General features: G+C 35.3%; 3 protein-coding genes across 9 annotated transcripts; all 3 read left to right on the top strand.

Moving 5' to 3' along the window:
* The first annotated feature begins 74868 nt into the window (after window positions 1-74868).
* Window positions 74869-324101, top strand: DEG7 (DegP protease 7). 7 transcript variants are annotated; one of them, XR_016361753.1, is made up of 26 exons: window positions 74869-75598; window positions 78190-78260; window positions 101879-102013; window positions 166339-166397; window positions 197015-197051; window positions 215565-215690; window positions 227924-228013; window positions 235378-235443; window positions 235692-235748; window positions 235870-235935; window positions 236687-236794; window positions 236919-236999; window positions 241636-241685; window positions 268534-268699; window positions 275184-275435; window positions 275532-275708; window positions 276871-277053; window positions 277224-277329; window positions 320540-320710; window positions 320897-320976; window positions 321741-321968; window positions 322139-322354; window positions 322491-322648; window positions 322738-322849; window positions 323086-323423; window positions 323652-324101. XR_016361753.1 is itself a non-coding variant. In XM_089817752.1 (25 exons), the coding sequence occupies exons 1-25, from the start codon at window positions 75328-75330 to the stop codon at window positions 323263-323265; spliced, it is 3246 nt and encodes a 1081-aa protein (XP_089673878.1). In that variant the 5' UTR covers window positions 74869-75327; the 3' UTR covers window positions 323266-324101. The 7 variants fall into 7 exon arrangements, 2 of the variants coding, with proteins under 2 accessions (XP_089673878.1, XP_089673864.1); XR_016361754.1 differs by having other exon boundaries at window positions 323086-323462; XR_016361747.1 differs by having other exon boundaries at window positions 275184-275708.
* Window positions 137854-139353, top strand: LOC149576532 (uncharacterized). The gene is made up of 3 exons (XM_089816326.1): window positions 137854-138174; window positions 138285-138472; window positions 138568-139353. The coding sequence occupies exons 1-3, from the start codon at window positions 138122-138124 to the stop codon at window positions 139179-139181; spliced, it is 855 nt and encodes a 284-aa protein (XP_089672452.1). The 5' UTR covers window positions 137854-138121; the 3' UTR covers window positions 139182-139353.
* On the top strand, window positions 200977-203462 carry LOC149576531 (uncharacterized). Its single transcript, XM_089816281.1, has 3 exons — window positions 200977-202223; window positions 202314-202722; window positions 202825-203462. Exons 1-3 carry the CDS (start codon window positions 201024-201026, stop codon window positions 203376-203378), a joined length of 2163 nt encoding a protein of 720 aa, XP_089672407.1. The 5' UTR covers window positions 200977-201023; the 3' UTR covers window positions 203379-203462.
* Window positions 324102-561800: the final 237699 nt, after the last annotated feature.

Genomic DNA, 561800 nt, shown 5'->3' with positions numbered 1-561800 from the left:
ACAATTCTTTAAATTAAAATTTAACTAATTGAGAAGGATAATTTATACAAGCCCTGCCGATCTTGAGTTGCCTAGTGAAGAGTCTGTGTTTTTAAAGGCAAAAATGGGTTTGACATGTTTTTCATAGTTAGGCACGTGAACTATTAGTGTTGGACTTACAGGTTCAATGACAACACTTGGACTTTTATTCTAATACCATGTTCTTTTTTTGTAGTTTTCATGAGGAGATTTGGAGGTGGATGTGCATTGTAGGAGTACACTTAAAATCAAGCCATGAATTGTGGCATAGGAAAGGGTTTTACCTGAGTCTGCATTTTGAAGAGGCTTAGAAACTTCAAATAGATATAGTCAATAGGAATAGAGACCTTGTCAACATCTATCATACCCTAACTGCTAGCAGTGTAAATGCATTGAAAGTGTATTGTTAGATGGCAAAGCTCTTATAGGCATGTAGAATCATAGCCAATGGAGTTGGATTATCTAGCAAAATGGTTGAAAGGAACACCACTTTAGAATGTGAATTGTTTTAGTAGTTTTCTTAAATAATGAAAAATTGTACATGCATAGATCCTTGATGAGTTATGTTTGTACCTGATAAACCTAAAATGGCTTTGTTGAAAATAGCTAATACCATGTGGAGGATGAAGTCAAAAAACATTGGCAAAAGCCTCCCAATGGTCATCAAAATCTCTAAGCAACAAATGGGAATGTAAAAATATAGTTGGAATTACTCATGTACACATATATAAGAAGTGTGAAATCAATTGCTAAATGCCTATGAACCCTTCATATTTACTATTTGAGAAAATTCCTCAATGAAATGTGCTGATTAAAAATGCAAGAAGAAAAAATAGCAATTGAATTGATGTAAAAGAACAGAAGATTATGATAGATAAAAGAAAATCATTGCTTAATTCAATAATGGAAAATTATAGAATCGTAATAAAACCAAAATTAGGACATTCAAAGAACTACAGATGCTCCAGATTACTCTTGAGAATCAGAGACAATTACCAAGATAGATCTTTTCTAAGTTTTGGGTCAAGATAACATCAAACTCTACTTAACCATCTTGTCTTCTAATGAAATCCTTTAACAGTAAGATTAGATAAAAATACTTTTCAATCTGAAATGGGATTAATATGTAGAACAAAAAGCTGAAGGTACTATCCAAGTTTCATTGACAACATGAATACATTCATTTGCAAAATTTAAAACCCTAACTAACTTAACCAAAATTTTAGACAATCAACTATAATAAATAATGAATATGAGAGTAAAATTGGAAGAATCTAAAAATCAAATGTATTGTCATATTAAAAATTCTTTGTTTTGAAATCCAATAGAAAACTAAAAATCACTACATACCAATTACAATGTAATGTCGAATATAAATATATACTCTTCTTAAAATTATATTATTTAATTTATACTACATCCCTACATGTTCCCTATGAATAGTTATTTCTTTATAATTCCACTTAGTATTATTAATAAACCCATGTACAAACTAAGCAATGAAGTCATCCATGTTAATCTCTACTAAGATCATTCATAACCTATTTTCTTTCCATAATCTATTGATTGCTCATTTCATTGTCCATTCATCTTCTTATGAGATGCAAGGGTAAGACAAAAACCTTCCCAATCAAATATCATGTAAGTTTAATTCAAGTGGCATAATCAATATCTACTAACCTTGTCTTTACAAGACCCTAGGTTCAAATCCCCTAAAAACTAGGCTAGAATTTTGATTAAAAATTTTATTTTACTTTTAATTGTTTATTTTAACTAACTCATTTTTATTTGTATTTAATATCTTATTTAATGTTCAGTTTCAATTAACTTGAGTATAGACATACATTTACACAAGGAGATGAGAGAACTAGGGCCCAAAGGTACACCTACTAGTTAACCAACCTTGCAGAGTTAACACAGTGGAAGAAAAATAAGCACCTTAAAAAAGATCTCTCTCTATACATACATACATACATAAAAAGGCACACACGTGTTTGTGTGTACATATACACATACATATACATAAAGAGAAGCTTCTCTATATATAAATACATACATAGACACACACATATGTGTTTGTATGTATGTATATATACGCATACATATACATAAAGAGAAGCTTCTTTATTCACTTGCTGAGGGAAATATAAAGATATACATGTTTAGAAGGAAGAAAAAAAGAACATTTACATAGATACCTTTTCTCCCCTTGAAGAAAAATGTAGAGCAAGGGCACAGAGATCACAAGGGCACAACATGATAACAAAATCACAGAGCAAGGGAATGGAGATCACAAGGGCACAACATGGCAATGAAATCACAGAGAAAGGGTACAAAGATCACAAGGGCATGACAATGAAATGCAGCGATCACAAGGGAATGACAACGAAATCCTAGATATCCATTGATCTCCACCAATGTTCAAAGCTCTCAACCCTCATTTGGAGCTCTCCACCATCTTTTTCCCACAACTCTCCACAATCGATCAAAACAAATGGGGAATGATTAATGTCATAATTTTTTTATTTTTTTTTTATTAATTCATAACCCACAATCCACAAGATCTCTCTCTCTACATATATATATATATATATATATATATACATACATAGACACATAGATATGTGTGTTTATTTATGTATATATACATATATATACATACATACATATATATACACATATACATACATACATACATATACATACATATGTACATACATATATACATATATACATAACACCAATGCACTTTCTAAGAGTTTACAATTGTTCAACAAAATTAATGTTTTACAAGAAAATGCACCTAAAGAATTGTTAGCTCAAAAGCAAGAACATGGTGTTGAAATAGTATAGAAAGTGCCTGACATGAGAGGTTTGCAAGTGAGGGTGTTGACCAATCTTGAAAACTTGAATGTTGAAATAAAAGCTATCGATGATCAAACACATATGCTAGAGTTACAACACAATGTGAAGTTAATTTTAGATATGATAGAGGAAGATATTTAGAAGTTTGATAATCAAAATTTAAGGCATGAGAGAGAGTTTGTGGCAATATACCAGAAGGAGAGGGAGCGGCTTTAGAAAGAGACTGCACGACAGAAACAACAACTAGACAACATAGAGGATATTATGGGAGCCACTAGATAGAGTCTAGGAAAGGGTTGTGGTAGGTACTATGGCATTGGAATCACTTCCAAGTGTTTTTGAGAATTTACAGTCCAAATATCATGAGGACCACAAGTTGTGCAATTTGTCATGTATTCCATCTGCATTTGCTTATAAGAGTTTTTCAATTATTGGCATAGTCTCTCTGTGATGATCCTAAGTATCCATTGTTTATAAAAGTGTTTCAAGGTTGGGAATGACTTCAACATCCTTTGCATGGTTTAGAGGTAATGTCAATGTGGCAAAGGCTTCTACAAGGGAATGAACCTCGTGATTATGGTATTTACACAGAATCAAAACTTGCATCTTCAATTCCTTACACTCAACTCTTCACTGAAGTTATTCTTCTAGCAGTGAGAATAGTTGCTACAAATTCCTGGGAGCCAAGGGACCCTGAACCTATGCTACATTTTCTGGAGACATGGGATAAGTTACTATCGGCTTTAGTACTTCATAACATTTTGGATCATATAGTGATGCCCAAATTAACAACAGTAGATACTTGGGATCCTCACAAAGAGAGTGTGCCAATATATGCATGGTTACATCTTCAGCTATCATTGTTGGGCCAGTGTATGGAGCCTATATATCCTTGGCTACCATTGTTAGGCCAGCATATGGAGTTTTATTGTTTTATTATTTGGATTTTGGAATATGTATGTAGCTAGATTAATTTTTCTGTTGTGCTAAGATGTAATAAGTACCTTAAAAAAAATCTCTATGTATATATAAAGATATATGGGTAAAAGTACAAAGTTGTGTCACCTTTCAGGTTGACTTATTAGAATGATTGAATTTTAGTATTTTTTTACAAAAATCAATTTTGTTCAAACATGTGATCTAAATACATTCATTCTAGCTAAGTTATATATGGTCTCACGCTTTTGCAATTAGAAAGATCTATTATATGCATGTTTTATACTAGTTTGTATCCAATTACTAGAGAAATAAAATTATTTCAAAAAACTCACGTTTCAATAACTCTTACTATTTTTTATGATTTTTTTTAGTAACATATGAACACCATTTTATAGATCTCAAAGTCGAGAATATTTTCATATACAGTTTATAGATTTTTAATTAGATCATATCAAAAAAAATTTAAAAACTTATGACGTTCTAGAGGAGAGAGTCCTCTTTCAGAATGTATAATTTTTCTTTTGGTTAGAATAGATTTGTTTTGAAAAATGTGGTGGGAGATGAAAACTATCAATTTCAAGTGAGTTGAAATTTGAATCATTATAAAAGAGAAAATATAAGTCTAAAGTCAATTTTTATGTTTGATTGTTCTAACTATATATGTTATTTATAACATAGTCTCAGTTCAAATGGAAATACATTTATTTCCATATAGTTTTGTGGTGGGAACAAAACTCCTATTTTTTAGTGTTTTTCAGAAACTAAAAAATTATCTATAAAAATTAGTAAAATTTATCAATTCTAATTCCAAAAAGTTATTAAAAATTATAATCTTAAACTTCATCCATTTCTACACATTTCATTAGTTTAGTTCAATTTCAAATTATAAATAATAATACCCTTTTTTATGTCATTAAAGATGAACAATTATACTTTTGTTAGCCTTTTCCTTTGCAAAAGGGTGAGACAGATTTGTTCTTTTACCCATACATGTTTATAAGGAAATATAACGAGATACATGTTTAGAAGGAAAAGAAAAGAACATTTACATAGCCCCTTAAAAAAAATCATAGAGCAAGGGCACAGAGATCATAAGGGTACGACACAACAATGAAAGCACAGAGCAAGGGCACAACAATAAAATGTCGAGATCACAAAGGAACATCAATGAAATGCACTAATTACAAGCGCACGACAACATTCAGAGCTCTCCACCCTCATTTGGAGTTCTCCACCCTCTTTCACGTGCAACCCTCATAATCAAAACAAATGGGGAATGGTTTATGTCATGTTTTCTTATTTTTTTGTTTATACTTACGCGAGCATCGCAATTATGATGCCAACATTATTATTGTGATAGCATCGAGGATAATTTCAAAAAAAATATGAAAATCAGAAGGTCCTTTGATATGTTTATAGCACTTGTGTTATCACAAGGTTCTTTGATATGTTTATAGCACTTGTGTTATCACAGTATATCACAATAGATTTAGTGATTTCTTCCTTCATTCCTTTCAACAATTGCTTGACCCATATAATGTTTGAACAATTCACTATTTTAGCAACATATTTAGGCTTAGTTGTAGAATTTGAAATATAGTTCTGCTTCTTGCTTGTCCAAGAAATCAATCTTCTTCCTAAGAAGAAAGTGTTGGAATAAGTATATGGGAAACAAAATACTGAGGAGGGGGGGGAGGGGGTTGAATCGAGATTTCAAACTTTTAGCTTCAAAACCAATAACATAAATCCACACCTAATTCATCTCACAGATCTACCATAAAAATTGAAATATTATAACATAAATGAAATACATCACATCAAAAATAGTTCAACACATAACACAATGATTTGGTAACCCAGAAACACTTCAAGATGAAGGTAAAATTGGGGCGGGGATGAAACCCACAAATCTTCATTGTTGCAACAATAAAGTTAACCTATTAGGGTTAAAATGTTTGATCATAAAATATGATCTACCCTATGAGGGGTCTACCCCATTAAAGTCATAAGAGACTATTAGGTCTCACCTTGTTAAAGGATTTTACACTCACAATGAAGTAAGGACTCTGTTAGGAGGTTTACATAGATTTTTTAAGAGATTTACCCTATCTCAATTAATAATAATTGATTCAGTACTTGACCCTTGATTTTCTCTGCAAGCTAATCTTGGGTCTCCTCCTTGTTATATCTCTAATTTGATCTTTTGATCTGATAACTTTGTTCAATCCTTCACTACTCTAATTACTCTCTGTCTACTCTACTTTCAGACTTCATCTTCACTACTTTTCATGCACATGAGGATACTTGTCCTTATCTCTTCCTTCTTCTTCACACATGCATTTTACCATACTAGTTCTAGGGCTATAATTCTCCTTAAATAGATGTCATGTGAAGGTTCTAGATCAGGATTGACGTCTTACACTTCATCATCTTTTGTTTTTTCAATCCTATTTTTTGATTAGTTGAGTTACATGCCTTGGGATCATTACCTTCTACAATGATGTGTAATCAACTCCTTATATGGCTCTTCAAATATTGAATATCATAAAAAAGTTGACTAAAATGGTTTACATATGTGTTTGTGCCATTACAAACTTATATGTCAAAATTGAACTACTCAACACTTAAGTGTTCTAATGGTCGATCATGTAAACATCTTCATGTTGTTACTCAGATTTTATATAACTATTCTGCTCGGTATAAGTGTTGTATGCTCAGCCTTTTGTAGTGTCTCTTCCATTTGATTTTTGTAAGTCATCCTGATGGATGCAACCTTGTTGATCTTTACTTGAGAAGTGATTGTGATTGAGACCATGGGTGGTCTACACCCTTGTGGTGATTAGATTTATGTTACTATATCAGTTGCTTTGATTATGCTTATGGCTAATTTATGATAGTATGATATTATGATATGTTAGATGGTTTCACTGATGTTTGTGCCAATGGTTACCATGATTGATATGGTATCACAATGTTGTTCTATGATTACCCTAAGATGTGTGCAAAGATTGCATTGTGTATTATTATCCTATTATATTTGACTAGGTTCTTGCAATAGTGGTTAGTCATGTATTTGACCATGTTCACTTATGTGTTTTAAGTTCCTTTTTATGTTGTTTAAACAACCATTATTAAATGCTTAAATAATTAGAAATGAATTGTCCATGTTGTATTCATTGGTTATGTGCTATGGATATTTACCTTGTTTATTTTGATAATTCATGCAAAATAGTTATTTAATGTAATTTAATGCATTTATCACTTCATCTATATTATTATATGCAATTGCACTTGATCATGTTGTTCAGTGTGTATGATTTATGTCCTTGGTAGTGGCACATGCAGTTAGTGATTTAGTTGTTCACATCTAGCCAATATCATCCATGTATGGTGGACATATCATATTTAATTGTTTAAATTAAACCCTTCGGTGATTTAATAAATCTGGACTCATTTGCATTATATGATTAGACCTATGAGTGTGTTTGTGCATTTTAGAGATTTGCAATTGTCACGAAAGTTATTAAGGAATACTATAATTTTTGGTTTAAGGGAATTTTGGACTTTATCTTATTTTATTTCATTTCATTAGCTTTGTCATAGTTGAATTCCAATTACTTGGAATAGCCTATTTTTGTTTGGGCTAATTTAGGGTTTAACTAGGTGATAAGGTTAATTATCCTAATCCTTTTATTCACTTCAAAATTGAATATATATCCAAAAAGGAATTTTATTCCTCACTTCTCACTTTTTGAAATAGAAATTTGAGAGCAAATTCCAAATCCTCTTCAAGAGGAAATATTGTTCTGTTTGTTGTGGGAGCTACGGGCATGAGATCATCGCGAGGTTGGCCTCATTCGATCCAGCTCGGGGAGACCTTGGATTGCTGCAATTTTTGGCATCTTCCGCAAGATTTTTATTTTATTGTTCATATCCTTGTTTTGCCCTTTTGGCTGTCAAGTAGGGCTCTCTTATTTTCTTGTTTCAACTCCATTTCTGCTTCTTTTTTTTGTAGTTGTATATTAGGAAGTTGAGAACTAGTGTTTTCCTCCATTTCTGATTGCCAGCTCTACTCGGTTGGGCGGGTATGAGCATTTCCCTATTTTTCAGGATGGGGGTTTGGGGTTTTACACTATTATGCTCGCCATTTTTGCATACGGGGTTCAAACTCAATTTTTATTGGATTTTTGTGGCTCATCTACCTAAGGGTAGATGGGGTTTTATTTTCATTGATTTTTTTCAATGTTGGGTTTTTGAGGTTTTCACCTCGATTTGTGTCCACCTAGTTTTCTTGGGTTTTCTTGGCATGGTGTTGGTCATGGATTTAGATTATTTGTAGGATTTCTATCCAACCACTATTGCATCTTTATGTTTGCATTGGAATGTGTGTTGCATCCATACCCCCAGATTTAGGTTGGTTGAGTGTGTTCGTGATATTTGGTGTTGTTGCCTCATTGGAATTCATGTAGAATCCGTACTCCTAAATATAGGTCAGTTGAGTGAGATTTTTGTACTTATTTGATTGTTGTGTTTCTCATATTCAACCTTGCATTTCTATTATGTGATTAATTCATGAAGTTGGTTGTGCCCACACACGAGCACGTGTGCGTGTATTTGACAGAATCTTGTGAGACCTTAACTCTCAGATATAGGCTGGTTGAGGGATTGTTCATTTGGGGTTGAGTTGGGAACTTGTATTGCCTTTGGGCACTCATTGTGAGATGAGCATGGGTATGTAGGGTAGACATGTGGAGTGGCTTCTCTCATATACCCAGTTGTATTCTAAAAAGGTAACATGAAGAAGTTCTAATAAGTGATAAATAAATTAATAAATGGGTACTAAAACTTAATGAAAGATAAGATTATAGAACACTTGGCCTCCTAAGGGAGTTTATCGAAGATACATTCTGAGTCTGGCCTCCCAAGGGAGTTGATCGAAGGCTCGAAGTACTTGCGCTACCCGATGACAAGTAAGAACACTCCACTAGAGCCCCTACATAATTGTCCATAGAGGGTCTGACCAATGACCTAATGTATTGCATTTTCTTCATGAGCATATAGATGTTGTATCATGTTCTTGATTGGCATGTGTGTTATCCATGGGTGATTTTCTTCTGCGATTGTGGTTGGATCATTATCTCTATTAGCACGACAGGGGTGAGCCTATGGGTTCCATGTGGTTGGGAGGTGTAGCTACCTATACCACTGCTGGGGAGAGGTGTACAAAGATGGTCTATTTCCAATTGCGACCGATGCTTGATGTTTCACTTGGTATATTTGGGTTTTTAGAGTATGTTTCCTTATGATTTATGCTTTAATTGGAATGCTTGGATATCATGTTTAGATGATGTTAGTTTCATTGATGCATTCCTTTATTATGAGGTTTTAGCATATGGTTAAATGATGTGATTCACTATTAGTTGGTGTATCTATGTTTTGTTGGATTAGCATGTTAGATCTTCTTGTTTTATGATGTTATTACATTGTAGTAGTAACACCCTCATAAGAAAACTCTATCTAGTTGGCAGTTTGGGATGTTGCGCGTGGGAACTGGCTAAGACCTTTGAGGTTTAATGATGCTATTGCAGTTGGTAGGAACTACGCATGAGTTTTAGTTGTGTTGGTGCCAAGTGTTTATGTTTTCCTTCATATGATGTTTGGTTTATGAACCATGTAGGTACATTGTGATGTTGCTTTTTACATTTTCTTTCATATGTTGTTATGGATTAAATGCATAGATTTTTTTCCTTCTTGTTGCATGGTGTCTTGTCTCTTATGCTCTAATCGAGTGATCATTCCTTGATTTACATGGATGTAGTACTCCCCGGTGTGGAGGTCTTATGTTTTTATGCTTTTTTTGTCTTGCCTCATTATTGCATTGTTGGCATTTCTTGTATGGGAAGGGCAGTTCCTCATGCAAGAATGTATTGTCTCACGAAGATATACATTCTCCCTCGTGCAAGCATGTACTTCCTTGTGTGAGAAAGTACTTCCTTACGTGGAGTGTGTACTTCTGAGTTAAGATAAAGATTCTAGGAAATTTTAGGGCTTCAAGTTTTTTGACTTAGCCAAATTTTAGGAGTCAACATTTATCTTTCAGCATGGTGTTTAGTAGATGAGTGGTTGTAACTTTGAGCTCTCGTCTTATGCATGACCATTGTTGGTGTCTGCTTGAGATTCTTGATTATGATATGTTTAGTGGTTATGGACTTGTATGTTTAACCATGCTAGGAGCTTTTACTTTGGGTTTGAAAGAGAACATCCCCTCGGTATATTCTCATAATTTATGTGGTCTTGGTTTGTAAGTTGCGGTTTAGAGCTTGGAGAACTTTGGAAGTAGTTGTAAGACTTTCGCTAGTGTAGGTGAACTTGTGAGTCTTGCCATGTTCCCTATTCTTATCATATTGTTTTGATGTTTCACTCTTGCACTTGGTTACTAATGTTGTTGTTAAGTAACTTATCTTAAGAAAAAAATTATTTAGTGCATGTTTTATCCTTGTGTTCCAAGGATCTCTAGGTGAGCCATTACACCTTTACTAGATAACTTGATCGTAGTGATGACCTTGTAATCTTGCCCAGTAAATGACTAAGTGTTTGGACACTAATCAGCAACATAGGCTTAGAGATCAACAGAAAGCTCATCCACTTGTGTTCTTTTTCTCATTAATATTTCCTACCCAATCAACATTTGTATAAACCTTCAGTCAAAATTTGTCACTTCTCTTGTACCATAGTCTATAGTATTATGTTCCTTTCAAGTATCTCAATATCCTTTTTATTGTCATCATATGGTTTTCTCTGGGATTAGCAGAGAATCTAGCAACAATATCAACATCTTTTGCAATGTCAGGTCTTCTATGTACAACATATTGTAGTTTTCCAATCATTGACCTATATAATGTTTGATTCACCTTAGTAGAATCATCATTATTTGACAATTTGTGTCCAATCGCCATAGGTGGTCTAACTAGTCTTGAGTCTTCCATCTCAAAAGTCTTCAAAATTTCTTTGATATACTTAGATTGAGTCATGAAAAAACCTGTATTCATCTAATACACTTGTAATCCAACAAAGAATTCCATCTCTCCAAACATTGACATTTCAAACTCCTTTTTCATTTGATCAACAAATGACTTTCTTGATGAATCTTTCCCTCCAAATATGATATCATCAACAAAAATTCCACCTTGCAATATCTTATTTTTAGAGTCACTTTTTAAATATAGATTGGTATTGTCATTAGTTCTTGCAAAACCAGTTTTTGCCAAATAATTGTGTAACCTTTCATACCATGCTCTAGGGGCTTGTTTTAAACCATATAAATATTTGTGTAACTTACATACCATATTCTTTTTTTTGGGATCAACAAATCCTTTAGGTTGTTCAATGTAGACATATTCCTCTAGCATTCCATTTAGAAATGCAAATTTTACATCCATTTGGTGCACTTTGAATCATTTGTAAGTAGCATATGCAAGAAAAGTTCTCACTCCTTCCAACCTTGCAACTAGGGTGAAATTTTCATCATTGTCAACTCCTTCCTCTTGTGCATATCCCTTACAAACTAGTCATGTCTTTTTCCTTGTGACTTTACCTTTCTCATTCAGGTTGTTTCTAAAAACCACTTAGTTCAAATCAAATTCTTGTCCTTTGGTTTGGGAACCAATGTCCATGTCTTGTTTTTCTCAATTCACTCAATTTTTGCATGCATTGCCTTGATCCAATCTTCATTCTCTAAACCATCTTTGACACATTTAGGCTTATATTCACATAATAAACATGTATAATTCTTCATTCTTTTTCTTGTCATGACTCTTGAATCATTATCTCCAATGATTTGATCTGGTGCATGATGTTTTCTCACATACTTTGCCAATACAGGTTCAAGTCTTGGTTCTTCTTGTTGTTGTTCACTGGATTCAACATGTTCAACTTTTTCAATTATTTTTTGCTGCAACTCGACTTCCTTTGTCTGATGGTTGGCAGTATCTATTTGTGACTCAACTTTTTTGGCGTAATGCTCAATGGATTGTTGATGCTCGAAGAAACTATGCTGCAAAACCTCGGTAGTGTCTAGCTATTGATGCTTTGCAACAACCTTTTCTAGTTCAAGTAAGGTGCTAGTTTCACCTTCATAGATATAGACAAACTTTCTATAGTATTTAGGTATTTTCTTGCATTATTCTTCATTTTTCTCTACAAATTCATCAACTTTAACATTTGCACTTTCCACAATTGTGTTAGTGTTAGAATGCAAACACTTATAAGCTTTTCTCTTAGTGGGATAACCTAGAAATATGCCTTCATCACTTTTTGCATCAAGTTTACCTTTTCTTGCATCTTTCAATATGTAGCACTTGCTTCCAAAAATATTAAAATGTTCACATTTAGTGCATATCCATACTAGATTTCAAAATCTATTTTGTTTGTTCCTTTCTTCACTTCAACTCAGTTCAAAGTATAGACTGCAATGCTTACAACCTCTCTCCAGTACTTTTTCTGAAACATCCTTCTCCATCATTAGTGTTCTTGCACAATCCATAATTGATCTATTCCTTCTCCCAGTTATACCATTTTGTGGTGGAGTCCTTGGTGCACTCATTTGTCTCTTGATACCTTTATCATTGAAAAATATGTTGAAATCATCTAAGATGAATTCGCCACCTTTGTCTCATCTCAAGCATTTCAGACTCTTTCCTATCTCTTTTTCAACTCTAGCCAAGTACAACTTAAACATTTGAAATATATCATATTTTTCTTTAAGAAAGATTACACTCGTCTTTCTAGAAAAGTCATCAACAAAAAAAAAGAAATATTTGTCACCATAATAGATTTTGACTCTAATAGGACCACACAAGTTAGTATGAACCAACTCCAAAATATCATCAGAAGAATAGGTCTGTCTCTTGAAACTAGACTTCTTTATTTTCCATTTGACATTGTTTGCACATCACTTTATCGAGTTTGCTTAGTTTTGATAACCCTCTAACTCTTTTCATCTTACTAATGTTTATCAAAGTTCACATAACATAACCTCTTATTCCATAACCAAACATCTTCACATTGTGCAAACATACAAGTGTCTTCAGATAGGTCTAGATAGAACAAGTTACCTCTTATTTTCTCTCCACTTCCAACTAGTTCACCACTAACATCATAGATCTTTCCCTTCTTGTTCTAGAAATCAACTCTATGGCTTGAACTTATCAATTGTGCCACACATAACAAGTTATATTTCAAACCATCAACCCAATATGCATTATCACATTTGATCTTATCATTCAGTTTAATTGATCCTTTACCTTTCACATAACATGGTGCATCATTACCAAACTTAACACTACTTCCATTATAATGATCTAGCTTCTCAAACTTACTTGTATCGCCAGTCATATGATTTAAGCAACCACTATCAATTATCCGTCTATAATTCTTACTCACATGTGAAATCAATGCAATTTTCTCATCTTCGTATGAATCATATTTCATTGCAACATAAACAACTTCTTCATCATGACCATCAAAATTACTGTTAGAACCATCCTCTTCAGCAATATAACAAGATTTCTTACCTTTGACCTTGTAGTCTCTTTTATCTTTGTTGCCTTTATTGTCTCTATCATCTCTCCTTCCTTTGTACTTGAAGTCTTTCCTTTCCTCTTTCTCATCTCTATCAAGACATCCAGCAAAAATATGACCAACTTTATTACATGTAAAATACATAATAAGAAGTTTACCTTTGTATTTGTCTTTTCCTCTAGGAAGTCTTCTAGCCAACAATGTTTCAAGATCATCAAGGTCGTCATTAGATCCACCATCACTTTCTACATACTTGCTCTTTTTATTTTTCTTAGATCCATCAAGGGTTAGTTGTGCTTTGAATGCAGATTCAACATTAGTAGGGGAATAATTATCAAAATTTGATAATTCAAATGCAGTAAGCCTACCAATCAAACTAGTTAAGGTCAGATCATTACCAAGCATATATCTCAGTTCTTGAATTATAGATACTCTAATTGCATAGATAGGAAGTAAAGTCCTCAATACCATACTTATCATAATCTCATCAGATATGTCTCCTCCAAATCCTTTGATAGCATTCACCACTTCTCTGATTCAGCCACAATACTATGCAACAGTTTCACCTTCTTTCATTCTCATGTCATCAAATTTTCCTCTCAAGCTTTTTACCTTAGCTCTCAACTCATTTTTGTCTCCTCGATGGATTTTTTCCAACTTGTCCTACATTTTCTTAGTAGTATTGCATTCCTTCACATCATCAAATTCTACATGACTCGAGGCTTTCGCAAGTTCAATCATCATTTAGTTGTGCTCCCATTTCTCTTTCATTCGTTCAATTGTCATAGGTATAGGCACCTCAATGTATTCATTGTCCAAATAGTAAGATGCGGAATCCTCAATACAAGATAAGTGCAATCTCATCAGCCTTTTCCATGATGTTAAGTTCTCCTTGTTCAGCTTAGGTATCTCTCTCTTGTACATCTTGACCTTTGGCTTGTGTCCCTTCAAACTTTCCTTTCAAGAACAAAGATCCAATACCAATTATTATAATGATTTAGAATAACTAAGAGGGGGATGAATCACTTATCCTTAGGTCTAGATGTATTAATTAAACTTTTAATAACTTCAAACAGATTAATCAATCTGATATACCCACTCAGTGTATATAGCATATCATCAGCAATTTAACATTTCATGTAACTACTCAACTCACTATCTCTATCTGCCAACAAATAAACTACTGTAAAATATAGCATGCATAACAATAATTCCACACATGAAAATAACACTTTGACACCTGAATTTAACGTAGAAACCCAATTTGGGAAAAACCACTAAGTAACATGCTACCGATTTTCACTCTTTTGAAGTGATCTCAGTTAAGAGCCAGCCCTATTAAATGTTATACAATACATTATTAAAGGATTTAATCACTCTATTAGGAGTAGTCTTGTTAGAGGACTTTATATCATTCCATTAGAATGTCACCTTGAGTAAAGAATTTACAAAATGATTGTTAGGTCAACCTTGATTAAAAGATTTTGACTAATACAATGGTTAGAATGTAACAGTCGATTTGATCTATAAAGTACAACTCACTTAAAAAATTAAGATCTCCATTCGCTCATTTGTTGGTTCATTGACTAGCCTCCATTAACATCTCCATCACTAATCTACTTGGCATCTCCTCAAGCAATCACTCTTCACCAAAATCTTCACACTTCACATCTATTGTTATGCTCTTCACAACTTCTCCTTAAGATCATGTTGCCACATTTATGGTCTATCCCTTCTAAACTTCTAGATTGGAATGAAAAATTTGATCCAAGTCCATGTCTAGGTAGCCTTGGGTGGCTCTCTTCTCGTCAAGCCTTGAAGCTTGCCTTGTGCAGGATCTTGGGAAGTTTACTGATCTGTTACCTTTCACAATCCTCTATACAAAACACTAGCAAATCAAATGTGCCATGGTCCTTTAGTGACTTAGGATTGGGTTGGATTTTTGTTGTGTCTTCCCGATGAGAAGAAAGTCATGAAATTCATTCTGCAATAGTAATTGGCTCTCAAGTTTGGTTCAGTCAGAAATTCTCTTGTATTGATACTCTTTAGTCACAAACGAAGTTCATCAAAGCAGTTTCCAACACAAGTAAAAGAGGCATCTCCAAGGACAATTTCAAATGAAATTGAGATGGAAAGAACAGAAGAGCACAAGCTTAAGTCAATGAAACTCTTAGATTGTTGGAAAATCTAAGTTTTTGTGTTCAGCAGAGTTTCATCCGACTGACTGCTCTCCTCGAAGGAAGCAAAGGTGTTTGAGGCTCATAAGAATGAAGAGGTTAAAGTCAAATTAGATTTAATGGCCCCATCTTTCCTATAAAGATTAAATGATCGATACGTAATGATCACGTTGAATTGAAAGTCGTCGATCTTCGAGCCTAGTTGATCGAGTTAATCTTGGTTGTCAATGCAAAGACAGATCGATTGTCGTCATTTAATCCTTGAAATAACATGGCAAAGCAAATAAAATTCAGACTCCAGTTAGAAGACACCATCTTATAGACCCACAATGTACTAAGCAAAAGGTTAAGACTCGGTCTAATCTAATGGTCCCCACTTTCCCACTAATAAAAGATGTGCACTAGATAATGATCACAAGTTCACAGGAACCGTAGATCTTGTACGGCTAAAGTTACTGGTCCCATTAAATATTGATCATCGATCTGGGGCTAATTGACGGTGGTGATGAAGCAAACTGGGTGCAGGCAGAAGTATTTTGATCAAATGAGATAGTTTCGAGCGGGCCAAGGGTCACAAGCGAAGGCTAAACTACACCCGATAACGTCTCCCAGGATCCCACAGATAAAATTTGGTGTTCAGTTAAAGGCCATGAGACAACAGGAGTCGTTGATCTCATTTAGTGCAGAGATCCACTTAAGGTACTTGGTCCCACTTATCATGACCATCCAATTGGAGGGAATCAACGGTAATATTTTAATCCATATAAAGTGTAGTGCAAGATTAGTATGAAGATTAATCGTGGTCATTGATCCGGCGATGAAGAAAGTTAAATCGATGGTCAATATCACCAGTTGAAGAAGTGAATCAGTGTGGAGTCTAAAAATGTGTAACATAAAGGCATGTAAGTAAAGTTTAAAAGAATTTTGCCAAAGTGTTTCCCAGTTATAGAAGTTCATTACTTTTGTGGTCTCCTTGACTTAGAGACAACCCACGAAGATTATTATCCGGAAAAAGAAGAAAGTAAAGTGTCACTTCACAGAATATTTAGCGGAGATGTCGCTGCTCGATATGAAGGAAAAGTATTACCAGATTGAATCACAATTGTTGAATAAGTAATGAAGGAAGAGAAAATCAGTCGTAAGCATTAAATTTCAAAGCATCACCTCTGCAACTAAGAAATCCACCCATGGAGTAGCCCAGAAGGCATTTTCCCACAGGATTCAATCTAATCATTTTTTGAGCTATGCAAATGAGTTTGTTCATTCTAGAAATATCAGAGAGGAGCTCCAATTAGAGTAAAGAGATTTTTGAGCTTCTTGGGGTCAACATTCAAAGGACGGCCCAAATAGAGTTATTCAATGGCAAAGGAGTAGTCTTTGCACTGTAATTCCAAATATTGATTAAGCATGGCTCTCTTCGGTTGGAGCATTATGCATGAATTTTAGAGAAAGATAAGCATGCAAAAGAAGTGTTATACCAGAGCATGTGTGCATGAAAGAGTTGGTAGGAGAATCTAAGCTGATAGGACATTACTTCAGAAATTAGGTGCCATGAAGACCAGTCAGAGAGTCACAAAAGAAAGGATCTTAAATGTCTCTGCCTCATTTCAATCAAATGATTATGTAACGGGCACTTGCTCTCTATTTAGACTCTATTCTTCTATTATTCTTAGTTATGTCTCTGAGATGTAATAATGATATGTAACTGGCCAAATCTCAAAGAACAAAAGGCCTATATATGTAACCATTTGAGATTCAATAAAGATCGACAATTTACTATGCAATTTCCCCCTCCTTGACTAACCTCTGCACCTCTGCTGCCAAAGTCTGACAGTCTGAAATCATGGTATTATGCTCCCCTGATAAGGTTTGGAATTCAGTTGACAATGCCGCATGATCATCTCGCAAGTTCAGTATTCAAGATGGGTTATTGGTCTTTACCCAGGATCGAGTCTACCTTCCTAAGTGGAAGAATGTAAGGAGGGAAGTCCTACATGAATGTCATGATAGTCCTTGGGCAGGTCATCCAGGGCAGAAGAGGACCCTTGCATTGCTTGAAAGAGGGTTCTATTGGCAGAATATGAGAAAGGATGTAGACGAGTATGTCAGGAGTTGTCTCATTTGTCAGCAGGACAAGGCGGTGACCAGACCTCCAGGAGGTTTGTTGCAGCTGCTTCCCGTTCCAGTAAGACCATGGGCAAGTGTAAGCATGGATTTCATCACAGGGTTGCCTGATGTGAACGGGTATACAAGTATTATGATTGTAGTTGACAGATTCTCCAAGTATGCCACATTTGTAGCGTGCAAGGCACCATGTAAGGCGGAGGATGCTGCGGATTACTTTTTCAGGAATGTGGTGAAGTATTGGGGTGTTCCATTGAGTATCATTAGTGATCGGGATGCCAGGTTCACCAGCACATTTTGGAAAGAGTTGTTCAAACTGATTGGGACAAAGTTACTCATGTCGACGAGTCATCACCCGGAGACAGATGGTCAGACTAAAAGGATCAATGAGATTCTGGAAGATTATCTGAGGCACTTTGTTTGGTCGGACCAATCCAATTGGCCAAGGCTATTGGACTCAGCTCAGTTCAGCTACAACATGCAGAAGAGTGCATCAAGTCAGTTCTCACCATTTGAGTTGGCAACAGGCCAGCAACCACTGACTCCTCATACCGTTTTGAGTGGATACATAGGAGAAAGTCCATATGCAAGGAAAAGGTTGCAAGAGTGGCATGACCAGGTAGATCTTGCTAAGCATAATTTGGCCAAGGCTGTTGAACGAATGAAGCACTATGCAGACTCAGGGAGGATGTAAGGGGTGGATGATTCGCATAAGGGGAAGGGTCGTCCCCTGGTTGAGACAAAGGTCTTTAAGGGACTTGTCAACTGTACGGACAATTTCTAATGCGAAGTGGGTTGGGCACTTATAACTATTATAGGGGGAAGAAGAGTACCCCGACCGTTCTAAAACGAACGTCTACATGTGATTGCTTTTATTCTCCAAAACGAAGTGTCATGGTGTAGAAATGCAAGGAGGCACACAACAGCTATCAGCGAGCAGAGTGTTCTAAAATTGCGGTGTGGTGATGTGAAGCAGAGTAGAGATAGTGAAGTGCTAAGAGCCAGTGTGACTTGGGCTCCCCATCTGGGGGAGGCCTGGGTCTTATCCGTGTAAGCCAGCCAGGGGTCAAGAGAGATCCAGGGTTGCTTCGACAAGTTCCAACGACACAGGGTGTTGGGGGTGTGGAATCTACATGAGGAGCAACAGCCAAGGTTGGGTGAGGTGCATATGGTTGTGCCGGTGTTCTAAGAGTGGATGCACAACTAGGGGTGGGAACTTGTATTGGGTGCTAGGGAAAGCACTCGGGTAGTGATCAACAATACTGTTGAGCTTGATGTAACATGGGCCAAGGGCCATTGTGATAATCAATAAAGCTACTTGTTACCCCAAAATACTGTGTTCATTGTGTGTTGAGCTTTATTCCGCTGTGCAAGATATTTTGTATTGTGCTGACCAAGGTGTATGCAGGAGCTGAGCTAAGGGAGTAAGGAGACAGGCGTAGTCTGGGATCGTCCCATCTGGCGAAGATCGCTAGTGCCGCACGAGGTAAAAACCTAGCCCCGTGACAGATACTGAGTGAGAATCAAAGTTTTATGGAGGGATCGATTGATGTAAGGAATTGGGATTTTTTTAGTCTTAATGGCCCATTAGGATAGGCAGGTCTCATGATCGATGGTCACTATAGATCCCTTGCATTGTCTCTTGTTTGTTGAGCCAGTCCTGCACTAGTGCGTTTGAAAATTAGGATGCAACCTAACCAGGAAGTCATCGATGCTGGTTTTGACATGGACCTTGAGCCATTTAGGTTGGGAAGCATTCCAATTCTCAGTGTATCTGCATTTAGTTAGTGTTAGATGCATGTAGGAGTAGAAGTCAAGTTAGGAGTAGCTTTCAACCCTAACTGAGTATCCTGTAGTTATAGGTTACTTGGTTATTTTCCTCTATTGCTCTCAGGTCAAGAGAATACCCCACATTTTGATCTATTAAAAATATCACTCTTTGAATATCTTACGCATAGGGGAGTTGTACCCTCAAAATTTAGGGGTCTTTGATAGCATACCTATATTGACCCGTTATGTTGGTAATAGTTTGGTTCTCATAACACTAGGCAAGGAGTCAAGGTGAAAGCCAATTTCATGAGAGCGAAAAACTATTCACCAACAGTTTTTGGCAACTCTGTTGGGGAAAACCTGAATGAGTCTCTGGTGTTAATGGATTTTGTTGAAGAATGATCTTATTAGATTCTCTTGTGCTTAAAGATCATTGTTCCCAGTAAGTAAAAATTATCTTGTACGTTCAGGATTTGCGACTCTGTACAATGGTCATGCCAAATACGAAGACCGGGAGAAGGTTGAGGCCTAATCCCACTGTCATGAAACTTAATGAGATGAAAGACAAAGCACTCTAGGAGATCTTAGCTCTTTATAAAGAAAGAATGTCTCATGTCATCCAGATAAATATCAGCATACAAGATGACCACATTTCCACGTCACTGTGGAGTGTATATGTGTCAGATTCCATAAGCTGAAAGATCCGCAAGAGTTTGGAAGAGAAGAGCCAAAGATAAAGCAAGCAGAGTCGAGGCTCAGTCCCACTCTCGAAGAACTTCATGCAACGGAAGGCAAGGTGCTTTGTGAGCTCTTGGGTCACTATAATGAGAGCATCTCTTACGCAGTCTGCATGAATCTCAACATTGGAGATTATCACACTTAGATGTTGCTATGGAAGCACATATGTTCTCGATTTCATTAGCTAAAGGATCTGTAAGAATGTGAAACGAAGATGATGAAGCTGAAGCAAGCATAGATAGTTGAATATTAAGAACTTTAGTAAAGTCACCTAACTCTATCTCCCATATCTTCTCAACTTTGCGGGAGCAGGTGAGTATTCATGATGATGCATTTAGAGAAAATAATTCTTCGTCGGATTCTTTTGATGAAGCAAATCTCAATTCAAAGGTGGATAATTATCATCTTGTTCTAGAGGATCCATTCCATCATGTGCAGCCAGCAGGTAAGACTCTAATGACAACTGATGAGATGAACAAAGAAGATCAGCCCATGAGGAAGTCTTGCTAGAACAAAGAACAATATCAAGATGATAAAGTGACGTTACTCACTAGTAAGGGTCTACTTCTTGATGAAGTTTCGGTGGAAGAAAAGAGTCATGTAATGAACTGTCAGCCTGTGGACAACTGTGCATTAACAACGAACACAAACCTCCTTGGAAAGGAGGAAGAGGTCGTTTGTGGGTCCTTATCATCTCTTAGAAAAAATGATTCATCTCAGAACGACCTAGTTATCAATTCAAATCAAATTAAAGAGGGGTTGTTCGTGGGTGATCCTTCTTTCCGTTCTCCTGTGTTTAAACCTGCTAGTTGAATTTCTGAGAATAATGATGATACATTGGTAGATAGAAAGAATTAGAATAATTGCATATCTAAGGATGGTTTGATCCTTAATGGAAATGAGGCAAATATTTGTCAAATGGGGGAACCTATGTAGAAGGTGTCTTTCTTTTCCCCGGTTGATGAAGCCCAAGTATGTGAGAGTAACACTGAAAGCCCTGGTGTTAATCAACCCACTTTTGTTAAGGAGGTGTCTAACCATCATCCTCTCTTCAATACAATAGAAGAACATCTGGAGAATACTATCATAATTCCTGAGGAAGATTAAGTGATCTATGATGAGGTATTGCTATTCAGACCTGAGTGGGTATCTAGCCAATTCTTGCATACTATCCGGAAGATTCGAGTCATATTGTTTCTCATAGGAGCCCTGCTAGGAAGTAAAAATTAGTTGTGGAGAAAATCATCCTACTTCTCCCAACAAGTAATATACCTGCATTAGCATAAGCTTCCATGGTTGACTTAACAAAGTAGATGGAAGTTGGAGAAAACTATTGTCTCAATGTAAACAACAAGATTAGTCAGAAACAATAGTTATCATTGACTAAGATGTTGTTGGAACATAAGCAAGATATTGCCATAGTATATGCAAGGACTTGATCCAAAATTATGCACCCATAATGTTTATATTAAATAAGTAATTTTACCTAGAAGACAACCCGGAAGAAGGATTAGTCCTTCCCTTAGAGAAACAATAAAAGGTAAATTGTAAAAATTATTAAATGCTAGTTTTGTATACCTTGTATCGGCTAGTCAATGGGTTTTACCTTTAGTAATCATTCTTAAGAAAGGTGGAACATGGAGATTCTATGTAGACTATAGTGAACTGAATAATGCAACTAAGAAGGACCATTTTTCCTTGATGTTTATTGATCAAGTTTTGGAATCCCTGGTCAGTAATCATACATTTTCTTTTTGGATGGATACTAGTGGGTATAATCAAATTATAATTACTCTTGAAGATCAAGAGAAAACATCCTTTGCATGCCCATGGGGAACCTATGCCTATTCAATCTTACCATTTGGGATCTACAATGCCCCTTCAACATTCCAAAGAGCAATTATTAGTACCTTCTAAAATATTCCCATGATTACATGGATGATTTTATAACCTATGGTGCTACTTATGAAGAAGCTCTAGAGAATTTAGGTAGAGTGTTAAAAAGGTGTAAAGAATATAACTTGTCTTTGAATAGTGACAAATACTTCATGATGATGTAAAGCGTGTAGTCCAATATCAATACATATCTCAAGCAAGGATACAAATTGATCCTACTAAGATATAAGTCATACTAAATTTATACATGCCTACAAAAGAAAAGGATGTCAAAATTTTCTTAGGATATGTTGGTTACTATAGAAGGTTTATAAAGGATTTTGGTAAAATGGTAGAATGACTATACATCTTGTTAAAAATGATTTAGAGTTTCAATGGACCACTGCCTCTAATGAAGCATTCATGTACTTGAAGTTTATTCTTACCCAAGCACCTATATTTAGAGGATCTAATTGGTTAGTTCCTTTTCACATTCATATAGATGCATTAGACTATGTCATGGAGTAATATTGAGAGAAATAGATGGTACTATTCAAAAAAATTATTTATCTCATCAGTAAAAAATATTTAAGGATTAGAGTTGAATAATACTATCATTGAGAAGGAAATTTTAGTTGTAATTTATGCACTAAAAAACCTAGACACTATATAACTGAGTACAAAAAAATAGTTCATATTGACCATGCAACCAATAAATACCTAATGAATAAACCTACAATCATTGGACAATTAGTGAGATGGATTTTCTTGATGTAAAAATTTGACCTCACTATCGTTGGCAAGCCAAGGAAAGCTAACATAGTAGCTTAATTTTTTCCAGACTACAAAGTGATAATGATTATAATATAATTGATGATATTTTTCTAGATGAGAATTTGTTTTCCATTTCTATCAATACTCCATGGTATGAAAATTTAGCAAATTATTTAGCTACTAACAAACTACCTCACTTTTCACCAAAGGAGAAGAGGTGATTAGTTGAGAAAAGTTTTTATTTTTCATGGATAGCAGATTTTCTATTCTACATGGGTCTTGATCAAGTCATGAGGATATATGTAAGAGAGGATAAAACTTATGATATACTGCATGCATGCATACCATGATGATCCTTGTGGAGATCCTTTTGTAACAAAGTGAACAAAAATAAAGTATTAGCAATAGGGTATTACTGACCTAGATTACATAAAGATGCAACTAAGTACATAATGAAATGTGATAGATGCCAAAGGAAGGGTAGATGTACTAAATATGATGAAACGCCTTTCTATTTACAAGTGGAAGCTATCCCTTTTGATAAGTGGGGTTTTGATTTTGTTAGACAATTAGATCCTCTATGTAATGGTAAGTCCTCTATTCTGGTATGTATTGATTATGTTAAAAAATAGGTTAAAGCCAAGGAAATGAAGCATGCAAGAGATAATAAAGTTCCAAAATTCTTGTATGAGGAAATATTTACTAGGTATGCTGTTTTGAGAGAATTAATAATGGACCAAGGAGATCAATTTATTTTCAATTTGATCACGACCTTAATAGAAGAATGTAAGATTTAGAATTGGAAGTCAAGTCCATGTCATTCTTAGGAAAACTGAATGGTTGAGATAACTTATAAGGAGATTAAACCAATCCTCACCAATACAATTTAGATGCATAAGAAGGATTGAAATAGCAGACTTCTTGAGGTTGTTTGGACCTATAGGATCACTTGGAAAACAACTAGATTTACTCCATATGCACTACTCTAGGGAAAAGAAAATGAATATTTTTTGGTTGTTCTAAATGTGTGTATTAATAGGTCAACATGTAGATGGAAGAATGCATATATTCTTCACCGAGCCTGAGATTTGATGGATTCATTTACTTCAGTGTCCTGTTACACATTTTGTGAAGGTAATGCTCTAGTGGACACTCTTGCAAATATTGTGTGTGACAAAATTCCACTAGATTCAATGACTTTAAGTGTGGTTAGTGACAACGATCCTCAAATCCAAGCAACTATCAACTTGGATAGAGAAGGTCTTGATTGGTTGGTACCGATCTTGTGCAGGCCTTCCATGTTTTGGTGTCAGTCTACTCCCACATTGATCCTATATCTGGTTTTCTTCATTCCTATGAGGGATTAAATGGCTCTCTTGACTTCTGACAATTATACCTTGAACAACTCACTGTTGTTCAATTGTTCTCACTTAATTTCCTTTGTCCTTCTCACAATTAGTAACATCCCCAACACATAGGTAGTGGTTGTCTCCTAAGTTTCAACCAATTTCAAATCTTTATTTGGCAGAGGGTGATTGATTGAATCTATAGTCGTACCTTAGAACATTGAATGAGTTTAATTACTCTCCTGAACATGTTGCATCATCAAAATATTTGGTTGTACATACATAGGAATTTGTGGAGTAAATCACTTCAACCCACTTTGCTCGCTTGTCATCCTTTATTGCAATTTGTTCAAAGATGGAAAGTGTAGTTATTGGGATAAGTTTCCCATAGCACTTTACAAATTTTTGATGGTTGACATGAGGGAGATGTCACTTTTCTCTCAAATGGTAACTTTCTTGAGGAAGTATACTCTCGACATGTCATGCAGCATTTCCCAATGTCATTTTATGGGTTCTATTTATACCCATTCCTGTTGGGTATTATTCACTCCCATTTGTCATCAACCCATGCATAGAAGAACACATTTGAAGTTGTGTTGTCTGACAAAACAAATAGTACACTGGAATTTGGAGACAAAATCTACAAAAAGTGTAAGAAGTTGGTCGTAGTAGGAAAGACTATAGGACGTTGAACTGGTGATGCAAAATAAAGACTACAACAATGTGAAAAAATAATTGTGGCAAGAAATTAAAAGGCACCCATTAGGCATACGAAATAGGGCTTGTAGTGGGACCACAAAGTAAAATATGTGAAATGGACATGAAGAACCAACTATGTTGAACAAAATTCTGCAATATCGGTGCCCCCCCTCCTTTTGCTCACCCGTGGCTAAATAGCAGAGGATTTGCACCGGAAGTGACAGTTTTTAGAATTAATTAATTAATTTATAAATCATATAACAGTTGTTATGTCATTTATAAATTAATTAATTAATTCGAAAATCTGTCACGTCAGGTGCAAATCCTCTGCTGTATAGACATCGCCCTTTCGCTCTTGATTTGGTAATTTGTCACATTCCTTTATGAGCATTACCATTCGACCAATCAATCTTTGTGATTACCATATGTGGGTTTTGTACTGGGTTCATGACTTGTACTTCTTCGCAAATTCAACAGCATGTCAATCATGACTCAATGCAAATGTCTACTAGTTTTGATAAAGTTTTGACCTGCTAATGTATAATCTCATTGAGTCTATTATAGCAAAGGAATTGTTTGACTACTAGCTAGACTCATTCATAGAAGCCTACATACAATGATTTTATCACATCTGATATGGGCATTCTAGATTTGATTATGGCTTCTTTATTTTGCATCCACTATATCAAGTTCATCTAGGAGCTGTAAACTTTGTAATCTTTATATTTGGTAGGGATTGGGAATTTTCTTGCTAATTCTTTCCCTCGTGAACCTTGAACTAATGTTATATATCAATATATCTGTGGCTTGCCACTATTGCCCAAAAATAATTTTAAAAAATGATGCCAATAAAATTTGAACACAAGGCTCTTATAATATCACTAAATTTCGATATAAATCTTCCTCAAACACAATAAGAGCATATCTTATAGCTAAATTAACTAAATGTAAAGAGGAAATTATCTTTGTATCACATCAAGGTTATTCAAAATCAAAGGAATCAATGGCATGATAGTCATATCAAGAACAAAAAGTTTTCTCTGGATGATTGGACTCTATTATATGACTTTTACTACTAGGATGGTCAAGTAAATTTGAACACAAGATGGTTGGGACTATATAAAAATCAAAACAATGTTTGATTTAATGGAGCTTTGTAACTCACTATAATCTATCTTGTATGATTCAAATTGTTAGCCAATAGGCATATTATAAGGTTGTATCACAAGACAAACCTATGATACAATTCATAATAACACTTTCCTTTTCTCCATGGAAACTTTCCTTTTCATAATAAATACATTCCATTAGGTGTCATTCCACATGCCTTATGTCCACTCCACCTATCTAGATCACTTATTCTTTATAGAATACCTCGATGACAATGCCACTATGAATGTGTGCTTGTAATTCCATGACATTCTTCAAGTACACAACATCATGTATTTTATTAGTTGATTTATTTATCATGACATTGAATAGATATTACATGCAACATATTGTGTTAATTTATTCATTCACTATAAATTTATTCACATGTGTGGATGCATGATACATTTTCAATAGTCGACAGGGGTGTGTTTGATTAATTCAAATTCATGTCACCTTTTCTCATACGTTAGTGTCCAATTAAGTGTCCTAACCTTGATAAGCAAAATATTGCATGTCCTTTTATTATACCTTATCGTCAAGGTACACATTGATGTAACTGGTGGAATGTACAAGCTTTCAAATTTTTATGCCTTATATATTTATTGATATTATTAACATTTATGATGCTTTAAGTTGCACTCATTTTATGATTAATCTTCTAAGGCCTAATTCTAAATTAATATTATGGGTTTCTGACTAAAAAAATAGTATCTTATAAATTTGTATCCAAGTAGGACTATGTTATGTTAGTGTGCATGAATTTGTAAAAACATTAAGGATAATGGGTGCTCCTCTAATTCTTTATGAACCAACATCACACTTTGTGTTTCTTCAAGACCAAGAGTGCCTATGAAAATTTAGTTATCATGGGTAGTTAAACTACTTCCTTAAGATATATGGGTACAACAACAAAATTGTATTTGAATTCTTAAATACATTAATTAATGAGGAATCCATTGTAAAAGGGCTCAGAGTGGAAGCTTCTGAGCTAAATATTGCTGAAGTAACAAGTTTTCCTTTCATAGTTGAACCATATACCCATGGACATGATGCTAAAATTATACAGGTAGAGTTCACAAGAAGAGGAGATTGACCTTTGGAAGTAGATAATCAGGCTGAAAGAAGGTTATCATTACATCCTCCATACCCTCAGCTAGCTACCTACGTTATCAAGTATTTGATCTATGAGGGGTATTTTTCTTGTTCCCGTGTAAGTTGTTGAATCATCTCATGTATTCTCACTTGACAACTAGAAAACTAGTAGCTATGAAATTGGGATTGGCAACTTAAGAATGAATCTCTAAATAAAGCATTTCTCAATGTTAGAGGACCAACACTAATTATAGTAGGGGGAAATAATGAGGCAAAGATATTGCCTATATTTTTAAGTAGAAAGTTGTTGATTCTAGTCCAGTTTGTTTGCGATGTCATGTTTTTTGGTCTTTGCTTGGTCTTTTGTGTATCAAATAGACTTGTTTTATTGTACTTTGGATTAGTGGCATGCAACCACTTGATCTCTAGTTTTATGATCTTTTTGTTTATTGGTTTAGATATGAAATAGACTTAAGGTTGAGATAAACCTCTTTTATATTAGACAATACAGATATACATGATACTTTATGAAAATATTTTGATGGATGTTTTAATCATATGGTAAATAAATATGTGTTGCATACTCTATTAGGAGATATTGTTTCTTTTCTTTGTTCAACAGTAATGATGTAGGTCAATAATTGAAGCTGATGATCCAACAAGGTGTTGAAATCAGTTGAATAAACTTGGTCCTATAGAAGTAAGGATAACCTTAGAATTAGTCCAAAAATAGCAGATGATGACAATCAGGATAAGGCAAAGTTTAAAGGAGCACTCTTAAATTTGAGAAAATCTAGGAACTAGGAGGAGTTAGATTCATGATTATATTTTGTTGGTCCATACTTTAGGATGATTATGTCATATTTCCTAGGATGCAATAATTGTACCCAATTAGGGTGTGGTCCTATGAGGGGGGATTTATGATCTATTTTTATGTAGTGGAAGGTTCCATGAAATGAAAATAAAAATTCTAGAGGATTAATTGCAATATTCTTCTTTAAAAAAACCCCTACTTTTAGGGCACAAATTTGAGCACCTAGAAAAGGAGGGGGGCTAGAAATTACCCCACCAACTTCATTTTTTGTTTGCCACTTGTCGATCATATATATTTGTAATTCTTATCAATTACATTTTTTAATTACTTAGTCATGTAAATTGACAATGTTGAATAAAACCATTCATGAGAACACCAACCTCCATAAATTGTAGAGGTTAAACTTTTAAGCATAAACTCCACTTCAAAATTCATGGAACCTCCCACTTTAAAATAATCCTAAAAATTCTCAATAGCACCTGTTGATTTTTTAAGGAAGCCCCCCTCCATGGAACCACACCCTTATTCCTTTTGTGACATTAGTTAGGAAGTTAATTTCCTTAATAAATAAGATTTATTTTCCTATGTGAGATAATAGATAGAAGTAGCAATGGTTTGGTGAATAAATTGAACATTGTGCAATCAAGAGTTGTATATTCATGGTTGTAGCATCACTTGTTTTTATATGAATAAATTGATGTTTTGAAAATCCATTTTGCGCAGTTCAATTCTAGATACTCTACCAAGGGGACCCACTTGGTGAGTCATCCTTAGTAGCATAGCTTATTTTTTGTAGTACAAACAATTTCTATTCGAGTAGTTGTAAGTTCCTACAACCAAAGAAGATTGAATAGTTCTATTGAAGTTGATGAAATATCAACCCCGCAGCTCCCAAGAATCACCTACATGCAAACACCTATCACAAAAAGAGAGAAGCAAAAGCTATGGAGGTTGGAATTCCCAAATCCATAGTTGAGACATTCTTCATGACCAAAAAGAGAAATTGCTATTATCAAAAGTGAATGAATTTTTAATTACAAAGAGAGATTGTCCTTATAAAGGTGATCAAAACCCTAATAGGTAACTAACCTAGGTTTCGTGATAATAATTGATAAAAGAATTATGTATTATATGCCCAAAGTTTAGCTTAAGTAAACTAGAGATAATAAATGTCTTAATAATTAAATCAATATGATTTAATTAATAAGAAAAAATGTTACTATTCTAACACCCCCCCTTAAGATAAACTTAGGAAGTAGCTAAAAACTTACAAACTAATACTGAAAGTAAATTAGGGTCCCGACAAAAAGGCCTGATGAGGTACCTAAGCACAACCAAATCTCTGAAAAGAGGAGAAATAGAGAAAACCACATGGTAAAAATCCTACTCCAAAAAGAGATGGAAAACATGTTGAAACAAACCAGTGAAAGATTGAAGAAGCCTCCAAACTAGGGAGTATCCCACAAGATAGGAACAAAAGATGATCATGAAGAACACCACTAAAGTATCTATCAAAAGTAACTATTGATCTAAAGAACCTCCACTGAAATAGAACCTAACCAGGTAGAGAAGACTATAATCTGCATCGAATCAAGAGGCACACAAATGAAAATAGTTGAAATTGAAGATACAAATGACATGAAACACCAAAGCCTAAATAGTTTATCAATTGAACATGTAAGGTTGCATCCAAAGTAGGAATGAAAAGAAGAGTGTCTATATGGTAAATGGTCTATCTCACCAAAATGCATAGGTACCCAGCCACTGCATCCACCTAGTATATAGGAACAAATACTAAAGAAATAGTTCACTCAATTGAATTAAGGAAGCATAAGAAACAACATAAGAACCCCCTAATGTAGGCAAGGGCGAGGTGATAGGCAACTGGAAAAGTGGTCCAAAAGAACTGCATGTCAAGGAAGCAAGATCAAGATTCACAAAAGAATACATATGTGTGCATTGAGGTGATCAATCTTAGACATGTCATGAGGCTAATGTCATAGAAGGAAAACTCACTAGACATAGGAAGATGGCAAACAAAGGCAAAACATCAACCCCCCATGACACTCTAATTAAAGTAGTGTGTGTACAATAAGGCACAAGATATAATAAATCTCAAAAATACAATAATCTACACGAGTGTCCTCATATGACACTACTCAAATTGGAAGGCAAAACAAGGCAAAACAACTAAAATGAAAATACAGATGCAATATGGCACTTTATCCCAGTGCATTTGCAAGAATGCATACAAATGATGTCTAAATAGACAAAAAGAGACATAAGTCTAATACAAAAGATAGTACAACCTATCACAAATCATTTGAAGCAACGGAATCGATTCCCAGACCTTAAAAAACCAAAATATTTATAAGAATACAAAAATACAAAAAAAAAATGAATAGAATGTTCCTAGAGTAGAATTCAAAAAAAAAAAAAAAGCATCATTGGAAAGATCTTAGAAAGACCTTTCCAATGATAAAAAGAATTCCCAAATCGAAGATTGGGTGCTCAAGATATGTCTCCTAGAGTGAAAATAGAACCCGTGACTTTAATAGTAGAAAAAGCCATTAAAAAAGCATCAAAACTGAAAAAAACTACTTGTACCACTATGATGGGCTTGGAAGCAGCTTCTCGTTGATATCTTTTTTGTGGAAAGCGAAGTCTTTATACCCAAGATATGAGCAAAAATGTGAAGGTAGGTCCTAACAAAGCCAAAAGAGAAAAAAAGAACGCTAATGCAATATTGACGTCAGTAAGTGACGAGCATAAATTTGACAATCAAATGATCGTTAAGGGGGGAAAATTCCAGAAAAATGACCCCTACTAGAAAAAAAATATGGTGGTTGGTAACAAGACAAAGATGTCCAAAATTCACTCGTAAAAGAATCAGTGCCAGAGAAACAAATCTAGTCGCCAAAAAAAATTTGCCATGTGATTGAAAGTCAGATTTCCAAATACTACTAGCATAAGATCCCAAAAAAGGTTACCTAAATCCACCCTAAAAAATGCATAAAGTACACCTAATTGCCTATCAAATTAAGAGGTATGTGCAAATGAGTCAAGATCTCAAGAAGTGGAGGACATGGCAAACAAGGCCAACAATTGCTTTTGAAAAGCATGGATCCAATAAAAAACATTAACTGTTTTATACCTTAAGACTTGGAGACCACATTTATTGCATGAAATAGGGCCATGCAAAAGTTACAATCTCTAATTTGGGAATAAACCACCCAATTTTTTTGTTTTATATTTTTTTAAAAAAATTTATAAAATCCACATTCCCGTTGGTCAAGATTCACATGCATAGTCCAAGGTTCATGATGCAATCAAAGTGCAAGGTGTAAGGAACAAGGAAGGATCCAATGTGTGCACACGAAGATCAAGGAAGGATGGAGTGGCTCCCAATGCTCTCTAATAGTGATGACCAGATGGCCCGTGGCTATACAGCCACGAAAATGCACTTCCTTTACATTGCTTTTTGTAACTTTTGAAAAAAAATTCTAAGTCCTCTCCTTCGTAAGAAAGTGCATTTTCGTGGCTGTATAGACGTTGTCGACCAGATGTACCAAGTGGGCAAAAACAAAACTCCTATGCAAGACTTAAAAAAATGTGCCTCTCCAAGAATTTGCTCCTTCCAAAAAAGGTGAGCAGGCTAGAGTCACTCAACCAATGGCAGAGCCACAAAAAGAGAGGACCCAAGTCCAAGTAAAATGCAACTTGCGTGGTAAGTAGTCGCACTCAGCACCAAAAACTAAGGGTGCACAAAGGGAGGGAACTCCCCATAAGAAATATTGTTCCCAAATAAAATTGCATCTCCTCATAAACCTCCAATGGGGGAAAAGTAATGAAACCTACCTATGCAAAGAGAAAAAAATTGCTAAGAGCATGTAAATCTGCTCATGCAGGGTCATAAAAACCGCCCAGATTTGCCAAACTACATTTGAGGGAAGCACGTAAAAAATTAGTGCATAAAAGGGCCCAAGAAAGCTAACAGGGCATCAAGGAGCATGTATAGGAGAACCTAGCGGGCCCAACTCAGTGATGTGCAAACTCCACCAACCAAAAACACTTCACAAATAGCCATGATAATCATGGTACCACTATAAAGGACCTCACAAAAAAATTGTGTGAGGAAGAATTGAAGGTGAATCCAAAGGAGGTGGGTTGCCCAAGGTGTAGTTACAACTCTGACCTCCAACCAAATCATATGTCCAGTGCCAAAGCTAAAGACCACTGCACTACCAAAAAAAACCACCCAGAATAAAAGTTGCCCCAAAACAAATGTCTTCAATCTCCAAGTGCATGAGGTGTTCTTGAAAAATAGAACTCGGCCAAAAAATGTGTGGAGAAGAAGATAGGCCAACCATTAAAAAATGGCATGAGTGCTAACACATGAGGCATTCCAAAATTTAAACATTACCTCCAAAAATGCATGTACCCATCCGATGAATGCGCAAGGTAGGTCAATCACTAGTCATAACGCACCCTCTGTCTAACTTGACGAGTCCCAGTTAGAATAGCCCAAGCAACCCATGCCCAACTCACACAAGTAGACATTCATATGTCCATTACTGATCTAACTTGGAGCTAACTCAAGCCCTAATCTACACATGGAAAGGGCCTAAAAAAGTATACAAAAATTAGAGACAGGGAACCACCAAGACAGAATGTAGTATAGTCCCAAAAATGGGCTTGGAGAGCTGATGTGGCACAAAAGAGGGCATGGATTTCACATTAGATAGACAATGAGACCTCTGTTTGCGTGCTAAAAATCAAAAAATCACACAGGCCAAGAGGGCAGAGGCCAAAAAAGAAATCCCAATGTTGTGGAGACACCACCAACTAAGGTGGTAGTGTATATCACCAAAACTAGATGCAAACTGGGGTAATATGTTGGCACGACAAACCACTATTCATTGGCTGAAGCCGCAAACAAATACCAAAAAATAACATCTCAAATGTCCAACCAATTTCAATATGCATGAATAAACTTCTAATAAAAAGGTAAAAATTAGCCTTTGGCCCACGGTAAACACCGCTCTTCCTAAAGTCACCCATAAAACATCAGATCGCATCTCATAAGACATCACCAAATAGGCTCCCATGATAATGTCAAGTATGAAAAGCATAAAGAACATCATACATTTTGTTTTAAAAGATAGATACAGAGACCAATGCCAATTCATCTAGTCATAGGGTATATGGCCCGAGGTCAGAGGCAATAAAGCCTACTTAGAAATTGAAGTTAGAGGCAATAAAGGCCCAAATCGAGCCTATGACTCCAAATTCCATGTCACAAACAAGTGTGGCAAACAAGAGTCCCATAGAAATTGTAAGTCTGGCAGTATTCTCCAAAAAATGAAATCGCAGCCTCATTTTGCATGTCTAGGTCAATATGACCTAGGAGTAAAAAAATTGCTTTAAATTTCAATAGCGTCTAAACTAGACGAATTTTATATGAAAATGGAGGTTTTTGAGCACTCTAAGCTCAACGGTGATGTCTATTTGGGCTCAAAGTGCTCCAAAAAATAGGAACTCCTAGATTCAATACAAAATCCTCTAAAAGCCACAAAGCTGAAAACTGATGCCAAATCTCTCACAAATAGAATAGAGGCATGAAAATCTAGAGCTTTGATATCATATTGAAGTTAATGAAAGATCAACCCCACAGCTCTCAAGAATCACCTGCATGCAAACACCTATCACAAAAAGAGAGAAGAAAAAACTATGGAGGCTGGAATTCCTAGATCCATAGTTAAGACATTCTTCATGAGGAAAAAGAGAAATTGCTATTATCAAAAGTGAATGAATATTTAATTACAAAGAGAGATCGTCCTTATAAAGGAGATCAAAACCCTAACAGGTAACTAACCTAGGTTGCATGATAATTATTAATAAAAGAATTAATTATTATATGCCCAAAGTTTAACTTAAGTAAACTAGAGATAATAAGTGCCTTAATAATTCAATCAATATGATTTAACTAATAAGTGAATACTTTATTATTCTAACAAATCCCAATCCACTTTTATTAGAATGATGATTCTATTTAATCTTGTTATTTTAGTTCAACTCTTTCATTGTGGCTAAATTATTTTCTTAAGCATTTATTTCCTATAGTCATGGAATTGATTTCCTTTCTAAGTGTTTATTTTTTGTAGCTATAGAAAGTAGCATGCTTTAAGTTGGTTCTTAGTGAATATATATTGTAGTCTCATTCTAAGTAAACATCCCTAAGTATGATGATTAAATGAGTCTTCAAAAAAGAAATATAGTTGCTCTGTTAGGATATTCTATCCCTATGTTAGGTAATATGCCTAGTTATTAATATTATTATGAATCCAATCACTTGCCCTATAGATTGGTCATTTCAAAGGAATTGGGTCGTAAATATCCCCATTCACATTGATAAATTTGGAAAACTATATGAAGAATATAGCAATCTAGTTATAGAAAGATGGTGGATATACAAAGGCTTTGATCATGCCACATACAAAAGATCATTCAATTGTTGTATGCATTTTCAAAGTCCAACATTATTATTTCCAAATATGTCCATCTTCCATAGCCCAATGTAGAGATTCCCAACTTGTGATCAATTTTCCAATTATATATCTCCCCTTAATTAACCTTGTCTAAGAAAACCAAATAATTTAATTTATTAATCTAAAAATTCTTTTAGAAAATATTATAAATATTTACATGAAAATTGGAAGAGGTTAACCAAGGTGTGTAATATAAGACTTCCAGTTCCCACTAACATTCAATACCAGAGAAACAAGGGCTTCCAAACATAAATCTCAATATAACCCAAGAAATATAGCAAAATCCAAGTAAGAAGAATTGATGCCAACACTAAACCCAAATTATATCAAGGAAGTACACAATTAAGTCATCTTTTATGCAATGTTAATTGATTTTAGATGCACAATGTGAATGTAAAATTGATCTAATGAATTAACAACAAGAGTAATATAGATCTAGGTGTTAAATGTATGCAATCATCCCAATTAAAATATGGAAATAGGTTTATGCTAGGAGATAAAATAAAGGATGAAAAACTTACCTTGAAATATGCAAGAGAATATGCCCTTTTTCTCTTAAAATCGCAGATCTGAAACTATGAATATAATTCTGACTACGAATCTATGATCATGATAGAAAACCCAAATAAAATTGTTCTTCCCAAATCTCACTGAATACATTGACCTCAAGAAAAAGTGTTTGGATGCTTTACATAATGATAGACATGTTCTTTGGTCAATATAGAAATTTGACCCACGTTCTTCAAAAATATCTCGACAAATAATTCTTGGATTTTTAATCACAAATATGATATCCTACTCCTACACGTAAGAAATTATGGTTTTTATTTTGTTGGATAAGGGATTGTCTTGGTCAAGCCCTAGATTGAGGAATAAAACTTGAAATTGAGATGTAAAATACTAATAAAGGAAATTCTATCATGTAGTAGGACTAAATATATCAATAAGAAATATAATTACCTTTATAGGTGCAATTGATTTTGATATGTGATCAAGTATGCAATGAAATAGCCTTGACTAAAAGGAACCAAAAGGAAATAATAGGAGTCAAAAACTCATGATTTAAAATGTTTGTTACATGCCTTCATGAAGAATGGAAGAATTTGAATGTCTTGGATGATAGATCTTCTCCTTAGAATCCAAACTCCACTACCATATTAAAGGAAGAAGCTTGATGCAAGAAGGAAATGTTTAATCTTGATGAATGCTTGAAGATAATTGAATGAAGTCTCATGTACACATGTATGATTGATATTGATTTCTTGTGTAATGATGATGTATATCTTATGTATTAATTCATGAAAATGAAATGCCCAAGCCTCCTTATATACTACTTGTCTGGATATAAATAAATAAATTAGGCTAACCAGGGAGAACATGAAAAAAATTAAAAGACCCAAGACAATTCCCTTAGGGAATAGGTTGACCTGTCTCAAGGAGGCCCAAGAAACAAGGTCTTTGGGATCTTAAAGAAGGTTCAAATAGATCTAAGAAGTTATGAAACTGTCAAAAGTTATGACCAAAAATGTGATTAAATAAGACCTAAAGGAGCATGTTGGAAAATGAGAGATGACCCAAAAGAGAGAAAGACCAAGACCATACTAAGGAGGGATAAAAGGTCTCAGAATTAAGTTCTTCCATTTCAAGATGGTATATTTAGCCCCCACTTTAACAAAATTATGTGACAAGTCATACTCTTGGTAAAAGAATAAGATGAAGATATAAAGAGACAATATCATAATGAGATAGAACATCACCAAGCTCAAGGACATGAGTCCCCAGACATAGGATCCTAACTCTATTCTCATTCATAAGAGCATGAAAACATAGAAGAGTAAACAAAATAAAAATCATAAGACACAACACTTGTTAATGGTTTTGAAAATGGGGTTACAAGTAGGGTGGGTTCAACCATGGAGGGAACTTCATAGTTAACTGTGCTCAAGATAGAGCAGTACTAGGATGGGTGATCTCTTGAGAATACCTAGTGCTTCGCCTCTATGAGCATCACCTAGATCCAGTGAGTGCTAAGTGTCTTATTCACTCTAATGAGAGATGGGTTCATGTGAACCATTACTCATGAAACATGGGTCAATGAGTTTGACTAAAAAAACTACATAGTTGAATCTTAATAGCAACATCACAGTTTCGCTTGTTGTAGAAATGTATCCCCTACTTATCATTAAATGAGCGTAAGGGGATGTATAATGAATGGTCCATAAAGCATAATACTTGGTAGAGGTTTTCCAAATGGGGTTACAAGCAGAGTCAGTTCAACCATGGATGGAACTTTGTAGTTAAGTGCACTCAAGCTAGAGTAGTATTGGGATGGGTGAACTTTTGGAAAATCTTGGTGCTTTACCTTTGAAAGAATCACCCAAGTCCAATGAGTTCTAAGTGTTTCATTTATTCTCATGAGAAATGGGTTATGAGAACCACTACTCATGAAACATGGATAATTGGGTTTGACACTAAACCTACACAATTGAATCCTGGTAGCAATATCACAAAATCAAAAAATACCAAGATAGTTAGTACCAAAGTACCAAATTCCAAATCAACTAGTGAAAGAGACCTTAGATGAAGAAATGTTACACATACCAATATCATATTTGGAAAGCTATTACAAAGCATATAAGATCACATAGGAAAGGAAAGATCACCACAAAGGATTACATCCCTTATAAGTCTATCCTACTATCACAAAAGCATGAGAGGGGGAGAGAGATTATCTTGCCTATTAAGTTTTGTGTGCCTTACTATGAATCACATAAACAAAACAAAAAAGGCAAGATCAAATAGTCTAGCAAGTTTGTGTGCCTAATAGTCAATCTAGTGCACCCATTGACAACTTTTCATGCATGTGTATGTATGTGTGTACAACCGTGGATCAATTCCTTGGTATGACCACATAGTCTAAATATTTTGTGTTCTCTTTAGATGGAAAATGGTCCATTATCTATAGAGATAAATGTGTATGTATTTGTAAATGTATTTCCCTAGGATGGAGAAGTATTACTGATACTCATTAGAGAGTGGCATGTTGTAACATAAAAGTAAAAATGTGTAAAAAGTAAAATATAGTACAAGGAGGACGCATTTATGCCCTCATCCTTATGATGAGTATGTAGCTATAAGTATCATAAGGAAGATAACCAATGATAACTACTTATAGAAACAAAAAGATATCCTCTAACAACAATATACATCACAAACTCGGCAAAGAGTGTTGACTCTTGTAAGTTAAGAAAATAGATAATTCTGGAAGGATAAGTCACTTATGAGAAGAGGCCCTTGAAAGGAAAATATCTTGTTAGCAAGAAATCTACCTTCAAGAGGAGTATCTGGAAAAAAAAAAAAAAAAAAAAACCTTCAAGACAAAAAAGAGGAAGAAGAACAAGAATGCACATATCCATCCCTCTATGTCCAGGTGGAATAGGGATCCTCAGATGAAGATGACAAGATTTGAACACATATTAAGGGAAATTGTTTATAATGAACATAATTTTGCTAATAAAGAAGAGGTTATGATAAAAACATGCACCTTTTGTATATAAGACATAGTCATAATCAAGATGCAATTCCTTATAGGAAAAGAATATCACATAATTAAAGAATGTCAAAGTATTAAGGAAAGTTAATCCTTAGAGAAAAAGAGAAAGAATATACAAACAACCAAGTATAGAGACAAGAATGAGTGAAGATAAGTCTATGGAAGACTATAAAGTGACTATAAGAGCATGCAAGACATAGAGAAAAATTATAAGAAACAACCATAATCTAGCCTTGCATAAAATAAAACACAGTATATCAAGAACAATGAATCATAGAATAATGCAACATCGTAGAGAAAAAGAAAACATCATAGAATATTCTAGAAAGATATCACATATGAAGTAAACTATAGATGATTAAATATGATAAAAATGAAAATCAAAGGCATGGAAAGACATTATTAGGCAATGAAAATCATGTATTGTATGAAATAAAACATTGCATACCCACATATAAGAATGTATCATGAACATTGAAAATATATATTAAAATGGATAAATAATATGAAATGATACCATGTTATGCCTAATTTATTGAACATAAGAAGAACACCAAAGAGATAATTGATCTTTAAGAAAAAAGGGAAAATCCATTGAGGATAGATCTTTATAACAAGTATAATACCTTATTTGATGGTTCCTGCAATAGCAATGGGGAATCAATCATTTTTGGGCTAGATGTGTCTAGGGGTGACATTGTTGGGTGTGGTATGGGGCACCAAGTGACTGTTAGTTTGTTAAACAATTTTGGGTATAGTGTTGGCTACAAATCTTCTATTTTGGAGTTCCCAAATGAATGGAGGTCCTTCTTTATTCTTTCTCCCTTTTGGTCTCCTAGGTCAGGCCAAAGGTTGGTTGGGGTCACTCTTGCAGAGTTGGAGATTTGCAGTGCTTCATTCCTAGGGAGTTTTGGTCACCTTGGCTAGGGGAATACTATGTTTACAAAGCAAATGTTTCTTCTGTGCTATGGGGGATCTCCCTAATTTGGCCCCTTTTATTTTTGGGTATGTTTCAACTAGATTGTGCCTCATCTATTGTTGGTCATGCATTATCTTGGAGTTTAAGGGTGTTATCTCATATGATGGTTTTGGGTTCTTCCTTTCTGCTATCTCTTCAAGCTTTGGCTCTTGTTCAACCAAGTCCTACCCAAATCTCCCTCTACTCCTTTGGTGGGTTCAAATTAGATTTGTTGATTTCGGGATTCCCTAGCTTCGGGGATTTTCTCCATTAGCACAGTTGGGATATCTCTCTTCAGGCTATGATGTCCCTTATTTTTCATGGTTTTTTCATTATTTAGAGGTTACGGTTGCATTCTTCTTAGTTTCACAAATGGATTTTTTTGTTTTCTAGTCTTCTTTGCCAAGTGGATGTTGGAAGTTTTCAAGGGCCCTCCATGGCTCTTTGGTATTTTTGTTAAGTAAATGTCTCTTTTGTGGGGGTTTCCCCCTATTAGAGTCTGGTGTCTCCTTATTTTGATCATATGGTGGTTTATGAGCTCCCTTATGTTATATGTCCAAAAGTTCTCTTTGGTGATGGAGTTCCTCATTTGGCCCCCCCTAGATCCCTTCGAAGGTCTTTGGTTTGAGGGTTGTTTTTTTTTTTTACTTTCTTTTATTCTCAGCTCATATTGAGGTTGTGTCATCACCTATTGTGGTGGTGACATGTTGGATGGGTGAAGTTTATCGTGGGAAGAACTTTCCCTCTCCTTATGCCTTTGGTTGGAGAGTGGGATGACCTCAACAAATGGCTTGTTTTGGGATTTTCTTCCTTCCAATCCTCCCTATTGAGGCGAGATCTCTTTATATTGAGGTAGAAGGGAGTTATGATGGTAAGGATGGCATAGAGAGGATTGTTCTCTCATATGGTTTTAGCTACCCTGAGGATATATATTTTCAAGTGGCTAATCATGGTGTGCCCAAAGATACTTTTCATGATTCGGTGATACCAGTAGCCCTCCTTTTTCCCCATGATTGGGTGGATTTAATAGGATCTCTCTAGCCTTCTTGGGCCTCTATTTGTAGCTGAAGTTTTTTTTTCCCCATCTTCCTTCTATTGTCCTTCTAATCAGCCTTGGTTGGCTTCTTCTACAACTCTTTTGTTGAATATCTCTATGTAGTGTTTCATCTATGTTGGGTTTCAGATTCGGTCCAAAATTTGGTTCTAATGGGTTTCATGCCCCCATCAAAACCTTTTTTAATTAATAAAAAACAAGTATAATCCAAGATAAAATTGCAAATAAAAATGTAACACAACCAATCAATGGAAACATATTCTAAAGAATACACATTCAGATGGAAGAGAGAAAGGGAAAAGAGGGATAACATATTAAGTGCCTAAAAAATGTCTCTCAAATACCAATATACAATTTCTAGAAAGGACATTAAAGTATAGAGAGACATGTAAGTAAGAGCAAAATATATCCCAATAAAAGATGAACTTTTCCCCTTAGTTAAGAGGAACAAAGAGGAAGACCTATTGTGCCACTCTTAAACATATTATGTAAAATAATAGAGAGTGGCCCCAATAGAGAGAAATACTAAGTAATTTTATGAAGAAGGAATAAAATTTATTTTGTATAAGAAACCTTACCATTTTCAACTTTATCATGAGCATATAAAGTGTTGGCCCACTTTTCACCTTCCACCCGATTAGTGAAAATGGACGCTTGGGTTATAGTGAGTTCCTAGTTGTGTTTGAGTCTAGTTCTAAGACCACTTAGGTGGATTGAGTGTCCATCGGATTTCTCATTTTCCCTTTCCCTGCATTTTATAGCCGGGTGGTTTTCCTTTGTGTCAAAATGATCTTGCGGGCAGGTTAGCTCCTAGTCTGATGGAGATTCATGTTGCTCTTACAAGTCATATCTTCTTTTAGTCTAGCACTTTCTCAATGGAAACATAAGCTTGTGGAAATCTGGAATTCCTTTTCTCCTCAGTGATTTTTCAACCCATGAAGATGATTTCCCACGAAGGGTAACAAATGATGCATATGGATCAAAAAACAAGAAAATAGTAAGGTACCTTACGAAATCCACGTTCCCTTTAAAATTATTTGCCTTAGAAAGGGTTAAAGATTTGTTATAGCTTTCATAATCAAATCTGGAGGAAAAATCAGAATGAACTTCTCCTCGGTGGGTTTTTAACCCATGAAGTCATTTTTTCGCAAAAGGCAATTCTGAAGGAAAAGAAACAAAAGGTGGGTCCCTATAGAATTTTTGCACCTTACTTGGACATTTCCAAACCCAAAAAGGAAATTGGTCTAAAGGTTAATTAAATAGAAAACGTTGGTGAAAAATACAAATTGTCTTCTCCTCGACGGGTTTTTAACCCATGAAAATAATTTCCCGAATTTTAAAGAAAAATAAGTAAACAAGTTGGACCCACAATTTGTACATAAAATGGCTCAAGATGATAATGGAAAGAATCTAACCATTACAGGAAAGAGTTAATGAGCAGAATTCAACTCAACAAATATTTTCCCATAAAGTACTCTATCGTTAACTTCCCAAAACTTGAAGGAAAACAACAAAGTAAATATGGGGAGATAGAAAGTTACCGTTGGGCCAACGGAAAAGTGAAAAGACCCCGAGATATCCATTAAAACAATGCATTTACTATTTCAATGGATCTCTCCTTCAATTCATTTGTGTGGCACAAATTCTGAAGATCAATGGATAAATTGAGGCTCCCATATATATGGAAACATGAACAATTTAACAAACTACTGCTCTTTTTCTTGAACTGTTATTCTGTTAATGTGCATAACTTTTTCAAAAAGACAATATCTATTGCATTAGCTATTCCTCTTAGTTTCTTAATTCAAAATCCATTTTCAAAAGAATGGCAACTAGATTTGCGAGTTTCAATGGGTTGAGCGGGATCAAGTCCCAATTGCAGAACTTCACAGATACATCCCTTCATTTTTATGACATGAAGGATTTCCAAAGGAGAGTGAAGTTGGAATTGATCCATCCCATTACTGAGAAGCTCCAAGGATGTAGGTTGGTTGAGGCAGTTGGTTTTTCAGTTGCAGTCCAGGCCCTAGAGTTAATCTATGAATGTATAAATCATTACAACTTGGACATGAGGCAAATTGTGCTACTAGATGACACAGTGTTGATTTCCATTGATAGGCAAATTGCGGTGAATTGCCTTTGAGTTTTGGAATGAGAGGAATTCTCAAATTTGACACTAGGGGGAGCTATTTCCAAGTTCTCTGCCAAGAAGATGATTTGGAGGAAGGAAATCATGCAAACATAGTTCCAAAAACCACGGAGTGCCAAGAGTAAGGTTCCTAAGACTTTTTTTGGTACTAATATCAAACTTGAGATTATCGATATCTTGGTCCTCTTACACAGATTGAAAGGTGAGGTAGAAGCTTTGAATTGTGTTGAGCAATACTTCTTTTTGGTGCAAGTCATCTACTTTGACACCCAATATATTGATGGGGCTCATGAGGTAAGCGAGACTTTTTCCAATGCTCTTTGCACCACAAAGTTTCACAACACATTCTATATGTCCTCTTTCCTCATTTACATGTTAGCTTCTTTACAATTATGGCCAAGCCTCCCACGGGTGCAAAATTTTCCTGATGATGTGAAATCTTAAGAGTTTTACCCATGCTTACAATTGGAAAATAGCTATGTAAAGTATGTGAAAGTTAATGATACATTCACTATGATAATTTGTAGGGAGCTACAGGGATGTCTAGAGAGGAGATTCAGTCTTGAAGCCATGGTAGCCATTAGCCAATTTGGAAGTTATTTCATCCAACTCTCATCCTTTTCTTATTTGCGCCTTGCAGCTTTTGATGGTTTCCCCTTGAAGTTGTCGAGGTATCCCAGTGATATGATCGTGTTGATCAAGATCATGTGGCAAGCTATTCAAGTGAATGTGTTGAGTGGGAGTTTGAAGAAGAAAGGGTATGAATTCCCTATGAAGGCGGGAGCTTTCAGTTGTGAAACTCGTTCTGATGCCAAGAATATGCTAAAGGTGTTTGAAATGAAGTATAAGTTGGAGATGTATGAAGCCTTGAGGCCCATGTTCGATCCAAATGGGTATGCAAGAGATGTTCTACAAATTGGAAGTGTCATCAAGCACATCACCACCATTGAAGACTACTAGGCCAATCGTAAAGATGAGTTCGAGAGCTATGATCGTGCTTTTTCCAGACTAATAGTTGATCAAGTGAGAATGTATAAAATCAATATCAATGTAGAGGGAGTAGAAGATGATGGTCAGAATATGTATAGTAACACCTATCTGACAAAGCTAAGAGGCACTCCGATAAGCTCAGAACCTTATGAAGATGCAGGAGAGGAGCTAGATATAATGATGGCTTAGATTATCAAAAGGACCAGAAAATGGGTTGAATGGACCATAGCAAGAAAGAGTTGAAGCAAAAGTACAACTATTCAAGCTTCCCCAATAGTTGCAGCAGCTTCCTCCTCCCAAGGTGGCACATTGAGTGCAACTCCCAATGGCCAATTCAACCATCAGGTGGAGGTAATCAACCTCCCAACAACAATATTCCCTTATCTCAGACTTGCTAGGATGGCTCCCTCCTAGTAATCAGAACTCCATCAGAAGCAAAGAAGAAGAAGAAGGAGGAATCAAAAGATGGTGCAGTCACTCCTCCCCCCTCACCTCATAGTAGCCTAGTCCCATTTGTAAGCGTTGCACTTCTCCTGCCAAGTAGTCCCCAAGTGCAAGTAGTGGATCTGGGAGATGGTGGAAGCAATGAGAGTGAATTGATTGAATCTGATGAAGCAATGAAGAAAACTTCAAAGGTAGATAAGGGCCCAGATTCTTCAAATCTCATTTCATAAGCCCCAAAGAACCCTTTTTCTTCAGCTCTAAAGACACTCACTCTGCCCAAGAGAAAGATGTTCAACGTAGATGTCCTAGGGGCTGCCTCCAAGGTGATAGGCATAGATTCATGGCTAGAGGACACCCTATATAGAAAAAGAAAGAGGAGGGATGAAGGAGCTCCCAACAAGGATACTCTATCTCTTGTTATTTGCTTTGGATCAGCATTGAGCAAGGTTAAAAAGAAGAATACCTTGTCCATCCTTGGACAAGACCCTGAAATAGGGCATTTGACAATGGAGATTGCAAAACCTACCAAAGAGGGAAGAATTGAAGATATGTTTATAGACGATTTTTCCTTGCACTCTGTGGATTTTGGGGAGGCCAGACATGACACCAAGAATGGCTTATGGAAGTCAACAAATGAGTTGATTGAGGGACAACTAGAAAGTCTTAAATTATCAAAGGTCAAAATGAAGGCAAAAATCCATGAGCTGAATGGCTTCATCAGATAATTGGTCACCCCATTAGAAAGTATTTATGGAATGCCCATCACTAGTAATCCCACTACTGCCGATGTCCAAGCACTCATCTCTTAGCTCCAAAAAGATAAACACTTCAGGAAAATCGGTAGAAAGTGGAGTAGGAAACTCAAGTTGGAGGGACTCACCATTATAGAACAGATGGCAATGCTATACTAAGGCTAGAAATAGTGAAGGATAACATTTCAGCTAATAGAGATACCCTGGTAGCAGAAAAGGTTAAAAGTGAAGATTGTGTCTCATTATTGAAGATGGTTATCCATATGAAGACTAAGGAAGCTATCAAAGCAAAGGTCTTGCCTGAAGGAGATGAACCTTTGTTTGAGTGGTTGTAGAGCATGCAATTCAAGTCTGAGATGGTCATAGCAGCAGAGGAAGGGCTTAAGGAAACAAAAACTAAAGTGAAGAAAGATCAAGATAAAGACTATGAACTCCTAAGAGGTCTACATATGGATTCCTAGACTAGTGGACAAGGGAAGGGAATCATTGGGATAACTGCCATGCAAATAAACCTTCTTCAATTACATAGATAGTTTGATGGGGATATCTTTCGGTCACCAAAATAGAGTTTCCAAACTCTAGAAGCTTGAGGGGTGTATACATGTGGCCATAGAAGAAATACAAGAACGGTTGAGTGTTGTCAAAGATTTGACTAGAGAGAATTATAAATGTCTCTTGAGATACACTAATGTGCATGTACATAGGCATGAGGAATTGATTCCAATCATTGTAGTTTCTAAGGCTTGTAGGGAAAAATCAGAAAAGGGAAAGAAGGCAAACTGATTCAGATTCTGCCCCTTTCACATTTTGATGTAATGATTGTAGTGGGAAAATGGGCTCCTTGCCATTTATCATTTTTGGAAGAGATGAACCAATTTAAATTCCTCTGTAATGGTCATCTCAGAATCATATATGTAATGGAATGAAAGATTAATAGAGGGTCGACTAATTTTTGGTGTGAAATGCTTGATATTGCAAGGACAATTGAATGGTATTTTGTGTCAGTTATTTTCTATTCCATTCTATTTTATGTTAATTGTATGTTTTCTCTTTCATCTGAATTAAAACAAGGAACAAACAGAGCTTCATTCCCCTGTTTTGAGGCAGTGAATTGAATGCAATAGTTTTGTCATTATAGGTTCAAGAGAAATCCAACCTTTTGTGTTTTCCCTTCAATTTAGTCTTTATTTCTCTGTAGTTAGTATTCCGCTAAATTAGTATAGTATTAGTTAGTATGCATTATTGAATCATTCAGCCTTGTGGGTTCATAAGATGTGTGAATTCATAAGCTTAATCAATCTTAAAATACCATTTATTGCCTGAGTTAGTTCCTATTTAGGCTCAGCTCAGTTTACCTCTCCTATTCTTGAGTTAAGAACACACCCCTTTTTAGATTTAGAGACAAACATAATTCGTTGCAAATTATACTACAATAGGGAGCTGTACCTAAGAATTCAGAGGAAAGTTAGTATTTTTAGAAGCAACTTTCCAACTATTGTAACCATATATTGTTCACAAATTTGGGCATTTAAAGAGTTAAATCAAAAGAATAATTTGTTTACCAACATAAAGAAAAATCAAAATAATTGCAAAGTAAATGTTCATCATTGTAGCAAAGGGGGCATAAAAATATAACAATGGAGTTTTTTCATAAGGTTGACATCTTCAATTAGGTGCAGTCAAATGGTAACAGTTGACTCTTAATGTTAATGCTTCTCAAGTGTCATTAGGAGAGAATGATGAAATTGGAAAAACAAGGTCAAGAGAAGGTTGTGGAGGAGGAATATTGGAAGGGAAAAGTGAAGCTAAATACCATGTTCATCAATACCATGAAATAAACCCTTATCTAGTGATAATATTACAATCTATGGTATAAATAGTGCTAAAAACGTGTAGAAAATGGTTTGTATTGAGGGTGTCGAGTATATGTAGTGTAAGGAGGAATGGGATGAGGAATTGTATGCATAAAATAGTGAGGGGTATTTTTGGGATATGAAGGAGGAGATGACTTATCTAAGAATGCTTTAACACTAAGGTCATGGTTCAAGGGAGGTATGACAATTAAGGCCAAAGGCACACCTAATGATCAAGCCACCTTGCAGAGTCAACACAATGGAAGAAAACAATATAGAGAACAACACCAAGGAGAGAAGGAACAACATATTCTTTATCGATTCATCCAATTATTAGCATAGATGCCTAGTTGTGAGGCCTTCCGAGTTACAACCAATACTAACAGAACTTACAACTTCAAATTCAACCCTAAGGTCTTTAATCTCCTTGATCTTTCTTCCTAGTAGACTCCTCCAAAAAACTTTCCACTACCTAACCTAAGCCTAAAAACTCTATTTATACTTGTCAAAATGGCTTACAAAAGATTCTATATCATTACATAACAGAATGTTGACCTCATAACAGTTTGCACATATCCCAAGACAAGATTCTATCATTAAATTTGCAACCTAAGTCAAATACACAAGTTGGCTCAAACTAGAAATTGCTCATAGAAAAACTCAATCAAAGAAGGAACTGAGTATCAAAAAACATCTAGTTCACTCAGCACATGAAGGAACTCGATAGAGACAAAACTCGATCGATACTGAGAAACTCGATCGATACTGAGGAACTTGGTCACCATAGGAACTTGATTGATACAAGGCCACTCGACAATAACTACATTTGGTCATAATTGGAGCTCACCAATAATTGTAACTCAAAATTCATATACATAATGAACAAAGATGAGAAGGGTAGCAAGGCAATTCAGGATGCTCCTGCATTAGATAACCGAAGTTGAAAGAAATGATTCTCTTGAATCATTGAGATGTCACAACCCGAGTTGAATCCAACAAAAACTAAGAAATCCATGTAGCATCTTCCATTAGTCTGTTCTTCCACTTCACCAAATAGTCATAGTAATATTTTGCCCTTGTGCTCTTACTAACTCTCTAATCCAATATTTATTCACCTCTTCAATCTACCTCTTAGGATAAGCATTAGGTACAATAACTTCATCATCTAACTCATGATACTCATATAAATCACCAACATAGAGTATAAAAAGATATATCCATGTCATCAGGTAGCTCAAATTCATATGCATTACCACTAACAAACTTTCTCAATATCTTACAAGGTCCAAACTTCCTCATCTTCAGCTTATTGTATGTTCTAGTAGGAAATCTACCTATCTTCAAATGAACCATCACCTCATCACCAACTTCAAAAACATGATGTCTCCTAGACTTATCAACATTCTCCTTATACTTATGATTACTTTGTTCCAACTTTAGTTTCACTTCCTCGTGCAAAGAATTCATAAAATCAACAAATACTTCACCTTCAACACTTCATTTCTCTCTGCTAGCAATATCCTTCAAATTTGATACTCCTCCAGGCTTCATCGCATTAACAATATCAAAAGGTATTTTCCCAGTACTCCTATTTACATAATTATTATATGAAAACTCATCTTATGCCAATACCATATATCCCAATTACTCGAGTTACCTCCAATCAAACATCTCAATAAATTACCCAAGCTTTTATTCACAACCTCTATTTGTCCATCTGTTTGTGAATGGAATGTAGAACTAAACTTTAATTTAGTATCCATCTTCTTCCATAAAGTCCTCCAAAAATAACCAACAAACTTATTGTCTTTGTCAGAAATAATACTTCTTGGCAACTCATACAAGCTAACAATCTCTTTGAAGAAAATCTCAGCAACTTGCACAACATATGATATCTTCTTACAAGGTATAAAATGTTTTATCTTAGAAAATCTATCCACAACAACAAATATGGAATCATTCCCTCTTGCTATCTTAGGTAACCCAAGTACAATCCAGTATTCTAAATCGCTTCCTTTGCAACTTGACAAATTCCACAACTCCTTACAAACTTATGAACATCCTTATACACATGTGGCCAATAATACTTATCTTTAAGAAAACTCAATATCTTATCAATACCAAAATGTCCAACCAATCCACTATAATATTTTTCCTTGATTAAATTCATCCTCATAGAACTTCTCAGTGTATACAACCGAATTCCCTTAAACAACATACCTTCTTAAATGAAATACTCATCAAAATTATTTTATTGTTCTATCAGATTTGGTGATTTGCACTCTCTCCATGCCTCAAAAAGTTAGGATCAGTATCATACAACTCCTTCATCTCATCAAAACCAAGAACTTCAACCTTCATCTAAGTCAACAAAGAACATCTTCCGCTCAATGCATCTACAACTTAGTTCATGACTCCATTTTTATGTTTTATCACAAATGTGAAATTGTGAAAATATTCAACCCATTTCATATGTCTCTGATTCAACTTATGTTAACTCTCCAAATACTATAAAGCTTTATGATTAGTATACAACACAAACTCCTTACGAATTAAGTAATGTCTCCACTTCTTTAAGGCTTGAATAATAGCATAGAACTCTTGATCATACACATAATACTTTCTCTTAGAATTATTCAACTTCTCACTAAAGAAAGAAATAGGTTTACCTTCTTGACTCAACACAACTCCTATTTACACTTCCACTTGCATCACACTCCACTTGAAATGCCTTATTGAAATTAGGTAAAGCCAACATAGGTAACTCAACAACCTTTTGTTTCAAAGCTTAAAAACTCCTATCAGCTCTATTTGTCCACTTGAAATCATTTTTATCTCCTCTCATAGTCTCAGTCATAACATTAAAAACAAAAATGAAATTCTTTATAAACTTTTTGTAGAAACTAGCCAAACCATGAAATGATCTTACCTCACCCACATTCTTAGATGTAGGTCATTCCAAAATAGCTTTAACCTTCTCAAGATCCATTTTCAAACCATCGGCTAAAATCGTAGATCCCAAATACACAATCTCTTGTTGCATGAATGAACACTTCTTCAAATTGATCAACAACTTCTCCTCTTTTGAACTCTGCAATACTTGTCTAACATTCTCTATATGTTCTTCCCTAGTCTTACTAAATATCAAAATGTCATCCAAATAAACAATCACAAATTTACCCAAGAATCTTTAAGAACCTCATTCATCAACCTCATGAAAGTACTAGGTGCATTAGTCAAACCAAAAGGCATAACCAACCACTCATACAAACCATCTTTTGTCTTGAAAGAAGTATTCCATTCATCACCTTCTCTAATTCTAATTTGATGATATCCACTCTTCAAATCAATTTTGGTAAAAACAATCCATTATGTGATCCATCCTTGGCATAGGAAACCTATATTTTACTATTATCTTGTTGATAGTTTTGGAATCAGTACACATTCTCCATTCTCTATTCTTCTTAGGTGCCAATACAACAGGTACAACACATGGACTCAAACTTTCTCTGATCAAACCTTTCTGCAACTATTTTTGCACTTGTCAGTTAAGTTCTTTATTCTCGGTCAGTGTCAGTCTATATGGTGCTTTTTTTGGAAAACTAGCTCCAAGAATCATATCCATACAATGACTTATACTTCTTACTGGTGGTAAACCATCAGGTACATCCTCTACAACAATCTCTATTAGAGTAAATAATTAATTTACTAATTATTTATTCTATTTACTTAAGCTTACTTAGGTAAATGCATTTCATTTATTAGTTGTAGTATAGAAGTTTGTTATAAGTTGTTGACAATGCGGGAGTTTGTTCTCTCCTAAGTCATACTTATCCTCTCACGTTGTTCGAGGACTTTCCACCTCATGTGGATGTATGCTTAGTGGTCACACTTATCTCCTAACGTCTTCTAGCTTCTTCTAGGAGATTCCTTGAGCTCTTTATATTCAAGCTCCCTCATTGTATTTCAAATCATCACTTTTCATCATATTATAAATACATATTTTCATGTGTTTGCACATATTCTCTGTCATGTCCATTTAGGGTTTTTTCCTTGCTCCACGCTCTTCCTTCCTTGGTTTCCCTTTGATAGGTTATTTGCATGCAAGTGATCCCTTTGATAGGTTATTGGATTCATAAGGCATTTTTCAGTTAGGATCCATATAAAACTTATTGATTTTGCAGACAGGGCTTTAGGAGGCAAATTTTTTAGCTTGGAGAGCTTTTCATACATATTGTACGGATGTGCAGAGCCAAAAAAAAGAAAAAGAAAAAAAGAGGGCCGCCACCGTCATACCACCGTGGGGCCACCATTGTGCCACCCACACACAACCCGTAGCAGTTGCAGCTGGCAGCATCACCCCAAGGCCGTCGCACCCTGGCCACCACCCGTCCTTAGCTCTCTGTAGGTAGCACCCCCAGTTCTTCCACCTCCACTGACAATCATCTCCTCTGCGCCACCCAAAAATAGCTCATCTCCGCTCTCGTGCATGTGGATAGCTTCATCAACGCTTGTTCATTTGTACACCCTACATAGTCATCTGTATGCCTTGCTTAGTCAGCAACTACAGGTGTGCCACGTGCCCTGCCATGTCACACCTCCCTCGTCAGTTGTACCTACCATGTGGCATCCATGTGGCATTGCCACATGGCTTTATTTTTTGCGATGATAGCCTTCAAGCTATCAATTTTTTTCTCGTGAAATGCTAACGTTAGCATGATGTCAACACTGCATCATCCACCTCTTACACATCGCGAGGGTCATTTTTGGACCTACTTGCAATTTTTTGTCCATAACTTGAGCATAGAGAGGTATTTTTTCGATCTAAAAGAAGCACCAGAGAGCTGGTTCTAAGATAGAGACATTGGTGTAGATATTTTTAGGTTTTGATGTAGTTTTGTTCCCCATTTTTTCATTTTAACTCCAGAGTTCTATTTTTGACTTTGGCATGCATATATTTTGCATCCCATGTCAGTTTTTTGAAAACGTTATATTTTTGGAAAGTTGGTTTTGTCACCTTTTCAGAAATATAGTCCTTTTCCTTAGATTCTGGTCCATGTTTTTTCTATCATGTTTTTGGCATTTTTGCTCTATGGTGGATATCTTGGGTGTTTTAGGTCCAAGGATCATTTTCCTAGAATGGTTTCTTTTGTTTTCGGCTATCCTATCTTTGGTGTCAACTTTTTTCCTGTTTTGATCATTATAGACATCATTTGTAAGCTCTTTTGTATACGCACTGAGATAAAGTGTCACTTTTGCTTTCAGGTTCATGAATGTTGTTTTTGAGTCAATTGTACTTGCACTATTTTTATAAAGCACCATGGGGGGATAGTTGTTTGTTGTTTTAGGCCTTCTCCCTTTGTCAAGTGAGTATCCCTTCCACAACATTAGCCCCATCATTGTGACCGTGTCTTTATAGGTGTTTGTACCTCTTCCTCTCTCGTCATTCTTAGTTCGTCTACAGGAGATTTTTGGCCCACCTTCTTAGTTGCCTGTCATCTCACCCTATTTGCATTAAGGGAGGGTTATGTTGTTGTTCTAATGCATCCTTGGTTCAATGTTCCTATATATGAGGCGATTGCAGTGGCTGGCTACCTATGCATTTCGGTGAGATGGATCATCTACCATATAGACACGCTCGGTTCATGCCTTCTTCTTCCATGGAGGTTCTTTAGATCAACAGTTTCTTTCTTGATGGCATACTTTGTGGCTTCTTCATGCTTCAGTGATGCTTTTCATGATCACTCCTTGTTCCTATTTTAGGGGACATTCCCCTAGTTGGAGCCTTCTTCAGTTCTTCATTAGGTTCTTACCTCTTTTGGGGGGAGGGTTTTTCCCACATGGTTTTCTCTTTCCCCATTTTCAGAGGTTGTATTTCTCTTGCATTGTTCATGGGTACCTAACATGGCCTCGTTACCGGGACCCATTTTGCATTTTCATCTTAGTTTTGTGAGCTTAAGGCATTTCCCTAAGTTGCACTTAAGGGAGGGTGTTAGAGTAAATAATTAATTTACTAATTATTTATTCTATTTACTTAAGCTTACTTAGGTAAATGCATTTCATTTATTAGTTGTAGTCTAGGAGTTTGTTATAAGTTGTTGGTAATATGGGAGTTTGTTCTCTCCTAAGTCATACTTATCCTCTCATGTTGTTCGAGTACTTTCCACCTCATGTGGATGTATGCTTAGTTGTCACACTTATCTCCTAGCGTCTTCTAGCTTCTTCTAGGAGATTCCTTGAGCTCTTTATATTCGAGCTCCCTCATTGTATTTCAAATTATCACTTTTCATCATATTGTAAATACATATTTTCTTGTGTTTGCATATATTCTCTCTCATGTCCGTTTAGGGTTTTTCCCTTGCTCCACGCTCTTCCTTCCTTGGCTTTCCTTTGACAGGTTATTTGCGTGCAGGTGATCCTGGCCATCTTCGAAGTTGGATTTCATCAACTCCTACAATCTCTTTGTATTCATCAAGCAAACTTTTAATTTCTATTGGCACTTAGTTAACATTGTGAGCTTCTACTATCACTCGATTACTACTATCCTTTGACACTCGGTCATTATTGCTTGCCACTCAATCATCACTATTTTATGTCACTTGGCTACTACTAGCACAACTCAATCTTCTAGCGATTATGGAAAAATAGACTTGATTCTTCTTCATTTCCTTTTCAAATTGCTTTCTCCTAACCATGCAAATTCTCACAATAGTACAATTCATCTCATCAGGAGACTCAATCAAGGCATCAATGTAACCTTATCACCATTTGTCCAAGTATTATATTGATTCAATCTTCCATCATACATAGCATGTATATCATATTGCCAAGGTTTACCCAACAGAATATGATAACAATCCATAGGCATGATATCACACAAAACTTCATCAAAGTAATAACCAATCTTTAATTTCACAACACATTGTTCACTTACCAATATCTTATGCCAATCCTTTATCCAGGAAACATGATAGGGCTTAGGGTGCTTCATCCTCTGCAACTATAACTCTATAACCAGCTCCTCTAATACCAAATTTGTTGAACTTTTACTGTCGATAATCACTTTGCAACATTTTCCTACAATCTTACATTTGGTCTTGAAAAGATTCCTCCTTAGAATAGGTTCCTCATCCACTTCCTTACTGCACAATGTTCTTCTTGCCATCAAATTTTCACTAGCGTCAAGATCACATGTAGGGTGTCCTAATTCACCTTGTATCAAAAAATTCATATTAGCTCCTTTAGATCTGCCAGAGTACTTACATTCAAAGGATCTATGACCTTCTTCCCCACATATGAAACAATTACCATGAAAACCACCTCCAAGGTAAGAATTACCTATTCCTCAGTATGAACCAGTACCTCCTCGGTAGGAATTACCACTTTTCCACTCAGTCTTGCCTTTATCTTCATTCTTCCATTTAAATTTGTCCTTGTCTTGCATAGAATTGTCAGATCTGCCACTTTCTTCATAAGATCTACCTCTACCTCTCTAGAATCTACCACCTCTACCTCTTTGTCTTTGCTCATGCTTCTTTATGAAGATCTCTTCAACTTTTGGGGCATATTAGTATGCCTCCTCCACATTATCCAATTTCACGAAACTTATCTCATCTTGAATTCCAGATCTCAATCCATTTAGGTACCTTGCAACTTTCTCAACCTCACCATCGACATGTCCAAAACTGATGTCCAATCCATAGAATCATTTGGTGTACTCCTTCATAGTCATATCCTTTTGTCTCTGATTTTGCATCTTTCTCAAAAAACTTACTTGGTAATTAGTAGGAAGAAATTTCTTCTTTACCTTGTTCATTATTTTCAACCAGGTTCTTATCTTTTTTTTCTGTCTTTTTTGTTTATCGGTCTGCAAATTCTCCCACCACATTGAGGCATGACCTTTCATCCTAGTGACTGCAATCTTCACCTTTCTATTGTCAGGAGTGCCTTCAAACTCAAAGAACTTCTCCATATCAAAGATCCAATCCAACATAGCATTGTTATCCAATTCCCCATCATAAGGAACAACTTCTATAGTGGGCTTTGAATGTGCCCTAGTTAACACTCTCAAGAATCTTTCCTCATCTTGATCCTCTTCAGGTTTTGGATCAGGGTTTGGTACCACAACTTCATCATCACTAACATCAACAAGATGTGCTCCTCTCCTCTAATTTGTCTCCACAATATCTAATCTGGTTGCAATCTATCTCAATGTGTTTATAATGGAATTATCAACATTTCCTTTGCCTCAAACCATCTTGACTAACATGTTCTTCGAGCTTTAATAATCTTCACCCAACTCAAAGTTCTGGTGTAAACTACCTCGACCTCGATGATCTGTCTACACACTCAGTAACAACCATACTCTAACACCACCTGGTGCAAGGTGGCTTGATCATTAGGTGTTCCTTTGGCCCTAATTGTCATACCTCCCTTGCACGAGGTCATGAACCATACTTTGAATGTGTTGGAAGGTAGGAGAGGTATGATGAGATCGATTATGAGTAGGATTAGACATGGAATTAGGAGCATCAATGAAAATAATCTAATGTCATGTAAAATATTAATAATAAGTCCACATGCAAGCCTAATAATGGTATTGAAATATTTTAAATTAGGAAACATTACATTAGTTAACCTCATAATAAAGTATGCAAGAAAGGTGTGTAATTACATGAACATCATGAAATGAAAGAAACTTGCATAAATATCATAAAAATGATAAAGAGGTGCATGAACAAAAATAACCATAGATTATTATACACCATAGTACCTTAGATAATTCCATCAAACAAAGGAGAGAATGAACAAAGAAGCAATCTAAGTCCACAAAGAAAAGGGGTAGAAGTTGGGTTCACCAAGATGAACAACTACTGCCAAGAAGGAAATAAGAGAGATATAAAAAGAGTAAGGTATAACTCCAAGATGAAATAAAGAGGTATAGGACATCAGGTTCACCAAAAATTTTAGGTGAAAAATGGAAGAGGTTAACTAGGGTGTGTAAATATAAGATTTCCACTCCTTACTAACATTCAACACAAGAGAAAGAAGGGCTTCCAAACATAACTCTTAATATAACCCAAGTGGGATTAGAAAAACCCAAGTAAGAAGAATAGATGTCAATGTTAAACCCAAATTATATCAAGAAAGTACACAATCAAGTCCTCTTTCAGGTAATACTAATTGATTTTAGATGTATAATGTGAATGTAAATTTGAACTAATTGAATTGATGACAAGAGTAAGATAGATCTAGATGCTAAATGTATGCAATCATCTCAATTAAAATATGGAAATAGGTCTATGCCAGGTGAAAAAAAGAAATGATGAAAAACTTACCATGAAATATGCAATAGAAGATGTCTTTTTGCTCTAAAAGTTGTAGATTTGAAACTATAATTGTAATTTTGACCGTGGATTTGCGATCAAGATAAAAACCCATAAACCTTTGTACTTCCAAAATCTCCAAAAGCATGTCAACCTCAAGGAAAAATATTTGGACACTTTATGAGATGATGGACATGTTCCTAGGGCAGTATAGCAAAATCAATCTGCGTCCTTTGAAAAGCTCTTTGTGGATAGTTTTCAAAATTGTTATCACAATTATGGCATCTTCTTCCTATACATAAGAAAATTTGGGTTTTATCTTGTTGGGTGAGAGATTGACTTGGTCAAGCCCTATATTGAGGAATCAACCTTGAAACGAAAGTTAAAATACCAATAAAGGAAATTTTAGCATGTAGCAGGACAAAATATGTCAATGAGAAATACAATTACCTTTTTAGATACAATTGTGTTTGATATGTGATCAAGTATGCAAATGAAATAGCCTTGACTCAAAGAAACTAAAATAAAACCATAACATTAAAAACTTCACGAGTGGAAATGTTCGTGGCATACCTTGATGAAGAATTGAATAACTTGAATGGTTTGGATGATAGATTTCCTTCTTAGAAGCCAAACTCCACTACCATCTTGAAGGAAGGAGCTTGATGGAAGAAAAAATGCTTTCTTAAAGTTTCATATACATGTGCATTATTTCTATTGATTACTTATGTGATTATTATGGATAGCTTATTGATTAATTCGTGAAAATGAAGAGGTCAAGGCTCCTTGTATACTAGTTTTTGAGATAAAAAACAAAGCAAGTCATCTGAGGAGCAAAAATAATAATTAAAAGATCCAAGACACATTAGGCTTTGAGATTCAAATCCCTTGGGGAAGAGGTTGATTTGGGTTGACCTATTCTATAATAGGTTGATTGAAGTCAACCTATTCCAGAGGATGCCCCCCAAAAGTAGTCCTTAAGGTCTCGAAGAAGGTGTAGATAGATTTGTGAAATAATGAAACCATTGGAAGATATGGCCAAAGTGGTGATAATGTTAGATAAACGAGAGGGGGGGGGGGGGGTGTGGGGAGGGGGGATCAATCAGTTATATTCAGCTAACCTATGGGCCTTCCAGACACTTTAGTACCCATTCAAACTTCAATAACAATAACTCAGTGATTTCATTCAACTTCAAAATTCAATCTTGTAATCAATTTACTTCAAACTGTTATCTCAATGTTTCTATTATTATGGAGTATCAAAAATATAAATTAGCTTTTTACCTATCTTTCTTTTTCTTCTGAGTTGCAATATTAAGTATATACCATGAAAATCAACTTGAAACATAAAAGCAATCACACGTTTAACACCATGATTTAACATGGAAACTCTATAAAGGGAAATACCACTTGGGACCGACAACCCAAATAATTTCACTCTTTTGAAGTGAGCTCTGCTAGGATCCAACCTTGTTAAACGTTACATGCACATTTTTAGTGTGGCCTGGTTAGAGGGTTTTAACATAAAGACCATCTAGATCTTATCACTCCTTAATCTCGTCTAAAGAGTAGCTTGCTAAAAAGGACTTAAAAACATCACTAATTGATGTTACCATATAGGATTTCACAAACTTGTTAGATCCACTCAATTACGAGATTTTTTTGCTATGGAGGTCAAATGATTTGTTTGTTGGAATTCTTTAGAATAAATGAGAGGGGGGGTGAATTAGTTATTCAAGGTCAAGATGTATAAATAAAAAATTTCTCAGCTTAGTGAACCCATAAAACATTTATCATCATGCATGCATCCATAAGATTATGCAATCACTTAAAACTTTGTAGGTTACTGTCAAATCAATTTGCAGAAGTGTAAACATGAAACATAACATATTCAACAACACATTTGACACAACGATTTATGTGGAAACCCAATTTGGGAAAAACCATTAGTAACATGCTACTCTTTTTCACTCTTACGAAGTGATGCCCTATGAAAGGTCAACCCTGTTAAAGGTTACAATACACACTGTTAAATGTGACCCTAGTAAAGGATTTCAATCACCCTGTTAGGAGTGAGCCTTGTTAGAGGACTTTAGACCATTCACTTGGAATATCACATGATTAAAGGATTTACAAATGACTATTAGGTCAACCTTAATACAAAGGATTTACCCTAGAGAGTAAAAGCATAAACCTATGTCACCCTTTTGTAAAGAAAAAAGCTAACAAAAGTATAACTGTTCACCTTTAATGACATAAAACTAGTATTATTATTTAGAATTAAAAAAATGAAGTAAACTAATGAAATGTGTAAAAATGGATGAAGTTTAGGATTATAATTTTTAATAATTATTTGAAATTTGAATTTATATATTTTCCTAATTTTTATAGATAATTTTTTAGTTGTTGAAAAATGTTGAAAATCAGGGGTTTAGTTCCCACCACATATCTATATGGAAATAAACTTATTTCCATTTAAACTTCGACTATGTTATAGATAATATATATAGCTAGAATAATCAAAAATAAAAATTGACTTTAGACCTATATTTTCTCTTTTCTAATGATTCAAATTTGAACTCACTTGAAATCAATAGTTTTCATCTCCCACCACATTTTTCAAAACAAATCTATTCTAATTAGAAGAAAAAATATACATTCTAGAAGAGGACTCTCTCCTCTAGAATGTCATATAATTTTTAATTTTTTTTATATGATTTAATATTTTTTTTCTTTCTCAAAATTGACATCTTTTTGAGTGTTAAAATACGTGCTTATAAATTTTTTTAATTACAATATACTGTATCTAATTAACTGTAAACTCCAGATGAGAATATTCTTGATTTTGAGCTCTATAAAATGGTGTTTATATGTTACTTATAAAATATCATAAAAAATAGTAAGAGTAATTGAAATGTCAGTTGTCTGAAATAATTTTATTTCTTTAGTAATTAGGTAGAAACTAGTGTAAAACATGCATTTAATAGACATTTCCAATTGGAAAAGTGTGAGACAATATATAACTTAGCTAGAATGAATCTATCTAGATCAAATATTTGAATAAAATTATTTTTGGGATAGAAATACTCAAATTCAGTCATTCTGATAAGTCAACTTGAAAGGTGACACAACTTTATACTTTTACCTTGGACTGATACAATTATTAAAGAGTAATAGTAAGGCTTAATCTGATAACAACTTACAACTCCATTTGCAGATTACAAATTGTTGTTTTAGTCCTCCATTCTGCTTGGCTTTCACACATTTTAGTTCTGATAGCTTGTTCACCTTCAAGCATTCATACCCTTAAGCCTTCTTACTCAACATGCCAATGCAGACTCTTCACTTAGGTCACTTGATGAAGCAATACCCCTTGACTCCTTTTCTTCCTTAGGTTCTTGCCCATGACAACCCTTTCTTCTGACCAGCCATCCCTATAAATAGAGAATTAAGATCTTTTGTCGTCCATTCTCCATCGTCCAATTTAGGATTTGGACAGATTAGGTAGGATTCAATGAATCTACCCCTAATTCCATATTACTTCTAGAAACTTCTCCTTCAATCCTCTTTGAATTCGCCTCAAAATGGTTTACCATGAATTATGTGCCACCAACTCATTAGTCTTATATTCCACTAGTTCACACAATCCAAAAAAACAAACTTGTCAGCTCAGATCCATTGAATTCACGATCTTTCTAATAATGTTGGCACTTGGCATTAACTTGCTTATGCTGCTTGGAAAATACTGCATTGCTCGACATCCACTGAAAAATCACTTGGCACAAACTAAAGTTTATTGGCCCTTGACATCAACTAAACTTTACTTCGCATCCACTATTTTTCTTGGCATACACTAAAATGAACTTTTACTTGGCTCCAACTGATTTTTTGCTCGACTTGCACTGACTTTGCTTGGCACCTACTATACATTCAATCAAGCTTGGTAGACAAACTTAGTTTAACTTGTTCTTCTGAACTTGCCTAGTGTAGCCAACCTTTGCAAACTTAAGTAGATTATCAATGCACTATGATATCACTATCTTAGTTTATTCTTGTACTCCTTTGTATATCATAACTCAACCTTTCCTCTAGGTGCTTTTCTTACATCTTTTTGATCAAATCCTCTTCATTAATCAAACAAGTGATGGTACTTAAATCATATAAGTAGTTATCTTACTAGTAAAAAATAGGTTTGACATTAGTAACAAAGCAATGATCGAAGCACATTTATCATGCTTGTATCAATATATTTTCAACATTGTTAGGTTTAGCACTACCTAGCTTGTTCAGATCTCTATTTTGTTATGTTTTCTTCTTTCTAATATCCTTCTAATCTTTGTTTGGATGATTCATTTCTTCACACTTTCATTTCCTCTAACTCTTCTTGATCTTCCTTATACTCTACTCAATTCACCTTGCTTCTTTCCTTCTCTTTGCTTCACACAAATTGCCAACTTAACAATAACAATCAACAACTAATCAACAACCAAAAACATGCTTGAACATATCTTTAAATAGTAAAACTCTTTGCTTCTAGATTCTTCTAGATTTTTCTTCTTAAACACATCCGTAAATCTCAGATTCAATGTATTTAGTCACTTAGAAAATATAACTTTTATTAAAATTTATGCTCATCCTTATCTTGCTTAAATCTCCATCATCATATGTTCGTTGTATTTTCCAGCCATAGATCTTGTAACTAACTTTGACTTTTACCTTCAAAATTTTGAAACATTTTTTATTTACATCATAAGTTAGCATCAGATCTCATCCTTCTTAACTTTTTCTTCTAGCTCATAATCGGTGAACATTACATTTCACTTGATTAATACATGAATAACTCGATTAATACATGAATAACTCGATTAACCGTAAACTTTAACTTCCCTTTTGCCAAACACTCGATGACAACTATAGTCACTCGATGAACACTGTATTCCTTCTCTTACCTTGTTACTCAGTGTAGCTTGTATATGTCAGTGAACACATAGACTTCATCATTACATTACATGATTATAAAATAGTCAAACCAACATTACATTATTATAGTCCAACTTATTCAACTATCCATTGAACCCCATACTTATCAACTCTATCACCATCATACTTTCTTCAAATTCTCTTCATCAATAAAATGATATGGCATTCTATTGAATAACATAATGTCTAGCCAACTAAGAATTTGAATGCAATGAAAACATAACAACTACTATGACTCTTTCACATACATTATCAACATTCTCAGTTACATCATCAGTTGGGTCTAACATATAAAATAACACCTAAAGGGGCATGCCAACAAATGAGAGATGACCTAGAAATGTGGCCAATATTGGAGAGGGAGGGAGGGAGAGAGAGAGAGAGAGAGAGAGAGAGAGAGAGAGAGAGAGAGAGAGAGAGTCCACACTAAGGAGGGTTAAAAGGTTTCAAAATGAAGTGCTTCTATTTTAAGATGATACAATAGAAATTATCTTGTAAGACGTTTTTTTTTTTTAAGAGGGGTAAACACTTTGACCTGGAGCTATGAACCAGTGAGGCCACAAACGGGGGACCTCATCCCCATTAGATTTGAACCTTGATGGCAAGGATAACAACACAACAACTTAACCATCACAACATGCCACTATTGGCATCTTGTAAGACATGTTAAGAAGAGTATTGACCTCCATTTTTTTTGGCTTGTGCCTTATATCCACTCTTTTGAAGTAGTTTTTATCACACCTTTGTTAATTTTTTCTCCAAAAGTTCCCTGCTTAAATATATTTCCTAATATAAATAAATTAGTTCCAAACTAATCCATTCAATATTTATTGTAAAACTTTGTAGGAAGCCCTGTTGAGACTTGAAGATTTTCCATCAGCCAATGATCTTATGGAATCTACAGTTTCCTCAATGGTTACAACTTGATCAAGATCTTTTTCCTCCTATATGGAAACTTTTTTTGGGATCAACTTTAAGACTTTATCCTAAACCTCTTGGTTCTTTCTTCCATGTTCCAAGGAAAACAAGTTTTAGTAGAAGTTGTAAAATACATTCTTGATTTCATCCATGTTTTTAGCGAGAGCATTATCAACCTAAATCTCATCAATCGATTCACTTTTTTATGTAACTCTAAAAACATTAAAGAAATACTTTGTGCCCTTTTGTCCCTCCTTGAGACAATTCATCCTAGCCCTAAATTTTTTTTTTGAAATTTATAATTATGTAGTTTTCTAAGCTATGATCTAATGATGCATAGATTCTTAAAAAGTTATCTATCATTTCCATTAACTTATAACATCCTTTCAATTGAATTAATCTTTGAATGAAGTCGAGCCTAAAATTCTTTAGCCTTCTCTTCGTTTATCAACTAAAACACATTGTTCTACACTTCAATAAGAAATTCTCATCGATTCCTTGGTCCAAGACCTTTATTGCAAAATTTAGAAAGATAGGTGGCCATTCTTATCATACTAAGGGAGTCCTTATCCCGAAGAAGAGAACAAATTATATTTAATGGATTTTTGTAACTGGATGTGATAGCGGGAGTGGAATTCATGTCCATGAAGATAAAAGTTGAAACAAGAGAGTGATCATAAATAGTGGCAGGAGAGACCTTCACAGGTGACCTTAATATTTGAATGCAGTTGAGCCTCAAAACTAGATCTTTCTTTAGCCTTCTCTTCAAAATCAACTAAAATACATTCTTCCACACTTCAATAAGAGAGTCCCATTGGTTCCTTGGTCCAAGACCTTTATTGTAACATTTTAGAAAGATAGGTGGTCATTCTTATCGCACTAAGGGAGTCCTTATCCCAAAGAAGAGAAAACATTATCTTGAATGGATTTTTTTATTGGGTATGATAGTGGGAGTGACATTCATATGTATCAATATAAAATTTGAAATAAGAGAGTAATCATAAATAGTGGTAGGAGAGACCTTCACAGGTGACTATAATGTTCCATACCTTAGACACTGAAATAGACTATACAGTAGGCAAGATGGAAGTTGGTTGTACAGTGGAGGTAGAAGGGGGATGATGCAATGGCGTATAGACCATGAACTAACTTAGCTGATGTTCTCTGTCTTCTTAGGCCATATTGTGTGAGTTGAGAGGAAGTCGTACGGTAGCTTGAAGTTCATAAAATATGAATTGGGGAGACCTTACGGTATCTTGGGGAGTCTGTACAGTAACTTCAATTGATTGTACATTGGCCAAAATTTGTGTTCAAGGGGGGAGGAGAATAGTGAGTTGCAAATGGGGTTGTATAGCCTGAGTGTGGTATTGGGAGTTATACATAAGGGAGTTAAGTGTCGTTGGGTGGATGATAGAGGGTTGTTTGCCACAGATTGAGTCATTCTTTGAGCTACCAGTACAAGTTGATTAGATTTACCAAAAACATCAAATAATGTTAGTACAAGTATTGAAAACCAATCAAAGATAAACACAAATATATTTATTTGCAAACAAAGATGGTGCATAGATTTTCTAGATCCGAGCAAGTAATACAAAGATGAAATAGGGCAAGGGATGAATCCCATCGAAACTAGGAGAACCAAATAGGGAAGATCTTTCACTTTCAAAATGACAAACAATATTGAACTCCAACAGGTATCTGTAGTACAAAGAAATATAATCCAAATCACATACCAACTACTACCTACATGTCATGCTTAAATACCCGTCAGAGAAACTTCCTGAGGGTTTACAAAGATAGCTGGCGACCACACCTACCTATAGAAACAATTAAATAAAAATGGGTTCGAGATATACTAAATCAATCAGCCCATAAATAATGGTTTGATTAAATATTTATTTTATAACAGGAACATTACAGTCCCTTTGTCCCAAAATTTGCTTGTCATCGAGCAAATGCAAATCCAATTCTAGGAAACCTTTTGTAATCAACTTCTCTATTTCGAGTAAAGTACCAAGTAGATCTTATCACTGTAGTAAATGATATCATCAATAACTAGGTATCTTTCATCATGTATATAGCCATTGATCAAATGACATGCAAAAGTGTTCTTTGAGTACTTGGCCAATAGATGGGCCCACCAATTATCCAAGGAATGGGGTAAAGTGTTGACTGTCATGTTTTTACTTGTGGCATATGGGATCATGTCATGTTTAAGAATGGCCTCCATCTTTTTGATTGTTACTTCCCTTGATCCTTTATTTAACATTCCTCTTAGCAGTACCTTCTTCCCATCCATCTTGAATGAAAAGTCCATCCTCTTGAAACTTTGGGTGTATTGGTTAAGGGTCTCCATCCACTAGATGCCCAATATGATATCTATATCAACCAAATCTATGACAAAGAAGTGATCTATCAAGGTATAGTTTCCTATGGAATTTTTTAGCCGTGGGATCACATAAGTATAGGGTAACAAGGTTCCTTCACCAACCTTAACCTCAAATCCTCCATACTCTACTACATGCAAGCCCTTACTAGTGACCAAAGATGTATTAATGAAATTGAGTGTGGCTCCACTATCAATCATGACTGTGATTTGTTTCCCATGAAGTGTGCCACAAACCCTAAAGATACTACTTCCAGCCATTGTAGTGAGGGTAGCAATGGAATCCCCTTTTTGAATCAGGGCATTTATTCTCTCCTACTAGTTACTTTCTTCGCTAGGCACTATAGGTACTTGTCCTTCATCATCATTAGGAAACACCTCAATGTAATGCATCTTTCCCTTCCCAAGGTAGTGATGACCTGGTCCCCATGGTTCCTTGCATGTGAAACAAAACTTTTTCCTCGAGAGCTCTTGCCAAGAGTCTTAATCCAATAGAGGTTTTTTCTAAATTGGCTCCTTGTCTTTATTTTCTTGTGGGGATAGTGTTGGCATAGCTATGTGAGTTTTGGAGGAAAATGCAACCATGTCACACACCTTCTCAATAGCCTTGTTGAGTGTGCATGGGTTGAAAGAACTATCCAACCTCTTAAAGGTTCTTTCAACCCATCCATGAATAACTATTAGGGTAAATAATTAATTATTATTACACTTTACTTAAGTTTACTTAGGTTAATGTATTAGCATATTAGTTGTCATGTAGACACCCAGGAGTTTGCATATTCATCTGAGTTGTAATGTAGATAACACAGTTGTTTGCACTCCAATTGAGCACATTTTGTCTACTACATCTCTTTATGAGATACACCTTGGTATTATTATCCTCTCATTATTGCATGTACATTCATGCACAATGGAGGATAATCCACTCTTGGTGGACATGTGCTTAGTTGTGATTTTTATCTCTTTGCTGACTCCTATTCATTCTAGATGCCTTTATATATAGGCACTTCTAGTGTGTATTCAATCATCGAATTATCCAATTATCCAATTATCTGATATCCATTATCATTTTGATCATTACTGAGATTCTCATTTGATCATATTAGTCTCTCTTGTTCTTTTTATTGCCTTAGGCAAATTCTTACATGGTATCAAAGCTATACCAAATTCTTACAATAACATGATTCGACATCTTTTAGAGATGTATGTGACTAATATTGACAACCTTTGGAACTCAGCGATGTAATTTTCTACCATACATGTTTGCTTTAGCTAAGCTAGATCTTTGAAGTTTAGTTCAGGGTCCTTCCCATCAAAATAATCAATGAGTCTCTCAGTGAACTTAACATAAGAGGTTATTTGGTCATGGACGAGAGTAACCAATCCATGGTGCCACCATTCTTGTGGCATTCCTTCTAGATGGAGTGATGCAAACATGATTGCTTCATTTTCAGACATTAAGTTGAGTTGGAAATAGGTGTCTTCCTTTAGAACCCATGCCTGTGCAGTGATGGCTCTAGATCCATGAAATGGTGATAAGTTTACTTTTTCGATCTTTCTCTTAAGATCATCATTAAAATAACCATGATTTCCCCCACCTAAAATATCTTATTCTTAGATCAACATAGTCTCTGTAAGATATATCACCTTTTGTATTTGTGTTCCTCCAATCTTCCCAAAGTTTTTATTTTATTTCTTGAAAAGTGGGCTCTCTTTCTTTGGTGGTGCTTCCGTCCTTGGAAGGAAGATGGGTATCAATGGTCGAAAGCGAGAGCATTGAGAGTTTGTCCTTCCTGAAATAGAGTTGTCACTATGCCCATTTTGTTCTCTTGTTGTCTTTCCCTTAGTCAATTTTTGTAGTGTTTCCTGCATAAGCCTTTGGGTTTCATTGATTTGCATTTGGTTTATGCTTAGTTCTCTTAAAATGTTCATGAGTTATGTGATAGGATCTTGAGGATCTTCCATTCTACCAACAAGGTTATTTTTCCTTCTCCTTTGGATATAAAATTGCAGTCACTTCCATAGGCTGACAGAATCACTGGCTCTAATACCACTGTAATGTTCCATACCTTAAACACCAAAATAGACCATATAATAGGCAAGATGGAAGTTAGTCATATGGTGGAAATGTCTGTACAGTGGAGGTATAAGGGCAACAATACTATGGCATATAGACCATGAACTAACTTAGTCGATGCTCTTTGTCTTCTAAGGTTTATGGTGTGAGTTGAGAGGAAGTCATATGATAGCTTGACGAGTATCTTGGGGAGTCCACACAGTAACTTCATTTCTCTGTATGGCGGCCATAATTTGTGTTCTAGGGGGGGGGGGGGGGGGGGGTTAATGAGTTGCAAATGGGGTTGTATAGCCTGAGTATTTGTAGTCCGTACAATGCTATTGGGAGTTATTCAAAAGGGAGTTGAGTGTCGTCGAGTGGATGATGGAGGGTTGTTCACCATGGATTGAGTCGTACTATGAGCTACCAGTACAAGTTGATTAGATTTACCAAAAACATCAAATAATGGTAGTACACGTATTGAAAACCAATTAAAGATAGACACATATATGTTTTTGCAAACAAAGATGGTGCATGAATTTTCTAGATCTGAGCAAGTAATATAGAGACAAAATAGGGTGAGGGATGAATCTCATTGAAACCAGGAGAACCAAATAGGGAAGATATTTCACTTCTGAAATGACGAACAATATTGAAATCCAATAGGAATCTGCAGTACAAAAAAGTATAATCCAAATCCTATACCAACTACTACCTACATGCTGTGCTTAATGTAACGCCCCGCTCGGGAACCCAAGAGAAATAAAGCTAATATGTTACAATGTTTACTGAACTATATTTTTTTTTTAAAGTTTAAACAATACCAAGATAACATTAATGCGGAAGCAATATGAACATACACATTAGCAATTACAGATATAGTTTCAATTCCTCAAAGGTTCCTTTACGTTGAGTCACATTTAGTAATTTTAAATTAATTAGTTTAAGTTTCCAAATACAATGTCTCAAGATCGTAAAGGAATAACAGATACATAGTCGCATAAGCAAATGCATAAGTATAAACAATACAATGAAAGTACATCCAATCAATAACATCCACTGCACATGTCGCAGGGTATGTGAGAAAAGATTCAATACATCAAAATACATGATAACATATATACTTCATCTGAAAAGAAGTCTCTGAGATAAGAAATAAGAATGATAAAGCTACATCTCCTGCAATGAACATCCAACAGCTGGCAATGTGAAGGGGGACCCAAATGGTAAGAAGGCACTACCTCCCGACCGCGTGGTTACCTAGTCAGGCTTCCACTCCCACCGTGCAGGGAAGATAATGAACAATCCACATACGACTATCAAACATAAAACATTCCTAGGCAAGGTACCCCTAATAGCCAAAACTACCTCAAAGGTAACACATGCTACTCAAGAAGATAAAATAAACCAAAAGCAAGAACACTCAATCCAATACTGACACCACATAACCAAACATCATACACGAACCAAGTATAAACCAAATACCAAGATCATAAGATAAAGTCAACGAAAGATAATCCTCCTCAAGTCAATAACCACATGTCAAAAGTACAACATCACGAATCACCAATCATCATCAATGAAAGTAAGTAACCACAATAAACACAATCAATAAGTACACCACCAGAGATACACAAAATCTACAGAGGAGACTCAGGCTACATTCTAGGGAGTGTCATCACATGGCTGCTTGAGTTACCCTGGACTGATCTCTTAAGAGACCCCAGACCCTCAAGAGTTGAGTTACCCTGGACTAGTTACTATGAACCCCGGACCCTCAACATCACACATATGGAAACTAGAAAGCCCTCTCAAGAAGACGAGGCACTCATCTCATCCCCATCCTTAGTCTATACAAGCACTAAAGGCATGGGTAGATCAAATATCTCTAACTTATCTTTTTAGTGTGTTTACCCCCCCCCCCCCCCCAAAAATTTTAATTACTAGATTATCACTTATTACATAACTTGCATTAGGTTACCCTGGTACTGACCACTTTGGGTCCCGGACCCCTATGCAAGCCACTCCCAAGTCACATACCTAGACAACCTTTCCTAAGCACATAAAAACACAGTTGTGTCCCATACCACAACACCCATAAAGATCAAACTCGGTTCCTTAACAGGCAACCTGATAACAAGATGGTTTTCCCATTCTAGTACACAAAAAAGCTCCACAAATAAAAATCATAAATATAATCTCCAATATGAATCACAAAACACATCATAACATCCAGCCACATAAATGGTATAACAGAAATCTTACAAAACCTCTGGTGTACGTCCTAGATTGGTCAACACCTAATCAACACCAAAAACCCAAAGCATAGACAATATAAGCAAAACAGTATAGTTTCATAGATTGGATTTGATTTAAAAGGACACAATAGGGTTACAGGTAAAGTTTTAGTTTACGTTTTAATATACGTTTCAAGTTATAAGATTCTTAGTTCATTCCATCCAATAACCCATCTGTTTATTCAATATCAATTAATTATTAAAATAATAATGATTGTTCTTCCAATAAAATTAATTATCTCAATTTCATTAAAGCCAATATTAAAATAATTCTGAATTCTACTAAGTTCTCTCTTATATTAATTAATCTTAATTAAATTTCATTTAATTAAACTAATTAATAATATAAAATTAAAATAATCTTACTCATTTATAAAAATAATAAATGTTAATAAATTCATAATAAAATTCATTAGACCAAATACTAAATAATCATATAATTTACATTATAAAAACTTGTTAATAAAATATTATTAAATATTAATAAAATTATCATATTAGAAATACATTAATAAATAATAACAAAGTTTAAGTAAAATTTATTTTTAAATATTAATAAATATTAATAAACTTTAATAATAAATAAATAAAAACAAAATAAAATAATGAGAATGGACGTGTTTTAAGGCCCGTCGGCCTGCACTGCTCTGCGGTCGTAGGTACGACTGCTGCCGCAAGCAGCAGTCTTGCTTGCCGCGCGCAGCAGTCATGTCTGCCGCGCTCAGCCCTAGAGGCTATGGATAGGGTGTGGGAGGTAGGGATGTGGTGGCCTTGCCTCCCCCCCTAAATTATATATATATATATATATATATATATATATATATATATATATATATATATATATATATATATATATTTTTTTTTTTTTAATTAAATTTTTTTTTATATGAAATATAAATAAAACCATTCCCATAAATTTTAAATTATATATATATATATATATATATATATATATATATATATATATATATATATATATATATATATATATATATATATATATATATATATATATATATATATATATATATATTTTAAGCCTATCTTGCAATTATGGTCTAATAGAAGAGTTTCTATTAACCATATATATAAATATATAATGTACAAAGTCCTATTTCAATTTTCAAATTTTTTTTTCAACCATCCGATAAAAAGGTTTGTCTAACATTCGAATTTCTCAATTAAATTTACTTTTAAACCTCAAACCCTCTTTCAATTATCTAATAGATTCTCGTATTTGTCTGATTTCTCATAAAATCTTATTCATTTTAGAATACAACCCTCTAAAGTAAACTCAGCTACGTATCCATCTAAATCCATGTACAAATATTTCTCAATCAAGAACAAATATTTGCATACCAAAAAAGAAAACATCACATCCAAAAGACACGGAGCAGACAGAAGTTTGAAAAGTGAAAACTACTATACAATTAAACCACGAGATCCTACCTGGATCTGATGCTAACCTCTGAAAATTAGATACAAATTCCTATCGCAAGCAAAATCTTTCAAGCCACGTAAAGTTCTTTTCTTTCCAAACCCTTCAAGTTGCCCACCATAAACCTGTGTGTGCCCTGAAATCTGTGTGTAGCCTGAGACTTGTGTCTGAAAAACTTCCCCCAAATAATGACCCCAAAACCCTCTAATATAGAATCTAATTACCCTTTAGGGTTTCTATCTCCACAACTCTAAAATAATAATTACTTTATTTAATTAATTCATTCATGCACAATTAATTTTCTTTTAATTAAAATATTCTTTTATTATTCCTTCATGGACTTTAAGTGAATTATTAAATTACTTTATTTAACTTTCACTCAACTTCTATTTTAAATCAATTTATAACTTTTTAAATCTCATGTGCACATTATTAAAATATCTTTATTCGAGTTCACATGTTTTTATCTTTTAAATTAATTTCTTTTATTTTCAACTCATGCATAAATCATGCGAACTATAATCCTTATGATAATTAAATATCTTTTCACTTTTAATTTCATTTTTTTAGAAACTTAATTGATAAAATATTTATTAACTTAAATAACAATAATATTTAGCATTTATTTAAAAATGCACTCTAAATATATTATTATTAAATTAAATAAATATAATCACGTTCTAAATTTAAACTTTATTTAACTTTTTAATATATTTAGAACGTTTAATTTGATAAATATTTATTAACTTAAATAACAATAATATTTAGCATTTATTTAAAAATGAACTCTAAATATATTATTATTAAATTAAATAAATATTATCATGTTCTAAATTTAATCTTAAAACTTTTATCTTTAATTTAATTCTTTATATTTAATTAATTTCTCAATTAATTAAATATAATTAAATATTCATAATATCATAATAATTTTCCATCATTAATTTGATCTTTTAATTAGACTTAATTTAATAGAAAATACATCAAACACTCACAAAACAACATACACACAAAATACTAACGGGTTTAAAAAGGGTAGACAGTCCATTACGAGTCCTCCTTGCAGGACAAGTATTATAGGCTATGGCTAGGATTGGACCTGATCATTATCTTCCCATTCTCACCATTTGAGTATTTGTAATAGGGCACGCTCATCCTGGCAATTCAGGGAAGTCGATGCCCGGTACCTGCATCCTGCATAAAAGACGAGCATGTACATGTATATAATATATCTAAACTAAACAGACAATGGCGGGGAGTGGTTCATCGTGTAGATCCCGACTAGCAGGTGACTACGACTCCCTCCCTTAACCACATCAAACACGTCAGACAGAAAGATAAAATAAACACGTACACCATACACATGCAAGTATGGGGTAAGTATCGTAAAAATCACAAATCTAAGATCAAATGCATACATATAATAATGCATCTCTATCAATACAACATAATCATCATTAAAGACATCACGTTAACATTGTTACAAAAGAAACCACATTTACTAATTAGGAATCATTAAGACATCATTAATAACACATGAATGGAATCGAATAAGCAATAATAACTAATACATTTGTAATCAAACTCATGAAATAATATCATAATATTACAAATCTAGTATCTCTAACTAATCAATGCATAAAATCAACCTAAAAGAATTTGACAATGATAACAGAAATGCGATCTAGGGGCAGGCACTACACTTAAATACCCGTCAGAGAAAAATCCTAAGGATTTACAAAGATAGCCGACGTCCACACCTACTTATGGAAGCAATTAAATAAAAATGGGTCTGAGATATACTAAATCAATCGACCCATTAACAATGGTTTGATTAAATATTTATTTTGATAGGAACATTACAAAACCCATTAGATATCTAGAATGAGAAAAGGAGAATAGTCAACTTAAAATTTGTCAAGTTTGCAATATACCCTTTGGCTCCCCACTTGATTTTTGCACCAAGTATACCAAATTATATCTAAAGATTCTTTTTTTCTTTCAAGGGGATCAACCAAATGAAGCATTATTTAAAATTTCCCCAGAATTATGCTCATTTTCCTTCCATGAATGTCTAATACCACCACATTTATCTTCACTGTTCTCCACAATGTTAAAGTCTTCTATAAATATCTAATGAGTCTTGGGAAGGAATGTGACCATCTAATCCCAAAAAGAAACCATGTCTCTATAATAATTAGCAGTATATATGTTGCAGACACCAACATTTATTTTCTTAGATTTGAATGTAACCCAAAAGGCTCTATGATAGGGCATAACCACAAATGAATCAACCTTATTAGCCCACTTAGGACCAATAAGAGTAACAACTTCTCCTTTACCTTTCCCATGTTCTCAAACAAAGTAGGTAGCTTGGTCACATAATTTTTTTATAATGGTAGCAACATGTAACCTAACCATCTTAGCATAACCTAAAGACATAAAATGTCTTTGTTCTATAATTTTTTGCACTATTCTTCGACAACATACTTTCTATCAAGCACTTCCAACCCTCAAAAACTCCAGATAGCTATGTTAATCATCATAGAAATTATTTTTGGGAGGGTTTATGATTCTTATATAACCTAGTAAAACTATTAGGTAGGTATGTTCTTATGTTTATTACCATTGCTTGCCAAATTGGATAGAGATTGTCTATTCATTATTTTCCTCTCTTTCTTATAACTCTTATTGGTGACTTCACTAAACTAATTATCAAATCTATCTATCATAGAAGACTCTGGTACATAAGGCAAAATTTGTCAGTTAGGAGCCTCCTCAATCATAAACTCCATATGACTAGGTGAAGGACCATTTTGTCCCAAAGTTTTTTTTGCGGAGTTCCTAAGTTTTTCATCTCTTTCATTAATAGTCTCCAAGAGGCTATTCGTTGAGTATTTTTTCTAATGGGGGTATCATTATCAACAAGAGGAGAATATTTTGATTGTCAACTAACTATGGAGGAAGGAGGAATAATCTAATTGCCATTTGTAGGGATAATATCAAGATCCTCCTCAAACAAAGGATTGGATAGAGAAATAAATTTAGAGCCAACATTGCTATGAACAAGAATATCAATTCCATAACTCCATGTTATTAACATTTTCCATATTTACATTTTTATCAACAACTACAATTTCCTTTAACATTTCTTTGATTGTTCTTCTTACTATTCACATTAGGCTTTGCCCCAAAATTAGGGTTAGAGCTGGCCACATTAAAATTTCCCTTTACGCATTTTTAAGAGATGAGTGAGTGATATTGTCTAATGTGTCCATTTAATTTACAATGAAAATATGCACTAAGATCACCAAGCACAACAAGTTCCCAAGTATAAATGTCCTCTTCATTTTTTTAAGAAATCATTTCTAGTGTAGAGATTTTAGGAGACAAAGCAATCAAAATAATGGCATTTAGGTGGGGAGGAGTGACTCTTGAGTCTTCCACCTATAAAACCAACCCTAAAGGCTTAAAAAACTAGGGGATAAAAGGCCAAAATTTTGGTTGAAACCCCTCTCAATTCCACCCAATTTGGCAAGGAAAAACATGAAATAGAGATTGCCCTACGCTCCAAAAACCCCTTTTAAGGACTATCTTGAATATTACATGTTTACAGAAAAGACATCAATCAATCCTTTTGAATAATACCAAGAAAAACTAACATAAATCCCCATCTTTTTTCCTTAGTGTTAGCTTGTGGTGACTGATCAGGAAAGTACTATACACTCACCATGTATCCTCGTCAGGATTTGGGGCTAGGTTGAGCCCTGAGCAAGGGTTTGGGGGCAGCAGCCCCCAATATAGGTGGGGGAGATCAAAATTTTTTGGGGCTATTTTATTAGCTATTTTTCCTAGGGCTGACATGCTGTAATTATTCTAGCCCTCAAAAATCTTGTATAAAATAACCCGGGGTTAGGGATTTCATTAGGTGTGATGAGATAATAGCTTCTTGCACTAGTATTGAGCCGTAAGGGATTACAAATTGTAATCACTGGATAATAAGAAGAAATTGGACTCGCTATTTGGTGGATGTAGCCCAAGGATTGGGTGAACCACGTTAAATATTTGTGTGTTGTGTTCTCTTCTATGTGCTTTATTATTTTCTGATATTGGTTATATTTGCATGTAATTTTTATTTCTATCTCACTAATCCTAACACTTACACATTGGCCAACCAATCATAAAAATACTTTCGAAAAGGCAAAGAATTGCTATCTATAGAAACAAAGAAAAATGTTAAATTTCACAAACTAGAATGTTATGTTCCAATAGTCTTGACCATATCTTCATTGGGAGAAAGTGATAGAGTTTTCAAGCTAGAGATAAAGGACTCATCACTTCCTCCCCCATAGGTCTCGAGTTTCGACGATACTTCCATCTCTATTTCTATCATTGTTGGCTACTAATAATCCCCTTACACCATTTCATGCTGCTTGAGTAGGATTCCATTAAAAATAACAGATGATAAACACACAATAATTGAATTCCTACACACAACCAATTTATAAGATGGCTTTTCCTTCTTTGCAATTTTTGGAGTTTCTCTCTCCAACATTAAAATTCTTTACATTAATAAACCTCTTCATCGTTGTTACTAGGGAGCACATCATCTATTGCTATCATAAATCTCAAGCGGATTAAAAATAGGGTTGGAAACCAATAGCTGAACCCTAAAGGCAACATGCTTGCACAAGACACCCCACACATGTGATCCACATAAAAAAAAAATGAACCATAGAAAATAAAAGCAAAACAAATAGAAGAAAACAATGAAGCCAAACATGTAAGCACCAAGACAAAAGAGAACATGTAGACAACAACAAAGGATGATACATGTTATGATGAAGATGAAGTGACTCTTCACTTGCCACAAAGTGTACAAACTTGTAGAGCCTCCTAGATTGAGACAACAATTTTTGGGTTAGAACATGAAATCTTACAATGTAGCATAGGGAAATCAATTATTTGACAAAATTAATGGATAAGAAAAAATGGAGAAGAAAATATTCATGTAGCAAATACACGAGTGGAAAATAAATAACAAATAAAAGCAGACAAACTTTGTAAGATATTTTCTTCCTTAATAAAAGGAAATAATGACATCATGCATGATGTGCACACCAGGAACGCGATAATATTTGCGGCGGCGTGCATAAAATTTTAACCCCTTATTTTTACGGGTTGTGATTTTACCAGTTACCGTCGCTAACGAAGTATTGTCACGTTTACATAATACATAGCATTCTATACGAGCGCTTCAATAGAAACTATCCATTTGTACCGCTGCTCTCACATTCTCATAAAAATCAACGTTCTGCTCAAACACCATGACGACACATTTTAGTCGTCCTAACAGCGCGGTTAATTATCTTTGGCAATAAACTATAAAAAAAAAACAGCGAAAAAGCCTGTCGGAGCACTTCGCCTGTGCTCTATTTTTAATCTTTCCCTTTCTTTTCTTAGCAGAAGTTCTCTGGAGGAAGGGAACCATTGAAAGACTGCGGGGTTCTAAGCATTTCCGGGAGGCATTTTCTCTATTTTTTGTCACTTTAAATCCTCCGGGGATTTGAACTTAGTTTATCTGAGATTCTTTTGGCCACGACGGACTTTCTTGAGAAGACTGAATTGTTTTAGGGTTTGATCAGAAGAAAAGTGGAAAAGGAATGTCTGAATTTGCGAGTCCTTTAGAGGACCAGCAAAGTTTGAAGAAGAATTTCAGCATGGAAATCGACGGGCCGGTTGCTACGCAGGGGCTGGCAACTGCGGAGGATTGGCGGAAGGCACTGAGCGCAGTTGTGCCTGCTGTGGTGGTTCTCAGAACAACAGCCACCAGGGCTTTCGATACAGAGTCTGCCGGCGTGAGCTTCGCCACCGGCTTTATTGTGGATAAAATCCGCGGAATTATTCTTACTAATCGTCACGTCGTCAAGCCCGGTAAGTCCACAGCAATCTCTTATTCATTATCTCTAAAAATGGTCGGTTATGGACTTCAACTTTTGCTTTCCATAGTATCCGTGGGATTAATTATTCGTAATCTTTAGTTTTTGTGATAAACAATCTTCAGTTGTAAAAATTGTAAACTAAGGAATTGTATTAAGTTTCCGTGACATTCTTTGTGGCGCATCTCTTAGAGTACCGCACAAAGAGATGTGGTACTCTAAGAGTGGCGCATCTCTTACAGTTCTTTTCTTTCTGCAATTCGAAAATATCTATAAAGAATTCTCTTGCTTTCTCAATTGACGTGTTATAATTCACTTCGAAAGTTCAGTGCAATTTCTTTTGCCAGTGCCATCCAAAATTTCAATAGAATAAATCGGATCGCGTATTTTTTATTATTGCAACTTTATCGCTAATGTAGTTTGGGGCTTCAATTATAAATTTTGGCGTGTACTATTTCTTAATACATTTCTTTTGCTTATGCAATGTGAAACCAGGATACATTTTTTTCATTTTCACAATATGCAATTGAAAACCTTAATTCTATTCCTTTTGCTAAATCAATTTGAAAGCTAAATACGATTATAAACTTATATGTATGTACTTGATTTTTCCATCCTGATGATATATCATTAAGAGCAACCTGAAATCTCTATACAATTATCAAAGAATTGCCAAAGCCTCGATAGGATGATTCTCCTGCTTATTTAGCCTGAAACCTCAATTAAACTTAAGATAATTTTTTGTTGACTTGAGAATATGGACCATTAAGCATGCAGATAAGCTCATTACTTTTTTTTATTGTTTGCTTGATTTTTTTTGAAGCTCAAGGAAAAATTAAATGAACAAAAGAGTCATATAAAGAGCGGCCTATCATCAAAGAGTGACTTGAATTCTTGATATGATTGTTTTGAGTACTCAATTTTTATTGACACAATTCTTTTGCTTATGCAATACAAAGCCTAGAGGGATTTCTTTTGTCTATGCATTTTCTGACTTCTTGATTTATCACAAAGAGCGGCCTGCAACCTTCAATTCAGTTCCTCTGTTCCGTGCATTTTTCATTGAAGCATCTTCTAATTGTGTTCAATTTCACATCAACCCGTTTCACTTCTGGTGCAGAGATTTCCAGTTCACGTCAACCATTCTTTCATTTTTTGTAAAAATATTCAACTCTGCATCCTCATTTTCTCATTTTGTGTAAAAATATTCAATTTCATATCAGTCATCTTCCATCTTGTACAAAGATGTTCATATATAAACTTTAACTTATTTTTTCAGTTTTGTGTAAAAATGTTCAAAGGTTTAGCTAAAATTTTAACTAGGCTACAACCTAAAACACAGTTTAATAGTGAATTGTCTTCTGCCTTTGATTGTACTCCTTGAAATAAATTATCTCATTATTCATTTGTTTCTGGAGATTTTCAAAACACCTTTTACTATAATTATTAATACTAAGCTCATAGGTAACCTTGATACACTTGAAGATCTATGTTTCCACTTGCTGTATACTCTCCTTTGGATCTTTCATGAATCAGGACTTCTAGCCAACAGCAAAATTAATATTTGCTTTGCTATGAGCCAAGTGATGAAACTTCCCATGTGTTACCTTTGTGATGTGGAATCAACCTCAGGAATGCATTGAGTTGTTGGGAGTCTCATCTACTTGATCTATTACCATGATCATGTCAGAATTGAGTCTTAGGTTCCATGATCTATTGTGAACCTCCTCTAAAGACTTAAAAGAAAAAGTTTGGAACAAGGTTTTTGGTGACTATGAATCACTACCCAAATGATAGATATATCATATAGAAATGAATATAAACCTTTAATGTTTTTACACCAATAGCCAATATGTGAAGGATTAAGTACCCTAAAGTAGTTTGGTTTGACCTACACACATTTCTCAATGATATGAGAAGTTGACAACTTATTGGGTCTCAATAATTTTTTTTTTGAAGATATCAAAAGTTGGTAATACATTTGGCTTTTTAAATTGGGCGAAGGGCTTTCAGTCTTTATAAGTAGTTATTGCATGCATAGTGATACTGATAGAACAAGTCAGAAGGGCTTTCAGTCTTTATAAGTAGTTATTGCATGCATAGTGATACTGATAGAGCAAGTCAGTAAGTAATCGGTCCCAATTGGTTTTACATGATGTACCGACATCAATATGTTTAAAGCCTAGCAACTTTGGGAGTAACCAAATTATAACACCGGAAATAATATACTAGAATAAAACTGTTAAAGCAAATTAGACAGTGTAATTGTGAGACATTTTTTATGGTTGATGAATCATATTTGCTTCGTAAAAAGCTCTCAGGTTTAGCAATTTTCAGATCATTATTTTTATAAAAAATTGTGAATGAATATGCCATTTGATTCAAAATTCTACATAATGGGATGTTAGCTGAAAGGTCCATATTATTATCTATAATCTTTTAATGATTCAAATTTTGCTTCCATCAAAATACTTTTAATGATTGAACTAATCTCTTCTGATTATGCTGGTAAACTCCAATTTGGTCTATTTTAATGTTTATGAACTTGAAGTTTCAACAAGCAAATTTATTGTTTTGTAAACTCAGGACCTGTTGTAGCTGAGGCAATGTTCCTTAATCGTGAGGAGATTCCAGTATATGCTCTTTACCGTGATCCTGTAAGTAATCTTTGTTTCAATTTTGATGTATTATTTATTCCATTGTTTTATTATCACAACATTTCTTTTGAGTGCGTCTGTTAGATACAGTCGGTAACAACCAAATACAGTGAGTTTGTGGTCTAGTCGTAACTAGTGATATTTGGCATTGACTGTTTGCACTTTCTTGCATACCTAGAGAGTTTAACTTGAAACAAACAAGGTTAGGTCTATGTTATTGTGTTGTTATAAGAGCACACCTCTACTCAAGAGTTTAGTATCAGTATTTATGATAAGTGTTTGTCCATGTAACAGTGATTGGTCATAAATTGAATTTCTGCGTTGACACATTTTTTGAGACTTATTTGTGGTTAGATTGTAGCATCTGAGTTTTTTAGTTGTAACAACTAAAAACTGCATGTGTAACCATCGTTAGAATTAATTTGTTACACTTGTCTTAATTTGGGGTCATTGGTGAAAATGTCCACAACACCTTAGTGGATTTTCTCATTACATCCATCTTACTGCCTTTTTTATGTGCAGGAGTGTGAAAAGTTTAACTGAGGCCTGTTCGTTTAGGAAAATGTTTGACCTGAACTGTTATAATGAGTAGCCTTGTCACACTTAATTGTTGTCATTTAATTTTGGCACTATTCTCAAAGCCTTGTCAAGCTATCTAACTTTTTTACATTTTATTTACTTTTTATTTTTAGATTCCCTCGTATTTCAGGAATTGAGACTTAAATGTGCTACCGTAAGTATTTGTTAGCTTCTGGCTAGGGCTCTGCTTCATGTAAGAAAAACTAAACCATTGCAAGATTTCCATCCAGAAAATTTGAGTCCTCGTTGACGAGCTCCTTTCCTGTGTTCAAACTTAAGGGAATCAAATGACAAGATATTTACTTAGGTTAAAAGTGATCATCAATTATATGGTCTCTTCATGATTGTATAAGTTGTGTTCCATTCAAATAGTTCTTCATATGCTGAAGAGCACACAGTTATACAGAAAGTGGCGGGGGCGGGGGGGGGGGGGGGTGGTGGGGTTGGTGAATCAGCATAACAAGTGAATTTTGCCAATTTAAACTTCATTTATCATAATAGCATGAATTAGTAAATTTAACAATTATGTACATGAGAACACAATAACACTGTTTTACGTGGAAACTTAAATGAGAGGAAAACCATGGCAAATTGATGCTTTTTTATAATTCTTCCTGTACAACTTGTTTGTAGGCACCAACCTACATGAGCACAAACCCCCACAATTTGTAGACACCAACCTACAATACCAACCCCTAAAAGAAAATCTCCAACTTCACTTAAATTGGAAATTCCGCCTTGACAATGTTGTCTCAGCTGATGATGGAGTCACTATATTGGCACAAATTTTGATAATAAACTTACTTTTTAAATTTGGTGCAAGTCTGATCAAGGCCTGAATGAAATTCCAATAATACTCTATATCTGTAATGAATCTTCAAAACTATCCTTGTCTGATTTATATTTCAGCATTAAACTCCCATATAAGCTTAACACATATTTTCTGGGTTTGGTGTGTATATCAAATTGCCTTGATATAAATTCACACCACATCCTACACACACTTCTCTCTCTCTCTCTCTCTCTATATATATATATATATATATATATTTACGTAGGGAGACAAGTCATTTCTATTAACCACTGATACCATCTCTTTATTAACAAATTGCTTAATTACTTCTTGAATACAACTCTTTGCATCACTTTATTCATTAGCTTTAGAAGGTTGCAAGTTGGTTCACTAAATACTAATAGCTTAATTTTCTTCTAACAAATTGCATCTATATGATTTCATTATCATTGAATCCAAATAATAGATTAAGTTGGCAGTTTCTTCTGGCAAACATGACTCATACAATGGCTGTGTGCATTAGAACATAAACATAATTCCTTAGACCAAGTCATTAGTTTTTTAATCCATTATGACTTAATCACATCATTAGAAGATGCCATCACTGCTGTAGGATACACCGCAGTTCTTTCTAGGATCGTTGTGATTACTGTTCTAGAACATTAGAAGATACCATTACTGCTATAGGATTGCTGTTTTTGTTAGATTGATCACTGTGTTATAGATGAACTCATTGACACTGCATATATACTTGTTCTGTCACTGTTTATGCTTGTGAAGTCAACTAATCATTCAAAATTTATTGTTTACTCATGTGTCTAAAGTTGAACAAGACATCTGTAGATTGTACTGTAATGGGACTGTTTTCTGACATCCTTAGAAGATGCTGTTACTGCTATAGAATCACTATTTTCTTTGGGCATATATACTTGTTGCATCACTGTTTATGCTTGATATCGCATATATGATGTCAACCATTCTTATAAAATTGATTGTTTACTCTGTCTAAAGTTGAACAAGGCATCTGTAGATTGTACTGTCACGGGACTGTGTTCTGGCATAAGGAAGGAACTATTGTAACCATAGCTGTTGTTATGGCCCTTTTATAATAATTAATATTATTTCTAATGAAATAAATCACTGTATTCTTTGATGGCTTTCTGAAACAATCACATATAAGTGCTTCTGCTCATTCCATTAATTGTTGTTCCTCTATCAATAAGCGCTGCTCTTAATAAGATGTGGATGATGAGAACTTTGACTGATTATTGCTGTTTTTATGAATCACTGACTTTACATAATCCTTTGCATCCATCAACTTTGCTGGCTTAAGAAAAATGTTGCTGTGCTGATCACTGAATTTTTCATTGACCTTTTTGACTTTGCTATATTAATAATATTATCGTTGCATTCTATTGTATCACATTTTTTTACCTTTATGATTTCCAGCATTTTAATGATATCACATTTGATATCATGAGTATTGACCTCCAGAATATCAACACATGATTTTCACCAAATACTTTGAGTAATGGCCTACATAATATCAACACCTGATATTCACCAAGTACTCAATAAGGTAATGGCCTGTAGAATATCATCACATAATATTCACCAAATACCTATCATATATCTAGATTCTATACAAACAACTCATAGATCGTCAAGTGAATGACATCTAACACACTTAGTCATTGATTTACAAGATATAGTCTATCATGATTTGTTTCATCATTTACATAAAATGTATATCATGATTTAAGTTATTGTAAGATCGTCACCTTCCAATAACTTATGCAAATACAAGTAATGTGATACTTAAAGAGCCTTTGACTATTTCTTCTCCTTTGTATTTAACTCATCCTCATGATTCACATATTAATTGCTATTGCCGCGAGTCCCTTTTGTAATTATTTTTAGCACAAAAGAATAACTGCTGCAAGATGAAAGTGAAACCTTAAATATTATTTGAAAGCTAATCCAAGCCATATATAGTTTGATGCTAAATCGCCGATATGCAAACGAAAAACTGAAGTGTAAACAAAACTCAGAATCTATCTAGTATCTAGTATGATAATACCATGTTTTAAATTTATTTTTAAGGCGGAGATGCGTGGAAGACTCCATTTTTTTGGTTTGGAGATGTAGAGACTTTCGGAGACTCTGTTATGAAGTCTCACACTCTTCTCAAAGTCTTTGGAAACTTCAAAGGTGTCGGAGACATGTTTCCGTTTGCGAGACGTGTCTCGGAAGGGGGGAGACGTGTCTCCCGGTAACACTGATGTTTTCACCTTCACTTGAAGATTCCTTTCATGGTTCTTGATATCAATGTGATTATTTCCTTTTGCTAACTTTCGTATTTTCATCCTTGTTTTAAGACATCATTGCATTAATAGGGATTCTTGAATCATAAAGACAACCATTCATCTTTACATGATCAATTTTAGTTAATAAATGCTTGCCCAACAAACATACTTTTCTCTTGAATTGTCATCCTCTTCATCGTTCTTTTGAAAAGATCTAGTCACTGCCTTAAGTATTCTAGGCCTTCACTATTCCGAAATATTTTTAGGTACTCAAATGATAGCTCTTCTTTTTCTTTTATTATTGTTAAGGGAATATTTTTGCTCTCTATTGCATTTGCCAACAGTGGATCTGAATTGGAAATATGATACCTTCGCCTTTTTGAACCATGAACTAGTTTTCTTGTTTTATGCTTGGGTTTCTTTCGTGGTTCCTTATCTTGATATAATATGATAGCCTTGTGTTAAATTGGATCAAATATATTAGAGATAAATTTTAATTTTATAATTAATAATTTCTGATATTATGTCTCAAAAATAATTCTTGTAACTATATCTCTGATGAATTAATATGTACGGACTGTACTTATTTGTAATAGAAACTTGCTATTACTGTTATTATCGCCAGAGATGATGATAATTCTCGGAGACAGTTATATGTTTACGTGTTGCTGTATATCAATCATCTCGGTCTTTTTATATATATCTCTGTTTGAGGATGTGGGGACATGTCTGCAGAGGGACATGCCTCCACATTACATGGAGACATGTCTCTTCGTTGACATGGCTCCACATGCCCTCTCATGAATTGACTCCACATGCCCTCTCATGAATTGACTCCGTCGATATGTACAATCAACTCACCATGATGCTCAAGAGAAGTGAATAACAACTCACCATGATGCTCAAGAGAAGTGAATAATAGTTCGGTCAACATTAATATTTGGTCAACTTTAATATTATTTGTAATATATGTGATCAACAATAATATGATTCATTATATATATAAAATTTCCTCTATCATAAACTTCATAATAATTTAAGCATAAATATTTATATTTAAATTTCTCAAATATATTTATATATAATAAAGATCCATTCTCTATTATATCTAAATGTATACACATCTCTATGAATGATATAAATAGTAATCAGTCACATATATTTTATCTGACTGAAGCTAGAAAATCATCAACACTCCTCTTAGCTAGGAGTATAATATATATATCAAGAACTCAAGTAAAATTTCCTCTATCATAAACTTCATAATAATTTAAGCATAAATATTTATATTTAAATTTCTCAATTAAATATATTTATATATAATAAAGATCCATTCTCTATTATATCTAAATGTATACACATCTCTATGAATGATATAAATAGTAATCAGTCACATATATTTTATCTGACTGAAGCTAGAAAATCATCAACACTCCTCTTAGCTAGGAGTATAATATATATATCAAGAACTCAAGATGTCCATAAGGTATGTGCACTAGTATCACCCATGTGATACTTACCATAAGGACATTATAATGGGGTTTGCTCACAAATATTAATCCCCCATGATATATCTATACAATACAACTTGTAGATATATGTGACGATATCTATCTCTCAGTTGATATTGATTTACAAGATATAATCTATCATGATCTACTTAGATATCAACCATATGATATCCATCATGATAGAAGATCAAGTTATTGTGTAAGATTGTCACCTTGCAATAATTTTAGAAGTTTAAGTTATAATCATTTAGAAGTTGTCATTTCTTCATGATGTACATAGGCCCCAAAAGAATCATGAAATTAAATCTCATGATGAAAATACAAATATTTTATTAGTACAATAATCAAAGATGTCAATGCTTATTCTCAGTAATTACAACCATACCAAGCTTACCTTTGAAGTATTCTACCTTTGCTTTTGCAAGAGGTTTGGTGGGGATGTCTGCAGTTTGGTTGTCTGCACTGACATACTTCAATTCAACTACAATTTTCTCCACCATGTCTCTAATGTCGTGATATGGTATCTCAATGTATTTAAACCTGTTATGAAATACTAGGTTCAGGGAGAGTTTTATGTAACTCTGGTTGTCACAATGGATGGTGGTGGGATTTAGTGGTTTCCCAAATAATCCAAGTAGAAGTTTTCTCAACTATATTGCTAAGGTTTTCCCATAGATGTTGCAATCTACTCTGCTTCTGTGGAGCTCTATGCCATAGATGATGGCTTTCTACTGAACTAGGATATCATAGTTGATCCTAAACCCAAACAACATCCCAAGGTGTTTTTCCGACCCACAAAATTCCCATCCCTGTTTGAATTAGTGTATCCATGCAAGTTAAGATCTACATCTTTGTATCGTAAACTATATTTGGTTATTCCACATAGATAGCTTAAGATGTGTTTAAACAAGGATATCATAGCTGATCCTAATCCGAAGCAACATCCCAAGGTGTTTTTTTGATCCACAAATTCCCGTCCCCGTTTGAATTAGTGATTCAGTGTATCCATGCAAGTTAAGATCTACATCTTTGTATCGTAAACTATATCTGTTTGTTCCATAGAGATAGCTTAAGATGTGTTTAGCTGCTTCTAAGTGTAACTGTTTTGGTTGACACATGAATTGGCTAAGTGCATTTATTGCATAACAAATATCTCTTTTGGTGTTTAACAGTTGCCTCTTTTAGTTTGTGCAACTTTGTTTTCATTGGAGTAGACATAGGCTTCAATCCATCATCCTAAATCTTTTCAGGATGTCAATAGTATACTTCCCTGGATTTAGAATAATCTCATTTGTTTGTTGCTATACAAATAAATCTAGGAAGTATTGAATAATTGCTATGCAAGATCTTGTTTGCACTAAGTTATGAGATGATCTTCTCATATGATTAACAAATTGTCAACATAAAGAACCAGAATCAACATATCTCCATTTTGTACCGTGAAATATAAGTTTGGGTTTGCATCATTTTAGGAGAATCCAAGTTTTGATAAATAATGATCCATTCTTTCATACCAAGCTCAAGGAGCTTGTTTGAGACCATAAAGAGCTTTCTTCAATCTGCAAACATGAGACTGGTTATCATGTACTACAAATCCTACAGATCCTACAGGTTGCTCTAGGTATACTTCTTCAATCATTCCATTTAGGAAGGCAGTCTTTACATCCATTTGATGAATTTCCATCCCTTAGATGCAACAATAGCAATTATAGTTTTGATTGAGGTATATCTGACAAATGGAGCAAATGTTTCTTCATAGTCAATACCTTCTTTCTAGGAGAAACCTGTTGGAACAATCCTAGCCTTGTGTATTTCAATGCTTTCATCTGCTGCATGTTTGATATTAAATAACCAATTGGAGGAGACCACTGATTTGTCTTTGGGTTTGCTTACAATATCCCATACATCATTCTTGAGAATGGATTTATACTCCTTTGTCATGGCATCCTTCTGAGTTTGATGTTGAAGGGCTTCCTCTACATTTGAAGGCTCTGAATGTATAAGTTCACTCATGAGTGTAATATAACCAGAGGTGTATTTGGTCTTTTTCTTTCTCTGAAAGTTTTTGGAGGGGCTGAAAATTTTCCTGCTTCTTTAATCATTTTCCTAGCCCATAAAGGTCTTTTCTTATTTTCTCTAGATCCATCTTAGGTATCCATGGTTTAAATGAAATTATTATCTTCTATGATATCTTGAATCTCCCTCTGAATCTCCAAAGGGATCTTTTTGAGGATCTTCAAGAATTATTTCATTTTCCTCCTAAGATCTTAGAAATGCAATAGCTTCACCAAATATTGCATCTCTACTTAGTTCAATGTGTCTTTGTCCAAGAATGTAAACTTTGTAGGCTTTAGAAGTTTCACCATACCCAACAAGAATTACTCTTTTTCTAGAAGGCTCTAATATAGATCTTTTCTTTTTAGGAATATCAATGTAAACTGGACAACCAAAAATTCTTAGATGACTTATATTATGTTTAACTCCAGTGTATGCTTCTTCAAGGGATTTCTTTTCTGGACGAGAGTAAGGGCATCTATTATGAATGTATACGACATTACTAGAAGCTTCAGCCCAAAGGTAAATTTTTAAGTTTTGATCATGGATCATGGCTTTTGCAACTTCAACAATAGTTCTGTTCTTTCTTTCTGCAACTCTATTTTGTTGTGGGTTGTTGGGAACAAAGAACTCCTTAATCCAACATTGTTACAGTTTTCTTGAAAGATTTTTGAAGTGTATTCCCTTCCATGCCTGTTTCTTAGCGTTTTGGTCTTCTTTCCTAATATGTTTTCTACTAGAGCCTTAAATTCTTTGAACCTTATAAGATTTCTTCAGATTCTTTACTTTTTAGAAAGTATATCGATGTCTTCCTAGATTAGTCATCTGCAAAGATAATATAATACAAAAATCCTCTTATGGTCCACATAACTCAGAATGAACAAGTTTGAGTACAATATTAGATTCACTTTCACTATTGTGAAAAGTGCTTTGGTGATCTTCCCTGATGCTCAATCTTTCAATATCCCTTCATGTTCAGGTTTGAGTTTAGGTAGTCTTGTTACCATTTTTTCTAAAGAGGGTAAGCCACGAAAATGAAAATGTCCTAGTCTCTTGTGCCAGATTTCACTTGCATTGGTTGACTCATGGATTAAGGGTTGAGAAGGAGAAGTAGATAGCTTGTAGAGGCATTCATGCCTTATTCCGATAGTATGAGCATTCTTGATATTTGAGTTCTTAGGCCAACCTAATACTTTCCCATCCATGAAAGTAACTTTGTACCCCTTGTTTTCGAGTACTGAAATAGAAACTAGATTTCTTTTGATTTCAGGTACAAATAGTACAGCTGTGAGTTGGAGTAAGATGCTTGATTTGAGATTGATAGTGTAGGTCCCAATTCCCTTGACTGGATAACTCGCATTGTCTCCCATAGTTACTTCATTATTATAATTTTCTTCTATGGATTCTAGACATTCTTTGAAGCCAATTATGTGCTAGGACGCCCCATTATGTATTACCCAAGAGTTTAGTTTGTCTGAAACCTGACTAGATAAGGCGAAATAAAATACAAGGTTCTCTAAATCCACAACCATGCTTGTTGTACTGACTTCAGCAAAAGAGGCTTGGGGTTGGGTCTATCATGACACTTCATTGCAAGACGACCATATTTATCACATCTATAACATTGTACTTTAGATAGATCCCTCCTTTTCTTGAATGGTTGTTTCCCATTTATATCCTTGCCCTTTTTCCTTTTGAAGTTAGTCTTCTTCCCTCTTTTTTGTGATTGAGTGGTGAGAATCTGAATGTCTTTTTTTGTGGAATTCGTACCGATCCGTCTAGCATTAATCTAGACTCTTCTTGAATGAAGTCAACTTTTAGTTGATCAAATTTAGTAATTTTGGAGCGAGCACTTGTCCCTTGAATAAAGGATTACCAGGAGACTAGAAATCCATTTAGGTTTATCATTGTTAATTCTTTACTATCAAAGGTATTACTGATTGTAGAGAGTTTATTTCTTAAGTCTGTTATCCTCATAAAGTATGACGTGCTAGTCTCTCCCTGATTCATCTTTATATAGTGAAGTTGATTTTTGAAAGTAAGAATCTTACTAGTGTTATTTATCTCGAACATGTCCTCTAGGGCTTTGAACATAGCATGCACTGAGTCTAATTTGATGATAATAGGCAATATGTGATCTTTCAGTCTGCCTACCAATAATTTCATTGCTCTGGAGTTGTTCTTTTCCCATTGAGTCTTTCCATCTTTCTCACTAGGTTCAGCAACTGCATTTTCCACCATTGTTTTAATAATGCTCTTTTAATGTGAGCATCATTCGTAATTTCCAAGCTTCAAATTTTGAAGCACCCTTCAAGTCTAATTCCAGTTACCATCTTGACGAATGCAGTATTTTTCCAAAAGAAATATTTATGGTAATTAGCTCTATGTAGAAAAATCTGATCTAATCTTTTTCTGACACCTGCTCTGATACTTTGTTAAATTGGATCAGATAAATTAGAGATCAATTTTAATTTTATTATTAATAATTTTCTGATAATATATCTCAGAAATAATTCTGTCTGAATTATTTTTCTTGTAACTATATCTTTGATGATTCAAGTATGCACTGACTGTACTTTGTAATAAAACTTGCTATTATTGTTATTACTGCTGAAGATGATGATAATCCTTGGAGACTTATATGTTTATGTGTCGCTGTATATGAATCATCTCGGTCAGCAAATATATATATATATATATATATATATATGTGAGTGTGTGTGTGTGTGTGTGTATGTTTGAGGATGTGGGGACATGTCCGTGGAGGGACATGCCTCCACATTGTGTGGGGACATGTTCGTGGAGGGACATGCCTCCACATTACGTGGAGACATGTCTCTCCGTGTGTTAAGTTTGTAGTTACAGTTAGATTGATTCGATCATGAGATTCATTGTTGTTAGTAAATCATCATTTAGTTATATATTATATATATACTTATTTTATATATATATATATATTATGTATTTTGTTAATATGTTATTTATATCTAATGATGATTAACCACAAGAAACATGTCTCTTCCTCTCATATTTATAAGTCATTCAATATGCATTTGGAAAGCAATCAATTACAATGGCAATCATTAGTACATTTGCAGAGATTTAAGAAGTTAACATGATATCAGAGCAAGGCTGCAAATGTAGGAAAGGTTGATATTAAGAAGAGACAATAAGTTGAGGAATGGCGTGAATGGCTGATCAAAGGAAGATGGCAGAGAAGGAAATCCAAATATCACCGACGACAGTAATCAATGAACCCTGCTCACATTGAGTATAAGAATCATCACTGCATTTATTTGTACACAAGAGTGTGATAGCTATTGTCAACACCGACGTCCAAGTAGGGAGATATGAACAGAATAGGGAAGGACATACATTTGGATGAATGGCAACTTTTTAAGCGTATGGAATAGTGTTGTCAAAATTAAATCTCTTCCATAAGACTCCATAGGTCAAAGTTTGATAGGGCATATAAATATAAGGGGAGCAAAGTAGAAGAAACACCAAAAGACTGTCAGTCAATGAAATACATTTAATCGTTTTGATAATCATTAATAAATTATTATCATCAAAATAGCGATGCTTCAAAGCAATTAAGATGTGAACGAAGGTAAATAGAATTTATGTTGTATACTATATTTAATAAACACTTGTATCGATAGCATAACTCTTGCAAACAAGCGATTAAGTCATAAAGTCTATCCTCCCATCGAAGAAAGGATGCGACTACCATCAACAGTACCAAGATTAGATGCGCACAAAGACAAGAGAGTCTTAGTCTATAACCCCACACTTGGACTTACAAATAGATGGTGGCACCATTGGCGGCACTTCAAATGCTGTGGGTTGCAAGGCGAGACAAAATCATTCCATCAAGAGATTAAGAATGAACTATCTCCTAATGGAGAAAACAATGACCTTTCATCAACCAATGATCGTGTCTGCAACAATATTTAGCATGTGTATATACTTTATATACTCAGCAGAGGAGACAAAATGACATTGATGCTGAGTTGGAATCAATATACATTGGAAGTGTTTAATCTTGCAAGAATAAGATACAATCGAACCCCATTACAAGTCAAGGAAAGATATCAATCAATTAAAATAAGTCTTAATTCCTTTTGCACTAGTTGACAGCTCTTCCAATTTGTCCAACTCAACATAGTCAAATCTGACATAATTCTATGTACTGTAGAGTCTCTCACAGTTGTTGTGGAGCATCATGAGACCTGAACTTGTATTGCATATAACGATCATGACAAAACTGAGCATTCAGATCAATAAAGTGCATCGACTCTAGAGATTATGTTGTGAACAATTCACGCACATATATCTGAAGATATTGTGATCGCAACAGATAAATTACATCCAGTTTTGGAGGCAATAGCTCATAGATCACAATAGAGGTCATAGTGTTATAAACAACATGCATAATTCTATTGTGATATGGAAACATATACATCATATATACCTGCAAGAGAATGTACATCAGAACATATATATTGAAACTAATCACAGAACTGCATAGTGGGATCAACTAAAAGTTTAATACCCCTTCGACAGATTCATTGTCATAGACAATCGAATGCCTATTGAATGGGAGGGAGATAAGAACCTCCAGATTTGTATGGACAACAATTAAGATTAGACCTCAGTTCCCTTTTATCCATCAAATCTGTATATTTGAACAACTGGCATAAGAAAAAAAGACAATTAGAAGAGTCTCAGATAGAATATAAGGAATGAATGACAGTGAAGTTCATATTATAATATAAAACAAATACAATTATACAATTATACAAGAGATATCCCATAACTAATTAGTGAGAGAAATCTTAGGCAAAGTATGAGGATTTGAATTATGAAGATGTCTTAATAGCAATCCATATTAGCCCCGCGACATAAAGCAAATAGAAAGACAAGACATAGTAAGGAAATATACTACTGTACTTGGGAAAGACATGATAACCAGAAAATAGAGATAAAGAGAAGTATTTGTAATGTCCCTATTTTTAGTAGGTTCCTACAGTTGGCCAAGTCAGTTCATCATAACGACCCTCGTGAGTTGACAAGGTGTTTTGGGGGTCTCAGTCGATAACTTACTATTTTTAGTAAGTCTATTTTTAGTAGTCGCTATTTTTGGCAATGTTGTGGGTGGCTTGGCAGTTGGTTGTCACTTGTGGTTAATTAGGTTAATAATTGCATGAGCTCATATTTATTGATTATTCATTGAGTTGCATTATTATAATAATGTTTATATTATTATAATAATGATTTTAAAAGATATTTCTAAAAAGCAAGTTGAAAAGTTTCTAGCGTTGAGTTCTTTTGGGAAACTTCCACGATTTCTGAAGTGGAGTTTTATGGAAACTTTTGCCAACAAAAACTTATAAATGTGAGCTCATTTCATTGGGAAAGACATGCTTGAAAATTCATTTGCTTTTGTTGCCTTTGTGGCTTTTTTCCCGAGTTCTGAATTGTGAGCCCTTGCTGAAGTATAATGGTCTGAGTTTCTGAGGACTGTTTGAAGTCACTGCTGATATATAGTGATTTCACTGGTTAGTCTCCTAACTATCATTATTTGTGTCTGGGAGATTGGAATTATAATACTGTGGATTCTGAGTTGGTGTATGCAAATTATGCTAAGGTAAATAATTTTCCCTTTCTTCTTTTGCTGTGATACCAGTGTCTAAGAAGAGCTGCAATCTGAAGTTAGCATTTTCTACTGGGAGGACCAATTGATTGTGACCCCTTTCATTAATTCTGGTCTATTACAGGGGCTGTATTTCATAATGAGGAGTTATTGAGATTGGTGGAAGGTTATTTGCATAGTTTTCGGAACCATTGAATTTGCCTAAGGGTGTGCATTGTGACTTCATTAGCTGCCGACTCCTTTCCATCAACAAATACCCCAGAACTGGAAACACAACTGCAATCTGGGAGGTCACGTATGTTGCAAGGGGGCAGACATATCCTTAAAACCTGCAAATATCATTCTGGAAAATTACTAAGGGCTGCACCTGATTTGTGGTAACTGTGGCATGGATCGGAGGCATTCTAATAGCAGATCGTCCAGCCTGGATAGATGGCTTGCATTAGTAATTGGGGAGCCTGCAGATACCATCAGTGGCTAGTCTTCATGGCAATTTTGGCATTGGTAGTCAGCCATAGTAAGCGTGGACGGGCCTGGCTGTGATAATCAGTCTGCAAATTAAAACAAGTCTCCAAAATTCATCAATTGTTGGGACATGTCTATGTTGGGATAGACATTTATCAGACGGGTGGTACATTCATGTTTGCTGGGCGGCCACTACAGAGTTGGAAGGGCAGCAAATCTCTTCAAGTTGTGTCTCATGATTCTTGGAGTCCTATGTTTTCAGGTTAATTATATCAGCAGCATCCAAAATCACAATCAGGTTCATTGTTGTTGGAAAATTGAGTTAATTTCTGAAGTTATTATTATTTGTTGTCTTCCCTTAGTGAGTAAATTCTACAAATTTCTGGAAGTGTGTCATTTTGCAGTATTGTTTCTTGTCTACGTGTTATTTCTGAAAAGGAATTCCAAAGTATATATTTAATTAAGAAATCAGAAAAATCATCATACATACAAAATACCAGTTCGTGCATCAATATAACAGTTTGGGCTAGGTTGGGGTCTTTAGATTTTAAATATACTCCAGCCAAACTTATCTCCTTTTCAGCTTCCATCATCTGCTTGAGAATTAGAGTTATAACAGATATGTCACCTCAGTACAAGCAGAGTTATAGGACCATTCGATACCCATATTTATATAAATCTACAACCATCTAAAATAAGGTTGTCCACTCATTAAACATAGTGGAAATAATATTCGATGAATCTACAAGTCCATATGGAATACCATCGAATAGAAGTAAAAGGGAAGATGAGTGAGTAACTGGAAATTCTAAACAATGGAATAAGTGGGAATTTACATTGTGGGGGTGAATGATTACCTTAACCAGTGTTTCATTCCCTATTGGAGGCATTTTCTTGTTTGATGCATATGGACCTTCATTGGAACAACTTGTATAAAGAACATCAATGTGTAGATAAGTATTTATTATCCTTGAGTATTATATTTACTTATTGTAGTTCCTCTCTTATTTGTAATTCTATGCATACTATAAGGGTTAGTTGCCTTGATCTTTTCCTTTATGTTTGAGGATGTTCTTATAGGAAAAGAAGGTTGGTACTTTACACATGCTACTAGATATTGTGTAGACTCAATCTAATGATAGCAGCTCCAAAGACCTGAAGATGGATGAAGTGAGGCTCTTGAAGCAAACATCTTTGATGATTGAAATTATGAGATCCGTTTACATTAAGAGGAAGTATGACACTTCTTCTAAGGAAACACGGGAGCTTAGAAGACTGATACTCAAAGAGAGTCTAGAAATACATGTGGGTGACTACATTGATATTGATGGGCCTACTCGTACGTATATCATGAGGAAGTGATGACTTATCACTAGAAAATCAGAAAATTGATATAAAATTCAGAGTGAGTTTGACAGACATCCTTGGGTGAAGAGAGTTTCTAAAGAAGTAACTAGAGGACCTAACCTCCCAGGATCGATGTTCAGAGGGAGAAATTTTGAGATGCAATCCTTTGTGGATAATATCTTTTCTATAAGGAGAAGTTCTAAGATAAATTCTTTATAATACGCTCTCCTCTATGAGAGAGAAGTAAGAGGTGAAAACCCTTTGTTCCACTCTCTAGTAGCATCTACGGGTGGTCCACTCTTCGACTTGATTCATGGTGGATATTATGTGAGTTACTACATGATGCTATTGTGATTATGTCATGAATGGTGACGATCTTTCATTGATGTATATATTTAGCGGGGAGCTATTGAAAGATGACGATCTTATCAATAGCTGGACCTGTTATCATAACTGACTACATTAAGTTGTTGTCCCGGAGTGCTAGAAGTTATGATAACGAACAAAAGGTAACTATTGAAAGGTAACGATCTTATCAATAGTAGACCTGTCTCCTAACACCAAAATGTGTTGGAGCAAGTGTTATCATGGTTATTACGCCAGATCTTGCCGGACACCATGAAAATTATTGGTGTCATTGTTATTAGGCTGGATTTTGCCAGACACCATGAAAATCATTTGTTATGGCTCTTTAGGCCGGATCTTGCTGGACACCATAACTTAAATCTATCATAGACCATACTTAAGGTGGTGTTTAATCTTGTATTATATTTTCTTCAATTCCCTCTTTGCTAAAGAGGGAGTGTTGAGGAATTTAGCTTATAGTGAATTGAAGTAAATTCCATATGTTAAATATGTTTATTTATGTGTGTTGATGGATTCATGTTGTTATCCTTAATCTGTCATTCTAGGAATATCTCTTCATATACTCGAGAGCATAATGTGTTATATATGAATCCTCCCTAACTAAGAGGGAGTGTTAAGTTTGTATTTATAGTCAAATTGATTCGATCATGAGATCCATTGTTGTTGGTAAATCATCATATATATATATATATAATATTATTGTTAATATGTTATTTATATCTAATGACGATTAACCACAAGAAACATGTCTCTTCCTCTTATATTTATAAATCATTCAATATGCATTTGGAAAACAATCAATTATAATGGCAATCATTAGTTCATTTGCAAAGATCTAAGAAGTTAACACTGTGGACATGGCTCCACATACCCACTCATGAATCGACTCCGTCAATAAGTATAATCGACTCACTATGATGCTCGAGAGAAGTGAATAATAATTTGGTCAACATTAATATTCGATCAATAATATTATTTGGTGAACTTTAATATGATTTATTAGATATATATATAAAATTTCCTCTATCATAAATTTCATATTAATTTCTTTAGCATAAATATCTATATTTAAATTTCTCAATAAATTATATTTATATATTATAAATAACCATTCTCTATTATATCTAAATGTATCCACATATACCTACGAATGATATTAATATTTTTGGTCTTTTTTTTTTTTTAGACTGCAGGAATTGGGTGCAACACACCCCCCCCTATAAACTACAGTGCACCGGGTAAACTTTTTAACGTGATTGGTAGCGCTGGCGTGACACGCCCATTGGTACCACGGGAATGGGGGAGACTAGAACCTGTGACCAACCCCCTGCAACAGGGAAGATTTAGCCAACCGAGCTAGGGCCCCCACCCTTTGGTCCTTATTAATATTTTCATTGTCTTTGTCATGTTTCTCTCTCCATACTAGGGTAGGTCTTCCTCCTTGGTTATTCTTGGTACCCTTTTTCTTTTATTCTTACACAATTTCATAAAGACATCTACACTGTCGGGTAATGTGCTCATAGTTATTGCACCTATATAACACAATAGTATATATTCGTATTTTACTTGTTGAATATAATTTCTACTCTCCACCCTTGGTGGTTTCCGTTTTTGTATTCTTCATTCTCTTTCCTTATGGCCAAAGTAATTTTAGGAGTAGTAATATCTATAGGGTCATGTGGGAAGTAAGATGTATCTACTTGCCTTGGAGGGAAAGTTTGTCTGAAAGTGTCCTTGCTATCTTTGCTTTTGATGGGGTTTATCAAAATTTCAACATATCTTTCAAGTTCTTCCTCTTCGATTTCTTAGGCAACTCCTCTACTATGTTACTTCCTTCTTTGATGAAGCCTTTGAATGTATAATTGTGATTCGTTGACTTTCTGTCTAGTTAGAAGATGGCCTTTGGCCTTTGTTAAGTGCTAAGTGGGGTTTGCTCCTCGTGCGCACTTAAAATGACAAGTGCTCTTCTCAAATGTGAGACTAGTATTCAGTTTAACATTGTTTTACTCCCAATAGTGGCATTTTATGAAGGTTAAGTTGTTGTGTTGTTTTGCCATCAAGGTTCAAATTTCAATAGGGATGAGGTCTTCCATTTGTGGCCTTGTTGGTTCATAGCTCTAGGTCAAAGCGATTACCCCTTTATAAAAAACATTTATTTCCTCTAAATCATTTTTTAATACGACAACGTCTTTCTCTAATTTGGCACAATCCACTTCTTTTGCCTTTAGCTTGTGCTTCATCTCATCCTCAAATCATTTGGCTTCTACTAAATGAGTCCTTGATTCTTCAGTAATCTTGTTTGAATTTTCTAGAGTTGCTGAAGTTTCTATAAAATGCAGCTTGTGCTCTGTGATCTTCCCTTTTGATTTGTCATTTTGTTTATATGCATGATGGACCTCTTTCATGAAATCTACATCCTCTTCTTCACTGCATGCCTCATCAATATATTTTTGTTCGCTGTTTGTGTCCTTTATGGCCATACAGATTATTTTTTTCTTCTTTATCACTACTTCGTTTTTAATGAGCTGCTTTCTTTTTTTGAATAGAAGTTCTTGTTATATTTTTGGAATCTCTTCTTTTGATTGTTCTTAGAATTTTTCTTCACCTTGTTCTTTATATATATTTCTTTTTCATCTTCACTTGAGTTGCTCTTATTTTGGGGACATTTAGAAGCATAATGTCCAACCTTTTCGCAATTGAAATATTTGAAAGAAAATTTCCATTACAATTCTTGTTCTGTTTCTTTAACTTCCTTTAGAAATAAGCCTCATTTAACTTCCTTTAGAAATAAGCCTCATCAGTCTCACTACTTGAGCTCTTGCTTGATAAATGTTTTTTGTTTTTCTCTTTCTTTGATGCTTTAAAAGAGATATCATTCTGAGGTGTTTTGCCCCGAATCATCATTTTATAAGTGGTAAGGGCGTGTTTGGTCACTGGAATTGAGTTGGAATTGGGCAATGCAAATACCAAATTCCCAAACTCGTGGTTTGTTTCCAAAAAACAAAAATGGAATTGGATTTTTCAAATTCTAATTTTTGCTCAAAATGAGCACATGAATTTTCCACCTCAAAAGGTGGAATTGGAAAACTAATTCCAATTCCACTTTTTTATAAATCAAAATTTATAGTGCTTTGGTGTCCGTTTGCCCTTTTTATTATTGGAAAGCCTAATTTTCAATAACCACTTGATGAATATTGAGTTTAGTGTTAGTATTGCTTTTTTTTGAGATCTGTGATCACTGCAGCTTGCGTATGAGTAAGCAAGGGGATCAATTATGTTTGCCTTCGACTTCTAAGGCTGCACTTCATTAGGGTATGCACATTTTCTATAGAGACACAAATGGGTATGTTTTATTTGTTGAAGGAGGTACTTCTGCACCAGAGACTCATTGTAAGTGTGTTCTAGAAAGTGGTATTATGGTCAAGGAAAGATTTTTGGAGTCAACTGTTTCTAATGTGAAGATAGAGGGGTTTCATGTTTCAAATTTGATAGTAGCAGGAGATACAATTTCTAGGAGTAATGAGAATGTTAGGTATGGGAATGCCAGTAAACTGGGGAGAAAGAAGCCTCCGAGGCCTCCCAGAGCATCCATAGATTTCTCAAAAGAGGGATGAAAAGCAATTCTGACAGACCTCTGTTAAGACGATCCAGATTGGAGAGAATGAAATTTTTGAGAAGGCAGAAGGCTGGGAAGCCCTCTTCAACTAAAACGAGTCTTGGGGCTCTGCTGTTTACAGTTTCCTTCTTTGTTGTCGTGATCACTCAAGGTAGTCTCTGGCCAGTGGCCACTTGCTTCATGTACGTTCTCTTTTAAAAGAAAAACCTTATTCCAATACAATTTCAGGAAAGGGGAACCAAACAGTTCCAACTATATTCCAAAAACCATTTTCCAGATTTAGAACTTCCCAAATTGGCTATTTCTTGTATTGCAGAATTCTAGCATTCTGTAATTCCAACAACCAAACGGGCTCTGATTGTTCATCCTTTGTTAATTTGTCTAGCTTTTTCATATCTTCAATTGCATAGTTTCAGAATCAGATTTTTGTTGGCAAGGACCTTAGCATCTTTTTAACAACTATTTGGCTTGATGCACTAGAGGAGTTGATGGAGGTGTGCAACTATCTACTAGTGATTGGCAAACATCAAATCCAAGGGCATTCAAATATGCTTCCATCTAATGCTCCAAAATACGTAATTTGTCCCATCAAAGATTGGTGTTTTATGTGATGCATAATTGTTGGCCATTTGTGTCTTTGGGATCTTCCTTTAAGCGGCAAGGTTTTGTTCAAAGGAACCTGCTCTGTATTATGCTTTATCCAGCTATATCCTTACCAATCATCAATTTATCTTTGCTAATCAACAGTTGGACATTTCGTTAAACATTTGGCAATCTTTATTGTTATCGTTGCAAATTTGATGATCTAATTTTTGAAATCACACTAGAGAATGCAATTAGACACTTGCAATTTTAGATCAATTTAATATTAAGAAGTTTGTATGAATGCCAATAATAATTCATAATTCTGCCTTACAAACTCAGCAATTATATAATTTTGAAAAGACAGAGAATTTGGTCCAGCTTTAATTCATTTCCAACAATATTTCAAACAAACAGTAGCAGCAATATTTTATAAAATGCCACGAACCTGGAAATATAGATTGGCTTTGATTTTTCATTTGCAGTCCAATGTGAATCTACTGTGGCCCCAATGCCTCTGAATGCAGGCTGAAGAGAACTCACGCTGATGTCCAGTAATGAAGTTAGACCCCAGCAGGTAGGTCTCAGGTCTATATTGTGCAATGGGTTTTTGGATAATAGCTAGCCGCAGGCCTAAAAAATCAAATGCAAAGCAGGCTCTTGCTGGCTCCACAATCAATATCGCAGGCCTTCTAAGAATAAATGTTCAGCCTCCCAAAAGGGGTCACAGCCTATGGATCAACTGTAGGTGCTACCAATACCCAAACCAAATCTCTATAATTCCGACACAATTTAAAAGGCTTTCACAAATTCCAGAACAACCTCTAGTAGCAAGAAAAAATAAAAATTCTCCTTAGCAATAGATAATATAGTAGGAGGAATGACAAATTGTATACCTCAGCTCAATTTGCCAAGCAATCTTGGAATAATTCTCAAAATTGAATCTATAATACGTCAGCTGTAGATTCCAAAACCTTGTACTTCAGCAAGGGCACAAAAAATAATATAATCAAATGATCGGATGCTTTTCTCATCAAATGGGCTCATATTTATAATCGCCAAATGGCACAAGTTTTCCAAATGAACTCCACTTGAGAAGCTTCCTCAACACAACATTAAAATATAATAAAGTGCCATTATAATATAATTTATTAATTGCTTTTTGCTCCCAAAAATGACCTTTTCCACTATAACATAATTTCTTGATACACAAGGGCATAGTTTCTTGTGCGCATGATTTAAAACTTTTCAACTTGGTTCCAACACGCTATGATATTGAGGTGACCAACATACAACAACAAAAATAGTAACCTCAACATATTTAGATGAATAAGAAAGCATCTGTCTTGTGAAAACAACTGAAGAAGCATCAGAATAAAAAATTGACAATATGAGAGTGATCCTGATGAAGACAGACATTTAATGAACCTGACGGGGTGGGGTGACTAACTATAAATAGACACTTGCTCCAAGATTCTTGGAGCCGAAAGTAGAAACCCGAAATAAAAATTAAGAGCATCACTCAATTCCTCTCACTCAACTGAGCTAATTGGAACCAACAATTGACTTTCTATAAATAGTAAGTCCCTCAAATGGAGCCAAAACACACCATAGGTTGCTGGAAAGCCTATAATCCCACTATTAAGACCCTCAAGTCCCATTGTCAGTTCACGAGGGTCATGATGGTGAACTGACCAAGCCAATTGCAGGAACCTACTAAAAATGGGGATATTACAATCTTGGATACCAACTATAGCACATGGTTATATTGGGTGCGGGTGAATCATTATAACAATGAATTTTACCAATCTAAACTTTATTTATCACAACAGAATCAATTACTAAATTTAACAATTATGTACATAAGAACACAATAACATAGTGTTTTATGTGGAAACCCAAATGGGAAAAAGACCACGACAAATCAATGCTTTCATATAATTTTTCTTTTACAACTTGTTTGTAGGCACCAACCATCACCAAGTCGTAATATTTGTAAGCACCGACCCGCAATAGGCATCGACCTGCAATAGGCACCAACCCCTAAAAGCAAAACACCAACTTCGCATAAACCCGCAATTCAACCTTGACAATGTTACTATCTCAACTGATGTTGGATTCACTACATTGGCACAAATTCTGATTATAAACTTTCTTTACAAATTTTCTGCAAATCTGATCAAAGTTGATAAAATTTCGATAATACTCCTCAAGATCTAACCATACAGGTTTAATAATCTTCAAAACTATCCTGGCCCTATTTATATTTTCAGCATTAAACTCCCATATATACTTCACATATATTTTCTGAATTTGGTGTCTATATCAGATTGCCTTGATATAAACTAACACAAAACACTGCACACACTTCTCTTCCTCAAATGTTATCTCTATATATATATTTACCAAGGGAGACATATCTCTTCAATTAACCACCGATCCCATCTCTTTATTAACAAATTGCTTAATTACTTCTTCAATCGCACCTCTTTGCACCACTTTATTAATTTCTTTTAGAAGATAACAAGTCAGTTCATTAAATGCTAATAGCTGTTCACAAGATTTAGTCTTCCTTTCAACAGATCACATCTATATGATCTCATTATCTTTGAATCCAAATAATATACAAAGGTGGCAATTTCTTCTGGCAAACATGACTCCTTTGATTGCTGTGTGCATTAGAACATAAACATAATTCCTTAGACCAAGTCTTTAATCATTTTAATCCATTATGAATTTAATCACATCATTAGAAGATGCTGTCACTGTTGTAGGATACACCGCATTTCTTACTAGGATTGCTGCTTTCTTTGGATTGTTTACTGTTTCAGAAAATTTAGTGTTTTATATATGGACTTGTTGATACTCCATATATACATGTTCCATTACTATTTACGCTTGACATCACATGTATGAAGTCAGGCAATCATATAAAATTTATCGTTTATTCCATGAGTGTAAAATTGAACAAGGTATCTGTAGATTGTACTGTCATGGGACAGTTCACTGGCACAAGGAAGGAACTATCATAACTATAGAACTTGTTACGGCCCTGTTTAATTATTAATAATATTTCTAATGAAATAAACCACTCTCGTATTTGACCGCTTTCTAAAACAATCACATATAATTGCTGCTGCTCATGACATTAATTGTTGTTCCTCTACCAATAAGCGCCCACTGTATCACTGTTTTTGTGAATCACTGACTTTACATAATCCTTTGTCTCCATCAACAACACTGTCTTAAGAGAAGCGTTGCTGTGCTGATTGCTGATTTTTTCTTTGACCTTCTTGGCTTTGCTATATAATATTATTGCTGCTTTCTATTGTAGAATTAGTACCTTTAGAGTGTGCATCAACTTTTTCTACTAGGATGGCTTAAACTTTGGTGATATCTTCATGTTCATCACCAACAACTTATTCTTGGTTTTTGTCTTGAAGCATAGTCATCAAGCCAAGATTGAAATGATCAAACATGAGTGTCTTTAATTTTTCTTTTGAAATTTCTTTGTTATCTTACTTAACCTTTTTTCATATTCACTGGGATACTCTTCACGATTCATGGAGTCATCTTGACTGGCATATGAATGAGACTATCTTAATTGTTTTCGTCATCTTTTTTGATAACTTAATATATTCTTAATTCTCCTTGTGCCATGAATGACAATGTGGAACTTTAGACGATCAAGCTGCATAATTCATATCTTTATAGGTTGTAAGTACACAGCTATTAAAGCATATATCACTAGCACGTTGCCACCACTATAATCTATCATAGAAGATTGTAGATAGCTTGGATGAATTGATTTACACACTCCTCCATGATAATCTAGTGTAGATTCTTTAATCAAGTGTCCTTGAATTGTTGCCTATTGTCAATTCCAAATGTTCTTTACACCTCATTCTTTAGAATAAAATCATGTTCTTTTTTTGAAGTGTGTGGATCATCTTCCTTATGTCAACTGATCATTAGCATGTCTAACAACTTCCACATTAATGAGAACACATTGAGATCTCTTTAGCAATATGCTTTGACATCAATGACAAGTTTTAACAGTCACTTGAGCTCCCTTGACGTCAATGACTAACATTTGTCTTCATACTTTTGACATGAATAACAATATTTCCAACATATTGTTTGGTTAATCGCGTATAGGCCATTTTTGGGAGGTAATATGTAATTACGATGGGATTCCCTGACAATAAGTTGATTTCTTGCTGCATATACCTTGGTAGTGCCTTTTTCACATAAAAAGGAGATACATATATTTAGTTCATAAAGACATCATAAACTGAATGGTTTTTCATTCTATAACATTTTGTATACATTGCATGTACAGGTCCACGATTTTGGATTTTTCCGTTTTGATCCGGGAGCTCTTCAGTTTATGAAATGTGAAGAAATCCCTCTTGCACCAGAAGCTGCATCTGTTGGATTGGAGATCCGGGTAGTGGGCAATGACAGTGGCGAAAAGGTAAGCACTCTGTTACATGAGTTTTTACAAATCCTGCTCGTAAATATTCTTGTTTTATATGGTTCACTTTGGTTAGTGCATATTTCAAGGGAAAAAGCAAAATAACATCAAGAAGAGTTATGAAGTATTCATTTTCCAATATTTTGAAAGTCATACATTCTTCATCTATTAATGTTTTTTCTGAATCCTGTCAACTTTTTGATACATTGCCAATATTGATTATAATCAAGCATAAAAAAATTGATGTATATTAAAATACAGGTAGATTTTTTATTGTGATGAATGTGGTTTTATAGGTGGGCATTGATTAAGATTGTAATCTATATTAGATCTCTGCATACGTTTGAAGTAATTGAACTGCACATGGTAGGGCGCAATTTTTTTTATCTCATTTCCGAAACCTTCTGACTTTGTTCTTGAGGATTTGAGGATGCCTTTACAGGGATTTCATGTTCATGCAGGAAAACAGAAATTAGTGGTGGCTGCTGTTTGATTCTTAAAATCTTTAATTAGCATTTAAGAATCATGATTTATTGAGAATATTTCTGGTTGCGAATGCAAATGAAGCTTACATTTTAAGAGAAGAATATCCGAGATTGTGAAAACTGAAACGAAATGTGCAATAACTCACACAAAAACTTAGATTTATCAATCCTGGAAACCCCCACAGTGGAGGAATGCCAGCCTTTATGGTAGTGGCTATGGTCTTGCTACCCTCTTTATTATCTTTGTAAGATTATTGAAAGAAGTGGGACATCGATTCTTCCCTTTACTTATGTTTGTTCTCTTCTCATGAACAGCAAAACTCTCTCTAATTTGTCCTTTCCTCTCAGTCTCAAATACATGCGTACAAATCAAGTTCAAATTTGTAAGTACTGTTGGAAGTTTGCCTTAGCACTAATTTAAATTTAATGCTTCTCTTCTTCAATGAGGAGAGGGTTGGAGAACCAGCTAAAGAATTGGCATTTGGTGTCCACTCCATTTGGTTGAATTCTCCAGTGGTAGGTTGCCATGCAACATATTACAAACTTTCTTATAGGACAAAGCATGATAATTGGTCAAATTAGAAAAGAACAAGAAAATTAGTTGCAATTGCAACTTCAGAAAAGCTAGACTAAACGTGGAAATTGACCTTTTCAACAAACTCAATCAAAACCAATTCACAGCTCAGAAGGCTTGAGGAATATAAGGCAAGAGGTGCTAGAATTGGAGGGTGCATGCACTGAATGGATATAGGGGACATGGTTTCCAAGTTCTTCTTATACTTAAAGATCCCAGTGGAAGTCTTCCAAAGGTTAAGATGCAAGCTAGCCACATCTTTGGTGATTGTTTCTTAATTTCTTTTGCTATGCTTGGATCCCTGTTTGATGCTTTCATCAATGCGGTCAAACAGGCAATATCTCAAGATGTTGAAACTTAATAGAGGGTTTATTCTTCCAGAGAAGTAGAGTGGATGAATTTGTCGCAACTATGAGTGTACATAAACATTGGAAACCCACAGACCTGGACTGTCTTCTACTTGAGTTCTATCAGAAGTTGTGGTATGTGAATAGCACACTACTATGATGAATTTAGCAGAGATTGAAAATTGGAGGAGCCGGTCAACAAAACAATAATTTAGGTAATTTCTGAAGGTGTCAAAATGGAGTTGGTTAAAGGTTTGTGCCTATTTGTACCCTTTTCATTGTTGCCTATTAGGTTCTAGCAAAAGCATTCTATTAAGATTAAATTGCTTTATTAAGATTAAATTGCTCGTGGCCTGGCTAGTCTCAAAGTAGTAAACTGTTTTTATTGAAGGGAAATCATTCTCAATGATATTACATCAGCTCAGAGGGTATTGAGTGGGCTTGTGAGTCTTGCCAGAAGGTTCTATTTTTGGAGATAGTCCTTGATAATCTAATGATTTTGAAGGGAATTTCATCAGAATTATGTAAATTTCTTTGGATTTATTTCCTCCTTCTGATATTTAAAGGGAAGGTAATCCCTTTTTCGAACTCCTTTCCAAGGGTTAGTGTGAATCATATACTTCTGTGTCCTATAATCTATTCGTTGGCAAAAATCTATTTGATAGCTTGTTTCATCACATCAGATTTCTTAATAATTGCAGCAGTTGCTATTGGTTGCCCACTGGAATTATCCAAATTCCAAAGTGCAATGGCAACTTAGAGGAATCTCTTTATTCAGTAGTGCCCAATTTCTGGGTGTTAATTTTGCGGATGATTTGGCCCTAATTTTGGAACCAAGTCAAATGATTTGTACACAGTGCTCTCAGGTGCATAGCCACTTTTGTAGAAGTGCAGGGCAATGGTTGGCAAGGAAAATATAGATGGTTTTCTTAGTGGTCAAGAGGAACCTCTGATTGCTTGAATCAAGGATTAAAGCATAAGGTTAGGGGTGCTGGTCAAGAGCCGCTTCTGCTTGCTTAATCAAAGCTTGAAGCTTGTAAGGTCAGGGGAAATCCTTTGGTACATGGGGATCTTATCTGATCTCAATTTTCTATTTCTGATCGATATATGTTGATTATGGATAGAGTTGAAAACACAATTCAAGTTCAAAGTTCTTAGGATGTACCTGTTGCTAGGAATGTTATATTTATTGTGACATCTACTGTTCCCTTGTCTTTTTCCTTAATGGTTGTTGGCCCATACAATTTTACAAATGCTATTAAAAATCATTGTTTGGGTGCCATTTTAGTGTGGCTAAAGGTATTCCTTGGGTGGCTTAGGATTATATAGAGGTTATGGAGCTGTATTTAGTGTATAATGTATAGTGCGAGGGATTATACTTGCTGGAAAATGGAGAGATGATTGCAGCATATTTTTACCTTCTTGTGGATCTAAGATATGCTCTACATGTTGAGGCAATTGAGATAATGTTCAAGTTTGTAACATAATTGCTAGTTCTAAGTCATCCGAGCTTTTTGATTCAATGCCACATCTGACATATTTTATTGATTTTCTTACAATGGGTTTGTTAGTGGCCTCAAGTTGAATGGCACCTAGCTTCTAATCCTATTTAGACATTCCACTCCCCAATGGTGCAGCTTTGTATATTGTCAATGTTATCTAGTAAAAGAATATTTTACTTATTGGATGATAACCTAGACATTTCCATGTATAATTCATTAAAAATTCTCAGCTATAGGAGAAGTTTTTGTAAGATTATCTGTGTTGAATTGTTCCTATGCATATTTGGGTGATTTTGGGTGCTTTGAGGCAATATTGGTGAGTTTTTTTGGCTGATTCTAGTGGTATATGTCATTTTCCAATCATTTTCTATGATAGTGACCACAAAAATGTGCTCTAAATCCTAAAGTGATGTATGTTAAGCGTCCTTGTGCTACTTTTTGGCAGCTTGAATGTTGTATGGGCATGGGATCCCCTTAGATGTGCTTGATGAGTAATTACTCACAAGTATTTACAAGAAGTTAGTTTCTAACATAGTTTAATCTCATCAATATATGCCCCTCTACCTAACTAGGTGGCACTTTACAATCATCAATTTTACATAGTTAGAGTCTTAGCTAGAAAACCCAATTGCTTCTCTTTTCGTTCTTCATCCAGATGATATCTTGTCTTTATACTTCTTGTAGATATTGTTCACACAGCTATTGTGTCACAATGGCTATCACTAACATTTATATATTACATTGTTTGGGCTTTTGTATTCTTTTGGCATTATTATCCTAAATGTACTATAGATCAGTTTTAATGAAAAATGAAAAATAATATTACGATGTTGTGTACATGTTTGCAATTTTCAAATTAGATTTTCAGGATAAAACAGTATATGTAATTTAACTACTATCCATAGGCACTTACATAGATAGGGTTCATTTAGAACACCTCATCTATTAAAAAGTTCAATACTATAAAAAACACTATGTGTAGTATTTATTTTAAGAAGTGGCTATTTTCTGCATCTGTATTGTGGGTGTTGTGTTTTCATCATATAATAGTATCTTTATATAAAAAACAATAATGAATAAAGCCAATATCTCACTCAATTTTTAATTTTCACCAAGTTGATGTCTTTTTAAATATGTTGTGTGAATTTCCCATGAAATATTAATGGAATGTGACTTCCTTCCTAATTTGCCCTAAAATGGCAATTGCAACAAATTATGGTTAGGGTTACATCTTGCCCATTTAATATATACATGATAATGTACCTTGAGTTTTGAATCCTGCATTCAAAAAAATAAATAAATACAAATATCCACACACACATACAATTAGGGTAAGGCATCACATCATATTTATAGATTGTCAATAATATTCTACAAACATATTAGGGTTTGGAAGGAGAGACCTGATGGATCCACTCAAAACCATTTCTGCACCATTTCCAAGAGGGATGTCTACTAGGGTCCACAACCTTCTCACTTGGGGGCTTGTACCTGCTTTCTCCATCTTGCCCCATTGTCTAGAAATCACATACCTTCTTGTGGAGATGGGTAGAGGTTGTCAGTGGATTTTTTGGCTCTCTAACATAAAGGCCCTCTGGTCCATACTAGGATGACCTATTCTGTAGCCTTGTTAAATACCTTTGCTTACACCTCAGGCCCTTCCTTTCAAGATGGATTCAAATAGTTGAACACATTCACATAATGGACATCATTGACAATTTAGTCATTGACAATTTTAATCAACATATTTTTTGCATTACTCATTACATATATTTATATATGCAAAATGCATTTGTTTATTTAATAGTCATGATGGGAAATCAGAGTATGTCTACTGCTAAGTATGAGATTGCAAGTGTATTGAGTTTTTATGATATTCTGCTGTATGGCCTCCATGCCGAATGCAATGGATCTTCTGTGGGCTCAATCTGCAGATTTTCTCCTTTTCTATAAATTCTGGTGCAATAGGACTACTGTATGTGTCCACCTGCTGAGTGATAAAGAATGCCGATTGTCATATATTTCTTTTGCTACTGCTTTATACTCTGGGTCACCGTCAATATATCTGTTAATTGTATCGCCTTTTCTTGCTCCTGTTCCCGCCTCCTCATACTACTGATCTCTCTTCTTATACCTTTCTTCCAACACTGAAAGGTTGTGACATTTGGTTTAAACTTTTCCGTTGAAAGGTTGTTTGTTGCTCTGTGGATGACAAGCACAACCTTTGACAACCTCTGCCTCTCGTAACGAATTGCTGCGCTTCATTAATAATGAATACTAGTGACTTATTCTGCTAGATGGCCATAATTTAAGATCAGGATTATTTATGATTTCAAAGAAGCAGCAAACAAAGCATTGCAATGATGATTTTATTTGCTATGAGTCTTTCTTTCATAATGGTGGAGCAGAGCCAAATATTTTCAGTTTGTTTGATATCCTTCACTTTGGCGTAAGGAAGGAAGTGAATTAACTTGAGAGAATCTTTCTGCAGAAGTCGTCAAGACCATGGGAGTTGATTATTTATTTCAAGGTTACTGACAAACTTTAACCAAATCACTTTTCGTGAAGAGATTTTTTGCGATATTAGGATGAATGAAGACATCAGCAAATAGTCACAGGTTCTTGTTCCTACAAAGATATCAAAATTGGCAGAATGGTTCTTTATTACAGAGTTCTGAAGCTGTCTAAGGAAGTCCAAGTTTCACACTGATTCTGAAACCATTATATAAAATTCCATTTATATCATGATTTATAATCCTCTAATTGTTGCTCCTGGTAAGAAGTCGGTTGCAAATGGAATAATATGATTCCTCCTAACATGGAGGCGACATGACATGGAATGACAAATGAATATTTTATGTGCAAATGAGATAAATTATCTATCTAGAAAGAAATAAAATGCAATGTTTTAATTTAGGCTTAATGAATATGATACTTTATTTATTTTATTGTTGTGATAAATTCAGTAGTAATTTAAACTTTTTCCTTTTTTAAGGATGCAAATATTGTTAAGTTTGTAACCAGATAATCTACAGATCTGAATGTGCAGACCACACTTAATCTTCTCCATCTAAATATCATATGAATAGCATTTAATATATTCCTATAAACCTCTTGTGATAGGCGGCGACTTCTAAAGAGTGATTAATATTTTATGCTAACTTAACAATTATGTTAGTGGCTGATTAAGTGTTTAACCATTTTTGTAAATTGCCGATTTCTGGGAGAGGTTATATGTGCTGACTTAGGAAGGGACATGCCCTTTAGTCATGATATTTAGGAGGGTATTGTTGTAGTTTTGAGGACACACAAATACATTCAAGTCTGCTCCCTCAAGCAACATTATCCAATTGATTTATTGCAGAGATAAAACTATTTTCAAATCAGAATAAAGTTTGACAATTACTTCATATATCAGAGTTCTAAGAAGTTCATTTTCAGCAATAAAGGATAGATTACAAGTCTGATCAAAGGCATAGAATTTTCAGAAACTTTACATTGTATCAGAGCTCTGGTAGTTGAACCTAGGCTCTGCAAAATTCAGTAACCAGACTTAATATTTATCTAGCAACTATCTCCTATCTTCAATGGCATATACAATCAGACCCGAGGACAGGTTCGATAGGAAAGAACACTTTGATACCTGAAAATTCAGAATCATGATGATTCTTGAAGAGAATGATGTAAAACAATTTGTTGATAATGCATCCAAACAACCGCCAGTTGAACCTTATAAATCCATCTGGAGCAAAGGAAATAGGAAAGCAATTCAAATCATATTAGATGGAGTAAAAAATGATATCGTACCCATGCTTACAAAACATCAAACTGCATTTGATATGATGAATGCATTACGAAATGCATATGAGGTCAACAATGCAATTAGGGTTCTCGCATTGAAAAGACAACTAAATTACATTCAAATAAAGAAAGGAGAATCAATGAATTCTTACTTCCTAAGGGTTGGCGGCATTAGAGATGAACTGTCAAGTATAGGAACCATTATTAGTGACACAGAATTAACGCTAATGGCTATAGATGGATTACTAGATTCATGGGAGACTTTTGCACAAGGAATAAGTGCTAGAGACAATTTTCCTAACTTCAACAGACTTAAGAACGATTGTCGTCAAGAAGAAACCAAAAAAACTAAAGAAAGGAGGGAAACTAAAAACTAGAGATGAAGAACTTCATGTTTTTAATACAAACTCCTATAAGGGAAAGAAGAAGCATTTCAAGAAGAAAAAGGGAAATCAAAAGAATGGGAAACCCAAGAAAGATCTATCCAAGATAAAATGTTTTAGATGTGAAAAGTTTGGACATTACAAATCTAATTGTCCTGAGAATTCTAAACAGCAAGTGAACTGTACAAATGTTAATAGGGAAGAAGATACCTATGATCCTGAGAATCATGTATTGTACTCATCACCATCAAATGAAATCTCAAGTGAAGCATGGGTAATTGATAGTGGATCTTCTAGAAATATAACAGGATGCAAAGAAGCACTATACTCTATTTTAGAAAAAATCAATGGCGAAGTTACCACTGGGGATAATTTAGCACATCCTATCAAAGGAATTGGAAATTGTACCTCGAAACTAAAATATGAAAATTCTCTTCTTCTCAAAGGTGTACGTACCAGGAATTAAAAGAAATCTAATTTCAATTACAACACTTGAAGATGATGGGCATAATGTTGCATTTGTGGATGACAAAGTAATAACTTGGGCAAAGAGCTCCTCAATCAAGAAAGCAAAGTTGATTGGTTAGAGAAAAGGATATTTGTATGAATTGAATTTAGAAGTTAGTGGACCTATTCAAGCCTTAATTCATGAAGCTGAAGACATAAATGAAATTTGACACAAAAGATTAGGGCATCTAAACTTCAAAACCTTATTAACTATGGAGAAGATGGTTACTGGTTTACCTAAACTCAATAAAGACTACTCAAGCATATGCAAAGGGTGCACACTGGGTAAGAACACCAGAAGTCCATTTCATGATAGCACTAGAAAAATAAATAATGTTTTAGAATTAATTTATTCAAATTTATGTGGACCTATGTCTATTCCTTCTCTTGGAGGATTTGGTACTATATTTTGTTCATAGATGACTTCTCTAGGAAACATGCATTTACTTCTTAAAATGCAAAGAATCAGAAGAAATCCTAAAGAGATTTAAAGAATTCAAAACATTAACTGATAACTTATCAGGACATAAAATTAAAACACTTAGAATTGATAACGGAGGGTAATACACCTCATATTTGTTTAAAAGGTTTTGTAAAGAATCAAGAATTAAGAGGGAGTACACTGTTTCTTATAATCCAGAACAAAATGGGGTAGCAGAAAGAAATAATAGAACAACACTGTTTCTTATAATCCAGAACAAAACGGGGTAGCAGAAAGAAATAATAGAACAATTATAGAAGCTGCTACGGCTATGATATTTGATCAAAATCTAAAATATTATCTTTGGGTAGAAGCCTCTTGTACTGTCGTCTATAATCAAAATAGAAGCCCACATTCTTACCTTAGAGATAAGACTCCTAAAGAAGTATTTACTAAAGTCAAACCTAATATAAGTCATCTTAGGATTTTTGGGTGTCCTGTATATATCCATGTTCCAATAGAAAAGAGAACTAAAGTAGAATCTTGTGGGAAGAAAGGTATTTTTGTAGGGTATAGTGAAACATTTAAGGCATATAGGATTTTCATATCTGGACAGAAAAGTATTGAACTTAGTAGGGATGTAATTTTTGAAGAAAATCTAGCATTCAGAGAAAGCACTAAGTTCTGAAGAACCTTTTTCTTTGCTTAGTTTTGAAAGAAATAGTGAGTTTGAGTCTTAGAGGGAGAACTTAGAAGAAATTGAAGACAAAATCCAAAATTTAAATCTTGAAGATACTCAAAATTGTAAAAAAAAGACCACTTTGGGTCATTAAAACAGTAGAGGAAGCACAAGACTTTGCTGCACCCTCTGGAACAGATAGAGAAAACAAAAGAACTAAAAGATTTTCTAGTTATAAAGCAAATATGAGTGATTTATCCAAAACAGAACCAACCAATCCTTTTGATGCTATTAAACATATAGCTTGGAAAGAAGCGATGACAAAAAAATACCAATCTATTATGAAGAATGATGTTTGGGAAATTGTTCCAAGACCCAAAGGAAAATCTGTTGTTTCCTCCATGTGGATATTTAAAATAAAGCATGCTGCTGACAGTAGCATTGGGAAGTATAAAGCTAGATTTGGAGCTAGAGGATTTTCTCAGAAAGAAGGGATTGATTATGAAGAAACCTTAGCTCCTGTTGCCAGATATACCTCCGTAAGAGCAGTCCTAGCAATCACAACATCAAAGGAATGGAAAGTACAACAAATGGATGTAAAAACAACATTCCTAAATTGAAAGAATATAGAAGAAGTATATTTGGAGCAACATGAAGGATTTGAAACTCATGATCCTAACGTTTTTGTTTGTAGGCTCAAGAAAGCTCTCTGTGGGCTTAAGCAGGCTCTTAAGGCTTGGTATGAAAGGATTGATAAGTATCTCACTGGCTTAGGATTCTCCAAGAATGAAGCCAATCCAAATTTATATTACGAAAGAGATAAAGATGATGTGGTTACTCTGATACTATATGTTGATTATTTACTAATAACAGGGGATGATCATCTTATAGATCAACGCAAGAAAGATCTAACTAGAGAATTCGAGATGAAAGACTTGGGACTCCTTCATTACTTCCTAGGATTGGAAGTACGACAAAATTCTGACAGTATCATACTTTATCAAAGGAAGTATACATCAGACATTTTGAAAAGATTTTGAATGTGGAATTGCAAGTCTATGCCTTCTCCAATGGCGACTAATCTACATAAAGAAGCAGCAGCAGAATCACCTTCCATAGATTCTACTCTCTACAGACAGATGATTGGGGTCCCTTATTTACTTAGTAAATATGAGACCTGATATTTGCTATGCTATTAATGCCTTAAGCCAGTTTATGTGTGAGCCAAAGGAGATTTACCTAGTTGCAGTTAAGCACATTATGAGATACATACAAGGCACTCTTAATTTTGGACTCAAATATGAGAAGGTTGGCTTAGATTTGTATGGATTCATTGACTCAGATTGGGGTGGAAGTGTTTAAGATAGGAAAAGTACTTCAGGGTGCTGTTTTAGTGGTTGGCTTAGATTTACATGGATTCACTGACTCAGATTGGGGTGGAAGTGTTAAAGATAGGAAAAGTACTTCAGGATGCTGTTATAGTTTAGGATCAACAATGATATCTTGGATATGCAGAAAGCAGTCTTCAGTTGCTCAAAGCTCCATAGAAGCCGAATACATTGTAGCAGCAGTGGCGTCTCGAAAAGCAGTTTGGCTAAGGAAGTTACTTGTGGGATTATTTGGACAAAGCCATGAATCCTACTATTATTCATTGTGATAATCAGAGTTCCATCAAGCTTTCGGTGAATCCAGTTTTTCATGACAGGTCCAAGCATATTGAAATTCCTTACCATTATATAAGAGATATAGTAGACAAGAATTTCGTAAAATTAGAATACATTTGCACTACAGATTATACAACAGACATACTCACCAAACCTCTATCTAGAGTGAAGATAGACCACTTCAGGAGAAGACTTGGTATGGTTGAATTATAATTCATTTATCTTTTTTAAATTATTAATAAAATAATTTTATTTGTCAGGCTATTGACTGTTATGGGCTCCACTATTTGTATTCATTATTTAAGAGGTGACGATCTCTGAGATAATGAACACTTGTATAAAAGACATTATGAGAGATGACAATCTCTTAGATAATGTGCTAAAGATCTAGATGAGTTCAAGATCGTATTGTGATGTAGACATTGCTATTTCTATAAGTCACAATCTAGATAAAGGAAGAATTTTATTATTCTCCAGGGTTTATCCTGTGTTTTGGTAGATCTTAACTCAGGGTCATGTTGTGATATAAGAATACAAGTATCTATGAGTCACAACTTGGATAAATGAAGAACTTAAATTGTTCTTCAGATTTATCCTGTATCTTATCACTAGTAGCAATGATTTGTCATATCATAGGTTTAGTAATATAACATTGTATCATGTGTTCTATGATACCACATGCTAAGAAGATTCAGATAGATATAGAGTATCAATTTTTGCTTGTTCATCTTTATTGATGTTGCTAGATATGATATCTCTCTGTTTGATTATCAAGCTAAGAGGGAGTGTTAAGTTTGTAACCAGAAAATTTACAAGTTTGAATGTGCAAACCGCACTTAATCTTCTCCATCTAAATATCATATGAATAGCATTTAATATATTCCTATAAACCTCTTGTGATAGATGGCTACTTCTAAAGAGTGATTAATATATTATGCTAACTTAACAATTATGTTAGTTGCTGATTAAGTGTTAACCATTTTTGTAAGTTGCCGATTTCTGGGAGAGGTTATATGTGCCGACTTAGGAAGGGACATGTCCCTTTGAGGGACATGCCCTTTAGTCACGATATTTAGGAGGGTATTGTTGTAGTTTTGAGGACACACAAATACATTCAAGTCTAAATTGTAGGTAGATCCTATCACTAAACTTTGCATGGATTTTGTATCATCCAAAATATCAGCGTGAAACATTATCCTGAGTTATTTTATTTATTTGCCTTTCATTTTTCTCCTTTTAATGCAATTTGCCTAGGAGACATCAATTTTAAGTTGGGAGACTATGGAGACAGCAGGAGACCATAGCCAAAATAACCCTGCACATCAAGAAGTCTCTGGAGATTTCTCTAGTATTGGAGATGCGTCTCAGGGGGTGTGAGACAGGTTTCTGTGTAACCATGGTTTAATGGCCATTGAAATTGATATGTTCCAAATGCAGATTTGGATCTCATATAAATATGAGGAGACATGTCTCATGAACAAGGTTTAATCATCATTTGATTAATATATATTTCATAATAATAATTAGTATAATATATATGTATGTATATATATGTATAAATGTATATATGTATGTATATATATATTAATATATGTATATATATATATGTATATATATATATATGTATTATATATTATATATATATATATACACACGCAATAATATAATATATATATATATAGAATAATATATATTATTATTACATGAATACGTATATAGAGAAAATGATGATTTGTAATGGGCACCTACCAGTTATAACTTCGTGAAACACTTTGCAAGTAAGCTTTGAGACCACTGTAATGGATACCTTGGAAACGGCTCTGATACCATTGTAATGGCCCCAACAGGTTTTAACTTCTTCAATCACCAAAATCTTTTATACTTCAGTTGTTTGACATGATACCACTGTAATGGGCACCCTGGAATGCCCAAAAACTGAACCAATTGCCGAAATAATTTTTTTATGCAAACTGAAGATTGAACCAATGTTGAAATTATATTAATTCTCAAAATGATGAAATCAAGTACAAAGCAATGTATTCCAAAGGCCAAACCCCAAGGGAATAATGTCTAGAATGTTACAAGAGAGGATGAATGTCCTCTATTGCCAAGAAAAATATGTGATTCACACATCCAAGCTCTTATCAAATGTCATTCACAAAAATCCCATGCTCAACAATGAGACTCTCACCCCTATTTATCCTTTTCCTTCAGCCTTGTAGAAGGAATTAAAACATTAATTAATTGCAAGTGCTAGAAGCTTCCCCCTTCCAATAATTAATGCACTCTCTAGAAACTCCTCCCTTGCAATACGATAATTAATTGTGCTTGTAGAAAATTAAATTACTAGAGGCTTCCACCTTTCCAATAATTAATATACACTCTAGAAGCTTCTCCCTTGTATAGTCACCTTTTAATTTTTAAGTTTAATTTATTTAATGACTTTATAATAATTTTTCCTCTTATGCTCCACTTAGACTTTGGAGAATGTGAAGGCTAAAAGATGGTGTCATTACGGTCCGCCCTCCTTGAAATTGCTTGTCCTCAAGCAATCTCAAATTTGTTTGCTGTAGCAATTGCTCACTCTCCCAAGTAGCATCTTCCTTTGGCAGATATCTCCATTTGACTAAATATTCTTTAATCAACCTGCTTCGCAGAGTCCTTTTCCTAGTTTCCAGAATAGCCTCAGGAATTAATACGAGCTTTCCCTCATCTAATGGTGGTAATTTTGCTGAAGGTACAACTCTTTGTCCGATGGCTTTCTTTAGCCTTGACACATGAAACACATTATGCATCAGACTACCCTCTGGAAGCTCAATCTCGTAAGCAACCTCATCCACCTTGAGAATCACTCTGTAGGGGCCATAAAACCTAGGTTTCAACTTCTCTGCTCCGCTTTTCTTGAGTGATGACTGTCTCTATGGTTGTAGCCTCAGGTAAACCATATCCCCAACCTCAAAATTGCACTTTATCTGGTGCTGGTCAGCATACAATTTCTGCTGATTTTGGGCTTGCTGTATATTCTCCTTTAGCACCCTCAAAATATCCTGACTATCTTGCAAGAAGTGTTTTGCTTTGGGCACTCTACTATCCCCCAAAACTAGATCCATGAAACTAGGTGCTTCATAACCATACAGTGCCATGAATGGAGTCATCTTGATGGACATATGATAAGTGGTGTTATAACAGTACTCTTCCATATGTAGCCATTTGACCCAAGCCCTCTATTGTGCAGTCACATAGTTCCTCAGATATCCTTTCACCCGTTTATTCACAATCTCTGTCTATGTATGATAACTAGTGTTAGGTGTAAGATCTGTACCACACAACCTAAATAGTTCCTGCCAAAAAGTACTCATAAATTTGCTGTCCCGATCACTGATAGTGAAATTAGGTAGCCCATGTAACTTGAATATCTCTCTGAAGAAAAGATCGGCCACTTGTGCTACTGTGTAAGTAGATGGAATAGCAAAGAAGTGAGCAAACTTCGTTAGTCGGTCAACTATCACATAGATGCAATCTTTCCCTTGTACTCGTGGTAACCCGGTGATGAAGTCCATAGAAATACTTTCCCATTTCCTATCCGGAATGGGCAAAGGTTGTAACAATCCTGCAGGATATGTGTGTTCTCCCTTATTTTGCTGACAAACTACACACTCCCTGACATGCTTCTAAACATCATCCTTGAGCCCTTTCCATGTGAACCGCTCACGGATTTGCCTGTAGGTCTTAAAGACCCCTGGATGTCCAGCTGTAGGTGCATCGTGAAATGCCTTTAGTATTACTTCCCTAAACTATGATGAAGGAATCAAATATATCCTATGCTGGAACTTAATCAATCCATCCATCACCACGTAACGATCATCATGTATGGTGCCTGCAATCACTCTAGAAGCCCAAGTGTCCCTCGCATACTCTTTTGTGATCTTATTTCTCCAATCTTTTGTAATCTTAGCTAGAGCACAAATATGAGGTCTTCTGGATAAAGCAGCTACCACCACATTCTTCTTACCTTTGACAAACTCAATGTCAAGGTCATAGGCTTGTAACTTCGTAATCTGCTTCTGTTGTCTATCATTCAGATCATGCTGGCTCATGAAGTATTTGATACTATTGTGATCAGTTTTGATAACAAACTTTCCCCCAACTAGGTAGGGCCGAAACTTAGCCAATGCATGCATAATGGCCAGCATCTCCCGATCATAGATGGAATAGCTCCTCTCAACTCCATGAAGCTTCCTGCTCTCAAAAACAATGGGATGCTTCTCCTGCATCAAGACCGCTTCGATCCCATTTCCTGACGCATCACAATGAAGCTCAAATGGCTTTGTGAAATCTGGTAGAGCTACTACTCGACATGATGACATTACCTTCTTGAAATGATCGAAGCTTCTTTGAGCTGCCTCTGTCCATGTGAAGACCCCTTTCCTGGTAAGGTTTGTCAATGGTGCAGCGATCTGTGAAAATCTTTTAACAGATCTCCTGTAAAATCCACAGAGACCAAGGAATCCCTTAAGCTGTGTAAGAGTCACAGTAGTAGGCCAATCAACAATAGCCCTAATCTTTTCGGGATCTACTTAAACTCCATCTGCACTGATGATATGCCCAAGGTATAGTAGCTCAGTCATCCCAAACTCGCACTTAGATTCCTTGGCATATAGTGACTCTTTCTCTAAAGTGGACAGCACCATCTCAAGATGTTGTAAATGCTCCTCCCAAGTCTTACTAAAGACTAAAATTTCATCAAAGAAAGTCAAGACAAATCTCCTAAGTTGCTCCTTGAATACCTGATTCATGCAACTTTGGAATATTGCAGGGGCATTGGTTAGCCCAAATGGCATAACCAAAAACTCGAAGTGGCCATAGTGACACTGAAAGGCTGTCTTCTCAATGTCCTCCTCCTTCATCCTGATTTGATGATACCCTGACCGTAGATCAATCTTTGTAAAAAAGCATGCACCGTGTAACTCATCTATTCGTGGGATGGGATATCTGTTCTTAATGGTCTTCTTGTTTAATGCCTTGTAATCGATGCACATGCACATCGTCCCATCCTTCTTCTTTACCAACACTACTGCTGAAGCAAAGGGGCTCTTACTAGGCCTGATATGCCCTATTTCCAACAACTCCTTAATTGCCTTCTTTATTTCATCCTTATGTTTCTTAGGATGACGAAAGGGAGTAATAATGATTGGTTTGGCTCCCTCGAGCTCAATAACATGCTCTATCCCCCTGTCAGGAGGAACCCCATGCAGAATCTTGCCAAATACCTTAGTGTGCTTGTCAAGTATCTCTTGGATATCTGGTGGATGACTCTTCACCTGTGGCTCTTCTGAAGTTGGCATAGTGAAACATTCTGCTACCCACTCTATATTATTATGCCGAAAAAGTATTTGCATTCTCCTCAGGGAAACTACTCTGCAACTCCCATCTAAAAGTCCTCTAAGTACAACAGTTCTTCCCTCATGCTGAAACTTCATCTCCAATTTTGGTAGGTTAAGTGTGAACTCTACTAGCGAGGCCATCCATACCATACCGAGGATGACATCATAGTCTCCCATGTCTACCACATAGAACTCATCTTCCAACTCATAGCCATCTCCAAACCAGATGTGAAGATTAGATATCTTCCAAGTGCATAATAGTTTGTCACCATTAGCTACCATAACTCTAAATCTAGCATGCTCCTCAGTCTGTAGACCTCTCTTGGCTACCAATTGTGCATCTATAAAATTATGTGTAGCCCTAGAGTCAATGAGTGAGATCACTTTCTGCCCTTGGTTAGTACCTCTGACCTTAAATGTGATTGCCTTTTGAGCCCCCGTTAATCGTGCTAATGACTTCTCATCCTCAGGAATGCTGCTCTCCTCTGTAGTGCTATCCTCATCTGAATCAGAGTGCTGATCCTCCCTCTCTGACTGTGACTCTTCTGCTGAGAAATAATCCATTTGATTTGCCTTAGCCTTGAGAGGACACTTATGAGATAAATCCCAAGGCTCTTTGCAATGAAAACATAACTTCTTCTTTCTTAAATCATTCAAGGTGTTATTATCCAACTTATCTCTTTTGGGTTGAGCATCCTTGTGAAAAGGTTTTTTGTCCTTCTCCTAGTCCTTTTTCATATAAGAATCTTTGTACTAAAATCTACTCCTAAATGAAGAAGGTGCTAAATCACGAGCCTTTTTAGTGGCCTCTTGCAATGATGTTGGGTCATGCCCCTTGACCCAACCTCGCAAGGGTTTTAAGAGTCTATCCATAAACAACACTACTAACCTCCTCTCTGAAATATCTATGACCAACATAGCTAACCTCTGAAACTCATTGATATACGTCTCAACTGATCCCCACTGCTTGAGTTGTGCCAACTCCTTAAACTGTAATTCGGAATCCTTTTTATCCAATCTCTCTATGAGCTTCTCAGTGAACTCGTAAGATGTGATCTGATTATGTCCCAAGGTTACTATGCGATGGTGCCACCACTCATGTGCTGGTCCATCCAAGTGAATAGCTGCATACTTTATAGCCTCCTCTTCAGGCATAGGATTCAGTTGCAAGTATGTATCCATCTTTTGCACCCAAGCTCGTGCGGTCATCTTCCCTGAAGCATCATAATAAGGTAAAGAAAGTTTCCCAACTTTCTTTCTTAGCTCAAGGTTTTGACTTCGTCCTCCTGATTTGGGCATGTGTCTCATCCTCAAGTTCAAGTGATCTCTGAGAGAAATGTCTGCCTGAAACTTCGGCCCACTAGCCTCCCAATCCCTCCTGAAATGATCCTGTAACTCCGCAATCTGCGGTTCATTAATCGGTTTAACTGGATCTTTGGGTGGGAATGTGGGTAGAAGAGGTCTCGAGCTGGTTGTTCGAGTTGGGCGTGCAACATGTCTAAAGTTATCAGCCTCATTTCCATTGTTGTCATGTCCATTATTACCATTAATGTTGTCTCGGCCTCCATTATCATTACCCCTATTATTGTTGTTTACATTGTTGGCATCACCTGGATTAATATTGATGCCCATTTGTCTAGCCATTAGTTGCAACATCATATCCATTCGCCTATTCTGCTCCTGTTGCATCATATCCATTCGCCTATTTTGCTCCTATTGCATCCGCTGCCCCTCCTCTAATGTACCCAGTAACCTGAACATTACCATTTTCTTGATCTGGACCGGTAATCCTATCATCTCGGTCACCCATACTGCTGTCTTGTTCAAAAAATGTCTCCTTCGTGTCTGTATGACTGAATTGTATGTCGTTCTGCAAGTCTGAACTCCTACTTTGTCTTGCTCTGGTATTGCGAAAATTATAAAGGCCTTGTGGCATGCTCAAACAGAAATGCTTAAGATCTCCATAGGATGTTAGGACTTATAGCTCTGCTACCACTGTAATGGGCACCTACTAGTTATACTTCGTGAAACACTTTGCAAGTAAGCTTTGATACCATTATAATGGATACCCTGGAAACAGCTTTGATACCATTGTAATGGCCCCAATAGGTTCTAACTTCTTCAATCACCAAAATCTTTTATACTTCGGTTGTTTGACATTTCATCACACACTTTGCAAGAAAGCTCTGATACAACTGTAATGGGCACCTTGGAAATGCTCAAGAACCAACTGCTGTGAGCGATTTTAATGTCTTTGCATAGATTTCAATCCACATAACATGAACAAGAAGGAATTTATGCAAATTGAAGATAAACTGCTGCTGAAATATTATTAGTTTTCAAGATGATAAAATCAAAACAAAGTAATGTATTCCAAAGGCCAAATCCCAAGGGAATGACGTCTAGAATGTTACAAGAGAGGATGAATGCCCTCTAATGCCAAGAAAAGATATGTGAGTCACACATCCAATTTCTTATCAAATGTCATTAAAAAAAATCCCATGCTAAACAATGAGACTTTCACCCCTATTTATCCTTTTCCTTCAACCTTCTAGAAGGAACTAAAACATTAATTAATTGCAACTGCTAGAAGCTTCCCCCTTCCAATAATTAATGCACTCTCTAGAAACTCCTTTCTTGCAATACAATAATTAATTGTGCTTCTAGAAAATTAAATTATTAGAGGCTTCCCCCCTTCCAATAATTAATACGCACTCTAGAAGCTTCTCCCTTGTAATACAATTGTTAATTAAATTAATTAAATATAAAGTCACTTTTTAATTTTTAATTTATTTAACGACTTTATATGAAATAAATTTAATTGCTAAAGTGGGGACATTACATGATTTACCAACAACAACAATGTATTTCAGATCAAATTTATCTGACTGAGGGTACAACTTTAACACTCCCGCTTAGCTAGGGAGGATTTGTAGAACACCTTGTGCTCTCAAGTATATGAAGAGATATCGTCTCAGTATGATATTCATTGAATGACATATATAAGGATATCAACATAAATCCATGAAAACACACATATATATATTAACATATATTACATATGGAATTTGCTTCAATTCATTATGAGTCTAAATTGCTCAACACTCCCTCTTTAGCAAGCAAAGAATTTATGATAGACCACTTTAATTGTGGTTTGTGATAGATTTAGTTATGGTGTCTGACAAAATTAGGCCCAATGAACCATAACAAATTGATTTTCATGGTGTCTGGCAAAATCTGGTCCGAAGAACCATGATAAGTTGGTTATCAAGGTGTCTGGCAAAATTTGGCGCGAAGAACTATGATAACACTTGCTTCAACACTTTTTGCTGTTGGGAGATAGATCAACTATTGATAAGATCGTCACCTTACAATGGTTATCTTCTTCTTGATACAGTCCTTATTATGACTTCTAGCACTCTGGGAGAACAACTATATGAACTCTGTCATGATAATAGGTCTACCATTTATAAGATCGTCACCTTACAATGGTTACCTTCTGTTTATATATGTCAATGAAAGATCCTCACCTTTCATTTCATATCATATGTGAAATAGTAACCACCATGAACCCAGTCAGAGGGTGGCGCAAAGGCTTTCACCTTAAATTTCTCTCATCGAGAAGAATGTATTACAAAGGAGTTTCACTTGAACTTCTTCTTATAGAGAAGATATCATTCACAAAGGATTGCACCTAAAAAATTATCCCTCTGAATAATGATCTTGAGAAGTTAGGTCCTCTAGTTAATCCATTAGAAGTTCTCTTCACCCAAGGTTGCCTTTCAAATTCCCTCTAAATTTGATATCAATCTTCCAACTTTCTGGTGATGAGTCAATACTTCTTTATGATGCACTCAAGAGTAGGCCCATTAAAATCATGCATACAGGTATTTCTAGATCCCCTTTGAGTATTAATCTTCTAAGCTCCTGCGTTGCCTTGGAACAGTGTCATACTCCCTCTTAATGTAGAAGAATCTCATAATCTCAATCATCAAAGATGTTTGCTTCAAGAGCCTCACTTTATCCATCTTGATCATCAGGGTCATAGGAGTTACTATCATTAGATTGAGTCTACATAGTATTTGGTAGCATGTGTAAAATACCAACTTTCTTTTCCTAAAAGAACATCTTCAAACATAAAGGAAAAAGATCAAGGCAAATAACCCTTATAGTATGTGTAGAATTACAAATAAGAGAGAGATAAATGTAAAAGATAGGAATACTTATCCGCACATGAAGATTCAGAAATTGTCTTCTTAGATTATTTGAGAACGGAACATCCCCCCTCTGAATAAGGTTCAAGTGGGAATGAAATGAAAGATTTTAAGAACGTCCACGAGGCTAGAGTAGCCTTTGGGACCCACACAAGAAACCCCCCAGGAAGGAGAGAAATCTAATCTAGCTATAGGCTTTTGGTTAACTTGTCTTTCCCATTGCTGAATTTTGATAATCAAAGCCGTTGTTCTCTTCACTTGATCCTCCTCAAATAAATAGCTTAGGTCTATGTTATCTAATAGCTCTGCATACGCCGATTTGATGTCATTGTATGTTAGACATTCCTTGACAAGGTGTAATGTCCCCATTCCTATAATAGAATTTTATAATTAATATAAAAAATAAAATAAAAAATCCTCTTAAATAAATAATAATATTGAAAGAACCAGTAAAATAATATAATATATTCATAATATATTAATATAATATGAAATATCAATTTAGAAACAAATGAATAAAAGAGATGTAATAGTCTCAGTGTAATATATATAAGTTTAAAACAATAATAATTATAATAATATTTTATTATATTATTAACAATATATGAGATAATTAAATAATAATCGTTTAATGAATAGTATTAAATAAACATTTAATATAGTATGCAAAATCAGATATTATCATAATAATAAATAAACACAATATAGTATTAACAGTGATTAAGAAGGTAGCCACCAAGGAAAAGACGTGACCCCTCCCTCAGTCCTCCCACACATATAAGGCAAAGATGGATGAAATTGTATAAGGGGAGGAAGGAAGAAGCAACAAACTAGAAAAGATAGTTTCAGCAGCTCCATGTGTGTGAACTATTTAATAAAATAATTATTCTTATCTGCGCAAAAGTATGGATTTCGGAATGTCGACTTCAAGGAATTTAGAGTTCATAGTACTCGTATAGATTTAGCACCAAGGCTATAAAGGGTATCAGACCATTGAACACACACATTACAATTTCACTCAGCAGAAGCCAGGAATTAATAAAGAAGAAGAAGAAAAGCGTATGCATTTGGAGTATAAGGAAGTGGCTGGAGATTCACCCAAAACCGAAGGAATGGAACCATTAGAGGTCAGTAAGGGAATACGCAGAAAATACCAGAGGCTCAAATAATACATGGAAAAAGGAAAGAGATCGAGAAGTAATATCTCAAGTAGGCGACTGAAACAATAGAGAATGTATCATGGGAAGAAAACATCGAGGTTCAAGCATTTGGATATGAAAGGAGGAACACATATGACCTACAAAATCTGACTTAGCATTGTAATATTCCACTCGAACAACAATGTCTTATTTAGCATTCATTATTAGAGCATTTCTTGGAAATATTGGAACTGCATCTGGCTATCCAGGGAATAATTTACAAATGCCTAAATCTGTAATAACAAGGTCTGTAGCAAGCAGAGAATAGAGAACAATCTATCAACATATAATCATTTGAAAGGCCAAAATTGAAGAGGAGAGATAAGTTTGTATATGTAATAAACGATTTTTCATATAAAAAACAAAGACGGTTTATAAATAGATTTTCCAAACAATCCTTGAATAGATAACTGAATTCCTTATCATATGACATTAACTATTTTAACCATCAACGATTAACTGAAATAACCATGTTCAACTGAGATAATTATATCAATGATCAACTGAAATAACTAGTTTAATTGAAAAATAACTATATCAATGATCAATTAAAATAACTAGATTAACGATTAACTGAAAATAACTGTATTTAACAATAACTATAATAACAATTTTCTATCTTTTTCTACATACAAGTAAAGTAAATGCTTATCATGGAAAGAAAAAAAGAAACATACAAGTATTATCTGGTGGGTCTTTAGTTGGTTGTGCAAGCCTCGACCTCGGTAAGAGGAGAAGCACTCAAACTCGGACCATACTTATCCCCACACAATCTATGGAATTAGAAAGACCCTCCCTACCCCGAGATCGGGCTTGGGATACTTTTAGTCCAACCACTTGAGCATTTTGGTGTTTAGAATGTCCGCACAGTTATGGACAGACATTTTTGCATAACTGACACGTTTTACATCAAGTTATCAATAGATGGTAAACATGCCTTGAAACGATCTTGGCCAAGGTTTCTTGATGGGTTCAATGACTTGATCACCTCCTCTCGGCTTGACAACAGGGAAACAACAATACGAACATGCATGAGCTATTAAGTAAAATTATTTGGATTTAATTGTATCATAACTGATTTCACTTCCATGTCATTGCAGATTTCATCTCACCTCTTCACCTTTCCATGGCTATACAGCCGTCGAGTTCTCGGTGTTCAGAATCTCAGAGCAATCGGCTCTGTTCTGTTAATTCATGACAATTAGATACTTCCAGCACTGCACAATCTGTGATTTGAGAGATTATATTCTTTAAGTCTTGCAGAAATAAAAGTCATTTGATTCTGATTTCCAATGGCAAAAATAATTCACGATTCCATGTCTTGGATACTTTATAGTAACAACTTCCTAAGGTTATTTAAGTATGAATGAGTATAATCTGTAGTTTACTGCTATGGAAATCAAAATGCATTAATAGTTGTTAAAGGAATTATAGCAATATTTGGAAAATGATCAAGCAGATGACCTGTTATAAATTCTGGAAATGTTTGAGTTTTGCTAGACGCTTGTGTATCAGCTCTTCTTCAAATTGATTACTAGGCGTAACCGCAATATGTAAATGCTACCTCAACTTCCGCAAGGAAGAACCAAAGTAATGTGACTCGGACTCGACTTAGACTCGGCAAGGGTAACTTGACTCGTGACCCAGATCAAACTCGGCAAAGTGAAAAAACCTTGAAAATTTGAGATTTTTTAGGATTTAAAGAACATTCCATGCACCCATTATTGAATAAAGCTTAAAGACACAATAACATCATTAAATAAAAGATAATTTGATCATAATGCACATACTTAAAAGTTAAACATACATCGATTACATAAGTACAATACTACAAAGGTAAATTGCTAAATACTAGTAACTAAACAATAGCTGAAGGAAATATTATAAAAGTAAAACATAGATATATAACATGATAAATCCATGCAACCTATCAAAATGTATATGTTTTATGAAATCCAACACATCAATAGTCATTATCAAATGTTCCTCATTGTCATCGTCATCCTCATCATCATCGTCGTCATCATTGTCATCGTCATCCTCATCGTCATCCTCATCCCCAACCTCAACCTCAAGCTCAGTATAATCTATAAAATGCCTCTTAGTAAGGCGTCTAAGGTAGGTTCTGGATGACTGATTAGCCATAGCATCAGCCTGTGAGGTGCCTCTAGGATCAATTGTAGTCTCTATTTTTGCTAATGCCTGTGAGGTGCCACTAGGAACAACTGGAGCTCTCTAATCCTCTGCTGCCATAGCCACGGCCTCAGCCTCTCTATCTGCCTCGTCAACCCACTCTAGGTCCTCATCATCAAAGACAGCTTTGATAGCCTCAATGATCCACTCAGACTCTGGATCAACCTCCTCTAGAGTAATCGGAGAGTTGTCACTATCCAAAATCTCCTTGGTCCTAATGTGCAGGTTGTAATGCACAAAGACTAGCATATTCATTTTCTCCACAGAGAACCTGTTACGCCTCTTTGAGTGGATGTGCTCGAACATGCTCCAGTTGCGCTCACATCCAGAAGCATTACTTGGCTGGCTCATTATGCAGATGGCGATTTGCTGAAGGTTTTTGGTTGAAGGCCCAAACATTTGCTAACATCTATCTGAATTTTGAAAAAAGGAAAAGAAAAAAATATTAGTGTCATTTCAAAATTTGAACTTTAAAGTTAGAAATTTACAAACTAGATTGTATAAGGCTTATGCTACAATTTTTAGTTGGCTGCAATTTTGTACAACCTTCTTTGCAAAATTTGACTTGAAAAAATGGGCGCTGATGCATTATTATAGGCATCCATCTCAAGCAATATATCTGTGGCATTAGTGGCCATCTTTGATATCACAGTGTATAGGCTACTAAGAACTTTCTCATCTGCCTTGAAATCTTCACGGAAACGGTATGCCGGATTGAGGTAATAGACTGTTGCGTGGATGGGCTTATGAAGCTGATTTTGCTATCTCCTATCAATAATGTCCCAAATAGGGCCATAGTTTTCCTTAACTCCTACATATTTGGCCTTAATAGCCTCCTTGGCCCTATCCATGCCCTCATATATGTAGCTTGTAGAGGGCTTCTCCCCATCAGCAACTCGTAGGAGGGCTACAAGGGGCTCAGTGATCTACAAAAGAATTAAACAAAAAAACAATTTATTGAATGATGAAACTTTGCAAAGTTGCACAATGAAAATAAAACAAAAATATGTATGAGATAAATTAATTTATAAAATTTTAAGAGTTCAACTTTTAGAATTTAAATTACCTCCACAATCTTCGAACATGGCTCCCAAAAACCTTCTTCATCATAAATGCATTTTGTTGCATCTATCCCTGCAGGGGTAGTGGCAAAGGAGGAGGAACTCCATTCTGAATCAACAAACATGCACCTCAAAGCTAATCTTGAACTCAACGAGGATTTTAGTGTGATAAAATTAGAGGCAAATCTTGTGATACCAAGATGAGCCAACTCCTTTCCCTTCGTGTATTCCCTCATAACGCTGAGGACCAAGTCATGATTATAGAAGAACTTACAAAGATTTTTGGCCTTAGCAACACATGATTTCACCCATTCAAGCTTGCCAATATCCTTTAACATGAGGATGAGGCAATGGATTGCACATGGAGTCCAAAAGGTTCTTGGGTGTCTCTCCATCAAAAGTTTTCCTGCAACAATTTTAAATTAGTTAGCAAACAATGAAAATTTTTGATGTATTAAAAAACTTTTAAATTTCAAATTTAATGAAAAACTAAAATAATTTTTTTAGAATTTAGAAAGTTAGAAGTTAAAATTTTACCTACAACAACATAATTAGCTGCATTATCAGTCATCACTTGGACAACATTCTCTTCCCCCACGTCTCTTATGACCTCCTCAATAGCCTCACATAAGAATTTTGCATTTTTTGACATGTGAGGAAGCATCTATAGACTTCAAAAACATGGTGGATCCTGAAAGTGAAAATTAAACAAAATAATTATCATTCAAGAATCAATAGTCAATAAAACAAAATTTTAGTTATTCAGTAATACATTAAATTTTAGACTTCAAGAAGTAGAGGATGATGAATTACTTTTGCTAGAAACATGAAAATTTAGGAGGGTCCTATTCCTCCTATCTGTCCATCCATCCGTCATAATGGTACACCCCTTTTGGCTCCAAATCTTTCTATGGTCCTTCAACTCAAGTCTCTTCAACCATTTCTATTAAGAGGGGGCCACTCAACTCATCTTCAGTGGGGGCTTTGAACCCCGCACTACAGATAGAAACCGTATCAATCATCCCCCACCAATAAGGAGTCCTGTTACATTTATAAAAACATTTTAATTAGCATATTTCAAATTTTCAACATCTAGTTAAAATTATAAAATTGAATTTATATTTTAAAACGTAAGAGATAAAAACATAAAACAATCAAATATAAATGAAGTAGCTGGCTGCTATAAATGGAATGTTGCAGAAAAACTAAAACTTGCAAATTGCTCTTATTCCAGCTTCATGGATCTCCCTATTCCAGCCCAAGCTCTCAAGTGAGGGTTGTGCACCAGGAGTGGAACACGGTACAAAAAAATTGTCCAACCTAGATTTTCTGACTCTAGGACGAAAGGTAAAGCTAGTAGTACTAGAAGGGGCAGCAGCCGCAACACCACTAGCAGTGCAAGGAATAGATCTAGAAAAAGTACGACTAGCAGAAGCACTAGGATGATAGGGGGGAAGGGAAGAACCTTCTCCAACACAACCTATTGAACCTAGCTGGGGTGTAAAGTTAGACACAAAAACATTTCCAGATAAGCGTGGAAGGGAATTGGAACCAATTTGAGCTAACTATGCTATAATTGTTTTTGTTTTAATTCCTTGTTCATTTTTTTTTAAGGCAACATAATAAAAATGTTGAGCCTCAACAGTTGCAGCTCTACAAGGCTCAGTATCATGACCATGCATGCCAGCAATATGGTATTTCAATCTAATTATCCCCCCACTATTAACGACCTTTTGTTTGAGTTCCACCTCTACCTGGAAAGTCTATGGTGTACTTCCAACACTCATCTTTTTTATCGCCTTTAGAGAGCTTGGGTTTTTTTTACCTCTAGGAGCCATTATGAATAAGGAAAAATGTAAAGGTTGCTGCAATAAGACATTTTAGATTATTATTACCATTTAAGCATTGTATTTTATGAAGATCTAAAGTTAAAAAAAAACCCATAAACATACAAAAAATATTCATCCAAAAAATCCATAAGCATAGAGAAAAAAATCATCAAAATTTTAAAAATCAACTCTTACCTCTTTGAAATGCTTTGGGAAGTGTTGAGAAGAGCTCCTATAAACTCCTTGATGATTTAAATTAGAGTGTTATGAAAGCCCTTTTAGAGTTATAATAATAACAAAGAATTAAAAAAAATATTAAAAAAAATTCATCACTTGACCCGTCGAGCCTAGGTCATGGGTCATTTTGACCCGGTAGGCCATTGGTGACTCATCGACTCAGGAGACTCGCTCGACTCGTGGCGAGTCACGTTACCCTTGGAAGAACAATATACGACAGTCTTGTAACAAGTTTGACAACGCTATAATTTGCAAAGATTTTGATTGAAGTTTGCAGAGATTCGAATGGTAAGTGGAAGTCAGAAATATGAGCAAAGGAAGGATGGAAATAATGAATGGAGTTGGAAACGATAGAGGGAGTTGGTCTTGAGAAAGGTAGTCGGGTGCTTGAATAGATATATCCGCCTCTCACTCTCGACTTCTATTGAAAAGAAATAACGTGACTCCTTGGCTTCTGTAACATAAAGAATATCTTGGCTCTTTGAATGCCAATGAAAAATGCCAAGTGTTAAATCGGTTTGTAAAAGAAAAGAAAGAATAAAGGTTAGAAGACTTGAAGATTAAAAATCGAAAATATTATAGTTTATGTCTATCTACGTACACGTAGATATATTTGTGAGGTGGCATCATTATATTATAAGAAAATAATATTATGGTGTCACTTTATATTTATATCTATGTGTACGTACATAGGGATATATTAAAATAATATTGTGAAAGATCTATTCAAAATCCTTTGAGTTACGTATTATATTTTAATTAATTTATTTTATGTTTCAAATTGTTTATTTAATAGCTCATGTGGTCCTTCAGTTGTATTCTGAAGTTCAAGTTGCTAGGTCCTTGCCAAGGCAATTTAAGGTCATACCTGTCAATCTTGATGATTGGACTAGGCTAGTATCCCATTCCGTTGATCCCATTTAGCAATGCTTCCCCCCTTCATCTTCTCCTGTAATCACCCATGCAATACTTCCACGATAATAACAAGTTCCATAATAATTTTCATATAAACATTTAAAGAATTTAATTATTAACCATAATTCCAAAACCAAGTAATTGTTAAAGATCACATGACAAATAATGAATAACGACCATCTTCATTAATAGTTTCTACAACGGATATAAATAACTACCTGCTTCACATGATTATGAAAGAAATATCCATTCAATCGAATGGCTATGAGCAAATTTAAAATTAGGTTAAAAATTGAGATGTAACATACTCTCCTTAAATTTTTCATCATCGTCCCCGATAAATATCACAACAAAACTTAAATAGTATCTATTTAGATTATTTCAAGAAAGCAAATGTTCAAGTTCTAGCCTTGGAGAAAAGATGGTATTTTTGAAAGATTTCGTGATAATCTTCTTAGGTGGCATTATCCTCTGCATATTGATCCCATTGGACCTTGCATTGAATCACCTCTTGATTTCGTAAGCGTAGCTTACGCACGTCGAATATTCTGAGTGGTTCTATTTCCACCACCCTTGTTTCTCGCACCTATAATAGGTTCCAATCAATTATATGATCATGATGAGTAATGTATTTCTTAAGGTATGACACATGGAAGACGTCATGCATCCTTGCAAGGGTTAGTGGTAAGGCAATTTTGTAGGCTACTGGGTTCACAACTTTCAATATTTCAAAGGGTCCCACATACCTTGGGGCTAACTTGGCATTCTTACCAAACTTGATAGTACTCTTTTGAGGTTTTACTCTTAATATCACCTTTTCTCCCACAAAGAATTCTCTAGGTGTTTTTTTTGCATGTGCATAACTTTTCTGTCTGTCATTGGCTTCCTTCAATCTCAGAGGATTTTGGATTATCTATTTTTCCATAACAATAATTCTATCTTCCAATTGGGTTGTTTCCCAAAACTGCAGATTGGAATCCTACGAGACTTGCCTGCTTGATGTTGAGATGTCCAACTGGTTAAGGCCAACTTGACGAGATTGATTGATGCGATCCAAATCCCCTGCACTTTTGGCTCTGCAAAACCAAGGTGGGTATAGCTAATCTTGGACAAAACACTTAGATCCAAGATGCATAAAGCAGATCGAGTAGAATGCAAATGTAATGAAAGCTTTCAAAATGGCAAGAATTATGGAAAGCTTCAAACTTGCAATTTATGGACTAAGAATAATAAATGAATGTATGAATGTTTTCAAATAAGTATAGATTAATGCAACAAATGAATATATTAATTCTTCAAAAGAAAGAAATGAAACAGTTGCTAGCATATGGATTACGAATCAAGAGTAATATAAACACTAGTGCTTAATTAAATGGGCAATAAGAGTCAATATTATAAGTTGAAACATACAACTCTATAAAGTTCAATGTACTTGAACTATAAACAAATTAATAATCTAGATGTGACAGATCAATTATATGTACGCAATTTCAAACTAGTCTAGGATGCATTTTAACTCTTGTGATATGGAGACAAACTAGACATAAATACAAAAATAATTAAATATTTCACAATATTTATGTTTATCAAGTTTAAAATGCAATAATGACCTATTCTACTTGTTTGAACATTAAAACATTTATAGAATTTAATAAATAATTATAAAGGACACAACTAAATAATATTTCAACTCCAAAATTTACAAATAAATAACTATGCCGGAAATAAAATTGCAATAAATACACTCCTTACAGATGATCTATCTATTGCAAATCTATCTGGATCACACAAAATTCACCCAATAATTCAATCCACGGGCTTTGTTCAAGAATTCATTTGTTCGCCAATGTGAGAATATAATACATCATAAGTGCATCATAATATATAAGATTTTAAAATATAAATATGAATTGTCTCTTGTTTGAGTTTACATCATATATTTATAGAAGATCAAAAGATATCGGTTGCCTTTCCAAACATTGCACCCTTTCATAACAATTAACTGAATATGAAACTTTAATGTAATTTTGATAAAGAGTAACCATGACTTGGCAATCTTATTTCTTTGTCTTTGCTGTTAATCAGGATTGGTTTTGAAAGGTTTGAACGATATTGGAATAAAATAAAACTTCATTCTTAGTATCCGCAAAGGCTCCTTCGTACATACTCCTGCTTCCCTCGCGCATCTACACAGGCTACTAGGTGACTTGTGTCCTTACTCTCCAAATTCCCATGGCCTTCTCATTCAACATGCGCCTTCATTGGACATCGGTCCCTTACTATCTATGAAGTGGCGTCTTTCATATTGCCGTTTGAATGAAATTCCATTCTATAGGATTCCTTCATCGATTTGATGGCTTGGTTTGAATTCTGTGCCTCCATGGTGATTCTTTATCTTGCAACAACAACAATCGTTAGATAACAATGATTAAACAAGGCTGATAATAGACAAAAGTCCTGTGCTTTGGTGGTTCTGGAAGACATAGCCACATAATTCTCCATTATCGTGGATGGAAAACTCCAAACGTTCCTGCCCTCTGCAAATTTGGATGGAACCTTCGCTCTTGGTGCTATCCTTTCAACCTGCAAATTTCTATGCACAAGGTCTTGACACCATTTGTGTTTTTGTATGGACATGCTATTGCTGTATATATTGATGCATCTATGATAGGTGAAAGTCTTAATCTTTTGTGTACATTCTCGCCTTGAGGAAAATCTGTGAAGTGTGCTAATGAATAACTTTGGTGAAGAATTGATCCAATGTGCCATGGCATGCATATACCAATGGAGACTCACGTTTTTTTCCTCCCGGTGACAGCAATATAGGACCTATTTGATAAAGATTGTTTAGCTTGGAAGAGTCCTTCAAAATCATCATTGTGATGATTCATGAAGGTTTGTGATATTATAAAAAGGCGCCTCCCTTCAAACTGATTGATTCCTGTGTACATCTGAAGATACAAGAAAATGTATAAAGGGTGATGCTGAGTCTAGTAGGTGCTTGTAGCTTGTATGATGAATCATCAAAATGTCTGATTTCCCAATCTCGGTGACTCATTCGATTGACCTTGAATTCCCCTATCAACTGTTCATGCTTGTCATTGATGTTGCTTATTTTTTTTCTATTCAATCGACTCAGATCCGTATTGATTCTATGATGGACTATGCACATCAGATGTTCAATAAAGTCATAAGAGTCAAGTGGATACATTCAACATCCTTTTAGTCTCATCATATAAAGCCTCTCTATACTATTATCTGAGAAAATCATTGGGATATTGCATGAACTATCTTCCTGAAAAAATTGGGCCGCTTTTGATATTCAAATATGCCCACCATCAAATATCGCTAATCAATTACTTCAGTGGCTACTTCATATAATTAAATCAAACTCAAAACTCACTACCTCTTATCATATACACTCCATACTTGATTAGGGGTGCCATATCCCTGGCTATCAACAACGGTATTGTTTTTGTGTTATTGTAGCTTCAACCACATACTTAGACAGTGCCAATTGCTATTGCTTGATGTAAACTTCTACAAGAAACATTACTGGTCTGTTTTGACTATTATCCTCCCTTTCTTATTGCCGAGTGGAAATTCTCATTATTCTGGTCATTTTATTCTTCCATAGGTTTGCCTTTGATTTCCATATTTATTAGGCTTTTATGCATAATCATTTTGCTATGTATATCTGACATTGATCAGTTCAAAGAATGGTATTGCTTTTTTCAATGACTTATGTTTCATATCAACATATATACTCTTCCACCGAAGATGCTAACATGGATTTGTTATTGTTTTGATCATATAGCTTCCATTAAGCCTTCCATCTCACATGTCTGATTAAGCCTTCACAAATTTGAAAAAATAAATGCCCCAATTTGCAAAAATTTGGGCTCCATCAATGGGTTTTATTGGGGACATATGCCCTTTGTGGGCGTAATGAGATTCTAGGTATCTCTGGAGGAGTAGATCGAGCATCCATTACTTAACATGATGCGCAGTGAAATTGAGTGGCCCCAGGCATCCCAAAAATGAACATTGATTCTTTCCTCTATCAAATACCTGATTCATTTTGGAGTTGAAATATTATTAAGTTGTGTCCTTTATAATTATTTATTAAATTCTATAAATGTTTTAATGTTTGGACAAGTTGACTAGGTCATTATTGCATTTTAAACTTGATAAACATCAATATTGTGAAATATTTAATTATTTCCGTATTTTCGTCTAGTTTGTCTCTCCATATCATAGGAGTTAAAGTGCATCCTAGACTAGTTTAAAATTGCATACATATAATTGATCCGTCGTGTCTAGATTATTAATTTGTTTATAGTTTAAGTATATTGAACTTTATAAAGTTGTACATTTCAACTTATAATATTGACTCTGATTGCCCATTGAATTAAGCACTAGTCTTTATATTACTCTTGATTCATAATCCATATGTTGGCAACTGCTTCATTTCTTTCCTTTGAGGAATTAATATATTCATTTGTTGCATTAATCTATACTTATTCTTATTTGAAAACATTCATACATTCATTTATTATTCTTAGTTCATAAATTGCAAGCTTAAAGCTTTCCATAATTCTTGCCATTTTGGAAGCTTTCATTACATTCACATTCTAATTGATTTGCTTTAGGTCTCCTGGATCTAAGTGTTTTGTCCATGATCAGGTGTACACCTACCTTGGTTTTGTAGAGCCAAAAGTGCAGGGGATTTGGATCGCATTGATCAATCCTGTCAAGCTGGCCTTAACTGGTTGGACATCCCAGCATCGAGCAGGCAAGGCTCATAGGATTCCAATTTGCGGTTTTGGGAACTAACACAATTGATTCCAGCTCACAGGAGCTCTACATTTGCGGCCATATAGAGCCTCAAAGGGGGCTATTTTAATGGTGGATTGGAAGGAATTGTTATAAGAAAATTCTACCAATGGTAAATACGTTTCCCACTGATATTGCCAATCCACACAGTAAACTCTCAAAAGATCTTCTAATACCTGGTTTACTCTTCCTGTTTGACTATGTGTCTCAAGATGATAAGCTGAACTGATGTTTAGTTTAGTACCTAATGCTGACAATAATGTTGGCCAAAATCTGGAATTTATCCTAGCATCCCTATCTAAAATAATTTTCTCTGGAACTCCATGCAATCTGAAAATTTCCTTTATGAATTTATGAGCAATTTTTGGTGCTCCATCAGTTAGATTTCCTGGTATAAAATGAGCAACTTTTGTCAATCTATCTACTACTACCAAAATGGTATTGTGTCTATTCCATGTTCATAGATAATCCTTGTACAAAATCCATGGAAATTATCTACCATTTTCATTATGGTACCTCATTTGGGTGCAAAAGATCGGCTGGGTATCGATGTTCTACTTTTACTCTTTGACACTCCAAGCATATTGTCATAAATTCTATTATCTCCTTTTTCATTCCTTTCCAAAAATATAGAGGTTTTATATTTGACAACATTTTAGTTACTCCAGGATGTCTTGAATATGGAGCTGAATGAGATTTTTCCAGAATCATTCTTAGAAGATTAGTTTTGTTGGGTACATAAATCCTGTCATGATATCTTAATAGTCCATTCTCTTCTATCCTAAATTCTGAATACTTGGGATCTTGTGGGTCTTTGATGAGAGATAAGCTGATCTCTACATAAAATTCATCATGCTCTAGATGTTGTAATATCTGGTCCCTTAAATTTGAAATTTACAGTAGCCATTGCAGAAATGTGTCTCCTCCTACTTAACGCATCTGCTGCTTTGTTTTCCTTGCCTTTGATATAAATCAAATTCATAGTTTGCTAAAAATTCCAGCTATCTTCTTTGTCTAGCATTAAGATTAAGTTGAGTAAGAATATATTTTAGGTTGTGATGGTCGGATTGTAGATCAAAAGGTTTTCCAATCAAGTAATGTCTCCACATTTGAAGAGAATGAACAATAGCTGCTAATTCCAGATCATGAGGGGCGTAATTCTACTTATTATTTTTCAATTTCCTAGATTTGTATGCAATTACCTACTCATCTTACATTAGCACACTCGCTACTCATCGAGTTTCCTAGCTCGGCGAGTTTTTCACCAGTTAACTCGCCGATTCAAAAACTCGGCAGACTGGTAAAAACTCGCCGAATACTCGGCGAGTAATCGCAAAAAACTCGGCGAGTTTTTAAAAAAAACTCTCGATTTTCTGGTGAGTTTTTCACTTGCGGCCTGTGACGGATTAAAGCAGCAGTGAATGTGTTTTTTTCTCATTTTTTCTTGTATTTGGATTGTTTAGAGCCTTGAGGAGTGAAGAGAAGAAGGTTTGGAGGCATTTTTGACTGATTGCAAGTGATTCAAGGCGGATTTGAGTGGATTGTAGAGGATTCTAACCGATTTTAGAAGACAAATTTCTTTTCAGGTATGTTCATCTTATCATAGATTGAAAACTTTTTATAGTTTTATAACAAATGTTCTTTTGTTTTTGTTGTTGTTAACTTGTTTGTAAATGTTTTCAAATCATTTAAAATCATTTTGAATCATTTTGATTTGAAACCCTAGCTTCTAAGGATATGGTTGAAGTTTGTTGTTTGCTAAGGATATGGTTGAAGTTTGAAGTTTGAAACTTTGAATCATTTGAAACCCTAGCTTCTAAGTTCTAACTTTGTTTATTCATTTTTCTATATATTTATGTGTAGGGCAGCGGTCAACCATTAAAAAAATGACAAATCCGCAAGAAGAGTGGCCACAAACACCATGCCCATTTGGATATATAGGCACTCGGCGTAAAAATGCAAGAGATAAGGCATGGCGGTATGCCTATGAAGCTCCAAATCCAAATGATATTGGGAAGGTGATATGCATTCCATGTGAGAGAATTATTTCTGGAGGCATAAACCGCCTCAAATACCACCTTGCAGGCATAAAAAAACATGACTCAAATCCTTGTCTGAAGGTAACTGATGAAGAAAAAAGATTCATCCATGCCCTACTTGCAGCTGCTGAAGAGAAAAAATTGAATAGGGAGAGGGCAAAATTAGCTATGAGGGCAGCCATAGCTGAATCAGAAGGAGCTCCTTTTGATATGCAAGAGGAAGAAGAAGCACTTGAGAACATACCAGGATCTCTTCGTGGCCCACGGATCCGCAAACAAAATTTCTCATTTACCGGTTCCACTTCTTCTACATCTCCTACTTCTTCATCATCACCATCCGGATCCCCATCAGGGATAGGTGGTTATTTTGTGCCCAAGAACACACCTGGAGCACAACGATCATTAGAGGGCACTACATGGTTTAAGGAGGTGCATGAGCAAACTGATATTGCAGCAGCTGATTTTTGGTTTTTCAACAATATCTCAATGAATGCCGCTGATAGTCCCTATTGGGTCAATATGGTGAATGCAATGACAATATCAGGCAAAGGGTACAAGCCGCCTAATCGCAAGGATATGAGTGGAAGGTTAGTATTTTACTATTTAGTAATTGTAAATAATTGTGATTCACTTTAGTTCATTGTTATATTTTAAATCTTAATTGTTATAACTTATTTCCTAATTTTTTACTAACACTTACACTTTATTTAATTTTACACTTAAATTTTGTAGGTTGCTTGACAAAGCAGTTGGTAGGGCAACATTGTTGATAGAAGACCAAAAGAAAGAGTGGAAGAAGTATGGCTGCACCATTTTATCTGATGGGTGGACAGATGGAAGAAGTAGAACCATTATTAACTTCTTGATTGCTTGCAAAGATGATGTGGTGTTTTGGATATCTGTCGATGCCTCCAACAAAGTGAAAAATGCAGCCACATTGGCTTTAATGTTGGAGAATGTTGTCATGGAGGTGGGAATAGAGAATGTGGTGCAAATAATCACAGATAATGCAGCAGGTAGATTTAATTTTTTATATTTGAATCAATATGAATCATGAATGTAATGCTATGGAATCTGGATAATGGTATTATTCAATTTAGATTTGATGTAATTTGTAAATACTAAATATGGAAAGTTTGTTATTGATTATTGATTTTTTGCTAATCTTTTAGGTAGAATCCTCCAAGAGAGGCATCCCACACTTTTTTGGTCACCTTGTGCAGCACACGTCCTTGACCTTCTTTTGGAAGACATAGGAAAACTTGATTGGGTGAGTCCAATTGTGGAAGATGCTAGGCGAGTCTCGAAATATATATATAATCACCCATGGGTTCTCAGTTTGATGAGAAAAGCCACTAAAGGCAAAGATTTGATGAGACCTGCTATGACAAGGTTTGCAACGGTCTTCTTGACATTGCAAAAAATTCTTGACCACATATTGGCTTTGAAGCAAATGTTTGTGTGTGCTGATTGGGTTGCTTCACCTTACGCAAAGAAGCCCAAAGGAGAGGCTGTGGCACGAATAGTGTTTGACGATAGCTTTTTTGCAAAGGCTAAGGAGATTGTGGAGGTAACTTCATTATATTTTTAGTGTATTCAAGTTTCATTATCAATTCATAACTTACTATGTTATTAACTAATTTGTATTTTTCAAATTTCAAATGTAGATGTCTCTGCCCCTGGTTCTAGTCTTGCGCACATGTGATGGGCAGCAATCCCCAATGGGAGGTCTTTATGAGGCCATGGATAGGGCGAAAGAGGCTGTTAGAAGTTACTATCACGGGGCTAGTCTCAAATTTGACCCCATTTGAGAAATAATTGATAGGAGGTGGAACAATATGCTCCACCAACCTATTCATGCAGCAGGCTACTTCCTCAATCCCAAATTCAGGTACTATGATAATTGATTGTCCTTGAAGTTGAGATTTTAATAAGTCTTTATTTTACTTTACTTTTTAAGGTTGTGTAGTAAGATTTGATATCATTTTCTATTTGTTTTAGGGCTGATGATTCCTACTCAGATCCTAATGGAGAGGTCATGGAAGGTCTCTCTAAATGCATTGAGAGAATGATATCAAGTGAAGAGGAGAGAGACCTTATTGTGACCGAACAACAAATCTATGTGGAATCAAGGGGTCCTTTGTTCTCTTCTATGCTAGCAAAGAGAGCAAGATCTACTCAAGCACCAGGTAAAGCGTCAAACTTTAAAATTTTTGCTAATTGATAAGTTGTGCTTCTGATTTTTTTTTTATTGCTTTATAACTTTTTAAATTTTGTTTTGCAGATGCTTGGTGGGCAAGTTGGGGTGGCAATACCCCCAATTTAAGGAAATTTGCTCTCAGAGTCCTATCCCAACCTTGTAGCTCATCCCATTGTGAGCGCAATTGGAGCTTATTTGAGTCCATCCATACAAAGAAAAGAAACAGATTGACTCAAAAACGGCTTAATGACTTTGTTTATGTGCACTATAATCTTAAGTTGTGCATAAAAAAGGTACAGCTCTTAGAACTACCTGGTCCGCTTGATCTAGATGAGATAGATCCTTATTCTGATTGGACAGCACAGGAGCCAAGTCCATTGTTTACACCAGATGAGATCGCTGATTTGGAGAGGCAGGCCATGGAGGGGGAGGCTAACGCTGATTTTCAATTCACTATGGATGACATTGAGGATGAGGACGAGGATGATGATGATTCAGGCGAGGATCAGGTATTACCATTAGGAGGAGATGCATCCTCTTCTAGGACGCCGAGCCAGTTAGTAGGGACGTCGAGCGAGGGGGCACAGCCACAGAGTTCACAGTCATGTAGCTCACGCCCTATCCCAGTGCGGGGCACTTCTTCTAGGACTAGACCCCCTCGCTTTCCTGCTAGTGCAAGTGGAAAGAGGAAGATGTGATTGACATTGTCAAATTGTATTGATGTATTTAGACTTTTAGTATTTACTTCTAGTTTGACAGATTGAAACTATTTAGTAATTTACTATTTTGCTTCCTACCATGAGCATTCTGCATGAGAATGCAATTTTGTACGCATTATACATTTATATATATCTAAACTTCGTTTCTTTCTTTTGTATTGTCTTTAATTAACTTATTAGATGCATCTTCTCATTAAATTTTGCAAAATAAATATATTTTTAATTAAATTTCAGCGGTTTTTTAGGTTCCCGAGTTTTTTTTTTTAAATCGCTGAGTTTTTCCCAATTAAACTTTTGGGGGGCTTGGCGAGTTTTTGCATTTGGCGAGTTTTCCAACTATGGTTATAACAACGAATTTCTTTTGTGGGTTAGGTACTCTTAATATGGGTGCTGTGTTTAACTTTTCCTTCAAGCATTGAAAAGCTGATTGACATTTTTCCGTCCATACAAACTTCCTTTCATTTCTCTGAAGTGATGTAATCAGGTAAGCTATCTTGGAGAAATTCCTGACAAACTTCCTATAGAACCCTGCCAATCCCATGAAACTCTTAACTTCTGTCACATTTTTAGGTATAGGCCATTCCTTAATTGCTTTGATTTTAGACGGATCTACAGCTATTCCCTAAGCTGATATAATGTGTCCTAAATACTCAATTTCCTATTGATAGAAAGCGCACTTTGACAATTTTCCATATAATTTATGTTCTTTTAACTTTTGTAAGACTTTTTCAGATGTTCTTGATGTTCTTCTTCGTTCTTTGAATAGATTAGAATATCATCTGTAAAGACCAATACAAACTTATCTAGGCAATCTTAGAATATGCTATTCATAAGTTCATAAAAGCAGCTAGAGCATTGGTTAACTCGAAAGGTAACACTGTGAATTCATAATGCCCACACCTGGTTCTGAATGAAGTTCTGTGAATATCTTCGTCCTTAATACAAAGTTGGTGATATCTTGACCTCAAATCAATTTTTGAAAATATTATTGCGCCTTTTATTTGATCAAAGAGGTCGTCAATTCTCGGAAGTGGATATCGGTTCTTGATCGTAACCATATTGAGCATTCTGTAATCTATGCATAATATCATGGTTCCATCCTCCTTCCTAACAAACAGTACTAGGGCTTCCTATGGTGACACACTAGGCTGAATCAGTTTTTTGTTTAACATATCTTGTAATTGTATTTGCAACTCCATTAATTCTGTGGTGGTCATATGATATGGTGCTCGAGAAATGGGTTCTGCTCTTGGTAACAAATCTATGGTAAAATCGGAGACGCGAGATGGAGGTCGACTCGGGAGTTCTTTAGGAAACACATCCTGATAGTTCTTTAGGTAGGGATATTTCTCTTCAAGAGACTCCCTTAATTATTCTCTGATTTCCCCATCTTAAAAAATGTAGTCATCACCATATGTGGCATTTATAGGATTTCTCATATCTTCAACTCTTATTGCAAAAATCTCATAGCCCTTTCTTCCATATTTCTTAAGTTGCATGGCAGATATCTTTTTTGATTTATTTTCATGTTTAATCCCTATAATGCTTGCAGATTTGCCTTGATCATCCAAACAATCTATAGTTTTAGCAAGACAATCCACCTTGGCCTTACGCTCACTGAGCTAATTAATGCCTATAATAATGTCATATGACCCAAGAAGTGCTGCATACAGATTCAATCCAGTGGAGCTTCAAACAGACACTGCTCTACCTTAGCCCTTGTCTGGTTTGCATACTCGACTGTCCATGGTTTTGCCATAAAACTAGATCTCTTTGGAAATCTACTTAATAGTTTAGGCTATATAAAACATTCAGAAGCTCTAGTATCAATTAAAATAGAGATAGGGTTCCATCTTACCCAGAGTTTCTATCGGGCCTATTTGTTGTTCTGCTTGTCTATTGTCAAGGGCTGCGTGGATTCTTTTCTGATAAACATGCTGTTGTTGTGGAAGAGGTGGTTGGTGCTGCTGATTGGTGTTGGATTTGATGGGGCTTTTACTAGCATAATGATCTTCCCCACAATTGTATCATCCTGAAGGTGTCCCTTTCTTTTCATTGCTCTTATTATTTTTATTTGTACTAAAATTACTTTAAAAATCCTTGATTCCATTTCCTTTTGATTCTGGCTTGCTAAACTTGTAATCCTTAAACTGTTTCTTCTGAGATCCAGTATCTATACCTAAAGTATTCCAATTTGTTTTCTTTTTATTATCTTGAATGGAGTCATCTCTCTTGATTTTATAATCGTGTCGAACAACCTTCTCTAAAGCTTCTTCCATGGTTCGAGGAGTGAGAACATCAACTGCTCCTCCTATTCTATTATTCAGACCCATAATGAATTTCCTCACTTTCAGATTTCTATCTTGTTGATATGGTGGTACATACTTTAGTAGTCGGGTAAATTTCTCCCAGTACTTGTGTACAGTCATGTCTCTTTGTTTCAGGTTTTGAAAATCCAGCAATTTTTGGTCATAAAAAGTTTGGGGCAACCAATGATTCCTAAAAATGGTTTCAAATTCTTCCCAAGTAATTTCAGTAGTTTTAATGTTTTGCTTAACTTTGGTGTTTCCCCACCATGTAGCATCTTCTCTAGTAAAGTGGTATATTCCCCAAACCGCTTTTGAGGTTTCTGAAAAGTTCCTAATTTCAAAGTACTGTTCCATTTCGGTTAACTAGGCCTTTGCATCCTCTTCGGATTCAGAACCGATAAATTTGGGTGGTTTGATTTTCTTAATATCTGTGGACAGATCACTCACTATTTCTAGTTTCTTTTGTTTTTCAGTTTGAGTGGGTGAAGAGGTTTTCTTGTTGTATTTGGAGACTTCTGTCTCTATTCTGGGAGGAGGCGAGGATTGCATTTCATCTTGGTTTTGCCCCATCTAGGCTGCCATCTCATTCATTCTTTTTTTCATATTATCCAACTTCAATTGCGTTTCTTGCAAAATCTGAAGTAATAAATCAATGGATGATTGTGTGTTTTCACGGATCATGTCATGCTCTACAACGTTCTCATTGTTGCTCATTTTCTTTGTTTACTGGTTTAACCTAAAACTTACAAAATTTTGCGTTAATTTGTTGTATGCATATTTTTAAGTGTGCCTTCAACAATTAAAAGAGTTTGCAATTGAATATAACACATAAATAAACCAATTTGATTAATTAACTTTAATACTTTTGCTGCTGCATTCATGGCAGCCTTATTTACAAAAAATTCCTCTATTGAGGATGTTTACATTATCGAATCTAAATTTTGCTTCTTAGCATTTAGTTCTGATTCAGAGTACATATCCTGCACCATCTAGGCTCTGTGGAAATGCAGAAGAGAGTTGCCCTGACGAGCGTTCCAGTTTTGAATTAGTTTGTTTCTTTAGGCTGCTTTACGAGTAGGAGTCCCTCTGACTCTTTCCTTCTTTATTTGTTGCAAAGCCTAGTTCAGAGTTTCATTGTCTTGGGGCATGGAACAGCAAGTGTAGTTGAATTTTGGCATGTTTTCAATTAAGTACAAGAAGATGGGATGTCGAGCCTTCTTGCGGGGTGTTTTATGTACTTGCATCTTGTACATTTATTCTAAGAACTTTCAGGTTTACTAGTAAGTAGTGTTCCGTAGGTTTAGTGTCGAACCCAGTGCTGTGATACCATATGTAACAAACGGTTTTTCATATAAAGACGGTTTATAAAGAGATTTTCCAAACAATCCTTGAACAAATTACTGAATTCCTTATCATATGACATCAACTGTTTTAACCATCAATGATTAACTGAAATAACCATGTTCAACTGAGATAAGTATATCAATGATCAACTGAAATAACTAGATTAATGATTAACTAAAAATAACTGTATTTAACAATAACTATAATAACAATTAACTATCTTTTTCTACATACAAGTAGAGTAAATGCTTACAGTGGAAAGAAGAAAAGAAATATACAAGTATTATTTGGTGGGTCTTTAGCTGGTTGTGCAAGCCTCGACTTTCAGTAAGAGGAGAAGCATTGACTTAGGTTTAACCTATCAACCTCAGATTATACTTATCTCCACACAATTTATTGAATGAGAAAGACCCTCCCTACCCCGAGATCAGGCTTGGGATACTTTTAGTCTAGCCACCTGAGCATTCTAGTGTTTAGAATGTCTGCACAATTATGGACAGACATGTCTGCATAACTAGCACCTCTGATATCAAGTGATGAATAGATGGAAAACATGCCTCCAAACGACCTTCGCCAAGGTTTTTTTTGATGGATTCAATGACCTGATTATTACGAGGTAATTGGTAAATACTTGCTTGTTATTAACAGAGACCGAGAGGTCAATTTATACAAAAGAATGATCGTAAAGAATAAAGACATTCTATTCTAGAGAAAGCAAGAAATGAAAGCAAACTAAAGCTTAAGATATTTACAAGATAACCATTAACTAATAATAGACGACTTATCTATTATTGTAATACCCTCCCTTAATGGTTAATTTATCGAACACACCAAGCTGTCCTCTGAATTTGACAAACTTATCAGGACCAAGAGGCTTGGTGAGAATTTCTGCAGTTTGATCTGTGATAGGAACATACTACAGATCTATAGTCTCGTCTTCAACCAACTGTTGTATGTAATGACAATGAACATCCACATGCTTGGTTCGTTCATGGAAGACTGGATTCCATGCTAACTTGATAACGCCTTCGTTATCAACAAACAGAGTAGTCTGTCCTACTGGTGACATCTGCATATCCCCAAGCATTCAATGAAGCCAAACAACTTCACATCTTGCCTTAATAGTCCCTTTGTATTCAGCCTCTATAGAAGAGAGAGAAACTGCTCGCTGCTTCTTGCTGGTCCATGCGACTGCAACAGATCCCAAACTGAACACATATCTAGATGTTGACTTTTTATCATCAACAGAGCCTGCCCAATCTAAACTTGTGAACTCACTGAGCTTAGGATTAAAACTCCGAGAGTATAGAAGTCCATAATTTGAAGTGCCCTTCAGATAACAAAGCACACGCTTTGCTGCCATCCAATGATTAGCCTTAGAAGCTATCATAAAGCATGAAATATAGCTGACCGTGAAGCTGATATTAGGCCTTGTAGTAGAGAGGTAGATGAGGCTGCCTACTAGATGCCTGTATGTAGTATCATCAATGGAAGGAGAGTTAGACTTTGCTGATAACTTGAGACATTTCTCCATAGGTGCAGATGTAGGTTTGCAATTCTGCATTCAGAATTTGTCTAATAGGGCCCTGGCATATTTGGACTGAGAGATGAATATACCAAAAGACTGTTACCAAACTTCAACACCTAAGCAATAATGCACGGGCCCAAGGTCAGTCATATCAAAAGACTGACATAACTTCTGTTTGATTCCTCGAATCAAAGATGCCAAATTGTCAATGATGATCAGATCATCCACATAGATAACCAGAAGGATGATGTCACTGTCAGTAGTTTTGATGTACAGATTTGAGTCTGAAGAACTCCTCTTGAAGCCTTGATCACTGAGTTACTTATCAATCTTGATGTACCATGCTCGAGTGGCTTGCTTCAAACCATAGAGAGCTTTTACCAATCTGAGAACCTAATAGTCTTTACCAGCAACCTTGAAACCAAGAGGCTATGTCATGTAGACCTCTTCATGGAGATCACCATTCAAGAAAGCCCTTTTTACGTCCATTTGATGGACCTTCCAGCCAAACTGTGCTGCCATGGCTAGGACTAATCTGATGGTGCTCATCTTTGCAGTAGGAGCAAAGGTCTCCTCATAACCAATACCTTGACACTGAGAAAAGCCCTTTGCCACTAAACAAGCTTTGTACTTATCCAAAGTACCATCCGATTTGTATTTGATTTTGTAGATCCATTTGCAACTAATGGGTTTCTTCCCTGGGGGAAGATCAGAAAGGACCCAAGTGTTGTTTTTCAGCAGGCACTGGTGTTCAAATGTCATGGCTTGTTCCCACTTTGAAATTCCTTTAGCCTCGGAATATGTTTGAGGTTCAAACACACTGTGAATGTTGGTCATAAAAGCAAAGTTAACAAAATTTGTAGTTTTGCTCTTTTTCGAGCAGTTCTCCCATTAATGAGCTCATCATCACGAAGATCAGCGTCTTAGCCCACCACTTAGGTCGGATAGGAGAATGACCAATAGAAGTACTAGGAGATGCTTGATCAGCAAGATCCTCATTAGAAGAAGCTAGATCAAACTTAGGTGAAGCATCTACAAAGCGAGGTGATCCTGCAGGAGAAGCTGGAGGTGTCTGTACAGGGATTACTGGAATAATTGGAGCTGCAGGAGCTAGTGGAGCCCTCCCATCAAGTGGACCTAATGGAAGCTGACTTTCCAAATCATGAACCTGCATAGGTTGGTCTGCTGGATCAGGCACAGGAGAAACAGGCATGAATGGTCCTCGCTGCTCATCAAAGACTACATCACGGCTGTATATGAGACGAGATGTCTCAACATCAATCAGGCAGTAGGCTTTGTGAAGACTGCTATATCCAGCAAGCATCAGTTTCTGACTCTTGGCATCCAACTCAGTGCGTGAAGCATTAGGGATCCAAACAAAAGCAAGGGAGCCAAAAACCTTCAGGCGACTGATTCTAGGCCTGCGACCTAACCAAACCTCTTTTGGAGTTTTACGTTTGACCACCACTGTGGGTGACCAATTCAATAGATAAACTGCAGTGTTAACTGCTTTTGCCCAAAACTGCTTTAGAACATGTTTGTGTTCGAGCATGGCACAAGCCATCTCGGTGATTGTCCTATTTCGACGTTCAACTACACTGTTTTGTTGTGGCGTGTGGGGTGTGGTTAACTGGCGTTTGATGCCATGTGTATCCAAAAAGCTGGAGAAAACATTAGAACAAAATTCTCCCCCATTGTCTGATCTAAGAGTAATAATAGATTTACCAGACTCTTTTTCAACTAAGGTTTTAAACTTCTGAAATACAGTAAATGCACCCACATTTTTGTACTGAAATCATCTACAAACAATAGGAAATACCCGTACCCAAGAATAGGAGTGACCATAGGGCCGCAGATATCAACATGAACAAGTTGAAGTACTTGAGAAGCTCGCCAAGAATCGCCACTGGGGAATGGTGTGCGATGTTGCTTCCCAGCTTGACATGCATCACAAACTCCAAGGTGTTGAGTCTGAATCTTTGGCAAACCAAGAACAAGCTCATCCCGAGCAAGTTGTGAGAGATAATGCACATTTAAGTGCCCATATCGTTGATGCCAAAGGGTGCTGACAGAAGATCGCCGAGCAGCCATAGCTAAGTGCTGAGAATCACCGGAATCAGTAAGTCTGGAAAGATCATGATCCTCAAGACCTACTGCAATAGTAGACTTAGTCGCCCGATCAATGATGGTGCACTGATGTGAACTGAAGGTGACTGCCAAGTGTGGAGAATGTCGTAGTAGCTGATTGACTGAGAGTAGATTTAGTTCCATCCCTGGAACGTAGTACACATCAAGGAATATGAGATTCCTCCCAACAGATTGAATTTGAATGTTGCTACTGAACTCTTGTTTCTACCGATCTTGCTGAAGCAACACGGTGCAAAGATCAGTAAACTTTAGATCAACACTAGTAGATGTGATGTTGATAGTCTCGATAAAATGCTTATAGGATTTTGGTAAACTCCGAAGAGTGATTACCACAATATCCTCTTCCTGCATCTTGCGACCGATGGCAAGTAGTTGATCACGAATTTCTTGAATTTGCTTCAGGTATTTTTGGAGTGTGGTGCGCTCATCCTTGACAATAGAAAACAGAGTGTTTTTCAGAAAGAAGGCTTTGCTCTTGTCGGAAGTCTCATGAAGACCTTTCAGATCTGTCCAGATTTCGGCAATTGTCTTGCCGGATGGAATTTGAGAAAGTTGATCATCAGCTACAGATAATTTGAGAAGTATTGCTGCCTCTCGATTATTCAGATCCCATGTATTTTGATCAGGACCCGGAGAAGTCGAACGCTTCGTAACACCCAGAACAAGTTGATCAGTGTTCCGATATTCAAAGATTGTGATGATGCGCTGCCTCTAGGTTCCATAATTGCGACCATTGAATTTGGAATTATGCTCGAGCAAAATATTCATCAAAGATGCCATGGCATGTTTTTCAATAAGAAACTGGGAAAATCTGTGAAGGCACGTTCTTTGAGGCAAAAATACGAAAGACCTAGAAGAATTAGAGAGTGACCTAGAAGAGAGCTCGAAAAACCTAGAAGGAATCTGTTGTCGTTTTCTGGATCTGCTGGCTCGAAAATTGAGGCATCTAGAGAAAATAGACACAACTCGGTTGAGCTCTCAAAAAACCCAAGAATCTACAAGCAAAAAAATTTTTCGACCCCAAAATTTAGGGTTTCGAGCAAAATATGGGTCGGCAGCCAAGGAGGTCAAAAACAACAAAAAATGGTGTTTTGCAGGTCAAAAAATGCCCGTTTTTCTTCAGAATTGAGGCGTGTTTTTTGCATGGACGGTAGAGAGATTAAAGATTGATGCCCGGAAGTCACAAGATCAGGAAAAAGTGACGTTTTTTTGTTCTGAAAAAACGTAGATGCAGGCCGTGATTTGCAAAAAAAAAACAAGTCTGCAACTTGTTTTTTTTTTTTCCAAACAGACCTGTCTTGCAGCTCAAGTTTCCACACGATTTGTAGAAAAAAACGAGTTTGCAACTCACTGTTTTGGAGCAGAGGAAACACGTGGGTCGAAAATGAGATATGCAGCAAAAAAAATGGCAGTAGCTAAAGATGCGATTTTTCAGTTGATGTGCAAATGAGCACACGATTGGCACAGAGGGTTCAAACCCTAGCTCGAGTATTTTAGGCTGATACAAATTTCTCTAGGTAGAAAACCCTAGGCGGGTTTTAGAGAAATTAACTGAAAATAATTTCAAAAAAATTTAAACAAATAATTTCAAGAAGAAATTATAATTTTTTCCGAAAAAATTCAAGTATTAGCTTTGATACCATATTATGAGGTAATTGGTAAATACTTGCTTGTTATTAACAGAGATCGAGAGGTCAATTTATACAAAAGAATGATCGTAAAGAATAGAAACATTCTATTCTAGAGAAAGCAAAAAACAAAAGCAAACTAAAGCTTAAGATATTTACAAGATCACCATTAACTAATAATAGCCGACTTATCTATTATTGTAATACCGATCACCACCGTTTGACTTGACAATAGGGAAACAACAATATGTACATGCATGAGCTATTAAGCAAAATTATTTGGTTTTAATTGTATCATAACTGATTTCACTTCCATGTCATTGCAGATTTCATCTCACCTCTTCACCTTTTCATGGCTATACAATCGGTGAGTCCTTGGTGTTTGGAATCTTAGAGCAATCGGTTCTATTGTGTTAATTCATGACATTTAGATGCTTCCAACATTTCACAATCTATGATTTGAGAGATTATATTCTTTAAGACTTGTAGAAATAAAAGTCATTCGATTTTGATTTCCAATGGCAAAAATAATTCAAGACATACTTTATAGTAGCAACTTCCTTAGGTTATTTAAGTATGAATGAGCATAATCTGCAGTTTATTGCTATGGAAATCAAAATGCATTAATAGTTGTTAAAGGAATTATAGCAGTATATGGAAAATGATCAAACACATGACTTGGTATAAATTCTAGAAATGTCCGAGTCTTGCTAGATGCTTGTGTATCAAACTCTTCTTCAAATTGATTACTAGGCGTAACCACAGTATGTAAATGCTAGCTCAACTTCAGCAAGGAAGAACAATATACGTCAATCTTAAAACAAGAATGGCAACACTATAATCTGCAGAGATTTCGATTGAAGTTTGCATAGATTTGAATGGTAAGTGGAAGCTAGAAATATGAGCAAAGGAAGGACGAAAATGATGAAAGAAGTCGGAAAAGATAGAGGGGGTCGATCTTGAGAAAGGTACTTGGGTGCTTGAACAGATATATCCACCTCTCACTCTCAACTTCTATTAAAAAGAAATAACGTGACTCCTTGGCTTCCGTAACAGAAAGAATATCTTGGCTCTTTGAACGCCAATTAAAAATGCTAATTGTTAAATCGGTTTTTGAAAGAAAAAGAAAGACTAAAGGTTGGAAGAAGACTTGAAGATTAAAAATCAAAAATATTTTAGTTTATATCTATCTACGTATACATAGATATATTTGTGAGGTGGCATCATTATATTATAAGAAAATAATATTATGGTGTCACTTTATATTTATATCTATATGTACTTACATAGGTATATATTAAAATAATATTGTGAAAAATCATTCAAAATCCTTTGAGGTATGTATTATATTTTAATTAATTTATTTTATGTTTTAAATTGTTTATTTAATAGCTCATGCAGTCCTTCAGTTGTATCTTGAAGTTCAAGTCACTAGGTCCTTGCCAAGGCAATTTAAGATCATACCTATCAATTGTGATGACTGGACTAGGCTAGTATCCCATTCCGTTGATCCCATTTAGCAATGCTTCCCCCCTTCATCTTCTCCCGCAATCACCCATGCAATACTTCCACGATAATAACAAATTCCATAATAATATTCATATCAACATTTAAAGAATTTAATTATTAACCATAATTTCAAAACCAAGCAACTGCAAAACATCACATGACAAATAATGGATAACGACCATCTTCATTAACAGTTAATACTACAGATATAAATAACTACCTATTTTACATGATTATGAAAGAAAAATACGTTCAATCTAATAGCTATGAGCAAATATAAAATTAGGGCAAAAATTGGGATGTAACTGTATACATTCAGCAAGTAGAGATCTCTAACATTAGACATCCAATACCAACCACCAATGAATGGTCAATCAATTGCTAAAGACCAAGTCAACAGTTATGAACTTAATCAGCACACAATTGAAAATTGAGTTAGCCGTGATGTTAACATAACTAAATTGACATTTATTTATCCATTCAAAATGTGAGTCATAAGGAAGAAGTAAGAATTAAATTGGATGGAGAGAAAGAGAAATTATAATATATCTAGTTCTGAACACAAGTTATCACTTATTCATTATGAAGAAGATAGTGTATTAATAAGATATAACTCGTATGGAAACAAGGGGTTAACAAAATGAATTAAAATGAAATGGATGAAAAGAACAAGATTATTAGTTATTCATATTAGAAATGTTTATCTTGTTAAAAGGAAAAATAATCAATGTATTCAATTATAAATTGATCCATTTTAGAATCCATAGTCAATGGAATTTATCATTTAAATATGGAATTAAGGCATATACACCAAGGGACATTACAGTGGTATTAGAGTATGATCTTGCCATCTTGTAGGGCGAGTCTTAAAATCAGCATATAAGAACAAAGAATCATCAGTGAAGGTGAAGTATGTAAAAAGATTGTAGATACTTTGTAATAGACAAATGATTGAATTATACAAAACATTATAGCAAAATTGTGGATAACCTTTTAACAAACTTGTGGAAGAAGAAGTGAACACTAGTCCTTTGGCAAACAATAATATGAGGTCCATCAGCACATTAATCATTTAGGATTGATCATCATCTAAACAAATAACTTTCATCTCAGATTAAACCATACATGACATGTTCTTGTCATCATGCAGAATATTGAATTTGTTGAGATCGAGAGGAAGAAGAAATAGACTACTCCAAGTAGCCACTAATAAGAGGAACATAAAGCATAGTAATTCCTAGAAGGAATTAAGGCAAAGAGCTAACCTTTCTTAATGACTTCACAAGCTATTCTATAATTGAATACTCTTAAGGAAGTGAGGTAGGGAATCGAGTATTCTCTGAAGGACAGTACACATTGTTAATGAAAATCATATGGATATAAATAAGGCCTAGGACGAGGAAGAATTGCCTCCTAGGAAGGATGGATATATCAAGCTTGATTATCCATAAGGTCTTAAAGAGAAGCATCGTGAGAAGATGGGGCTTAGTGAAGACCTGTTCTAGTAATTAGAGCCTTGTGAAGCACTCCAGGAGCTAAGCATCTGATCACAACTTCTCCTGAAGAAGGGCTTTAATTGGGAATTAGGATCATATGAGTTAATGACTTACAAGCTTGAATAATATTCTTGTCATGGTTTTGGAGTACTAACATATGACGCAGTTCTATTTGTCAAGGAGTTAGTCACCAGTAACACGAAAATGGTAATTAGAGGAAGGAATCTACCAAAGCTTTTTAACATGTGTATGCATTGTGTCTGCGTCGTGTCTTCATGCATCAATGTGTATATTTGGTGTCTGCATCGTGTCTTCATACACTAATTATATATATTTTGTGCATGCTTATGTTTTTATATATCCTAATAAATGTTTCTTAATGAGGGCTAAGAATGAAGGACATTCCTAGTGAGCGTCAAAAAGCAAGGACATTCTTAGTGTGTGGCTAGCATCATGGACATTCGTAGCGATGTGTCGAGATTGAAGACATGTAGTCAAGATTGGACTAAAGCATTCTTAGTGAGTGTTGAAACTAAGAGGATATTGTAACTGAATGTTGTGATTCCAAGAAAGAATTTAAAATAGACTCCATATCTCTCAAGGCTTACACATACAAGGAGAAAACAACACTTAGTAAAGACAATCACGAGTGTTGCTATAAAACAAGATAAGTCCACCTTTGAGTTATTCTTATGCATTTTAAAATTGATTATTATGATGAAATATTTTAATATTAATTCATTTGTATATGATCCTTCTAACCTCAACATTAAATTGTCATTTCAGGGTTCTTTGATGGATATCATAGTTACACTAAAGAATTGAATTGCTTGAGGACAAGCAATTTTGGGAAGGGTGGATTGTAATGTCCCCATTCCGATAATAGATCTTAATAATTAATATAGAAAATAAAATAATAAATCCTTTTAAATAAATAATAATATTGAAAGAACCAGTAAAATAATATAATATATTCTCAATATATTAATATTATGTGAAATAACAATAGAAACAAATGAATAAAAGAGATATAGTCTCAATGTAATATATATAAGTTTAAAACAATAATTATAATAATAATATATTATTATATTATTAACAATATATAAGATAATTAAATAATAATCTTTTAATGAATAGTATAAAATAAACATTTAATATAATAAGCAAAATGAAATATTATCATAATAATAAATATACACAATATAGTATTAACAGTGATTAAGAAGGTAGCCACCAAGGAAAAGACGTGACCCTTCCCTCAGTCCTCCTCCCACACATATAAGACAAACATGGACGGAATTGTAAAGGGGAGGAAGGAAGAAGCATCAAACTGGAAAATATAGTTTCAGCAGCTCCATGTGTGTGGACTATTTAATAAAATAATTACTCTCATCTGTGGAAAAGTATGGATTTCTAAATGTCGACTTCAGGGAATTTAGAGTTCATAGTACTCTTATAGATTTAGCGCCAAGGCTATAGAGGGTATTAGAGCATTGAACACACACATTACCATTGCACTCAGGATTAATAAAGAAGAAGAAGAAAAGCGTCTGCCTTTGGAGGATAAGGAAGCGGCTGGAGATTCACCCAAAACCGAAGGAATGGAATCATTAGAGGTCACTAAGGGAATATGCAGAAAATACTAGAGGCTCAAATAATACATGGAAAAAGGAAAGAGATCGAGAAGTAACATCTTAAGTAGGCGACTGAAACAGCAGAGAATATATGATGGAAAGAAAGCATCGAGGTTCAAGCATTTGGATATAAAAGGAGGAACACATACGACCTACAGAATCTGACTTAGCATTATGATGTTGCACTCAAACAACAATATCTGACTTGGCATTCATTATTAGAGCATTTCTTGGAAATATTGGAACTGCATCCGGCTATCCAGGGAATAATTTACAAATGCCCAAATCTATAATAACAAGGTCTGTAGCAAGTAGAGAGTAGAGAACAATCTATCAACGTATAATCATTTGAAAGGCCAGAATTGAGGAGAGATGAGTTGTGTATACATTCAGCAAGTAGAGATCTCTAACATTAGACATCCAATACCAACCACCAATGAATGGTCAATCAATTTAAAGACCAAGTCAACAGTTATGAACTTAATCAACACACAATTGAAAATCCAGTCAGCCGTGACATTAACATAACTAGATTAGCATTTATATATCCATTCAAAATGTGAGTCATGAGTAATAAGGAAGAAGGAAGAATTAAATTGGATGGAGAGAGCCAAATTATAATATATCTTGTTTTGAACACAAGTTATCACTTATTCATTATGAAGAAGATAGAGTATTAATAAGATATAACTCGTATGTAAACAAGGGGTTAACAAAATGGATGAAAAGAACAAAGATTATTTGTTAGTCATATTATAAATATTTATCTTGTTAAAAGGAAAAAAATCAATGTATTCAATTATAAATTGAACCAATCTTACAATCCTTAGTCAATGGAATTTATCATTCAAAGATGGAATTAAGGCAGATACACCAAGGGGCATTACACAAAGTGGTGCTCCATCGCTACCATGGCCATATTATAGAATAAACAAATTCTGTCTGTACACTCTTCTTTTGGAACCTGCCATTTACTCGTTTCACACTAAAGCTGGTGTGAACAAGTTCTGATTTGCGCTATCAGCATTTTTGCTCTCCAATTAATAGGAGCCCTTAAATAGGCCTTTTCATCATGAGTAGAAGTGGGATTAAGTTGTTTAGTGTAGTAAGATTTTTTTCACCCCTTGTTATTAGTCAAGATGATATTGCGAAATTTTTCGATGACATATTTCTTTATTTCCTTATTACTATTCGGACAAGTATGGATGTTGACATCCCATTTTTGCATCCACTTGTCATTTTGCTTCATCCACGTGCCTTTTTGTCTAACAAGTTTTTCATCTATGACTAGCTTGGGCCAATGATGTTTTTCCAAACCTTGAGTTTTCTTCAAATAACTTAGCATCTGGAGTAATACGACGGCTTCGAATGGAAAAGAACCCACCTCAGCCAATAAGATCTCATAGGGCACCATAGGTTTGACTTTGAGGTTACAAGTAATGAAGTGTTTTTGAATTCTTTCTACCTGTCGCCATTTCGGTTTGGACATATTGCTGCCCCAAACTTCACACCCATACAAAATCACCGGCATGACCAGCAGACCAAAAAGAGTTTTCATGGTTCCCCAATCCGATAATTCTGCATTCCTACACCTGTTTTGTAGAGAATATAATGCCTTCTAGCCTCCTTGAATCCTTTTTGATCTGCATGTATCCCAATTGAGTTTGTTTTGAAAATCTATACCCAAGTATTTGTACACTTTCACAATCTCTAGTGGTTTACCCTCAAACAGGAACTCGTCTGGTATATCCCTATTCTTTTTCAGTGAGAACATTGACTATTATTCCCCCCACAATGTAAAATTTCCACTCATTCTTGCATCACATCAAGTATGGCTAACAACTTCTTTTCACCATAGCTCACGACCATCAAAAAATTGATTATACCCAGCTGCTTGAGTCTTGGAGAACACATCATCAAGTAGTTGATGACTACTCTGTTGAAGTTAAAAACTCAATGAAACTTCTTGCAGCACAATCACATAAACTGATAATCCAATCACAAGCATATGTAGGTAGAATACGAAGCATCAACTCATAAGCTGCACCACCAACAAGAGAAATCTTATCTATATCATAATACCTCCTTAGTAAAAATATAATTTTCTTGTAGCAATAGATTATTCTGCTTTGATACCATGTTAAGTAACATGGAGCTTTTATGCAAATGTAATAATATGGCCATTATAATTGATATGTTCTAAATGCAGATTTGGAACTTATATAAATATGAGAGGACACATGTCTCCAAGGTTTAATCATCATTTAATTAATATATATTTCATAATAATAATTAGTATACTATATATATATATATGTATAATATATATGTATTATATATAATATAATATATATTCTTATTACATGAATACGTATATATAGAAAATGATGATTTACCAATAACAACAATGTATCTCAGATTGAATTTATCTGACTGAAGCTGCAACTTTAACATATACTAATTGTCATCTAGAATCATTTGTTGCCCTCTTAGTGCTGGATTGCTTCCGTATAGGCCATGATTGGTTGATGACCATGGTAGAAAGTGCCTATTGCATCTTCATTGGTTGTCTCAAGACGATTGTGTTGGATGCAAATCTAGTCTTAGCAACCTATTGGAAAAAACTATATTTATAAAATTTGAAAAACAAATCACTCAAGTAAACATAAAAGCAAAAAATTGCTTTCTTGTGAGATGCCTTTAGTAGCTCTAATTACAAGAATTGTTTAAAAATGGATTTCAACATTTGGTTATGAACATTCGGGTCTCTTTAGCCTCAAAATATATTTGTTTATGTCAATATATTTTTGTATTAAACTTTTGTGTTAAGTAACATGGACCGTTTTTGCAATTGTAATTATATTTCCTTTGTTATTGATATTTTCCAAATGTAGATTTGAGGGTTCATAAATATGACAGGAGATATGTCTCTATAGTTAATCATCATTAATTAGTATATATATATATAAAAGAATAGTTATCTAAAGAAAGCATATGAGTTTTCCATTTAAAGTAATTTTTTATCAATTTTAGAAAAGATCCAATTCCATGTATTTAAGAGAGGGATCAATAGAGAAAGACATACCCAAATATCTGACAATATCATTTGGCCCTAACCATTGCCATCCTTTGTTAACTATCCATTCTGGGGGAGAGGGACCATCCTATGATGTATGATTTATGAGGAGTAATTTTGGCCCTAGAGACCTCACAAAAATATAGGAGTCTGCTAACCATGTTGTCAAAGTTGCCTTCCTCCAACTCAATAAACAATGTTGTATCAATTGCAAGTTGGGCATTAAGCAAAACCTCTTGACTAGGAAGAGTGAAACCTTTAACCAGGGGCTCTATGTGAGTAGCCCTAAAAGTATAATACATAACATCAACAACTATCACAAACATAGAAGGTGCAATTGGACACCCTTGTCTAATGGATCTTTGTAGAATAATACTATCGTTGGTATCACCATTAACATCAATGACAGTCTTGGGGTCTTTTAGTAGAATATCAATCCATTTACAAAAATAAGAAGGAAAGCTAAAATCCTGAAGCATACCCTTCACAAAGGGTCATTCAATATGGTCATATGTTTTTCAAAATCAAGTAAAACCATCACAGTATTTTGATCATCATTTCTAGCCCAGTGCATAACTTCCCAATTGGTAATCAGATTCTCAAGAATAAACCTTCCCTTTATAAATCCTGATTGTGTTGGGGATATGAAATCATTTAATAGGTTTCCAATTCTTTTAGCCAGAGCTTTAGCCACAATCTTATAAGAAAGATTTAGCAACGTGATTGGCCTCCAATTTGTGATGTGGGATTTATCTCCCCCTTAGGTAATAATTTGATAACCCCTCTATTGACATTAGTTCCTAGAGACCCAACCTTGAAGGCAACTTCATGTACTTCTAAGAGCTCGAAGGCAATCCATTCCACAATGTGCTTATAAAATTCAGCAGGAAGACCATCAAGGTCGAGAGATTTGTCATTGGCAAGAGAGAGAATAACATCTTTAATTTCTTGAAGGGATATGGGCATCAACTTGAGGCATTGTTCAAGCCTAGATTTGTTATCCTTGGTAAATTCTGTACCTTGTAGAAAGAAAAAATAGCGTCTTTAATACAATTAGGATCATTAGTGACATCATGATTAATCTGAATTTCCTCAATCATCTCTCTTTTGTGTTTGGCTCTAATGATGTTAAAGAAATATTTATTCTCACTGTCTCCATCCTTCATCCAATTCATCCTAGCTCTGATCTTCTTACCTTTAATTTTGTATTGTTGATGCTTTCTCAGATGGCATTTAGTTTTTGCTAGTCTCTCTTCCAGCTGTGAATCACATCCCTTCAATTGAAGTTCTTTTTCAATAAGGTTTAACTTGCTTTGAAGCCATTGCTCCTCTCTATTTCTATCTATGGCTTGTTTTTAACCTATAATCTGATAAAGCTTCCTCCAAGAATCCACAAGAACATTCCACCATTCTCTAGGTTGCAACTCAGGGTTACATAGCTTACAAAGACTAGTAAGCATGCTAATGGTATCATCATTATCCTTGCTCTTAAGCAAGGAAGTATTAAGTTTGAACCTTGCACTATTCTTTCTTTTGTCATTAGGGATGCTATCCACACACACATTGACATATATTGGATGATGATCTGACCAAAGTAATGAGACTCGGACTTGGCCCAGAGTCGGCAAGGGTAACTCGACAGTAACTTGACAAAGTGACAAAACCCTTGAAATTTAGAGATTTTTTAGGATTTTAATAAATTTCATGCACCCATTATTGAATAAAGTTTAAGACACTAACATCATGAAATAGAAGGTAATTTGATCAGACACATAACATACATCGATTACACAAGTACAAAGGTAAATTTTAGATGTATTAAGAAAATTTTGAAAACAAAACTTAAAAATCAGACGAGTCAGATGAGTTAGCCGAGTTAGCTAGGGGAGTTAGTCGAGTCACCCAGCCGAGTCAGGCGAGTCAACCTAGTCGACCCGTCAAGTTAGGATCGGGTCATTTTGACCTGGCTGAGGTAGCTCGACTCGCCGACTCGGATGACTCGCCCAACTTGTGGCGAGTATCGTTACTCTAGATCTAACATAGAAAAGGGGGAGACAATCACAGGAGCATGTCCATCCTGTTTTTTTTACAGAGAATATATGCTTTTCAATATAGATCGTATCCAATCTACAATAAACTCTTTGTGATCCAACTTGATTGTTGCACCATGTAAACCAAATGCCACAAGGCTTTTTTTTTGAGATCCAAAGTGTCAACAATTCTAAATTTCCTCTTGAAGTTAGCCCAGAAAAACTGTTCATTACGTTCCAACAATGAAGAACCCCCTTAGACTTGTCTTCCTTGTTCTCTATTATGTTAAAATCACCAACAAAAATCTAGTGCGCCTTGGGCAGATTATTGGACAACCATTCCACCAAACAACTTGATCTCGATAGTCATTAGGGGCATAGATATTACAAACCCCAATTAAGAGCTCATTATGTTGAAAGATCCCACAAGGCTCTATAATAGGAGGAGGAACCATTAGATGATATCCTACAAGCCCATTGTGGCCGTACAATAATTGCAGTACCCGCTTACCTCTGAGATGATTGGAGTAAAATCCAATAGATTGATCCCATATGAATTTCAGCATGTTATAAGCTTGAAACCCTAAAACCTTAATCTCTTGAAGACATATGATGTCCTTATCCCTAAGATTATTGCACCATTTCCTAACTATGTACTTTTTGTCAGACATCTCAAGCCTTAACACGTTCTAGCTATGTAAGTGTCTCATTTATATTGTAAAGATTTTTTATTCTTGTAGAGTCTGTTAAAACAATCTGGAAGATCTTTCCCCGATTTTCTATTATCATTGGAAAGAGATTGCCTTTCAATCATTTTACTCTTTTTTTTTTTGAATTTTTATTGGTGACTTTAGTGAATGGCTCTTCATTAACAATGTCAACTGCATTGTCATTATTCTAGCAGACTATTGATTTTAATGTCCTAACTAGAACCTTCTCTATTTAGGGTTTCATGGAGGGCTTTCCTAAACTTTTCTGCTCTTTCATTAATGGTATTAAGAGCTAGCTATTGTGCATTAAGCTTGGTTGGTGGTAGAGCTATGGCATTACCCTCGACCTTCTCCTTATCAGAATTAGAAAATGGTTGGCAATCTATTAGGGAATTGGACAGACCAGAGCCTGAGGGCACTACATCAAAATCTTTTTTGAAGAAAGGGTTATTTAGGCTGATAAACTTATCATTGTCCGTAGTTTCTTTGAAAACCTTATTAGGGAAACCACAATTCGGGCTCTTGGGAGATTTTTGGCTACCAATTAAACCTTTTTCTGTAGGTGGATTGGTTAGATTAGAGATATTAACCCTAGAATTTTCCACAATACCTCCTTCTTTACCAGCATCACTCACATTCATTCCCTCTGTAGGGATTACTATCAAAATTAGGCTTTTGCATGCTGCAAAGAGCCAAACACTCCTTTTATGGTGTGTCCATTCTTTTTAAAATGGAAGCAAGACCCTAGATTTCCTAGAAGGGAAACTTCCCACAGAAATTTCTCCTCTTCTAGGTCCATTGAGGTGTAGTTTGGAAATTCAATATCGGGTGCTAGGGCTATTAGAATCCTAGCATTAAGATGCAGTAGGGTATACCTAACATCTTCCACTTGTAAAATAGAGCCAAGAGATTGAACAATTTGAGCAATAAAGGGCTAAAATTTGGGCTGAAAGTTTTTGATTTCTATCTAGTGAGGAGTGGCACGGGCTACAACCTGCTTGACTTGTCCTTTAGCCGACCATAGAAAGGCCCTAAACAGTGACCTACCTACATTCCAATGAATGTTTTTTAAGTGCTCTTTCTTGTATTCCATGGGTTTTAAAGAAAAATAAAAAATCCCTTTTGAATCATTCTACAGAAACTTATTTGGATTCCTAGCTTCCTCCCTCTAATGTTAGCAATCCAATCATCAAAAACTTGCTAGAAGGTAAAGAATTTGAAGGATTTGAGCAATACAAATCCACAAAATCCGAAGAACACCTGGATGCAAGAACCTGTCACAGAGAAGAAAAAACAAAGAGAAGGCAAGCGTTTGGCTCTAAAAATATGAAAGAATATATTATGAGACTGAAGGAACGAATGAAATTTACAATTGATCAATCCTTATAGAAAGAGATCGTAAAACCTAAAAGGAAAAGTCTAAGAGGTAAATGCCATTTAATAATTACTATATAATCATTTAATGGATATGAATGAGCATAAAGTGAAACCTTAAGAAGGGAGTAGAGGTAATTTAATAAATGAATTTAAATTAATCCTTTACTCTAACACCCCTCTTAAGATGAACAACAATGTAGCTACAAACAATGCATGAAAAAGCAAGGAAACTACACAGCTGAAAGCAAACTTGGGTCCCAACAACAAGGCCTGATTAGGTGCCCAATCACAACCAAATCTCTATTAAACGGAGAAATAGGGAAAACCTCGTGGGAAAAACCCTACTCCAAAAAGAGATAGAAAGAAAAAGTAAAAATGATATGTCTCAAGAGACTCTTCCAATACCATAAGTAAAATGAAACTCCCCATGATAGAGCCTTGAGACTCCATAGCTCCCCATGAAGGGTGGATCTCTTGTGTCAATGAAGACCAAAGTGACTCCAATTTGAAAGAAACAAAGGCACTGGACAAGGAGGATGAAACCCCTGAATGTAAGGTGAAGCTGGAAATCCTAGCTAATGCTCAAAGGAGAATGCATGAGAATCCTGAACTGGAATCTTCAATGGAGGTTGGATAACAGGTGTGCCAAATCTGTCATCTAAGAGGAGATGTGTGTCCTCTGATATATCCTCAACAACTACACTACGTGGCTCAATGAATGGAGCTACAATATTAGGCAATGCTAAAGAGTACTCCTCTGCAATAGATGGAACTTGAACATGAGGTGGAGGTGTAGAAGTCACAACATTGGTCTCAGGAACAACGCATTAGTTGAAGTGACACAACTTCACCTTAGTAGTCTCTCGTGAAGGAGAGTTAGTCTTCGATAGTGGAGATGGTAGACCGAAATGAGAGAGAGAGTATAAGTGGGAAGAATGATCAACAATCCCTGTAGCAGCAATATTGCCTGTCTCAGTGTCTCTGATGTGCACTGAATCTTGTGCAAACTCAATTGTCTTCCTTGTCCCACTGTGTGTAATCTGATAAATAGAGAAGGTTAGAGGACAAAGATGGAACACATAGTACATCATGAAATTTACCACCTTCAATGTCAGTAGAACCTTTCCCTCATATAGTCATAACAATGTTGTTCCCAATCAAAATGTGTGGAGTAGGAGAAACCTCAAAAGAAGAGAACAAATCCTGAGAAGATGTTATATGATGTGAAGCACCTGAATCTAGTAACCATCTAGAAGAATGTGTAGTAGTAGTTGCACATAGTGTATAACCCTTTCCTATGTCTTTAACATCTGACTGAAATGATGATGATGAAGAAGATCTGTTTGAAGTAGAAGGAATATCAATGTTGCTCTTCAGAAGGAGAGCTGTCAAATCTAAAAACTGTTTGGCATAGCTATCTAACTTCTTCTCATAGCAATGTGACTCATCATGATTGGGCTTATTATAATAAGCACATTTCGGTCTTTTTGGGTTTGGTTTATCTCCTTTAGGAGGAGGTGGGCTTCATGTGATGTGAGGGCTAGAATCAATCTAAGACCTTCTAGGACGTGACTTATGTTTCTTCTTCTTTCTAGAAGATGTCTGAGCTACCAATTCATAAGTCTGTGAGCCTGTTAGAGAATCCAACTGAGAGAGCTTAGCTTGCTTTCGAGTCAAATGATCACAAAAAACCTCAAAAGGATAGCATGGTAAATCTAGTACCCAAAACATCCATGGTGGAATGGAAGGTAGAAGCAAAAATCTGAAAGTTTCCATGAAGCTTAGAAAGAATCAGGTAAATGCACTCAGTGTCAGTCTTGGTTTTCCCACAACCTTGTAATAAAAATCTTGGTTGTTTGAACTTCATAAAGAAATCGTTAATGGAAGGAAAAGATTTTGGTACAAGAGTGGCAAGCTCTACCAAACAAGCCATCAAGCTTGGTACACATAGCTAGAGGGGTATTGCACCCATCAAGATGAAACTGTAGACTATTAGATACCTGTAAAGCAATCAACCCCATTGTCTCATCCATCTTGTTCCTGTGTTGCATGACCTCAAAAGGACTCTGTAAAACTCGCTGCACTGCGTCTAATCAAGACCGCAATCCTTTTGACCAGAGAAGTTGTGTCATTAGGGACTTCCATGTGTGATAGTTATGAGGGGTCAGAAGTTCTAGACAAGAAGAGGTCATAACTGTTGTTTTAGAAGGCATTGAATTGTTTTTTGAAAAAGCTCTGGTTTACTGATGTAATTCACAGAAATAATAATACAAAACACCCCCCACAATGCAAAAAACTGAACCCCAGTTGCTAGAAGGAATGTGTGTATAAGAAAAGAGCAAAAAAAAATTCAGTTTGAGAATCACATGTACCTTTGAAAAATATTGATGAAAATAATAGAGAACTTGGATAGTGCTCGAGAAGAGCTTTCTGACACTTTTTTTGGTTCAAAAAATGGAGCTAAAACGAGCAAGATATGCCCTCCGGAAGATAGAAAGTATCATCTAACTTCAAGTAGACAAACATTTACCAAACTGGAAAAAAATCTAAAAAATACCTTCACCATCATGTCTGTCTCAGAATAAGCTTTTCGATGATATTTCGTTTGCCCAAAAAAGCCTCCGTATGCTCAAGTTGAGCCAAAAAACCAACAAAGCCTCCAGAAAGCAAAATAAAATATTGCAAACCCCCAAAAAATTGAAAAAGGGGCTAAAAGGGGGCCCCAAGACCCCACGTGACCATAGGCTGGCAGGCCGAGTAGAGCTCGGGCAGGGCAGCTGACTCCAGCGGCGGACACGAGTGGTGGTGGCAGATTGGTGTTGCAGCGGTGACCAGGTGAGCGTTGACCGCTGGTGGTTAACGACAAACTGCAAACAATTTTATAACTGCAACGGTATTTTTAATATTGGTTGTGATTATTTTAATCGCATTTTAAATTTTTTTTACGATTTCTTGCCTCATTTTGCGTGCCAAGGGCCATACGACCCTAGTAGGCAATTTTTTTTGGTCTCAAAGTTGGCCAAAATCGACAAATTTATACGAAAATAGGGGTTTGACGTGCTCTGAATCCAACTGTGGTGTCCGTTTTGACTCAAAGAGCTCCAATTTCAGAGAACCCCCTATTTTCACAAAAAATACCAAAAAAATAGCCAAATCTGATCCATCAAACATTCGTTCGGGCTTTTTTCAAAAAATGAACAAGCTACAATAGATTTGACTCTAATACCATGAAGGATTTGAGTAATACAAATCTACAAAACCCGGAGAAACACCTGCATGCAAGAATCTGTCACAGAGAAAAGACAAAGAGAAGGTAAGGGTTTGGCTTTGAAAATATGACAAAATATATTATCAGCCTAAAGGAATGAATGAAATTTACAATTGATCAATCCTTATAGGAGATCGTAAAACCTAAAATGAAAACCCTAAGAGATAAATGACATTTAATAATTACTATTTAATTATTAAATGGAAATGCATGAGCATAAAGTGAAATCTTAAGAAGGGAGTAAAGGTAATTTAATAAATGAAATTGAATTAACCCTTTACTCTAATAGAATCTTTATCAAGACAAATAAAAAAGATAGCAGTATCCTTCAATCTTATTTGTTCCTTTCTAATAACTAAGAACATATCTTCGTTAGGAGAGAGAGAGAGTTCTAAAGTCATTAGGTGCAGACTTACCATCTTAGCTATCTCCATAGGCTATCTCCCACCCAATCCACTTCCATCGGCTGAGGGTCCTCTTGAATTTCCTTCCTCCCTATAGAAAACTCCATTGAAAGATGCCGAAGGTGGACATTTTTGCTTAGACTGATCAACTAAAATTGCTACATACAACGGCTTAATCCCTCCTTTATCATTACCCGGTAAGGATTTAATAGGAGCGTCGCTACAATCATTATCCATAACCCTTTGATTAATGTCCATTCTGGACTTAGGATCATGATGACTATTCACTCCTTTGCGCATGGGTGAATCCAGTTGGGAGCTGTGAGGACTCAGCTCCTCCGACATGTTTACAGGAACCCTAACCAACACTAAAACAAGAATCACAAAAAAGACCAAAAAAGACCAAAAAAGACTTGCAAGCATACTAAAAAATGATGGCAAGGACACGCAGTAAGGACACAAAATTCAAGGAAAACCACACAGGCCACGTAAAGAAATGTAGAGTATCCACGAAGGTCTGCAACAAGTATAGCTGCCAATGATGCATCCACCGAGAGCTGCCTAGTTGCAGACCTCAAGAAAAATTCAATTGTGCATCAATCACTCACCCACACCGAAGTAAAAGAAATTAAAATAAAATAAAATTGGAAGTTATTTCATATAAGAATATCTTAAATTTTTAGCACCTTGGGCTTGTATATTGGCAACTTTGCCATAGCTGCCTACAATTTGTCTAAGGTAGGAAACATTTTCTTCATGCATATGAGCAAGCTCTGTGTGATCTGAGCATTGCCATCTTTAAATGAAGAGTTATAGATCAAGGCACAGTTGAGATAGCGTCCAACAATATTGGGAGAGGGAAATGCATTTGTTGATCCCATCTTCTATCTATAATGTCCAATTATGGCATATACTTAATTGTTATTTTCCAGCATACCATTCATCACCTTCTTGGTCCTATTCATGACCTCATACAAACAACCCATGAGGGATTTCTCCCCTTTCACTAGTATCAAGGCTGTTCCTAGAAGGTTTTAAAATTCAACAGCTTGTTTAGTTGCATCCCAAATACTAGAAGAATATTTGTACTCTTCCATTACTTTGTCGGTTGCTTGATTTATTGTTCCAGATTTCATCTACTCATTTGAAGCCACAATCGTTTCAAATTCATCTTTTATTGGCAGAGTCTGTGATGCAAGGAGTGTGTTGCATACCTTGTCATCCTTGGTCGATCTAGCTCCTTACCCTTTGGGAAAGAGCACATCATGCACATATCTTCTTGTAATTATAGATAGATTTTCTAATTGTGCGAGTCCTTTTCAATACTTAAATTCAACCTTTCCAATGCCCTCTAGGGTTAGATCAAGGCAGTGTGCTGCATATTGGGCAAAAAATATTGAGGGGTTTTTTGTTTTTCTAGAGTCTCCCAGCGGCATTACAAACAACAAAACTGTTTTTAATAGATTGAACCACATTTGGTGGCCCTACATCTCTGATGACTTGGTCGAACCTCTCAAACGATGAAATTGCAGATTTGGTTGTATTTGATGCATCAATGGAAATAAAAATGTCTTGCCAATATCACATGAAATGAGGAAGTTGATGAGGGTTTGGTTCCTTCTATGTAATGTGGCTAACTATACCCAAAAGGTCTTTGGTAAAAAATTTCAAAAACATGAAAAAATTAATGACTCCAACTTTACAAAGTTTTCTCATACTTGTCAAATTATGATGGAATATTAGACAGATGTGCCATTATTGAAGCTCATGGTTCCCAAGATATGGTAAAGAAATTATCAGTTTGTAACCTAAGTTGTCAAATTGGAAACAAGTATGGGGTATGTTTTTTGGTGGGTCTGGGTACATTCTAGGTATGTCCATACAAAAAACATATAAAAATCTAGATTGCCGAATCAGCATATGCTTTGATTTAGGGTACAAACCATCCCAGATTTGAAATCAAACACTTGCAAAATCATCTGAGGTTTTTTTTTCATGCTGAAATGATTTTGCCAATAGCATCCTATACTTGAGCAATTCTATCAATGATGTGGCATTTCCGGGCCATTTCTAGTTCCATTCCAGGCATAGGTTGAAACAAAGCATCTGATGAACCCATTTAACGGTTCTTCTCTTTATGTTCGGATGGACACATACAAGCAGAGCCTTTTTAAGCTTTCACTGCCAAGGCAAAGGTGGCTTTTTGCTATTTGCCAACAGCTGGCACCTAGTATACCTCTTCTATATGCATCACATAACAAACAATTCAGGTTCCTTTTTTTACTGATATTTCAATGTACATGTTTCAAAGTTAAAATGATTTAGTTTGATTTTCTACGCTGCAAATCACAAAGTCGAGAGCAATGTGTATGGGGCAACACTAAAATGTATATTATCATGTATATAATTTATTTAACCCTTAAATGCTATACAAGTTTAAGGCACAGATTACTTTCATCTCTAAAACTTCCCTAGTAATCTGCATAATTAGAAATATACAACTAGATTTTTTTTATATAATGGATCATGTAGTGATTGTTTGTATGTCTATACTCAGTGACGATTTATCATTTTGTTTTAGAGAGAGATGCAATTGATTGTTTGGGTATGTCATGCTGCATGCATTTTTAATGAGATTGTGTGATGACTGAATACATATGATGAATCTGCAGGTTTCCATTTTAGCAGGGACCTTGGCCCGACTGGATCGTGATGCCCCTCACTATAAGAAGTATGATTTCATTAGATTTGTATTTAAATTCTTTTTTTTCTGTAGCCTAGTATTGGTGTTAAATATGTCGTTGAAGTTCAAAAATATGGCAAATGTTTGATGGATTTTTAAGTTTCTAAATAACCAGCATTAAAAAATTGTCGTTTCCTTAGGTTTCATATGTTAGCAATAGGCTACCCTGACATGATGCTTTTTTCAGTGTTAGATCAACTAATTCTGAGTTTTGTTTGTTGCAAAAATAAATAAGTGATGTCAGGTGATTATAAATTCTTAGCAGATTTTCTTGCATTTCTTAGTTTCACTCGTAGCTGCATTGTTAGTCAAATCTATGTGTAATAATCTTTCGGCTTGATTACTGTATATTTGTTTTAGAAAAAAGATTCATAAAATTTGAAATAATTCACTTCTGTAAATTCAAGGCAAATATTTTGATTGAGACAAAATTGTATTAGTCCAAGACACATGTCATATATGACAGACCTACTCAATGAAACTAAACTGTATTAGTCCAAAAGTTTAAATTAGAGATTGGAGGCTTGATTTTTCAGTTTCTAGGATTTTGTCCATGTCGATCACTTTTGAAGATTGGTCATGGAAGTTTGGCGCACAAATGGTGAGTTTATGATCTCGGTTTATCCAAATGGATACATTCTCATTTTCTTTACCTGGCCAACAGCAAAAAAATCCATCTTCCTGGGGGGTGGCGGGGTGGGGGGTTATGGTTTTTTGGGATAATTGGGTCATTTTATGGAACACCAGTGTCTGATGTTTAAGTCAAGAAAACTTCTTTCTGTGGCTCTTCTATCAGTGAAACTATTTGGGCTTTCTGCAAAATAGTGGAATTAAACAGTCTTCACCGCAGCAGGAAACAGTCACATACTGCCATACATGATGATGATTCACTCATTACAGCTGGAGCAAATGATTTGCGGCCACATTTGTGTATTAGTGTGTGATTTCCCGTTTCTGTTAAATATGGTAACATTGGTCAGTATGGAAGGATATAAAACTGATGACTGGATATGCATACATGTATACCAGTTCATACATACAAAATCATATATAAACCCAACATCTATTCCTTTCCATCAGCGATAGATATTTTACCAGGTATGAAACCCTCAATTATCTCTTGAAATGTATCAAGCATTGTTCATAATATACATTGCCTTATATATAGATCGATCTCCATTAGTCATTCAAACTAACACTAAATGTGATCAGTGTTAATTAGTTAATTTGTTAAAACACCAGATTAGGATCGGGGCTGATAACTAATCATGGTTGAAGCGTCATGTCTCCTCATTCACTATAGACATGATCGCCCTTACAAAGGTCTATATATGTGGATATATTTGCAAGAGATAGAACCATCGAAAACAATAAATAGTTCTATATCTGCTTTTGGATATCAGAAGCAATAAAGGCATTAATTCAAGAATTAACTTCTCAAGTCTGAATATTAACTTTGGCATTGGGATTGCTTATACCTGCAAGAGAAGACAATAAGATCAGTATTCTTTAATTGAATAAATTACTGTCTGCTACTAAGTTTACCAGTGCATTTACAATTTCTAGAATAGGATTTAATAATAAATATAAAAAATTAATGTAAATTTACACACACACACACACACATAGTTTATGTTAATTTTTATTGATCATTTTCTGCAAATGTACCAACATTGCCATTGTTATAAATATTTTTCAAATGCAGATTTGAAGACTTATAAATATGAGAGGACAAAACCTGTCTCAAATCATCGTTAGTTAGTATATTAAAAATAATCATATATATATATATATATATATCAAAGTAACGATAATCAGAATAGGATTAGAATTGGCAAGGCCGAATCAAATAGTGAATCAGCCATGAATTGGAATTGAACCGGCTGTGAATTGGCAAATTAAAAATACCCTTTAAATTTAGAGATTTTAACAATTTAAAACTTATTTCATGCACCCTTTATTGAATATAACTTATATTACTAATATATCAGTCGTAGGCCTGATTTCTGTAATTGGATTTATCAGATGTATCAGATTTGCGAAGAATGAGAGTGTTATTTGATTGAATATCCAATGTTCTAGGGTCCATACGAATTCGGAACTATGTTGCATCACTGTTCTTCTATATGACACCACTGATATAATTATCCCAATTGTATTTGTCACTTGTATAAGAGTATGTATTCTTTGGCTGTTTCTTTTTCTGAGTTGTCAAATCTTGACATTGTGGGGAGATTTTGAATCCTTTCCTTGGTTGGTGGAAAAATGATAGTTCTATTCCTTACTGGAGATGAATGATTTACTATTTTAGTCAAATGTGTGAGAGGCGTGACTTTTGTAGCTATTGCACAGACACGATGATGCTAAGTGTTAGTTTCAATATATATGTGGTGTTAATGTGTACCCCTCTGACTCTATTTTGGCAACTCAAGCAGTGTTGACTGTGTTCTTCCCTCTGTGACTAAGGTTATTATGATGGTTGAGTGGCGAAGGGGAGTTTATGAGGTTGAAGTGGTGGATGTTTGTATTAAAATAACCTTCATGTTTCTTTTTAATGCTCACTATTGTATCTTATTATATCTCTGTAAATATTAGAATGTTTCTAATATTTAGGTGTAGTCTAGAATAGAATGTTTCTATTCTATTCGACTCTCCTCTTTGTATATATAGATTAGTTTGATCTCTAATTAATTCATTCAAGTATTTCGCCATTTACATTTGTAACATGGTATCAGAGCTAGGGTTTAAACCCTCTGTGCAAATCGACTGAAAAATTGTCTTCAGCTACTGGCATTCTTGGAAACTTGTGGCTTAGTCTGTAAGTCACAAATTTGAAGGTCGTTTTTTCAAATTTGGAGGTCGTTTTTTCAAATTTGTTCACATCCAGATCTCAAAAAGTGGGATTTTTTGGTTGTTTTTTTTCAAAAACTGGTCTGTCTATCCCTGTTGGATATTCTGCTTGCGTTTCAGCTGCTGGGTTTTGTTGTTTTTTTCACCTGCAAACATCTTTTTTCTGCCTTTTTGACCTTTTTGGCCGCCGATTGTTATTCTGCTCGAAACCCTAGTTTTTTGACTTTGGAAAATTTTTCTGATCACATATTCTTGGTGGGTTTTTTGAAATCTCAAATGGGTCTTCATCAGATTTTTGTGGGTGCCTCGATTTTCAAGCCAGCGGATCTGGATTCCAACAACATTTTATTTCTGGCCTTTTCAGGATCTATTTTGGGTACTTCTCCAATTTTTTTGGGTCGTTCATTTTCTCACCTCGAAGTTTGTACCATTTGAAATATTCACATATTATAAGCATCTGTATCAGCAGCATCAGAAGTCAGACTCAATTAAACAGCATGCCAATGCTGCCCAACACTCAGAGCAAAAAGAATCTGTCTACCATGCCTTTATGGCCAACATACTTGCAAATCATGTGAAATCTTCTGCCTAGTACATCGATTCTGGTGCCTCCTGACATTTCACTCATAGGCGTGATTGGTTTGTTGAATTCACTCCCTATTCTGACTCAGTAACCTTTGGAGGCAGTGAAGAATACAATATTGTCAGCAAGGGCAATGTTCAGATTCAATCTGGAGGAAGAAAACTCATGTTTCTCAATGTATGTTATGTTCCTAGCATGAAACATAATCTTCTGTCTATTAGTCAGATTATGAAGCACTCTCCTTAGTTGGATGTCATTTTTAGTGGAAATAAGTGTTCGATTATTGATCGTGCTTCTCGCACTACCCTTGCTTTCGGTCTTGAGGATCATGGTATTTATAGGCTTGTAGATTCAGGCGATTCCCTTGAGCATGCCTTCATCGCCGAATCATCCGTTCTCAGCAGTCTCTGGCATTAGCGATACGGTCATTTGAACATTCAATATCTAGCACAACTTGCTCGGGATAATTTAGTCCATGGCCTACCTAATATTCAGACCTAGAACCATCGCATTTGCGGAGCTTGCCAAGTAGGGAAGCAACATAGGACACCATTTAAGAATGGTGAATCATGGCAGGCATACAGAGTACTCCAGCTAGTCCATGCTATTGTATGTGGTCCTATGAATACTCCTATTACTGGGAACATCTATTTTTTACTCTTTGTGAATGATTTCAGTCGCAAAATGTGGGTATATTTTCTTAAGCAAAAATTAGATGCCTTTCTTGTATTTCAGCAGTTTAAAGCTCTAGTAGAAAAAGAGTTTGGTTCCTCCATCCGTACTCTTAGGACTGATAATGGGGGGGAATTCTGTTCCTTTGCTTTCTCTGCCTTTTGTACTACTCATGGCATTAGACGTTAGTTCACCACACCTCACACCCCTCAGCAAAATGGTGTTGTAGAGCATCGAAACCGTACCATCACAGAAATGGCTAGGGCTATGCTAGAACATAGAAATGTTCTCAGAAAATATCGGGCAGAAGTAGTATCCACAACTGTCTACCTTCTTAACCGGTCACCTACCCTTGCAGTTAATCATAAGACTCCTGAGGAAGCCTGGTCTGGTCACAAACCTAGGATCAACCATTTGAAAGCTTTTGGCTCTCTGGCATATGTATGGATTCCTGATGCCAAACGCACTAAGTTGGATTCCAAAAGCCAGAAACTTATGTTTATAGGATACAGTCACACACATAAGGCCTACAGAATGATTGATGTAAATACTGATCGTTTAATCTTCAGTCGTGATGTGTTTGATGAGGAATTTGGACCATTTCCGCTCTCTGACTCCCCACCACATTTCGAGATTCAGTCTTCAGCAATCTCTAACTTGGGTTCTTCTATTTTATACGAGTCATCTGATGCTACTGATACACCACCTCAGTCACTTCCAGATAATACAACTCTTGCTCCTGCTTCTCATCCAGCTATTCCGACAGCATCTGATATTGGCTCCTCGACTCTTCGGCCAAAATGGTGGGCTCAAACGATTAGTGATCTTCGTCTTGATGAACTCATTGAGGGTAGAACCTCCAGAAATAAGAGCCTTCAACACAACACAGTTAATATAGCTCTTATGGCCAACATCCATAGTATCCTTGAGCCTCAGATATATGCAGAGGCCAAAGGAATTCCAGAATGGGAACAAGCAATGGATGCTGAGCTTCAGAGTCTTTAAAAGAACCACACTTGGGTTCTTTCAGATCTCCCTCCTGGGAAGAAACCCATTAGCTGTAAATGGGTCTATAAGGTCAAGTACCATGCAGATGGTACCTTGGACAAATACAAAGCCAGACTTGTTGCTCGAGGATTCACCCAGCGCAAAGGCATTGATTATGAGAAGACATTTGCACCGACAGCCAAGATGAGCACTATTCGCATTCTTCTTGCAATTGCAGCTCAGTATGGTTTGAAAGTTCATCAGATGGATGTGAAGAGCGCCTTTCTCAATGGTGAATTACAGGAAGAAGTCTACATGACGCAGCTCCCAGGTTTTAAGGTTGCCGGTTCAGAACACAAAGTATGTAGACTCCAGAAGGCCCTCTATGGTCTTAAACAGGCCCCCAGGGCTTGGTACATAAAGATTGATCATTACTTGGTTGCTCAAGGATTCCAACGTAGTCCGTCAGACAGTAATTTGTATATTAAACACTCTGGTAATGATATTCTTTTTCTTGTTGTCTATGTGGATGATTTGATCATTATTGGAAATTCAGAACATTTGATTTTAGAAATCAAACAGGATCTATGCAGAACTTTTGATATGACAGATCTCGGATTGCTTCATTATTGTTTAGGTATTGAGGTTTGGCAGACTGACAACAGTATATTTTTGTCTCAGTCCAAGTATGCCAGAAGTTTGCTTGATAGGTTTTGAATGCAGGATTGCAAATCTGCCTCCACTCCTATGGAGACTAGTCTGAAATTGTTCGCACAATCTGTTTCTCCTCTTGTAGATGAAACACTCTTCAGGCAGCTAGTAGGTAGTCTCATCTACCTTACTACTACTAGACCTGATCTCAGTTTTGTAGTCAACTACATCTCACGGTTCATGACAAAACTCAAGACTGATCATTGGATTACAGCGAAACGTGTGTTACACTATGTACATGGTACTTCAGATTATGGTCTTCTTTACACAAGGAGTACTACTCCTCAGCTCAGTGGATTCATCGATTCCGATTGGGTCGGTTCAGTTTATGACAGGAAATCTACTTCTGGCTATGTGTTTAGTATCGGATCTGCAGCAGTTACTTGGACCAGTAAGAAGCAATAGGCACACGCACTCTCCTCTACAAAAGCAGAATATAGAGGAGCTGTCAAGGCAGCTTGTGAAGCAGTTTGGCTCTGGCAGATGCTTGCAGATATGAATATTCCTCAAGCAAGTCCGACTTCTTTGTTTTTAGACAATTAGGGTGTACTCAAACTTGCCAAGAACCTAGTGTTCCATGAACGAACCAAGCACATAGAGCTTCATTGCCATTACATCCGACAATTAGTAGAAGATGGATCTATTTAGTTACGCTATGTTCCTACCTTAGAGCAATTAGCAGATATTTTCACAAAACCCCTTGGTCCTGACAAGTTTGTTAAATTCAGGGGATCTATTGGTGTAGTAAATAGATTGAGCATTAAGGGGGGGTATTAAAATAACCTTCATCTCCTTTGTCTATTGCTCGGTTGGTATGAGGCTCTAACCGCTAGTTCGTTGATTCCTTTGATGTCAAACTGCCCATACTAAGATGTTGATGGGTCTGTAGATTGACAAACTTGTCGTCGGTAAATATTGTTTAGCCGACAAGGTGTGTGTTAGGATGTATGTCGTCGGTAAATACTGTGTAGCTGACGGGCCCTTCGGGAAGGTTCTTGTTATGTAGCAACATGTTGTATGTGGTCGACGGACCCCTTCGGGAAGGTTCTTCGGGAAGTATAAATATACCCTTTGGGATCATTGTAATCATCATAAGCATAATGTAATATCGTTGGCATGAGCAAGTAATACAAGGAGTTATGCTGTTCTTATCTATTGTCTGTATGCATTGATTCATTTAACCCATACGGTAAACATTTGGCGCCGTTATAGTGTGTTCAATGTAGTTTTCTATGGGTTTTCGAGTGCTAATATGGTCTTGGCGGCGAGGGCGTTGCCCCTTGACCCCGCCCTGTATTGCGACAAGGAGCGCGCTTGGGGCGTTGCCCCAGGACCCCGCGGGGGTGCTGCCCCTCAACCCCGATGGGGGCGATGCCCCTTAGACCCCCAGTCGGTGCGGTTATCAGTCGTGGGAAGTGTGACCAGTTGATGAGACCTGGAGCTGCTGCGGGCATAGAGTGGTTGTATACTAGAGGTGGAGAGAACACGAGAGCAAGCTTTTCGAGAAGGGCGATACGCTTTGAGGCACTTGGAGTAGGTGTTGGACGTGAAGCTATCTTGGTGGATGCATAGAGAGCTCAGGAGGAGTTGATCATCCAGTTGAAGGCAGTACAACGACACTTGGCTCAGTGTACCCAGGAGTTGGAAGTAGAGAAAGCAGCACGGGTGGCTATCAAGGTGAGCTTGATTAAGGAGACATTATTGTGTTAGCAGAGGCTACAGATGCAACGTGGTTTGCAGACCAATTTGATGCAGGCGCGAGACAAATGTGAAAGTGGTGTTACAGAAACAGATCTGTCTTGTTGTAGTTAGCGAGGTAATGTATTTCGTTTTGTTAATTTGTCTCGGATATTTTGTAATTGTTGTTTGGAGACGACTTTTTCTTTTGGGGGGGGAGATGATGTCGTCGGTAAATATTGTGTAGCTGACAGGGTGTGTGTCATGATGTATGTCGTCGGTAAATACTGTGTAGCCGATGGGCCCTTCGGGAAGGTTCTTGTTATATAGTGACATGTTGTATGTGGCCGACGGACCCTTTCGGGAAGTATAAATACACCCTCTAGGATCATTGTAATAATCATAAGCATAATGTAATATCTTTGGCATGATTAAGTAATACAAGGAGTTCTGCTGTTCTTATCTATTTTCTATATGCATTGATTCATTTACCCCATACGGTAAACAAAACTAATGTATTGGTCCTCTTTGGAAAACATTAATTCCACACTAAGTTGGATTCATGCTGTTGATTTCTACTATGGTTCTTAATTTAACTATGTTTATCTCTTCTTTTCATTCAATGTCCCTTCACTCCTACATTGGATTCATGCCTGGATCCACATTGTTGATTTCTACTATGGTTCTTAGTTTAATTATGTTTATCTCCTCTTTTCAACATTGGTCGATTCATGGCAAAAAATCAGTTGAACCGATTCCCGACTCCAAAAAAATCGTCGAGCCTAAATTGAATCGTCAAACCAACGATTTTGGTGATTCTCGGAACTGTTATATATATATATATATATATATATATATATATATATATATATATATATATATATATATATATATAAGTCTATTTATCTAATGATGATTTACCATCAATAATGAATCTCATGATCATATCAATTTGACAGTAACTATAAACTTAACACTCTGTCTTAGTTAGGAAGGATTGATATAGAACATATTATGTTCTTGAGTATATGGAGAGATATCGTCTCAGTATGATATTCCTAGAATGACATATTTAAGGATATCAATATATCCTAAATCCATCAACACACACAAGCACACACACACACACGCACACGGAATTGGCTTCGATTTACAATGAGGCTAAAGAAGAGGGAATTGAAGCAATTTCTATAACTTTAATATAATTTTTAACACCACCTTAAGTGTGGTCTATAATAAATTTATGTTATGGTGTCTGGCAAGATCTGGCTTGAAGAACCGTAACAATTTAATTTCATGGTGTTCGGCAAAATCCGGCCTGAAGAACCATGATAACACTTGCTCCAACACATCTTTGGTGTTAGGAGATAGGTCTACTATTGATAAGATCGTCACCTTTCAATAGTTACCTTATGTTTGTTTCATAACTTGTGGCACTCGGGGACAACAACTTAATGTGGCCTATTATGATAACAGGTCCAACTATTGATAAGATTGTCACCTTTCAATAGCTCCCCTCTAAATATATACATCATTGTAAAATCGTCACCTTTCGTGACATAATCACAACATCATCATTTAGTTACTCACATGATATCCGCCATGAACCAAGTTAGAGAGTGGACCCACCATAGTTGCTACTAACTGTGGAACAAGGGTTTTCACCTCAGACTTCTCTCTCATAGAGAAATGTGCATTACAAAGAATTTCTCTTAGAACTTCTCATAGAGAAGATATCATCCACAAAGAATTGCATCTCAAAATTTTCTCCCTCTGACCCAAAGTAATGAGACTCAGAGTCGGCTTGGACTTAGCAAGGGTAACTTGACTCGTGACCCGGCTCAGACTTGCCTGTGACTCGACAAAGTGATAAAACCGATGAAATTTAGAGATTATTTTAGATTTAAATTAATTCCATGCACCCATTCTTGAATAAAGATTAAAGACAAAATAACATCATAAAATTTAAGGTAATTTGATCACATACGTAACATACATCAATTACGTAACTACAAAGGCAAAAAAATTAAAAATCAGCCAAGGTAGATGAGTTAGCTGAGTCATCTAGGCGAGTTAGCCGAGTCACATAGCCGAGTTAGGCGGCTGAACCGCCAAGCTAGGGTCATGGGTCATTTTGACCTGGCCGAGGTAACTTGACTCGTTGACTCAGACGACTCACCTGACTCGTGGCGAGTCTCGTTACTATGCTTTGAACATCGATCGTGGGAAGTCAGGTCCTCTAGTTACTTCCTCAGAAACTCTTTTCACCTAAGGATGCATATCGAACTCCCTTTGAATCTGATATTAATTTCTGATTTTTTGGTGACATGTCATTACTTCCTCATGATATACATAGCAGTAGGCCCATCAACATCATGCAGTCACCCACATGTATTTCTAGGCTCCCTCTAAGTATCAATCTTCTAAGCTCCTGCGTTGCCTTAGAAGAAGTGTCATACTCCCTCTTAATGTAGAAGGATCTCATAATTTCAATCATCAAAGATATTTGCTTCAAGAGTCTCACTTTATCGAGCCTGATCATCAGATGACTAATGAACTCTAGATCACAACTTCTTCGGAGCTATTGTCATAAGGTTGAGTCTATACAATATTTGGTAGTATGTGTAAGGTACCAACCTTCTTTTCCCGCAAGATCATCTTCAGATACAAAGGAAAAGATCAAAGAAAACTAGTTCATATAGTACATATAGAAATACAAATAAGAGAGAAGATACATGTAATACTCACGGATAAGAAATAAGTATCTGCACATGAAGGTCGATAGACATCAAATCATAAAATGCCTTCTTAGTTTATTGAGAATGACACATCTCCCCTCTAAAAGTGGTTCTAGTGGGAGTGAAACATTGGTTATTATTCCTCCTACAATGTAAAACTCCCACTTACTCCATTTTATCAAGTCCAACAAGAGACAATCATACATGAATGATATCAACCTCCAACTCTGTAAGTCATCGACCTTTATAGATTTCAATCCTCAAATATCCAATCAGGCAAAAGTGTTTGCAAAATTACTAGTTCCCACTTATTGTACTTTTAACTATATCTTTTGTAGTCATGCAGAATCATGAAAAAATATACCCATAATAGAAGTCTATGGTAACGAACTACCTTCACCTCCTCTTAAGCATATAAAAATATCCTTCCCACCTGGTTCTTATTCACCATTATCCATGCATTCATTGATCAGTGACAATGTTTTTGAATCTCCTAGTATTGAAAGACATCTACTATTTGAAAGAAAACCGGATAATATATCTTCTTTCCATTTATTTCCAGAACCAAAAGGGTTTTCATGGGTTTTACAATCTATCTCAAAATATATCTCAATATATCAAAATGTCACTCTCACTCAAAATATCTCTAGGATCATCTCCATGGTCTCTTGCAATTAGTGAAATGGATCGTTGTCCTAGACTTAATACTTTCCCTATGATGTTTGTCTTATCCAACCATCTCATGGGGAAGATCATGGGTACAAAATGACTTAAATGTTATCTGTATCAGTCAGTATTAAATATGTACTGATATTACACGAGACGATCAACTATATTATAGGATGTAGTTGATCTCTTTACTGAATGACCCATAATTAATCTTCTTTATTGTTCTATACATTCTTATCATCGATAACACCGACTCGCATACTGCATGGCTCCACAAGGATCACTATTGTGGAATTTACGTTGATGAATTTCTTCCTCTATTTGACCCGCTCTTCTTCTAAAAACTTCGAATTTGAACACTGGGGACTGATCATCTGCGATATATGCCAAGAATGTTGATGATACCGCTGTGTATATTGCAAATATTTCTCTTGTTGATAATAGCTGGATGCCACAGATTGTAATCTATGTTAATGTATTGAATCCCTTCACTACCAAGGGTAAGTGATATTCCTATTACTTAAATTCTGGCACAGCTTGTTGACTTGGAACTTGATGGAGTAATCATTTTTGTTTCTTAATAGTCATCGAGATATTAATTTACAGAGCATTGTGGAGCCTCTTCCTCACTCATAATACCAGATTATTGCTTTCCGGTCAACACTCGATTCACTAGTTCTCTTCTGCAAACAGAGCTTTCTCTGTCTTGCAAATGGTCTATGAAGATAACTGGTATGGCTGTGGCAATTTCTAGATATTTCAAAAAGTGATGACAAAGGGAAATAAATGAAAATATTAGGTGCAAAACTGAGTATTATCTCCTTCTGCAAATATTACTTCCACATCATGAGGTAGGGAATGGTGCATATAATCAATATCATGCATTCACAATTCCAGTGGCCCTGCCAGCTAAAATGGAGATAAAACCAGTGTAAATCACTTTGTTTCTTTCATCAGTCCATTAATATTTTGCTCTCTGTGTTAAGATTTTCAGGTGACATATGTCAGAGACTATTGGTATCCCTTACTCAATTTGAACCCAAATTGTTTGGTCAAACAATTTCATGTACTTTAAGAATTTAATGTTTATGCCTCAAAGTGATTTTCAAGCATCAATTACTTTTACGGTACTTTACGACTGCTGAATGCTCATCTATATCCACCTTGTACAATGTATTTTCCAGATTTACAAGATGAAATTGTGATGCAGCAGATATACCATGTGGAGTGTCAAATCTTCATTTCTAACGTTGCAAATGATATGGGCCTCTATAAGAAAATCGCAAGTGCATTCTTCTGAAGAGATTGTGAGGATGTATTTATTAGATGAAGGTACTGTAGTCTGGCCTCCTTTTTTTTAAAGCACCCTCTCTTCCAATTTTATATCGGTACTGAGAAATAGAAGACACCGCCATATATTAATAATGATCTCTGTTTAGGATGAGCGAACAGAACTCCACCAATATTTTCCCTATATTCCTTATCATGCACTGTCCTTCAGTGGTGATTAGGTTCACTGTGTCCTTCGCTTTATGTGCCTATGTGATGTGGTGACCCAAGGTTGTATATTTGTGAAAGTTTATTGTTGTCCAATCGATATTCTTATAAAATAATATGTCTGGTGGTGTCGACTGTATAGGATGATAGACATATCATTGTAGTTGATCAAAGAAATATATATTTCTCTTTGTGCTTTAGGTCTTGTCGGTAGTATTGCCCCTTCTAACATCTGCAGTTTAGCTCTGATACCATGTTAATTTTTATTGATTGTTTTTTGCAAATCTACTAACATTGCCATTGTTTTAGATATTTTCCAAATGCAGATTTGAGGACTCATAAATATGAGAGGATGAGACATGTATCTATAGTTAATCATCATTAGTTAGTATATTAATAATACACACACACACACACACACAAGAATATTTATCTAATGACAATTTACCATCAATAATGAATCTCATATGAGATCATATCAATTTGACAGTAACTATAAGCTTAACATTTTAATAAATAAATAATAATAAATATTTACAATATAACTAAACAATAATAATAAAACATAAATAAGTTAATAAATATAATCTACTAAACATAAAATATGCATTCAATAACTAAAGTTAATGGTTAATCATTTGTTAATATTATAAATACCTTTAGAAGGGATGCGACTCTTTAGCAATAGGATTGGAAAATAGGTAGTATATATGTTGATTTTGGTAGCTAGACCAGATCCCTTCTTGGTCTGACCTAGAGCTACGATATGCTAATTGGCCTTCGGCTCTAGCATAAAAGATTATTGATCATTCATGAGTGCTTGATATAGACCTAAGAGGGTCAATAAGACTTAAAAAGGTCATTCTATCGTTTGCAAACACAAAGAATAGAGAAAGAAGAGTTGAGGGAAGAGTATGGGAGTTTTGGGATTTGAGAGTGGTGATGGTAGTGGAGGAGGCTAGAGCACGAGGAGACCCAGTGCAATACCCTGAGGCCGAGAGTGATGGATTTGACCCTAATGATCATGATTATTGTGTATTTGATGTTACTTGGCTAAACGATGCATGGAAAAAGTTTAACATCCTTAATCTTTGAATTTAATGGGTTTTTTTTTTTAATTTGCCGAGTCCTTGCCGAGTTCAAGGTTGTTAACATTGGTCTTACTCCCTTTTAGGGGAAGGTTGTTCCTTACATTAGGTCTTGATTTATATCTTACATTTGGGAACCAAGCAGCGTCTCAATCCTCCTTCTGGGACCCCCTAGGTGGTGCATCCTCACATGTCCTCCTTGTGATTGTAGCCTCCCTCTACACCCTCCCCAAGAGGTTATCCACGATGGCTTGGGGTGTCATCTTGCCCTATGGCCTATCCTTTTATATTGGACTTCCTCTTGGTGATTCAGGACAACTAGTGGGGTGGTTTTGCTTCTCCTCTCGGTCCCTTATTTAGGTTGTTTTTGTTCATTCCTTGGACACCATTTGGTTCTCCTTCTGCTGGCTTTTCCTTGGCCAGGGTGTAATACTCCCTTGGACCCATGGTGGATCTTTCGTTGGACATCAGTAAGTTTATCTTATCTATCTATTTTATGTGAACAACTTAGTATTTATTACACTTACAATACTCATTGTAACACCAATGCCAACACTAATTTTTTAGCCCCCCTTTTATTGAACATGGGGAGACAGTGCATCAGAATAATAGATGATCACTTTTAGTAGTTCAAGCAATAGTGGGACAAGCCTCACTATGCTTAGTGTACTTTCATCCAAATTTAGGGACAAATACATCTACCCATGGATGTAGAGATAGGGACAAACACATCTATCCAACATCAGCCATGAATAGGGATGCACACCTTTGTTTACAACACTTATGATTTAATACAAACACATCAATCAAAATCAGCAACTTGTGTGTCTTGGGAGTAATGCTTCCAATCATTTTTGCTACCTCATGAATGGGAACAAACACATCCATTTGTTAACAACCAAGAAATGTGGTAGGGAACATACACATCCAACCATAATAAAAAAGTTTTAGAACTAAGTCCCTGTTGTCGCATATGCAGCCACCATTGTAGATCATTGCCACTTTGTTTACAAATGATATGCGAGGATTGTTGCTATCACTTGGAAATTGATTTGGCTTTAGTCATTTTGGCACAAATATTTTTGTCACTTATGTGATTTTATGACCTCACCTTGTCGTTGAATGTCCTCTAGCCTTTAGTGCTTCCATCCTCTAGTTTGTTTGTTATACAACATTTTTTTCTTTTAAAGCTCATTTCATTGAGTATGAGCATTCTTCCTCCTTTGATGTGAAGTCCCTACGTGGATTGTTGTGTACCATTGATCATGCACCCCAATTGAGCATTTTTCAACACTGTTGAATTTTATTGATGTAACCACTAACAACTCTCTTCAAAATAGACCTCGTTCTTAAATAAAACGACTTTGACCAACACACCTCTAATGCAAACACTCACAGCTATATGTGGTATACATTTCTAAATCTACTAATTGAACTTGGAGTTAATATAACAATTTGCCATCACAAACCTTATGCAAATAAGGGCCGTTGGGCATAATCTGTTGAGACAATGCACAAGAGAGAGAAACTCTTGACCTTATCAATAAATAGTGAAGACGATACCACAAATGAGATACACAGCCACTGTAGAAATTGATTCAAACAATTGATCACATGCATAGTTACACCGCCCTACGTGATGGGGGGCCAAGTTTCTAAGACAGGGGGATAGAGGGGCCTTGATTTGGGGATGGTGGGGGATGGGGAGTAGTGGGGGGAGCAGGGGTGTATATACAATACATATGGTACTTAAAATGCTAGTTATGAAAAGATGTACTATAATATAAGATATAAAGATGTAAAAAACTTAAATATTGAACATTGCATTGAAGTTTTGCAGTGGAACATCGTGATTCATGATCAAACAATGAAATTAAATATCAGAAAATGAAAGTGTGGCAAATTATATATTTTAAATTTATAATATATATTAGATCAATATTATGAGTATCTACTATATAATCAATGATCATATGAGTCATGACATAAAGATGATTATGATAAGTATCATGTGCCATGAATCATGATATCAGAATAAATATATAATGCAAACAAAAACTACAAGTCTCCAAGAGTCCAAATCAAGATGCCAAATGAATGATTAGTGATCATCCGTTGGAAGTTGAAACTCATTGCCACTGGAACTATCAATGATTAGTGATCATCCGTTGGAAGTTGAAACTCATTGCCACTGGAACTATCAATGTCTACAAAATCAAGAGCCAAAAAGGGAACACCAACTAGCGCTGTGGTTGGATCTAAAGCATCCTCCTCATCAATCTGCTATGGCTCTTCAGGTTCTACATCCCATCGTGATGTTGGGCTCTCCTTGTACACACGTCTTGCGGTCATCAATACGCAACACTTTGTGTACAACCACCAGCTTCTCCGCTCTTTGAGAGGTTAGTCTATTCCTCTTAAGAGAGTGGATGAAGCTATATGTAGACCAATTCCTCTCAAAAGCTGAGGAACTAGAATGTAGAAACCTGAGATGAAAAACAATTAGCCAATGTGAGGCTCGGGAATTAGAAGTTGAACAATGATCATTGAAAATTTGAGAAGTGAAAACCTAAATAGGTTCAAGTTGAACTAAGTACTTGGGACAGCAAACAAATAGCTAGCGTGGTGGTTGTAGATTCCAGTCCATGAGCTGACCACCACAAAATGACATCCTCTTGTGCCATAGTTTTGATATCCACCTTTGCCGCTTGAGTGTAACCCCTAAGAGCAGCAAATTTGGTCCACTCAGTGTGAACCTTAGCTGCTGTCCTAGGGTCATACAACCTATCTATGCACTTGAAGAACCCTTCCTTCACTTGAAAGAATTTAAAAGTACAAACTATTAGCAAATAGAAGAATCAAGATGCTAGTAATGTAAATGATTTATAAAATGATAAGTCTTAAGACATAAAGATGATTAAAGTGAGTAGTGTTATATAATAATATAAATCACCTCATCATCGTGATGTGGTAAAACTTTACCAGGCTTAGTCATGTATCACTTCGGATTCAATGCATATGCAACCATGTGTAAGGGTGTGTTAAGGTTGTCCCATCTATGCTGAATAATAGGCTGAATGTGATCATTGTAGAAGGCTAATGTGGGGTCCTCTTGCACAACTGCCCTCATCTGCCCAAGCATAGAATCAATGCACTCGTACACCTCCCCAAGTATAGGCTCATCTCCATCTCCACACCTGATCACCTTGAAGATTGGCCTGATGATAGAGACAATGTATTTTGCATCACTCCAAAATACATCACCCTTAACTATTTCCTTCACCCTCATCCCTTGCTATGACCTGGATCCATCCCACCTATTCCATTCATTCGTCATAACCATTAGTTGCAGTGGCTCTTGCAACTCAAGCATTCTCTTTAAGAGAATGAAATGGGATGCATACTGAACTCCTTCTTGGCGAAGTTCCTAAATAGTGCATGTGAGGTGTGGTGGTTGCGGATATACATCTACACATCTCTAGCATTATTCACCACTCCTTTTATCTAGGCAATTTTTGCCATATCCTTTAGAGCATTTTTCATAGCATGCACACAATAAGGAGTCCACGAAATATGCTGATATGTGGCCTCAAAAAACCTCCCTGCAGTTCTACACACGAGTTGCATTTGTCACTATTTGGACCACATTTTGTGGCTCAATCTCCTCAATGGTTTTTTGAAGAATCTAAAACTGAAAATTAGCATCCCTTTGATGCCCTAAACAATCAACCTCTTTAAGAAAGAATGGGCTCTTTGTGCATGTGACTATGACATTGATGAGTGGATGGTGTCTAATGTCCGTCCACCCATCCATGATAATGCTGCACCCTGAATCCTTCCAAACAGCTCTCATGCTCTGCATGGACTCACTAATTTTGGAATACTCATCATCCCAGATTTTAGTCCTCAATTTGTGCTCACCTGGTGGCACATATAATGGTAACCTTGCCTTCGCTACATTCTGAAATGCCTCCTTAAAATAAGGAAACTGAGCAATATGAAGTGGAATGCCATTGTCAAATAACATTCTCCCAATGCATGCATCTAATTTCTCTCTCGTTTGGGCTGCAAATAAATCTGCTATGGGGTTGTTGTCAATAGACTGTGCCCTGCGTTTCCCCTTGCTCGACTGGACTACTGCTACATCCATAGAGCTATAAGTAGAGGAAGGTGCGGAGGCTGCCCTTGGCAATGTAATAGCTGAAGCTTTATATTGTGGTCTAGAAGAAGACATGTGTCGGTGTTGCTGCCCTTGTATTTGTTGCTCATGCACCTGTTGTATAGTCTGAACCTGCTGCCTACTAGCCAAGGTAGTAGCCACTGGAATGCCCAAGTCCTTTGGAACTTCCCAAACCTTGTTGAATTCAATTCTCAAGTGCATGTTTTTGGGTTCACTAAAAAACTTACATGGTCCAACACCTTTACCTGTCCAAAAGAGAAGGTGTTCATTCACTCTAGTGATGCTACCATACCATTCATCAGCACAAAGATTGCATCTCCACTTTCTTGTGCCACTTGATGCTGATCCGCTTGTTATTCTAGTGGCAAATTGTTTTAGAGGAGATTTTTGATCAAACTTACCCGTAGGCCACTATGCCAAACGTGGGGAGGGGCAATCCATAGATGGAGTACCTGGTAGTTGAGATGTACTACCCATGGAAGTGGAACTAGTGTGGGCCCCTTGCTGATTTGGCCCAGCCCTAATGTCACTCTCATGCTCACCCCTCTCAACGGTGTCATCATCATGCTCAACCCCAACTTTAGGCTCAGGTTCATATTTTGATTCACTGCTACTATTTGAATGAATTTCCATCTCATCATCACTATGAGAATCAATGTGGGAGCTCATTTTGACACTCCATTTCACAAAATGAAAAAAATAAATTAATAAACAAACTTTCAGCTTATGCCCTACTTTAAACTTTCTAAAATTTGAAACTAAATAACAAGAATTTGCAAAATGAAACATCAAGAATCTTAATCTACTATTTATAAATAATTCAATGAATGAATGATAACTATAACAAAATGAAACAACACACATTTAGAACTAAAAACATTGAACAATAACTTATAAACATGCATTTGAAAATCAGAAAAACAAGTTAAAAAACCTACCTTTTGCTTGAAAAACTCCTTCAACAAGATGCTAAATCTTCCTCCTCCTCTTCTTTTTGCTCCTAGGCTCTCCTTTTTCACTTGCAAACGCTTTGTTTACTCTTGCACAAACTTTTATCCCATTATAACAAAATAAGAAACAAAAACATATTAAAATAATGCCTTTTAAATTTTTTTTTTAATTTGCCTCATCTTGTTGCCATGGGAGATGTCCACGCGTCCCCCCACACCCACAGCTTACGTGGGGACGTCTTGCCGTCTTCGATGGAGGTGGCGCTCGGAGTGGCACCGCCCGAGATGCCGATATAGCGTCCCCCTGTCTCGGGTGCGTCCTCGTCTCGGGTGTGGTCCGATTTTGGTGGGGGGATGTGTCCCTGTGTTTCACTGATCACATGCAAAACAAACTGATCACAGTTAATGAAACCTGCCAGGCAAAATACACTGCCAGCCTGCCGCGACCTTGGATCGACCAACAAGGAAATATGAGGTTAATTAGAAATGCTAACTGCTTGCCAAGATATCAATGTTGTCGCAAATAAAGTGGGTACATGCTACAAATAGCAAAGCAAGACAAAACTGGCCAACCATATATTGGAGTCTGTGCACTCGATAGAGAGCGAATAGATAATGTGATTGCACAAAGATAGGCACTGATCTGATCAAACAAAACAGTCAACTTGATTTCAAGCAAGGTCCAACTATATTGGGCTGATAAAATGAAACCAAATGTCGGCCTATAAAATGCTGATTATGAATAAAATGATCCTGATATGCCAAGCAATCCTGAAAGGCTAGAAAAAAAAAACTGTGGGTTTTGTCAATGAAAAGCTTGCTGAGTACGAACACTCCAGACATGCCTCAGAGAATGAAAAATGCCATGCAAGGATATTCTTTTGTAATGTGTGAATTGTGATCTGATCAACACTGATGAAGAGAACACGACCATGACCAAATAAATCTGTGGGTCTTTTGGAATAAAAAGACATTCATAAACCATACAAGCCGCCAATCACTTAGATCTGTGAACGAATGGATCAAGATGGGATCTAGAGTTTATACACTAATGCATAAACTGCGGGCCTCCAATTGGTGAGAACTGGATCATATCAACCTTGGCCATTCAAGCAATTGCAACCCTTGCACCAAGCACAGCTTCAAACTCGACAATACACAAATCACAGACCAAAGTAGAAGAAAGAATGGTGACAATGCACAAATAATAGATCACCAAAGATATAATATGCAGCCAACGAGGTATCACAACTACAGTAGATGTTGCCTCAAGTCGACACAGACGAAAGAATTAGTCTAATGAAAGATGTGCTACAATATTCATGACACTTATTATTCTAATATTCCCTCCTCATCATTAAATAATTGTTGCAGAAGATGACTTCAATGATAAAAGAATCAACTTATGAACACTGGGGAATAGGGCATTGAAACAATCTTGCTTTGACACCATATGAGGAATATGGAAAGAGAAATGAAGCTGCATATGATTCAACACAAATAATACCGTGTTTCTATTCTCACATTTGGCACATTTGTTCAATACTAATTTATAGCAGTCTAATCTTATAAATTATAGGAGAGCTAGTATAACCTCCTATAACCACTACTTTACTTAGTTGTTCTAAAAATTTGTAATGCAACCACATATAACCAAATACTTTCAAACCTAGAACTAGCTACATGATTTATTATTAAAACTCACTTTTATTTCAACATAGCACACAATATTGACAGGCAAGGGGTCTAAGGTGTAGTTCGGGATGACTTGCGTGTGATTGGCAGAGGAGGACAAACAGATAGGGAGGCTTTTTGACCTTAAGGAACAGTATTTCTTGCCTGCGGTGAAGAATGTGATTAGAGAAGAATTCCTTGCTAGAGGATGCAGATACGCTGGGGAGATACTGCAGAAAAAAATGGCATGCGAGGAGACAGTGCAAGAAGTCAGTAGCATGCATAAAAAAAAAATGTTGCAGGAGTGATACTAAACTGTGGTAGACACAGCACTGACACCATTCTCTACAAACCCATCTACATGTCTTGTAGTGCATGTGTTTGACATGGGCGTAGTATTAAAGGGGAAGAAGATGGTAAAGTTTTGGAGATATTTAGGTAAGAGGTGCTGGACTTCAACAAGGCTGTGTGAAGGACTCATTGAGATTGTTCGCTGGATGTATTAGGCCCAGAGATGGGCATATGTTATGTATTGATATGATGAAAGGGACTAGCTGCACAACAGTAAAAAGAAACAGACCACACTATATTATTATAATTGACCACACTAATAGTAAGTTGTTTCTCAACAACTTAATATTTATTACACTAATGATACAAATTTGAACAACTACGTGAAAACTAATTCTATACATATATTAATCTGATCTTTATTCAGTCTAGTAGAGATATATTCCTTATATGCAAGCAAAGATCTGAAATACACTCTCTCTTTAAACTGATCAACAATTTAGCAATTAATAATGATCAGAATATACAAAGTAGAGATTGGAAGCGTGCTCCTTGAAAATGTTGACCTAGCTGTTCTTATACCAAGAACATTTCCACATCCAAGTGAGGAATGCATTCAGTGCTCTCTTTAACCCACAACCATACCCAGCTATGGGATGTTTGTGCATAAATCTCGGCCACATGTTCAACCATCTACCACACATCTTCAGAACGTGAAACACCATATTTCCAATGTTTTTTAATTTAGAAATTAGTCTTTGCGTGTTTTTGTTGGTAAATGAGAGCTCAAGTCCACCATAAAGAGTTTGTATACCCTAACACCCTTCATACACTCCCTATGCTTATACAATGAAAGAATGAGTCAACCAATTTGTCTAGTTATTTGTTTCTTGCTAAGTGCTCATATCAAGGCACTTGGGAATTGTGTTCAACTACCCATTGCCTTGCTCATTTTATTTACCATAAAAAAAAAATCCACATTGGCATCTCAAAATATTTATGTTGCAAATCTTTAAGGAGTGCAACTGTTGTTGAGAAATTTAGCTTCATAGTGAATTGAAGCAAATTCCATATGTAATATATGTTAATATATATATGTGTGTGTTAGATTTATGTTCATATCCCTAAATATACTATTCCAGGAATATCATATTGAGGTGATATCCCTTCATATACTTAAGAGCATAATGTATTCTATATCAATCCTCCCTAACTAAGTGGGGAGCTTATTCGACTAATGAGGAATATACCCTTGACTAAAGATGGACAAATGATATATATAGTATAATCTAATATGAATAGGTTTTTCTCTACCCTTGACTAGAGATGGACTAAAGCCAAAGCCTTCTTATTGGTCGGATTGATTTAATCTTAATATACAATGTTGGTATAATATATTATATATATACACACTATATATAATACATATGTTATATTGTGATGTATATTGTTAATATATTAACTAATAATGATTAATCATATATACATGTCTCATGTCTCCTACTCTTATATTTATAAGAGATTGGGATCTCCATTTGGAACACACCTATAACAATGACAGTGTAATTACATTTTGTAGAAACCGATCCAAATTATTAAACAGTTGTTGATTTTTAGCTTCAGTCGGATAACTGATTACTATGCAAATCATTCTTTTATATATATATAAGATAGAAGAATGATTATTTATTACATACATAAGTATCTACATATAAATTGAGAATTGGATAATTGTATTTTATTTGCTGAATAAGGAAATATATATTTATAATAAATGAAATTGTCTATATATATATATATTATAATTCATATTAATTTAGTTGTTTACTAAACTGACCAATTGCAAATTACATTAAATTCTATTGAACTGATGATATATCATTAGCAATGATTACGGGTCATTAGTAATATGGTTTGAAAGCCACTTGACATTATGGTGGCTGGTTGAAAATGTGACGTGCAACCATGTCCATGGGGAGACATGACTCCACGTGAGGCATGTCCTCAAGGGACATGACTTCACGTGGAGACATGTCCCTTGTGGGCATGCCCCCACTTTCAACAGCATATATATATATATATATATATATGTGCATTGCCGGCCGAAGGATATTCACAACAAACACATTAAAACACAAGTCTTCAAGTGTTAATATCTCCTACAATTAAAACTGTCATACGTCACGGAACAGTATGAAATCAGACTTACATTCAGAAATTACAGAATTCTATATATTATCTATTGATAAATATTATCAATAATTTTATAAATGGAAATAAAATTCACTTTGTTACATCTGATCACCAATTTTAAGAGCAACTCATAAATTGGTCACAAAGACTTTACCGATTTCTAAATGTTTTTATCTTTAAATCTAGTGACAAATCTATAGTCTCTCCAACAACTTACTAGGGTAGAGTCTCGTTCTTCCAAAAGTAGCACCCTTAGGGTTTTTGTCCTATGTTTCCAGCTGAAAATTGCACTTTATTGGATAAATCATAGTAGCATTAATCTTTTTGGAAACGATTGGAAAACCAGAAGAGTAAGATTGGTCGCTGTAGTGTGTTAAATCAATCTTACAATGGGGGATAGTGCATTAAACTCAATTTTACAGTGGCTATAGAATCCATTCCTCCCCTTCTATAATTAATTTCTCAGACCGAGGCTGCTGCCATAATCACATTATTGGGCCTGAACAATGTTGTCTGGTCACTACTATTGTCAAGCACAAAAGTCATACTGGGCACTACGAGCAACAGAAAGCAATGGCCATAAATACACATGGGCCTTCCTTTGCACATGACAACTGGCCTCATAACATTGATACAAACAACCATAAAAATGGAGAAATAAAACATTCCAATGAAAATATAACTAAGTAGCAAAAGAAAACAAAGGAAATAAGGAACTTTTTTTTTTCCCTAACGCAGCATACGTTTAAAATGAAGAAACTATGTAAAGAAATGGAAATATTTGTTATAGTCTAAGAAGATTGTAGTTCAAAATAGAAGAAAACCTGGACCTGACCCAATTATTCTGCAAATCCTTGAAAATCCTATGCAACTCGTTGAGAATCCTCTACAAATCCTTTGTGTTATAAGTTATGATGAAGGAAAGTCATTTTATATGAAAAAATCGTTGCTTTCTAGGGGTTTGGCCACATATTTTTGTTGCCCTTTTTTCCCGTTAATCATGTTTTATTCTAGATTTTTTGCCATTTAAATCTGTTGTGAGGTTTTAACACCATCGCCCCAAAATTTTTGGGGACCCCCTTTTTCGGGAAGCCTTGGCAATTTTCGTGGGTGTTGGGAATTTTTTCGGTTGCCTTAGCAAAATTTGGAATTGTCCAGAGCTTTTTGAATTGGCAATTTTACACTGTGAATGCCTTCGGGCTAGGAGGGGATTTGGTTTGTTTTTTTTTTTACCCGGTGTGAAACTAGATTTTCCAGGACATGTAATTTCGTCCTTAGGCCAAACAAAATTCAACAACATTTTTTTTGACTGTTAAATAATATCTGGCAGTCCAAATTTGCAAATTTTGGACTAAGATGGATTTTTGAAAATTTGATATAATTGTATAAGTTTGAGCATTTTCAAAATGAATTTGTGGACTTAGGTGTTTTAAAAATCTTGAAAATTTTTTGATAGTGAAATTGAATTTAGAGTTTGAATTTTGATTGCTAGGAAAATGATTTATTTTGTTAAAAAAGTTGAAAGTGTATAGCAAAATTTCCCCCCTTTTATTTCTTCATTCATTTCCACTCCCTTTGCTTGAAGTTAGGCGATATTTTCCTCCAGGTGGGTGATTTTCTCATTGGCAGCGGTTTTTGAGGGTCTGATTTCCCATTTTTGAGCAGCAATTTCTTCCTTGGAAATGGGTGATTTCTGCCCTAAGGCGAATTTGGAGGAGAAGATCTGATTTTTGTGAGATTTACAGTGATTTTTGGTGTTTGATTTTCCTCCTAGGGCAGTGATTTTTTTCTCCAGCTATGGCTATTTTGTTTGGTGGAGAGGCAAGGCGATTTGAGATCTGATTTTTTGCGATTCTGGGCGAATCTAGAAGGACAAAATTCTGATTTGGGGCAGACTTTTCTTTCCTAGGGCAGCGATTTTCCTTCAAGTTTGGCAATTTTGGCAAGGACGTCGAAATTTGGTGAAAGGAACAGATTTTTGCAAGGAATTCATTTGCTAGGGCATCATATTTTGGCAAGGAGGACAGAAATTTCTGAGATCAGATCTGAATTTAAAGAGGCCCAATTATTGGTAAAAGACAGATTTAAGATAAGATTTTCGTTTATCTTTTGAGGTAAAGATTGGTTTTGAAGGCAGATTTTATTCCTTGTTCTTGCTTGGTTCGTTTTCCTTATCTTCTTCTTGCACTTTTCATCCACCACTTCATCATTTCCATTGATAGGTTGAAGTTGGGAGATATAAGTGTAGATTTCATGATAGGACACTGGGAGAGGCAAACATAAGCTAGACCACCTTAGAATTGAAGTTGGGAGATATAAGTGTAGTCCTTCCTAAGGTAATGAAGAGGTAGAAATAAGTGGTAGTCCCACCCCTAGGATTGAAGATTGGAGATTGATAAGTGTAGAGATAGGATTTGGAGAGGTAGAAATAAGCTAGATTCCATTGATAGAAAGAAGTTTGGAGATCGATAAGTGTAGTACATATCATTTAGACCGAAGAGGCAAAAATAAGTGTATAGGATGGTAAATGTTAGTACAAACAAGAACCCAAAGGGAACAAATACCAAAAAAGACAAAGAAGACATGATGCTTAAGACCACCTTCTTCTCGAAAGTGAGGCGAATAAGTGATATCAATATCGGCACGGTGAACATAGTACAATTGAAGGATAGATTGAAGGAAGGACAACCCCCTATGGCGAAGAAGATCTACAAGAGCGGAATGGTAAACAAGACAAATTTCCCTCCTACCTTGCCTGGTCCGAAATTGGTAATGGAGTGTGCATACCAGTTTGATATTGTGACCAAGTCCATTGTTTTTGATGAAGGGGAAGAGAGTGTGGGCTAACATCAGTGAACAAGTAGTCGAAGAAGTATTCAATATTCCCTAGCATAAATGCATGACAATGGGAATGATGGATGAAGCAACCAAATTCTTTCAGGATAAGTAGGAGGCCTACTCTATTTATCTAAAGTAGAATTGGTTACACAAAGGCAAGAAGGGAGTTGCCAAGTCGTCAAAGCTCACCAAGTCAGATTTCAAATCAGAATATAGCAACCTTATTTTGCTTCTTAGCCGAATCATGGGCATGGCTCAAGGTATGCAATTTGAGAATTGGATGTACTATTTTATTGATGAAATTGAAAATGGAAAGAGAAAATTTGATTGGGCTAGAATTATAAGTGAAAATTTAGAGTTGCAACTAAGGACAATACAAATTCAAAAGCAATTCTATAATGGGGTCCTACCTTTTCTATCTGATTGCAAGACTATATGAACATCTTGGACTTAAGACCTTAGGAGTGATTGGCAATGGACCGGGGCAACGTTTGATGCATGAGTGCTATCCACAACTTCATTTGCGCAACACCAAAGATTAAAAGAGGTTTTATGATGCCTTTACCTTGAAGACGGTAAGAATATTACAATGGACACCTGCTAGGAGGCTCTCATCAGAAGCGGAAGCAAAGGTTAAGAAGTATGGGAGTTGGCTCATCCAATTTTCGCAATTCACATATATTAGAGTGGCAAGAAGTACAGTTTGTCCCAAGAGACTTCCAAGGTACCCACCCGACAAGATAGTTTTGATGGAGTTGGCTAGGCAACTTGAGCATTATGAAAAGATGATGAAACTTAAAGTTGAGACAGGGATTACCTTCTCATTTGGAATAGGCAATGATACTTGCTCCAATCCTATCACCTTTGTAGCTGCGGAGGATGAGTTAGAATGGTATCATCTAGGATGGTATAGAGCAAGACATGGATTTGATCCTAATGGTCTTATCAAGGCATCTCACGAAAACACATTCAAACATATTTCTAGTATAGAAGATTTTTGGGCCAAAGCATAGGATGACTTTCATTTGAGAAAGATAGCTTTCTCAAGGTTGTCAGTGGGCATGATGAGGGCAATCAGATGGAGAGGGCTTGATATTGCCAATCAACTGGAAGATGATGAAAATGTGCTAAGAGAAGATTATGATACAGTGGATGGAACAAAATTGGGTCTAGTGGATTGGGATGATCATCAGGATCCTTCCTTAGAGGCAGTTACAAGGATAGTTGATCTACACACTGAGTCATGGTACAATGAGAGGTTAAGGCAATTACAAAGTCGAAAGGTACGCCTTACTTATGAGAAGATGAAATCGGAGGAAGAAGATCCAGTGAAGTCAATCAGATAGAAAGGTGGGGGCAGTAGCCAACAACAAGGAGCAATTAAGAACAAGAAGAGTTTTTTGGAGGTTAAGAGAAGTAAAGAACATCGAGAGCCTCTATCAAAGAGACAGAATGCAACACTGCCAAGGGAGAGCATAATTGGGGCTAGGAACTAAGAGGTTAATACAAGTGGACAAAGGGTCTCGGTAGAGGTGAGTTCTGAGTCGAAATCAAGTGGTTACAGTGACAGTACCGAATACTCTCCTCTCTCGGAGAACCAACACGGAGATGGTGTGACAGTCACTAGTGAAGAAGAGGATAGGCCAATTGATATTGAGGAAATAAGCCAGTCGCCTGAGACTGTTGGTGATGCTTTGCTAGTCGAACCGAATCTAGATTTGGGGAGATGCACTGCACCTCTATGGTTAAGGCAAATGCTTATGCCAAGAAGTGAGGTGGTGACTGTTCGGACAGTTGAAGATATTCAAGGGTTAGTAGAAAAGGAAGATAGTGAAAAACATACACAAATTGCAAAAGCGGTGGCAAAGGTAATCAAGAGCGATGATGAAGGTCACTGAAAAGTTCAGATTGCTATACCAAAGGTTGGCAAGGTAGTGGATGAGATTGTAGCTCTGGAATGTGAGATAGTAGAGCATAACTTGGGAAGAATCACAGATGACATGGAGTGTGAGAAAATCCAGGAAGGCATGGGTTCAATTAGAGAAAGGTTGAGGAAGGCAAACAAGAGGATTACAAAGTTGGAGTCCGAAAACAAGTATTGGGGAGATTGCTAGCCTATCCAATAGTTGCATTAGGAAGCCCTTTTGGAAGATAGCGAGAGCAACATAGAAGAGATGTTGGCTCAATTGCACGAAATCAAAAATTGGATCAGTGATATAATTTAAGATGGGCGAAATTTCTTGTCTTTATCTTGACATTCAGGTCATTGGTGGCTATCAGAGACAAATTTAAAACATTTGAAGGGGAGTGGAAGGATTTCCTTCTAGTCAAGGAGTTAGCCATTCCTAGGCTACGAGCATTTGTTGGGCTACCAGAGAGATATTTGGAAAGAACCAAGTTGGTGGATGGAGGAATGAGTACGGTGGAGTCTTGGTATGTTGCCTTGACCATTAGATTAAGGATACTTGAAGAGATACGTAATGAGATTGCACAGCACAACACAAGCGTTGACACTTCCATTTCAACCATGATGAGCAATGTTGGGGTTGCACTTGATGTTGAATATATCAAGGAGGAGAATGTCAATGAGACAGAGTTTGGATTGAGATTGGATGAGTTGGGGAAGATAATCATTAAGAAGAAGCATTTGGGCAGCCTTGCCTCCCTCAGTGCCTTTATCCGATATGTGAAAAATATGAGAATGATCATGAGAAGATACTGCAAGCAACGAACAACATGATGAATTCAGCTGAGCTCAAGATGAAGCACACGCCTTGCCCTCCCATGAAGGAAGTTAATGAAAGGCTAGCCAAGTTCATTGCCTTGGCTAAAAAAATGAAAGAACAGGGTAGAATTATATTAGAGGATCATTTGATGTAAAGCCCAAGTGATAAATTTTCCTTTCTTCGTGGGTAGGATAGGTGTCTAATTTTGATTGACTACCATTTTGGTGCCTTTTCATTCGTTGCCACTTTTCCTTTTTTTCATTGGTCCATTGATGAGGTGGCGTCTTCTCATTGGTTAGTGGGGTGGCAACCCTAGTTAGGGTTTTTGGGATTTGATTTGGATCGTTGATTTTGCCTTTTAATCTCTACTGTTGGTTGTAATTTTGGCTCCTATATAAGGTCATTTACTATCATTTGTAAAGGGTTGAAGAAAACTATTGCGTAAGATAATACCAAAATTGCTTCTCTTATCATTGTTGTGTTTTGCATAGTGATTACGAACACTTGTTATTGCATGGTTTCTACTTCCAATAGTTAAAGTTAAATTCCATTGAAGTTGTTAAATTAGATTTTATTTCAAGAAAGTTGTTAAGCAAGAGTAAGAATAGATGGATAGTTGTATGGTGATATTAGTGGATGTTTGATAGGGATCCATAAACTAGGCCACTAGCATCCTAGTAGCTTGTTAGGAAGCCTTGTGTGGCAATCTAGTCTTTTTTCTCTTGAATCATTGCATCTATGGAGGTAGCGCCGCTAGTAAGCGTTCATCAGATTTGATCCCCGTCCATCTGCTAATCTTTCCATTCATAGGAGTAGAAGTAAAGCAGCAAGTAATTTAGTAGTTGGAGTTCATTCAAGAAAAAAGTATGAAAATTTGAGCATTGGTGACGTGAAAGCCCTCCACATTACCATCAACATCATTCGGTGCTAATATACATTGCAAAGCTAGATTCCATCACCATCATAGCAAAAATTCGACATCCTTGAAAGAACAATGTAAGTCCGCCTACATGATTAATCGACAAATCAGATTAATATAATTGAGTTAATATCCATAGGTGTAAGGAACCTTGGAGTTTTTCTCATGTTCTTCATGAGTATTTACTTTTTAAGAAAGGGTTGAATGTTTGATATTCCATATCAAGTATTCAATTGCTATATGTTATGTAGTGGTACAAAACTGAGATCAACAAAATCCTGTTTTTTTCAAAAGATAGTTGATTGTTTAATTGCGATTTTTTGGGGAACAAACTGGGAGAGGTCCTGATTCTCAGCTATTCGGAAATTTTCAAGATTAATGCTTCTATCACTTAAATTATCACTTATTGCCAACTTGAGCGTATGTGAATAAGCTAGGCTGAATGGTCTCCTAGGCTATTGAAAAGGGGACATTACAATTTCTTTAATAGTATTTTCAAATATATTATTTATTGGCGTACTCATAAGAGATTTCTTCCTTTTAGCATCCCAGCAAGTTATTGTTAAACAAAAGCAAATCCTAGCCAAACGCAAAGCTCAAAATACACAATTGAAGTAAGCAGTATGGGATTTTATGTGTTGAAAACATGCTTTATCCTTTATATATCATGATTGTAGCTTAAAGGAACTCAAAGTATTATACTGTTATTTACTCGATAGTTCAAGTCAATTTTTATTTCATTGAACGCTAATATTTAGACATTACTTATAAATGTAAACGCTTTAGTTTTATTTTTGACAGTTTGAATTTGGAGGGATACAAGCATAATATATAAACACTTTAGCTTGTATTTTTGACAGTTTGAATTTGGAGGGATACAAGCATAACGAACTAACTCATTAGATATCCAAATCTTATGAGATATCCAGCCTTGCGAGTTCACTGAGAGTTTTGTTACCTTAAAATTTTGTGGATTCAGGCGTTATCTAAATGCATTTATTTTTTGGGCTTTTTTTGGCTGTGTGTGGGTGTTTTTAATGATCAAGTTATCATTTCCCAACTATTTTATATGAGCTGTGAATAGTGACATGCATTTGATGCCTATTTGCTTTGAGTAGCTGTGAATAATGACAACGTAAGGAATGCCATAATACACACAATTATTTCTAAGCATTTGTTAGCATGGAGAAGGAAGGACGAATTTAAAAAAATGGTCATCATAGTGATGACTTGAGTATGGGTTATGCTTCCATGTATTGTAGAACCTCAACAAAAGGAAATACATCTCAATTTAATTGGATTTGTTGTAGTGTGTTTATGCTTCTTGCCATGGCTTAGTATGTGCTGTTGATTATCTTGCAGGGATGGATATAATGACTTCAACACGTTTTACATGCAGGTATATTTGTTTTCCATGGAAATGAATTTTCTTAATTGCTTTTGGTAAGATTAAGCTAAGTAAATTTAGTTTGATATTCTAGAGCCATATATGTGCTGTAACTACCTATTATGTTCTTTACCATTTTTTGTTAGATAAAGCTAAGTAAAATCAATTTGATTTTCTAGATCTCATTTATGTGCTGCTGCCACCTATTGCTTTCTGCATTATATCAAGATAAAATATTGCAAGTGATAACATTAATATAAAACATATTTTTGGGTGGACAGCATGAGTCAAAAAGCTTATGTATTTGTATGATAACATGAATAACTTTTTTCTTTTATTGATAATGTTACTGTTGATTAGATTTATTGTATTTCAGAATATAGATATCGTTTAAATTTTCTATCTCTTGAATAATGTCCTTACTGACTTATGGTTTGTTGCAGATTATAATCAGAATGGTTATGCAATGATATTTCACAAACATGAATATTCTGATACGATAATACTTCAATTATTTCAGACTGTGGAACTCAAATTTCTGAATATAGATCAAAAACCAATGATTTGCACTTGTGAATTTCTGTAGTTGTCATGTTTCAATCTGCTTGAATATATATATATATATATATATATATATATATATAATATGATTTGGTAAGACATTTTGGTGGATAGACATGACTATCTATATGGAGAGACTTGTCCCTCCACTCATTACATGTCTCTTCATTGTCTGTGACTAATTTATGGTCAAATAACCAGTATAGACGCAATGGTTATTTGCAATATGACAAGCCTTTATCAGATTTGGATCTGATATATAATCATTGCTATTTTCTCTTTATCAATTCAATATAGATACTTATAAATTGCAAAGATAATGCTATTCTATATTATTGAAAGCATCCTCGGTAGCCATAGTGCCTTACATGCTGCATTTACATTTCTGTAACATACAGATTTTACATAGCTGAAAATAGATAATCATGCCCTCGGGTTAGGTGACATCATTTGTACTAAGCTAAAAATAGATAACTTGCCCTAGGGTTATAACCAAATGATCAAAACGATATGACATAAAGTAACATCATCTTGGAAATGATCAAGTGGCTGAAATTTGAAAGTATTATGATTCTAAACAATGACTATTTCTATTTCATATGAGTGATAACAGATTAGCTTTCATAACTAACATCATTTTGAAAATGATAAAGTAACTGAAATTTGAAAGTTTTATAGTTCAAAATGATGACTATTTCTATTTCATATGAATGATAATAGTTTACCGTTCATAACTAACTTACATCATTTTGGAAATGATCAAGTAACTGAAATTTGGAAGTATTATAATTCAAAACAACAACTATTTCTATCATACATTTTGAAAAGAACGAGAAATGAAATCTACATTGACGAGTATACATAAAAGTAAATAACAATTTTAGAATTCATCCATGTTTCAAAACTAATTCTCGATTTGTTGTGCAAGCCTTGACCTTTAGAGAAGAGGAGAAGCATTGACATAGGCTTAACATCCCAACTGCGGACCTTATGATATCCGACACAATCTCTTACAAGAAAGACCCTCCTTACCTTGGGTTAGCCATGGGGCACTATCGTCTAGCCATTCTGAGCATACCGGTGTTAGAGTGTCCACTCAACAACAGACAAGGTTGAGGATATAGCTCCACTAACCTGTTCTTTGTTAGCTGGCACCACTATCCTCTTTGTGATCCAATTAGGCAAGCATGCCTCTAATCTACCTTGGCCAAGGATTTAGATGGGCAAATGAATAGCCCGATCACCACTGCTCAACTTGACAACAATGTTCAAGTTGGACAACCATGAGTTTACCTGGGTTTAGCAACTTCTTTTAAGATGTTTTCATGCATTAGAGTTTTGATCATGATAGTTTTTCCCTTGCAGGAATTCTCTCCTCTTCACCCTTTCACATTGACTTCACTAGCATTGGGTGTATCCCAGGAGACTACTATTAATATTGTGATCTTTATCATATAGTTATCTTGAACACTTGGTTAATTCATGCCACAACTGATATACAACAAATACTAGTGTGCAAGACAAATATCAAAACTTCGATTTCAGATTCCATACAAGAATAGTCATGCAAAATATAATTAAGAATATGTGATAAGGGAACTACAAGTCGTCAATATGGTTATGCGATCAGCATATAAAGAGCTGTGCTTCAGAAGTAAATAAAATAACAAAGCTTGAAACATGTTTGAATTTATTTCCATACTGAAACATAGTTTCATTTCATGGTATCTGCAACTTTTAATATGGTTATTTCGTACCGATGGAACAAATGCTTAATGGCATTAATGAGAACATAGAATGGAAAGTAGGGTTGATTGTGAGTATCCATAACCTATAATGATACTAGTTCGGTCAATGGCAATCGATTCAGTAACAAAGCTTTCCCCCCGTATGGCAAAGTAGACAAGACCAAGATGCTGATAGAAAAGGGAAGAAGAGAATAGGAAGTAACATAGAAAGGTAGAGCACAAATCTGTTCTGAGATGTCGCATGATAACAATATGATTTCCTTATGTTTTGGCTACCTGCAGATACGAGAATTTATAAGGAATATCGGTTTGAAAGAATTCGGTTTTAAAGAGTATCTGTTTCCAAGCAGGCTTTAACACCAATCTTGAAGATGGCCTTTGCTCACGAGAGGAGTTATAAGGATTATATGTTTATATCATCATGCTATTTTGCTATATCTATAATCGTACCCATAGTTTAAAAAGCCGGCGATATATCGCCAAAATCGCGGATTATCGCGCGTCTAAAATGTGGACGAATTAAACGCGCATTATATCGGGTCCGAGTTTTTAATAAACTCGCAGCGGTTTCTATCACAATATATCGCGAATAAATCTAAAAAGCGGCGGATTAATTCGTTGACTGGGGTCAAAGAAAATTAGGTCTTTTCAACTTTTGGCCGCGCCTTTACATACGCCAAAAAGAGCCAAAAAGAGCGCCGTCGCCGTGAATCGCAATCACTGATAGCAGTCGGGACTTGGGATAGCAATCGCAGTCGCAGTGATAGCAAGGTCTTCAAAGTTCAAACTCCCATCGCCGTGATTCCAAGGTAGCCGCAGTTGGAGGTCAGGATTTGCTCTGCAGTCTGCCGCGTCTTCTCTCCAGGTAGGGTTTCGGGTTCGTTTTTAATTTTTTTTTTGCTGATTTAATATTTGAATTTTTCGTTTTCCATAGTTCATTGTGATACTATATTAAATTTTAATATATATTATTGTATTTAGTTAAATAAAAATTATTATAAACAGATTACAAACGTATTCTTTTTTATTTGGATTAAATGTATTACAAATGTATTATTTTTTATTTGGATTAAATGTAATATATAATATGTATTACCAACAAATTAGAATATAATAAATTAATAATAATATATAATAATAAAATTTTAAAACAATAACTTATAGTCTTATATATAATAATAAAATTAATAAATATAAAACTTAAACTTATATATAATAATAAAATTATAAAACAATAACTTATATATAGTAATAAAATAGTATTAGTGTAAATTTAACTTTTATATAATATTGTTTTATTATTATATAAATATTCGACTTTAATATTTACTATTTACTATATTTTACTATTTCACTATTTTACTAAATATAAAATATTAATCGCTGTAATGTAAAATTGTAGCTTATTAAATTTTAAAAAAATTAGCAGATACAAGATAAAATATAAAATCTAAATTTAAGTAAGGATATTATTTAAATGTGATTTGTGCTTTATAGATTCATACTATTTTATAAATTGCTACAAATTGTGTTTGATCTTAAACTAATCTAATATTTGATTTTTCATTTTTGTAACAGGATGACTGGTGGTGGCAGAGCAAAGGACCCTTTATGGAAACATGGTATTGCAGGAGCAAACAAAGGAGATATCCAGTGTATCCATTGCTTTAAATGCATGACTTCAGGGATAAGCCGATTGAAATATCATCTTGCAAAGATTCCATGCAATGATATTACACCGTGTCTAAAGTGTCCAGAAGAGGCTACAAGAGAGGCTATGGCAAGCCTTCAACAATATGCACAAAGTAAGGCAGCAAAAAAGAGGATATTCGAGGCCATGGCAGCCCCAATGGAGACTTTTAGTTCTACAGGATCACAAACAGGTGGAGAAAGTTCTGCTTCTATTGGGCCTCAGATACGGGGATCGGGAAGTGTGAGTGGGTCTTTAGCAGATTTTTGGGTTCCACGTAACACTCCTGGTGCTCAACCCGGCTTACTAGGTACTGCATGGAACAAAGAGATGCACGAACAAACAAAAGTGGCAATTATGAGATTTTGGGTCCGGAATAATCTTTCCTTCAATGCTTTATGTAGTCCATATTGGGATCAAGTGGTAACTTCCATTTCTTTGTCTGGTAAGGGGTTCAAGTCCCCAACTCCCTATGAGGTGAGTGGGCCGTTGTTAGATGACGAAGTAAGAAACATTCATCAACTTGTGGAAGAGCAAAGAAGAGTTTGGGAACAGAAAGGTTGCACTATTATCTCTGATGGGTGGACCGATGGCAGGAATAGGACACTCATCAACTTTCTAGTTGCTTCAGGGGGGCAGTTGGTATTTCTAAAATCAGTTGATGCCTCTGATCAAGTGAACAATGCAGAAAATTTGTGTAACATGTTGGATGAGGTGGTAATAGAAGTGGGAGTGGCTAATGTCATCCAGATTGTGACTGATAATGCAGCTGCGTATGTGGCAGCCGGTAGACTTCTGATGGAGAGACATCCTACATTGTTTTGGAGCCCTTGTGCTGCCCATTGTCTCGACTTGCTTCTTGAGGATCTAGGGAAACTGAGCTGGGTGGAGAAGGTGGTTGAAGATGGAAGGAATATTGCGAAGTACATCTACAATCATACATGGGTCTTGAGTCTTATGAGAGAGCACACTAGTGGTAAGGATCTTGTACGAGCAGGGGTCACACGCTTTGCTACTAATTTTCTAAATTTGCAAAGCATATCAGAGACATTGTTAGACCTCAGGCGCATGTTTCTTGATAAGAAATGGTTAGAGAGTCCTTATGCCAAGAAGCCTGAAGCAGAGAAGATTGTGAGGATTGTGTTTGATAGTAGCTTTGAAAAGCTAATGAAGGAGACCCTCAAAGTAAGTTTTCAAATCTTAATTGATGATTTAAAATTTAACTTTGAAATATTTTCATTCATTGGCTGATTTTGTATGTCTTATTATGTCTAGGTATCAGAGCCGTTGGTGAAGGTTCTACGAATTGTGGATGGGGATAAAAACCCCATGGGGTTTCTATATGAGGCTATGGATAGCGCAAAAGAGGCCATTCAGCACTTGTATAGGTCAAATGAGACCAAATATAGACCCATATGGAACATCATTGATCGTAGGTGGAACCGACAACTCCACCAACACATTCATGCAGCTGCCTACTACTTGAACCCCAAGTACTATTTCTCCAACACTTTTAAAGCAGATGCAGAGGTTCAAATTGGCTTGGACACATGTATTCGAAGATTGGTTGCTGATACGGACCTCCGAGACATCATACTTGATGAGTTGCAGAGCTACAAGAGGGAAGAGGGGCCATTATTTTCTTCTCCTGATTGCAAGCGTAGGAGATACACCTTGCAGCCAGGTAAAAAAGAACTTGCGTTTAATTTTATCATACCATTTATTTCGCTCGTGAAGTTTATTGGAAGTTTTATCGCATCATAAATGATTTTTTTAAACCTTGCAGATCTGTGGTGGGAAGATTATGGTGCCACAACGCCTAATCTTCGACAGCTTGCCATCCGAATTTTATCGCAGCCTTGTAGTGCTTCTGGCTGCGAGAGAAATTGGAGTACTTTTCAAGACATACACACAAAGAAACGTAATAGGTTGACCCAAAAACGCCTAAATGACTTGGTCTATGTGAAGTACAACCTTCTCTTGCACGAGAAGAAGGTGAAAGGGCAAGCTTCATATGCAGCACTAGACTTGGATGACATTGATCCATATTCAGCAGATTGGATTGCTCCTCCTGATGGTGAGGGTGTAGATGAGGATGTGGGCGAACCTTTATTGACAGATGAGCAGCTAGCTGAGTTTGAGATGGAGGCAGATGACTGGGATGCAGATGTGGCAGCACATGAGGTGGAACCTGAGCTTGGTCATCCATCAGAGGCTTCTGTGGAGCGTGAGGCACCTACTAGGGCACCTGTTGAGGATGCTGCTACGGCAACTACTTCAACACCACTCACCCAGCAGCAACAATCTTTTTTGAGTTTTACTCGTAGACGCAATTTATGATTGCTACTTTTAGTTTTCATTGATACTGAAACTTGAACTTAATATGTATTCAGAAGTTGTAGTTTCAAACTTTCATGGAGTTTGATTGCTATATGTATTGAACTTATTTATATTTTGATGTTATACTTGTTTTTCAGTTTATGATTCTAATTTCTATTACTATGTTGATCCGCTAAGTTTTAATTGCTATGAAATTATGAATTATTGTTTAACTTAGAACTTTGCTTCATATATGGTAGATATCTCAAATCATTATATGTTCTACAAATTTAGTGTGTATGTTACTCTGTATGCATTTTTAAGAATATTTTAAGAAATTGTATATTTTCAAATGTTCGATAAAAGTGCCGATTTATTGCCGAAATTTTTGCCGAGTTTTTGCCGATTCCGATATTTTCAAAATTTTTGGGTCAGCCGAGATATTGCCGATACCGAATTTTTAAACTATGATCGTACCTATATGTATACATATATTTATATACATGTGTGTTACATATGATTTATTTCTAACATCATATTCTCCACGTGCACACACACATATATACGCATAGGTATGATTCATAGATATCATCCGAGTATCACAGTGATATCATATAGATATATATTTTTTGATAGTAACAAGTTTTTTATATTGATTATAAGAAGATAATGCTTACATAAGTATGCCATAGTGTGTGTGTATATGTCTATATATATATATATGTACGCATAGGTATGATTCATAGGTATCATCCGAGTATCATGGTGGCATCATATATGTATATTTTTTGATAAGTAATAAGTTTTTTGTATTGATATAAGAATATGATGCTTACATAAGTATGCCATAGTGTAAAGCGGCCAAAATCTCAAAAGTCCTCCTAAATGCCCTCCCCCATTGACATTAAAGTCAAAACATACATACTAAGGGCATTAACACCCACAAACATAGCCCATCCCAATACAAAAAAGTATTCGCATGCCATGAAGAAGCTATCAATCATCCAAAAAAGGGCCCCATATGCTCAGTTCTTGAACCAATGTGCAACTTCCTCCTTTGTAAAATTTGGGATGGAACGATTGACCTCCATTGATCGCCTCTTCTTGTCAGTTTCACTTGTGCTTGCCTCCCCTACTAGAGACATCAATCCAAACTCCTGCCTTCTTGGACTCCCCTGCAACACCACATCCTTCCCTTACCAACTGCTATCTCAGCGGTTCTCTAGGTGGTCGCACACTTTTCCTTGGTGTCATCTTCATAAAACCCCTCCTCTCATCATCCATCACCCAGATCTTCTCCTACAAAAAATTAACCACCTTCCTCCATCCTTACATCACTTTTTGTAGGTGCACCCCTTGAGGAGCTGCAGAAGACCAGACAACCAAAGGTTGCAGCGAGGAATCACCATCCCCAATCAACCTCCACATTTCTTGCCCCATTTCCAGCCCAACAACTACCATGACTCTGTCAACAACATCGTCTATCCCCAACAACCATTGCGGATCTAAACACATAGCAATGACCCTGCGAACTTCCTCTTTTGACTCTCCAACTGACAAAGCCGGAGCCACAAAGAGGGACTCTATATCCAGGTTGGACCTTCTCCTCCAGCAGGTGTCCAAGTATTTTGGACCGAACATCTCCATGATACCACTCATGAATCCTTGGTTGTCAAAAAGAAAGATGCTCTTCAAACGCCTCGTTGTGATCCTCCCTTCATACGCTTGAGTCTGATTGTTTGATTCCAAAGCAAAATTGGCCTCCATCTACGGTTACTTTGCAACTTCCCATGCTGAAAAAAGACCTCGCTTTTCTTAAAATCATGCCCTCGAAAGGCCCTGTAAACTTTGAGAGTTGTTGATTAATGATTGCAGATCCTCTGTCACGCGTGGGGGATAATTTCCTCATGAGTGTCCTTCAAACCGGGGGTTAAAATTCATAATTGAGAGGTACTCCCTCAAAAGGGAGGCATTCGCTCATGAAGCCACTTCAATACACTACATCCTTACTTCAAATTGAGAAACCTAAAGTCTTCGAAAATTTCATGCTGGTTCCCAAAAGAGACATTCACTCCCAAGTTGGCCAACTTATCTGACACCTTGTTTGCCTCCTTGTAAACATGGGATATCCTGGAGTCCTCAAACTCTGTCAGTAGGCACTTTATTTGGCTAATGTGCTTGTCAAGATGCCAAGACTCCATCTTCCCTTTCTTGATTCTATTTATAATAATCTCTGAATCTCCTTCCAAATGCACTTGATGGATACCCAGTTTAACACCTAACACTAGAGCCTCCTTGGCTGCTTCACATACTGCCACATTGCTGGTTCCATCCCTTAATCGTTTAGCCACAAATGCTATGGAGTTACCTTTGTGGTCTCGTGCTATGCATCCACAACCTGATATACCCAGGTTTCCTCGAGCAGCCCCATCAATTTTTTTTTTTTCCATACTTCCTCTGGTGGTTGCCAACAACACTTTTCCTTTCTTTGACGAGGATCAACCCTCAAAGGCTCACTAACAAGTCTGGTGATATCATATATATATGTATGTGTGTGTGAAAATTCATAATGTTAATCACTTCCGAGGTCTCAAAGCAAGAGAGAAGTAATTGTTCTTATTATGATTTTTAATGTATTTGTGTTATAAAAGATTGATCAAGTAGCTCATGACTGTCCAAGGTGTACTCTGTTGCCTACCCGTTAAATCCTTTATCAAGGTAGTTAGAGTCCATGCTTGATGGTTTAACAATAGACTAAAATAGTGCTCCATTCCTTGAATCCTGTTTAGCAATGCTTTCTCCCCTTTGTCTATTGCTGCAACCACAATTGCAACATTTCCACAATAATAACATGCTCCTCCATTTAAATTGAAATATCAAGAACATAATAATTGATAACTGTAAAAACAGCTAACCATCATTAACAATAAATAAGTATAAATGATAAATCTTTTTCATATCAGATAACAGTAAACCATAATTTCCATTTCTCAAGATCATAACGAATCAACTAACAAGTCCTTTTCATATGAAATAAATGGTTAACCATAATTTCAACTTCACAAGATCATAACATTCTAGTTTTAACTAACCAAACAATGGCTATAAGCTTATTTAAAATGGGTCAAAAGTTCGGATGTAACATTTTCCCTGGTATTCTGCTTCTTTTAAAGAAAGAGCTTTAGCCTACTACTTCTTATCGATCCATATGAGTACACCTATACAGAGTTTGAAGACATACCTAGAAGTAGACTCTTGTCACCAGTCTGAGTTTGTAAAGCCAGTCAGCTGAGGATCTTTGCTTCTGGTGTATAAAATGCCAAAGTCTGTTGTTTATTTCACATAACGTGGTACATGCTTTGATGCAACCCAATGTTCTATGCTAGTGGCTGTCATGAAATGAGATCTATAGCTCATAACCCAGATCAGGTCTAATGACTGTAAAATAGATTGTGCTGCCCACTAGTTCTTGAAAGTTGACTCATTCACCATAGGTGACTGTGAATCTGATTTGGCCAATAGTTCTAGCCCTTCCTCCATAGGTGTAGATGAAGGCTTGCAATTAACCATCCTAAACTTATTTACAAACTCCTGGCATTTGTTGATTGAGAAATAAAAATGGTGCCAGGTGTCTGCAAACTTCTACATCGAGACAATAATTCAGAAGTCCCAAATCAGTCATATCAAATGACTGACACAAATTAATTTGATCTGCTTAATCAATTATGCCCCATTATCAGTAATGGTAATTTCATGAACATAGTTGACAATAAAAATGATTGTGATGTGAATATCAGGATTTAACTGTGTGATTTTGAGTCAAACTCGATGATCCATGTTTCATGAGTCATGAAACATGGATCATCGAGTTTGACTCAAAATCACACAGTTAAATCCTGATATTCACATCACAATTTGACTAGCTGTGGAAATCATGTCCTACTTATCAATAAAAATGATGTTATTGCCAGTATGCTTGACTTACGAGTTTGGATCCAAAGGACTCATTGTGAAGACCACATGCAACCAAATAGTTATTAATTTTGATGTAGCAAGCTTTGTGGGCATGCTTGAGGCTAGAGAACCTTGACCAGTTTGCATACTTGGTGCTCTTTGCCTAAACTTTGAAACCGAGAGGTTGCTATGTATAGACTTTTTCCTCCAAATCACCATTGAGGAAGGCACTCTTGGGATTCATTTGAGGGACTTTCTAACCACATCTATGCTGCAATGGCTAGAACCAACCGGATGGTGTTTGTCTATGTCATAGGAGCAAAAATTTCCTCATAGTCTATGCCTTTTTTCCATGGGATGCTCTTAGCCACTAACCAAGTTTTATTTAATAATAGTTTGATCAGCATTGTACTTCTCTTTCTAGACCCCTTTGCAGTCAATGGGTTTCTTCCTTGGACAAAGATTTGATAGAACTGAAGTGTTGTTCTTAAAAAGGTTATGATACTCAACTTCCATACCCTTTTCCCATTCAAGTATCTGTTTTGTCTCTGAATAAGTTGGGGCTTATAGACACACTAAATAAGTCTAGGGCTAAACACTCTAAATGCTGGCCATAAGAGTGAAAATGGTTGTAGTCTTGCTCTTGCGTCTGGATGATCTAACCTGAACAAGTTCATCATCTTAAACATCACCAATAAGCTTTCCCACCACTAAGGCTGGAGAGTAGAGCCATCTTCTAAATCAGGACGAATATGATGATTTGGGCTGCCTGGAATGAATTCATTTGGATGCTCATCTAGGTTATCTTAGAGGGAAATCTGGTGGTACAATGTCATGCCTAGGAGATTCCATCAATTCAAGTTTAGAATCTTCAGAATCCCTGTCTTCAGGTGAAGCAAATGGAGGCCTAACACCCAAATTTCTTTACTTCATAAGCTAATCTTCAGGATCTTGCAATGTCCCCTTTCAGACTAGGATTTAATAGTAAATAATATATAATAAAAAAATATAATTATGATTATAATATAAAGTTAATGATAACTAAATTAAAAATAATAATCTATTATTATTAATTTAATAACATAATATATTACATCAAAGATTTTCTGGAATTTGATTGTGTCGAATTTTTTAGCATCAACGTTTCGGATCACATAGAGTGATCCATCGTCAGGATGAAGAGTGCAAGAGAATAGAGAAATAAAGTGGAAATCATTTCTCTATTCTGTTGCACTCTTCATCTTGATGATGGATCACTGTGTGTGATCCGAAACGTTGATGCTAAAAAATTTGACACAATCAAATTCTAGAAAATCTTTGATGTATTAGTAATGGATTGTGGAAATCAAATGACATTAATATAATATATTATTACCATAATAACCATAATAATATATTTTTGATAATCGGATGTATAGTCAATATATCATTAAGGTGGGAACAGACACATGAATTGCTGCATACAAAGGTTGCCTTTCACCATGAAGATATATAAGATACCAGCAGCAGGCTATACAGGAAAGGATCTTGAGAACTATATATATATATACACACACACACACACACATATACATATACATATACATATATACTTAGAATAAAATGCATTGCATATAGATGGGCAGATCATCATCTGATACCAACTAGAAAACCCCAAACTAGAATCTGCTCCAATTTGAAGTTTATGTCCAAATTCTATCTCTTTGACCAGCAATTGTTTAGCTTTAAATTTTGATGAATTTTGAATGACAAAGTAAAAATAGAATTTGAATGCAAACACTAACTATTATTAATTAATAACTGATAATGAATCTCAGACTTTTAATTTTATTGCAGTGAACTTTATTACTAAAAGCTGAGCAATTCATAACATTCAAACCAAAGTATGGGATACCAGGAGTCTTGCGCTGATTTGGTAATGCTTTTTTAATTGTCTGAACTGATGAATAGAGCGATACAGGAGCTTCCTATGGATTTCAATGACTGCAATGTGTTTTACTTGACTATAATTAATAATTCCAATAACAATTAACAGAAGAATGAGCAAATCGGGTGCAATTTCCTTAGGATGCCAGGTAAGGTCTCCAATTTCTGACAATTTTTCCTTAATGTTTTGGTGATGTGGTCTATGTGTGCCTCATTAACCTTGAATAAACCCTTGACTTGCTCTTATTTATGGTTGGTGATGTGTTTTGTCATTTCTTACAGCTGCAAACCTCTTTAATTTTTTTTATTGGTCCTCATAGGCAAAATGGAGAGGTACGTCCTGCAGTAGAATGGTAAGGCTGCTGTAAAAAGTAATATATCTACTGATAAAGGCTTCTAATTCACCTAAACCTTCTGTCGAGTATCACTCCTTCAACTTTAATTATTGACCCTCAAATGGCTTGAACAAGCTTTCTATTAGACGCCCATGAGCTGGAAATGGTGTAGAATGATTGGGGCTACGTCTAATCACTTGAACAATGGGAATGTTTGTTCCCAATTGTTTGAAACCTGCTGCTCTGCGATTTGCAGACTTCTTTCAAGAATAGATTTGATAAAAATAATCCAAAGAATGATCCAAACGATGCTCTAAAACTCTTTTATATTCAGACCTAGCCATAATTTTGAATTAGGGTTTCATTTTCTCCTTTATTTTACATTATTACTTAATTAAAAAGTGATTATAATACTTTATTATTATTATTTTATTATAGTATGTGCAGATGCCTAGGTAATGAGTCCACAACCTATTATAATATTTTCCATTATAAAGTAATTTTAATATTACTTTAAATTAAACTTAGGAGATATTAAATATTCCTTATGAATCCATAAATGGGAATCTGGACTCATAAATTCAACGTCTTCTGAAGTAGCATGATCTTTGGTGATAACTGAACCCCTGCAGGCTAACTGATAGTTCCTCGTAGAAAATAGGAACTTACTCTAAAAAGTAGGAAGAACACCCAAAACACCTTAAACTGATGAAGTGGTTGCTGTACTGCCTTGTGGTCCCTCAGAAGGTCATCCAGTTGACTGCCAATTCTCTATTAAACGTAGGAGACTTCCCTAAAAAACAGGATCTGGGATCAAAATGTCTCACCAAGGCCCTGCAAATCTCTAAGATCAACAAAATGAGTTCCCTAACCATGTTGCTGACCTATAAGAACTCAAGTGATAGGCCAACCTTCCGCTCATCTTCCTATCACCTAGAAAGGGGACATGACAATTAATGCATTATAACCATCTTTAATTATAGTGATTTTTTTTGATATATCAGAATTCGTTATAGAACCGAAAATTGAAACCATGACGCATGCCAAGAAGACTTAAAAAAAATATAAGCCTTTATCCCAACAAGACCAACATAGAGAAACTATGCAAACCTAAGCAACCCATTAAAACAATGGAAAAAGAAACCTGACATTTGAGTTCCTTTGACTGAAAAAAGAGCACATCCATAACTTTGAGACTCTTTGCTTTCTAGGCAAGGCTATACACATGGTCAAGTGATACCTTGATGCTGGCATTCCATACAATGAACTAGAATTTTGAGCCATTTTGTATTAAGTTAAAAGAAAAAACATTGCAAATTAACAACACTTTGTTTTTTTTTTATTGAAATTATAACCTGTTATTAAGAATATAAAGTGCAACAAAATATTCAAAACTTGCTAAAAACTAAAAAGTCAAAAATATAAGTTTTGTTTTTAAAAGATATTATTGAGAGCTTGAAAATAAAGGAAGATTTACCCATCTTTTATGGGTAAATCTATTCCTATCATTTTGATTTAGGTCTTGCTCTGTTATAGTGTTGACCTTTGGAAAAACTGAAGCAACCATTGAAACCCAAAAATGGTAGCAGGGTGGAAAAATGCTTTCTTCGTGTTTTTGTGTTTGTCAAATGAGTTGCATATAAAAACATATCCTCACTTTATGGGGAATGCATGCATTGGGGGTGCCAGACATTAAAACATATTTTTAGATATCCATATTGTTCAACAAAGGCCAAGACTGTAATGGGCACCCTGGAAATGCCCAAAACTGAACCAACTGCTGATAGTGATTTTAATGTTAATTACTCCAGCATTACAGCATGATATTCTAGTATTGACTTCCCATTTTGCTGCTACAGTAATATGATTAGTGCTGTGCTATAGTGCTGCTACAGTAAAAACTGCCTTCAATCAGTCCAAGACCCTCATAAAATCATCCCTTCACAATGGCATAAGTATCGGACAAGAAGCGGGAATGATATGAGGAAACACCCAATCCGCCTGTAGCTGGAAATGCACCCAATCTGCCTGTTAATGAAGCTGATAGCAATGAATTCCAAAGGCCAAACCCCAAGGGAATGATGTCTAGAATGTTACAAGAGAGGATAGATGTCCTCTAATGCCCAAAATAGATCTGTAACTCACACATCTATTTTCTTCTCATTTCCAACCTCGCCTAACAATAGCCACAAGCTCTCCTTTTATTCCTACTTCGTAGGGTTGACCACTTTTCACAAGCAATGTGGGATAAATAAAATAAAATAAAATTAAAGAAAAAGGCCAACGGTCACACAACTGGACAACTGTTAAAGTGGGGACATTACAGTTCGCCCCCCTTGAAATTGTTTGTCCTCAAGCAATACAGCAACACAATGAACTCCAACCTCCACTTGGATTCCAAATGAAGTACTATGTGACATCCCTATGGTGAAATCTGCTCCTTATAGAAGAAGGTACTAAGTCACAAGCCTTTTTAGTGGCCTCCTCTAACGTAGTTGGGTCATGCCCCTTGACCCAACCCCTCAAAGGATCTGAGAGTCCATCCATAAATAACACTACTAACCTCCTCTCTGAAATATTTGTGACCAACACAGCTAACCTCAAAAATTCACAAATATACGTCTCAATTGATCTCCACTGCTTGAGTTGTGCCAGTTCCTTAAATTGTAACTCGGGATCTTTGGTATCAAATCTCTCTACGAGTATCTCAGTGAACTTGTAATATGTGATCTAATTATGTCCGGGGTTACCATGCCATGGTGCTACCACTCATGCGCTGGACCATCCAAATGAATAGCCGCATACTTGATAGCCTCTTCCTCAGGCGTAGGGTTCAGCTGGAAGTATGTATTTTCCTTTTGCACTCAAGCTCGTGCAGTCATCTTCCTTGAAGCATCATAATAAGGTGAAGAGAGTTTCCCGACTTTCTTTCTCAACTGAAAGTTTTTATTTCTCCCTCCTGATCTGGGCATGTGTCTCATCCTCAAGTCCATATAATCTTTGAGGGAAATATCTGCTTGAAACTTTGGTCTACTAGCCTCCCGGTCCCTCCTGAATTAATCTTGTAACTCGATAATCTGCGGTTCATTTACTGGTTGACCCGAACCTCTGGGTGGGAAGCTAGGTAGAAGAGGTCTCGAGCTTGCTGTTCAAGTTGGGTGTGCAACATATCTAGAGTTATCAGCCTCATTCTCATTGTTGCCATGTCCATTATTACCATTAATGTTATTCTCAGGACAGTTGTTGTTGCTTCGACCTCCATTATTGTTGCCCCTATTGTTATCGTTTCCCCCATTGTTATTGTTTCCATTGTTGGCATCACCTGCAATGATATTGATGCCCATTTGTCTAGCCACAAGATGCAACATCATATCCATTCACCTATTCTGCTCCTTTTGCATATGTTGCCCCTTCTCTAATGTACCCAGAAACCGTCTGAACATTACCTCCACCTGATCTAGACCGGTATTCCTGCCTCCACCTAATCCTGTATTCCTGTCATCTCGGTCACCCATACTGTTGTCTTGTTCAAAGAATATCTCCTTTATGTCTGTATGACTGGATTGTATGTCCCTCTGCACGGATGAACTAGACCGTTTGCTTTGCAAGTCTGAACTCCTACTTTGTCTTGCTTTGGTATTGCGGAAATTATAAAGTCCCTATCGCATGCTCAAACATAAATGTTTAGCCTTTTTAATTTCTGCTTTTAGTGTTTTGACATTTTGTCAAACATTTTTCCTTCTATCCGGCTGTTCCAAATTCCTTATAAAACCTCCATAGGATGGTAGGACTTATAGCTCTGATACCATTGTAATGGGCACCTTGGAAATGCCCAAAACTAAACCAACTGCTGATAGTGATTTTAATGTTAATTATTCAAGCATTATAGCATGATATTCCAGTATTGACTTCCCATTTTTCTGCTATAGTAATATGATTAGTGTCACACTACAGTAAAAACTGGCTTCAATCAGTCCAAAACCCTCATAAAATCATCCCTTCACAATGACATAAGTATCAGACAAGAAGTGAGAATGATATGAGCAAACACCGAATCTGCCTGTAGCTGGAAATGCACCCAATCTGCCTGTTAATGAAGCTGATAGAAATGAATTCCAAAGGCCAAACCCCAAGGCAATGGCGTCTAGAATGTTACAAGAGAGGATAGATGTCCTCTAATGCCCAAAACAGATCTGTAACTCACACACCTATTTTCTTCTCATATCCAACCTTCCTAACAATAGCCACAAGCTCTCCTTTTATTCCTACTTCACAGGGTCGACCACTTTTCACAAGCAATGTGGGATAAATAAAATAAACTAAAATAAAAGAAAATGCTAACGATCACACAATTGGACAACTACTAAAAGTGGGGACATTACAAAGACTGATTTAAAATACTGCTAATGATTTTTCAATTTTGGGCCATTTTTCCTTAGCATTAACTGTAACTTTTCAATAACTTCAGTTTGTACGTGGTTGATGCCAAATCTGACACATTCTTAGAGCCAATAGAAGAGTTTGGGTTGTGGCTTCATTATTTGTTCCATTGTCCAAGATCTTAAGATGCAATGCTATTTACAACCATTAGGAGGAGGTGACCAGCTACACCCCTGTCTAGGATCTGATTGTGAATGATCTCAACCAGACCCATGAATGGGGTTTTATGAAAACAAATTATTTCAATTGTCTGACATTTTATTTTGTGTACTAGAGTATATATGTTTTCAAATAACTCAATTTTACTTGAACTATTGTTTACTACATTTTTCAAAAATATTCATGAAAACACAACAAATTATTATGTCCAGAAGAATATCTTATAGTGGCAGAAAAGGGGAGAAATATTGAATGTTAAAATAAATTAACTCATTTATGTTTGATTTAATTTTAATTTTGTTATATTGGTTTCTGGTTATAAATTTTATTTGTTGCTTGCGAATACTCAAAAAGGTCAGTAATAAAAAAAATACTTTTTATTTGTTGCTTGAGGCTGCTCAAAAGTTAATAAGATAAAAAAAATATATAAATAAAATAAAAAAACTTGACAATCTACCAAAACCATAACAATTAGAAAAATTAGGGGAACAAGTACCTTGAGAATGATATCTAGTGACATCATTTATATAGATTAATCGATAAGATAGATATGTTAATCTACTTCATATGTTGATTTATTGAATGCATATCTTTTTTTTTTATTAAATAATAAATATATTGAGAAAAAGTGAACAATTAGAGAGAATACATCTTCAGAAAAAGGGAATTGAAAATGTGAAGACTATAATCTAAAGATTTTATAGTACAATGAAAACAAATAAATGATTAATCTTTTATTCGAGTAGCTATTTTACATTTCTATATAATTAGATATAAATTTTATATTACTTAAGAACTATTTAATTTACTAATTATGCACACAGACACAAATTTTATATCTCTTATTTAAGAATTATTATATTTTATCAACATTATTAACTTTACTTTTTTTACTGAAGAATTTTTTTCTGATAGATGATTTTTTTTTCTTTTTTTTTTCAGCAAGCTAATATGTATTTTATTTTATATTTAACTTTTGATACAACTCTTGGAAAGACATTGGTCATTATCTTGATAACTCTATTGTTAATAACAATGAAATATTTTTTCCTTGCTGGAAGGATGCTATATGAGTGTTTTTTTTAGTCTCGTGATGATGTGAACATGAACATCTGTGTCACATTGATGTGCAATCTTATATGAGGGGCCATTTAGAGACATGAATAGAAGGAACATTAAACAGTGTTTATGGTGTACCATATTTTTTAGAAGGAAACCAATCTATGCAAGTAGTGTGATAAGTAATAGAAAACAGGTTTTCTTAGTTTTGAAAGAACTTTATTTCTATTCTCTGTTAGTTTTTTTGGAGTTAGTCCCCAATTTTGTTACATTTTATGCAAATGAAATTGCTTTATGACATTTCTACGGTTACCTCATGTTTGTACTTCTGCAGGCAGCTTCTGGGACGAAAGGAGGTTCTAGTGGATCACCAGTAATTGATTGTCAGGGACAAGCCATTGCTCTAAATGCTGGAAGCAAATCATCAAGTTCATCTGCATTTTTCCTTCCACTGGAAAGAGTAAGATGTTTGAAAACTTTGAATTGGCCTCTTCAATGCAAGGACTAGATTGGATGGGGATGATATTCTTTTCCATCAGGCTTAAAGAAGAGCCGTTGACTGCCTACTAGGGTATATTATAAATTATATAGATTGAGGTTTTTTTAAATGTGCTCAAGTTTACTTGTTTCAGAAGCCTACTCCATGGTCCTCCCTAAGTGGATATAATGATCTTTGAGACAAGGTTTTTATTCCACATGACAATAGAGTGGCTTTGTTCAGTTTCTCTGGTTTCTGAGAATGAATTAGCTTCCTCTGTTTGCTGAAAAAATCACCTTTTTATTATAATGTAGCTCTGTTATACTACTGTACTGGTTCTAGTCCTGTTTCAGTAATATGATAACTAAATTTTTTAAAGCCATATTTTCTATTCACAGAGAAACAACTTGAACTTCAGTACATGTGAAGTGCACCACATGGGGCATGCAATATAGGGTATTATCAAGGGAGAAGTAGATTTAGTTATCTAATGACTTCCCGTAAGGATATAATCACAACCTCTACAAAACCAATTGCAAGAACTTCACTCCACTGGTTTTTGTGTTTTATATTACTTCGTACATCATATCTACTGGCTTATTTGTTCACTGTTGGGTAATGGTATTGTTAAGATTTCAAAAAATAGGGAACACAAACTTTGAGAAAATAACTCTGCAACTTCTAGAAAGCAAACTGCCTAAAATTTAGGAAAGTAATATTTGTTCTGTTAGTTATGTCTAAATACAAGCTCGGCAACAATTAAGTATTTTCTTTGTCTCCAGTCTAGCTGTGGGTTCTGGTTTCAATTTGATCGGTATATGACTGTCATATTATTATATTTTGATCATTTTGCAATATTGTATAGTAATATACAAGCATGGTACATATAGTACAAGGTATATTATTTATAGCTACTCAATTTTGATTGAGTTCATGTCTAAATTTCTTGTGTAAGATGCTTTAATCTTTCTTTGTTTCATTTACCCAAGATATCATGCATGCCATAATTTCTTCAATTTTTTTCCCTAGGTTTCTTAAATTTCCTATCATATTGTGGACTATTTGTAAGCTTTATTCTTAATATTTTGATCATGCTAGGCTTTCTGGCATCTCTTTTCTTGTGTATGGTAATATGCAACCAACAAACTCCTTTCATGAACTTCTTAAAACTCTAGCAGTCTTGCCTTAATAGATTCATTATCACTCAAACTCAATCCACATTGCAATCTGAAATTCAGAATCTCATATTGTATGGATAGGACAACATCTGGTCCATATACCATATAAAGAGGACAGAATATATTGCATGTTGTGATGTAGGCCCACACCACTATTATTTTATTATCACATCTTGTTGTGTATTCATTTCACAAAATCTTATTGAATGCCTCATCTTTCCATTTGCTTGAAAGTTGGTACAAATATTATTGTTTGATATCATAAAATTGTTTAACAGCTCCACAATTATTTTCTTGATAATTGATGTTGGTGAAACAGCCCTATTCCTATTGAAGTTCAATATGATTCTTTATGTACCTTGCAATTATAGTGTTTACAAATACATTGTATGCCCATATACAATCAGGTTTCTTATTTTAATTGCAAATTACACGAGAATCATTGTAATAATTTGTAAACACTATAATTGCAAGTATTAAACTAATGATTTGCAATTATAGTGTTTACAAATTATTACAATGATTCTCATGTAATTTGCAATTAAAATAAGAAACCTGATTGTATATGGGCATACAATGTATGTTCACAGCAGATTAGAGTTTCCCACACCACACTTTGACCATGGAAGTTGGGAATGGCGACGTTACTTGCAGGTTAATTCAGCTACCCCTACATGCCATAAAATACCTGCAGGAATTCAAACTCTGCCCTTGTACATCCAGATGCTCTATAACAGGTGTTCACAGCCCTCTACAAAGCCACGACCTTGCTAGGAAACTGGCAGCCCAGATCAATATATGTCTGCAGACTCAAACACCTAACAGTGGCTATAAATGACCTTCAAAGCAACAACTAACACACACAGAAATGAAGGTAACTTGGCATCTAAACCCTGATCAGACTGCTGCAAAATAATGGACAATTTGGTATACTACAACACCATATTTCCAATCAGAATAAGTAGAAATAATCTCAGTAAATTAGAGCACAATTTACCATGTCTTTCAATGGTTCACATTGCAAACAAGAAGAGGAATCAGTCCTCACAAACCCATGATGAAACCCTCGGCAAAATTTACAAGATGAAAATAAAGCAAAGTCATAGAATGGGTCTATCATCTTCAAGAGGCCTTTTTATAATTATAAAATGATCTTGGCTTCTTGCACTTTTCATTAAAGATGCTTCTCCCATGCACTTTCAAATAATAACATTATAATGATAAAGTTATTTTATTAAGATAGTCTTAATAAACAACTTATAATATGAAGCTCCATTAAATTGACTTACAATAATAGAAACTCAATCAAAAGAGACCCTCAAATCTAACTGTCAGCTCACAAGGGTCACAATGATAAATTGACCTCGCTTGGCTATAGGAATTTGCTAAAACGAGGACATCATAGAACTCCCTCCCTAAGTTGCTCTTACCCAAGCAATTGCTGTTTGGGGTGCTAAAAGTATATGCTCGGGCTCCAAAGTGGCATCCTCATCTAGAAGACCCGAACACTTCACCAAAGACTCTTTGATGATCCTGCAGTGCAAGTACCTCTCCATGGTATCCATAACTGCCTTAGGGATTAACTCTAATATCCCCTCATCATCCAATGGGGTTTTGTGGAAGATGGGACAACATGTGTGCCTAACGCCTTCTTGAGGCATGATACATGGAACACATTATGTACTCAGCTGTTCGTAGGAAGATCCAACTCAAGCTACCTCACCTACGTGTCATATCGCTCAAGTGAAAGGAGTGATTAGTCCTCTTCTGATCAACATACTGCTTCTGCTGTTTCTGTTCTCTTTGAATATTTTCCCTAACGTCCTCATGATATCCTAACTATCTTGTAGAAAATTACCTGCATTGGGTACCCTATTGTCATTGCATAGCAAGTCCATGCAACTAGGGGATCATACCCGTGTAAAAGCTCTAAATGGGGACATCTGAATAGACATGTGGTGAGTGGAATTATAAAAATACTCACAAAATATATCCACTTCACCCAAGCTTGCTGCTGAGATTATACATAATTCCGTAGATAGCTTTCTACCCACTTATTAACAATCTTAGTCTGACCATCAGTCTAAGGGTGGTATTTGGTAACCAAAGTCATCTCTATTCCCGCATGATCTAAACAACTCCAACCATAAATGAATAATGAAACAGATAGCACGGTTGTTCGCAATACTCTGGGGTAAACTATGCAGTTTGAACACCTCTTGAAAAAACGACTCTACAATCTGTATAGATGAAAAAGTGGCGGTGATGGGAAATAAGTGGACATATTTGTTGAGGTGATCCACCACCACATCAATGCAACCTCTGCCTTGGGCTTTTGGCAAAGCCCACAATAAAATCCATAGGCAAACATTCCCACTTTGGCTTATGTGGGTGCAGTAACCCTGCTAGATAAGAATGCTCTTTTTTATTGTTGACAAATAAAGCACTCTCTAACTATTGCACATATGACTTCAGGCCCGTCCATGTGAACCTCTCACGAAGCTTTCTATAGGTCTTAAAAAACCCATATGATGTCTAGCCAATGGAGAATCATGAAAGGCCCATAGTATATGCTGTAAGAGTCATTTGCAAGGGTACAACTGTCATCTTGCATGCCACCATCAACAATGCATCTGCCTACTGATCTCCGGCATACTTTGTGATGATAAAGTGTCTCCAATCCTCAACTATCTCAGTAATCATGCATAAGTGGGGTCTCCACGAGAGGGCATCGGCTACTACATTCCAAGTATCCTTAATATAGGATATATCAAAATCATATGAATGTAACCTAGTAACCCACTTCTATTGCCTCTCATTTAGATCCTACGGATAAAGTAAATGCTTCAGGCTATTGTGATCTGTTTTGTTACAAAATTTGCCGCCAACTAGGTACTGCCTGAATTTGGCCAAGGCATGCATAATATCCATCGTCTCCTTGTTGTCAATACTAAATGATCTCTTAGGACTTCTACGCTTCTTGCTCTCAAATGCAATGGGATGACAATCGTGGGAAAGAATTGCTCCAATGCCCTCACGGGAGGCATCATAGTGAACTCAAATGGCGTCGTCAAATCTGACAATGCTAAGATTGAGCATGGCATCATAATCTCCTTGAACATCTTAAAACACTCCTATGCCCGACCCATCCACTCAAAAGCACCCTCACGGGTGAGATCAGTAAGGGGGGTTGTATGTCGAGAGAACCCTGCCACAAATCTGTGGTAGAATGCACACAACCGAATGATATGATATTATAGATTTTAATGACGTCCACGAGGCTAAAGTAGCCTATGGGACCCACATGATCACCCCCCCAAGGTAGGAGTGGAACTAACTAATCTAGCTGGAGAGTTTTGGTTAACTTGTCTCTCTTTCATTGAAGTTTGGTAATCAGAGCTGCTGTTCTCTTTTCTTGGTCCTCCTTGAATAAGTAGTTCAAGTCCTTGTTCTGTAATATCTTTGTATAACCAGATCTAATGTCACTGTATGCTAGGCAATCTTTGACAAAGTGTTGCTTCGTCTCTACTGCTCCCATATCACACAGTAGACATGTTCTATCTACCCACTCTTCCTTTGGAACTTGCCATCTACCAGTTTTGCATCACAGCCGGTGTGAACTAGTTCTGAGTTGCGCTATCAACATTTTTGCTCTCCAATTAATAGGTGCTCTTATATAGTGTAATGTCCCCATTGGTTGCCAACATCAGAATTTCAGGGATTAGCCTAATATTGGATCCTTGTAGGCTAATGAGGATAGTTAGAGGGTTTTCTGAGGATTGATTCATCTCCAACATTTAGTGATTTATGGATTTGGCATTGTTCGATGTTATTTGAACTCCATTTGCCATACTTACTATGTATAGTAAGTCAGGGGTAATAGAGATGGACCTTTTCTATTTTTAGAAAGTGTATTTGGCCACATGGGGAATTATGAGGAGAGATTCCTATTTCAAACAACATGGTAATTAGACAAGTATTTCAAGAGATATTAAAGTTCAAGTGACTTAAGTAATTTATTTAAATATTTTAATGTTATAAAGTTATAAAGTTACTTAAGTGACTAAAAGATGAAATTGGCTTTTAATCCCATATTGCCTAGTTGTTGGTGTCTTCCCTCATATCGAGGTTATAAAAGCATGGAGCTACATTGGGATTGAGACAATGAATATATGTTATTATTCAAGTCTTGAATGGTTGCTTAAATGTGATTGGATATTTCCTAAGGACGAAACCCCTTGAGGAAAATAGTGAGGCTAGACGCAAACCTAGTACTCACCTTGCACGTTTAGAACTAAGTTCAAATTGATACATTGATTTACAAGAAGATTGGAGCTTAATAGTAGGAAGAAGAATAGGTGGTTGAAATCAATTTAAGACATTGGTGAGTACAAGTCACTTTTTGGCAGAGTTGTGCTTGGACGACAGGTAGAGTGGACAGTTCTTCATAGAGCAGAGACAATGCTAGCAATGTATAGGTTAGGAAGCAACAAGTCGACACCACACTTGACTCCATAGTGGACTCACACAGCAGCAACCTCCTACAAAACGTTGGCTAGAAGGGCAGTAATAACAATGAAGCTAAGGCACACATACTGGAAGTGATTTGCGGGAGACTCTCTAGTGGATTAACGACGTCCTCATATTGCAGCAGCATTAACATCACCTACCCAAACAGCTCGGGTTCACTCTCCTACAACAACACGGGTACTCCCTCCAGTAGATGACATCCTTTAATTGTTGAGTTCAGACTGTATGTTATCTAGCTATTGTTCTGCATAGTAGATACGTTGATTTTTACATACTGTCCTTAGTGCATAGAGGTTTGACTGTGTCTCAACAGTGTGGGGAATATTACTTGATTAATTTTCCATAACTCAGGTCTTGCAATTTTATATATATTGACACACCAATGTTGTAATCTCTTGTAAACAATAAATCCAATTTATGGGACAGTTGTTAGTTTGGTTAGGATCATTAACAATATAAAAGTGGCATCAATAGTTGACACTAGATGAAGTGTGTCAACTGTTTGTTAAAATTTATTGATTAGACATTTGGCCCCTTTTAATATATTTAAGGAGGGTTTTTATAGTGGTATTAAAGCTGCTATCTCCAGAACACACGTCCATTGAAGAACTCGCCAATATGAACAATACCTTTTGCTTGTATGCACATTGCCAACCCTCTATAAGTGATAAACTAGAGGGATAATTAGGTCTGTGATGTTTAACACCATTGATTTGGTATTGAGTGAAGTTCTAGAATAAATTTGAGAACATTATATTATTGGTTCAGGTCTGCTTTTAGTCACCATTTCATAATTAAATTTGGTTCCTTGTTAAGAGTTTGTTGTGTTATTTCTAGTTGTATGGAAATTTGATAAACTTGGCAAACATCCTCAAATCAAATAAACATTTGCATGTTGAAAAAAAACTAAGCAACATTCACAACATATGAGTTGTACCCCAACTGTTTGGGAAAATTCCTCGAATCAAAATTTAATTTCTTATATTAGACCAAAGGGGCTTATTATAGTGGTGTCAAAGTCCAGTTTCCTGCCATCCCATGGGGTAGGAAAGTTATTTTATTTTCATTTTTGCTGTTGCATTTGGAGTGACCAACACTCTAGCTTTCTTTTCTATGGATAGACGTAGGAGGACTTGTAGTTCTAGAAGCCGGTGGAGTAATGAGGAATTTAGCACGAAAATGAATGCTTTGCAATAGAGTATGGAAAAAATTAAGCTTCATCAACAGAGATTGGCGGAGAGCTTGTTGGATTCAGAGACAGTTGAGAGGACAGTGAGGTATTTGGTTTCAGCCTTTAGAAGGCCGATATCGAGATTGCAGGGAAGGAAGCTTGAGTTTTCCCCGACAGGTGTCCATGATGCATATGTACTTGTATTTAGTACGACACTTGCTAGTCCTATCTATAGTGTTGATGATGGACCCATTTTACAAAGATGACTAGATGTGTTAGTACCTTTGGTGGATAGTGCCAGTAAGGTTCAACACGTTGGGCCCCCCGAAGTTGTTGCAGTTACTACAAAGATAGTTGATACAATTGTTACTATTGATACTTCAGGCTCTCTTGAGGAGGGAATTATTATTGGAGATTTGTATGTGAGTTGTCATATTGTTGCTCCAGTATAAGAGGTAGTTGCATCCTCAAGTAGGACCGATGCATGTATAGCGTCACCTAGCTGTGACACCAGTGATTTGGGTGTTACAGTGGAGTCATTAGATTTGGGTTCATGCTCTAGCATTATTGATTCAAACCTTGGCATAGAGTCGTGTGCAGAGTCAGGTGATGGTAGTTGAGGCTCTATTAGGTGATGGGGATGCAGACAGTATGGACATCTCTGATGATTTGTTGGATGATGCTATGAGTTGCATTGGGTATTATACCCCTTGTCAGATATTGAGTGATGACTCTAAGGAGGTTTTGGATGAGTCCTAGGATCAATGTTTACAAGATCTTACCATTGAGGTGGAAACTGAGACATGTGGGGAGATTAATATTTCGAGAGCATTTATTTCTTCGAAGGAGTTGTTTGAGGTACATAGTAGTTGTATCTCAGATGCAGAGTTGTGCAAGGACGATAGCACATGTATGAGTGATCTTGTGGTGGACAGTTTTGATTCAGTTTCCTATTACAATGCAGTTAGTGAGATAGAGACACAGATCTTGCATAGGAGTCAGGGGTTACAAAGGCATTATGTGACTTATCAGCTGAAGGTGAGTGATAGTGACATTTATTCATCTCTTGATCATTATGATGCTATTCAACATATGATAGCTACATTTGGTTGGGGTGCCCTAGTGTCAAATGAGCACAGTGATAGTAGTCTTTTCCTAGTAGAGGTTCATGCGCTTCGAGAGGGTGTTAGGATCTTGAAGCATAGTTACTCTCAGTTAGTTGATGATAGAGATTAGCTTTTGGAGTTGGGTAGCACCTGCTATGAGGCGTTGTGAGGGAAAGAGGAGGAGGTGGTTGAGCTCACCCAAGAACTTGAGGTGACAGTGGACTCTCTTCAGTATACTCAGTTGGCTCTTTAGGAGTCACAATCATAGTTGGGTGAGGTTACTGTGGAGTTAGAACGGGTGTTAACACCAGCCCCAAACACTGTTCAGTTACAGATTGTGGTTGGTGGTGAGTTTGCTTCTACGGTTGAGGATGAGGGACGTGGTGACGGGCTCTCAAGGTTTTACATACTTTTCTTAGTGCGTAGAGATTTGACTGTCTCAATAGTGTGGGGAATATTACTTGATTAATTTTCAATAACTCAGGTCTTGCAATTTTATATATATATATATATATATATATATATATATATATATATATATATTGACACACATATATATATATATTGACACACCAATGCTGTAATCTCTTGCAAACAATAAATCCAATTTACGGGACAGTTATTTGTTAGTTTGGTTATGATCATTAACAATATAACAATGACATCAATAGTTGACAGTAGAACAAGTATGTCAACTGTTTGTTAAAATTCCTTGATTAGACATTCAGCCTCTTTTAATATATCTAAGGAGGGTTATTACATTGGTATCAGAGTTGGTATCTTTAGAAGATATGTCCATTGAAGAACATGCCAATGTGAACAATACCCTTTGCTTGTATGCACGTTGCCAACCATCTATAAGTGATAAACTGGAAGGATAATCAGGTCTACGATGTTTAACACCACTGATTTGGTATTGAGTGAAGTTTTGGAATAAATTTGAGAATATTATATTATTGGTTCAGGTTTGCTTTTAGTCACAATTCTAGAATTAAATTTGGTTCCTTGTCAAGAGTTTGTTGTGTTATTTCTAGTTGTAAGGAAATCTGATAAACTTGGCAAACATCCTCAAATCAAATAAACATTTGCATATGAAGAAACTAAGCAACATTCATAGCATCCGGGCTGTACACCAACTGTTTGGGAAAATTCCTTGATTTAAAGTTTAATTTCTTATATCAGACTAGGGGGGTTATTACATATAGGCCTTTTCGTCATGACTAGAAGTGGGGTTAAATTTTTTAATGTAATAAGATTTTTTTTGCCCCCATGTGCCTTGTCATTAAAATATTGTGAAAATTTTCCACGACAGACTTCTTTATTTCTTTAATACTGTCTAGGCAAGTATGGATGTTGATATCTCATTTTCGCATCTAGTTGTCATTTTGCTTCATCCATGTACTTTTTCGCCTTTTCGCCTGACAAGTTTTTCATCTATGGCTAGCTTGGGCTAGCAATGTGTTTCCAGGCCTTGGGTTTTCTCTAAATAGCTTAGCATTTGGACCAATGTGATGGCTTGTAACAGAAAGGAACCCACCTCAACCAATAAGATCTCATAAGGCACTGTGGCCTTGACTTTAAGATTGCATGTGATGAAGTGTTTTTGAATTCTTTGTACCTGTCGTCATTTCTATTTGGACATACTGCCGCCCCAAACTTCACATCTGTATAGAATAACTAGAGTGACCAGCAGACCAAAAAGAGTTTTCATGGTCGTCCAATCCCATAATTATGCGTTCCTACACCTGTTTTGTAGAGAATATAACACCTTCCAACCCCCTTGAATACTTTTTGATCTGCATGTATCCCAATTGAGTTTGTTATGAAAATTTGTACCCAAGTATTTTTACAATTTGAAGAGGCCAACCCAGAATAGCACAAACCTTATTAGGGTCTATGCCTACTCGCTCAGTACTGATGATGTGTGCAATATATAACAACTCAGTTATGCCTAATGCACATTTGGACTCCTTTGCATACAAAGAAGCTCTATCAAGAATGTCCAACATTGTATTCATGTGTTCTATACGATTGCCCCAAGTCCTACAATAAACAAGTATGTCATTAAAAAACACTAGAACAAATCTCCGCACTTGGCTTTAGAATACTCTATTCATAATCGACCCAATGTAGGCAACATCATACACTCTGTTGCCCAATCAATTACATCATTATGTCGTACTAAATACTGCATATATTTGAAAGAAATTAGCTTGAGATTACTGTTCCTAATGGCCTTAAGGATGTGTGTTTTTCCACCCTTAATAAATCTCATCTTCATCTTTTTAACGCTGATATAAATATCCTCAATGGTATGCAAAAATCTCATGCCAAGTATCACATTAGTGCTGCCCATGTGTATCACATAAAAATCTTCCTTAAGAGAATAATTGTTTAGCTTCATGGGAACCCTTAGAAATCATCTTGTTGCACCTAAGGGTGTAACCATCTACCACCTGTACTCCAACTCCCTCAAAGTCTTCTGTTTTAATCCCTCTCTTGGCAACCAAAAGTGAATTGATAGAATTTTGTGTAGCACTATCAAAGAGAGAAATAACACACTGTGCTGCCAAGAGTCCATGCATCCTGAAAGCACGTTCTTTTCTCATGCTGGAAAGGTAAACAACCTTGAGGTTAAAATCATCTATCACCACATCACCATCACCTGAAGCATCATGTGTCACATGCACATAATCAGCTGGTTACGTGGAAAAATCAGAACTGTCCTCATCATCAGAGTCACTCCATCATCTTATTTTTACCCTTAGGCTTCATAGCGAAATCATGTTTTTTATCATAAGATCCTCTGCAATAAAAGCCTAGTCTCCTCTTACTTAGATTATTTAGAGTCTCCTGATCTAAAGGGGCTGCCATAGGATGTTTAGAATCAGCTCTATCATCTTTCTTAGGGGCTGCCCTATCATATGATGAAGTAGTGGGCTTCAAAGCAAACTTGCCTTGTGGTGTAGATGACTCAAGATTCCTTTCTTTTTCATTGCCTCCTGCAAGATAGGTGGATCCAAGGATTTAACCCACCCTCTAAGTGGTTCAACCAAACCCTCCATGAAAAGCATAACTTGTCTCTGATAAAAAATGTCAAACCATTACACATTTGCTGCTGAAACTCACTGATATAGGCCTCAAGGCCACCTATTTGTCTCAACTGAGTCAACTCTCTGAAGTAATTATCAGGGTCTTCCTATCGAACTGCTCTATCAACCTGTCAACAAACTCCTGATGGGAAGCTATTTGATCTTGATGTAGTGACATAAGCCACCAATCATGAGCTGCTTTGTCCAAATGCAAGACAACAAAGTAGATGGCATCCTCCTTAGTCATGGGATGAAATGCTAGATAAGTATCGAGCTTATGAATCCAAGCTTGTGCTGTAACCTTGCCACTACCATCAAAGTGGGCCAAGGTCTTCTTGCTGGCTACCTCTCTCAAATCTGTCTGTCTAGGCTTCTGTCTCTCAGGTGCATGGCTACCTCTAGTGCTTTCCTGCTTCTGTGTAAGAAATTTGTCAAAGTTTAGATTCTGCTTGATGTCTTGCAGAAGAGTATCCCAATCAGCATAGTGAGCAACAACATCATCAACAAATGACGCAGCCTCAGTCTTAGTACTAGCCACGTCAACCTCAAGTCTCTTAACTTAGCTGGTAACTTAGCTTTAAACTAACCTTGGCTTGTCCCAAATTGAAGGGTTATCCCATTGTAATAACAACTGGAAGCATAAACTGATATAATGATTGAGATGTGGTGTATGAAGGGAGACTATAACTAACCAGTTGAAAGGTCAAAGTAATTGGTAATAGCAGATTGATTTAAAATAGTGTATCAGCATTATCACAGTCTCTCAGGGATCTTGAGCATGGATGGTGGTACCTTACATGTATTAATTGGATGCCATTTGTTCTAATATCCATGAAATATGAACTAATTGCTTGTCTGCAGCGTTGCCCCTGCTATACAGGCTGTTTTGATTTCCTTATGCATATTACTTTCTGTTGCATTCCATTATTAAGTTTTTTTTTTTTGATCTTCTCTTTCAGCAATGTCCTTTTCCTAAATTACACACGTGGATGGATATCTTAGGTTATCTTAAGATTAACAGGGCCACTGTATTTAATGGTAACCAAGTTAAATATATGCCTAATGCAGATTATGTTGGAAGAAGTTCAAAGTTTTGAAATTATATCCATGATTTCTTATTGTCTTCAAATTTGTTCAGGTGGTAAGAGCACTAGAATTTTTAAAGAGGAGCAATGATGAATGCAGCAATGGATGGCATGAAGTCCATATTCCTAGGGGTACACTACAGGTTTGTAATATTTATACAGGTTTTTAAACATGCTTCTGTGTTGTATCTCTTTCTATGCATGTAATCTTAGGTACCAGTTTCTAAAAATTTACTAGTTTGTGGGGTGAAATAATTTTGAAATCCGGAATCTTGAATTAACTCAGATTTTTTTACATCGATTAAAAAATCGGGCTGAATAAAGCAAATCTTTGAACTCACAAAAGATTCAGACCAAATTGGATACTAAAATCTGATATCTGTAGTTGGTGGTGGTATACATAGGCTTAATATTTGCCTGTACTAAGATAAGATGTGATAAGTTGAAGAGGGTCCGCTAAGAAGTTCAAAATTTACTGAAATATTGGTACTTTTTTGTTTACTTCTAAAATGCGCTTATGTTATTGAGAAATGTCTCCCTGGAATATGATTCATTTTATCCTAAATTTGCCCAAGTGTTTTGAAGATTGAATTCAATATGTGAATTGATTAGTTGATTGGATTGGATTCTCTAATTAAAAAGACAGTGCCTGTGGGTTCTCATCATTTTATTGACTTTTAAATCCATGTGTAGTTACCATTATTAAAGATGCATTTAGAACAGATGATTCATACAAGTACCATAATTTTCAAACTACATGTATGTGCCAAAAAAAGTACTTGGACACATTTAAAGCCATGTTACAATCTTTTTGCTGATATCTTATATGCACTTTTCAGTTTTACTCCAAATTTTAATTATTTGATCTCTCTATTCTCCTAAGTAATTCACTGGCTACCAAATGTCATTGTTTCCACTTTATCATTTATCATTTCATTTCTCATTTTGTGTTTTATTAATTTGACCAGTTTTAGAGTCATTCTTATTCATTTATTTTTTTACGTATTTTATCTCTTATTAATATTCTATTGTCATTTGTTGTTGTAATAGTTATTTTCTGAATTTGTAATTGATTCTTTTGCAATATAGCATGAAGTGGAGAACTCTCTCACTTTCCAATCACCCAAATCCAAAAGTGACATTAAACCAAAGTTATTATTGAGTTAACCTTTTCCTCAAACTTTCAGTGGCATTTGTTAATTTCATACCAGAAGTAAAGATAAGCAACAAAACAAAATAATGACCATAAGACACAACAAATATCCTTGGAAAACCCTCCAACTTGGCTGTGAAAATCCCAACCAAAAGTATTGCTTATAAATTTAACAGTGTTACCCTAACGCAGGTGTGCGGGGGGATGTCGGGATGAGTTTTGGGTGCGGGAAAGAAATGGCCTTAATTTGGGGACGGCGGGGGTGCGGCGGCAGGGGAGCAGGGGGGAGGGGGTTGCATAGTATACATATATAATGTATATGACTGGAAATGCTAATTATGAAATGATACTTCAATATATTATATAACATTAACATACCAAATATAGTTGAATACAATGAATAGAGAAAATTGAAATGCAATTCACAAACCATAAATATTTAATAAGTTCAAACTTGAAACTTGAAACTGCATAACCATTATTGATGACCATTTAACAAATTAACTTAATTCAAGATGCAAGATTCAAAATTCATTGTCCAAATATGATTCTATGAATATCATATATCATAAAGATGCTCATGATGACAATGAGCCGAATAGCATGAAACAGTGAAATAATAATAATGTATCATAGCCATATCAAAGTGAGTACAATCAACAAAATGACAAAATTTCAATAATGAGAATGGAATCACCGTCTATTGGTCTTATTAAACCTTCAAATAGACCACATGGGACCCACACCCAATTAGGGTTAGCATGCCTAAAAAACAAAAAACAAAAAAAATGCAAAAACACTTTTTATTTTTGACTTTTTCGGCCATCTTCTCGAAGCACCCCATAAGCACTTGGGAAGCACCCGAGCACCGCATCCCACCCGGGTGCTCGATGGGTGCAGGGCCGAAATCTCCCGACGAGGGTACTCGGGTGCGCTGGGGTTTTGACCCGGGTGCGCGCACTCGGGTAACATTGTTATTTAATGAAAGAGAAGAAAACTGATCTACAATTTTGCCCAAGCAATACGCTTGACTGAAGAAATGATAATGACACCTTTCTAAATGTTTATATAGAGACAATTATGAATGCTTCTATGTATTGTTCACCTTGAAAACAAAATATCAATCTGTATATTCATGCAAATGCCTTCTTGAAGAATATTAAACTTGTCTCGACTCTTCATTGTCAGGACAATGAAAGGTCAGCTTCTTACATACAAAGATGACCATACAAAAAATGAAGCGACTTAATGAGATAAATCAACTTAAAATATAGCTTATCACATGAAATAAAGTGACATCACTAGAGACAATTATCAATTATTTATTTATTTCAAATACTGGAGGAAAAGATAATTCTCGCCTCTATAACATGAACATTACACCATGTCATGGAGTAATTTATCTTAGCTAGGGAGGTATCTTCCCAGATCTCCATGTGATGGAGTCCCAACATTACACCCAGAATGGCTATACCTATTTGTAGAAAAGATTTTATCACAAAATCTCTCAATGTGATAACATCATGGAGTTACTCAATATACCTTCCACCATGGCTACTCTCATTTGTGGAAAGAACCATATGCACAAGTGCTCATCACATAGTCACTCAATGTGATATTGTCATGGAGTCCCTCAACATAATGTCCACCATGGTTATTCCCATCAGTAGAAAGATCAACATCTCTCAGAGGGCTTTTACCGCATATTTCTCCATCTCAGAGAAATATGCATTTTAGCAAGTAGCAAAGATCGCTGATGCTGAGACTTCCTTCCAGTAAAGGCAAAATTCTCTACAACATTGAGCTTGTCTCAAAAATGTGCAAATTTCACTCTAGAGAGGGGCTTGGTGAGAATATCAGCTGTCTATTCATCAATGTAAATATACTTTAGTTGAATTCCTTTCTTCAACGCCATATCTCTGATGTAATGATATTTGATCTCTACATGTTTTGTTTTGTCATGAAGCATTCGATTGTTAGAGAGCTTCACATAACTTTGATTATCATAATGAATCGCAATTGGTGCCAATTTTAGACCAAATAGTCCTGCAAGGAACTTTCAAAGCTACATTGCTTCTCAAGCTGCTACATATGCTGCAATTTATTAGCTTCAGCAGTGGTTTGCGCCACAAAGGTTTGCTTTACTACACTAGGATCATGGTAGATTCACAAGCGAAGCAACATCAAGAGGTACTTTTGTGATCAGTTCCACTCCCAACCCAATCAAAATCAAAACAACCTTGTAACATCAAATCTTCACAGGAAGTATGTCTCAAGCCATATTCCAATGTGCCATGTAGGTAGCTCAAGATGTGCTTTGCTGCAACAAGATGAATTTGTCTTGACTCACACATGAATTGACGAAGAGTGTTCAGTGCGTAACAAATATCTGGTCTAGTATTGACTAGATACATCAACGATCCAATCAATTACCTATGGATGGTGGGATCTGCCAAATTTGAGCTAGATGCAAAATCACTCAACTTCTTTAAATTTGTTTCCATGGTGTGGACATGGACTTGCAATCTATCATCTCAAATCTCTTCAAGATATGTATGGTGTATTTCCCTTGACTAAGAATAATGTCATTGGGTCTTTGCCACACTTCTAGTCCTAGAAATTAATGCATAGGACCAAGATCATTCATTTCAAACTTGGAGGTAATTCTTTCTTGCATCGTCAATGGGATGATTTGCTCTAGTAAGAAATAAATCATCAATATAAAGAATCAATATTAATGCCTCCTATCAATTATCTTGAAGTAAAGATTGGAATCTGCATCTTTCTTGGAGAATCCCAAGCTCATTAATTAGCAATCAATCTTTTCACACAATGCACAAGGTGTTTGCTTAAGGCCGTACAATGCCTTATTCAATTTTCTACATGAGACTTTCCCAGGAATAGCAAAGCCACTTGGTTGTTCGATGAACACATCTTCAATCACACTAAGAAATGCAATTTTTATATCCATTTGATGTATTTTCCAGTCATTAGCTGATGCAATAGTAATAATAGACCTTATAGATGTACAATGAACCTAAGTCACAGGGTTTGCCAAATTTTCAATTTTAGGTTTGAAATTTGGCAAACCCATAATAAATAAAAAAACAATCGTAAATGTTTGCTTAAAATTTGACAACTCTTTGATGCTTTTTGACTTTTGAAATTGTGGACTCTGCAAATCGTGGACTTCTACAAATTGTGGATAGTGGCTACCTCTGCATTCCCGACTCCTGTCCGTCATTTCTATGACTTCTACAATTCCGTTTTGGTGTCTCTCCAATTCTCATCCGTAATTTTTTTGTTTGCAATCTCAACTTCGTCTGTCATTTCTATGTTTGTAGAGACTCCTGTTCATCACTCTGCAACTCCCCGTTGAATTGTTTGGATCATGTTCAACCGACAACTACCACGCTATAAATAGACTATTTTTATTGTGTTTTTAGTTTGAGCTTATATTAATAAGATTTTTATTTTATGTTTTAGTTTGAATATAATTTATTTTAATTTATGTGAAGTGTATTTTAGTATAAAATATTAAAATTGAATACAATTAAAATATTCTCATTTATGTTATTGTGTTTTATTAATTTATGTTTACTATTATTAACTTAAATTTCATAGTTGTCGAACTCGAATTCGAACTCGAACCTTGTGAGTTAGTAACGAACAATGAGAGTAGATGTTTCCTCATAATCTATTCCCTCCTAAGAAAACCTCGTTGCCACAAATCTTTCCTTGTAGTTCTCAATGCTCCCATCAACTGCATGTTTGATCTTAAAAAGCCACTCACATGACACAATTGATTTTCCTTCAAGCCTTGGTACCACATCCCAAACATCATTCTTAATGATAGACTGATATTCATCTGTCATAGTATCTATCCACACTTGCTAATTGGATGCCTCATCAAAGTTAGAAGGCAAAGGCAATGATGTGACTCATTAATGACACATATCCTGGAAATTGCTGTAGTCTCTTGCTTTCTCTAAGGTGCCCTGAGGATCTGCATATTTTTCTGCCTCTTGCATAGTTTTCCTAGCCCATAGAGGTCTCTTTAAACCTATAACAATATTGGTCCATGAGTTGCTTCTCTAGGATTAACAGGATCAATAGAATATTTTGGTTCAATAAACTCTCTCTGAGTCTTAGTAGAATGATCATGAGAAATGATATTTCCTGAGGTGTCTTCTCTACTTTGCTGTCTATTTCCATGTAAGACCCTTTTGATCTTTTGAAGGCTACTTCCTCTTATTGTTTGTGCCTTCGAATGTAGATTCTGTAGGCCTTTGAAGACTCATTGTAACCCACACATATTTCTTGTCTGATGGTTCTAGTTTAGATCTTTTATCTTGAGGCACATGAATATAAACATGACAACCAAAAATTCTTACCTGACTAACCTCTGGTTTCGCACCTGTGAAAGTCTCTTTAGGATTCATCCTTTCCAATATTTGACAAGGGCTTTGGTTCTGAAGATATACAACAGTTCTGGAAGCTTTTGCCCAAATAAAAGTTTGTAGATTTTAATCATGAATCATAGCTTTGGATGCCTCAACTATGGATCTATTCTTTCTATCTACAACTCTATTTTGTTGAGGCTTGTATTGAACACAAAACTCCCTCTTGATCCTTGACTCAATTTAGAAATTTTGGAACCCTCCTATCCATTATCAGATCTTAGAACCTTGATCCTTTTCCTGGACATGTTTTCAACTTGAGCTTTGAATTTTTTGAATTTATAAATAATAAAGTACTTCTTAAGACTCCTTAGATTTCAAGAAGTAAATCGGAGTCTTTTGAGAACAGTCATAAATGAAAATCACATAATACAAAAATCCACTCGAAGATGTCACAAACATTGCTCCACATAAAATCTAAAATTTCTTTTGATCTACTTTCACTACCGTGAAAAGGACCTTTAATGTTCTTACCCAGTGCACATCTTTTAAAATATCATTTTGCTCGTGACTAAGCTTCAAAAAACTGGTGACCATCTTCTTTGTGGATGGAAGGGCTCTGAAGTGTAGGTGAGCAAGTTTCCTATTGCATAACTCACTTGAATTGCTGGAGTCAAACAATAATGTTTGAATAAATAAATAGAAAGTCTATGTAAACTCTCTTGATGAACACCAGTCACTTGGGTTGTTTGATATTAGAGTTATTGGACCAATCAAGAATTTTACCTTCAGAAATTGCAACCTGATACCCTTTGTCCTACAATGTCGATAATAAGACGAGATTTGATTTGATTTCTGGAACAAACAAGACATCACTCAAATGAGGATGCCATAAACTAGATGAAGAGTGGTGACCTCAACACCTTTTATTGAATAACAAACATCATTTCCAATTATCACTTGTAAGTTGGTTTCTCTTTCTACCAAGTCAGAAAGATGCTCTCTATATCTTGTAATGTGATGTGAAGCATCATTGTCAATCAACCCAGTGTTACTGTTGGTTGGAACATTGCTTAAAACTTAAAAGAGCAGAGATGGATAGAAACCCTCCTGAGTTTGTCACTAAATTCCTTTTGAGGTGACACCTTATCAACATCTGCAGTTGAAGCATGTTTTTATTTCTTGTGATACAATCTCGAGCATAGTGACCATACTTGTGACATCTAAAATGTTGAATGTGAGAGAGATCCTTGTTCTTCTTTGGTTCAAGAGCTGAATCTGATTTACTATCTGTATTCCTATTTATTGGAATACGTTGCTTATGAATTAAAGACAGAATTTTCTTCTTATCAAATCTGCAACTTGAGATAATACTAGAATAACACAGCAATGCTGAAAAGAAAAAATGGATAATACCATAATAGTACAGAAGATGTTTAAACGAGAAGTTAGAGGTTGGAAATTCAAAAGCCATTTTGGGAAAAATCTTTACTCCATGATCATCGATTGAGGACAAGCAATCATGGAAACAACAGCTGTTGTAAGTTGTAACCCTTCAAACAAATACAACGGATCTTCTATTAGATGAAATCACACCATCTAGCAAATAAAATTGCAGTCTCTTTTAATATAAATTGGAGGGTGACCAATAATATTGATTTACTCTACAAAGGCCTACTCGTTGAAAGGTAGTATATAAATAAGGGGTCGACCTGGGCTAAGGAAAATATAATTAATTTGAAAGGCAGCTATTTCCTTCAATAAAAGAGGTTTGTTTAAAATTAAATCATTTTTTTCCAAATTCAACAATGAAGAGTGATGAATATTAGCAAATATTTTTGTCATAATCTGGTGAATAATTATTGATTTTCTTAATATAGGAAAAATTGACTTGGTTTAGAATTATACTCGTAAAATTCGTAAACATCACACTCTGAATTTTTGTCATGTTTAGATGACTCTTGTTCACAAGGGATTTGATGAAACACGTCGACTGGGACTTCAGCGCAAGACTGAGCAGGTAAGTGTAATGTGCACTTACTGCACAAGTATAGTTCGATGTAGTCAACACATATAGAATCGTTGGGTGAGGAGGAATATTCAAGAACAGGTTTGCTATTGGATACATTCATTTGAGGTAGTTAATAATTTACATAACGCTTTTAAAGTTAACACATGGAGAAGTCAGGCATGTTCAGATACTGTTGAAATGAGCTTCCATATTGTTTTGTTTTGATTTGTTTTTGCCATTTCGGTATGAACCAACAGATTGTCAGACAGGCTTCTCATGCTGAAGAGACTGGAATGCTTGTTGTAGATTCTGTTGTAAGTATTTTACTCGTATCCTGCCTTGAGTTGTACATTACATAGAGTTTTTTTATGCACGCAGATCTGGAAAAGGTATTTGATTGTGATAGGTTCTTAAGTTTTGCCAGTTTTTTTTCAGGTACCTGGAGGTCCTGCTCACAAGCATTTAGAGCCAGGTGATGTGCTTGTGCGTGTGAATGGTGAGGTATTATTTTTTAGCCATCTTATACTAACAATCTATTGCAAATTTTTTATTGTACTTAAGTACATATAGAAAGGTAGAAGCCAGGTGGTAGATCTTCTTGTTTAAATGTAATGATTTTCTTTTGTGGTGGTAACTTCTTATTATAATTGTCTGGACCCTTTATGTTGCTTTGGAGGCTTCTTAAGTTTCTGGGAGTACATAGTGTCTAAAGGACTTTTTTAGCATAATAACACATATCCTGTCGACATATTGACAACCGGGTTCAGAATCATTCTATAAAGAGAATCGACCAGAATGCCTTTTATATAAATTTCTTGCATTTCATAGTTTTCAAATCAATTTTCAAATTGGCTTCTGCAAAATGATTCACCTATACAAACCTGTCACATGATTAATGCAAAAAATGTATATGGAATGAAATGACCTATATTGATGTTCATGAATTGCATAAATAGTTTAATGAGAGGTAAATTTAAAATTTGGTGGTTAATGCATTCCCATAACAATCAGCTGTCGCAATGGAGAATAAGAGGATTTACAAAAGACACATATGCTCAGCAAGTAATATACAATATATATAGCTTTAGTTATAAATTTATGCTGTATACAAATCTGTTGCTATGCCTTGTTCCTTCCCGCGATGAGAATTTAATGGATCAGGAACAACCATTGTGAGCTCATAAGGTATATAGTGTCTAATTCCATAGCAACCCTTAATTGCCATTATACTTATGATTATGTATGGATGCAGGTTGTAACACAGTTTTTAGCACTTGAGATGTTGCTTGATAATAGCGTTGGGAAGTCAATTGATTTAGAGCTTGAGAGGGGTGGTATACCTGTAAAGGTTACCCTAAAGGTAATTACAAAAAACTCTATATTAAGTTATGTACAGAAATACTATTTTAATCTCTATGCAAAAAATGAGTACACACTTCTCTTTTGTATTTTATGCTAAAAGGCTTACATCATTGCTATCACAGGTGCAGGATTTGCATTCTATAACTCCAGATTACTTTTTGGAAGTTAGTGGTGGTGTGATTCATCCTTTGTCATATCAGCAGGTTTGTTCTCAAATAGTTGACTAGTTTTATGAAGCTCACACAATGGCTTTTAGCTTGTAGCTCTTCATCTTTGTAGAAGCTGATAATCTCTATTCATTTTAGTCCTTAATCCTCACGTTTCAATACTTTTTTGATGTCTAAGTTCATTCCACTGCAAATGTATCCGCATTTCATGTTTTCTTTCTGAACATCTTAAATAAATATATCTTAATTGCGCAACTAGTCCACTTTTTAGTATTCCCAGGATTATTAATGGGGTGTGGCATGTGGAGGTGAGATATATGGAACTGTTCTTGATGTGTTGGATATATGCATTAAGATGGATCTTACTCTTCCTTGTCTACAACATCATTACTCTTTGCAACTAAATTGAAAATAGCACGCTGTTTTTATCCTGTTTGCTAATCCCTAAAGAATCTGACACTTACAACCCGATTCCAGATAGAGGCTTTTTCATTGTAAAGGCTTTTGTTTGGCAATTCAAAATATGTTAATTATATATAAAAAATCCCTGATATAATTACCTATTTCAAGAAACAGCGTATTGCTCAGATTGAAGCGTGTATTTGAAATTCAGTGATCTTAGAAAGCAAGCATCAAATGTTCTATTTCCCTAAATCAACCATAGTTGGGGTTGGTAAGGAAAGCCATTAAGGGTCCCCAGTTACTGTGCAGCCCTATTATTTTTACTAAATCAATCACAGTAGACTTTGGAGAGGAAAGCCATAAATGGCATCCAGTTATTTATCAGCCCAAATAAGCCCAAGAGTGCACAAGGTCTAGCCAAGACAACTGGCCCTTGGCCCCCAAGCAGCTGGAGCATCCACCCTATTTTATCCCTTAGGGTGGCCATTACTTTGAGGGAACCTGGGTCATTGAGGAAGATTGTTCAGCCCAATTAACCCCAAGAGCTCAATGTCTAACCAAAACATCTAACCCAAGTTAATCTCAGAGATCTGGTGCACCATTTACTTTAAGTGCTGACATGTTGAACACCTCTTGAAACCCTCTAGAAAGAAGAATAATCCAAAACTACTGAAATTCTGTCAACTTCTCAGGGAATTGCCTATTCAAAACATTATTTCAAGGCACCAAAGGAGGAAGCTCAAGAAGTCATTATAAACTATCTCATTTTCAAACACTCTGCACTCCTCCAAAATGTGTGCTACTGAAATTAAATCTGCTGCTGGAAATATGCGTGCATGCTGAATAGAAGAAGCAAGGCTGATTCGGTGCTCGCATCCAACCAACACCTCAACTGATTAGCCCAACCAATTTCTCTTTATTAGAATTCTCACGCTATCTTTGACAATGAGTTGATGCAAGCTGGAAGTGAAATTGCTCAAATATGCAGCTGTACAAACCTGAATTCTGTAGCTGCAACATTTGCAAAGGAAGGTTATTTTTATGGTAAATTGATGTTGTTGTAGTTGTTATTAAACAAAGGAGATGAAAACTTCTTAAATTATGTTATAAAGATGATATTTTGGAAAAAAACAATCGTGAACTAAAGAGGAAACAGAAACTACCTCATAAACTAATTACTAACTAAGATGACCACTAAAGAAACATTATAACATTCTAATACCTTCCCTTGGTTGTCGTATAACTGCTATATTTTGGTCACAAATTCTTCAAAACATTCTATTGCTACTGAGACCCTCCCTGGTTCTGCAAAACCTCAGTGACCAAGAGTAGCCAAAATCCATCGAGAAAATAATAGAGAAGAGTGTTACCTTCTTCAGAATGCTTTGCAAAAAAAAAGACAAGAGCCTGCTACTGACTCTGCCACTAAGATGAGTCTACCACTAACCCTCCAAGGATCAACAAAACATAAATCATCACAAAACATCCAGCTTGATGTTAGATAAGGAGTTGCTTTTCCCTGGAGACAAAGACAAACACTGAGAACAACTAGCATGATTTTGAGGAAAAATCTACAAACCCTTAAAACCTTGCAGATGAATGTGAAAAATTGATCAAAACTAGACAATAGAATCCGAGACATGGATCAATGTACAAAGCATCATTTTTATGGATAAATGATAAATCCACTAAATAATTTTTGAGGAAAAAGTTATTTACCTTATAGATAAATTTTGAGGAAAAATTTATAAACCCAAAAGAGAATTTTTGAGGAAAAATCTATGAAACCCATCAAAAGTTTTTACAGGGAAAAAATTATGAATACCCATCTGAAATTTTTGAAGGGAAAAAATTACGAAAATCCATCAGAAAAATCTTTATGCGGCAAAACACAAGACTTCGCATGGTAAAACAGCATATGCAAGTAACAAAATGCACATGCAAGTAGATGCAACAAATGTGCAAGTACATGCGACCCTAAAAAATTTGAGACTTTTGCTCAAACTAGGAAATTGCGCAATTAAACCATTAACTAGACTTGCAATCAAACAATCAAAAAGTAAATTTCTGGAAAAATTTCTAGATCAAAAGAGGCTTGACTTTTCTTTAAAAATTTGGCAAATTTTATGAAATCCCATTTACCTGCTCTGATACTATGTTATGATAAGTCGATGTTGTTGTAGTGGTTATTAAATAGAGGAGATGAAAGCTCCTTAAATAGATTTACAAAGATGATGTTTCTAAAAGAAATTAATAGTGAACTAAAGACGAAAATAGAAACTAAGCAACTAATGACTAGCTAAGATGACCATTAAAGAAATATCATAATATTTTAATAATAATCTCTACCGAATCGAATAAACTTGCTTAGAATAATAATTCCATCTATGTCCCTTGCTTTAGCTGTGTTCCCAAATGTCACCTACTTGGTGGGAGGTCAAGTCCTATTGATAATCCAGTCCACTCGTAGTAATTCAAACGGAATGAATTCTAAAATAAGAGGTAACAACAGCAACAATATCAATTATAGAGTGCAGAACCTCCCATGAATGTTTCTTTCATCATCATTAGTCACTAGTAACCCTTGAGAAGAACATTGTTCTCATGTACCATAAAATAGAACTCCACCTTGTTGTCGCTGCACTACTCTGATATATGCATCACTATGCCCCAGAGCAACTCTTCATAATCGATAAGAATCAATGCACCAATCATGCCAATATCTAGATCTCAAACCAATCTATCTGTTCGGTTATAGGAGTAGAGATGGATATCTATCATTATACAATCATCATATATCATCTATTTGTATAAGTAGACCGTCAAAAAGGTGTGAAAGGCGACTCCCATATGCATATAGATCAACTCACCAGGCCATTGGGAGCTGCTGTTGTAAATCAAGCCAGCTATAAGAATGATGTTGATGGTGTCATCACACCCATCTATAGGAAAAATATCCATCTATATGCAATATCCAATGAGTAGACATGTCTCTACAGTCTCCCATTCAACTTAGTAACTGTTGTAGACCATTCCAAATCTGAAAGTGCAATGTAAACCCGAGTACAACACTAACCTTCGAATATTTAATCACTAACCAATAAATAGGCAATTGCCATATCATGTGAAATCAATTACAATCTAAGAATGAATTACAGATGCCTTCATACCCATAAAAGACAACTCTTGGGATGCTGAATCACTGCAAATGTCATTAATTAAGTCAACATCTCCACCAAGAAATGATCAACATCAAGTGAAATTTCAGAGCTAGAGAACCTTTGCTTATTAACATCCGTGAAGCGTTGAGTGTCATGGATTTGTTTAAGATGAAGCTTGGCTTGTTGAGCTATCAACTTAGCTTGCCTTCCTCTTTCTCTCTATCCATCATTCAACTTTTGGGACTGATCTATATCGGCTGTTCCAAAGTGCAAAAAGCCAGAACTGTGCAAAGATGCATCATTAAAACTATCATGTCCCATGCTTGCAACTTGTGTGTCACCAACAGTAGAATTGATATCACTAGTTTCTCCATAACTATAGACTTCAATATCTTGAGAAAGAAGATATATATCAGTGCTGTCCATGATCAGTAAAGTGGGACTGATTTTATCCCTTCTGTCCTTGCCTTTGGGATTTTCTATGGTGTGATAAAGAAAATCAGAACTGTTGGGGGTTGGATCCATAATATATGCCTCATGTTTATCACTCACAACTTGAGTGCCAACATGGAAAGACTGAATGAGTGTGATAAAGAAAATCAGAACTGTTGGGGGTTGGATCCATAATATATGCCTCATGTTTATCACTCACAACTTGAGTGCCAACATGGAAAGACTGAATGATATCATCATCCTCATGGGAAAGAGCTGTTACTGCATGATGATATAAAGAAACATGACTGTTGCAAAATTCGAATTGCTGTAACATGTTGGTGTCATGCCTTTGACCTTTACAAGCACCTCTTTGTCGAATACTTCATGGAAAATATTCGTACTTGGAGTACCAAAACTTGTAGAATCCTCTTCATTAGTTATTCCGTGTCTAAATGGTTTAAACTCAGGAGAATGGGTAGGTAAACTATTTTGTGAATCAACAGCTGATGTAAATCAAATTTGTTTGAATAGTCTTTAATTGTGCAGGATTGATATGATATTGATATTTTAATTGTAAAATGGTCTTAAATTTCAATTATTATCATAATACTTTTATGTTACCCCTGATTGATTTCATAATATTTGATTTGCTTCTTTTTTTCTCTTTGCCACAGGCAAGGAATTTTCGGTTTAACTGTGGTCTAGTTTATGTTGCCGAGCCTGGGTAAGTTTGTGCTGGGACTCTTTTTCCTAAACCTATCTTCATATGATCAAGTCCAAATGCTACTGTTGTGTCTTTATGCATGTATGGAAATATAATTAGGTATTTTTACATTTTCATATTTGTTTGTTATGTCGTGCTCGGAAACTGGCTAGAGATTTTACATTTTCATATCTGCATGAAGCATATATATGGACTTCACCACTCTACAATAGTCGATTTTACACCAGAAATTCTTTAGATAGTACAATATAATTTATTTGAAATTATAATAAGTGGACCTTGCGATTTTAAAAAAATTTAAAATACTTCCAGCAAATCAAGTTTCATGAATATTGTGACTGAACTCTATAAATGTTTGTGGAACTTGTTCAAATATTGCCCTCTAGAAAAGAATGAAAGAGATAAAGGGTATTAATGTTCACAAATGACCAAAGAGCAACAGGACTGGAATATGGAACAAATACAAGACCAAAGTATTAGGCCAATAAATGAAGCCCTTGACAAATTCCAAAAATATAGGGGCTAACCTAAAAATAGGGCAAACCTCACAGCAGGTATGTTTATTATTTGAATTACTCTGTCTGATGTTGTTTTAATTACCTCTGTGCGTGTTTCGAATCCTGCAGTAACCCATATTTTATCAACCTCTTGATTACTCAATTAATGGATTTAGTTCATTCTTACACCTTGCGTCTTGTCCTGCCGAGGCCTTAGAAAACAACCCACAAGCTTGAGTCAAGGAAACAGAAACTACAATAGCCTCTGAGGAGCAGAATGCAAGTTAGGAGTATCTGTGGTGCCCCTCCTTAGAGTCAACAAAGCCCCTAAGTTGGTGCAAGAACCAAACAATGGCAAAGATGATATCAGGCTTGAAGGGGTGGGCACTGAATTCATCCTAAATAATACTATTAGGAGTGACCTGGCTGCATGTGATGATGCGCCAAAGAAGCAGAGTCTAAACTTGCTCCATCGAGGTCCAATCTGACTCTAGCAAAGAGTCTCCAAATAATAGAGCCTTAGAGAATCATCAGCCTAATCAAGGTGTGCATGAGAGTCATCTTGGACTTGGTGTCCTAGAAATGATGCTAGAAATATTGTTTAAAGGAGGGCTAAAGAACAATGCCCTTTGTTAATATGCTGTTGAAAGGCCAACAACTTGACCTAATAAGTGTAAGAGGAAGTGATCTCCACTTCAATATCTAGAAAAAAGAAGTGAAGGTGGGAGGTCTTAAGACTATTCAAGACCTTAACCTTGGTCTTGCCCAGATTAATTGTAAGCTACCAAGTGCTACAGAAAGAGTCAAGGCTATCGAGAAGTTTTTGCAAACCCTCAGGAGAGGAGGCAAGGAGGACCATATCATCCATAAAGAACAAGATAGAAATCATAACTTGGTGAAGGGCACAACTATTTGTAGGGAGGGAGTGCTTGTGAAGATAATCCTCTAACTCATCAATCAATATGAATCCTGAATAAGGCAGTAGACAATGGGTAAGCCTATTTTACCCTGATGGTGCTCTTGATAATGTCCGAGACCCCGCAATGGATCTTGATGTGACCTAAGCCTAATATGCATATTCGACTCCTGCCTAGACGAGAGGAGACGATGAGGGAAGTCCAATGAGTATGATAAAGGAGAAAGATGACAATCACAATGTTGACTGAACCTAGAAAGGTTGAGGTCTGAGCAAACAAACCACGAGCCCGAGTGAAGGAAACAGAAGCTACAATAGCCACTGAGGAGTAGAATGCAAGGTAGGAGTATCTGTGGTGCCCCTCCTTGGAGTGAACAAAGCCCCTAAGTCAGTATAATAACCAAACAATGTCACAGATGATATCAAGGTTGGAGGGGTGGGTGCTGAACTCATCCTAAATAATACTATTAGGAGTGACTTGATTGCATCTGATGTTGTGCCAAAGAAGCAAAGTCTAAACTTGCTCCGTCGAGGTCCAATCTGACTCTAGCAAAGAGGTTCCAAATAATAGAGCCTTAGAGAATCATCAGTGTAATCAAGGTGTGCATGAGGGTCATCTTAGACGTGGTGTCCTTTCCTTCTAGATTAGATGGATAATAGGTTGTGACCAAGGAGGGGAAACCTTGTGCAAAGCACCTGGTTAAAGAGATCAACGAGGAAAGGGACCAAAATAGTGATGTTGTGCTTGAAGAGTTCTGCTTGGAACCCTTCTTCATTTGCTGCTTTGATAGTGTTCATGGGACAAACAACTTCTCTTATGATATTGTAGGTGAAAAGATGACAATAGGGGAGGGTGGGGGGTGACAAGGATGAAAGGTTGGCTGGTAATAACATAAAGAGTAGAGGTATGGTAGGTAAGTGAACTAAGGTCCAACTTGGGTGGGAGGGAGTAGCGACTAGGGAAAAGGGTGCACCAGAAGGACTTGGGTGTAGGTGATCGAGGTTGAAGGATAACACAACATAGAGAGATGAAAAGGTGCATCTTGTAGCAGTGGAGAAGGTAATAGGAATTTTTCAATGGTGAGAACAAGGGTGAGTGGTGGGTGAAGGCGATGCACAAGGTCCGATGGAAGGATTTGCAATCATTATGAAACCATTCATTCAAAGGGCAGGTGCTTATACGCGTGAGGAGGGGGATCAAGGAGGTAGTGTGTCGAGGAATGCAAGGAGATCAACTTCCCTAATGGAAGTGGAGAGGCAGTCAAATAAGTTTGAAGCACTTGAGATTGTGGAAAACAAGTCATGGGGGAGCAACCATTTGAGGTGATTCGTGAAAACATCTTGGTCACAATCATAGTAGTAAAAGCAGATACAAGTGAGGAGCGAGTGAGGAAGAGCGAGTGGATGGGGTGAAAGGGGTAAAACCCATAGTAAGTTTGGTGACTGAGAGTACAGAAGAAAAGATAGAGGAAACACCCAAGAAGACCAAGAGAGTAAAGGAAATGGCTCAAGGACCAAGAACTAAGAGGCCTAAACTTGAGACTGTTTATAAAGGAAGGAAGAATCAAGGAGAGGTAAATGATACATCAACAGACAAGCCAAGGATGAGAGAACAAATTGCTACACCACAAGATAAACCTGAATCTGATAGTGGAAAGAAGAGGAAAGGTTGGAAACTTGAGATTAGGAGGAATAATATGATCATCAATGATGAAAACTTGGAGCAATTGAATACATACTATCCAAATCATAAGAGACAACTTGAAATTGCAATGGTTAAGTACATGATTAACTTTAAGCAATATATTATTCACATTCACGGCAATATTCCACAAGAACTTTACAATATTCTAGAGGCTAAGAAGCAAAGAGCAATGGAAGAAGAGGAAAAGATAAGAGAGAATGCAGTACATAAACTATGTATAATAGACAATGATGAGTGGTTGCAAGACATTTTGAAGAAATTGGAACCCCTTTAAGAAAGAAAACCAGACTTGTTCAGGTTATGCGAGGAGTTTATGAGGAAGTCATAAAGGAGAGAGAGGAAGCAGTACTTAATGTACTTAGTGAACCTAAAAATTTGCAGCCTACAGATGAAGATGCACCTTGTGAAGGTCATACTGTTTTGATTAGTGAGGACACTAACACTAAGCAGCCATATATGTGTATCGATGGAATTCAAATAACCATTGATACCATAGAGGATCCATTCAAAGAATCAGAATATAATGTTTGCAATTTGGTTACTGATAATGTTGAAGACTATATCAGCGAAGACATGGCAGAGGAGCAAAATTAGGATCAAGACACTTTGCAAGGTGAGCAGACACCTGTAGCAACCTTATTGATGTTAAGGTTGTAGCTTTAGTAGGATTGATTCGATCATGAGATACATTGTTGTTGGTAAATCATCATTTAGACAAATACTCTTACATCTACTTATTTATATATATATATATATAATATTATATATATGGTTATGAAATATTATTGTTAACGTATGATTATTATTTAATGATGGATAACCATAGAGACATGTCTCATGAAGAGTCATGCCTCTGCCTCTGATATTTATAAGTCATTCAAATCTGCATTTGGAACACATCAATATGATGGTAATGTTATTACATTTAAGTGATCCTTGTTACTCAACATGGTATCAGAGTTGGTTGCAAATGAATCAATAAGAAAGATACGGAAATAAAGTGAATGTGTAGATTATTAAGACCTCGAAGGAGAATGTGTAATGTCCCCTTTTTAGCATTCATAGCATGATGTTGTCGTTAGCCTATTTCCCCACGGTCTCGTAGGCTAACTAGGACATTAAAGGGACTTAGAGGCCATTTGGCCTAGATAGTTTCAGTTGCAAGTCTTTCTGAGGGGTTTTGAGGCAACTTTGGGCATACTTACTATTTATAGTAAGTCATCTTGGATATGGTCGGACATCTAATGGCAGCGGTATGTCGATGGTAATTGTTTAAAATCGGCAAGAAGACTTGTTTATCATTGATAAAATTTGTTATGCATTGATAAAGCTATTTTATAAAGTTAAATTTAAATATTTAACTTTATTAATGCATAGACTATAGTTTGTGGGAAATATATAAATTAAAAGAGTCCCTTTTATTTTATAACACATTGGAGACATAAGTTACATAAAAGGGAGTGATGTTTTATCCCACATTGAGAAAACGAAGGATTGAGCCCTTGTGAGAACACTATAAAAGAAATGGAAGAGCTTCTTTTAAGTATGCTTGGAAATATCAAAGAAATTGGGAAATTTTCTGGAGATTATGTCTCAATAGTTTGGAGGACGAAATCCCTTCAAGCTGGAAATTTTGACGCCATTGAAAGATATGGTCTTGAGATTCAACATAGTAGCAGTTTGAAAAAGCGGAACTGAAAAAGCAGGCTGAAAAAGCGGATACGAAAAAGCAAAACCAAAAAAGAAGTCCGCAAAAGCAGTCCAAAAAGCAGATCCGAAAAAGCAGTCCGGAAAAAGCGGAACCGAAAAAGCAGGCTGAAAAAGTGGGTACGAAAAAGCAGTTCGAAAAAGCAGGCCGAAAAAGCAGTTCGTAAAAAGCAAAGCAGAAGGGGCAGCATTGAAGGAAATTATTACAGCCATCTACAACCAGGTTCTTTTGTTAGTATTGTTTTTTAGGGTGTTATAAACTTTCAGCTGTAAGTGTGCATTATACCAGCATTATCATTTTGTAATCCATGTAAATGCCAAAGTCTTGGCCATATTTCATGAGCATTGTATTTTTCATTGCAATTAAGAAGATAATAGTTGCTGGTGTCATTTAAGAAATCTAATATCATTATTTATCAGCTAGTTAGTTTGCATACCAATTGTTTGTAAAAATGTCAGTTGGCTGTAGGTGTTCATTTCTCATGCTTAGCTCATATATATGCACTGAATATTGTCAAAATTAGTAGCACACTCATGTTAGGTCATTGTGTAGTCCATTGTAGTCTTCTAGCACAAGATTCTCATTGATGCAAATTGAAGAAAAAGTCATTTGAAACTAGCTGAAATACTATATCAGTCATACGTCCCTTGCATGTGAATTGTTTGATGAAATTCCTTGAGCTTTCATTAACATTTTTGAGGGCAGATTTGAGGAGGGTTATTACAGAATGACTCCCTGATAAAAAAAAGTCGCAATAAGAGAGTAATTTCATTATCAGCGAGGGAGAGAAGTGGAACATGCAATAGAGATATTAATATTCAAGAGGTGCGAACTATACATATCCAATGATCACTAGATAAGTCTTACTAGCATGAGGTTAGTAACTAACAATAAAAATGAATACGAGAACATAATGGGGTAATTACTACTGAGAGACAATGGTGTCTTCTACGTAGAATCTCTGTTCCAAGGCAATAGGCAATTCAAAGTCATTGGCCCTAGTCCATATCACCATTGCAAGCGGGAATTCATCATGTTGTAATGACATGATGAATTTCAGTGAAGTCACTGATAAAATTGTGGTGTACGAACAATTATGTATAACATTTGGTTTGAAGATATTGTTCTACACAGGAGCTTGACAAGGTTTCAAGCCATGGCTATAGCGAATTTCAGGTCTCAAATTTGATAAGATTGTGTAGAGAATCTTCCTTTGCCTACTGTGACAAGAAATTTAAGCTCATAGAAAATGCAATGGCGTATCCTTCACATGAAAGGCGACTCTATATTGCAGAAAACAAAGGAATATAACATGAGCGACGATGGGCAATCCATTGTACATGGTAGCGCATACCTAATTAAGGTCTCTCTTTGTTAGAGAATGAGGAACAACTTGCGTGGCATCATATCGAGCATGAATGGAGGATTCTTCAAAAGCTGTTGGATGTGAGAGTTGATTCTTTCATAGGAGATGACAAAGGTAAGACAACACTCTGCTACGACGATGAAGGTGCACATGATGTGGAAGGGGCATTCAAATTATTGAGTATATAGGAGTGTACTGAATAAGATATTTATCGAATGGAAAATAAAAATCTTTTGATGTTGTGGTTCATCCAAGAAGGCTGTGATGAGTCCTCACCATTCGGTTGAACCTGTTGTGCAATGAGATCCACCTTGTCTTTTCACATGCGAAGACAAGGATGCCATGTACATGTTTCTTTAATGTGGAGAAAAGATAGCGAGAAGAGTTTGATAGAGCTTCCTTTACCATTGTACTAAACCAATCAAACTTAATTGTCTTACCTAATAGATACGACGCTACCTACGCTTGGAAAAGTCATATTTTGGCCATGCCCTCTGGCACAATACATAAGGGATTGTAGATATCAAAGTTGATGGAGAAGAAATGGCATCCATTACTGAGTTGGAAAGAACTCAGTAAGCAATAAAACCATCCAATGTGGCTCGAACTCCTTGGCAACAAGGAAAACAAAGGAACTGAATCACCAAAGATCTAGGAAGAATCCATGCAAGATAAAAGAAATCAAACACTTAGATTGTGTCCTACATAGACTGCACATCGAGAGCCAACAATACATCTTATCGACACCCCACGCACACAGCGAGCGGAACTCACCTTGCTTTGCGGCTCCTTTAAGCCTAAGCTTAAAAGAATTTGAGGACATCTACAAAAGCTTGAGGAAGACAAACAAAAGAAAGATATAGTTGCAGTTTTTCAAAATTAGGTGGTAAAATACCATGCTTCAGAACTTCCATATCATTGTTATTGACCAAAGAATCAAAATGTGTATCTAAATGAGAAATTATTTTCAGTGACTATAGGGATCAGAGACTAGAACAAAGAAATTGTCAGGTGTTCAGTTGGATGCCTCTCCCATTTGACTTTTGTAAGTCATCCTGTTGGATGCAACCTCGTTGATCTCTCCTTTAGAAGGGATCGTGTTTGGGACCATGAGTGATCTACACCATTGAGGTGATTGGATTTACGTTACTATATTAGTCGCTTTGATTATGCTTATGCCTGATTTATGAGATCATGATGAGATTTATGGTTCACTAAGGTTTGTGCTAGTGGTTACCCGGATTGATGTGGTATCATGATGTTTTTCCGTGGTTACTCTGAGATGTGTGCATAGATTGCACTGTGCACTATTACCGTGCTACACTGGACTAGGTTCCTATGGCAGTGGTTAGTCATGTTTATGACTGTGTTCACTTATGTGTTTTAAGTTCCTTTTCATGTTGTTTAAACAACCACTATTAAATACTTAAATAATTAGAAATGGATTGTCCATGTTGGATTCCTTGGTTATGTGTTGCGGATATTTGCCTTATTATATTTTGATCCGAGAGATACTTGTCACTCATGTTATGTTTTACGTTTGAGATGACCTGAAGGTCAAATGTTATACTTTGATTTCAATACATAGATGTTAGACTACTATGCTGTTCAGTTGATCATAATTGCATGATGATGCTATTTTGAGATGACAATATGCTTTATGATGATATCTGGTTACCCGGTATTTGGACATATCTTTGATTTTGTTAGGTGATGGGTTTAATGCTATGGTTATTTACTTCATTCTTGCTTCATTATGCTATATGCAAACGTGAGTGATGTAAATGGATTATTTCGGTATAATTGAATAAATTGTTAAATTAGGCATTTAATACATTTATTGCTTCAGCTATGTTATTATATGCAATTGCACTTAATCGTGTGTTTTAGTGTGTAGGATTTATATCCTTGGCAGTGGCATATCGAGTTAGTGATTCGACTGTTCATATTTACCATTGTCATCCCTGTATAATTGACGTGTCTTTTTAAATGTTTAAATTAGACCTTTCGGTGATTTGAGTAAATCCGTGCTCATTTGCATTATGTGACTAGACCTGTGAGTGTGTCTGTGCATTTAGAGGTTCTCATTGGTGCGAAGGTTATTAAGGAAATTTTGTGATGTTGGGGTTTTCGGGCTTTATTTTATTTTATTTTAATTTCTAGCAGCTTTGCCATAGATGAATTCCTATTACTAGGAATAGCCTATTTTCTTTTGGGTCGATTCGAGGTTTAACTAGGTTGGCTGGTTATTTTCCCTAATTGATTATTCACTCGAAAAGTGAATAAGTATTGAATCCTCTTCATGAGGAATTACTTTTTTGTTCGTTGTGGGAGCTATGAGCGTGAGATTGGTGGCGTTGGATCCAGCTCGGGGAGATCTTGGATTGCCGCGATTTTTGACTACTTCAGCAGGATTTTTATTTTATGGTTCAGATTCCCGTTTTGCCCTTTTAGCTGTGAGGTAGGGCTCTCCCATTTTATTGTTTTGGCTCCATTTGTGTTTGGTAGCCATTTATTAGAACGTAGAGAACTAGTGTTCCCCTCTGTTTCTGTATGTTAGCTCTATCCGGTTGGGTAGGTATATGAGCATTTCCCTCTTTTCTGGGATAAGGGTTTGAGGTCTTGCACTGATATGCTGGCCGTTTTTGCATACAGACTCCAAACTCAGATTTTATTTGATATTTTTGGCTTTTGTGCCCTAAGACCAAATGGGTTTTAATTTAAAAGTTTTTGAGTTTTGAGGTTTTTCGCCTTGGTTTGCGTGTCGCCCAGTTTTCTCGGGTTTTCTTGGCATGATGTTCGTCGTGGATTTGGATTATTAGTAGGATGTTAGTCAGAACATTATTGCACTTTTATGTTTGCATTGGGATGTGTGCCGCATCTGTACTCGCGACTTTGTGTTCGGTTGAGTGATTTTATACCTGGTGTTATTGTTTCTTTTGGACCCTTGTTATTGTTTTGCGAACATTAGGATTCGTGCAAAATCTATACTCCCGAATTGAGGCCGGTTGAGTGAGTTAATGATGTTTGATCTTGTTGCATCATTGGGATTCGTGTAGAATCCATATTGCCAAATTGAGGCTGGTTGAGTGAGTCCATGATGTTTGGTTTTATCGTTCTTTGGGATTCGTGTAAAATCCATCATCCTGAGCTTGTTTTCGGTTAAGTGATATTGTGCTTGTGTTCTCATCCAGTCCTTGTGATATGATCTTTATGATGGTGGTGTGCCACACACGAGCACGTGCGCGTGCATTTGTCGGGTGACATGCGAGGCTCGATCTTCCATGGTACTTTTGGGAGTTATGATCATTTGGGGTTGGGTTGGGAATATGCATGCCTACAGGCACTCATCATTGGATGAGTATGGGTAGGGTAGGGTAGCATATGGAGGGGGCTTCTATCTCGCAACTTGGTGACTATTTCCCGTTGTTTGGCAGAGAAAGTTTTAAGTAAGTGATAACTAAATAAAATACTGGGTGGTAATAAAATTTAAGATGATAAAATGTTAGTGCGAGAGCCTTCCGTTCGGGGAGTTGAGATGCATGATCCAAGCTTGGGCTTTTAGATGCCAAGCGACTCTACATGATGTCAACCCCTACTTAGCAGCCCATCGAGTGTCTGCCCAGGACTCGTAGTTTATTCATTGTCTTTGATCTTGTTTCCAGTTATCATTACTATCTGGTGTGAGTGTTAGCCATGGACGTTTGCTTTGAGTGTGTTTGTGGCTGGATCATTATCTCCATCAGCACGACGGGTGTGGACCTACGGGTTTTATGTGGGTGGAAGGTTTAGCTACCTTCACCACTGCTAGGGACCGGTGTACAAAGACGGTCTTTTGTCCTAGTGCGACCGTTGCTGGATGTTTTCGCTTGATACTTCGGGTTCTGTAGTATGCTTTCTTGTGATTTATACTTTTATTGGAATGCTTGGATATCATATTTAGATGATGTTAGTTATTTGACGTATTCCTATATTATGATGTTTAGCATATGATTAGATAATGTGATTTGATTAGTTGGAATATCTATTGCTTTACTGGTTAACATGTTAGATTTCCTATTCGTATGATGTTTAGCATATGATTAGATGATGTAATTTGCTTAGTTGGAGTATCTATTGCTTATTGGATTAGCACGTTAGATTTCTTGTTCTTATGATGTTATTATGCTTTAGTAGTGACGTCCTCATAAGATGACAACAACTATCAAGTTCATAGTTTGGGATGTTACGTGCAGGGGAATAGCTAGGGCCTTCGAGGTCTCATGATGCTATTATGGTTGGGAGAAACCGTGCACTTAGTTTGTTATTTTAGTACATTGCGATGTTGCTTCTGTACACTGCGATGTTGCTTTCAGTTATTTCCCTTCATTGCTATATTAGATGGTTAGATGTAGTTTCTGTCTTTCAGTTATTTCGTTAGAGTGTCTTCGCCTCGATTGTGGACCGGTGCTCCCCAGTGTGAAGGAAGTTCATTTTCTAGCTTTTAATCTTTATGTTTTTTGGCTTGTTGTTTTGTATCCTTGCGTGAAATTGCACTTTCTCGCATGAGAATGCAAAAGCTCGCATGGTGTGTTGGGTTTCCTCTTGTGGCTTATAGCACATCCTCACGCAAAACCTTACACTAGTTTGGGGCATTTTGGTTGCTGGACCAAGCAAGTCCTCGCATGATTGGGCAAATCCTCGCGTGGCTTGTTGTACATCCTCGCGCGGAGGAGTAAATCCCTGCTCAAAAATTTGTTAGTTGTGTTTCCTCGCGTGAAAAATAGGGGGCATCTCTATTGGTTTTTGGGGAATGCAATTTGGTGTTTTGAATGCTGTTTGGGTTTACTTAATTTCCCATGCTTCGACAAATTTGGGATTCTTTGTTTTGTGGTTGTCTTCCATTTCATTTCTCTATTGTGTGTCAATTAGGCAGTGACGTTTGGAAATGCATTGGTTGCTGCGTTGGTTGGTAAAGTCTTTTGTTGCAATTTTTGTGATCCTTGTATGATGTTGTCATGTGCATTCATACTTGTAAAAAAAATATTTTGGCTTGTATCGAATCCTTGTTCCAAGGATCTCTGGGTAGGGTATTACAGGTTCTACAAGGCCAAGGCAGGTATCCCTATCTTGAACAAATCTTTTAAGTCCAAGATAATTATATCAGATCAATTTGAATATGAGCGTAATGAAAGTTTCCGAAATGGCAAGGATTACAAAAAGCTTTAAACTTGCAAATTACAAATTGAGAACAAAAGTAAATGATTGTATAAATATGAGAGTGTTTTAAATAAAGAATAATTATTATGGATTATTGTAACAATTGAATATATTTATTCTTCAAAGGAAAAGTATGAAATAATTGCTAGTTAATGGATTATGAATTCTGAATAACATAAAGACAATTGCCGAAATTAAAAGGGTGATGGAGTTAGTAATATATGTTTAAAACGTACAACTTTATAAAATTCTACACTCATCAACTATAAATAATTTAGTAATCAAGATGCTACGGATCAAATTTATAGACGTGATTTTAAAATAGTCTGCAATGTATTTTAACTCCAATGGTTTGGAGACAAACCAGACACAGATATATGAACAATTAAATATTTCACTATATCTATGATGTTCGATTTTAAAATGCTATAATTGACCCTATCCACTTATCTATCATATAAATTATTTATAGAATTTAAAAAATAATTATAAAGGATGAAACTTTATAACATTTCCATCTCTAAAGCATTATGCATATAAATAAAATGAACATTCTTACTATTTACACTAGAAACAAAAATACAGTGAAGACACTCATTATTGATGATAGATCCACTACAAATCAATCTCTAGGTCACATTTAAAAAATTCACTCAATGATTTAGTATCCACGAGCTTAGTTCAACTCATTTCTTTACCAAATGAAAGAATAATATATATCAAGAGTGCTTATATGGTATGTAAAAATTTGTAGGAGAAATATATGAATTGTATCAATTGTATCTTTTGCTTCCAGATTTATAGAAGGGTGCCGGGTACCTTTTAAAGCATCACACCTTTTCCTAACTCATAACCGAAAACTTAATACAATTTTGACTTAATCTGATGGATGGTTTCATAACTTTGTGTATTATATTTATAAACGATAGCATGAAAGTTTCAGATGGTTTGCTGCATAAGTGAGAATCCTTTGCTCTAACTTTATGAACATCCTTCTTGTATATCCTCAATGACCCTGCAAAAGGAAAGCTAAATTGTCAAAAGAAAACCGTTGAACACAATATGTAAGTATGAATGAATCATTCCCATTGAAGCCTGACCACGATATCAAAGCCTTTGATTCCCTTGGTTGGTGATTGGTGAAATGTTATCGCTGGAGACTTATAATCGCTTCATTATACCGAATTTTGTGCAATAACTGTTGTATCTAATGTCGAAAATCTCAAACTTTGTTATGCTTTCCAGTATGTCCAAGTCCTCGCATATACCAAACTCACAATGGTATCTTTAATATTTTTGAGTCTCCCAATATATATGTCCTTCGACACATCTCCAAATATATGCTTCTATGTATATTATCATCTTCTCTTGAAGCATCCAGAATTAGTCTTCACCTTCAATGACATATTACCTGTGCTTTACTTGATACTACTGTTGTAAATCTTCACTATTTCGTACCATGGGATTTATATGAGTCAAAACTTCATGAGTTGGGGGCATACACATTTGATTTATCTTTGTTGTTGCAACTTCATCGTCACAGGATTCATATCGTGACTTATCGGTGGTTATAGTTTAAGTCTTCAATTTATTTACTGGTGCCTTATTCTAATCCTGTGATGTCCATATTTCGCCCTGTGTCACGCTAGACTTCCCTGTGACTCTCATAAATATATGAACTTTTGGAATTCTACGTTCATTGATGACTGTCCAGATGGATAATTCCTGAATATTGCAGCAATCATTGCTGATGGCAGAACACATCAGCTTCTCACATCTGAACAAGAAAAGTGCCATCATACATATTTTACCTAGTGTAGCATTTCTTGACACCTCAAATGATGACATCATAATTGCTGTTGGAAACGTACTTTGTTGTACCATTTTGTGAAGGTTAATATTACTTTTCAGTCCTCTGTGAACATTTAAGAGTTTATAGCATGGCATTCCCTAGTGGCTGACTCATTCATTGTTGTTGGGATCTCAATTGCTATTGTTTCCTTTTGATTATGCAGCCATCAACGCATTTCTATTATTTCTTGTTCCTTCTTATATATGTTGAATGGTAGTTTCAAAAATAATATAGAGAAGTGCATGCTGATACTGACTGTGATTGCCAAAAGTAACTATTGCTGTTCATTATTCAACTATCACCATCTTCATCATTCCCCAAAGAATTGCCTTCATGTTGTTCATTGCTATGTATTAAACACAATTAATGACTATATATGGCTCAGGCCTACAGTATCTCCAGAAGTCTGACTCCATCTACATTCAAGAAGAAATATAAGACTTGAACTATTCAAAACAGCTTGATGCATGAATTATACCCTTCTGTTCTGAAATATTCTTTTGCATCCTGGACAATAATTTAGGACACTTCCAAGTTACGTTAGATACTTTTGTATAGTGCTGAAAATGCATGCATATATGAACCAATTTTCTTTTCTACATTCTGCTGATCATGGTCATGACTTCTAGTGCTTTCAAACATATTGTTTGAATATAAGTAGTGGGTAAGTTCTAAAGATCTTCTCTTTGCCATTGTATTTGAGACTCTAAATTTTGAAATATTTAGTGTTCCATCAGACTGCATGATTTTGATGGGCCTACCCCATGCGTAGATCATGAGGAAGTAATGACTTTTTACTCGAAAGTTGAAAGATTAATATCAGATTCAGTGGGAGTTCGATAGGCATGATTTGGCGAATAGAGCCTGTAAGGGAGTAACTAGAGGACCTAACTTCCTAGGATCTTTTGTTCAGAGGGAGAATTGCAAGATGCAATTTTTTAATGAGTTCTCTATCAAAGAAAAGTTTGAAGTGAAATTCTTTGAGAGAGAAGTTTGAGGTGAAAACCCTTGTTCCACCCTCTAGGAGTAGTTATGGTGGATCCACTTTCCGACTTGGTTCATGGTGGATATCACGTGAGTTACTACATGTTGTTGTGATTTATGTCATGAATGGTGACGATCTTTCATTTGATATATGTGTGAGGTTGCTATTGTAAGGTGACACTCTTAGCAATAGTTTGATCATGTTATCTTGATAGACTCCATTAAGTTGTCCTAGAATATGCTAGTGTTCATGTTAACAAAATGTATCATTATCGACTACATTAAATTGTTGTCTCGGAATGAGCCAGAAATCATGATACTTTGGTTGTTGTGTTGTATTTTTGATCCATTGTCATGATAGACTATATTGACTTCTTGTACCGGACTGTACCAGAAGGCATGACAATAAGTAAATCGTGATAGTCTTGGATTGAGCCAGAAATCATGAGATCAAGACTGACTATCCAATCGACTATGTGTCTCGGAATGTGCCACAAATAAGATAATATATATTCTTAAAGGGATATAATTGTGTAGAAGCATTTTTGATGCAAACTTGGATACGAGATGAAGAATTTGATCATAGCCTCCCTTGCTAAGAGGGAGTTGTAAATTAAATAGCTTCGCTTGGATCTGACAAAATTGATATTAGTATATGGAACAGGTTTACAGATACATATATACATATGTGTATGCATATATAAATATTTGTATATACATATACATACATACATGCACATGTTTGATTTCCTCCACATACTGATATCACAAGCTATTTGATACTTTATGATCATGTCCACTTCTTCACTACATTTTTTGTTCTTGTGTTCTTGCTCTATTATCATGATAACAAACGTATCATGACAGGCTATATTAAGTTGATGTCCTGAACTGTGTTGAAGGTCATGATACTTATCATAATGGAGACTATGTTAACTTGATGTCACTAAGATCATGTTATTTGATTTATGACATTCAGTTGTCGTCCCACAGTGTGTTTTAGATCAGAGAACTCATATCCTTCTCGGAAATATAATAATATAATTGTTGGTAGGTATGATGATGATGCTAGTGAGATGATCATATTGATCAAATCCTACCTCAAGATCATGGTACTCATCATGATGGACTACATTAAGTTGTCGTCCTTGAGATCATGGCTGTTATTTGATAGATTGCATTCAGTTGTTGTCTCAGAGTGCCAGAGATCAAATAACACATATCTTTCTAAGATATAATATAATCTTTTGGTAGGCATCTAGGATTTAATGTTAGTGCACATAAGAATATAAGTATGATGAATATCATATGATTGATATTTCTTGTTGAACATACTTCGGATTATATTGAAAGATGACATTTGAGTTGAAGGATATATGTTGATTCCAAGAATATCTTATTGATATAATATCTCTTCATATGCTTGAGAGCATAATGTATTCTATAACAATCCTCCCTCGCTAAGAGGGAGTGTTAAGGTTGTACCTTCAGTTGGATTGATTCGATCATGAGATAACATTGTTGTTGGTAAATCATCATTTCGACAAATAGTCTTATATATATATATATATATATATATATATATATATATATATATATAATATTATATATGTAAATATATTTTATATTATATATATATATGGTATAATATGTTATTGTTAATATATGATTATTATCTAATGATGGTTAACCATAGAGACATATCTCATGAAGAGACATGTCTCTTCCTCTAATATTTATAAATCATTCAAATCTGCATTTGGAACACATCAATATGATGGCAATGTTATTACATTTGCAAAAGTGATCCTTGTTACTCAACAATTGACTTGGTCACATCAAAATATTATAACTTTTCCACCATATTTTGAGAGCGCAGAACCCGACATGACTGAACAGAGGCAAGAAAATCAACAAAAAGATATATCATCTACAGTTGTAGAACAACAACCTCAGATAGAACTAAAGGAAGAAGATGAGCAGATGACTGATCAACTACAACAGACACTGGAAGAGCACAAAGTAGAGGATGAGCAAAAAGAAGAAATGAGGAAAGGAGTTGATAGAGCAAAGTTAGGAATCATGATAGAGAATTGAAGAGGCAAGCAAGAAATTCAAATTACAATCTTACAGACCTCTACAAAAGAGATTACCAAGGATACAACTAGTACTTTAAAATCTCCATATGAAGCACTAATTGAAAATATGCAAGAGGATGTTACTAGTCTAGCTATAGAAGACATGGATATAGGAAAATATATTCAGCTTTCAGCCTTTTCAATTAGGAAAATAGAAGAGAGATTAGGAAGGTTGAGTAAGAATGCACAAAAGATGTTAGAGCTAACTTTAGAAAAACTAGAAAGCACACTTTCATTCCAGTATAGTTGAGTGAGCAAGATATTTAAAAGAAAGTAGAAAAAGTGATAGAAGAGTTTGATAATCACTTTTCAACTCTTGAAGAGGCTGTCAAGATCAAAGTACAAACAAAACATGATGCCAAACTTTTCAAAACAATGCGACAACATCAGAAGCAATTTAGTCTTACTTGATATTTGCATCAAAGAGATGAGAAGATGTATCTCTGAGGGGTAATTGTAAGACATTGTATGTTGAATGTGCCAAGGCACATGGGCACAACCTTGTCATTACCTTAGCTATTAAGGATAATGAAGATGAGATAGATAAGATGACAGATGAGCTAAAGTAGAATGATGTAAAGATCATTGAGATTGACCAAAAGATTGCTAAGGAAAATAATGAGTTAATGATGCTAGTGTTGAAGTTGATGAAAGATCAACCCCACAACTCGCAAGAATCACTTGCATGCAAACACTTGTCACTGAAAGAGAGAAGAAAAAACTATAGAGGTTGGAATTCCAAGATCCAAAGTTGAGACATTCTTGATGAGAGAAAAAGAGATTGGTATTATGAAAAGTGAATGAATGTATTATTACAAAGAGTTCAATCCTTATAAAGGAGATCAAAACCCGAAAAGGTAACACCTAGTTTGCATGATAATAATGAAGAAAATAATTAATTATTATATGCCAAAAGTTTAGCTTAAGTAAACTAGAGATAATAAGTGACTTAATAATTAAATCAATATTATTTAATTAATATGAAAATACTTTATTACTCTTTACAACCCCCCTTAAGAAAATCTTAGGGAGTAGCTAAAAACCTAGAAACTACTACTGAAAGTAAATTTCAGTCCTAACAACAAAGGCCTGATGAGGTACCCAAGCACAACCAAAAATCTGAAAAGAGGAGAAATAGAGAAAACCACATGGGAAAAACCCTACTCCAAAAGAGAAAAAATGCTGAAAAGAATTAGTGAAGGACCGAAGAAGCCTCCAAACTAGGGAATGTCCCAGAAGATAGGAACAAAAGATGATCATGAAGAACACCACTGAAGCATGTAGAAGTTGCAAAACTTTGTCAAAAGTAACTGCTGATCTAAAGAACCTCCACTAAAATAAAATCTCATTAGGGAGAGAAGACTATAATTTGGATCGATCAATAGGCACACAAAGACAACAACTAAACTCGAAGATACAGATGACATTTAACACCAAACCCTGAAGAGCTGATCAATCGAACATGGAAGGCTGGAACCAAAGTAGGAACAAAAAGAAGAGTGTCTATATGGTAAATGATCCATCTCACCGAAATGCATTGGTACCCAACCACTACATTTGCCTAGTATATGGGAAAAAATACTGAATACATAGCTCACTCCATCGAACCAAGGAAGCATAAGAAACAATAGAAGAACCTCCCCCTAATGTAAACAAGGGTGAGGTGACAAATAACTGGAAAAGTGAGCCAATAGAACTGCATGTCAAGGAATCACAATCAAGATGAACAAAAGAGTACATATGTGTGTATTGAGGTGATCAATCTCAGACATGTCATGAGGCTAATGTCACAGAAGGGAAACTCATTGGACAATGGAAGATGTCAAACAAAGGCAAAACATCAACTCCCCCATGGCACTTTAATTAGAGTAGTGCATGTACAATAAGACACAAGATATGGCGAATCCCAAGAATACAATAATCTATACAAGTGTCCTCAGGTGAGACTGCTCGAATCAGAAGGAAAAACAAGGCAAAACTACTGAAACGAAAATATAGATGGAATCACTTTATCTCAATGCATTTGTAAGAATGCATACAAATGATGTCTAAATAGGCCAGAAGAAAATAAGGCTGATAAAAGAAATATAACAACCCATGATGAATCATCTGAAGCAATGAAATTGATCCACGAACTTGAAACAATCAAGATATCGACCAAAATGGAAAAATGCAAAAAACTGAATAGAATGTGCTTGGAGCATAATCTGGAAAAACAATAAGCATTATTGGAAAGAGCACAAAAAGACCTTTCCAACAATATAAAGATTTTACAAATCAGAGTTTCAATGCTCAAGTTATGTTTCTCAGAGTGCAAAACTGTACCTGTGATGACAAAAAAATGTAATGTTCCCTTTTGGAACATTAGAAATATTGAAGTCTTATTTTATGCAATATTAAATTGACTTTGAGACAAACTCAAAATATTAAAAAGGTTGATTTAAACAAGACGAAATGCCTTAGGGTAGTTGAAGAGCCGCAAGGGAATAAGACAGAAACTAGAGAGGAGTCGAAGAGTCTTAGTTTGCGTATTAAAGGGGAAAGAGGCTCATTGTTGGGTATGCTTGATTTATTATTTTGATTTTTAGTTCTCTCTTGTGACAGTCTTTCAAACAGCTTTAGCTTTCAGCCAGTGTGAGGACGTAGCCCCTCGTGTAGGCAGGCAGTGGACGCAAACCCATTGTCTATGGAGATATCATTTTAGGTGTTTCGTTGAGTTTACAGGTTCTTCTCTTGTTTTTCCAATCTGACTATAAAATCTGTGTATAAGATTGGATTGTGGTTGGATGGTTCTTGTATTGCTGTTGTATAGTACATTAATGTTTTAGAAGTTATTTGGAAGTCGTTGGTTATTATACTGCTGTTGTATAAGGCAATAACATGCTTCCAATTTGTTGAAAGGTTGCTGGTTTAGTGCTTTTGATTTGTACTGCATTTTCATATGCTTGAGTCTTTAATATCAGTTTGCGAAGACAGATTTATTGGAGAGGGTTCGGATTTTATTTGCTGTTGGTATTTTCATCTGCATGTCGATGTATTTCTGAATGTGTTATTTAAGAATGAGTTTGAGCAAATACCGATCTGGAATATCATCTGTTATCCATATTGCTGGTTATTTGTTAAGTGAGTTCATGCTCTGAGATTTACATTTAAAGGGGAAACAAAAAAATTGGGTTCAGGATAGTGCAGTGTTGGTTGGGTTTATTATAGTACAGGTACGGGTCCTTATAAAAAAAAAATCATCAAAAAAGCATTGAAATTGAAAATCACCTATTCCACTGTGACGATCTTGGAACTAGCTTTCTGACAATATCTCGTTTGTGGAAATTAGAGTCTGTATGCTCGAGACATGAGAAAAAATGCGAAGGTAGATCCAAACAAAGATTGTAGGGCAAACAGGATGATGATGTAGTGTTGACATGCATTGATGCCAGCAAATGAGGAGCCCAAATTTGACGGTCAAATGGCCGTCGAGGCAAAAAAATGCTTGGAATTTTTTTTTGATCATCGGAAACAAGCCAGAAAACTAAGGCTGGTGCCGGAATAAAAAAATGGTGGCCAAGATAGGTTAAAAGCTCATGTGTTAAAAAAAGCATAGAAAATGCCATAATAAATAGCGAATCACCGAAAGTCCACCTAAAATGGAGAAAAAAGCATAAAAAAAATGCCTCTCATAAAGGCCAAGCACACAGTGATGGTGTGAAGACCCAAACTGAGGTCACATCAAAAAAGTCATCGCCTATAATAAAGGACCCATGCATGAAAACACCATAAACCGCCATGTGATGCAAAATGATCACCAACCGTCCTTGAAACCGTCATTGGGAGTGAAAAACTGCTAAGGATGCAAATAAACCATTAGTGAGTACCAAAAACACCATGTGTGGGCAACAAAAATCATGGGCGTAATCAAAGCACGTGGGGCCCAATCTCAATGTGTGTGCTTTACTCCTATTAACCTGTTGACATGTCAACGATGATCCCTTTTATGTGGGTGGGGTGAAGTATAGGCATAGGCTTGTTAACTCCACTTCACCATAATTTTTTTCAATAAAGCTCAACCCCATAAAATTCGCTGAGAATTCCAACGTTTGCCCATATTAAGATCTTTTGAAAATCCATACAAAAATTGCACTCCCAAAAAACATTCGTTGATCTTGTACAACAGGTGATATGGCAAAGTCACAGGAAATTGAGCCCACAAATACAAAGAGGGCATTAAAATAGAGGGTGCTGAAACCAAAAAATGATCAGATTGTCATTGCGTGGGGCTAAATTCCCACAAAAGGGAGTATGAATTTGTCTTGAAGGTGTCAAAAAAAATGAGCCGCAGACAGGTACAAGTGTGCAGGTAGATGGACGCGGATCACCCTACATGTCCACTATATTCGCTAATACGAGGTGTAATTCCCAAGGCAGCATTGGAGCACGACAACCCAAGTGCAGTGGGCTAGTACAAGCAAGTGGGCCAGAAAGTGGGCATGCTTTAAAAAAAATAAAATGCCCCCAAAAAAAATCTTTTTGTTGAATCACCTTCCAATGCATTTTAATAATAATAAAAAGCCTTTACAAAGAAAAAAATTTGGCCCTTCTTGGAATTCGTGCCCATGTCAATATGGCCTAGGTGCAAAGTATATTTGTCTCACATTTCAACAGCGTCCAAACTGGACTTATTTTATATGGAAATGGGGGTTTTCAGATGCTCTAAGCTCAACGGTGATGTCCGTTTGGGCTCAAAGTGTTCCAAAAAATAGATCCCCTAGATCCAACACAGAGTCCTCTGAAAACCACAAATCTGAAAACTGATGCCAAATCTCTCACAAAGAGGATGAAGATTTGCTGTGATACCATGTTGAAGTTGATGACAAATCAACCTCACAGCTCCCAATGATCACTTGCATGCAAACACGTGACATAAAAAGAGAAGAAAGAGCTATGGAGGTTGTAATTCTTAGAGCCATAGATTAGACATTCTTAATGAGAAAAAAAGAGATTGCTATTATGAAAAGTGAATGAATATATTATTACAAAGAGATCAATCCTTATAAAAGAGATCGAAACTTGGAAAGATAAAACCTAGGTAGCATGAGAATAATTAATGAAAGAATTAATTATTATATGCTCGAAGTTTAGCTGAAGTATACTAGAGATAATAAGTGACTTAATATTTAAATTAATATGATTTAATGAATAAGAAAATACTTTATTACTCGAACAGCTAGATCATGACATAGAAAGATTATTGAAGAGGTTTAAGTTTATTAGAGATCATTTGACACCAAAGTTGGATTTGATTCAAAGGCAATTGGATACAGTTTTGGAGGCTAAATCATCATACAAGAAATATTCTTATATTGACCTTAATGTTGATGAATTGGCAGCGTATGGATTGTGTAGGGTGATCAACATAGCAGATGCAGTTAAGAGTTCATAGGATGATGAATTTATAAATTTGAAGAAAAACTTTTTTGATTGCATGACAGTTCTAGGAATTCATTCAACCTAAGGAAGCTGAAGGAGACACCAAATTTTGACATGTAAATAAGTTTTGACTCACCTTTTATCATCGATGTCAAGGGGGAAGAGAGAGAAAAATTGTGAGTAGTTTATTATGCATATTGTAAGGGGCAGCTTAGCAACAAGATAGATATAGGAGTATGATCAAATGGGCAGTACAACATATACATATGGATATAAGATGATCCACAACTTTGCATCTATTTATATAACTTTGTAAAGTTATGTATGCATGTTTGGGTAGTGGGCTTAGCTTGTATTTTGTATTGTAATAACAACTCCTAACCGGGTTGAAGCTTCTAACAAGGACATAAACACTATGCGGATGTAATAGACTGCTAAGAAGGTCAATATCTTCCACAAGATACTTTTGATTAGTGGATCATTTTGTGGTTACCATCCCCATCAAGGTTTTCCCTTGGCTAGGGTTTCCCCAGTTAACAAAACATGGTGTGATGAGCTTCTTTATGTCCTGCATGGTTTTACTTTTCAGTTTACTGTTATATGCAAGTTTAAGATTTGCGAATGATATACATAGTTGGGCGGAAAGTTGTTTAAAACATATAACACATTCATCCCCCCGTTCCCCCCCAGTTATATTGGTGGACTTTACTTTCTAACATGATTATCAATGGCCAACTTGTTTAGAGACGAAAAAACTATATTTTAATCAATTTATCAATTAATTTTGTGTCCATTTATTAATAAAATTGCAGCTCCATCATGTGAAAGTTGCAAAGTAATCCACCACTTGTAAATAATCATGAAATTTTAAACGATAATTTCAACATATCAAGTTAGTAGGACTTAGAAAATTGTCATAGGCTTGCTATTCTCTAATTCATTGCTTGAAATGATAGGAAACTAGTGGATATGAAATCAAATCTGAAATTCTATTTTTTTCTCAAAACCATTCCAATGAGTTTATTTCAATCCAAGCTTCCCATTTTAGTTTTCAATAACAAAATTCAATCAGGTAATGGAATCTCATCTCTCATTTTCAAATTGATTTGCAACTAATAATAATCAACATCATTTTAAAAATTATTATTTTCCTTGTATAAAATTAATGCTAATTATTCAAATTCGATTATTCCTTCAATAAATTATGTCGAAATGATATCCTTTGGCTGAAATTGATTGATATTTTTGCAAAATTGAGGACCTTGGAACAACTAATAATAATCAACATCATTTTAAAAATTATTATTTTCCTTGTACAAAATTAATGCTAATTATTCAAATTCAATGATTCCTTCAATAAATTATGTCGAAATGATATCCTTTGGCTGAAATTGATTGATATTTTTGCAAAATTGAGGACCTTGGAACAACTCATTCAGTGCATGATTTTTTACAACTTCAATCTGACTGTAAAATTTTTTTTTTGCCATTTATGATTTATTTTCCATTGATTTCAGTTGGGAATTTGTTAAAATCAATGCCATTTGGATAAATTCAATGCCACAGTGGATGAATAAATTAATTTATATTTAAAATCATTCCATATTTTTCAAAATCGAGGTACATTTAATTCATCTCAATTTAAAACCCAATTTCATTTTCATTTAAAATTATTCCACCTAGTTGATGCTATTACAATTGATATACCCTTGCTTAGTATTATTAAATATTTAATCGAAAGGCCAATGCATGGTTTAATTACATTAAATGATTATCTTCTAATGGAAAGTTCGAATTCAATCTCCACGCTCAAACTGATCGCTTTTTTTAAATATATTTCATTGCCACATGGGGAGGTAGAATCCACTCCATGTGCCAAACTTGCTACTTGAAGGGGTGAAATCCACTTCTCTATGTGTTAATACCATTTGAAGAGATGAAATCCACTCTATGTGTCAATACAAAAGGTATTTTATCTTATCAATAATTTCTTTTTTATTTCCCATTTTATAGTGATTTAGTTGGGCAGATTTTTAGTATTTATATTTTTGGCTCAATTTTAATTTTAGTTTCTCAATTTTCACATTTGCCAACTTTCTACCATTTTTCCCAAATTTTGACAGTCAAATTTTGGCTTTTTCTCAAGGTTATAATAACTAGACTTTTTTGATGGTTTGCAAAACTCTGAAGTGTTGCTAGAAATTAGAATTGCTTTGCTCCCTAGCCCTACCAACAAAAAGAGGGGATTCCCATTTGTTATGGGGTGATGGTGTGAAAACTTCACAAGTTTTAAAAAAGGAATTAAAGATATAACAAGAATATAGAAAATTTGAATGTTATTTGATTTTTGCATCAAACTGCAAATAGCCAAATGGTAAATACTTGGTCTTGTCGGCTCCTAGGGGCTCTTGCCTTACATCGGCTTCTATTTTCCCTTCCATAGTGTTTTTATTTTGCAGCTGCCTGCTGCATTTAGCTTTTTAGTTTTATTTGTGTAGGAGATGATGCTTTCTGCGTGAGAAAATAGTGGGAGGCTTTGGCAGACTACAGCTAAAAGTCTTATTTTTACCATAGATATCTCTACCAAGCTCTCATGCAGTCTTTGATGATGTCATAGCACAATACAAATCACAATCTAGAAGTCATAGAACTTTTTGGAAAGGGAACAATGTAATGTCCCCATTTTTAGCAGGGTCCTATAGTTGGCTTGGTTTGTTTATCATTGTGACCCTCGTGTGGTGATAGTGGGATTTTAGGGTTTCAGGTGTGGGGTTATAGGCTTTCCTCAACCTATGGTGAGTTTTGGCTCCGTTTTGAGGGACTTCCTATTTATAGTAAGTCATTTGTTGGTTCCGATGAGCTCAATTGGATTAAAGGAGTTAAGTGATGCTCTCAATTTTTTTTTTCGGGCTTATGGTTTGGGCTCCAAGAATCTTGGAGGGACCATCTATTTATTATAAGTCACCCCGTCAAGTTCATTCATCGTCTTTCTTCATTAGGATCACCTTAGGGTTGTCATATTTTGATTTCGATACTTATACAATTGTTTTCGCAAGAGAGGTGAATTATTATTATTATTCATCGAAATATGCTAAAGGTTGCTATTTTTGTTGATGTTGTATGTTGGTCACTTCAGTATCATAGCTCGTTGGAACTAGGTCGAAGAGCTTTAAATCGTGGCCACAAAAAACTGTGGCCTTGTGTGACAGAATATTGTGTTATGGTGGAAAATGGTAATACTTTTTGGAGCAAAAAACAATTAATAAATTATATTATATTGACACTTTATTGTATTTTAATGTTGTAAAGTTTATTTGGGAAACTTGTGTCATTTGGAGATTATAAATATGAGGCCGTTTGATGAGAAAAACATCTTGATCATTTGATTATCTTATTTTGCTTTGTCGTCTTTGCGATGTTTTCCTGAAGAAGTATAAGGGTTTTTGATCTACAACTGAAGTATTGTGGATTCGATTTTGAGAATTATTCCGAGATTGCTTGGCAAATTGTGCTGAGGTATACAATTTTTTGTTTCTCCTACTGTATTGACCAAAGTTGCATGGATACAGATATAGATAGAAATACAAATATGGTATTGGGTACAAATACAATCATTTTTTAAGATCCCCAATATGGATATGATTGGATGCGACATTAATAAATATCACATACACATTTAACACAAATTTCTAAGTTATTAGAGTAGTTTTCATTACTTCAAAAACAATATGGACACATAAATGCTACATAAAAATGTATAACTTATTTTAACACTTTACGATATGCAAAATTGTCGAGTTGCATTAGAAGATAACCCAACAAAATGGGTTGGTGAATAGGAAAATATTTTATTTGTCTTTCTCATTTTGTGTGGGTTTTGTTTATACCAGTCTTTTAAAGCAATTGTATTAATAGAGTTTTTTAAATTAAATTTGGGAAGATTTATGCCGCATCTTAAAAAAATGAAATTATGTAGTATTTGGCACACTTGGAAAATCAACATTTTTAGGAAGACATGGGTACAAATATTCAACGTGTATCTGGGTAGTATTGCCAAATTGGATATGGGGATAAGTGCGCCCAAGGAAGGACAACAGAGTTTCCGGCTACTCTAGTATTAACTGTTGCAAAGGAGAAGTTTAACTTTTCTTGCTGCTGGAGGTTGTTCTAGAATTTGTGAATGGATTCGCTAGATTTGTTATATCAAATTGTGTTCTGGTTAGTTTGGAGTTGGTTGAGCGCGCATTTGTATCTGTTGTTGGGTGTTATTTTGTATCTACACTTTGGGAGCAATGTTTTCCATATTTGTAGTTGCATTTGTTTGTTGAAGTTCTTTTGCTATTGGTAGTCTTCACTTCAGAGGGTTTCAAGGCATGTTTTACGAGTAATTTCATGGATTGTAACATATAATTTTTCTGGGCATTGTTGATTTAGGTAATAGAGAATATTTTATCACCTGGATTGTTGGTATTTTGTGAAAATACTCATTATCTAAGTTGATATTAAAATTTGGAATTTTTAATTGTAAATTTCCTATGTAATATCTAAATATTTTACTTTAAATTATTATTATAATATCTCGTATTTTGTTGCTATATTGTTGTGTCAAAAATTGCAAGACCTTAGAAAAACAAAAAAACAAATCAATTCTTCAATATAGATTGTTGAAGAGCTAGCGATGCTTATTACAAACAAGCGAAATGTACCTAGAAGCAATAATGACTAATTTCCTTGTCTAATTGGTTATTCATTACTTTTGGATTTTTTTTAGTATTAATGACTTACTGTGAACCAGTGTCTTGTCAGTTTTCTTTTAAAAATATGGTACCCTATAGTCAACTACTTTGTTAATCTTCAATGGAATCCACACTATATGAATTATATCATTCTTTTGTCGTGGTACACATATTGCTTGTAGAAACATTGACAATTATGTTTAGATAGCATATTTCAGTCTATTAATGCTATATGGCTGTTTTTGTTATCTCCAGCATTCATTGACTTAATCCATTTAAAAAAAATTGTCAACTGACATTGATTACTATATCTTTGCACATTACAGGTATATGTTGTCAAGGGCTGGTGTTCCTCGCCATGCTATTATAAAGAAATTTTCGGGAGAGGAAATCACACAAGTTGAAGATTTTATATCTGTTTTGTCAAAACTATCCCGAGGGGCACGGGTACCTTTGGAATTTGTAAGCCATGTTGATCGCCACCGAAGCAAGGTACGCTGCAAATTATTTAAATTACTTATATTTATTATTTTTACCTCAGAAATTTTTTAAAATATGAATAGTATTGCAGAAGAGACACAATAATTTTTTTTAATACAACCTAAAAAATAGAGAAAGAAAAATATAATAAAATTGCTGGATGAGTCACAAAAGTAGGTTTAATATATAGAAAAACATTGCCAGCAATACTAGGAAAATATGAGATGCAATGAAAGATATTGACAAGAAGAAAAAATACACAAGAGACTGAATGTGCAATACAACAGCTGTATATGTGTTTACTCTAGGAGACACCTAAATCTGATTAACTACTAATGAACAAAGAAGAGACCCCAATGTGTATAAAGCTTAGATTCTCGCATTTATTGTATTAATATAAAGTTTATTGTTGGGCTTCTTTCAACCATGAATATATTATGTTATAATTCATTTTGATCAGTAGATTTATTACATTGATTCACCATCTAATTCGAGTGTCTTGTTTTGTTCGCTAGTAAGGAAAATATTACCTTTCAGGATGTTATCCAGTTGAGTAAGTTTACTTAGAAAATAATAAAATAAAAGAATACAAATGAGATTTCTGACTACGACTTACAAAATTGTGACTTTACGCAACATTTTATGAGATTTCTTTGCCCTCTTAGCAATAGGGGAGGCTCCCTTCTTACGGTAGGTGGCTTCAGTGGAACTTAACTGAAAGTACAAAGAGGATGGTTCTCTTGATCAATTCCTCTTTTTTCAGGAATGATTTGACTGCAACTTTAACTTTCCAACTCAACAAAAAGTGCCTTATTGCTATGATAATACCGGTGACCCTAAATTGACATAAGAACAACACCAAGGGCAGTAGTTTACTTTTTATATTTTGTGAAACAAAAACAGAAACTCAAAGTCTCCTACACTTGTCTTGAATGAAGATTCAAGCAGAATAACTAGTAAGGCACAAAGTCTCTTACAGGATCCCCTCAAGTTCAATAACAACACTTACAATTGAAGCCCAAAGTCTTCAACTCTAAGTGTTTACAACCACTACTATCTATTACAATTTGTCCTACTGCTGCACAAAGTCTTCAAAATTTCAAATTGTCTCTAAATGTAATAAGTATCTCAAAATCTGCTTAATTAAATTCAAATCCCTCTTGATCAAAGCTCCAATACTCACAATCAATATGCAAGAAATGTCGTCAAATAAGAAATTTGATTTACAACCATGCACGAAGTGTTAGAGTGCATAATACAAATTGACAAATTTTTCTTGCCTTGCCCAAAAGATCCTTATTTACACTAATCTTACCTCCTTTATATAGGAAAATAGGAGAGAGAAAGGTGGAGGGCAAAGGGGAAACTCTCAACCACCTTCACTTATTCTCCAACAGTCTTCTAATTAACTAATTAGACTTATTCAAAGTTGTATGCCTAATGCAGTTGCAACTTGACTACATGAGCTAATTGTACAAGGACATGTCATCTTGTACTTACAACATAATTGCTCTTTACATGTAATCTTTTTCATTCCACTCGAGACCATGTAATCTTTGTTCCACAACTCCAAGGCTTTATGTCTATGAGACTTGTGACAAATGGAGCATGACGAACATAAAAAATTTGATCAGTAGTCTTTGGATAAAGATAAATGATGGTTTTGTCATCTTAGTCCGTGATAGTTCTAGAGGGTGCATCGAAATATCTGGCGCATGCAAGGATGAACTCAGGTTTATGAGCTGCCATAGGAAAAGGTAGATAGCAAATGAATATGACTTTGTTTGATCCAAGCAGCATCGACTCTCATTAGAAAATCTTCCATATTCATGCATATGGCATTTGTATCTCAAACCTCATCACTGTAGGAAGTTACTTGTGATGGTGGGATGACGTTGTGGTACTGGTCAACCTGGTACTTCATCTTTTACTTAATCTTTTCTTTTTGCTGATGCAAACTCTTTTGACATTGCAAAGTGATGTACTTGTGCAATTGTTATATGAAAGTTCCATAATGTAAGAACATCATCATATGAGGAGTCCACATAAATCTTTTTCTGTGTAAAAACACGGATTTTGGCAAAGTATGAATAGGGAAAGTGAGTGTAATGAATAAGGATAGAGAAAGGACAAATGGGTCAAGCTCAGAATGGCTAAAATATGAGTAAAATAGCCTAAAATGAATATTTTTGGAGTGAATTACATATGCAACTAGCAAGCTTGGAATTAAGTGAGCAAGGCAAAAAAATGAATAACACATTGAGCATCTCATGTTTTAACAAGTGCAAAATGTGAAACTCTATCCGTAAGCATGTGGAAAATACTTTAACCATAGGGCAGCCATATGGAGGTACATAGAGTGCGTAATGGTGGGGTTTTAACTTGCATTCCCAGGTGAGGGAATGGCTAAAATATGGCTAAAAATGGTGGGGTTTTAACTTGCATTCAAGCTCAGAATGGCTAAAATATGAGTAAAATAGCCAAACGAGTTTTTTTGGAGTGAATTACATATGCAACTAGCAAGTTTGGAATTAACTGAGCAAGGCAAAAAAATGAATAACACATTGAGCATCTCATCTTTTAACAAGTGCAAAATGTGAAACTCTATCTGTAACATGTGGGAAATACTCAACCATAGGGCAGCCTTATAGAGGTACATGGAGTGCGTAATGGTGGGGTTTTAACTTGCATTCGTAGGTGAGGGAAAAACAAACTTATCTTTCTTTTAAGAATAGGAGTTTACACACGACTGCATATGCAAGTAAGATGAGACCTTGCATATGCAACTTGGAGAAGAAGACATAAGATAGAAAGAGCAACTTCAGATGCAAAAAAACATGCAAATATGAAAATGGAAATGACAAAGATTTGCATTCAAAAAAATATATACAAATGCCTTAGAGAAAATAACCAAAAGAAATTACCTAAACTCCATCAAGAATGAGAAAAATAAATCCTTATCCAAATCTTGAGCAAATTTGAAAAGAATCCAAGAGATTTCAGAATTTAGATTTGTCCAAAGCCAAGACAAATTGATTTTGAAATCCTCATAACATGGTATGAATTTGGACATGTGGTGATGGCTAGAGAAATACAATGCCCAAAATGTAGAGCATACTTTGACCTACTTCAAATGCAAAGACATAAAAACAATGTCTAGGGCAAAGATGAGCTTGCAAAATGATGAAAAACAAGCGTGAAATTTAAAATGCTTAGCTTAGATATGTTCTTGAAGAGATTTGATGCAAAAACACCTTTAGATCACAAGGTATTTTGATGGAGATCAAGCCCAAAATGGGCTGTTTTTCCTCAAATGCATGTATTGAAAATGCATGCAAAAACTCTTAAAATCGCCACCTATAGCCTTGCAGGTGCTAAATGCACTTTAGAAAGACATTAATATATGCTATGAAATGTATGTATTTTTTCCAAAAATCATGGTTTATAAGAGATAGGGTGTTTTCAAGTCAAAATGCATGTATTGAAACTCATCGCATATTGCAAAACATGTGTTGCGTTCCGAAATCGCTGCTCAGCCTCTTAATGAAGGAAAACGGTTTTAGAAGGGCAAAACCATGTTTTGAAACACATGTTATTGCAAAAAAAAAAATCGCATCAATGAGAGCGATTTCAAACCAAAATGTGTTTTTTGGAACTTATAACATGTTTTAATAATATGCATTCCTTTTAAAAATTGCTACTCAGCCCTAGATAGAGGAAAACACAAGTTTTGGGAGCAAACACATTTATAAAGTACATGCATATCCACGAAAAATCTCCAATTTTAATTGAGCATTTCAATTGCTAATGAAACCACATCTTTTTGGAAGCATAAGCATATTGGGAAATATATGCAATATGATATAAAATCACCCCTTTTGCTCCAAGTGGAATTTATAAGTCAACGCACCTTTCAGTGGCATTACACGTGTATTCGGGTCCAAAATTACTGCTTTGAACTAAAATGAATGAAAAACTCATTTTAATTCTATATTTTTATGTAGATGAATTTCAAAAACCCACTTTAAATGATGATATATAAACACATGCATTTAATTATTAAAAATGAACTTTAAATACAATAACATATGCAATCGCATTTAAAAATCGGGACTTACAATTTATTGAAAGTAGAATTTCATGAAGTATTTTGCATGTGGATATAAGCAATACGAAATAAAAATTCCCACTTATACACTTGAATTGTTTCATGTAATTGTATTTAATATTTAAACTATAGTTTTTAATAAAGTAACATGAATAATAACTTTGAAAGAAGCTATTTTCATAAAACATAAAAAAACTATGGTCAAATCTACTTAGAAAGAGTTGAAATTTTAAAATGGACCACAAAATGTACTTGAAATATCAAAAAATAACTTTAAATTGTGCAATTGTCAATAAAAAGTGTACTTTTATGAGGTTTTAAATAAAAATATGCAGTTGACTTGTAAAGCCCCACTTTTTCCCTTGTAGCTTCAGCTAGAGAACTTCAATTTGGACCTAAGTTGGCTCGAATTGAGTGGAATTTCAAGGGCTATTCACCTAAGGCAAAAACAAGACTACAAACTATTTACAACAGAAAGAAAAACAAAGTAAAGACAAGAAAGTCAACCAAGAATCAAGTGTTTGCAGTGCGAGAAGGAAAACTCTTACCTACAAAAATTGGTGGTAGACTTGATTAATAATTTTCAAAAGAACACATAAATAAGACCACACAAAGAACAATTCAGAGATAATGAATTGTTTTCATGATGCTTCATGCATGTGTTAAGCAAAGAGGATACACCTACGAATCTGTGAGAATATTGCGTAGGGTTCCCTCAATTTTATGATGTTAAAATTGAGAACAACACCATCTAAAATAGCTGTCGCACCTATTATTTTCCCACGTGACCAAATGTACTTTCCAAGAATAGAAAAAGGCCCCTCTCAATCATCACCAAACTTACCATAAATCATAAGTGCATGAAACTAAGCCCAAACAAAGTCCAATCTGAACCAAACGAAGACCAAACTAGAACATACTCAATTGTGGATAATGCAAGAGCCTCCCATAACTGAGCCTCTGCCTTAGAAGACTGTCTATCCACAAAAATTGGCCTATGGCGATCACAACAGTAGGCTAATTCCTCAATACTTTGATGCTAGCGAAAATGGGGACATTACAACCCATTGGGTCCTGTAGTGCCTCGGGTGGCTGGAGCAGACCATGGGCGACACATATTACAGGTTCATGTATCATCTATTATCTTGGTGAATTGGTCTTATGAGATCATTGTCTATCTATGTTTTTTTAATATTTGCTGAACTGTTCTTTTGATATTTCATGAGTTGTGCTTCAGGGTTATATTCGATGGCGAAATATTTTCTATATAGCTTAATAAAAGAGTACCCATCTAAAAATATTTGCAGGAGATTTTCTTATTTTCAATCTAAATTTATTTGGAAATGTGCAAAGCACCCCATTAATAGATCACCAGCTTTTTCATTTTTGCAATCTTATCTTTACTTTACATTCCTATTATAAATTAATGCTTACATGCATATTTTTGAACTAGAAAGGAAGTGCTATATGTTTTTGACATGCTTCTAATTTTTCCTTTCCATGCTGAAAGTAGTGATTTGAGAGACCATAATGGATAGATCCTTTTTATGCTGGCAATAGTGATTTGGAGATCAATAAATCGTTGGATGAACAAATTATATGAAACTTGATGTTTTGATATGGCATTTAAGTCTTAATAAATTGTGAAATTTTAACCCTGTGGCCATTTATAATTATATAATTTTCTCTCTTTAATGGTCAGGACTTGTGTGTCTTGGACCGAGTCTCAAAATTCTGGTTTGGATTATTCTCCTTTTCTCTTAATAGTCGTAGGCTCATGTGTGTCGGTGTTTTGATAAATTCATTAATATCAATGTCTAAGAATGTGAGCTTCCATAGTTAGGATGGTTTAAGCAGTTTAACATATTTATCTTATGTACATTTCAAGTCACTGGTATCAGAAATATCAGGATATTTTTATGTGCAGGATATCTGTTATTTGAGGTTTTAAAACAATTCAGTGTTAATTATATATCCCTTATCTATGCATCAAGCTTTTTATTTATTTATGTGTGTTTTTTATTAGTTTTGTTAGGAAAGTCCTGAGGAGGCCTGATTTAAAACAATATGTATACAGAAATCACTTATTGCACAAATGTGTATGGTGTTTTTCTAAATGAAAATAAGTGATATTGTCTTGCCTAAGAGGAGGTAGCTTTGACTATCTTTCTAAAAAACACAAGCAGGCATATTTTGAAATTAACAAAATGTTTATTTGAAAGGAGCCGTGGTGAGTATGCATAGCTTCTGGATATGGAATAGGAGTGTAAGTGGAAGTGAAGAGAGGATTTATCTGAGTGAGGAGGGATTTTATTCTTATTGTGTCTTAGAATTACTTAGAAAAATATACTTAGACATTTAATCTTGCTATTCTGTATGTGATTGCAGTCTGTTCTAGTCACTGTTGATCGACATGAATGGTATGCAAAACCTCAATTATACACAAGAAATGATCAGTCTGGACTTTGGAAAAGAAGGCTTGCCATACCTTTGGTTGAAACTTTGCCTACACCTGTTGCTGTTCATAACGGTGAAAAAGAGAGAACTTTGAAATCAGAGAAATCAGAAAACGGAGAAGTTGATCGAGTGGAAGGAGAATCAAAGGCAGCTGATGGGGGGTTCACAGATATTGACACCAATGTAAGTGGTGATGTAAATCTGTCTGATCCCCAGAATTTTCTTTCAAATTCCACAAATATTAGTAGATCCGAATCCAAAAAAAGACGGCTGCTCCAGGAAGCGGCAGATGAAGGGCATGTGGCATCAGATAGCATACTTGAGCAGGTAGAAGATGGTTTAGATGACAGTAGAGTCCCAGGTAATATTCCAGTCTTCGGCGAGCCAGGAGTAACAGGGAAAAGAAATGGTTCTGTTGCAGAGCAAGTCATTGAGCCAACTCTTGTTATGTTTGAGGTAATATTATATGCTTGCTTAGACATTCTATCTCTAGAGATTGGCTATTGTGTGGTTTTTCATTTGACAAAATTTCACTGAAGTTCTACTGTAATAATTATTATAGATTGGAAACAGAATTGCTTTCATCAATTTGCATCAATGACATGGTCTTTAAGAGCATCTGTGATATTAATAAGTAAGAGATACTAAAGAAATTCTAAAGTGTTTAAGCTAGTTAAAATGGAAGAGGCAAAAACTGATACGAAGTTTCAAAATCTGTTTTCTTTTCTAATTACCATTGGATATTGCATATCCATCCTCCTTGTCTCTTGTTTGTTTTATTTTGTGGGTCATTGTTTTCTTTCATAATGTTTCTGTTTCTTTTTAGCCTTGGACAATTGTGTTCTCTGGTTGGCCATATTTGGGAACTAGTAGATCTTTTCATTTAATTGTACATTAGAATGAATTTAATTAATTGAAGTATACACTGACCTAGTTTTGCACCCATTTAAGTAGTCAAGATTCCTTAGAGACAACTGATCTGCATGGTTGAAGCTTGATAAAAACATCATAGATTTGAAAGATCAGCAGTAGATTCGAGGGGAGCAGGTTGATGCTTTTCCTCATATGAGGACAGCACAACTGATGCTTTCTTGAAGGTAGTAGTTAATGACAGGAAAACATTGTCTTAGGGAGGACTGTGCATGAAATCAGCTCACTTCCCTGTCTGGCAGTTGTTCTGAAGGGGCCAACAGTTGTCTGTTAAACAGTAACCACTGCATAGTTGACATTTACCATATTTACTAGTGTACTACCTTTATCCAACAATTAGTTAACAAAACAAGTCTTGCATACTACTATTAACAAAACAGAAAATATCACTGATTACAAAGAAAAATACCTGTTATCCCATATAGGACATCTTGGTCTCATGGACATTGAAAGTGCTCTATTTTATTCTAATGTTCTAATTGTCAGCTATTATTTCAGAAGTTTTTCATATTAAATACATTAATGACAATGTTTCACAGAGGACAGCCTTTTTCTGGTAAACATCATACCTATTCTATATAATACTGCAGACACTTTGGTGTCCCATCTAACTTTTTCACTTCAATTATATTTTTGGGATTCTATGTTGTATTTTATTATAACACAGAACGTTATGTTTAATATGCAGGTGCATATTCCGCCATCGTCCATGCTTGATGGTGTCCATGCTCAACACTTTTTTGGCACAGGTGTTGTTGTTTATCATTCTGCAACCATGGGATTGGTTGCAGTTGATAAGAATACAGTTGCAATTTCTGTATCAGATGTCATGTTGGCATTTTCTGCGTACCCAGTAGAAATTCCTGCGGAGGTAATTGAATATCTGATTCGATTAGTGCACTTTATATTTTGAATATCTTCTAAATTGTTTTTGTTTTACCATATGAATCACATGTGATACTCAACTTCATTGTCACAATATTGGTTCCTTTATAGAAATTAAATTACAATGCCAGTAATCAGATTTGGAATTTTGTCTAGGTTGTCTTTTTGCACCCTGTTCACAATTATGCATTGGTGGCATATGATCCTTCTGCACTTGGTTCAACTGGTGCTGCTGCTGTCCATGCTGCTACTCTTCTTCCTGGTGATTTCCCTGCTTACTGTTTTTTATTGAATACTATTTATTTTCTGAAATTATAAATGAATTGGCCTGATTTAAACCATTTCAAATTACAGACTTTGTAAATTCTCTTTCTTGTAGAGTCTATGCTTAGAGAGCTTGGCTTGTTAGACACATGATATTTTTGCTATTGTTCTGCCTTTGGTATAAAATCTGATGCGTTTAACTGCTAGAATTTGCAGGATTTCAGATATTGAGATATTCATTGCTCTATATCTAAGAATCTGTTATTTGTGGATCTAGGATGACAGTTAATGAATGTGGTATCCATTTCATATAAAGTAATTGTCTCATATTTGTGACCCGGCTATGATACACATACTTTTCTTTATAGTGACCTGTTGTATGTTATCAAGTGATGTATTATTTCCACATACTTAATTGTTGCTCTCCCTTCCACATAGCGATCTGCCTGAGGGCTCCCTAAACCTGTTGGTTTGTCACAATTGAATTCCTTTATAATTTGGAATATTGAAAGGATAATAGTCATCGAATTGGAGAGAGAGGGGCATGCTCCTGTTGTGCTAAATGACTGAGTTGAGACATCTCTCAAACAGGAAGAGTCTATATAGACTGATCCGTTTCTTTGAAGAGGAGGAATTAATAGCCAGTGGAGTTTGGCAAACCATTAGTGGCAACCTGGAATGAGGAGGTCAGGTGGTTGATACGAGAACTTGAGCTTTAGGAGGAGCCACATCATTATTAAGCCTTTGTTAATGCATTCTTCTCTGTGAGAGAGAAGGTTGAGGTGAAAGCCTTTGTGCCTTCCTCTAGGAATAGCCATGGTGGATCCACCCTCTATGACTAGCCAAGGTGAATGTCATGATGAAATGATGACATCACGTCGAGTGATTTTGTGATGAGCACTTGTTCATTTTCATTTTCATTCATGAGAGTGGCCATGATTGAACCATCCCCTGGGAGTATCCACGATTGATATCACTAAATAACTTAGATATTGAGAAGGATTCCTCCCTAGCTAAGAGGAATTGTTGATGTTATTGTAACTATGGTTGGATTCCTTTAGGCTATGTAGATAACATAACCGTCTTAAAGGTCTATCAACAATAGGTATTTATATGAGCCAAATCATTAATATAATTATATATTAATTCTATAATCAATTAATTTATATCAAAGTAACGAGAATCGGAATCGGATCGGAATTGGCAAGGCCAAAGCGAATCGTGAATCAGCAATGAATAGCCCATGAATTGACAAATTTGAAAAAACCCTTTAAATTTAGAGATTTTAACAATTTAAAACTTATTTCAATCGCCCTTTATCGAATATAACTTAAACACACTATATCATCATCAAATAGAAGTTAAAACTTAACATACATAAACATGGAAGTTTGGAACATAAAATCCATCACATACATAACTATGTTATCTAAAATGTAAATTGTAGGCTAGCTGAAGTAAATAGAAATCAAATGATCATAATGATTCAAATCATAGAATGTATGTAAGAGGAAGATCCATAAGACATCAAATCATAAATGTATGTAAGAATCTAAGATGAAGATCCATGAAAGTTTGAAACGTATGCCTATCAATGATTCAATATCAATATCTGTAAACAAAATATAAAAACAAGGCTCTAGCTCAAGCCTTAGGCTCATAGTCATCATCATCCTCAACATCATCGTCAAGCTCGGCTGTAGCCTCAGCCTCAGCCTCTAAGTATTCAATCTGCCTACTAGAAAGGCATCTAATATAGGTCTTAGAGGACTGCCGAGCCATATCCCCCGGATGTAAAATGGGCTCACGAACGTCGCCGCTAGGGCTTGTGTCTGTGTGTGCGCATGTGCATCTACCAATGCCTGAAGAACGTGCTCTAGCTGCCTTAGCTTCTATATCCACCTGGCCAACCCACGCATGGTCTTCCCCTTTGTAGAATGGATCCACAACCTCTGTGAGCCACTCTAATTCTGGATCAATCTCCTCCAAAATGATCGGAGAGGAGTCAGTGCCCAAAATTTGTCTGATCCTAAGACGGAGGTTGCAATGAACAAAGATGAGATCATTCAACCTCTGCATCGTCAACATATTTCTCCTCTTCAAGTGGATGTGCTGGAACATGGACCAATTGCGCTCACATCCAGAAGCGCTGCTTGGCTGACTCAGAATACAAATGACAATTTTTTGAAGTTTTGGGGTTGTGGCCCAAAACATTTGCCACCATCTATCTGAAATAAGGGAAAATAAAAACAATTAGTCTCATTTACAAATTACAAATTACAACTCTAAAATTACATAATCAGCTTTAAGTTTAGAATCTAGATTCATGAACATTGAATATATTATTTAATTTTTACTTGGCTGTATTGTTGCCCGAGCATCTATGGCCATCCTGCTAGAGTAAAGTTGCCCTTCTTTATTATTGAACTTATCGAGCTCAATAATTGTAGTAGCACTATCCTCATCACTACTCAACCTTTGGATCACTGTATATAATCCCGTAAGAATCTCCTCATCTGCCTTGAAGTCAGGACAGAAACGAAATGCCGGATTCAAAAAGTAAGCTGCTGCATGGATGGGTCTTTGGAGCTGATTCTACTATCTCCTATCAATGATATCCAAAATAGGGGTATACTTCTCCTGCACTCCTGCATACTGGGCTCTAATGGCCTCCTTGGCCCTATCCATGCCCTCATATATGTAGCCCATAGAGGGCTTCTCCCCATCAGCAGGTCATAGGAGAGATACAAGGGGCTCAGTTGCCTACATATAAATTAAAACAAAAATTTGAGTCAAAACTTAAATATAGAATAATATAACTTAAGGTAAAACTAAATCATTAAACAATTAGCATAGTAAACTGTAAAATACTAAATGTTAAATTGCAATAAATTTACCTTAAGGATTTCTCTAGATGGTTTCCAAAAACCATTATCATCAAATATGTAATCCACCACATCTATCCCTGCAGTGGTTGTAGCATAACAAGATGAAATATATTCCCGCCCAACAAACATGCTCCTCAAATCATCCCTTGATGTCAACAAGGATTGTAAGGTGATGAAATTTGAGGCAAACCTCATGATCCCTGGACGAGCTAACTCCTTGCCTCCTGTGTACTTCCTTATTGTGCTAAGGACAAATGAATGTTTATAAATAAACTTGCATATGTTTTTTGCCCTTTCCACACATGACTTGACCCACTCAAGTTTGCCAATTTCCTCCAACATGAGGTCACTGCAGTGTGCTGCACAAGGGGACCAAAATATGGTGGGGTGCCTCTCCATTAAAAGTTTACCTACAACAATTTTAAGTTAATTAGAAATTCAAATTTCAAACATGTTAGAACTTAGGAAACTTAGAAATTCTAAGTTAGAATTAGAATAAAGTTCAAAATTCAAATAAATTTATTTTCAAAACTTGAAAAGTTAAAAGTTTTCTTGCAACAACATAACTTGTTGCATTATTTGTCACCACTTGCACCACATGTTCCCCCACCTCTACTATGACTTTCTCAATAACTTCACATAAGTATGTGGCATTTTTTACATGAGCGGAAGCATCAATGGATTTGATGAACATGGTGTATCCTACAAGTAACAAAACAATGAATTTTAATGTTAAATGGATCATCAACAAATTAGCAATCAACAAATCAAAATTTGAAATAGTCAATCACGATTCAAAATTATGTATGTAGGAAAGTAGAATGATCAATCACCTCCACAGGATACAAGAAAATTGAGGAGTGTTCTTCCCCTCCTATCTGTCCAACCATTAGTCATGATGGTGCAACCCTTTTCGATCCACTCCTTTCGGTTGTCCTCAAGCTCAACCCTCATATCCTCTACCGTTTCATCCAAGAGGTATCCACTCAACTTAGCTTCAGTTGGGGCTTTAAACCCCGGACCACAAATAGCAATTGCATATATCATGTTTTGTCAATAAGGAGCCCTGTCACAAATAGATAATGATATTGATTAGGAAAAACTCAAATCATAAAACAAGTAGATATAATTAAAGTTTTACAACTTTTACTTTTACTTTTAAGTTTAACTTTAAAGAAAACAAAGAAAAAAGAATCAATTACCTGGCTGCAATAAATGGAATGTTGCAAAAGTACCAAAAATTGCAAATCTCTTTTTTGGCAGCATCATGCATCTCCTTGTTCAAACCCATGCCCTCAAGTGTGGGTTGGGAGCCAGGAGTAGTGTGGGGCACAAAGTAACTATCCAATCTGTTTTTCCGCACTCTAGGCTGCAGTAGATTGGTGTTGGACTCTATCTCTGTATAAGACCAACTACCACTAACACTCGCATGAGCACTAGAACTAGGACGAAAAGGAGGCCTGGAAGAACCGTCTCCAACACAACTTACAGATGCGAAAGTTGATGTAGATGCAAATGTAGATACGGTTGCGGATGCGGGAGCATGGGAGCTAATACCTCTTAACCCTTCAAGTTGCATTTTCTTATTCAATTTGTCTTGTTCAATTTTTTCTAGTGCCACTAAACAAGTGTGTTTTGCTTTAGCAGTTTGTTGAGTGCAAATTGTGACATCATGTCCAGGTATAGCAGCAATGTGGTATTTCAATCTATAGATACCTCCAGAATTTATTTTTTCTTTACAAAATATACATTTTGTTTGAAACTATTAAACAAAAGCTACAAAACAACAAACCCTAGTTTGCAATTTAGTAAAAATAAAAAACATTCAAGATTTGCAAATGAAAACTAAATTTAAAAAAAAAAAAATGCATAATACACTAACATGCAAAAAAAAATCAGCACTTACCTCTTGCAAATGAGTTGAGGAATGTTGATATTGACTCCTTAATGCTCCCAATGCAATTTATGGCCTCCCCAGATAGACTTATGATCTCTTTGGTGCTCTTCTTTTTTGCCGATTGGAAACCTATGGTTTTTCTTTTCTCTTCTTCTCTCTCACTTTTTCTCTCTTCTACTCATGCTAAGCAATTAGAAGGCCCTTTAGGGTTATAACAAAGAGTAAAAGCAAAAAAGAAAGCAAATAAAACATGTGTTTTTTTCATAATTTTCAAGTCAACTTCCTAGCTGCCGCGGGCGATTCACAGGAAAGATTCGTGTGACTTTTAGCACGAATTGCCTGAATTGGCAATTCAGGTGATTCATACTAGAAAATCGGCTCCAGTGATTCAAGATTCATAAAAAATCGGCAAGCATGAATCTTATCGCGATTTGGGCGATTTGGGCGATTTTTAGGTGATTTTCAAAACTATGATTTATATGATTAATAGGCAAGAGCCTACAACACATCAGTAAATTGCGAGCCTCTCATCGGGGAAGTCTTGGGTTCAAATCTACTTGAGATTAACACATAATAATAATGATAATAATCAATCTTAACAATAATAATGAATGAATAATAAATAATCTAGGCTTTAGCCGATTACCTATAAAAAAATAGAATTTAATTTATATAATTAATGGGTTCAACTTGGAAGAGTGGCGATCCTTGGTGAAGGGGCACTACCAATAGATATTAAGGAATATTGAATCTTCCTCGAGTATCTAATACACACAATTCTACAAGAAAACAAAATATAAGAAGATAAGTTCTTGAGCTAGACAATTGGGTATTGTCTATAGTTAGGAGGGCAAATCATTGCTTGTGGTTAAGCAAGCATGAAAAACAACAATTTTCCTTTCTAGATCAGCCAAAATAGAATCACTCATGGAGTATACTGAAGATCATATGATTAAATTGAGAGAAGGGAGGGAATCATTATAATAACACCTTTGCCAATTTAAAACTCTTTATCAAAACAATACCTTTAATAACTTTACATGCTGGAATCAACAATTATGTACATGACCACAATGACTCAGATTTTACGTGGAAACCCAATGCGGTAGAAAACCACAACAAATAAATGCTTTATATATAGACTTTTTCTTTTACAAATTGGTTTGTAGGCTTCAACCTACTAGAGGCTACGACCTCTATGTTTATGTGCATCAACTCACTGAAAGCTCCAACATCCATACTTTGTAGGCTCCAACCGATTGGAAGCACCAACCCCCACTTCTGTCTTCGTGAGCACCATCCCATTGCACACAAACTTCTGTTCCACCTTGACAATGTTGCTTACTTCAACAAATGATGGACAATTTAACTGCTTCAAATCTGATATATATTTCTGTATGAATTTCAACTTCAGCGCACTTTTCCATTTATTTCTCTTTTACCTTAAGTTAGTTTCTAAGAATATTTTCCTTCTAATCAACCAATATATTTTGAGATATAAATCAGAATTTTAATATGATTTTATATTCTTTCTTTTAACTTTTTCTTTTTGATCAATAAGAGGCCGAAGCCTGGGTTAATTATTATTATTTACTATGATTAATTATTTTGATTATTAGTTGAGTTTGAGTAGATTTGAACCCAAGACCTCCCAATTAAGAGGCTCACAATTGACCGTTGTGGTGTAGGCTCTTACCATTTCTTTCTTTTAAACCTTGCTTACATTCTTCTTTTACTTATATATCATTCTTATTTAATCACTGATTTCCTTTTATTCACAGCTCCCTTACATTTCTATCTCTCACTGCGGCTGCTTCAAATATTACTATTTAAATATTTAATTCCACTGCACACCTTTCTTCTACGCACCGTGCTTACTTCTTCTCCTCTTCACACATATCTGCACTTTATTCACACTACTTTTCATCTGCATATATCCATTTTTTCACACTACTTTTGTGTATTTTCCCACTACTACTAGTGGCTGCCTTTTCCATGCAGAAGTCACATTATTATGCATGTTATGTGGGACCAAGTCCAAATTAAAATAAAGAGGCATGTGATCAGATTTCATTTCTATAAGAGCTTCCTCAACATTGAAATCTATCACTCTAGGAATTCAGTTTTGAGAACAAATCACATAGTCCACCACACTCAGTCCATTGTATGTTTTGCAGGTGCTATCTCCAGATGCTGGCCAGCAACTCATGCCATTGCAAATAACCATGCCAAAAAGACTACACATCCCCAAAAGTTCTACCCTGAAATGTGAAACGCCCCCTTTGTTGTCTTTAGAGGTTCTCTTCCAAGAGTGGCCATCATTTTCTTCTAACCATAAAGGGTTATCCTCCCCTTCTATGTTCAATTGCATCAATTGATTATTGGCTGTCCTAGCATTGAAGTCGCTGACAAGCATAATTGCCTTCGACTTGCTGAATAGAGATATGTCCTTTGTTTAATGAAGCACATGGGTCTTCGCTGTCCAAGTTTTGTTTCTTGTATAGTTTAGAATTCTTTGGAGCAAAATAGCAAGCAGCCAAACTGAAAATAGTTTCATCTATAACAATTTGCAGCCATATGTGTTGTTTGTTTGGATCTACTTTTAAATTGTTTACAAATCTGTCCCACTTCTCCTTGATAAGCATTGTAATTCCCCCATGACCTTTCTCTGTATTCTTCCCTTTGTTCCAAACTGAAAACTTCCCGTAACCATTGAAATCTGGGACCATGCACCGTTTGCGCTCATGTGTTTCAACTAGGATGATAATATCTTTCCCCTCTGCTATGGGACCTAGCTCAGGACCTATTCTCTACGGATAGCCTCTACAATTCCAACTTATTACACTTAAGCGATCCTGTGGGGCCCCAAATTCCTATTTCTTATTTGAGAGATGCTCACTAATTTGGGCTTTCCCATTTTTCAGCGAAGCTCACTTTCCCTCACTCCTAGCTGCCTTTACTTTGTCCCACTCCTTCATTTGTTCCTCTTGTTGAGCAAAAGATAGATCTTCATCTAGATAGATATGAGTTCCTCTAAACAGCCCCCTATTCCTGAGGATGAGATTTTTATCCTCTAGGTTTTGTAAAACAACTCTTACGTGTCTATCTCTTACACCATCCACCTTTTTACCTATTCTGCTTGCTTGTTGAATAATACCTGTTCATTTCAACATATTACTAAGAAAATCTCTCACTAGTATATTAGTTCTTTCCCTTTCTCCAAAATCTTTCAAGCCTTTGATGATGGTATTTGGAGCCTTGCCCCGTTTGTCCTGTTCTTCCCTTATCTAAAACTTAATTAGCCACTCAATGATGTCCTTTTGTTTACTTGCTGAGCTGCCTACAATTTGAGATCACGATTTAGCCTCTTCTATCCTTTCCTTCAGCTGAGATTCTTTGAATTCTATATCTAATAGGGCTGATTGGATTTCTTCCAATTGAGTGGTGGCCACCTCTTTCACGGTTTCCTTTTCTTTATTTCCTGTTACCCTCCAGAGCGCCATTTCTTGTTTTCATATTTCCAATTCTTGCTGTCCAATATCCATTTTCGATTGCATGCCCGAGATTTGTTCTCTAAGGCTTTTGTTTACTCGTTCTATTTTGCTTTTGTATTCAATTGCTTCAAATACTTTGGTCTCTTCTTCCCAGTTCCTTGTTTGTACACTTTCCATCCTTCTTTTTAGGTCCATAAGCTCTTCAACAAACAAATTTGAGGACCATGAGAGTGGTGTTTTTAGTTGGGCTGTAATAGATATCCTCATCTTGTTTTCCTTCAATGCTGTCTCCTTCGCTTGCTATGCTAGATTCAACTTGAATTGTGTTTGATACGGTGTTCATGTTGGATCCTACCTTTTTTTGGCAATCTTATTTTGTTTTCTTGCTGTGATTCTTGCCTCATACTAACTTGGTATGTTGTCAGGTATTTCATTGATCCTTGGTAGTATCATAGCTAAATGGTTTTGTTTGTTTGTCTACCCTTCCGCATCAGTCTACGTCTTAAGATACCTTTGTACTGCTTTGCATTTACCAATATTAGTTTCTTACTTGTAGTACGTGCCTGATTTAGGAAATTTGTCATAACAAATTGACAAATGTCAGTTAAGACTTTCTACTGTGGTTGAGCATTGAGGTTTTGAAGGACCTCTTGCTCTTTGATTCCAACCTCCATGGTATAGGAAGTTAGCTATTGTCTCTGTTAACTTGGATTGCAGATTTCCATTCAAATCGCCCCCATCCTCTCTATCTAGACAAAAAAACCTGTTCCCTTTTGACAACAAAGACTCCTCCAGACTGGGTTTGTGACAAATCATTGTGAGTTTCTTGCTCGTTTATCCAGGGTTGGGCCCCATGTTGAATGCACGGTGATAACACATAACGGTTTCACAGTTACCTTTTATCTGTTCTCACAAGTTTTCCTTTGTAGTTTTTGGTGTGTAGTTAATATTTATAGTAAGGTGAGTGAGTTTCCAATTTTGGCAGTGCAGTAGTGATGCCTTGCATCCAAGCTATCTTAGTATTTCAATGAGCTTCGATAATAAGGTGCATAATGGATTTTATTTATTAAGTTTGACTTGATTAAATAACTTTGTGGGTTTATTGCTCTAATTGATGGTGTGTCCAAGAAGCCCCTTTAGTGAAAAGTGTGTAGAATAATACTAGCCATTAAGTTGTAAATGACTTATTATATTTAAAAGTTGAATATGTTGTCAAATGCAAAGTTATAACATATTTGGAAAGTGCGATGAGGAAGTCTCTTAAGTGAAAGGTGTGAGCAATAAGCTTTAGCCATTGGGTGTATTGGTGAATCTTTGAATTAAAAAGCTATAAATATAATTATTGCTTATGTTTTATGATTTGTGAGTTCAAGGGTTGGCATTGGCGATTGGAGAAATTAGAAATTTCTTCCATTCAATCTTGCATTTTGAATTGACCCTATTTGCCAATGAACTTTGTGTATTTATTGATTAATACACAATCAATAAATACTTGATGCTTGAGGGTTTACTCATTTGCTAGGAATTAATACATACTGCTGCAAATTGATAGGAGAAGGTATGACTTTGTGATATCCCTGTAAAAATAAGATCTGTATAATTACGATAAAATGAATAGACAAATAATAAATAAAAATAATAATATAATATAATACTAATAATATAATAATATAATATTAATATTGGTATAGTTATAATTTATTACAATCATATTATAATATTGCATAATATATTAATGTTAAAGAATGAGAATCAAATAATTATCTCAAACAATAAAATATAATATTTAGATTAATAATCATAATATATAAAATGAATATATTATGCAATAATATCCATATTAAAAATAATATTATAAATAAGCAAGAGCCTACAACACAATGGTAATTTGTGAGCTTCTCATCTAGGAGTTCTTGGGTTCAAATCTGCTTGAGCTTAACACATAATAATAATTAATTTCAACAAATAATAATTAATAATTAAGGCTTCCGCTTTATTGCCTATTAAATTTTTTTTTATTAATTATAAGTCTAGTGCGAAAAATGAAGCAGCAAGTGAATTTTGCAAATTATCAGAAGGTAGGTATGCCGATAAAAGACATGGTATAGTAAACCCTTGAGGTGAAAGGCAGAGCATACATAGCAAAGCATGAAACAAGTCAATGATCATGCCAAAACAACAAACTATGATCAGAGTGAAAAAAGATTCACAAGAAATACCCAACACTGTAAACCCCTGATCACCAAGTATAGCTTCGAGGCATTAATTTGGCAGCATGAAGAACAAAACTAGAGTATTGTCAAGAAAAACCTTGCAAATCCTAACCAAATTTCTCCAATTCCAAACTTTGTCCCATAATTCTTGAAATCAAGAACCACAGACGGATAGAGGATGGAGCACAGTGTATAATCGGAAGGATATTCGGAGGCAGAAGGAACAAAATGCAAGAAATATTCAGATCTCCACAACAACGAAGCAAAATTTAGGGAAAAAGAAGACATAGAAAGAGGGGCAAAGAAAGCAACATTATTTGAAAAAACAAAATACGCTGTCCAAAAGGTAACAAAGCCCCCCTTTTCATGCCAAAATCCGTACGACCACTTCTTCTCCCTGTCCTCATCGAACTGTACACTCCCTGTACATCATATGGCTCTGTTTCTTTAGCCCGTACATCCTCCCTGTGCATTTTTGCTCCCTTCCATACGGCTATTCGGGGTTTTCTTTAACACGTCTGGTTTGTAGTTGGTTGGAACATTACATTAGACCTATAGCCCTTTGCAATACTCTCTACAAACTCTTAACCAAGACTTTGGCATCAAGGCTGCAACAGTTCCTTCCCTTGCTCATTAGTGAAGAACAGTCTAGATTTGTCCAAGGAAGATCGATCTATGATGGAATGATTATTGCTCAGGAAACAATACACTCACTAAAATTAAGTAATAAGCCAGGGATGCTAGTTAAACTAGATATCAGTAAGGCCTACAACAAAGTAAATTGGAGATTTTTGTGTAAATGCTTGTAGGCTTTTGGCTTTTGGCTTTGCAAAAGCCTGGATTAACTTAATTTTCAAATCTATATCTACACCTAAATTTTCGGTACTAATTAATGGTACTCCAGAAGGTTTCCTTTCCCCTTCTAGAGGAATTAGATAAGGAGACCCCATATCCCCCTTCCTTTTTATTTTGCTCTCAGAAGCATTAGGCAGCTTTCTCAAACAACAAAAGATGGAATCATCCCTTAAAGGGCTCAAGATTTCTTATAACTGCAAACTTGAAACCCACCAACAATTCGTAGATGATACCTTACCTTATGGAGAAGCCAGTGTAAAGGAAGTTGACTTAATTAACTCTACACTTATAGAATAAATGAAGGTATCTAGTCAAGAAATTAACAGAGGAAAATCTGAAATTTCCTCTTCAACACAGAGGAAGAAACACAAAAAAGGATCAGCGTAACCCTTTACATTATCATAGGGTCTCTACCTTGTAAGTATTTAGGTTTCCAATTAAGTGATTCCTCTAAACTTGCTAAACTCTGGGAACCCCTATTAGGTAAAATAAAAAAGGAATTCCAATCATGGAAAGGGAAGTGGCTCTCTTTAGTAGGAAGAACTACTATGCTTAAATTAGTTTTAAGTTTTAACTAGTATGCCTATCTACCAACTATCAATGCAAAACCCCCCAACCTGTATAGAGAACTTGCTGAAAAAAATCCTTAAAGATTCTTTTTGGCAAGGAACAAATAACAAAAAGAAGTTCAACCTAGTGGCTTGGATTAAGATTTGTCACACTAAGGAGGAAGGTGGCTTTGGTATTAGAAATATAAAACTCTAAGCTCTAACCCTAGGAGCTAAATTGATCTGGAGAATGATACGTAATCCAAAAATTTCTTGGGTCAGGACTCTCTTAGATAAATATCTGAACTCCTCAAATCCCCTTAACATCCTCAGAACTAAATGCCCCCCTCAAGGATTAGGGGTTTGGAATTTCAAGTTGAAATGTCGACATATTATTTTCAGCAAAGTAACTTGGCAAGTAGCCAATGGTAGGGATGTTAGATTTTTGATAGCTTTTTGGGAAGGATTCTAACCCCTATGTAAAATAAAAAGGTTATCCAAGGCTAGGAATATCTTATCACAGGCAATAGGAACCCTCCTAGTGGATTATTGGGAAAAGGATGCGTCTATAGCTAAAGGATGGAAATGGAAAAATCTGGGAAAATTTGACATTCCCATAGAAGAACTCTCTATTTTAGAATCTACTCTAGGCTTGAGGTCCTTCACCCTCTCTTCATCTAGGGACAAAATTAATTTTAGGCAAAATTCTTTCCACTAGGATGGGTAAGAAGACATCCTTGGAGTTATGGATGTGGTGGTCCATGGCAATTGTTGTTGGAGAAGTCTCAAATCTCTCTCTGTAGCTAACTGTTTTGTTGGTGCTGCCTTTAAAATTCTTAGTGCATTCATTCGATCCTTTTTGGTGGTGTCTAATTTTTCTTTTGTCTTTGCTCGTATAGTTTTTTCTTGTCCTAGCTTTGCCTCTAACTCATGTAGCTTGACCTTCAAGATAACTCATTCCCCTTCTGCCCTTGTTGTCTCCCAACTAGCTTTCTAAAACTCCATGAAGGTAGCTCGAAATGTCTCCTCCATCTGAGAGAGTGTACCCATCATAAGTGGTGTAATAACCCCAATAGGTTATAATTTCTTCAAACACCAAAAATCTTTATACTTCAGTTGTTTGACATTTCGTCAAACACTTTGCAAGCAAGCTCTGATACCACTATAATGACCCTCCTCATATCTGCTCTCAAAATTGCCGATTGAAGGCTCAAAGAATTTTGTCAAACAATTCACATGCAAGGGACATATGACTGATATAATTTTTCAGCTTGCTTTAGATGACTCCTTTTTAATTTGCATCACTGAGAATCTTGTGCTAGAAGACTCAAAATGGACTACACAATGACCTAACATGAATGTGCAACTTATTCTGACAATATTCAATGGATATATGTGACTGAAACTACTTGCAATATGCAGCTACAGCAACTAGTATTTTTGACAAACACTTGGGATGTAAAATTATAACCATATTTATGCCAAAAAGAGAACCTACAGCCAATTCACATTTTGTCAAACAATTGGCATGCAAACTAATAAGCTGATCATGAATGAAATGAACACCTACAGCCAATTGGCATTTCTACAAACAGTTGGTATGCAAACTAACTAGCTAATAAATAATAATAGTGAATTGCTCAAATGACACCAGCAACTATTATCTCCTTAATTGCAATGAAATTTCCAATGCTGATGAAATATGGCCAAGACTTTTTTGGCATTTACATGGATTACAAAAAAATGATAATGCTGGTATAATGCACACCTACAGCTGAAAGCTTATAACACCCTAAAAAGCAATACTGACAAAAGAACCTGGTTGTAGATGGCTGTAATAATTTCCTTCAATGTTACCCCTTCTGCTTTGCTTTTTTCGAGCTGCTTTTTCGGACTGCTTTTTCGGTTCCGCTTTATCGGTCTGCTTTTTCGGTTCCGCTTTTTCAGCCTGCTTTTTCGTTTCTGTTTTTTTTTAGACTGCTACCCTTTTGAATCTCAAGACCATATCTTTCAATGGCGTCAAGATTTCCAGCTTGAAGGGATTTCGTCCTTCAAACTATTGAGACATAATTTCCACAAAATTTCCCAATTTCTTTGATATTTTCAAGCATACTAAAAAGAAGCTCTTCCCTTTCTTTTATAGTGTTCTTACAAGAGCTCAATCCTTCGTTTTCTCAATGTGGGATAAAACATCACTCCCTTTATGTAACTTATGTCTCCAATGTGTTATAAAATAAAGGGGACTCTTTTAATTTAAATATTTCCCACAAACTATAATCTATGCATAAATAAAGTTAAATATTTAAATTTAACTTTATAAAATAGCTTTATCAATGCATAACAAATCTTATCAATGATAAACAAGTCTTCTTGCCGATTTTAACAATTACCATCGACATACCGCTGCCACTGGATGTCCAACCATATCCAAGATGACTTACTATAAATAGTAAGTATGCCCAAAGTTGCCTCAAAACCCCCCAAAAAGATCTGCAACTGAAACTATCTAGGCCAAATGGCCGCTAAGCCCCTTTAATGTTCGGGTTAGCCTACGGGACCGTGGGGAAATAGGCTAACAACAACATCATGCTATGAATGCTAAAAAGGGGACATTACAGTCCACCCTTCCCAAAATTGCTTGTCCCCAAGCAATGGTCCAACAACCACCCAATCAATCCACCTGGATTCCAAATGTAGTCATGAACTATACTGCTGTCAGTCAACATAGGCTCTTGCAACAACCTCTGAAAATTAACCAAGAGGAATCCATAATCAAATTTGCGAATACAACTCACCCAAACTCCAAAGTCAGGAACCCATGAGAAACAAGCTCTCGAAATATCAGAACCCAAGTAGAGTAGATAACCCAAACTGCCAACATAGTAAATACCATCAACACATCCCACTAGCCTATGTGGAATGTACAATACAATTCTGCAACAACGATGAATACTCCCGGATGAAATTGCACCAAATACAGAGAATCCACACACTGCACACCTACTGCAATTAACACAACTCTGCAGATCACCGGTCACTGTCTCATAACCATAACACCCATGCACTGCTGATGTTGAATAGTCATTACACGGTAGATAGGAAAAACGAGAGCCCAGACCAAATCTATCTGCCATCAACTCCTCAACACATGGATCAAAAGCAAACCGATGAAAATATCCTACAGTATAATGCCGGTAAAAAGAACCAATCCCAGTTAAAGACTCATCCTGCAGACGTGATACAACCAACTGTGACTCATCATCAGCTAAGTCAGAGGATGATATAGCCAAGAGTGCAGAATCAACAACAACATCACTAGTCTTTGTGCCTTCCAAGTCAAACATTCCACAATGCTCAGTTGCAGCGCCCAACTCAGCTGAACCTGCCTCCAGTGGAAACGAACCAAATATGCCAATACTAGTGTCATGGATAGATATATCCTCATCTCCACTGCCTCTATCAACCTCGACCATGGACATCCTCGGATCACCAGATACCATGGTCAGTGACTATACAGAATCTGGTAAAGACTGAAGTCGTTCCAACTCCACGGTCACCTTAGCTAAATGAAACTGTGACTCCTCGAAAGCCAACTGTGTACTCTCAAGAAACTCAGAAGTCACCTCAAGCTGTTGAGTAAGCTTACTCACCTCATCTTCCTTGACCAATAATGCGTCATATGCTGTACTGCCCCGCTCCATAAGATAATCTCTGTCGGTTGCCAATTGCATATAATTCTGTTTCAGAATCCGGATAGCCTCCCATAAAGAGTGGATCTCTGTCAAGGAAAGATAACTGCCTCCCTGCTCATCACTAGTAGGAGAACCCCATCCATAAACTGTTAACAACTGCTGAGCAGCATCGAAATGCTCGTAAGCGATAGAAATGTCTTGCTCACCAACTCTCAGTTGACTAGACACATGATTGTGTCGACTGGTCACACTCCTATACTCTATCCCTGGTACACTGTCCAAAGGAGTAACCTTAGAATAGCTATCATCTGTAATACTCAGATACTAGGACTCTTCTGTAAACTCTGTCATATCTGAGAGATCATTAACCCATTCCAACAAGAATGGTCGACTGGATATATGAACAATGCCCAACACAGGTGTGTAGAAACTAAATCCAGCATCAAACAAGTTGCTGGCATGGATGAGAACTACACCTGGCAAACTACTAATCAAGTCCATGATGGTGCAACAGATACTACTACCAAGGAATGATAGATATCTCCGGTCAAAACGATCCAAGGTACTAAGATAAGGATCCCAACATCTAATCCATGAATGGAAACCAGCTGGCAATTCAAGCAAACTTCTCACCTGAGTGATGTGAACAATACCAACTGACTTCATGCACCTGTCTACAATCTCTGAATCTGGAGTGTGAATGCTTGACATACTCATATCATCATCAACATGTGACCCGACTGTAAAAGAAAACTGAGTCCCTGGTATACGCGCTAACTACCGAACTGAACTCACCTCAAGACAAAACTCGTCCATGTGTCTCAGTATCTTGGAGAGCCAACTGAGTACACACCAAGGAATTTCAAGTATCCTCTAGCTCATGAAAAAACCGGTCAACCTCCTTCTCCTCCTCCTTCACTGCATCTAAATAGATCCTTGCAAGATTAAGGATATGATCGCGATCTGAAAGTAGGTGTATGTAACTTAACTTCATTGCCTCCGTGCCTTCCTTGATTTGTTGTAAGTCGTCACAAGAAGGACCTGTTGTGACTCCTTTTTGTCTCTCCTGCAGTTGAATCATCCAAATGTGATTCTCAATCAATCCATGTATCCTGTCATGATGAGATAAAGCCGTGACAATATTCTTGTCCCTTGTCTTCAACTGGCTTGCCAAACCAAGTAAAGAGCTACTAGCCTCTATCTCATGTGAAGAAGCATCCAATTGTGCCTGATACTCATTTTCTGCAAAGTCCTGAATGCTCACTTTCTGATCAACTGTACTATCCTCAAATGTGACAGTATCCTCAACTGCTGTGACTTCATCCAACCCAACTGTACTGGAATCACTATCTGTCTCAATCGCACAATCCGGTGTCCTTGTGATATTACCTTCTGGCTCATCCTCAACAATGTCTGTAACCCCTTCTACTTGTGAAGATGATGCAGATAAACCATTACCTGAAGATGTGCTAATGTCTCCCTGTATCGAATCAGCATGTTTGTTAAACTCCTCATACAAGTTTTTGCCTGTCATAGGGAAGGTACGATCCTTAGGCCTATCAAAACGTTCAATCAGTCTCTCCTTAAACTCCACATATGAGGTAATGTGTGCATGACCCATAGTGACCATACCATGATGCCACCACTCGTGTGCTGACCCATCCAGGTGAATTGCTGCATACTTAATAGCTTCTTCCTCAGGCATAGGGTTCATTTGAAAGTATGTGTCAAGCCTTTGAACCCAAACTCTTGCTGTAGACTTCCCCAAGCCATCATAATATGGTAATTGAAGTTTCCCTACTTTCTTCCGTAGCTCATAGCTCTGGTTCTTGTCATGTCCACGAGGCATATGCTTCATCTGCACATTTATATACTCCCTAAAGGTAATTGCAGCAGTAAAATCTGGACCTCCGGCTTCCCAATCTCTCCTCAGCTGGTCTTGTATATCAATGATCTGGGGCTCTGGTACAGGCTGCTCTGGAGCTCTAGGAGGAAATGTGGGAATCATGGGCCTCGAACTCACTGTCCTAGCTTGCTGGGGTGCATGACCGAAATTGTTCCCAACTTGTTCACCTCCATTATGTGTCCCACCCTGATTATTCCCATTCTGGTTGTTACCATTCTGATTATTACCATTCTGATTATTTCCTCCACCTATGTTAGCATTCAACCCCATTTGACGAGCCATCATCTGCATCATAAGCTCCAATCTCTGACTCTGTTCCTGTGCTCTCTGCTCTGCTGATCGCTGTCCCTGTGCTAAGGTGTCTAATAACTGTAAGAATCTTTCCTTTCCCTGATCTGGACTGGCATTCATTTTGTCAAACATATTTCTCTCTATCTGGCTAATCCAAATTCCCAATAAGACCTCCACAGGATGGCAGGAAACTGCTCTGATACCACTGTAATAACCCCAATAGGTTATAATTTCTTCAAACACCAAAAATCTTTATACTTAAGTTGTTTGACATTTCGTCAAACACTTTGCAAGCAAGCTCTGATACCACTGTAATGACCCTCCTCAAATCTGCCCTCAAAAATGGTGATGAAAGCTCAAGAAATTTTGTCAAACAATTCACATGCAAGGGACATATGACTGATATAGTTTTTCAACTTGCTTTAAATGACTCTTTTTTAATTTGCATCACTGAGAATCTTGTGCTAGAAGACTCAAAATGGACTACACAATGACCTAACATGAATGTGCAACTTATTCTGACAATATTCAATGCATATATGTGATTGAAACTACTTGCAATATGCAGCTACAGCAACTAGTATATTTGACAACACTTGGGATGTAAAATTATAACCATATTTATGCCAAAAAGAGAACCTACAGCCAATTGACATTTTGTCAAACAATTGGCATGCAAACTAATAAGCTGATCATGAATGAAATGAACACCTACAACCAACTGACATTTCTACAAATAGTTGGTATGCAAACTAACTAGCTGATAAATAATAATAGTGAATTGCTCAAATGACACTAGCAACTATTATCTCCTTAATTGCAATGAAATTTCCAATGCTGATGAAATATGGCCAAGACTTTTTTGGCATTTACATGGATTACAAAAAATGATAATGCTGGTATAATGCACACCTACAGCTGAAAGCTTATAACACCCTAAAAAGCAAATACTAACAAAAGAACTTGGTTGTAGATGGCTGTAATAATTTCCTTTAATGTTACCCCTTCTGCTTTGCTTTTTTCGAGCTGCTTTTTCGGTTCCGCTTTTTCAGCTTGCTTTTTCGTATCTGCTTTTTTTCAGATTGCTACCCTTTTGAATCTCAAGACCATATCTTTCAATGGCGTCAAGATTTCCAGCTTGAAGGGATTTCGTTCTTCAAACTATTGAGACATAATCTCCACAAAATTTCCCAATTTTTTTGATATTTCTAAGCATACTAAAAAGAAGCTCTTCCCTTTCTTTTATAGTGTTCTCACAAGAGCTCAATCCTTCGTTTTCTCAATGTGGGATAAAACATCACTCCCTTTATGTAACTTATGTCTCCAATGTGTTATAAAATAAAGGGGACTCTTTTAATTTAAATATTTTCCACAAACTATAGTCTATGCATTAATAAAGAAAGTTAAATATTTAAATTTAACTTTATAAAATAGCTTTATCAATGCATAACAAATCTTATCAATGATAAACAAGTCTTCTTGCCGATTTTAACAATTACCATCGACATACCGCTGCCACTGGATGTCCAACCATATCCAAGATGACTTACTATAAATAGTAAGTATGCCCAAAGTTGCCTCAAAACCCCTCAAAAAGACTTGCAACTGAAACTATCTAGGCCAAATGGCTGCTAAGCCCCTTTAATGTCCTGGTTAGCCTACGAGACCGTGGGGAAATAGGCTAACAACAACATCATGCTATGAATGCTAAAAAGGGGACATTACAAGTGGATGTCCGATACAGGCATGTAGGATCTATTGTGCTCTCAATTCCTTGAAACAATCTTCTATCTCATTGCTAAGCCATCCTTGTTTTGTAAGGAGCTTCCTGACATCATTATGGTATCCTTCTTTCATGAACTACAGTAGTGACTCATCTGCTAGGACAATAGATCCCATATTTGGTCTTTTGCCCGATTAATCATTGCTTGTGTAGCACACATCATGACCTCCAATTCAGCTAGGAATATTTGAGTAGAGTCTCCAAATGGTGTCATCCTACTATCTACACTACCCATGGCTCCATCCTCCCACTCTCCCACATGTTGGGTCTCAACCATCATTCCTCAATCTCTGGCTAGTGATCCACATCCCTCGGCTGGTCCATTATCAAGGTGGGCAACGGTGGAGGTATACCTTCCACCTCCATTAGAAACTTGGCCAACAATTTGGTAGCCTCGACATCTATTCCGGTAGTGTATTCCTTTTGAACTTTGAGGGGATGATTTTAGGAAGGATTGTTGGTACAAGGGTAGTGTATGATGTGCTAATCTGAGCCCACGATGCTCCTCTTGGTGTGAGTACCAGGGCAATAAGATGTGCTGTCTCCACCCCTTATGAAATGGTGATCCTAAAATTGTGAGTTGCCTTATGTGATGTAATGTCCACGACCTTCACTTGTAGGATCTTCTCTGTGGGGACCAGATGTGCCACCAATGAAGGCTAAGATGGGGTTCAAGGTGGGCAATGGTCGAGGTATACCTTCCACCTCCATTAGAAACTTGGCCAATAATCTGGTAGCCTCAACATCTATTTCGGTAGTGTGCTCCTTCTGAACTTTGAGGGGATGATTTTAGGAGGGATTGTTGGTACAAGGGTAGGGTATGATGTGCTAATTTGAGCCCACGATGGTCCTCTTGGTGTGAGTACCAAGGCAATAAGATGTGCTATCTCCACCCCCAATGAAGTAGTGATCCTAATATTGTGAGTTGCCATATGTGATCTAATGTCCACGACCTTCGCGTTTAGAATCTTCTCAATGGGGACCAGATGTACCACCAATGAGGGTTGAATTGGGGTGAATGATAACTTGTTTGCCTCCAATCAAGAAAGGACAATGTAATACAAACTCCCTTCTCCACCATCTTGGCTGCCCTAATCATTATGCCTTCCATACTGCCAGACGTACCACTTGTTGTGCCAATTGTTGTACTTACAGATCTATGGGTGGTCGTCCCAGCTATCATACTCGTAGTTTGCCAAATCCGCTTCCATCCGTACCTGCTGCCTGAAAGTGTGCATCCCTTTCCTTCCATCTGGCACTTGTGTCAGTCAGTTCCAATACACTTTCTTGTACGACTCTTGATAAGGCCCCCTCTAGTACCAACACAAACTCAATGTCCTTCGATGTTTCCTCCACTGCCACTTCCTAGTGTAGGAAGGTGTTGTCCTGAACTCCTATCCATCTTTCAAGCTAGAAGAATTGTCTTGATCAATAGTCTCTTCTTCCTCAGAGCTTCCTTCCTTTGCATCATGGGTGTTGGTTGATGTCTCACCCTCTTCTTCTTTAGTTCCATGTTCCCTCCTAAAAATGTGTCTAAATGAAGCCAACAACTCATTATAGACCTGTATTGTTATACTAGACTAGCTTGCAAGAAGGAACCACATTACTCAGGTGGTACTTGTGTAACATTCGGTTGCCCAGGTCTAATTTAACAACCAACATACTCAATGAAATACAATTATTACTTCAATTTCATAGGAAGACAGTTATAACAGTCATGTTCATGTGAATGAGATTTACTGTTAAAATCAGTTAGACAAAATTTCTTAACTAAGAACTTAAAATACCATTAATGAATTTACCGTAGAAATTAGAATCCACATACTGTGAAATCTGAACCAAGAAACATTGTAGAGATGCTTCTGGAATCACCAAGATTGGTCGACAATAACCTCTATAACAATATCACATAACGACTTCCATCCAATACTACTAAATCAAAATCAAATGACAATTATCATTAAATATCACTATATAAAAATTAGGGCATCACATACCATGGTATTAATTAGGGCATCGATTACCATTGGATCATTTAGGGCTTTTGATACCATTGTATCACTTAGGGCTTTCAATACCATTGATTCAATTTAGGGCTTTTGATACCACTAATTCAATTAGGGCTTTCGATACCACTGTATCATTTAGGGTTCTAGTTATCACTGAATCAATTAAGGCTTAAGATACCACTGCATCATTCCTTTCCTTCCGATTACTTAACTGTGGCAATAACTCAAGATTAGAAAATATGCTCATATTCAATATTCATATAAATAAAAAACAAATTATAAATCTATCTCTCGCATCTAGTTGTAAAATATTTGTAACGATGAAATAACTCAATTAATCTTACCTTCTTGCATATACATCATAAAAGTAAAATACCTATTTTCAGAAACCAATGGAATGTATAACTTATCTTTTTCTGTTGTATGCTCGACAACTTGGGGAGAGGTGAAACATTGTGAGGGGCTTAACCACCCAACCTCAGACCTCAACTTTACCCTCACACAATCTCTAACGAGAAAGACCCTCCCTACCCGGAATTGGACTTGGAACATCTGTCATCTATTGAGCATCTTGTTATTTTAAACACAACATACAACTTGACAGCCAGAGGGTACAATTTATAGGATCATGCATGAACTATTAAATAATTCAACTAAAATGATAAACATTGTTATGTCATATCTAATTTTGTTTCATGTTATTCAGATTCTTTACTCTCACCTTATCACCCATTTCCTTGGCTTCACAGCCGAGTGAGTCCCAGGTGTTCGGAATTCTCAAACAGCTGGCTCCTTCGGTTGATTCTCATATGTTTCATAATTATCTTATATTCCAGCTTATCACAATCTATGACTTGAGAGATTTTATTCCTTAAAGATTAGAATTGATTGTTTAAGTCTAATATCCATTGGCGTAACAATTTATGGATCCATACTATGGTTACTTGGCTATCACTTTCCATGAACAAGGTGAAATTTTAAAGAAGTTCAATATGTAAATTCAACAAGATATCATCATGATAAATGCTGAAAAATGCTGCTATGAATAATCAATAATAAAGACAAGGAATATTCAGCAAAACTTATTCATGGAAGGGAAAGAAGTCTCCGAGTCTAGCTGACTGCTATGGAGAATGATTTAAAAACTTTGGTATATCACAATCTGAAATGATTAATACATGACCTGATAAGAATTCGAAGTTGCCTGAAAATCTTGCAAATTGATTGAAATCAGTTACTCTCTAGTTACTTGTAGACGTTACCATAATGCAAATGATCTTTTATTAATAGGCAGCAATACTTATACGGCAGGGTGTATACGTGTTGTTTGATTAGAGAGGAGTTCGGGTGTGAATATAATATCCGTCTACTACACTCAGCTCCCAATAACACTCACAAATTTCCAGCAGCAAAACTGATTGGTATGAAATTGTGAGAACAAGAATGCAGATTCGTATCAGCAAAGGAAGTCGGCTGATGAAATATAAGTACAGGTATGGAGCAAGGAAGTTGAAACGCAAAGCAGGAAGAAATCGGAAGGAAAGATTATGTGCCCGACTCCTCTCACAACTTCCTTAAAAGGAGAGTGAAATATGATTCCTTGGCTCCCACCGGTTACAAAGAAAGAAATCCATTCGAATTCCTAAGTGTTTAATTTGATTAAAAAACAAAAACAGGGAAAGATAAATAAAAGGTTGGAAGCAAAGTTGAAAGATTATAAGACAATTCAAATTGCCAAATATTAAATTGATTTATCAGGCCAAGTGTTAATTTGGTTAAAAGCAAGAATATTAAAGTGGAAAGAGAATTGGAAGATTGTAATTTGAAAATTATAATAATTCAAATGTTATCATAATTTGAATATTATTATAATCTTATATGTACATGTAAACATCACTTTATTAAATTATTAAATTATAATGGTGCCAAATCATTTTTATATTATATGCACGTATCTAAATATTTATTAAAATAATATGATGAAAGATAAATTAAAATCCTTTGAGATACATTTTATATTTTAACCCAATTATTTTCTCAATTTATTTATTTAAATAACTCATGCGGGTCCCACAGATGTATCATGTTTCAAGTCGTTAGGTTCTCAACCCATTTTCCTAGTGATGGTGATGCTCTTGCCTAATTCTTTTTTGACAATGCTTCCACCCCTTCGACGTGTTTCCTGCAAGTAAATTCTCCGTGATTAAATTATAAATTATTTAATCATAAATAATCATAACGGTTAACCTTCTTCTCAATTCCATGAATTCGTGACAAATGATCAACTAGCTTGTTATCTTCATTTTGGAATTATAACGACTAACCATCTTACCATTTCATAGGATTATAACCATATTAACTGTCAATTAACGTCATGTGAACCTCAACGGTTATATTTTAAATTAGTTCAAAATTTGGGATGCAACATACCATTCCCCTTGTGGTTCATCATCCTCGATGAACTTGAAATTGAAACAAACATTATAAAGGAGCATTTTCAAATTGGAATGTAACGTACCATTCGCCTTTGTGTTTCATTGTCCTCGATGATCTCTGCAAAGTAGACACTAAAAGAATATTCCAAATACAAGAAATATATATAGCATCGTAATATCATTTCTTTTTCAAAATCAAAATCATAATCGGAACTCAAGATCCATTTTTACTTCAAAGTTTCCTGAAGATTTTTGCATGGTAACATAAAATTAAACACTTACTCACCTAAGTTCACCTTACCGTACTTGTGGTCATCTCTACATCAATTGAGTTGATTCTATTTCATATTCCTGTCATACTCATGTAGACACTCACCATATCATTAGTTCAATTCCATATGAATATCTTCATTTAAGAGAGTTTTCAGGTTTTAATAATTGAAAGTAAGATAAAGTATTCAAAATTGGAATTCTTCAACTGGGAAGTTCTAGATCATAACTTGTATCGTAATTTAAATCTCTTACACGCACCTTTTGGCATATGACACTTATTAATAGGTAGATCATCCTTGCAAACTTACAGATCCCTTGAATTAGGTTAGTGAATTCATGTTTTTCCATTTATGTGACTTCGGTCTTGATGCCCGTCTCATAACATTTCGTTAGAACAATCAGATAGAATACAACAGTTTAGTATGTAAAATCAACATCATGTGTATTATACATGTATAGTAGTGTGTCAAAGGGTAGAAACCTGATATACTATGCAAGATCATCATACATCTAATCAAGATCATAAGCATCTGAAACAATTCATAAGATTCTTATCGAGTCTCTCATCATTCATTTGTGTTATCTGGAAGTTTATCTTTTCCATTTCTGTGACTTAGGCTTTCATGCCCATCTCGTCAAAGTTTACATCTATATTGACAGTTTCAATTATTCAAGTGTGTTTACTCCATATTGGAGCACAAAATGATCTTCTTGTTTAATCAACATTAGAAAGAATCATGGTTCACAATTTTGTTTTCCTTTAGTTCAAGTTCTACCATTTCGTAAGAACAGGAATTTAATTGCATAAAGTAAATGATAGGAACATTTAATTAAAAAGAATTATTTAGCTGTCATCATGGATTTTGATAACATTTTATCAAGATTATAGAAATTGTTTTAGATTGTGCAAGCCTCGGCCTTGAACCATACTCATCCCTCACACATTCTAACCTATTAGAATAGCTTCCTCGGGATGTTTATAAGTTCGGCCATTCGAGCTACCCGATGGTTTGAGCGCCCCATCAGTTATTCTTAAATAAATGAAGCTTATGGACAAACAAAAAGATCTCATGATTGGCAACATATGCGTATAAATTACCTTGGCCAAAGATTTCCCAATGGGTTCAAAGACCCGATCACCACCACTCGACTTGCCAATCATTTTATCTTTTTAATTATGTCTCATCTTTATGATATTACAGTTTATACATTTGTCCATTTTATATCATCTCAGCCCTTCTTGGCTATTCTAAATGATTTCCCCGGTGTGATTTTGCAGTTTTGATTGTAATATCCAGTTATGCAAAATAAATCTTTTTCAACATTTACATTTTTGTTTTCTCAAAAATAGTGTTGAACCCAAAGGTTTCAGCGTTCAACCCAGTGCCCCGATACCATATGTAACATCCAGTTTCTCCGGTCTAATTTAACAACCAACATACTCAACGAAATACAGTTATTACTTCAATTTCATAGGAAGACAATTATAACAATCATGTTCATGTGAATGAGATTTACCATTAAAATCAGTTAGACAAAATTTCTTAACTAAGAACTTAAAATACCATTAATGAATTTACCATAGAAACTAAATTCCACATATTGTGAAATTTGAACCAAGAAACATTGTAGAGATGCTTCTGCAATCACCCAGATTAGTCCACAATAACCTCTATAACAATATCATATAACGACTTCCATTCAATACTACTACATCAAAATCAAATGACGATTATCATTAAATATCACTATATAAAAATTAGGGCATCACATACCATGGTATTAATTAGGGCATCGATTACCATTAGATCATTTAGGGTTTCTGATACCACTAATTCAATTTAGGGCTTCCGATACCACTAATTCAATTAGGGCTTCTGATACCACTTTTTCTTGTCTTTTTTAATCTTAGAAGAGGGTTTTGCGGCTGGGTGCCCCTTGTTTGGTACCCCAAATACTTTGCTGAATACCTTTGGAGAATAAGACATTGTGCATTGGATATTTGATTGTGGACTTTTGTGTCTTCTTATCATACTCGTAAACAATGGTATTGAGCACATGCTCAAATTCCTTTGGACCAAAGATATACATGATTTTTTTAATCTACCTTGGCTTTGAATGGATGGTTGTCATCCACACTCTCCCACCAGCCTCGACATTCGCTTCCCAGGATGCTTTCAAATGTAATATTTGCTTGTTTAATCTTTGCATCCCTATCTTTGCCCTTGCTCTTCTTTTTGCTAGAGGCCATCATGTGTTTTACTTGTTACTGTTTGCCTCTTTCCTCATTATAGCTTGCGGCAGTGGTGCCCCTTTTAGGGTTCCTAATTTTTTTTTACCATCTTGTAGATTCCCCTTAGTATCCTTAATTTTCGAAACCCTTTGTTTAGTTCCCAAAATTTCAATCCCTATTGATGATGGTTTTCTCTTTTCTTCTTGACTGTACCATATTCTATACTGGTCTATTCTTCTGTAGACATATGGTTCTTACTTCCACCTGTACAACCCTATCATCTTCCTGCATGTGACATTTGGTGGTATGTAGTTCCTTCTTTGTATGGTTCTTCTCTCCACTCATATGGCCCTATTTTGTCCTTACTGTGAACTTCCTTGTCCTTATATACTCCCACTTCCTCCACATGGATTCTATTTTGTCCCCCTCTTGGCATAAGATGTAGGTCTTGTTGCAGCCTCTTCTCCGTACGTTGTATAGTTTGTGGTAGATTTGTCCGTATGGCATAAGACGTGAGGCAACCTTCTTCCTAGTTTGTACACTCTTCGTCCTTCATGCACTCTCCTTCCTTGATGTCGTACGCTGCCTCTCGTTCCCTGATGTCATACACTTATATTTCCTATGCACTTGCTTGTTGCAGTCTTCAACCCTATACTTCTGATAAGTGTCGTATGGCAGTAATGTTGTGGCATTGCTTTGAAATGCGTTCCTACTTGTTGTATGGAGTTCTTATTATCTTTTGCTAAGGATAGGTTGGGAAAAATAAATCCAAGTATTTTTGAGTTTACCTTTCTTTTTCCTTCTTTCTTCACGTGATTACTTATTCTTTCGTCTTTTCTCTTTTCTTCTTTTTTCCAAATTTTCCCAATTTTCCTCTTTAATTTTTAAATAGTTTTTTACCCAAGTCCCCATACCTTTTCATTCATTTTGGTTTTGCCTCATTGTTTCATCCTATCTTTTTCTTGTGTGTAGTATTTTGCCTCTAATTCATCCTTCTATCTTTCTTGAATTTCTTGAGACATCCATTCTTGTCCTCGAGCTTCCTCGTTGAACCTTTCTCCTGCTTGTCTTGGATTTTAACTTTAGACACATACTGCTATATACAGGTGCACAAGGGTGTTTCATAACATACATTCTATCAACATGTCGCTAAGTATTCCAAGTGAGATTTCTTCTACAAGGGGTGGGGGCCCTATCCTATTAAGGCTTCCATCCACATATCATAGGGGGTCCTAGGTCAGGGATCACTTGCCACAACCTATTTGACTTGTTTCTGTAAGGCGTTTTATCCCCTCTTTTGATACGGTTTTTGATTAGTTGCTCCACATAGCCAGCCCCCTCTGTGATAAATAGGTCTTCCATTTTTGCCACTATCTTTAGGCATGGCCCCAAGGTATTGCCATACTCCTTCAAGCCTAGCTCTTCGTCTGGTTCATTCTCTAGGTCAGTCTTCCTCTTCTCTACTGTTCTTTCTTTCTTTCTTTCTTCTTCGACTTCTTTATCGATATCATAAGTAATATATCCTTCTCTTGTCCCCTCGTAGGGTGCTCACTTCCTCCAATATCTATTTATTCGAACCCAGAGAGCTAGTGGTTCCAAATAAGGCATTAGTGAGGTGTTTTTGTGTGCTTGGTACTAACAATGCTTTCCACATGTTTCCTTGTCAACCAATACAATCCCTTTTGGTTGCATATCCCAGCATATTAATCTCTATAGTGTATATCTTCCATTCCTTGTATGGCTTTAATTTTGATCTGTTTACCAATTTCTTAATAGGTTTCTCTTCTAGTGTTGTGAGTTTTATGGCCCTATTATCCCTTACCTCCCTTACTTTATACGATCCAAGCCAACAATCTTTGAACTTCCTTGGTTTAATTTCATTACGATTGTTAAATTTAGGATTAACTGCCATAGATGGAAGCTAAAGTTGCGGAAACGTTTGTCGTGTCGAAATTTTCTGCATCATTGGGCTACCTCTATTGCCCATTGCGTTGTTAGCTTTCTTCCATCCAGTTGGACCAAGTTATTAATCATTCTTTTAGGCTTTCTGTATCTCCCCATCTATTCTCCATTGGCTACCCTTAGACTAGGTACAATGTGTTTTGCTGGTACGATGAATTCTTGATTGTACATTAAGTGGAATGATGTGTGCCCTATTGTTTCTTTGTAAGTTGTCCGATACGCCCAAAGTACTCTAGGGAGCCACTCTTCCCAATCTAGTGCCTCTACTCCACACATCTTATAGAATACAAAGACCAGTATTTTGTAAGTGGCTTTTGGTTAAACATTGGCTTAGGGGTAATACGAGAATGACAAGTACTAGAATATGTGGAACTCTGTAGTCAACATCTTGATTACTTGGTTCACAAAGTGTACTTTCAGATCACTTGTGATACATTTGAGGATTCCAAATCTTGTCCCAATCCACTCGTAAAGAAAACAAGGCATACTTGTAGTATTGTTTGGGAGTCGGACTAGCTTTGAGGGGTCCTACAAAGTTTAGCCCATCTCTTGAATAACTCTTGGGGTTATGATGGAAATAATGGCATGAAGTCTCGCTTGAGGGCTTTTCGCGTTTCTTGGAAGTGTTGCATGCCAACACCTATTACCTTGCATATGTGTGTAGTGTTAGCCACCATAGACCAGCCAACAAGTCTTTCCTTGCAGTAGCATCAGACCCCATGTGCCCCCTTCTAAGGCCTTCATGTGACTCCCATAGAATGCTAGGGATCTCATTTATAACGCATCCACGAAGTACATGGTTTGGTCATGTCTTGTAAAGTAATCCTTGGATAAGTTGGAATGTCTTACTTTATAAGGTTAAACTCCTTGCTCACTTGGTGGCATTCCAAGTGGGAATGAGGTTGTAGAGAAGTACCTGCCAATATGTTTGTACCGCAAGGGTAGAATGGCTATCTGGAATAGATCTGTGTCTGGAAAGTCCTCATTTATCCCTTTTGTTGTCTAACCTAATTGTATTCTAGATAATTGGTCTACCATAACATGGTTTGTCTGGTCATACAATGATAGTAAAGCTGAATTCCTAGAGTAGAAGTAGCCAGCTGCTGACCCTCCCTTGCATAACTAGCTTATTCACTAGGTACATCAAGGCTTGACGGTCTACATAAAAGGTTAAGGGTGTGGTCATAGATAATTTCATAATTTTTGTATTGTGTAGACCATATTCGGTGCTTCCCTCTATAGTGTTGTAGTTTCTATCTGCTTTTGATAATAACCAATTGTTGAAATATATTGGATGGTCCAACCCCATTGCACCCGCTTGGGCAAAGGTGGCCGCAATGGTGTAACTAGAAGCATTCACGTGTACATAGAAATCCTTGTGCCAATTCGGGTAGACCAAAATTGGCACACTTACCAACCTTGAGTTGAGTTCTTTAAATGCAATCCCTTGCTCCATTCCCCAAGTAAATGGTTCACCCTTCCTTGTGAGTTTCTCTATTGGTAAGGAAATGTCTGCAAACCCCTTGATAAATCACCGCTAGTATCCTACGTGGCCCAGATAGGACTTGAACCCTGTTTTATCTATTAGTTCTCCCATTTCAATAATTACTTTTATTTATCTTGGGTTGGTCTTCAACCCCTCGTTGCAAACAATATTGTTGTCATGTGGAGCCTAATCAGACTTAGAGGTTAATTTATCCCCACTATATTTGGCACAGTTTCCCCCTAGATTTTACTACAAGGGTTTGGGGGTAGCGCCCCTTGTGGAGTCCTAGGGCAGACTATTTTTGTAAAAGGCATCGGTTGTTATTTTCCCTTTGGATGACTTATCTAGACCTAATTATCTAATTGGCAAAAAGCTTGTATAAAATGGCTTAGGGTTAGGGATTTCATAATGTATGATGAGATTGTAGCTTCTTGCGGCGGTATTGAGCTGTAAGGGATTGCAAATTGTAATCACTGGATAATAATATTGGACTTATTATTGGTGGACTTAGCCTAGGGATTGGGTGAACCACGTTAAACCTTTGTGTCTTGTGTTCTCTTTATTATTTTTTGATATTGGTTATATTTGCATGTAATTATTATTTTTGTCTGTGGTTAATCATAACAAATGTAACCAAGTAGTGTGCTTTGTGGGACCATGAACTGACATTTCTTTGGATTGGGTGCCATTTGTGGCCTCTGATACCACTCCATGCATCCCTGCAATACTACGAGGCGTGTTTTCTTCTTGTTGTATATTGACTTGTTGTCCTGTACCTTGGTGCCATAGAACCAACCTTGCTACCTTAACTAGGGGTATTTATGTACACATAATTCAAGTGGCACACCCTTCGAGTCTTTGTATGTCCAGTTGAATACATCTTTGTGTTCCAAAAAGATTTTAAATGCAAATGACTTTAGTATGGTGTCCCAGTCACCCCACCCCCTAGGATCACCTTCGAGTTTCCTTCTTTGCCCAAGTTTTTTAATCTATACTTGGTTCTTTGTATTTCACTTCCCCATCCTTTGCATATCAATTGGCAAGAGTGTCATCTACATTGGCAACCCCTTACTAAACTCCTTATATTTTTTAGGGTATGTGTCCCTTTCCTCCATTATTTTAATTTTCAACATTTGGCAACTTGGTTGGAATACTTCATAATCCTCCATCCATGAGTGGAACAATCCATTTAGGGAGCTGGTTTTATTTGCCATTCAACTTCCTAGTCTTCAGACGTCTTTGCCACCAAGCTCCATGCCTCCGCCTTAGAGTCAGATTTTAATTCTTGACTTATGTTTGAATTCCAAGGTCAATGATGTATTTCCTTCCTTTGCTCTTAATGGATAGTGTATTTTTCTTCCAGTTATGGTTGGCTTTTGTTGAACTAAGCCAACCTTTGCCAAAGAGGGCGTTGTACCCCGTATTCTCTAGAGTAATGACCACAAAGTTGAGAAATTTTCTTGTTTTCCCACGATCACTTTCTATAACTTTATACTGCGTTGGTTTCTCTTACCAAATGGAATGTTGGCAGCCACAGTGTCGGTTTGCCCAGTGCCTTCCATGTTTCTTCGGGGAGTACAGTTACTCCTGACCCTCCATTTATGACGGTGTTGGCGAGTGTGTGTCCCATGATCTCCATTTCTACTACAACAAGGGTCCTTTCTACCCCAACTGTGAGCAACATTGGTTCCATCTGTATATGGTACTCTTGGATGTTTTTCCTCTTGCCTCCATCATCCATGCTTTTGTCCTTCCCTGGCCACCTTTGGTGTCCTCCATGTTGGATATTGCCTCTTTCAACTGCGACAATGTTTCCAATAGGTTTTCTACCCTTACTAGTACACTGGCTTGCAAAATTTGTTTTATGATGCTAGCCTCAGATATTGACTGAGCCAGATTTCTTTTGGTCTCCTCAGTTTGTGTGTTCTTTTCGCATTGCCATCTCCATTACCCTTCTATCTTCCTTCAACCTTTCCTTCTCTCTATGTGGATTTGGGTACGTGGTCTTCTTGGTTTGGGATTTGGTGATTGTTAAAACTTTCTTTGTCAGATTTGTTACCTCTTTTAGGTTCACGACCTTCCCTTTAGGATGGTGAGCATCTTCATGGTTCCCTGACCTACACTATCTACACAACATTCTTCTGCCACTTTGCTTTGACATTCTCATGCAAAGTGGCCTAATTCATTGCATCTCCTACACTATATCGTCGGTTGCCCCTTTGCATCATACTCAATGCGGCTTCATGGTGTATTGTTGTCGTTGGCGTTACCTCCACGATTGTTCTAGTAGCCTCTTGGGGAGGCATTCGAGGTGTTGACTTTTGGTGCTGTGGTAGGTAGGGTGCTCTGTTTGGTTGTTAGGAGTACTTCGATACTCCTTTCTTTTAAGTTGTATAGGCACTCTTTGAGTGAATGTTTTAGTACTTGACAAATGTCACAAAATGTTTTTTTTGGACAATTGGCTCTTGTATGCCCTTCATTCTTGCCCTTCTCTTTTTCCACCCTCATTTCCTTCATCATTGTTAGCATGTCCTTACAGAGTGCCTAGATTGTTTGCGACTCACTATTGCTGTCACCATCCTAGTTGTCGTCATCAGTTATCCTATTTTTGCCTCACGATGTCTTGTTGTTACTTTCAAGATCCATCACCCTATTACACGCCTCTCTGTAGGAGGATGGTAGTACTACCTTCATCTTCCTTTGAATAAATGGTGTTAATTCCTTTATGGACCATCTCTTCTTTAGACCATCTATTAGTTGGCTTTCCAGTTTGCAAATTAGTTCCTTCAGCCTACGATGGTAGGTCCGAAGTGTCTCATTCTTCCCTTGTCGAGTATTGTATATCTCTACCACAACTTATTACATTGTTATCATAGACTAGCTTGAATTTTATACTTCCATGTTTCTTTCTATCTCGATAGGTCTCTTTACCTATCGATTGCTATGCCCTTTAGGGTGACAGGGAATGCTTTTAACCAATATTCCTCATCTTCTTTCCCTCCTGCTTCCCAGATGATCACACATGTTTTACAGTGACACGTAGGATCTTTTGATTCATTGCCACTAAATTTGGGGAGTAGGTACTACACACATTTTTAGACTTTTGTGGGTTGGTACCTCCTTTGTGTCCCTGTGCACCTTCGGCTATTGCACCTTGGACTACGCACAAGTCTTCTACGGTTCTTCCCCTCCACCTCTATTGTCCACATCACAATTACCTTCTTCGTGGTGCGTATTTTCTCTTATCCTTGGAGTCTTGGTTCTATTCTCGCTACCTTGTGTCTGATATAGCGAAGCCCTCTATTCTCCATAAGGTGTTCTCAAAGAGGATGGCAACATCCGCTTCAAGTTCTTTTTCCTTGTCTCTTTCCTTTGAGTACTGAGATAATGATAGAAGGTTTCTCTCTAAAGGGTAATTCTCATGTACTATTGTCCCACTGTTGATGGGTCGATGTTTGAATTTTTTGGCTTTGGATGATAGGCTGAAATAGTTTTCAGCCTTGTGTTGCAATTGTTGTCGCCTTTGTCTTTGGTCTCCGATTCTTAGTGGTTGTTGTAGGGCAGTTTCTATTTATTGGTTCACACTTCCTTCTTAGTACATCTTCTATTTTTGTTTGGAAAAAGGGGCATTAGTTTTTTAGGTTACTGTAATGTCTCCTTTTTTTGGGACATTATAATTCTGTGTTACTGGCTTACTTCGCCTAGGTTTCGGGGGTGAAAAGGTTCTTTACAGGTTCAGTTCGAGGTTTGGCCTAGAGATATCCAGTTTCAGACCCATTAGAGCAGTTTTGGCAATTTGTCCGGATGCTTACTATTTTTAATAAGTAAAATATTCTAGATATCTTAGTGTTGGTTTGGAAGCGTCTCACCGAGAGCTTTCCAACGAGCTATTGCACGTGCTTATCTGAATTCGTTTGGTCTGTTATTTTAATGCTTGATGATTATATGGTTTACTAACTAAGTGACTATTAAAGTTCATTTAACTTGTCACTTTATTTAAAAGAAAAGGGTACTATGTTCACTTAAGTGACTAAGGGACAAAAAAGGTGCTTCATCCATCATTGCTTAAAAGAGTGTGCATCACATTGGGAAAAGTGATAAAGGTACAACAAGCTCCACATGGGAAGTTATGAAGATGATAATATTCAAAACAAATATTAATCTGGGAGCTGGAAACAATTACTAGTTATCTCTTTGAGGACGCAAACCCTTGAAGAAGCTTTTGGAGGTTGGATGCAAATCTAGCTTTCTTACAGGTTTTATTTATATTTCCAATATGACTATTATTTCTATTTATAAGATTGGATTTTTTGGATTGTTCCTTGTTATTGTATTGCTGTTGTAAAATACAATAACGTTATTTGGCAACTATTTGTGTAAATTGCTTGTTTAAATATGTAATTCTGAATATTGGAGGAAATAAACACACTTTTTTTGGGTTTTCTTGTATGCATATTTGTTGGTTATAAATGATTAATGTTCTAGAATTTAGATCAAATATTGGTTTACTGTTCGGATTTAAATCTGCACTTTAATATCAAGGGTTTTTAGTAAAATATCCGGAAAGGGATACTACAGTGGTATCAGAGCTAGTCTTCCTGCTAGCTTGTGAAGTTTTATCTAGACACGGGCATAATTTTTGCAAGAGTTAAGTATTGGATCGGTTTACATCAGGAGAGTGTAGCTCCAATTCAATGAGGTGATTTGGGAAAAGCCTTAGCAATAAACACAAGCCAATATTTGCATAACATAGATGTGTGGACGGCATAGGAGGGTTCCAATGATCTATCTACAATAGAAGGGTCATTTCATGCATGTATTTTCTTCAAGGTTCAGTTCAGTTGGGCTGGATAACATGGGTTAATAACGTAATGTCAAGTTGAAAAACATAGCAGGTATGGGGGTTGCACAATAGTTTGAGTAACTTCAAATTTAAGTCCACATGCAAGTGACCATATACATCAGTAACAGGTCAGGTTAAATATCAGAAATACCTCATAGAGGAAAACGCATCTGTAAGGGTAGTTGCATGTTTGGAGGTGGCACATAATAACAGTGTGACATTGTGTGAATACGTCGTCACCTTCAAACCAGTTTTATTTCAATACTCCATCCACAGGAATAACAAAGAAAGATTTGAATAGGTTATGGCAGTTAGGTCCTGGATTCTTCAGATTTGCAAGCGACATTAAGACCAGACGTGAACAACAACGAACTATAATTTGGAAGGGAACTGTGAGTTTCACAGGTTTGTATAAGTAGCGGTAGGTTGAAATCGTATATTTCCCAAAGCTCAGTCGTTTCCCAAAGCTCAGTCGTTTCTGCAAATATCCTCACTCCTAGCTGTGGCCTTGGTTATTGGTGGTCCTCACACAGTGGCAAGAGGAGAGTCAGTCACCGCGGTAAGAGAGCAGGTTCAAATAGAGCTCACAGCATTTAGTTTTCCTAAGCATAGTGTGGACAGGTTAGTAGACTCACGGTTTCAACAGAGGGTCACAATGCATTGAGATATCGTTCTTCCTTACCAGGCAAATGTGAAGACTGTCGGCATGACCTCCTAAACGGTATTCTGGTCATGGTTTTGATACCCATTGGTAGCGGTAAAACACTGACCCGTGACAAGTAAAGGCTAATAGTTGAGTAGAGGCTAGCGTCGGCTCTGCTACAGGTCGGAATGTTAGACTCACATGAATACAGTAGTCACGTGAATAAACTAGGAGCACGTCTTGACAATATCTTCACATAGCCGGATAGGGTGGATGCATAAGAAGTGGAGTAATACAGATCAGTTCGGGCCCCCATAGGAAGGAGATTCTTCACTAGTATTGACAGCATCATTCCGCTAGCATATAGGAAGTAGTCTCAAAGGATGGTCACTCGCTTGGTTGAGACATCAGAACTCGCGGAGCTATAGATTCTACTTCAGATATGTTCACGAAGGATATTCTCAGTATCTCGGTTACAGTTTCAGAACTCTGTTATAAAATTTAGCCAAGCATAGTACAGTACACTAGCAAGTATATTCCTATCATTGCGAGTGTTAGTGAACATCAACCACCTACATGGCCTTCATATTTTATGGATATAAATGTTCTAGCATTTCTAGTACCCGTTGTCATCATTGCATGTTTCCTACCATTGTCTAATGCAAGCTCATTTTTGGTTCTCTACATTGTGACATCAGTATACTTTTTTGGTGTAATGGTGCGGCTTATGCTAGTCCTAGCTCTTGCAGCTTGCATTTTATTTGGAATGGCTCTTTTTGAAGCTTTTACAGTGCTAACACGATCAATCAAATTCTAGCATCATAAATGCTTTCTTTGAGTTTGGATTCTTTTCTTTAGAAAGATGCCTTGACAGATGGAATAGAAGCAATCACAGATGAGCTGAAGGAAGGGCCTAAAATTTTTGAAGCTGAAAAAGACAAAGAACCTTTGAGAGAGAAGCTCTCAAAGAGAAGTAGAAAAAGGGTACATGATTGAAGGGTGTAGTTGACAATCAGGTCTAATGGAAAGCACCATGTTTTTCCTACATAGTAGGGAACAACACCCTGTAGCAGCGTAAGAGAAGTATATTGTTCTAGCGCAGGTTCTCCTCAGTCCAACCGACATAGATTGTTTTCATAACATTTATACATTGAAGAGAATTAAGATTGCACGACAAGTGTTTGTCAAAATACCCCAGTTCCAGGATCAGAACTCAGTGGTTAGACTTAGTAAAGCTCATTGCAGTGGTATCAGATTTAGTAAACAACCACGGTGGGATAGTTAATCTACAACAGTTTAGTGCATGTCAACTGGTCTTGAAATTAGCTACGCTAATCAAAACAAGTGCAGTTTGCAAAATCAACCCTACAGGTAAGAACATATGAAACAAGATTGGATCCATCTCAGGCACATGAAAAGCTACATGACAGAGGAAGTGGGACGAGACTTCCAACTTGATATTAAAATTGAAATAAGGAGTTTGTATGATGATTATAACAAATTCCTGCCAAAGCTTCAAAAAGAATTTCCTTTCATTGATTATGTGGACCTTTAGCTAGAGTTGCAAAACAAGATGGATACAATAAGGAACAAATGCTATGATTTGGCTCGGGATCTCCTTGTGAAGGACAGTTACAGAAATTTGCATAAGGAAGATATCAATCAAATTGATAATAGTACTAAAAAGGAAGAGCAACCTTCGCGTGATAGTATGCAAAATACTAATGATGGCACAAGTATACTAATGGGTAATTGGGAGATAGAAGTAACTTATGGAGTTGAGCATATTGATGGCCCAGGTAGAAGAGTTGACCAAACTGCCAACGTTGGCAACTTCCCATCTCGTTTAGACATGGAAAACACCAGCATCTTATTTGGTGACATGGAAATTAACTGGAATAAATTTTATGGTGATACTAGGTTGGAAATTATGTCAAATTTTGAAGAGCAAATGGACCGCAATTTTGGCAAGATAGATGATATAGCACGCATTGAGTTAGAGGAAATATCTGAAAATGTTGTTCCACTAAGTGATGCAAAATCAAGAAATTCTATGGAGAGCAGCCCACTTGTGTTTGAAGGAGATGGTCAAAAATTGTTATCACTCTTTGACTTATTGGATATGCTTTTGGTCAAAGAGGACAAGATTGTCCAAGTGTTGACAAGGATGGATGATTCTTCTAGATTGGTTGAGGATCTCATGCAGAAGATTGTGATAGAAGAGAGACATGGTAGTGTATGTGGTGTCACAAGTTCTCTCTTACATACTATTTTTGAAACTTTGTAAATGATAAAATATGATTACTTGCAACTATTAATGGACAGAGATCTATCAATAAAATTTGGAAAGGACAAGGAGAGTGAGGTGGATGAGCTATGCCTTCAATTGAGCTTAACACATTACTCGATCCACAAAGCTGAAAATCAGCCGAGTGGGGCAGCCACTCATGAAGAAGATAACCATAGTTCAAGGGCACAAGAAATCACACAAATCATTGAAGAAATTCATAAAGTGGGAAGATGTTAAGGCAAACAATGTGATTCAATCACGTGTTCACCGTTTGAGACTTCTATGGTGAGAAAAATTCTATGGATCAGCAAGTTGATGAGTCTGAAAATTCGGATTTTTATGACAGCAGCTGCACATTTTCACAGGAGCACATGTTTAGTGATACAACAAGTGAGGATAATTCAGAGATTTCAACTAATGGTGAACCCTCCTTTTACGAAGACTTTGACATAAGCGAGGGTACTTATGGTGGAGTAGGAAGTTCAAATTTATCCTTGGCATGCTCTGAGGGATTTTTCAGCTTACCCAAAGTTTTATTACCTAGCTTTTACGAGATGGCCATGGCCTTGTTGATTGATGATTTTACTTGTTGGTATATTCCAGTTATTAGTGATTTGTTCGTGTCTGTTAGTAGTAATTTCGCTGATTCTATTTGGCCTTCAAGGGTCAGTGAGTTATTTGCAGATTAGTGGGGAGAACACACATTATCCTACGTTCCACATGAGGTGTCTACATTTGTTATTCAACAATATCTTGAAGACAGTGTTAGCCTTCATGATGTTGGTGATTCACCAACCACTCTTTCCTTTATCCAGGATCATGTTGATTGGGTGATCGGGGATCCAGGTGTTAATGGTATCCTACATCTGGTGGATTATGCTATGTTGTTACACAGTCACAGGATTATGATCTGTGTGTTTCAGCCTTTTGACACATCGGAGTTCCAGAGATTAGGATTACTCCGTTTTCACCATGGTGATATAGTGGTTGAGTCAAATTGGCCGGATCTATCATTGCCATCAATACATGTATTACAAGAGTGGTACAGTGGTATAGGGGTACAGACATTACAGGTGTTGGTTAGTGATATCCTAGATAGCGTACGAGTTCTGATTTGGGATCCAGGTGGAGTATCTCTATGTATTGCCTTTTATTGGGAAGCTAGGTGGAAAGTTTGGTTGCTATCATCTTGGGGTGGATATTGGTATATTGTTGAGCCCACATCTTTACTTGACAGTAGAGACTCGCAAGGTCGCTCATGGAGTGAGGCATTCATTTTCATTGAGGGTATTGGTACACAGGGCAGCAACATATGGCAGTTGGTGTCCCTTAATGGCGAGCCTTGGGATCTAGTTATTTGGCTCATCGATTCCTATTGTACTATTTCACCATTCCAGATTTGGGAAGATGCATGCCGGGTTACATCGGCTGAGAAGTAGAATCTCATTCTCAAGGCGAGTATGGGATCCTGGCATTTAGTTTCTGTAGGTATGAGTGGATTGCTTGAGGACAAGCAATCTTTGAGAAGGGAGGCTTTGTAATGTCCCCTTTTTTTGGGACATTATAATTCTGTGTTACTGGCTCACTTCACCTAAGTTTTGAGGGTGAAAAGGTTCTTTACAGGTTCAGTTCAAGGTTTGGCCTAGACATTTCCAGATTCAGACCCATCAAAATAGTTTTGGCAGTTTGTCCGGATGCTTACTATTTTTAGTAAGTAAACAGAGCTCAGTATTTTGGATATCTCAGTGTTGGTTTGGAAGTGTCTCGCCGAGAGCTTTCCAACGAGCTATTGCATGTGCTTATCCGAGTTTGTTTGGTTAGTTATTTTAATGCCTGATGATTATATGGTTTACTGACTAAGTGACTATTAAAGTTCATTTAACTTGTCACTTTATTTAAAACAAAAGGGTACTATGTTCCTTGAGTGACTAAAGGACAAAAAGGTGCTTTATCCCACATTGCTTAAAAGAGAATGCATCACATGGGAAAAGTGATAAAGGTACAACAAGCTCCACATGGGAAGTTATGAAGATGATAATATTTAAATCAAATATTAATCTGGGAGCTGGAAACAGTTACTGGTTATCTCTTTGAAGATGCAAACCCTTGAAGAAGCTTTTGGAGGTTGGACGCAAACCTAGCCTTCTTATAGGTTTTGTTTATATTTCCAATCTGATTGTTATTTATGTTTATAAGATTGGATTTTTTGAATTGTTGTGTGTTATTGTATTGCTGTTGTAAAATACAGTAAAATTATTTGGCAACTATTTGTTTTAATTGCTGGTTTAAATATGTAATTCTGAATATTGGAGGAAATAAACACACTTTTTTTGGGTTTTCTCATATGCGTATTTGCTGGTTATAAACGATTAATGTTCTGGAATTTAGATCAAATATTGGTTTATTGTTTGGATTTAAATCTACACTTTAATATCAAGGGTTTTCTTGTAAAATATCCGAAAAGGGATACTATAGTTACTAGGGGTATGATGTCTGTTAGTGTCTGGAGATTCCTCTTCCCGTTGGTTCCTTACTGTTGTTATCTACTATCTACGTTGTTCTCTTTCTAGTTGTTGCCTTTCGACGTCCACCAATGCACTTGCCAGTAGTCACAGAAGGCTTCCCATGAGATTATGTAGAACGTTGTTTATCGTGAATTCGACATTTATCGGTGGGGAGAGCCCTCTGCTCTGCCTTCCAATACATGTACTTGTCTACTGTTATGCCCCATGCGTGGACAAAATCCTATGTCACTAATTCTCCTTGGTTACTTCCTCCTCGACATCCCTATTGGTTATCAGTACTTGTTGGTTGAAAGCATGGCCCATTATGCCTCCATCCTTCCACTTATCACTCTTCAAGCCTCTAGGTTCTAATTTTAGGCAACGACACTAGGAATATTATATGCCAATTGTGAGTGAAATATTACTACAACACTCATTTATTGACATTATACAACCAATGCATTAAGAACAAAGAGACATTAGAATAGTACCACACAACACGTTCAAATGGTAGGATATTCTTTTCATTGATTGTACCAGAGTCTTACATAAAAGCATAAGCATAATTTTCCTCAGTCTTGGTAATCCTTACATATAGTAACTCTAAGTTGGTTAAGAGTAACAATCTACTAATAATTATTATTGGCCTACACAAGGGTCCTTATAGAGTTTAGATTAACATTTTGTAAATCTGTATTCAACTCATAGATATATTACAACATAATTTGGTGTCACACAATCCTTGCCATCAATGTGAATGATTCATTTCTTTTGTCATCTCTTCCTTGTGAAGAGTACAAAATATATTTTGGAACATCTATTCATCCCCATTGAGCCTTCTTCTCCCTTTATATCTTTTGTGAGGAATGGTCAAATCTCTTCACCATGTCTTCCCCTTTCAGTGGTCATGTCCTTTCACAATTACCACCCTCTGAAAAGGTCACAACACTCCACTCATTGGCACTCCTTTGAAGTTACTTCCTTCTGCCATTGATCCTAAATCCCTATGCTCCCTTTATGCAGATCAGAGCTGTCTTATATCTCAGAACAGAACTTACTACAATTACCTTTCTTATGATGATCCCTTCTTCCACGCCTTCCACAAATTACTTTCCTTCCAATTTATATCTCCATAATGGGAGTCATAAGCTTTCACTACTACAACCTTTCAATTGTTTCTTTTCCAATCTTCTTCCATTGTTCCTTCCTTAGTCCCCAATTTCCTTCTTTTATCCTCTCTCCTTCTCCTTCTCCCCTTTCAAATGAAATTCTATGCTTCCTTTTGTATCTCATGTTTGAGGGAGTCAGATCTTTTCATTTCATCCCTTTTGATCATTCATTAAACTTAATTACATTTAAACTCTATTCTTTTATTTTAAATTTTTTATATATTTCAATGCTATTATTACTTATTATTAAATCCTATCTCAGAAAGGGGATGTCACAGCAGCAATGATAAGCTGCATAAGGTGTTAGATGTGAGAAAAACGGAAACCCAGTGATGGAGGGGTCATTGTTCTGAGGCTATACCCTATGAATTTATATTTTTAAGACAAAATGAGAAAAGAGAGCAAAATGATCTTTCTGTTGGGCTAAATGATTTTTAGGGGTATTTTAGGGTTTTTGGATGCACAAAAAGGAGGCTAAAAATGTTCCCTTTTTGTTACTTTTGGCATGCAAGGCCCTTTGAGTATGTTGGGCCTGCCCAGTTCCGTATCTGGGGTGAACTTAGATGCCTGGGTACATAAACAAGCTAATTCATCCATCCATCCCCACCCCAAGCCCCTCACCATCAATCTGACCCTAGTTCTTAGTCTATGAGGTTGAATATCCTTTCCAAGTTTATTCTAGATCCTTTGGCGTATTCACTTCCAAAAATCGGCTAACAAATATCTCTTTCCCTAATATGTTAATGTTGGTACTGGTTTCAAGGATCTTTGCATTTAATGGATTTTGGTTCTTTTCCATAACCATGGCAGTTGGCAATCCCTTCTTCAACAGATGTACATCATCACCAAATCCATCTGATCTATCACATTTGCTACAATATACAATGCTATAAAAAAGATGAAGTGTGCTGGTTTTTCTATGGCCAGTCAAGTCAAAAACAATGATTCTGTGCTGTCTTTCTTTAAATGTATTCATCGAGTATCAGGAAATGAGCTGCTTGTTGTTTGGAACTAGAATTGTCAAAATTGAATGTCATTGGCGATAATTTACCATAATCCTATTAAATGCAAATGTGCAAAGCTCATGCATAAATCTGGCTACCACATGGCTCTTGCCAAACACCAAAATAGTTCCTGCCTGATCAATCAGCCTTCTGAAAGCACTCTCCACCACATCCATCACTCATAGAGAGTCACCCAAGTCTGAACGGCATTGCAGATCTGGAAAGGAACTAGCTATAGGATCATACAGCAGCTTGGGAAGCTTTATGTCTCATTTTTATCTCCTTTGGAATCATGCTCTCTTTTGGAGCTCTACCTCAACCCTGTCTTTTAGTCTTATTGAAAATGTGGCTTACAGTTCATGGTATGTTTTTTGTAACTGTACATTACGTTCTGATCTGTTTGTTTGCTATGTTTATCTTAGCTGTTGCTTAAGTATATTCCTACTGTCCTGTGTATGTTTGCTTTGTTTTCCACTGTAGGCTCTACAGCGGTTTACATGTTTTTATCAATGTTTCTTGCCTTGCTTGAAAATATAATCAATTCTAAAACAGTTTCCTTAAATATTTCAAGTTAAATGAATACGCTACAAGATAAACAATAACTGGGATGCATATATCAAAATACTTAGAAATGAATGGATGGTAATTAGGAGGTAATTAATTAAAAGAAGGGTCAAAACTATAAATATTTATGCCATTCTGAATAAGAGGAAAGATTTGATGTATATATGGTTCGAAATTCCAATGATTGTTTCATACTTACATAGTGGCAGTCTGTGATGTGTTATAGAACCTGCTTTGCGTAGAGGTGATGCAGTGTATCTTGTTGGTTTGAGTCGAAGCTTACAAGCTACATCACGCAAATCAATTGTCACAAATCCAGGAGCTGCCTTGAATATTGGGGCAGCTGATTGTCCTCGACACAGAGCCATGAACATGGAGGTCATAGAGTTAGATACAGGTAATTTTTTATTTCAAACTATCAGTAAACTGTTTGCACTTTGAATATGTGTGACTGGAAGATATGTAAAAGGCACTCCAAATATACAACATGAAAAATGTGCATTTTAATTATTCTTTCTTGATAACCCTTTAAAATTAAGAATAATTTATTAATTTTTGATGTTGTGGATTGCTATTTGTGCAGATTTTGGACATACATTTTCTGGGGTACTTGCAGATGAGCATGGAAGAGTTCAGGCATTGTGGGCCAGCTTCTCTACGCAGGTTTTCAATTTTCCGATTCTTATTCTTTTTCTCTTTTAAGCTTAGTTGCCAATTCTGATTCGGGTTCAGATTTGGGCACGTGAATTGGCTCTGTGGAATTGTGAAAAAAACTTCCCACTAAGATTCACAAGGATTTGTGTCTATATATATACAGAAAAAGAAGAAGAGAAATATACGTAATTCTAAAACGAAATCATTTCATAGTATGAATTTATGAATTGAAGAGGAAAAAAAACTTCAAAAAAATCATTTAAAATGAAGTTGGACCCACTTAAAACACTCTTTGCCTGTGGATCCTCGTAGATTCGTACTTGATCCTCGCTGGATTCATGCTGATCCGAGCAGGGTCCATGCTTTTACCCTGTGGATCCGGACGGATTTGCTTGCCGCGGATCTGTCCAGATCCACAGGGAAAAGCACGGACCCTGCCTGGATCGGCACGAATCCTAATTTGAATCCGGCCTCCAGGGTACGAATCCGGCAACTAAACTTTTAAGTCAGTGCTGTCATAGGAAAAGGACGGTCAATTATTTTTACTGCCTATTTATGAAGCCTAAATAATGGAATGTAAATAATTATAGAATGCTTATGTTGCACTGAAGTAAAAGATGGTATATTATACAAAGAATAGCTGCTTGCTGCTTCTTTTTTCACTAGGTGTCCAGATATGCATATAATAGATAGCACACCACTTTCATATTTTAGAAGATTCCTTCTGGATGTATAATAGAAGCCAATAAATCTATCTTTATTGCATTTTGCAGATCAAATATGGTGACACTACTCCAGATGATCATCAATTTGTTCGAGGAATTCCAATTTATGCTATTAGTCAAGTATTAGATAAAATCATAAACGGCACTGATGGACCACCTTTCCTTATAAATGGGATCAAAAGGCGCATGCCACTAGTTCGCATTTTGGAAGCTGAGCTATATCCAACAATCCTTTCGAAGGCCCGAGGCTTTGGATTGAGTGATGCATGGGTTACAGTATGTCTATTCAACGAAAACTAGATGATTGTTTTGGTATTTTATGTTTTATAAGAAATGCATACACTAATTGAACTATTTGATTTTTGGTTTTAGAATTTGACTTTGGGCCTTCTTTGAAATGAATAATCAAATTTGCACGTGCTGTATTCTCTCTCTTCTTCCTACAGGCTTTGATAAAGAAGGATCCTATAAGACTACAGGTTTTACGTGTTAAAGGTTGTTTGGCTGGATCACGAGCAGAATGTGTGTTGGAGCAAGGTGATATGGTATTAGCAATAGATGGAGAGCCGATAACCAATTTCCGTGATGTTGAGGATGCTTGTCAGCGACTCGATGAGTCCAAGGATCCAGAGGGACATCTAAAAATGACAGTTTTTCGCCAGGTGTAGATATAATTGATCATTATTCCTTTTTTGGCCTATCAAAAGAAAATCTATCATAATTGGTTTTCCAAAGCAATTGAAATCTTGTTATTTAGTATGGTTTATGAAGAAGCTGAGTTTTAAGTTGTTTAATCAGGGTTTGGAGTTGGAGCTTCTTGTGGGTACTGATGTCAGAGATGGGTTTGGAACAATACACATGGTGAATTGGTGTGGGTCTGTTGTTCAGGATCCACACCCTGCTGTCCGGGCATTGGGATTTCTACCTGAAGAAGGGCATGGAGTGTATGTGGCAAGGTGATACACAACCATCAAAATCTTAAAATATGTTATTTGTTGCATTGTTTGTGGTAAATTCAATGATCTAATGCTAATTGCTTGTATAGATGGTGCCATGGAAGTCCTGTACATAGGTATGGACTTTATGCTTTACAGTGGATTGTTCAAGTCAATGGAAAGCCGACTCCTGATCTACAGACGTTTATAAATGTTACTAAGGTATGCTTATATGGTGATTCTGCCTCTATTTTTAAATAGGGACAAAGGCGGTGAATAGCATTGATTTGGGTTTCTGATCAAAAGTATTTTTCTTTTGGTATGTTTGGGCATATGTATTCTAGAGTTAATACATATTTACCTAAACCAAAATTTAAAGAAACCAAAACCGAAATTGTCCTTCGAAATATATTTCAATGGCTGTACATTAAAACCTGAAACTTAACTTTGTGAGCCAGGAACTGGAGCACGGGGACTTTGTTCGTGTCAAGACTGTTCATTTGAATGGAAAACCTCGCGTTTTTACTTTGAAGCAAGATTTGCATTACTGGCCTACATGGGAACTCACCTTTAATCCTGAGACTGCAGCATGGCGTCGAAGGACCATTAAGGCATTAAGTGATGCTTTGAGCCCATGATTCCTAACATAATCCATTTTCAGATGTTCATTTGAGCTCATTGGTCCATTACCTACTCTTTAGGAATCAATGGCTGGGCATATGTTAGTATGCAGTTTCACTTGATGGAATGTCCTCAGAGCAATTGGCGGCACAGAGCCAAGTTTGTATAGCATCTGGTTCGTCAAGGTCCTTGCCCGATTCAGAGCATTTGTCATGTAATTTGTAAATTACATTGTCTGATCAATGATTTCATATCTTTCTTGTACTGCTAGATGGAAAATATTAATTGGTTATTATGAGTTGGTATAATGCTCCATTCAAATTTGAGTGCTCGCTTTAATATATAATTGACATTGAGATTTAGTTGACTGTTCCGCCAATCAGATTGATCTTCTTCTGTACAGGTACATATGAGAAAAAGAAAAATGACAGATATTTCCCAGATTCCATATATCAAGTTGCTATTTCAGTGATAACTTTGATTCTCCAAGTGCTGAGCACCTCCCTTTGCCTAGCTTTGTGGGCTCAGATCCAGAAAGTGCCCTCTGATCAGAATTACATTGTTCAAGGCTTCATCCTTTATAACTTAGTCAAACACTGGTAGCGGGGAAGAAAGCACCTATTTGAATCTGACTATTTCATTAGTTATTATGCAATTTTTTATTGAAACAATATTATAAGTGTTTTTTTGCACTGAGATTTTCAAATAGATATTGAAAATGTCAGGCTCAAATATAGTGACATATTGGGATGAAGCTATTCACAGAATATTATGAAGCTATTACATTGTTTCTATATCACAGAGTGTGAACCCTTCCAATTGTTAATTTAATTACAATTTACATTTTGGTGCTTTTTATATTGTAAAATTTAGCTCAGGGAATTGGTTGCTGATACATCTTGTGGTTAGTATGTCTATTGTGTAAGGGCTATCTAATGGAATTTCAGTCATTGAAATGCTAGAAGTATTCATAGATTTTGGAACATGGAGGTTTCTGAGAGTAAAGAAATAAATATATTCTCTCATATTATTATCGTTGGCCTCTATTGAGACTGTCATAAGCCCACTGAATCTTGAGTATTTATTTACTACCCTCGACATTGAGAATGCTGATGTTGGAGATAAAGGGATCTGTAGAAGAGCTTACACTGTTCTTAGAAAATATGTTGATATGAATATAGGATAAATGGCACACAAATCAAAGCTTCATGGTTTTGTAGTGTACTTGCATTGTTGATAGGCTATTTTGCTTAACATATTATTTGTATTTTTGTTCAATTTTATTAACATGTAAATGTAAGAGATTTGTTTGTTGTTCAGTTCATTTCAACTTAAATCATTCCATAACTTGTAATACTTGAATATGTTTTTGTTGTTTCTATATTTATTTGTCTTGAAAGCTGAAGTGGGCATCCTAGGTTTGGAGGCGGAAGTGGATGCTTGTGGAGGCGGGTTTCAAGGCAGATGCACTCGCATCCGGATACTTGGGAGGCATTTCTAGGTAAAATGACGAGTTCTTGGAATATTATTGAGAGCTTGAAGATACTTCTTGGTACCTTGTCAGGGGCTGATCATGTTTCTAGAACTCACATCAAGCTTCAATGCTTCTTTTAGAACTAATAGGCTTCCCTCAATCCACTTATTTTAAGGTGCCATATAGCTTGTTGGATCTTGATATCTTCATTGGAACAAAAGAAGTATGATGGCCTCCTCCCTTTCGATCATATTTACCATAAGAGGAGGTCCTAGAACTTGCATGGAGTTTTGAAATCCATTCTAGAACAACATGAAAATGAAACCTACTTTTCCATTGACCTTTTTGAGTTCCAAGTTACATGTCAGTTCCCGAAATGAGTTTCCAAACTAGCAAACAACAACACTAACCCTTATTTCATTGTTTTGTATAGCTTTTTGTAGTCTGACACAATAAAACCACCCATACCTTCATTTTCAGTGTTTCAACTACTTGTTTTAGAGTTTTTCTTATGATACAATACTTTCAATGGAGATTGACATATTGGAGAAAACTATTGAGAAACGTGAGAAATGATATGGAAAACCCAAATTTTGAGTGGATAAAATATTTGGTAATTCATTGTTACCAATAATAGAACACTATTTAAAAAATAGGATGTTGACGAGCTATGTGATAAATTCCATATCAAATGCTATTTTCCCACCATTTATTTCTCCCAAGGAAACTTTTAAGTGAAGGCTTCTAATAAGACCACACTGAAATTACATAAAAATAAACTCATAGATCCAACTCAATTGCGCCTTATGGGCATATCACACAAAAATAAACTCATAGGTCCAACTCAATTGCGCCTTATGGGCATATCACACCCATTTTTACTCCCACTAGAGCCATGAAATATACCCTTGTTTATGGATTTGAATAAATATTATCCATTAAGGTCGAGTTATCCTCTCTAAGAGTATCTTTGGAAGGCCTCTTAAATCTATATGAAAAATGTGAAATCTTAAGGCTACAAGAACTTCTAGATAAGAGAAGGCATGATGAATTTGATCATTTGGAGGTGTTGGTGTAATTAGTTATTTCCAAATTATACCAAGTTTGCTTAGGATAATGCATTGCATTGTAGTTTAAATATGAGGTGACTATTAGTTTGCACCTATATTTGCACATGGTGGAGTAATTTCATTTTTAGGTGGTGATAGTTGATATCACTATCCAATGTGTGAGATCTACCTTTAGTGTACACATCACATTATCATTCTCGACACGTGGTTATAGTTGATATCACTATCCACTATGTGAGATCCACCTTTAGTGCACACATCACATTATCATTCTCGACATGTTGCACATACTTCATTGTACAATGGAGGATGTTTCACCTTTGTTGGACATATGATGATTCCGCCTTGTGTAGGTGATAAATTATCCTCTCCTTTTAATTGTCTATCATTGTCTTTGCCTATATAACAAGAAATTATGTAATTTTTTATTATGGCATTTTTCAATAATATCATTCTTGCATCTTAGTGCAATTGTGTTTCCATTCTCCTTTGGAAGTTATCTTGGTCTTTAATTTGATCTTGGGGATGTTTCTAAAACTCTTAACGAAATGCATTTCAGTAGAGGATGTTCTAAAGCTATAATCACATAATGAAACTTCATGTCTTTCATGTGGGATACATAGTCTTAATGGAAAACCCCAATAATTAGTGAGATTAAAAAAAAGATGGGGAAGTTTAAACCTAATTAGCTTAGTCCTTTTATAGTTACAACTTGTTGGTTTGAGGCATTTTGGTTGTCTATTTCAGAAGGTGAAGTGTTGGAAGTGTACAGTTTTGCAAATTCGTTGAGTCTTGAATCAAACTTACAGTGTAGTTCCAAGATGTTGAGAATGATCATTAAGACAATATGTGTATTCAAATTTTATTGATGCAGATATAATTGATGTTTTGTTGCATGTACAGTCTTCTATACTCGATCTTGAGTGACAAAAAAAAAACTTAAGTTATATCTTTGTTGGAAGGAGAATGCTTGGAGAATCAGACTGTTGTGTATGTGTGTTCTCCAAACTATATTCTCAACCCTATATATATCCAATCTAAAGGGTATGTCCCTCAAGGGACATGACCCTTAGTTTAGGCAATAAAATAATATTAATCCTAAATCGGCGATTTCAAGGATTATGTTAAGAATAAACAAAACTAAGCATTAGTTTAGTTAAATGCAAAACAATAACACCTATATGGGAATCACCGACACCTATAGGGAAGATATTAAAGTATTATTTGTTAGTCATTGAATATATATTATCCATACAAGAAGGTATAGCCTATACTAATAGAACTGTCGAATTATACAGGGTACTTTCTCAACACTTCCTCAACTTGATAATCCTACAGAGAGATATCATATCTAGCAACATCAATATAGATGTTAAGCAAGAATTAATACTCTATATCTGTCTATCTCTTCTTAGTATGTAGTATCATAGAACACATGATACCAAGTCATATTACTAAACTTGTGATATGACAAATCATTGCTACTAGTAATAAGACACACTTTGCGACTCATAGAAACTAGTATTTCTATATCACAATGAGATCTTGAATTTAAGATCTACTAGAATACATGATAAACCCAGAGAATTTTTAAAATTCTTCTTTTATCCAATTTGTGACCCATGAATATAGCAATGTCAATGTCACAAGACGATCTAAAATTCATTTGGATCTTATAGTAAAATCTATTGTTTAGTACATTATCTAAGAGACCGTCATCTCTCATAATGCCTTTTATACAAGTATTCATTATTTTAGAGATCGTCACCTCTTAAATAATGATTACACATGGTGGAGCCCATAACAGTGAATAGCCTGACAAGAATAAAATTTATTATTTATTAATAATCAAAAGAGTACAAATGAATTGCAATTCAACCATACCAAGTCTCTTTCTAAAATGTTCTATCTGTACTCTAGATAGAGTTTTGGTGAGTATGTCTGCTGTTTAGTCTGCAGTACAAATGTAATCCAATTTTACAGAATTCATATCTACCATATCTCTTACATAATGGTAAGAAATTTCAATATGCTTGGATCTTTCATGGAAAATTGGATTCACCGAGAGCTTGATGGAACTTTGATTATCACAATGAATAATTGTAGGATTCATGGCTTGCCCAAATAATCCCACAAGTAACTTCCTCAGCCATACTGCTTCTTGAGAGGCCATTGCTGCTACAATGCATTCGACTTCTGTAGAGCTCTGAGCTACTGAAGACTACTTTCTGCATATCCATGAAATCATAGCTAATCTTAAATTGAAACAACATCTTAAAGTGCTTTTCTTGTCGTCTCAATCTGAATCAGTGAATCCATGCAAAATCTAAAGAAACTTTCTCATATTTGAGTCCATAATTAAGAGTGCCTTGTAAGTATCTCATAATGTGTTTAACAACAACTAGGTGAATCTCCTTAGGTTCACATATAAATTGACTTAAGGCATGAAAAAAATAGCAACTATTAGGTCTTGTATATACTAGGTACATCGGGGACCCAATCATCTGCCTATAGAGAGTAGAATCTATTGTAGGTGATTCTGTAGCTGCTTTTTTAAGTTTATGCAAATTGGTTTCCATTGGAGAAGACATAGACTTGCAATGACACATTCCAAATTTTTTCAAGATATTTGAAGTGTACTTTCCTTGATTTAGTATGATACTATCATCATTTTGTCATACTTCCAATCCTAGGAAGTAATGGAGAAGACCCAAGTCTTTCATCTCGAATTGATTGGTTACATCTTTCTTGCACTGATCTATAAGATGATCATCACTTGTGATTAATAAATCATCAACATACAATATCAATATTACCATACCATCTTTATCTCTTTTATAATATAAGTTTGGATCAGTTTCATTCTTAGAGAATCTTAAGTCAGTGAGATATTTATCAATCCTTTCATACCAGGCCCTGGGAGCCTATTTAAGCCTATAAAGAGCTTTCTTGAGTCTGCAAACAAAGGTGTTAGGATCATGGGTTTCAAATCCTTCTAGTTCCTCTAGATAGACTTCTTCTGAAATCTTTCCATTGAGAAATGTTGTCTTTACATCCATCTGATGTACCTTCCATTCCTTAGATGTGGCAATTGCTAAGACAACTCAAACGATAGTATATCTGGCAACAAGAGCAAAGGGTTTTTCATAATCAATCCCTTCTTTCTGAGAAAAACCTCCGGCTACAAATCTGGCTTTATATTTCTCAATACTCCCATTAGCAGCATGCTTTATCTTGAATATCCATTTGGAAGAAACAACGGATTTTCCTTTTGATCTTGGAATTATTTCCCAAACATCATTTTTCATAATTGATTGATATTCTTCTGTCATAACTTCTTTCCAGGCTTGATGTTTAATAGCATCAGAAGGATTGGTTGGCTCTGTTTTGGATAAATGAATTAGATTTGATGTATAACCAGAGAATCTTTTAGGTCTTTTACTTTCTCTGATTGATTCTGAAGGTGTAGCAAAATCTTGAGCTGCTTTAACTGTTTTTATGACCCAAAGTGGTATTTTCTTTGAATTTTCCTCAAGGTTCATATTTTCATTTTTGACCTCTTCTAGGTTCTCCTTCTGGGATTTAGATTCACTAATTCTTTCAGAATTTGATAAAGGGGGAAGGTTCATTGGAACTTAAGGATCTTTTGAATGCAAGATCTTTCTCAAAGATTACATCTCTACTAAGTTCAATAGTTTTTTGTCCAGGTATGAAAATTCTATATGCTTTAGAAGTTTCACTATACCCTACAAGGATACCTTTCCTCCTAGATGGTTCTACTTTGGTTCTCTTTTCTTTAGGAACATGAATCTATACAAGACATCCAAAATTTTTGAGATGACTTATATTGGGTCTTACTTTAGTAAATACTTCTTCAAGGGTTTTATCTTTAAGATAGGAGTGAGAACTTCTGTTTTGAATGTATACAACAGTACATGAGGCTTTTGCCCAAAGATAATATTCTAAATTTTAGTAAAAAATCATAGCCCTAACAACTTCTATAATTGTCCTATTCTTTCTTTCAGCTACCTTGTTTTGTTCTGGGTTATAAGGAACAATGTACTCCCTCTTGATCCTTGATTCTTTACAAAACCTTTTAAACAAGTCTAAGGTTTATTCTCCTCCATTATCTGTCCTAAGGGTTTTAATTTTATGTCCTGAGAAATTTTCAGTTAATGCTTTGAATTCTTTAAATCTTTGTAGGATTTCTTTTGATTCTTTGCATTAAAAAAAAAAAAATCCACATTTTCCTACAGAAGTCATCTATGAACAAGACATAATACCAGAATCTTCCAAGGGAGGGAACAAACATAGGTCCACATAAATTTGAATGAATTAATTCTAGTACATTATTTGTTTTTCTAGTACTATCATGAAAATGACTTCTAGTACTTTTACCCAAGGCACACCCTTTGCAAATACTAGGGTGATCTTTATTTAATTTTGGTAAACCGGTAACCATCTTTTCCATAGTTGATAAAATTTTAAAGTTTAGGTGCCCTAATCTTCTGTGCCATAATTCATTTGAATCTTTAGCTTTGTGAACTAGGGCTTGAAAGGATCGACTAGATTCTATATTCAATTTATACAAATATCCCTATTTTTGACCAATTAATTTAGCTTTCTTGATGGAAGAGTTCTTAGCCAAAGTTAATACTTCGACATCTACGAACACAACATTGTGTCCATCATCTTCAAGTGCTGTTATTGAGATTAGGTTTCTTTTAATCCCTCATACATAGAGTACACCTTCAAGAAGAAGATTTTTTTTTTTTAAAGTTTTAAAGTGTAGTTTCCAATTCCTTCAACTGAGTGTGTAGAGTTATCACCAATAGTAACTTCACCATTAACTTTCTCTGATAAGGAATCTAGAGTTTCTTTGTATCCCATTATATGTTTGGAAGATCCACTATCTATTACCCATGCCTAATTTGAGATTTCATTTGATAGAGAGGAATACAAAACACGATTCTCTAGATCATAAGTCTCTTCTTCTTTAAGTAAAATTTTCCTGTTGTTTGGAGTTTTTCGAACAATTAGATCTATAATGTCCAAATTTTTTACATTTGAAACACTTTATTTTAGATAGATCTTTCTTGGGCTTTCCATTCTTCTGATTTCCCCTTTTCTTCTTGAAGTTCTTTTTTTTGCCTTTATAGGAGTTTGCATTAAGAATGTGAAGTTCTTCATCTTCTACTTTTGGTTTTCCTTTTCTTTAGCTTTCTTGACTATTCTTGAAGATAATCATTCTTGAGCCTGTTAAAGTCTGGAAGTTGATCTCTAGCACTTATTCCTTGTGCAAAAGTTTCCCATGATTCTGGCAAACCATCTATGGCCATGAGCGTTAGTTCAGTGTCATTAATGATGGTTCTTATGCTTGAAAATTCATCTCTAATGCTAGCAACTCTTATGAAATAAGAGTTTATTGATTCTCCTTTCTTTATTTGGATGTGATTCAGTTGTCTTTTTAATGCATGGACCCTAGTTGCATTGTTTACTTCAAATGCATTCTGTAATGCATTCATCATATCATAGGTAGTTTGATGTTTCTTAAGCATAGGTATGATATCATTCTTAACTCTATCCAAGATGATTTGAATGGCTTTTCTATTTCCATTGGCCCATATGGATTTGTGAGGTTCAACTTGTGGATGTTTGATGCTCCATTAAAAAATTGTTTAACATTGTTTTCTTCAAGAATCATCAAGATTCTAAATTTTCATGCTTCAAAGTGTTCCTTCCCATCGAATCTGTCCTTAGGACTGATTGTATACGCCATTGGAAATGAAAGACAACTACTGAATATATAAAAGGCCTAATTTCTGAAAATTTGTAGAGCCCTAGATCTGATAACTTGGCTCTGATACCATGTACAGTTCTGCAAATTCATTAAGCCTTGAATCAAACTTACAGTGCAGTTCCAAGATGCTGAGAATGATCTATAGACAATATGTGTATTCAGATTTTATTGATGTAGATATACTTGATGTTTTGTTGCATGTACAATCTTCTATACTCGATCTTGAGTGATGGAAAATATCTTAAGTTATAACTTTGTTGGAAGGAGAATTCTTGGAGAATTAGACTGCTATGTACGTGTGTTCTCCAAACTACATTCTCAACCCTATATATATCTGATCTAGAGGGTATGTCCCTCAAGGGACATGACCTTTAGTTTAGGCAATAAAACAATATTAACCCTAAATCGGTGATTTCAAGGATTATGTTAAGAATAAACAAAACTAAGCATTAGTTTAGTTAAATGCAAAACAATAACACCTATATGGGATTCGTTGGCACCTGTAGGGAAGATATAAAAGTATTATTTGCCAATCATTGGATATATATTATCCATACAACAAGGTATGACCTGTACTAATAGACATGTAGAATTATATAGGTTACTTTCTTAATAGGAAGATATATTGATGCTATTTATCTTCATAAGGTTTACTCTTAAATCCCACTGCAAAGGAAAAAAAAAAAACAAAAAAATGGAAAAATAAAAAGGTCAAATTAAAATAAGAAGTGTTGACAAGTTGGCACTCCTATATATTAAGATTCTTGTTCCTTCATTCATTACATTTGTAAATACTCGTACTGAAACCTCATCCATAGGCACATCCACATAGCATATATCCACCCCATATGTACACATCACCAATAAAATCAAATCATGGATTGGTTTTGCACCTTCCATCCACCTATCTGATAAAATGATCAACTCATTCATCCCTCCATCTCTTTCTTCATCCATAGTAAGTTTGTCTTTTACTTGATTGGGGTAACTAATCCTTGACCTTGTTAGTGTAGATATTTATTTTCTTTCTGTAACACATAATTAAGCTTGCTTAGGTTATATTAGCACAATTCAGAGGAGAACACATTGTATAATCATATGATAACATGTCGTTAAAATCCACCTTCAGGTAGTGAATATCTCACCCTCTTTTGTACTTATTTTCCACCTCTCCCTAACCATTTCTTTGTTTTTATCCGAGTTAGACATTACCACATGTTTGATATTTATGAAGTAGGTAAAAATCCCTCTTATTTTGGGAGTTATTATTCCTCTTGGTTATATGTCCATATTTATGTATATATACAAGCCTCACCTCTCCCTAAGTACAAGGTGATTGCTAGGTCATATTGTGAGTATAGTTGGGTTTGAGTTTTGTTCATCGTTGGATCCAAATTTTTCTCTTCTCCAGTCAAATTGATGTTGGGTGACTTCACAACTAAATCTAATATGGTATAAGATTTGGTTGTTCTTTGTGGGTTAGCATTCTTTTATTAATATAGAGACATTCTTGAAAGCAAGTATGATTTTCTCATGCATTTGATGATGTACTGAGAATTAGAAATGCTTTGAGAGAAATTTAGCCTCTGGAGTGATTCATTTTTCTTGTTTATTAGTGTAGGTATTTAGAGCTTTTTGAAGAAAACTTGACTTGACCATTTTGTTCATAGTAGCTAAGAAAGTCATTTTCTTTTTGTTTTTTCTAGATTGGATAATGAATGCAAAATTGTTGAAGGTTCAAAACAAAGTTTTCATTCTAGTTGAAATTGTAGAATTTATTTTAAGGCCTTTTCAAGGCAAACAAGTGTGTCGTTGGATCTAGAAGGCTCACAAACACTAAAAATGACTTTCAATTTGTCAAATTCAAAGAAGACAAAATTGAAGCAAAATCTTCTAGTAGATGAGCTCTATGGTCCACTTGCCCACTCTATGGATTTGAATTTTTTAAAAGACTACTATATTATGCATAAAACTTAAATAAATATTATTATTTCAATGTAAAATTTTCTATCTGAAAGCTTATATTTATTATGAAATTTTTAGATAATATTTTAAAATCAAATAAAATAAAAATAAAAAGGGGCCTTGTTCTATTATATAGACCTATAGGGTCAGGCCCCAACCTTTTTTTGGGAGACACACAACCCTCAAGGTCTACATAAGCTTGTAACCCATGCTAGAGGCACTAAAGCCTAGGTAAGGATTGCATTGAGCTCTCTTCTTTAAGTATGGATTAATGACATGATATTCTAGGTCACACACATTATATTTTGAATGTAATATTCCAATTGTAGTCCTTGGGCATCTGCAACACAAGGTTCGTCAAATGGCCCACATGGCATCCTTTCTATAAAAAAAAATCAATCAAAATCTCGTGTTATCTTTTGGTTGAGGCTATAGGACTCATAGACTTTCAAAAAACATGTAGTGCCTCTCCCATTTAATTTTTGTAAGTCACCCTGATGGATGCAACCTTGTTGATCTCTCCTTGAGAAGGGATCATGATTGGGACTGTGAGTGGTCTACACCCTTGAGGTGATTGGATTTATGTTACTATATTTGTTGCATTGATTATGCTTATGGTTGATTTTTTAGATTATGACGCATTAGATGGTTCACCGAGGTTTATGCTAGTGGTTACCAAGATTGATGTCGTATCATGATGTTGTTCCCTAATTACCTTGAGATGTGTGTAGAGTTTGTACTATTACCATACTACACTGAGCTAGGTTCTTGGCGTAGTGGTTAGTCATGTTTATGACTATGTTCACTTATGTGTTTTTAGTGCCTTTTCATGTTGTTTATACAACTAGTATTAAATGCTTAAATAATTATAAATGGATTGTCCATGTTGGAATCATTGGTTTTGTGTTGCAGATATTTTCCTTGTATTTTGATTCGAGAGATACTTGTTACTCATGTTATGTTTTACATTTGAGATGGCTTGAGGGTCAGATGTTATACTTTGATTTCAGTATCATAGATGTTAGACTACTATGTTGTTCAATTGATCATATTTGCATGATGATGCCATTTTGAGATGACAGTTTGTTTTATGACAATATCTGGTTATCTAGTATTTGGACATATCTTTGATTATGTTATGTGGCGGATTTAATGTTTTGGGTATTTACTTCATTCATGGTTTGTTATGCTACATGCGAATGTGAGTGATGTAAATTGATTATTTCGGTATAATTGAATAAATGGTTAAATTAGGCATTTAATACATTTATTGCTTCGACTATGTTATTATATGCAATTGCACTTGATTGTGTTGTTTAGTGTGCAGGATTTATATCCCTATTAGTGACACATGAAGTTAGTGATTCAACTGTTTATATTTTACCAATGTCGTCCTTATATGGTCAACGTATCTTATTTAATTGTTTAATTAAACCTTTTGGTGATTATTAAATCCAAACCCATTTGCATTATGTGATTAGACTAGTAAGTGTGTTTGTGCATTTAAAGGTTCACATCATCACAAAAGTTGTTAAGGAAATTTCTATGATTTTGGGTTTTCAGGCTTTTAATTTTATTGAATTTAATATTTGCCAGCTTTGTCATAGATGAATTCCTATTTATAAGAATAACCTATTTTTCATTTGGGTGGATTCAGAGTCTAGGTAGTCTAACTAGCTATTTTCCCTAATCAATTATTCACTCAAAAATTGAATGAGTATGAAAAAAAGAATTTAATTCCTCACTTCTCACTTTTGCAAAATACAAATTTAAGAGCTTTTTTGAGAATCCTCTTCTAGAGGATTGTGTTAGAACTGTTTCTTGTGAGAGTTGTGATTGTGGGATCTTTGTGAGGTTAGTCTCATTGGATTCAGTTCGGGTAGACCATGCTTTGTCGTGATTTTTGCCAGTTTTAGCGTGTGATTTATTTTAGTGTTGTTTCAATTTCAACCCCTTTTGTTGTCAGGTAGGGCTTTCCCATTTTCTTGTTTCTACTTATGTTTTTGGTAGTAGTTTGTTAGGAGGCTAAGAACTAGTGTTCCCCTCCATTTCTGTTTGTTGGTTTTGCCCGGTTGGGATGAGGGTTTGGGGTTTTGTGTCGTTATGCTGGCCATTTCTGCATACAAGGTCTGAACCCAAATTTTATTATATTTCCAGGAGTTTTTGTGCCCAAAAGCCAAATGAGTTTTAATTTTAAAGTTTTTCAATTTCTCGAGTTTTTACCTCATTTTGCGTGTCATCTTATTTTCTCAAGTTTTCTTGGCACGAGTTTGGTCGTGGAATTGGATCATCTGTTTAGATGTTAGTCAGACCATTGTTGCACTTTTATGTTGTATTGGGATCTGTGTTGCATCCGTACTCCCAACTTTGTGTTCAGTTGAGTGAGTTCACGATACTTGGTCTTGTTGCATCATGGGATTCATGTAGAATCCATACTCCCAGATTTAGGTCAGTTGAGTGAGTTCATGATGTTTGGTCTTGTTGCATTATTGGGATTTGTGTAGAATCCATACTCCTGGATTGAGGTTAGTTGAGTGGTTTCATGATGTATGATTTTATTGTCCTTGGGATTCGTATAGAATCCATCCTCTTGAGTTGCTTTTAGTTGAGTGATATTTTTCTTGTGTTCTCATCCAGTCCTTGTGTTATGATCTTTGTGATGGTGGCATGTCATACACGAGTACGTGCACATAAATTTGTTGGGTGATTTGTGAGGCCCAATTTTTTGAGTACTTCTGGAAGTTATGATCATTGTGGTTGGGTTGGGAATATGCATGTCTATGGGCACTCATTTTTGGATGAGCATGGGTAGGGTAGGGTAGCATATGGAGGGGGAGTCTACTCGTAGCCTGGTGTTTATGGCGCGATAGGGTTGGCAGAGGAAGTTTTAAGTGATAACTAGATGAAATGCATGAGTGGTAATAAAACTTAAGATAATAAAAATGCTTCAGTGTGAGAGCCTTCCATTGGGAAGTTGAGTCCTCACTGATCCGAGCTTGGGCTTGTCGATGCCAAGTGACTCTCCATAATGTCAACCCTTACATAGTAACCCATTGAGTGTCTGACTAGTACCTATATTTTATGCATTGTCTATGATCTTGGTTTTAGTCATCATTACTATCTGGCGTGAGTGTTAGCCATGGACATTTTTCTTTGTTTGTTTGTGGTTGGATCATTATCTCCATCAACATAGCAAGAGTGGATCTATGGGTGCCACGTGATTGGGAGGCATAACTACCTTCACCATTGCTGGGGACTGGTGTACATAGATGGTCTATTGTCCTAGTGTGACCATTGCTAGATGTTTTCACTTGGTACTTCAGGTTTTGGAGTATGCTTTCTTGTGATTTATGCTTTCATTGGAATGCTTGTATATCATGTTTAGATGATGTTAGCATTGACACGTTTCCTTATTATGATGTTTAACATATGATTAGATGATGTGATTTGATTAGTTGGAATATTTATTGCTTTACTGGTTAGGATGTTAGATTTTCTATTTGTACGATGTTTAGCATATAATAGATGATGTGGTTGATTTATTGGAATATCTAATGTTTTATTTTTAGCATGTTAGATTTCCTTTTTCTTATGATGTAGTACATTTTAGTAGTGACATCCTAATAAATAGCTTCAACGATCTGGTCGATAGATTGGGATGTTATACACGGGGGATGGCTAGGACCCATGATGGTCTCATGATGCTATTATGGTTGGGAGAAACCGCACACTTAATTTGTTATTTTAGTACATTGAGATGTTTCTTCTGTACATCGTGAGGTTGCTTTCAATTATTTCCCTTCACTGCTATGTTAGATGGTTAGATGTAGATCTGTTTAGTAGTTATTGTTTTTGAGTGTTTATACCTCAAAATGTGGGTACAGTACTCGCCCATGTGGAGGAAATTTATTTCCTATCTTTTTACCTTTATGTTTTCTAGTTTACTAATTTGTATCCTTGTGCAAAATTGTACTTTCTCGTGTGAGAATGCAAGATCTCATGTGGTGTGTTGGGCTTTCTCTCATGGCTTTTGGCACTTCCTTGCACGAAAGCCCACACTAGTTTTGTGGTGCTTTGGCTACTGGGGCAAGCACTTCCTCTCGTCTTGTGTTGTCTATCCTTGAGTGAAAGGCATATTCTTGTGGGTAGTGTTGCACTTCCTCACGCAAGATTCTGGTGATATCTTGTCCTCGTGTGAGAAACATGAGGCATATAGGCTTGGCCGAGGAAAGTTTGAAAGTTGGGTTTGGACACCTTGTTGGTTTTCACACATTTCCAGTTCAAAATAGTCTTTGTATGGGGTTTTAAATATATTGTTTAATATATGTGATGAGTCTTTTGAGATAGCTTCTAGACCTTTGCAAGCTAAGATAAAGGTTCTAGGAAATTTTAGGGCTTTAGAATTTCAGACTTAGCCAATTTTCAGGAGTCAGCTTTTGTTTTTCAGCATAGTGTTCAGTAGTTGAGTTGTACTTCCTTTGTGCCCTAGACATGTGTGAGACCATGGCTGGTGTCTATTGTTTTCTTGTTTTTGTTTAGGTTAGTGGTGACGCTTGGAGATCTTTGGTGTTTTGTTGTTTGGTTAGTCTTCTGTTATGATCTTTGTACGTTGCTTGTTGTGTGTATCCTTTCTTGTCAAAATAAAGTTTGGCTTTTCTCTATCCTTGTTCCAAGGATCTCTAGGCGAGGCATTACAAAACATGTTTTCATAACATCATCTTTCATTGACTGTAATGGGCACCCCTGGATGTCCCAAAAAACTAAACCAAATTGCTAAAAGGAATTATGTGAAACAGTTTGCATTCAATTTCTTAAAACCCCTTATAACTCCGAAAATCAAACGTTTATTTGTTTGTTGTGTTTCATGCATGGAATTGGTATCATAGAACATAAACAAGAAAGGAACTACAATAATATGCAAAGTGGAAATGAACTGCTGCTAATAAAATGTTATTTTCAGAATTCATAAAACCAAATACATGGCAGATTTATCAACTCACTAATTACTTCAGCAATATTGTCATAATACTCCAGCCCATGCTTACGAACTTGCTGCTACAATACTTTGTCCTTCAATCAGTCCACTACCTTCGTAATACCATTCCCTCAAAGCGGCATAAGCGTCAGACAAGTAGTGAAGAAGATATGAGCAAAATACCAAATCTGCCTGTAGCCGGAAATGCAACTAAACTGCCTGATAATGAAGCCAAAAACAAAGAATTCCAAAGGCCAAACCCCAAGGGAATGACGTCTAGAATGTTACAAGAGAGGATAGACGTCCTCAAATGCCAAGAACTGAGCTGCAACTCACATACCAATTTCTTCTCATATTCAACCTGCCTAATGAAGCCACAGATGCTTCCTTTTATTCTATTCCCACGGGTCCACTCAACTCATATGGGCAATGTGGGATAAAAGATGTGTAATATAAAACATATATTAAAATACCCCTTATGTCTCCCTTGGGTACACATCACCATAAAATAAATATTAAAGTAACACTTTAATATTTTACAATTAAATTAGACGTTACTTTAATAAAACTTCAGGCATTAAAATGTATTAGCAATCGAACTCCGAATAATGCGAGTGATAGCTCATCAGAAAGCTCTCACCGAGGAGTATCGAATCCAATCACCAAAATTGACCTGCACTGTGTCCTGCTGACTTACTAAAAATAGTAAGTATGCCTGAAACTGAGTAAATCAACTTCGTTTTGGCCCAAACTGGAAATGACTAGGCCAAAACACTCCAAGATCCCATTAAACCCTTCGTTAGCCCTCGGGACCATGTAGAACAAGGCTAACGCACACACACTTGGTCAATTGCTAAAATGGGGACATTACAGTCCGCCCCCCTTGAAATTGCTTGTCCTCAAGCAATCTCAGTCCAGCCTGCTGAATAACTTGCTCACTCTCCCATGTAGAATCTTCCTCCGGCAGGTCTTTCCATCTGACCAAATACTCCTTCACTATCTTGCTTCTAAGCTTCCTCTCTCTGGTATCCAGAATAGCCTCAGGTACTAACACAAGCTTCCCCTCCTCATCCAAAGGGGGTAAATCTGCAGAAGGCACTACACTTTGACCAATGGCTTTCTTAAGCCTAGACACATGAAACACATTGTGCACTCGATTGCCTTCTGGAAGCTCAAGCTCATAGGCGACTTTGCCCACTTTGCGAATCACCCTGTATGGACCATAAAATCTAGGTTTCAACTTTTCAGTTTCGCTCTTCTTGAGTATGATTGTCTATATGGTTGTAGCCTCAAGTAAACCATATCCCCTACCTCGAAGCTACGCTCTATTCGGTGCTGATCAACATACAATTTTTGTTGATTCTGGGCCTGTTGTATATTCTCTTTGAGCACTTTCAGGATGTCCTGACTATCCTGCAATAAGTTTTTGGCTTTGGGCACTCTACTGTCCCCCAAAACTAAATCCATGAAGCTAGGTGCTTCATAACCATAGAGTGCCATGAAAGGAGTCATCTTGATGGACATATGATAAGTGGTGTTATAACAATACTCTCCCATATGCAACCATCTGATCCAAGCCTTTTGTTGTGTAGTTACATAGTTCCTCAAATATCCTTCCACCCATTTATTCACAATCTCTGTTTGCCCATCTGTTTGCAGATGATAACTAGTGCTAGGTGTAAGATCTGTACCACACAACCTAAACAACTCTTGCCAAAAAACACTCATAAACTTACTATCCCGGTCGCTGACAATGAATCTGGGCAACCCGTGTAACCTGAATATCTCTTTAAAGAAAAGCTCTGCCACCTGTGTTGCTGTGTAAGTGGATGGAATAGCAATGAAGTGAGCAAACTTCGTCAAGCGGTCCACCACCACATAGATGCAATCCCTTCCCTATACTCGTGGTAAACCAGTGATGAAGTCCATCGAAATACTTTCCCATTTCCTATCAGGAATGGGCAAGGGCTGTAATAAACCTGCAGGAAATGCGTGTTCTCCCTTATTCTGTTGACAAACCACACACTCCCTGACATACCTCTGAACATCATCCTTGAGCCCTTTCCATGAAAACCGCTCTCGGATCTGCCTGTAGGTCTTGAAGACCCCCGGATGTCCAGCTGTGGGTGCATCATGAAATGCCTTCAGTATCGCCTCTCTCAAATGTGATGATGGAATCAAATAAACCCTGTCCTGAACTCTGATCAATCCATCTATCACCTCATAGCGATCATCCTGTATGGTACCTGAAATCAATCCAGAAGCCCAAGCATCTCCGACATACTCTGCTATAATCCGATCTCTCCAATCTCCTGAAATCTCTGCCAGAGCACATAAGTGAGGTCTCCGAGATAAGGCATCAGCCACCACATTTTTCTTACCTTTGACAAACTCTATGTCAAAGTCATAAGCCTGCAATTTAGTCACCCATTTTTGTTGCCGGTCATTAAGATCACGCTGGCTCATGAAGTATTTAATACTATTGTGATCAGTCTTGATCACAAAATGTCCACCTACCAAATATGATCGAAATTTGGCCAATGCATGCATTATGGCCAACATCTCCCGGTCATAGATAGAATAACTTTTCTCAACTCCTTGGAGCTTCCTACTCTCGAATGCAATGGGATGCTTCTCCTACATCAATACTACTCCAATCCCATCACCAGATGCATCACAATGAAGCTCAAAAGGCTTCGTGAAATCCGGTAGAGCTAGAACTGGACATGAAGACATTACCTGCTTGAAATGCTCAAAACACCTCTATGCTGCCCCTGTCCACACGAGGGCTCCTTTCCTGGTAAGATCTGTCAAGGGTGTAGCAATCTGTGAGAATCCCTTAACAAACCTCCTATAAAAACCACATAAACCAAAGAATCCCTTAAGCTGTGTAAGGTTTGTGGGAGTAGGCCATTCTACAATAGCTCTAATCTTTTCGGGATCAACCCGAACGCCATCTGCACTAATGATATGTCCCAGGTAAAGGAGCTCAGTCATGCCAAACTCACATTTAGATTCCTTGGCATACAATAACTCTCTCTCCAGAATAGATAACACCTCCTCTAGATGATGTAAGTGCTCCTCCCAGGTCTTACTGAAGACCAAGATGTCATCAAAGAAGATCAAGACAAATCTCCTCAGTTGCTTCTTGAATACCTGGTTCATACAACTTTGAAATGTAGCAGGTGCATTGGTTAGACCAAATGGCATAACCATGAACTCAAAGTGGCCATAGTGACATCGGAAGGCTGTTTTCTCAATGTCCTTTGCTCTCATCCTGATCTGATGATATCCGGATCGCAAATCAATTTTGGTGAAGAAGCATGCCCCATGCAACTCATTAATCAGCTCATCAATCCTAGGAATGGGATACCTATTTTAAATTGTTTTCTTATTCAGTGCCCTGTAATCGATGCACATGCGCATCGTCCCATCCTTCTTCTTTACCAATACTACTGCTGAAGCAAAAGGGCTCTTACTGGGCCTGATATGCCCCATCTCCAACAAATCCTTAATCGCCTTCTCTATCTCATCCTTGTGTTTCTTAGGATGACGATAGGGAGTAATCATAACTGGTTTGGCTCCCTCCTCGAGCTCAATAACATGTTCCATCCCTCTGTCAGGAGGAACCCCATGAGGAATATCGCTAAATACTCTAGCGTGTCTATCGAGTATCTTCTGGACATCCAGTGGATGACTCTTTTCTTGTGGCTCTGGTGAAGTTGGCATAATGTGGCACTCTGCCGCCCACTCTATGTCATCATGACGAAAAAATCTCTGCATTCTCCTCAAGGACACTATTCTGCAACCTCCATCTGAAAGCCCTCTAAGTACCACAGTTCTCCCCTCATGCTGGAATCTCATCTCCAATTTTGCTAGATTGAGTGTGAACTCAACTAGTGAAGCCATCCATGTCATGCCGAGGATGACATCATAATCTCCCATGTCCACAACATAGAACTCATCCTCCAACTCGTAGCCATCTCCAAACCTGATGCGAAGATTAGATATCTTCCGAGTGCATAATAACTTATCACCGTTAGCCACCATGACTCTAAACCCATCATGCTCCTCTATCTGTAACCCTCTCCTGGCTACCAACTGTGCATCTATGAAGTTATGTGTAGCCCCAGTGTCAATAAGAGATATCACTTTCTGCCCCTGGATAGTACCCTTGACCTTAAATGTGATTTCCTTTTGGGCCCCTGTCAAGCGTGCCAACGATCTATCATCCTTAGGAATGTTGCTCTCCTCTATAGTGTTACCCTCATCTGAATCGGAGTGCTGATCCTCCCCTTCTGACTCTGACTCTTCTGCTGAAAAATACTCCATTTGATTTTCCTTAGCCTTGAGAGAACATTTATGAGATAAGTCCCAAGGCTCTCTACAATGGAAGCATAGCTTCTTCTTTCGAAGTTCATTCAAGGTTTCATTGTCTAGTCCTTTTGATCCTTCTTTGGGTTTGCTATACTCTTTCTGAAATGATTTTTTGTCTTTGTCCTTGCGGTAGGAAGAATCTGTTGAATGGTTTTTTCCTTTGTATACCGAAGGGGCTAAATCTCGTGCCTTTTTAGTTGCTTCAGCTAACGTGAGTGGATCATGTCCCTTCACCCAACCTCGTAATGGATCAGCAAGACCATCACAAAATAACACCACCAATCTCCTAGGAGAGATATCAGTAACAAGTACACACAAGCGCTGAAACTCGGCAATGTAAGCATCCACAGAACCTGACTATTTTAACTGTGCTAGCTCCTTGAAATGTAACTCGGGATCCTTAGTGTCAAATCTCCCAATCAATGTTTCAGTGAATTCCTCATAGGATGTAATCTGATTATGCCCCAAAGTCACCATGCCATGATGCCACCATTCATGTGCAATGCCATCCAAGTGCATAGCCGCATACTTGATAGCCTCCTCCTCAGGCATAGGATTTAGCTGCAAGTATGTATCTACCTTCTGCACCCAAGCTCGTGCAGTCATCTTCCCTAAAGCATCATAATAAGGTAAAGAAAGTTTTCCAACTTTCTTCCTCAGCTCAAAGTTTTGATTCCTCCCTCCTGCTTTAGGCATGTGTCTCATCCTCAAGTCCATATAATCTCTAAGAGAAATATCCGCCTGAAACTCTGGTCCACTAGCCTCCCAGTCCCTCCTGAACTGATCCTGTAACTCGGTAATCTGCGGTTCGTTTACTGGATGAACCGGATCTCTAGGTGGAAAAGTGGGTAGAAGAGGTCTCGAGCTCGCAGTCCGTGCTGGGCGTGCAACGTGTCTAAAGTTATCAGCCTCATTCCCATTATTGCCGTGTCCATTATTACAATTAATGTTATTCTCAAGACCATTGTTGTTGCCTTGGCCTTCATGGTTATTTTTTCCCCCGTTGTTATCGTTTCCCTCGTTGTTATTGTTTCTGTTGTTGGCATCACCTGGATTAATATTGACACCCATCTGTCTAGCCATGAGCTGCAACATCATGTCCATTCGCCTATTCTGCTCCTGCTGCATACGCTGCCCCTGCTCTAATGTATCCAGTAGCTGTCGGAACAGTACCTCCTCCTGATCTAGACCAGCATTTCTGCCTCCGCCTAATCCTGTATTCCTGTCATCTCGATCACCCATATTATTGTCCTGATCACAGAATATCTCCTCTGTGTCTGTATGGTTGAATTCAATGTCCCCCTGCACGGATGTACTAGACTGCTTTCTTTGCAAGTCTGAAATCCTATTTTGTCTTGCTTTGGTATCGCGAAAATTATAAGACCCCTGTCGCATGCTCAAACATAAATGCTTAGCCTATTTTTTTTACTTACTTTTTCCCTCTATCCGGCTGTTCCAAATTCCCTATAAGACCTCCATAGGATGGCAGGACTTATAGCTCTGATACCACTGTAATGGGCACCCCTGGATGTCCCAAAAAACTAAACCAAATTGCTGAAAGGAATTATGTCAAACAGTTTGCATTCAATTTCTTAAAACCCCTTATAACTCCAGAAATCAAACGTTTATTTGTTTGTTGTGTTTCATGCATGGAATTGGTATCATAGAACATAAACAAGAAAGGAACTACAATAATATGCAAAGTGGAAATGAACTGCTGCTAATAAAATGTTATTTTCAGAATTCATAAAACCAAATACATGGCAGATTTATCAACTCACTAATTACTTCAACAATATTGTCATAATACTCCAGCCCATGCTTACGAACTTGCTGCTACAATACTTTGTCCTTCAATCAGTCCACTACCTTCGTAATACCATTCCCTCAAAGAGGCATAAGTGTCGGACAAGTAGTAAAGAAGATATGAGCAAAATACCAAATCTGCCTGTAGCCGGAAATGCAACTAAACTGCCTGATAATGAAGCCAAAAAAAAAGAATTCCAAAGGCCAAACCCCAAGGGAATGACGTCTAGAATGTTACAAGAGAGGATAGACGTCCTCAAATGCCAAGAACTGAGCTGCAACTCACATACCAATTTCTTCTCATATTCAACCTGCCTAATGAAGCCACAGATGCTTCCTTTTATTCTATTCCCACGGGTCCGCTCAACTCATATGGGCAATGTGGGATAAAAGATGTGTAATATAAAACATATATTAAAATACCCCTTATGTCTCCCTTGGGTACACATCACCATAAAATAAATATTAAAGTAACACTTTAATATTTTACAATTAAATTAGACGTTACTTTAATAAAACTTCAGGCATTAAAATGTATTAGCAATCGAACTCCGAACAATGCGAGTGATAGCTCATCAGAAAGCTCTCACCGAGGAGTATCGAATCCAATCACCAAAATTGACTTGCACTGTGTCCTGCCGACTTACTAAAAATAGTAAGTATGCCTGAAACTGAGTAAATCAACTTCGTTTTGGCCCAAACTGGAAATGACTAGGCCAAAACACTCCAAGATCCCATTAAACCCTTCGTTAGCCCTCGGGACCATGTAGAACAAGGCTAACACACACACACTTGGTCAACTGCTAAAATGGGGACATTACATTGACTACTATACTTGTAGTAGTCATTAATTATCATTTGAACCCCTCAGTTGGATTTCATCAATTTTGTTACACAATGTTTATCGGTCTCCAAACATTTGGTTGTAACCATTTTGATGCAAAGGGAAAAGTTTGGACAAGAAATGGAAATAATCTAGTGCCAAATGGGCATACTTCCCAACAAATGACATGATTTGGGTACTCGAGATCCAAAAGACAACACCTTGAGACATCTTTGAACTGATAAATGTGACATTGCAGATCATACATGGTCACCAAGCACACAAATAATCATTTATGAAACTTCTACCAACTTCCTATAGCAACAATGACACATAATCACACAGACAATTTTTTTAGGAATTAGTTTATTTGACCCCTCAAATAATAATATTTTTTTTGAAAGAAGGAAACTTTTTCACATGATAAACTAACCACATGCCAATTGGAAGGTCCTTAGTCAATACTACATAGTTGAAACAAGACATTCTTTATTATGTAGTTTTGAGGAAACCATATTTTGAATAGGTTGTCCCTACAAAAGTGGGAGAAACTTATTCACTTCTCAATGAAAATCAATAAAAAATTAAGAAAAATAAATTAGACTCTATTATTTCCAACCATATTACCTTTGTACCCCAAACCTTTCATACAAAATAGTACAAAATGTTGAACAAACTCTAATTAGAATTGTATTAGTATGAGACCCAACTAGGACAAATAACAACTTCTAGCATGAACCTAATGGAACAATGGTATCATTTTGTTGTCTTTTAAGTATTTAGGACCTTAATACATATATGAACATCTTCTATATGGATGCAACCCTTTTAAAAATATTTTATAGTGTTCTACAAAAGTTTGATATATATATTTTTATGACTCACAATCACATAAGCTTCTCTCAAGGTAGGATAACGAATTTAAGGTCCCCTCTCAACCTACTTGACATCCAAAAACTTATACCCTTAAGTCTTCATTTACCATTCACACATGCAAGCTGAAAACCTTCATTATACATATGAAATATCAATCCTCTAAAAATCTCAAAACTATAGTAAACCGCCTCCTCACGTCATGAACCTGTGGGAAAATGAAAAACATATAAAAAGAGACTAGTATGCAAGATTTTGGATATTTTCCCTTGAGTTAAAATAAAATTTTACATTTTACAACCTCATGGGTTACACTAGATAAGGAATTTAACCCTTCAACACAAAAAATACTATATTTCACTCATAATTTGTGAAATTACACGAGACCATTTCTGAAATAAAGTGACAATAGTACTATCATCCCAATAATTATGAAGTCATGAGGATGAAGAAATATGAACAAATAGCTACAAACCAAAACTTGATTTATGTATTCAAAATTTGCAAGACAAAACCTTGAGGCACTTTTGTAATGATAAATGTGGCATTTGAAGACCATACATGGTCACCAAGAAAAATAAAATTATTTAACAAACTTCTACCACCTTCATGTAGCAATAGTGATGGGAAATCACATAAACACGTCAAATTTTTACGAATTAATTTATTTGACCCCCTAAATCACAAAATCATTATTGTTGGAAAGAAGAAAATTTGGTCACAACGTGATAAGCTACCCACACACTAATTGGTAAATCCTTAGTTAGCCATAGGTAGCTATAACAACACATTCTTTAGTCTATGTATTTGGGGGAACCATATTGTGAATAAAATGTCCTTACAAACCTACGCATAACTTACTCATTTCTCAATAAAAATTAGTAAAACTTAAAGAAAAATAAAGTAGACTCAATATTCTTTCCAATGTCATGATATTCATACCACAATCCCTTTACACAAAAGAGTACACAGTGTTGAAAAATATAATAATTGAAACTCTATTAGTTAAGATAGAATTGAGATAGTCATGACTTCTACGATGAACCCAATGGAATAATGATATCTCTTTTTTTGTCTTAAAGTTTTTAGGACCCTGATACAATCTAGGAACATGCAACCTTGAATAAAATTAATTTATAGTGTTTTAGAAAATTTTAATATCATGTAATGATTCAATCACTTTCACGAGGAAAATCATAAAAATAGACTTTCTTATCACACACCAAAGTTTATCTAAAGGTAATTTTGTGAACTTAAGGTCCCCACTCAACCTACTTGATATTTCTAAACTCATTCTCTTCTTATCACTACTTTGACCGATACATATGAGATATCAATCCTCTCTGATCTCAAAACCACTGTAAATCTTTTTCTCATGCCATGAATCAATGTGAAATTGAATAAAATATGAAAACAAACTAATATATACAATTTTGGGCATTTTGCCCATGCCAAATGAAAGTTTTACATTTTACAAGCTCACAAGTTACCAACCTAGGTAGGGTTTTAAACCTTTCAACGCAAGACTTATGATATCTAACTCAATGCTTAATGAAATTATATGAGAGCAATGCTAAAATAAAGTATAATCACAATAATATCAACTCAAAATTGTTAAATCAAGGGGATTAAAAATTATAAATCAAAATGAGCCATTGTCAAACTTTTTACTCTAAAAAAAGGAGGGGAACAAGAGAAAATTTCAAACCGGTTAGTTGAGCACCAAAATTTATTATCTTAACTACTCATTGTCTAAGCAACAATACAATGATAAAAGAAACACAATATAAACATGCAAATTCACACAAAAAAATATACATCAATAATGCATGGATTCTTTTACATGGAAACCCATAGCAAGAGGATGAAAACCATGGTGGGAGTAATATATATAGTCACTAGCATTTTACTATGGATAAAAGGGTGCTTTGTTAAAGGCTATAATTGTTCTTTCTAAGAACAGATTTGGTTAAGGATGCTGATCATATTTAAAAATTATAAAATCTTGTCAAATCTACCTTGTGAGAGGATTTACAATACTCCTGGGAGATGCCTTGTTATAGGATTTAAAAAAGCTTACTAATGAAGCATGCCCGATTAAGAGCTTATAACTAGATGCAATTATAAGAAAGCAATCTTTGTTTTAGATGTAAGAAGTGATACAACTTGCCTCGTAGTACTTCTTGTTCAATCTTTGAAGATCCTTTGATCTCCTTTATTTGCCTTGGCTTTCCTTATTAACATTTTTGAGTCACCTGCTCCTCTTACATGTTCTTCGCTATGTTTGATACGCAATTTTTTGTTTGACTCTATCTTTGCAATTCTAATCTTCACCTTTTCATATCAACAACATACCATGATTAAGTGTACAAATTCTATCTACACTTCCCAATACGTAGGCACTAAAACTACATTAAAAAATCCCACTCAAATATAATGGATTCAAAATTTGAATAACATATATGGTCTAGTCGCATAACACTCATGACTACCTATGAGTAGGTTCCTAGATTGGTTGGCCTTTCTATCTGGAAAACATTCCAATATGGATGTGTGTCACATCATGGTGCCTTGTGGTTCCATAGTCATATCACATCACTGGTGACTTATCATGCTCATTTCTCTTTTATTCAACCTATTTTTCTTAACTGTGACCTTAACATAGTCACTGCCCTTCTCTTGTTCAATATATGAATTTATTGGTAGTCATTCCAACTTCAGTTCTTTTATCACTCTTGTCTACCAGTTGTCAATCAATGACAACACTACATGATGCTAATTGTTAGTATTCACCTCTCTCTAATTTTCATTCCAATTTGACTATTAGGCCCAATAATCTCCTCTTTGGCATTGATTAAAAAACCTTTGACCTTCGTTGACCTTCTTTGATAAAATCTTTGTCCTTAGACTTTTCTCCCTTTATCTCCATTACCATACCTGTAGAAGTCTTTATGCTAGTGTGGACTTAGTCCTTTATTTCCATGACCATACCTATAGAAGTATTTATGCCAATGTGGACTTAGTTGAAAAATCAATGTGACTACCCCTCAACGTAGTCTCCTCTTCCTTGTCTGTTACCTTCATCCTGTACTCCCCATTTCATTATTGTCCCCTTCTTCTCTCCTTTACTCCTTTTTATGTTCTCTTTTCCTCTTGTATTCTTCTCATATTTTATTATGCTTCTTCTCCCACTTTTTCTTTGATCTTCTCGCCCTTTTTCTTATCTCCCCATTTTAGCCAACAGAGAAAAAGGGTAAAATGTTGTGGTCACGACTTGTCAGACTATTCTTTGTAGCGAATGTGAGAATTTTTTAGTTGTGTGCACGCCATGATGCCTTAAGACTAATGAGAGAGAGAGTATCTCACCCTAGATATCAGCCATATGTTCTTATATGCCATCCAGGGTATTGATTTTTGGCATGGTGATCTATGACTCGTCATATTTGATATGCTCTTAATCAATATCTATCAACAGTGACAAGAAATTTTGAATTTTTAAGAGCTTAATTTTTTTTCTTGTTCAGGCTCTATCCCATGGATTACATGAATAGTTTCTTGAACCTTTTCTATGTATTCTATTGTTGAACTTGTCAATGCATCAAATGTGCCTTGAGATTGCTAAAGCTCTTGTTAAGCTGTCTTAATTTTCTATTCCAAGTCATTCGTAAAGATACTTAGGTCAGATGCCTTTTGCAATACTGTGGTGATAGCCTTTAGTGGCTTGATCATCTCATCTTTGACCTCTTTTTGTGCTACTTTTCTTAGCTCAGTAAGATTCATGAGCTTTTCCAATCTCTTCTCTTCAACTTTTGTTTCCACAACCTTTTCTATATCCTTAAATTGTCCTTCAATATTTCCAACTAATTGAGTGAGTTGACCAATTAGATCAGTGTCAGGGTCATATGTGACCTTTGAAGATAGCTCCATAATTAGATCTCTGGTTTTAACCTTTTCTCTTTGTTTCCTTTTTCTTGCTTGGTTGAGAAATTCATATTGTCTCACTAGTTTGGAATATTTCATCAATTCCTTTGAGTCCATTTTCTCACAACTGTACTTCATTTTTTTGATCTCCTCAATTGATTTTTTTCTACTTCTTCTTCAACATCAAGCTCAAATAGTTGTTCTTAATCTTCTAACCTAGATGATGAAGATGGTGAGGGTGACCCTTATCAATTCTTTTCCTTTTCCTCTTTTTGGGTTCATCTTCCTCTAGACTTAAAATTTTCTATGAGGATTCAATTTTCTTTACACTCCTTTGTCCTATCTTAACCTTCTTTTTGACACTTTAGACCTTTTGGGTGTCTCTCCTCTTAAAGGTGATCTCACATTTCTTATTTCATTTCCAATTCTATTACTTAAGTCTTGTTTTTTTGGGTGTCTCTTCTTAGGTATGTGTTTGCTCCTTCTCAAAGGATTCTTTTTTTGGGGTTTCTTCTTTTACTAGGTTCTGTATCATCTTTGGAGATCTTTCCTTCTCAAGTTCTTGTCCTTTCTCTACAAAATTTCCCTTCTCCCATTTTGAGTCTCTAATTGTGGTGTCCTCTTTGACAAATTCTTCTTCTCTTTCTGGTTGTATTGCAAGTTCAAGAGGTTCTTTTTCTCCTCTGTGGCTTCTCTTGCTAAAGAGTCCAACTTTTATGGAGTGTCCTATGTAAGAGGTGTGGTAGCACTTCCTTGTGTAGATTCTCTCTTATGTTCCATAGGTGGCTTCTTCTCTTGTACCTCTTGTATCTCTTTCTGCTTGGAATTTTTGGGTGTCTGTTCTTCTTATTTTCTTTCGACAACCTTTATAGGTGACTTTTCCTTAGCTTCTTCAATAGGTTTTCCTTCTTTATTTTCTATGGGGATTTGGACTTTAGTGATGTATCCTCCTTCTAAGGAATTTGTTTCTCTATTGGACTACCATGAATTCTAGTCCTTGATGATGTAAGAGGGTTAAAATCCATAGGTCTCTTTGATATCTCTTCTATATGTCCATCTTCATCTTCATCTTTGCTAGACCTTAGTCCTCTCTTGTTCTTTTTTTTCTTAGGTTTTGGCATTAGGATTTTTCCCTTTGGGTTAATATGCATGGGAAGTTACTCCTCTGAAACTTCTTCCTTTCTCTTCATGATGAAATCCATTAACTGTTTGGCCACTGCATTCCAATACTTTACTATACTTTCATATGCATACTTTAATTGACTACTAGTTACTGAGGCTACATTATCTTGCATACTATATTATTTTTTGTAGACTTCTACAACTGGCATTCTCTTAGATTTGTTGTATTCTCTTAGATTTTTTGTGTTTAGGCCTAATCTTTGTGAAGGCATCATCAAGTATTTCCTTGAATTTAAGGATCCCTTCTCGCCATTTCATATATACTATATCTCCTAGTTCCTTAGGTATTTTTTCTCTAACATATGTTGGTCTCCTGCTAAATTCTCTCATGCTAACTAGAACAATACTTACAAATTTGTATTTATTTGCCTCAATAAACTTTGAAAATTTATTTTTTAATGTATTATATTTTCCATTATGCATTATATCAGCTAGAATATCATTCACAAAAAGTGAAGGTGGTTCTTCTTACCTTTCTTCACCACTTTTTTCACTTCAACATATTTTAAATTTCCAAGGATTCCTTTTCTTTAGGTACAGGTGAATGTTTCTATCCAAATTTCTTTTCCTTCTCATTTTTCTTTCTGTTGTATGTTTCAAAGTTTGTGGGCTTGATAATGTTTGCCTCCTCCTTATCAATTTATTCAAGCTTAGGTGATGAATTTCTCATTAATTTGGGTTCTACCTCAGCATCCACAAGTGGTTGAGGACTTAGTAGAGGTCCACTAATGAGGTTTTCCTCCATTTCTTCAGCATCCATTTCTCCAAGTTCTTCTTGTTCAATGGCTTCAGAAGCCTATTTTCTGGTTTCTCTCCTAGGTTTCCTTTTTGGTGGTTTTATCTCTTGTTGTTTGAGAAGTCTACCTTTTATCTCTATTCAAGTTCCAAACCTTAATAAAATATGATTCTTATGCGTAGTTAGTAATTTTTTGATATGTTTCCTCATCACTCCTTTACTTATTTCATATTGGAATGGTGTTAATTACTGGGTTTGAGGTTGAACCATGTTAAACATACATTTGTCTATATTTGCAAGAAGACATAGTTCATTCTTATACTATTCTACCAAATTAAAGGGAATCCATTCCCTTTGATGCATTTCCTAGTAGAAAAATTAAAATACCCCACAATGTAGCATTTTCTTTACCTTCTAGCTTACTATAGAGCCAACTGACCTAGGCTATAATTGGTCACACTTTTAACTAGTAGAAGGGTAAAAACCTTGGGAACTCTTTTCTAAAGTAGAAGAAAACACACACAAATATTGCTCCAAATTTAAGAATATGATTATTATAATCCTTCTTGATCTTATCTAAATATTCCTTAATATGCCTATACTTAGATCAAGTGTAGCATGATCATGAATTATCTGGTATGCTCTATATAGATAATGTTACCGACCACAATGTGTGAGATAGATTTTTTCCTACCTTTATGGGAAGCTCCCCCTTCTCACCATTCCTTGGATCAATTCAATGTAAGAAAATACATGTGCAATACGATGCAAATGATGTTGCAAATGACTTCCTAAGTTCAAATCAAACTTGGAGAGTTTTGCATGTTTTAAATTCTATTCCCAAGAGAAAATTATGTTTTGAAACTTACATTACATGTGCATGAGAGAAAGAGAGAGAGTATCTAGAAATTCTTTTCTTTAGTAAAATCTAAGGAAATCAAGATTTTCCAAATGTTTTGCATATTTCAAGATTGTTGGAAATTTGTTCAGTGCTCTCCTCGGGATTCATGACAAGGGCTTAACTGCCCCTGTGTACTATAAGTTGAGTGGTTGTATTGGGCATTGACAGATTAGTCTTATGGTGCAATGTCAACCTCACTCTAACAAGTAGTACCAGAGCTTGGTCATAGGTTCAAATCCTCAAACCCTCAGGTAACATTGAGGGGGAGATTTTTGGAAATTTGTTTAGCACTTCCCTCAAGATTCATGACAAGGACTTAACCACCTCCTGTGTACTATAAGTTGAGTGATTGCATCAGGCATTGAAAGATCGATCTTTTGGTTCAATGACAACCCCACTCTAACAAAAATATGCAATGACAAGCTAAAATTGAGTTTTGCAGGGCCAAATGCATGCATCTTTATCCTTCAAAAGCCTAGATTGCGGTTTGATGAAGGTGTTACATGTGTTCATTACATATATAAAATAATCTCTTAAAGGAAAATATGTGATTTGCAAATAAATTTACATATAATGCATACGCAAGGCATTTTTCTCAAAATGTCATCCCTTTGGAAAATTGTGGTTTGACAAAGGCATTGCATGTAATTCAAATGCATACATTTGGACACCTAGAGAAAAATCATGGTTTGAAGGATGCATTGCATATTTTAAAAACACATGTACTTCATCTCTTTAGCAAGTCATGGTTCTTGGATGCCATTACATGTTTACATTTTGCATGTATTTTGACCAAATTGTGGTTTGGAGACTCATTTACAAGTTCTAAAATGCAAGTGAAACCACCCAAAAAGTTGTTTTTTCAAGAAACAAGTGGTTCACAAGATAAAAATGTGGTTTGGAAGGGCATTTACATGTTGTTGATGTAAACAGATATTTACTATTTACACTTAGGTTAATGCATTATTTTATTAAACTGCATTATTTTATTATTTATTTTGTGAGACACTTAGGAGTTTGCGTAATAAATTGAGTTGTCATGTAGACAACACAATTATTCACACTCCTAATTTAGCACATAGTGTCTAGAACATTATTTTTTGTGCTACACATTTGTAGGCTTATCCTCTCATCATCACACTTACTCTTGTGCATAATGGAGGATAACCCATATCTATGGACATGTGCTTGGTTGTATGACTTATCATGATGCTATTTCCTAGGCATTCTAGATGCATCTTAGAGGCTTTTATATATAGGCACTCCTAGTGTACTTGTACATTGAATTGAATACTATATAGTTATTCTGATCATACTTTGGTTTATTTTGTGCTTGAGTTTGAGTTCCTTGGTCTTGGGTGAATTTTTTCCTAAGGAAAATTCTTACATGGTATCAGAGCTAAGAGAGATTCTTTTCACATAGCCATTGGAGACCTCATTGCTTCATCTCTCGAAGGGACCTGATTTAGATCCAGAGTATCTAATTGGGAGTGTCTAGAACCGAAGTGGACCTCGCCATTGCATCTAGAGAAATGATTCGGTGAAAATTGACTATAAATTTGCCTACCCTAGGCAAAAGTCTATTTTGAGGCAAATTGTTTTTGTAGACTAGAACTTGAAGGCCTGATTTGCAAGCTAGGTATGGTATTTTATTTGATCTGCTAATTTATTTTTCAGATCTGCTATTATTTCTGCATATTTGGAATATTTTTTTCCCAAAATATTTTTGCCCAGTTGGGCATGCAGAGAAATTTTTTTTACACAGGCACCGAGCAGTCACCCTCAGCCCTACGTAGAATATTTTGTAGAGAATATTCTTATTTCCATTGGCGAGCACATACACCAGTAGCCATTCATATTTCTGGCTAACTCACCAACCCGATAACCAATCACCGACAGACGCATCACATCAGGGCCGAAACTTTCAACCCATGATGGCTTCCAACTCTACCATCCACTCTGTAGTTGGAAACTTTTAAAAACATCTGTTTGCATTTTCCTTATGAATATGGGACTAAAGTAAGTCCATTCCTTATAGATTTATACTCGCTGACATAAAAATTAAACATCATCATCGTTGATTCCTATTCCGACTACCACCAAACAATTTTTGGCAACTGCAAATACTATGTCTACTCTTGCCAGTTGTCTACCACACAACACTGTAGGAGTCCTCCATGCGTACAGTAGAATGTGCCAATGAAGCAACCCACCATGGTGGAATCACCCATGCCATGTCAACATAATTAGACACATGGAGTACCACCAGTAGCACCAAACGATGCATTCTAAAGCCATCTCTGTGTACAGTCAGAGCCACATCTATGTGTAGACTCCATACACATGGATTGCTAGTTTTAGGACATGTCAACACTACCACATCCACCAACCATACATCCACGTCAGACACTACCATAAACATATGTACAAGCTTGTACGATTAACATCATCATCTGTACAGCTGACATTATCACCATGTCAGCAAGGGCCTGCATTTTTGCTGACATCAGCAAACTACTATCTTAAATTTGATGGCCGTTTGACTGTCATTCTTAAGTAATTTTGAGCTTTTGCAATGGTTGTTTGACTATAAAATTTAACATCATGTTTTCCTCTATAGACCTCTCTTCAGATGCAATTTTGATTTGACAGCTCGACTTTGAGAGGCCATAACTTAGTCATCCGGACTCCAAATTAGGTGCCTTTAAAAAATAAAATTGGGTAGAATTTCTTGAACTTTTTAGTAGTGTAGCTGTTTCCTAGTTTTGGTTTATGGATTTGTCAAAAATAACATTTTTTGGTGACTGTACCTATCCAATTCTGCATTTTGCAACTTCAAATGCATCTTACAGGCTCATCTGGATTCTTTTTCAGGTTCTTTTTTTTTTTAAAGTGCATATTTTTTTGTCTAATTTTTAGATTTATAGTCATATTGTAGGCTTGTGTGGATAGAAATACCACTTTCAAAAATTGGTCCTGTTTTATATTGTATTGCTTCACAATTATTGAATTTTTAAGCTACATTATAAAATTCCAGATTTGTACTCTATAAAGAGGTTGTAAACAACAAATCAGAAGCCCACTTTGTCCATTTTTACAAGTGGTCTATTGTAAAATTCACTACATATAAAGTGCCAAAATATTTCATTTGGGTGGGGGCATTTTTTGATTGAGTGAAAAGGGGGGGTGTGTACTATGTATTGTGTCTCCTTGATCTTGTGCTCTTGTATTATGGGTTCTTTTTCAAAGTTAACTCCACATAATTATGCTACTTAGAAAGAAAACATTAAGGAACCATTGGTAGAAAAAGGTTTATTGTTATGTAACAAGTGTGGTAAAGAAACCTCCTACTGATGCTGATGAAGCTCAGAAAGAAGACTGAGAATCCGAACAAAAGATGGCCCTAGGAACCTTGTTGAAAAATATCTTTGATCCTATCAAATTTCACATTACGAAGCTTACCAATCCAATAGAGGTATGGGCTAAACTTGAAGCATTGTATGGGATAGTAGATGAAGACATGGCTTACACCATAGAGGACAAACTTCTTAAGTTGGATCCTAGGAATTTTAACATCGTCAAAGACTATCTTAACCAAGTAGACATGTAGAGGGCACAACTTAAGGATTGTGGTGAACCCATCAAGGATGGAAAGATGATCAAACACATCATGACTCAGCTTCCAACTGAATATGCTCCTTTTGTTTCTAGTTAATATGCTCACAAATTAATAATGGGTAGTGCCTATGTTAAGCTTTCATTCGATAATTTTTTAGAAACGTTGATCTTAGAACATGACAATCTAGTGAGTATTGGAATTCTCAAGTCTTCTAAGACCAAATCCATGGTAGCTAACAAAGGTAATTCAAGTGGTAAAAACTCCAACAAGAAGCAGAAGCAGTGGAAGGCTAAGCCATAAGATGACACACAACAATCCTCCTCAAAACAACAATCTTCCTTAAATAAATCTTCTTCCACTCAACAATATTCTTCAGAACAAGGAAAATCTTCTTCCAAAAATAACCAAAAGGGAAACAATTCCAAAAAAAAAGGAAAAGAAAACTTGTTCCTATTGTAAGAGGAATGGTTATGATGAACATGAGTGCAAGGATAAGCATATTGATGAATTGGTAAACATAATGAGGAAACACAAAATTGATGTACCAAATGCATATAAGGACAAGGGATCTTCATCCACTTCAAAGGGTAAGGGACAATCTTTGGTAGCAAGTACAAACAATGCTGAGGAATGAGTTCTTGATTCAGGAGCAACACATCATATGGTTGATTAAAGGGAGCAATTTTCCTCTTTAAAACCATCAAATGTTGGAAAATGGTGTCTTCAAGGATGTTCTTCATGTTCCTAACCTTAGCACCAACCTTCTCTCCATCTATCAGATAACTCACTATGGATGTGGCAACAAAGTGGAGTTCCTCCCTGATACAGTTTTGGTGAAAAATCTCCAAGATGATTCTATGGTGGCAGTTGGAAAGGCTAATCATGAGACAAGACTCTATTCTTTCTCACATTTTGTGCCTAAGTCCACTTCCCTTGCCTTATTGACTCATTCAAATATACAAAGTAACTATGGCATGAAAGATTTGGACATCTCAATTATCGCTACCTTCAACAACTTAGCAGCAAGGATATTGTAATTGGTCTACCTCAAGTCAAGTATTAAAAGGGTATATGTCTAGGTTGTGAAGTAGGCAAGCATCCTGAAGAGAAATATGACAAGGGGAAGTCTTGGAAGGCAATTGTTGTTCTTGAATTGGTTCATAGTGATGTAGCTGGCCCATTTCCAATACCATCCTTTGGTAAGGCCCACTATGTTCTGACCTTTATTGATGACTTTTTATGGTACACTTGGGTCTTTCTAGTGAAGTATTTGACAACTTCATCACATTCAAAGCTCAAGTTGAGAAAAAATTAGGGAAAGCCATCAAGATCCTATGAAAAGATAGTGGTAGGGAATATGTCAACTCCACGCTTATAAAATTTTGCACTCATGAGGGTATTGATCTTCAACATTCAGTTGCATACACACCACAATAGAACGATGTCACTGAAAGAAAGAATAGAACCCTTAAAGAAATGAGCACTTTTATGTTTCAACATAAGTCTCTACTTCAATTTTAGGCAAAAGCCATGTGTTGTGCCAATTACATCCAAAACAAAAGTCTCCATAAGGCCTTAGATGGAATTACACCTTTTGAGGCATGGTGTGGTAGAAAACCTAGTGTAAAGCACTTCAAAGTTTTTGGTTTTCCAACATGGGCAAGGATACCTCCACAAAAGTGAAAGGCATTAGAACCAAAAAAAACCCATGAATATTTGTTGTATATCCTGACCATCTCAAGGCATACAAACTAATGGATCTAGAGACTCATGAAATCTTTTATGATAGGAGTGTTCACTTTGAAGAATTTTTTCCAAGTTTGGCTTCTTCAACTCCTCCTTCTTCCTCCTTTGTGGAAAGTGATCATAGTGATGATAGTGACTCAGAAGATGAGATTCCTTCAACTTTGACTCATAGGACACCACCTTCACAGGGTCAACAAATAGTTGAATACATTCCTTCTTCTTCCACTAAACCTTGTTGGGCACAACAAACCCTTGATGCAGCAGCCTCATTGGTGGGGAATCCTTCAGACACTCGAAGGATGAGGTCAAAGCACAAGTCATTCCCACATGCATATAGCCATTGCTTTATATCCATGGTCATTTAAGGAAGCATTAGAGGTTGCAAAATGGGACAAGGCTATGGAGGAAGAATATAACTCTTTGATGAAAAAATAACACTTGGGACTTAATTCCCCTTCCTAAGGGAAGAAAAGTGGTTTGATGTAAGTAGATCTATCATACTGAATTTTTTGTGGATGGAAGTGTGGATAAGCATAAGGCCAAAATAGTTGCTAAAGGTTTCTTGTAGGTTCTTGATATTGATTATACAGAGAATTTTGCACCAATCACCAAGATGAACTCCATTCACTTGACACTAGCTATTACTATAGCTCATGGTTGGGTTGTACACTAGATGGATCTAAAGAGTGCCTTTTTGAATCATGATCTTCACGAGGAAATTCACATGGAGTAGCCACAAGAGTTTGTATAGGATTCTAATATGGTTTGTAGATTGAAGAAGTCTATTTATGGTCTTAAGTAGGCTCGTCGAGCTTGGTATGCCAAGATGGATTCCTTCTTACTCTCACTAGGATTCACTAGGTGTCATTTTGATTCGAATGTCTACATTCTTTAGAAGAATGACTCACACTTAATACTAGTGCTTTATGTAGATGACTTGATCATTATAGGGAGCACTTCATCCATCATTTCCAGTGTCAAGACCTCTCTATAGGAAAGATTTGCTATGAAAAACTTGGGTTTATTACATTATTTCCTTGGTATTGAGATCACATAGTCTTAAGTGGGGATCACACTTTCTCAACCCAAGTATTATCTTGACTTGCTTTCTCGATTTCACATGAGTGACTACAAGCTTGCTTCTACTCTATTTATATTAGGTGTCAAGCTAGAGGCCAAGTGTACCACTCCACTTGTTGATGCTACATTATACAAATAGTTAGTTGGGAGTCTCATCTACTTGACACATACACACCCTGATATAGCTTTTGCAGTCGGCACGATTTAATACTTCATGCATGAACCACATGAGCTTAATTGGAAGGCCACCAAGTGCATCTTGCACTACATAAAGGGTACACATACACATGGGATACATTATGCAGTAGGTATATGACTTCTGCTAGTTGGATACATAGACTTAGATTATGTAGGGGACCTTGATTCTTGCAAGTCTACTCCAGGATATATCTTTCACCTTAGTTTTGGCCCTATTTTTTGGCAGAGTAAGAAGCAAAATAATTTTTCTCTTTCTTCCACAGAGGCTAAGTATCAAGGTGCTATCAATGAAGCTACAGAAGCTCTTTGATTACAACACATCTTGAAGGAGTTTGGATTTGATATACCTAAACCTATAGTCATTCATTATGACAATCAAAGTGCTATTGAGATCTCTAAGCATCTAGTTTAGCATCAGCGAACCAAGCACATCGAGGTTCATATGTACTATATCAAAGAGCTAATACTTGAGCAAATTATTGCACTATAGTATTTTCCTACAACAGAGTAGATCATTGATATCTTCACCAAAACCTTCACTGAGGTCAAGTATATTCATTTGCAAGATCTCTTGTGGGTGCAGGATGTTGTAGAAAGGGGAATCCCTTGACTTCTCTCTTCTCCTTCTTCTGGGAGGGATCTTTTCCTCATCTAAGGTCTTCTTCTCTGTCATCTTCTTTATTGTACTTATCTCTCTTTTTGGAGGAGGGTTTTTCTCATGAGGTTTTCCCTCTTTCTCCTCTTTATGAGAGATTGCATTGCATCATTGTATGTAAAGCATTTCTTTTGTACATGGGTACCTAACATGGACTTGTAGTTGGGACCCATTATGCATTTGTGAGCTTAAGTGCATTCCCCTAAGTTGCACTTAAGGGGGGGTGTTGGTGTAAATAGATATTTACTATTTACAATTTACTTAAGTTTACTTAAGTTAATGCATTATTTTATTATTTATTTTGTGAGACACTTAGGAGTTTGCGTACCTTTATGAGTTGGTCATGTTGACAACACAGAAGTGCACAACTCTAATTCAACACATGGTGTCTACAACACTGGAGTTTGTGTAATTAAATGAGTTGTCACATAGAAAACATAGTTATTTACACTCCTAATTTAGCACATGGTGTCTACAACATAATTTTTTGTGCTACACCTTTGAAGGCTTATTCTCTCATCATCACACTTACTCTTGTGCTTAATGGAGGATAACCCATATCTAGTGGACATGTGCCTGGTTGTATGACTTATCATGATGTTGATTCCTAGGCATTCTAGATTCATCTCAGAGGCCTTTATATACAGGTACTCTTAGTGTACTTGTACATTGAATTGAATACTATACAGTTATTTTGATCATACTTTGGTCTATTTTGTGCTTGTGTTTGAGTTCCTTGGTCTTGGGTGAATTTTTCCCTAAGGAAAATTTTTACACATGCATTTCATTCAAACATAATATGTAATTTATTTGCATCACTTAAAAATTTCTATTTGACACGTGTCTATTTGATTCACTTAAGTGAATATCACTTTAAATGGTCCATTATATATTTACACTAACATATTTTACATATTATGTGTAAATATGTTCAAAAAGTGAAATTTCACTCAAATATTTTAACTTAAAACATTGAAGTAAATCTAAACCTCAAAATAAACTATAAAGAGATTAAATACTTAAGTTGTCAACTAAAAAGCAACTCAATATCAAAATATAACATAAACTGCACTATAACGACTTAAATAACTTAAAGTTATAAATTAAAAGTCAAAAAGTAACTTAAAAAAATAATATAAAGTGATTTCAAGTGATATATTTCGAAAAGTGCAACTTAACATTAAAATATAAGGTCACTATTTTAAATATATGGTTGATGTTTTAAACCCCACTTTATGGGCACTTAATATATTTTGACTAACAACTCCAATTAAGCTCCAAGATACCTTGAATGAAAGGTATGATTAGAAGAAAGGGATTGAAGAAAACACAAAGACTAAAACAATCCAAAAAAATATTTAAAAACACAAAAGGGACTTTGAGGGTCAAAAAAATCAAGTATAGGCTATCAAATTTAAAAAATAAAAAAAGATTTGATGAGAACTTTTAATAGAACGTTTCATTATATGAATTGGTGACAATTGTTTGATCAATTTCTACCAATCAAATAATGAGTTGTCTTAGAGAAATGTGAAACTCAATTGGAAAAACTCTATATTGTTGCCTCCATTTTGTGATGATAAAAAGAAGAATAACACATATCTCATCTGAGGGTTTGTAATATAATCCACTACACAAGCTCACCCATAGTGGTAACCTTTAATCAAGTTTGTAGCTAGCTTTGTTGAGACTATTCTACTGATTAGGTCCATTCCAGTGGAACTAAAGCCAATAGCCCTTTAAATCAAGTAGATCCTCACAATATTTTAGGATCCTTCCTACCACATGTACTAATCATACTCCTTTCTCAACACAATTCTCACCCAATTCTCATGGAATGAACTTAGGATATCCATGACACAATGTAAGGTTGTCTTCTCCAAATGTTTGTGTTCATGTTTTAGAACCCTATCCTTGTAGAAATTTCTACATAGTTTACAAACTTCCTTGTCACCAAATTCCTCAATATTATTTGGAAGTGATGATAATGCTCCTTCCATATCTCTCTTGTCTGCCTTCAATGGAAGAACCACATATTCTAGATGTTTGGCAACCTTTCCAACAACCAACATCACTTTGTTGTTTTCCTCAACCATTTTGATCTAATCAATAACTAATAATCTACTAGTTCTAATGCTCTTTAAAACACACAAATCAACTATCCTTTTGTTTGTTTCTAAAATTGATACTAAATTAATATAAAGTGCACATGATCAAAGCTATGGATATGCAAATAAAAAAGATCAAGAGATTTTGAGTTCACAAAGTGGTAAATGGCCTGAGATGAGGCTATTTATAGTCAAAATTGTAATGTTAGGGCTAAAATGGTAAACAAAGTGTTTACTTGCCACTTAACCCTTGATTAATTATTATGGTCCATAGGGAAATGGTTATGTTCTTACTATTCTAAAGGTACAACATATTCTCTAGTGTATCCCTACACTTATGTTGACATTGCAGTGAAATTTGTTTATTAGTGACACACACAGACTTATTCAAATAATAAGTATCTACCAAGCTTATTATATAGTTAACAATTTTAACCAAGCATTTTAGGCTTTATCGAGTTCAAGGAATAGTATTTAGTTTGTGTCGAGCAATTTCTACGCAGATGGTGATTATTAGTGTAAACTGAGCTTCTTAGTGTTTACCAAGTTTCTCAATGCAAACCAAGTTCTACAGTGGTTACTGAGTTTTTAGTTAGAGTAATATGAATCTAGTGTTGACTGAGTCACATAGTGTCAACCAAGTGATTTATTTTATATCGAGCTGGTAGTGATAGTATTGACTAAGCTATGTAGTGTGGATCAAGTGATTCAGTTTATATGCCAAGTTTGGTAGTATTTTTTGAGTTACCAGTGTAGAAAAAGCTTAGACTACTTGGAAGTGATCAATATGGACCAAGATTCTATGTCTACCAAGAGCATCATAATGTTGAGCATTGACAGTGGATACCAAGTGTTAGAAACTCATCAAGCTAGTCTTCAAAACCTGAGTTCAAGCAATTGGGTCGACTTTGTGTATTTTGTGTAAACTTGTATTGTAGGACTTTGATGAATTGTAATTTGGATTGGTATATATGTAATGTACTATACTATATCCAATGATATGTATGAACAATAATATGAAGAGCATAAGTGCAAAGTAAAAGTCTACAATAGTATAAGGAGCAAAAAAGATTTATCTATCACAATAAGGTGATCATTACACTCAAAGAAATCTCATTCAGAAAATCAAGTTGCATATCAAAGATCAACCACTGGTTCATCCTAACAAGTGAAACCATTAAATCCTTTCATAGGTTATACCTAATAGTCTTTTGTAAATCTCTTTATTGAGTGCATACTTCATTGTATGCTTGTAAATCCTTTTGCAAGGTGAACCTAGCAGTCCTTTTTGCACCTAATAGGGTAAATCATCATAAGTGATCATTGTAAGCCGTAATAGGCCCACTTTATACTATAGTACTGAAGCTTGTGGGCATCATCCTCACCCTAGAATTACTTTCTATTTGGAAGGTTTTTGGGTCATCATATTGTGTGTCAAAGTGTTATGAATGTTTTAATGCTTTTAGTTTTTCATGCATACAATTAGATCAGAATACACATGAAGGATTAACTGGTAAATAAAGATTAAGTTTTATTGGTTACTGATTCACCCCTCCCCTCTTAGTAACTTATTCTATCATATTTATTTCCAAAAATTGGTATCAAAGCTTTGTGGTTCTTAGAAAAGAAGTTTAACAACTTGAGAAAAGATTAGAGACAATGGAGGTATTCAGACTTGATAAGGTTATTGATAATGAAAAGCTAGATTTGGAATTGGCTATTGGGAAACCCAAGAAAGCAAAGGAGGAACTCTCTCAATCCTTGAAAAGAAGAAAAGATCTTGTAGTACAGATGAATGAAAAACTCTACATTGAAGAAAAAATTGAAGACATCAATTAAGAAAGTAATTTAGATGAAACCAATGAAGCAATCAAAGAACTATTACAAGAGAATGATACACTTCAAGAAAAAATTAGACAACTAAAAAGAGAACAAAAAATTCAATCAATAAGATTGTGTGAAGCCATAGAAGAGAAAAACAAGATAAGAGAAGAGTTAGAAGGTAACAATAATGAAATTCAACATCTATCCCTTCAACATACATACTTCATTGTTCAACTTACTAATATAAATTAAGAAATCATGAATCTAAGATCAAAGGATGAAAGATTGCAAAATGATCTAAAAATTGAAAGCAAACCAATGAGAGGATGATGAAATATCAAGCATACATGAATCAATTGAATGAGAAAAGCCATTACAAATAGAAAGGATAAACAAGAATTGGATATACAAAAGAAGGTGAATCATCCAAGCAAGGATCTCAAAAGAATCAAAGATCTACTTGCAATCATTGTGATAGGATAGGTCATACATCAAAAAAATGTTGGAGCAATGGAAAAGATAAATTCAATGGAAAATGCTACAATTGTAATCAACATGGTCATAGAGCAAATGAATGCAAAGAAAAATATAAATTTGAAGGCAAGTGTCACAAATGCAAGAAGCATGGGCACAAATCTTCTGAATGCAAAAGTAAGATATTGAATCCAATAGAATAGATTGTAAAAGCTATATTTGGTAGGCACTCCAACACTTGGTGCAGATGTCACTATTGTGGAGAATTTGGACACATTAGAATGAACTGTGTAAAACATCACATGAGGACAAGAGACACCACTAGAAGATGTTTTATTTGTATAGAACTTGGTCACCTTGCCAAGAACTATATAAACACTAGAAGAATTGAATATGAAAAGAAAGCCAAGGCTGAAAACATCAAAAAGTAGATGAGAAAATAATGGATTCAAAAATCTTCTAAGAATGCAAGTCTGAGAAATGAAGCACATGTCACTCATGAATTGGGTGACTCAAGCATTTACACTTGATCTCTTAGAAGGAAAACTATAACTAGGATTCTGAAGCTAACGTCTTATATCAATTCTAGTTAGTAGCAGGGAAAGATCCATATCATCATTCTAGATAATAAGGGATTACTGAGCAATTCTAGATATTATCGAGCGAGGTCAGGTTGCAAGACCCTGCCGATCAAGGTTGGGAGTTACTAAAGTAGTTATGTGGAGATCAAGTCATGGATGACTCTATCAAGAAATCAATGCAACCTGAGTGGAATATAGTATGTCATTAACCAAGAAATAATACCAAGTATTTATGGCAATGGAAAGGCAAAAAAAATTGATAAAAAGAGTGAAATTGAAGTCATTTGTCACTATGAATTTTCAAGAGCTGTTTGTGTAGAGAAATTTTAGTGCATATGAGTGATTGGTATGAAAGACTATTGAAGATTTCTATATTTTTAGAAACCCTACCAAGCGATGACATTTTCTAGTAGAAAAAAAAAGAAAGGGTCTGAGATGCTAGTTCAAGGAGTTGAATCAAAAGCACCAGATTTAATGATTGTAGAAACCCTTCATCCAACCAAAGCTCAGTCTCAAATCCCATCTAAGGTACTTCTGATAAATGATATTTTTTCACATTTTCTATGTTTGATTCAAGATATAGGAACTTTGGAAATGGATGAATTGTTGAACAAGTTGTGTGTGAATGACATGTTAAAATTGGAGCATCAACACTTGGAAGTAAAGGGTTTGACCCACATTCCACACATGCCTCGATATTTTTAGATTAAATGGATAAGATTTATCCTCAGTCGTGTGCATAGTGGGAAGTTATGGTTGGAGCAACCTATTTTGATAACAAAGAAAATGATCCATAGGATCACAAGACTTCCAATGCTAGCAAAGGAAAAAATAGCCAAAACCCTAAGTTGAGTAGAACTGGAGAAGAAAACTCTTGTTGAATGGGATGGAAGGGGTATAAAGATTAGTTGTGTAACTGATATGGAGCTGAAGTTTGGAATACATGTGATTGCACATAGAGATATACAATTGTAGTCATCTAAATAGTGTATCATGTAAAGCAGTGGATCTCACACCCATAGTGGTCAATAAAAACATTTCATTTGACCTTTTCGAGTTGATGTTGAATTAGTTCAACAAGAATATGGAAAGCATAAGAACTTCAAAGAATAACCCTTGTAAGTTTGGTTCACTCTTAAGTTGTTTATTTTTCTTTGTGCAAAAGTTCTTCCCATCAAAAGGTATAGTTGTATGGAGAAAAGATGTACTAGTTCTTTACCGAATCAATGAGTATATAGAAAAAGTGGGAGAAAACTATGTTAGTATCATGTACAACTATTTGGATGCATTTAAGGATAGGATAAGTAATGTTAGAATTCTTTTAGAATAACTGAGAAGGGGGGGGGGGTGTTGAATTAGTTATCCAAGGTCCAAATGCCCTAATAACACTTTTTCACTACTTTTAATGAATCCATACACTTTTCATTCATCCAAACTTAAATTAACCATATTAGCAAGTTATAGTAAATCAACATGCAGAGATAAAACATGCAAGATCAACACATGACACTATGATTTACGTGGAAACCCAATTTGAGAAAAACCACCAGTAACATGTTACTTGATTTTCACTCTTCTAAAGTGATGCTATATTAAAAGCCTACCCTATTAAAGGCTTATAACACACTATTAAATGTGACCTTGTTAGAGGATTTCACCAAACTATTAGGAATGGGCCTGGTTAAAGGACTTCTGAACACTCACTTGGAATGTCACCCTGTTAAAGGATTTACCTCATGGATATTAAACCAACCTAAGTCCATAGGATTTAAACTATCTGTTACAATTTCTAGAGAGTAACAATAATGGCTTTTTGATCTGATACAACTTACAACATACTTTGCAGATTTCAGATCACTTCTTCAGTTCAGTCCTATTTCTTGGCTTTAATCATTTCAGCTCTGGCAGCTTGTCTTCCTCTCAAGCTTCATCTCCTTGAGTCTTCTTACTCATCATGCCAATGCAATCATCCTTGTGGTCATCTATCCAAACAGTATTTTTGTGCTTTCTTCTCCTTAGCACCTTCTTCAAAAATTATGATTTCATGCTTGACCACCTCTCTCTCTTTGCTTCATGACCTTATGACTCCTTAAATAGAAATCTATTTTTTCTTTTCCGCTCAATTCTCCCTCTCCAATTTGTAGGGTTTCAAATGGATTAGGTAGGATACAATGTATCTACCTCATATCTTGTTCTTATCTAGAGACTTTGTCTAGGTTCCAATTGTAACCTCAAAAATGTTCTACATGGTGTTCTATGCCACCAGCTCATCATTCTTATCTTCCATTTAATTCATAGACTTCTAGATAACAACCTTGTCGGCTTAGATTTGGCAAATCTTTGATTATCAAAATAATGCAGCAACTCGACATTATTGGTTTACTGATGCTTGGCATCTCTGTGTTACTCAACACTATTGGTTTACTGATGCTCGACATCTGTTTCCTGGATAGCTCGACACCGAAATAAAATTGTATCACTCGACACTTGATAAACTCTGTATCACTCGGCATTTGAAGTTCACTCGGAACTTGAAGTTGAACTTGCTCGGCTTCAACTAGGAATTTGTTCGGCACCTACTAGCTTGCTTGGCTCCTTCTCTCTAATGAACTTTAGTTAGGCTTTACAGATGTCTTAGCTAAAACCTTATATCTTTGATATGTTTCAATGTGCCCATTCTTTGTGTCTTAGAGTATGTCATCAATACATTATTTTATCAATGGCTTGACTGATCCTTCTACTTCATTCCAGCATCATAACTTCAACCTTTCTCTAGGTGTTCTAGTTACATCTTATTGATTTCCTCCTCCTTGTTAATCAACTAATTGATAGTATTTGGATCACTAAAGCAATTGTCATTCCTGCAAGTAGCAAGTTTGACATCAATGAAAAAACAATGATTGAGAACATTCTTTACCAGTTCCATATGATCATTCCAACAATCTTCCTTATGATCTTTTCAATCATTTTCAACAATCTCCCTCTTTGGCATTGATGGCAAACCAAACTAATCAATTGATCAACTTAGTTACCACCAAAATTCTATACGTTGTCTACTACATTTCTTGGCTGCTGTATCCTTACTACTGATCTCATATATCTCCCTCTTGCTTTGTATTGATCAGGTTTTTGCATATTTCTCCCTCTTTGTCATAAATGCCAAAGATGTAGCATCTTTATCATGCAAAATATAAGCTTTGTCTTCTTGATGTCTTCTCCCTCTGTCACCATGCTTGTGACTAATTTGGAGTTTCTGCTCTTGCTGTCATCCTTTGCATCATTCTTTTGATATTTCAATGATTTGTTCCTGTTGATGCAGGGCAGCATCCTTGTTGCTTTAAACTGCTTGAGTTAGGGGTATTACCCCCAACTTGCCTCTAAGATATTCATAAGCATCCTTAGGCAATGGTTTGGTGAAGATATCTGCAGTTTGTTCCTTTGTGTGAATGTATTCCAACTTCACTTGTTTGTCTTCTACCAATTCTCTAACATAATGATACTTGATTGTGATGTGCTTGGTTTTTGCACGCATTACTAGATTTTTGGATATGTTTATAGCACTTGTGTTATCACAATACAATATCACAAGTTTTGTTACCTCTTCTTTCATTCCTTTCAATAGATGTGTGAGCCACACAATGTTTGTGCAATTGACTGCTGCTGCCACATATTCTGATTCTACAGTAGACTGGGATGTGCATGTTTGTTTCTTGCTAGTTCAGGTAACTAGCCTTTTACCTAGAAATAATGCACCTCCATTTGTGCTTTTTCTGTCATCAATGTTGTCTCCCCAATCTGCATCTGTATATGCATTGAACTCAAACTTTCCATTCTTTTTATAGTATAGACCAAAGTTAGCAGTTCCTTTAAGCTATCTCATTATTCTATTTACTGCTATGAGATGATTTTCTTTGGGATTAGCAGAGAATCTAGCCACTATTCAAACTTCTAATGCTATGTCTGGTCTGCTATGTACAACATATTGTAGTTTTCCAATCATGGATCTATACATTGGCTGATTCATCATTTTTGGATAGATTATTTCCTGTTGCCATTGGTATGCTGACTGGTTTGGACTCCTCCAATCCAAATGTTTTAAGAATCTCTTTGATGTACTTTGATTATGTCACAAATATACCATGTTTGAGTTGATGTACTTGCAATCCAACAAAAAATTTGATTTCTCCAAACATAGACATCTCAAATTCATGTTTCATTTTGTCAACAAAGCCTTTGCAAAGCACTTCCTTTCCACCAAACACTATGTCATCCACAGAGATTTTAGATACAATAATATCCTTACCTTCTTCTACTTTGATGTACATGTTGCTGTTATCATCAGTTCTTTCAAATCCTATTTGCACTATATACTTGTGAAGTCTCTCATACCATGCTCTAGGTGCTTGTTTCAAACCATAGAGTTCTTTATGTAGCTTACAAACCATATCCTTGTTGTTCTCATCAAAAAATCCCTCTTGTTGTTCAATGTAGACTTCTTCATCTAGTATTCCATTTAAAAAAGTAGACTTTACATCCATCTGATAGACTTTAAAATCTTTATATGCAGCATATGCAAGTAAAGTTCTTACTCCTTCCATTCTAGCAATAGGGGTGAATGTTTTCCCATAGTCTAGTCCTTCTTCTTGAGCATAACCCTTGCATACTAGTCTAGCTTTATTTTTGGTAATCTCACCATTCTCATCTAGCTTATTTTTGAATACCCACTTGGTGCCAATCACATTCTTGTCAACTAGTTTGGGAACCAAACTCCAAGTTTTGTTCTTTATTTGATAATCTCTTCTTCCATAGCTTTATACTAGTCATCATATTGTAATGCACCATATATTGTCTTAGGTTCATATTTTCTAATAAGACATGATTCATGTCTCAGTCTGTTCCTTGTCATTAGTCTTGCATATTTGTCACCAATTATCTGTTTAGCAGGGTGATGTCTTTTTACATATTTGAATAATCTTGGTTCTGTCCTTGTTTCCATGTTTGATAGTTTTGATTCAGGGTCACTATGTACTGAGTTGTTAGGTTGTTCTTCATCTCTTTCATGTGTACTAACTTCAGAATTAGATTGTGTAATTCCTTCATTCTGCAACTCGGCTTCTGAATGCAACTTGGTATTCACTGGTTGTGAGTCGACTGAAACTGAAACTCATTGTTGAGTTTCAATTTGATTGACATCATCCTCATCAATAATCATTCCTTCATAAGAATGTACAAAGGTTCTGTATTCATCCATTCTCTTTGGTTCTTTAGCTTGAACTTTTGTATGTTCATCAAAGTTTACATTTGCACTTTCCACAATTTTGTTAGTGTTAGTATTCAAACACTTGTATGCCTTACTTCTAGTGGAATAACCAAAGAATATGCCTTCATCACTTTTTGCATCAAATTTTCCATTTCTAGCATCTTTAAGGATAAAGCATTTGCAACCAAATACTTTGAAATATTTTACATTGGGTGAGTGACTATACCATAATTCAAAAGGTGTTGTATTTGTACCTTTCTTGACTTGTACTCGGTTCAGTGTATGAACAGCTACACTTACAGCTTCTCTCCAGTATTTTAGAGCAACAGTCTTTTCCATCATTAATGTTTTGGCACAGTCAATCATAGATCAATTTATTCTTTCAGCAATTCCATTCTGTGGGGGAGTTCTAGGAGCTGACATTTTTCTTTTGATTCTTTTATCATTACAAAATATCTCGAATTCATTTGATGTGAATTCACCAACTCTGTTTGATCTTAGGCATTTCAAGCTCTTTCTTGTTTCCTTTTCAACTCTAGCCACATACCACTTAAACATTTGAAAAGCATTAGATTTTTTCTTTAAGAACATAATAGTCATCATCCTAGAATAGTCATCAACAAAAAACATTATGTACTTATCTCCTTTATAGCTTTGTACTTCCATTGGACCACATAAGTTAGTATGAACTAACTCAAGTACTTCTATAGATGTATAGTTTTTGCTTTTGAAACTTGACTTTGTCATCTTTCCTAGCTGAAACTATTTGCACATGATATTTTCAGGCTTCTTCAATTTTGGTAAACCTCCGACTTTCTTCATTTTACTGATATTGACCAGATTTTCAAATTTGACATGACATAGCCTTCAATGCCATAACCATTCATCATCAAATTTTTCAATGAGACAAGAAACATCATCCATATCAAGGTAAAACAAATTACTTCTTGTTTGATCTCCTTTTTTCTATCAGTTTACCATCAGCATCATAGATTTTTGCAATTTTTTTTCCAAATTCTACTTTGCATCCTATATTGCCTAACTGTAAGACACTCAACAAATTGTAGTTTAATCCTTCAACATAGTATGCATTATCACATGAAATTTTCTCTGTGAGCTTAATGGAACTTTTTCCTTTAATTTGACATGGAGCATCATTACCAAATCTAACACTATTTCTATCATATTGAGTAAAGTTAACAAACTTACTTTTGTCTGCTGTCATGTGATGTGAGCATCCACTGTCTATGATCCACCTGTCATTCTTGTTCATACATGTTACCAGTTCTGTGGGCTCTTCTTCATTAGATTGGTCCTTCATGGCTATATAAACAACTTCATCATCATTATCATCAGAATTTTCTTCAACAATATAACACTTCTTACCTTTGTCTTTGTAATCTCTCTTGTTATCTTCTCTTCTAAATTTGTTGCCTTCCTTGTAATCCTTTTTCTATGTACACCTGGAAGCAAAATGACCTACTTCATTGCAATTGAAAAAAATGATAGGCATCTTACCTTTGAATTTTTCTTTACCTCTGTGAAATCTTCTAGCAAGTAGTGCTTCCAATTTTTTCACATCTTCCTCATTAGTGCTACTGTCACTGGATACATATCTCATCTTTCTTCCTTTCTTTGATTTCATCTATTTAGCATCTTTCAGTGATAGCTTGGCCTTGAATGTTGATTCAACATTCTCAGGTCTGTAGTTGTCAAAATTAGATAACTCAAATGCAGTGAGTCTACCCACTATACCTTCAAAACTTAGATTGTTTCTTGGTACACATCTTAACTCTTATATTGTTGATACTCTAATAGCATAGATAGGGAGAAAGGTTCTTAAGAACTTACTATTAACAACATCTTTATCCAATTGACCACTCAAGCATCTTATTGCACTTACCACTTCCTTTATTCTTGCACCATACTGAGCAACATTCTCATTTTCCTTCATTTTCATATCATCAAACTTTCCTCTGAGACTTTCTCATTTTGCTCTTTGTACATTCTGATCTTCTCCATAGATATCTGATAGGGCTTTCCACATTTTGAATGCAGTGTCACATCCTTTGATAGCATCAAATTCAGCATAGTTGAGTGTAGAAGCAATCTCCAGCATTGTCTGATTGTGTTCCTATTTGTTTTTCATATCTTCTGCTGTAAGAGTACCTGTTGGATCAACATGTTCAGTAACAATTGAATTTTGGGCATAATCTCCTATGGATACAAGATGTAGCTTCATCAAACTTTGCCATGCAACAAAGTTGTCTTTGTTGAGCTTGGGAACTTCTCTCTTAGGCATTTTGATCTTTTCTGCTTATAGTCCCTTTAAACTGAATTAGCAGTTTAGCTCTGATACCAATTGTTAAAATTCTTTTAGAATAACTGAGAGGGGGGGTGAATCAGTTATCCAAGGTCCAAATGCCCTAATAACACTTTTTCACTACTTTTAATGAATCCATACACTTTTCATTCATCCAAACTTAAATCAACCATATTAGCAAGTTACAGTAAATCAACATGTAGAGATAAAACATGCAAGATCAATACATGACACAATGATTTATGTGGAAATCCAATTTGGGAAAAACCACCAGTAACATGCTACTTAATTTTCACTCTTCTAAAGTGATGCCCTGTTAAAAGCCAACCCTGTTAAAGGCTTACAACACACTGTTAAATGTGACCTTGTTAGAGGATTTCACCAAACTGTTAGGAATGGGCCTGGTTAAAGGACTTCTGAACACTCACTTGGAATGTCACCCTGTTAAAGGATTTACCTCATGGCTATTAAACCAACCTAAGTCCATAGGATTTAAACTATCTATTACAATTGCTAGAGAGTAACAATAATGGCTTTTTAATCTGATACAACTTACAACATACTTTGCAGATTTCAGATCACTTCTTTAGTTCAATCCTATTGCTTGGCTTTAATCATTTAAGCTCTGACAACTTGTCTTCCTCTCAAGCTTCATCTCCTTGAGTCTTCTTACTCATATGCCAATGCAATCATCCTTGTGGTCGTCTATCCAAACAATATTTCTGTGCTTTCTTCTCCTTAGCACCTTCTTCAGTAATTATGCTTTCATTCTTGACCACCTCTCTCTCTTTGCTTCATGACCTTATGACTCCTTAAATAGAAATGTAATTTTTTTTTTCTGCTCAATTCTCCCTCTCCAATTTTTAGGGTTTCAAATGGATTAGGGAGGATATGATGTATCTACCTCATATCTTGTTCTTATCTAGAGACTTCGTCTAGGTTCCAGTTGTAACCTCAAAAATGTTCTACATGGTGTTCTGTGCCACCAGCTCATCATTCTTATCTTCCATTTAATTCATAGACTTCTAGATAAAAACCTTGTCAGCTTAGATTTGGAAAATCTTCGATTATCAAAATAATGCAGCAACTTGGCATTATTGGTTTACTGATGCTCGACATATCTGTGTTACTCGACACTATTGGTTTTCTGATGCTTGAAATTTTTTTCTTGGGTAGCTCGGCACCTAAATAAAATTGTATCACTCGACACTTGATAAACTCTGTAGCACTCAGCATCTGAAGTTCACTCGGCACTTGAAGTTGAACTTGCTCGGCTTTAACTAAGAATCTATTCGGCACCTACTAGCTTGCTTGGCTCCTTTTCTCTAATGAGCTTTAGTTAGGCTTTACAGATGTCTTAGCTAAAACCTTATATCTTTGATATGTTTCAGTGTGCCCATTCTCTATGTCTTAGAGTATGTCATTAGTACATTATTTCATCAATGGATTGACTGATCCTTCTACTTCATTCCAACATCATAACTTCAACCTTTCTCTAGGTGTTCTAGTTACATCTTATTGATTTCCTCCTTGTTAATCAACTAATTGATAGTATTTGGATCACTAAAGAAATTGTCATTCCTGCAAGTAGCAAGTTTGACATCAATGACAAAACAATGATTGAGAACATTCTTTACCAGTTCCATATGATCATTCCAACAATCTCCCTAGATTTAGGATACCTAAGAAACTTGTAGAAGACTTTTAAGATGATATTTGTTTCATGGTTGATTGTGATAAAGTGTATATACAAGCCATCAGACCAAGAATTATATGGGTCAAGCCTCTAGGTTATGAGGTTAATATAGATGAAAACAAAGATATTATTGAAACATTGTTAAATGAGCCAGTTCATCCAAAAGCTACATATTTTGTCACATACGAGGAAGCTAAAGCAAGAATTGAACTTGAAATAAAACTCCCTTAGGTAGTCAAAAAAGGGAAGAAAAGGATAGTTAAACTGAAACAATCTAGTTCCACTCTCCTATTGACAAAAGGAAAATGAGATGACATAGAAGAAGATAATGTAGAAGATGAAGAGAAGTCAAAAGAAGAAGAGCTAGTAAAGAAGATTGGTAAGGTTGTTATAACCAAACCTACAAAGACATCTATTGTAGTATTTACCAGGAGGACATCCAAAAAGAAACTAAAGTTGGTTGAAGAAGTAGATGATGTAATTTTTAAAAAGCCTCCACCCATCTTTTAGGAAATATTGAAAGCAATTGATTTGGAAGCCAGTGTAACAAACTTTAGATCATTGAGGTATGAAATCAAAACTATAGAGGAGAAGCAGCAAGTCGAAGACATGATTGTGTCAAAGCTAGGTAAATGGAAATAGTCTCTAGATCAATTTGCACAAAAAATTCCCAATGAACTAATGGAAAATAGTAAGCCAAGATAAGAGCATGAAAAGAAAACTACAAAAGATATTTATGAGAAAACCCTGAGGCAACTCATGCCGATCTTGAAAGATAAAGAAATAAAAGATTCCATTAAGAAGAATGAAGAAAAAATCACTTTGAGATTTAACATTTGTTTGATATTGATCAATGATATTGAACATGTGGTAAGGAATGCCACCAACACCTGGAAGAACATATTTAATCTTCATAAGTAGAGTGATTTTGTTGTTAATGTTAGTGACAAGGATGATGGGGAAGATGAAAAGGAAGAGGAAATTGATGATGAAGAGGTAAAAAATTATGACAATATAGATGATGAGGAACAAGAACAAGAAGCTATTGAGGGGAATCTCCTTGAGATTTAGAGCATTGAGGAAATTGACCCTGAGAAGATTACAACAACATTGATAGCCTCACTTGCTCATTCTTCGAGCAAAACATTGAAGACATCAAGCTTAGAGAAAGTTACTATCCAGTTGGTTGTGTTAAAAATTGCAATTTAAAACACTCAACCAATCTTTGCACTTGTTCAACTTAGTACTTCATTAATAGAAGTGATAAGCACTTCATCTACTAAGCAATCAACACTTCCTCCTCCATCAATTTTGGTCACTCAGCATCAAGGTATTTCCTCAATAAGTGCTATATCTACATTTACTGCTGGTCCTATTTTTACTATTATTTCTATTCCAAGCATGCAAATAATAAGTACAAAGACAGTTGAGGCCAAGCCTTAATCAAGTACAAAATTTTTTAGTAAAGGCAAAGAAAAGAAAGAAGACATTGATCTTGATGAGGCTATAGTTATCCTAAATTGGGATATCTCCAATCTAAATCCTAATTAGATGCATATAGTAGGAGAGCTACTTCAAAAGAAAGCTAAGCAATAGAGGCTTAGAGAGCAAAGAAACAGAGAATTTCAAGTGCTTGAAGATGCAAAGAACATTCTTGTAGAAGCAATCAACACTGAGGTTGATACTTCTCAACCAATTTTGGCTCAGTTAGTAGAAGTAGTCTAGAAATTCAATGAAGATTTGAATAAACAAGATAAATTTTTGTAGAGAATAGAGAAAAAATTTGAGAATAAAGTAATGGAGCTAGTAGCACAAAAGATTGTAATACACCAAATAGATTTATCTACTATTTGAGGCTCATTGAAGAGCTCTACCATCACTATAAATTAAAGTCAAACTTTCCAAGATTGATGAAGATCTGAAAGCAGGTGCACATTAGTTGCAACTTGACCCAAGCTATAGTTATACTCACTATACAAAGATTCAATTTTTTTACTGATATGTAGACATAATTGCTAAGGGAAGAAGCCAGGATAAGTGCTACACTTGTAGATATACAAGGCATGATTCTCCCAAACATGGATGTATTGCAAAGACATATTGCACATACTAAAACCCTCATCTATGATAAAAACTTCTTCATTGCTGATAACATGATAGAATTATCAGTAGAATTTTAGATTGCATTGCACACAAGCAAGGTGTTGCAAGAAAATTGGGACAAGATAATGCCACTAATTCTTATGGTACCAACTGATTTCTTGTCACATTTTGGTATTATTATATAGAATACACCTTTGGAATTATGTCAAAAAGGGGATGAAGATGTATATAATATAGTGTAAAAGTGGGAAGAAGATGTATATTGTAAAGGAGAGAAGATGCAATAAAAGGGAAAAGATGAGATGATGTATACAATATGTAAAGTATATTAAATGTATGTATGGGGGAGCACCATCATATCATATACATCTATAGATATTTAGATAAACAACTCTTACAAAAGCAATTTTTAAAAATTTCAAAAACAAAGTACTCTATCAAGTTGAAGACAAAGATGAAGTATAGAGATTATATTTTGAACTTTTTGAGAATTCAGTTTTGATTGATTAAATATTTTTGTCACCAATGTCAAAGGGGGAGATTGTTGACATTGTAGTCAATTTTTTTTATTAGTGACACAAACACTTATTTAGATAGTAAGTATCTACCAAGCTTATTGTACAGTTAACAATGTTAACCAAGAATTTTAGGGTTTACCAAGTTCAAGGAACAATATTTAGTTTGTGCCAAGTAGTTTCTACCATGATGGTGATTATCAGTGTAAATTGAACTTCTTATTGTTTACTGAGTTTATCAATACAAACCAAGTTCTATAATGGTTACTGAGTTCGTAGCTATAGTAATGTGAATCCAATGTTGACCGAGCCACACAGTGTCAACCAAGTGTTTCAGTTTATACCGAGCTTGTAGTGATAGCATTGACTAAGCTATGTAGTATGCATCAAGTGATTTAGTTTATATGCCAAGTTTCACATTATTCACTAGGTCACTAGTGTAGACCAAGTTCAGACTACTTGGAAGTGATCAATATGAATAGAGCTTCTATATGTACCAAGTGCATGATGATGGCAAGCATTGATAGTGGATGTCAAGTGTCAAAACCTCACTGAGCTAGTCTTCAGAACCTGAGTTCCTACAGTTGGGCTGACTTTGTATAAACTTCTATTGTAGCCAACTTTGATGAATTGTAATTTGGATTGGTATATATGCAATGTATCTTACTACATCCAATGATATTTGTGAACAATAATATGAAGAGAAGAAGTGTGAAGTAAAAGGCTACAACAGTATAAGGAGCAACATAGATTTATCTATCATAGCAAGGTGATCATTACACTCAAAGGAATATCATTTAGCAAATCAAGTTGCATACCAAAGATCAGCGATTGGTTCATTCTGCTAGGTGGAATAGTTAAATCCTTTCACAATGTAGACCTAACCGTCTTTTGTAAATCTCTTTACCAAGTGCATACTTCACTATATATTTGTAAATCCTTTTGCAAGGTAGACCTAGCAGTCCTTATTGCTCCTAACAAGGTAGATCATTAGAACATTGTAAACCTTAATAGACCAACTTTATGCTATAGTACTAAAGCTTGTGGGTATCATCCCCACCTGAGTTTTACTTTCTATTTTAAGGTTTTTGGGTCACCATATTGTGTGTCAAAGTGTTATGAATGTTTTAATGCTTTGAATTTTTCATGCATATAGTTAGATCAAAATACACATGAACGATTAATTGGTAAATAAAGATTAATTTTTATTGGTTACTGATTCACCCCTCCCCTCTCAGCAACTAAGCCTATCATATACATTTCCAACAACTTAGTCAAATTTGACATCACAACAAGTAACTTACTAATTTAGACAAGGAGATCAGTGTAAGGGTGTCCTTAGACATATAACTTCTTAAGCTATGTGTTATCTTTATTCATCATAGAGATCTCACTAGTGGCCAATGAACACACAAAATATACAAATGTTTTCATCTCTAATTCCTCACTTTTCTTTCTCCAAAATTTTTCAAAGTCCTTCCTGACTTCTTCCATGTTTACTATATTTCTCTTCCCTTTCTTGTCAGGCAACTAATTATTTGAATTTTCTCTTCTCCTACAATCTCTTTCAAGATGCATGATCTTGTGATAGTTGAATCATGTCACTCTTATACCTGTCCATTTTCGTATATTGTTTATTTGACATGTCCTTAAATTGCAATTGGATGCAAGATGACTAGGGTTTCTATAGTTTCAACATATTTGTGTAGAGAACTTGTCCCTTCAAGTGGGACTTATTGACTTTGGGGATGACTTGTTTGATCATGCCTTAGATCTATAGTCTTTATCCTTGTGTCTATACATGTTGTAGTAGTAATAGTATCCCTCTATCATTTTGTCATTGAGTGAGACTTGTAGTCTTCTCTTTTATGTCCATACTAGTGATAGTTGTAATGATACCCATCAAAGGTATATTGGATACTAGGTGATACTTGTTTGAACCACCATATATTCAAAGTATTTACTATTTTACCAAAACATTAACAAGTGATTTTATTGGGTTTCTTACATGCTAGTGATGTCCTTCCTTGCCTTTTGAAGTCTAGGTCTTTTGTTCTAGAGGACCCACTCTGTTTAGTCTTGTTGTCACCTTCGTGTCCAATACTGATGGTACTCTGATATATCCTCTAACATTTTAGGTATTTGTCTATATTCTTGGAGCTTTCATTAAATTTATTTAGTTTCTCATTTCTTTCATTTTCATTTTTTAGCTCTTTAGTTAACTTATTTACTTGCTTAGCTGGTTGCTTATTTTTTTAAGTTAATCACAAAATCTTCTCCTTGTGATCATGATCATACTCATGTAGGAAATTTTTTTCGGGTCCATTATGTAACAATATTATTCTACTGTTTGCACCATCGGTGTATCTTTATTCCTTATTGCTTCCTTAATTATCTGTTTAGCCTCTAGGGATACTCTCAGTGCTTCGTCTACTTCTTCTTTGACTAGAATGGTATTGAATTTTTCTTCTTGTTCTTTAATTATTCTTATTATTGTCTCATACTATTCCTTCTTCAATAGAAAAATGGTTTTGGTTAGATTTTGATTATTAACCATGAGATCTGTTACTGCCTCTTCAAATTTCATCTAATCCATTTTTGTCTTCAAGTTGTTTAATGAGTTATTGACTCAGATTGAGTTTCTTCACCACTTTCTTTCTCTTAATCAAGGAAACCTATAGCTTGTCCTTTCACTGGTGGTGAGAGATTTATCAAGTTGCTTCTAAAGTCAAAAAGCTTCAACTACATCTTCCCTCAAGCTTTCAAGCTCATTATAATAAGGGCCTGGGCATTGATACCAATTTTTGTCCCAAAATGGTACTAAGAGAAGGGTTGAGTCAATACTAACTTTAAAATTGGTTATCTAAGCACCAACCTATATTATCTTAACTACAAGTTGTCTAAGAAGTAATACAATGATAAAATGAACAAAATAGAACCATGAAAACTCACACCAAAAAGCCTACATCAATGAAACATGGATTTTTGTACATAAAAAAGCTTTAGTGAGAGGATAAAAACCATGGTGGCTTTAATATACCCTCTAGCTTTTTATTGTAGATAAAATGATGTCCAATTAAAGGCTATAGACATTCTCTCTAAAAACACATTTGGTTAGCGACAACGATAATGTGTAAGGATTAAAAAATATTTTCAAAGCTACCTTGTGAGATTACTTACAAAAATCCTTCTAGGAGGTACCTTGTTAGAGGATTTAGAATTGAATCATGCCTAGTTAAGATATTGAAACTAGATGCAATTATACAAAAAAAATCCAAGTAGTAGATCTAAAGAGTGACACAAGTTTCCTTGTAGATCTACTTGTTCAATCTTAGAATATCCTTTGATCTCCTTTATTTTCCTTGGCTTTCCATGTGAAAATTTATGTGTCACTATTCCCTCTTTCCTATTCTTCACTATGTTTGATAGCTTCTCTATTCTTCATCTCTATCCGTGCAACTCTAGTCTTCTCCTCTTCATATCAAAAACATACCATGATGAAGTGTACAAAGTCTATTTACACTTCCTAGTGGTTGCAAACCAAAACCACATTCAAAATACTTCTCAAATTTGATAGATTTTAAAATTTTGAAAAACATATATGGGCTAGTCATGTAACACCCATTTCTACATATGAGTACATGCCTAGACTAGTAGGCCTACTGGTCTTCTTGATAGCCTATGTATATCCTTTGTCCTTTCTATTTGCAAATGCTCTAATATAGATGCATATCATATCATGTTACCTTGTTTTCATAAAACCATGTCACATCATGGCTGACTCATCATGCTCATTCAACCTATTTTCCTTGTTGTGACCTTAACACAATCACCACTCTTGTCCTAGATAGTGTATGAATCTACTAGTGATCATTCCAAATTCAAGTCTTCTATCACTCTTATTTGTAAGTTGTCAATTACTGGCAATGCTACATGATGCTAATTGTTAGTTATCACATGTCTCCAATTTTCATTACAATTTGAATGTTAGGTCCAACACAAAATTCTTCAAAAGTCACTCTTTTTGCATTTATGAGGCCTAATAAGAGCTAGAGGTTATTTATACCATGCTCCATTAGGAAAATAACTCAAGTTCTAATTGATTTAAGACATGCAACAATATATCCTTTCTTTATAATGACTTCTTTAGTCATTCAAACATAATCCTCCATTGATAAACCTTTCCATTGACAACTATTCATAGTAGACTCTTCTTCTTTTCTTCTTGAGCTCCTTTTTTCTTGAAGTGTTGTATATGTTGATCTCCAAGTCATGTTGCTAGTTAGTGTCAAACACTTAAGGTAGAATTGGTTGGTCATCACTACAATCAAGCCATTCTAGTAAGGATGAGAAATTCATTTGATTTGTGCAAATACCATATATGGCCTGAGCAATAGTTACTACCAAGAAAATTAGTGGTTTATGAGTACTTTAGTATGTGTCAAGCTAAGCAAGTATACCGAGTGACAGTTTATTCGAAGTAGTGTGAATTTTGAGTGATAGTGTATGGATAACAGTTATGGCCAAGCACCAAAAATGTTTATGCCAAGTAATCCAATTTTTTATATGTGTTTGAAATGGTACAAACACTTAGGTGAATCATTTTGAATGATTTCTGTGCAATTTTTCATGATCAAGGAGTAATTCAAAGAGATAACTACATGGTTTTTTTTTTTATCACTGATCCCCATGAAAGATACGAAACTAATCAAAAAAAGGGAATGCATAAATGGAAAAAGTGTTGAATACACATTGTTGATCTTGATTTAGAAGCTTCACCAATTTGCTATTTAAAGAGGATCCAAACCCTAAATTAATGTGTGAGAAGTAGAGCAACGAAGTGGCAAAGTATATAATAAAGTCTATCATATAAGACAAAGCATTAGGAATTGGAAATATGAGATCCATAATCAAGCATTAGAGTGCTAATAGAAGGATTAGGTACTAATACAATCTAGCAAGTGGATGAGGGTAAATCTCTTAATAGAGTGGTCTTAAAATGCCTCTGTAAATCTCTTAAAAGTGTTCTTACTCTTTTGTAAGTTTCAATCCTTTAATCAAGGTAGACTGGATAGGTCTTGTAAGATTTTAGTATGGCACACCCCTCATAGGGTAGATCTTCATAAGTGTTCAAACATTGTAGCCTTAACATGCACATATTATTGTTGCAGTAGTGAAGATTTGTGGGCGTCATCCCCAACCTGATTTTACCTTCACATTGGAGGATTTTTGGGTAACCAAATCTTTGTTAATTTTTTGTTTCATTTACTTCCAATCTTATCATTGTGATTAGTAGTTTAGATCTAACAAATCCCTGCAAAACTTGTTTATGTGATTTGTGATGTTTTTTAGTTAAGGAATAGTGGTGAATAGTTTGAGATTGTTTTCAAAGGAAAAAAGTTTTATAGATCCTGATTCACCCCCTCGGACAATATCTTTCTTTCCCAATATACTTCCAACAATCTAACTCCATAGGTGAATTTGGGCTAGATCTCTGATCAAATATTTTTTTGATATCATTGATGAACTTATTACTTCACCTAAAATCACAATCCCTTTGGATATAATTCTTCTTCCTAGTCTTCTAGTTCTTTTGCACATGATCCTTTGTCCCTAAAAATAGATTTGGTAGTCTCCCCCTTCATTTTATTTTGTCCATTCTTTTATCTAGTAGGCTCTTAGACTCTATGTTTGAAAATTATAAATCTTCATTTCATACCTTAGCAACTTCATTGATTTCTTTATGATATATTGTAGAAACATATTCACTTGCATCAAAATCTTGTATAATGCATAGAACTCATTAAAAAGTAGAATTGCAACACCACATTTAGTATACTCATCATATGCATCAACTTGCTATCCACATCACCTTTAGTTATAATATTCATAATGCCATCCTTTCCTATTGATCCATCACTAACAGTACCATAAAATATTTGGTCAATAAAATGAATAATATCATGAATCCAAATATCAAAATTCCCTTCAATTTATTCATTAATGAGTAAAATAGTTTGTTCATCTTGAGACATAAGTGGATCACTATGCATTTATAATTTACCTTGTTCAACTTGAATACTAGATTAAAATTGAACTTTGCCTCATGTGTTGGTGTCTATACCTACCTCTTCTTTTGATTATCCTTTGAATAGGTCATACTACCTTCTTATGTGTCAAGTACCAACTTGATTTCTATTCTTTGTTTCTTCTTTCTATGTCTTCAAGTTTCCTTCTTATTTAAGCTATGATGCAAGAACATCTTGGGTGTAAGAGCAATCTTGCATCACTAAAAAATATTTTCCTTTTCATTCTTTTCTATTTTAATAAGGACTAGTGGACAAGATAGTTAGTATTTCTGGGAACTTGCTATTTTTAGTAAGTTTTTCATATGAGCCTACAATAAAAATCTCATTTCTCCAGCTTAAGTATTAGAGAAGTTATTTTGGATTTTCAATAGAAAATTTAGGAGAAAAATCTTTAGGCTCACTGTTGAAGGCCTTAGAGTGCACAGATGAGGTCCAAAAACTAGACAAAAGGGCACTTGAAAGGTTTTGAGTTTGTAGATCAAGAGCTAGAGTTTCTAAAAAGTGGTTATAATAGCCAATCAGAGCAATGGTTTGAGAATTATGACTTTCCAAAGTTGGGCTACCCAAAATTTCTAAACTAATTGTGAGAGATGTATTTGGCCAACTCTATATGTATTGTTAGGGTCTGCCAACCCTAGGTATTAAGTTTCAATGTCTAGAACCTTCCCAGGTGGCACAAAATTGCCTATTTAAGAAAGGCCCAAACATTATCTAGAACAACTCTGGGTGGTAGTTCATAGCTTAGTCTTGTAGATTCTATAATAAAGGCGCCCATGTGGGTTAGCATATTTTACTTGTGAATTCTATAATTTTGCATTTGTAGTGCAAATAAGAAGTCCTTATTTTGTTCTCACATTTGCTAATATTTCTTTGTTTTTGTTATGGTTTATGGTATTAAGAAGATCACGCTTCATCTAGTAGAATTAGAGCTAAAGTTCTTGAGTGTGTGGACAAATTATCAACAGTGAGGTAGCTTGCAGTACAATTGTGGTTTGGGCTGAGCGTGTAGACATATCACCAATTGTGAGGTAGTTTGCACTAGGGTTTTAGTAGAAGTGCAAAAAAGCCTCCATAAAGAGAGCATAGCAGAAGAGATGTAGGTTTTACACATGAGGGTTTTAGATAACTCTAAACAAAAATGAAAGCATTGGAAGAATAAATAGGTAGAAGAATATATCTTCTTGTAAGAGATGAAAGTGAGGATGAGGACGAAGTAGAAGAAATGCCAAAGTAGAGGTAGTTCTTAACCAGAGGAAGAGAGACTTTTTAAGGCCATCTCCAAGATTGGAAAAAGACCTAAGTTTGAGTTTCCCACATTTTTGGAAAATCTTAACCTAGAGGAGCTTATTGATTGGATCAATGATCTAGATGAGTACTTGGAGTATAAAGATATTGAGGATCTTGATAGGGTCAAGTTTGTGAAGGAAAAATTTAAGGGACATGCAAAGATCTAGTGGCAAGAGGTTTAGTTGGAGAAATATAAAAAGGGAAATGACAAAATTGATGGGATTAGATGATAGCTAAACTAAAGAAAAAATTCATTCCCATGGATTATGAGCTTGATTTATTGAAGAAAATGCAAGGGTTGAAGCAAGTGAGAATATTTGTTCAAGAGTATACTGAAGAGTTCTACTAAATTCTCATTAGAAGTGACCATGAAAAGTATTCAAGATGATTGGAGTCTATTTTGCATGAACAATATTGAGGAGGCACACTAGTTTTCCCTAAGAGTTGAGGAGAAACTGAGCAAGAATTTTGACAACCAGGACAGTGGAAGAGGTCATAGTGGAAGATCTAGCAAATGATCTTATGGTGAGTGTAATGATGATCAAAAGAAAAAGAATGAGGCTATAAGTAGCAGTCAAAACTAGAGGGGAAACAATTCCAATCATTTCCATGATTAGAACAATAGATATTAGAGAGAAAGAGGTAGAGGAAAAGGATCTAGAAGAGGAAGCTTCTGTGAGAAATATTTTCACTATAGAGAAGAAGGGCATAGAGAATTTGAATGTTCCCAATGCCAAGAAAGGAAAAATTGAAGAACAAAAGGCTAGGATAGAGTTTCACATGTTGATGAAGATGTTAGATCATGACATTTTTAAGATGCTAAAAGAGGAGAAGCTGTAGTTAACAGAAGAATCCTACTGAGTGGTGAGAATGAACCTAATCAAAGAAGGAGTTTGTTTTACACCAGGTGAAAATGTGAATATAAGTATTGTTATGTGATCAATTATGGTGGAAGTACTAACAATTTGGTGTCAAAAATGATGGTCACCAAGTTGAAGTTGAAGAGATAGAAGCACCTATGTCTATACTATATTTCTTGGGTGCAAGATGACCACAAGGTCATGGTTGATGAGTAGTGCTTAGTGAAGTTCAAGATTGGAATCTACTAGGATGAGGTACTTTGTGATATCATACCTATGGACATATCTCATATGTTGTTGGGTAGGTCATAGCAATTTGATAGGCATGCTATACACGATGGGCGAGCAAATACCTACACTTTGCCCAAGGATGGAGTAAAGCATAAGTTGAAGGTGTTGAAGGAGAAAGAAGAAAAGGTATGTAGTGCTGCAATAATATGTTTTGTTGATGGAAAAGAGTTTCTCAAAAGTATGAAGCATGAGCATATGTGTTTTTCTATAATTCCAAAGGATAGTAAAGAAGTAGTAGAGGAGGTACCTATAGAAGTTGTAGATATGTTGGGAGAGTTTTTTGATATTGTATCAAATAATGTACATGATGGATTACTCCCAATGAGTAAGATCAGTCACCGGATGGATTTGATTCTAGGACCCAGTTTGCTAAACAAGGCAGCACATAGAATAACATCAGCAGTAAGTGAAGAATTTAATAGATAAGTTCATGAGTTGTTGTAGAAGGGGTTGATTCAAGAGAGAGTCTAAGTCCATGTACTATGCAGACTATATTAGCACCAAGGAAGTATGGAGAATTGAGGATGTGCTTAGATTCTCACACTAACAACAAGATCACAATCAAGCATATATTTCCATTGCTAAGGATGGATGATATTATGGACTATTTGAGTAGGGTTGAATATTTCAAAAAGATAGATTTGAAGAGTGGGTACCATCAAATTTGTAACAGAGAAGGTGATGAGTGGAAGACTGCTTTCAAGACAAAAAAAGGATTATATGAGTGGCTAGTCATGCCTTTTGGGATAACCAATGCACCAAGCACTTTCATGAGGCTCATGAGTGAGGAACTAAAGGAGTTTTTGGGTAAGTTTTTCATTGTTTACCTAGATGATATTTTGATCTTTAGTAAGACATTGGAGGAACATTTGATCCATATTCACAAGGTGTTTAATAAGTTGAGGGAAGAAAAGTTGTTGATAAACTTGAAGAAGTGTAGTTTTGTAAAGAAGGAGTTGGTGTACGAAGAAGGTCTAAAAATGGACCCAGAGAAAGTAAAGGTTATCCTTGAATGACCTCTTCCAAGGAGTTTGACAGAGGTAAGATATTTTCATGGACTGGCTAGCTTTTACAGAAAGTTCATAAGAGGTTTTAGCAATATTTGTGGACCCTTGACTAAAAAAATGTGAGGGGATAGAAAAGAAGTTAAGTGGACGATAGGAGAAGATAAGAGTTTTAATTATTTGAAATAGAAAGTTACCAAGTAACCTATTTTTAGCACTTCTTGATTTCAACAAGGTATTTCAAGTAGACTGTGATGCCAGTGGTCTAAAATAGGAGTTGTTTTGAGTGAAGAAGGTAGGCATGTTGCTTATTTTAGTGAGAAGTTGAATGATGAAAAAAGAAAATATTTTGTTTATGATCAGGAATTTTATGCTATAGGTAAACCATTGAAGAAGTGGAGACACTATCTTCTTCCTAAGGAGTTTGTTTTGTATGTGATCATCAAGCTTTGTAATATTTGAATAGTCAAGGAAAATTAAACCATTTAGGCATTTGAGGTGGGTTGAGATTTTGTAGAGTTAAACATTTGTTTTGAAACATAGGAGTAGGAAGTCTAACAAAGTTTCAAATGCTCTTAGTAGAAGAAATTTTTTTTTGACATAAATGTAGTTAGACGTGGTTAGGTTCAAGGAACTCAATACTTTGTATCCATATGATCCTAATTTTGGTGAAGCATAGAAGGTTTGTACATAACCTATTACACTTGATAAGACAAAGTGGTTGGATTTCATGATTCAAGATAGTATGTTGTTCAAAGGAAGCCAGTTGTGCATTCTAAGAAGTTAAATGAGAGAGACTCTCATCAAGGAGAAGCATAGTGGGGGATATACTAGAAATTTTGGCAGAGATAAAACCATAGATTTGGTTGCTGAGAATTATTACTGGCCATAGTTGCAGCAAGATGTGAAGAAGTTTGTATAGAGTTGCAAAGTATGTTAGATGGAAAAAGAAGTGAAGCAGAATATAGGGTTGTATCAGCCATTACCTGTACCAGAGAAGCCATGTGAGCATGTCAACATGGATTTTATTTTTGGATTACTAAGGATGCAACATGGGTATGATTCTATTTTTGTGGTGGTTGACAAGTTTTCAAAGATGGCACATTTTATTCCTTGCAAGAAGGCTAGTGATGTTGTTCATGTATTAGAGTTATTTTTTAGAGAAGTGGTGAAATTACATGGTCTGCTAAAGAGTATAGTTTTAGATTGTGATACCAAATTTATCAGGTATTTATGGAATACATTGTGGAAGAAATTGAAGATAGAGTTGAAGTTATATTTATCACATCATCCATAGATAGATGGATAGAAAGAAGTTGTGAATAGGAGTTTGGGAAATTTATTGAGATGTTTGGTTGGAGACAAACCAAAAGGATGGGATCTGATTTTACCACGGGCAGAATTTACATATAATAATTTTGTCAATAGGAGTACTAGTAAATCACCATTCCAAATTGTATATGGGAGTAGGCCTAGAAATACTTCTGAATTGAGGCAGTTGGATAAAGGAGAGATATGTAGTGCTAAACCAGAAGAATTTGCTAAACATTTGAAGAACATCCATGTGGAGGTGAGGAAGCACATTATAAATATATACATAGTATAAAGCTAAGGTAGATGTGAAAAGGAGGTATAAAGAATTTTAGATTGGAGATGAAGTCATGGTTCATTTGAGAAAGGATAATTTTCTAGTGGGTACATATAATAAGCTCAAGATGATGAAGATTGGATTGTGTAAGATAGTGAAAAGGTATGATTCTATAAATGCTTATGAAGTAGAGTTTCCTACTGAATTAATTATTTCACCAATATTTAATATTTTTGATTTGACAACTTATTATGAGGGAGGTGATATAGATGAAGTTGTAGAAGCACAGTGAAGTATTCCAACAACTAGTTTGGTTTCAAAGGAGATTGAGGAGATACTGGACAATCGTGTTGGTAAAAGTACAAGGAACAAAACTTATGAGGAATATCTGATCAAATAGAAAGGGAGGCCAATAGAGAATTCATCATGGCTAGCATGGGAGGAAGTTAACCATCTTGGTTTTCCTCTAAACACCTGAGACGTGATAGAGTCACTTCTTAAATTACCCTGGGTTTCTGATGCTAGAGCATCTTGAGTGTGAGGGCAGTCTTGCATCACCCAAAAATAATTTCTTTTCATTCTTTTCTATTTTAATAAGGACTAGTAGATAGGGTGGTTACTATTTCTAGGAGCTTACTATTTTTAGTAAGTTTATCATACAATCTCAAACTATTATGATTTTTTTAACATGAAGGTTCATTTTAGAATTATAAGACTACCATAAAAATTTCATTTCTCCATCTTGAGTATCAGAGAAGTTATTGTGGATCTTTGGTGGAAAATTTAGGAGAAAAATCTTTAGGCTCACCTTTGGAGGCCTTAGAGTTCTTGGATGAGGTCTAAAAACTCGATGGAAGGGTGCTTGCATGGTTTTGAGTCTATAGGTCAGGAGTTGGCATTTCCAAAAAGTGGTTATAATAGCCAATCAAAGCAATAGTTTGAGAGTTATGACCTTCTAAAGTTGGGCTATCCAAAATTTCTAAAATAATTTTTAAAGATGTATTTGGCCAACTCTATATGTATTGTTAGGGTCTGTGGGCCCTACATATTAAGTTTGAATATCTAGAACCTTCTTGGGAGGCATAAAATTTCCTATTTAAGAAAGGTCCAAAAATTGTCTTGGAAAACCCTGGGTGGTAGTTCATAGCTTAGTTTTGCATATTACTATAATAAAGGCACCCATGTGGGTTAGGATATTGTTCTTGTGAATTTTGTAGTTCTGCATTTGTAGTGGTAATAAGAAGTCCATATTTTGTTCTTGCATTTGCTTTTGTTTCTTTGTTTCTATTATGAGTTTATGGTTTTAAGGCGAGCACCCCTCATCATGTAGGAACTTGATTATTAAGATGGTTCAAGGTAGAGGTAATGTTGACAATACCATATTGGATTATTGAGACAAAATGTAGCCTGATTATATGCTATGGAGATAGCCTAGAGGAGAGAAGCACATCTTGATGATGCAAGTGATGATGAAGCTATAGCACCAAACCCTAATTGAGAACCTGAAGAAGATCAAGATGGGAAAATATTGTTGAGAGTATTGACTAGGGCACATTCAAAGCTTTCTATAGAAGTTATTCCTTCTAATGAAAAATTGGACACCAATGTTGTGTTGGATTGGATATTTGATATGGAGAAGTTCTTTGACTTTGAAAACACTCCTAATAATAGGAAGGTGAAAATTGCAGTTACTAGGCTAAAAGATCATGCCTCATTGTGGTGGGAGTATTTGCAAACTGATAGAAAAAAAAGAGGAAAGGAGAAGATTAGGATTTGGCTGAAAATGGTGAACAAGGTTAAGAAAAAGTTCCTTGCTATTGATTACCAAGGTAGCTTTTTGAGGAAAATGAAAAATTTGAAAGAAAGGGACATGACTATGAAGGATCATACTAAGGAATTCTATAGAGTTTATATTAGATCCAGATGTGTGGATGATGATGTTGAGAAATTTACAAGGTACCTAAATGGATTGAGATATGGAATTCAAGATGAAATAAGTTTTTTGAAATTGGAAAGTTTGGAGGAAGCATATCAATATGCCTTGAAAGCTATGGAGATCTTGGAAAAGAAGCATGAACAAAGAAAAAGAGGTAGAGGTGGAAGATTCTAGAGAGACAAATGTAGATCTTATGGAGAAGATGGAAAATCTAACAATACTATGCAAGATATGTGCAAATCTGAATGGAAGAATAATGAAAAATGCAAGACCAAGTGGAAAGGTGGTAATTATTACCAAGGAGCTACTTGTTCTTACCAAGGAAGATGTAATTCTTATTCTAGAGGTGGTTTTCATGGTAATTGTTTCAGATGTGGAGAACAAGGGCATAGATTCTTTGAGTGTAGATACTTTGAGAATTAAAAAGGTAATATAAATGCTATAGTTTAAGGAGACATTGAGGGTTCATTGAGTAGACTTGAGGGTGGAGAAAATCAGATGGTGAGAAGAACTTTATGTAATAAGGGAAGTGATGAGGAACATAATCTAAGGATAAGTGTCTTTTCAAGACCAGATGTAAGATGGCTGGAAAATGGTGCAAGGTGATCATTGGAAATGGAAGTTTTACAAATTTGGCATAAAAAGAGCTAGTTACAAAGTTGGAGTTGCAGAGGTTGAAGCATCCTAAGCCCTATTATGTTTCATGGATCAAATATGAGCACAAGATTTTGGTAAGTGAACAATGTATTGTGAAGTTCAAGATTGGATATTATTTTGATGAAGTTCTGTGTGATATTATGCCTATGGAATATTGTCATATTTTATTGGGTAGACCTTGGAAATATGATACATATGTATACATGATGGGTGATTTAATCAATATACTCTTCTGGTGAATGGGAGAAAGAAAATATTGTTGCCTTTAATTGAAAGTCCATAAGAGATTAATTGTAGTACTATGAGAATTTGCATGGCTAATTGATGGGGACACAACCCAAGCATTGAATGGACACAATAGGAAAGGGAAAATTTTATTAACTATGAAAATATGCTAGTACACTTAGTGCAGAGAAACAGACTCCAAAACATGCCCTATGGGCTTACAATAGCATAAATTTGGAGATAATTTCTTCTCCCAGTACCTTCTCTCAAACTCCACTCCGAACTGCCTTTTACAATGCCAAAAATGTCCTTAAATAGACCCCAAAGGGTTAAGGATTAGGAATACATTGTAGAAAGTGCTAGTTGGCATCCATCGCCCAAATAGAAGGCTCTAGAAGTTGCATTAGAAGTCGACGCAAAACTAGAAGAATCCATAAATGGTAACCAAACTTTCGGGAGGCATAACTTTTGAACCATAGCTTCGATTGATGAACCATTTACATTTTTGGAAAGCTCTCAAAGCACTCTATAGCCCTTTGGAAAGATTTTCCTATCCCCCATTTTTTGGCCTTGTATGAGGTCATTTAATGCCTCAAACCTGACTTTGAAGCATTCTTAGGAGGCCTCCAAAAATTGAAAAATTGCAATAATTTTCAAACCGTTCAACCTTTTGACCTGATTCTTTTTTTGGAATGTGCTAAATTAAAATTTTAATCCTCCCTCAAATTTACACCTTCCAATCCACCATAATTATGGTTCAATTATATAATCCTATTTTTTTGGCATTTATACATATCCCAAGGTGCTTAAAATCTCTAACCCAGAACACTAATTGTGGAACTATGAGAGTTGGAACCTTTATTTGACCCAAATGGGTTTCCATAAATGAAAACACATGAAACAAAAACTAAGTCTAAGTACATTTTTTTGGGTGACACAGGATTGCCCTTATACCTCTAGATGCTCCTACATCAGACACCCAGGGTAGATTGAAAAGTGACCCTGTCACTTTATGGATGGTAGAGGAAATCCAAAATGGGAAACCTTAGTTGCTGATATCCAAGTTGAGTCCTTTATTGGTCATCCTTTCCACTTGACCAAATACTCTTCATACTACCTATTTCTGGTACTCCTATCCACACGATGATCCAGAATGTCTTCTATCTCCTCCTTCGCAGAAGCAGGAATTGGACATGGCTCTAGTGTCAACCCCTCATTTGCACCATCATCATGATACTCTATTAAGTCTGCAATGTTGAAGATAAGAGAAATGTGAATTCCATCTAGCAACTCCAACTCATATGCATTTCTTGAGTCATGTTTCTTTAGATTTTTGCAAGGGCCAAATTTCTTCATCTTCAGCTTGTTATAAGTACCTACTAGAAATGTCTCCTTTCTTAAGTGTACCATGACTAGATCCCCTACTTGGAACTCTTTATGTCCTCTCCTTTGATCAGCTCTAGCTTTATACTGTTGATTCATCTTGATAATGTGTGCCTGGACCTCCTCATGTTGGCGCTTGATATGTTCAGCAAACTCTTTTGCTTTAGCGCTTGTCCTCTCCCCTTGCTCCATCTTCCTCAATTCTGGTGCAGTCCTTGGGCTACTTCCATATACAATTTGGAATGGTGATTTACCAGTACTCTTATTTATAGAGTTATTGTAAGAAAATTCCACTTGTGGTAGAATCAAATCCCATCCTTTGGGCTTATCCCCAACTAAACATCTCAAAAATTTGCCTAGACTTCTGTTTACCACTTCTGTTTGGCCATCAGTCTACGGATGATGTGTGGAACTAAATTTCAAGTCTATTCTCAACTTCTTCCACAATGTTCTCCAAAAATACCCCAAAAATTTAGTGTCTCTATCAAAAACTATACTCTTTGGGAGGCCATGTAGTCTTACCACCTCTTTGAAAAACAAGTCTACAATATGGATAGCATCATGAGTTTTATGGCATGGAATGAAATGTGCCATTTTAGAGAACCTATCAACCAACACAAATACTAAGTCATTACCCCTTTGTGTCCTCGACAATCCAAGAACAAAATCCATACTTATGTCCTCCCATGGCTTTGATGGAATAGGCAATGGCTGATAAAGTCCAGTATTGTGACTAAATCCCTTGGCCACTTGAAAAACCTGACAACTCTATACAAACTTCTTCACAACATGTGAAATCAGAGGCCAAAAATAATGTTCTCTAAGAATGGCAATGGTCTTATCTTGACCAAAATGTCCTACCATCCCTCCACTATGTTTCTCCTTAATCAGATTTTCCCTCATGGAACTCCTTGGAATACACAATTGACTGCCCTTGAATAACATACCATCCTAAATCAGATAGTCTAACCACTTAGTTCTATCTACAGCAACAGCTTCTTTACAAGCTTTCCATACTTTAGAAAAATTAGGATCTTTAGGGTACAAATTCTTGAGTTCAACAAACCCAACTACTTCAACCTGCATTACTGTAAGCAACAACTGTCTCCTACTTAATGCATCTGCAACCCTGTTAGATTTTCCGCTTCTATGCTTCAACACAAATGTATAGCTCTGCAAGAACTCTACCCACTTCATATGCCTCTAATTCAATTTACCTTGGCTATTTAGATACTGTAATTGCTGGTGATTAGTATATAAAACAAATTTCTTTGGCAATAAATAATGCCTCCATTTCTTTAAGGCCTGAACTATTGCATAGAACTCTTGATCATAAACAAAATACTTCTTTTTCACATCATTCAATTTTTCACTAAAATATGCAATAGGCTTACCTTCTTGACTTAATACAGCCCCAATAGCATTGCCACTAGCATCACAATCCACCTAGAACACCTTGCTAAAATTAAGAAGTGCCAACATAGGTTGTTCTATCACCTTCTTCTTTAGCAATTCAAAACTTTTCGCAATTGCCACAGTCCATTTGAACTCTTTTCTATCCCCTCTTATTGTGTCAGTCAGGGGTGCACACATGCCACTGAAATTCTTAATGAACTTCCTGTAAAAACTAACCAGACCATGAAATGATCTAACCTTAGTAGCAGACCTTGGAGTAGGCCATTCCAAGATGGATTTTACCTTCTTTGGATCCATTTTGAGACCTTTAGGTGATACAACAAACCCCAAGTAGACTAACTCTTTTTTAGCAAAGCTACACTTCTTCAGATTAATTAATAGTTTCTATTGTCACTTAGGTTTGCACCCTTGTCCAAAGCCTATGCATGAGGAAAACCTAGTGAAAAATGGAAACAACCTCCAAGCTGTAGGACCTGAACTATGAGGTTGAGTCTCCAGAGAAGGCCAACTTCCTCTTACTATTAGGATGCACCTAACTACTCTTGGAGGGAAAAAGAGAGAAGAAGAGCATGAAAGAAAATCTACCTAATCTAATCTAAAGAGGTGATGCACCAAAATAGAGTGCTCAGACCAATCTCTGCCCATGTATGCACTATTGAACCATAATGAAACTAAAGATATTATATATTCATACTTGCTTTAATCTAATAATTACATGTAGATTATAAAATCCAAGATGAATGACACAAGGAAAGGGATATTCACTTATATTATCATTCATGGATCCAAGGAGATATAGTCATGTAGATTACTGATTTCCACAAAACACCAGTAAGAGGAAAAGAGTTCTTGCAATTTCATACCAATGGTGGAAGGAGATAAGGTAGAATATCATTCAGTTTAGAGGCAAATGAAATTTTTACACTGAAAGTGCAGAGCAACAGCAAAGAAAAGTTAGCAAAATCTACAAAATTTTCCTTTATAGTGTAGGCATAACTGAGATTTTCCCTCCAAAACTATCCTGCAACCATCGCCATCAAGTCCTGTAGGGAACGATAATGGGGATCTAAAGAAAATTTGATCTTTGTTGCAAAAAAGTGCCTTGAGAAGATAGAAATGATGCCATAACTGTGCCCTGACTAGGTAGATAAATTGGATCGGGGTGGTAGAGTGTTCCTCTACGTTCAACATTCACTTTTGGGTGGTTGGGATTGATTAGAGAGATTAAATCTACAAGATAACTCGACTTTCATCATTCTTGAGCACCTAAATCAGTGAAGTCAGCAAGTCAACTAAACCCTAGCACTAGAATGAGCCACGTGGTCCAACAACCTTTTATCTTTTTGCAACCCTGCAAAGTCTCTCTAAATTGACCATCTCCATTCTTTACTAACTGCACCAACCTCTTAACCCCTGACCATGATGGTCACATTAATTGCCAGTCACTAACTGTTACTACCCACACTGGTCCCACTAGGACATGTGTCACCTAGGTGCTATATCGCTATGCATATCTTTCGAGCACTTTCCCACAGGGAGATAGCACCCACCAAAGATTTAAACTAATTTGACGATCGTGAGGACTTGCCAAAATAATGTGCTTTGTCCTTAACCTTTAGGGCCCATGAAACACTTGGCATCCATCTCAGCAACTATACCACATTGGACAACATCTGGCATCTAACTGGCAATTCATGGAGAAACTGGTCCCACAAAGACACGTGGCAGCTACCCGCTTTTTTGCATTTTTCAACTTCCTCGTAACTTGATAATGCGGAAAAGCCTCAGCCTTTGATCTGCTTGCATCGAATGGTGAACATAATTTGTACGTTCTGAACCTCTGAAAACATCTGTCATGAGGTCATCTAGGACATGTGCCTTCCACCCGCTTTCCCACAATATTTAACTTCCTTGCATCTCCATAATGTGGGAAAGCCTTAACCCTTGATTTGCGAAGATCTAATGGTGCACAGAGATTTGTAGAACTGTATGTTTGGTCAATTGGGTGGGCCAATAAGATCCTTTTTCATACTCTGACCTGCCTAACAACTGCTACAGAAGACAAACCACCTGTTGATATCTTTTGAGAAAGTGAGCCCATGACATCAATGAGATAGGTGTCGCCAAACTGCTTCCCCACATTATTTAACTTCTTTGCACCTTCATAATGCGAGAAAGCCTCAGCCCTTGATCTTCTTAAATCTGACAGTACCTATCACTTGTACCTTCTGGACCTACATGACCATATGCCATGACATCACCTGGGACACGCATCAACAACCCACTTTCTCGCATTGTCAGAAGATCTAACAAAGCTCAGAATGTGGGGTAGTGGGCACCAACTGATCTGCCAGCTCAGCCACCACCTGTTCATCCTATGGCCCATAGAAGAAACATAGACTCATCTGCAACATGCCATCGAGGCATTATGTTGCTAATGGTGAGAAGAACCAATTTCTCGATAGTGCCATAGTGCCCTCTAGTGCCGTAACCTTCCATTGAAACTTGGTGAAGACCCCACGTGATGTCATCTGTCCATGCATCAAAAAGGGGGATTCTTGCATTATTTAAACATCTCATATCTTGATAATGCGAGAATGCATCGACCATCAATCTGGGAAGATCTGAAGGCGACAAAATTTGTACGCCGGTGAGGCAAAACATTAAATACCTTGGGCATTAAAATATCATAAATTTGGTGGGTAGCTATTGGGTAGGTCAGGTAAGCATTTCAAATTCAAATTTTGGCAGGGCAAAAAAAAAGCAACATTTCTGGCAACTCACAGGGGAAGTGAGCCTGCTACACATATGACTAGTGGCCTGAAGCTTGCATTGGGCTGCAGAGTCATAAAATGTGAATTAGTGTACTATGAAACCCTAGCCCTACCTCTGAGGAGAAAAACCTAGAACCCTTGTCTCTACAACTAGAATCAGAGACCAAAACATCCTTCTGCAACCCTCAAAATTTTGAAAACTGGCTATCTAACAGAGAGACAGCTTGTGCTTATGCACTTCTTGGAAAAAATAGAGAACAAACACGAAAACAAAATGAAACTAACTATATACATGGAATGTCAAACCCTATCAGAAACACAGCTTAAGATAAATCCCATTGATTGGGATACATAGAATTTCACCATCAGGCTTGCTTAATTGGAAAGCATTGCCCTGCTTGCAACTAACAATTAGATAGGGACCACTCCATAATGCATCAAACTTTGAGTGTCTTCCTGGTTTTTCCCTATCTGCATCCCATTTCAAAACCAAATCTCCCTCCCTAAAGATCTTGACCCTAGCCCTTTTGTCAAAGCTCCTTTTCACTTGCTGCTAGTGTGTCTCTAGGGTCTGCATGGCTTTATTCCTCTTCTCTTCTAGCTCCATCAACTTCTCCATTCTCACTGTCATGGCATCATCTTCAATTAGTTCCAACTGATGAGCTAGCTCTAGGGATGGGAATTCCAATGAAATCGAAAGCCTTGCCTCTCTACCATATACTAACATGAATGGAGAGTTCCCTAATGATCTCTTAAGTGTTATCCTATCTGCCCACAATGCTATCCTCAGCTTTTTATGCCAATAACTTTGGTTATCCTCTATTTTCCTTTTCATGATTCTGATCAGGTTCTTGTTCAAGGACTTAGCAAAGCCATTACCCTGAGGATAATAATTTGAGGATGTGCTTAAATAGATATTATGATCAACTGCCCATGCAAAAATTTGAGCTCCAACAAAAGACTTCACATTATTTGAAACAATGGTTGAAGGGGCACCAAACCTAGTCACAATTCCATCAAAGAACTCAACAACTAAAGATTTAGTGGCATCCTTCAATGCAACTACCTCTGTCCATCTGGTAAAGTAATTTGTAGTAGCTAGAATCCATTTGTGACTTGAACTAGAAGGAGGATTAATAGGGCCTATGAAATCCAATCCCCATTGAGAAAAAGGTTGGTCCACCTGAATAGGATGAAGGGGAAGGGCTGCAAGTCTTTGTTTTCCAGAGAAGAAGGCACATTTTTCACACTTCCTTACATACCTATGACAGTCATGGAATAGAGATGGCCAGTAATAACCAACCCTCATGATCTTTATTGTAGTTGTTCTAGCTGAGAAGTGGCCACCATTAGGACCATCATGAAGTTCTTTGATCATTCTTTCAGCCTGGTTCGTATCAAGGCATCTTAATAGGGCTCCATTAAAATATTTTCTAAAAAGGATACCATCAACTATAACATAAGGGATTGACTATAATATATACTATCTCCTTTTAGTTCTATCCAATCCTTGAGGGTATCCATTGCCTAATAAGAATTTCTTCATGTCATCCATCCAATTCCTTGGGTCACCATTTATCACCTCTTGTTGCTCTGTCAGTATCATAGCAACCTCCTCATCAGGTTCCTAAGATGATAAAATCTTGTTACACAACCCCCTCCCTCTTACTAGCTTAGTGATCTAAATGTCAACATCATATTCCATTACTTTAGTAATCCAACCAGCTCTTTTCTCACTAATATCTTTGTTCAAAAGGAATTCCTTCACACTGGCATGGGGTACTAACAAATGGCTCTTATTGTGGGATAGGAGGTGTCTGAATTTCTTTAAACTTTGATGACTGCAAGGGCTTGCTTCTCAACATAGTTTTACTTATCTTCATATTCCTTAAGCCCTTCACTAAAGAAAGCTATGGGCTGCTCTTCACTCTTGTCATTCACTTGAGTCAAGATAGTAGAGATACTTGACTCACCACCTAAGGTATAAAGAATGAAATCCTTCTCAAAATTTGAATTCATGAGAGTAGGGGCTGAGGCTATGGCTGCCTTGATTTTTTCAAAACTTTCCTTCCCTTCCTTGGTCCAGGCAAAGACTATATCTTTCTTGAGCATAGCTGTAAGAGGTTTCACCATGGTAGCAAGATTAGGGATAAATCTTCTCACAAAATTTATCCTGCCTAGGAAACTTTGTAGCCCTTTCTTGTGTTTAGGGAGAGGAAGAGCAAGTATTGCTTTTGTTCTCTCTGGATCAATGGTTAAGCCATCCTTAGATACAATGTGTCCTAGTAATTTTCCTTGATTAGTAGCAAAGACACACTTACTTGGGTTAAGGGAAACTCCAAACTCTCTGCATCTTAGGAATACCTACCTTAGATGATCAAAATGATCCTTTGCATTCTTTGAATACATAGTGATATCATCAAGGTAAACCAAGACAAACTTGTCAATCAATTTTTTGAAGACCATCTCCATTGCCTTCTGAAATGTAGCACCTGCATTGGTTAGCCCAAATGACATCTTACAATAAGCATAGGTACCCCATTTAGTGGTAAATGTAGTTTTGTATCTATCAAACTCTTTAACTAGTACTTGATTGTAACCAGACAATCTATCAAGAAATGAAAACCTCTTTGAACCACTGACCTTGGACAAAATTTTCTCCATAGAAGGGAGAGGATGGTGATCTTTAAGGGAAGCTTGGTTAAGGTCCCTAAAGTCCACACATAATCTAATTTCTTCATTATTCTTCCTAATAGGAACAAGGTTTGCTACCCATGATGAGTGCTTGATAGGGAAAATTATATTGGCCTCAATCAACTTGGATAGCTCTTTTCTCATTAAGGGTTCAATCTTGAGATTCACTGGCCTCTGTTTTTGTCTTACTAGTTTTACATCATCAACTAAATCTATGGTATGCTGAAATAACCTTGGGTCAAAACCCTTTAAATCATCATAAGTCCAAGCAAAAACATCATTAAATTCTTGACACAAATGAATAAAATTTTCTTGCTCGATTTCAGAACATACCTTCCCCATGTTTAAGGATTTTCCATTAGCAATCATGACTAGAGTGTAGTCACTTTCATCAGCAGCTAGGTTCATGGCCCTACCTCTTGCTTGGTCATCAGGATTGAAAACACTTTCTAAGGTAATGAGACCCTTAGGCAATTTTTTAGAAATGAGATGAATGATCTGATCACCATACTGATCCTGCAGTCTCAATTGGATCCTGTCTGAAAACTCTACCTCATTTTGAAAGAAGCTCACAATTTTCTCATTAGAATCAAACACTTGCCAATGGATGTTGTTATTAGGGATGGCAAGCCTTACTACCACTCTGATTTGTTGCTTCTTCTCCTCCTCAAGATTCCCTAGCACATCATAAGATGCACCTATTGTTGCAAGTCTATCAACATGTCTATTATCTTTTCTAGGGATTCTTTGAATATTAAATGCATTGAAACCTTCAAGAAAATCCCATACTCTATGTTTATAAGACTTGAGCAAACCATTCTTGGTGATATTCTAATTTCTCACTTGATTAACCACCAACTGATTGTCTCCATACACCCTTAAGGCTTGAATTCCTCTTTTTTGAGCAAGTAGGAGACTTTGAATCAAGGATTCATACTCGACTACATTATTAGTGCAACTGAATTTGAGCCTAAAGGAGAAATAATATCTTACTTGTGCAGGAGAAACCAACATCACACCAGCCCCTGATCCATTTTTATTTCTTGAGCCATCATAGTACATACTCCATATCCCACTCATATCTTCTTTAGTACCCACAAGATTGGGGACTAGAGCATCTTTTTCCAATATACAATATGTACTAAGACCTATCTCAAGGGTTTCTGACATAGGCTCAAATTGATATGCATTAGCCCATTCATCCAATAAAAAATCAGGTATCTCTACTAGGGAAGTGGTGGGCTCATTCACTATGTCATTCTCATCCATCTCTAGGATAGGGCAACTCATGTTGATGAAATTAGGGGTGTAGGTTTCAGTATGATGGAGGGCTTGAGGCTCTACTCTAATTAAAGCATTGGCTTCATATCTCATCTTAAAAAACATATATGACTAGTCAGAGGATATGTAACCACCTATTTGAGCAGTGAAGTCCCTTGACAGACAAATGGCAAAAAATGGCTTGACTTCAGCAATAGAGATATCTTGGGTTATAGTACAACTAAGCCATGCATGTAAGGCAATCTCCATATTCCTAAGGATCCCTATAGTCTTGATAGTACTACCATACAACTATAATACATCCCTAACAATGGGCTCATATTTCATCCCTAAAGCATTAGCAACACACCTAGGCATCACTGAATTGCTAGCTCCTGAATCAATCATGCAATTATGAACTAGTTTACCCCCTATAATTAGAGAAACATAGAATGGAGGAGATCTAACCTTTTTACTTTTTTCTACCTCCCTTGACACTTCTAGTAGGCTTGTGGCACTTTCCATGCTGAGTGTCTGGTTCTTTGGTTCAATTCTTTCCAATTCTTGCTGCAACAACCTCTTTTGCATGTGTATAGTAGCAACAGCATCCCACATGGAGATATTCACATTTTTCTTCTTCATTTTCTCTACCACACTGAATGGCATAGCAGGTGCTTTGGTAGAGACTTCGGGAGTTGCGATTGTATGAGGTTGGGATGGAATAGCTTGAGGATCACTTGTATCCTTTCTGCCATGGTTTTGCCTTTGTTGCTGAAAGGTACTTGATTGATTATTTGCTGCTTGCTCATGAGATACTGCATTTGAAGTTGAGGCCTAATTGGGAGGAGGAGGGACAACATCTTCCATAGCTATCCTTTTGCTTGTAGTGTTATGAGCAATGGGATCCTGGTTTACATTACAATACTCTTCTATCTGATAGTTCATAAAAGAGAAATCACCCTGTCTTTGCACATATGAGGCATCCTTAAATTGGTCCTCCTTGTATGATTGTTTCATTGTAGGTTCTTGGACTGTCAAAGCCATAAAAGATTCAGCCTTCTGACACATGCAATAGGCATAGGAGTAATTGCAGGATGGACAAAAATCCCAATCTTGGGCCATGTTGTTTTGAGGGACTATGACCCTACTTTGGTTTACATTTGAGGTTGAAGCATGACCACCCTGCCTACTCTGATCAAAAAAATTGTTCCAATGATTAAGATTTGGAGGCCTACCACTGCTAGGAGCTTGATATTGTAATTGATGAGGCTTACTACCCTGAGCTTGCTGTCTTTCTAAAGTCACCATCTTGTTGCTCATTTTCTGCATCATAGAGAAATTATCCTCCGGCCTCTTTCCTTGATCTTCTAACTTTTTCCCTTGATCTTGTAATCTTTTCTCTAGGTTCTTTTCTCTTTTATCCATGTTTTGCATCAGAGATTGCATCATCTCTTTAACTTCATCTATCCCATTTGAAGATGTGGAAGCTTGAGGGACTGGGACAAGGGGTTCTGATGTAGAAGTTGTGGGAAGGGGAGCCATCACTGGTTGATGGTTTGGAACATCAGGGAAGAAAGGCATAGGAGGCCTTGGAGCTAGTTTACCTCCTTGTATCAATATATTTTCTGCCCTTATTGCTATGTCATAAGCATTAGTCAAGGTATCTCCTCCCATAGTTTGGATTGTAGTAGCAATATCACTATTAAAAGCTCTTAGATAATGCAAGAAGGCATGACCAGGGGTAGGCTTCACTGAAGTAGGCATTCTATCCCATGTATTTTGAAATCTATAATTAAAATCAGTCATACATTCATGGGGTCTCTTTTTATAGTAGTCAACTGCTTTAGGAGTGACAAATAGTCACTTTTATCCTTAAAATGTTTACACAATCCTACTCCTAATCCATCCCAATCTATTATAGAATCGTGAGCTAAACCTCTATACTATTTTAGTGCTTTCCCTTTCAAGGATTAGGCTAGGAGCCTAACTATGACATCATCCTCTATAATACCATGGATATTGCAAACATTTGCAACCTCTTGAATGTGTTCTGAGGGAGAGATAGAAGTTTCACCAGTAAACTCTAGTAGACTTTTGAGGGCAGCTACTGGTATGTCATGTCTTTGGGCTAATAAGAGAGGACTCCCACCATTAAAGGTGGAAAAAGTATGAGCTCTAGGAAACACCATATAGACAAGTGATCTATTGATGTGTATTGATGGCGGTCTAGGCTGAGATCTAACAATAGCAAGAGTAGAGATAGATCTTGTAGGGGTATTTGTTACTACTACACTCCTAACTAGTGATAAAGATATTCTAGTCCACCTTCTTCTAGGGTTTGAAAATGAAAGCTCTTGATACTAAAACTTACCTTTAGAAGATGCCCTTGTTTCAGCTCTGGGCATGAATCACTACAACTTTGGCCTGGAACCAGATATGTATTGAAACTTAGAGTTGCCAAGTACTTTGAAGGATGAGCCTCTTGAAGGCTTGAACACCGAAACTAGTACTATCTCCTCGGTATTGGTCTTGAAATCTTCCCTTTTGACACTAGTAGGCTTGACATTTTCTAAGATGTTGTCCCATTGGGCATGCCAAAAACTATTGTCACTTAGGTTTGCACCCTTGTCCAAAGCCTATGCATGAGGACAACCTAGTGAAACATGGAAACAACTTCCAAGCTGTGGGACTTGAACTATGAGGTTGAGTCTCTGGAGAAGGCCGGCTTCCTCTTACTATCAAGATGCACCTAACTACTCTTGGAGAGGAAAAGGGAGAAGGAGAGAATGAAAGCAAATCTACCTAATCTAATCTAAAGAGGTGATGCACAAAAATAGAATGCTTAGACCAATCTTTGCCCATGTATGCACTATTGAACCAAAATGAAACTAAATATAGTACACATTCAAACTTGCTTTAATCTAATAATCACATGTAGATCTGAAAATCCAAGATGAATGACACAAGGAAAGGGATATTCACTTATATTATCATTCATGGATCCAAGGAGATATAGTCATGTAGATTACTGATTTCCACAAAACACTAGTAAGAGGCAAAGAGTTCTTGTACTTTCATACCAATGGCTAAAGGAGATAAGGTAGAATATCATTTAGTTCAGAGGCAAAGGGAATTTTTACACTGAAATTGTAGAGTAACAGTAGAGAAAAGTTAGAGAAGGATCGACCTTAACAAAATCTACAAAATTTTCCTTTATAGTACAGACATAATTGATATTTTCCCTCCAAAACTATCCTACAACCACCACCATCAAGTCCTATAGGGAACAATCATGGGAATCTGAAGAAAATCTAATCTTTGTTGCAAAAAAGTGCCTTGAGAAGATAGAAATGGTGCCATAACTGTGCCTTGACTAGGTAGATAAATTGGATCGGGGTGGTAGAGTGTTCCTCTACATTTAGCATTCACTTCTGGGTGGTTGGGATTGATTAGAGAGATTAAATCTACAAGATAACCCAAATTTCTTCATTCTTGAGCACCTAAATCAGCAAAGTCAGCAAGTCAACTAAACCTTGGCACCAAAATGAGCCACGTGGTCCAACAACCTTTTATCTTTTCACCACCCTGCAAAGTCTCTCTAAATTGACCATCTCCATTCTTTACTAACTATACCAACCTCTTAACCCCTGACCGTGATGGTCACATTAACTACCAGCCGTTAACTGTTACTGCCTGCACCGAACCCACTGGGACACATGTCACCTAGGTGTTATGTCACTATGCGTATCTTTTGAGCACTTTCCCATAGTGAGATAGTGCCCACCATAGATTTAAACTGATTTGACGATCATGAGGACTCGCCAAAACACTGCGCTTTGTCCTTAACCTTTAGGGCCCACAAAACACTTGGCATCTATCTCAGCAAGCGTACCACACTAGACAACATCTGGCATCTAACTGGCGATTCATGAAGAAATTGGTCCCGCAGAGACACATGGTGGCTACCCAATTTCTCACATTTTTAAACTTCCTCATAACTTGATAATGCGAGAAAGCCTTAGCCTTTGATTTGCCTACATCGAATGGTGAACATAATTCATACTTTTTGAACCTTTGAAAACATTCACCGTGATGTCATCTGGGACATGTTCCTTCCACCCACTTTCCCACAATATTTAACTTCCTTGCATCTCCATAATGTGAGAAAGCCTCAATCCTTGATCTATGAAGATTTGACGGTGCACAGAGATCTATAGAATTGCATGTCTGGTCAATTGGGTGGGCCAATAATATCCTCCTTCGTACTTTGACCTACCTTATAGCTGCCATGGAAGACAAGCCACCTATTGATATCTTCTAAGAAAGTGGGCCCATGACGTCAATGAGATAGATGTTGCCAAACTGCTTCCTTGCATTATTTAACTTCCTTGCACCTTCATAATGTGAGAAAGCCTCATCCCTTGATCTTCTTAGATCTGACGGTGCTTGTTACTTGTACCTTCTAGACCTACATGACCATCCACCATGAGATCACCTAGGACACAAGTCAATAGCTTGCTTTCCCGCATTGTCAGAAGGTCTGACAAAGCTTAGAATCTGGGGAAGCGGGCACCAACTAATTTGCTAGCTCAACCACCACCTGTTCATCCTGTGGCCCACAAAAGAAACATGGACCCATCTACCACACATCATTGAGGCATTATGTCACTAACACTAAGAAGAACTATTTTCTTGATAGCGCCATAGCACCCTCTGATGCCATAACCTGTCATTGAAACTTGGCAAAGACCCTGCGTGACGTCACTTATCTACGCATCAAAAAGGGGGATTCTCACATTATTTAAACATCTCATATCTTGATAATGCAAGAATGGGTCAACCATCGATCTAGGAAGATCTGAAGGTGAGGAAAGTTGCATGTCAGCAAGGCAAAACATTGAATACCTTGGGCATTAAAATATCATAAATTTGGCAGGTAGCCGTTGGGTAGGTCGAGTAAGTATTTAAAATTAAAATTTGGGCAAGGTGCAAAAATAAGCAACAATTTCTCTTCCCTTAACCTTTCAAAGAAACTACGAATATGCAATACATGTTTTTCCAAAGTCTTGCTGAAAATTAAAATATCATCCAAATAGACAATAACAAATTTTCCCAAGAACTTCTTAAGTACCTCATTCATAAGCCACATGAAGGTGTTTGGGGTGTTCATTAATCCAAAGGGCATGACTAGCCACTTATAAAGACCCTCCTTGGTCTTGAAGGTGGTTTTCCACTCATCTCCTTCTTGAATTTGTATTTGGTGATAGCCACTCTTGAGATCTATCTTTGTGAAGTACTGAGCTCCACTCAAGTAGTCCATAAGATCATTCATTCTTGGCAAAGGAAACTGATACTTGATGGTTATCCTATTTATAGCTCAAGAGTTTGTACACATTCTCCATTCTCCATCCTTCTTTGGTGCAAGTACTACAGGTACTGCACATGGACTTAGGCTCTCTCAAATCAAACCCTTCTTCAATAGATCCCGAACCTGTTTGTTTAGCTCCTCAATTTCGGCAGGAGTCATCCTATGAGCTGCCTTGTTAGGAAAACTAGCTCCATGGATTAAATCTATCTGATGACTGATTTGCCTTACTAGTGGCAATCCTTCTGGAACATTAATAGAAATGATATCTCCAAACTCACTTAATAAATCTGAAACTTCAAGTGGTATTTCACTACTACCTTCCTTATCTTTTCTAGGAATCAAAGCATAACACATATGCTGATGTTTCATACCATCTAAAAATTTTCTTCCATCAAAAAGACAGATCCTAGCACTGCTGCATACCTTTTTACCTTCCTTTACCATGGGCTTCAGTTTGTGGTGAACTCCATCTTTTGTTAGAGAGTATGTGTTTGCATGACCATCATGTACTGCATGCTTGTCAAACTGCCATGATCTTCCCAACAATAGATGGCAGACATCCATTGGAATAATATCACAGAGAACTTCATCATGGTAACTCCCAATTTTTAACTTCACTAAACATTGTTCACTTACCAGGACCTTATGATCATCCTTCACCCAAGTGATCCAATAGGGCTAGGGGTGTTTCTCCCTCTTGAGCTTTAGCTTAGAGACTATCTCTTCTGACACCAAGTTGTCAGTGCTACCACCATCAATGATCACATCACAACATTTATTCTCACATTTGCACCTAGTACAAAATAGACTCCTCCTTTGTCCTGGTTCAATCTCACCACTTAGTAGGACCCTTTCATTTACTAAAGTCTCTCCTCTTTTTGCATCCTCTGAATGTGATGACTATGCATTCTCATCCACATGAGCAACCTTAGCTTGGCCCTCAGCTCTCCTATCTATTCTTCCTTGTTATTGAGGGCATTAAAAGGCACAATGACCTTGTTCATTAAAATGGAAATAGGTACCATAGAAACCTCCTCTTCTTGAACTTTGTCCACATCTTCTACCTCTTCCTCTCTGATCTCCAAAGTTTTGATCATGAGAGTGGTTGAGATCCTCATTCCTCTGGTTCCTGCTAGTACCCACATCTTCATTTTTCCTTTGGGTCTCATTTTGACCTCCAGATGACCTACCACTACCCCTTCCTCCTTGACCATGCCCTCTTTGTCTCCCTTCAAACTTTTTATTCAGCTTCTCTTCAACTCGTAGGGCAAACTGGTATGCCTCTTCAACACTGGTTATTCTTACTAGACTTAATTCTTCCTGGATGCTAGGTCATAACCCACTGATATAATGAGAAACCTTCTCCTTATTTGTTTTTGCATGCCTTGCTCTTATCAAAAGTCAGCAAGACTCTTTCATATATTCCTAGACTGATTTTCTAGCTTGCTTTAACCCATGCATCTTCTTAAACAAATTGAGCTCGTAGTCAACAGGAATGAACTGCTTCTTTAGTTTTTCCACCATGCGATCCCACCTTGTGATCTTATCCTTTCCTCTTCTATTTCTCTCCAATTGAACCTCTTGCCACCAAATTTTGGCATAACCTTTTAGTTTGGCCTTTGCAAACTTAACCCTATTTAGATCCCTGATATCCTCATACTCAAAGTACTCTTCCAGTTCATTAATCCAATCGATCAACTCATCTGGTTTTAGATTTCTTGAAAATACACCCATATCAATTGTAGGTCTTTTCCAAAACTTAGTAATGGCCCTAAAAAGCCTCTCCTCTACCTGATTCAGAACTTCCCCTTCAACTTTCTCTTCTGGTCCAATTTCTTCTTCTTCATTGTAATCCTCACTTTCGTCACCTGCAGTAATATTTGTTCCTCTATGGAGCTCCTCCTGCAATGCTTGAACCTGCATTTGGAGGGCTCTCACCTCCTTGGGATTAATAGCTTTGGCACTTCCACCACACTCTCTTTGTGGAGGCATCTTCTTAATTCAAACCCACAACCACATAATCCTGGTGCAAAATGCCTCACAGTTGGCGCTTTGTCTACACACTCAGGAAAACCTTCTTTGATACCACTTGATGGGGACACAACCCAAGCAAAAAATGGACACAATAGGAAAGGGAAAATTTTATTAACTATGAAAATATGCTAGTACACTTAGTGCAGAGAAAAAAACTCCAAAACATGCCCTATGGGCTTACAATAGCATAAATCTGGAGATAATTTCTTCTCCCAGTACCTTCTCTCAAACTCCACTTTGAACTGCCTTTTACAATGCTAAAAATGTCTTTAAATAGACCCCAAAGGGTTAAGGATTAGGAATACATTGTAGAAAGTTCTAGTTGACATCCATCGCCCAAATAAAAGGCTCCAAAAGTTGCGTTAGAAGTCGGCACAAAACTAGAAGAATCAAGAAATGGTAACCGAACTTTTGGGAGGCATAACTTTTGAACCGTAGCTTCGATTGATGAACCATTTACATTTCTAAAAGGCTCTCGAAGCACTCATAGCCCTATGGACCAGCTTCAATCATCCCCCATTTTTTAGCCATGTACAAGGTCATTTGATGCCTCAAACCTGACTTTGAAGCATTCTTAGGAGGCCTCCAAAAACTAAAAAACTGCAATAACTTTCAAACCGTTCAGTCTGTTGACTTGATTCTTTTTTTGGAATGTGCTAAATTACAATTTTAATCCTTCCTCCAATTTAAACCTTCTAATCCACCATAATTATGGTTCAATTACATAGTCCTATTTTTTTGACATTTATACGTATCCCAAGGTGCTTAAAAACTCTAACCCAGAACACTAATTGTGGAACTATGAGAGTTGGAACCTTTATTTGACCCAAATGGGAATCTAGAAATGAAAGAACATGAAAAAAAAACTAAGTCTAAGTACATTTTTTTGGGTGAGACAGGATTGCCCTTATACCTCTGGATGCTCCTGCATCACTAATAGAAAGTAATTTGAAAAAGAAGTGAAGAAGAATCAATTTTGTTTTTCCATAATTCTGAGGAGATCAAGTTGTAGTAGTCATAACCAAGTTGTAGATGGTGGAAATCAAGTTAAAAACCCTAGTGGTAATTGAGTAACATATAGTGGAAATCGAGTACTAGATAGTGGAAACTCAGTGACAATAGAAGCTGGCAGTATTGACCAAGTACTAGAAGACATTGCTAATTTGCTGAATGAGTATAAATATATTGTTTCAAAAGATATACCTAATGGTTTACCACTAGTAAGAATTATATGTCATTGTATGGACTATATTCTTGAAGCTAGTTTACCAAATAAAGCAACATACAAATTGACACCTACAGAGAATGAAGAACTTAATAGACAAGTGCATGAGTTTTTGTAGAAAAGTTTGATAAGATAAAGTTTGAGTTTATGTGATGTACCAGTATTAGCACCTAAGGAGAATGGAGAATGGAGGATGTGTATTGATTTCAGAGCTATTAACAAGATCTTAGTAAAATATAGGTTTCCCATGCCAAGGATGGATGATATAATGGATTGTTTGAGTTGAGAAAAATATTTCACCAAGATTGATTTGAAGAGTGGTTATCATCAAATAATAATCATAGAAGGTGATGAGTGGAAGGATAATTTTAAGACAAAAGATGGTTTGTACAAATAGTTCGTAATGCCTTTTGGTTTGACTAATGCACCTAGTACTTTCATGAGGTTGATGATTGAAGTTCTCAAGAGATTTTTGGGTAAGTATGTGATTGTTTATTTGGATGATTTTTAATATTCAATAAGACTAAGGAAGAACATCTTGAGCATGTTATACAAGTATTGTAGAGATTGAAAGAGGAGAAGTTGATGATTAACCTAAATAAGTGTTCCTTTATGCAAGAGGAGATTGTATATTTGGGATTTGTGATTTCAGCTGATGGTTTGAGAATGAATCCTGAGAAGGTTAAAGTAATTTTGTAATAGCCTACAACTAAAAATGTGGGTGAGGTAAGATCATTTCATGGTTTGGATAGTTTCAATAGGAAATTTATAAAGAATTTTAGTTATGTTTGTAATGCTATGATTGAGACAATGAGAGGAGATAAAAAAGGATTTCAAGTGGACACATGGATCTGATAAGAGTTTTGAGACTTTGAAACAAAAGGTTCTTTGAATTACCTATATTGGCTTTACTTGATTCCAATAAGGTATTTCAAGTTGAATGCGATGCAAGTGGTAGTGTAATAGGATCTATATTAAGTCAAGAAGGTAACCTATTGCTTTCTTTAGTGAAAATTTGAATGATGCTAAAAAGAAGTATTCAGTGTATGATCAAGAGTTTTATGCAATTGTTCAAGCCTTAAGAAGTTATAGTGCCTCCCATTTTTGTATTCTGTACCTTGTTATATTTTGGATTCAAGAGATACTTTGATACTCATGTTGGATGACATTCGAGATGACCTGATGGTTAGATACTATATTTTGATTGCTAGTATCATAGATTTGCATAATATTTAGTTCCATTTGATCATATTTGTATGATGATGCTTATTGATGTGACGTGATGCTTTATGATGAAATCTAATTATTTTGTATATAGACATATACTCAGTTTATGATTATATGATGGACTTATTAGATTCGAGATACTATAATTTGATGCTACATATATTTTCTTCATTCTTTTTTTGAGATGTTTTATGATGCAATTAGTGATGTAGTTAGAGTTAATGTCATTAAATGAATGGTTAATTACGTGATTTAATGCATTTATCACTTCAGCTATATTATTGTATGAAATTACACTTGATTGTGTTGTTTAGTATGCAAGATTTATATCCCCGATGGTGACACATGGAGTTAGTGATTCAACATTTATACCTAGCAAATGCCATCCTTATATGGGTGACGTATCTTGTGTAATTGTTAATTAAACCCTTTGGTGATTTAATAAATCTAGATTCATTTGCATTTGTGGCGAGACCAATAATATGTCTATGCATTTAGATATCTGTAGTTGGTCACATAAATTATTAAGGAAAATTTTCATTTAATGTTCAAGATATTTTGGGTTTTGATTTTATTATTTTAATTGTTGACAACTTTACTGTAGTTGAATTCTACTTAATTAGAATTACCCAATTTTTCTGAGCAAAAAAGGGATTTATTTTAGTGACCCTATTATTTGCCTATTTTAATATTTCACTTTTAAAGTGAATATATATCCCAAAAAGGGGATTATTCCTCAATTTTCACTTTAGAATTAGAAATTTGAGAGCAAAAATCCCAAATCCTCTTTAGGAGGTATTTTCGTTTTATTCGTTGTGAGAACTATGCACATGGGATCATCACAAGATTAATCTCATTGGATCCATATCAGGGAGACCTTAGTTTTCCAAGTTATTTGATGGCTTTCATAGAGCGATTATTTTATCGCAAGAATTCCTATTTTGGCCCTTTTGGATACCAAGTAGGGCTGTCTCATTTTCATGTTTTGACTCCGTTTTTGAGTTTGTTTCTAGTACTATAATGTTAGGAGGCAGAAAACTAATGTTCCCCTTCATTTATGAATGCTAGCTCGATCTAGTTGGGTGAGTATGAGCATTTATGTCTTTTTGGTGTAGGTGTTTTGGGGCTTTAAACCATTATGCTAGCCATTTTTGCATACGAACTCCCAACACAAATTTTATTGGATAGATGGGGTTTTTGTACCCACTTGTGAAAAGAGTTTTAATTTTGTTGATTTTCATCAATGTTGATTTTTGGAAAATTTTGACTTTGCCTTGATTTGTGTGTCTCCCAATTGTCTTGGGTATTTCTTGGCACCGATGTTGATCATGGACCTAGATAATCAATGAAGATTCCAATCCAACCATAAATGTTTCTTCTCACATTGCGATTTATGCCGAATCTATACTCTTGGCATTGTGCTCACTTGAGTGCTTTAATACTTAGTATTTTATTTGTTTATCATCCATCCCTTAATGTTTTATGATAATCATATAGTTGGTCTACCTACACACAAGCATGTGAGCATGCACATGTTGGGTTCTTACGAGACCCAAACTCTTGATTGCTTTTGGTTGAGTTATGTTCATTGGGGCTAGGTTGGGAAATGTTGTGGTTTCACAATGCATGCCCCATTCTGCCTAGGAATGGGGAGCCCCTACTTTATTTTTTGTCTTTTCAGAACTCTAGTCTGAGCTCTAAGTTTTTTTAGGTTTTATTTATTATTTTTGGTAAGTCTAGGTGCTAATTAGAAAACCCTTTTGAAAATTAGAGTTTTGGAGAGAGAAGAATTTTTTTTTGCAAAAAAAGAAAGGTGCACTAGCACACCTTTTTGAAAATTAGAGTTTTGGAGAGAGAAGAATTTTTTTTTGCAAAAAAAGAAAGGTGCACTAGCACACCTCCCTAGGTGTGCTAGTGGGCCAAAGCATGGTGAAATCAATTACTATAGGTATAATGCACATCAGTGCAACAACACACGAATGTAGTTACACAGCTGCGCACCTGCTAGCAACCACACTAGCACCTGGGTCTATAAAATCTAGGAACCCCTACTCTAGTCTCCCCACTTCATCTTCTTTTTCATCTTCCAAGAGCTCCTAGCCATAGCAACACACCTGATCAAGTGTGCCTCCTTTGGTTTTTCCCTACACAAAAAACATAAAACAACATTAAGAATCCAGATTAAGGTGCGTAGTAGTGCACCTAATTAGGTGCATTACTGCACATCTTATTTCCTCACAACATGAATCATTAAAAAACTTAAATAAAAAAGCAAAAATCAAAAATAATAAATCAAGGCGTGCAATAGCGCACCTGATCAAGTGCGCTATTGTGCATCTTGATTTCCTCTCAAAAATATTAAAACTTAAAAAAAGTGTTAAAAATTGTAATTAGTGTGCGTAGTAGTGCACCTAATTAGGTGTGCTACTACACACACTTTAAACATAAAAATGTGCTAGAGATCAAACATGAGGTGTGCATTAGTGCAACCTATATTATGATTTTTAAAAATAAAATGGCACACCAGGTGCACCTATCAACTATGCTTGGTACACCCTTTTTTGAATTATAAGATCAAAATAAGTTTTTTGGTTTTTTTTTGAGAAATTAGGTTTTTTAGTTCTATCTGAGCTAGTGTTAGGGTTTGAATTGATCAATATTTCTTCAAATTTAGACTAATAGATGTGATTTTTATGTAGATTCAATGGCATCTTCATCATCTTCCCTTGCAACAAAGATGGTTCCAAATACCTTAGTGTTAATTCTCAAGGAATTCCTAAAAATTCATGATTCCAAGATGATCATTTAGAGATTTGAGATATCGAACTAGATCACATTGATTTGGGTGAATTCTTGAAACTATGCAACAAACCAATAGCAAGATCATCGATGACATCTGCCTTGATCCAATTAGGACTAGTTAATGTAGCATCACATCTAGTTTTAGTCTAGTCATCAAAATTGATCATGGCACTAGAAAAAAGATATGTTGATGCAAGGAAGGATAGGGAAAACTAGGGCCACTAGCACACCGAACTCTTTGAACCACCTTGTAAGAGTTTAACACAATGGAAGCAACAAAAAAAAAAGAAACCAAAGGAGGAAGAAGACTAAAATACTTTTATTGATTCATCAAAATAGCTTCATACATGCCTAGTTGTAAGGAATTTTGGGTTATGGCCAAATACAAATACACTCAAATCCAAGATCCAATAGCAAATTCACACTTTCCAGTTCTACTCAAATCATCTCCTAAAACTCTTAACTACCTAAGATCCTAGCCTAAACACTCTATTTATATTAGCTAGAATGGCTTAAAAATCATTATAGAAGATGGAGAAGCCAAAATTCAGCTCTTTGCAAATATTAAATGAAAATAAACCTAACATTAAATACATAAGTTAGCTTCCTTCAACAATTAACTGTCCAAAAATTGATGTTCGAGAAAAATCATGATATCTCCTAGCTCTGATTGAGTTAGAAATAATGCTTCTAACTATGAGTATATGTTTAGGTCCTCCACAAAATCTTAAGTGCACAAAGGCTGATTCACCAAGAAAAATCACACATCTAACCTAAAATTCAAGCATAAAAAACTATTGTGTAGAACTGCTAGAAATTGATACTCTAGAAGAATTGCCATATCTCCTAACTTATAAGGAGTTAAGACTTGCACCTTGGACCATAGATAGTCATATAGGCTCTATTTAATCCCTAAAGTGTGCAACCTTTAATTCATTATAAAAAAATAGTTACATTTTCTACAACAGGCACCCAAAAACCAAAAAATATAGTTTCAACAAAACGCAATTTTAGTAGCAAGATAAGAACTAAAAACATGTAGGATAGTAGTGCAGCCCGAGATGTTCTTGCATCAAAAAACTAGGGTTGGAAGAAATGATTCTCCTTAATCATTGAGATGTCACAACCTGAGCTAAATCCAACTCAAATTGAGAATTCCATGAAGCATCTTCCATAGGTCTGTTCTTCCACTTCAGCAAATATTCATAATAATCTTTTCCCCTTGTGCTCTTACCAATTCTCTAATTCAATATCTATTCCATTTCTTCAATCTACTTCTTAGGATAGTCCTTTGATACAATAACTTCATCATCTAACTCATGATACTTGTATAAATCAACAACATTGAATATAGGAGATGTATCCATGTCATCAAGAACTCAATTTCATAAGCATTTCCACTGTCAAACTTTTTCAAGATCTTACAAGGTCCAAACTTTGTCATCTTTGGCTTGTTGTATGTTCCAACTAGAAATATTACTTTCTTCAAATGAACTATCACCTCATCACCAACTTGAAAATCATGATGTCTCCTAGACTGATCAACATTCTCCTTATACTTCTAAATACTTTTTTCTATCCTCAACTTCACTTCCTTATGTAAAGATTTCATAAAATTAGCAAATTCTTCTCCTGTAGCACTTCTCTTTTCTTCACCAGCAATATCTCTCAAATTTGATACTCCTTTAGGATTCATTCTAGTAACAATCTTAAAAGGTGTCTTCCTTGTACTTTTATTCACAATATTATTATATGTAAATTTAGCTTGTGCTAATACCATCTCCCAATTACTTGGCTTATTCCCAACTAAATGTCTCAACAAATTACCCAAGCTTCTATTCACAACCTCTCTCTATCAATCTATTTGCAGATGGAATGTAGAACTAAACTTCAATTTAGTACCCATCTTCTTCCACAAATTCTTCCCCAACAAACTTACTATCTCTTTCAGAAATAATACTTCTTGGTAATCCATGCGATCTCACAATCTCCTTAAAGAAAAGTTCAACAACAGGCTCAACATTTGATGTCTTCTTACATGGTATGAAATTAGGCATCTTAAAAAATCTGTCCATAACAACACATATAGAATCATACCCCTTCACTATCTTAGGCAATCCAAGAACAGAATCCATACTAATGTCACTCCAAGGTTTCTCATGAACAATAATAAGTGTATACAAATCAATATTTTGACTCACTCCTTTTACAACTTGACAAGTGCCACAACTCTTTACAAATTTTTGAACATCCTATTAGAAGTAGTAGAACACCAATATAACTTGGGGGGGGGGGGGGGGGTGGGTGAATAGTTATATATATTAATCTTTAAAAATTCTTAATTAATCAACAAAAGAAAACAACAATCACAAAGAAATGCACATACACAAACACATTAGATATGTTGACAAGGGAAACCCTTGATCAGAGGAAAAAACCTGGTGGGAATGATGCCCACAAAATAAAGTATAATCTAAATATTCCTTGTTAGAGGATGGACCTTGTTAGGATATTACAATACTTAGTACAAAGAGTCCCTCTTAGGAGAATTTGAATTCTTGTTAGGAGATTCCAACCCTGTTAGGAGTTGTAGAAGATAGTTGAATCCACTATCCAAACAACTTTAGGATCAGATCAATGAACCCACTATCCAATTGATCTCGGTACTATTCCTTTTACAATAATAGATATGTGATAATATTTTATTCTTTCTCTGTCTAGTATGTTAGACTTCTTCACCTTCAAATCATGCAATTAGATCTGGAACTCTGTATCCATCAACAATAACCCTTAAGGTCACTTACATGCATTAACAGATTACTCTACTCTTCTACTTCACAATTCACAAGTCTTCTCTACTTTTTGATCTCAATGATGGTCTCTAAAACTCAAAAAACATCTTTCCTTTATACCACACTCAATATTAATGCCTTGAGTCAGCTCCATACTTTACCATACATTAATTAAATAAAATACATATTTAATTAATGTTGTTGGCTCACAGTTATACCCAAACTTTCACATGTGTGACTTCTATACCTGCATGCTTGCCAACATAATTAGTAGTCATAGTGTTACCTCTAATTAACTAAACAATCCTTAATTCCAAATACAATGCTCTATATTGGTCATACAACAAAAACTATTTTTCTAATGCTCTATTTTCTTGCAGTTCTCTATAAATCATCAATGTCTTCCGTATGATGTCGATTCAAGTTCTACGCACTTTCCCACATGTCAAATACATACTGTAGTATATACTAGTAACTGCACATAAGCAGATGCACAATGTAATGTCCTTAATACATAAAACTTAGTTAGATGCTTTGTTAGTCTTATATAAAATCATTACTATGTTGTCATCAATGAAAAACAATATTTTGTAATGCTCCCCCATAGCATTAGTATTCATGCTAACAATCTCCCCCTTTTGCATTGATGGCAACATAGATGAAAAACATCTAGTTCCAAGAATACCAAGCCTTAATTTCAACACTTCTCCCCCATAGTACAAACTTTCTCTAATGTTTTTCATGTCATTCTCTCCTCCATTGAAATCATTGTTGAAGATAGTACATAAAAGGTTTAATTGCTTGAGCATACAATAATCTATTAGCATGACCACAAGCCAGTCTATTGTTTTTACAACTTTTGCATATAATTCTATAAACAACACAACTGTCTAAAGACATTATTGTATACCAATTATTAATCACCAAGAATAAATGATAATAGGTTCTATGAATGTAATTCTAATATCCTTCATCATCTACTTCATCCATATGACTTGATTATATTTTTTTGCTACTACAACATATTCTGCCTATACAGTACTTTGTGAGGTACAATCTTGCTTCTTGTTTGGCCAAGAAACTAGTCTTCCTGCAAGGAAAAATGCTCGTCCACTAGTGCTTTTTCTGTCATCCCTATCTCCAACCCAATCAGCATCTATGTAAGTACAAAGAGTAAAGTCATTGCTTCTTTTATACCAAATGCCATAATCTAATGTTCCTTTTAGATATCTAAATATCCTTTTTACTACTACATAGTGATATTCTTTGGGATCAGCTTGAAATCTTAACACAATTTCAATTGCATTTGCTATATCTGGTCTACTAGAGTTAGATACTACAATCCTCCAATCATAGATCTATATTTCTTTTGTTCAAAAATAGGAATCTCATCTTTTCTTGATAAATTATGACTAGTTACCATAGGAGTTCGAACAGGTTTACAATTTTCTAGACCAAATCTTTTCAACAAATCTTTTAAATACTTGGTTTGAGAGATGAAAATACCTTCTTTGTTCTAAACAATTTGTAGTCCCAAGAAAAAATTCATTTCTCCTATCATGCTCATCTCAAGCTCATTCTTCATGTCATTTGAGAATTTGTCACTTGCTTCATCATTTCCATAAAAAATGATGTAATCAACAAATACAATGATTATTAGCAAACCATCTTCTATTTTCTTCAAGTACAAGTTACTATTTTCTATTCCTTTAGTAAACCCAAGATTTGCTAAGTATTTGTCCAACCTTGCATACCAGGTTCTTGGTTCTTGGTTTAATCCACACAATGCTTTGTTTAGTCTAAAAACCATATCCTTCTCTTCTGTTAAAGCAAAACCCTCTGGTTATTCAATGTAAACTTCTTCAAGCTCTCCATTCAAGAATGCTAACTTAACATCCATTTGATATACTTTAAAATTCTATTTGTCACATATGCCAAGAAAATTTTGACTGCTTCCATTCTTGCTACAGGTGCATATGTCTCTTTATAGTTGTTGAGAGTAACCTTTGCATACAAGTCTTGCTTTGTTTCTTATTACTTCTCCCTGTTCATTCATTTTATTTCTGAATACCCATTTTGTGCCAATCACATTTTTGTCCTTAGATCTAGGAACTAATTCCCATGTGTCATTTTTAATTATCTGCTGGAGTTCTTCCTCCATTGCTCTTATCCAATGATCATCTTTGATTGCTTCATCTACACTTCTTGGTTCTACTTGAGATATCAGACATAATTCTTCATTAATTTTGCTCCTTGTCATTACTCCTTTTTCTTTACTACCTATTATCTGATTAGTAGGATGATTTCTTATCAAGTTCCCATTTGGGGTAGGAGTTTCTGCTTCAACTCTTATTTTTGGCACTGTGCTTTGTCCTTCTCTCGTATCTTCAACTTGCACATTATTCTGCAAGTCATTGTTAGTCTTCAAAAATAACTCATTACTTCTGTTAATCATTCCAAAGTAATGTTCTCCATCAGAGTTATAATCCACTATTTTTTTCTTAATGCCAAATTTTTAATCAATTTTAACATTTGCACATTCTACTATAGTTTTTGTTCTATAGTTGAAACATATGTAAGCTTTGCTTTTTAATGAGTAGCCAAGAAACATACCTTCATCACTCCTTGAATCAAACTTACCGATATCATCATCTCTTTTGATGTAACATTTGCTTCCAAATATCCTAAAATATTTGACTAATGGTGAGTGACCAAACCATAGCTCATAGGGTGTTTGATCCATACCTCTTCTCACTTACACTCTATTTAGTGTGTATACTATGGTATTGACTGCTTCTCTTCAAAATGTTTTTGATACATCATTTTCAAATAACATAGCTCTTTCTGCTTCAACAATTGAATTGTTTCTTTTTTCAGCAATCCCATTCTGCTCAGGTGTATGGGGTGAGGATAGTCATCTCTTGATAGCATGCTCTTCAGAATAGACATTGAATTCTCTAGAGGTGAACTCTCCTCCTCTATTTGATCTTAAGCTCTTGATTTTAACTCCAGATTCGTTCTCAACTTTGTTCTTAAAGATCTTGAATTTTTCAAATGCTTCTAATTTTTCTTTAAGAAAATCTACCCACATCATTCTAGTGAAATCATAACCAAAAATCATAAAGTACCTTTCTCCATAGAATCTTCTTGTCCTTTTAGGACCACTGAGATTTGCATGAACCAATTCCAAATTTTGTGTAGTACAAAACTACTTGCTAGGAAATAAGACTCTCTTCTTCTTAGCCAAGATACATTCCTTACAAATAGTGTTAGTGGGCTTAGTGATCTTGGGTAAATCTCTCACAAAAAGTGTATTACTTTCCTTTACAATGTTATCAAAGTTAATGTGACAAAATCTTCTATGCCATAACAACTATTGTCAATCTTTGCTACTAAACATGTTATTTCAGTAGAGTTTAACTAAAACACATTACCTTTGGTTTTTCTACCACTACCAAGTAGTTTTCCTTCCTTGTTCTTAATAATGCATGTGTTGCTACCAAACTATAGTTGATAACCTTTTTCCATAAGTTGTCCAACACTTAACAAGTTATTCTTTAGTCCATCAACAAAGTAAACATCATCAATGTATGTTTTACCATCAAGTGTGATAGATCTAATTCCCATAATGTGATAGGCTGCATTGTTCCCTACTCTGACAATTCCTTCATCATGGGTTCTAAGTTTGACAAATTTTCTCATATCACCAGTCATGTGATGCAAACAACCACTATCAATGATCCAATCTTTCTTTTCAACTTGTGAGATCAATGCACTTTCTTCTCTAATTTCTCTGTCAAGATCATCCTCATTTATAGTCACAAATCCTAATTCATCTTCACTAATGTTTTGATCAGAATCTTCCTCTTCTTCTTCATTGGCATATAAACAATTTCTAGGTCTTCTAGACTTGAATCTTCCTTTATACTTTCTTTCTCTTTTAAGACACTTAGATGCATAATAACCATATTCATTACATGTCCAACATTTAAAGATATTCTTACCATCTTTTTCTCTTTCTACAAGAAGAGCCACTCCCTTTTGGATCTTTTCCTCAATAGACTTGCTACTGCTACCAATTTCTCCCTACACTTTAGTGTTCTTTGCTAAACTAGGTTTGATATTCAGTACACTAAATGCTATCTCAAGCTTTGCCAATTCTCCAGATTATTTCAAATTAAATTCTTCAATTTCCAATCTCCCAATCAATGTTTCTTTGGTGAAGTTAGTGGTGCAAGGTAACATTACTTGAATCATTTGTGTTAGTGTCTTGAAGGGTGGTGTTAGACTTTTCAAGATCTTCCATATCACTTCATCATTAGATTTATTTGCATCAAGAGATGTGATTCCTACAAAATCCTTAGATATTCACCCAACATAACTTCTTATAGATTCATCTTCCATCATTTTAGCATCATGGAATGTGCAAAACAAATTTTTCAATCTAACCCTCTTTGCATGTGTATCATCTTCATAATTATCTGCTAAAGTTTTCCAAATTTAATGAGATTTTTTAAAGTTATTTTACCTGACTATACTCACCTTTAGGTAATGCTAACAATATTGCTTCTCTTTCCCTTATGTTGTACATAAACACTTCTCTCTATTCCTCGGTGTAGATTTCAAGATTGTCTTCTTCTACAATGTACTTAGATGTCTTGGTTACAAGCCAATATTCTGGACTCATGCACAAGAGATGAGTGTTTATTTTATCTTTTGAGCTATCATAGTTGTGTCATCAAATCTAGGACTTTCCTTCCTAAATAGATTTTTCATGGATCTCTCAAAGTTTTTTAACTTCCCATTAAGGACCTGAGGCTCTAATACCAATTGTTAGAAATAGTAGATTAAAAATATAACTTAGAGGGGGGAGGGGGGGTGAATTAGTTATAAATAAATCTTAAAAAATTCTTAATTAATAAACCAAAGTAAACAACAATTACAACACAAATACACTAGATATGTTGACTAGGGAAACCCTTGATCAGAGGGAAAATCTCAGTGGGAATGATGCCCACAAAATAACGTACTAATCTAAATATTCCTTGTTAGAGGATGGACCCTTTTAGGAGTCTATTACAATACTTAGTACAAAGAGTCCTTGTTAGGAGACTTTGAATCCTTGTTAGGAGATTCCAACCCTATTAGGAGTTGTGCCAACCTTGTTAGGAGTTGTAGAAGGTAGTTGAACCCACTATCCAAATAGCTTAAGGATAAGATCAATGAACCCACTGTCCAATTGATCTTGGTACTATTCCTTTCAGAAGAATAGATGTGTGACAATATTTCACTTCTTTCTCTATTTAGTACATCAAACTTCTTCACCTTTAGATCATGCAATCAGATCTAAAACTTTGTATCCATCAATAGTAACCCTTAAGGTCACTTACACACATTAGTAGAATACTCTACTCCTCTACTTCATAATTTGTGAGTCTTCTTTGCTTCTCAATCTCAATGATGGTCTTTAAAACTCAAAAAAAATCTTTTATTTATACTACACTCAATATTAATTCCTTGAGCTAGCTCTGTACTTTACCATATGTTAATTAAATAAAATACATATTTAATTAATGCTGTCTGCTCATAGTTATACCTAAACTTTCACACATGTGACTTTTGTACATGCACACTTGTTGACATCATCAGTAGTCAATGTGCTACCTCCAGTTAACTGTGCAACCCTTAATTCCAAATACAATGCTCTATATTGGTCATATAATAGAAACTATTTTTCCAATGCTCTATTTTCCTATAGTTCTCTATAAATCATCAATATCTTTCATATGATGTTGATTTAGATTCTACACACTTTCCCACATGTCAAATACATACAATAGTATATGTTGGTAATTGTACATAAGTAGATGCATAATATAATGTCCTTAACACACAAATCTCAGCTAGCTACTCTGTTAGTCTTATATAAACTCATTGCTATGTTGTCATCAATGATAAAAAATGTTCTGCAATGCTCCCCCATAGCATTAGCATTCATGCTAACACATCCTTATAAATTCTTGGCTAATAATACTTCTCTTTTAGTAAACTCAATGTCTTATCAATTCCAAAATGTCCAGCCAATCTACCATTATGGTTTTCCTTAATCAGATTCAACCTCATAAAACTTTTAGGAATACACAATTGAATACCTTTGAAAGACATACCTTCCTGAATGAAATACTCATCATACTTATTTATGTGATTTGTTAGATTTGGTGCTTTGCACTCTTTCCATGCCTTAGAAAAATTAGGATCAACATCATACAACTCTTTCACTTCATCAAAACCAAGAACTTCAACCTTTATTTTAGTCAACAAAGAACATCTTCTACTCAATGCATCAACAACTCTATTAGTAACTCCACTCTTATGCTTAATAACAAATGTAAAATTCTGAAAATACTCAACCCACTTCATATGTCTTTGATTCAATTTATATTGAGTTCCTAAGTATTGTAAATCTTTATGATTAGTATATAGCACAAACTTCTTAGGAATCAAATAATGTCTCCACTTCTTCAAAGCTTGAACAATAGCATAAAATTCTTGATCATACACATAATACTTCCTTTTAACATCATTCAAATTTTTGTATACGAGGATTAGTAATGCAAAGAACACTAAATAAACATAACTTCAAGATAGACTAAGATAAGCTCTCAATTGAGAATATGAGCCATTAATGGGCTCTCTCAATGAGAAGCTCTCTTGTTGAGTAGCTTTGTCTAATTAGATAGGATGTATGCTCAATTCTCAAAAGGCTTCAATGGTGTTCTTGATGGATTTTGGCTTGGGTGAATGGATTTGATGTAAAATGGCTTCTCAAAAATGGCATTATGGCTTTACTTCATGATCAAAATAGCATTACTTTGTTACTATAGGTGATTGTGTTAAAATGGCTTGGGAGAGGATTCCTTAAATAGGCAAAGTGATGCAGGAGCATCTAGAGGTATAAGGGCAATCCTGTGTCACCCAAAAAAGTATACTTAGACTTAGTTTTTGTTTCATGTGTTTTCATTTTTGGATACCCATTTGGGTCAAATAAAGGTTCCAACTCTCACAGTTCCACTATCAGTGTTCGTGTAAATCTCAAAAAAATAGGAGTATGTAATTGAGCCATCATTTTGATGAACTAAGAGGTGTAAATTGGATAGATGAATGTAATTGTAATTTAGAGCATTCCTGAAAAAGAATCAGGTCAAAAGGCCCCACGGTTTGAAAGTTATTGCAACTTTTTGGGTTGTGGAGACCTCCTAAGAATGCTTCAAAGTCAGGTTAGGGGCATTAAATGACCTCAAAAAGGGCCAAAAAATGGGGGATGAGTAAAGCTGGTCCATAGGGCTATAGAGCACTTCGAGAACTTTCCAAAAATGTAAACAGTTTGTCAATCAGAGCTACAGTTCAAAAGTTATGCCTCCCAGAAGTTCGGTTACCATTTCTGGATTCTTCTAGATTTGCGTTGACTTCTAACACAGCTTCTGGAACCTTCTATTTGGTCAGTGGATGCCTACTAGCACTTTCTATAATGTACTCCTAGTCTTTAAATCTCTGGGGTCTATTTAAGGAGATTTCTAGCATTGTAAAAGGCAGTTCTGAGTGGAGTTTGAGAGGAGGTACTGAAAGGAGAAATTATCTCCACATTTATGCTATTGTAAGCCTTAGGGCATGTTTTGAACTTTATTTTCTTTGTACTGAATGTACTAGCTTATTTTTCAATTAATAAAATTTCCCTTTTCTATTGTGTCCATTCTGTTCTTGGGTTGTATCTCCATCAAGTGGTATCAGAGTTGGTTTTCCTAAGTGTGTAGACAGAGCGCTGACTGTGAGGTAGTTTGCACCAGGACTGTGTGGTTGTGGGTTTGAGTTAAGAAGATGCCTTCACGAAGAGAGCATGGTAGAAGGGCCAGAGCTATTAATCTTGAGGAGGTTAGAGCCCTCCAAAGGAAGGTACAAGCATTGCAAGAGGAGCTCCATAGAGGAGCAACTGTGGCCGCAGGTGATGAAAGTGAAGATGGCAACGAAGAAGATGAAATTGGACCAGAAGGGAAATTTGATAGGGAAGTTCTGAATCATGCAGAGGAAAGGCTTTTTAGGGCCATTACTAAGTTTGGGAAAAGACTTACAATTGAAGTGGGTGTATTTTTAGGAAATCTGAAACCAGATGAGTTGATCGATTAGATCAATGAACTGGAAGAATATTTTGAGTATGAGGATATCAAGGACCAAGATAGGGTTAAGTTTGCAAAGGCCAAACTGAAAGGCCATGCCAAAATCTGGTGGCAAGAGGTTCAATTGGAAAGAAATAGAAGAGGAAAGGAGAAGATCACAAGATGAGATCGCATGGTGGACAAATTGAAGAAGCAGTTCATTCCTGTGGACTACAAGCTTGATTTTTTTAAGAAGATGCATGGGTTAAAGCAAGCAGAAAGATTAGTCCAAGAATATACAGAGGAATTTTATCAACTCTCGATTAGAGTGAGGCATGCAGAAGCAAATAAGGAGAAGGTTGCTCGTTATATCAGTGGGTTGTGACCTAGCATCCAGGAGGAATTAAGTTTGGTAAGAATGACTAGCGTTGAAGAGGCATACCAGTTTGCCCTATGAGTTGAAGAGAAGCTGAATAAAAGGTTTGAAGGAAGACAAAGAGGGCGTGGTCAAGGAGGAAGGGGAAGTAGTAGATCATCTAAAGGCCGCAATGAAACCCAAAAGAAAAATGAAGATGTAGGTACTAGTAGGAACCAGAGGAATGAGGGTTTCAACCGCTCCCATGATCAACACTTTGGAAATCAGAGAGGAAGAGGTAGAGGATGTGGACAAGGAAGATGAGGCTTTTGTGGTACCTATTTCCATTGCAATGAAGAAGGTCATTGTGCCTTTGAATGCCCTCAATGACAAGGAAGGACAGATAGGAGAGCTGAGGGCAAAGCTAGGGTTGCTCATGTGGATGAGGATGCACAATCATCACATTCAGAGGATGTAGAAAGAGGAGAGAACTTGGTAAATGAAAGAGTCCTACTAAGTGGTGAGATTGAACTAGGACAATGGAGGAGTTTGTTTTGTACCAGATGCAAGTGTGAGGATAAATGTTGTGACGTGATCATTGATGGTGGTAGCACTGATAACTTGGTATCATAAGAGATGGTCTCTAAGCTAAAGTTCAAGAGGGAGAAATATCCCCAGCCCTATCAGATTGCTTGGGTAAAAGATGATCATAAGGTCTTGGTAAGTGAACAATGTTTAGTGAAATTCAAAATTGGGAGTTACCATGATGAAGTTCTCTGTGATGTTATTTTGATGGATGTTTACCATCTATTGTTGGGTAGACCATGGCAGTTTGATAGACATGTAGTACATGATGGACATGCAAACACATACTCTTTGACAAAGGATGGAGTTTGCCACAAATTGAAGCCCATGAAAAAGGAAGGTGAAAAGGTATGTAGCAGTGTTAGGATTTGTCTTGTTGATGAAAGAAAGTTTTTAGATGGCATGAAACATTAGTGTATGTGCTATGCTTTGATTCCTAGGAAAGATAAAGAAGGTAGTAGTGAAATACCACTTGAAGTTTTAGATTTACTAGGGGAGTTTGGAGATATTATCTTTGATAATGTTCCAGATGGATTGCCACTAGTAAGGCAAATCAGTCATCAGATAGATCTGATTCCAAGAGCTAGTTTGCCTAACAAGGCTGCTCACAGGATGACTCCTACTGAAACAGAGGAGCTAAATAGACAGGTTCAGGAGCTGTTAAGGAAGGGCTTGATTCAAGAGAGCCTGAGTCCATGTGCAGTATTTGCAGTACTCACACCAAAGAAGGATGGAGAGTGGAGGATGTGTACAGATTCTTAAGCTATAAATAGGATAACCATCAAGTACTGATTTCCTTTGCCAAGGATGGATGATCTTATAGACTGCTTGAGTGGAGCTTAGTACTTCACAAAGATAGATCTCAAGAGTGGCTATCATCAGCTACAGATTCGAGAAGGAGTTGAGTGAAAAATAGCCTTCAAGACCAAGGAGGGTCTTTATGAGTGGTTAGTCATGCCCTTTGGATTGACGAACACCCCAAGCACCTTCATGCAGCTCATGAATGAGGTACTTAAGAAGTTCTTGGGAAAATTTGTTATTGTCTATTTGGATGATATTTTAATTTTCAGCAAGACTTTGGAAGAATATTTACTGCATATTCGTAGTGTCCTTGAAAGGCTAAGGGAAGAGAAACTGTTAATTAATCTAAAGAAGTGTATCTTTGCAAAAAAGGAGTTAGTCTATTTGGGGTTTGTTATATCACCTAAAGGTCTCAAAATGGATCCAGAGAAGGTAAAAGCCATCTTGGAATGGCCTACTCCAAGGTTTGCTACTGAGGTAAGATCATTTCATGGTCTGGTTAGTTTTTATAGGAAGTTTATTAAGAATTTCAGTGGCATATGTGCACCCCTAACTGATACAATAAGAAGGGATAGAAAAGAGTTCAAATGGACTGCAGTAGCTGCGAGAAGTTTTGAATTGCTGAAGAAGAAGGTGATAGAATAGCCTGTGTTGGCACTTCCATATTTTAGAAAAGTGTTCCAGGTGGATTGTGATGTTAGTGGCAGCACTATTGGGGCTGTATTAAGCCAAGAAGGTAAGCCTATTGCATATTTTAGTGAAAAATTGAATGATGCAAAGAAGAAGTATTCTGTTTATGATCAAGAGTTCTATGCAATAGTTCAGACCTTAAAGAAATGGAGGCATTATTTATTGCCAAAGGAATTTGTTTTGTATACTGATCGTCAAGCATTACAGTGCCTAAATAGCCAAGGTAAATTGAATTAGAGGCATATGAAATGGGTAGAGTTTTTGCAGAGCTATACATTTGTGTTGAAGCATAGAATTGGAAAATCTAATAGGATTGCAAATGCACTAAGTAGGAGATAGTTGTTGCTTACAGTAATGCAGGTTGAAGTAGTTGGGTTTGATGAACTCAAGAATTTGTACCCCGAGGATCCTGATTTTGCTAAAGCATGGAAATCTTCTAAAGAACCTGTTGCTGTAGATAGAACCAAGTGGTTAGACTATTTGATTCAGGATGGCATGTTGTTCAAGGGTAGTCAATTGTGCATTCCAAGGAGTTCCATGAGGGAAAATCTAATTAAGGAGAAACAAAGTGGAGGGATGGAAGGAAATTTTGGTCAAGATAAGACCATTTCCATTCTTAGAGAACATTATTTTTGGCCTCAAATTTCATAGGATGTGAAGAAGTTTGTACAAAGTTGCTAGGTTTGTCAAGTTGCCAAGGGGTTTAGTCACAATACTAGCCTATATCAGCCATTTCCTATTCCATCAAGGCCATGGGAGGACATAAGTATGGATTTTGTTCTTGGATTGCCAAGGACACAAAGGGGTAATGACTCAATATTCATGGTGGTTGATAGGTTCTCCAAAATGGCACATTTCATGCCATGCCACAAAACTCATGATGCTGTCCATATTGTAGACTTGTTTTTCAAAGAGGTGGTAAGACTACATGGTCTTCCAAGGAGTATAGTTTCTGACAGAGATACTAAACTTGTGGGGTATTTCTGGAGGACATTGTGGAAAAAGTTGAGAACAGACTTGAAATTTAGTTCCACGTATCACCCACAAACTAATGGCCAAACAGAAGTGGTAAACAGAAGTCTGGGCAATTTGTTGAGATGTTTAGTTGGGGATAAGCCCAAGGGATGGGATTTGATTCTACCACAAGCAGAGTTTTCTTACAATAACTCTATAAATAGAAGTACTGGAAAATCACCATTCCAAATTGTATATGGGAATAGCCCAAGGACTGCACCAGAATTGAGGAAGATAGAGCAAGGGGAGAGGACAAGTGCTAAAGTGAAAGAATTTGCTAAACATATCAAGTGTCTACATGAGGAGGTTCAAGCACACATTACCAAGATGAATCAAGAGTATAAAGCTAGGGCTGATCAAAGGAGAAGACATAAGGAATTCCAAGTAGGGGATCTAGTCATGGTGCACTTACAAAAAGAAAGATTTTCAGCCGGTACTTACAACAAGCTCAAAATGAAGAAATTTGGCCCTTGCAAAATTTTGAAGAAACATGACTCAAGAAATGCATATGAAGTGGAGTTGCCAGATGGTATTCACATTTCTCCCATTTTCAACATTGCAAATTTAACAAAGTATCATGATGATGGTGCAGATGAGGAGCTGGTGTTAGAGCCATGTCCAATTTTTGCTTCTAAGAAGGAGGAGATAGAAGACATTCTAGATCATCATGTGGGTAGGAGTACCAGAAATAAGTAGTATGAAGAGTATTTGGTCAAATGGAAAGGATGACCGATCAAGGACTCAACTTGGATTTCAGTAGCTAAGGTTTCCCATTTGGGATTTCCTCTACCATTCATAAAGTGACAGGGTCACTTTTCAATCTACCCTGGGTGTCTGATGCAGGAGCATCTAGAGGTATAAGGGAAATCCTATGTCACCCAAAAAAATATACTTAGACATAGTTTTTGTTTCATGTGTTTTTTTTTTTGGATACCCATTTGGGTCAAATAAAGGTTCCAACTCTCATAGTTCCACTATCAGTGTTCGTGTAAATCTCAAAAAAATAGGAGTATGTAATTGAGCCATCATTTTGGTGAACTAGGAGGTGTAAATTAGCTAGATGAATGTAATTGTAATTTAGAGCATTTCAGAAAAAGAATCAGGTCAAAAGGCCCCACAGTTTGAAAGTTATTGCAATTTTTTGGGTTGTGGAGACCTCCTAAGAATGCTTCAAAGTCAGGTTAGGGGCATTAAATGACCTCAAAAAGGGCCAAAAAATGGGGGATGAGAAAATCTGGTCCATAGGGATATAGAGCGCTTCAAGAGCTTTCCAAAAATGTAAACGGTTTGTCAATCGGAGCTACGGTTCAAAAGTTATGCCTCTCAAAAGTTCGATTACCATTTTTGGATTCTTCTAGATTTGCGTTGACTTCTAATGCATCTTTTGGAACCTTCTATTTGGTTGGTGGATGCCTACTAGCACTTTCTAGAATGTAATCCTAGTCCTTAACCCTCCGGGGTCTATTTAAGGAGATTTTTGGCATTGTAAAAGGTAGTTCAAAGTGGAGTTTGAGAGGAGGTACTGAAAGGAGAAATTATCTCCACATTTATGCTATTGTAAGCCTTAGGGAATGTTTTGAATTGTATTTTCTCTATACTGAATGTACTAGCTTATTTTTCAGTTAATACAATTTTCCTTTTTTGTTGTGTCCATTCTGTTCTTGGGTTGTATCTCCATCACAAAGGGCTTGAGGGATCAAGGGCTAGGATGCAAGGATGGGAGAAAGCTTATGAAAGGTTTAGATTGAATGAGAGGAGAGCACATGGATTGTGCTTCCTTACGACCAATTAGGGAGTGAAACATGTCACAGGGTCATTGGTTAGAGAAAGAAGGGTTGAGGGGTCAACAAAGGAGGCTCAAAGCTCATAAAGACCGTCATAATGGCTTGTAAGAGTCATTTATGCCTTTGTGGTCTTCATAAAGTTTTATGGTTGGGATATTTGTGAGAGATTTGAGATATTTTGACTTGGGTTGGATTAAGAAATTCTTAAGCTTGAATTAGGAATGTGCAAATGATTAAGGCTTGGATTAGGCTTGGGTTAAGATTAGATTAGGCTTGTTAGAGATGGGCAAGTGGATGGCATTTAATTAGGGTGGGTGAAGGAGGAGATATTTGTTGGCTTTGGCTTGGGTTAGCAAGTCTTAGCCCATGTTTAGGGAATGTGACAAGGTTAGGGGGGGGATTAGGATTAGGGTCAAAGATAAGGATTGACATCTTCTAGAAGAGTCTAGGCTTTGGATGAGGATGAAGACTTTCTAGAAGAGTCTAGAACTTCATAGGATGAGGATAAATAAGGTTTTTAGGAAATAAATAAAGTTTTATTTATTTCAAGAGTTTGGGTTGAGGAGATATTTATTAAAATATTTTAAATAAACATGAGAATTAAATATTTTGAGTTGGGATTAGGGTAGGAAATGATGGGATTAGCCTTTAATCGAAATTAAAGAAGGATTAGAAGATTTTGGAAGAGATTAGCGGTCTTAAGGAAATTGGCCAAGTTTTCGGCAAAAAATAAATTATTTATTTATTTTGAGATTTTTGGTCAATTTATTAATTAAATAATTAATAAATAAGGAAATAATGTTTAAATAAGATTTAACCATTTTTGGGAGGGATTCCTTAATTAAATATTTTTAATTAAGATAAAGGGATTTAATGGCATAAAAATTAATTAATTAATTAATGATGATGTCATCAGGGACTTTTTTAGAGAATAAAAGTACTTTATTTTCTAAAGGATTTTTTAGGTGTCTACATTTTGCCCCTCTTTGACATAGTGTTGATATAACACTATTTCAAAGAATTTTGAATATAAATGACACGAGGAAGATGTTTGAGAAACAAAGTTTCCCCAGTCTTGGATAAGAAGGAGAGACTAGACTATGAGATGCCCCCTCAAGAAGGCGGCGAGGAGAGAAAATGAGGCTCAACAGCTTTTTGAAAAATACAAGAATTCAGGATAAGCAAGGAGACCCAAATTGGGGCTGAATTAGCTCAAACTCTCACTATGGGAGAATGATAAAGGAGAATCAGAGGCACAAGAGTAAATAAGCTTAAGACTTCAGGGGAGATGGAGGATGAAGGAGCAGAGAGCTATAAAAAAGAATCCAGGATAGGGAGAAGGATGAGGGGATTATAAAGCTGATGCAATAGGATTTCAAAGAGTCAGATTGGTGAAAGATGGGTTTCAGAGATCCCTAGGACTAGGATTGTGGATCTCGAAAGATGAGGCTTGGTGGATTGATTGGATTGGTGGATCCCTAAAGCTAAAAGTGAAAATTGATTCAAAGAGATACTGATGCATAAGTTGGGGTAGGAGAGACAGATGTTGGATATGGATGGGGGATAATGGAGATGAAGAGAATCCATTGAAGCTTTTTGAGTAGGAAGATACTTCAAAGAGAAGTACCACCATATAGTTGAGCATTAGATTTTCTATAGGACTGTTGGTTAATTGCCAAGGTTACCAAGAACATCAAGTCCATGTCACCAACCATCCAGAGGACTAATAGATTGACTCAAAATAAACACACAAGGATTGCCCTAGCATCACACATGAAACTCAAAGGAAACAACATGGAACCGACACTGAGTAACCGACAAGAAAAAAAAAAACAAACAAAAGACTTGATCAAAATCGTATGCTCAGAGTGCCCCATTTGCAGCATACCATGATATGGAAGATCGTGACAACCTTGAGGAGGGAACAAAAAGGTTTCTTGGAAAAGATACTTCAAGACCCAAAAGGAAAGATTCCAAATCAAAAGAAAGAAAAAATCCAAAAAAGAACCGTTTGCCAATGAGATGGGTAGGATGAGGTACTAACGGACCAAGATCAAACATGAGGAAAACTATATCCTACAAAGATCTATCGGAGAGCACCTAAGCTGGTGGATTTGGATGAGTGATGCATCTGGCAAGCTGAACTAAGAAGGATAACACTTTGATGATAGGAGATCTAGCTAAAGGATGCATTGGAATAACTAACCAAGATTTGTGCGATGTGTGCAAGATGCTGATCAAGGATGAATTGACATGAAAGCTAGATAAATACAATGGTACTAAGCTAAAGAGGATGTACAAGCTAACAGACCAAGATATGGTACAAATGTACAAGTTGTTTTTGGATAAGATTGGCTATACAAGCTATGATACAAGGTATGATACAAGCGTTGGATACAACATTATTTACAAGCTGTACAGGAGCTCTAGATGATAAGATAGTGGGATGGCTCAAGTTGGTGCAAGATGAAAAAGCTAAGGATGAGGAAATAGAGGAAGATATGGATTTGGCAGGATGCATCCAATGATGATGATAGATGTGTGACCAAGGATGGGGACAATGCTAAGATTGGTGGTAGTTGAGTTGATAGATGGTGCTAGACTGAATGGCTAATGAGAGGATGACATTGGATTTTCATGAGGATAGCCTAGAGCGCGATACCAATGACAAGGAAGGATGGATGAGACAAGATCTCCAAGGAATATAGTGCCCCTAGTTAGAAGATGACATACGAAAGGAGGTCTTACGATGGATGTGATAGGATTGAAGCTAGGATGGAAAAGCTAAAGGCGCTAGGGAGATGGATGATAGCTAGGATGATGGGGTGAGGTTGCAGAAGATAAGTGGATAGTGATACATAAAAGTTAGAGGATGAAAGATAGGTGGATAAATTGGAAGATGGAGCTGGATGGCAAGATGTGACCAAAAGCATGAGGATGATAGGCTAAGCTGGGGATGGCTAGATTACACATGACACTTGTTTGCCAAGTTTTCATCATGGTACTTGTCCAAGGCGCTTGAATTGCCAAGTTTTCACCAGTGGACACTTTAATTTTTTTTATTTTTTTGACTTTTTGACTTTGGACTTAGCTGGAATGATTTTGGCTTTCTTCAGCTATTTTTGGGTTTTTTGGTATTTTTCACTAGCTGTTGGAATGTTCAATTTTGTTGCTAGCTGTTGGTACACCGAATGTGTGATTTATGCAATAGATTAGATTAGATGGGATTGATGGTAGGAGATGGAGGGATGAAAAGGCTGGAAAGGAGCATGAGATGGGGATGCTTGCAGTATCAACATTGGCACATATTGGGATGGGTTGAAAAGAGCATATGGGCAGTAGATGGTATATGTGGGCTTGATGGAGGATTTGTGGAAGCATGCTTGGGGATATAGACACCCAAGATGGAGTTAGGAGATGGGGGACATGAATCATTGGATGAGAGATTAGCAATGGTTGATGCCATTATGCATTGGGTTTCAACTTTTTTCTTTGGGATCCACATGGTTTTGGATTTTCTTTTCATAGACTTTTGCATTGTTTTGCATTCTTTGATTGGATTTTTCCTTTTTGGAGTATGTCTTTTAGAATAGACATATGATTGCCTAGGATGTGGATTTTTAGCTTTATGCATTTTGAAGTTGGCATTCACATTGTTGTGGTAAGCTTTGGGAAGATGGTTAGGAGAAGCTTTGTGAGATGGAGAGGATATGGAAGAGTGTGTAGGGGGATGATGATGGATGATGTGCCCTGATATGTGTCTTTGTTGATCTTGCATAGGAATGGAGGGAATAGGATTTTTATGATGGCTGATAGGAGGATGGAGGATGGTAGATTTTGGGATATGGGAACCCAAAATGGATCTGGCAGATGAAGGGGGGATATGGTAGGTTGTTTTGGGTTGCAAAGATGGTGGAGGGGGGATGACATAAGATTTCTTGAAGGAGTGATCAGAGGCTGGCATGGTGGGCCTGGAGATAGGCTTGGTTTGGGGATGACGTGTACCAACACTTTTAGATGGTGAGCCTTTGGATACATATCCAAGACCATGAAATCCTAGATTCTTTTATGCAATAATAGGCTTTCTAATTCCTTGCTCTTATGGTCCTAAACCTTGACCTTGATAATGCCATCGATTGAGCATTTGAACGAGTTGAGGAAACTTTTTTCTTGTAAAAAATGGTAGAAGTACTTTATTAGATGTACTGCAATGGGGAGATACTATTCTTAATTCTTCTGCTGAGATGGGGCCACCATGGATGAATGTAAGTGAACCAAGAGGGTAGATTATAGATGGTGGAATAGCTTGGATAGGTGGTAAGATGGAAGCATGGAGCGGAGGAGATGGTATGATAGGATCTTGATTTAGCTGATGGGATGAAAAGATATCCTGCAATAGAGGAGGTATGGCTTGAGGTTTTGGAGATGGAGGGGATGGTGACTGCACTATGGATGGAAGACATGGTATAATGATATCTTTGTTTATGTTTTGGGGGATGTCAACATGCTTTTGGGCAAGATCTTGATAGGATTGGATTGGAGTGGATGGTGTGATAGGAGGTGAAGGGATGGATTCTTCAAAGGTAGCGGATGGATAGATGGGAGATTCAGTAGTGGAGATGGGTGAGTAGAAGATGGATGCATAAGGGTCATTATGGGAGATTTTGGAAATGCTTGGAGGTGATGTGGATAGGATTTGGAGGGATTTCATAGGTGGTGGGATTTTGATGCTTGCGGGAGGTGGAAGGATTTTAAGCAATTTGATGGATGGTATGGGGATGATAGCTATGGGAGATGGAGGTGATATTATAGATGGGGAAGCTTCATTACTGACTACTTCACATGGTTGGATTAGATGACATGGCTTATCGACTATTGGAGGCAACTTTTCTTTTATTTCCTCTAGGAGATTCTTGGGAGACTCATGTGTTGGAGGTGGAGGTAGTGGATTGACAGGAATAACTGGTGTGATGGGGATGGAAGATTGGAAGCTTGGTTGATTAGGTGATGGAGGAGAAGCTGGGATATGTGATTGCATGACTAGATAGTTTGGAGGAATTCTTGGATTTTGAGGGATGGTTGGCAGAAGGCATCTAAGGCTCTCAAGATGCCCATCATAGTCAACAAGATTTTCATCATCATTGGAATAGGATGTAGTGGGAGAAAGGAAAATTCAACCAAACTCATCATGATAGGGTTGGGATTTCATGTTTTGATGATGAGTTGGATGGGGATGGGGTCTTGCATATGGATGAACATGGAAGCTCATGGTTGGATTTGGATTAAGCGCAAATTTTTGATTGGGTAATGAAAGATTTCCTAGGGAGAGTCAAAGCTACATGACAGACCTAAGGAGGATTGGCTGGAGATTTTTGGCTTTCCTATGGATGGAAGACTTCAAGGGTATGCTATCAAAAAGTGAGAGTTTTTCTTTACTATGTGTAGGATTGGTGGCTTTTGGTGTCAACTTGAGGATAGAAAAATGATCCTATGGGCATGACACGAGATTAACAACTTATGGATCCCAACCTTTAGCTTAAGGTGATGAGGGATGACAAGTGACAAGGCTAGATTACCCTAGACAAAGCTCTGTCAAAGGGATAACCTTGGGGAGATTGAGGGATTTGGCTAGATTGATAGGATAGCAAACTTTGACAGAGTAACAACAATTCCTTAAAGGCTTGGGTGATTTTGGATTGGGCTGCTAACTGGTTGGGGGGATGATTTGGATGGACTTTAGATTTGGGATTTTTCTAAAGCAAAGAACTAGATAGATTTGGTTGCGGTGGGGGAGATTGGATGATTTTCTAATGAGGCAGTGACTACGCTAAGTATGCCTTGAGCTAGGAGATTTTTTCTTTTCTAGAATTTTGACCAAAGTTGGCAAACATTCATTCAAAAGCTATGAAAAACAAGCAGAAAAAAGTTTGGAGCAAGCACGTCAAACACACCAACATCCTAGGAAGCTTTCTACAAGGATGCAATTTGGTTTAGCTAGGGAGTCCTTGATATATGCAAGGTACATGAGCCCCAAATCCATAGATGAAACCAAAAAGATGTCACATAGCCGAGAGGAGTGGTAACCCACTTCTCCTCTTTCACTTCTCAAGGGTATAAAGTTCCTTGAGGCTTAGCCCGAGTGACAAAATTTTGATCCCAAGAGAGGTGTCTTTGGATTCACCTCTCGATCTTTATACTCTACCAAAATGTTGGAGTTGAGGTCATCCCAAGGGGTGATGAAATCTTCAAGCAGGCCTCCTAAAAGCTAAGACAAAATTTTGGATCCTAATCTTATGCATCCAAGATGGCCGCGAAAGATGACAAGGGGAGAGAAGACTTGGATGATCTTGGGCTAAAAGACGAAGCTATTTTCCAACTGATGCTTTAAGTTTTTTGATATAGACCTTTTGAAAACACATGTGATTTAAGATTAAAAGGTTCAATTCCAATTTGAAATGCACCAACAAAATAGAAGTGATCGAAGAATGAATGCACCAAGAAGATTTAGGGTCAACAAAAAATAAACTCGCATGCTCGAAGGCACTCCACATCAAGTATCGATTGATTTTATTTAAGGCATTCAAGATTGAGTGTGAGTTTGTTTTAAGCTCAAAATAAATATGTGTGTAAAGCTCAATTTCAAGCATGTGCCCGAAGGCCCTCCACATCAAGATTTGTTTAATTTTTATACCCAAATGAAGTGTTAGCAAGACTAATGTGCATTCAAAAAATTTTCTATCTTAGAAAAACCAATAAAAATTCAAGTGAGTAGAATTTTATTTTTGTGGAGCACTTAACACCTTCTTAGGTAGACCCATCCCCATATATGGCACTGATATTGCAACCAATGGTTAGAATGATGGGTGATTAAAGAGGGTGAGTCCAACAACAAACTCACTCAAAGTGTCTTTATTTTGTTTTTATAACTTAGAAAGTTTCTAAAATGTGGATTCTTTTTATGCCCCAAAAGATGAAGTATGATGTATGATAATGATTATTTGATCTATGGCATTCAAGATTGGATTTGTTATGAATTCCAATGAAAAAAAAAAACTTGATTTTAATCCATGGCACTCAAGAGTGATTTTAGCAACATGCATTCAAAGACGAGTGTTTAAACATTCAAGTTCTTTCCTTCGAGTATTCAAGATTGAGATTTTGTGTGTTTTTTTAAGAACTTTGAAGTGGTTTGTTTTAACCTTAGATCATTCAAGATTGAGTTTGTTTGAACTGAAATTCAAAGAGGAAGGAATAGAGATGCTTTTCTTTCCAATTTAGATCATTCAAGATTGTTTTTGACTCAAAAAAAATGACTCTTTGGACTTTGGTTTTCATTCAAGATTTTGTGTTCTAGTTTGCATGTTTTAAGCCCAAAAATAATATTCCTAGATTGTATTGATGCATGAAAAACCTAGGAAACATTCAAGATTTTGCAACAAGACATTTGTTTGGAACAAATAAAAAAACTTTTAGGACAATTTTGGCAACCATTTAGGATTCTTAGTTTTAATGATATTTTAAAAGAACTTTAAAATATTTGCAAATGAAGTTCATTTTATCCTTGATTGATGCTTTGAGTTTGATTTAGATTTTAGTGTGCACTTAGTGTTGATTTTGCACCTTTTGAAATGGAAACTTGAAGTTTTTAAAAAAATTTTCAAAAATGAAGTGTTCCTAACTTTGCATGAATGCATCTAAAACCTTGATGTTGCAAGGATGCAAATGATTGGATTGGTTTAGTTTCACTTCTTAAAAGATTTTTTTTTTTTTTTGCAAATTTTTAGTTTTTAATAGATTTAAGTATGATTTGGGGGTTCATTTTAAGCACTTAAAAAAAAGTGTGTATGATTTTGCTTCCTTAAAAAAAAAGGCCAAAATCCCTCAAGAAGAAGAAGAAGAAGTAGATGGAATAGAAGAAGAATATAGACAAGAAGAGGAAGAAGAATTCCAAGTGCTCCATCCACCTATAAGCTTGGAAAATCTACAAACACTATGAGTTCATTTGTCTTCTTCATGCTCATGTGGATCTGCAAAACCAATTTATACAATCCTACCAATCACAAAAACAAGAAAAATTAGCCAAACTTAGCAAATGACATACAAAACTTGACTAAAAAAGCTAATGAAGATGACCCATGTGGGGTCCCACCGGGCGTGCCAAAATGTATACGAGGATTAGTAATGCAAAGAACACTAAATATCAAATCAAAAGTATTCAAAAAACTAAATAAACGTAACTTCAAGATAGACTAAGATGAGCTCTCAATTGAGAATATGAGCCATTAATGGGCTCTCTCAATGAGAAACTCTCTTGTTGAGTAGCTTTGTCTAATTAGATAGGATGTATGCTCAATTCTCAAAAGGCTTCAATGGTGTTCTTGATGAATTTTGGCTTGGGTGAATGGATTTGATGTAAAATGGCTTCTCAAAAATGGCATTATGGCTTTACTTCATGATCAAAATGGCATTACTTTGTTACTATGGGTGATTGTGTTAAAATGGCTTGGGAGAGGATTCCGTAAAAAGGAAAAGGGCTTGAAGGATCAAGGGCTAGGATGCAATGATGGGAGAAAGCTTATGAAAGGTTTAGATTGAATGAGAGGAGAGCACATGGATTGTGCTTCCTTACAGCCAATTAGGGAGACAGGGTCATTGGTTAGAGAAAGAGGGGTCGAGGGGTCAAGAAAGGAGGCTCAAAGCTCATAAAGACCCTCATAATGTCTTGTAAGAGCAATGCATGGGATTGTAAGAGTCATTAATGGCTTTGTGGGCTTCATAAAATTTTATAGTTGGGATATTTGTGAGAGATTTGAGATATTTTGACTTGGGTTGGATTAAGAAAGTCTTAAGCTTGACTTAGGAATGTGCAAATGATTAAGGCTTGGATTAGGCTTGGGTTAAGATTAGATTAGGCTTGTTAGAGATGGGCAAGTGGATGGCATTTAATGAGGGTGGGTGAAGGAGGAGATATTTGTTAGCTTTGGCTTGGGTTAGCAAGTCTTAACCCATGTTTAGGGAATGTGACAAGGTTAGGGGGGGGATTAGGATTATGGTCAAAGATAAGGATTGATATCTTCTAGAAGAGTCTAGGCTTTGGATGAGGATGAAGACTTTCTAGAAGAGTCTAGAACTTCCTAAGATGAGGATAAATAAGGTTTTGAGGAAATAAATAAAGTTTTTTTTATTTCAAGGGTTTGGGTTGAGGAGATATTTATTAAAATATTTTTAATAAACATGAGGATTAATATTTAATCTTAATTAAAAAATTTTAGTTGGGATTAGGTGTAGGAAATGATGGGATTAGCCTTTAATCAAAATTAAAGAAGGATTAGAAGATTTTGGAAGAGGTTAGTGGTCTTAAGGAAATTGGCCAAGTTTTGGGCAAAAAATAAATTATTTATTTATTTTGGAATTTTTGGTCAATTTATTAATTAAATAATTAATTAATAAGGAAATAATGTTTAAATAAGATTTAAACATTTTTGGGAGGGATTCCTTAATTAAATATTTTTAATTAAGATAAAGGGATTTAATGGCATAAAAATCAATTAATTAACTAAATAATTAATTAATAAATGATGATGTCATCAGGGACTTTTTCAGAAAATAAAAGTACTTTATTTTTTAAAAGATTTTTTAGGTGTCTACACTTTTCACTAAAGAAAGCAATATGTTTACCTTCTTGACTTAATACAACTCCTATTGCATTACCACTTGCATCACATTCAACTTAAAATACTTTGTTGAAATCAAATAAAGCCAATACAGGTAATTCAACAAACTTTTGTTTCAAAGTCTCAAAACTCTTGTTAGCACTATGTGTCCAGTTGAATTCCTTTTTATCTCCTCTCATTATCTCAGTCATAGCATTACAAACAAAACTGAAATTCTTTCTAAAATTTCTATAAAAACTAGCCAAAACATAAAATGATCTTACCTCATCCACATTCTTAGGTGTAGGCCATTACAAAATTGCTTTTACCTTCTTAGGATCCATCTTCAATCCATCAACTAAATTCAAAAATCCCAAATACATAACTTCTTCTTGCATAAAAGAAGACTTTTTTAGATTAATCAACAACTTTTCCTCATTCAACCTCTGCAATACTTGTCTAATATGCTCAAGATGTTCTTCCTTAGTCTTATTGAATATTAGAATATCATCTAAATAAACAATCAAAAACTTGCCCAAAAATCTTTTCAGAACTTCATTCATCAACCTCATGAAAGTACTAGGTGCATTAGTCAAACCAAAAGGCATAACCAACCATTCACACAAACCATCTTTTGTCCTGAAAGTAGTCTTCCATTCATCACCTTCTCTAATTCTGATTTGATGATAGCCACTCTTCAAATCAATCATGGTAAAATACTTTTCTGCACTCAAACAATCCATTATGTCATCCATCCTTGGTGTGGGAAACCTATGTTCCACTGTGATTTTGTTAATAGATTTGGAATCAATACACATTTTCCATTCTTCATTCTTTTTAGGTGTTAATAAAATACATACAACACATGGACTCAAGCTTTCTCTAATCAAAGCTTTTTGTAACAACTCATGCAATTCCCTGTTATGTTCTTCATTCTCTATAGGTGTCAATCTATATGGTTCTTTGTTTGGAAAACTAGCTTTAGGAATCAGATCCATACAATGACTTATGCTTCTAATTGGAGGTAAACCATTAGGAATATCATTAGCAACAATATCTTTATACTCATTTAGCAATTCTACACTTTCTGTTGTCACTTTGTCATTACCAACTTCTGCTACTCGCTCATTACTACCAATACTTGGTCCTCTAGGAATTGTAGCAAAATAAACTTGATTCTTCTTTATTTCCTTTTCAAATTGATTTCCATTAACCATGCAAATTTTTATTGTAGTACAATTGACCTCATCTAGACTTCCAATCAAAGGCAACAATATTTGTTTCTTCCCATTTACCTAAAGAGTATATTGATTCAATCTTCCATCATGTACAACATATCTATCATATTTCCAAGGTCTAGCCAACAAAATATGACAATAACCCATAGGAATAATATCACACAAAACTTCATCAAAGTGATGTCCAATTTGGAACTTTACAATACATTGCTTACTTACCAATATCTTATGCTCATCTTTGATCCATGAAACATGATAGGGTTTGGGATGTTTTAGCCTCTACATCTGCAACTTTGTAACCATCTCTTCTGATGCCAAATTTGGAGAACTTCCACTATGAATGATCACCTTGCAACATTTTCCATCCATCTTACATTTGGTCTTGAAAAGACTTCTTCTAAGTACAGATTCCTCATCACTTCCCTTATTACATAAGGTTCTTCTCACAATTAGATTTTCTCCAACCTCTGGTTCACTTGGTGAACTTTCAATGTCTCCTTGAATCATAACATTTCTATTATTCTTCTCACTTTCAATCTACATTCAAAAGCTCTATGTCCTTCTTTACCACATCTGAAACAATTACCATGGAAATCACCTCTAGGATAAGAATTACCTCTTCCTTGGTAAGATCCAGTGCCTCCTCGATATGAACTACCACCATTCCATTCGATCTTTTTTTTTTCATCATTCTTCTATTTAGATTTTCCACCTTCAACATAAGATCTACCTCTACCTCTCTTGAATCTAACACCTCTACCTCTTTGTCTTTGTCTACGCTTCTTTACTAAGATCTCCTTAGATTTCAAGGCATATTGATATGCTTCTTCCACACTTTCCAACTTCACAAAACTTATTTCATCTTGAATTCTAGATCTCAATCTACTTATGTACCTTGCAATTTTCTCAACATCATCATCTACGTGTCCAAATCTGATGTCCAATCTATAGAATTCCTTAGTATACTCTTTCACAGTCATGTCCTTTTGTTTCAAATTTTGCATCTTTCTTAACAAGCTAACTTGTTAATCAGTAGAAAGGAATTTTTTCTTTACCCTATTCACCATATTCAACCAAGTTCTAATCTTCTCCTTTCCTCTCCTTTGCCTATCAGTTTGCAAATGCTCCCACCATAGTGAGGCATGACCTTTCAACCTAGTAACTACAATCTTCACCTTTCTATTATTAGGAGTGTTTTAATACTCAAAGAACTTGTTCATAACAAAGATCCAACCCAACACAAAATTGGTATCCAATTTTCTACCATAAGGAACAACTTCTACAATAGACTTTGAATTTTCCCTAGACAATACTCTCAATAATACTTCCTTATCTTGATCGTCTTTAAGTTTTGGATTATGGTTTGGTGCTACTACTTCATCATCAATTACATCATCAAGATGTACTCCTCTCCTTTGGGTTGTCTCCACAAAATCTAATCTAGCTATAATTTGTCTCAATTGATCTAATATAGCATTATTGACATTTTCTCTCCCACGAACCATTTTTTTTAAAAATCAGATTCTTGCAAGATTGTAACCCTTTGCAAGTTATAGGTCAAATCTATAGATCTACAACCCTACAAACAATATCCAAGATAGGGTTCTACATGATCCAATCACCACAATGACAAACCTCAAGCTCTACTACCACTTGATGCAAGGATTGATAGGGAAAACTAGGGCCAATGGCACACCCAGCTCTTGGAGCCACTCTGCAAGAGTTTAATACAATGGAAGAAAACAAAAAGAACAACAACCAAAGGAGGAAGAAGAGCAAAATAATTTTATTGATTCATCAAAATAGATTCATACATGACCAACTGTAAGGCCTTCTGGGTTATGGACAAATAAAAATACATTCAAATCCAAGATCCAACAACAAATTCACACTTTCTAGTTCTGCTCTCAAATCATCTCCTAAAACTCTTAATTGTCCTAGCTCCTAGCCTAAACACTCTATTTATACTAGAAAAAATGGATTATAGATCATTCTAGAACATGGAGAAGCCACAAGTTAGCTCTTCACAAATATTAAATGAAAATAAACCTAACATTAAACAAACAAGTTAGCCTGCATTAGCAATTAATTGTCTAGAAATTGATGTCCAAAAAAATTGTGATATCTCCTAGATTTGATTGAGTTAGAGCTCACACTTCAAATTGTGGGTATATATTTGGGTCCTCTAGAACCCCTTAAGTGTGTAAAGGCTGATTCACCAAGGAAAAGTGTGCATCCAACCTAGAAGTCAAGCACAAAAAATTGTCACGTAGAACTAGCAGAAATTGATACTCTAGGAGAATTACCACATCTCCTAACTCATAAGGAGTTAGGACTTGTGCCTCATATCATAGATATTAATTTAGGCCCTCTTAAGCCCCTCAATTAAAAAACATTTCATTCATTATGCAAAATTATTTACATGGTCTGAAACAAGCAACCAAAAACTAGAAAACATAGTTTCAACATAACACAGTTTCAGTAGCAAGATAAGAATTGAAAACATGCAAGATAGTAGTCCACATGAAGATGCGATTAAAGATCATTGGACAAGTGCAACGGATGACTGCGATGTCCACATAAGGGATTATTGTAGGATGGCTTTGTATCTGGTAGAGTACTTTCAAGATGAAGATTCTATTGAGGATTGTGCAATAAGATATGAAGGATATTTTTGATCCATTATTCAACAGGGACAAGATTAGTGACAGACCTATTATGAATGCCAAGATTGACAAAGAAGAGAACTCAAACATTAACCCTAGGGAAAGGCACGCCATCAAATTAACAAAGGATTAGATCAAAAGACCTTTTAAACTTGATCCAATTCCTCAAATAGTGGTCTTACATGCTCAAGCCCACCTAGCTAAAGGATGAGGAGCTAATGTCATACTTCCTACATTCACAACCTAGTTGCTAGTGAGACCTGAGATAGTACACTAACTAGATAGACTAATTGGATATTACAAGGTACAAAAGGGTAAAGGAAAGAGGAAAATAACTTCTCCTCAATAGGCTAAGCTAGAAGAAGAAGTGACTCAAGTACCTCTACAATAGGGAGAGGAAAATGTACAAAGGCCAGAGAATGTTGGAGTTTCATAAGTCCGAGAGGATCCCCAAGTGCTATCAACTAAACTAGGCCAAGGGGAAGTAGAGACTGAAGTACAAGAGGTATCTCTACCTCAACAAATAGAAAAAGCCTCCCCCTCCATGGCTAAAAGAAGAAAGATCAAGACTTTGATAAAGAGGAGGAAAAAGGTTATTATGAGAGTGATCCCTTTCCCATTAGTCCCTGAACTAATCCCTGAAGAACTAGAAGAAGAGGGGGATTGGAGTTAGTAGCTACTCAAACCAAAAGGACCCAAGGTAGCACCATCATCACCAGTACAAATCACATTTTGTGTAGATAAGGGATTAACTACACCTCTTCCTCCAGGCACAGAAGCAAAACAAGTCCAAATAGAGCAAGAGGAAGAGCCACAACTAACATCTACAAAGGAAGTGTCAAAAGAAGGGAAAATAAGTGAACAACCTTAGCAAACTTCCCAAGACACTGAGGTAAGGACTGTGGACTCTATAGACATAGAGACTCTTGGTATAAATTTGATGAAAAAGGAGAGGACTTCAGAAAGAAGAGATAAAGGAAAGGGTATAACTGAGTAGACTCCATCCTCAAAAGGAAGGTCTTTGATGGAACATATCCTAAGTTGGTTGAGAAAGGAAGTGATAAGAAATAAGAGGCAACAATTCACCACTGAAGAGGAGGATAGAATGGAATTGATTGAAGTGTTGATGAAACCTGAGTAACCACCAAAGGATGCACATGCATTAGCCTTTATCATGAGCGATCAGAGATAGGACTTCTTTTCTCATGTGATTATCCCACCTCCACATTCAAATGTTAAATAATTGACTTTGAGGGATTATTAGATCAAGGATGTCATGCTCGAGAAGCCTACCTTGGATATTGCCAAGTTAATGGTTACAATAGGGATCAAAGAAGTATTCGGGAGCTTGGAACAAGATGGGGCAGAATTAATAACACTTAAGTGACAAAATGAAATCCTAAAGGGATATTTAAGCAAATTTGTTGGTCCCTTGGATCTCACAAACCCCAAGGAAAACTTGAATGTAACACTCATGAGAAGAGATAGGGGTATGAGCCAATTAGATCCATTTTTGAGCACTTGTCAGTAGTGGAGAGAAAGTTTTGAGAAAAAGGGTGTACAAGTTGTTTAGGGAAATCTAAAGCTATTACACATCATGTAGGAGAATGTGAATAGGCTAGTAGCCATTTTAAATCAAGATGGAGACATTACATGCAAAGATTCATATGTTCAAGGATCAAGCCCAAGAGAAAATTCTAGAAGCTAAGAAGCATTATAATGATGCATGTCTAGACATTTTTGAGGATGACAGGTGGGAAAAGTTGATACTAGTAGAGGTAGTAGTCAAGAAATTTCAGATTTTTTTTGAAGAGGCTACTAATGATGATGACATTAGGCAAGAATTTAGAATGAAGGAGGCATTGTTAGATCTGGATGTGAAATTAGGAGATTTTGTAGAGACTCATATTGAGGTTGGAAACTACAAGCATAAGGTAAAAGATAAATATGAAGCCTTAGGTTTGCTAGATGTGGCTTAAGTCACTACTAGCATTAAGAAATTCAAGGGCAAATACGTAGACATAGCATTGGTATAAAGGGGGAAAAAACCCAAAAGTCAGAATTTCAATTTTGACACTTAGTGAAATTTTGCAATTTTTTGAACCTACTTCCAAGGTACACTGCTACACTGGTGCACCAAGTGCGCAGGTGCACTTTTTCAGTAGTGTTTTGGAAGATTTTGAGAAATTTCTAGAGATGCACTAACAATTAATTGCTAGTTCTAAAATTAGAACTTTCCATGCATCAGAAACACATTCTAATAGCAATTTAACTCCTACAAACACCTAGTGAAGAAGGAGCTCCTATTTTTGGCACTTCCAGACACTTCTAAATCAATTGAAGGTTTTTCCTTTCATATTTTCTCATGCTTTCTTTACTTTATGACATGTAAAGGCTCATGCATCCAATTACTAATATAAATATGGATGGAGTCTTACTTAGTACTAGTTAGATAGTCAGTTTATACATAATTAGATTTGTTTTATTAGTTTAGAAGCATATGATTGTATAAAGATGTCTCTCACTCTCAAAAAAAATTGAGGAGAAGATTTATTATAGATTCAAGATTGTAATATGTCTTCAAGTCTGCTATTATTTTTGCAATAATATATGCTTTTGGTGCTTGCATTTGGAGTGTAGTGCTTCTTGCCTAAGTGTGTTACATTTTTGTGAATGTCTATTCATCAGATATAATTGAGCCAATAGTTTTATTACATTATTTTGGTTGTGCGATCTTTTAATTTTGGTGTTTGGTATGGGTCTACAAATTTTTTTGATGTAGTTAGTTCGAGAACCATGAGGTAAAAAAATGTTTAATTTTGATTTTTAATATTTCATGGCAATTAGTGACCTTGTTATTATTGAAATTCACCAATATTTTCTACACAAAAATTATGATTCCAAAATAATCTCCAATGTAAATAATCTTTAAAATAAAAAAAAGTGAGATTTTCCAATAGAAATAATTAGGTTTTTTAAAATAATGAGAGATTCACCAATAAGTTATATCTTTTTCTAGAGGGGGGTTTCTTAAAGTTTACCCTGAGTTGGACCCACTACCCAAACAACTTAAATTGCAAGACTAATGAACTCACTATCCAAATGATCTCTATATTATTCCTTTTAGAATAATAGAAATGAATACTACTTCCTTCCTCTGTCATGTCAATTAGACCTTTGCTCCTGCTGATCTTGTAAACAGATCACAAAAGTCACATCCAATAATCTCTTGGATCACTTACTTACATCCAGTAAGCATCCTACTCATTTTCACACTTTGCACTTGATACATTGATCATAATACATTTTCACACTTACAAACAAGGAAAGCACCTTTCCTTTGTACAATATCTTCAAAATAATTCCTTGAGTTGGCCTTGAGGCTTTCCCAATTAATTATAATAAGATAATTAATTAATTACAATTACAATAGCACTGTCCACTTAGAGTCTATACAAAAATTCACATGTATGATACTAGGGCTTGTGCATCTGCTAACATTACCATCCAACTGTCCTCTGTCACTGGCTGACTACACATCTTCTTATTACATCTCATATGAAACATGTAATACAAACATCAAGAGCTACTTTCTAAGAAATTTTTCTTTGTACTTCTCTCAGTAAATTAAGTATAACTTCCATATGACTTTGACTTACATGTGGTGCATTAAACATAATCATCAGGACACTGTACTAAACATATCCATGACCTTGTTCGTACAACTAAGATCTCTCTCTTCTACTCTGCCAATCTTCATAGACTTACTACTATGTTGACATCAATGACAAAAATAGTCATGAATGCAACATGTCAATACTCTCCAATACTTAGGATACTCCCCCAATATGGTATCATTAACATTCATGCTAATAGATTTATGAGTTTGATTATATTTTTTTTGTACACTTTGCTTTTAAGACCTTTTAGCTCCCTCTTCATAATTCTCTTTGTGGACCATGCATATGTCTATGCTTGATATAACTTTCCCTCTATCTTCTTTGTCTTTCCACATCTATCTTTCTCACACCTACCCCTTCTTCTATGGCAACTGGGACTTGACCCCTAGGACGAAGTTGACTCATGTTGACCTAGTTGAGACTAAGTTGACCTAGGTTGATCTAGTCCCTGACAGGTTTTGAGCTTGAGGCCCAAAAGGCCTTAAGGGTTTAATTAATTTGTTATCATTACCCAATCATCTTGTATTATTTCCCACCCAAAATAACATATATAATGATACTTGGGGGATTAATTTTCATAATCATATTCACAATTCAATTCCAATATTTCAAGCTCTTTCTCTTGAGTGAAGATTTTTCCCTTTTGCATTCAAGGAATTCAAGTATTCAAGACTTTCAAGAATTTAAGAAATGATATTTCTATCTAGCATTGAAGGATTATTTGTAAGAATTTCCTCTTCAAGATCTAGCTTATTATTGGCCATCAAGAGAGGAGATCTATATTGAAGCATTCATCATAGTCTTTATTGATGCACTTTTATATCCATGACATCGTGAGGGGATTATGGTGGATCTATTGCAAATATTTGAGATACCATGTATTCCAAATTCAAGATATACACTATATTTACATACATACAAATAACTTGAATCCTAAAATTCATCTTTTCTTTCATTCATTTATATTTGAATTTCTTAATTATGGTTAATTCATTAACCTAGGCCTTGACCAAGGAAAGATCTTATCAATCCCTAACCCCCAAACCTTTATTTTCTATGTTGATTTACATGTTGGGAGAAAAAAGGATTATAGATATCAAACCTACCATTCACAAGCTTTTTGGACTCATCATTTGTAGATCATCAAACTACACCAGCCTGATTGTGGGATGCCTTCCCTAGTCAACCTAGTCCTTTAGTTTCAGATTTCAGGGAGATTTTTGAGTTTTTTTCTTTCATTTTTTTAAAAATATTGGTGGGAAGATATTTAAATACAGTTAAAATCTATGAGTTTTGGAGCTAAAATATATCTTCCTCTATGCACTTCAAGGTGAGTCATTTATATTTTATTTTCTTTCATATCTATATCCTATATTTACATTTCAATTGGGATAATCATCTTCACATAGCATCTAATTATCTTTATAATTTGGATTCAGTATGAGCTCCCTTCTTCCTTTAATTACTAGCTAATCTAATCTGGATCATAAGTGGAATCATATTTGGGAAATTCTCCTCCTTCCCTCGCACACAAATTTGAATGGCTTAGTAACCCTATAAAGTGGAGACCTACATCTTATTAAAGTGCTTCCATTTTACCACTAAATAGTTTGAAGTTTTTAAAATTTGAATTGGTACATCTAGACCTTAGGATAGTTGATTAACCCCCCCCCTAGTTATACCGATCATTCTAACAATTGGTATTAGAGTTGTGGTGCTTGAAAGGAAATTATGAAGGGACTTAAGCCAAAGATCAAGATGCACAAAAGAGAGGTACCCAAGCTAAAAAAGGATAACTTCCCCAGCATGGCAACATTTGATGAGATTGCATCTATGTGGAGTTAGATATTATGCACTATACTACTTGGAAAATGAATACATAGAAGTACCTAGACCCATCACAATTAAGAAAAGAAAAGAAAATGAGCATAATCAAATGATGTTATATTTGGTGCCTTCCCTAAGTTATGTTGAGTTTGATGATGTGGAGGATTGCACTACTGCAAATCAAATGTGAGATAAGCTGGCACAAATTCATAGAGGAGACAAAAATGTGTTAAGGAATAAAGCATAAATTTGGAGAGGCAATTTTGATGACATGAGAATGAAAGAAGGAGAAACTATTTCCCAATATTGTGACTGAATAAAAGAAGTGGTAAATTCAACTACAGGAGCTAGAAGAGACATAATTGAAGAGACTATGATTAGAAATGTATTAAGAACATTACTTCATTTGTATGCCACTAGAGTATCTACAATACAAGAGCTAAGATGTACACTTGGTAATGACCTAACTTTGGATATTCTAGCTGGTAGGCTCACTACATTTGAATTGTAAAATTTTGATAATTATATACATTCTAGCATTGAATCTTCTTTAAAATATCAATTGACCCTTGATGGATCTAAAAGAAGAAAATTTTCAAAAAGTAAGCTTGTGGACAATGATAGTGAATTAGATGATGACCTTGAGGATCTAGAATCACTAATGACAAGAAGGCTACAAAAAGGAAAAGGAAAATACAAAGGTAAACTTCTTATAATATTTATTACATGTAATAAAGTTGGTCATATTGTTGCAAGGTGTCTTAATAGAGATGAAAAGGAGTTAAGGAAATACAACATATACCAAGGAAGGGGAGACAATAGAGATAACCGAGATAAAAAAGACTACAAGCCAGGAAAAGGTAATAAATCTTGTTACATTGTTGAAGAAGATGGTTCTAAAAGTGATAATGATGAACATGGTGAAGAAGTTGTTTATGTTGCAATGAAAGATGATTCTAACGAGGACGAAAAGCTTGAGAAAAATTCTCTTATTTTGCATGTTAGTAAGAATAATCAATGGATAATTCATAGTGGTTTTTCACATCATATGACTGGTGATACAAGTAAGTTTGAAAATCTAGAACACTATAATGGAAGTTGTGTAAAGTTTGGAAATGATGCACCATACAATGTGAAAGGTAAAGGATCTATTATATTGAATAACAAGATCAAATGTGATATTGCATATTGGATTGATGGACTAAAATATAATCTATTAAGTGTGACAAACCTTAATAGATTAGGCTACCAAATTGAATTTCAAAAGAAGAAGGAAAAAATATATGATGCTTGTGGTGAACTGATTGGAAGTGGAGAGAAAACAAGAGGTAACTTGTTCTATCTAGACCTATATAAAAATACATTTTTATTTGCACAATTTGAAGATGTTTGGTTATGGAATAAGAGGTCATATCATGTGAAATTTGATAATTTGGTAAACATTAGTAAGATGAAAATAGTAAGGGGATTACCAACATTGAGAAAACCTAATAAAGTGAAATGCAAATAATGTCAAATAGGAAAAATGAAAAAGTCTAGTTTCAAGAGAAAGACATATTCTTTTGATGATTATTTGTAGTTGGTTCATAATGATTCATGTCATCCTATTGGAGTCAAAAGTTATTGTTGTGAAAAGTACTTTATACTATTTGTTGATGATTTATCTAGAATGATGACTATAATGTTTCTCAAAGAAAAATATGATGCTTTTCAAATGTTTGAGTGGTATTTGGATATAGTTGAAAGGGAATTAGGAAAAATCTTGAAATGCTTGAGATAATATAGAGGACATGAATTCATATAAGAGGAGTTCAATACATTATACAATGACAAATAAATAAAAAGACAAATATTTTCACCGACTCCACCAAAAAATGAGATAGCTAAAAGAAGAAATAGATCAATCATAACTCTTGTAAGAACATTGATGATGGAAATAATGTTTCAAAAATGTATTTTAGAGAAGATTTTAGTATTTTTTTTTGTACACTTAACCGAGTTCAAGTCAAGACAGGTACAAACATAACCCCTTTTGAACTATGGTATGGCTATGCACCTAATGTCAAATATTTCAAAGTATTTGGAAGAAAGTGTTATATATTGAAAGATTTAAGGAATGGAAAACTTGATGCAAAGAGTGATGAAGGTATATTATTAGGATATTCAACTAAAAGAAAGGCATGCATGTTGTTGGGACTCAAAATTGAAGCCCTAATTTTGAGTACCATTGAAAAATTAAGCCATATAAGTGCTCTTTAATGAATATGTACCCGGTTGCCCATTTGAAGCATAAGAGATGTTTAATATTTCTAACACCTTACATTAGGTGTGTCTATGCATCCCATGATGATAAAATGGCATTCCGAGCTATTTCGTGAAGTCTTGTTTGGAGCAATTGTCAAATTTGCATTTTGCCTAAGTGTCAAACAATGATAGGAGGCTATGTTTGCAATTGAATGTCTCACACCCAATAATGTTTCATGACTTTTCACTTTAGGAGTTTTTAGTGTCCATACTAGAGAGCCTATGTTTCATATTTTGAGTCATTTTGAATTCATTTGACTAGGTTTTGAATCCCTCAAAATTGGTCATTTATTGATGTCATGTTGATGCAATTTGTTTTGAATTCTGGAAAGCCCTATTTGACTTGTTATAACTTTAAACTAGTTGACCAAAATGAGAAAATTCCTTTTGCATTAAATTTTAAAGGTTAGAGACTTACTATGTTTCAATTTTGATCTTATGACGAATATTTTTGGTTAGTTTTCAAATGCTATTCCAAATGCAATTTCTAACTTTTTACTGGTGTCAAAATGAGCAAATTTGTCAGAATCCATGTTTGTGATGTCATATCTCAAAATCCATGATAGGTGAGATCAAATGGATTATACCACTATATTTTACTCTAAAAATACTTGAAGTATGCCAATTTTCAAGCTTTGGCGAATCCATCTGCACACTTTCCCAAATCAATTCCATTTGCAAAAATCACCTTTTTGTCAATGTTTCTAGTTTGCAAATTCTGAATAGCCCACTTTGATCGCTTTCCATTTGTGTCCTATTATTTGTCATGAGCCCAAATCACATATTTATGTTCTCCTCATGACAGTGAACTAATGTCTCAATTTTCATGCCCTCAAGTGTCAGTTTACCCAATTTTTGAAGCCAAATTTGAAAGCATTTTATGATTTTCTGACTTGTTTTCTTGGAGGCAATTCTGAGAAGGCAACTTTGATAGTCAATATCTTTTGACTGAGAATTTTTCATGAGGCAAGATTTGACAGGGTAAGAGTATGCATAACAAAGAATCAATATGTCTGATTTTAGAGCCTGGTCTAGTGTTTTTGTCAGTTTTCAAAGTTAGTCAAAGGACCCCTTGGTGCTAAAGTTGACAGTCTACAAAAAATGATAAAATGAGTTTTTAATGGCAAAGCAGTGCTCAAATTTGAATCTAGTCACTTCAAGATGTTCAATAGGTCAATTTGAGATGTCAGTTGTTAGAGAACAATTTTTTTTTTAGCTGGACCCACTTGGGGCCTGACTAATTTCACCGATTTGTTATGACATCCGAATTGTTTCAAATATGGGTCAATTTTAAGTGGCATTTGCAAAGTTATATGAAATGTTTGAGTTTTTCCTTGTGGAGATGTATAAGAATGAAGCTTTGCCTACATCCTCACCTAATAAAATTGGAGGATAATGGTCAAGAAAGAAGTTATAGAATGCAGAGACATCAAATCTAGCAACATTTTTTGGATGAAAACTTTGTTACAAATGTGGAAAGGAATGCTGGAATGCCATTAGATTTAATATCAATTCATAACAGTGGCCAAATGTTAGATTGTGGTGACTGATTAGGAAAGTACTGTACATACTTCATAAATAGTGGGGTTCGGGGCATCACCCCGATTTTTTTTTTTTTTGGGTAGTAGCTGACATGGTAGCCGACATATTATGGCTAACATATGACCAACATGTTATAACCCTAAAGCGGTTTAATACTTGTATAAAAGGGCTTAGGGTTGGGTATTTTTCATAATGTTGTGATACGAAATTGGTTCTTGTGGCGTTATTGAGCTGTAAGGGATTACGGATTGTAATCAGGTTGTAATCACTAGATTGTAATAAGATCGGACTTGCTGTTTGGTGGACGTAGCCCAAGGATTGGGTGAACCATGTTAAATCTTGGTGCCTTGTGTTCATTTCTGTGTGTTCTATTATTTTTTGTTATTGGTTATATTTGCATGTAGTTTTTATTTCTGTCCGTGGTTTATCCTAACAAGTGGTATCAGAGCAAGGTTGTCTTTCAGTTATCCTCTACAGGAAAGTCTCACTGTTAAGTGGGAGTCTCACAGTTGAGTGGGAGTGATGGTAGATGAGGGTAAGTTGAGGGTTGACAGGTTTAATGGGCAGAACTTCCAGTTATGGAAGATGCAAATGGAAGACTATTTATATCAGAAGGATTTATGAAAGTCGTTGGAAGGAAAAGCCAAGAATCAGGGAACTATGTCAGAGGCTGAATGGGATCTTTTGGACAGAAAGGCACTTGGAAGCATTTGGTTATGCTTGGCACCATCGGTGGCATTTAATATTACAAAAGCAAAGATGACAGAAGATTTGATGAAAACCCTAGCGACACTGTATGAAAAGCCCTCCGCTTCAAATAAGGTATTTCTCATGAAGCATTTATTTAATATGAAAATGGAAGAAGGTGGATCTGTTGCAGATCATTTAAATGAGTTTAATACTATTACTAGTCAATTATCTTCTGTGGGTATCAATTTTGATGAAGAAATTAGGGCTCTCTTGATTTTGTGTTCTTTGCCTGAAAGCTGGAATGGCTTGGTAATGGCGGTGAGTAATTCTATTCTTGGATCTACTACCCTAAAATATGATGATGTGATCGGTGTTATTTTAAGTGAAGAAACCCGTAGAAAATCCTCAGGTGGATCTACATATGGAAGTGCTTTAAATGCACAAAGCAGGGGCAAAATGACTGAAAGAGGAAGTAACTCTGGAAATCGTGGGAAATCAAGAGGAAAGTCAAAGGGGAGGAGGTCTCAATTGAGAGGACCAAATGATTGTTGGTACTATGGGAAACCAGGGCACAAAAAGAAAGATTGCTGGAATCGAAAGAAAAATGAAGGAGATAAATCAGATGGAGACAAGGAGGCAAATGTGGTAAGTAACAAATCCAAAGAGGATGCTTTGCTTCTATCTTTAGAGAGTGTTGATGATTCATGGGTTTTAGATTCTGGTGCTTCATTTCATGCTACACCTCATAGAGGTTATTTCATTGATTATGTCCAAGGGGATTTTGGGTTGATTATGTCCAAGGGGATTTTGGGCTTGTTTATTTGGGGGATAATGAACCCTGTCAGATTGTTGGAAAGGGAAAAATTAAGATTAAGTTGCAGAATGGGAATCATTGGCTACTACATGATGTAAGACATGTTCCAAAACTAAGTAGAAATTTAATTTCAGTAGGGCAACTCGGTGATGAGGGTTGTGTAGTTACTTTTAATGATAAAAATTGGAAGGTTTCAAAAGGTTCCCTTGTAGTAGCAAAAGGTGTGAAAGTAAGCACCTTATATCTTTGTATAGGTCATATTGTTCCTTCTACTTTGATTGTTTCAGAGAAAAATGAATATTCAGGAACAATTACTGCAGTTGAGCAGGGAGAACAAATAGTTGTTGTAGATTCTGATACAGTGCTGTGACAGAATAGACTTGGGCACATGAGTGAGAAAGGTATGAAAGTAATTCATTCAAGGAAATTTTTACCAGGTCTAAAATGTGTGAATATGGATTTTTGTGAAAGTTGTGTGTATGGAAAAAAAGAGAGAGTGAGTTTTGTAAACACAGGGAAGGAAAACAAAAAGGAGAAATTAGAGCTTGTGCATACAGATGTATGGGGACCAGCCTAGGTATCTTCCCTTGGTGGCTCTCATTATTATGTTACATTTATTGATGACGCAACTAGAAAAGTATGGGTTTATTTTCTTAGACAGAAATCTGATGTATTTCAAACTTTCAAGAAATGGAAATGCTTGGTTGAAAATGAGACTGGTAAGAAATTAAAATGTCTCAGATCTGATAATGGTGGTGAGTATTGCAGTCATGAATTTGAAGATTATTGCTCCACTAATGGTATTCGTAGACAAAAAACTATTCCAAGGACTCCACAGGAAAATGGAGTGGCTGAACACATGAACAGGACTATAATGGAGCGCGCAAGGAGCATGAGGTTGCATGCTGGGTTGCCCTTACATATGTGGGTGGAGGCTATCAATACTATAGTATATTTGATTAATAGAGGTCCCTCTACTCCTTTGGGTTGTGGTATTCCAGAGGAAGCATGGACTAGTAAGAAGGTGAGTTATTCTTTTCTCAAGACCTTCAGTTGTGAAGCTTTTGCTCATATAGACTCTGAAAATAGAACCAAGCTAGAAGCTAAATCAAAGAAATGTGTCTTTGTTGGATATGGCATTAATGAATTTGGTTATAGGCTTTGGGATTTTGAAAATCTTAAAATTATTCAAAGTCGGGATGTCATATTCAATGAGAAAGTGTTGTACAAAGATTTGTTGTAGCAACATGAGAAGAAAGAAGATGATTATGTAGTGCTGGATGATACTCCAAAAGCTGATGTTCCAGCCATTACTCATGATGTGCAACAACTGCAACAAAAAATACCACACACACCAGTGAATGTTAGACGGTCAACAAGGCAAATTAGACCTCCACAAAGGTTTTCTCCCTCTTTGTATTCTATTTTACTTACTGATGCTGGTGAACCTGAAAGTTATGATGAAGCTGTGCAGGTGGATACTAAGATTCAGTGGGAGTCTGCAATGAAAGATGAAATGGACTCTTTGCTGAAAAATAAGACATGGGATTTGTGCAAGTTGCTTGCAGGTAAAAAGGTTTTACAGAATAAATGGGTTTATAGGTTGAAAGAAGAGGAAGGAGGTAAGAAAATATTTAAGGCCAAGTTAGTTGTAAAAGGATTTGCACAGAAAAAGGGAATTGATTTTGATGAGATATTTTCTCCTATTGTTAAAATGACTTCTATTCGTACTGTTTTAAGTCTTGTGGCTACTGAAGATTTTCATTTAGAGTAGATGGATGTTAAAACAACCTTTCTTCATGGTGATTTGGATGAAGAAATATATATGGCTCAGCCACAGGGTTTTGAGGTCAAAGGTAAGGAGAACTTAGTGTGAAAATTGAAGAAAAGTTTATATGGCTTGAAGCAAGCACCTCGACAATGGTATCTGAAATTTGACAGTTTTATGCATGAGCATGGATATAATAGGTGTCATTCAGATTAATGTGTTTATTTTAAGAGGTTGGATGATGATAGCTACATTATTTTATGTTTATATGTTGATGATATGCTTGTAGCTGGGTCTAACATGGATCATATTAAGGGGTTGAAATGCCAATTAGCACATGCATTTGCTATGAAAGATTTGGGGGCAGTAAAAAAAATCCTTGGTATGAAGATTTGCAGAGATAGGAAGAATAGAACATTGACGCTATCTCAAGCTGATTATGTTGAGAAGGTGTTGCAATGTTTCTCTATGGAGAATGCTAAAGCTGTCAGCACACCTTTACCTGGTCATTTGAAATTGACTAAGGAGATGTGTCCCAAGACACAGGAAGAGGAGGATAAGATGTCCAAGGTACCCTATGCTTCAGCTGTAGGAAGTTTAATGTATGCTATGGTATGCACTAGGCTAGATATTGCACATGCAGTGGGAGTCGTTAGCAGGTATATGAGTCATCCAGGATTTGAGCATTGGAATGCTGTCAAGTGGATTCTCAAATATTTGAGAGGAACATGCAATAAGTGTTTACACTTTGGGGGCTCTACTACTGATTTACAGGGCTATGTTGACTCAGATTTGGCTGGGGATATTGATACCAGGCAAAGTACTACAGGTTATGTCTTTACTGTTGGTGGGGCAGCCGTGAGCTGGGTTTCTAGGTTACAGAAGATTAATGCTCTCTCCACTACAGAGGCAGAGTATGTTGCTACTTCAGAGGCAGCCAAAGAGATGATATGGCTCTAGTTCTTCTTGGAAGAATTGGGACATCCTCAGAAGGATAATTATTTGTTCACAGAAATTCAGAGTGCCATTCATCTTGCTAAGAATTCAGCTCTGCATTCTAAGACCAAACACATATAGTTGCGGTACCATTTCATTCGGTCAGTTTTGGAGGATGGACAGTTAAAGCTAGAGAAGATACATACCAATGACAATCCAGTAGATATGTTGATAAAGGTTGTAACAAGGGAGAAGCTGAACTCCTCTTCAGCTTCGGTTGGTCTTTTAGACTGAACATGAATAAAAGAACAGTAGAGTCCAAGATGGTTTGATCCAGTGGGAGCCCCATGTGGTAGTGGTATTGCTACAGGATCAGTCTCTAAGTGGGAGATTGTTGTTTAGTGTGGAGCCTGATCAGTCCCCAAGTGGGAGATTGTTAGATTGTGGTGACTGATTAGGAAAGTACTGTACATACTTCATAAATAGTGGGCAATTTTTTTTTTTGGGCAGTAGCCGACATATTATGGCCGACATGTTATAACCCTAAAGAGGTTTAATACTTGTATAGAAGGGCTTAGGGTTGGGTATTTTTCATAATGTTGTGATATGAAATTGGTTCTTGTAGCGGTATTGAGCTGTAAGGGATTACAGATTGTAATCAGGTTGTAATCACTGGATTGTAATAAGATCGGACTTGCTATTTGGTGGACGTAGCCCAGGGATTGGGTGAACCACGTTAAATCTTGGTGCCTTGTGTTCATTTCTGTGTGTTCTATTATTTTTTGTTATTGGTTATATTTGCATGTAGTTTTTATTTCTGTCCATGGTTTATCCTAACACCAAAGTCTCTAAGTTGTTCTGCTGATGGTGGGATGTTGACTGAATCACACCAAGAGGCAACTGGTCAACTAGAAAACACACTTCATGATTGGTGTAGAAGCTTTAGTAAGTGGATCTATTCCAAAAAGTATTATCTCCAAGCCCTCTATGAATGGCTCTCTAAGTGCATTATTCTAGATTCCAATAGCTCTTCCAAGTCAAAGTCACAATCTTCCTCACATATAGTAGGTCCTCTTATCTTCATTATCTATCATGATTGGTATTTGTGCATTTAGCTGAGTGCTACAAGCGCCAGTTATTAAAGAATCCACAAATGGATCAGTAGATGATGCAAGGGGGAGCATCCTTATTGCAATCAAAATGATTAAGCACTAAGGAATGTGTCTCATGTAGTAAAGTATTCAACTCTTGGGGTGATTTTGAATCACATCTTGCTAAAAAGGGGCCAAGAAGTTGTTGCAAACAATAGAATGTGTTAAAGCTCTATTAGAAGTCAAAGATGATAGTATGAAATGTGAAAATGCTAGTGAGAAGATATTGATTAGCATTGACTCTAGATTACAGGTCAAGGATAATATTGAGAAAAAATTGGAAAAATAACTTTTTGAGAAGGTTATTTATGATTGGGTTTTGTTCGATAAAGAGGAGATGTTTGGTATGAAAGAAAATGGGGAACCAAATGAGCAACTATAGATAATGAGAATTTATGAAAACAAATCTATTTGGAAGCAAAAGACAACAGTGATTTCAATACTAAAAGTAACAAGGATGGTATGAAAGAAATAAGATGAGATGAGCTAGAGCAGACCCATGTTTGGAAGAGGCAATGATATTTGAAAGAAGTTGTATATAATTTGAGAACCAATGTATAAGAAAAAGGAAGCCCACAGCTTGCAAATTTGAGGAGGGACCAACAATGAGGAAGAAGCCGCTATTGAAGGAGAGCAACCCAAAAATAGAGAAAGTGTGTTGAAGAGAGTCCACGCTAGAAGTAGGAGATGCCATCAAAGAAATAGAGCCATATTGGGGCAGCTAGTTAAGCTTTACAGAGATACAGAGTTAGGTAGAAGGCTTCCCTTTTATGATGGGTGAAAGAGCTTGTATAGCACTAGTTTTCTACCCTTCAAGTCTAAAGGATTTACCATTACTCTTGTAGAGGAGGATGATGGAAAGTATGCTACCAGTAATAAAGAAAGAGGGAACCCCTACGCAAGGAGAAATTTGCAATGAAGAGGAGAGTCCACACAGTGAAAGGGTGGAACCCCACACTATGGAATGGAAAAAAACTAACCTACAATAGATAGAAGAAACACCTGTAGACAAGAGGAAAAATGCAAGGGTTTGAGATCAATCACTTAATTCCACATTCACTATGTTGGGGGTTTTTAGAATCTTTAAATGATATTCTATACAATATGATTGTTTTCTTTAAGACAACAACCTTTTGAAGGCCATAGGCTCATGTGATGGAGCCCACCCATGGATGACAGAGACAACTGGCACAGAGACCAAAGTTTTGAATGCCAAATGCATCATGGAGAGTGCCACGTGTCACAGTGGACACATGGTGCAACAATGCTTCTCCACTTTGTAGAGATGCACAAAGTTTAAACAAAGTGGGAATGTGCCTGGGCACCACATAGTAGTGGGCCTAGGTCATAGTTGATCAACAATAGCTCAAGATGGAACCATTGGATTTTTCCATGTGGCAAGATCTGATGGCTGGTGCTTGCCCATAATATGGAGTTGCGAGGAAGATAAACAATGCAGGGAAGCACCAAGCTGCTATGTGGTAGTGGGCCTAGCCCATGCTAACATGGTAGATGCAAATTTCAAACCAATAATAGAGTGTCATGTGGTGATGATGTGGTAGGTGATGTGACATGGTAGATGATGTAGTGGTCTAAGAGCCAATCAGGTGTTGCCATGTGGCAACCTGATCAAAGCTAGTTTGACCTGAGATCCAAGTGTGAAGGAAAAATGATTTTAAAAAATCATTTTTTCCAAAATTGAAGTTCACATGCATGTTTTAAATTGAAAAATGGTTTATCCTAAAGTGTGAACTTTAGACATTTTTAAAATTTTTGAAAATTTAAAAGTTGCAGACTAGATAGTTTCAGCGGGAGTATGTTTTTCAAATCAACTTTCAACGGGTTTTTGAGAGGCAAATATAGCGATATTATATATTACTGGAATTGGGAGAAGACTAAATTTTTGATTATGGAGTTTTTTTTAGCACATGAATTCACTAGTTTGAGTTATAGCCAAAAATGTAAAATTTGGGCCTTCTCAGTGAAATGAGCTAAAATTAAAAATGTAGTTATGGGCTTGGTAAAACAGGATAAAAATGCAGTTAGGGACAATTTTGATCACCTTCATTTAGTTTAAACCAAAATTTTTACTAGCATTTCATGATGTAGTTCAGATTTTGGTGACAAAAGTTTTCATCATTCAACAGAGATATTTTTCAGTTTTGTTACAGGAAAGTGACAAAAACTAAATCAGTTCAAATGGGTAGAAAGAGAAAAGAGGTTTTGCAACTACAAAGGATGGAATTTCAAGTGGACACATGTCATCTTCCAATAAGATCTAGGAATTCATCCTCTTCTATATCTTTCTTTCTTTCATCCATTGTAATAGTTCCAATCTTGAGTTTTCTCAGATCTGCGAAACCATGGTTCTAGTTTTTCACTAGGAGACCATTGTTGGTTGGAAAATTTTAGTCTTTTTATGAGACCACTTTGTTGGATCCAAAACTGTGATTCCACCCACATTCTTCAATAATTTCTCTTGTATGATAGTAATAGGAAAGATAATACACCTAGTTCTTATATGTTAGGTGTTTCCATGTTTTAATTTCATGCATTTGAATGTATTGTTTCAAAGAGATGAATATAAATAAGCAAGAATTGCATTAGTTTCATTCTGATTCTTGTCTCCTATCTCAGTAATTTTTAGTCTTATGTGGTCTAGGAACAAAGAACTGAGACTAAATTGCGTCCCTTTAATGTTGTATGTCAGATATGTTTTCCTATTGGAACAAAGGACCAAGTAAATGCTTGATATTTTTGATAGGATTGCTAGTTATTTGAGAAGGATATTTCATGAGAATGAGGTCTTAATGAACACTGATGTCTGATTCACAAAGTGATAGGATAGATTTGATGTTTGGGTGTATGAAATATGTCCTTGATATCACAGATGTATGCAGTTGATTCATGAAATTTCCCAATAGATAAGGCACTGATAAGTTATATGATCACTTGTTCATACTATTGCACATTTGGGGTTATGCTAAATTCAACATCATTAATCAAACATTTTTCCCTTTAATGTTGAAGAGCTATAATAGAATGCCCTCACTCAACTTATGAATTACATTGTCTTGCATTTAGCTACGGTAGATCTATGTTATTACATGAGTTAATAAGAGAAATAAAGGTTAAATCTACTTATTATATTCAAGAATATGTTTTGCACTAGTACCATATAAGTGAATCTGAGGTCCACCCGCCTAGGTTTTGTAGAGCTTGAAGTAGAAGAAGGGCTAAGCCTTATAGTTGGCCTAGTGTCTAAAATGACATGTTGAAGATGGGAGTTAGCTGCCCCTAGATGTGTCTTGTTCTCATTGAGGTAATTTGAAACCGGTAGTGTTTCAAAACACCAACACATGCATTTGAATACTAACACTAACACAATTGTGGAAAGTTCAAATGTTAGAGTTGATGAATTTGTAGAAAAGAATGAAGAAGAATACAAAAAGAAACTTGAAGACTATAGAAAATTTGTATACATCTATGAAGGAGAAATAAGTACTTTACCTAAACAAGAGAAAGAGGTTATTAAGCATCAACAAGATTTTGAGCATTAGGCTATAGAGGTCTATTCATAGACATAAGAGACTCAACATTAGATAGAGGAAGCTGAGTTACAATAGGAAATACATAGAGAAGATGAGAAACTTGGACCAAGTGAACTACAACAAGGAGAAAGAAGATGTGAAGAGTTCTATGATGAACACAAAGACAAAGCACATTGCAATCAAGCATCATTACTCAAGGGAATTACTACAAGACAAAGAAGTAAGACTAGAATATGTGAATACAAAGGAATATATAGCTGATATATTCACTAACACATTACCCAAGGATTCATTTTTTTATATAAGAGGTAACTTAGGGGTCATTCCCCTATCTGAAGAAAACTAAGAAGGGATGCAAAAATGCATCAATTGTCATGACCAAAATGTTTTACAGATTGATGCAGGAGATCACACTTTAGGATATGCCTAAATATGTGAGAAGAAGGAAAATAGCATGAGTTGATAAAGTTGCAAGTAGGAACATGGTGATACAAACAAGGACAAAGATAGAAAAAGTAGGTGATGAAAGAGGGAGAGATAACTCAAAGATTAGCTATTATAGAGGATAAATACTTTTACATGAAGTCTTTGACATTATTTTCAAAGAGGGAGATGTGTGCCAAGTTACCATGTAATATCTAAAGAAGATGAGAAGCTGCTAGTGAAATGAGAGATATGTCAAAGAGGGATGCAATACAATTGGTATTGCAATTAGAATTTGAATTGGTGTGATAGAGGGATAAGTGTAAAGAGTCAAAGAGGTAGCATATCAAAGATCTATATGGATGACAATGAGAATGAAACTAAGGATATTGCATGGATGAGAATCAAAATAAAGCTAAGGATATGGTATAGGAGAACTTTCAATATCTACCATTGTAAGAACATTAGGAGGATAAAACACAAAGGGTTAAGATAGGAATTTGATCGAGAATCCAATGCTAGAAATAATGTCCAAGTTTTGAGGCAAGGAGACATTAGGTGCATTATAAATCAATTTTCTACCTTAGTCATTTTATGGGAAATTTCTAGGTAGAATGAGGATAAGATAGTCTACAAGGTTAAATAATGATTATTTATTGATTAAAACCTTCTTATAATCCTAGGTAGGGTCTACGATTAAAGTTTATTAAGGTTTAGAGACATTTGACAACTTTTACAAAAAGTTTTCAAAGTTGTCAATGTTGCATAATGCAACTTTTGTGCAAAAATGCAACTTGCGAATCCCAACATTCACAAACAACTTTTTTTATTGGAACTATTTGGGAATGAAATAAATAAGCTTGAGAAACCTTTCTCAAAATAGAGAAGAAGAATCTATTGTAACTATTGTTTCAAGTCAATAAAATTCTGTTGTTTTCCTATCAAAATTGCCCGAGGAACTATTCGTATGAAATTGTATGGATTAATATGCAACTCTCAAGGATTTGAAAAGTTTAAGAATACTCTTATGAAGGTTTTTCAAGTATTTTGAGGTCTTGAAGTCATATTGGTTAAGAGGAATTGAATTTTTATTTCTTTTTGGTTGCAGGGAGGCCCTGTCTAGGGTTTTGAGAGAAAAAATCTCTTTCCTAGAGATTCCACCATGGGAAAACGATAATCCTTGGTGGAAAGAAGTGGAAGAGGATGTAAATTAATATTTTTTGGGTCTCAATATAGGACACAAAAGATTTTGGGAGAAAACATTAAATCCTCTGGATAGGCATCTAAATGTGACTATCTAGTTTTTGGTTTTTGAAGCACATATTGGCCCAACGGTGGAATAGAACCATAAGAACTTGGAATTAGATGTTTTTGCATGTCCCTAAAGTATTCCAACAAATTTTTTTGGAATATTTATTGAATTTCATATAATTTCTTTGGAAAAGAGATTTAATTAGCCCTATTAGGCCTAGATGAGTTTTGCAAACAACTTGAGTTGGGAGATTGGTCAAGAGTCCTAACATGGTAGGAGTTGTTGAATAAAGTATTGGAATGTTTAAAGGTGCTTAATAATTTTTGTGGAGGAGTTCCAAGAAGGTTTCCTTTACAAATCCTTAGTTTCTCTTTGTAGCCCTATTTGGAGTCTTAGGTGTGTAAGTGGATTTCTTAAGAAAATATTGTGGGACTTGTGTAAGAAAACATTGGGAAATTAAACCTAAGTTTAAAGAATCCTTATATCATCCCTAAAACCTTTGGCTTTATATTTATTTCTTATTAGGCCTCAAGGATGTGTCTTAGACTTTGAATTTGATCTAGTCTAAGGAGAATGGGTATTGGCAATCACATAGTAGAGTCCTAAATTGTATGAATGTAAAACACTTGTGCACCCATAAGTGACACATCTTGGGTATATAGAAGGGGACTCTACTCCAAGTGGTATTAGATAAACTTAGTAGATCTTTGGAGAAAGACAAATTACAACCATGTCAAATGTTGGAGAAGAAAATGAAAATGAACTTCCTAATAGAATGAAAAATGCTAAACTTGTAAGGGTGGTGAAAGAGCATAATGCTAAGATGAAGCAAATGAAGAGAATGTTGACACATCAGGAAAGTTTGTTATTAGTGACACACACTTATTCAAATTGTATATTGCTACCAAGCTCATTGTATAGTTCACAGTGTTTTCCATGTATTTTAGTTGTCACTGATTTCTATAGTTTCTACCAAGTTCTTTGAAAAAATCTCAGTGGTTACTCAGTAGTCATAATTACACTAAAGATTAGCAGTGTAAACCATACATCTCAGTGTATGCCAATTTTACTAGTTCAAGCTGAGCCATGTAGTGTTCACTAAGTTTGTAGTGTATGTGATGCCAGTCCAATGTTAACCGAGCTTCCTAGTGTTAACCAAGTGACTTAGTTTATAGTGAGCTTGAGGTTAGAATGTTTATCAATTCATACAATGTAAATCAAGAGACTCGGTTTATATGAAAAGTTTCACAATATCTATCGAGTGATCAGTACAGAAAAAGTTCAAGACTACTTAGAAGTGATCAGTATGGACTGAGATTCTACATCTACCAAGTGCATGATGATGTTGAGAATTAATAGTGGATGCCAAGTATTAGAAACTGACTAAGTTAGTCTTCAGAACCCAAATGTCTTCATGTGGGCTAACTTAGTAATATTTGTGATAACTTGTATTGTGGCCCATTTTTTAATTTGTGTAATTGGATTGATATATGTATTCCATTGTATCATATCCAAAAGCATGTGTTTGTATGAGTATGTGTATGAGAATATGAAGATGTGAATGCAAACTAAATTAGAGAAAAGCAGGAGTAAATTACAAAGGCTACAATAGTATAAGGAGTGCTCAATACAAGCATAGTGGATAACAGTCTGTCAATGTGATGTCAATTGATCTACCTTTATACTGAGCATTTATGGAATTTTTTTAACAAAAAGCATGAAGTCAAAGTCATTTCCTACTATGGAATTTCAAGTGCTATTGCAAAAGTGTGATCTTCAGAGCTTCCAAGTGATTTAAGTGAATTTCCAGCAAGAGTTGTGAATTCCTTCAATCCCTACTAAGTGAAGATAGCATCCAACACCAAAAATTTCAAGTGAGGATTTGACATGTTGGTTCATGGAGTGGAGTGGAAAGCACCTAATTTCAAGCTCACTCTTATGATCACCAAAAACCTAGATCCGAGTGGAGCTCAATCTTAAATCCCTCCAAAGGTACTTTTGGTTAATGATATTCATACTCATTTCCAATGTGCTCTTCAAGAAATTGGTACATTAGAAATGGATGATGCCCTAGGTCAATTATGTGCTAATGTATTTTTGAAGCCCAAGAACCAACATTTGGAAACCAAAGGGTTAACTCATATCCCTCCCATGCCCCATGGATTTCAAGTCAAATGGATTAGGTTTATCCTAACTAGGGTAGATAATGGTCAGTTGTAGTTGGAGCAACCAATGTTGATAACAAAGAAGATGATTCATGAAATCATTGACCTTCCAATACTAGCCAAGGTGAAAATGAAAAAAACCCTAGGACAAGAAGAGTTGGAAAAGAAAACCCTAGTAGAATGACATGGTAGGGGAATGAAAATTAGTAGTGTTTCTAATATGGAACTAAAGTTTGGTATTCACATAATTGCACATGACATTTATAGCTCTAGCAAGTTAAATAGTGTTTCATGTAAAGTAGTAGACTTAGCATACAAGTTGGTAATGAACAACTTGTCATTCAACCTTGTTGAGCTATTGTTGAGATAGTTCAACAAGAACATGGAAAGAATAAGAATTTCAAAGAATAATCCATGTAACTTTGGTTCCTTATTGACTTGTCTATTCTTTTGTGCTTAGAAATTATTTCCTTCTAAAGGAACTATAGTATGGAGAAAAGATGTGCCTATGCTTTATCGGATAAATGAGTATATTGTAGAAATGGGTGAAAATTATAATAGTATCATGGAAAATTATTTTGATGTATTCAAAGAGAAAATGAAAAATAGGTTCTAAATCCCCAAGAAACTAGTTGAATATTATAAGGATGATGATGTTTCATGGTGGATTGTGACAAAGTTCACATTCAGGTAGTTAAACCTAGAATTGCATGGGTAAAACCTCTTGGTTATGAGGTCAATATTGATGAAACCAAATATATTATTGAAGCCTTTGTGAATGAGCCAGTTGATCCTAAGGATGCATATTTTGGAACATATGATGAAGCAAAAACCAAGATTGAACTTGAGATAAAACTTCCTCAGGTGGTAAACAAAAGGAAGAAAATAATTGCAAAAATGAAATCTAGTTCAACCCTTTTGTTAACCAAAGGTAAAGAAGAAGATGAGGAAGAAGAGGATGTGGAAGTAGAGGAGGAAAAATTTGAAGAAGAAGAGCCATTAAAGAAGAAAGGAAAGGTAATTATTACCAAGCAAGCCTAGCCATCTAGTGTAGTTTTCACAAGGAAATCTTCAAGGAAGAAGTCTGACAAGGAAGGAGGAAACATTGTATTTGGAAAACTTCCACCCACCTTCCAAGATAGACTAAAAGATTTGGAAGTAGGAGCAGGCATAAAAAATTTCAAATCATTAAAATATGAGATTAGGACAACAGGGGAGTAGAAGTAGATTGGAGACCTGGTAATGGATAAATCGGGTAAGTGGAAATATTCACCAGATCAGCTTAATTTGTAATGAATAATTGGAAAAGATAAAGCCAAGATGGGATTATGCAATGCAAATTATCAAAGACATATATGGGAAAAACTTGAGGTAGCTATTATCAAGCATATTAGATGCTGAGGTAAAAGAGTCATTGAAGAAAAATGAAGAAAAATTGACTCTAAAGTTTAATACTTGTCTAGTTTTGATCAAGGACATTGAGCATGTTGTTAGGAACAAAACAAACACTTGGAAGAATATTTATCTATTACATAAGCGAAGTGATTTTCCAATCAATGTTAATGATAATGATGATGATGATGAAGAAGTCAAGGAGAAAGATGATGAAGAGAATGTTGAAGAAGTAACTCATTTTGAAAATGAAGAAGATGAAGAGGATCAAGGATAAGAGGTTATTGAGGAAGAAAAGCTAGATGATGAGGAGATTGATCTAGTTAAGATAGCTATAGTATTCATTATCTCATTTCCTCACTCTTCAAGCAAACCAGTAACTACATCAAGCACAGAGAAAGCCCCAACAAGTTTGATTGTCACCACTAGTGCCATTCTAATCATCCAATCACTCTTTCCTCTTACTCAGCTCAACACATCACTAACAAAAATAATTTCCACTTCATCTACGAAGCTATAGATTCCTCCTTCATCTACTGAGTTGAGTACTTTAGTTTTGAGCACTTTAATTTTGAGCACACCAATTTTGGACTCTTCAAGTATTTCTATAAATATTCCTTTAGTAAGTATAGTATCAGTTTTCACAAATAGTCCTAGCATATCTACAATCATTTCTAATTTAGGTACAAAAGAAATAAGTGTAAGGATAGTTGAGCCCAAGGTTCAACTGAGCACAAAATTTTTGAGTAAAGGAAAAGAGCTAGAGGAAGATATTGATTTAGATGAGGAAATTGTTATCCCTAATTGGGACATTTCCAAGCTTACCTCAAACCAAATGTAGTTATTTGGTGAACTCCTCCAGAAAAAGGCTAAACAACAAAAACTAAGAGAGGAGAGAGATAATGAATTTAAAATAATTGAAGATGCAATGAATATATTTGCAGAGGCCATAAGTATTGAGGTTGACTCTTCTTAGCCAATTTTGTATCAGTTAGCAAGGGTAGTGTAGAAATTCAATGAAAATACCAAGGGAAAAGAAAAGTTAGTGTAAAAAGTAGAGAAGAAGTTTGATAATAAAGTACTGGAGCAAATGGCTTAGTAGATAGCCATTCATCAAGTAGAACTTTCGACAATTTTGGGCAATTCAAAAGCATCTTGTACAAACATGTCATCACTTTTTGGTGAGCTTTGTGATGTTTCTAGATTCACAAAAGAAATAAAGGAAAAATTGTCCAAAATAGATGAAGATTTGTAAGCTAGTGCTCAGCAGTTGCAACTTGACCCTAGTTCATCCTCTACACATTTTCAAAGAATAAGATTTTTGTCAGACATGCAATCAGAACTACTTAGAGAAGAAGCAAGAATACGATCCACATTTATTGATATTCAAAATATTATTCTTCCCATCATGGATGTATTGCAAAAACATATTGTACATTCAAAAGCTCTCATTCATGACAATAATTTCTCCATTGTAGATAATATGATAGAACTATCAATAGAAGTCCAAGTTGCACTTCACACTTGCAAGATTCTACAAGACAATTGGGATAACACCTTGGCCATTATTCTCAAGGTACAAAATAAGAGTGGATTTACTAATAGAGTTGTTGATGCATTGAGTAGAAGATGTTCTTTGTTGACTAAAATGAAGGTTGAAGTTTTTGGTTTTGATGAAATAAAAGAGTTTTATGATACTAATCCTAATTTTTCTGAGGTGTGGAGAGAGTGCAAAGCACCAAATTTGACCAATCACATTAGTAATTATGACAAGTATTTTATTCAAGAAGGCCTTATAGCTAGGAATATAGACTATTCACTTGATGAATCAATAAAATATTTTGTTTTCTCTCCTTGGTGTTGTATTTGTGTTGTGTTTTCCACTATGTTGACTCTTGTAGGTTGAGCTAGATAGTTGGGTGTGCCCTGGGTCCTAGTTGTCATCTTCTTTTTTCCTCCCTGTGTTAAGTTCTATCACATTTTGGTGTTTCTATGTAAATAATTAAGATAAGTCTTTGGAATTAATGTCAAAAATGGGGACAAAAGATATATTGGAGAAAGCCATATGTTATGGGGAAGATTATGCAATAAGTTGAAAAATCAATAGGGGAGTATGTTATGTATAGAGGGACATTGTATATAGCAACAAGATGTATAATATAATATATGAAGGAGCCTTACCATGTACAACTATATCCATTAAAAAATAAATTTTGAAAAATCTCAAAAATAGTATACTCTACCAATTTAGTATTACAAGGAATGGATAAAAGGTATTCAAGAAACTATTGAATTCAGTTTTGGCTGATAAGTGTTTTTGTCACTAATGCCAAAGGGGGAGATTGTTGACACATATATCAAGTTTGTTATTAGTGACACATACTTATTCAGATTGTATATTGCTACCAAGCTCATTGTATAGTTCATAGTGTTTTTCATTTATTTCAACTATCATCAAGTTCTACAATTGCTACTGAGTCCTTTGAACAAATCTCAGTGGCTACCGAGTAGTCATAGTTATAGTGAAGATCAACAATGTAAGTCATGCATCTCAGTGTATTTCAAGTTTACTAGTTCAAGCCGAGCTATGTAGTGTTCACTGAGTTCACAGTGTATGTTATGCAAGTCCAATGTTAACTAAGCTTCCCAGTGTTAATCAAGTGACTTAGTTTATATCAAGCTTAAAGTGAGAATGTTTACCCATTCATACAATGTAAATTAAGAGACTCAATTTATATGACAAGTTTCACAGTATCTACTAAGTCACTAGTATAGACCAAGTTCAAGACTACTTGAAAGTGATTAGTATGGACCAAGCTTCTACATCTACCAAGTGCATGATGATGTCGAGCATTGATAGTGGATGTTGAGTATCAGAATCTCACTGAGTTAGTCTTCAAAACCTGAATGTCTTCATGCGGGATGACTTAGTAATATTTGTGGTAACTTGTATTGTGGCCAACTTTGTAATTTGTATAATTGGATATATATATATATATATATATATATATTGCATTGTATCATATCCAAAAGTGTGTGTGTGTGTGTGTGTGTATGAGTATGTGTACGAGAATTTGAAGATGTGAATGCAAACTAAATCAAAGAAAAGTAGGAGTGAATTACAAAGGCTACAATAGTGTAAGGAGCAGCAAAGTCATATCTATCATAGCAAGGTGATCAATACTTAAAGGAATCTCATTCAACAAACCAAGTTGTAGACCAGAGATCATCTACCATTTCATCCTAACAAGTGGATTAGTCAAATCCTTTCAGAAGGTAGACCTAATAGTCTTTTATAAATCTCTTTACTGAGTGCATACTTAATTGTATGTTTGTAAATCCTTTCACAAGGTGGACCTAGTAGTCCTTATTGCTCCTAACAACGTAGATCATCATAAGTGATCAATGTAAGCTTTAACAAGTTAACTTTATAGTGCAGTACTAAATTTTTAGGTATCATCCCCACCGTAGTTTTACTTTCTATTTGAAAGGTTTTCAGGTCACCAAATCTTTGTGTCACAATGCTATGAATGCTTTCATATTTTTAGTTTCTTATGCATGCAATTAGATCAGATTTTATATGATGGATTAAATGCTAATTGGATTACTGGATTAAGAGTTGAAATTGTTGAAGTTTTAGAAGCTACTAATTAACCCCTCCCCTCTCAGTAACTTAGCTCAATCTTGAATATTTCCAATAGAGAGAGATGGAAAAACTAAAAGAACAAGTCAAGTAAGGATTCAGTGATAACTCTCAGAATGAGAAGGAGGGGAGTTATGAAGAAACCCATTATTAGCAGGAAGAAGAAGAGATCTCTATAGAATAGAGGTTGTTCCTAAAGACTTTGAAATCCATGGAGAGAAGGACCATGGACACTAAACTTGATCTTCTTGTCTACAATGGGAAGATGGATCCAAAAGAAGTGATGGATTTGATTAATGCACTCACTAGTTTCCTTGGCTGTGAGAAGATACCAAAGCATCAAGAAGTGAAAATAGAAAAATCCAAGTTGAAGGGGTTTGCCTTAACTTGGTGGAATTTCACTCAAGTAGAAAGGATGAAGATGGACAAAACCCAAATCAGCACATGGAAGAAGATGGTGACCTTGATAAAGGAAGCCTATGTGCCTGAGGACTATGTGATTTTGCTTCATAAAAAAAGGTAGAGTTTGAGACAAAATGAGATGGATGTCTCTAGTTACTCTAAGGAGTTCCACAAACTCAATATGAAGTCCAAATAGGTGGAGGCAAAGTGTGTCAAACTTTCTAGGTATATGCAAGAGTTGAAGATGAATATCCAAGATGAAATGAGTCTGTGTTCTCCTAACATAGCCCAAAAATGCTTTAAAATTGCATTGAAGGTGGAGGAAAATCCTAAGAGGAAACAAGAACAAAGAGAGAAAGGAAGAAATCTAAGAGATTTTGGCAATACTATGGGGAGACTAGTCAAGACTATTCCTTTAGTGAGAACAATGCTAGAGAATCCCATAGGGGAAGACGAGGAGACTTAAGGGGCAGATTTGGTGGAAGATCATTAGGACCTCCAAGATGTGATAGATGTAACCAACTATCATATTTAGCATCTAAGTGTTCTAAAAAGGCAAAGAATCATACTGATAGCAGTGAAAACCTAGTCATGGAAGAGGACAGTCAAGAAGAGGAATCCCAGTGATCTTATGTAGCACCTAAGAAGGGAGAATCCCTTATGATGAGAAGGACCATTGAATACATCAAGTACCCATGAACTACCTTAGAGGAAGAATTTTTTTAGAACCACGTGCAAGTGTGGAGACAAATTTTACAAGATGTTGATTAATAGTAGATGTACTAAAACTTAGTATATTAGGAGGCAATGAAGAATTTAAAATTAAGGAGGGTACCACATCCAAACCCTCATAAGGTGTCTTGTCTCAAAAATAAGAAAAAAACCATCATATAGAAGTGAGCTTGGGTAGAATTCCAAAGTGGAAAGTACAAGGATAGAGTTCTTTGTGATATTGTACCAATGGGTGCCTGCCATTTTCTATTAGGGAGGCCATGGAAATATGATGTGGAATCACACCATGATGGTAATTTTAACACATATACCATCAACCATAGAGCTCAAAAAGTAACTCTCTTATCCTTACTAGATTTTGCAAAAGAGTTGAAGGATTCAAAAAAATAAATTTAGATGGAAAATAATTTCTAAAAGTTGTGAAATAGGAAAAGGCTCCATGCTATGCTCTAGTCATTTTTCCTAAGGATGAAAGACCTAAGAAGGTTGTGAACAAAGTGAAGCCCTTAAGACATGTAGGTCCTAAGGATTTTGTGGATTTATTGGACCAGTATAAGGACATTGTCACCAAAGAATTGCCAAGTGAGTTCCCCCCAATCAGAGATATAAGTTATAACATAGATCTGATCCTAGGAGAAACATTACCTAACAAAGCATCATATAAGTTAACCCTAGAGAAAAAATAGGAGATGGAAAGAAAAATAAAAGAACTCCTAGATGAAGGATTGATCTCAAAATGCCTTAGTCCTTATGCAGTACCTTCCCTATTGGCACCTAAGAAAGAAGGAACATGGAGATTGTGAACTAATTCAAGAGCAATAAATAGATCACTATTAGGTATAGATTCCCTATTCCTAGGATAGAAAACCTATTGGACCAACTAGGGGGAGAAAAGTAATTTTCCAAGATAGAATTAAAAAGTGGTTATCACCAAATAAGGATTAGAGATGGTGATGAATGGAAAACTGCCTTTAAAACTAATGAGTGGTTGTATGAATGGAAGATGTTGTCTTCTGGCCTGTCAAATGCTCCAATCTTATTCATGAGACTAATGAAGGAGGTGCTTAAGCAATTCCTTGGAAATTTTGTGATATTATAGCTTGATGAAATCCTTATTTTCAATAGGAGTGAGGAGGAACATGTAGAACATCTTAACTTGGTGGTGAAGAGATTGCATGAAGAAAAGCTTTTTATAAACTAAGATAAGTTTATTTTTATGCAACAATAACTTATTTATTTGGGGTTTGTAATCTCTGAAGGTAACATAAAAATGGATCTTGAGAAGATGGAATCCATTTTGAGTTGGCCTTCCCCTAGGACTATGACTGAAGTCAGAAGATTCCATGGGCTTGCTTCCTTCTATAGAAGGTTCATCAGAGGTTTTAGTTAGTTGTGTGCTCCTATCCTTGAGACCATCAAGGGTGGGTAAAAGTGCAAGTTTTTGTGGAACAAGGGTGCAGAGGAGGCCTTCCAAATATTGAAGAAGAAGGAAATGAAGAAACCTATCCTATTGTTCCCTAATTTTTAGAAAACCATTACTATTGAATGTGATGCTTCTAGCTTGGCTATAGGGGTTTTCTTGAGTCAAGAAGGGAGGCCAATACCCTTTTTTAATGAGAAACTAAATGAAGCCAAGAGAAAATACTCCTCTTATGACTTGGAACTATATGTCTTAGTACAATCATTAAAGAAATAGAGGCACTGCCTCCCTCCAAAAGAAATTATTATCTTAAAAAACAACCAAGCCTTAAGTTTCTTGAATACCTAGGAGAAACTAAGCCACAAGCACATGAAATGGGTAGAATCCATTTAAGACTTCACCTTTTCAATAAAACACAAGAAGGGAATTGCCAATAAGGTGCCAGATGCACTAAGCAGGAGGAATCTAGTTGTACAAGAAATCCAACTCCAAAATATAGGGATCAATTCTTTGGAAGACATTATAAAGATGATAATTATTTTAAAGACATCTACAAGGTGTTCTCTAACTTATCTGAAGCATATCACATTGAATATGTTGACTACTTGATTAAAAATGGGCTTCTATTTAAGGGGCATCAACTTTGCATTCCACAATGTTCTATGAGGGAGAACATCATTCGAAAAAAGCATGCAAGCAACATGGGTGGACATTTTGGATTGGACAAGACCTTGGAATAAGTGAGAGGGTTCTGCTATTTGCCAAAACTTTAGACTAAAGTGAGCAAAATTGTAGAGACATGTACAATCTATTAGAGGGCCAAGAGTACATCCATTAATGTAGGACTACACCAACCTTTACCTATTCCTATAAGGACTCGAGAGAGTTGCAACCTGGACTTTGTGATGGGATTGCCTAGATCATAAAAGGAAAATGATAGCATATATGCTATAGTTAATAGATTTAGTAAAATGGCCCACTTCATCCCTTGTAAAAGCACCAATGATGCATCAAAATTTGCAAATTTGTTCTTCAAGGAGATTATCAAAATTCATGGTTTACAGTTAACCATACTATTAGATAGAGATGTGAAATTTATTGGTCATTTTTGGAGGACCTTGTGGAAGAAATCGAGAACTAATATGAGTTTTAGCTCTTCCTACCATCCTCAAACAAATGGGCAGAAAAAAGTGGTCAACAAGTCTCTTGGAAATCTACTTAAATGCTTGAAAAAATAACATGGAGACAAGTCAGAGTCAGTCCTGAAAGAATTGATTAATATCAATTCTACACAACCCAAGAAGAACCTGTTAGCCAATAACCTGTCATAAGAGAAGAATAATGGAGACAGAAGAAAAGATGCTCTCAAATCTAAAAAATGCATAAGAGTTAATGAAAAAATTACAAGGCTCAACCTTATAAAGGTGAGCTAGAAACCCTAAATGAAAAAGCTAGGTTGTACATTATTAATTAATAATTAATTAATAATGCACCTAAATGAAGCTTAAGTAACTAGAGTAATAGAAACTTATATAATTAAATCAATATGATTTAATTAATAAGTATAAATGAAAAAATACTCTAATACCCCCCCTTAAGCTGAAAGCAAGGAGTAAGCTTACCTAGCAAAGAAAATCTATGAAAGAAAAAACAAGTGGGTCTCAGCAACAAGGCCTGATTAGGTACCCAGTACAAGGAAATCTCTATAAACTAGAGTGAAGGAGAAAACCTAGTGGGAAAAACCTCTCTAGAGAGATGTAATGACTTCAAGAGACTCTCTCAAAGCCATAAGTACAATGTGTGACTTCAATACCCCTTGTGAGAGAGGTTCGAGGCTCCAAAGCCCCCCCAGAATGAAAAAACCCCTAGATCAATGAACAAACCACTGTGACTCCAATGCAGAGGAGTGAAAGGTAGTGGACACTATAGAGAAAACCTCAAAAGCTGAGGTGTCACTGGAAGGTAGAGCTGATGCTCAAAGAAGTAGACATGAGGATCCTGAAAGAGAATCCCCAATGTAAGTGGTATGATAGGTGTGCTGACACTATCATCAAAGAGGAGATGAATGTCCTCTATAGAATCCTTAACAACTGCACCTAGTAGCTCGATGAATGGAGCTAGAGGATCAAGCACTACTGAGGAAGAACTCTACTAAATAGAAAAGATCTCAAGAGGAGGTGGCAAGGCAACTACAACAGTAGTCTCAGGAACCACACAGAGGTTCAAGAAACCTGACTGTACCACATGATGCTCTCTCAAAGGAGGAGAGTCACGCTCTAGCAAAGGTGGACCAAAGTCTGAAAAGGAGTAGAGACGGGTGGAAAGATCAACTATCCCTATAGCAACAATACCTCCTGTCATACTATCTCGGATGAAAATTGAATCTGGAGTGAAATCAACTGTCTTCTCAAACCCACTGTGAGAAATTTGACAAACTGAGAGAAGGTTTGTAGATAGAGATGGAACATACAACACATCATTGAATGTGCCATCTTGAATGCATACAGTGCCTTTCTCGCAAACTATCATAATAGTGTTATTCCCAATGATAATATAGGGAATAGGAGAAGCCTCAAAAGAAGAGAAGATCTCTCGAGAAGATGCCATATGGTGAGAAGCACCTGAATCTAGTATCCAAGGGACCTGTGAAGGGGTTGTGAAAGAAGCCCGTAATGCATGACCCTTTCCAAGATCTTGTCCAGCTGTAGGATTGATAGAAGAAGAGGAAAGATTACTCTTTTGAAGAAGAGCTTGCAAATTTTCTATTTGTTTCTCGTAACCATCAAACTTCTTCTGATAGAAAAGTGACTCATCATGTGTTCCCTTCTGACAATAGGAACATGTAGGTCTCTCAGTCTTCTGTTTCTCCTTCTTAGAAGAAGATGGTGGGCCAATAGAGTGCTGAGATGAGGGATCTAATATTTGCTTCAACTTCTATGTGCTCTGAGGTGGCTTGGCAAGCAATGCCTGTGATTGTGAACCTATAAGAGAATCCATCTAAGTGAGCTTTGATTTCTCATGAGTCAATCGGTCATAAAAGGTCTCGAAAGAGGGCATAACATGTCATGCACCTAGAGCATCCATAGTGGAGTAGAAGGTAGAAGTGAAAATTTGATAAGGTCCTAAAGCTTAGACAGTATCAGGAAGATGCACTCATTATCAGATTTTGTCTTTCTAGCAACCTATAACATAGATCGAAGAGACTTGAATTTCATTAAGAAGTCCTCAATGCTAGTGAATGATTCAGGAATCAAGGAGGTAAACTCTGCATCTATCTGTAGAATCCTAAACTGATTCATTGTGTTAAATAAGGTTGAAAACTTGTCCCACATAGCCCTGGGTGTATTCAAACCATCCAGGTGAAACAGTAACCCATCTAAAATATTCATTGCAATGAGGCCCATTGCCTCATCCATTTTATTGCACTACATAAGAAGCTCATAAGGCCTCTATAGGACTGGTTGAGCCACATCGAGACATGACCATAACCCCTTTTCCATAAGCAATCTAGTCATCTGTCCTTTCCAACTATAGTAGTTGTGTGGTGTAAGGCAGGCAACATAAGAGTTAGCCATTGAGAGAAGAAGACAAAAGTAGAAGGGTCTTATTCTGAATTAAAGTACAAAAAAGAAAATCCCCCCCCCCCCCCACAATAGATAATGATATCCCTCAAATACCAAAGAAAACAACTATAGAAAGCATAAAAAATTAGAAAGGAACTTGATTTTGAATGCAGAAAAGAGGAAAACATAAAGCCTCTACTTAAATGACAAAATTGGAAGGTCAAATGAACTCAAAATCAACAAAACTAGTACCATTGTCTCCGTCTCTAAACCAGCTTTTTGACGCTTCTTTCGAATCGAAAAAAGACCTCCGTATGCCCAAGTTATGGCTAAAAAACCAATTGCAGGTCCAAAAAAAAAGCTCTCTGGAAAATTATAGACCCGAGAAAAAATTTGACGGTCATATGGCCGTTATATGAAATTTTGATGATGTCATCACTGACAATGCATTGATGTGGCAGTTGATTGGGCACTAACATCATTGGCTAACTAGTCACTGATGTGGCAGTTGACTGGGTGCTAATGTCACTGTTGACTGTGCGTTGATGTGGCACCTCAAAATGCATGCCCAAAAATTAAAAATTTTTTGCATGTGCAAAATACCAAAAAATTTGCCAAATTTAGCTGATCTCCAAAAATCTTGCCAAAAAAGGTAGATCTCACCAAAAAATCCACCAAAAATGGTGGTGGAGAAGGAAAAATAAAAATTGATTTAAAAAATGCCAAAAAATGGCATATTTGCTGACATGTGCAGGTGTACAGGTGTACCCTGCTGACGTGTACCCTGCTGATGCATCCTTTGTGTACCCTTCCTGCGTAGGCATACCAGGCCTGTGTCCTTTGCAGTCACGTCAACTTTTTTTAAAAGTTGATAAAAACTTCTTTTCTCCTTTTTTTAAAAATGCACGCAATGAAATTTAATTTCAACTTTTCAAAAAAGATTGAAAAAAAAATTTTAAATGCAATTTTTTTTTGAAATAATAAAAAAACATTTGCATGTTTTTCTAAAAATTTACTTTGGAATGCATGTCAATGGCCAAAATTTTTACAGAATGCTTCGGTAACTAAAATAGGTCAAATTTTATATCAAAATTCTCCAGATCGATCCTCTAAATCCATTGGTGAAGTCTATTTAGCCTCAAGAGGCCTCCAACAAAAGTGTATCCCCATATCTAACAAAAAAAACACTTCTAAAAGATCAAACCCTTGAAACTCCCAAAAAAAAAAAAAAATCAGATCAAGAACAAGCAGCCACAGATCTGGGCTTTTATACCATGAAAGAATTGATTAATATCAATTCTACACAACCCAAGAAGAACTTGTTAGCCAATAACCTATCACAAGAGAAGAATAATGGAAACAAAAGAAAAGATGCTCTCAAATCTAAAAAAATGCATAAGAGATAATGAAAAAAGTACAAGGCTCAGCCTTATAAAGGTGAGATAGAAACCCTAAATGAAAAAGCTAGGTTGCACATTATTAATTAATAATTAATTAATAATGCACCTGAATGAAGCTTAAGTAACTAGAGTAATAGAAACTTATATAATTAAATCAATATGATTTAATTAATAAGCATAAATGAAAAAATACTCTAATAAGTCCTACCGCAAGCAGATTTTGCATTTAATGACTCTATCAATAGAAGCATAAGGAAGAACCCTTTTCAAATAGTTTATGTGCAAAATTCAAGAGGTATCCTAGAACTTAGGGAACTACCTTCCAACACTCCAGTCAATGCTCATGGAGATGAGTTTCCAGAAAGAATGAAGGAGATTCATGACTCAGTAAGGTTGGTAGTTGAGAAGAGTGTAGAGAAGTATGAGCATGCTAAAGACAAAGATAGAAGAGATGTTTAGTTACAGGTTGGAGACTTGGTTTGGGAATACTTGAAGAAGGAGTGGTTACCAAAGGGAAAGCATACCAAACTACTCATGAAGAAAGTAGGACCTTGTCAAATATTGAAGAAGCATGGAATGAATTCTTATGAGATAGAGTTACCCTCACACCTTGGTATCTCTCCCATATTTAATATATTTGATCTAACCCCATATAAAGGTGATATGAATGCAGGTTCAGAAGTGAAGCTTGAAGAACTAGAAGAAGATGTTGTAAGGACACAAGCCCATGAACCAAGAAAACTTGACAAGATCTTAGACACCAAGGTCATTAAAAAAACCAAGAAAAATGCATACAAGAAGTATTTGGTTAAATGGAAAGGAAGTCCTTAGCAGATGGATGAACAAGAGATCCAGAAGAATGGCCTAATTTTGCAAGAGCTTATCTCAAGAGGACTTGAGATAAGTGTACCCCAAGAGTATGGTGCAGAAGCACTTCTAATATCTACCATTGTAAGTGCATTAGGAGGATAAAAAAAAAAGGGTTAGGATAGGAATTGGATTTATAATCCAATGCTAGAAATAACATCCAAGTTGTAAGGAAAGTGGACACTAGGTGTGTTATAAACCTAATTGATAGCTTCACTTCTAATTGCTAATCATCCCTAACAAACAAGATCTGACCGACTGGTCACATCCTTTTCAAGAAGGCACAGTTGGTAACTTGAAGAGGAACTAGTTATGCCACCTAATAAACCTACTATTGATGATCCTTAAGGTTTGGGGGTCCAAGTATATGGGTGGTATGATCACCTTTATCAAAGGTTCCCCTGAGAGCCTTTCATCCGCGGCAAAGGGTGAATTGTACCTTAGTCATTTTATGGGAAATTTATAGGTAGAATGAGGCTAAAATGGTCTAGAAAGTTATATAATTATTTTTTATTGATTAAAACCTTGTTAGAATCCTAGGTAGGGTCTAGGATTAAATTTTAGTAAAGTTTAGAGACATTTGACAACTTTTGCAAAAAGTTGTCAAAGTTATCAATGTTGCATAATGCAACTTTTGAATCCCAATGTTTACAATCAACTTTATTAGTTGGAACTATTTGGGAATGGCATAAATAAGGTTGAGAAACCTTTCTCAACATAGAGGAGAAGAATTTATTGTAACCATTTTTTCAATTCAATAAAACTCTATTGTTTCCCTATCAAAATTATCTAAGAAACTATTTGTACAAAATTGTATAGAATCATACGCAATGTTAAAGGATTGGAAAAGTTGAATTACTTTATTACAAAGGTTTTGAAAGTTTTTTTAGGTCTTGAATTCATACTGGTTAAGGGGAATCAAATTTTGATTGCTTGTTTGTCGTAGGGAAGCCCTAACTAGGGTTCTGAGAGAGAAATTCTCTTTCCTAGAGATTCCACCATGGGAAAAAGATAAGCCTCATTGAAAAGAAGGAGAAGAGGATATAAATTAATATTTTTTGGGTCTTAGGATAGGAAGTAGAAAATTTTGGGAGAAAATAGTAAACCCTCTAGACAGACATCTAAATGTAACTGCCTAGTTTTGGGTTTTTGAGGCATAACTTGGCCCAAGGGTGGAATAGAACCATAAGAACTTGGATTTAGATTTTTTATCATGTACCTGAATTATTCCTATAGGTTTGGTTGGAATATTTATTTAATTTCATATAATTTCTTTGAAAAAGAGACCTAATTAGCCTTATTAGGCCTAGATGAGGTTACAAACAACTTGAGTTGGGACATTGGTCAAGAGTCCTAACTTGGTAAGGGTTGTTGAATAAGGGATTGGAATGTCTAAAGGTGCTAAATATTTTTTTTGGTGGAGTTATAATAAGGTTTCCTTCACAAATCCATAGATTCTACATGTAGCTCTATTTGGCGTTTTAGTGTGTAAGTGGATTTCTTAAGCAAATATTGTGGGACTTGTGTAAGAAAACATTGGGAAATTACACCTAAGGTTGAAAGAAGCCATTTTACATCCCTAAAGATCTTTGGCTTTGAGTTTGTTTCTTGTTAGGCCTCAAGGAGATGTCTTAGACTTTGAATTTGATCTATTCTAAGGAGAGTTTTTATTGGGAATCACATAGTAGAGTCTTGAATTGTATGGCTGTAAAACATTTGTGAACCTATAAGTGACACGCCTAGTGTATATAGAAGGGGACTTTGCTCCACAATATTAATGAATATTTTATATAGACCACAGAGGTAGTTGACAATGAAAATCCAAATAACACTTTTTCCATTGCATGGTCACTAAAGGTATTTCCATCAATGCCAAAAAGGGAAATTGTTTGAGCTACTATTGAAAAATTATTGTATTTTCATTGATTTCAAACCTTACTAGTAAGACATTTTATAATAGAGTAGAGTTCCATGTAATTTCATTGATAAAGAGGATTTGAAAAGAGAGATGACAAGATGAACTAGTAAAGTGGTTGAGTAAAGAGGAGTGGGTATTATGGAACTTGATTAGTTAGTATTTGATAAAATAATACATCATTTGATCATTGTACTAATTGAAGAAGAAATGTGAGTTGAAGTGTCGAAGATATGATTGATGCAAGTCAAGAAGTTAAGTAAAACACTAGTATGACCGAGAAACATATTACTGGGTCAATGAAGAAGTTAAGCATTACTGAGTAGATGATTATTAAGTATTAGCTGAATGATGGTATTGACCAAGAAAGATAAAGGAAAACTAAAGTAGTGACTAAGCACTGTGATGGCTAAGAAAGCTAGTGAAAGCCAACTCTAATTAGATTAGTAGTGACCAAGCTAGCTATTAATGACTGAGTTGAAGAACATAGTGATGATTGAGTGTTAGCATGTCAATAGTTTCAGAAAGAATCAAGATTTGAGGTTCACATTGTTGAATTTATGGTATAGACAAAACACGTTAAAGATGAGAATTGATGAGATGACATATTTAATGTATGAATTAAGTTTGACGAGATATCTAAGGTGGAGATTCAATGATAATTTTATAGAGGTTTTAAGGAAAGAACAAACAAGACAAATGATGAACATATTCAATGAATCTGATCAAACCCTAAGATCTACAACTATGTTTAAGTAAGAAAAGATTAAACTTGTCTATTTAAGGAGGCATGTGAGACATTTTACATTTTTTCTAGAGAATTTTTGAAGAATAAGTGGAAGAACAAGAGTTGTAGAGGAAATGTGAGAAGTTCATGAAAGTGAGATTTCTCGAGGTGTTTCCAAAAAGATCAAAGATGAAGAATGTGATGAAGACCAATCAATGAACTAGGATAGAGCTAAATGGAGATCTAAACATGCAAAGTGAGTTATAATCTATTAGATCAACCTATTTGCCACTTTCTAACAATTGTGATACTAAAAATCATTTAGTCAAGGTTGAACTAAAAGTCATATTGTAAACCCTTTAATCAAGGTGACATTCTGATGGGATATTATTGAAGACCTCAAATAAGGCCACTCCCAATGGTGTGGTTTAAATCCTTTAATAAGGTCACACCTAATAGTGTGTTTCATAACCTTTAATAGGTTTGGCTCTTAATCAAGCTCACTTTAGAAGAATGAAAAAGTGGTAACATGTTATGTGGCAGTTTTTCCCAAATTGGGTTTTCATATTAAATCCTCATGTCATACTTGGGTGAATGTTGTTTTCATGTGTCATGTTATTTACTGTTATATCCTTTTGCAATTTGGCTATTACTAAAATAAAGAGCTAGGTGTTGATATAAATAGGTTGAATTACTGATGGCTTTCTATATTGATTGAGTGGATTTATGAGTTTGATTAAGTTGTTTGAAGTTGTTAAGAGTTGAATTGGTACATCTAGACTTGAGGATAGCTGATTCCACCCCCCACCCACGCTCACTTATTCTAATCATTCTAAAACTTATTTATGTTTGATTTTATTTTAATAATAAATTTTATTTTCTAATTTCTATCTTTTTTGCATACAATTTGAGGCCTAGAAGATGGTAAAATAATTTTAATAGGTCTATGACCTTCTCAATCACTGAACTAGTGAACCTTAAAGTTTGAACTTTGAAAATGATTCCTCTATGCAATTTATTTCAATATCAATTTTTACTTATGTAAATGGTGGATTGATTCTAATTGTAGTTTCTTCTCATTGCATTCATAATTGAAGTACTATTTCCTTCACCATGTGATAAGACTTGGATTTTGATAGTCCCTCTATATCTACGACTTGTAAAAAAATTGTTATCATATATCAATTAGAAAAAAAACATTTGTCTACCCTATTTGTGAATTTTTATTAGAACTCATCTATCAATTGGACAAAAAATACTCAAATATTGAAAATACTAGGACATAGGCACTCAACACTTCATATAAAAAATAGGTTGTTTAAAAGAAAAACTCAATTTCAATTATATTAGAAGTGTATAAATTCAAAATTGGACAATAAATTTAGAAAGGCTATTTACTAATTAACCATTTTCTCATCAATATTAATACGTCTTTTTTTTTCTAAAAAAATCCAATGCACTTGTTGGAATTACAATAGGAAAGGTAAGCTTTCAGGTGGGGTGAATTAGTAGTTTGACCTAGGACCCATAAAACTTTCACCACACATCCATCTCATACATTTACTAAGTAAACTAAAATATCATGTAAAGCATGCATATCTAAAAATATGTAAGAAAGTAGACATTCACACACATGTAACACTAGATATGATCACCCAAAAACCCTCCATTGAGAAGGTAAAACTAGGGTAGGGATGACACCTAAAAATCTTCACTACTTTAGTCATAAATTGTATCCAATGAAGGTTGAAACATTTTGACCATGAGACAAGATCTACCCTATGAAAGGTTTGCCCTGTTAAAGGCTTATAGAGATTTTTAGATCTCACCCTATTAAAGGATTTCAACACCTTGTTAGAAGTGTTCCTTGCTAAAGGAATTTAACTCACAATTAAGTAAGCACCTTGTTAGAGGATTTCAATATAGCCTATTAGGACTACTTTGTTAAGAGATTTGATTGATTCACCTACTAGAATGATTTAACAATGATTCTACAGTTAGCACTTGATTGTTTGATAATAGATCACCTCTAAACTATTTTCGTCTCAATCCTTCTTGATTAGATGTCTCTTTTCTATATACTCTCTTGTTTGCTCTATTCTGCTCTAACTAATTCTATAATGCAATCTCACTTCTTAACTCCTTAGCTACTATGAATGCTCTAATTTTTGCATGCAAGCTACTCTCTTCACTCCTTCATACACCTTACACATGCGAGAGAGTTTAGGGTTTGTCTTCCTTAAGAAGGCTTTGGTGACTCAGGGTAAGGTATGAATCAATGGCTATGATTCATTGATTTTGCCACTTAAACCTTCCCTTTTTCTAATTGGCTACATGTAATTGCATTGGAAGCTCAACATAAGATTCTTCCTTATCTTCAGAATATCATAATTCATTCTTAAGTCAACTCAAAAATGGTTTACATAGTTTTTTGTGTCATTACAAACAACTATGTCAAAACTATGTCACTCGGCATCTAAAGTTTTTGATGCTCGACATACATTGATCTCTATGTTGTGACTCAACATCTATATCACTCGGCATCACTATTTTCTTACCTCCTAAATCACTCAACATACTCTATCTACTCAGTACTTGAGTGATTTGGCACATGAGTGGCTCAACACTCATTGTTGATTCAGTATGCTCTGTAATATATATGTTATGCTCAACATGTACTACTTGTTCGACATGAACTAAGTAAATAAATTAAGTGTGTGGATAGTCAATTATCAAAACCAATTTGAGATCAACAATCTCCCCCTTTGACATGAGTGTCAAAAATACTTGAGTTTACATTAATATCCTTAACTCATGAGCATAACATAACTATAACTTGACTTTTGTACAAAACTCAAGATTTCAAAATTGTGTAACAACTTGGATACCTCAAAATCTGATAACTCCCTCTGAGTTGATAGGTCTATTCTATATCCAAAATTTAATATTGTTGTTGAGTAAATATGCCTTAATTGATTCTCTTTGACTTCATGATGGTTTGTGCTTGCTCTAACTTAGCTTAATCTATCCTTTTTCTATCCCTTTTCTTTCTCTCCCTCTTGTTTCTCTTATCTTTATTCCTCTTTTGCTCTTTTTCTTATTCTCCCCCATTTCTCATTCCCCTTATATCTCTCCAAAAATTCTCTCTCTTTTTTTTCTCTCCTCCTTTATCTTACTCTCCCCCAAAATATTTCTCCCCCTTTTTGATACTTATGTCAATGGGCTATGCACTTATAGTGTGTTTCTCTAGAAAGGATTTATAAACATCTAGGATTATCTTGAGACCTACATCGCAATTTTCACATGCTACATCCAAAGACTTGATTTGGATGGCTAGCTCATCAGTAAGGTGGACTAGGTCATCTAATGTTGAAATATTTGGGTCTTTCTTCCTTAGAGTTTCAACATAGCCTAGTTACTTGTGAAAATTTTCCATATGAGGGGTTAAAGTTGATTGAATGCTAGTCAGTTTAGCCTTTATATTGGATTCTTCTACTGAAAGTGTAGCTAACTAACTCTTGGTTTGTAGCAATGTTTAGTAGTTCTTTTGACTCTGAGCTGGTGTCATTGGCAATTTTGCACCTAATGAACTACTATGACTTTACAAGCTCAAAATGTGACTTTTAGTCTCTTGTGTGAAGAGCATTGGATTGCACAATTTTGTGTACAATGAGAAGATATTCTCAAATACCTTCTTCACACTTTCTACTTTTGTTTCTAATGCAACTTGTGTTAGTGCTCTATCACCTAATATCTTTTCATTTACTTTTCTCTAAATTTAATTTTCTAACTATTCTAACAATTTAGCATTTGTATTACTTACATTTTCCACTATTTGTGTCAGTTTTTCAATCAGTGGCTTGGTATCATCTGGAGTCGACGGACTGAATGCATATAAAAAGATGTCTTTGATGTCTTGCAATGCCTTCTTTTTCCTTTGCTCCCTTCTAAGCATTTCTTGATGCTTCTTCCTTGCTAGGGATTCTTGAAGTATGCCCATTTGTTCTATAGTCATTGTATCATAATCATACTTTGGTAGAAAAATTTCTTCATCAAGGATCACATCTCCATATAGAATTACTTATTTATCCTTTGATGAGCTAGGACTCAACATTGAGATTGACAATGGCATTGCATTTTTGCTTGGCTTCTAAAAAAATTGACTTGAAGGTGTGCTAGATACTAGTAATTTTACCAAGGCTTGAATAGTTGCTTGCTGCTTCACCCTTGGAGTCAACTCAATCTCTTCAAGCTTGTCCTTGTGTTCCACAATGCCTTGTGATGCACCTTGTGTTTGTGATGGTGGTGCAGATAAGGCTATCTGACTTACTTCACTCTATTCTAATATAGTGCCTTATGCTTCCATTGTATTTTGTTCAAATGTATCAAACTTTTTAGATGTAGTTTTTGGTATGTTGACCAAAGGTTGTACATGACTAACTTGAAGGGTGATAGTAGGCGATTCTTGTGTATTCACCTTTTTTGTCTTAGTATCAGTTGTGTCTTTTTTAGTTCATCCACACTGACCAATATAGGATTGTCACAAAGTTTTTCTTGCAATGTGGACTAGTCAAGTATCTTCTTGAGATCTTTCTCTATAAGGGGATTGATGTTCTAAGCTATGACATTAGAAATATCCTTCATTAATATTCTTCTAGTAATCTCGCCTATTACATGTTGGGGGCCAACATTAGGCAATTGTGTGTCTTGCACACTGTGTTCTTCATGCTATTTTACTTTAGTTGTTGCCTTATCATCTATGTTCATTTCAGTTACTCCCTTAATAGTTTTTTCATGATCATCTTCTTCATCACCATCCTTTATCTCTATGGGCTCTTCCTCACCTTCTATTACTGTAGTTAACCCATATGTAAGCTTCCACATCTGTGTGGACTTCTTAACTACATCTTCAATATTATTTTGCAAAATGCTAAAAGATCTATATTTAGATACAAACCTAACAACATATTTCTTAATAGCCTTGGAAATTTGTGCCTTACTAAGTTTAGACATCACTTGTGCAAGAGATGGCTCTCTTATCTATATCTCCAAGTTCATATAATAGTGCCATTTTTGCTCAACTCTATCATATAAGCTTTTGGGTATTGAGTTGGCAATCTCTAGTGGGGTAGTCTTGAATTTTTCCATCATGGCATTTATAGCCTCCACTTGATTCTTCTACACTTTACCAAGATTATCAAAGTCTATATGAGAGAATCCTGATAAATCTGCACTATTCTTGACATTTTAACATAGATTCTCAAGATCTAATAGAGGATTATGACTCACCACTTTGAATTGGTTGTTGTCATCTGATTCTATTTTCTCCTCATATGATTCATCTTATGCAATATATTTCCTTCTTTTCCTTTTTTGCATGTGTCCTCCCTACTTAGGAGGTTTCATCTTCTCTTTAGCCTTTTTTGCAGTTGAACATGCACTAGCCCTTTGAAGTAGGTGTAGTTGGTTTGGGCTGACTCGTCTTGGCTACCTTCTTGGATTTTGTTTCTGGTTAGGACTTAGCCTTCCTTTTCTTTTTCTCCATGGGAGTAGATTCTTCCTTAGCTTCTTCTCCCTCAGCACCTTCAGACACTTTAATCTCCTCTTCCTGCTAGTCTTCTTCCATACCCTAAGTTAGTGCAAGACATGCTTGAGCTTGGATGTCTTCTTCCTCTTCATCCTCCTCCTCCTCTTCTTCTTCTTGCTTGACATCCTCCCCAAGTTTTCTTTTATCTTCTTCACCAATTTATCTTCTTCTTTATTACAGAAGTAGTCTTTAGTTCCATTGTGATTTTGGACTTCTCCATTTCATAATTTCCAAATGCCTTAGCAATTTTATTAACATCTTCTGCAAGAAAAGCTTTAATAGCTATTGAGGGCTCATCCACATTTATTTCATATCCAAGTGGTCTTAACCATCTCACCCTTGGTGTAGTAGATTTTACAAAAGTATAGTTAGCATCTACTAGAAAACAAACATCACCATAGTGTTTTTCTACTAGAGATATTGGTATTCTCAATCTTTTCTTCATTGACTGCTTAAAGTCTTCAAAATAGCTTGTCATCAGAGATTCAAAATTCTCTCCCAATTGTTCAATGTATTCACCTATCTATACTACCACTAATCTGTTAGTTTTTTGGGAAACTGTGCCAAATGTAGGAAAAGTGTTTTGCACATAAAAGAATATACATATCGAACTAGAACCAAATTTACATTGTGCACTCTTTCTCTTCCTTATTGCTCCTAAATTCTCAACTAGTTGCTATAGTTGGAGTTTTGCTAGATCATATGTGTGATCTTTTTTGAAAATTTTATATCCCACATCCACTGCTATACAGGGCATATTGTTCAATCAAATTTGTGTGAAATAACCCTTACTACAAACTCTATCAAAGGATTAGTAATTGTGTCAATAATCATGCCTTTCTTATTCCACACGGCTCTAGTTTTCTTCTTAATGACTTCTTTTGAATCATGTCTCGGTGTCTTAGGTTGATCTAGGGTTGGATAACCAGTAAACCTATGGATTATCCTTTTCATTATCTTGATAGGTCCCTTGTCCAACCATAGTGAACTATCATGAATTTTGCTAAGCATTATTCTTATCCATTCCATTTTAAAGACATTTGGAAAATCTAGGCCTCATGTCAACCCTTTCTTTTGCTACCAATTTTGCAGTTATAAAATTTTCTAACATCTTGCACCATTAAAACTTTTGGTGATATCATGGATAACGCATTGGAGGGGTTTCTCTTGTAAGAAATATCAGGAATAGCTTTAAATATAGGTTTCTTAACTTCATTACTAACCAGTTGGACATTTAAAACCTCCTTACCCTCTACATTCTTTGAACTTGATGCCATTTTTCAAAATTAGGTTTTATGAAAATATAAACTATATAGCTTGACACTTGACAAATACCTTATAAGATCTATCAAACTAGTCATGAATCATTGCTCAAACCTTCTGCAATTTCTTTGAATGGATTTCTAGATCACCTTCTACTCTCCTTGCTCTTTCTTGATTTTGAAAAGATGAAAAATGAGCTAAAAATTGGTAAAATACTCTTTGAAAATCTATAATTAATGTTGAGTGCTTACACAGTTGTAAGCTCAGCATAAACCAATTTTAAGCTCATTCTGCATCAATTAACATTCCATTCATTTAGCATTCATTATGAGCTCGACATCAACTGGCTAGTTTTTTAGCTCAGCATCTTCTGGCATTTTACTTGGCATACATCTTGAATTTTAAAAAAAATCTTGCATCTTTTTTCATGTTTATGTAATCTTTTCCATACTAAATCATTTGGAACTGATGTATAATATAACTTTTAAATATTAGTCCCACATACCCTTGATTGTCTATTTTGATGAGGTGTGATCACCTACCCCATTGGGTGAAGTGATCCCTCCTTCATTTGATGTGTTGCAAAAATCCTTTTTCTTCCATGTCTTGTTCATCTCATCTATGATGTTTTCAACATCTACCTTCCCTTTTCCTTTATCAAATTCACAACTTGGTGTCTTTGACCTTGTTGGACAATATCTACTGATGTGACTAGTCTTCAAATAGCTAAAACATGTGGTTTGACTCAACCACCTCTTGTAGTCACTTCTGAAGTGTTTCCTAATACAACTTTTAGGAACATGTCCATATTCTTGACAATAATAATAGTTATATCTTGTATTATAAACCCAATTATAAAATTTTTCATTGTTCCTTACCTTTGCTTGCTTGTTTGATGAGCACATGGGTCAAAAGCTCTATATCCATACTATTGATAGTATAGCAATATCCTTCAAATATTTGTGTGTATGGTCATAGATCTGCATTCATGTGCCTGATGTCCTTGTTTGTTGCACTTATGGTACTAAACCATGCTCTTCTGCTTCACATTTTGATTTATAGTCTTCCTTGCACATATTAGTAGTATATCCTTTCTTACCACAATTATGATAGATAGGTTTAGAATTCTTACCTTTGTTTTTCCTTTCTTTAGCATTTTTGGATGACTCTCCTTTTTTAGTACTTGCATATCCTAGTCCAGATGTATCATTATTGGATCTAGGGGATCTCAGTAACTACTCAAAGCATTTGATGGCTTCATTTGGTTTGTTGATATTTTTAGTAGATTCCTTCTCTCTCTTTAGATCATTTTGTAATTGGTCATTCTACAACTTCAATGTTGTTATCTCAATGTCCTTAAAATTCAATTCATAGTTGACATTCATCATTTGGCTTAGGGTATCCAATTGCATGTTGGAAATCTTGGTTAGCTCTAATGACTTCTCTTTCAATCTATTTTCCAAGACTTTTTTATATTCTTCAATCATGTCTTTGTCTTCCATAGCTTTATTTTTTTGTTTAGTTACTTCACATAGTAGTATGGCTTGTGATTCTTGCTCTAATTTGAGATTTTTGATTTTCTCAGCTTGGACTCTACTCTTTTCTATTAGATTTGCAACTATTGCATCAAATTCATTAGAGTCTCTATTAGTGAATAGCTTAGTAGAGTCATTCTCTATAGTAGCAATTTCTTTCCTTCTCTTAAAATATTTCTTCAGTTATTCTCTTTCTTGATCTAGTTAATGTAGAATGAATTGTATTTCAATTCCCTAATTCTCAATAATCTTTTCCAACTTGTAGACTTCCATTTCCAAGATCTTTCTTCAAAGTTGTAAAGCTTTTTTTTTTAGAGAACAAGGCTCTAATACCAATTTTTCGAATTACAATATGAAAGTAAACTTCTTGGGGGTTGGGGGGGTGAATTAGTAGTTTAACCTTGGACCCATAAAACTCTCACCATACATCCATCTCATACATTTACTAAGAAAACTAAAATATCATGTAAAGCATGTATATCTAAAAATATGTAAGCAAGTAGACATCCACACACATATAACACCATATATGATTACCTAGAAACCCTCCAGTGAGAAGGTAAAAATAGGGTGAGGATGACACCCACAAATCTTCACTATTGTAGTAATAAAGTGTATCTAATGAATGTTACAATGTTTTAACCATTAGACATGATCTACCTTGTGAAAGGTCTACCTATTAAAGGCTTACAAATACTAATAGTTCTCACCCTATTAAAGGATTTCAACACCCTATTATAAGTGTGCCTTGCTAAAGCACATTAACTCATAATTAAGTAAGCACCTTGTTAGAGGATTTCAATATAGCCTGTTAGGACTACTCTGTTAAGAGATTTGATTGATTTTCATGCTAGAATGATTTAGCAATGATCCTATAGTTAGCACTTGATTACTTGATAATAGATCACCTCTAAATTGTTGTCTTCTTGATCTTTCTTGATCAGATGTCTCTTTGCTATATACTCTCTTGTTTCCTCTATTTTGTTCTAACTAATTCTATAATGCAATCTCACTTCTTAACTCCTTAGCCACTATGAATGCTCTATTTTTTGCATGCAAGCTACTCTCTTTGATCCTTCATACACCTTACACATGCTAGAGAGTTTAGTGCTTGTCCTCCTTAAGAAGACTTTGGTGACTTAGGGTTAGGTATGAATCAATGGCTATGATTCATTCATTTTTTTGCTTAAACCTTCCCTATTTTTTATTAGCTACATGTAATTTCATTGGGAATATAACACAAGATTCATCCTTATCTTCAAAATATCATATTTCATCATTAATTCAGCTAAAAAAATGGTTGACATAGTTGTTTGTGCCATTACAAACAACTATGTCAAAACTATGTCACTTGACATCTGAAGTCTTTGATGCTTGGCATACACTGATCTCTATGCTATGACTCAGCATTTATATCATGCAACATCCACTATTTTCTTGGCTCCTGAATCACTCAGTATACTCTATCTGCTCAACACTTGAGTGATTCGACACATGAGTGTCTTAGCACTCACTATTGACTCGGCATGCTCTATAATATATATGTTGTACTCAACATGTACTATTTGTTCAACATGAACTAAGTAAATAACTTAAGTGTGTGGACAATCAATTGTCAAAACCAATCTGAGATCAATAACACCTTCAATTATAGTAGTCATAGATGTGCCCCAAATTTGAAGCTAATGTTATCCCTAACAACTATAATCTTCATTGATCCAATAAAGTGGTACAATTCAATTATGAGAATACACATTTTATTTCAAACTATTATTCAATCCATCTTCAATTAGTATTCTATAACTCATATATCATCTAGTGAACAACTAATATTATTACAATACCAAAGGATAGTACTTACACGACATGACATTTTTCTATATTGAAATTCCTTCTACTCAAACAGGTTGTTAATTTCTTCAAAATAATTAATATTCTTAATCAACCCTTATACTAAAATTATCATTAAAAAAGCTCTTAAAACCATCACAATTATTGAATTGCCCTCATTAAAAAAAATATCTACTTACAAGATTCAAATTTTTAAAATTAATATACATGTGTTAGAATATTAATTTTATTGAATTAATGCTTTCACCATTAATTTTCTCTACAACTATAATGAGATTATGTATAGAAAATTTTAATATAATCATGTATACACATAGATACATACATGCATATCTATACACATGCATGTACATATATATCCAATGTATGTATGTGTGTGTGTGCGCACATGCACATGCACCCGCTTATTATTGATCCAAGAATAATGAAACATTAAATCACATGTTATGTAGGGTTTCATTTTCATTGAATAAATGGTGGGGGAAAAGAAATGGTAGAGAATATTCTTGTGCTTACATTAATTACATTTGAAGGTTGGAGACTTTTCTACACAACATGATAACAAAAAGAGTAAATCTAAAATAAAATTATTTTTGTGGAGAAGATCATATACTCATTGAAATCTTAATAAGTTTGAGGTAGTTAGAAACATGGTATACAATTTTTTTTTAATAGATTCAATTTGATTATCATTCTCAAACCTATAGTTTCCTTTTGTTTCAACAAACAAGCAATAATAAAAATCAATATCAGTATAACCACCCTTTACTTCCAAATAACAATGTATGGGCATCTGGGTTGTTTCTTCAATTATGTAAGGACATTCAAACATGGTGAACCTCTCAATCCTTATTGTGTCATCATGATGAATGGATATGTATTATTAACATTCTTTGTAAAATATAGATTAATGAGTTTGACTAAAAAAATATAGAATTGAGTAAAATTCTGATAGAAATATCACGATATTCTATCGTCATTCTCTTTTCCAGTTCTATATCATGTAAAAAATGTATTAAAAAAAATTAAAATGGTGCAATGGAAAAAAAATAAAATTCAAAAGTATTCTATCATTATTAAAAAATTTTGTTTAATATATTCAAATTAAAACATTAAAAGAAGGTTGATTATTAAATTTTAGATTAAAAAGAAGTAAATGCATGATTAAAATAGCACTTCACATTTATAGATCTACTTTAAAAGTAAATAACTATATTGAAGTCTAGATAGTAAAATGAGTTAAACTCTAACTAGGAGTAGTAAAGCAGTAAATCATATTGTGAGCGATAACTAGAAGCATTGAACCATATGAGTAAGAAAATAGGAAGAAACAAACACAAAAAGAAAAGATAAAAAGATCATTCATCAATCCCAACAGTCAACAATAAGGGGAAGATGCATAAATAGGTTGAGAATAGAATACAACAAAGACAATTAGGAAAACATGCAATAAAGGAAATTTACTAAGCAACAAAGATAAGGAGATTATCAATAAAGATCAAGGAAATAAAGTATAAACCAAGACAAACATTGTGTAAAAAAATTGCTTAGATAATAGGGTAAAGTAGATGGTGATGAAGGCAATTGGAATTAAATGAGGAAACATGGAACATTCAACAAGACCCCATCATTGCAAGCCACCTCAGATTGAAATAAATATATAAGGCATTGATTGATAATAACAAGGAGCGAAATATATTAAACAAAAGGGGACTGATAATAATTTTAATTACATATAATGTCATCAAGAAAGGACTAGATATAGATGCATAGCTCACAACATTTTACATTAAAGAAGATAAGTGTGAACCCTAACTCACACATAGATAATGTAATCATGAAAGCAATTTTATAAAATAAAATATTTTAGAAAATCTTAGTTTGATCTAGTAACATTAAATCATTTTGACACCCTAGGTAGGGTTCTACCTCCATGTAAGGCCATACCTCCATGGAAGGATAAACTGTTCCCTAGCTATGGCAGTAATTAAGGAGAATAAAAGAAGGAATGGACCTTGGTTTGTAATCTCATAGGAAAAATTAGAACACTAAGCCAAGGTTAGTGCCTTGCACTGGAAGAAACTATCTATGTGCGACAAGTGCTAATGATATTCCACTAGGAAGAGTTCATCAAAAGAAAATAGAAAACCTAGAAAAAATCAAAGCCTCACAAGGGAAGTATTTTCATAAAACAAAGTTTTACAAAGGAACAATCCCTAAGAATAGTTATTAAGAAGCCCTAATTAAGAAATTACATATTTATAGTAATATCTAAGATGAAAATAATTTGAATAATGAATAGAAGAAATATCATACAATAATCAAGGACAAGGTTACAAATGGTGAATTAGAATATTTGATCATAAGCAACCCAATGATTGAGAGATTATGGAGGAATGCCACAAACTAGGTCTTATATATTTTGGATAGGTAGTATCATATCTAAATTTGACTTTGCATCATGACTTTCAACAAAATTTAGAGGTGAGGTATGTATAACCAAAGTAGAAAAAAGGTTTTCTTTTGTGGAATGTTTGAATCAGAATACTAAGGATAAACTTATCTCTGGCCCAAATTTACATCTTAAACTTTTTTCAATTTCTTTTCTTTAATGAAGCACCAATGTGGATCTATCAAAATTTCACATATCTTCCATGTTCAGATGGGTTGAAATCCCCAACTTCATGGTTTAATTAATGAACATCACAATTCTAGAAATATTCTACAATAAATTAGGTTTTTTTTGTAAGGAATTCCTAATTTTTTTTTGTCTTCTAGCTTAATTAAGATCTTAGTAGATCTTCCCATGAAAAAAAATATCAAACCAATCAAAATAAATACAAATAATTTCATCTATAATCTGTTCCCATAAAATTTTAGCAGAAGAATTAACTCTAAGATAGTATTCACCGATATAAAAATAATGGATAGATTCTATGAGGTTGATCATTGTCAGTAGGACATGGAAGTTGGCTTCCATTTCTTAGAACAAGGTGGGTTTGAATTTAATAAAACTTTTCAGTATAGTGAAGCAACAGAATCTTCAACTTCCTCCATAGAGTTGGGAATAAGTCCCTAATTATTTGATAATTTTGAATATTCCATGAAATTCACATCAACCTCAACTAGGAAATGGTCCCAATATGTTCTTGATAAAGAGTTTCATCCAATTTAGGAAGAAATATTAATTTCATTTCATAACTCCCCTAAAGTAGGTTACCCAAAATTAATGACTACTTGAGTACATTCCTCACCTAGGTTGGATAATGCTACTAGCCTGAAATAGGATAACTATCATCTAAATAGTTTAAGTAAATTTTAAACTTTAAAGAAGTAGATAATTACATTAAAAATATAGAAAATAATATGTCAATCTTAAATAATTTAATAAAAAATATTATGGATACACATGCACAAGTATGCGAAGAAATAGCCTCATGGCATCTCTTTCACTCCTAACACGAGGTAGAGAAACAATTCAACAAGTGTTCTTAGGAATTAAATATTCCTCAAAATGAAATGAATACATGGGTGGAAGAAATTAGTTTAGATCCTTAGATAGGGTTGATGTCCTCCAAGAAGTAATCCCAGGTTATCATCAAGTCATCAATCCAACATCAATGACTAATCCAAGTATGCAAGATGTGATGGACATATAGATGGAATTATGGATAGAGATATAATAATAGAATTTGAAACTTATTTATAAAAAACTATAGCCAAAGTAATTTAAGTTGATTCTCTTTGACCTAGTTTGGACCCAGATTTAAACCATGAAGATAAATTGGGTCTTTCTACTATTTTGGAGGGTCTTGATCATCCTAAAGTGGAAAAGAGACATTGGAATAGAAGATGAAGGAAAACCCTCTCTGAACTTAGGAAAAAAGATGGGATGAGAGGAATTCAACCAAAAATAACAATTTTTTTCATGTTGGAAGGGGGAAGGTCCCGTCCACTCCTAGATGAAGATCACTGCATGGGATGTTAGGGGATTAAACACCCCTAACAACCAAAGACTTGTGAAAACTTTCACCTCAAACTTAATTCTACTCAAAGTAAAAAAATTAATCAAAGAAAAATATAGTAAACTAACTAAAAAGATTAGCATTTAGAACTCTACCTCAGTGGAAGCCAATGGTGCTTTAGGAGGTCTAGCTTGTTACCTAGGGTTTTGAAACGCTAAGTATTACCATTCCCAAAAATTAAAATACTTTCAAAGTAAAATCATTATAAATTATTTTGTATTATATTTAATTATTTAAATAATTAAGTATTACTACATGCAAAATAATTAAATATCAAAATTTTAAGGTAATATGATCTTTCACATAATTAGTTTCAAAAGAATTAATTATTACTATTGTAATGTGATCATGAAAGTAAAAATGATAAATGGTAAGTTGGTGGTGGTAAGGTAAATTGAAAAAAGAATTTTAAATAATTAATTCTTTTAAGATAATTAATTATTATTGTAATATGAGATATTTGGGAAAACTTGTACAAAGAAAATCTTGGAAAATAGGTTAAATTGGAAAAGAAATGCAAATAGTTATTATAGTAATGTGTCAAAGAAGACAAAATGAATTCAGTAAGAAGTTGTGGTTGTTACCAAACTTCTTTGGAAAATTATTTAACGGGGGAAAATCAATTTTAAGAGGTTCTTCTTTTTTGATTCTGGAGTTGTGTAGCTATAGGAGGAGGGAGAAGAATATTTTCTAAATATAATAGGGGGTGTAGAGAGTTGATTTCTTTTGTTTTCTACATCTGATTGTAATGACAAGGATAGGATAAATTTGTAATTATTTTTGTTATGTTTTAGAAATTGAAAGGAACATTTTTATGTTAGATCTTGAGGTATGGATATTTATTTTCTGGTAGAGCAATATCCTGTGGTCTTTTCTATCATATTTCAAATATAGTCATGTGTTGTTGTCTTTTACAAAATGATATATTTGATTCTCTCGATTCTCTTCTAGTGATGTGAAAGACTCAATAGGTAGTCCTATGGCCATCTATTTATATTTCTTTCATTATTTCATTGTAGACCTTGTAATTGCATTCACTCCATGTTGATGGACGAATGCCAGAAATCCTTTGTGTCTTCAAGTTAAAGATATGTGTTGTTATTTACATTCATTTAATATCCTTTAATGAGGGAGGTGTACCTCTCAATTCAGAGGAGAGTTATCAATCAATGATAACTAATCCAACTGTTAGTACATTTTTTTCTTCTATTTAGCATATCGAGTCATTATCTACATTTCTCTTTGAGGGACAAGATCTATTTACTAACATATTTTTGGTGACTCAATTGGGGAAGAAAGTAAAAGTTCTAGTACTTTCCTCTCCTTAGATATCTAAAAGTACCTCCCCAAGGATGGAGGTTGGTGACTCTGATCTATTGGGTAAAAGAAGTCTAGTATAAACATGGCCTCAATTGCAACTCAACCATGGCAGTTGCATTTTGGTTCTTTTGGTTTACTTCATCTCATGTTTATGCCCACCAGATCAAGAAAATACTTTCCTAAGTATGTCAGGTGGGGTGTTCAAGATCCAGACAAGCATATTTGAGCATTCAATAAATCATATGGAGTTCTTGGTGTTTAAGAAGAGGGTGTTTATGTTCACCTACTTGTTAAATCCCTTGTTAGTGATGCTCCTATTTTGTTTTAGCATTTGGAAGATGGGTGCATCACTACTTGGAGTGTGCTGGAAAGTAAAATTCCTTATGAGATTTAAACTAGTAGTTAATGTGGGCTACCTATTATGCCAACTCTTCAAAACTCAAAAAGTAGAAAATGAATAGATAAGAAGCTTTGTGGATAGATTCAACCGAACCTTAACAAAGATTCCACAAGTTGACTAGCCCAACCAAGCTATCTTCTTGTCAATCTTTCTTGAAACATTACATCCAGAAGTCCATTTTCATCTCAAAAGGAGTAAGGTATGTGACCTTGAAATTTCTGAGAAAGAGGTTGTTAGAACTGAGGATGATTTAATTTAATTTGGTTGGTTTCAACAAAACAACCTCACAAAAGTCTCAGGTACAAATCTAAACTAAAAGATGAGCCTACAAGAGATAAGTCCAATCCCTTAGTGGATGGTTGTGATAAGCCTTCACAAAAAAGAGTTTGCCTCCATGAAAAATAGTATCATATGAAGGTAAAAACCAAACTAAAAAAAATTATTCTCAAATTAGAAAAATTAGCATCTTCTATTTCTAATTGTCAAATTACAGTTGTCTTTGGTGCAGGAGACTTAGTAATACCTCCTTTGTTTGAAATCAAGCTTCATGATACAATAAGATCATATTACCTACATGTTGAATTTGATGATGAGGATTCTAAAAAAATCACACCTAAAGAAAAATAACTCTTTCAATATGATAGGGTGTTGTGGTTCAAACATTGAGAATAATAGCAAACATATTTTCCAATCAGATGATTCTATGAATCATCTGCGTATGCCTCTTATAGAGGAAGAGCCAACTAAAAATTATGATTAGGAAAATATGACAGATCAGCATGAGCAAGAAGAGATCCATGAAGAAGAAGGAAAAGGCATTTTTCAATTTTATGAGCAAGTGGAATGTGAATCTTTCTCATTTTATTACATGCAATATCTTGGAGAATGGATGCAACTTGGAGTATTGGAAGAGCACAAGCATTATTTGAAAGGCATAGCTGATCACACAATGCAATCTTCATTGACATGCTTAGATACATCATCTTTTGAGCATGGATTTGTTGACAAGAAATCCGATGAATGTATGTTAGTAGAAGTTTCTTGTTCTAAATTGGAGCCTTTTAAATTTAATCTTCTAGCATATTTTCAGCTAGTGGTTTTGATCAAAGAAGTATGACAAATCAACATGACCAAGAAATGCATGGTGGTAATAAGGCTAAAATTATAGAAAATTCCTTGTTTACTAATTATGAACATTTTTAGTTTGATCTCTTAGAGACTAATGAAGCATTGCTATAGCCTAAAGCACCAATTGGTCTTAAGGAAGCTAAAGTCATAGGGGATTTGACAAAAAAGTACCATTTCTAAAGTCTTTCTATGGTGATATCCTTATCCAAATAAAATCTCCTACGAAAGAGCCAGAAAAGGATCCATTTGTTTTGGAGGAATCAATGCAACAATCAAAGGATCAAGGTATGGAAGAGTTTGTTGGAATTTTAAATATAGCTGTGAAAAAAATCTATGCAAGATGTTTGTTTCATGTTTCACCATGAAGAAATTCATATTATTCATGAGAACACTCTTGAATCTATATTTATTTTTCCACCCCTACCTTTCCTTGTTAATGGAAAAAACCTTACACTTTGGTTGTTTTTCATTTACCTTTTGAAAAATCCACTTCCATTCTATTCAAAGTTGGTTCAGAAAGGCTCATACTTTTTCCATCCTATAAATGGTCATATTCAGTTTTTAGGTTTTGTCCTCTCCATTGTAAATGACAGCCTTCATTTTGTAATTTTGGCTTATTTGTTTCCTATTTTATTGTGATGTTGTTTCCCTTCAAAAAGGTTGCATCATCTTTGAATCTTCCCCCTTTCCTTGAGTCAATCCATATTTTGAAAATTTCCAAGAAATTAAGGCCCTGCTAAGATGATTGGAAACACTTTGTACTCATTTAGTTGCACTATCCAAGTTTCAATTTTAAATCTCAACATGTAATTTCAAAGTTTAGTTTAGTTTGAAGATTTAGATGCATAGCTCAAGCTTCAGATTTAAGTTCAAATTTAGATTTTGATATGAAAATTCAAGTACACTTAGTTTGTGAAGGCCTATGTGATTGTGAGGACATGAATTTGAAATCACTTGAATAGAATTTCACAGACTCTATATAATTGTTTTATCAAAAGGAGATTTCTTGAAGACATTGAGATCCCGATTCATGAAGTCAAACATGAATCCTCAGATTGGTTGTTATAGAACTCATTCTCCATAACTGAGCAATACTAGTTGTTGAACCACTCATTTTGGGGATGTGTTTGGAGTGAAAACATAGCAATCAGACTCTAACAAATACCTAGTACACCTTGCAAGATAATCATTAGTGAGTAAATCTTCTCTGAATTCTACAATTTGGAAATGCATTGTTATCAATTTTTTCAATGAGAATAAAAGAGGATGAGATATGAGAAGAGTACTACAAATGTCTATGTGGGAGGTGATGGTAAATAGTTAACAAGATATAGTCTTAGTGTTATTGAACTGGGAAATTGTATGCATTCATTTTTCTTCTACACAAGTTATCTTCCTTCAAAGATGCATTGATGATAATGGATGACATGAATTTTAAATTGGACCTTATTTCATTGCAAGTTCATGTAATATGTATCACCCAAAAGGAACTTCTAATATGAGTTTGGGTCTTGAGAAACAAATGGATAGTGGTGCAGCTACAAGCTTATATATTGTACTCAATAGCCCCAATGCTTCAAATGAAGTTATAAAACACCAATTTTTATGGACTCCCAATATCCGTGATCACTCTATTGATGTTGTTATATGACTTGGTTTAACCAAATAAGGAAACATTGAAAGGAGTTCTTAGACTGGTTATGGTATCAATTTTCAAGCTTTAACAAAAATCATGAGAGCTTGTGATAGATGTGGGCCTCCTACTACTCTTAGTTCCATAATTCTACAAAATCTTAGACCTTCTTCACTAGACAAAGTTATTGGATGAACATCTACAAACCCTTCATGGGTTCGTATAGTTGCTCTTGTAATTGTGGTGAAGGCTTATGCAGAAGTAGGTCAAGTGACACAAAAAGTTTTGCATAATGTTATTCAAGAGCTTCTTGATAGTGCCAAATCTATTGTTTGAAGACTAGGCTTGAATGTGAAAAGTGGCTTAGAATCTTTTCGACTTGTCAAGGTCGGTGGTGTACATTGAGCTGGGAGAGAACTATCAAAGATATTGAATTGATGCCATTTATGGAGGCTTTGTGTTAGCTCTCTCATTGTGTTAGCCTTGTAACTATTTTACATATTTTGGATAATAGAAAATAAAGCCAATACAACATAATGCCTAGAAATTTTGAGGATTAGGTTTGAAACCTCATCTTCTTATATGCCATAGTGCAAAGGATTTAAAAGAAAATATCAAGGACAAGCTTTCATAGTTTTCTTATGCTACAATCAGACATATTCTCACACATGTGATGGCATTACATGAAAATCTAGAAACTCTAAGTTGGAAAGAGATTTATGCATTTTGAATAGATTGCATACTTTTGGTGTTCTCCATGAATTGCAATTCAAGATTGGACGATACATTAAGGAGATTGACTTCTCATTTTTGAGAAATGAAAAGGGGAAGTTCATGGAAATGATGGAGTGACAAGAGTTGGTGAGTTAGAAAGGAAATTGCAAGGAGGATTTCTGATTCTTGGCTACTATTTGATCAAGGATTCTTGCATATTAGGAGCTTTCTATCATTCAATGACTTTTCTAAACTTTTGGAAGTTGGTGAGAGCATATTCAGAAACTTGGGAGTGCATCACAAAATTGAATGAGAGATGATTTGATCTCTTCATTAGTTGACACTCATACTTTAATAGATCCTAGGTGATGAGCTTAATTTAGAAGCCTCTCCTTGAGTAGTTTTATGACAAAACCTATCTACAATTTTTGTGGAATGTTATACTAAAGTGTGAACCCTAATTTGGTTTACAAGTGTGAGATGATGAGGAGATGTAGTTGTAGTGTGATGTGATATCAAGCCTTGACTAGATTCACAAGGAGTATTGGGTTGGTTTTCAATGATGCATGGAAAAAACCTTCATTTGAGCATGGAGAAGAGTTGTATTAAATAACAGCCCTTAACTTGATAGTTGCTCCAAATATTTTAGTGGAAGCAAGGTCCCTCTTTCATAATTTGTTTACTTCTAAATATTGTTTATTTCTAAATATTAGAGACCACCATTTATGTCAACTTCTGAATATTGTTGCACTAACATGGAGAACTTCAATGTTAAGAGGAGTCATTATTTAGAGGAAGTTGAAAGACTTCCAAGTACCCTTGAGATTGCTCAGGAAGGAATCTATAGGTTTAGGGAGAAGAAAATGAATTACTAGTCAAGATGATTGTTGATATTATGATTTCAATTAATTGAGAAGCTTAAGGTTCTTGGAACCTATGAACCTTTGAGGAGAGGAAATTGTGAAATGAGACATTCCACATCTTTAGTAGGTGTGCATCTAGCTTGACTGCAACTATAGTTTTACGTGATGGGTAGATTAGTTCATCAATGGACCAGAAAGGATTTTTCATGATACAATAATGATAGTTCAAAAAACCTTAGAAGAGCTCAACTATTGTAGCCAACACTCTGCCAAATGGACAAAGCACTAGGTAGTAGCACATAGAGATTCTGAAGTTCTCTACATCCTAGCATAGAATGTAGCCCCTAGAGAGAGCCACTGTTACCTAGGGTTTTAAAACCCTTAGTACTACCACTGCCAAAAATTTAAAACTTTCAAAATAAAATCATTATAAATTATTTTGCATTATATTTAATTATTTAAATAATTAAATATTACTACATGCAAAATAATTAAATATCAAACTTTTAAGGTAATATGATCTTTCACATAATTAATTCCAAAAGAATTAATTATTACTATTATAGTGTGATCATGAAAGTAAAAATGATAAATGGTAAGTTGGTGGGGGTAAGGTAAATTGAAAAGAGAATTTGAAATAATTGATTCTTTTAAAAGAATTAATTATTATTGTAATATGAGAAATTTGGAAAAACTTGTGCAGAGAAAATCTTGAGAAATAGGTTACATTGGAAAAGAAATGTAAAATAATTAATTCTTTGATTAAAAATTAATTATTATAGTAATGTGGTAGAGAAGACAAAATGAGTTCTGTAAGAAGTTGTGGTGTTGCCAAACTTCTTTGGAAAATTATTTAATGGGGGAAAATCAATTGTAAGAGGTTCTTCTTTTTTGGTTCTGGAATTATGTAGTTGTAGGAGGAGGGAGAATAATATTTTCTAAATGTAACAGGTAGTGTAGAGAGTTGATTTCTTTTGTTTTCTACATCTAATGTAATGGCAGGTACAGAATAATTTTGTAGTTATTTTTTTTATGTTTTAGAGATTGAAAGGAACATTTGTTTGTTAGATCTTGAGGTTTGGATTTTTATTTTTTAATAGAGCAAGATCATATGGTCTTTTCTATCCTATTTCAAATATAGTCATGTGTTGTTGTCTTTTGCAAAATGATATGTTGATTCTCTTTATTCTCTTCTAGTAACATGAAAGAACCAATAGATGGTCCTATGGTCATCTATTTATCTTTCTTTCATTATCTTATTGTAAACCTTGCAATCACATTCATTCCATGTTGATGGGTGAATTCTAGAAATTCTTTGTGTCTTTAGGTTAAAGATACATGTTGTTATTTACATTCACTGAATATCTTTTAATGAGGGAGTTGTACCTCTCAATTTAGAGGAGAGTTATCAATCAATGATAACTCATCCAACTATTAGTATATTTTGTTCTTCTATTTGGGCATATTAAGACATTATCTACATTTCTCTTTGAGGGGCAAAACCTATTTACTAACATAACTTTACTTTGGGATCCTAGTAAATTCAAGGTGACTGATATTAGTTTCAAAAGGAACTAGTTATGTGCTAAAGTTAATAAGGTGTTTAGTAATCTAACCTTCACTATAATTAATTTTTATTGACCAATTAACACTAACAATAATGTTGTGGTTTGGAACCAACTTAATGATTTACTGAACATGGATTCTAATGAAAATTTTCTTATAGGTGGTCATTTCAATTCTATATTAGACTCCTTGGAAAAAAAAGGAGGTATCACCTTTATTTCTCAAACTAAAAAAAACTTCATCCCGTGGGTCTCATCTAACTACTTCTTAGAGATTTCCACTAAAAATGACACATTTACTTGGACTAACGGAAGGAAGGATTTCAGTAGTATTTTTGAGAAACTAGACATGTTCTTTCTTAAAGGAGACCTATCATCCTTTAATTATGATTTCGAAGCATAATTTCTAAAATATTCTAGCTTTGATAATTTCCCAATTAGGTTAAGCATATCAGAATCACATATCTCATCAAGACACTCATTTATCTTTGAAAATATGTAGCTAGAACATAAGGACTTCTACAAGTTAATCATAAATTGGTGGGATGAATGCTCAGTGGAAGGTTCAAATATGTTCAGGTTTATATGTAAATTAAAATACATTAAGTTAAATTAGATCTCTTGGAATAAAGAGCACTTCAAAAATATCTTTGAAGAAAAAGAAACCATCAAAATAGAGCTATCTGACCTTAATGATATTATAATTGAAAATGGTATGGCTAATGAAAGTTTCTTATAAGAAAAATAATTACTTGCAAGTCTAGAAAAGGTTCTTACAAAAGATTTCTTTTTTGGAAACATAAATCTAGAGAGTCTTGTCTTTTTGAGGGTGATAGGAATACAAAGTTTTTTAATAACAACACTAGAGATAGAAGAATAGTTAGTAGGATTTCCAAGATAAATGATAGAAAAGGTAAGATTCTAGAAGATCTAGAGGAAATTACTAAAGAGATAGTTAACTTTTTCACTAAAACTTATAGTGAAAGAGAGCGGTCAAATCATGTAGCTCAAATGAATATGTTATATTCAATCCCCAACCTTATAACAAAAGAATATAACAAGATGTTTAATAAGGCCATCACACTCAAGGAAGTTACAGCATAAATATTTCAAATGAACCCAAACAAAGCTCTTGGCCCAGATGGCTTTAACCCAAAATTCTTTCAAAAATGCTTTGATATTATTGGAAAGGATCTTCATAAAGTCATTGAAGCTTCTAGGAATGTAGGGTCTCTCCTTGCTAAGATTAATAATAATTTTGTGACACTTATACCAAAGAAATCTGTGTACAACACCATAGGAGGTTTTAGACCAATATCATTATGTAGCACGATTTACAAATTTCTTCAAAAATTCTCACTAAAAGATTGAAATCGTTACTCCCCAAGATAAACTCAGAGGAACAAATAGGTTTTTATCCCTAATAGATCCATTCTAAAAGGTATAACTATAGCACAAGAAATCATTTACTTGGCCCAAACCAATTTGGACCCATGCATGACAATTAAGCTCGGTATTCAAAAAATATATGATAAGGTTGACTGGATATTCATTTGCAAATGCCTAGAGGCATTTGGTTTCTTTAGAACTTGGATTAATATCATTTTCAATTGTATCTCATCCTCTAAACTCTCCATTTTAGTTAATGGGAGTCTGACTAGATTTTTTGGTATTGCCAATGGTATCAGATAAGGCGATCCCTTCTCTCCTTTCCTCTTCACTATTATGGTTGAAGCTTTAGGTTAGTCAATTAATAAAGCCCATGAAGAAGGGTTGATTAAAGGAGTCAAAATCATAGAAAATACTCAAAACATCACCCATCAATAATTTTTGGATGATACCATTTTCCTAGGTGAAAGCACCTATGAAGAAGCTAAATAATTTAAATATTTTCTAAAGTAATTAAATGGAAGCATCTCGGCAAAAGGTCAATGTAGATAAATCAAAAATTTTCTTTATGAATACTGATCCTAAAGTAGAAATTGATATTTGCAACATATTGATCTTTAAAGCATACTTATTTCCATGTAAGTATCTAGGTATTCCTTTAAACAAAGGATTGAGATGCAACACATTATGGGATGATATTCTTACAAGATTGCACCTAAAATTAGATGACTGGAAAGGGAGGTGGCTTTCTAACAATGATAGAATCACAATGATCAAATATGCATTGGCATCTATCCCTAACTACCAAATGCCAGTTCTTTCCTTAATCCTCTTGCAAGAAAACATTGGAATCTAAAATTAGGAACTTTTTTGTCAAGGCTCTTGAGAAAATAAGAATTTTGCATTAGCTAAGTAGGAAAATATTTATAAAACTTTAAAAGATTGTGGTCTTCGAATCAAGAATTTATCCTGAAAAAATGTAGATATTGGAGCAAAACTTGTTAGAGTAAATAATTAATTAATTGTTAATTATTTATTCTATTTACTTAAGCTTACTTAGGTTAATGCATTTATTTAATAATTAGTATTTAATAGTTGTAGTGGTTAGTTGTTGACAACATGGGAGTTTGTTCCCTTCTAGCATGTTCCACCTTTTTGTGGATGCTTGGTTGTCAACCTTATCTTCTCCCACTTTCTAGCTTGTTCTACAAGCTTCCATGAAGCCTTTATATTTGGTCTCTCTTTCATTGTAAAATCAATCCATTCATATAGCAATTTCATTTTCCTATTGTGAAATATTTTCTCTTGCATTATTTTCTTCAAGCTCTTGCTCCTTCGGTTTCTCTTCAGCAAGTTATTTGCATGTAGGTGATCTTGGCAACTGCGGAGTTGGATTTCATCAACTCCTACATGGTATTAGAGTCTCCCTGCTGCTTCTTGTTCAAAATATTTTTTTGAAGCCACGATTTGGAGACACAAACCCTAGTTTGTTTGTGATTTTTTCTTCTATCAAGAGGAAGAGCATTTTTTTCAGTATTTGGAGAAAAATGAAAAAGAGGATTTGGCATAACAGATATGATATTTTTTGGGCTTTTTTCTTTAATTTTTGGAGGTGTGACGGCAGCGATTTAGAAAAAATAACTACAACGGTGATTTTCAAATAGCGATATCTCTCTCATACGGACTCATTTTTTCGAGCATTTTTTTAGGTTTTGGGGTAGGATTTCGTAATCTACACATTGGTATAGGTGGTTTTAGATCTCTGTTGCTGAATTTTTTTACAACTCACAATTCTCAATTTTTGCCACTTTAAATGCTTTGTACGGGCTCATCTGGACACATAATTAGGTTCCATTTTTTTTGAAAGTGTATTTTTTTAATCTACTTTTCAGATCTGCAATTAGATTATAGGTTTTGTGGATAGAAATATTACTTTTAGAAATAGGCCCTAAATTGGCTATTATAATTGCACTAAGTAAAGAGTGCCCAATTTATACATTTTTTTTTTGGGGGGGGGGGGGGGGAGCATTTTCTTTTCTATAATTTACTTCAGTATAAGACCCTTCTACTTTTTTCTTCTTCTTTCTATAAATGGCAGATCCATCTGTGACCCATCTCACACCACACAACTATCACACATGGAAGGCACAAATGACATGGCTTCTATTGTCAAGGGGCTTATGGTCATGTTTGGATGAGAATCAACCTATTCTTACATGCCTTTTTGAGGTTCTTTAGCATAGGAACAAAATGGATGAGGCCATGGGATTGATTGCACTAAACATTTTAGACAATCTACTATTTCACTTAGATGGTTTGACTACTCCACGAGCTTATTGGCTTAAATTTCATACTTTGTTTGGCCAAGTGAATGAATTTCGGGCACTTCAGCTAGATGCAGAGTTGACTTCTTTAACACTTGACAACTTTTCCACCATTTAGGACTTCTTGATGAAGTTCAAATTTCTACGTACACTTTTGTAGGGATGTGGGAAATCCAAGACAGATGAGTGTATCTTTTTGATACTCTCAAAGTTGAGAGGCCAATATCAAATCTTCTCTTCCACTTTCTACTCCACTATGGATGCCTTGGGTGATAGACACAAGATTCCTTCTTTTGAGATATTTTGTGATCGGTTAACTCGTGCACAATCCAAGATCAATCAGATGGATTCACTTTCAGGTTCACAGTCACAGGCATTGCTTACACAGGAGCAGAAGTTGAAGGAAATATCAGATCCCTCTTCTACTAGTTCATCATCTTCTAAGAAGAAGGAGAAAAAGAAGACTAAGACTCCTACCTGTTCCTATTGTGGGAAAGGATCTCATGATGAGGCACATTGTTTTCAGAAGAGATTTGATGGCTATGAGAAACAAATTGTAGATTTGCAAGCTCTTCTTCAGAAGAACATTGTTTCTTCTCCATCCTCTTCTACCTCACAAGGGTCTACCTTTCAGTCTTCTTCCACATCTTCACCATCTACATTAGATCTTAGAAAGGGTCATGCATTATAGGCTACCATTACATCTCCATCATAGGTTCCTTGGATAGTGGATCAGGTGCTTCTCACCATATGACATCTTCTCAAGGTTTCTTCTCTACTCTTGAGGCTTCTCCTATTCCTCATATTCTCATGGGGAAAAACACTACACTACTAGTCTGTGGGAAAGTTTCAGTTCACATCTAAGATGGTATATTCAATGATGTATTGTATGTTCCATCTTTGTCTGCCAACCTTCTCTCGATTCTCAGATTACACATAGTGGATCAGGGAAGATAGTTGAGTTCACTACTGATTTAGTCTTCATTCGAGATCATGCTACAAGAGATCTTATTGCTACAGGGGTAGTTGATCCTTCCACTCATCTCTACACCTTCTCACACTTTGGTCCACCATCTCCATTGTTGGAGCACACTACTTCTCTTTTACAAGAGCATCATGTGGTGCAGTCAGGATACTTGAACCTTTGTATTGTTCCTGAGATCCCTATTTTGACTTCCAGACCACATCCAATTGAGGGCTTTTCTCTTCCATGGGATTCTTCTTCTACTCGGCTTGATCCTCCAGCTCCATTCATCGAGCCTATAGGTACACCTATTGCAGATTCTACAGTGGACATTCATGATAGTGTCATAACACCTACCTTGGGGATTCCCTTTCTAGTTCCTCATACATTCTCCTCTAGGCATCAAATAGGATTTCTAGTTTTGCCTCTCATTCAGGGATTCCCTTGTTATGTACCCTTGTTTCTTCCACATTGGAGTCACATTGGTTCGATCCCTCCTTCAGGGTCTCCTTTATTCTTGGGAGGCTTTAGTATCTCTCATGGGGGGGCTGGTTGTACTTATGGTTTTGAGCCAGTCTCTTAACTCTTTTTCAATAGAAGTTGTCCTTGGGGAGATTGGTTGAGGCCTTCCTTCCTTCACTTTATGTTTTTTTCTCTTTGCCTTGTACATGGGTGTAGAACAAAAATTAGTATGCAAAGAACATTAACAAATAAAGTAAACATTCACAAACCAAAAACTAAATTCACATATATGCTTAGACAAAGAAAGAGAACAAGAAGTGCAAACCTCACAAGAGAAAACACTCCATGCTTTCTTGATTCTGTAGATGTGTCCTTTTGCTGTGGATGTATGCTCAAGATGCTCAAAAGCTGCTTCAATGGAGATGGGTAATGGAAAATTGATAGCTTTGTGAGCACTCAATTTGGCATTATAAGGGTATGGTTGATGGCTTTGGTTCTCAAAATAGCATGGTAACTTTAGCTCAAAGATTGTTGATGAAATGGCTTGGGATGGGATTCAATTTATAGGCTAAGGGGTAGAGAGATGGAGGGCTTAGATGCAAGGATGGATGAAGGCTTAAGGAGGGCTAAGATGCACTCAAAGGGGAGCACATGGATTGTGCTTGTTTAGCACCAATGGGAAGGTGACACTTGTTACAAGGAGGATGAGTGTGAGAGGGTAGGGTAAAGGGTTGGTTAAAGGCATGATGAGTGGGGTTGAGTATTTAAGAGGGATGTAAGAGGAATGAGTGTGGAAGAGGGAAGAGTGTGGAAGATGGGTGTAAGAGTCATGAGTGGGCTTGTAAGAGTCTTTATGTTTTGTAAGAGCACTCATGACTTAGTGGTTGGGTTTTTTGAGGGGAGACTTTGGTTTGGATTAGGAAAGTCTTAAACTTGTTTAATGAATGTGACAACATTAGGGGGTGGATTAGGCTTGGGTTTAGGATTAGCTTAGGGATGTTAGAGATGTGCAAGTGGATGGCATTAATGAGGGTGGGTGAGTTAGTGGCTAAGCTTGGTTAGTATGGGTGGATGGGGTGGATTAGGCTAAATGGAGGATTAGAGATAGGTTAGGGGTTTTTGAATTTGAGGATTTCATTTATCAAATAGATTTATTTAATAAATGGGGATTTTTGAAATTAGATAGAAGAATAGGATTTAATTGATAAATAATAGATTATTTGATTTATCAATTAGGACTATAGATGATTAATTAAATTAATCAACTAAGGGATGACAAAGGATTAATTAAATAGAAATTTAATTAATAATGCCTTTTTAGATAACTAAATAGGATTACTAAAATAGTGTAATCAAATTTAGGTGTCTACAATGGGTACCTAACATGGCCTCATTGCAAGGACCCATTCTACATTTCATCTTAGTTTTGGAAGCTTAAGGCATTCCCCTAAGTTGCACTTAAGGGGGGGTGTTAGAGTAAATAATTAATTAATTGTTAATTATTTATTCTATTTACTTAAGCTTACTTAGGTTAATGCATTTATTTAATATTTAGTATTTAATAGTTGTAGTGGTTAGTTGTTGACAACATGGGAGTTTGTTCCCTTCTAGCATGTTCCACCTTTTTGTGGATGCTTGGTTGTCAACTTTATCTTCTACCACTTTCTAGCTTGTTCTACAAGCTTCCATGAGGCCTTTATATTTGGTCTCTCTCTCATTGTAAAATCAATCTATTCACATAGCAATTTCATTTTCCTATTTTGAAATATTTTCTCTTGAATTATTTTCTTCAAGCTCTTGCTCCTTCGGTTTCTCTTCAGCAAGTTATTTGCATGTAGGTGATCTTGGCGACTGCGGAGTTGGATTTCATCAACTCCTACAAAACTGACTTGGAATTTGCTCCAATTTTGGAATAAGAAATGGGCTTTCATTTTTTTAAATAAATATGTAGTTAATGTTGAACCTATTAACATCTTCAGGGCCCGTAACTACCAAAAAGGTTCTATAATTTGGAATTGTATTTTGAAATGTATTCCAATTATTAATGATAATCTTTCCTAGTATGTAGGGTATGGGCAATCTATTTTATTTTGGAAAGATTCTTGGGTGGGATATACTTCTTTGATCTCTTTAGGTATAGACTAGGATATACTAAATGGACTCTTAAATATTTTTGAGGTACCAATCTAAATGAATATATTACTTTAGAAAATGAGTCATCTCTAGGTTGGAAGTGGAAATACTTCAATGATATTCCACTATTAGATTCTCAAAAAAAAAACATTAAGAAGTTATTGATGGGAAGGACTTTCTCCATCAAATCTAGATCTGAAAATATTATTTGGGTAGGATCTAAGGATGGGAATTATAAGGTTAAATGTAGATACAAATTATTATCATCCTCTCATAAAGTATCTACTTTTGATCTCCCTATTGACCCATGTTGGGAGAAAATTGTGCTCCAAAAGAAGACACTTTTTAATGGGTTAAAATGCAAAAGAAGATTTTTATGGTTGAATGGTTTAAAAAGAGAGGATTTGATGGTCTATTGAAATGTATTCTATGCCAAAAAAATGAAGAGATAGTAGACCACATTCTCCTTGATTTTCCTTATGCTAATGAGTATTGGATTCATATTGGTACTAAATTAAATTGGAAATTTGCATTTCAAAGAAATCTCATTGAGCATCTTAGAAGTTGGCCTCGCTCTATATGCAAAGTCTTATATCAAAAATTATGGAAGATTCTCCTCTCTGTTGTAACTTGGGAATTATGGAAAGAAAGAAAGTGTCATATTTTCCAAGATAAAGAAATGTCATCTATGTTAGTTAACAAGATAGAAGCTAGTATTGTTGAAACATTGAATACTAGATTAAGTAAACTTGACCATCATGAGGGTGGTTTTTGTTAGAGAAAAAGGTTAATTTAATTTATTAAATTACCTTTTCTACCTTCTTAAGATTTCACTTTATATACCTTTTGCATTCATATTTAATAATCAATTAGTAATTATTAAATAACATTTACCTTTCATGTTACCCTTTACCTTTTAGGTTACCCTTTTTGGGTTTCGACCTCCTTCTATAAGGATAGATCATTTGTAATTATTTTGCAAAATTTTCATTTCAGAGAATACAATTTACATATTTTCAGAGAAAACCCTTGCCTCCTCTAGTATTTTTCTTCTCTGTAACAAATTTTTACTTACAAGTATTCTAGGGCTTTATGGATTTGTATTACGTATTGGTCAAATCCTTCATGGTATCAAAGCCAGATCTGTTGTAGCTTGTTTAGTATTTGGACAAAAAGGAGAACAAGGGTTTGAAAGATTAGATCTAGATTTTTTCAAGTATTTCTTGTGAAAATAGGGAGTCTCTTATTTTTGAAACACTTTGAGGCCAAAATAGACCTCACAATTGGATTCATAAGGTGTCAAAACCCCCCATTTTCATATATAGTTCATCCATTTTGGACAATGTTGATCGGAGGCAAAAAAAATTTTCCCAATAGGGTTGTACAGCCTCTTGCATGCAAAACTAGGTGATTTTATCTAAAAAAATTAAAATTAAAATTAAAATGGACCGTAGGTCATTTTCTAGCCCACGAATTGCCGAGGTGCTTTTTGACACCACAAGTGCCTTCCAACACTATTGAGGTACTTTTTGGCAATGCAAGTGCCTTGTAGCCCCCGACAAAAGTTTCCAACCCCCAACAAAAGTTTCAGGCCCACCATCGTTGGTCTCCTTACTATCGCCACCACTCTGTCCCTATACAATCGTAGCTCTACCACTAGTGATGCCACTACCGATAGACCAACACCACCTCTAGCCAACCACCACTCATGTGGTGCCTTCTGTAGCTACCATGTGTCAAGTGCCACATCAATAGTAGGGCCCACACTACTACGTGGCATTATTTTTTTACTGCGATGGCCCCCATGATGTTAATTTTTATGTAGTGACCTGCTAACATCAGCATGATGTCAGGATTGCATTATCCCACATGCATGCCCTTTAGGCCCTTTTTGACCTGTTGTTGGTTTTTTGGTCATATCTTAAGCATACAAACTCTTGTTTGGGAAATTAAATTTAGGATTTTTTTCATTTTGGAGAGCATATCTTGAGCATCCCAACTCCATTTTTTGAAATAATTATATTTTTGGAAAGTGCATTCAGTTCTCTTTCCAGAAACATTGGTTTTTCTTCCAGATTCTAATCTAAGCTCTTTTTATTTTTATTTTTTCTTTATTGCACTATGGTGGATATCTTGGGTGCTTCAGGTTTGGGGATCATTTGCATGGCATGGCATTTCTTCTTTTGGAATGTACTATTTTTTGTAATAGCTCTTTTCCCTTTCTGGTCATTGTTGATATCATTTGTAAGCACACTTATGCAAACACACTGAGATCAAGTGCCACTCATTGCATTTTGGAATTTTTCTCATCATTGTGACTTATTGTACTTGCACTATATTATCAAGTGCCATGGGGGGATAATTTTTTTCATTTTAGTGTCATCTTCCTTTGTCAAGTGAGTGTCTCTTCCATGACATTAGCCCCATGATGTGTCAATGACACATGCCTTTATAGGTGTCTATACCTTTTCCTCACTCTCAATGTTCTTGGTTCTTTCTTTTTTATAGGAGTTATTGGCCCACTTTCTTAGTTGCATGCCACCTCACCCTTGTCAGCATTAGGGGGGTTCTTCTATTATTTCTCATGCTTCCTTGGTTTGATTGATCAACTCTTCAAGCTTTGGTGTTTCATGCCATGTTTATCTTCGAGTTCAGTTGTTTGCATTTGTGTGTCTCCTAATTTGATGTCGATTACAATATTCTTTGGCTGGTTAGGTCCTATTTCAATGGAGATTATTTAGATCAGAAGCTACTTTTGACAAATTTGTATAGCTTCTACATGCTTCAATGATGTTCTTCATGATCATCTTTTGTTCCTATCTTTTGGAACATTCCTCTAGTTGGAGACTTCTGTAGTCCTTCACTAGGTTTTCAGCTATCTCTTTTTTCAAGTAGAGTTTTTCCCACAGGGTTTTCTCTATTTCTCCATTTCATAGAGATTTGGTCATGATTGGGTACCTTATCAAGCCTTGTTGTTGAGACTCAAGTTTTCTTTCAACATTGCATTGTAGTTTTCTTGCTCTTTCTGCATGGGTTGTAGTTGCATTGTTGCTCATCTTAAGCGGGGGGGGGGGGAGAGGTGTTAGAGAAAAAGGTTAATTTCATTTCATTTATTAAATTACCTTTTCTACCTTCTTAAGATTTCACTTTATTCAACCTTTTGCATTCATATTTTATAATTAATTAGTAATTATTAAATAGCATTCACCTTTTAGGTTATCCTTTTTGGGTTTCAATCTCCTTCTATAAGGATAGATCATTTGTAATCATCCTGCATCTTTTTCATTTTTGAGAATACAATTACATATTTTTAGAGAAAACCCTTGCCTCTTCTTGTCTTTTTCTTCTTTGTGATAGGTTTTTACATGCAGGTATTTGAGGACTTTGTGGATTTGTATTGTGTATTGCTCAAATCCTTTAGTTTTTCCATCATGGATGGAATGATTCATAAAAATCAGTTTGGACTTATATCCTTGCTCAATATGGAGAAAGGCAGCCTAATGAGTAAAATGGAAAGAGCCTAGTGCATTTGGGTGCCCCCAAAATTTGGATGGCTCAAGCTTAATTTCGATGGTGCCTCAAGGGGAAAGCTTGGAAAGGTAGGTATCGGTTGCATTATTAAAGACCATAATGGAAAATACATTGCCAAACTTGCTAAACCTCTAAGATAAAAAACAAACAATATAGTGAAAGTAGATGTGTTAGTTGAGGGATTAAGACTTAGTGAATCACTAGGAATTCATAACACTTTAAGGAGAGGGAAAACTCCAAAAAAAAATCCAATCATTATTGGAAACAACCCTTGAATTATTAAATTCCTTTGATAACATAGAATTAAAGCACATATTCTAAGAAAGCAATAAAAAGGTAGATATTTTAGCTAACATAGGTGTCAATGGTAAACTAAAAAACAATTAGAAAATTATCTCTCATTGCTATACTAAATTACTTTGGTTAATGCCCAAAGAAGAAAAAATTAATCTTTAAGTTTATCCACCTAAACTTACTTTAGGGCATCGCGTAACCCAAATTATGTACCTAGAAGAGGACTAATTCTAATCCTGACTTACTTTCTTTATCCACATCGATCTACATTCTGGTCCATTTATCTCTTAGATATTACTCTATTTTAATCATTTATTGGTAAGCAAAGGATATTAATTTTATGACAAATACCTTTATATTTCAAATAATGGATTTTTAATTTTTTTTTTTCTAAAACTCAATCTTAGCCAAGTTTTGATTTTTGAAAATTATTTACAAGGACTACGAAAGGAATAATGTTATACGTTAAAGAATCTAAGCAGGTTCTTAAGTTTTTCATTAAAACTAATTTTGTATGGGCTAAATCAATGATATCTACCCATCTTAGAATCTTTGTTTCCCAATTGAGATGAGTCTTTTAATATTTTCAATCCTTGGCCTCCAAGACCTATTATCTAAAAACAAATAAAAATAAAAATCTATCATTATTCTCTTTTCCAATTCTATCTCATGTAAAAATATATATTAAATTTTTTTCTAAACCAGTGCTATGGGAAATAAAATAAAGAAATAAATTTTAAAATCTATATATATAATAGCATAAAGTGAAAAGGAAAAAAATCATATTGTTGAATTATGATGTAGTGACTATTTCTCTTTTGAGTTGAGATTTTATATTTGTCCTACATAAAATATGTATGAAAGAAAATCATTTTCCTTGCTCTTTAACTTTTTCTAGTGACCCAAGTATCCCGCCAATTCACAAAGACCCGAGAATGCAACAAAATATCGTATCAAACCATTTTCTTGACTTAAAATCACATGAGCTAAGGATGTGGACAAAGAAGATGCCATATTAACATCCACAAGATACTCCAAATCTTCGTGCAAATACAATTAGGGTCCGTTTGGTTGCTGTAATAGAGTGGAATAGGAAGAGAAAATTAGAATATGTTCTATATTCGTTGTTTGGTACACTCAATCAGAATTGGGAATAGGAAGACATATTCCAATTTTGCCCCCAAAATGAGCATATGTCTATGCCAAAAAATAGATGGAATTAGAATAGCCGTTCATATTCCCAATCTGTTTTTTAATTTAAAAAAATGGAATTTAATTCCAGTCCTATTCCATTTTTCTCTTCTAATTTTCAATTCCTATGCCAGCAACCGAACAGGCCCTTAGTGGAAATACTATAAGCATGTATGGAGGCATTCAACCACTTAAAAAAACATATTGGATGATCCCATTTCAATTTAATAATATGAATGAGAACATAGATGTTGGTCTTATTTAATTTCTTTTGGAAGGGTATAGCTTCACAAATGGTATGTGTCTTATTTATTTATTTCAATTATAGTAGTTTGTAAATGGTTACTTCAAATGAAGTCATATAAATCAATATGATATGTTTTTTAATCATTTATTTTTTAAAATTTTGACTTTTTAAAGATTGGTTTATATATATATATATATATATATATATATATATATATATATATATATATATATATATATATATATATATATATATATATATATATATATATATATATATATATATATATATATATATATATATATATATATATATATATATATATATATATATATATATATATATATATATATATATATATAATGTCAAAATGTTATCAATTGTAGTTTAATCAATAGATCATTAAATTGAGATTCACTATAGAGAATAGTTGATATATGATCGTTGTTGATATAGAGAATTTTTCATCATAGTTTTGATGAGTTGCAGATCTAATGGTCTTGGGATGCTTTGAGAGATGTACATTACAAATATATGTATCATGATTCGCTTAATTGTAGGAAACTTATAGCTCTACAACTTGTTTGTAACCTACAAATTAACGAATACCATTGAATTACAAGAATAATAATCATTAATTAATGATACGGTGTGAGATTTAACAAGCTTTGACAAAAAAAATTGATGAGCACTTGAGAGATATAAGGCACGCTTTCAAAAATAGTAGTATATTAGAAAGTTTAATAACAATCATACTTGTGATCTTTTACTATCATAATGATATTGATCTTAAAAAAAATATTATATAACATTGATAATTGAAACATAAATAAGTTACAAGATATGATAATATTCTAAGTTTATGAGAGGAAAATGACAACCACAAAGTATTATTAGTCCCTACCTATTAAAAGGCAGAGACTATTGTTTTCATACCAATTATTAGTCCCTACCTTTTAAAAGGTAGAGACTATTATTTTCATACCAATTATAAATGATTAATTCACCCTTCAAACTTCAATTTTCATAATATATGGTATGGTTGACCGTGTTTAGTATTTCTAATTTTGACGTCAAAATGAATTTCTCTATTTTTCTATTGGTGCGTTTGATTTTCCTAGTGCTTTTATTAATTTTCTGTTAAAAAAAATATAGAAATGACGATAGTGATGATTTACATTGTTTTTTATAGATCGCTTAACAAATGTGTAACATGTACTTCATTAGAAATAATCCTTTGTATTTTATACATGTTACTTAAATCCCTAATTTAAACCTTAAAATAATGTGCCAAGGAAGTTTAGAAATGAGGACGAGTATGGACAGTCGCTCGAAATATCAAACTACCAACTATTCATTAAAATATATTTATTTTCTTATGATTGCTTGACTTCACAATTCGACGAAAGAACACCAACTTATGTTGGCATGTCATTATCTATCCCATTCTTCTAGTGTTTAAAACACCTCCCCATCATGTAAAGCATAAATTTATATATTTGGGTTAAAAGCTTAAGAAGGTATAGTAATATTATTCTAGATATTTAATTGGTCTATAATTTCTATATTATTTTTAGAGTAAAATAGAGTTTACAATAAACTTAGGTAGTCTAATATAGGATGATAATGAATTGAAGTAATTAGAATTAAATTAAATTAAATTTGAGACATGAAAGATTATATAAAGGATTGGAATTTATTAAAAATATATTGTTAATAAATTTGATACTGAGATAGTATAATCGAGAATTGGCATCTATAGTTTGGATTAATGTATTGAATTAGAGAATTGAGACAAATGAATCATATGCATTTTAAAAAAATTGAGACATACTCGCTCAACATTCTAGTTCAATGGATGTTATTACATTCAAATAACACAATTTATTTCAATGTTTTCATTCTAAATTTTTTTTACCTATGTGCACATTTATGTTGAGAAAAGAGTGGTGCAAAAGAACATTTTGATAATCTCCTATGTACAAAGGGGAGTTTAAAAATTTGACTATTTTTAGCAATAGAGGTAAATGTGGAGAATGAATGTGAAATTATTATTTTTAAAATTCTATAGAGTTTTAGAATAGTAATAATATTATCTCTTATTATTTTTTAAAGATTAATATTTTTAAAAAAAATCTTTGACTTCATTATTTTTCAAAATATAAAATTATAAATAATGAGATTCTAAATAATTATTTCAAATCAAATAACTTTTTATCATATTTTTAGATTAATACAAAACATTATTTAATAAAATTACAAATTATAAACTTTAATCCCTTCTTAAGTGAATATATTAAAATAAATTGTCCTCACATTTTTATTTATTTTTGATTGGTAAGAGGCCAAAGCCAAGATTAATTATTATGTTAATTATTATTATTTGTTAAGCATGAGTAGATTCAAACCCAAGACCTCTTCGTTAAGAGGCTCACAATTTACCGTTGTGTTGTAGGCTCTTGCCTATGTTCTCACATTTTAATTTTAAGTACTTGGTAATGTTTTGATAAAATCACGATTTTCAAAATATAAGTAATAGTTTTCCTAAATACTCAATGTAATATAAATAAGTAGTTTTATGGAACTTAATTTTAATATATTTATAAATTTATAAGATTTAACTTAATATTCTTACATTATTATAATCAAATATATTTCATTGTACATAAATTATTGCCACAATTGGATACATTATTATTCCAATAAAGTAGATGTTATTACAGATATAATCATACTTAGAAACAATGGGTAGGCCTTTTATTTTACACGGACAAGCTACCCAAGTTATGCACTAAACATATAAAATATCTAGAAGTAATTTCAAAATATGAATATTTTGTATTCACATTTTATATCTCAAACTAATATTACATGTCTTTAGTTATACTATTTTTTCACACTTTTCACAATAGGCAAGGACTCCTGCTCAAACAGAGCTCTTGTTAAATATAGAATGTTTGACACTACTAGAAGTTTGTGCAATATTTCTATCCCTTTGTTTAATAATCATTTCAAGATGACATGTGCTTTATTTATAAATTATTTTCAAATGGCCAAAGGTGAAACTCTTTTTTTCATCACAATAAAATAATCTCAATGCTTAAATCAAGAGTACATGAAAATAAAACTATATGCAATCATTTTAAAAGAAAGAAAGATGTTTTAAGAATCATGAATTGTAAAGGACAAGCTCAAAGACAAAGTAATTGTTACAATTTTGATTAAAATTTGTGAATTATAAAAAAATATTACACATTATGTGATTGCTTGGCTATTCACAATAGAATTTGTTATTTTCTACTTAATAGATTTAAAAAATAAATAAAAATCGGGGACCTCTCTTTTGACTTCTTTTCTCATTTGAAGATTATTTTATTTATTAATGACTTTTTTGTAGCTTGAAATCCTTTATCTTTCCAAGGGTTGTGTATTGTAGTTTAGTCTAGAGGAATTTAAAATCATTGATTGCTTTTAAGAGAACCATTTTTTCCAAGATCTTAAGCCTTAGGGGTTCAATCCAAGTATTTATCAATTGTGAAAGCTCCTAGATTTCTTTTAAGCTATCAATCTAATCATTTTTTTCATGGAACCCTAAATGTCACATTATTCAAAGTTATAGGATTATCTTTACATGGATACTCAGTGAACAATCCATGTATTCCTTAACCTCCACCATGGATGAAAAAATTCAAACTTCTACATCCTCAACTATTAGAACTATTGGTGCACCAATGACACCTCACTTCCTCGTGCTTCAATTTAAACTACATTATTTCTATCTTATGTGGATTAAGAAATATGCTTGAGCCTACACTAGGATATGGTTGTCTTAAGATCTAGTCCTCACTCAATATCATGTGATTATTTTTTTCCTATGTTTGTGGTTAGACATTGTAATGTCTCAAAACTTCAATCACAACATCCTTGTGTAATTCCAAGATAATTGTATCCTTAATGAGATTATACTAATAAACTTTGATTACTTACCTCATTTTTCTTATGTCTTATTCAGTGTGTCAGTACTATTAGTTTCCCATCATGAGCATACATTCTAAACATAAAATAATATTCTAGGCATAGGAGAGTTTGAGTTGATTGAAATAGAGTTCAAGGTTTTCTCATAGAAATATCTCTTCTCTAAGCCCTAGGTAATAATTTGTTTCATCTTTTTTTTTTTGTTACCATACATTTTATTTAATATTAGACACCCCTAAATCCCCAATTCTAAATATTCAAACCTCCATTTAGTGATCCTATTACCCTAATCTACTTTTTATTTGGATTTTAGAGTTCTCACACCTTATTTATATTTCTTATTGAATAGTTGATCTTCTTAATGTAGGAGCATTTTGGGTGTAAGGACAATATTGTATCAACCAAAAATATTTTTGATTAGTGTTTCAATAGGCTATCTTGGTGCAGGGTTACTTTTTCTAGAGGCTTCCTTTCTCTAGTAATTTCATCATGTGAGCTCAGAAGGTTTTGATTTCATTCTTGGAGGTTCATTTTAGATATATCATCTTGCCAAAAAAGTATAATTGCAATATCAAGTCCATTTGTGAGGTTATTGAAATTTTTTAATATTTGCAAAAGGATATACAAACTTTGAACTCACTATTGAATATTTAGAGGCTCTACAAAAGTTTCAAACCTTGACTGACTTGAGCTTGTGCAAGATAGACATTATAGATCAGATTGTGGCATTTTTAAAATGGGGTCATAATAGTCAATCAAAGAAATTAGTGATAAGTTATGGTCTTCCAAAGGCATGCCACTTGAAATGGGAAAAATTTAAATTTCTTCAATGTTTCTTTTGAGTTCTAAAAGTTGTTGGGGCCTACTCTAATATATTAAAGTATAATAATAATTTTGGGTTGGTCAGCCTCAAAGTCTAGGCTTAAATTTTTAGAACCTTGTTGGGCAATGGAAAATTTCCTACATAAAGAAGACTCGTAGCATTATCTAGGATAGTTCTAGGATTTTGGTAGTGGCCTCGTGTACATAATATTGTAAAGAAAATGACCATGTGAATTTATATATTTTATTTCTTAAACTTGTAATTCCATATTTTTGGAGATAATAAGAAGCCAACTTTTTTTTCTTGCAACTTCTTGTTATTTCTCTATTTTTGTGATGTGTTTATATTATTAAGGTGAGTACCCTTCATCAAGTGGTATCAAAGAGGGAGTTCCTAAGAATGTATATGGATCATCGAATATGAGGTATTTTTCACTAGGAATGTGGTTGTGCATTTGAGTGATAAGTGTGAAAATGCCTCAACAAAGAAACTATGGCAAAAGACTTATAGGTGTGACATATGAGGGTTTTAGAGTCCTCTAGAGACAAGTACAAGAATTGAAACAAAGGATTCATAGAGGAATGAATATTATAGTGAGAGATGAGAGTGAGGATGGACTCAAAGAAGAAGGTAATGTTGAATAGGAAGGAGAAGAAAAGGCTAGGGACCTTGAGGAGGATAGGTTTTTCAAAACCACTTTATTTTCAAATGCATATTACTAAAAAGCCATAAAGAATTTGATGATGATGTAAACTAGTGATTTTTAGAATTTTCTATCTAGTTTCTACTAATATTTTTTAATAATTTCATTTGATGTCCATTCTTCCATCTCCTTTGAGAAGTGGTTTATACAGAAATTGACATTTTCAAAGAGTGATAGGTGTTTTGATTAACATAATTTTTTTAAAATATGATAATTATAAAATAGTTTCAAGGATAGAATAGTAACATCAATATCTAGCACATTTTGTTGGTTTTGTTCAATTTTGTTAAAAATGATAGGTTTTATTTAGTGACAAAGTGACACTAACGATAATTTAGACATAGGTTGCTTTTGATCAATATAACTTGATTTGTCTTTATCAAAATGAATTTTTTCTTGACTTGATAGAAAGTAACACACATAGCTTTGATGATCGTATTTAAAAGAAAATTATTCATTACTTTTAGATTTTTTCTTGAAACTTCAAATGAAGAATAAAACTTATATTTTTAAAAAAAAACTTAAAAAAAAATCATAATAAACATTTAATATATGATAAAAATTTATTCATTGGAAAGATTATTAGAAGGAAAAGACTTTTCCAAATTTAATTTCAAAATTTAAACTTATTTGGCCCTCGTTTGAGCCCTCCAAAGGGCAAAAATTGATAGAAATCATGAACAAATTTGGAAATATCCATTTTTAGAGGCTTTTTTGGGTCTTTGCCCGAAGAGGCTTCCCATGAAGCCATCAAGGTGGTTTAACACCTTTTTATAGAGGCTTCGTACGAAGCCCCCTGGGGCTATTTCTTGGCCACAATGATGGTCATGGGAGAAGAGCTAGGGGGGCTTCGTGCAAAGCTCCCTATCATTCAGGGGGCTTTGCTCAAAACCCCTTAGATGCCCTCTTGGCCACCTAAGGGGCTTCACACAAACACCCTTGGCATCCAAGGGGGTTTAGAAAAGCCTATTTTTGACCAAGGGGCATTTGCACGAAGCCTATTAGCCAATACTTAGTTTTTTTTTTTTATATATAAAATAAAATTTCCTTCATTTCTTAAATCAATATAAAACAACCTTACAAGGAATTCATTGTTTTAAATAAAAAGGAAGAAGAGTGAAAACAATTTGAAATATTTTGATAGTTTTTTGAAGACCGAAGACAATTCAAAATATTTTGATAGTTTTTTAAAGATCGAAGATGGGATGACAACAAGAAAGACAAAATAAATTTGCAAGAAATAGATTAGCTAGTGCATAATAGAGAAATAATGAGTTTTTAAAGAAAATTATTACAAAAAAGAGAAGGTATGTACATTTGTAAATTCATGTGCACATGTATATTTTCAATTTTGTAATTTATTTTCTAAACTTATTAATTTATATTTATGTAGGTCTTAACAAACAATCTCAACATGAGAAAATTCATGTTGAAGAAGATTTGAGTCGTGACAATCCAGGACATGATAATCTGGGACATGATAATTTAGGACATGAAGGAATGGAAGTTGGAGAAGGGCTAGGATTAGTTTCCCAAATTGGTATGGATGAATGCACAAGACTAGCCACAAGTGTAAAGATAAATATCACTCATAGATATTTAGATCATTTACTTACAATGGGCGTGGATAAATTGAATTACTTGTTGATATTAAATCATTAAGTCTTTCAAAAAAAAGATCTTTGAATAAGATGGTAAAAGAAATAACAAGTAAATTTGATGGTATGGAAAAACTTGAAAAGAATCAAGTACTTGCTTGTGTTCTTTTATAAAAAAAACTTGGAAGAGTCATCAAAATTGATAGGTGTAGACACATCATCAAAAAAGAGGAAATTTTCTAACATGCAAAGTGACATTATTGAAAATATTAAGAAAGGTTTGAGTTCTATAGGGGAGAAAACTCAAAGTAAAGATAAGAGCACTACAAGAAGAATTATGTTGGTCCAACATCTATTCTTGGTAGTGGTATACCCCAAAATAGACAAATATCTTCAATTTCATCACATATTGGTTATAGTAGAAAATCCATGTCAAAATATGTAAAGAGGAGAATGGTTTTGGATCATAGTACTTTGGAAGGAAATTGGACAATTATTTGTAAAGCTCCTCATTGTGATAGGATTGATGATAGAATCAAAAAATTGGCATTATTATTTTGGAATGATAATTATTTTCCTTCATCAAATATTAGAGATGTTCTTAGACATAGGGTTAGAGCTAACCTTTACAAACATCATACAAAGCATCAGTTGGACATAACACAATTTGAAATGTATGCCTCATTTTGTAGTTCAAATCTTGATATAAAGATTGGGAATACATTATTTGAAATATTGAAGCCATATTATGTTAGGAGAAACAAAGTGAAACTTGTTGTTTTCGTTATCATATTGAATTTGATCTCCATTATCAAGTTTATCAAAAATTTATAGAATAAAATTTTGGTTACAAAAATGCACCTCCTTGTAGATGAAGTGAGTTCATCTCATCTATTTTATGTTGGTCAAATTAATTGAATTAGAGGAACATGTGACACATGTTCTAATTTGGCTCATTTTCCTTTGAATAATGAATATATTTATGTTACAAAAATGATAACTTGCAAGGGTTCCAAGTATGTAAGGAATGAAACTGAATTTGGGAAAGGATAAAAAATATTAGAATATGTTGAAGAGGAGATTAGTGTTGGAGTATTTATGGGAAAATTTACAAGTTTGATACAACCATATATTCGTCATACCTTTTTTTCAAAGTGGAAAGCACAACAATTTCAAACACTTAGAGATAACTTTCCACTTCAAACCATTTTATTAGTTGTTGACTTTTCAGAAAACTATTCATTCGTTCATCAAAAGGCTATTTAGTCATACTAATATTTTTTAGATCAGGAACTACTACTATGGTAGAAGTGTGCTATCATCATGGAAAATTATATTTGGATGGTATTCAAAGCAGAGAAGAAGCACAAGTTATCAAGAAAGAATATCACTTCTACATACATGATGATAAAGAACATGATATTCATTATGTAGAACATTGCAAAGAAAGAGGCATAAGTATCGATAAACATTATGTTTGGTTAGCTGGGTGTGCTACACAATTCAAATTATCTTGACCATTTTATGCATTTTGTCAATATCATTGCAATGAAAACATACCACATGTATGGAGTTTCTTTGAAAGTGGAAATGGCAAAGGTGAACATGATGGTGTTGGAGGTTGCATCAAACATGCTCTATGGAAGTATCAAATGAATTATAAGGGAGTTCACATAAATAATGCACATGACATTGTTGAATGGTGCAAGATACATTTTGCATCAAATGACATTGGTGCACGATCAAGAGTTAGTCAAATAGTACCATGTAGAGTCTTTTGGGAGATATCAAGTAAATGTGCATGCACATGTATATATTTTCTCTTATCTAATTTAAGTTGTACACACATGTGAATATATATTTTTGTCTCTAATTTATATATATATATATATATATATATATAAAATATGTGTCTTTAGGTGTGGATAGAAAAACTATGCATGGTTGCAATATCTTAGAAAAAACACGATCCTTACATTCTTTTATGAGTACCAATCATCACAATTAGACATTGTACATGATCGACTATTCATATTTTTGTTGTTATTGCATTGTTGAGAATTAAAATGAATGCATCAATCAGGATCATGGATATGTAGGTCTATGAACTTTGGTGCCACTTTTTGTTGCTAATACAATTAATGGAGATGAAGATGAAAATTTTGATGACATTCCTTTGATTTTTACTAATTTCAACCATATATTTCTACTAGTTTGAATTGGTAAGTAAAATATATATATATATATATAAGTTGCAAAGACACCTTAGAGCTCACATATACATGTATATATTTATTGTCTGTGGGAAAAGTCTTTGTAGTTATTTTTGAGCCTATCAATGTAGAAGAAGTGAGTTACTATTTATTGTGTTGTGTTGCATAAAGGATGAAGTTAACTGAACCTAAAGAAATTGATGAAACGTGTTATAATTATTTAGAATAATTGAGAGGGGGGGGGGGGTGTTGAATCAGTTATTCAAGGTCCAAATGCCATAATAAAACTTTTTCTATTTTCTCTACAAATCCTTAATGGTGCATAACTGAACTTATCATGCATGCAATTTAACTATTGAAACAACTAAGAAAAGTAAACATGCATCACACCATAACACTAAGAATTTGATAACCTAGAAACCCTCCAAGAATAAGAAGGTAAAACTGGGGTGGGGATGATACCCACAAAATAACTGTGCAATTGATTTTAACCACTTCTGATGGTCTGCCCTGTGAAAAGCCTGCCCTGTTAAAGGCTACAACACATTGTTAAATGTGACCTTGTTAGAGGATTTCACCAAACTTTTAGGAATGTGCCTGGTTAAAGGACTTTGGAACATTCACTTGGAATGTCACCCTGTTAAAGGATTTACAACATGGCTATTAAACCAACCTAAGTCCATAGGTTTTATCTTAACTGTTACAATTGCTAGAAAGTAATAACAATGGCTTTGATCTGATTCAACTTACAACATAACTTGCAGATTACAGATCACACTTCAGTTTAATCCTTTGCTTGGCTTTTTAATCACTTCAGTTCTGTTAGCTTGTCTTCCTCTCAAGCTTTGTTTCCTTGAGTCTTTGTCACTCATCAAACCAATGCAATCATATCTATGTTCATCCAGCAAAATAGAGTATTCTTCATTCTCTTACTCCTTAGCACTTTTCTTTAGCAGCTCATGATTTCATACTTTCTCACCACCACACTTCTGGTTCGTGACCTTATGACTTCTTAAATAGAAATTTGAAATATCTTTCCTGCTCAGTTCTCCTTCTCCAATTTTAGGGTTTCAATGGATTAGGTAGGATACAATGTATCTACCCCATATTTCTTCTTCATCTAGAAACCTTGTCTAGCATCCAGTTGTATTCGCTAAAAATCTTTTTACATGGTGTTCTGTGCTACCAGCTCATCACTCTTATCTTCTATCTAGTTTACAAACTTCTAGGTAACAACCTTGTCAACTCAGATCTAGCAAATCTTTGATTTCAAAATAATGCAGCAATTCAACATTATTGGTTTACTGATACTCGACTTGTTTTGTGTTACTCGACACTTGTATCCTGCTTGGCATCTATATCTTTACTTGGCACCTGTTTCATGCTTAGCACTTGATGTTTACTCGACACTTGATATTTATTCGACACTTATTTTTTGCTCGACTTCAACTAAGAATCTATTTGGCACTGACTTGCTTGCTTGACTCTCTCTCTCTAATGAATTTAGTTAGACTTTACAAATGACTTAGCTAAAACCTTACATCTTTGATATGTTTTAGTGTACCCATTCTCTGTGTCTTAGAGTATGTCATCAATACACTTTTTCATCAATGGCTTAGTTGATCCTTGTATTTTATTACAACATCATAACTTCAACCTTTCTCTAGGTACTCTAGTTACATCTTATTGATTGCCTCATCCTTGTCAATCAACCAATTGATAGTATTTGGATCACTAAAGAAATTGTCATTCCTGCAAGTAGAAAGTTTGACATCAATGACAAAACAATGATTGAGAACATTCTTTATCAGTTCCATTATTTTTATGTATAATCTCTTTAGTCATTTCCAACAATCTCCCTCTTTGGCATTGATGGAAAACCAAACTGATCATTTGATCAACTTAGTTACCATCAAAATTACATAATTTTTTTTGCCACTTTCTGTTTCTCCCTCTTTTGCTGTAGTTTTACTACTGATCATATATCTTTACTTTTCAGTTTCTCATAAGTCTCCCTATTTCATATATATCTCCCTCATGAGTATCTTTCTCTTATTTTGTTTATTTTGATCAGTTTCTTCATATCTCCCTCTTTGACATAAATTCCAAAGATATAGCATCTTTAACATGTGAAATATAGGCTTTGCATCTCATATTTTCTCCCTCTATCACCATGCTTGTGACTGATTTGGAGTTTCTGCTCCTGCTGTCATCCTCTGCATCATTCTTCTAATATTTCAATGATTTATTCTTATTGATGCAGGGCAACTTCCTTGTTATTTTTATACTGCTTGAGTTAGGGGTATTACCCCCAACTTGCCACTAAGATATTCATAAGCATCCTTTGGCAAAGGTTTGGTGAAGATATTTTTAGTTTGTTCCTTTGTGTGAATATACTCCATCTTCACTTGTTTGTCTTCTACCAATTCTCTGACATAGTGACACTTGATTGCAATATGCTTGGTTTTTGCATGCATTACTAGATTCTTGGATATGTTTATAGCACTTGTGTTATCACAATACAATATTATAGGTTTGGTTACCTCTTCTTTCATTCCTTTCAATAAATGTGTGAGCCACACAATGTTTGTGCAATTGACTGCTACTGCCACGTATTCTGATTCTGCAGTAGACTAAGACATGCATGTTTTCTTCTTGTTGGTCCAAGTAACTAATATTTTTCCTAAAAATAGTGCTCCTCCACTTGTGCTTTTTCTGTCATCAATGTTACCTCCCCAATCTGCATCTATGTATACATTTAGCTCAAACTTTTCATTCTTTTTATAATATAGACCAAAGTTATCAGTTCCTTTGAGATACCTCATTTTTCTTTTTACTGCTATGAGATGATTTTCATTGGGATTAGCAGAGAATTTAGCCACTATTCCAACTACTAATGCTATGTCTGGTCTGCTATGTACAACATATTGTAGTTTTCCAATCATGGATCTGTACATTTTTTGATTAACTTTAGTTGATACATCATTTTTGGATAGCTTATTTCTTGTTGCCATTGGTGTGCTGACAGGTTTGGAATCTTCTAATCCAAATGTTTTAAGTATCTCTTTGATGTAATTTGATTGTGTCATAAATATACCATCTTTTAGTTGATGTACTTGCAATCCAACAAAGAATTTGATTTTTCCAAACATAGACATTTCAAATTCATGTTTCATTTTGTCAGAAAAATTTTTGCAAAGCACTTCCTTTCCTCCAAACACTATGTCATCTACAAAGATTTCAGATACAATAATGTCCTTACCTTCTTCTAATTTGATATACATGTTGTTGTTGCCATTAGTTCTTTCAAATCCAATTTGCACTAGATACTTGTGAAGTCTCTCATACCATGCTCTAGGTGCTTGTTTCAGACCATAGAGTGCTTTATGTAGTTTACAAACCATATCTTTGTTGTTTTCATCAACAAAACCATCTGGTTGTTCAATGTAGACTTCCTCTTCCAATATACCATTTAGAAAAGAAGACTTTACATCCATCTAATAGAATTTAAAACCTTTATATGCAGCATATGCAAGTAATGTTCTTACTCCTTCCATTCTTGCAATAGGGGCAAATGTTTCCCCATAGTCTAATCCTTCTTCTTGAGCATAACCTTTACATACTAGTTTGGCTTTGTTTCTGGTAATTTCTCCATTCTCATCTAGCTTGTTTCTGAATACCCATTTGATACCAATCACATTTTTGTCAACTAGTCTGGGAACTAAATTCCAAGTTTTTTTCTTCTTAATTTGATCAATTTCTTCTTCCATGGCTTTATACCAGTCACCATCTTGTAATTCATCATACACTATCTTAGGTTCAATTTTTCTTAGTAGACATGATTAATTTCTTAGTCTATTCCTTGTCATTGGTCTTGCATCTTTGTCACCAATTATCTATTTAGCAAGGTGATGCCTCTTCACATATTTGGACAATCTTGGTTCTGTCCTTGTTTCCATATTTGATCTTTCAGATTCAAGATCACTATGCACTTCATTGTCAGGTAGCTCTACATCTCTGTCATGTGTACTGACTTCAGAGTCAGAATGAGCATTTTCTTCATTCTACAACTCAGCTTCTGAATGCAACTCGACATTCACTGGTTGTGAGTTGGCTAAAACTGAAACTTGTTGTTGAATCCTAGTTTGATTGATGGTATCTTCGTTAATGGGCATTCCTTCATAAGAATACACCAAGGTTTTGTAGTCATCCATTTTCTTTGGTTTTTCAACTTGGACATCTGCATGCTCATCAAAGTTTACATTTGCACTTTCCACAATTTTTTCAGTGTTAGTATTTAAACACTTGTATGCTTTACTTCTAGTGGAGTAACCAAGGAATATGCCTTCATCACTTTTTGCATCAAATTTTCCATTTCTAGCATCTTTAAGGATAAAACATGTGCAGCCAAATACTTTGAAATGCTTTACATTGGGTGAATGACCATACCATAATTCAAAAGGTGTTGCATTTGTACTTTCTTGACTTGTACTCAGTTCAGTATATGAACAGCCACACTTATAATTTTTTTCCAATATTTTAGAGCAACAGTCTTTTCCATCATTAATGTTCTGGCGCAGTCAATCATAGATCTGTTTCTTCTTTCAGCAATTCCATTTTGTGGTGGAGTTCTTGGGGCTGATTTTTGTCTCTTGATTCCTTTGTCATTGTAGAATATCTCGAATTCATTTGATATAAATTCACCACCTCTGTCTAATCTCAAGAATTTCAAACTTTTACCTATTTCCTTTTCAACTCTAGCCACATACCACTTAAACATTTGAAAAGCATCTAATTTTTGCTTTAAAAACATAACAGTCATCATCCTGGAATAATCATCAACAAAAAACATTATATATTTGTCTCCTTTGTAGCTTTGTACTTCCATTGGACCACATAAGTCAGTATGGACTAAGTCAAGTACTTCTTTAGATGTATAGTTTTTACTTTTAAAACTTGACTTGGTCATCTTTCCTAGCTGACATTGTTTGCACATGATATTGTCAAGTTTCTTCAGTTTAGGTAAACCTCTAACTTTCTTCATTTTACTGATATTGACCAGATTATCAAAGTTGACATGACATATCCTTCTATGCCATAACCACACATCATCAAATTTTGCAACGAAACAAGAGGTATTTTCTAGATCAAGATAAAACAGATTACTTCTTGTTTGATCTCCTTTTCCTATCAGTCTATCATCAGTATCATAAATTTTTGTAGTTTTATTTTCAAATTCTACTTTGTAACCTACATTGCCTAACTGTGAGACACTTAGCAAATTGTAGTTTAGTCCTTCAACATAGTATGCATTATCAAATGAAATTTGTTTTGTAAGCTTAATGGTACCTTTTCCTTTGACTTGACATGGAGCATCATTACCAAATCTAACACAATTTCTATCATACTGAGTAAAGTTAACAAACTTACTTTTGTCTCCTGTCATGTGATGTGAGCATCCGCTATCTATGATCCATTTATCATTATTGTTCATGCATGTTACCGGTGCTATTGGCTCTTCTTCATCAGATTGGTCCTTCATGGCCACATAAACAACTTCATCATTAGAATCCCCTTCAGCAATATAGCACTTCTTGCCTTTCTCTTTGTAATCTCTCTTATCATCTTCTCTTCTATTTTTGTACTCGTTGCTTTCTTTGTATTCCTTTTTCTGTGTACACCTTGCAGCAATATGTCCTACTTCATTGCAATAAAAACAAATGATAGGCATCTTACCTTTGAATCTTCCTTTGCCTTTGTGAAATCTTCTAGCTAGTAGTGCTTCCAATTGTTCCACATCTTCCTCATCAGTGCTACTATCATTGGATACGTATTTCATCTTTCTTCTTTCTTTCTTTGATTTCACCTAATCAGCATCTTTTAATGATAGCTTGGCTTTGAAAATAGATTCAACATTCTCAGGTTTGTAGTTATCAAAGTTAGATAACTCAAATGCAGTGAGTCTACCTACTATGCCTTCAAAACTTAGATTGTTTCCTAGCACACATCTTAGCTCTTGTATAGCTGATACTCTAATAGCATAGATAGGGAGCAAGGTTTTTTAAAACTTACTATTAACAGTATCATCATCTAATTGACCATTCAAGCATCTTATTGCACTTACCACTTCCTTTATTCTAGCAGCATATTGAATAGCATTCTCACCTTCTTCCATTTTCATATCATCAAACTTTCCTCTGAGACTTTCTCTTTTTGCTCTTTGGACATTTTGATCTCCTCCATAAATTTCAGATAGGGCTTTCCACATTTTGAATGTAGTGTCACATCCTTTGATACCATCAAATTCAACATAGTTGAGTGCAGAAGCAATTTCCAGCATTGTTTGATTGTGTTCCTATTTGTTTTTTAAATCTTCTGCAGTAGGAGCACCAGTTGGATCAACATGTTCAGTATCAATTGAGTTTCAGGCATAATCTCCTATGGATCCAAGATGTGGCTTCATCAAGCTTTGCCAAGCAAGAAAGTTGTCTTTGTTGAGCTTGGGAGCTTCTCTCTTAGGCATTTTTATCTTTTCTACTTCTGGCCTTTTAAACTAAATCAACAGCTGAGGCTCTGATACCAATTGTTATAATTATTTAGAATAACCGAGAAGGGTGGGGGGTGAATCAGTTATTCAAGGTCCAAATGCCATAATAAAACTTTTTTTGTTTTCTCTACAAATCCTTAATGGTGCATAACTAAACTTATCATGTATGCAATTTAAATATTGAAACAACTAAGAAAAGTAAACATGCATCACACCATAACACTAAGAATTTGATAACCCAGAAACCCTCTAGGAATAAGAAGGTAAAACTAGGGTGGGGATGATACTCACAAAATAATTGCACAATTGATTTTAACCACTTCTGATGGTTTGCCCTGTGAAAAGCCTTCCCTGTTAAAGGCTACAACACATTGTTAAATGTGACCTTGTTAGAAGATTTCACCAAATTGTTAGGAATGTGCCTTGTTAAAGGACTTTGGAAAATTCACTTGGAATGTCACCCTATTAAAGGATTTACAACATGGCTATTAAACCAACCTAAGTCCATAGGCTTTATCTTAACTATTACAATTGCTAGAAAGTAACAACAATGGCTTTGATTTGATTCAATTTACAACATAACTTGCAAATTACAAATCACACTTCAATTTAATCCTTTTCTTGGCTTTTTAATCACTTCAATTCTGATAGCTTGTCTTCCTCTCAAGCTTTGTTTCCTTGAGTCTTCTTTACTCATCAAACCAATGAAATCATATCTATGGTCATCCAGCGAAACATAGTATTCTTTTTTCTCTTACTCCTTAGCACTTTTCTTCAGCAACTCATGATTTCATACTTTCTCACCACCACACTTCTACTTCGTGACCTTATGACTTCTTAAATATAAATCTAAAATATCTTTCTCGCTCAGTTCTCCTTCTCCAATTTTAGGGTTTCAATGGATTAGGTAGGATACAATGTATCTACCCCATATTTCTTCTTCATCTAGAAACCTTGTCTAGCATCCAATTGTATTCGCTAAATTTTTTTTTACATGGTGTTCTGTGCCACTAGCTCATCACTCTTATATTCTATTTGGTTTACAAACTTCTAGGTAACAACCTTGTCAGCTCAAATCTAGCAAATCTTTGATTTCAAAATAATGCAGCAACTTAGCATTATTGGTTTACTGATAGTCAGCTTGTTCTGTGTTACTTGGCACTTGTATCCTACTTGGCATCTATATCTTTACTGGGCACCTGTTTCATGCTCGACACTTGTTTTTTGCTCAGCACTTGATATTTACTCGGCACTTGTTTTCTGCTCGACACTTGATATTTATTTGACACTTGTTTTCTGCTTGGCTTCAACTAAGAATCTATTCGGCACTGACTTGCTTGCTTGACTCTCTCTCTCTCTAATGAACTTAGTTAGACTTTACAAATGACTTAGCTAAAACCTTACATCTTTGATATGTTTTAGTGTGCCCATTCTCTGTGTCTTAGAGTATGTCATCAATACACTTTTTCATCAATGGCTTAGCTGATCCTTGTATTTCATTACAACATCATAACTTCAACCTTTCTCTAGGTACTCTAGTTACATCTTATTGATTGCCTCCTCCTTGTCAATCAACCAATTGATAGTATTTGGATCACTAAAGTAATTGTCATTCCTGCAAGTAGCAAGTTTGAAATCAATGAAAAAACAATGATTGAGAACATTCTTTATCAGTTCCATTATTTTTTATGTATAATCTCTCCAATCATTTCCAACAATCTCCCTCATGATCTTTTTCAATCATTTGCAACAGAAATGTTCTTCCCTACACGTATATTTTCTGAATATATGTAAGTTATGTGTATTTATTATTAAACAATGAATTTATTTATTACATGTACACATTAAATTAACTTTTAAATGCATGGTGTGTAGGTTCATTTTTTTTGGAGGGAACATATCTCAGTCAACACAAATTAGTGAAACATGGAATTCACTTTGTTGATTACCAACCAAGCAATAAAGTGCTTCAATATAGTAAAGTGTTATTGCTACCTCCATTTCTCTACATCTAGTTAAACATAAAGGTGTATGTTGCAAGTGGAGATTAGATACCAAGGATAATGAGAGAATATTAAATTTTCTTCATGAGCCTATGGGGCCACTTGGAATCACTTGGCATATTTCATATTTGTAGCACTTTCCTATATATTTCATAAATTTACCAAGTCACTCTTTGATCTAGTTAAAATGTATGTAGTATATGTATGTATCTTCATTTAATACATTTCATGTGTGTATTTTCATTTCATGTAACTTAGGACAATTATATGTGTAGACATGTGTACATGTTCATTTCATACATAACTTGTAGGACTTATATCAAGTGTATGTATGTGTTTATTTTTGGAATTCATTAGATTAGTAAGGGGGAGGGGCGGGGGGGGGGGGGGGGGGGGATTAGTTATTAAACGTCCAAATTTACAAATAAAACTTTTCAGTGCTTAATAGATTCATTTCCATAAAATCATAACATGCATGCATCCATTAGATCATACAATACCTTAACTTATTATGTCACTATCATAGGTCAAAATAACTTTGCAAAAATGTAAACATGAAATGGTACAAACTCATTCACATAATTTGACATAAGGAATTTATGTGGAAATCCAATTTGGGAGAAACTACTAGTAACATGCTACCCAATTTCACTCTTCTGAAGTAATGCCCTGTGAAAGGCAAACCCTGTTAAAGGTTACAATACACACTATTATATGTGAGCTGGTTAAAGGATTTCAATCACACTACTAGGAGTGATCCTTGTTAGAGGATTTTAGAACATTCCATTAGAATGTCACTCAGTTAAAGGATTTACAAATGACTGCTAGATCAACCTTAATCCAAAGAATTTATCCACACTGGTATAAATGTTAGAAAGTAACAATAAGACTTGATCTAATAAAACTTACAACTCACTTGCAGATTATAGATCTCTAGTTCAATCCTTCATTATGCTTGGCATTCATATTATTTAGTTTTGACAACTGGTTCACCCTTCAAGGACTCATCCCCTTAATCCTTCTTGCTTTTTATGCCAACTACAGTCTCTTCTATTCGGCCACTAGATGAAGCAAAACCCTAGACTTCTTGTCTTCCTTAGGATTTCACACATGGAAACTTTTTCTTCTAGCCTATTATCTTTGTAAATAGAGAATTTAGATCTTTTTCAACTTAACTACAATCATCCATTCTAGGGTTAGGTAAGATTCAATGAATCTATCCACTTTTCCATTTGAGTCCCTCTAGAAACTTCTTCTACTTTATTACTTGAATTCACCTCTAAACAGTTTACCTTGAATTTTGTGACACCATCTCATCGTAGTTATCTTCCACATCTATCACATTATTCAAGAATTCAAATTAGTCAGCTCAAATTCATCAAATCTTTGATTTAACACTTTTTTCTATCACTTGATTAACATCTACATTGTTCTATCACTCGGCCAACACTAGTTCACTTGGCACATACTAAAGCTTATTGATTCTTGACATCAACTATACTTTACTCAATATATACCAAATTTCACTCAACTTCCACTATTTCTTTTCTTTGCTCAACACCTAATGATTTACACTCAGCTTCTACTATTTTCTGCTTGGCTTGTACTGTTTACTCAGTAAGGCTTGTAAGACACTTTTCTTTACTTGATCTTCTTTCAGTATTTTCTTGAGTAACCTTTCATTAAAGTAGATAAGAAATACACTATATTATCAATGTCTTACTTGGTCTTAGTGCTCCTTTTATACACTAACTCAACCTTTCTCTAGGTGCTCTTGTTATCTTCTCTTTTCAAATCCTCTTCATCAATCAACCAAATAATAACATTTAGACCAAAAAGAAATAGTCTCACTATCAAGTAGAAGGTTTGACATCATTAACAAAATAATGATTGTTCCATGATAGGTTCTACACTTCAAACAATCTCTTTTCAACAATCTCCCTTTTTAGTATTGATGGCAAACCAATACCAACAACAATACCAAAATGAAAAATTAATATCTTTGAAATTTTTCCCTTTATCAATATATGTCCTTCCTCTATTTAGGGTAATGTAAGCTTTGTCAATATCCTTCAATATATCTTCTCCCTCCAACTTATATCATATCTTTGTTAGGAATTTATTCCTCTTTCATGTATCTCTCTTCCTATGTCTCTGTCATTGTTTCTTATATCTACCTCTTTGATAATAATGCCAAAGGCTTGTCAACTTTTCATGTAGATATAATCAATTTGGGTTCTCCCTCTGCCACCTTGAATGTGACTTTAAATCTTCTAATTCAACTCCCTTATTACTTTAGGAAATTCCTAAAGTAAGATCCACTGCATCAAGTTGTAAGATACAACATTTAGCTCAATTGATGTAGGGTAGTACTCTTGCTTCTTAAGTAGCTTTGGATAGGGCTATCACCCCTAGTTTACCTCTAAGATATTCATGTGCATCCTTAGGTAAACCTTTTGTGAATTTATTAGCTATATGTTCTTTTGTGTTTACATATTCCATTCTCACTTCTTTGCCTTGAACCAAGTCTCTCAAGTAATGATAATTGATTGCAACATGCTTTGTCTTTGTGTGCATCACATGGTTCTTTAATGTGTTTATAGCACTTGTATTATCACAATAAAGTACCATAGGTTTAGTAATTTCTTTCTTCATTCCTTTGAGTAGTTGTTTGATCCATACCACATTGGTATAATTCACTACAATAGCCATGTATTTAGCTTCAATAGTAGATTGGGATATACAATTTTGTTTCTTACTTGTCTAGGTGATCAATCTCTTTCCTAAGAAAAACGCTCCACCACTTGTACTCTTTTTGTCATCAATGTTTCTAGCTCAATCGACATTTGTATAGGATCTCAACTCAAATTTATCAATTTTTTTGTAGTATAGATCATAATCTTCTATTGCTTTCAGATATCTCATAATTCTCTTAATAATCATTAAATGATTCTCCTTAGGATTTGTAGAAAACCTTGCAACAATCCCAACAACTAATGCAATGTTAGGTCTTCTATGTACTACATATTGCAACATTCCAATCATAGACCTGTACAATGTTTGATTCACTTCAGAAGAATCATCAGTCTTTGAAAGTTTGTCTTGTGACCATAGGAGTGCTAACTGGTTTTGAATCCTCCTTACTAAAAATTTTCAATATTTCCTTTACATACTTAGATTATGTGATGTAAATACTATATTTCATCTAATATTCTTGAAAACCAACAAAGAACTTTATTTCTCTGAACATAGACATCTCAAATTCTTTCTTCATTCAATTTGCAAATGTCTTACACAATGCATTTTTTCCTCAAAATATGATATCATCAACAAAAATTTCAGCTAGTAAAATACCTTTACCTCCTTTTGTCTTCAAATATAGATTGTTGTTTTCATCAATCTTCTCAAAATTAATATTCACAAGATAATTGTGAAGCCTCTCATACTATGCTCTTGGGGCTTTTCTTAAACCATATAAAGCTTTGTGTAATCTACATACCATGTTCTTGATGTTTGGATCAACAAATCCTTCATGTTGTTCTATGTAAACCTCCTCTTCTAGTATACCATTTAGAAATTTTGACTTCACATCTATTTGATAAACTTTGAAACCTTTGTATGTAGAGTAAGTAAGCAGAGTTCTTTCTCCTTCTAGTCTTGCAGCTAGGGCAAATGTTTCTCCATATTCAATTCCTTCTTCTTGTCCATACCCCTTGCAAACTAATCTTTCCTTATTCCTTGTGACTTCACCATTCTCATCCAATTTATTTTTGTACACCCACTTGGTTCCAATCACATTCTTGTTCTTTGGTCTGGGTTCTAGAGTCCATGTTTTGTTCTTCTCAATCTAATTAATCTCATCTTTCATGGCTTTACTCCAATCTTCATTCTCTAATGCATCTTTCATTGACTTAGGATCATGCATGCTCAAAAAACATGTATCACTTCTCAACCTATTCCTTGTCATTGGTCTAGCTTCTTTATCTCCAATAATTTTTTCAGTAGGGTGATGTCTTCTAACATATTTTGACAATCTTGGTTCTCCTCTTCTTTCTTCAATGGTTTTGTCAACTTCAGAATCACTATGTAATTTTCTATCAAGTAAATTGACATTTCTTTCATGTAAACCAATCTCAGAATTAGAATGTACCTCGACTTTTGTCTGCAACTTGGCTCCTGAATGTAACTTAAAATTTATTGTATGCAACTTGACAATTAGTGATTCTTGTTGTTGTTGATTTACAACTTGGTTCATAGCACCTTCAGTTGCAAGCATATCTGCATAAAAGTGTACAAAATATTTATACTTTTTAGGTTCCTTCATAGGTTTAGCTTCATGTACCTCTGTATATTCATCAAACTTGAAATTTTCACTTTTCATAATTTTTTTAGTGTTAGTGTTTAAACACTTATAATCTTTGTTTCTTTTGGAATAACCAAGGAATTGTAAGGAAATTTGCAAGAAAGAATATAACTTTTTCCACATAACCCATAATAGATTTGAAATAAATATGTAATAAAATGCACATAAAAGAGAATAGACAACATACCCACACAAATTGTGACATAAGATATACCTTGGGAAATCCTCAATGAGGGAAAAAACCCAGCCTCCAAAAGCATCCATCACCATGTAAATTATTCAACAAGAATACCATTGCAATACAACCATGGAAGCCTTCAAAGCCATAGCCACAACCAAGAAATCTATGTGAACAAGCATGAATCCACACATCCCTTGCCATGCTTCCAACCATCACAAATGCTCGCTTGGCTAACCTGTCAAGCCTTGTCCCACTTGACTCTTTCACATTTTTGCCTTTTTCTTTTTTCACACCAACAACTACCCTTGTGGCTGTTTATATAGTAGCAAGTCCCACAAAACCATCAAGTGGTATTACATAAACCATGTGCTACCTAACTGATTGACCTCACATTTAATATTGGAAATTTAATTCTTTTCCCCAATATTAAATAATTACAATATTATCACAAAGTTACAATATAGCTTATCAAGTATATCCCATGAGAATATTTACAATTTGCACATCCATCTAGGTGCTCCTAGATAGAATATTACATAGTAAAATAAAATAATGCAATATAACAATATTATGCAATGTGTTCAACACCCATTATCTCAATAGAAATATACCTTCTTCACTTTTAGCATCAAATTTACCATTTTTGAAGTCCTTAAGAATGTAAAACTTGCTTCCAAATACCTTAAAACATTTTACATTAGGTGAGTATCCATACCATAGTTCAAAAGGTGTGGAATTAGTACCTTTCTTGACTTGTACTCGGTTCAAGGTATAGACAACTTCTCTCCAATATTTCAAAGGAATATTCTTCTCCATCATTAGTGTTCTAGCACAATCTTTTACATATATGTTCCTCCTTTTAGCAATCCCATTTTGTGTAGGGGTCCTAGGTGTATAAGTCTATCTCTTGATTCCTCTATCATTACATAATATCTCAAACTCATTTGATGTAAATTCTCCACCTCTATTAGATCTCATACATTTCAAGCTTTTTCTAGTCTCCTTTTCAACTTTTTCCAAATACCACTTAAATGTTTGAAAAACATCAAATTTTTGTTTCAAAAAATAACTGTCATCATCCTAGAATAATCATCAATAAATAGGATATTATACTTGTCACCATTGTAGCTTTGCACATCAATTGGTCCACAAAAATATGTATGAACTAATTCCATAATTTCTTTAGAGGAGTGAGTCTTACTTTTAAAACTAGATTTTTTTCATCTTGCCTAACTGATATTGTTTACAAATTACATTATTAGGTTTTTTTAGTTTAGGAAAATCTCTGATTCTTTTCATGTTACTAATACTAACTATGTTATCAAATTTATCATGACATAACCTCTTGTGCCATAGCCACACATCATCAAATTCTACAACAAGAAAATTAGCATCATTCATGTTAAGATAAAATAGATTACCTCTAGTGTGATCTCCATTTCCAATTAGTTTTCCATCAGTACTATAGATCTTTGCTTTCTTGTTCTCAAATTCAATTTTTCAACTTGAACTATTTAGTTGTGACACACTCAACAAGTTATAGTTAAGTCCTTCTCCATTATAAGAATTGTCATGCATGATCTTTTCTATCAGTTACATTGATCCTTTACCTTTTATTAGACAAGGTGCATCATTATCAAATCTAACACTATTTCCATTGTAGTAATCAAGGGTAATGAGCTTACTTTCATCTTTAGTCATGTGATGTGAAAATCCACTGTCAATGATCCATCTGTCTCTCTTGTTCACATAAGATACCAATGCAGTTGGTTCACCTCATCAGAATCATCCTTCATAGAAACATATACAACTTCATCATGTGGTCATCAAATTCATCTTATGTTTCCTCTTCAACAATCTAGCAAGACTTCTTTCTTTTGTCTTTATAATCTTTTTAGTCCTCATCTCTTTTACTTCTATATTTCTCTCCACTTCTATTATTCTTTTTCTGTGGACATCTAGTAGCAATATGACCAACCTCATTACAATTAAAGCATGTGATATATATCTTTCCTTTGCATTTTTAATTTTCTCTATGAAATATCCTTGCCAATAATGCTTCAAGATCTTCTACATCATCTTCATCTGTATCACTGTCACTAGAAGCATGCGTGACCTTTTTCTTTTTCTCTTTAGGTTCTTTCAGTGACAGTTTAGCTTTGAAAGTAGATTCAACATTTTCAATTTTTAAATTATCAAAATTAGAGAGTTCAAAAGCAATGAGTCTACCCATCAATCCTTTAAGGGTCAAATTACTAATAGGAACACACCTTAGTTCTTGTATGGTAGAGACTCTAATAGCATATATAGGAAACATGGTTTTAGTACTTTGTTGATCATAATATCATCTTCAATAACACCATTGGATCCTCTGACAACATTCACAACATCTTTGATTCTTGGAAAATACTAGACAATGGTCTCACCTTCTTGCATTCTCATATCATTGAACTTCCCTCTTAGACTTCCAACTTTAGCTCTCAAAACATTTTTATCTCCTCCATAAATTTTTTGTATAACATCCCACATCTTCATTTTAGTATCACATCCTTTGATATTATCAAACTTTGAGTAGCTTAGGATAGAGACAAGCTCTAACATTGCCTAATTGTTGTCTTTCTTCTTTTTTAGATCATCAATAGTAAGGGCTCTAGCAGGATCAATATGCTGAGCAGTGATGGTAGATTGTACATAACATCCTAGATGTAGCTTCATTAAACTTTTCCATGTAGGAAAGTTTTCCTTGTTCAATTTGGGCACCTCCTTTCTGTACATCTTGATCTTTAGCTTTTAGTACCTTGAAACTATTTCCTCACAAGAACCAATGCTCTGATACCAATTCTTGAAATTATTTACTATAACTAAGAGAGGGTGTGAATCAGTTATCCAAGGTCAAAATGTACAAATAAAACTTTTTCATGCTTAACAAATTCATATCCATAAAACGATAACATGCATGCATCAATTAGATCATACAATATCATAACTTAGTATGTCACTTTCCTAGGTCAAAATAACTTTGCAAAAATGTAAACATGAAATGCTACAAAATCATTCACATATTTTTTGACACAAGGATTTTACATGGAAATCCAATTTGAGAAAATCCACCAATAACATGCTACCCAATTTCACTCTTATGAAGTGATGCCTTGTGAAAGGTCGACCCTATTAAAGATTACAATACACATTGTTAAACATGCCTTGGTTAAAGGATTTCAATCACCTTATCAGGAGTGATCCTTTTTAGAGGACTTTAGATCATTCCATTATAATTTCACTTGGTTAAAGGATTTACAAATGACTATTATGTCAACCTTAATCCAAAGGATTTATCCACACTAGTACAATTGTTAGAAAGTAACAACAAGATTTGATCTGATAAAACTTACAACTCACTTACAGATTATAGATCTCTAGTTTAGTCCTCCATTCTACTTGGCATTTATACTCTTTATCTATTATGACTTGTTCAACCTTCAATCATTCATCCACTTAATCCTTCTTGGTTTGCATGCCAACTACAATCTCTTCTATTTGAAAACTAGTTGAAGCAACACCCTAGAATTCTTGTCTTCCTTAGGTTCTCACATGTGACAACCTTTTCTTTTGGCCTACTATCTTTATAAATATAGAATTTAGATCTTTTTCCACTTAAGCACAATCATCCATTTTAGGCTTAGCTAAGATTTAATGAATCTACCCACTTTTCCATTTGAGTCCCTCTAGAAACTTCTTCTACAATCTTTATTTAATTCACCTCAAAATGATTTACCTTGAATTTTGTGCCACAAGATCATCATAGTTATCTTTCACATGCTTCACACAATTCAAGAAATCAAATTAGTCAGCTCAAATTCATCAAATCTTTGATATAACACTTTTTGTTGTCACTCGACATCTACACTATTCTGTCACTTGGCCAACACTAGTTCACTTGTTGCATACTAAAGTTTATTGATGCTTGACATCAACTAAAATTTACATGGCATATACTAACTTTCACTCAGCTTTCACTATTTCTCTTCATTGGTTGACACCTAATAATTTTCACTTGACTTCTACTATTTTCTGCTTAGCTTGCTCTATTTACTTGGCAAGACTTGGTAGACACTTTTATTTACTTGATCTTCTTTCAATATTTTCTTGAGTAATCTTTCATTACAAAATTTAATAAGATAAATAATACACTATAGTATCAATGTCTTACATGATCTTAATGCTTCTTTTATACACTAAGTAACTCAACCTTTCTGTAGTTGCTCTTTTTATCTTCTATGTTCAAATCCTCTTCATCAATCAACCAAATGATAGCATTTAGACCAAAAAGAAATTATTTTACCAACAAGTAGTAGGTTTGACATCACTGACAAAATAATGATTGTTCTATGATAGGTTCTACACTTCAAACAATCTCTTTTCAACAATCTCCCTTTTTGGCATTGATGACAGACCAATACCAAAACAAAAATTAATATCTTTGAAATTTCTCCCTCTATCAATGTATGTCCTTCCTTTGTATAGGATAATGTAAGCTTTGTCAATCTCCTTCAATGTATCTTCTCCCTCTGACATATATCATCTTTGTGTTAGGAATTTCTCCCTCTTTCATTTATCTCTCTTCCTATGTCTCCCTCATTCTTTCTTATATCTCCCTCTTTGACAACAATGCTAGAGACTTGTCATCTTTTCATATAGTATAATCAATTTGGGCTCTCCCTCTGCCACCTTGAATGTGACTATAAATTGTCTAATTCAACTCCTTCATTACTTTATGAAACTCCTAAAGTAATATCCACTATATCAAGTTGTAAGATACAACATTTAGCTCAGTTAATATAGGGAAGTACTATTACTTCTTAAGTAACTTTGGGCAGGGGTATAACCCCTATTTTACCTCTAAGATATTCACTTGACTTCTACTATTTTTTTCTAGGCTTGCACTGTTAACTCAATGAGGCTTGGGATACACTTTTCTTTACTTGATCTTCTTTCAATTTTTTCTTGAGTAACCTTTCATTATAGACTTTAAGTAGATAAACAATACACTATAGTATCAATTTCTTACTTGGTTTTAGTGCTCCTTTTATACACTAAATAACTCAAAATTTCTCTAGGTGCTCTTGTTGTCTTCTCTTTTCAAATCCTTTTCATCAATCAACCAAATGATAGCATTCAAACCAAAAAGTAATATTCTCACCAACAAGTAGCAGGTTTGACATCATTGAAAAAATAATGATTGTTCCATGATAGGTTCTAACTTCAAACAATCTCTTTTCAACATTCATTTAATGTAACTTAGGACTTACATGTGTAGATATTGTACATGAACTCATTTCATGTAACACATGTACCTCTTATATTGAATAATTGCATGTTCATTTTATTTGAAGTTTAGGAGTTTGTCTATGTACATATACATTTTTATCAATTGTCTCTTTAAATAATTTTCATCATGTGTTTTAATGTTGAATCATGTACATCTAATCATAAACTAGAACCATGTATCACATGGACCATAAACTATAAATATATATTACATGTGTAATCATAAATTGAACCATTCATGTACATCTAACCATAAAATAAATACATATATCACATCTAGACCATAAACTAGAAACATATATCACATGTCTTTAATCATAAATTGAACCAATCATATACATCTAGCCATAAAGTAAATACATATATCACATGAACCATAAACTAGAAACGTATACCACATGTCTAATCATAAATTGAACCAATAATGTACATCTAACCATAAACTAAATACATTTATCACATGGACCATGATCTAGAAACATATATCACATGTCTAATCATAAATTGAACCAATCACGTGTCTACTAAAAAATGAATCATAAACACACATGTGAAAAGATCAATACATACATACATATACATACATACATATATACATATATATATATATATGTGTGTGTGTGTGTGTGTGTGTGTGTGTGTGTGTGTGTGTGTGTGTGTGTCTACACACACACACACACACATATACACGTACGTACGCATGTACATATGTGAAATCATAAATGTATATGTCTTGACAAGATCAATGATAAAGTAAACATGTGCATGTGTCTTAAACTAGAGAGTCATCCAGATGCATATAAATAGAGTGATCCTCTTATCAAGACTCATGAGGATCATATATTTGGGGAGTATCAATTGAACCCTACAAATTAAAATACAACAATTCATTAGACATATACATGTATATAAACATGGGAACTAGTTTCAAATATTTGTAAAAATATAAACGCATTGATGCAAGTGCACATGTATCTAGTATTGAATTAATTTAAATTTCTATTTGAAAATCACCTGAGCACTAGTGAGTGTCACATACATCATATTTGTACCCCTATGAGTACTAGGTGTCACATTGATAACATCTCTACTCCCACTATGACTAGAGCCCACATTAGAAGAAGCATGATGTTCTACCTATGCCTACAAAAATATAATTAATTTGGAAATATGAGTACACACACACACACACACATTCTTGTGAATAGAAATTTGTTATTGTAAAAATGAAACTTAAAAGAGGTACATGGGTTTGAGGAGCAAGAGGGCCATCAATGACACATACTAAGGTTTCATCAATAAAAACTCCATCTCTAATAGTGTTAATCCTCTGTAATAGTGAGGAGTAATGAGCTAGGATAGAAGTGGTGTGGAGTTAATAGACTAAAATAGCATTTCCATATATGATCCTCTCTTATTGGGGATATGAACTAGACTCAAATATCGTAACTTTTGATCATGTACATCAATTCCATCAGTAAAAATAGAAATACCTTGACCAACTCCTAAGGTCCCCTTGGGTGGAGCTACAATAGACTGCTACGCATCTAAGTGTTGACCACTAGACTACTAAGTGCTAGGGTTATGTGTAGAGTACTCAATGCCAAAGTACTATGCAAAGTGTCATGTATTCTAGTGTGCATGACCTAATAGCATGTCATGGGTCACTTGAAATATAGGCCTCTATGAAACTGTCTTTATGACATATGTGAAGGCATCCCCTATGTATCTATGATGTATGAATATGTCTGTAAAAGATCATCTAGAGGATACAAGGCCATTTCCATATGTCTATGATCTCCATTGAGGCCACATATATCTCATGGGGTAGTAATAAGTAGAACCCTATAGATATCATTAGTGGTTGGTGTACAAGATGATGCCTCTAAAGATGATCTATACTAATTGGGTCTACTCAAGATATATCTACACAAAGTGTCAGATGTAAAGCTCCTAGTTGTAGATGAAAAGTGTCTTATCCGATTAACTGCTTCCCTTTGAGAAGCAATGAAAACTATATTTGTAGTAGGAGCCATCATTGGAGTCACTATTGGGTTCCTAGATCCTACCAATGCATGATGATAAGGAACAACATGAGTTGCCTCAGAATCACAAACTCTATCATGTTTCTGACCATAATATCCTAAAATATCTAAATAGTTGATGTGCTGCCCCAAAAAAAATCTTTGTGTACAATTGATGGGAAAAAATAATGGAATTTGGTTTTTATTAGGATAATGACCATGTGCTACTAGGAATCAAGGGTATATCATACAAGCAATGTGTAGCACAACATATTTAGTAACCTAAAATGGCCTAACATCGGTCTTCTCCTCATAAAATGGGAAGAGTTCTTGTTTGATAATCTCCTTATAAACTAGACTCTAAACCTACTCTAAGGATATACCAACCAAGATCTCTTATCTAAGCTCAAAAGAAATCCTATCTATAGACTGTAGTGCAAATGTAGTCTATGATCTAAGCCTGTTAGTAAGCTCCTCAAGACTAGTCAAAATATGCTAATGTATACCTCTATATAGATTATCTTAAGATCTCTCAATAGATAATCTCAGTCTAGTAGTCTTTGTTCTCACAACCTAGAATACAGTCATCATATCAGGAATTTGAGGGTGGATAGGTGGTACATCAACATGTGGTCCCTATCTCTTGCCTTAAGCCTATCCATGTCCTTGTCCATTTCCTTGATCTTGTCCCTTACCCTCTCTTTGTCCCTAATCTTGAAGCTAAGGTTGAGGTTGTCCATGACCATGGGATGCCATTTATGGGTAGAACATGTGCAAACTAAATGTTAAATTAACATTACAAGAATGTGTATTCAATAAGTGGTCATGATAGGTTCTATCATTAATCTAAGGTAATAAGAGGTCCTAATAAGTCTTATAATTATTTCTAAGGTCTTAAGAGGTCATGTATAAGGTCCTATTAGGTCTTATTAGTAATCTAAGGTGTTCATAAGTCATATTAGGTATTAATCAAAATCAATTAAATATAGGAGAGAGAAAATGAAGAGAGAGCAAGTGAGAGAGAGGAGACCAAAAGTGAGGAGAGAGGGAGGAGAGAGTGACTAAGGAGAGAGAAAGTGAGAGGAGAGATAAAAAGTAAGGAGATAGAAAGTGAGAAAAGAGAAAAAGAAAGGAGAAAGTGAGGAGAGAGAAAGTAAGAAGAGGGAGAGAAAGTAAGGAGAGAGTTCAAGGAGAGAGAAAGAGAGGGAGAGAGAAAGTGAGAAGAGAGAGAAAGTCAAGAGAGAGAAAGTGAGGAGATAGAAAGTAAGGAGAGAGAAGGAAAGAGAAAGTGAGAGGAGAGAGAGAAAGTAAGGAGAGAGAAAGTAATAGGAGAGATAAAGTAAGGAGAGGGAAAGTGAGTGGAGAGAGAAATTAAGGAGAGAGAAAGTGAGAAGACAAAAAAGTAAGGAAAGAGAAAGTGAGGAGAGAGAAAGTAAGAAGAGAGAAAGTAAGGACAAAAATTACGAAGAGGGAGAGAAAGTGAGGAGAGAGAAAGAGAGAAGAGGGAGAGAAAGTGAGGAGAGAGAGTGTTCAAAGAGAGAGAAAGTGTGAGGAGAGAATATTAGCATAAATGTTGATGGTATTCCATTAGGGGAGTATCCTAAGCATTGGAGAGCATGTGGTATGATTAACATATTGCATTCATGATTGTGTTTTTCATTGATGACAACATAGTATGGTTTTTGTGAAGATTGGTATAGTAGTAGACATAGATCATGGTTGAATGGATAGAGGTTTGATGTTCAGGTGAAGTGCAGTTAAGTACCTATTCTACAATGTGTCTTGATGTCAAGGTTAAGTGCATGTGATGTAAGTTGAAGATATGAAGAAGATATGGTTGATTTACAAAGACTAGTATAGAGACAAAGTACTTGATAAGAAGTTTCTAATTACTAGATTGTATTTCCTAACAAAGATAAAATTAGGATATGAGAATTTATAAAGTGACAAAGGATAGTCTAATGATGATTCTAGCAAGTGCACAAGGCCTAGAGCCACACGTGTGAGAAGTTGTAAATATTATAAGTCAACAATATTGTGTAATTGCAAAATTATTAATTATCTTAATGTGGTCCTATAATAATTAATTGGGAAAGCCTTAAGGCTAGCTCAAGGAATTATTTTGAGGACATGGTATAAAGGAAAGATGTTTTCCTTGTTTAAGAAATAGGTAGAAAGTGTGAATTGTGATTGGAGAAGTGTAAACGAAAGAAAAGTATTTGGTAAATGTGAGTAAAAAATCCAAGGGATTATTGGATGCGAATTTGGTGATCTCGTATTTAGATCAAAAGGAACAAAAGTGTAGTTGACAAGACAAAGGAAAAGGAAATAAACTACAACTTAGTTCTATTATTCTACAAAGAATAATACCGAGATAATTTGGACAATGGGTTCATTGGTCTTGCCCCTAAAGTTGTTTGGACATTGGGTATATCTGCCTTCTACAACTCCTAATAGGGTTGGAATCTCCTAATAGGGATTCAAAGTCTCCTAACAAAGACTAATATATATTGAATGTTGTTATTGATTCCTAACAGGGTCCATCCTCTAACAAGGAATATTTATATTAGTAAATCATCTTGTGGGTATCATCCCCACTAGTGTTTCCCTCTAATAAAGGGTTTTCCTAGTTAACATATCTAGTGTTATTGGATATGAGTATCTTGTTAAGGTTGCTGATTATAATTCTCATATGGTTAATGTTTAATAAGGTCGATAATTATGATAATAGTTCGATAACTGATTCATCCCCCCTCTTAGTTATATTGGTGGACTTTATATTCTAATAGAGAGAGAGGGGAGAGAGAGTGCAAGGAGAGAGAGAAATAGATGAGAGACTGAGGAGAGAGAAAGTGAGAAGAGAGAGTGAGTGAGGAGAGAGATAAAGAGAGAAGAGGGAGAGAAAGTGGAAAGAGAGAGTTCAAGGAGAGAGAAAGTATGCAAAGAGAGAAAGAGATAAGAGAGTGAGGAGAGTGAAGGTGAGAAGATAGTGTTGGGTGATGCAACTCACTCATTAATTATGTGGTGTTCCATGTTCACTAACAGTCATGGCTTTTGGTGGAATGGCAAATGGGCCCAACAAGTGGTATTAGAGCTATGGTTTTATTATTGTAACCCTAGATTGAATCCATGGGAATGCATGAGAGGATAAAAGAAAGGGCAAGATATATGAATGATTTATTGCAGGTCTGAGGGTTTTAGATTTGTTGTTATGATGGGATGTTAAAAGATTTGGGCATGTGAAATTGTTGGAGAAAATGATTTTTCAAATTTTTCATTTAAAATGAGGGTTTTGGGGGTTAGCATGCAAAAATGACCTCCTGGGTAAAAATAGACCTCACCATTGGATCTGGGTCAACATTTTCATAAATTTTGATATATAATATGCCCTAGTTTGGCCATGTTCAGAGGAAATGAAATAGTTTTTTAGTTTCAACCCATGATGGCCATCAAATTTAATCCTGTCAGAATTTTTGTCACAAGAAAAAATAAAAAAATAAAAAATCGTAGTGAAAATGGTAAAAAGACTGTCTTAGTAAAATGGCCATAACTTTCTCTTAGAATATTGGATTTCAGAGTTCTTATAGGTGTTGGAAAGCTAATTTAGAGCACTACAACATGGTATAGGTTTGGTTCTATGATTTTGATATTTTGGTAGGTTTTAAGAGCCCTAAAGTCAGATGTTATTTATTTTGAGCATGAATTAGGGCATAACTTGGGCATACAGAGTCAAATTTTGGACTTCGAGTAGTCAACGAAAAGCTCTTGGAGAGCTCTACACATTGTTTCAGATTTGATGCAAGTTTGGCATGATTTATTTGTTGATATATTTATCTGAATAGTTTATAGATATATTTTGGCTATGGTAACATTGTGAGTTTATGGCATTAAAGATTTAAGATTCGATATCATTGTATACTCAGTTCATTATTCAGATTGGTCTCATGATGATATGGTTATCAGTGTTTGATTTGGATATGTATGATGACTTGTTGGATCTACAAGTTGTGTAGTGTTGTAAGTAGTCTATACTTATAGGTTGCATCTATGGCTTGGTTATGGGTTGTCTTTGCCCATTGATCTTTTATTATTGATTCATATTCAGATTGGTGGCTTGGATTTGGGTTGTCTATGCCCTAAGTCACATGATTTACTATTTTCTTCATGTAGAAGGGATGAGATGTTGTTACCAGGTATAGTCATGGTGGAGGATTGTGGTTGACTATTTTATGCTGATAGGTTGGATACTTTGAGAGATAGATGCTCGGTTCATGGATGTAATCATGGTGTCATGGATTTTGGCATGACATGATTGGATATACAGGTACATCCTTGATGTTCATTAGCTTGGATTTTTGATTTAGTTATGGTGTTATATCTTCTTGGTTGAGGATCATGGTGATTTGGTTTCTTTTGAGGAGCTCATGATGTGAACTTTGAGTTCTTTGATGGTTTGATGCCTTGGTTGATTCTCATGGTTAGAGGATGGTTTTTCATCATGATGTCATGGATAGCTTGGATACATAGTTTAGTGGGAGCTTGTGACAGTGATGAGGTGACAGTGCAAGATTAGTTCTTGGTTTGGTTTGGATCTTCATGTAGGAGATGGATTTTATGATGCCATCGTTGACTTGGTACCATAGTTGAGTGAGAGTTTTTGGCATTGATATATTTATTGAGTGTTTGCAAATGTTGGAGGTTTGTCTTAGATCCTGTTGCTATAGAAGCATCTTTGACATTTGCATGGTGCACTTGTTATCTTCATGGTGTGTGAAGATGGTTAGATCTTGAGGACTCATGGAGTTCTTGGTTATCTTCATGGTGTGTGGAGATGGTTCTTCCTGGTATGTGGAGATGGTTTTCTTCATGGTGTGTGGAGATGGTTTCATCTTGAGGGCTCACAAGGTTCTTGGCAAAGGTGTGGTTTATGCTTTTATTTGGCATGTTATCCTTGGTGTGAGGATGGTTTTATTATTATGTCATGGTATACTCTTGATATGTGTTTAGAGTTGTGACATGTTATAGTATGTTCATGTGGAGCATGTTATCTCTTTGGTTGAGATGGTTAGATCATGTTGTCATGTTTATGTTCCTGAGGCCATGGTTTGAATTTTGACATTGATCTTGATTTAGTTTCTTGGTATTGAGTAAATTGATCATAAGCTAGATACTTCATGATATTGCTATTTTTCATTTGGAGTTGGCATGGATTGATTGGTTATAGGTTCTCATAGATACTTAGAGACGGTGGTGATGCTGATTTCTCTTCGATTAGAGAAGTATTTGTTGGGACAGTTGATGGTTTTAGCGGGAAGTCCAAGGGGCAGTCACCTGATATGGACTTGAGAGGAGATTGTTCTTAGATGAGTCTTGATTGGAAACTTGGGTATCTTGATGAGCATTCTCATTCCCCACTCTTGGTCTACTCGACGGTTTGCTACTTGAGAGGTATAGCCCATTGTTTCTCTCAGTTGCATTATATTTATGCTTTCCTTTCATGAATATGGATCTTAAGCTATGGTACATGAGTAAGTTCTAGAGAGTTCATTTGAGAGATAGTTTAGCATTTGTTATCTCCATTTGCATATGTTGTTATGTTGGTTGAGTTTGGGAGATGGTTTTATATTGGGCATTATTCTTGGATTAGGAATGGTTATTCCTTGGTTTAGGAATAGTTTATGAGTTTGATCTTCTTGTGAGAGGCTTACATCCACGATTAGCTATATAGTATGGTTTGGGTGTTGTTGAGGCTTCTTGTTGGGGTTTTATGGAGGAGATCATACTTGCACAGTTTACATCTAGAGGTGTGTGTAGAAGGACATGATACAGGTTATGATTTCTCTAGTCTTGGTTATCTTCCTAGATGTTCAATTTTGCTTACATTGGATTTGAAGATTGTGATCACTGGTTTGTGCTCATGTATGTCATGTGAGAGATGACATGGTTATTACTTTATCTCTTTCCTCTGTTGGTTGTGGAGAATTTGGGAGACTATTGGAGACTTGTTACGAGAGTTGTTCTTGCAGGATATCAGTTTATGTATTGCGGATGTCCTTGATACTACATGGATTCACTTCTTTGAGATGTTGTGAGTGGATTGGTTATAGATTTGACATTATCTTTTGCAATGGGAGCATCTTGGTATATATGTGGTAGGTATTGCTCTTAAGGCTTGTGATTGCAGGTTGTAGATTGGATATGTCGATTATATGAGATTCACTTGTTATACCTTTGAGGTATGGATAGTTGGATGGGTTTGGCACTTTGTTGTGGGTGCTTTTTCAGCTATGGATATATTTTGACAACTACGGATACATGTGATTACCTTTGGATCAGGTTTTTTTTTGTGCTTGGAATTTTAGTTGGTATAGGATTTTATGATCTTCTAATGCGACAGGTTGGGTAGCTTTCTCTTTGGATGGCTTCTATGTATGTCCACTAGTAGTGGCATAATAGGAGGTGAGATCATTCATGTTTGAGATGCTGGATACTTTGATTTTGTTGCGGGTACTAGGATGGAGCACTTGGTGTAGTTTGATCCATGATGGTGGATGTGCTAGGAGGGATTGTTCCCTTGTTCATTTATGTGGCTATGGATTGACCCTATGAAATGTATACAACAAGTGGGAGATTGTTGAGATAATGGGTGTTGCACACATTGCATAATAATGTTATATTTTATTATTTTATTTTATTATGTAATGTTGTGCCTAGATGGACGTGCAACATGTAAAGATTCCCATGGAATATTTTTTGATGATTTGTATTGTAACATTGTGAAAATATTTTATGTAATTATTTAATATTGGGGAACGAATTAAATGCTCAATATTAAATGTGGGGTCAATGGGTTAGGTAGCACATGGTTTATGTAATACCACTTGGTGGTTTTGTAGGACTTGCTACTATATAAGCAGCCACAAGGGTAGTTTTTGTAGAGAGAGTAAGAGTGAGAAAGACAAGAGTCGAGCGGGACAAGGCTTGATAGGTTAGCCAAGGGAGCATTTGTGAAGGTTGGAAGCATGGCATGGGATGTGTGGATTCATGCTTGTTCACATAGTTTGCTCAGTTGTGGCTATGGCCATGAAGGCTTCCATGGTTGTATAGCAATGGTATTTTTGCTAAATAATACATGGTGATGGATGCTTTTGGAGGCTAGGTTTTTTTCCCTCAATGAGGGTTTCCCAGGTTATATCTTGTGTCACAATTTTGTGGGTATGTTGCCTATTCTCTTGCATGTGGATTTTATTTTCATGTTCATTTCAGATCTATTATGGGTTATGTGGAAACGGTTATATTTTTTGTTTCCAAGTTTCCTTACAGAGAGAAAGTGAGGAGAGAGAAAGTGAGAGGAGAGAGAGAAAGTACAAAGAGGGAGATAAAGTGGGGAGAGAGAGTTTCAAGAGAGAGCAAGTGTGAGGAGAGAGAGAGTTCAAGGAGAGAGAAAGTGTGAGGAGAGAGAAAGAGAGAAGAGGGAGAGAAACTAAGATAGAAGTGTGAGGAGAGAGAAATAGATGAGACAGAGGAGAGAAAAAGTGAGAAGGGAGAGAAAGTGATAAGAGATAAAGTGAGAAGAGAGAGTGAGGAGAGAGAAAGTGAAGAGAGAGAAAGTAAGGAGAGAGATAGAGTTTTTCTAGATATCCTAGGGTTTTATTTTTTCAATCATCTAGAGTTTTATATCATTTTTTGTTTTCTATATCTAATCCTATGTTTTATTTTTATTCTCTATCTACCTATCATTTTATATTTCTAAACATATTATTTCTTCCATTGACTACAATTTTAACTACAGTTTTTCAATATTTTTTAACATTTAAACTAATATACAACATATAAACATAAAACTAATTAATGCATACTAAAAATAACAAAATACCCATAAAAATAGCTAAATATTCATTAAAAACTACTAAAATTTATAACAATAACTAAATAATTATTAAAAATAAAAAAATAAAAAAGAACATACCTAGTACATTGAATGCTTGAAGGAGGTCAAAAATTGTAGGGCAGAATGATGATGCAACTAAAGAGGTCACAAAGTTCACTCTAAACCCTTTGACAAATCTGTTGCCATAACAATGAAATTAAAAAAGGTAAAATGACATTTATAAAGCTAGTTTTGATGATAGATTAGGGTTTCAAGGGGCTTCATGCAAAGCCCTAATGAGCTAGTGGGCTAGTAGGGCTTTGAACTAAGCTAGGGGCTTTGCATGAAGTTTGACCCACATGGCTTCATGTGAAACCATGTGGGGGCTTTGAATAAAGCCTTAGCTTCACCTGAAGCCTCTAAAATAATAAAGTCGTACTTTTCATCTACTTTGTTCATGATAAAAAGTGTGAACCAATAGCTATTGGAAGTATAAATTAAAAACTAAGATACTAAGAGTGGGGGTGGGGTGAATTAGGATCTATAATAATTTAACTTTTTCACAATATTAATGGATTCACCACATTTGCATCTCATAGACAATTTCTTATTCATGAATAACTTATAAAATAAAACTGTAATAACATATAGATCTAATCTATCAATCACATGAAACAAAGATTTTGGTTACCAGAAATACTTCAAGGTGAAAGTAAAATTGGGGTGGGGATGACACCCAAAAATCTTCACTATTGCAGTAATAAAGTTAACTTGTTAGGGTTACAATGTTTGACCTTATCCATTTGAGATTGTTAGATCTCAACCTATTAGATGGTTTTTGACTTAAAACAAAGTAAGGACTCTGTTAGGATATTTATAAAGATCTATTAAGACTACTCTATTAAGAGATTTACTGTGACTCAATGTGTTAAAACTAATTTAGTACCTGATCCTCAGTCTGCTCTGATAAGCTATTCTTGGGTCTCCTCTTTCCAATTTGATTTGATCTCTAATTTGATATAACTTTTCTTTCCTTCACTGTTTTGGCTAGGTTTCTTTCTCTATTATGGAATTACATTACTCTTTTTCCTCTTCTATAATGTTTATACATTCACACTTGAATCACATGAATACCTTGTTTTCTCCTTATCTTTTTCTCTATCTCCCATATCCTATATTGAAAATAGGTCTAGATCGTATCTATTTAAAGATTTCATAAAGATTTTTCTAGATGCTTCCTTGTTTCACCCCTCTATTTGATTCGTTCATCACAAAACATAGGCATCTGTGCTCCACATCACAAAATGTGTAAAACTCTCTATAACAAACTCTACAAGTATTAAACATCTTGTCTATATTGGCCTAAAATGGTTTACCTTAGATTTTGTATCATTCTTGACTTGAATGTTAATTCTACATTGCATAACATTTACTACTTCTGACATTCAACATTCATTTTATATGCTTCTAACACTCAGCCTCCACTATGCTCGGCACCATCTCATAGCTTGGCTTCAATATGCTCAAAGTACCTAGTTAACATTAGACTTGACTTAAATAGAAAATACTTAGCAACCAAAGAATTATGTGTCTCCTATAGAACTCGGTATATAAAAGTTTATATATATAAATATTTACATGAATTGGCCTATATAGAGAAGCTTGGTTATAGTGATTACTGTCTGACTCTGCCTAGAATATGACTAAGTGTTTGACACTAATTGACAACAATAGTTCGAGATATAGAAAATCTCCCCCTTTTACATTAGTGGAAAAAACACTTTTTCATGATTACATCATTACAATGCTAGTATGTGAAATCCCCTTAAGCCTATGAATTAGTTCATATAGAACTACAAAATATTGACTTATGCCGAATAAACAAATAATGAAAAATACATATGACTTAAGTAGTTAGATTGTTTTAGTGTCATACCCTATTTTCCTTCTACATTCTGATTTCCTTTTGAACTATGATTTTTGAATTTGACTCTTTTGATCATCATTACATTCCCCTTTGACTTCTCTTCCATTCTCCATTCAAAATATGTAATCATCATTACAATTCCCTCTTGGTTTTGTCACTTATGGTTGTTGCTAGGGTTGAATGGGTGGAATCAAAAAATATTTTTCCATAAAAATTTTGTGAACTTGGTTGATCATAGCAAGTGCATGATCCCAAGTGGTTCTTGCTTATTCCAAAATATGATTTTGCAACTGTAACCTAGCTTCCAAATCAATCAAACTCTCAGTCACCAAAATATTATGATCCTCATTCATAAGATCATGTGTTGATTTGATTTCTCTCTACATAACCTTCAAGTGAGATATTATCATGGACTGGATAGAGATCAAATTTCTCATGTTGCTATCAACTGCCTAAAGCTTGGCCAATTTTCCTTGAGCATTCAATAACTTATTATAATTATTTGAATTGCATTCATCTAACTATGAAATAATGCTCCTTGATTGCTTCATATCATCCTGAATCTAATTAAGGTCTGCTTAAAGATCACTAGTGAATCTTGGCATATCACACAAAATATTATACAAATGTTATACTCTATAAACTAGTTCTGTACACATTCCTATAATTGAAATTTCTACTTGGTAATGGTTGTTGAGACTTTGTCCACAACCTTATTCTCAAATTTCTTTGTTGACCAATCCATCAATTTTTCATTGGATTTTATATCTCCAACATTTATTTGTTCAACAATATTTGCAATCTAGGAAATGATTGGGGCTTTCCCATAAAAATTTTGAATATCAAATGCTTCAAAAAAAAATCTTTAACATCATACGATACCTTCTTTTTTTGATGTTCTCTTCTTAACTCTTCTTGGTTCCTCTTCTTAGCTAAAATATCTTGAAACAAAATTGTTTGCTCAAGAGTGAGATTTTCCAAATCCAATTGTGGCATCTCAATAACTTCATCCAGACTAACTTTCTATCTTTTATTTCTTTGCTTGTGCAAGGTGAAGAAGTGTTATTTCTTGGCACTACTTTGGGAGATGGTGAGGGGGTATCACCACTCGGTCTTTGTTTTGCATTAGTGCTAGAGAAAACAATAGTAGCACTCAACATAGTCTTATTTTCCTCTATATTCTCCTCAATATGAGGTGTAGACACATTTAGTCCTTGTTGACCTATGGAAGAAATATCTACACTTCTGTCTAATAAGAAACATATATCATTGTAATGTCTCACTATTAACTCTTTTGGAATTCTTATACTCATCTTCCTTCTTTGTTTAAATTCATCAAAGTATGTATCCATGACACTTTCAAAATTATGTCCTAGTTGAGTTATGTACTCATTGACTTTCCTTATTATTGGTTTTCCTTTTTCCCAAACAATATTCCCAATACTAGGAAAATACTTCCAAATATAAAAGAAAATACACATAACAAGTGATCCAAACTTACACATTGAGTTCTTTTCCTTCCTAATAGATATCGGGTTTTCTGCTAATTCTAGTCTTTGCAACTCAACAAGATCATATTTGTGATCTTTCATGACTATCTTCCATGCTTGTTCTATTAGCTTGGTTTTTCACCTTGTTAAAATCCTCAAAATTTATTATGAAAGTCTAGTTTTAACTATCTCAGCAATTGGGGTTTGCATTTTTCATGTGCTTTTTACCCTAGGGAAAACCCTAGTTTTTTATGCCCCATTATATTATAATTTTTTGCAATGTTTGTGAAAAAATCTACCAAAATCCTTTGCCAGAGTAGGAAATTTGAAGTGAACCTTGAATATTAATGTTAAGTACTTAAAAAAACCCTAGTCCAATTCTAATATTTTATTCTTTAAGGCATTTCTTTGCTAATTTTGATTTCTTTTGTGACATTACATTTTTACCTTAACTTGCAACTCTTTTTAACCCATGGTTATGTTGTGGTTAGCCTGTGTGCCAAAATTTACCTATTTGTAGCCCTCATTGTGAGTTATTATTATAACCATTGATCTCCTTGAAAATATTCAATTGTCACATTATCGTAGTTTGAAGATGTAGTATTTTCACCTAAAGAAAGAAAGAGAGGGAGTGACACCTATTCTCTCAAACCTAAGGAAATGAAGAAGTCAACATTTTAACAATAGCCCTATGATCTTGCTAAGATCTCCATTTCTCATATCCTCGCAAAATAAAGATGTTCAAAGTTTAACAAAAGTGACATCGTGAGATTATGATGAGTGGACAATGAGGAAAATAACATATTACTTCAAATGTTTTTTTTTAATGTGCTAGTTGTCACACTAAGATTGGTTCCTGTGTTAGATTGAACTTTCCTTCTTGATCATTGATTTAAGTGAGAATCGAGGGTTTTTGCATCCTTGTAAGCTAAAAGTATTCAATGTTTAAAGAATGTGAGAATGCAAGGAACTGCTATGTGTTCTTGTGGGTCTCCAAAGGATAGAATACATTGCATTTTTCTAAACATTGATCATAAGGTAGATTTACAGTCCTCATGTTGTTGCATAATGAAGGTGCTAGCTATTTAAAATGTTGAAGTTGATGAAAGATCAACCCTATAGCTCCCAAGAATTACCTGCACATGAGAACACCTATTATAGAAGAAAGAAGCAAAAAGTTATAGAGGCAAAAAGTGCCAAATCTATAGACAAGAAATTCTTGATGAGAAAAAAACTAGATTTCTATAATCACCAATGAATTGGTTAATAATTACAAAGAGAGGTCATCCTTATAAAGGAGATCAAAACCTTATATGGGTCTAACCTAGGTTTAGGTTGTATAATAATAATTAATAAAAGAATTAATTGTTATATTCCTAAAGTTTAGCTTAAGTAGACTAGAGTTTATTAGAAAATATCTAATTACTCTAACACCCTTCCTTAAGATAAACTTAGGGAGTAGCTAAAAACCTAGAAACTACTATTGAAAGTAGATTTGGGTCCTAGCAAAGGCATGATGAGGTACCCAAGCACAACCAAATCTCTAAAAAGAGGAGAAATAGAGAAAACCACATGGGAAAATCCCTACTTCAAAAAGAGATGGAAATAATGTTGAAATAAACTAGTGAAGGATTGAAGAAGCCTCCAAACTAGGGAATGTCCCATAAGATAGGAACAAAAGATGATCATGAAGAACACTATTAAAGCATGTAGAAGATACAAAGCTTTGTCAAAAGTAACTATTGCTTTGAAGAACCTCCACTAAAATAGAACCTAACCAGGTAGAGAAGACTATAATATGCATCAAATCAGGAGGCACACAAAGGAAATTAACTGAACTTGAAGATAAAAATAACATAAAACACCAAAGACTGAAGATATGATTAATCAAACCAAGGAAGCATGAGAAATAAAAGAAGAACCCTCCTAATGTAGACAAGGGTGAGGTGACAGGAAATTGAAAAAATGGGCAAAAAGAACTGCATGTGAAGCAACCACAATCAAGATGTACAAAAGAGTACATATGTGTGTACTGAGGAAATCAATCTCAAACACATAATGAGGCTAATGTCATAGAAGGCACACTCATTAGACAAAGGAAGATGGAAAACAAAAACCATCAACCCCCATGCCACTTTAATAATGATTAGTGCATGTACATTAAGGCACAAGATATGGTGAATCCCAAGAATACAATAATTTGCATGAGTGTCCTTAGATGACATTGCTTGAATTAGAAGGCAAAAGAAGGCAAAAACAATTGAAATGAAAATATAGATGCAGTATGGCACTTTATCATAATGTGTTTATAGAAATGCATACAAATGATTTCTAAATAGACCAAAAGAGGCATAAGACTAATATAACAGATAGTACAAGTCATGAAGAATCATTTGAAGCAAAAAAATTATCCTCAAACCTTAAACAACCAAGATATCCACTACAATGCAAAAATGCAAAAGACTAAATAAAATGTGCCTAGAGAAGAATCTCAAAAACAACCAACATCATGAGAAAGGGCTCTAAAAGACCTTTCCAATGATATAAAGAATTCCCAAATCAGAGATTAGATGCTCAAGGTATGTCTCTAGGAGTGCAAAATGGAACTCCTAAATTTGATAGTGGAAAAAGCTATAAAAAGCAATAGAAAAAGCATCAAAACTGAAAACTAACTTTACCATTATGATGGGTTTGAAATCCGCTTTGTGACAACATCTTATTTTTAGAAAATAGAATCTGTATTCCTAAGATATGAGAAAAAAAAATGAAGGTAGGTCCAAAGAGAGCCTGAAGAGGTGATAGAAGTGCTAATGCAATGCTGATATGGCACTGATGTCAGCAAGTGATGAGCCCAAATTTGATGGTAACTCGAATGTTAAGGAAAAAATTAAATGCATGAAAATGACCAAAAAAATATTGATACTAAATCATTGTGGGTGCAACAAATCATAGGGATGAATGAGTAGAAAAATGTGCCTAGGTCTGCTAGATTTCTTGAAAGGAGCTAAAATCACCAAACAAGTATGACAAGCATGAATAAATTCTATAGAAAATACCACCTAGATATAAATCCAAAAATACCATTCATAAATGGTGTGCTTGGTGATAGGAACTAGGCATGGGTTATGGAGAGCCAAAATGGAACCCATTGTCAAATGAGGCTTGTGCTCAAATACCCTCACAAAAAATTCATGCCTCCATAAACCATCTCTTATACAGCACCAAGGAGGACTATTAGAAAACCAACCACATGGATTCTATAGAATGCAAAGGTGAAGGTTGTGGAGGGTCAAAGATGTGACACTGAGCCAAGGAAAAAGTGGGGCCACAAAATTGTGTTAGCTTGTAGTCCTCCAAAAGTCCACCAATCAATACAAAATTCCCATCAATTCCACCAAAACCAATGATGACCAAACAAAATCACATGTAATAGAGAAAACTATGGCTCCACCAAGAAAGGTCGCTTCACCAATTCAAGAAAAACCATAAAAAAAGTTGGGATTTCATTGTTTGTTCATGGAGTTGGAGGGAACTAGAGGTCTTGAGCTATGCACATAGATGAGTGCAATCATAGGTCCACTGATGTGGCCAAAAATGCCACATATGAAAGGAGCCTTCCTACAAATTTGGTGTAGATGAGGCTAAGTTGGTCAATGGGAGTGTCAGAGAAGAGAGTTGCAAGCCCTAAAAAAGCCCATAGTCCTACACTAACTAAAAACTCTTCACACACTGCCCAAAATTAGACTTGTAGCCCAGGTTAATGCATGGATCAAAGCCCAAAAATATTGGGTGATTGGACCAAAGAAATCCCAAGGTAGGTGATATCACCATAAAATATTCTTCATCTACATGGGCCACCAATGATGAAGGGAAAATGGTCCATGTGGAGGAATTTGTTCCAAGACAAAAGTCAGTAGCTTGCTTAGAATTTGAGCCAAACTATAAGTTCCAAGCACATGAGGGATCCTGAAAAAGGATGACATGTTTGGGAAAATTGGGAGTTCTCACCACAAATAATGTTCTTGGAATGGGTGAGTGGCACTAAAGCCAAAGCTTGCCAAACAAACCGAAGTTAAATACCCACTTAATAAAACAAAATACCTCCACGGGTTGTTGGGCTGATGTGGAGCACACTAGACATAGGTGAACATAGGGCTGAATACTAAAAAATAAGGTGTATTTTCACCAATAACCATTGCACATAGAGTGCATGGGTCCAATCATGAGCAGGGGTGTAGGAGTAGGTGAATGGAGAAAACGCCCCAAATAACATGCCTTCTTTTTAATAAAATGCAAAACCATACCATACACAGGTAAAGAAATGCTCCAATCAAAGATGCACAATGTTTAAATTTTTTTTGTTAAAGTCAACCTCAAAACTACTCCATCAAAACAAATAGGGCCTCAAGTACAACTGCTTAGCATGGAAGCAAAAGAATGTAAGCTAGCTCAAAACTGTGGCTCACAAAAAAAATGAATTAAAAATTGCTCCATTCATGTGATTTTTTTTGCAAAACCAAAAATTTCAATAAATTTTTGATAAGAAATAAATATAAAATATCACCACCTCAAATTGTGTGCACAAGTCAAACAACTTGGTTGCAAAAATATTTTTTACCTCATACTTCAACAACATTCAAAATGGACATATTTTATATGGAAATGGAGGTTTTCAAATGCTCTGAGCTCAACAGTGATGTCCTTTTGGGCTCGTGATGTTCTGAAAATAAGTCCTCCCCAAATCCAATCTTTGAAAGTCATAAATCTGAAAAATGATATCAAATCTCTCAAGAACAAAAAATGGGCATGAAGAGCTGGTGCTTTGAAACCATGTTGACGTTGATGAAAGATCAACCCCATAGCTCCAAAGAATTACATTCATGCAAACACCTATTATAGAAGAGAGAAGAAAAACACTTTGGAGACATAAATGACAGATCCATAGATAAGACATTCTTGATGAGCAAAAAAGTAGATTGCTATAATCAACA

Source organism: Cupressus sempervirens, chromosome 1, assembly GCF_028749045.1.
Source record: "Cupressus sempervirens isolate cs-2001-9-10 chromosome 1, ASM2874904v1, whole genome shotgun sequence".
NCBI classification, from domain to species: Eukaryota; Viridiplantae; Streptophyta; class Pinopsida; order Cupressales; family Cupressaceae; genus Cupressus; species Cupressus sempervirens.
This window is presented reverse-complemented; position numbering and strand designations above follow the sequence as displayed.

Bases quoted from the DNA above. Each gene is read 5' to 3' on its own strand.
- LOC149576531 (XM_089816281.1), top strand. From the start codon at position 201,024: ATGACTTCAGGGATAAGCCGATTGAAATATCATCTTGCAAAGATTCCA. The intron at 202,224-202,313 runs GTAAGTTTTCAA...TATTATGTCTAG, and splicing joins TAATGAAGGAGACCCTCAAA to GTATCAGAGCCGTTGGTGAA. The intron at 202,723-202,824 runs GTAAAAAAGAAC...TAAACCTTGCAG, and splicing joins GAGATACACCTTGCAGCCAG to ATCTGTGGTGGGAAGATTAT.
- DEG7 (XM_089817738.1), top strand. From the start codon at position 75,328: ATGTCTGAATTTGCGAGTCCTTTAGAGGACCAGCAAAGTTTGAAGAAG. The intron at 235,749-235,869 runs GTAAGTATTTTA...GTTTTTTTTCAG, and splicing joins TGCTTGTTGTAGATTCTGTT to GTACCTGGAGGTCCTGCTCA. The intron at 236,795-236,918 runs GTAATTACAAAA...TTGCTATCACAG, and splicing joins CTGTAAAGGTTACCCTAAAG to GTGCAGGATTTGCATTCTAT.
- LOC149576532 (XM_089816326.1), top strand. From the start codon at position 138,122: ATGCTCCACCAACCTATTCATGCAGCAGGCTACTTCCTCAATCCCAAA. The intron at 138,175-138,284 runs GTACTATGATAA...TATTTGTTTTAG, and splicing joins TTCCTCAATCCCAAATTCAG to GGCTGATGATTCCTACTCAG. The intron at 138,473-138,567 runs GTAAAGCGTCAA...TTTGTTTTGCAG, and splicing joins AAGATCTACTCAAGCACCAG to ATGCTTGGTGGGCAAGTTGG.